The following is a 576,716-nucleotide window of genomic DNA, read 5'->3' on the forward strand; positions in this document are numbered from 1 at the left end:
TGCAGAAAGGCAGTCCCAACCATACTTAGCTGAAAAGGAAATTTATTTACATTATACTGATTTGAGTTCAGTGGCACCTTAAAGACAAGTTTTTCAGAGTGTAAGCTTTCGAGTGTCAGAGCTCCCTTCTTCAGACATGAGTCTGAAGGTGCCACTGGATTCAAATCCTGCTGTTCTACTGCAGACCCACACCCACCAAAACTTTCTCACTGAGACTACTCAGTGAGATGACACAGTATAATGCAATACGATCAATGGCTGGGACTTTCAATAAATAACACAATAGGTTAAAGATAGCAGAAATCTGAAAACAAGCATAAATCTGATGTGGAGCTGGAAAAAATGCAAGAAATTTGATGCGACATATTAAATTACATGGAAACATCTCAGTAGGAACAGCACAGCCCTATAGCCTAAGTAAGAAAAAACCTCCTGAATAACTGAAGTTTTGCACAATATTCAAAAATCCAGGAATGTGGAACCATTCCTGACTTCCTCAGGGAAGCCGTTCCAAAAGGTGGGGGCTACTACAGAGAATGTGCACGTATGGGCAGCTGTTGGTTTTGCCCATTTGCAGTGTGGATCCTGCCATGTTGCAGCATAGGGAGAGAGGTGGTCCCGTAGGTATGACGGACCAAAGCCATGAAGGGCTTTGTATTCAATAATCAAAACACTGAATTGAGACTGGTAACTGAGGGGCAGCCAATGGATTGACAGCAGAATGGGATTAATATGCATGCTTTGCCTAGCTCTTGATAATAATTGAACAGTTGCATAATTGAACAGTTGCATTCTGCAACTGTAGTCTGAATTGACTTTGAGGGGAGACCTATGAAAAGTGCAATACAGTAGTCAAGTCTCACCGTTACTGTGCTACAGATCCTGGTGGCCAGATCAGCTGTGTCAAGGTGGGGGGGGCATCTTCCAGGCTAGGCGGAGTAGGAAGAAGGCATTTTTGCTGCTGCATTAACTTGCTTTTCTAGCACTAGCACTAGGGGTTATATTGGATGCAATATAACCCCTAGACTCTTAACCAAGTCTGCAAGGGTCAGCTGAACCCCATCGAAAGTGGGGAGAATGATGTCCTTCAAGATCTGGGCCTTCTCAACCAGCATCACTTCCATCTCATCTCATCTCAGTTTCAAATTGTCTGCTGTCAGCTACTTGACCACAGCTGTTTTGGAGCCATGACCAAGAAGACCCTTTCTCAGGTAGCCACCTATCTGGTCTCAATTGGGGACACCCAAAGCAGCGCCTCTAAAGATGACTGGAGTAGATGAGTAGGTTCATATGGGGGAAAGCAGTCCCTGAGTTATATAGGACTTAAAACCATATAGGGCTTTAAAGGGAAATATCAGCACCTTGAACTGGGCCCTGTAGCAAATTTGGAGCCAGTGCAGATCATGGAATAAGACTGGAGTGATATGATCCCTACAATCCACTCCAGCCAGCACTCTAGTCCCAACATTCTGTACCAATCCTAGGCCGTAGCAGCAAAACCACACTGGTTCTGTAATCTTTACTTGCTCAGAAGTACCCTTGCTTTAATTTTCATTGAACACCAGCCCAAGTTATGCCAATTATTTCCAAATTATAGGCCTAGTAGAGAAGGTGCTTAATTCCAAGAAAAATCAATCAAAAGTCTCCAAAAGATGTTTCCTAAGTTTGAAATCTGTGGCTCAGGCCACCTGATCATCCTAATGGAGTGCTGTGTGGTTGTGTGTTTCAGGAGTGCGGGTGAGAATGTGCCTCTGAGTTCACAGTAATATAATTCCAAGGGATGCTGTGCACTGCAGACTTATGTGGGAGCAAGAGGGCGATGGACGTTCACGCGGCATAGGCTCAGAGGCACTTTTCTATGCCACCTTTCAGAACTGAGCCACCCTGCCTACGGAAGGGCTGCCACCTTCCCCACCCACCAACTAATTTCCAAGTAAGTATGCCTCTGAGAATGAGCAAAGTGCATTTGAGTGATCACAAGCCTGCACCGGGCGCAGGTCATGGGCGCGCTGCTAAGCATACTTTCTTCGCAATGCACCTTGGGGCAGGTGGAAACCCTCACTTGCCATCAGAAAAAGGGGTCTCTGGAGCTAACCCCAAGCAACCCTTGAAATACCGATCTCATCTGCGGTCGGCACGGCGGAGAGGTCGAGGACAACATCAGAGAAAAAGGGTCTAGCGGAGGCTTTCGGTGCGCCTCTGCGAAAAAGGAACCCCGCACCTTACAGGAGGAGGGGCGGCTGCCGAGCCTTTTGTGCTTCGAAGTGGCATCTCCTGACGTCACTTCAAGAGTCTCGGCTGGGGAAATTCCCAGCTTGCTGGGTAGGAGGAAGGTAGTAAGGGGCCGGCCCGAGCGTCGAGCAGCCCAGACGGAGAAGAGAAAGAAACCTCACCAGACGGGGCGGCGGGCCTGGCCGAGGAAGAAGAGTCCCGTGTGGGGCACAGCGAGCCGTCAGCATGGCCGGTGAGTGGCTGGGCTTCTCCACGATCCTCCTGCATTTTCGAAAAAGGCGTTGGGCGGCTCTGCTCACAACTGTTGTCTCTACAGTACATAGAGGCAGCTGCCGTCCGGCAAAGCGCGTTTTATTTTTGCTACACTTTTTAAAGCGGCAGAAGCTTTTCGACGCTGCCTTTTTCGCGCTGATTTACAATTTTGTTTGCACGTTAGCGAGCCGCAGGCGACCCAACCCTTAGGGCCGTACAGATCCCTGGTAGCTTCTGGCGGCCGAGAGGAAGCGGTGGCTCCCGCTAGAAATGGCATTTTTGACGTCCCTAGAGGGACGGCTTTATGGCAGAGCGGCTAGGCTTGCTCTCCCTTTTTGCTTGCTCGGCTCGTGTGCCTTTAACAGCAGCTGGACAGAGGAAAACCTCTCTTTCCTGAGGCTGGATAAAGTGGCGGAATTCTCTCCGTTTTTCAGTGTGCCGGTAGCAGCTTAAAGGTATAGGCGCAGAGAAAATTGCTTGGGACGCCCTTATCCGTGAAGTGTTGGGCTTGCATCTGGCTATCGCAGGTCTGAATTCCTGCTCAGCTGCGAAGAGCAGTGACTTCCCTGGAGTAGATCAAGATGGGTAGCCGAGTTAGTCGGTCTGTAGCAGTAGAAAAGAGTAAAAATTCAGTAGCACTATAGGACGAACAGTATTTGTGGTAGAGTATGAACTTTCATGAGTCATAGCTCACTTCTTCAGATACTTCTTTAGGTATCTTAAGACTGGACTACTGGACTCTTATCTTGAGTAGGCCACCATTCTTTCTTTCTTACCTGTTTCATAGGGTTGCTGTGAGACTAAAATGCACCCTTGAGGTCCTTGGAGTTGCAAATAACTACTAGGATGCTATTTAATAAAAGAAAGAGAAGGCAGCGATCTTCTCCCTACCCTCCTTTTAGGCTGCTGTAGCTGTCAGGGTGCTTAATATTTAGAGAGTTTAAAACATATATGCTATGGGTAATTCTTACAACAAAGGGGCTGAAAGGCAAGCTGGCCTGAGGCTGTCTGGGGAGTACACCGCAAGAGGTGAAGCAGGGACCTCCTCCTATCTAGCTTGGTCTTTCAGCCACTGTACTATAGTGGCCAATTTGCTGGTAGCACTTGCTTTAAATGGACCTAAATACCTTTACCTGGGGAAAACAAGAAATAAAAGTAAATATGATACCACTTCAGTAATTATTTTCATTGCATGTCCTAACTGTTGATCATATTGTGCTTTTGCTCTGTTATTGTTCTAGCTATTGATTATATTATATTCACATAGTTTGTAAGTCGCCTTGGATCTCAGTGAGGAAGTCAGACTTTAAATAAACAACAGCAATAACAATATTCTTTGCTTACTTAATCCCTCCACCCCAATAATCTCTCTGCTTTTCCCCCTATCGTGGTGTGGAATTGGTGCCAACCCCCTGATTTCAACTAGTATTAGACTATGTATTTTTTCACATTTTAACCCTAAACATACTCATGTTCTGTTTGCTGCATATTTACGCAACTTGGTAAAGTGGTGGTGTGGGGGGAAGGCTAGGGTTTTCAGTGCGTGCAGAGGGGATTCACCCCATTATGTCAACTTAAAATTCAGTAGTATCGGTTTGAAGAGCATGTACTTCTTTCATTTTTAAATTTTTTTACTTAATTTATACCCCACTTTTCTCCCCAATGGGGACCCAAGGAAGCTTACATCATTCTTTCCCCTCAATTTTGTCCTCTGAACAACCCTGTAAGGTAGGCTTATCTGAGAGTCTGTGACTGGTCCAAGGTCACACCAAGCTTCTATAACAGAGTTGCGAATTGAACCTGGGTCACCTAGATCCTAGTTCGTCACTACACTACACTTGTGCAATTTAAGATGAAAAAACAATTTGTATTTATTCAACCATATCCTGCAACTTTTACTTGTGTTTTTCGTTTTTTTAGATTTTGAACATTTTAAAATGATGATATTAAAGCTACAAAGGCAAACTTTACTATTTACTCATATATCTGTTTCTTAAAATTCTCCTGACAATGAACACATTCTCAAGATTAAGGTCATATCTACTCTATCATGAAAGGTGCTGAGAATTCTCTGGAGAATCCCACAACTCCTTTGGGGGATTTTGCTCTTTCTCACTGAGAGAATTGGTTGAAGTGAGAAGAGTTTAATCATTGTAACGGGTGTCTTATGATATTAACTATTGCCCTAAGCATTTTGCATGCGGAGGACTATGCAAAAACACACACAACGTGAGCTTTTGAAGAAAGTTTGAAAGACACTTCCTGACTCTTAAATTTTAAAAAAGTTATTTATTTCTTCCCTGCCTTTTCCCAAGAAGGTTGTTATGTGCATAGTTCCTCCTGTTATGTCTTCACAATCTCAACCCTGTGAGGTAGGTTTAGTGACTGGCCCAAGATCACCTAGGTAACATTATGACCCAGAGGGTGTTTGCGCCCAGCTCTCGGTGATCCTAGCCTAACACACTCCATACCACACTGGCTCCTGTGTGTTAGGCCTTTGCACATTCTGTTGTTCTTCACACATTCTCTCCCTGGCATGAGATTTCTGAACAGTGCCCATGATATTTGAGGACTGAGTTTCATACTCCTTTGGAGAGGAAAGGGTAGGGTGAAACTAGCTGTTGAAGTAAATCACTATACATCAGAGCAACAGCAGTGCTTTAAAAGTATAGTTCACTTTAGTGTGGTTTTCCTGTTAGCTGTGTTGGGTAGGTGGGAACTGTTAGGCAAAAGCTGCATCAGGGTGTACTACTTTGCCATCTCCACTGAGGAATAGCAACCAGCTACCATTTATTTGGGAGTATAAGCATTTGAGCTTTATGCATGTGATTTCCAGGCATTCTTTTGCCTAAAATTATCAGGATTCCTGAGTCACAAACTCTGAGACAGAGGAAGGAGCCTAGGAGATAAAGGGCAGTGCTTGACAGATTGAGGTGGAGCTTGTGTGTGACGTATAATGATGTTTGGTCATAGGGGATGGAAATAGGTAGGTCAGAGGGCAGAGCCTGTTTAGGGTGAAGTCTGTGAGGCATGAGATCAACCAAACTGAAAATAACTGATTTTCATTTCTAACCACAGCCTGAGATTTTAGTCCTTACTTGCAAGGTGATCTCCAGGCCTCCTAACTTCAACATATGGAGAGATGAAGGCTAACTCATGGTGTGGTTTTGTATTGAGATCAGCGGCTAGTCTTGGCTTCTCAGAAGAATATTTAGGTCTGGGCTTCCATGTAGCCAAACTTAGATCAGAATGCTCAAACCAATGTGGGATTAGAAAGCACTTTCAGAGCAACCTGTTCTTTACAAGCAGTTACTTCTCCCCCCCCCCCCACTCTTCCGGCGTACTTGACTGACATCATGAATTATGAGCACAGAAAGGCTTTCACTCAGGCATGCATAGATACATTAGTGCCTGCAGTTTTAAAAGGTCACATCAATGGGACTCTACAGAGTCACTCAGTCTGCCCTTGTGATTATAGGTCCATTGAGGATTTGTCCCGTGTCACATTCTGGTGCCTGAGATTTGAGGCTGAGCGCAAAAAAATTCTGAGGAACATTATATCTCATTTTCTAGGAAGGTCAGATCAGGATAAACTAGCATTACTACTGCTAGATGGGAATGAATTAATTTCTTTCTTGATGCCAATGTTTGGTCCTGCTGGCATAAAGATGAGGCATGCTGATATAAGCCCAGCTGACCTTAGACTTGCCAGCCTCCAGGTGGTGGTTGGAGATCTCCCAAAATAAAACTGATCTCCAGGCCATAAAGATTGGTTCCCCTGGAGAAAATGACTGCTTTGGAGGGTGGAATCTATGGCATTATAATCTGCTGAGCTCTCACCCTTCCCCAAACCCTGCCCTCCCCGGGCTCCATTCTCCAAATCTCCAGGAATTTCCCAACCTGGGCAACCCTAGTTGACCTGCACACTAACTGTTCCACTTTGGGTCATTAGCTGTAGGATAGATTGTGAGATATATCATCATGTTTCTCCTTTTTTAGATATTTTAAATTATGTGTTTTAATTTCTTCTATGAAAATTTCTTATTCATTTTCACATCCTCTGGTTCTGATTTATAATGCATGAGATTTGATTAGAAAGGCTAAGGAGAATGCCACCAGAGTGGCATTGATCTGTTTTTTTGTCATGGGCCTCTGCTTTGTTCCCTAGGTTCTTCTCCAGACTCCTTCCCTAGCTAGGGTTGCCAACTCTGGGGAATTCCTGGCGATTTGAGGGTAACAACTAGGGAGGGTGGGTTTTCTGAGGGGCCATATGCCATAGCATCCACCCTCCAAAGCAGCCATTTTCTCCAGGGAAGCTGATCCCTAGAGATCATTTATATTCCAGGAGATCTTCAAGCTCCACTTGGAGGTTGACAATCCTAGCCTGAGCCCCTCTTTCCTGGAATGTCTACATCAGTATTTCCCAGCTTTCATTCATGGAGGACCCCCTAAATTAATGTTTAAAATCCCGAGGAACCCCTACCTATCTGAAAATGTTTGTAGACCAGAAAAATTTGATGGTGGGGAACGCAGTTCAGTTGCTGATATATGGTCAGCTTATTTAACCTTAATTACTGTAGTATTTGAGGGTTATTTGGAGTTTTCCCATGGTATTTCTATTTATTTATTTATTCCTTGATTTCTCACTGAATCCTTGATGATGTCCTGTGGAACCCTGGTTGGGAAACACTGATCTATACGCTTCAGCTGTCCCTTAAGACCAGCGTTGCTCAGCCAATGACTCTTCTCTTTTCATAAGAAAAGCCCAGCCAATTACCATGTCTTTTCAAATCACTATAGTATAGATCATAAATGACTCTTATCAAGCACAAATCCTGTTGCGTCAGTGGGGAGAAAAGCAGGAAGTTATCCTGACCCCTTTCTTGGGTCTGCTAACATCATTCTGTCCAAAACAGCCCAATGCTTCAAGCTTATTTGTAACAAATGCACTTAACTTGGTTTATGATTGTGCTCATTCTCAGCTAAGCTTTCATAAAAAATATGAGAGACTTGCGGCGTAATACTGAACAGAGCAGTTACACCCTTCTAACTCTGAAATAAATGGGCTTAGAACACCAAAACTGTCTTCAGGATTGTACTCTTAGGTTTAAATTTTTTAGCAAGGGCCAATGCTGAACCCCCTCCCCCCACACTATATATTTCAAGATGCGACTCAATCCTAGATCTAAGTACTGGATAATGAAACCTCCGAATAGGACCTTGGAATCAACTTCAGGGGAAAGCAAACATGTTCATTTGTTCAGTGTTTGGTATTAGATGTACAAATCCTAACATCAGAATGTGAATTTCAAATGTCCAAAACTTGGATCTCAGATTTCTTTGAGGATCCTCTGTTTGCGGAACGAGTAGGATAATGTCTAATTACTGCCTTAGCTTTTAGAATTTCCCTTGGTTCATAAGGACATATCAAATTACACTGCTTCATTAATTAGCAACTGGTTGGCTGCTGTTGTGAAGGAAATCCAAAAATGTAACCAAACTTGATTCATGTTTTCTTCCATAAACCGGTTCGGTGTCCATATTTAATCAGCCTGCTGAACAAGAGAATCTGTTACAACTGTAGCCAGATTCTAGGATTTTGATGCTTGTAATTGTGTACAACTGTGTGGGTGATTTTTAAAGCCATAGAGATCTATCACTGTTATCACCAGTTACCCATAATATATTTTCAAGCTTGTTAGCAATCCGTGAAAAGATCTCCACCCCTCCAAAAAATTACGGGAAGTAACTAACTTCTCAGTAAAGGCATGTGTTTATTTCTAGCTTATTTTCTGTCTCCAATGGTCAGATTGATAAGGAAGAGGAAGTACATGAACCTTATCTGCTTTTAATACGCTCTTGAATTATGACTTTTGTGAATTCTGAAGCCTGTGTGCCATTAAAAAACCCTTTTTAATGTCAAAGCTATTCAGTGACCTGACCCTATACCTATATCTGTAATATGAATGGGTAAAATAGTCATTCCTTCTCTGCAACGATGTCTAGGAACTGCAATTTTGTGAGTTCTCTAAAGGAAAATTCTCACTAGATTACACCAGTCTACAATCCTCAAGATTTTTTGTGGGAAGCCATGATGGTTAAACTAGTATAAACCTGATGGACTGGATCATATGAATATCTTTTGTTCATGGGATGAATGAATTTCCCTCTTCTGTGCTCCTAAAAAGCTGTTCTTGATAACAGGTGCACCCTTGAAAACACAATGGGATGTTGTATGAGGGGGTCACATCTCAAGGGAAAGTCAGTAGAAATTTCCCCAGCTCATTTTGTATGAAGATTTCAGTCAGTTCCGCCTTGAACACGTGAACCTGCTTTTCCTGCCTTATACTGAATCAGACCTTTGGTCTACCGAGGTCAGTACAATCCACTCTTGAGTGACAGCACCTCTCCAGGGTCTGAGGCAAAGGTCTTTCCAACTACCTGATCCTTTTAACAGGAGTTGCTGGGGCTTGACCCTGAGATGTTCTTCATGCAAAACAGGTGCTCTACCACTGAGCAATATCCCCTTCTTGCTGTGACTCTGCGTTCTGCATCCTCCCCCAACCCTCAGGAATGTACTTTGTGAGAAATCTGCACGACAATTTATGGTGCTGATGCAACGTAACATGTTTTGAAGGTGCAATTCTGCTGAACTGCCCACCGTTGCTGTTAATAGTTGCCATGTTGTACCATTGGAATGCCAGTTTGAGGAATTGTGTTAAACAGCTAGACAAGGGCAAAAAAGATAGCAGCCAGGCATCTAGTGGGCTGAGCAGTATCTGGGTTCCCAACTTCTTGAGGGGGACATGGAACAAGAAAGTCTTGGTCAGGTAAGGCCTCCTGTCAATTGACAGTGCATTCTAGAGTTTGTTGGGATTTGGGGCATGCTGTCTTTTCATGCATTGCTCTGTCAAATTAGGGACAGGCTGTGTCATCTCTGTCTTAACCAGTCCTTCCCTAGGTGAGTGTGTGCCTTGGAGCCCCTTATGAAATGGCAAGAGATTCTAGGGCCTTTTCTCAGTTGACACAATAGATATAGAAAGAAAAGACTAAAGTCACAGTCCTTATTGACTCCTCCATTCTAAAACTGAGCCGATTTCCCACTGACTTCCAATGGAAAGTATAGAGAGGTTTTCACCTTAAAGATGCACCCCTCATGGATAATCATAGCTGATAGATGTTTTAACTGTTTACCCAGAAGCACAGTTTGGGTATCATACTCATCTTTTTCTATCATTGTAGCTTATACACGCCCCTCCATCGTTCACCGGCCAAGCAAGCACTCAGATAAGGAGCTTACTGGATGTATTCCATGTCTCCTCATCTCCGCATGCAGGATTAGGACCTCTTGTTAAAAGAGACCGGGTCCTCACATCTTTTTCCAGTGAGTAGAGGTGCAAGATAAAATTGTAGGTCGGAGAAGCAAGTTGAGGTCAGTTCCAGAAAGACCAGGAAGGAAGTGGAATGAGTTGTGCTACTGGTGGGAAGGAGGAAGCAGAGGAAAGCTTGTAGGGTCAGGAAGCAGCAGGAGCAAGACAAAGAGCCTGGGTGCTTTATGTGTAGATGCATAGGCGAAAGAGAATAAATGAAGAATGAGATTTATATAGGGTCTGGAAAGGGCATGCTGATGGGAGTGATTGAAGGCAAAGAGCTGGCAAAGTTCCTAGTGCCCTAGGAGGTCTCTGGACTTTCCTTGGAAAAATCAATAGTGCTTGGTATGTGTTTCAGGCCTTGGAGTAACCCGCCTGAAACTAGCACTGAGGCAGCAGGATTCTGTACCCAGATGAATTCCTCAATGTGTAGAAGTTAGGACAGTAAAGTCACACGCGCGTGTTTTTTCCAGTGTGGATTGGGCTGGTTTATACAAGCAGCAAAGCTCCTCCTAGGTTGCATAACCTCCATTGCAGCAGAAAAGTCCTCAGTCATGCCCAAGTCCTTCCAGAAGGAAAGGAAAGTTCATTGCCTCATGGCAACGAGGCACACCCTGAGCCATTTTGTTTATTGGTTCACAGAGTTTATGTCCTGCCTTTTTTTTATTTGGGGAAAAAAGGAAAACACAACTCTGGGTTGCTTACAATAATAATGGTAAAATGTACATTATTTTAAAATTTTTATTTATTTGTGCAAAGCAAAAAAAGAGAAAAACAAAAACAAAACAAAAAGGGGGTTACATAGGCTTTGCAAAAGGTCTTCAGATATGTAAAAATAAGTCCATAGGCGACTGTCCTCTATATGCAGTACGCTCAAATGTTGAAAAGTTCATGAGGTCCTCAATCCAATGAATTCCCGGAAGTGGTCTTTTATCTTTCCAGTGCTGTAGTATGAATCTTTTAGCAATTGTAAGGGCAATACAATATAAAAGCAGCAATAGAAAGCATGAACTAATGCAACCAAATCAATGAAATGGCTAAAACCAGCAATGAAACAGACCAGCCTCTTAAAATAAAACAAGAAAATCTGTTAGCATCAAAGACCCTCCATACTAGGCATGTCTTTAGATAATAATGATGAAAAGTGAACAAAGATGGTACCTTTTGAACCTCGATGGGCAGGATGTTCCTATCCTGGCGGTGGCAGTTGGAATTTTTCTGTCACTGATAACAACAAACATACCTCAGACATTGAGTGATTCTGCACATGTTGGATAATGCACTTCCAAGTCTCTTTATAGATCATTTGGAACGGATTTTTTCGTGTGCGGAACAAAAAATCCACCTCAAAAGATTGATAAGTTCATTGAAAGTGCTTTTTCCAATGTGTGCGGAATCAGCCATTGCGGGCTCCCAGAACAAAATTTCATCCGCCTCATATCCTTGGCAGTTTCATAGAGGTAGAAGACACCTGAACAAGCTGCCTTATACTGAATCATACCATTGGTTCATCAAGATCAGTATTGTCTTCTCAGACTGGCAGCAACTGTCCATGGTCTCAGGTAGAGGTCTTTCACAAGCACCTACCACCTGATTGTTTTAGCTGGACAAGCCAGAGATTGAACCTGGGACCTCCTATTTGTAAAGCAGATGCTCTACTACTAAGCTGCAGCCCCTCCTCACAAAAATGATCATTCAGGTATGTTGGATCCAAAGTGCTTAGCGCTTTAAAGCTTAAAATCTGTACTTTGAATTGGACCTGGAGTGAAACACAACCGAAACAGCTGAAAACTTAGGCGAGGGTGTTTTTTTTTTTAAAAAATAGAAACAGTACCTGTAGCTTTAAGAAACAAATGGCCTTTGTGTCCATCACTAGGCAACCACAACAGTATTGCCAGCCTTCAAACCTTTGTTTCAATTAAAAAAAAAAGACAGAGGGAAGGGGAAAGCAATGTTCACCTTTGAGAGCAGACTTATTGGGGCCAGGCCTGGCAGTAGGGGTGCCAGGTCACCTAGGAGCCAAACTTGGGGGAGCAGTGGGGTACTTATGCCTGCACATGTGTGTGCATGTGCCTATCCATCACACTGAAAAAGATGTCATTTTCCAACATAACGTGGAAGCTACAGGTTGTGTTGGGCGAATATCCAGCAAAAATCACCTTGGACTCCTCTCTCTCTTGGCCTTACTTAACTTACAGTGTTGTTGTGAGAATAAAGTGGAGGAGAAGAGAATGATTAAGGTTACCAGTCCCCCAGTGGGAGCACCAAATTGTCTGCTCTCAGCCTCTACCCTCTACCACCACTCACCTACCTGGTGGCGGGGGGAGCGCAGGGAATAGGCCCAGGAGCTCCAGAGCATACTCCCGCATGCTCTGAAGCTCTTTCTTGTCGCACTGTGAATGACATCATTTCCGGCACAACAAAGAAAGGAAAACCCACATGACCCACCCCCGCCCCATCCCCTAGGTTGGGCTCCAGGCGACCTGGCAATCATAAGAATGATGCAAACTGCATGGGATCCCCAATGGGGAGAAATTTGGGTAATGAAGTAAACATGGGGTAGCTTGAAGGAGAAAAAGAAGAGAGAGTATGAGGTTCCCTGCCACACAACTGGGCCTGGCACAGTGGCTGGCACCGTGCAACTGGGCCATAGTTTTTCTGGGCAGAGTGTTCTGGCAGAGGGAAGGAGAGGAAATTGAAGCTGGGGTGCTGATAAAGGTAGGTTAACTGGTGGGTGGGAAGAAAAGAAGGAAGTAGGAAAGGGGGGCAGGGTGTGGGTGTTGCCAGGGTACAGGAAACAGGAAATAAATTGGGGAGGGGAAAATGAGATGTTATCTGCAAGTCCTTATGGGTTCCCTGCTTGTAAACATCTAAAATTAATAAGTAAATAAATTGGTAATATGATCTGAACCTGACACACAACTGAAGTTTTAAGGTATTCTCATGGCCTCTCAAGACAGGAATAATTAAATAAGCCTGAATTTGCTACTGATAGGATTGTTCAAGCGCAGAATTACACATTATATACAGAAGAGCAAGATTCGGGTCCTGTATCTTGTTTTACTACTACAGACCAACATGGCTGCCCAACTGCAACTTTACATGTAGTCATGTAATTTATTTTTTCTGGGGTTTTTTTGGTGGTGGTGGGGTAAAAGAATATTCCTGGGAAGGCTGTGATTTAAAGGGTGGGGGCAGATTGATTATTTGATTTCCCATTCTTTGGTAAAAAAATCATCTGCTGGGGACAAAGTATGGGTACTTCTATTTCACAAACCATCCCATTCCCCTGATGGGAGTTGGGGATACCCTGCTACCAGCCTCCACTCCCCGCCCCCCCCCCAGCCACCTCTCACCTGGCTGGTGAAGGAAAAGGCATGGGAAGGGGCCAGGGAACACCGCAGCATGCTCTCGCACGCACTTCTGTGTTGTGCCAGAAATGACGTCATTCCCAGTGCTATGTAGAAACATGGGGTTGCATCAGGGACCGAGTACTCTTGTCTTGCCCCCTCCATGGCCCCAGTTTGAGCCCTGGGGGACCTGGCCACCCTATCACAAGCTCCCTTCCCAAATGGAGCAACTTGGTTTGCTGGTTGCGAAGTCTGATGAGCTAATGGCCCAAGAGCAACCTAGCACCCGTATTCCCTTTTAAATTGTAAGCCTTGTGGCTGCCATTTTTTAAAGTGGTTGTAAAAACAACCATCTTTTAAGTTCAGCGGTTTGCCAGGAAGTGTCCCAATATCTCAAACAACAGTTTCATCACCAAACAGTAGGTTTTGCAAGTCAGACCAGCTAGAATAATATCTATTTATTAGAAAGCCAGAAGTTGTTCGTTTGATGCATCATGTTGTTGAGTCTGGGCTTTTAAGGTGGAAGATGTCCAGGGCCCCGTCTCACAGGCCAAAAGCAGGCTGTTAGCGCACATTTGAACTTATCCTACCAGTGCTTATATCCTACTAGTGTAACTTCCTTCAACCCAAGAAGGTGATGGCAAAGGCTGGGAGAAGAAGAGGCATTGGGCTGGAGGAAGGCTTTAAACTTAGCAAGTTACAGTGGTAGGGTATGAACCATTACTGTCTGGGGCAGGGAGGGGACATAAGATTATGAAATCAAAAAGATCTATAATTACATAACTACATATGTGATTTGGTGCAAGCTTAGATGAACCTTGATAAAAGATAAGCCATTACATACTTGACAGAAACCTCCAGCATCCTGTATTTTTTTTCCAGCAAGCATGAACAGAAACTTTGGGCTTTAGACTGAATTGAAGCTAGGCAGTCACAGACCTTTAATATCAAATATTGTAACTGTATGGAAATAGACAGCAATTCAGATTTCAACTCTTACTTACAGGGTTGCTACAAAGTACCTTGGACTGACAAGATGAATAATGTGTGTGGGAGTGTTTGGACACACCCTGATGTGTTTGGGAGGATATGGGCAGGTGAATAGCCTTTTTAACCTTTTGGAGGTTTCTTTTTTTTAAAAATTGCAAGAATCCTATAAGTGAAACCTGTAAGTGAGCAGAGTTGAATCCAGCAGTTAATCTCTTTTTAAAAATTCTACTGGGAGTCAAGTTAATCTTCCAGTAAGTTATTCTGTACACATTTTCATGTTTCAACTTCTTTGTTCCATTACTCCAAAATGTGCATACCTCAGAATATAGATGGATTGTTTATTGGGCTCAGATGTGAGAAATAGCTGAAAAACAGACAACAGACTACGTTTATAGAAAAATGTATTATGGAATGATGAAGATTTCTTTTATGTTGTGCCTAATCTGTTCTTGTTTAACCACCTAAGTATTTTTATAAACCAGTTTGGTTCTCCAGTGAGGCTGTTCTCAGTCACATGATTATTCTCGGTTGGAATCTAGGGCAGCACTGGCAGTTTGCCATTCATCTTAAAAGCAAGTTTCTGGCGTTCTTGCAATCAGTGTTCCAGGTCTTCAGAGCTTTGGTTGGAACGCAGAGCTTGAGGAATGCCCTGACTTTCTGCTCCTCTTCTGAACCCGCCCTCCTCTGCGACTGCCAACCAATCCCGTCATCAAGCCCTCTTCAATAACCAATAACTATTATACAGATGAAAATTCAGAAAAATTAATTCAGCTCCGCTAAATCTGCTGGTTTAGTATTGAGTAATCTGAATGCGATTGGGGATATTCCAGCTGTTATGACTAGGGTTGCTAGGTCGCCTTAACCTCCCGGGGGGGGGGGGGACCCAGCACTTACCTCTGTGATCTTCCTGCATGCGTACTTTGTGCGCAAAACCCAAAAAGTGTTTTTTTAACCTTATATTTATGTATAGTCTGCCTTTCTCACTGAGACCCAAGGCAGATTATACAGTGCAAGTATGAGCAACAGTTAGGCTAGTCAGTAAACAAATACCTTAGGACATGAGGCGAGCCACTGCTGAAACAAAGCATAAGTAATTAAATTTGACATCTTTAACAACACGGAAACTACCTAGCAGGAGCAAATCTACATCAATAGACAGTACTAAGTAGAATAGTCTACAGTCCCTGTCCGTTTACCAAGGTGTCTCTTTGAGCCATTTCTTACAGCATACCTCTATTACCTGAGCAAAGAAGCCCTCCTAAATAATTCGTTTTTGCATAGGTTGCAGAAAGCCAAGAGAATGGGAGCTTTCCTGATCTCTTCAGGTAGGCCATTCCATAAGGTGGGAGCCACCAGAAAGAAAGTGCATGTATGAGCAGCTGTTGATTTTGCCCAGCTGCAGGGTGGCACCTGCAGAAGGCCCTGTTCAGAAGAGCAAAGCTGCTGTGGTGGAGCATATGGAAGGAGGTGATCCTGCAGATATGAGGGACTAAGGACATTAAGGGGTTTGTATGTGATAAGTAACTGTCGGGTAGCCAGTGAAGTGACTGCAGAATTGGAATAATATGCGTGCTCCCATTAGCTCCTGATAATAAACAAGCTGCGATGTTCTGAAGCAGCTGGAGTCTCCAAGTTGACTTTGAGGGGAGACCTATACAGAGCGCATTACAGTAGTCAAGTCAGCAGTTCCTTAGCACTAAATTGATATAATCACAGCTGCAAAATCAGCCAGCTTCCTACGTCAGGTCAAAGCACACTGAACTAACCACATCCTCACCTTGGCAGAGACGTAGATTTCTCAAGCAAGAAATTTGTGAGCCTGAGCGCCATACATCAAGTGGTAGTAGAATATGAATCATGGCCCTAAAACCTGTTAAAAGTCAATAAAGGTGTTTCGGATTGAGCTTGGTAGCAAACTTGAAACCCACCATGAACTTGTGGGGTAAACTAAGTTATTTCTTTTAACTTTATTGTTTTTTTCCCCTTTCGTAAAAGGTGGTCATGAGCCATACATCGAAATATATGAGCAGCCTAGACAGAGAGGCATGCGTTTCCGTTACCAGTGTGAAGGGCGATCAGCCGGCAGCATTCCAGGTGAACACAGTACCGATATCAACCGGACTTTCCCATCTATACAGGTATTCCTATTTTTCACCATGGCCTAAAATAAAAAGATTAATATGTCTGAATTGGGGGGGGGTGTTGCTCAACAAGCCCAGTCTTATGCATATTTACTCAAAAGTAAGTTGTATTTAATTGGTTTTATGTCCAGATAAATGTGCCTACGGTTGCCACCTAAGAGCAATTTATTAGGTCTCTGACCTCTTCCTCTATGCCAAATGTATTGGGAAGCTTGTGGGAGGATAAATTCAGCCTCCTGGTTTGCCCTAATCTTACTGGTTTGATTAGTGAAACCATGATATGTCAGGCTCCACCCACAGCCCACCAGGTACTGCCTTGACATGTCAGAGTTAGCACTGGCTCCATCCCTGAGTCTCTAGATTCAGCTTCCTGGACCTACCACATGGCCCCATCCAAGCAGCCAGAATGTTTGAATCAGTAGCTAAAAACCGACTTGGCTTTATTAAAAATTTACACTGAATTCTTTTTTAAAAGCTAGCTGGCTTACCTAATTTTTTATCACCTGAATCCAGCACAAGGGCACCCGTGATAACTGGTGATTATTTACAACATCTGTTACTTTCCCAGTTTATTGCTGCTTACAATGAGCACTGTCCAACAAAAGGTAGTTACAACAAAGTCGGGGGTAGATTTGGAAGGTAAAATAGCCCCAGAAGCCCAATGACTCGACCCACAGCTGTGCTGTGGCAAATCAGCTGGGTTTGAACAGAATGGCCCCAGTGGGTTTATAAACATGAAGGTTCAACTGAGTTTGTTCCTGGCTATTGGTGGCCTTCCAGGCCAGCTGCTCACCAAGAGGTCCCTGGTTCAAATTTTACCTGTGCCAAAAACTCAATAGGTGGTCTTAAGAAAATCACTTGTAGTTAGCTTCAGGTTCCTGTTTATATGGTTAATAATGCTAACATATCCGAAAGAGATGTCAGAATTACAAAATAGGTTGTGTGAAACCTCCTTAAACTCCAGAAGCACTATATAAACCCTAAATAGTAGTTGTATTGGTATTATTCACTGCCTGCTGAAATTTCATTGATACTCTTGATGTTGTTAGGAGTTGAGTGTAGTGATTAGAATGTCCAACTAGGACCTAGGAATGCTGGGTTCAAGTTCCCTCTCAGCTATAAAGCTCACTGGATGATCTGGAGCCAGTTGCTTTCTCTCAGTCTTATCTACCTCATATGGTGGTTGTGCAGATAAGCCTTTGGTGAATTTGGGCGGGGCGGGGGGTGGGTCCACACGCATACTTTTTGACTGCTGTTTGTTGGTTTGGAAGAGTGTATAGAACTTGCTCATTTGTGTAGTTAGGGTTCATGTTTGCATAGAGGGATCCCTACATGTATAAACTTGTAGAGGCTCTAAACAGATTTTCAGATTTATTTATTTTATGTATGCCACCTCACTAGGGTTGCCAGCCTCCAAATAGTGGCTGGAGATCTTCCAGAATTACAAATGGCCTCCAGGGAGATCAGTTCACCTGAAGAAAATGGCTACTTTGGTGGGTGGACTCTGTGGAATTATGCCATACCAAGGTCCTTTCCCTCCCCAAACCCCACTTTCTCTAGGTTTCTCCAGGTTTCACCCTCAAGATCTCCAGGAATTTCCCAACATGGAGCTGGCAACCCTACGCCTCACCAGGGCACCTTCCCAAGACTGTTTACAAAATAAAATATAATAAAACTTTCTTAATTTAAAATGCAATATTATAAACCAATGTGCATAAAAACAGATAATTAAGGAGCTTAAAATGAATACTAGCTTTCAGACCATATACTATAAAATGGTGGTAAAACAACAAATGGACCTGTGGAACAGGCATGTGAGATACCATACTGATAAATACCCCATATTTCACTTGAAAGTGTGAAAGGGGCTAAAGGGACTCTGAATATCCAGTGGGTACTTTTCTTTCAAACTGTATTGTTACTGGGGAGCAGGGGGAGAGATCATATCTTCCCTTTTTTCCCCTCAAAAGTCCAGAATCCATCTTAGAACTCGCATATGGAAACTATATGAACAGCCATCAAGGGAAATCATTCTAGAATTCTGATAAGTTAATACACATTCCCGCTCCATGGGGAGTTGCTTGATGATACGATTTATTTTTTAAAATAAAGATATTTTTAAAAATAAGGATAACTTCTTTTTCTTTCTTTTATAGATTTTTAACTACTTTGGGAAATTAAAAGTTAGAGTAACATTGGTAACCAAGAATGAGCCCTACAGGCCTCATCCCCACCGGCTGGTTGGAAAAGACTGCGAACATGGCTACTATGAAGCTGAATTTGGGCCAGAGCGCAGAGTCTTGAGGTAAGCAACGGACATTGTTATAGGTGGTTGAAGAGATACGTGATAAAGAAACGGACTACAGTCCTCAAATCTGTTGTGGGTGTGCCTAAATTCAGTTATCCAATGACTGTATGCTGGTCTAAGGCCCTCAGTTTTGCCCCTTTCTTTCCTTGTACTGTCTCCTCCCCCTTGGGGCAGTGTCCTGCAGCTGGAGGGCCTAAGATGGAAATGCTACAACCTCTTCTGAAGCCCTCAGCTGTAGAGTGCTTTATTAACTTTCTCCTTCTGGAAGCAGAAACAGTTGTGGGTAAGCAAGGGAGAGGGTAGACTGGGAAGAGCAACACTGATGTCTGAACCAGAGTTCAATTCATGAGTACAGTCATCAGAAATCTTCACAGTCTTTTCCAACCAGTTCTTCAAACTCCCTTTTTAAATTACTTCTGTCTGCCAAACCTCTGTGTTACCTAACAGCAGAGCAAATAAGCAATATGGATATAAACTATAATATACTTCAGATGTCTGGGTTGCCACCTCTGACTGTCTTCTGCAAAGTCTTCCTTTAAAGGAGAATTACTTTTCTGATGGAAAATAGTTTCTTTGTTGAAGAAATCTCTCTGTGTGGGAGAAAATACAGTGGAAAAGTCATACAATCCAACGTAGTGGTAGGGAGTTATGCGATCCAATCCTATCTGTTGTTGGGTTCCTCCAAGTAGGAGTGGAACAGGCACAAACTTTGTTCTTGGTATAATATCTTAAACTTGTGGTCTAATGACTCAGGGACATCTCTTGCCCATTAATGGAAAAACAATTACATAATTGTAGCATATTTTTAAAAATTACCAGTCATAGTGGCTGATTTTAAATAGATGGTAATCATGGAACCTATTTCTATGCAGATAATTTCAAGCCATTAAAATTGATGTTGCGCTATCTTCTGTAGGTTTGTTTATTTTGATAATTGGGCTAGGCTTGCCAGGTGCCTGCTTATGGTGGGCAACATCACAGCACTTTTTGCCTCTACCTGCCAATCACCAGTTGATGGGTAGGAGTAGGCAAGCTGACAAAACGAGAGGGCATGCACTCCTCATCGCCATGCAATGATGCCACTTCTGGCATGATCCAGAAGCGCTGGCATGGCAGTGGAGCTGATTTGTTAGCACATAACTAAGAACATAGTGTTGTTGGCTGCGTACTGAAGAATTGGCCGTGGTGTGATGCCATTGCTTTCAGATTGCAATGAAAGTGATGTCATTGCATGACAACAGGGAGCACATGCTACCATTAGCAAGTTCCTGCCGCCCTTCACTGGCAACCCTAAGTGGAGCACTACTGATTTTTTTAAAGCCAATTTTTTTTCATGGTATTATGTCTCCCCTGTGTAATATTCCCTTTTGCTAGCTAATCAGGAAAACGGTACTCACTTGGGATTCTGCTGCTGGGTTCACATTTAAGGCAGACTATAAAATAATAGATCCAGAGGAGTTAGCCGTGTTAGTCTGTAGTAGCAAAATCAAAAAGAGTCCAGTAGCACCTTTAAGACTAACCAACTTTATTGTAGCATAAGCTTTCAAGAATCACAGAGAGGACGAAGAGAACTGTGATTCTTAAAGGTACTACTGGACTTTTTTATTATAAAATAATAATAATCATAACAACAACAACTGATTTCAAAACAAAGGAGGTCATTTAATCTACAATTCTAACTAACAAACAGAACTAACAAGCAGAGGATACACCTTGATAGACTAACCAACACAGAGAAATATCAGAGGGGGAAACAGACTGTTCCATTGTATTGTATACAATACATGCACCACAACCTGAGGAAGGGCCTCAAATTGCATAGAAAGGATCACAGTTGGGGCCAGCCCAAGATACAGTGGGAGCCCTAGGGAAGGAGCATCTTCTGCACCCCATTCCTCCATTTGTTCAAATCTTGAATACTTTATTGCATTTGTAGCCCATTTCAAAACTCATGATTAATTCTTGCCATATAAGACATTATGAAATGCTTACTAGCTGCCCCCCAGCAAAATAAAAGTAGTATTCATGTGAGTTTGATACTTGCAATTTTCTAATGTTCAGCTTTATGTATACAGTACCAATAATGGTGCAGTCATTCCACCTGCATACTGATTACTGAATGGGTGCTAATATGGTTAATTTTCCTTTGAATATCCCCCTCTACCCTGAACATTAAAACAGCCTTGGCTGTGCAATTCAGCATTGCCTGCTGCACAAGTGAAAATTTCTCAAGCAACCAGGTGAGGTGAAGATGGTGACATCAATTTGCCTTGCAAGGTTACTTCTGAGCAATATGCTTAGTTAAAGACCGCTGTGCTCCTATTACACTACCCACCATAGCCAGGAGCCTGAAATCTTTGGAAGTCTACGGCAGCAAAAAGAGGGACAGAAGTCATAGCCATAAATTCCCTATTTGATGTACTATGTCTCAATGGTGCCTCTGCCCTCTTTCCTCCTTAAATAGTGTGCCTCCTAAGATGGTCCAAACAAAGTTAAACTAATAAATCACACAAAGCTGATGTAAGAAAAAGTCTGTTTTAAAATCTAGTTTGGTTTTGAAGGGCAGGGAAGGATATGGCTGCTCCCAAAAGAAGTCCATTTATTCAATTTTCACAGAGAATCCAGATGACTAGCCTTTTCCATTCCAGTGTTTTCTCTGTTGTGTTGTTTGATAATTTCCTTTTTTGAGACCTGAAGGGTTTTTCCAGTGGCTGAGAAGGTGTTGTATGATTCTACACCCCCCCCCCCACACACTGGTTCTTTACCACTGCAGACCCCTGCATTACCCCACAGGCGTCTCCAGCTTTCAAGAGATGCTTTTCGGGGAGTTCAGTGTTTGTGGGAAAATATCCTTTCTACTTGCAATCCTTTAGCTCCAATCTAGTCTCTTGTTCTAGTCTCTTGTTCTTGTTTTAGTCTTTGCAACATCCCTGTAAGATACAGCCATGGTGTTATCCCTGCATTTCAAATATGGCCTGAGCTGAAGACAGACTAATGAGTCCATTACAGAACAAGGTTTAAACTAACCATCTCCTAGTTCATAGCTCATTCTAAACTTATATCCAGGAGGGCTTTTTTACACATGTAATAGGACTGGGGTGTAAAGAAATGGTTCAGAGAGATAAATTAGTAAAAGGATAGGGCTGTAGACTATACTACTGCATACTGTCTGTTGCTGTAAGCTTGCTTCTACTGGATAATTCTGTGTTTGTTTAAAATGTTGTGTTAATGTCTCAGCATTGTTTTTGGCTCTGTATTGGATTTCTGAAATCCTTACTCTATTATTTACTGAATGTCTCGGCCGTTGATCATGTAAATAACGTAAATAAATAAATTGTGTATGCCAGTATGCTTTGCCTAGAAATGTCACAAACTGCCCCTATTATATATCACAGTGTTTTGGCTACATTTTAAAAATGTATGTTATTTCTGCTACATCTTTATCTGTGTATACATGTGCCATTTGATGAAGTAATAGCTTATGCTACTGTACATTGGTTAGTGTTATGAACTGCTGCTAAACTCTCTGTTGCTTTTGATCCAATTTGACTAGTAATTCTGAGAAATATAACTCTTGATCAGAGTCAGGTTTTTCTTCTGCAATAAAGACACTGGAAGACAGTGAAGGAGCTGCTCAGGGAATGCAGTTAGTACAAGCTTTGCTCACATTTATTTTCATTATTTTGATACTGCCCTTAGCTGCTGCTGCTTGGCTATCAACTTCCTATTTTGCATTGTCCCTAGGGTGGGGTGATGTCATGGGTTTTCCATGTGGGAAAGAATCGAGTTGCTGATGGTAGGTGGGGGGAGTCCCTCTGACGTGATTCGATACCATCCAATTGTATGCAAAGTAGGCAGCTGTCCTTGCTTCTCTCCAGAACCTGATGAGATCAGAAAACTGTGTGGAAGTATTTCTCTTGATTGCCAGACCAGGGCATGAAACAACAGTGTTCCTTTTTGAAACTTGAAAGCCAGTCTGACACATCTGCATCGTTTTTACTGATTCTTTTTGCCATGAAATCACAACGATTATTCATTGTCCAGTGACACCTTAAAGACTAACAAAATTTATTACTGCATAAGCTTTAGTGAATCATGGCTCACTTCATCAGAGACACTGAAGTGTACATGCATAGCAGTTATGTGTACTTAAGTATAAATAATTGCTGTGAATGGACATTTCGTGCATCTGATGAAGTGAGTTCTGATGCACAAAAGCTTATTCAGGAATAAATTTTGTTCATCTTTAAGGTGCTATAAGATTTCTGTTTAATTTTGCTACAACAGACTAACACTCCTCCCTCACTGGAATTAAAAATGAACAACCTGGGGCCCCATGAGGACTTGCAGGGAGTGTCTCATTTCCCTTCCCCCACTATTTCCTCTTTCCCTTCCACGAAAGCCCCCATAACCTCTCTCCCCTTTTCTTGTTTACTCCTCTCCTTCCCACCCACCAGCCAAACTACCTTTGACCAGCCTGATTATGTGGTGCCAGCCATCAGGCCCATTTGTACTTTGGGGTATCCACAAAGCCCCATAAAGCCCTATGCGGACTGGGACCAGCATATCTGCTGGACCGTCTCTTCCTATATGTGCCCCAGAGGACGCTTCGATCAGGTGACAAACAGCTGCTAGTGGTCCCTGGCCCCAGAGAGGCCCGCTTAGCCTCGACCAGGGCCAGGGCCTTTTCGGTCCTGGCTCCAACCTGGGGGAATGCTCTGTCCAACGAGACCAGGGCCCGGCAGGATCTGTTATCCTTCCGCCAGGCCTGTAAGACAGAGCTGTTCTGCCAGGCATGTGGTTGAGGCTGAGCTGGGCCCCCACTGGCCAAATAGAGGTAAACACCCTCCCTGCCAGAGACATCCACCATCAAACTTTTTAACCAACTGCGCAAGTAATTTTAATATGGCGGATTAGGTGGTGGATTGATTGATTAACTGATTACTCCTGTGCTGCTTTCTTGTACTTTTTCAAATATTTATATTGCACTGTTTTGTATTGTTGTTTTAAAACTGTAAAATGTAAGTTTTTTTCAGTGTGCTGTTTTACAGAATGTAATCCGCCCTGAGCCTGCCAGTTCAGGGAGGGTGGAATAGAAATTGAAAATAAATAAAAAAAAGAAAGACTTGCAGGGGACTCCTTTCTTTCCCATGTATCCCCCTCACCACTCCATTTCCTCTTTTCTTCCTCTTGAAAAGACCTAGTATCCTCTCTCTGCTTCCTTCTCTTCAGGGCCGGATCTGGGGTTGCCAGCACCCAGGGCAACCCTAGTCCGACCCCTCGTGGGTGCAGTGTGCGTGCGCCCCCGTTGCTGCGTGATGACATCATTTTGGTGATATCATCACACAGGGCGGAGGCAGCGTGCGGGGCTGGGAAGCTGCTCGTGCCATTCGCCTCCCCTCGTTGCCTTTTGCCTGCCCTGCAGGACAGGGGGCGGCCGGCCACCCCCTGTCCTGTGGGGCAGGCAAATGGCGAGGGCGGCCTCGCAGCCCCCCTGCTGCCTTTTGCCTGTCCTGCAGGACCGGGGGCGTGCGGCAAGCCAGCCGTCCCCTGTCCTGCGGGGCAGGCGAAAGGCAGCGTGGGGGGCTGCGAGGCTGCCTGCGCTGCCGCCCACGCACTCCCGGCAGCTGGCAGCTGCTCCCGGCGCCCCCTCCCTGGAGGCGCCAGGGGCAGACTATACCCCCTGCCCCCCTCGATCTGGCCCTGCTTCTCTTCTTCCTACCTACCAAGCAACCTACCTTTTATCTGCCCCCCCATCCTCAGCTGTGTGTATTATTTATTTACTTCATTCATACCCTTTCCTTTCTCCACGAGGGTGGTCCAAAGCAGCTGATTTCATTCTCCTCCATCTCCTCAACAACCCTGTGAGCTAGGTCAGGCTGAGAGTGGTGATTCAAGCCTGAGTCTCCCAAATCCTTGTCTGAAACTCTAACTGCAACAACACACCAGCTTTTCTGGGGTGGCTGCTGTTGAACAGTGGCACCAGCTGGGTCTGGGTGAGTCACGGAAGTAGTTTGGTAGCAAGTTGCCTGGTAGTTGCTGTCAGGCCTGGCCCTGGTGAGTTTACTCTCAAAGGCCAAAGCAGCCCTGAAAGGGGCTCTGTCCTCCCCCTGCCTTATTAACAGAAACCAAGGGTTGAAGGTTGGCCGTGCTGTTGTGTTTCCCTAGCAAGGGCTACTCAGGGCATTCATTTCTTAAACTACAGATACTGTCTACCTTTGCGGGGATGGGGGGTTAATCCACTTTTTTTAAGGGCTAAAATTTTTCTGCAAATCTGGGGCTTAGGTTTGTAGGAAGATGTCTTGTCTGTAGGGTTACCAACCTGCAGTCGGGGCCTAAAGATCTCCCAGAATTACAGCTAGGGATCCCATTCTCTCGGTGAGGACAGGGGATCCTTCACTTTTGCCCTCCACCCCCAAGCACCACTCACCTGGCTGGCAGGGGGAAAGGTGTGGGAACGGGCCTCTCAGGCACACTCCCAGGGCGGTGTGACAGCATCACTCCCAGGATTGACATCATTGCGTCTCCCCAAGAGTGCTCCTGCGCTTTGCAGCGGGCCGATTTAGGCCCCACATGGGCCAAATAGGGCCCGTTGGAGGTCCAAATTGGCCCACTGTGAAACGTGTGCACTCTCCTGTGCTGGCACGATGACATCCTCAGAAGTGATATCACCGTGCAGGTGCAGGGCTGCGTGCACTCTGCATGTGCAAGGCAAACATGAAGAGAACAAGAAGGGGGTAAGCGACAGGTTTCCCCCTACCCCTGCCGGGAGGGTACAGGGTCCTGACAACCCTAATTACAACTGATCTCAAGACTACCGGGGAATGGCAATAAGCTTGCCAGGTCCCCTTACCATCCTTGTGGGAAGTGGGGGGGGGGACCTGGTAGAAGAAGTTTGTGTTCACGCTTAGCTCTTGTCTGCTCCTGGCGTGTCGCACTGACGTCACTTATGAGAGTGATGTCATCGTGCTGGCCGCAGGAATGCTCCCACTCTTCTCATGAGGCCAATTATTATGTTTGGGGCCCAAATCGACCCCGAGCAGAGCGCAAGAGCATTCCCACAGCCAGGGCAATGGCATCATTCCTAGAAGTCAGAATGGATGTCGTTACACCCTGCCAGAAGCATGCCCACTACAGGTTTGCCTGGGAGGTATTTTGCTTCCCGGGCCTGATCTCCGCAACTTTCCCCCCTGACTGGCCCAGTGAGAGGGGGGCAGATTCTGAAAGCAGGGATCCCCTGCCCCCTGCCCCCTGGCGGCCTTAAATGGCAGGCCTAAAGGGGAAAGAGTTTTAAACAATATCTAAGAGTTTGATAAACCCCTCTTGCAGGCCAGACTGACTGAGGGGGCGGGGCTCTTGCAGTTGGTTACACAGGAGCAATGTTACTAACTGCCCATGCTTTGTGACCTTTTTTTCCCAAGGCTCTAAATTTTTCATAAAAAGGTTAAAGAGAAAATGTCACTGGTTACACATGCACTCTTAATTAACATTAAGCCACCACAAACTCATTAGGGCTTCTTCTAAGTAAACATGAATAGGATGTTCTTATGAGTAGTCTCTCTCAGCCTAAACTACCTCACAGGCTTGTTGTTAAGAATAACATGGGAAGAGGAAAACTGTGTATGTTGATCTGAACTCCTTGGTCGAAGGGAAAGGAAAAAAATCTTTGGTTCATTGAGGACTTGGTGCAAACTAGTTTTTGAATGGGCCCCAGTCGCTTGTCGTCAGGATTCGCCTTGCAAACTGAACATTGATGCCAACTTGTTGCAGTCCAGTGTTTTCTGTGTTACCTGAGCCATTCTTTCAGACCTAATCTGTGGTAATTTTTTTTTAAAAAACTTAAAAATGTAATTGCAGTACCTGTCTGTCCTGTGTAGACTGGCAAAGCAATATTGAGGTTTTTACTGTTAATTTGCTATTTACATTTCGTATTTCTCTGCTGTTTGATTTTTTTACCTGCTAAGAAAAAGGCAGTAATCCCCCTCCCCACCACATACAAATGTAGTAATTGAAGATAGATTCAATAATGCCACGACCTGTGTAACTGAAAAGAAAATAATAAAAGAACTGTGGAGAAGAAATAAATAAATAAAGAGAGAGTTGTAGAGAGAGGCAAGATATTTGCTGGACCTGATTTATTTCCAAGTAAACATACAGTTGGATTCTGCCTGTGGGGAAGAGTATTGCTGCTGTGTTTCACTGATGAATATAACTTTACAAGTGGGGGATCCACAAGGACTTGCCCCCTTCCCCACCATGTCCCTTTCCCTTCCCTGCCCCCATAGCCTCTCCTTCTTCTTTCCCACCTGCCTTTGTTTGCCCCCATTTTCATCTCCCCCTCACCCCACAGCCTCTCCCTTATGGCCAGGCTTCTCTGTTGCCTGCTGGTGGAGGGCAGTCTCCTAGGGGTTTGCCCTATTGTCTGCCAATTGCTGCTGATTGATGGGAGTTGGCAAGCCACCTGAAGACTGCCCACCATTAGCAGGCAACCTGGGAAAGCATGCACTGGGCACACTCCCTGTGGGAAGAAATGACATCACTTCCTGAAGTGATGATGTCATGCTAGCTGTGGGCCTGCTCCCCCGCTTCACTAGGGCCAATTTTGCCTGAGGCTGAATTTGCCCTGTGCAAAGCATGGGAGCATGCAAATAGCTGGCATAATGATGTCACTTCCCAGAAGTGATGTCATCACACAAACACCGGGAGTGCACATGCGAAAAATAGAATCCACAAGGCATGAGGTAAGTGCCAGGTCCCCACCCCCATACTGGGAGGGTATAGAGACCTGACAATCCTGCCTATGGCCTAGTTGCATGGTGCCAGCTGAGCCAGGCCCAGTTGCATAATGGAGAACCTGCAAGCCCTTGCTAGGGTACTTCACTTTTAACTGAGAGCCATTTTGGTGTAGTGGTTAAGAGTGATGGGACTCTAATCTGGAGAACTGGGTTTGATTCCCCACTCCTCTACTTCAAGCCAGCTGGGTGACCTTGGGTCAGTCACAGCTTCTAGCTCTCTCAGCCCCACCCACCTCACAGGGTGATTGTTGTGAGGATAATAACACACTTTGTCAACCATTCTTAGCAGGCATTAAGTTGTCCTGAAGGGCGGTATATAAATTGAATGTTGTTGTTGTTGTTGTTGTTATGTATCCTTTCCCCACACTATTTCCTCTTTCTCTCCTGGTAGCTTCCATATGCTCACCATTCCCTACGTCCCTCTTCTTCAAACCCACTAAACAACTTACCTTTTATCTGCCCCCCCCCCCCCCGGTCGTCACCTATATCTCTTAATTTACTTCATTTATATACTGTTTTTCTGCACAATAGGAACCCAAAGTAGCTAACGTCATTGCTTCCATAGTATCCTCACAACAATCCTGAGAGGCAAGTTAGGCTGAGAGTTTGTGACTGAATTAAAATCTCCCTGTGAGCTTCCAAAGGAGAGTGGAGATTCGAACCTGGGTCTCCCAGATCCTACTCAGAAACTCTAAGCTCTACACTACCCTGGCTTGGTGGCAGGGCCGGTGCCAGAGTTTCTGGTGCCTGTGGCCAGGGTCAGCTTCAGGGCTGTTGCTGCCCCCACATGCGCACTTGTGCGTACTTGCACACCCTGACTGTGTGATGACATCACTGCGTGTGACGCCATCACACAGCATACCGCTGCGAGCCGGCCCCGTTGGCACAGTAGGCAGCTGGGCTGGCGCACGGGTGGCCTCCCAGCCCTCCTGCTCAGTTGCCCCGCGCCGCCCTGGCTGCCTGCCACGCTCGGCCCGCAGATGTGTGCAGGCAGCGGCAGCACGAGGCAACTGAGTGGGAGGGCTAGGAGGCTGCCCGCTCAGACTGCCCCGTGCTGCCGCTGCCAGCACATGCTCCCGGCCAGGCGCAGCAGCTGCGGGCCAGGTGTGACAGGCGGCCGGGGTAGTGCGCGGGCAGCTTCCCAGCCCTCCCGCTCAGCCTCCAGCGCTGCTGTGGTGGTGGTGGGGCTGCTGTTGAAGAGTAGGAAGCAGCCAGACCTGCGTGAGTCATGCAAGTCTTGTAGTATCAAGTTGCCCCGTGGCTCCTTCTGGACTTGGACCCAATGCGTCCTCCTTCAAGGGCAAAAAAGAGCCCTTAAAAGGGCCCTGCTCCCACCTGCTGCCTTTCCTGATACAACCCAAGCCTGGAATGGTCGCCTAGCAACAGCTATTGAAGGCCTCTGGTTAAAGTTACATGCGCTCCTTTTATAATTTTAGGTTTTTTTTTAACCCCAGTGTATTTTTTTTAGATTTCATATTTTTTGCCAATCTGGGGCACATTTCAGGTGTGTCTTGTCTGGTCATGGCTCCAGTCTCTAGATTCAAGTATCCACAGCTCAGGGCCACTTGGTTATTAGTATATAATATATTGCTATAGGGCTTCTAACTCTGGTCTAGGAAATTCCTGGAGATTTGGGGGGTGGAGAATGGGGTTTGGGAAGGGAGCTCAGCAGGGCATAATGCCATAGAGTTCACCCTCCAAAGCAGCCATTTGTTCCTGTGTAACTGATCTCTGTTGCCTGGAGATCAGTTGTAATTGCAGAAGATCTTCAGTCCCCAAACTGCTGTGTGGAACCATTGGTCTAATTCTAACTGCAAAAGAGGAACAGTTGAGCAGTACAAAAGTGTTCTAGTGTGGAAGTAATTTAAATCAATAGGACTGCAGTTTAAGGCATTTTCTTTTTAAAGGGTATTTTGGTTCTTGTGTGTAACTGTGATGGGGAAGGAAGTAAAATATTAATTGAAGGTAGCATTTCCTTTTAACAATGAGCTACCATATAATGATTGATTGATAGATGTACTTCAATAGATCCCCAAAACACCTGTTTTTGAAGTTATAGTAATATGAAAATATTTTTAATAGATGAATTGGTTAAAATGCAAATGATGCTGACAGCTCTATTTTTTAACTAGGTGATTTACCCTATTTACTTGAAAGAAAACAACCTGGAGTGTATGGCAACCTACCTAAGAATATTATACACATAAAAAACAATTGTTATTGACTATGACTCTTGTATGTGAATGTAAGATGACCCTCTCTTGCACTTGAGTAAATACGTTACATTTTGATGCTGCTATTTTTACAGTGCTAATGGTGTTTTTAATAAGATTCTATTTAAAATCCACAGCCCTTTGTTGCTCAGGAGAACCACTGTTATTATTTAAACTATAGATTTCCTCTTTTAATCCTACTTGTGAGTAAGACAGTACCATGATCATCTTACCCTTGTTGGTATCTTTTGAGAGCAGAATCGGAGGTTACATGTGAGATGTTACAAAACCTTTATGGCCGCTTTTGTTAAGGATGAGCTTCTTTGGGCGTGGAGGGGGGGTGCTTACTCCTTCTCCTCCCTGCTGCTTTTCATTACAACTCCCCCACCTCCTCCTCCTCCAGGGTTTCTGATACTGATAAAAGAAGTCACTCTTTGCATAAAGGCAAAGTAAGGTGTGTATGTGCATGTGTTGGAAGCAGGTGTGCTTCATTAGTGCAGACGTGGCCACACTTTACCTATGGAGACACTTCTTGAGCTCTGCGCTGGTGCAAAATAGATCACTGTTTGGCATGAGCTAGTACAGTATGTCCTTACCTGCTTGTTGAAGCTACGACAACTGGACCATGGAGGCATTTGCGATGGCTGCAGGACTTATCAGCGGATTATGCTGGAGGGGAGTGGGCGCTGGTTCTCGCATTGGCCCTCCAGCAAAAACTAGTTGCTGACCAAGGAGCCCTTTCTTAACTTCTAGGTACTTTACAGGACTGAGTAGGGACAACCCCATCTGTTCACGAGACACAGGAAGAACTGTGGAATCTTCCCCCGTAGTGAGAACATAGCAGACTTCCTCTCTTCAGAGCTGGTTGTTCCTTTTGTGACGTGACACTTGAATTCAATATCCAGGTTGCTGAGATAAAGCAGCCTTTTCTTTCCTCTTGATAGAGATAACAGAGTATTATTTTTGGTGGGTCTGTGTGGACAGACTTAGGTGCAGCTGCCTTTTTACTCAGTCCAGAGCACTGGTCCATCTGATTCAGTTCTGACTGCTGTGGCATCTCAGGCAGTGAAAGGTGTTTTCCGGCAGGGATCCAACTCAGGGCCTTCCATATGCAAAGCATGGGCATCTTTCACTGAGCTACGGTTCCTCTCAAAAGCAGCCCTCTCTCTGCTGGTGGATGGCTGGCCAATTTCCCATGGACCATCTAGCAGTTGTTGAGATTCTTGCAGAGATTTCTTTATTGTGGTTTGATGTTGCGGAGCATGAATGTTCTTAAGCGTGAATATATTTTCTGGTCCAGTTTTTGTCCATTCTTAACGTTTAATAAAACCTGAGCATGCATTCTTACTTTGTAAGTTTAAGCTGCATCAGCGACCCACAGGGATTCTATTTACACACACAATACACAACACAAAACAAGAGTGAAGTTGACTCACCCCTGCTCTAGTATACAACATTCCTCCCCGCCCCGCCGTGCAACAGTAAAGTTTCTCTGAACTCCATTCCGGCTTATGAAGCATTCATTCAAAAAGGGCAAGGTCTTTATGATCTGGAGCGGCAATAACCAGATGGCCAATGTGATAGCAGGCACAGTTGGCCTCTAGGTCCCTTGTGCCTTCAAATCACTGAGGGAGGAGTCAGCCTCGGTTGGTGTTTGGAAAGTGTGTAACTGCTGTATAAATCCCCAACTGGACTTGCTTTTGAAGGTATCTTGGATATGGTACTTGGTACTAAATGTGACTCCATGTCTGTTGATGGGTTCTGGCTGTTGGGTGACCATGACACAATTCTGAAACAACGTTAGTTACCTCAATGTTCAGTTCAAGATGCTGGGGCTTCTTACCTTTAAAGCTTTTTATGAGCTGGGATCCAAATACTAGAAAAACTTTGCCTGCCCTTACAAAAGTTCATATTCCAGTTGAGTGGCATATTTAGTCCCCCTCCCATATAGCACCCTACGGGTAGGAACTGGCAACCTTGCATGCTGGATCATCATGAGTCCCTGTGTAGCTGGCTTTCTTTTTTTGCTTTCTTATCAAAGGACCTGAGACTAGTGCACATGCATAGAGATCAAGGTCACAGTACCTCCTGTTTCATTTTGCATGCATGCTTAGAAGAGCAGCTGGATAGTAAAGTCAGCAGTGGAGAGGATTCCTTGCACAGGCAAGTGTGTCTTCCTCTTCCTGTCACCTTTTAACCCTAGGTGGCAGCTTAGGACCCAGTGAGCTGCAAACACATGCTTTCCATGCAAAGGGTCCCTGGTTCAGTCCCTCCTACTTCCAGGCAGCGAGTGTTGGGAAGGTCTTTCTTGACTTTGCATGAGTGCCAGGTAGATTACTGAGTACTATGCTCAACGGACAAATTGAGTGAGTTGGTAAGGCAGCTGGGTCACTCTAAACGCTACTTCTTTCATGAGTTTGTCACAGAACCTACCTGGGCTCTGTGCAGACACACAGCAGCTATGGGGAATGGCTTGTATAAAAAAAGGAGAGACCAAATGGGCTCAGAAAGCTACCATTGCCACAACTCATTATTACAAACTCATTATTACAAACACATTATTACAAACACATTATTACAAACTATTTCTTCTCTCCATCTCATTCCTTGCATATACTCAGCGTTTTCTATTCAGCATTTTAAAATTTTAACTTTATAATGGATCCACTTCAACAGTAGCCATTCTTCATTTTTCTTAGATTTCTGCTACTCAGTATTTTCTATTCAACCTTCTGAAATATCGACTTTAGGATTAATCCACTTCAACAGTAGGCATTTTTAGTTTTACTTAGATTACTATCACCTCTTCAAAATAGCAGATGTTTCTGTTTTTTCTAAAATTCTAAGATTGGTTTATTATATAAAAAAGAAGCTGAAGGAAGAAACTTTTAGAATGACCCTTATAGAACTAGTAAGGATAAAGAGTTGGTATAGCTCCTCTACTCCCTATGCAGGTATCCCAGGAGTATGCCTCACCTAAACTAAAATTCCCAGAATTCTTTGAAGGAAGCCATGACAATTAAAGTGGTATGAAAACTGATAGAAGTTTGTAATGCAGGTATGTCCGCTGTCTCTCTCCTTTTCAGTCCTTTTGTGTTTGTTAGTTTGGGATGCGTATGTGTGCGCATAGTTTTTGTATTGCATTATTTTAAATTTATATAACTCTTCTTGGCAGCCTTTCTGCTGTTGCACCTCAATTTCCATTTTTTCACTTTTTTAAAGAGTGCAAAATACGTACACCCCAGTATGGTGGCATCTTTATGAATATCACTTTGCTGAATATTATGAGAATCTGGCCATTCTCAGTGAAATGCTTCTGCAAGGAATTTGTTGTAATTGGAATTTTCATAATAATTCATTTTAGCAGCAGAATTGTGCTACCCGCAGTGGTTTTAAATTGCTGATGGTTACCTGTTTATGCTCCAGCTTTCAGAACCTGGGTATACAATGTGTGAAGAAAAGAGAGTTAAAAGAATCCATCACCTCCCGGATCACCAATAATATCAACCCTTTCAGCGGTAAGTACCATCAAAGATGCATTGAAAGACAAAATATTTTATTTGTGCTTTTGTATACCACCCTTTAAGGGCCCAAGGCAGCTCTGAGAATGATAACGTTTCATGCTGCAATTGCATTTTTGAAATACTGACTTGGCTGGAATGTGGAGAAGCAGATCGGAATAGCTACTGCAGTGGCTGCTGAATTCGTATCCCTGAGATGCTTGTGGTGGCAGGATCGGGTGTTTGTCCTTGTGCGTGTGGCCCAATCGTGCAAAGAGTATTGTTGTCATGATGTGTTAGGACAGCAAAAGGTAACTCAGATATTGAGCTGGTACAATGCAGGAACAGTATTGTGCGATGAGTTGTTTTGCGTATACTAAGAACAGACAAAATGAAATGATAGGGAAGCCTTCCTTTAGGTATTAAATAACAATGAGTTGGGGTCAGACTACTGTGAGCAGAGCACAGCTCATGGAAGGGATCTTTGCTAGCATCTCCTTCTTTCTGCAGTTCCTGGCAAAGCTCCTCCTGAGAGTTTGGGGGGTGGGGGTGGCATTGGGAATAGCACAGGGTACACTATGGGTGGCTATAAGAAGAAGGATGGTTCAGTAGAAATTGCCCCTTTTTGCCCCTTCCCACTGCACTGCATCCCATGTTGGGTCTCTGGATTTTTAACGGACTCCAAGATCTGAAGGAAGGAAGGGGGGGAGGGAGGGGTTCCTTCTGTAAAATGTCTGCTCATGGTAGCTTTGGCGCAACCAACTGCATATTTTCATTTTTCTTCTTACCCTTGAAAAGCACCATTGGAAGCAAGCCTGTGTTCAATTTTCACATGGAGATTTATATTGTAAATGTGCTTTTCAAGTTCCATTGTGACGTCTTATTGAGAAACAAGAGCTGAAACTGAGTGTTATCCTCAGCCTGCATGCCAAATATCATTCCAGTATTTTAGATGTTTGAGAGAGAAGTTGAACCAAAGACCTCACTGAATTCAACAGTCAGCATGGTTTGGGAAGGCCAAATCTTGTATATGTGGCATGGCATTTCATACAGCTGAACTGTGCCAGTGTTCAAGCCACCTATGATATTAAATGACTGCTGTGAGTCACAAAAGACAAAAGAATGGCTGGAGAGCAGCTTCCGTTATATGTTGCTTGCACTAAAAGGTCATGCTCTTCATAGGATGGACATTGACACCCATGTGGGATACAGGGGTGGGGAGACAACTTGCCACCCACTTGAAAGCAGTCATGCTACTAGTCCTCTGCTACTGACTCATAGATGTGGTGACACATTTCCTTGTTACGTGTTCAGGCCCAGTTCCTCTATTTCAATTAACTGTCCCTCCTCATGGTCAGATTAGTGGTAAGGTAGAGTGGACGGGGCAGCTGAGTGATTGTCGAGCAGCAGATAAAATTGCTGTGGTTTGGGGATGCTTAGTTCTTGATTCTGCAGAAGCCCAAAAGGAACATGGTATAATTGGGCACAAAATATAGCTTGCTGCGAAATTTAGTGGCAACAGCTGCTACAAGCTTCTAATACTTACGGTAGCAAATGTAGCCTTCTAAATTTGTGTGCAAGTTCAGAAACCAAAGGGGTGTGGCTGAATGAGATTCTCACTGGCTTTAGTACTCTGTTTACTACTTAGGGCCTTTCAGTGATTAGCAGAAATAAATTATGCAAAACAGTAAAAATGGCAAAATTATGGGAGAAAAATAGAATTGCACTAATATGCTTTGTTTAGAGGACTGATGCGGACTGCAGAATTCAGGTTTTCTTGGAGCAGAATGTGGATGGCTATGAATTTTTAAAAACTTTTTTAAAATATAGGTGATTTGCTGTGAATGACTAAATTGACAGTCTTGGTTTGGGATAGGCTGGCAAACCAGAAATCATAGTTTGAGGTGGATTTGCAAATTGTGGTTTGTGATAACTATGGCTGTAACTATGGTCTGAACGGATTAAACCATAGTTACAGCCCCTGCTTGAACTTTAGAGGTCACTGATTTTAGAGGCTGGAAAGCTCAACAGATGGACTCTGAAAGTATGCAAACAGCTCAAAACCATGGTTTTCTTGTGCATTTGGAAGCTCAAGCAAACCATGATTTAAGTTCTAAACAATGGTTTGTGGTCTGTTCAAATCCTGGTTTGATGTGATATCTGAAATGAACCGTTCGTTGATCAACACAGTTTCTATGTACACAAAACTATGTACACAATGTACACAAAACTGCATCTTTTATTACTGGTTTACATGCTTCTTTCCCTTTTTCTAATTTTCATAAACTACTTAATGAAGAACTGTGACACAAAGGGGGATGTCAGCTGACTTGTAGTTTGCTGATTCAATAATCTGAGTCTTTTAAATTGGTTAACCAGTTACTTTAAATAGATATGTATTTACAGTATAGTAACTCTGAAACATACTATGCCCACTAGTACTGTGCAAATATGTAATTGCCAAAACCTCAATGCAAGTTTCTTTTTGAGGATAATGAAGAAGTGAATTTGTTCTCTTGAATGTGACATAGTTTGTAATATATGAAAATATCCAACTTGGTTAAAACCCTCACACAAATTCAGGGTATTTTTTTTACATTGCTTTTTGTAGGCTTCCTGCCATTTTTCCCTTCTACAGCTTCTGTTGATTAGCCATTTTGTCTTGTTGATATATCCTTGCAAAAATCAGGTTCCAAAAGTCAGAATGGATGAAGAGGGGGCTCTATGTGTGGGCCAGGTGCGGAGTTAGGGGAGAGGGTGGCCATCTTACAGGCTACAAGTCACCCTAAAGTGTGTGTTCTGTTACTTAGCTGTGGCAGCTGGGTCTTTTCCCCATCCGTTCCTTTCCTAGATGAACAACTGGGAAGGTTGATCTCTTCATACCCTATTTGTGGTCTTTTCAGAAGCATATATCTGGGCTCAGTAACAGGCTGAATGAAATGAAATAAATTTAAGTTTATTCCAAATAAAACTGAGTTGGTCGTTTTGGAAAACTTGAAAGACTGACTGAGGAAATGTCTGTTTTGTATGAGGGCACGACACGCTTTCTCTAAAAGATCAGCTATGTGGCTTGCAGGTGCTCCTAGATTCCCAGGCAGGAGCTGTGGCTCATGATTCCTTTTTTCCAGCTTCGATGATTTGTCGTCTATTGCCGCTAGTCTAGGGTTGCCAGCCTCCAGGGGATGGCTGGAGATCTCCCGGAATTACAACTGATCTCCAGGTGACAGAGATCAGTTCCCCTGGAGAAAATGGCTGCTTTGGAGAGTGAACTTCATAGTATTATACCATTCTGAGGCCCCTTCCCTCCCCAAACCCCACTCTACCCAGTCTCCAACCCCCAAATCTCCAGGAATTTCCCAACCTGGACCTGGCAACCCTGTGCTAGTCTGAGTTCAATACTTGGATTTAATTCCCAGATGCACACAGACCCCAGTTGAGATCGAACTGCAGGAGACTTTAAACCTTCCTTGTTGTTCCTACAACCTGAAGTTACTGAAGGGAGCAGCTGTTTGCCCCTATGAGGAAACTTAGGTTATGTTTCAGGTGAGGAAAATGGTGCAGGGTAAAAGGCTTAAGTCCCTTTTCTCTGCACACTATAGTCCCAATACAAATTTGGCCTACTTGTGTCTAGGAATTGTTCTGATTCTGAACATGGAACTCCAAGAGAGTATGTGATTGGCAGGACCTGTGAGGGGACACGAGAGATCTTTAACATGTGAGGTTATTAGCTTTGTAGCCGATTGACCTGTTTTATTTGCTGCTGTTTTGAGATTCATTGATCATATTGATATATTAATCATTGATCGTATTGATATATTAATCGTATTGATATATTAAAAGATATATTAATCTGGCTGATTGTTACTGGAAACATGATAGTGGACTATTTATTGAATTTATGTTCTGCCTTTTTTCCTCCCTTGAGCTCAAGGCAGTTTACATAGGATTTCCAGCCGGAGACATACTGTACGGGAATTGACCACACCCATAACTGCTTTGTAACAGGCTCTCTTGCCTGTGTTTTAAGCTTCTACTACCCCAAAGGAAAGATTTATCTATCTTTTGGATAGTGTTCAGCAATTAGTTCAAGACCTGTCAAGCAAAATCGTTCTTTGAACCATTTGCTTATCAGTACATTTGTTTGTAAAAAGGTTCTTTATTGCTTTGTCGCTTCTAATCATAGTACTTAGACACCAGTTAGAGTTTATTTCTTTTATTGAAAATACACTATTTTTAATGAAGCAAGTAGTTAAAATATGATTATTAATATAAGTCCTACAAAAATAGAACACAGAAAGGCAATCAGAATTAAATTTGCTAACATTTCCTAACTCTTAAGTTTAAAAATAAGATAAGAATCTCATCTAATCTTCATGAGATCTCTTCCAATCAGAACTCTAACTCATTATCTAGATTAGCATGTTTTATAGGTTATCATATGCAAATATCTAAGACCTTTTCACGTAATAGCATAAGTAAACTATGATTGGTTTAATGCTTCACTGAATATTCATAATTTCTATTGTATAACCTTCTAATTAGCCAAAAAATGACGTTGTTGCTAACTTGCAAAACAAAGCCATAAATCCATGAGAAATGACAGAAAGAGTTAAGATACTAGCTCACTATTGCTCCACTCTCTGATAAAGAAACATTAATCTAGATGGAGTCTACTATTTTAATTAGCTGTCAAAAGATTAAAGCGCACCTGTTTTAGTTACCTAACACTCTAAAAAAATGCATAGACAGTTCATGAAAAGTTTAAAAGTTCACCCAGAATACAAGCCATTACTATGTATTAGTTTGGTATTGATTAATATAACATGCTTTAATCTATATTATTACAACAGCTTGGTTCTCTCAAGATTATTGTTTTGTGTTCGCATCTTGGAACCAAAATGAATCTGTGGACTCCTTCAAGCAGAATAATGAAATACCAAAGACCTGAGAAGAAGGGTTCATTACAGCTCTTTGGACCAAAAGAGAAGAGTGGATTCCCCCCTCCCTAGATTAAATGCTGAAGTTCTTTCCATCTGCAGTGGCTTCTCTCTACAACCATATTGAGGTTCCACAGACCAGGCTTCAGCCTCTTGTGAAAGTTCTCACAAGTTACAGTCCTCCCACAGTAGTTTGTTCCACTGGAACAGCAACGTCACAGGGAGGCAGCAGACATGAGGAAGAAGCTCTTCTCTATGGCCTCTGTGGTGGTTATTACATCACCAGCAAGTGCAGGCTACAAGGGGATGTAGCTTTTGAGAGCAGAAATGTCTTAGCAGGCATGTCTGTTCAACAAGTCTTTTTTTTTTTAAGCCAAAACACAAAATATTTACATGGCAAAACGTTACACTGTGCTTATCATCAGGATAAGCTTGTAATTCTTGATGTTGCATCAAAGTCCATCATTATCTTAGTTCCTGGAGTTGGGACTTTTCCCATTGTCCCTTGATGTGTGGGCAAGATGGAGACTCTAGGTAAAAACTTAGTCCTTCATGGTTTGCGTACAGAATAGCCCAGCAGATAAGAGCAAGAGCACCCGGGCACCAGGGAAGGTGTTGGCAGGTGCAATGGGCACCATATTGGGGACTGCTGCATTAAGCCTTCATTCTGAAGCTGAAAATCTTTCCAAAAATGTATAGTGTGGTGTGCCAGAAATTAGCAGAAATACAGGAATAATTAAAAGCGAAATATTTATAGGGAGTATTCAGAATAAGCTTTTATTTTCTTGACTGTTCACTGTAGGATTGCCAGTTCCAGCCTGGGAAATTCCTGAAGATTCGGGATGGAGCTTTGGGAGGGAAGGGCGCTCAGCAGGGTATAATGTCATACAGTCAACCCTCCAAAGCAGCCATTTTCTCCACAGGCACTGATAGTTCACCACCTTGGGGACCCTATATTGAGTGGAAAGGCGGCATACAAATATTAAATACATACATAAATTCTCTGTAGCCTGGAGACCAATCGAAATTCTAGGAGGTTTCCAGGCCTCACCAGGAGATTGGCAACCCTGGTTCACCATCTTTTCCCTTGTACCACCTGCTCAGCTGCTTCTTACCTCAAAACCTGTACATCCCTTTGCCAAAAAGATTCTGATGAGTTTGCAAGAGCGTGAATCTTACAAGCAAAGTCAAGAATATCTTGCAAATTTATGGTGAGGATGCAGAAGGATGGTCCAAAGTTTTTAAAAATAATGCAGTGTTTGAACTCATTAGCAATACAGGTGCTCTGTTCAACAAAGTGATACTTGTTGCTTGATAAGAAAGTCTAAGTTCAGCACCTTATTCATTTGTGGAGGTTAGGGTTGCCAGCTCTGAGTTGAGAAATTCTTGGAGATTTTGAGGGATGGATCCTAGGAAGGGCAGGGTTTAGGCAGGGGTGGAGTCTCTATAAGGCATAGAGTCCACCCTCCAAAAGCAGCCATTTTCTCCAGGGGAACTGTTAGCAATCACCTGGCGATCAGTTGTTATTCCAGGAGATCTCCAGACACCACCTGGAGGTTGGCAACCAGTTTCTGTATTCTTTGCTCAGAATTGAATGGAGATAGCTTTTTTCCAAGCTGGCCTAAATTCTGAAGCATGGCCCTATGTCTTGAAGCCTTCCCCCTCGCAACTATGTACTTCAGTGTAAAGTTAATACATAAATGAGTGGGACAAGGTGGGAAAGTTGTGGTTTTCTAGGCCCAAGCAGGCCAGGGGGAGTATAGGTGTGGTGGGTGTTTCATTTGTGAGTCATGGTAGGTGTGGTGAGTGGGTAAAAATGTGGTGCTTTATGCACATGGTTATTTCTGAGGTGTCGCATTTGGTGGAGTAGGTGTGAGTGTGGGCCTACAAACCGTGAAGAATATTTAAAATGCATGATTTTGGTCTGGTGCCTATGAACATGTGCACATTCAGAATGGGTTTGGGGGTGGCTGGTGAGCATATTCTCTGTGGCTCAGAGATGGGTAAGATCTCAAGCCAACCTCCAGGTGGGTTCTGGAGAGGTCCTAGAATTACAGCTGATGTCCAGACAAAAAAGGTCAGTTTCCCTGGAGAAAATGGCTGCTTTGGAGAATGAACTCTGTGGCATTATACACCGCTGCAGTCCCTCCTCAAACTCTACTCTCCCCCAGCTCTGCCTCCAAATATCTAGCAATTTCCCAAACTGGAGTTGGCAGCCGTACTAGTCACGTGGGATCTATTCACTTTCCAAAGAATGATAACATCACCATAACTAATGAAGTATTCCCCTTCCATAAACTTAAAATGTACTATATAAAATACACAAATACGGCATGGCATGCCTTACGCAGTTTTTTATTTGCATTGTTTTGTAATTCTGTAATCATAATCCTATTTAAGGATGCCAAGCCCTTGGTCAGGGCAGGGGATTCTCCATTTTCTGCAATTATGAGCATGATGATGTCACTTCCAGGGAAAACCCAGAAGTGACAGAGGTAGCTCTAGGAATTGCTGGAAACTATTGCGGTCACTTCCGAGTTTTCCCTGGAAATGATGTCATTACGTTTGTGCTGCCACCCCTCGTGACCCCTTCTGCCAGTTGCCAGGTTCACCATGACAACACTTGTCCTATTGCATTGTTTATTAGATGTCTGTCTGACTGGTTTTTAAAAATGTTTTGAATCTTAGTGAGAAAGATGGACTATAAATGATGGAAATAAACAGTAAACACACAACATATATTGCATGTTACTGTTATAATTGAAAAGTAGTCTAAACATACCAAGAGGCCATATGTAGGAAAGCAAGTAAAACTATGCACAAATTCTACATTCTGGGTGCAGACTATGGCCCAGTTTTGGCATAGTGATTCAACTTTTATTTAAATCTTTATCTGGCATGTTGCCCAAGAAGCTGCAGTGAACTGTGCAGATGTGTACAGCGTGTGGTTGGAGAGGCTCTCTTGCAAAAAAATTGGGAAATCACTGATCTAGGATTTTTGAGAGAGTGAAGTGACTGAGGTGGGTGGGGAGCCTAACCTGCTTATGCACCTTTAAGAGCAGTCTTGTATTTGCAAAAAACTCCTGAAGGCTTTCATGGCATAGAGATAAACATGATAGCTGGCTGCCTTCTGCAGATTAAACAGCTCTTTCTCAGGAACGACGAAGGAGACCAACAGAAGTTTGTTTGATGGTGCTTTGAAACAGAGCAATCCTCTTTCTTCTTGCCATATTTTTCTGAATGTGGGTAGAAAAGCATCTTAAGGAGGGAGGTGTGGAGGAGCCTTGGCCTTTTACTAGAGCATAGAGTCACAGGAAGTTTGTGGTGTAGTGTTGTAGAATGCCATTGGTTGACTTTTGTTTCTTTGGTAGTGAGATAGGTGCGGCCAGTCACAAACATTGAGTAAGGCCAAGAAGAGGAAGTTGAATTGCAGCCAAACATTCTTTTATGCTTCTTTTTTTTGTCAGCAGTGAGATATGTAAACACTTCCTTTACAGAAGAGCACCTTGACTAATTAAACAGCCATTGCTAGATAACGGACTCCGAAGGTTAGTCAGAAAGTCCCTGGTACAAATTTAATCTGTACCTGGAACTTGCTTGGTTGCCTTGTGTACCTCTATTAATTGCCTCCACCCGTGCTGTTTTCTCTGGAATGGACATAATTTGCTCATCCAGTTGTTGAAAATCTAGATGCCGCCGCCGCCACCAAACTGTTACAGTTAGTGTTTTCCATATTGTCCTGCCATTTTTTGAAGGCTTGGTTTATGGTGATTTTTGTTACTTTGAATGGGATTGCAGTGCCAGCTGTCCTGCCAAAGCACTATTGATTTGCCTTGGTTGCACCTCAGCTGTTGAATATGTACTACATTTTACAGTATAGTTAGAACAGAGTTGCCTCTTTCTGAACCTGTTGGCTTCAATGGACATGGAAGAGTATAAGTCTGTTGAAGATTGTACTGTGGAGCAGCCTGCTCTGACTTAATTTTAATTAACTGAAACTAAAAACAGAGGAAGAAAACAACCTAAGATAACAGCTCAAAACAGGGAGACAAAGGGTTTTTTAAAAAAACAGGATTTGAGTCCAGAGGCACCTCAAAGACCAACAAGTTTTTCCGGGTGTAAGCTTTTCAGAGTCAAAGCAACCTTCTTCAGACTCCAAGAGAGTCAAAAGAGAACTGACTCTCAAAAGCTTACACACTCAAAATCTTGGTCTGCTGTTCTACTAAAAAACCCCAGTGAATAGAGTATATACAATTTTAATAAAATCTTACCAATAAGCCTGAAAGATAAGGTGGTATGTAAACTTCTCTTAGGAGGGCCATAGAGTTAAATTAACACAGCAGCGTTTCTTTTTCTATTTCTTTTTTTATGGCTGATCTTGGTAAAGTTCCTGCTTGCATTTTTTGTGGTTAAGTGTCATGTGGTACCTGTAGCGTCATTTCAAGCTGGTTGCAGAAGAGGAACGCATCAGAAGTGCTAAAAGATAGCAGTGCGGAACCATTTGTTATGTTCCATAGAATGGTTGGATGTCATATGATATAGCAACATTGCTGAAGCGAAGGCGGTCTGAAACAGCTGGGAAAGGGAGACTGAAATGTGCTCCTTGGATTTAGTATATGGTGCTAGGGAGCTGGTGTAGCATAGTGGCTAAGAGAGAATGAAGTGTGATCTGCAAGGTTACAGGTCCATATCTCATATATGCTACAAACTCACTAGTAGCAATAGGCAAGCTAAGCTATTCTGTCTCGGCTTCAGTCCCCAGTATGAGGATGATAATACACAGATGTTGTAAAGATTGCTGTGATGTGCAGTACTTGGGAAAGGATTTTTAAGGGTGTTCAAAGTGGTTCATGAGTGCAATCTCAGTAAATTTTGCAATTAATTTCTTAAGAAGACCAGTAACTAATCTCTGTTGCCTGAAGGTCAGTGGTACTTCCTGGAGATCTCCAGGCCCCACCTGGAAAATGGCAACCCTAACACCTCCTCCCTCCCAGGAGCTCATTGTGTGAGCTAGGTTAGGCTACAGTTGTGACTGGCTCAAGATTCATGGCTGAGTAAGAATTTGAACTTGGGTCTCCCAGGTCCTAGTTGAACACGCTAACAGTAACTTCAGACTGATATTCCTGGATAATATGCATTATCTGGACCCATTTCCAATGAGCCTTCAGAAAAAGCAACTTTGTTTATCATATATGTAATTCTGAACCTGGCCTCAGAATGTGGATCAAAAAATCTGCACGGTGGGGTTCAGCACAGAAAGGAGAAACGTTTCTGAAAACTCGATGAAACTTTTTTTTGCCATGTTTGGAGAAAAATTGCAAAATAAAAAAATGGGTTTAACCCTTCCCCAAATGAAGAAGCAATGTATGCACTAGTGCCCGTATTGTAACTCCAAAAACAATGTTGAGATTTCATGACATCACAGTTGTTATGGAGTTGCCCAGCAACATGATATAATGAGGAGTTTAAAGAAAGTAATGAATGGTTAAGGTGAGAAGGAGAAAGTGGTGATGAGCGTGATGGCGAGGGGGGGGGAAGAGGCAGGAGGAGGAGTGGCGGGAGGGGGAGAGAGGAAGAAAGCAATGATAGGAAGGATGGGAAAGAGAGAAGAAGAAACCAGCAATGGGAGGACATGGGCGGGGATGCAGAAACTAACCAAAGTGGGAGTGGGGGCAGTGGGAAAGATGGAATCCCCCCCCCCCAAGTCTTTGAGGGTCATCTTCTTCTATAGATAGTGTACACTTTTGTTAAAAAAAATAGAGGTGACAGTACTTATGATGTTTGCCACTTGAGGACTTGATTCAGGTGGTAGACAGCATAGAAATTTTGTAAATAAATCAATATATAAGGAATCAATAGTTTAAAACATAGCTCTTTCTGTTGTGAACACTCTTGTATAAGTACACTTCTGTACATTACTAGAAAATTATGGAACAAGTTAAAAGAGTCAAGAGGCTCACAGACTCATCAGTGGGCAAAGTTGTGGCTGGGAGGCGAGACTGGGGCAGAGGCAAAGCACTATGCCATGGCCAGGGGCTCCTGCTGAGAGTGGTGGGGGAGGAGCGGAGGAAGGACCTGGCTCCTCTCCAGCAGCCCCTCAGGTCAGCGCTGCCATTCCTTTATTGGGTGGCAGAGGCAATAGACAGTCTCCATCCCTTCTCCTCTTGATGCCAGATGTTGTTGGAGTTTGCTTGTCCCAACTTTATGGTGGTTCTGGAGTATTGGGCCTCATCCGCTGGGGTGAGTCAGGCTGACTGGTAGCTCACCCCTCCCTTTTCAGGGTCCCCTTAAGGGAGCTGGGGGAAGTCAAAGGATATGCACCTGGGCTGGCTGTTACAGGCTTCACGCTGGGTGGCAGGGAACACCTGAGCCACACTTGGATGGGAGTCCACTCCCTGCCATCCTGTGGTGACCAGCTGGCACGCTGGGGAAATAACTGTCAAGTGGCAAGGGGCTGTTTGATGCAATGGGGCCATTGCCCTATGCCTGCCAATGCTCCAGTGGCTGAAATCCATTAAGTTGTGGCCTTTTTTCATCCAAAAATACATGTGTCATGTATTCTTTGCCTCGGCACCAGCCTCACTATAGCCTATACAGATGAAAATGATTCATATTCCATTTTCAGTTAAATGAGCAGACAATAAACAAAGATAAGTTTTAACACGTTTCTGTGAGACAAGTGATCCATAAATCATTATAAGTTTTGGCTGCAGCCTTGTCTGCAACCACCAGGCACCTGGTAAGCCTATTGAGCTGGCAAGCTGGCAAAGCGGAAGGCAGAGGGCAGGTGAGTTGGTGAGGGCGGGAGATAGGTGGTCCAGAAAAAAAGCCGGTGGACACCGTCATGCCTGCTGCAATGATCAGTGGGTGGGACTTCAGCTGCCGGACAAGACAAGTTGCAGCTTCTGAATTAGCCTGGCCTGGTCCCAGGAAAGACAGCCCAAGTCCCGCCATCACAAATAAACCCTGTACAGAGATGTTTATGATATTAGCATGTCTTTCACAATCACAGACATCAGGCATGCATTCAATTATAATCTTTTGCCTGATGGCTGTCAGCCAACTCCTTAATGTTAGGTTTGATTGCTGTTTGCTGTGTGCCACTTTTTAAGGGCCTGTGGGAGAACTGTGAGATTTTGTGTTCAGAGTATGTTGAGCAGAATAAATCAGCTCCATTCTGCTGTTTGTCAGAAGTCATTGCAAGAGTGGGGTAGGGGCTTCTTGGATTCCTGCTCTCTTTATCCAGGAAGTTCTATTCATCCCCTCAAGGGCTGTGTGGGCCCGTGCTGAGAATGACTGGGCTAGAATGAGGCAGCCAGGTAGATGTTACCCACCTGGAAATCATAACACAAGTGTTACAAGAGCTCCACTGGATACCAGTTTGCTTCTGGAATAAATTCAAGATGCTAAGTGGGCAAGCTTTACATAGAAAGCAATTTTCTCAGAACTCCAGTGCTACTACCTTTGTAGGCCATGCCTATAATCATTTTGAGTGTGTGCTGAATCCTAGACCCACCCTTCTGGAGCCATCTCCTGATCTTCTGTCCTGCCTCTTCTCCCCTGCACTTGAGAAACCAGTGAGGATGGTGGCTTAGGGGAATAGAAAAGAGTCCAGTAGCACCTTTAAGACTAACCAACTTCACTGTAGCATAAGCTTTTGAGAACCACAGTTTTCTTCATCAAATGCATGCATCTGACGAAGAGAACTGTGGTTCTCGAAAGTAAAGTTGGTTAGTCTTAAAGGTGCTACTGGACTCTACTACAGACTAACATGGCTAACTCCTCTGGAGCTTAGAGGAATGTGCACTAAAAATAATCAGTATTTTTTTCATTTGGATGTCTGGAATACGATTTATATTCAGCATTTCCCACTATTCAGATCCAAGAGTACTGGATTTGGGTTTTACTTGGAATTCTGAATATACTGCACCTGAGAGCTGTTGTAGCGTAGTGGTTGGTTCGGCTGCAAATCTGCAGTCTACTGGTTCAAATCCCCCTACTGCCATGAGCTCAGTAGGCGGCCTTGGGTAAGCCACTCCTCTCAGCCCCAATTCCCCAGCTGTAATGTGGGGATTATAATGACACTGACTTGTTCACTGCTCTGGGTGAGGCACTAATATGTCTGGAAGGGTGGTATATAAGTGCTGCTGCTGCTGTTATTATTATACTTGGCTGGGAAATTATCTAGAGGGGGGTGTATAAGGGCCATTTCCCAAGAAAATTACACCAAAATTGCATAGAACCTAGTCCTACCTGGCCATCAAAAACCTACCAAGTGCCCAATACCCTAACCAATTTTCACCACACTGGAAAATCCCTGGTTCAGATCTCTGCTTTGAACAAACTTCCTGTGAACTAAAACTCTGTTAAGAAACAGTCTTTGAAATAAGAGAATCTGTGATTTATTAGTCTCAAGCTAAATGTTTTGTCAACACATTCTGGGCAGTGTACTTGAACCAATACATTTTCAGGCTAAGGAAACTACACTCCAGGGCCTGGAGGTCTCCTGAAATCACAACTGATCACTTGACTACCGAGATCAGTTCCCCTAGAGGAAATGGCAGTGTCAGAGGGTAGAGTCGAGGAGAAACGGAAGTCCTAAAGTGACATTATATCCCTGCTGAGCTCCCTTTCCTTCCCATGTTTTGGCCTCCCCGGGCACTACCCCACAAATCTGCGGGAATATCCCAGAGTTGGCAATCCTTCCTCAGGCACTAATGTTTGCTTCTCTTTGTGTCTTTCTGGCCGTTTTTAATGGGGCCCTCCTGTTGTCCCTAGTCCTTGAGTGCCTTTAGATAAGCCCCCGATGCCTGTGCCCCACATCTCCTTTTTAACTTAGGGACAATAATCCTTGATAAGGCACTGGATTATGGAGATAATGTGTGTGACATATATAGTAAACCGCTGTAAGAATGTCAAGTATTGTTATCTTGTGCCATTAAAGGAAAAAGTGAGTGTTTTATCGTACTCTATTTTCTTCATGTAATAGGAAGTGGAATTTAAAAATAGACCAAGAGATGTGTGCTTCCTCTTTTAAGCTGTACATTTTAAAATAATTCACCATTTTAAGGATGTAACAGTCCTGTGTATGCTGTGATGTTGCCTTTGCAGCATGTGCGCTTGAAAGCTTTCCCATTCACTTTGGAGCTGCCTTTCTCCATTGAAGTGAATGGGGAAACTTTCATTATAGGAACTTGCACGTGTGCCAGGCACATGCACTGAAGCACTAGATTTGCTGGAGACCACTAGGTATGATATGGGCAGCACAGTCGACTGGGAAGTGCTCCAGTACATGGAACTGAATAGCATTTGTATACATAAAACTGCATATAATGCAGCAACAATAAACTCTGAAAATACACCTCCAAGCAGCTTTCCTACCCAAGCCATGTGCGATCTATGCAGAAGATCACTGTTGTGCTCTTTCACTGGGCTTGTGCAACAGAACTTCTTGTTGGATTATTATAATGATTTATTATTTTTCACATCTCTAAATAATAAACTGAGGATGCTTCCACAAATCATTGAATACTGTGTTCTAACAATCATTTGCAATGGGATTGTCTAGTCCACCCAGGAAAATCCATTCGCAAATGATTGCAATGGTGTAATGACAGCACAATATTCGACGATGTTCAGAATGCAGACAATGAGACTTTATTGCCACTTTTGAAGTGTTCTGGGATGCAAATTCTGTACATGTGGAATGCTTGCTGCTGTCCGCCATGAAATGGAAGTGTACGAAAGAGGATAACCAGCTTCCCTATCTGAAGAAGGGAGCTTTGACTTTCAAAAACTTATAACCTGAAAATCTTGTGGATCGCTAAGGTGCCACTGAGTTCAAATCCAATCTAGATGTTCCATCCTTTCTCTGCATTTCTGCATTGGAAGCTTTAAGTCTTTTTTCAAGAAGTTTCATTATTCAGCTGATCTTTTCATTGAGGAAGCTTGAAAACTGGTTTAAGATAGTGCCCGATTGCCTGATGTGCTAGGATCTAGGCAGACCCTAGTTCAAAACTTGCCTCTGCCATGAAAGTGGCTTAAAGTGCCTTTAAGTAAGTCAGATTCTCTTAAGACCTCCCTGCCCCCTTATCTGTAGGGTTACTGACCTCAAGGTGGGGCCTGGAATTCTTCTAATATTACAACTGCTCTTTAGACTAGAGATCAGTTCCCCTGGAGGAAATAGGTTTGGAGTGTGGATTCTATAGTGTATCAGAGAGTCTAAGAGAAACAGAAGTCCTAAAGCAACTTCACATCCCCTCCCTCCCCTTCCCAAGTTCTGCCTTCCAGATACCACCCCCAAATCGCCAGGAATTTCCCAAGTGATCGTTGGCAAAACTGAATTATTCAGGAGGGCTTTTTACTGAGGTAATCGGGTTGTGCTGTAAAGAAACAATTCAGAGAGATGCTTTGGTAAAGGCACAGGAACTGTAGACTATGCTACTGGGTGCTGTGTGTGGATGTAGATATGTTCTTCTTGCATAGTTTCTGCATTATTTAATAGGTCACATCAAATTACTTGTGTTTTGCTTCAGCAATATTTCATCTCTGTATTCCTGTATGGTTCTTTTCATATTTCTGCTATGCATACCATATTGTATCGTTTATTGAATATCCCAGCTGTTGATCACATGGTCTTACACTGTGAAATCTGCCTTGATTCTCAGTGAGAAAGGTGGACTATAAACAAATAAGTAAGTAAATACCATCTATGATACAGGTGTTAGCTTACGTTATGAGGCTGTTGAAAGGATTACAACATGATAATGTACGTCAAATGCTTTGAACAGTGCAAGCTTCAGGTACTATGAAGAAGTGCAACCAGTATATAAATTACTATTACAAACTTCAAAGAAGTCCTATAATTTGAAAGAGCACTGTTTAACAACTACTGCCATATTTTTCTGTTGGACATTTCTATTGCGGGGGGTGGGGGGGAGGGAATAATGTCCCAAGAACTATGCAGAATTTTGCTTCTGAAATAATCAAAGGTTTTCCTATCGAGGGAGGAAAAGATCCACACATAAGGACTCAACCTTAAAAATGTTACAATGAAATAGGAACAAACTTATTAGAAGTGAGATTTGATAATAGGATGGTGTGTTAGATTTACAGGGCAATGGAAAGCCTCTACGCTGTGCATTAGCAGTGTTCTCTTGATGCACATTGTACTCCCCACTTTTGATGGATTTCATCTGACCTTTGCAACTTAGAGGTTATACTAGATTCAGCAGTACTGCTAGAAAAGCAAGTTAAGGCAGTTGCAAAAAATGCTTTCTACAAACTCAGTCTGGATCCATGCCATGGTGACATTGACACCTGACTACTGTAATGCACTGTACATAGGTCTCCTCTCTAAGTTAACTCAGAAACTCCAGGATTTAAGTATCCAGTGGCACCTTAGAAACCAACAAGATTTTCAGATTGTAAGCTTTCAAGAGTCAGAGTTACCTTCTTCAAACAGAAGGAGCTCTGACTCTGAAAGCTTGCACTCTGAAAATCCTGTTGGTTTCTTAGGTGCCACTGGACTAAAATCCTGCTGTTCTACTGCAGACCAACACAGTTACCCACCTAAACTATCCTTGGAAACTCCAGTTGGTGCATTCGGTTATTATTGGGAGCTAGGAGGAGCTCCCAATATTATTCCTATTCTGCAGTCACTCCATTGGCTATCATTTACTGGGCTCAGTTCAACTTAACACCCAGTCAGAGTGGTTTACAAAGTATATTATTATTATACCCACAACAATCACCCTGTGAGGTGAGTGGGGTTGAGAGTTGTGGAAGAGCTGTGACTGACCCAAGGTCACTCACTTGGCTTCAGGTGGAGGAGTGAGGAATCAAACCTGGTTCTCCAGATTAGAGTCCTGCCACTGCCTCCCTATGTTCCACCATGGCAGCTTTGCTGATCTAAACAAGGTCTTCTGCAGGAGCCATCTTGCACATGGGCAAACTCAACAGTTGCCCATACACATCCATTCTCTGTGGCCCACTTGAAGAAGTCAGGAAAGCTTCCATTCCCCTGGCTTTCTGCAAACTATGCAAAACTGAGCTATTCAAGAGGGGTTTTTACTCAGATAGAAGAGCTCTACTATAAGGAAGTGGTCTCAAAGACATATGTCAGTAGAGGGATGGGGACTGTTGACTTTGCTACAGTGTACTGTCTGTTGCTGTGGATGTGATCCAACTGTTTTTTAATGTCAGTCTTAGAATTGCTTATACTCTGCTTCAGCCTTTTTTCAACTCAGTACTGAATTTCTGCTGGTTTAAATATTAGCAAATTTGCATTTATGTACCCTGTTACATGGTTTATTGAAATGTCTTTGAAATTAACAGTACTGACTCTGTGTAATCCATCTTGAGTCTCAGTGAGAGAGGTAGACTATAAATAATGTAAATAAAGGACAATTTTTTTAAAAAAAAATCTCAATTTCACAGTAACTGTACAGTGAGAGAGTAGGTATAAAAACTGAAGTAGATGATGTATCACATCCCACTTGTTGTGTAGGTAGGGCCACAATTATGACGCATGGGTTTGGGTTTTTTCCCCCTTTCTCTAATACCTTGATCTTATCAGCACAATATTTTCTGAGGTCATTTGCTTGCTGGGTTGAAATTTAAATGAAATGACAGTCTTTGAATATTTTTTGCTGGCACAAAGTTAAACTTGCCTGATTCCCCTTTTCACTGTACCCTTGCCGTACAGGGCTTTTTTTTTAATATATATTTATTCAATTTTGAACTATAACAACAATTAAACAACAATCCAATATAATACATTTCACTCATAAAATATTGACACAGTGTTTCAACATTAATACATCAAAGAAGAGAGGTGTGGAGTAGGAGGTTGCAGTTCTTTTGCTTCTATATATTCGTAGAATGGGAACCATTTTTCCCAGAAGTTTGATCCTGAAAGTGACATTCCGTCTGATGAAGATTATCAGTTACCTTTTCCATTATTAGGTGGTTCCAAATTTTTGTAAACCAAAGTTCTGTGGTTGGTGGAGATTGGTCTTTCCATTTGGTTGCTATCGCACTCCTAGCTGCCACTAGGAGAGAATTTATCAGATCTCTTCTGACATTTGGGATTGATGTCTGATCCCACAATCCCAAAAAGATTATTTTTTGGTGATAAGGGGACGCTATATCCTGTTATTTCCTTAATAATATGCAGTATTTCTGTCCAGAATTTGGTTATCAAGGGACATTCCCACCAGCAATGAGCAAAGTTACCCTCATTGTTACATTTCTTCCAGCAAGAGGATGATGCAGAAGAGTAAATTAAGGAGATCTTTTTGGGTGTTAGGTACCACCTGTGTATAATTTTATAGCTTTGTATTTTAGTTAATATAGTTGTAGGTTTGTTAAATTTTGATGCCCATATTTTTCCCAGTCATCTACTGTCAATTTTTCATTAAGATCTTTATGCCACTTAGTTTGATAACTGAAATTGTTAGAGATGTTGGAAGACAATAGAAGGCCGTATATTTTTGAAATCATGCCCTTTTTCAAATATTTTTTAGCTCCCATTAATTGTTCAAATTCTGTTTGAGTTGCATTCATTTTTTATATTTATTTGTTGGGTAGCAGCTTGTAATTGTAGGTATAAGAACCATGGAATTGAGCTTTGGAATTTTTGTTCTAACTCTTTTTTGCTTATTAGGCCCTCCTTCATTGCTATATCTTTGAGTGTGATAATATCAGTACGTTTCAACGTTTTTGTTATTTGAGTTTTAGTTTCTAGGGATATGTTTTGTACTGAAACAGGAGAGTGTCTCGACGTGTCTGGTATTAATTTGGTTCTGGTGTGATCCCAGATATGTAGGATGGCATCTAAGAAGGTATTATTCTTTATACCTTTAGGTCATTTATTAGGTGGACTCCAAATTATTTCTTGTATTTTCCAATGAGGTAGTAACTTGTTACAAGTCGAAGTCCACTCTGTTGTTTCTTTTGAATGCCAAAGCGAGAGAAGGTTGGAAAGTCTGGTTGCTTTGTTGTATAATGATAAATCAGGTAAGTTAAGTCCTCCATGGTGATTTTTTAGTCTTAGAATTTTAAAGGAAATCCGGGGCTGTTTGTTATCCCACAAAAAGGAATTTAGTATAGTCTGCCATTGATGAATTAGGTTTTCGTGAATTTTGATGGGTATAGCTCTCATGACAAATATTAGTTTAGGGAGAATGAATGTTTTTATCAAATGAAGTCTGTCGTACCATGAGATTTTTAACCTTTTCCATTTATTCATGTCATTTTTGATTTGTGCAATTATTTTAAAATGGTTTGACTGTATCAAGTTTTGGTTATTAGTAGGAATTGCAATTCCTAAATAAACTAATTCTTTTTCTAACCAGTGAAATTTGTTGTTTTTTTTATTTTGTCTGTATCTTCTTTCGTTGTGTTAATCGGTAATATTTGCAACTTTGTTTGATTGATCAGTAAACCTGAAATCATACCAAATTCTGTGAGTAGATTTTCTAAATAGTTTAAAGTGCAAAGAGGATCAGTCACATAAATAATCATATCGTCAGCAAATAGGCTCATCTTATAATGTTCTTTTCCAATTTGAATTCCTTTAATGTTATTATTCTCTCTGATTGTAATAGCCAGTGGTTCAATTGCAGTGGCAAATAGAGTTGGTGATAGAGGGCATGCCTGTCTAGTACCCCTATCAATTGAAATTTTCCCCGAAGTCTGCCCATTTATTTTCAAATTTGCTGTTGGTTGTATATATATAGATTGTAGTATTTTCAGAAATTTTCTACCAAATCCCATAGCTTGTAATACTCTATTTAAATATGTTATTTCTAAAGTGTCAAAGGCCTTTTCAATATCTAGGGAAAGAAAGAGAGCCTGTTGCTTATAATATTTGCAATGATTTATGAGATTTAATGTTTTGTGAATGTTTTCTGTCATGTCTCTCCTAGGTATGAATCCTGTTTGATTTGGGTGGATATAGTTATGTATAAACGAATTTATCCTACATGCCATTACTGCTGTAAATATTTTATAGTCCTGGTTAAGGAGCGATATAGGTCTATATGAAGAATTTTTTGTACTGTCTTTTCCTTGCTTGGGGATGACTGTTATTAAGGCCATATTCCACGTTGGGGGCATCAAACCATGTTCTCTTACATTATTGCATGCATTCTGTAGGTGCTGCTCAAGTAAATTACAATATCTTTTATAAAATTCGGGTGGGTAACCATCCGGTCCTGGGGATTTATTATTTTTTAAGTTTTTGAGGACGTACAGGGCTTTTTTGACTATGTGAGTCTCGCAGTCCCTCGTATCGACTTTTGGGCAGTCCAAAGAGTCCTGTCCTTCCTTTCACACCAGCAAAGAAGCTGGTAGGATCCAACCTTTATGAAACTGGAAGGTTTGTTTTATATATGTTACTAGGGTTTTAGTTTTGTGGTTCATCATAAATGCTGTGATTAATGGTTACGAATACCTTGAATATATTCACAGTACACGACTGGTAAGTATAGTGTTCCAGGTTGAAATCTTTGTGTGTGTGTGTGTGCACTTCCTTCACTTGATTTACATCTGACATTGGATTAGCTTACTTGACTTGGGAACTTCTTTGCATGGGGTAGCAATCTCTAAAAGAATTCTCAGCACCCCACCAGCCTGCAGTTCCCAGAATTCATTGGGGGAGTCATGACAAAGTAGTATGAAGCTGTGACATTGTTTTCCAGTGAAGATGGTGCCAAGGTACGTTGTATATGTATTTCAGCTGAATGCATTACAAAAGTAGTTGCCGTCTGTTGCCACATTATTCAGAAGTTACCATTTCATAACTTTGTTCTAATATTTCTGTGTTTTCTTACTACTGGGTAAGGCTGGCTTCCCTCAGCCCATGTTTGGACAGGGCTAGCAGTGCCCTCCAGGTCAGATGTCATTTCCAGGCAAAGTGAAAGCCAGCAGCTCTCTCTAGTTGTGTCAAACATGACTCCTTACTTTCCAAATGTCTTTGGCTTCACAGTCTCCCAAGAGCAGCTGATGGCTATTGAAGAATATGACCTCAATGTGGTGAGGCTCTGCTTTCAAGTTTTCCTCCCTAATGAACATGGCGATTTCATGCTAGCTCTTCCTCCAGTCATCTCAAACCCTATTTATGACAATAGTGAGTATCTGTGGGCTGGATTGTTGTTTAAAGCAAAAACTGGAAACAGTGGCAGCTGCCAGGGTCCCTTGCTGAGCTTTACCCTGTTTGTTCTCATTATACCCTTGCATACATCACTTCTAAGTCACACATTCTACTATTTTCTCCCGCTTCAAAAGTCCACTTACATTATGACTATTCAGTGTAGGCCCAGTGGGAAGAGAGAACCAGTATTGTGTAGTAGTTAAAGTGTTAATCTGAGACTTGGGCGGGGGGGAGGTACAGGTTCAAATCTCCTCTCAGCCATGGTGAAACTTGGTGATGTTGGGCCAGTCATGTTCTCCTGGCCCCCTCTCACACAGGGTTGTGAGGATAAAAGGGAGGAGAGCCGTGTATGGCATCTGTGCTTTTTGGAGGAAAAGCAAGATAAAAAAAAATTAATTGGCTTGGATCTGGCTTGTTCTTGCCTCCCCTTCTTGCTGCATGCCCCCCCCCCCCAATGTGGCTCCTGGGAACAGCATTTGGGGGAGATTCTGGGTTGAAGCAGGAGGGGGTTGGGGAAGAAGTTGCACTCTGTGGGTGGAAACCTTGTCCATGGTAAAGCTCTGCTGGTTCCAAGCGCCTGCCTGCCCCACCCCAGTCCTCAAACAGGTACACTGATCAAGGCCATTTTCTACCTCCGCTGCATGTTGCAGTATTTAAAGATTGGATTCAGCAGAGGAATTTCCATGAACAGATGGTGATGGTTTTTGCTGATTTCCCACCCACCCCTTCTATTGGAGATAGGGTTACCAGCTCCAGGTTGGGAAATCCCTGGAGAATTGGGAGGCGGAGCTTGCAGAAGTTTGGGTAGGGGCTTCAGCAGGGTATAACACCATAGAGTCTATCCTCCAAAGCAGCCATTTTCTCCAGGGGAACAGATCTCAGTTTTCTGAAGATCTGCTGTAATTCTGGGAGAGCCACCACCTGAAGGCTGGCAACCCTAATTGTAGACCTCTGGCTCACCACTCATGCTGTTCCTAGAGATCCCTTTCCCCCCAGGAGCAACCTTTGGGGACCATTTTGGGCTGCAGCAGGAGGAACGAGATGAAGAAGCCCTGATCTATAGGCAGAAATCCCTTTTGACCTTGGAAACCTCCTCTGGATCCAAACCCATGTATAACAACAACAACATTCAATTTATATACTGCCCTTCAGGACAACTTAACACCCACTCAAAGCGGTTTACAAAGTGTGTTATTATTATCCTCATGACAATCACCTTGTAAAATAGGCAGGGCTAAGAGAGCTCCGAGAAGCTGTGACTGACCCAAGGTCACTTCAGGCGGAGGAGGGGGGAATCACACCCAGATCTCCAGATTAGAGTTATGCTGCTCTTAACCACTACACCAAACTGGTAGCACCGGTGAGTGGTACGTATGTGCAGAGTGAATAAAGGAGGAGGGTTTACTCCCTCACTTAGAAACTTAAATTCTGATGGAATGGGACTGAAACTTGAAAACCTGAAGCGCATGTGTGTGTATATTAACATCTTAAAACCTCCCCTCTAATATTTCATCAAAAGGCAAGATATCTTCAGGGACTGTCCCAGTTAATTGTAGACCTTCAGAGAGCTTAGTTGTAAACAGAATGCCAACTTGGAAAAACAATTAAGCCCATTTGAAAATGGTTGGGCCTATATGCAAATATAGTGCCCAATTAGCTGACGTATAGGAGCTCTGTGCTTGGATTTAACTTTTTATAAATAGCAACTTGGGGGAGGGGGTTGGGGGGCTTAATTTAGATCAGGATCATGATGCTGGCCTTTTCTCTGATGTAAATCGCATGCACACCAAACTGTTGTGGCCCCAGCTATATTTTCCCGTTAGTAAATAGCACTTCCTTTCAGTGAGTCAATTTACACTGAAAAAGGGAGCAGTGAAGAAATGTTAAACACTGCCCCCGCCCCCGCCATGCTATGTTTCTGACTTGTATGCAATACACATGAGATGGGAATGTGGCCCCAAGAGTGACAAACCCAAGAGCCAAGCTACAAGTGACGAATGACACTTGAACGGCAAGTGAACAGACTCACGTGTATTCCTCACTTGCGCAAGTGAACAGGGAGGAATACACGTGAGTCTGTTCCCTTGCCGTTCAAGTGTCATTTGTCACTTGTAGCTTGGCTCCAAGTTTTGTCTCCCAGCTCTGCTTTAACATGCCTTTTGGTTCTTAACAACTGCTAGTATAGCAGTTTATAACTGTTGTTTCTGCATCATCAGCCCTCCAAATAACGCACTTCCTAGCAAGACTTCCTCTTTCCCTCCTCTCATATTTTAAAGTATGATTTACAGTAATGATCCCCCTCTAACCTTCTTTCCCCTAACTGTCCTTTCCTGTTTCTGTCTAGGAGCGCCAAATTCAGCAGAACTGAGAATCTGCCGTGTGAACAAGAATTGCGGAACTGTGAAAGGAGGCGATGAAATTTTTCTTCTGTGTGACAAAGTTCAGAAAGGTAATTAGCTTCCGCCAGACTTCCTCCTGTCTTAGTGGAGAGAATCTACTCTGCAGTTAGTTGTTGGTGCAAAAGTCTTAGGGACGTGAATTGGCCCACTGGCAGTAAAGCAGGCTATGGTCTGGACCGAGGCATGACAGCAGATAAATTGCTGAAAGGGATTGCTGGACATGGTTGGTCCAATTTCCTGCTTAGCATCTGTCCTGATGTCCACAGGCTCAAACAAATGGTGGGAAGAACAGAATTTGTTTTTGTCTGAGATTCAATCAAAGTCAATTGGTGCCTCTTTTTGAGGGCAGAAAGGCAGGATGTAAATTTTGTTAAATAAAAATAAAATAAATAAAATTGATCTGTGCATCAGCTTCAAGTGTGCTGAATTTTTTTCATAACAGAAGTTCAGCATGTAAAGGTCAGGTAAGGTCTTAATGTCTCATGATAACAAATGTGCTGGCAAGAAGCCCCAGCCACCTGTGGCTTCCTAGCACGTGCACACACGGCAAAATAGTTATGATGTTCAAACATTACATGGGACACATGGTATCATGGCTGCAAGTTTTAATTTGTTTAATCACTAGTTAATCAGTTAGAACTGCACTTGATTGACTGGTGGGGACCAAGTATAATGGATGGTGCTGTGAGGTAAGGACACAATTGTTTAATTTTTAAAGCTGTTTTGGTTATGGTGTGTTACTACAATAAATGGGAAAAAAATTAAAGATGGGAAGGGCTGACGGCTGAGTGGTAGAGCATATAGTTTGCACGCAGAAGGTCTCAGATTCAGACTAAGGCTCCCTGCAGCTGCTTTTTAAGGTAAAAGAAATAATCTGAGAGAACTGATTGTGGATCTTGCAGATAAGATACGCATGTGTCTCAGGAGTCAGAATTGCTACAGATATTCCCTACCTAAATCTTAAAGTAGGTATGCATTGAGAAAAATGGCTGAACAGGTGTACCTGTGACCTATCTGGACACACGCAGCTTCCAGGTATCTAGGGTCAGCTGGCCCAGAGCACTGTTAAAGAGTGAAACATTCCTTTAGCCTCTGGGAACTGGTGATCAGCTGGCACAGTGGATAGGCATGGAAACCCCTTTGAATCACCATGTTACGAAGCTCACTTGATGGCCCAGTGCAAGTCACTTTCTCACAGCCTCAAGTAACCTCAATAGGATTATTGTGAAATGCTTGATAAGAACAACAACAAATGGAATTGAATCTTAATTTGGATTTAAGATGTGCTAGCTCAGCTTTGGGAAGCGGGGAGGTTGGTTGTCTTTGCTAAGGCTTCTGCTTTGCTTTTTCTGGCAACCAGATGATATAGAAGTCAGATTTTCCATTAATGAATGGGAAGCCAAGGGAATCTTCTCACAAGCTGATGTGCACCGCCAAGTAGCCATTGTCTTCAGGACTCCTCCCTTTTACAAAGACATCACCGAGCCGATGACTGTGAAGATGCAATTGCGGAGACCTTCTGATCAAGAAGTCAGTGACCCGATGGATTTCAGATACCTGCCAGAGGAAAAAGGTACAATTAGTACAGGAGGATTTGTTCATACAGGCCTTCTAATAGAGGATTAAACAATATTGAACTGAGTCCCATGCTAGATAGCACTAAGCTAGGCTGGCCATGGTTAAAAGAAAACACTGCCTTCTGGTTGCCCATCACTAACACATTTTTGTTAGGAAGCATTTTCCTTCCTCCTTGCTCCAGCCAAGTTGCTCTAGTTTCGCTCAGAGTGAGGTAGGAGCAAACTATGCGAGATGCTGGGAATTTTGTCAGTCAGCTTCCTTCCTAGTATGTTTCTTTTGAAAATTAGGTGCATAGATTGTTTTTCAAGCCTGAAATGACCCAGCAGAACTGCTATTTTGCCCCAGTGGGACAAACCAGCTAGACACGGAATTATTTTTAGACCTCCCTACAATTAATAACCCAACCTATAAACAAAGCTTCAACCATATAAGATTATTGTATGTTACACAAAAGTGTAATGATGCATTACCAATAAAATTATAAGCCTATATATAACACAAATTTAGGGTCTGCAGCGCCGCTCAACCACTTGTTAACACTTACCAAAGAAACTTATACAATCTTAATAACGTATCTTGATGGCATGGTCTAGTTCAGGAGAGGAGTGTTTTCAGAGCAGCTGATGGAGGTGTTGTCCAAAATGAAGTAAACTCGGAAGTCTGAAGTCAAAGCTCTTTTCTGAAAATATCTTGTTTTAGCTAAGTAGTATGGACTCTAATGTCTCCTTTTAAAGCAACAAAAGATGAAGTGGCCAAACATAAAACAAGTGCATAAATCTAGGTATAAAACTATGTTCTTAAGATATCCTTTTACTTTAAGCACTATAGACACACTTTTAAAGCTTTTTACAGTACACCTTGGTCACACACATTTTGAAACATCAGACCACCATGCTGTGATGGATGGGGGTGGGAGGAAGAAGCTAGCAGTGGCAAGAAAGAGTTTTTTAAGATTTCAGTATTTGTATCCTTCTATTCTCCCTAATGGGAACCTAAAGTGAAATACAATTTAGAAAAATGCAAGCACAAATAAGAAAAATATAGAGAAAAATACAGCACACAAATGGGCTTTTCTCCCCGCCCCCCCAATTTCTTGCCGGGTCCCATTTATTATATCTGATAACCAAGTACTAAACCCTGTAAGACAGTCGAATCCTTGCAATAAGGGGATTCAACTCAGGTAAGGATTGCAAATTATCACACAAGAACTGCAGATCTTCCCCTCTTTCCCCTCCTCCAGCAGCCATTTCCGAATCAACTTTCCCAGGGGTGTGGGATGCTCATGGACTAACAGCAACCTGGTTCGGTGAGCTGCAGACAAGGAAGGGACCATTCCATTCCAATGGCAGAGACAGGAAGGGAGATTTCACCCTGCGTCTCCCTCCTAATTGCAGCCCACCAATCTATACGGCTCTTACTTCACATGCATTCCTCAACCCCAGGAATCAACTTTCTCAGGATCAGAAATGGCTGCTGAGAGCAGGGGAAAGCAGGGAAGATCTGTGACCATTAGCATCTGCATTTTACACATCACTGGATCCATCCTGAGATTCTGCACACCTAGTTTTTTAGAAATACAAGTTTGTTAAAAAGAACACATTTGTGATGACACACCCATCTTACCTGCATTGCCTGTGCATGAAAACTGCTGGTGTCTGCCCAGCATACTGGAGTGCTATAGCAATACTAAAGTGTCACATAAATACCTGCAGTGGCTAGGCAGTGCGTGGAAAGAGGACCAGCGGCCAGCTGCAGAACCAAATGGGAGACGAGGTGAGCCTGAGTTGACCGGGGGTGAAAATGGGATTTTTCCTTCCCGTGAGTCTTTGTGGGCCTCCTGTTTCTTATAATACTTAAAGAATGTAATTTTGCGTCTAGGTTTACAAGCTTGTTTACCAGATTTAGCCAGCAAATCTGCAGTTTCTGAAGAGCATGTGTGTGTGTAGTATGCTTTTTCAGGTATACTTGTGCAATCCTATGCAGTGTTGGTCAAGTTTCAGCTCACATTGGAGTAACTCCTCATATGAGTGTATTGTAAGTTTGCAAACTGTACTCTAAAATGAGAGATAAGCATGTCTATAATACATAGAGTATAAAGATACTTATATAATTTTGTACCTAGACTTAGGAACTTTTATTACATTAGACAACTTCCTCTTCTGTTGCTTTAAAAGGAGAAGTTACAGTCTATAGTGCTTAACACAATTAAAATACTTTCAAAACAGAGCTTTGTCTTTCGACTTCCAGGTTTACTTCATATTGGATAACTCCCTCCTCAGCGATTGTTAAAAAAAAACCCTCTCCTGAAAGAGAAACAGACACGGGGTATGGTTAGGATGCTTTCCCTATCAGCAGCTGCACTCCTGGGGTAACGTGAATTGGGCCACAGAGTCTACTGCGCAGTTGGGTAGAGTACAAAACGGGGGCTCTCTCATTCTGGAAACATTCCCAGGAGTGATTTGTAGGGTGTATGGTTGTGAGTGAACTGCATGATTATCAATCTTAATGCCATTTTATCTTCTTCCAATTTAGATCCTTATGGTAATAAAGCAAAAAGACAGAGATCAACAATAACTTTACAAAAGCTTATACAAGATTGTGGTAAGGATTGTTTTCTTCCATCTTCCTATTCTGAAGCGAAAATTAGGACCTCTTCTCCAGCACTTAACTTGCTAGCAAAATACACGTGACTCCAGAGTGTATTTAGAGGGAGGCCTTGTAGGTTGCAAGAACAAAGATAAATTGCTCTTCTCTGAGGGAGACTGACCACCTAGCGTCAAGGGAAGAGGGCCTGTCTTACCTTCACTGGCATTCCCAAGTGCAGTAGCTTTCCCTTATAGGAATAAATGGTACCCAGACATTCAGCTATAAGAAAAATAAAGTAGTGTCCTTGGAGATGGCATTGAGTGGATTCTAAACCGCTCTTCTGCTGATAGCAGCTATTCTGCTCAAGCCTGATTCTGGCGACAAGGACCTATATGGTTATTGATTTGTTTGTTTTTAAGGCATGTACACACTAACGCCTTTCCCTTCTCATAGACCCAAGTGTGTATGAGAGGCCTAAACCTGCTGCACTCCAGACTGCTGAAGGAAAGATAATTAAGAAAGGTAATTTCTCCTCAGGTCCTTAAACATCCATTCACCAACCCCATTCGCTCAGAGCCAAACTAAACGTGACTCCAAACTCGTGGCCCCTATGGCTTCACAGTTACTGTTTTAAAGTGATTTTAAAATTCCATAAGGGTTAGGGTTAGGGATGGAGCTCTTCCACCCACATGCTTTTTCAAGTGCTGAAACAACCAGGGGTGTGTGTGTGTGGAACCCCCCCCCCCCAGCTATTTGGGCATATAAGAAGCCTGGTGGGGGAAAGACTGTGGATCAGGTCCTTGTGGCATTTTAAAATCACTTTAAAATGGAGACAGTGAAACATGGTGGCCACAAATTTGCTTTCATCCTTAGTCTGGCTCTCACTTGGCTCCGTTTCTCTGTACCTTTCAGGGTTGTATTCTCATGGCTAATGTAAAAAAAAGAAAAAAGTTAATAAACAATTTTTAAAAGGGTAGATTTATTTGTGCATGTCATTTGAGGTGTTGATGGGAAAATCAATGAATTACCTGTTTATAAAGATTCTGGCCTCAGTCAAACTATAGGCACAACTCAATGGTGTGCTCCACCTGCCAGTCATAGTGGCTTAATTTTTACATGTTGGTCATCTATTTTCTAGAGAGAGACTAGATTCAGGGTGAAATTACAGTTGTTCTGGCATGTATTCTCCAGTGTTGAAAACACTGCAGAATAAAGTTTGGTGAAAATTGTGTGTGCGCTTGTGCATATCTGGGAGGGCTACAGGGGAGATGATGTGTTCACAATTGAATTACAAATCCAGGAAGTTGTTCTTCCTAGCTTCTCTAGGCTGATGGTGTGGATATGCCATGTTCATATGTAACTGACATGCAAACCATGTCAAAGTGTACCATTATGGCTGTCTTTTTCATGGTTTTGATATCTGCTGCACAGTTACTTAAAAAAAATTCTTCAGGCACAATTCACTTGTCACTCAAAAATCTATTTTGTCAGCTCTCAGAACCAAGGGCAGGTGTCCTGTGTATCTTGGCAACTGTGAGTTAGCCCAGTCAATAGCTGAAGGGAAATGTGAACCCTGGTTTGCGCATTCCAACACTCTTAACAGCATGCCACAATGGCTCCCATCATGTAACAAAGTGGGAGGGGAGGGGAGAGTGGGCAGAGAGTAGTTCTGTAGGGGTAGTGAAAGATCTAGACTGTTCATTAAAATAAATATGGAATATAGTCAGGTCTAATGATCAGCAGTGCCTAATAAGTTTAACTCCCTGTTCTCTTTCATACATTCAAGGACATAAAATATATATATAAAAAGCTACACTTTTGTGTTAATTAAAATTACCTTTGAACAAGGAGGCTGCTTTTCGGTAAACCAGTACACGCCTTAATTGGCACCTTTTAAAGCTTTGTGTGACCTTTCTGGAAAATGATGTTATATTAGCTGATGTCCCCAGTTTTCTCCTTATGCATTCCTTGCCTTATTTGTTTCCCCTACAGAACTGAATATGTATCAGCCCCAAATGGAATCGGTGGTCCCACTGCAGAGAGCACCTGCGAGCAGAGCTCCAGTACCATCATACTATTCCCGCCCCATAAGCAATTCGAATGAGTGCCCAGGCCCATCTGTGCACATGACAGGGTCCTTCAAGCAGGACACAGCTCTGTCCCCATGCTGGCATTCTTCCTCTTTGATTCAGCAAGCCAACTTGATGGTGGATGCCTTGAATCCTAGCATGCAGAATGGCAGCACAGTATCAGTAGGGCAGGAAAATGGCCGGAACTGGTCCAATCAAACAGATGTCTACAGAGGATACTTTGATGCAACAAATAACCAAGGGCCATCGTCATCGGTTTCCTCACAAGATAGTTTGAATGCCCCTGGAGTTGTTGCTAGCCAACCTATTCAACACGTGAATGCTCCAATCTCCAATGGTGTCAACATGGAGGTGGATTCTAGATGTTCAAGCGTCACTTTGGAGTCCCTCGTTCAAGTTTTAAATCCAAGCAATCACAGGAGACTAGGCCAGTCAGCTCCACATGCCAGTACATCCGTAGCTGCTCCTTGTAATACATCTTTGAGTTCTATGTCCAATGAATTTGAATCGAATTCTTTCCACTTCTTGGACTGCCTCAATGAATCAAGCCTGCCTAGCAACCCCAATCTTCAGAACCAAATAAATGCTCCTAGTAACCAATATTTCAGTCCATACATGGGCCAAGAAGAGCTCCTTAACTCCTTTAGAGACCATTTTGATGACATGATTTAAAACTTAAGGAATTCAGGTTGCCAGTGATTTATCTCAGTAAGAGAATTAATTTTTTCACGTGAGTGCTGTGACGATGTAATTGACCTTTGCTTTCCAGTATCTGTTTTAAAAAAGAAAATTCTTTTTAGGATTATACACTGAGGAAGAAATTGAGTAGAGGAGTGACATTTTGGGGGAAAGTGGGTGGGACTTTTTAACCTTGCTTTTGTAAAAAGTAACGCTTGCGTTCTTGTGCTGCTGGAGGAATTTGATGGAACGGTTGGAGATTTTGGGGGTTTTTTTGTTTTCTGTACAAAGACTGTGTCTATGCCATATTCAGGTAAACCAGTGACTGCTGCATAATTTAAATTTATTTGTTTTGCCTTGATGAGTTCCATTCAGGGGTGCTATTTTTATGCTGTTGTTGGGGCAGTTCCTGCCCTTCTTCTGTGCCATTCTCTTGTTTCAGACTATTAACTTGTTTCAGGAGATCTTGTGGATCTCAAGCAAGTACTAGTCAAGTCAAGCCCAATAACCGTAGAGTCTCGGATAAGGATGTGCAAACTCCATCCATATACAAAGACTCAGGCAGCCATTTTATGGAGCTCTGGATTGTTATGAGCTGTTTGTGCATCTCTCTTGCTGGACTAGAGCAATAGTCCTTTGGCCTATGCAATTGCCTCCTGACAATCAAATGAGATCCAAACCCTATATTGCCTCTCTGTTATAAAATGTTTGTGTGCGTGTCCGCAAGTTCACTGATTTCAAAGGGAACACTTCAGAAATGTGGCTTCTGGTTTGTGTTTTTTAGAGGGATGGGGATCTGAATTACTCTGGATGAATGACATTGTATAGAACTGTGAAACAGGATTTCTTCAACATCTATCAGTCTTAGGTACACATCAATTCAAATTTTACTGCTGAGATAAATTACTAATCTTACTGTGCTGTGCATACAGACTCCTTGTTCATTGGACATTGTGTTGTTAAAGCAACTCAATCAATTTTCGGAATGTTTTGGATTCAAAGAGGCATCTGTAGCAAAGGAATGAGATTCATTTGTGTGAGGGAACCAAAGTTTACGAGATATTGCGAGACATCTCATTCACCCATGTATAACTGGAGAAAATAGGATCTTGTTATTCACACCACAGAACAGAGGCCCCTTGGAATCTATATGGAAGCAATCTATTCTACTTTAGTAGTATTTATATGTTACCATATAGGCCCACTGCCTGCAACTCTTCTGTTCTTCATTCACTGAAAACATTCAGGCATTTCTGTTGTTTACTTATCACCTCAGGCCAATATATGTGATGCTTTTGAAACGGAAGGGTGACTTTCCCCTCCCCCTGCCAGTAAATCTTTTTGTACAGGATCAAGTGGTTTTGTGAAAGCATTCCCTCATAGCAAAATCACAAGTGGTCACATCTTAAAATATTCTTTTCATATATTTTTTTTAGGGCAGGGACAATTACCCTATTTTACTAGTATTACTGTTTTATTATTAAGAGGAAAAGTCATCTTAGTCATCCTACCACAAGAAGCTCTGACTTGATATATTTTTTTTTGTTTAATACTCATTACTTGTGTGTGTGATATTTTTTAAAGCTTCCTCCTCCCCAACTGACTTAAGTACTTGGATATTTTGATGACAATTATATATTTTCTTGTTTGCTTTTAGGCAAATCTACATTTAGATAATGGTAATGACTATGTCATTGTGTATAAGTTTATTTTAAAAAATCAAGCAATATCTTTTTGCAATGCTTGGAATTTTTTTAAAAATTGTGCAGAATTCTCATATTGAGGCAAAGACTTCTGTCACAAATAGGGGATGGTGTTTTTTAAAAAATAAGGTAGCTAATATTCAAAAATATGCTAAGAACAAACTCCCCCTCTCCCACAGTTTTTCCTTACAGTGAAGTAGCATTTTCTCCTTGTGAATGTTGGTGATGTTGTAGGAAAGTTGGGTCAGCACTGAAAGGGTTCCCATCTATAAACTGTCTTCTGTATTTTAGTGGGATAAGAATATTGAGCAGCTGTGCTTATTCAGAACTGCGAGCCATCTAATCCGGACCAGTATACTGTTTCACACAGTTCTCAAATGCCTTCAGAAGCAAGGCAAAGGGGGCATGCAGGTCAAAACCCCTCTGTTGTTTTTCTTGAGTACTGATATTCAGAGGGTTACAACCTCTGTACATGCTCTGATGAGTAATTGTGGCTAGTAATCATTGCTGGATCTATTCTCCATGAAGTTGTCTCGTTCCATTTTAAAGCCAGCTAGATTAGTGGTCATATCCCCTGGGAATGAATTCTATAAGCCAGTCATTCTTTGACTGAAGAAGTATTTCTTTTTGCTTGTCCTTCCTGATTCTACTGCTCACCAACTTTACCGGCTGCCTGTGAGTTCTAGTGTTATGGTAAAAATAGAAAAATATCTTTCTCCACTCCATGTCTGATTTTGTAAGTTATCCTGTCTACCCTTAGTTGTCTTATCTACAGGGGTCATTTCTTAGAAAAAGAGTTGGAGGAACTCATTAGCATAACTCATTAGCATAACTCATTAGCATATTCCACACCCCTTGCCATCACCGGACGTGGTTTGTTAGCATAACTGATTTGTGTATGCCACACCCCCTGACATCAACTATCCTGGCTGTTTTAGACCCAATCCTGGCCATTCAGGGATGAAATTGGGCCCAAAATGGCAAAAAGGGGCTGAAAAGGGGCCCAAAATGGTCAGGATCAGGCCACTGCTGAGTGGGAAAGTGATTCACCACCCATCAGAGGCCTGATCCGGGCAGTTTTGGCCCCAATCCAGGCTGAAACGAGCCCAAAATGGCTGAGAGTCAGGTGGGCAGGGCCTGCACGTTCCCCCTCGAAATGAGCCCTGCTTATCTCTCTCTATATTTTTAAAACCCCTCATACTCCTTAGCTTTTCCTCACAGGGAATGTACCCTGATCATTTTGGTTGTCCTTTTCCAGCTCTACAATATCCTTTTTGAGATACGGCAACAAGAATATAATACAGAACCCCAAATATGGCTGTACTGTGGATCTGTATGATGGTATTATGATACCAGCAGTTTTGTTTTCGGTCCCTTTCTTAATAATCTCTAGCATAGAATTTGTCAATACAATTTGTCAACATCCAGTTACTCAACATAACCTCAAGATCTCCACCAGTTGAGACCTCATTAGGGAAAAATGTTTGGCAGAAAGGCAAGAGCTCTCCTTCCCCTGGCTGGTACTTAGAACACACAGCATTCTCAAGAGTGCTACCTAGGAAGTTCTGGACTCTGACTGCCTGCTTAGCGACCTACATTTTTTCTCTAGGACCAAATGATGACATTTGTCAACACTGTTGGTGCCAACATGTTCTATGACCACTACTTTCTCCCCCATACTACCTACCAGTCAATCTAGACAGTGTGTCACATGTACAACTTCCATCCCAGAAAGGCAAGATATCCATTCGATTTATCTGTATTCTTTCCTAAGGACTGAACCTCCCACTACAAAGAGCCCCCTTCCCTCTATCCCTAGAGGCGTATCCATGGCATGAGAGGATACTAGTTTGTCATTTGAGGAATGGATTGCTTCTAAGGGGTCATCCTCCATTTCCTCATCCTTACATCCCAAGAAATTCGTACCCACTGATGGCAGAATTGCCACCATGGAACCTCTGAGAGGCTCTTTAAAATTTGGCCTCAGCACCTCTGCTTTTGCATGTCAACCTGAAGGGTGTACCTTTCAAGCCACTCATTTGCATTGAGTACACAACCACAGCTTCTGCCTGGTGATAGATATTCATAAATCTCCATGCATTCACCTATCTCCAACTCCGTGCAATACACTAAATAGTCCCTATCCCCCTACTGGCTTTCTACCTTCACGATTCTTTTTCCTCTTGTAATGCCTTTTAACTTGAAGTTTAGGTTTTTATTTTGAACTATGTGATGATCGGAACTGAGTCTAGTGTCAGTCAATCTTTATTACGGTCATAGACCACACAATAATAGCATACACTGAGTCTAGTGTTCTGCCTACCTTTCCCTCTTGCACAGTTGCTCAATTAATTGGCCTCATATTTTTTTTACAGAAACTGTGTTGCTGTGATGCTTCATCGCTGGGGCATGCTTGCAAGCTAGCCCTACATATATATTTGTGAGGAAAGACCCACTTTCTTCTTGTAGATAGTCACAGGGATTGGGATCTATCTCATAAATTGATTAAGGAGCTCAGTGGGACTCTTCAGGGAGCAGAGATCTACTTGCCTTGAAACCTTTAAAGTAAACCTTTTGCTAAAACAAAATATGTAGCCTTTAGCTTCAAACTTTTAAACCCATTTCCAATCCAGGTTAAGCCATATCTGATTTCTCAGCTGCTGCAGCAGAGTTGAGAGAATGCACTTTGTACAGAAGTTCCTTTTTTTCAGCCCTGATCGAAACCTAATCTTAAACTTAGCCTCCTGCTTTCAAACATTTAAAGCATATATTAAGTTAGTGTAGAAATTTACAATATGTATAAGATGTAAAAATCAGGTTGGATTCTAAAACAATACTCATGTATGGTACAATGTACAGGGACCCAGCCATATAGGAAGAACATAGATGTATAATCTTCTCATTTTTAACTTGAATGGTGACAGGGTCCAGTTTGGATTCCTGTTCTCATTTATTGAGGTTCCACCAATATGAAGATGACAACCAGATCTGTTTTTCCTTAACAGCTGAATTGGGTAGGCCTGAGTAAGACCTGAATGGGTGCCTAGAGAAGATAATGGATGAAGGCCAGTCAATTGAAGCTCGGTCTATACAAGGTTAAGGTGCTATGGGTCAAGAACAAAGTTGCTCCCCTACGGAAAGAGCAGGTTCATAGTTGCGGGGGGGGGGGGGTGGCGCTACTGGATCCTGGCCTATGTTGGAAACTAGCGTATCCTGTGATATGTAACACTCTTTATAACCGTTGACTGCTATGCCAGCCATGGGCTCAAAAAGTATGATGTGGCCATAGGAATCCATGCTCTGACCCCATCTTGGTTAGCTTACTGTAAAGTACTATATATACTTTGAAAAGTGTCTGGAACCTTCATTTGGTCCAGATGTGGCAGCCAAGGCTCCTTTCGGGTGGGATGCAGGGATAGTGTCACACGTGCTGAAAGATCTGCACTGGCTGCCCATCTCTTCCTGGGCACAATTCAAAGTGCTGTTTCTTACCTATAACATCCTAAACAGCTTTGTGGCAGGGTACCTGAAGGACCACCTCCTACTATACTGTCCAGCCCACCAGTAAAATCCTTCTCACCAGCTCTGCTCTCTGAGCCACTGACTGCACAGGTTAAGGGCAGGTGGCAACAACAGATTCCACCCTCCCCCCCCCCTGAGGTGGTATGTTAACTGTGGAATGCCCTTGCCCTTGAGGCTCACTTTGCATCTACCCTACTTTCTTTTTTAATTTTTTTAAAAAATAAATTATTTTATTTGTGCAAAACAGATAAAAAATTAAAAAGCCAACAGAAAGAGCTAAAAAAAAAGAAAACTGCTGGCTACAAAAACACTATTAGCAAATCTATACATAGGTATCTATAAAAGATTTCCAAATATCTAAAAATAAGTCGATACCCAATTGCCTTCTATATGCGATATGTTCAAATGTTGGTAAGTCTATAAGGTCTTCAGTCCAGTGATTTACAGGAAGTGGGCTTTTGTCTTTCCAAGATTGAAGTATAAGCCTTTTAGCAACTCTAAGGGCATGGAGGGTCCATTTCAGTTGGCCATCAGTTTGATTCCAAGAGACAGGCAAGTAGTTTAACAGCGTAGTAACAAAAAATTGAGTTTTCTAACATAAAATTAACATGACTAATAACTTCCTCCCAAAAGGGCCGAATGATTGAACATGTCCAAAGCATATGCTTAAGAGATGCATCTTTTGAATTACACTGCCAACAGGGCTTAAAGGGCTTAAGCCTTTAGTAAAAAGATGCTGCGGTCAGTCCAATATACCTTAAACATAATTTTTTGCTGATTAAGTTGCAACTTAAGATCCATAGTAGCAGCAGGTATATGGCTTAAAGCCTTACCCCGTTGCTTTAGCAAACACTCCCTACTTTCTTTTAAAAGCCAGGCCAATTCCCCCCCCCTCAGGCTTTTAACAAATGGTTTTTATCTTTTAAAACTGTTTACAGCCTGCTTCTAGTCTGAGAATTGTTTTAAGAGGATCAGTTTGGCTGCAAAATGTTTTATGCTGTGGCTGGGTTTTGAAGCTTGTTAATTTTGATTATTTTTATGCTGTTTTATGATTTTTATTATCTTCGTGAGCCGCCTCAAACGAGTTTCTAAATAAATAATACAAATGTAAAGGCTAGCACACCAAAAACAAATATGTGGGCCTCATAACTTAATGGGGTGCATGTGTATTTTATAATTGGGTAGGCTTACAAAAGTTTAGGACCAGGCTGCCAGTTGGTTAAAAACAAAGATGTGCTTAAGTGAATTATGAAGCATGTAGGGTTGCCACCTCTGAGTTGGGAAATTCCTGGAGATTTGGGGTTTGGTGAGGGGAGAGACTTCAGCAGGCTATAATCCATAGAATCTACCCTTCAAAGCTGCCATTTTCTCCAGGGGAACTGATCTCTACAGCCAGGGTTGCCAGCCCCCAAACTGTGCCTCCCACTGCTGCTTAGCGGGCCAGCAGAGAAAGAAACGGGGAGACTTACTAGTGGCTGTGGGCCCTTCCGGTGATACTGTGACATCATCACTAATGCAGCATCACTTCCTGTATATCCAGAAGTCACATGACCCCCTAGTATGGATAGCAACCCCATCTATAATAGGGATCACAAACCTTTTTCAACCTGTGAGCATTTTCAGAATTCTAAGAGTGTGTGTGCCACAGGAGGTGGAGTCAGACACAAAATGGCTGCTACAGCATACCTAAAGTCACACTGAAGATCCTTGTGCTGTGATGGCAGCTGCTACAAAGCAACATTTTAAAAAAAACTGCACAGCCTATCAAATTTCCAATGGCCAGTCAGAAGCCTTGCTGGGCAAAAGCCCCACTTGGCCCTACTCACTTTTAAAAAACACTTGGTCGGCATCAGGAAAGGTGTTGACAGGTGCCGTAGCACATGCTCTGTAGTGATCAGTTGTAATTCCTGGATATCTCCAGCTCTCACCTGTAGGTTGGCAACCCCACAAAGCATAACTATATTTTCTTCTACTGTGGTGAGCAGTGTCAGCAGAAGATCGGATGGCAGGGCAGACAAGGGTTGCCAGTTCCAGGTTGGGACATTCCTGGAGATTTGGGGAGTAAGCCTGGGGAGGGTGGGCTCTGGGAGGGAACTTAGCAGGGTATGTCATGGAGTCCCCCCCCCAAAAAAACAGCCATTTTCTCAAGGGGTACTGATCTCTGTGGCCTGGCGATCAGGTGTAATTCCAGGATATCTCCAGCTACCACCTGGAGGCTGACAACCCTAGCTGGCAGACTCTTTGATTAAGTATAAGGAGAGGCCTTGTACTCTTGCTTTGGTGCTGGGAGCAGGTTCCGCTCCTGCCTTGAAAAAAACAAGCACTTAGAATTTTGAGGGTAAAGAACAAGTAGAATATAGCCATTAGTGGCTCATTGCATCTTTGAAAACCTGTAGCAAATGGAATACTGGTGGTTGGTTTAAATGTTAGGCAGGCAGAAGGAGTTAGCTGTACCCATCTGCCTGGGACAAGATGGCTCCTTTAGCTGTTCCGGTGCTCTGGTAAGGACTTGACTGTATGTCTGGAATGTAGATGGATGCTTCTTTGACCCCAGTTGACAAGCTTTAAATTCATTTCATGTTCTTAAGAAATATGTAATAGAGAAGCTAATCCTTTCATTAGTAGCTATACAAGGAAAAATAAAGGTCATTCCACCAAGAAAGAAGCAAAAATAACTTCAAAGTTCTCATTATTAATGTTTTAAGAAGTATGTTTTTTTTAAATTAAGATTTTCAATATATTTTTCTTGTAAATAAAATCATTTTGGGGCAAAATGTGTTTGTTTCTTAAACTGACCATAGAGTTATTTTGTTTTCATCCTTTATTGCCGATTCCAACGGAGCCTGTTCTTCAGTCCTCACCATTTTTAGGTTGATGAGATGAGGGATAGTTTTATATTTCTTGCCTCATCCTTTTGGCCCAAACATCCTTGTTTCAATTTCATTTCCCTTGTGTGTAAATCTGTTTTTTCAAGCAGGGACTTGAGCCCTTTTTTCACCAGACCCATTCACCCACCATGCTGGACAATTTCACTGTTAAAATTGTTCTGAAAGAAAAACTCGCCAGCCTGTCAGACAGCGAGCGTTGTCGTACTTCAGTCTTCTAAGATTAGAGGGATCCACTTGCATTTCCATATGGGTACCCTTTGGTGTTCTGTCCTTAGTCAATACACACTGCAACACAAATGATGGCCACAGTAAGCACCACCCAGATCCAAGAACAGCTCTACAGTGACATCCTGAGGTCCTTATAATGTACCCCACCGCTAGTTCTACAAAGACAACCCGTTAGGTTGTTGCTGCAAAAACAAAAAAGGGTCTTGTGACTCCATGAGATTAATATTTGCGATGGCATCAGATTTTGTGGAGTATAGACTGCCTGTTGGAATGGAACTTTAAGAGAGCTCCCAGATTCCCTGAAGCCCAGCCGCTTATGAAGGAACCCAAACGTGCTTATCTGACATATTTTTCTTGAGCCTAAAGGCCCTAAATGTGACCACTCCAGCAGCCATCTTTCAAAACCTACTCCTGGTTCTTCTTCCCAGATTTCAGGAGTCTGATTTCTTCTTCAAGCATTAACTTTTTATTAACTATATAACTGTTTTGTATACTTTTTACCAGAGCGCCCACCAAACCGACCAAGTTCTGCCAAACTCAGGCTCTGAAAGAGATATGCCATCTAGCCACTTACATTTGCTAGACAGCTACTGCTAGTGTTGACGAACACAAGTTATACATAACTGTATTCTTTGTGTCTTGCCCTTCTTCTAAGAGTGTCATACTTGTCCTCCTATATTATTCTCATTCTGTGGGAGAATGTGACCAAGGTCAGCCATAGCTAGGCAAAGTCTAAAGCTCTGCTCTGATATTGTATGACTTTACATTAAGTAGTTTCTCTTCAGACAATTTATTTTTGATTTTGTAGTTTCTGTGAGGGGATTTTTTTGGCAGACTCTAAAAAAGTTTCCATTTTTTAGCCATGGACTGGGAAAAGATAGTTGTAACTCGGGCCTACTAGGATCCCCGCAATCAGAGCAGTAACAAGCCGATTACCAAGGACTGAGGGGCAGTGCCATGCATCACTAGCTGGGCAGCATTCTCAGTGGCTAGCAAAATTAGGAAAGAGGAAAAACACTGCACTGCACACACAATTTAGCAATTCTTGGCACAGAATTTGGATTTACTGAGAACTCAGTTTTCATTCTCCAGCATTGACTTAACATGTCTGTGAAGAGAATCTACGGCTTGTAGTTTTCCATCACAGAAACAATGTATAGACTCAACCATTCAAGATTTTTTAAAAAGAGGTTTATTTTCTTTATAAAAACCTATTCTGGAAGATTTTTTTTTAAAAAAAGCTTTGACACAAATTACAGTTTCCTTTCCATTTTCACATGATCCTCCATAATTTTTTGGGTACTAAACACCACCAAATATCACTGTCAAACAATCTTAAAGGCCCCTTGGCAACAAGTTTGTTCTCTTTACATTAAGGGCTCCTCTGAAAGCCATACAATAAGAATAAATCCATCTTGATTAAAAGACCTGCTGTGTACAGGTCCTCTACCATTAATGGGAGATAAGGCTATACATTTTCTTGGGGTACATACATTTGCTTGGGAGAAAGCCCCAATGAATATAATCCTGCTGCACAGGATCAGCGTACAGGTGAAAGTAGGGAATGCATGCTGATGTGCAAAGCCACCCATGCAGTCTGCATTGTAAATAATTTCTAGCCCCAGGAACAAGTCTGCAGCTGTTGCACTGCTGCTTCCTGGCCCAGACTTACTGCTGTCACTCCAAGGAATTGTCTTGCAAACATCTCAACTGTTTTTTTGAAGTATAACTGGCCTTCTACCTGCAATACAGCAGCAGATGATGCAGTTCAACATAAAAACACTACAATTAGGGTGTTGCTCTAAGTGATGCAAACACGTGAAATGGAGACTTTTTAAAAAAGTTTCTACTAGATTAGACGGACAGGAGAAGTTTCTCCTGTTTTTTTCCTACCAAGGTTGCCAAGGCTTTGTCTGGAAAATGTACATGGTAGTTCTCAGTGACAGGTGCATTTTGTATACGAACCTTCGGATTTCCAGATCTTTACTTTCTCATAGCTTCATATGAAATATTTTCTCTTGAGAAGTGATCCAGCACCAGATAGGCCTACATTTACTTCAGCCTGTATCCTACCTCTCTATCCACCTAAGAGCAATGCCTTTCTTTTTTGGAAGGAGGCCCTGTACTTAGCTGGGCAGGAAGGTAAAATACAGCCATCTGTGTCTGCAAGCTGATCAAATTACCAGCCATCTGTCCTGAATTTTTAAAGCCAATTAAAAATACATATTTATAATAAAAAAAATCTTTGACAGATCAACATGATCTAAAATGCGTTAGCAATTATTCAGCAAAGCTAGTAGCAAGTTGATTGTGCTCTAACCAGCAGCTGGTGAGATGGTAGCTCTTTTCCTTCCTATCTTGAAAATTAATGGTTCATTCATTGTCCAAAGCAGGAGGCCAGTCAACATCCACCGACTATAACAGCAAAGGAAAAGAAATAAACTATTTATTTATTCATTCAGAACAACAGAAACAGAACAACCAATTCGCTCTTCGTATTTTAGTACCTGTATACCGAGAATGCAATGATGTAATTCCACTCCTTAAGCTCACCCTACAAGTTGCATGGATGGGAGACCACATGCTATCCATGTGTAAGCAAGTAGATGCTCCTGCGGGGGGTGGTGGTGAAGGGGGCAGGTGTAGTAAAAAATTACAATAATAAATTACATCCCAGATGCAGTTTTTGAACTCCAGGGTGAAACTGGAAATGGGGCGGGGGGGGGGGGTGGATACTAAATGCATCTCCTTCCTGGTGGAGCACCAACATCGATCCTGAAACTCTCCTTGTATGGATATTCACTGGGGAATAGGGAGCTGCAAAGACCAATGGGTTTTGCAGGGATAAGGCATGCCTAACCTGTGGGTCAGAGGGTTTGAAAATAATCCAGTCTGGATCCAAAGTTGGAACAAACCCATTCTTCTTACCATAAAGTAGTATGACATAAAATACTTACTTCTACATCCAGCTCCAAGATGTCAGCAGTCATTCCTAGCAAGGAGCCCATATTAGGCTTAGTCCTTCCAAAGTCTCCGTGCACAAACTCTTTAATGTAGCTATCTCTTCAGTTAAAGAAATTAGAAAGAGCCAAGACTGAAAAGACAACAGAAAGGGCCAAAACGGTTGGGAGAGGGAGAGGTAATGTGACAAATATTCAGCTGGTTTTGGAAGGGATGTAGGGCTTGTTTAATGAGTTATTAATGACATGCTTTGCCAATAGTGTTAGACCAGGGGCAAAGGCAGTGTTAAAGAAACTAAAAATTCTGTGCCAAAGCAAGAAAAAACAAATGTTTATTTATTCATTACTTTCCCAACCAATCCTTCCTCTTAAGGTCGTATTTACTTACACTGTGTTAATTTACCTTGAATCTCAGTGAGAAAGGCGGACAATAAATAATGTAAGTAAGTAATGAACATTACAGTTACACAGGAACCTCTATAAATGCTGGTTCTGATCCAAGAGCAACCAGCCACTGACTGAAAAAAGCTAGATTTGGACAGCCCCTTTAAAATGGTCTTAGGGCAGAATTCACCCAGAGGCACACAAGACAGAGAGGTGGACTTCCAGAAATGGGGCTACTGCATTACCAGCAATCCCAATATTTCAATTGGACACAAAGATAAAAATGCAACTGTGTTTCTTAATAAATGTATACTCTGATTTAGAATAAGGCTGCTTCATGGGGAGGGGGGTATGTGGCTCAGTGGTAGAGCATCTCTTTGACATGCAGAAAGTCCCAGGTTTGATCCCTGGCATCTCCAGTTAAAGGATCTGGTAGAAGGTGATGTGAAAAGATCCTGGGGAGCCACTGCCAGTCTGAATAGACAATACTGACTATGACGGAACGATGGTCTGATTTAGTGTAGGACAGCTTCATGTGTTCACTGCAAAGCTGCAAATAGCACAAGAACCAGAGGAGTGCCAGGTTTGAAATGGGGAGACCTGAGTTCAAAGAGATCACTGGGTGTCTTCAGAAAGGGAAGCAGAGATTTGCCCAGTCTATGCACATGGTTGTGAAGATGAAATGAGATGACCCTGTGGGCATGGAGAAAGGATAGGATACAAGCATGTGCAAGATACAACATCACTAGTTACAACAGTTCCTTTTGGAATTTATCCTCAGGAAGGATACGTCCCTGCCTGCGTCTTTAGATGTAGTCGAAAATGATGCTCATCTATGTACTCTGAGTGCATAGTGTGGATGACACGAACCCGGACAGCAAGAGGTCGCCGGTGAAGGACTCGTAGGGGAGTTTTTTGATCAAGCTTTAATTCCTGTTCAAGGATACAAAGCAAAGGAACAATCATGTAAAGCATGTATACAAAGAAACAGAAACGTGCACATGCACAGATTGTTCAAGGTATTTTGGTACTCAAAGTAAATCACCCTCCCTTCCTATCTTGGTGTTAAAAAAACCTAACAAAATAATAAGCTCAACAGCTCACAACTTCTTGCCTTTTAATAAGACACCCCAAATCTACTGATTGGGCTACCTTACACCCTTTTTAATATTGTGCGCAGGACTGGGCTTTAAAGAAAATATGCCCTTTGAGTCCTACCAAGCGGAGTTGGAGAGAGAGACAGAGCTGACAGAGAGACATCAGAAAGATGTCAGTAAGAAAAAAACAGTATATAGGACAGGGACAAAAACTAAGAGGGGAAAGCCAGCCTGGCTGTGGCCAGTTTAAGAGTAAAGGTGCAGCTAGGTAATTTTAAATTCTGGACTTAATTATCCTCGGGGCCCATCCTTCACCATTAATGTTAGGCATTCTGGGAACTGCAGTTCCTAGAATGCATTGAGAGGAAGGAAGTTGAAAAATAAAAATGGAATTGAGCTGGGTAGATCTTGCCCATTTCTAGCCTATAGCTACGTTTGGGGCCTCCACTACTGAGTAAGGGTGGTTGGGGCCCTGGACCTTTGCCCCAAAGTCCAGCCCTGATGGAACCACTGAGAGAATTCCTAGAAGATATGACTAGCTGGCCCTCAGGTATCACTGTGTGTTTGGAGTTTCTTGGTTCCCCGAGGGTTGAAAAAGCAACCTGAATAAAGTCCTTATATGTGTGACTCTGTGGAACCCCTTGCTGTACTTCCACGTGCCTCTCTGCTTCCAGATCATGATGAAACAGAAATGAAAAACTTTCCTTTCAAAGCTGCTACAAGCTAAAAGCCAAGGAATTCAATATCCTTATATACGAGAAGACTGGAAAACACATGACAGATAGCACCCCAACCTTCATGCTGTCCAGAATTGCAATGTCTTCCTTTTGTATCTCCTTTTCTGTCCATATTAAGGCACTGTAGCTCTTGGTCTTGCCTTCCTCCCCTTCCTTCATATGCCCGATTGCCTCTCTACAGGGAAAGAAATGAAAGATGCAACCACAGATTTGCCTACACAGCATTTTTAAAGGGGGAAAAGAACACATCCTTGGCTCTTGTAAGAGACTAGGGTCGCATTGAGAGGACGGTTGGGAACATCTTTGGATGAGCTGGGTGGGATTTGGGCTGAGCTTTTGTTCCTCCTCTGTTGCAGAAGCATGGCCAGAAGCATGGATTGAAGGGCAGGAGCCGAAGGGCTCTTTGCCCATGGCTCACAGGCTGTGGCCCTGAGTGAACTGACCCGGTGGATCCAGGACCAGCCTAGGAGTTGCAGCTGTGCTGAGTATTAATTTCCTTGACAAGCAAGTTGCTTCTTTTCATCCAGGGTGGGAACGCCTCCCTGACTCCCTTTCTTTCTGTGTCCATTGTAAGAGTTTCTCTCTCTTGCCTCATAGTCTTCCAAGGAGGAGGACGCACCTTTCCATAACTCATCTTCACGGAGGCCTAATCAACCCTCATGCAAGCATGATGATGGATTAGCTGGCCATGTCCAGTAGGGAAAGTTCACTTTAGACTAGGATTCTTTCTTCTGACTTCTACAAGAAAATGCTGTGAATGGAATCTACCTCAATACAATGTAAACTCTTATCTTTTCTACAACTTAATTTGTGAAGATTGATTTCTGTATGTTGTGTTCACATTTCCCTGATGAGATAACTCTGCTGAACTAAACTAAACTAAATATTCCAATACCCTGGAGGGCAAATTCTTGTTCTCCATTCTGCATCAGAATGCAATAAGCAGGGCTGTATATACCCTGAGATTTCACACTAACCTGTCCAGTTCTCCAACCTGATGCCCATTAACCTGGCAATAAACCTTACAGAATAAAGTGGGTTTTAATCCTGAGTAAACAGAGGATTATATTGCAGATTCTGCAACTCAAGTACATTTCTATACTTGTGCTTATCTGTGTAATTTTTTCTACTTATGGCAGTCATAAGGAAGATAGCAAAGCGTTTCTGCAAGGAGTTGAAGATCTCTTGTCTGATGGAGATCTTGCAGAGACTCCACCTCTAACTTGAGAGTTCACTAGGGGCTACTAAAGTTTTTTTTTAAATGCATGCTGAGATTCCCAGAATGCCTCACCTTGTACCAGTCATGGAACATACCCATTCAACTGGTGCCAGGAAGGGGGGAACACCAGACACCAGCTGCTTTAACTTAGAAGGGCTGAGTGACATACACCGGCAGGACCTCCATTTCTGCCAGCGATCATAATGGTGACACTGCATTTACCGTCCTGGCCATGAATCATGTGAAGCGATCGTATAAGAAAGAGAGCCAAGAGACCTTCTGCAGTTGCATTAATGGTAGAGAGCCACACAGAGTTAAGGATGTAGGAAGGGTCTTCCCATGCATCCCAAATTAATGTGAGTTTGGAAGAATCTGTAAAATCCTGCCTTTAAAATCAACCTACTTCGGCTCTTCTCACACCGTAATGCCTATGGCTCAGTTCTACGAGATAAGCCCAACAGGTCACTGCAGTGGCAGGAACAGCGGAATTAATTCACTCGCTTCAAATGATGCTGATGACTTTCTTAGGGAGAGTTTTGAAAAAAGACAATTAAAAACGTTTATCCCCTACTCTTTTGTTCTGGTTTATTGATATTATTAATTCTTACTCATTCTGGCCGCTAGCCTTTTAGCGAAATTACCTCCGGTTTATTGTCTTCTTTTGATTTTTTTGTTATTTTAAATGTTGAAACCTCACCTTGTAAACTTTCAACTATTAGTATGGCATATAAATATAATACCTAAATAAATAATCATTGATTCCTTCCACCAATCATGGCTTTATCCAATTGCAAATTATGTAATTGTAGTTCCATCTTGTACTTCCTATCCATTCTTATAGGGCTGTCTTCCAAATAAGCTATCTAGATTACCTAGACACAGGGAAAATGACAGTGCTGACTGTCCTATTTTAAAAATCTTTATTTGAGAACCTGGGCAACTTACCTGGTCACAATTTGTAAATCACGAACCTGGACTTTGTCTGATGAGTTATTGATGGTCTATAAAGATAAAAGAGAAATGATTAACCATCCTGCATGGATAATGGATTAATGTTTTAGCAGGAAAAAGCAATTAGAATTCCCTCAGACAATGGTAGCTATCATACATTTGTCTTATTTTGCTAGGAAGGCATGCTATTTAAATTATTTAGATATTTATACCCTACTTCTCACCCCAATGGGGACCCAAAGCAGCGTCAATCATTCTCCCTTTTATCCATTTTACAACCACCACCTTGTGAGGTAGCTTAGCTTGAAAAAGTACGACCTGGCCCAATGTCACCCTGGTGAGTTTCCATGGCACAAGGCGGATTCAAACCCTGGGTCTCCCAAATCCTAGGCCAACACCCTACCCACTACACTCCATCAAGTTCAGGTGCTGGGAAAGAACTTTGCTTAAGACTCTGGAGAATCACGGCTAGTCCACTTTCTCCTATTACCCCTCTCCCTTAAATTTTCTACGCATGTGTAAGCCCTAAAAGCAAATGATACGCATATATTAAATGTAAGTGTCTAAATTGCATCTTACTGTTATCAGAGCAATAAAAAGGACACAACACATGTCAGATTACTCATAACACTTCTCACCTGTGTCCATGACCTGACAGTGAAGCCGCTTCTGGTTACAGCCACTTTTCTCCAACCAACCCATTTATTAACAGGATCTTGCTATGTAGTGATCGCCAATTTATAGCTGCTAAAGCCACGCAAGAGCAAAGTGTTTCCTTTCAAAGACACCAGGGAAATGCCAAAGTAAGAAATTAATTGGAATAAATGAGATCATGAATTAATTGGAGGTGTTGTGGCTCAGTGGCACAGCGTACGGCGTTGAGTGTAGGAAGTCCCAGCTTCAATCTCTGGCATTTCCAGTTTAAAGCTCTCAGGCAGAAGGAGTTGGAAAAGACCCCTATCTGACTGAGACCTTGGAGAGCTACTACTAGTCCGAATAAAAACCTGGGGCCAGATCAACCAATGATCTCTGATTCAGCAGCTTCAGCTGCCCAAGGTGGAATTCTTCTGAGGACTACTTCATTTGGAAAGAAAATGCAGGAAAGAATTACCCAGACCAGAAAATGCACCCCATTATGGAAGACAAATCAAGCTTCGTCCACAATGCACAAAAACGGTCTGGTGGCCCAAATGCAAGATTTTCATGACTTGCAAATTGTTTACCTGCTGAAGTGCCTTCATTTCATCTGCAGCCAAATGCACTCTCCGAGGATTCACCAGCTCAATCGCAAAAGGCCTTCCTGTCAACAATTGGCCAGCAAAGGGAAGTGGGGAGGGGAGAATCATAAAGGGTGATCATAAAGTAATATTCAGATGTAGGTGAGAAAAGAGACTATTGTGAGGGGGGGGGGAAGCCATCCACAATGGCGCAAACACCATAGATAGTTCAGCAAAGAAATATTCAGAATGGGATAAAGATTAATATATATATATTATTGGCCTCAAAGTGTGTGGTCAACTTCTAGTGAAGCCTCAGCAGCTAGGGAGGCAAGTGAAGATGGATTTCTAGCAACTGCAGACAAGAGGATAAAGTATCCTCGTGAAACTTAGATTATGCAGAGAGGGAAAGCTGAGCTTACCGTTGCCCAGTGTTCTCACATCCACATCTTCTCTTCCAGAGGATGAAAAATTAAAACCTTAAAGCAAAAAAAAAAAAAGATGGCTACTAACTCATAACCTTACTGATTGCCCGTGCACACAGTTTAATTTAATTATGCATTGGCTGTAAAAATGTTTTACTCCCCTGAGCCTTCTACCAAGTCATTTCACTGGCTACTTTCCCAGCAGCAAAAACCAGATCCTGGGGGTCCTCAGCAGGGCAGGGGGATGCTTGCATTTAAAATAGGCCTTTGCTAAGGTAGCACAAGCTTAAGACAATGCCTAACACCTCAAAGACTGCAACCTGGTCTCCTTCCTGAGTGAAATGGATGGGCAAAAATTCAAGTCCTGAGTCCAAACACATCTGTAAGCAGATATTCCATCACTGTTTTTGTGTTAAACATGCTATCACCACGGTATCAGGTCACAGTTAGCTTTGTCCCAAACAAGTATTAGCCAAGGAAATAAGCTGCCTGAAGCCTGAAGCTAGCAAATAAGAATGTGATTTCAAGAATGATCACTGGAGCCCCCCCCCCCACTCCAACAAAAGATGGGGATTAGGTATACCAGATCTGTAACCACAAAAAAGGCCAGGTTTTTCCATATAAGTCTACCTTTACCACTAACAAGACAACATACGCCCTTCATGATTGGTAGCTATGATATGACTTCTCCCTTTTTCTTATTCTGCCTCTTTCTCTCACCATGGCCTATATTCCCAATGCTCTTCTTCCAAATTGCTCTGACAGCTGCTGGCTCCTGCCATGGAGCTTCTCCTTGTCTCTCCCAAACCCTCTCTACAGGTCTCCTGGTACTCTGGCTCCTGTCAGCCATCTTTTGTCCAGGTCTCCAGCATAACTCTCCCTCTCAGATCTCCAAGCCTCCTCCTCGCATTATCCCTCATTCTCTTTCCCTCGCTCATCTGGCCTTCCTTCTCATGGTCTTCAGAGACATGCACATATCTATACAATGGACTAGCCATGATGGAGCCATAAACTGGCATCTTAGTCAACAAAGATTTTAGCGTTATTGAATTAGGGCAAAGAAAGTAGATATTTGAAGTGATCATTTTGACTAGCCTAATACTTTGATTGCCAACTGCCTTTGTCTTGCCTTCAATCTATCCTTTTAATACAAGTCAGCTATTTAGAACAGCCTCATTATTCTATGGGGAAAATTACACACCAGCTTAACATCTGTGTACATAAAGGCTCAGGTCCTAGAAGGCCCAGAAATGGGGGTGCATCTGTGACTGGCCACATATGTGTACTTCTTCCTGGTCTCACAGTAATGGGTGGGTGGGTGGGGAGCTGCAGGAGCTACAGATGAAGTGGGGGAAGTGAGTGCCACCACCCCCACATTATTCTTTCACTGACAGAATAAGGATTTTATTTGTGCAAGTAGGGAAGGAGGGAAAGTTATCCAATTCTCCTTCCTGTTCCACATGGGATTTTGTCCACGAGTCTGCTTAGATCCCCCAAAATCACTGAAGGCAGATACTCTCCAAGCACTTCCTTCTCACCATTCACACATCCCACCATATATATTTAAGCACCAAGTGAACACAGCTCTAGTTAAGATGCCTGTTTTTCAGGCAACCATCCTACTATATAAAAGGCTAAGCGTATTCAAGACAACTCATTTCCTACCCTGGTGCTCCACCAGATGATGCTGCTGTAGAGGGAAGCCCAGATGAGGCAGCCAGACCTCCAGAGAGTGTGCCATGGTGGGAAGCCCATGCTGGGATCAGGAGTGGAGCAAGCAGCAATGCCTGCGCCCCACCTTCACCCATCTGGGATCAGGAGCAGAGCAGGAGGCAATGCCCGCCCCCTGCCTTCACCCAACTGGGATCAGGAGTGGAGCAGGTGCCAATCCCCTCCCCCTGCCTTCATTCAGTTGGGATGAGAAACAAAGCAGGTGGCAATGCCTGCCCCCCTTTCACCTGGCCAGGATCAGGCAAGGAGGTGGCAATGCCTTCTCCCTGACTTCACATGGCAGGGATCAGGAGTGGAGCAGGTGCCAATCCCCTCCCTCTGCCTTCATTCAGTTGGGATGAGAAGCAAAGCAGGTGGCGATGCCTGCCCCCTTTTCACCCGGCCAGGATCAGGCGCAGAGGTGGCAATGTCTGCCCCCTGACTTCACATGGGAGGGATCAGGAGTGGAGCAGGTGGCAATGCCTACCTCCTGTTCAACCTGGCAGAATCAGGCACGGAGTAGGCAGCAATCCACCCCCCTTACCCAGCTAGAATCAGGCACAGAGCAAGAAGCAATGTCTGCCCCTTTTTCACCCAGCTGGGATCAGGAGTGGAGCAGGAGGCAATGCCCCCCCTTCACTCAGCTGGGATCACACGCAGAGGAGGTAGCCATGCCCACCCCCCTTGCCTTTATCTGGCCAGCATCAGTCACGGAGGAGGAGGCAATACCTGCCTGCCCACCCTCCGCTTTCTAGAGCCTGTTGTATTTTTCCCCACAATGGGCTTTGTTGCTAGTCTGCAATAAGCATGAACACTCACTGTCTGCTTTGAAGGTGGCCATGAGATGCTCTGAGATGAGCTCTTCCACAGAGGACTCCATCTTCCTCTCACCATCTATAATCCAGGGAGTCTGAGGTAATGTTCTTGAGTATTTATTATACCTTCCTGTAAACAACAAATTATTAACCCTTGAGGTCTGCAAAAGAAACAAAGTGCTTTCACTTGAAATAGGGAAACCAAGTGCATAGTGAGAGATATTATTTATTTACTTACATATTAATTACATTTCTATCCCACCTTCACTGTACCATGGAATTTAAGGTTAGTCATCACAATTAGCATCTCTCTCTCCCCCCTGGTTATATTTAATTGGTATTAACTACACTGAACAACCTCAACAGACATTAATTCAAATGCGGGTGGGCAACTTATTTGGTAGATCAGAACACGCTGAAAATGGAAACATAAACCGAAGGGCAGCAGCAAGTCAGTATACCCTGGATGTAAGTTACGGACATAGTGGCACGGATGGGGTCTACATGTTGTTGGACATTGGTTCAAGTTACTGAGCCCCCCCCAGCCCCCCCTTCCTTCCTGGTGGGAATCCAGGGTGGGGCACACAGAAAGTGCTTCTGCAGCTTGCCCTGGAAGGATCCCAGGCAGACAGCGGTGGCACGGAAGAAAGTGCAAGTCTCTTTTACTATTCAGTTGTATGTCTTTATTAAAATTGTATGGGTTCTTTAGTGTGTACTTCATTTGGTAGTTCTCAGCCTGGGAGAAAAATGGGCTAAAACATTTAAATAAATAAAATACATGATTTTGAGTCGTCTGCATGTTATTGTTTATCACATCAACACCCTGCTTGTCTTCTACTGTGGAACTCCAGGTGACTCACAGAGGATTCCAAGTCAGTCTTCCTTCCAGGCACAACCCAGACTCAGACCTCCTTAGTGTCAGCAAAGAGGCTGCATCTATGGCCAGGAAGCAATTATATTGCTCCCTGGCCAAAGAACTTAAATAACTGAATGATGTTCTTGGGTTATATGAGAAGAAACAGCCCTTCTTAATTAGAGCTGATGTTTAGATCAGAGGAAGGACCAGGAAAGAGAAGAATACACCACAAAGGAAGGGGAATGCATGCTGCACTGGGGTTGGCAGCAAAAAGAACTGGCATATTTAAAATTAAGCTAAAAGGACTGTAAAGGGTTTCTTTTTTTACCAGCCACAAAGATTGCACCATTTGTACACTGGATGTCAACAGCTGTGCAAGGTGTTTTAGGTGAACTTGGAGGACACTGAAAGTTCCTGTGTAGGAGATATAAAAAAAAACATTAAAAAAGATAGGCATCCTCACATGCAAAATGATTAGACGCAAGCAACAACTACAGTGCCACCATGCTATCCACCTAGACTTGCTCCTGTGATCCAGGCACACTCGAGGGTTTTGTTAAACAGAAATAGTTACTGTCTTACAGTGTGGGCTATATGTTCCCATGCAAATAATTGGGAACCACCCCTGTCTTTGCAGCTCTGGGCAGGTGGCAAGATGGAGATTGATGGAGTTCCCAAAAGTCTGTGTTGGATCACAATCTGTGCACATCTGCTTCATCAGCACATCACTCCTAGTCCTAATAGTAAAATGGCCAGACCCCATCATGATCATGAAAGCAGCACAACCAGGCCACCCCTGGACAATGTAGGAGTCTCTACATACTTAAGGAACCCCCAAACAAGCAGAAAAATCTGATTTTATGAATTAAACAAAAGAAAAAATAACTTGGCTCAACATGGAATGAATACACTCCAGGACAAGTGAAAGCAGCTGAGTGTCAATTGAAAAGATACAAAAGGTGGTGGGGAAATTAGCCTGCTCAAAACCCTGATGGTGGATTTGAGAGAGATGTATGTGTTTTTCCAAATTGCTTCCCCTTTGCACCATTCCTTGCAGGCTCCCAGCTTGTTTAAACTGAATTAGCATCTATGGCAATGGATACAAGAATACGCAGAATACGCAGAATGTCTTGTACATAGGATTTATTAAAAAGTAAACAATACAATCCCATTTATTTATTTACTTCATTTTTACCCCAGTTTTCTCCCTAAGGGAGACCCAAAGTTTCTTATGACCTCCTCTTTTCTATTTTATCCTGACAACAACCCTGTGAGGCAGGTTAGGTTGGGAGTTTATGACTGGTTCAAGGTCACCCAGAGAATTTCCATGGCACTATAGGGATGCAAACCACTACACCATGCTGGTTCTTATGCACAGGTGTGCAGTTTAAGTCCACTGATTTCTATGGCTGTGGAGGAAAACCTGTCAATCTGTAGACAGCATCTGGAAAAATCTCAGTAGATGGGCAGGATTAACACACACCTGTTTCTCTACCAATACAAGGTCACCTGCTTTCCCGGCTAAATCTCTCTTCTATCACTTCTCTTTGCCTAAAAGTGTTCACTTTTTAAAAAGCACTTAGAAAATCAGGTGCTTGAAGGCACACGCACCCAAGTTTGTTTCACTGTGAGCCACATTTTGATGCACTTTTCAGTGAAGACTATCCCTGTTTAAAATACTTTAAAATGAAAGGCTGGCTAAGGTTTCAAGAGCTCCCTCTTCTTCCCAAACTATAAGTCAACAGCGTGTGAATTTGTTCCCTGTTCAGTTGCTCAAAAGTTTTTCAGCCACTGTACAACGACAGGAGGATGTGGAATGGGTATGGTATACTTGAGCGCAACAGATCTTGGAAGCTAAGCAGGATCGGTGGGGGGCCACTAAGGAAGACTCTGCAGAAGGCAATGGTAAACCACCACCTCTGCTTCTAACATGCCTTGAAAACCCCTTGCTGAGGTCATCATAAGTCGGTTTCAACTTGATGGCACCTACATACATATATGACGATAGAGGAAGAGGAATTGGGGAGCTCCTGCTAGTTAGCAGCAACTGAATAATATCAGAGTTTGTTCTCTTCTCTGCACATTGGTATATAAGATATATAAGACAAGCTGAAGAGATGCAGGTTGAAGGGTGCTTGTCCACAGCCTAAGATTCAAACCTAGAGTTGAGCAGAACATCTGCCAGTGGAGAGAGAAGACCATCGGAAGCCTCTCTTCTCTTTTGTTTGGTTTTTTCTTTCCCTGTGTGCACTGTTAACTGCCTTGGGTCCCCGCTGGGGAAAAGAGTGAATATAAATATGCTAAAATAAGTAATATACTAAATAAACAACTGCCACCAGATGTTATGCATCTGAAATTCAGGTGACTAATACACACATGCAGGCACCCCAAATCATAACAAAATAATGCAGTAGGGGGAACTACAGAAACAACGGTTGCATTTGTGAGAAGTTTCATTCTGTTTAATGATTATAAGCCTTATATAATGCTTTCCCCGGTAGTATTTTACTTGTTGCCTTAATTCTAAATGAGTATTTTCCAACCCCAAAGCTAGCACAGACTTACTTATGGAAATCATCATCATCTATCAACTCCAAAGCCTTAACAACAGCCATTCTGGTGAAGACAGACTGCAGAGAGAAATAATGTAGTATATGTTAGCATGCATGTTACATTCAATTCAGTTCAGTAGGCAGCAGAGGTATTTCTCTCCAACCACTGGATGTCATCTCTGCAATGTTCTGTTCTCCTGCTGTTCCAGTTTACTTTGACTTGGGATTTGATAAATTAAAAAATGCACTATCCAGTTTTAACACATACTTCAAAGGCCAGGCAAATTCATGTGGGTCTTTCCTGATCCACTGATTACACACTATGTTAATTAAAATATCTGTTTCATTTGACATTCACAGTTTATACTCTGCTGTCATGATAACTATGAAGAAAAAGTTGTGAAGAGGAACTTCCACTGAAACATTTTACCTGTTTGTTCTTTGCTGGTTTGAAGCAACTCCGACATGCTACGGCACTAAATGCAAAAACACAAATTAATCTTCTCTAAAACAGGGGGCATGCTTCTTCCAAGATGGTTCCTACTAGAACTGGTGCACATGCCATTTCAAAACAGAACTTTCGTTGCAGTCACAAACAAATTTATTGAGATTTCAGCTACTTTCACACATGTTGGATAATGCACTTTCAATGAAGCTTAATGATCATTTGCAAGTGTACAACAGCAAAATCCACGTGCAAATGATCACTAAAGTGCAATGAAAGTACATTGAAAGTGTGTGAAAGTTGCCTTCATGAACGGATTGATTAAAACAAGCACAATTTATTGGCTAAGATTGTTCTCATGAGATGAAAGTCTTAATCCCAGCATTTTGCTGGGTGGTGGGCTGTGGTTCAATGTTTCAGCAAACACTTGGCATTCCGAAGTTTCCGGATTCAATTCCTGACAAATTTGAGTTTAGAAGATCTCCAGTAGAGAGTGTGGGGAAAGATCCTCCTCTGTCCAATACTAATCTAGATACACCAAAGGCAGCTTCATAAGATCCCAAAGGGACCCACTGAAAATACTTTCCTTCATCTGCTTCCCGGTTTTATTTTGTTTATTTTATTTACGTTATTTATAGTCTGCCTTTCTCACTGAGACTCAGGGCGGTCAGTCAACTCTTTCAGTTTCCTCAAATCTTACTTTCAAAGTGACCCTTGATGTTTTTTCTAAACTCACTCTAACACCCATGAGGTTATGTGATACGGCCACATTCAAAACGCCTGATACTGCAGTTACACAAATGCTTACCCCCCACCCCTTTAACTCTTACAGACTATCAGAGAGGGATGCTTCATATGAGTCAATACAGGTCAGTAGTTAGAATCTGGGAGATCTGCATTCAAACCTTGTTTCAGCCATGAAGCTCACAGCGTACTCTCACTAGCTTTCAGTCCATCCCATCTCACTAGCTCATAGAGGGAGGGAAAGCACTGTCCACCACTCTGACCTCCTTGGAGAAAGAGTAGAATAAAAGTGTGGTAACTTTTAAAAACAGATACTTGTGCCCTCCTCCTTTATAGAGTGAACTTCCGTAGCCCATTGTGGCTTTTTCATGTGAATGTCACCAGAGTCAAGCTCATTCCCCCCATTCTCAGGTGACATCTGACTACCACAGAGAAAAAGGCTCATTCCACTCTAGAAATCAGAACAAAGAGTTCCAGGAGAGCTTCATATCACTCTGCTAAATGTGATCCTACCTGTTGGAATGAGATGCGGAACGTACTCTTAAAAACAAACACCACGTGAACAGCACAGAAGGCGCATTATGTGTATACAGGGATATTTTACAGCAATTGCCTCTGTTCATGCGAACTCTGCCTAAAATCCCATCCCAACTTACAGGAAATGGCAGTCCTCATCTGTTTCTGGATGAGCAAAGACCACACTCACTTCAAAAAGGCTCTAGGTTGCAATCAGAGAGAGAGGGAAAAATGTTATTCTTACATCAGCATTGATGTTGTGTTTAGTTCTCCCACTGAAACCGGGGAGGGGGGGGGGGGAGAACGGGACACTGAGCAGTTTGACTTCAGCTAGCCCATGCCCTTTGCTCTTTCATCACTTACTTCTGAAATGCAAAAAAAAGGAATAATATTTCCTCCTTTTTCTTAACTACAAGCTACCACTGCGGTTTAGTCCTCCCTGGGGCAGAACATCTGAGTCTGTGTTTGTACTAGATGTGTGAGAGATTACCCTCCGCATGCCAGTTCAGGCCCCAGCCTACTCTTTTCTCCCAGCCTGCAAGTTTTATTTCTTTGTATGTATGTCCAAGATGTATGCTCAGAGCAGCCATGTCATCACACTACAAGAAGCCTTTTTGGCTTTGTACTGAGCAGCATTCAAACACAGTTACAGGCTAGATGAAGCAATGGTCCAACTCAGTATAAGCCAGTGTTGTATGTTCAAGTATGCTGAACACTGTGTGAGCCTGCACTCTGAATGCTGCAGCCCTGCACTCAGTGACGAGGAAGACAGTGACAGTATATACTTTTTTTGTTCAAGTTGCAAGTTGCTCATTTATATAACACCTTTCCATCAGCGGGAACCCCCAGCTCCTCCAAAAACAGGGGATGGATAATCCATTTGTATGCTTCCTTCAGCTGAACTAGGTCGTCTTTTTCCACTAAAAGGTCCTGTTTCCTAAAAGAAAGAAAAAAAACAGACTTAACCATTTAAATTAAGCCAGAGGGAGAGAGAGAAAAAGAAATGGAGAGATGACTGGTATCTGTATGAAGTTAATTTTACATATTAAAATAGAATCTAGATGATGTCTAAGGTCACCTCTCCCCCTCCCCAAGTGTATACCAGAAAGGGGGGAAAAATCAATATGCTGCTTTCCTGTCCTGTCTAAGCTGGACCTAAGGGTCTGCTGCCAGCTAAAGGACCAACAACTAGAATAGAGGATGCAACACCCATTCCACTAATGGAGTCAGAAGTACCATCCTTAATGGAAGCAAGAGTGGCACTGTCTGGTATGGAAGTCAAAGCTTCAGATATGATACAGCCGAATGAGCAAATCACTGCCTTCTTTATTGAAAGGAATACCACATCGAGAGCCATCACTGTTTTCCCAACAAGCTGCTGAAGTTTGCTGTGGGCCAGCCTTTGTTATTGCATTAATGCTGCCATGCTCCTGCAAGGTGTGATGCTGCTGCTGTGAAAAAACTAATGCTGGTGCTTGGCCTTTTCTTTTGACTTGCAGCTCCACCCCATCTGCCCTGCCAGTTTCCCCAGCACAACCACAGATTTTTCCCCCCGATCTCCTCTCATCCACCTCTACCCTTGGAACTGAGTTGCATCCAGCAGTTGCTGATTAAAGAGTTGCAAAAGCAAATGGCCTCCTCAGGCCACACAAAGGACGATGAGCTTTTTGAGATTACGAGCTGGAAGCGGGAATGGTGTCATGGGCCACACAATGTAAACAAGACTCAGATTAAAACAACAGTCTGTCCCGAATCATGGCAACCCAGCCTGTCATTCCATCTTCAGCTCCCTTGTGCCGTCCCTTGAATGGTCTATATCTCCTAGTGCTCTCACTCTCAACTGCCTCGGGGAAAAAATGCACTCTCCTTTTAATAGAAGTTTAATGGGATGTTATTTACCATGGGATGTTATTCACCTCCATAGCATAAGAAATTTCAGCTGCCCATTTTCACATATTAAGCCTCTGTTAAAGAGAGAGATTTTCCTTTAGGTCTGTTGGTAACCCTACCCATAGTGCATTTTGAAGAGCAATTCCCATTACAAACTGAAGAAGATCCAGAGGAGTTAGCCATGTTATTCTGTAGTTGCAAAACAGTAAAGAGTCCAGTAGCACCTTTAAGACTAACCAACTTTATTGAGGCATAAGCTTTTGAGAACCACAGCTCTCTTCATCAGATGCATCTGATGAAGAGAGCTGTGGTTCTCGAAAGCTTATGCCTCAATAAAGTTGGTTAGTCTTAAAGGTGCTACTGGACTCTTTACTAAACTGAAGAAGCTGACTGCCTACAAGGAATCATGGGAATGGGAAATAATGTGCAAAATCCCTACTCCAAGGTCTCCCCAAGGTCTTTTGGGGATTGAGCACACACATTCCCCCATCCACATACACTTTATTTGACCCTCAGAGTCAGTCTTTGTCAGCATTGTTTTCGTGTAGTTTGTTTGCTTTTGGGGAGGGAGGGTGGTTAATTTACAATTCGTATTATTCTATATATCTGAGGAGTTCCCTGAGCATGTAGCGCCCCCTAGTCTTGTTGGTAGGCTGTCCAGTTTTACTGCTTTTGTGATTGATACACAGGCCAGACGCTTTACTACAGTCATGTTACCATTTGGGCAGCAATGGCTGAAAAATAAGGCTTGTATCAGAGAGGCGCAGGGAAATAGTGGCTCCTCCCATCCGTGTCATGATCCTCTCTTCCTAATTTTCAGCTAGGTACCAGAAGTTTGGGGCTGTGCATCACTGAAATACTTTCTGTTCATCTCCTTTCCTCTTCCCCGGCTCAGTTCCTATTGCAGCCTGCCACCTAGTGGTGGTAGGCAAGAGAGGAGGAATGGAAGAAGGCATCCTGCCCAAAAGAAGTCAGAACCTGGCAATCATTACGAGAGGGGAAATCCTCAGAAGGAAATGGCTGGAGCAGAGGGCAGCATATTGCTCCTCACTCCCCAAAGGAATGAGAATTAGCAGGCATCATTCATTTGAAAGCCAGCACTGAGACAGGCTGGAAAAGATTCCCCCCAGAAATTACTCACCTCATTTCCTCTTTTACCAGCAGCCATGCAGCATGCTTCAGGTAGTGAGACCCAGAACAAATAGAGGAAAGAAAAATAGAGAGAGACCATGGTGAATGAAATAAAGTTTTTGTAACCTCCCACTCCAACTGGTTAAGAAAACTGGATAAAAAATCAGCCCTTCAAATAATCAAGCTCATACGGGGTCACAAGAATATCTGACGTGGCCAGTTGTCATTTATCATCTCCAACTCCTAAAACTGAGTTTTATATCATCCTAGCCACAACATAGCAGAGAATCCACTTGCCTTCCTGCATCTCGTCCCCTCCCCGTTGTCCTGGTGCATCCCCCGTTTCTCCTATGATTCAGATGCATCATGGCAAAATGCACTTCCTACAGTAAAAGTTGCTTTGAGAACTGCACTCTTCACCCTCATCAAGGCCACAAATTAAGCATGAACAACAACACTGGCAGCAAATGCTCACCTCTCGTACAGAAAGCTGTGGAGGGAAAGACACTGAGAACACAAAGCTGGAAAACTGGTATTCAGAAGAATTGATCTTCTGGCAGACCTGGAAAAACAGGGATCAGTTAGAACAGTAGCCAGACTCCGTACATGACTCAGTTCCTACTCAGAGGGCCAACAATGAATGTGAGATGCACTGATGGGAAAGAGTCAACAGACCCCCCAGCTAGAATGGTTGTATCAGTTGCTACAGTCAACCATCCCCCAAAACTCAGACGTATGGTCTTTGTTCTCCCGCCCCAAATCACTGAGTCCAGTGATGTGCACCCAAGTCCAGCATACAGAAAGTACTGCTATGCTGACTGGACAAAAGAAGAAGGCCAGACATCTAGCATTTATACCAGACGTGGCTGTGAGGTTTTACTCAGCCTGCCAAACACAAGGGCCAGTATTGTGAATCCCATTTCTTTCTGTGCTGGAAGAGGATTTTGAGGCCTGAGTGCCCAACAAGCTAAGTTGGGAAGGTTTCATGGGACTAAAAAGGCAACTTCAGTCCATTGATTTTAATGCGCTTAGACTGAAGTAATTCTGCATAGGACTGCACCATATTCTGCATGCAGCACTGCAGAAACAATGATAGACCAAACTGCTGACTGGCTGTCACTTACTGCTTTGACAAAATCTGTCTCACAGAGCTCCTGCAGAATTCCCAAGCACACATTGCAAACAGCAGGTCTTAAATTCTCCTCAGCAGCACCATCCTTCTCTGCATTGGTCGGCTGATGACTTCCATTTGGCGTCTGTTCTTCTGTGTCTTCTTTGGTGCTCTCAAGTCTGATTCTTTTACATGGCGGCTGTGCCATCTCACAAGGTGATTCATTGTTATTGCTCTGCAGGAACGTGTGCAATTCACAAAGCAACTCCTGATCAATCAAGAAAGCAGAGGAAGACTTTATTGGAAGGGAGCCACATGCAGCTTCTGTGTACACTGAGATCTACATACCGACCCATCACTAATGACCTAACACAATCCTGGACTCAGAGCAAAAGACCCTATAAACCCATGATTGCCTTTCTACATGAGATGATGTCTGACTTTAATTTGAAGGGTGCTAGATATCTATCTGTTCAGAAACTAGAAGACAGGGAAGGTCTCTAAGGTTCTGTGTAAGCATGGAATAGATCATGTGGGGAATGTAGCAATGTCATTAGAAACAAGGGCTGGAAGTATATTCCTGAGTCAGAAAATGGAGCAGAATGCAGCCTGGACTTCCAGGTATCTGATAAGATAAAGGAACAGTTGGGAAGGTGAGGAGGAAAGCAAGAGAATGGGCTACAAGCAGACAAGAAGACCACCTTCTGCTGGCTCAGAGAGCAGGCAGGATATCCTGGGTCAAAGCACCCAACTGCAACAGGGTCAGCGCCAGCAAAACAATAATATGTTAGAGATGAAGGATTTAGGAAGAGGACTGTGACCTGCTTAAGACAGATCTTATGGGGAAGGAGCAAAAGGGAAAGAATCACAACTGGCACTGATCAGGGAAGTTAACTCCAAGAATTGTATGGGCTGATGCATGTCTAGTTTTTCATTCCCTTCAATTTGTAGTGATGATCCTTGTTTGTGGTGATGCGGTTAGTTTTCTGATTTTAACAGCAGTTAGCTGTTTCCTCATGCCACATGCTGGGTAGGAACACTTCTCTTCACCCTATGCCCTTATTCCCTTTCTACTTCCCCAATCTGAACCTTTGTCTCTTCCCTCCATGCTAAGATCATGTATGCCCTACCATATACATCCACCAATCATCACCTTCCACTTCCCAGTTTCCTGTTGAATGTTCCACCTGCTTAGAAAACAGAGCCATTGTGGCCAGAAAATTTATTGCAATCATCATCTCACCCACTGTGTATTTTAATTTAACCAAACCTTATAAGGACGTCTGTATAAAGCCTGTAGTTCCACACGGCAGAACCTGAAAATGCATCGTGGGCATGCTCCAAAATTCAGAAGCATCTGAGCAATAGATTTGTCTTTTTCTGCCAGTTCAATCATGTTGGAGAAGCCTATATTTTAAAATAAAAAGATTCTTAGCCTCATTTTACTGTAACGTGGGGAGGGGGAAGAAAAATGATAAATAACATGAATTTCAAAGAACAAATTTGGCCCAGTTCATTACCAATTGGCCCACTGCCTTCTCTCTCCATTAGCTCAAGAACCTACGTTATTTTTTCCCCGCCCTTATGTTACTTCTCAACAAAGTCCCTGCTAAGTTCTCCTAACTTTACTATGTCTACATCTCTGCTGCTGTATGTTTACTGTATGGATTAACTATTTGCTCTAAATTATGTTAATTTATTTTTAAATAACCCTTCCGAACTGACTTCTGAAGCTGAGTGTACAGTACATGGGTTATTGTACTTTATTTGAGATCTTGAAGAACATTGTACTTTCCACTTTTGACAGAGTTCAGCTTGCTTTGCCAACTTGGCTAAGAGTTTAGGGGTTATACTGGATCCAGTATTACTGCTGGAGAAGCAAGTTAATGCAGCTGCAAAACCCCCCACTTTCTTCTAACTTTGTCAAGCCCAGAAGATGGCCTCCTCCCTTGACTCAACTGATGTAGCCACCTGGATCCGTGCCACAGTAAGATCAAAATTAGATTATTGTAATGCACTCTACATGGGTACTCCCTTGAAATCAACCCAGAGACTTCAATTGATACAGAAGGTCAAGCCTCCATTATTATCAGAAAAACTAGATGGGGTATGAAGACGACAACCATTCTTCAGCCACTCCATTGGCTCTCCATTCAATTCAAGGTACTATCACATACAACATTCAGAATGACCTTAAACCCTCATATCTGCAGAACTACCTCTACTCCTATGTTCTACCACATCCACTCTGCTCATCTGTTCAGGGCCTTCTGCAGGTGCCACCTTGCAAGCACTCAAGATCAACAACTGTCCATACACATGCTTTCGCTGTTGTGGCCCCCATACTATGGAATGGCCTGCCTAAAGAAGTCAGGAGGGCTCCCATGCACCTATCAGTACATAAATTATGTAAAATGAAGTTGTTTAGGAGGGCTTTTCTATAAAAGTAATAGCGCTTTAGTATAACAGAATAGTTGAGAAAGGTGCTTTTAAAAGGAAAGAGACTGAATTATACCACTTTGTACAGGACATATTATCAGTTTGCTACACATATTACCTTATTCTTTCATTGTTTTCTAGTTATGGATTAGGAGTATTGAAATCTATACTAGCGCATTGCTCATTAGATGTCTTCTCATATTGAGTGTATCAGTTTACACTGTGTTTATCAGATTCTCTTTGCATGGACTGCTATCAATTTTCAGTGAGTAAGCCACATCTGCTTTGAGTCTCAGTGACTTGTCACTGTCCCTATCTGCAAGATGAGGATATTGACAATTATCCACTTTACACAGGGTTGTATCATCATCATTAAAGAGACTGAAATACAGAAAATGATGCCTCCATATGGAGTCTGGAGATCTCATGGAATTACAATTGATCTCCAGACAACAGAGATCAGTTTCGCTGAAGAAAATGTCTGCTCTGGAGAGTGGACTCTATAGCATTATACCCTGTTAGGCTCCCTGCCGTCCCCAGGATCCAGCCTCAAATCTCTACTAGGAAACAACACAAAACAAAACGTTCTCACGTTTTGCCATTTTGCTAATGCTCCTAACACGACTCTCCCCTAAGTCTTAGAAAATTAAGGTCGCAACAGTTAACAAGTAACAAGTCCCATTCAGATCAAAGGGGTTTACTTCTAAGTAAACATTCTTAAGGTTACACCGTAATGTTCTTCAACCTTCCCTATCTTATCAAAGTCAGAACCACACTAACTCATATAAACACCCATCAGAAAGCAGTACCTATTACACTCCTGTCCTACCTTTCACTTGCCAATACACGATGAAAAGACTATAGGGGGACCACTTCCGCGTTGCACCTTAAACTAATCCATAACACTCAGTTCCTCTTCCGCCCTCCAGTTCCTTGCGGTGGATGGGGCGAGAGGAAACAGTAAGCCAGAAACTATAGTTCCGACCCTGGATATCCGATTAACCCTGAAGGGCTACACTTAACGTTTACCTCCAGCCGTCGATTGCAATCCTAACAAAAGCTTCCTATGCATGTATACCTTGAAGTAATTCCCATCGTGTTCTGAGTCAGACCGCTGATCATGTCGCTGTTTTCTGTAGTAACCACAGAGACAGGATCTGGATGCAAAGTCTGTCCCTCCAAAGATGGAGGCGAGTGTTTTATTAGCTTGTATTCAAGAAGTCCCGGATGCCCAAATATGGTTATAGCAACAGTTACAAGTTACACATTCCATTCTCAGCCAACTAAGTAAAATATGCTGTGATCAGACTTTTGTCTTATCTAGGAAGCATAAGGGAAAGAGGTACATCATGAGCTTCTGAGCATAGAAGAATATTACGTAGAGTGTATGGGAATGTTGTGCTCTGCGAATGATGAGAGAACAAGATGAAACATGTTACTCCCTGATTCCTGTTGTGGTGTGCCAACTGACCAGGAGATCAGGAATGTAGAAATGTAAAGAGCAATTAATGGAGGCTGTGTGGCATGCCTACTCCGGCCTACAGTTTTCTACTCCGACTTGCAGCGGTTCTAGACGCTCAGGATCTTCATCTCAGCTATGGCCTTCCTATCCCTAAACTGGAGTATTCAGGCCACAGTGTATAAGATTTCAGCCTCAGAATTATCCATGTGCAGACTTAGTAGGTATCAATGTGAAAATTCAGAACAATTAGGAACTAGAAGTTCCTTTTAGTTAACAGTGCTTTTGCTTTGAAATAATCATGGCCACCTATCCCCAGCCCGAAGAGCGTATTTTGCCCTCTGGAGGAATCTCATTGACTGGACTGGTAAAATAGAACTTTAGTTAATAATGGTTAACTTTATTTCTGTTAGTGCCTTAGGGGCACTCAAGATAATTTACAAAAGACATTTTTTTAAAATTGCCAGTCGTAGCAGTTCTAGAGTCAGACCAACGTTCAAACACCCACTCTGACATGAAGCTTCTGTAGAGACCTTAGAACAGAACAGTTGTTAATAAAGATTAACAACATTTATTCCAGCATGAGCTTTTGTGAGTCAGAACTCCCCTCCTCAGATGCAATGAACAGAAAATAATGTCCTTCATATATATCTGGAATGTTATGTAAGGTGAGGGCAGGAAGGGAGGACTTGGGGGTAGAGAGAAGTGTCATAAATCAGGTGTGATTCTCTGTGTAAGAGACTGGAATGGATTAGGTTGTTACACATGATGGATTATCAGAGAGAGCTTCTATCCTGTTTCAAGAGGTGATTTTTGTTTTCCTGCACTTTATTGTAATGAAATGGGATCAATAACAACTAATCGAGGCTAGGAGAAGCAGTCTGTAGCAGAACTGACTAACATCACTAGATGCAACTTGTTAAGAACAGTCAAAGTTCTATAAAGTGGGTCCTGTTGAATTATTAGAAGTTACAATTAGTAAGGAAGTCCAGATCTGTGTTTAAGCCGGGGTGACATAAAGTGTTTAATTTCTTGATGAGTTCTATGTGAGCACTTGTACGATGTATATTGTGAACTGTAGGTGACAAGCAGTGGTGTTCTGTTGTTTATTTATTTATTTATAGCCTATCTTTCTCACTGAGACCCAAGGCACATTACATAGTGCAAGTGTGTTGTAGCAGGCTAGATCTGGGTAATATCCTGGCTTTGTTGATCTGCCCCTTTACTGTATTAGGAGGGCATATTGTAATGTAAAAAATGCTTCATCAGTCTTTCAGGTGAGAGAGTCCCTGTATGACGCATAAAAGCAAATGTGATTGTCTAGTGCTTGATTGTAGAGTCAGACTGCGTGTTCTGTGTAGTGGCTGGAAGCCTGCAGGACTTTGGGGTGGCAGGTGGGGTTTCCTTAGACCAGTCACTGTCTCTTGGCCCAATTTACCTCACAGGGCTGTTGTCAAGATAAAATGGGAGCAGGAAAGCATCTTGCATGCATACCTCTTAGAGAAAAATCCACCCCAAGATGATTTGGGGTGATATTCTGGGTCAGTAGTAATAAATTCACAGCAACAAATAACGAATCCTCATTAGTACTAGAACGTAGTGAGCTTGGGTCTCAGTGAGAAAGGTGGACTATAAAATAATAGTTTTAAAAGTCTGTCCATTATAGTACTGCAATTGGGAGCCGAATTTGCAACACGTCACTGTCAGTTGCTTTTTAAACAAAACTCTGCAGTTGGAGCGAGTACCCGAGGCTCGATCAGCCGCAGCCAGAGATAGTCGAGTGACGGGCTGGACTTGCGGCGGGGGCGTGGGGCGGTCGACGAATTCGGCGCTCTCTCGCGGAGGAGAAGACGACGAAGCTCAACGCAGCTGCCGCCGCCGCGCGATGATGGCGGCCAACCAGCCCCCGCCGCCCAAGCCTTGGGAGAACAGGCGCTTGTGAGTGGCGGGCCAGGGAGGCGGGGGAAGGAAGGGAAAGCAGGCCTGACGAGCAGAAAGAACTGCTGAGCGCAGTCTCAGTCGGGGGAGGGGGCAGCTGCAGTCACCCCATACGCACCCCTGGGTGAAGCCCCTTTCCTCTTCCAGGGTTGGGGCATATGTTTCATACGCGGGGTGGGGGGCAGTCCATGTTTCTTCTCTTTCCCTGGTAGTCAGTGAAGGGGCTGCTTCAGCCGACTGTCTGGCCACATATGTACACACACACACACCCATCCTGCCTTAGAGGCTTCTCCCAGACTCATCTATGGACACGAAGGTGGTGAAGGGGGACTCTTTTGCGCTTACTATGGAAAAGAGGAAGAAGGACTCTTTGCTTTGTAAGATCAGACCAGTGTGGTGCATGGTGGGTGAGAACGTAGGTCTAAGGACCTGGAAGAGGTACCTGGGTTCAGATTCCTGTTCGGCCAGGAAGTTGGAAATGAGTCACCGCCTCATCCCGAACACAACAGCAGGATTTGAGTCCAGTGGCACCTTAGAGACCAACAAGAGTTTCAGAGTGTAAGATTTGGAGATTCAGAGCTCCCTGCTTCAGACACTCTGAAGAAGGGAGCAGTGACTCTTGAAAGCTTACACACTGAAACTCTTGTTGGTCTCTAAGGTGCCACTGGACTCAAATCCTGCTTTTCTACTGCAGACCAACACAGCTACCCTCCTAATTATCCTGAATAGAGTTATGCCCCTCTGATCCCATGGACTTCAGTGGGCGTAGAAGGGTGTAACTCTGTTTTGGATGGCCCTTTTATTTTCTTAGCCAGATACTAGTTGTGAGGAAGTAAATGGGTGGTGGTGGTGGCTAATAGAGTGCTCCGAGCTGCTTGGAAGGAAGGGTGGGATGAAAATGTACTAACCTGTAGGAAGAAGCACTGGGAACTCTCTCCCTCCCCCCGGCCCCCGGGCTCCATCCCTCTAGCATACACCTCCCTCAGCTTGTCTAGGTGGCATTCTGTTACATTGATGCTAATAATTTCCACACCCTTCATTTGAGCAGAGTTTTTCACTAAGCTGCTGTTTATTTTTTAAATTTTTCTTCATTTGTAGCCCACATTTTTCGCCAGTGGGGATCCAAAGCAACCTACTTTGTTTTCCTCTCCTCCATTTTAATACAGTGAAGATTCTCTTCACAGTGAAGCTTGTATAAAGAGTAATACATATACTGCCATGTATGTTTTTACGGGCTAGAGTGGGACAAAGTGGCTCACAGAAGTTGAGATCACACTGAACTTGTTAGTCTTTAAGATAGATGTCATAAGACTCATTGTTTTTGCTGCAGTGAATGAACATGTCTGTCTCCCTGGAATTGTTTATGAAGACTTGACTTAAGTTTTCTCTCTGGTTTTGAAAAGCTGTTAATAATTGTAGAGCTTTTGTAAGTAAATAAGTGCAATGTAATAATTGGTGGAGGAACCGCAGTCAGGTTCTGTTTCTCTACCTTGGACTTGTTCTCATGGTACACTTTCTGTGTATGTGTGTTTGGATCAGTGTTGCCTTATATAGGCCAAAAGTCCATACAGACGATCTTTTGTAACTCTCAGTGCAATCTTATACAGAGTCAAAACCCATAGATTTTGAATCTTAATTTTGACCACGGTTATACAGGACTGTGTTCTACCTTGTATGCTATAAACTGGAATCCCAACGTTAATTGAGAAGTTTGTGCAAGCACATGTTTTGAAAGATTTCCTTCCGTTTATTATTTGGATCTGGGTGTCTTCCGTCCCTTGCCTTCTCCAAAATGTTAAATAAACAGACCACAACACCTCAGTCCTTTGGTGTCCTTGGCCAGCTCCAGGTGCATTCCAAGGTGGATGATAATTTTTTGCTAGTAGATTTCCCCCAGTAAAATCACAAGTTGATGCATGCAGTTGCAGTTATTGCTAATCTTATCCTCTTCCCAGTCTCCCATCTCTCTTTCCTAATTTCATCAAACTGGGTGTGTTCCGGAATGTTTATCCTTATTCCCTGGTTAATTAAGGTTTCACAATGTTCCTGAATTCACTGCAATCCTACCTGTGCTAATTTGGGAATAAGCCCCATTGAACTTGGTGGTCCTAACTTCTGAGCAGATAGGCCTAGGATTGATCAGTAGAGGCAGTTTGTGATGGCCTTAATTTATCACAAGTATCACTTAAACATGATGAACCTTTTACACTTTATTCAAGCTTTTACTCCTTGGTATCCAGACACAACTTCCTGATGATCATTCTGTAAACTAAAGAGCAGCTACAGAGGGTAAAGTGACTAATAATAATAAGAATAACATTTGATTTAAGATGACTTAACATTCAAGATGACTTAACACCCACTCAGAGCAGTTTACAAAGTATGCTATTATCACCCCCACAACAAAACACCCTGTGAGGTGGGTGGGGCTGGGAGAACTTGTAGAAGCTGTGACTGACCCAAGGACACCCAGCTGGCTTCAAGTGGAGGAGTGAGGAATCAAACTCGGCTCTCCAGATTAATCCCTCGCTCTTAACCACTACACTGAACTGGCTCTCAAACTAGTTGCTAAACACCTTCTGGGTTGGGTCCAGACCACTTTTCTGCTTAGTCTCACCCAAATCCTCCCCTTAATGCAGCCCCCATCACATGTTGGGGAGGTTGGTGATCGAAGGGAACCCTTTTCTTTTTCACCAGCAGAAAAGCTGGTTGGATCCAACCCACCAAGAGGCAATTGAGACTAGCTTTATGGTCCCTGGATTTGCTGTATAAAGTAGAAGTATAAAATGATATTTACTTATTTATCTTCACTGTGTTCCCGTGAACTGCATCATTATTCCAGATTCATTAATAGTCATTTTGTGGCAACTGCACTGGGAAGCTTTACAAAAGTTCCTTTCTTTTAGGCCTATCATATATATTTCAACTTATCATTGCTGTGTGTAGATGAACAGCAATCGTATTTTGTCCGAATAATGACACTATGCCCATGTTAGCTGTGTTCAGTACTCTGACTCCTAGGCAATCCAGTACTTCCCACCTAGTTTTGGTTTTGGTATCCGGCATCTAGTGTAATCTACAGGAGGCAAAATGTAGATGGGTGTTGCCCAATTAACCTTTGAAATGAACTTGCAACTTTACTCTGCTGGATGTTCTCTTGTTTCATAAAATCAATCCAGCCTAAATTTGTTTACTTGGAAGTAAGTCTCACCGAGTTAAATGGTACTTATTCTCTGGTAAAAATCAGTTGCTGTTAACAGGTCATACTGTTCTTATTTCAAATACCTTTGAGCTTTGAACTGCAATTCCAAAGACCGTCCAATATTTCTAGGCCTCTGGGCCCCCTGTTTCCAAAAAGAAGTTTTCTCCATGTATGTGTGTAAAGTCTGCCAACTGAGGACAGTGCTTCATATGTGACTAGTATTGCAGTCCTAAACTCCAAGTCCAAATTTTTAACGTCAGGGTGTCCAGGACAGCTATTTTTTTCTAAGATCGTTGTGGTTGCCTTATAATAAAAACTATGATCTTGACTGAAGGAAATTAATGTAGCAAGTAAAGCCCCTCTTTGCCCTTGTTTTCAGTTTTCATTTGTAATGGCAATGAGAGGGATGAGCAATTCACAATTCTCTACCCAAAGGGCAAAACTGTGATAGAATGTATGATCCTGTCATGGCCAGCAGTTTCATGTTTTGATAGTTCTAAAGTACCTGCTAGTCCAGATAGGGATCACTTAAAATAAATCTTTAAAAACAACTGTATGGAAATATGAATCCCCAAATGTCTAGTGGAATAAAAGTGATTTTTATCTGTCTGTAAAAGGAGACAGGGGAAGAACACACAACTTCCCAGTGGACAGTGTCTTTACAACTCCAGAGCCATCACAGAAAAGGCCTGGTAGATGGCAACTTAACTTCCATAAATGGGAGGATTCAGACCAAAGCCTCAGTAGTAGAGCTTTAAGGCTATGGCAAGGGGGATTACAGTGGGAGGTGGATTGCCCCCAAATGGCTCTGAATTTTTTAAAATCCATGGCAATTCATGCTTCTTCAAGTGCTAAAGATCAACTCAAATGTATGTTACATATTAACTCTCCATAACCTATTACTGGGAGGTATTGTGTGGAGAACCTTGGCTGAAGAGCTACTCAGTAATTGAGATTAAACACTCAATTTTAATAGCGATTATTTGTAATTTTTGAAGTCCTACATTTTAATAATATATCTAGTAAAGGAGACAATTAAGAGGGATGTGTGTAAGCTTGATTAAAATCACTTTTAAATATACAGGGTTGTATCCTGTCACTCTGCTTATCTGTGGCACATCCTATGGCCAATGCAAAAGCCGTTCTGCCAGCAGGCTGTGTCCTTCGCTGAGGACAGAATGCAGCTTATAGAACTTGGAGAATTGCAAAATGAAGGATTATTCTAAACTTACAATTGTGCTGTGTGTTAATAGTGGGTTTCTGAATTTTAGATCTGCTGATGTGATGGCCGGTCAGCTGACACGGCCTGGACAGCCCACCCTGACACGAGTGCCACCTCCTGTTTTGCCAAGGCCGTCACAACAGGCAGGAAACAGTACCCTGAATACTTTCAGACCTGCTTACAGCAGCTCTTTTTCTCCAGGCTATGGCACGTATGGAAATTCCTTTTATGGGAGCTACAGCCCTTACAGTTATGGATATGGTGGTTTGGGCTACAATCGGTATCGGATGGATGACATTCCTACCAGCAGATTCGTTCAGCAGGCTGAGGAGAGCAGCCGTGGTGCGTTTCAGTCCATTGAAAGTATAGTACATGCCTTTGCCTCAGTGAGCATGATGATGGATGCTACCTTTTCTGCCGTCTACAACAGTTTCAGAGCTGTTTTGGATGTAGCTAACCACTTCTCTCGGCTCAAAATACATTTCACCAAGGTGTTTTCAGCTTTTGCATTAGTCAGAACTATAAGGTACCTCTACAGACGGTTACAGCGATTGCTGGGAATGAGAAAAAGGTCAGAGAACGAGGATTTGTGGGCAGAAAGTGAAGGAACTGTGGCTTGCATCGGTCCCGAGGACAAGGCAGCTAACTCAGCAAAATCCTGGCCTATTTTCCTGTTCTTTGCTGTTGTTCTTGGGGGTCCCTACCTCATTTGGAAGCTCCTGTCTACCTACACTGATGAAGAAACAGGTAAAGACTCGGATATCCGGGATGATAGAAATGGAAGCAATATAATAAACACTTGACTTTTCACCTACGGAACTGCAGGGTAATAAGCTGAAGTTAGCATAAGGTTTTTAGTACAATGGTTTTGCTGTCCTGGAAAGCAAACTATTTAACATTCTGTTGGCTTAAAATACTGAGCTACAAATCAGGAAGTCTCTTATTCTGGCTGAGTCTTGCCTCATGTGACAAGTTGTCAGTATTAACTAGGTAATATATGTAAAGTGATTTGCAAGAGCACTATATTTTGTTATACAGAAAAAAATATAAGAATAGTCACATGTCTCTAAAATGTTAAATGCTTTACTTCCCCTTTAGAAAGTTAGTTTATTCTTTTAACTGCACCAGTTGTGTGTAAGTGGAGATGTCAGAGCTTAGAGTAAATGAGCTGTGTTGGTCTTCTGGGATAAAAAAACTCAGACCATTTTGTATTTAGGGCAGCAACTACTTGATGCAGTGTGCAACATTTCAGGTAAGTAGCACAAGGAAAGACTTTTGTGTAACATTAAACTGTTGTATATATCAGCCAACGAATTGTTTTGTGGGTGCCTCATGCCAAAGAAGATACCATTTATTGACTTACCATAATATATTGTCCTGTAGTCAGTTCATCTGTATTTCCACTGCTAGTAGTTTTGCAAATAAATCCACAAAGGTTACTGAGTTATCTGTCCATGCAGACCTGCATTGCTTATGGAAGCTTGGTAGCTGAAAGTAAAAAATCCAATGAAAAAATTCATTGAAAGGGATTTTGGGGTCTCCCTTCATTGGGACACTGGTGAGAATCCCCTCACACATCCTTTCCTTGTTGTCTGAGATGCTTCTTGCTTGCTGTTTACAGGCTCATTTACTAGCCCATGAGCTCACATATGCCTTTGTTAGTCATTTGTTACCTTAAAAAATAACTTTGGTAAAAAATACCCTGGAATTATGTTTTCACTTGCTATAGATTACTAGGTAGACAGGTTATTTATCAGGTTGGTATGAATGTCATGTTGGCTCCCTGTAAAGCGTGGACTGCATTATCAGGAATATATGCTCCCTCCTTCTCCCATCTCTGGTGCAAATTCCTTCTTCCCTTTTCATTCTTAACCATGCATTGGCATTGCAGCTGCACTGATGCTAGCTAGATTTCTCATTTTAATCTGCAGTCAATTCAAACCCCAGGTTTAACTCTTGATTAAGATTGGGCCTTTAGTTAGAATGAATGTTCACATGCGTGTACTAAATACAGAGGTATATTTTACTCATCCCAGCAAGGTCACTAAAAACAAGTGAGGATATCCAAGGGTTGTTCTCTACTAGATTTCCAAAGTTAAAGTAATCTTGTTGGAGAGAGGCTTCCTGGATGTAGTCAAGTGTATTCTCTTTCGGTAGCATTTATGTGAACAAATCAGTCAAGAAGTATTGGACTATAGTCTCACAATCAAGAATTTTTACATCTTTATTAAAATACCTACATAATGCCTTCCTTTCCTAACAGCAAACTCAAGGCACTTCACAAGCAACAAATAAAACCGCATCATACATTCTAGGTGTCATGTTCAGAATGCTTTCATGTATGCTATTGCCAAAGAGACTCCATTTTAATCCTTTCAGTGCTTTCTTCACAGGTGCCAGGATGTTCCCAGGCAGCTATCTCACAGAGGAGGATTGTTTTGGCTACTGCTGTTCCAGCCTCGAAGGACTTTCGCTTTCTGAGCTTCAAAGGGATTGTTATGAGAACTGTGGGGGGAGGTTGGGCCTGCTGGGATCTGTTACTTTGTACCTCATGCTTTGCCTGTCATTGGTAACAATTCACATGTACCATCCTGAATATTGTATTCAGGCTCGTGGACTATAATGCATTCTTTCTTCAGTAAACTTTTGAAAACAACGGGCTTTTGTCTGATTGCAGAAGGTAGTCTGGAGTAAGGGCATTATCTAGCCACAGTTCTGACATTTTGTTACCAATCACCTTTCCAATGCCTAGGCCGGATCAGACGGACTCCAAAGCAGTCCCAGTTAGGGACCCTTTGTTTGATCCGTATGCCTCCCCCGGCTCTCAAGGATTGGAACCTCAAGGACCCGTACCAAGAGGCAACGGCTCCTCTGTTAGTATGCTCTACACTCTCGCTCCCAGCAGTGCGGATACCCGGCCTAGAGCTACAGCCGAACCACTGTTTTCCGTACCCACTCCGACGCAGTGGGGCGCGAGACCAAGGGAGGCGAGGGAACGAAGGGCTAGTACGGTGTTCACGCAACCACCGATGGACAGCCGACGAAGTTTAGAGTCGATACCCGAGCATGCCAGCAGCCAACCGTGGCTCTACTGGAACAGGACAACCGAGCAAACGGAGTGGGAGACGTCCCGCCGCGGTGTCCTAAGCTGGGATTATTCAGAAGTTACCCCGTGGTCGGGGCAACCGGATGTAAATGAGCACCATTGGATGCAGCTTCAAAGCAGAACGGTTGCAATTGACGCTGGTATTTCAGCGGTCACTGGTTTGGCGAAAGGGATCTTAGCTGCAAGATCACAAGAAGAACAAGGCATGGAAGAAATCTTGCCTTGGCAACAGACGAAAGTCCTTCGAGGCTGGAACAGCGGTAGCCAAAACAATCCTCCTCTGTGAGATAGCTGCCTGGGAACATCCTGGCACCTGTGAAGAAAGCACTCATAATACTGCAAGGATTAAAATGGAGTCTCTTTGGCAATAGCATACATGAAAGCATTCTGAACATGACACTAGGCAGTCTTTTTTCAGTATAAGACCAACAGACGAAACCAATCAGAAACTGCCATCAAGGAATACTACAGACTAGGTCCTGTTAAAACTCAGATGATTGTTATTGCTGAGTAGGCTCATGTAGGGAAACATGGTCCTTTAAATATGAAGGTGCCAAGCTGTGCAGAGCTGTATGTGTCAAAAACAGTACCTTGAATTGGGCTTGGAAATAAATTGGCAACCCTTGTACACGTTCTAGAACTGTGTAATATGTTGCCAGCACTGTGTGTTACTCAAAAGTTGGACTTCTGTATTCTGAACTAGCTAGTTTCAGTTATCTTTAAAGGCAGCCCTCTGTTGAGTGCGTTGGAGTGATCTAGTCTAGAAGATACAATGGCATGGATCAGTCTTGCTAAGTTGGTGGAGTAGAAAAATGGAGTATGTGCCAGATGTTGATGAAAAAGACATTCTCAGCAGCCACACCAAATTATCAGCCTTCCCAGCTAGTATCACCTCTGTTTTGATTCACCTTGTTCCCTGTTAGACACTTGACCATAGAATCCAGGGAGGGGCCCAGGACAGAGACACTTCTCATTGCTTAGTTAATAGTCCATAGGACTGCACTTCCTCTTACAAACAGAAATTGAGCCCATAGAAGTAGTTTAAATTAATTGGTATTTAATTTGCTACATTGACCTGTATGATGGGCCTCTTAAGTGCCTCTTACATTGTTGGTGTTAAAATAATAGTGACAGGTAGCAGCAGGTGCTGGCAGGTGTGGGGAGGAGCAACAAAAGAGGCACATAACTTTACAGGTTGTTTGCATCTAGCAATTTACTGTGCAATCCTAAAAAGCAATACACTTTTCTAAGCCTATAGATTTCAATAGATAGAAGGGTATACGTCTGCTTAGGATTGCTCTGTTAGAGATACTTAAGGCATACTTACCAGGAGAGGCCTGTTGATGTCAACTTAGTTAAGACTGTGTGTCAACGTAGTTGAAATCTTAATGGGAAGCACTAATGAAATGAAGCTATTATTAGGAACATCTCAAGGGCTTAAACATATGATATTAGGGTGCTAGAAGTGGAAATGTTTTGCAGTCCGAATGGAACTGTTTCCACTGTTTGTTTGCAATGGGTTAATGGCATAATAAAATGATGGCAAAATACTTTGAAGTTCTATAAAGCATCTAAGTATTACAGACTGAATTTAATCGGTTACTTGGGTAAAACATTTATGACAATTGCTTCTCTTCTGTGGAGGAGTTCAGAATCAAGCTTGCAAACATATGCTTACTTGCCATATCCATGGCAAGTAATTGATCGTCGTCGTCCTTCTGTGCAGCCCCACATTGGGACTGCGCAGGCGCAGGCCAGCCGCGGAGAAGTTTCTTTTAGCTTCTAGAAATGTGACGGGGACGTTCGGGCCCACCGCGCATGCGCGCCGGTGTTCCCGCCAATTTTGAAGTACAAGTACCCGAACGTCCCCGGCATTCCCTCAGTTCCTTTTTCGCCGCCGTTCGAAAAGGTTCTTTAGCTGTCGCTTGTGTCTTCGGACTTTTCTTCGCTTGTGAGTTATCGTTTCCTCCTTCATCTCTGGGAAATGCCTCCACCATGTCCCATTCCTCTCTATTTAAAAAATGCCAGCAGTGTGGCACTAAAATGACCCATTCGGATGGTCATGACCTGTGCCTCATCTGTTTGGGCGAGGGGCACGTTGTGGAGCGCTGTAAGTTTTGCATGGCCTTCACCCCGAAGGCGCGGAACGACCGCAAGGCCAGGCTCCGGGCCTTTCTTTGGGACGCCAACCTTCTGCCGCCCAAGCCTTCTGGATCGTCCGGGAGCAGGCCCAGCTCTGTCGCCCCCTCGCCGGCTCCTCGTCAGTCGCCGGAACCGCTCCCCTCGGATCCGGCGGGACCGTCCGTTCCGGAGGGTTCGACTGCCTCCGGTTCCGTGAGTGCTCCGTCCAGTCGGAAGGCGAAGAAACGCGCTTCCTCGAAGCCTTCTTCGAAACCTTTGGCCACTGAGGCTTCTTCGGAGCCCCCGCCAAAAAAGACAAAGGCCAAGTCGAAATCCAAGAGCCGTGCTTTATCGCCGGCCCCGACTTCATTGGCTGGTTCGTCTCCTAGACCAGCCCCTCCTCCTGAGGGCGTCCAGAGTCTCCTGAACACCCCGTCGCCTCCTCGTACGCCTCCTCCGGTGATTCCAGACGACTGCGAGTCGTTCCATGGGTTTTCGGACGCGTTTCAGGAGTTTGAACGCTCCCTGCCATCTGCTCCGGTCCCGGTGGAGGTCTCCGTTCCATCGCAGCCAGTCTTGTCGGTTCCGGCGCCGTTTCATCGATCCGTTCCGTTGCCTGCTGCTCTACCACCTTGGCAGCCTGTCCTGGGCTTTGGGAACGTGGCCTCCTGGCAAGATTTTGTGGCCTGGATTCAGCAATCCGCCCCCTTCCTGCCTGGTCCGTTGGCGCCCTTGGCCTCGGTTCCGGCGCCCTCAACTCTGCCTCCAGCTCTGACTGCTGCTCAGCCGCGTCGCCATCTTTCGGCACCCCAGCCTTCTACCTCGGTTCCGACAGAACGCCCTTCGGTTCCGACACAGACCCCGGTGGCTTTCTCCGACTCCGAGGATGAAGAGGGCCTGGCATCTCCGTCTGAGTACTCCTCGGACGCGGCCTCTGACCCTTCCCCTGACGATGCTGTGGGGGAGCTCCGCTCGTCGTCCCCTAATGACGACTACAGGGTGTTCGCTGAGCAGCTGGTTCGGATGGCCGCAGCGCTGGAGCTCGACGTCGCCTCCACAACCTCTAAACCCAAGAGCAAGCTGTTGGAGCCGTTGTACTCGGGCTCTCCTGCCTCGGTGGCGTTCCCCCCGGTCGAGGATCTCGTTGGCAATGCCCTCGCGCTCTGGCAGACCCCTGCTTCCGTGCCTCCTACAGCCAAGAAGGTCGAGAAATATTATCGCCTCAAGCAGGAAGATTGCCCTTACCTCTTCACCCATCCGAAACCCTCTTCCATCGTGGCCGAGGAGGGTCAAGCTCGGTTCCGACGTGGTTCCTCTTCGGCTCCATCGGATCGGGAGGGAAGAAAGCTAGATGGCATTGGTCGGAAGGTGTATTCTTCGGCTTCCCTGGGGTTCCGGATCGCCAATTTCCAAGCAATAATGGGCTCCTACAATCTCTTCTTGTGGAAGCGTCTGTCGTCCTACCTCTCTGACCTTCCCGACGATCGCCGTCACTTGGTCAAGGCTCTCCAGGCTGAGGCTTTCCGGTTGTCGAAGCAACAGATGACAGCTGGCAAGGACGCCGCCGACTCTGCTGCACGTGCGATGGCATCCTCAGTGCTCTTGCGTCGGCACGCCTGGCTTCGATCTACTGCCCTGCCCCCCGAGAAGAAGGCCAAGGTCGAGGATTTTCCGTTTGAAGGTCCTCAGCTCTTCTCAGAGAAAACGGATGAGTCCCTTTCTCTCATGAAGAAGAACCAGCAGACGGCCAAGTCGCTCGGGGTTGCGCCTTCGGTTCCGCAGACGGGTCCGAGATATCGGTACGGCAGGTTCCGGTCCTATCAGTCCCCCTGCCAGCAGTTCCAACAGCGCCAAGGAGGGTTCTCCTCCGGTCAATCCTATGGCCACCGTTCCTACTCTGGCCAGCAGCGCCACTCTTCGAGACGCTCCGGCCGGTCCAAGGGACGACAGCAGCCTCCCTCGCCCAAGCCCTCGACTTCGGCGCAGAAGCCCACGGTCTTCTGACTAGACCAGGACGCTTCCCAGTTGGCCTCCAAGGACACTGTTGATATCTTGTTCTTGGACAGGCTACGGCCTTTCTTGCCCCGTTGGCGACTCATTACTACTGGTACCTGGGTCCTCTCTATTGTGGCCCGTGGTTATAAGTTATCGTTTACCACTGCACCCCCTCTTTCGCACCCCCCTCGTTGTGCTTCTTGTTGTAATGTTGTGTTACAAAATAATGTTTTGGAGTTGGTTAACAAAGGTGCTGTCCGGGTGGTTGATGTCTCTGCTTCCCCTTGGGGATTTTATTCGAGATACTTTCTTGTGGATAAGAAAGATGGGGGGGGGGGTCTCGTCCCATTTTGGACCTTCGGGCCCTTAATACTTACTTGAGGGTGGAAAAGTTTAGGATGCTTACTCTGTCACGAGTATTGGAACTCTTGGAGTCAGGCGTCTGGATGGCCATTTTGGATCTCAAAGACGCCTACTTCCACATTTCCATCTTTGAGGGCCACAGGAAATATCTCCGTTTTACCTGTGGAGGCGCTGTCTATGAGTACATAGCCTTGCCCTTTGGCCTGGCCTCGGCGCCCAGGGTGTTCACTAAATGTATGGCCACCGTGGTGGCACATTTACGGTCTAGTGGCTGTTTTGTCTATCCATATTTGGATGATTGGCTCCTGGTGGGTCCCTCCTCTGACTCCCTCCGGGCCTCTATCGCCCTCACCTTGTCCGTGCTAGATGGACTGGGGCTAGTGGTTAATTTGGGGAAGTCTGTTTTGTCCCCAGGTACGAGCATTAGGTTCATCGGGGTCCACTTTGACTCTCTGCTGGGCCGGGCTTATCTACCCCCAGACCACTTGCACAGGCTGTCCTCCCTGGCCCGCCACTTCGTGCATAACCGGTTCCAAACTGCCCTCCTGATTCAAACGTTGTTGGGCCTCATGGCCTCCTCCACAGGGGTGGTGTGTTTTGCACGCCTGCATATGCGGCCTCTGCAAAACTGGTTTGTTCGGGTTTTCAACCCCCTCACTATGAGTCAACACCGTGGGTTTTCCATCCCGAGGGTGATACAGCGGTCCTTGGTATGGTGGACTGTCCCGGGGAATTTGTCCAAGGGTTGTCCTTTTGGTCCCTTCCTGCCGGAGGTCACCGTCTTTACGGACGCTTCCAATCTAGGCTGGGGAGGGCGTTGTGGACGCCTGTCTGCTCAAGGTGTTTGGTCCTCCCTTGAAGTGAACTTGCACATTAACCTCTTAGAGCTTAGAGTGATCCGTTACTCCCTTGCTTCTTTTGCAGATGTCATTCGGAACAAGAGGGTGCAGGTCCTGTCGGACAATACCACGGCCTGTTACTATCTCAACAAGCAGGGAGGAACGGTCTCGCTCAAGCTCTGCAGGGAAGCGACTACGCTCTGGAATTGGGCCATTGCCAACAACGTCCTGCCCAAGGCTGTTCATATTGCGGGGGAGAGCAACACAGCAGCAGACGCGCTGAGCAGGGTGTTTTTGCCCCAACACGAGTGGTCCCTCAACAGGGCTTACCTCCACGTGGTTTTCCGCATGTGGGGCACCCCGCTCGTCGACCTCTTCGCCACAGTCCACAACACACAGGCTCCCCTGTTCTGCTCCCGGGCCGGGATTGGCCATCGTTCACTGGGGGATGCCTTCCAGATACCCTGGTCTCCAGGGCTCTTTTATGCCTTCCCGCCCTTCCCGCTCCTTCACAAGGTCCTCTCCAGGATCAGAGCCTTCCGAACCCATTGTATCCTGATTGCCCCTCGGTGGCCTCGCCAGGATTGGTTTCCCCTTTTACTCTCCCTGTCACAGGGGCGGTGTCTCCCGCTTCCACACGCCCCAGACCTGCTACTCAGGGACGGGGTGTGGCATCACGATGTGGCAGTGCTAAATCTGACTGCCTGGCTCCTCTGCGCCCCAGACTAGGCCTCTCTGCTAGGGTGCTTAATGTGATCTTGAATGCCCGAAAGCCATCTACCAGGTTGTCCTACCAGAGGAAGTGGTCACGTTTCTCTAGGTGGTTAGCCCCCAAAGGGATTTCCCCTTTCATTTGCCCGCTACCTGTCATTCTGGACTACCTCCTGGACCTGTGCTCCCAAGGCCTGGCGTTCTCCAGTGTTAAAGTGCAGATGGCTGCTATCTCTGCCTTCCATGAGCAGATTGATGGGAGGACTGTGTTTGCACATTGGCTGTCCAAACAGTTCCTGAAGGGCCTCTTAAAGTCCTTTCCTCCTAGGGCCCATCCTATTCCTCAGTGGAGCCTGACCCTGGTGCTCTCCCGTCTGATGCTCTCCCCTTTTGAGCCCCTGTCTACCTGTCCCTTGCCTCTGCTCACGCAGAAGGTTGCCTTTTTGGTAGCAGTCACTTCCTCCAGGCGGGTAGGGGAGTTGTCTGCTCTGAGGTGTGACCCCCCCCTTCCTGCAGTTCTTCCCCGGTACGGTCATGCTCTACACTAGTATGCAGTTCCTGCCCAAGGTGGTTTCCAAATTTCACCTGCATCAAAAGGTGGTCCTTCCTTCCTTTTTTCCTACACCCTCTTCCCCAGAGGAACGTACTCTACACACATTGGATGTGAAACGTGCTTTATTGTTTTATTTACATCGCACCAAGTGTTTCAGGAAGTCTCCTGCCCTGTTTTTGTGTTACTCTGGCCCTCGCAAGGGCTCGCCAGCTTCTGCCCAGTCTATCTCTCGCTGGATTGTGTCTGCGATTAAACTTTGTTATCAGCATGCTGGAGTCCGGTGCCCGTTGTTGATTACTGCTCATTCTACTCGAGCACAAGCTGCCTCTGCTGCCTTCCTGCGAGGAGTGCCGCTCCAGGACGTCTGCCAAGCTGCAACGTGGTCTACTGCTGACACTTTCATTAAACATTATTCTATAGACGTGAATGCACGCCGTGAATCCGCTGTTGGCACGGCTGTTCTGCATTCTTTGTTCACATAGACACTCACACCCGCCCCCATTGGTGAGATGCTAGCTATTCTCCCAATGTGGGGCTGCACAGAAGGACGACGACGATAAACAGGGTTTCTCACCTGTAACTGTTGATCGTCGAGTCTCTTCTGTGCAGACACACATTCCCTCCCACCTGCCCCGCTGTGAGTGCTTGGTTTACTCCATTGTTTCTCCGGCGGCTCAGGTGAACTGAGGGAATGCCGGGGACGTTCGGGTACTTGTACTTCAAAATTGGCGGGAACACCGGCGCGCATGCGCGGTGGGCCCGAACGTCCCCGTCACATTTCTAGAAGCTAAAAGAATCTTCTCCGCGGCTGGCCTGCGCCTGTGCAGTCCCAATGTGTGTCTGCACAGAAGAGACTCGACGATCAACAGTTACAGGTGAGAAACCCTGTTTTTTTCCAGGCAACTATATAGAAACAAAAGCTGGGATCCCCCCCCCTCTTTTTTTGTTGACAAATGAGAGCAATTATGAGGGTGGGGGCTAACAAAACAGTTCTGCAATACTAACTTTTTTGGAGGAGGGAATTTCTCTGCAAGGTTGCTTGGGATAATGCTAGATTGAGAATTAAGAATTTTCTCAAGGCTGTGCTGGAGTTCAGTTGGGATGTGAACTGGGTTTCCCCCCAAACTCTACTTTCTGGCAGCAAGCATTGCATCGATCTGACTGAATTATGTTTACTTGTTTCATTCTTTTTCTGTGGAACAGCTTCCAGTGACTGGGCAAGCGGAGAGGATGATCACGTTGTTGGGAGAGCAGAGTATGACTTCAGTGCTGCTTCAGAAGAAGAAATTTCTTTCCGTGCAGGTGAAATGCTAACATTAGCACCTAAAGGTAAGGCAGTTCTCAACTATTGTGCATTTATCCCAAAATATCAGTGTGGTGCTTTAAAGTAAATGTTCTATCTAGAAAAACATTTATTGGCTGAGTGTATAATGAATAGTTTGGGAGATTTGGAGGTAACCTGCTTAATCTTTGGTGTGCGGGGCCATGTCTTTCAGCTGATCTTGGCAAAGGAATCTTGTTGTCTTGGTTATGAACTCCTGTGTCTCTGCACTTGAGACAGATACGCCTGTGGTTTATCATTTAACTTGTGCCAGTATAATTGTATAAGAGGCCCTGCTGCTAATGCTAGGTTAAGAATTAAGAATTTGATTGGTTATCTCAGACCAGTATATGAATTTCAGCCTTTTCCCTCTGCAGCCTCTGGCCATGTGCTGCTGCGCTTTCTCTCTTCTGGGTATTCCTTCAGTTTTCAAAATTAACTCCAAAAAAAATCTCAAACCAAAACAAAAAACATTCTTATATAAAACCCAGCTATGATGCAAAGGCTATGATGCAGCTGTGATTTCCTGTATATTTTAGTCAGCCTTGAAACATGTTTTACAATATTATTCATTGAGAGGAATACAATATATCACATGCAGGAAGATACACTTTTCCTTTTTAAAAATAATTGCCAACCCTTTTTGAACCCTTCTCATTTTGAATATGAGACTGTATGCATTCTTACTGTTATATTAAATGTTGGCCTTTTGAGCATTTAACTTGTTGACTTAACTGTTGTATCTCAAGTATCCTTCAGCTTAGTTTTCACTGTGTTTTGAAAAACTAAGGAGTGCTACACAAACAGTGCAATCCTAAGAAGAGTTGCTCCAGTCTAAGCCCATTGAAATCAGTGGGCTTAGACTGGAGTAACTCTCCTTAGGATTACTCAGAAAATCAAGCAGAACTGGTATTTGCTGAGTTTTCAAACACTTGGAAAACTCAGGCTTGATTCAATGGTAATAGAAAATCAGGTTTAATCCTGAAAGAGGAAGGATCTTGGTGGATCCTCTACTTTTGTGTGCTTCTCTCCTTGTGCACAGCAGTTAAGGAATTATTGTTGCTTTTGTGGAAGCCATAGCTTGCTTTTTGTCCCGCAGGCAAATGTCTTTTATACTTGTGAATCAGGTTTGTGAATCATAAGAGTGGCTTATTCCCAGACTGGATACCTGGTTTTCAAGGAAAATTCAAGCCATAGTATGGCAGTTTGGACAAACTGTGGGGTAGCTGCAACAGTGGAAATAATTCATTAGCTGGCCATGTATAAGGACTGGAGATAGGCATGAAATGAACCACGGAACAAAATTCCGTATGGAATGGCTGGTTCATTTGCACTGAAACACGCAGTCCATGGGAACTTATTTTTACGAAACAAATGAATTTTTCCAGCTGTTCGGTGGCCGGTTTGGAGTTTCACAGATCCCGCGCTGGTTTCAGCCTATCAGCTGAACCCAGCGTGGGGTCTATGAAACTGACAGCCCCTGCGCAGGAGAAAGGGGCTGTCAGTTTCACAGACCCCGAACTGGGTTCAGCAGATGGGCTGAAACCAGCACGGGGTCTGTGAAATTGATATGGGCTGTCTGTTTCAGACGCCCCGCACTGGCTTCAGCAGCTGGTGCAGGGCGGTTGAAATGCCACGAACTGGGAAAAGGTCAGAAGTTCATGGTTTGAGGTTCCGTGGAATGCTACGAACCATGAATCACGTGGTTCAGGGGTTTTTTTTGTTCACGCCCATGTCTAATAAGGACAGATTGGGGAGGGGACACTGCATGAATCCAAAGATCTCCCAGGCTGTGTAATGAAATGACAAGTTCATTTATTTTTATTTTTATTTATTTATTTGCTTTATTTATAGCCTGCCTTTCTGAGATCCAAGGCAGATTGCAAAATAATAATTAAAAAATTCATACTGCATAAGACATTCAGTAAAATGCAACAGGATTACAGAATTAGAAAGCAATGTGAACAGAAAATTGTCTCAACCGTGACATATAAACTCTGCAGAAAGTAGATGACAAAGGTAGAGGATAGAACAGTAAAAGCAAGATGATACATAGAAGAAATATAAGCACCCTCTTGGACTGTGGATTGCAATTCTGATCCCTTTAATAAAAATGCCCTCCTGAACATTCGTTTTACACAAATCATAGCTTGCTCTTACATTTAAACTAAGCCAATGTGTCAATATGCATGAATTTTCTTTGTAACTTGAAGTTTCTTTTTTCTTATTAGAACGGCAGCCCAAAATACGTGGCTGGCTTTTGGCTAGCCGTGATCGTCAGACAACAGGACTTGTTCCAGCTAATTATGTCAGGATTCTCGGCAAAAGGAAAGGTAGGAGAACCTCGGAGTTGAAGAAGATTACAGAACATCAGCCAGTGTTTACCAACACAGCTTCTGTTCAAGGAGCTACAGCTGCTGACACTTTAGAAGAGCAAGAAGCTGCCTTTGAGTCTGTGTTTGTGGAAACAAACAAAAGTCCTGTCACATCTGACTCTGCTGGTGGAGATAAACAGGATCTTTGATACATTTGAAGTTTTATCAAAGTGATTGGATTGTGCTCACCATTTATACTGTAGGTAGCTGTTCAATAGTGATGTAGTGGATCACTGTTGTTGACTGTACCAGGTAACTTGCTATTTAAACCTGGGAGAGAGAGAAAGCAATGTTATTGTCCCTAATGCTGTGCTTGGTTCATTTAATGTTGAATGGTTGGATTCAGCTAGCTAATATCAGTTTGGGGTGAGTTTTAGAATCAATAAGGCATGGCACCAGGTTCTTCTTGACAGAAGGAGCAGAACTTTCAGGTTCAAGAGGCAGCACTATTTGAATTCATTCCCTCAGACAGAAGAATCCATTTTGGTATGCTGTCATGATGGCATATGGCAGAACACATGACAGTTGGTGGTTCCCAAAGCCTTTAAGCATATTATGAGGATTTTTCTTGTTGAAGTTTTTTGTTGGGTAGAATTTCATAGAAACATCAGGTTGATGGTGGGAAAATTGTTGGGGGAGGAGTTTAATGCTTCTGCTGGTTGGCTTTGTATGGAAATAATTGAACTGACAGAAAATCTACTTAATTATAGTTCTAAGCACACTGTTCTGCCAAGTCACTCAGTCCTCTTTGCAAAGATAAACATTCTTCTTTTGTCTGAGCTCTTTTTTGCTGTATATCCCTGTACTTTAAGCCTCACATAATTGATTGCTCTTTCACTAGAGTCAAGCTGCATCACTACTGTTTTCTCTGCCAAGTATATCTCACTACGACTCAAACTAAACATAAGAGCCAAAGATTCGTGTGCTTAAGCCCAGATCTCCCAACTATTATGGATAGTTGGAACCTGAGGGGTTGGTAGAATCTTTTTCTACAGTTCTTCCCTTAAAATCGCAACTGTATACTGTCCAGTTTATCACTTAGCATTCTGCAGAGCAGAGTCAACCTATAGTATTTTCTTAGGACTCTAAACTTAATAGGTTGAATCCCACAGGTCTGTTCCGCCTACAGCAGTGCCTTTTGGGGGGGCAGTTTTTCTTGATGCAAGATGATCTGCCATTTCTGTCAGGGGAAGACTCCTTACACTGGGGGAAGGCACCGCCTTTAGGGGAATAAATCTGCTTTATCCAATCTGATACTGACTCTAAAACGTCAAGCAAACTGGCATGAAAATGTTTATCTTTTTATAGCTTATATTTACTTCTGTATCGAGGCTATACTATTCTGAATAGTCAGGTTAACAATCCAAATTTATTCAGAGAAGACTATATTAGCTAATTTCAGGCTTTATGTAATAGGTCTTGATAAATCAAAGTTCTAGTTTGAGTTATTCATCTTCTCCATAGCCCATCTTAAAATGAATGAGGATCTAAAATGGAATAGTACTAAAACTTATACTAAATTGGCGTCATGAGGTTTTTTAAAATCAAAATTCTTCTATAGGGATCCTTTTCTTGTTTTACTGCAAGACAGCATTTTTATAACTTTTAACTGTCTTCTTATATTCTTAACTTCTGAGCCATTTTGGTTTCCTGTATTAAATTACAGTGCAGGTAGTGAACAGTTTAATGTAGCAGTTTGCATGGTCAGGTAGCTTTGCTGGAGGGAGGTTTACAAAACCAGTTACAATCACTCATAGTTAAACTTGATTATTGTGCTGAGGTAATAGAGTTTGGAATAACTTTGACCTCTTCCTCTGTTTTAAAAAAAAATGGAGCAGTACAATGGATACTGGTGGAAAATGCTGAATTTCTTGTTCAGTGAGATTATAGTTGCTCTGGGGCATGAGAATGAAAAACCAGCTAAACCAGGACAAGCCAGCCTTGAGCAAGCAGACACCGACTGTTCATATTACTAGAAATGGATTTCTTTTTGGACAGAAGAACCTTTGCCAGAGATGGCAGGGAAACTGGAAAGGTAGGTATGTTTATGAATCTAATGCTTTAGGAGCATTAGAGCATTTGAGCAATTGGAGTATTTTTTCGTTTTCCAGGTGTCTGTTGAACCATTCAGATGGATGGGAGTAGGAGAGAGAATTGAAATGAAATTTGATTCCAGATTTTCTAACTTCTTAAGTCCTGACACTTGTGGTTTAATTTTTCCCACAAAAGTGGACTGAAAAGTATTTGGTTAGGGGAAAAAATCACTATGAACTGACTAACTTGAAGCTTGCTTCTGATCATATTTACTTGGCAGTAAATTCCAGTGCATTAGCTGGGATTTATTAGTTGGTAAATATGTTTGGGAATGCAGTCTTTATTTTACTTTGTGCTTGACTTTATTTAACAAATCACCGTGTCACAGCGTGCATACGATACTTCAAATAGATAAGTATGCATAGTGGCCCTTGACTGATCCTTTGTACTACTTTAGTGCGGTCAGAATAAAAATGGTTAAGTTAAATTTTATTGAAGGGTTTATCATGCAGTTGAATTAACCTATGTAAGTCTATTAAATTTCACTGAAAATTGAGTTCTCTCTTCTGGAAATTTTCATTTTCATGCTGACTTCACTTTTACGCTGACATGAACACAGGGATCAATTTGAACGAAATCCTGCAAAATTATTCTTGCTAACATTGCTCTGCTTATTGGAAATAGTGATACTTTGGGGCACTGCAGGAAGGAGAAGTGGAGAAATTGCACTCTGCAGACAGAAATTGCTGGTGGATCCCAGCCAGCATTTTTTGGAGTTGCTAAATATACCCTAAGTTACCAAACAAGTGCATTTTGTCATAAAATACCTTGCATATTGGATCTACTTGTACACTGCCAATAATGGACATGGAAACTTAATTGTTGTGGCATCAGTTACCTCTGTGTTTCAGCTCATTTTAGCACACAGCACTCTATATTTCTGAAAGAGAACCTGAGCTTTAAATGAGCATTTCATGACTGTTGTAGGTAGAGTATATCTCTTTCTGTGGGGAAGTAGAATGAGAATACAGGAAAAGTAACTTGGAACAAATTTTTGAAGTGGTGTGGTTTCATCCCCAGCTATAATTTTTTTAAAAAATTGGCTGTAGATACATTTCAATGTATATAACTGCAAAATTTCAATAAAAACCAGGATTAGGATGCAAGCCTCAAATCAAATTTTGTTGAGTTGGTATCTGACAGTTCCATTTTTCAATTCTTTCTCACCATACAGAGATTTCCCCCATACCTTCTCCTAAATATATGACTCTACTGGAAAAATCTACAAGATTTATTCCAAATAAATATATATTATTTTTATTTAAGTTGCGTTAGTCCCAAATGAGATGTTGCCAATGGTTTTTCCCCCCAAAGTGGCTTTAGATAGGCAAGGAAAACAAATGGTTATAAGGATTCTTTCACCATGGTATTTTGGCCTGATAATTCTGCAGAATTTCAGCAATATCTGTGATTGTGATACAACCTTCTTTTGTTCTTGAGTGCCAGAACACTATAATGTAATGGAAGTAGTGAATAGCTGTTAGAACTTGAGAGGCAGTTATCTGACATTTAAAGCTCCTGAGTATCAATAAAATATCCTTGGCCTTATGCTTTGGACAGCATATTTTCATAAGATCTTGCAGTTTTTGTTGAGGGATAGTTGGGGATTATTCTATTTTAATAGCTCTATTCCAAGTTTGATTCCCCACTCCTCCACTTGAAGCCAGCTGGTGACCTTGGGTCAGTCATAGCTTCTAGGAGCTCTCTCAGCCCCACCCACCTCACAGGGTGATTGTTGTTGTGGGGATAACGATAACATGCTTTGTAAACCACGCTCAGTGGGTGTTAAGTCATCCTGAAGGGTGGTATATAAATCAAATGTTATTGTTAGGCATTTTGCTGTTGAAATCATTTGGATCACCCATATTATGCCATAAGCATGTAGACCTCTCACCTTTTTAAAACTGATTTCTTTTTCAAGCTTTATTTTAAGAATTTGTTTTCTCTGCAAATTTACTTAGCTCTCTCCTTAATCTATCCATTTGTTCTTGATGTTCCCTGCAAGGGAAGAAACAAATCACACCAAACAATCTGTTATGGCTATGAGTAACCTGTTCAGCACCTGCAGCCTTCACCAGGACTCTGTCACAACTGGGCAGGCTACCCATTAATTCACATGTTTAATACATTTTTCCTATCACTTTCATTAACATGAAAATGCAAACAGTGGGGGCTCATGTTATATTGAGACTACAGCGAAGGAGAACAGTTAGCACCAGCCTCAACACTTTACTCTAAACTTCCCCAACTGGAAAATGAAAAATCTCTGCCACAAGGTCTCTTATCTTCAAGAATAACACCTGAATTCACCTGTTGAACACATGAGTAACAAACATGCAATGTCTGCAGTATACACTGATCGTCTGGAAGTATTCTTAATAGCCAGTCTAAAAAACAGAGCTGAGATTTGAGAATCTGCCTCAGCGTTTTAGAAGCTCTTCAGTTACAAAGGTCCTGGGGGTGAAATTATATCCACACTGTAGAGGACTGATTCATTCATGTTTGGGCAGTATGTATCTCTCCAAATATAATTACTTACTACTTTCTAGTTAAGTGCTTACAAAATTTCAAGGGAAGGGAGAGCAGAGAGCTTCACTTTTCTCTTTTCCTTCATGCTGTACAGGCTGCACTGGGAAAAGCAAAAGTTCCCATCAGTTGTTGGCACATACACCATATTAGCCTCTGCAGATCCCCCAATACCTAGGTAGCATTGACATATGATATCATACCTTACTCCACCTCATCTGATGACCAGGGAAGAGACTTCAAGTTGGTGTTCACCTTCTAGAGTGTCTGATGACTGCAGGATGGCATTGGCTCCCTAAAGTGTCACCATCTCGTTAAAAAGCAAGATCTGGGTCCAATAGCACAAAGACCAACCAGATTTCCAAAGCTTCCTCCATCTGATACAAGGAGTGACGAAGGGAGCTTTGACTCTCGAAAGCTCATACCTTGGAAATCTGATTGGTCTTTAAGGTGCTATTGGACTCAGATCTTGATCTTCTATTGCAGATCAACATGGCTACTTACCTGAAACTATCTTGTTAAAGATGATGCCACCCAAAAAAAAATACAGACTCTTGAAGCTAGCACCATCTTAGATAGTCTTTCCAGGATTCAAGAAGAGAAAAATGAGGTGATGTGGTGGAGAATGTAAGAAGTTACTGTAGTTCTGAGAGTTCTGCTTTGTAGCTGCATTTGCATGCACACACAGAACAAGCGCATGTAAATATGCAACCATGACCCCTTTATTCCTGTCACACTGATAGAAATGTAAAACTGGCTTGTTGGATTGCTTGTTTATTTTACTGATCAACGGCTGAAGGCTCACACTGGATTTATTGTATCTGGCTGCTAAATTTTAAAGATTATTTTAAATACTTTAATTTTTAATTTAATCTTGATTTCATTTGCACCCTGCTTTTCTCCCTAACGGATACCCGGAGTGGCTAATATTATTCTCTGTTTTATCCTCACAATGTCTCTGTGAGGTAGGTTAGGCTGATAGTGACTGGTCCAAGGTCACCCAGCAAGTTTCTGTGGCAGACGCGGGGATTTGAACCCGGTTCTCCCAGATCCTAGTTGAACATTCCAACTCCTACACGACACTGGTTCTCCTTTTTAAAGAAATGGGCAAGGAGGCAGCTTAGAAATTTAAGAATAAAAATACAATCTAAAGATGATTATGATAAATTGCTGTTTTAGAGAGTGAGCTATGCATTCAGATTGGCAGTAGCATTCATAGATGATAGCTGGGTACAAGCTACTAAGGGTATACCAATAACAGAGACAAAATATTTAGCCATATTCAAAAGGAGAAGACACTAAAGGCCTACCAGTTTCAAAAGTAACACCTTTCCCCCACACAATTGTATGAATCAGTCATCAGTCATACACAGGAGTTACTGAACAGAAAATTCAACTTGCAGTTTTACAGCTTAAATCCTATTGACTTCAATGGACCTTCAACAGCATATCAGCAGAGACTGCCACTTTAGATACTCCACATGCAAGATTAGAATTACGTGAAATTCAAAAGACCACATTTTCAGGCTAGGAATGCACATTTAAACATTTTGCACGCATCATACCGGGATTTTTCTTGGAAGGTATCAGAAATGTATTGTTTTAATTTGGCAATCTTTCCTTCTCTGTTCCTTATATCTACCTCATTTTGTTGTTTCATTTTGAACACCATCTCTGCATGCTAACACAAGAAAGCAAGCAAAATTGCACTCTGATTAGTAAATACCCAAAGATATGTACAGAAATGTTTGTATCTGAATATAATGTTACTGAAAGATGCCATGAGGACCCAACCCAAGTGGGCTGGAAGTCAGAGTCTATAGGCACTCAAACAGGAGAGACAAATTATCCTAACTGACAAACCTGTGTGTGCTGTTCTTCGAATATTTTTGTATAGTGCTGTATGGTTTCATCAAGCAACTGGATCTTCTCCTTCACTGATTGCTTTGATTCTTCTAATTGCCTTTCCATTTCTTTCTGATGTTCTTTTTCTAATTCAATGGCTGTGTTATATTCAGCAGCCTGTTAAGAGTTTCCCCCCAGAGAAATCAGATTAACCACTTGCACTCTAATCCGATGCATGCTTACTTACAAGGAAGTCCTAATGGATCTAAGGATTGTAGCCTAAAATGTCTTCATCCAGTGGTTTCCCAGGCCCCAGGATCTCTGAGTCATGCATGGAAAGGTTCCTCTTTTAATCTCCAGGAGCTAAAATTCCTTTTGTATACACAGATCTATGCCCTCACTTGAAAGTAATGAGGCAGCCTGCTTGCACAAGGTTCATATGTGCAATGGAGTGTATAGGGGGTTCTGGATCAGGACAAACATATTTTTAATTGCCAGCACTTCAAGTTTATCGAACAGAGGCTGCATATTTTCAAAAAAACACTAACAAAATATGTACCCATGTTTATTAGAAGCAAGCCTCAGTGGGTTCAACTGGACTTCCTTCCTAGTAAGTATATTTAGTATTGGGAGTCTAAGACTATCTTCTGATATGTATGAGAACAGGAAAGATTTTTAAGTATGCCCAGGTGAGCCTGATTTTGTCAGATTTCAGAAGCTAAGCAGGGTTGGGCTTGGTTAGTAATTGGATGGGAGACCTCCAATGAAGACCAGGGTTGCAGAGGCAGGCAATGGCAAACCCTGCCTGTTAAGTCTCTTGCCATGAAAACCCCACTGAGGGTTGCCATAAGTCAACTATGACTTGAAGGCACTATCCACCACCGTCAAAAATATACATGAATGTGAGAAACCCATATTTGAGAAAATATATGTACTTTTCAGGGGCACTTACTAGACACCTGGGATTGGCTGGAGCTCTGAAAATACACATAGAGACAAGCACTGGTATTTAATATATGAAACATCCCTTAGTCTTATGGAAATGGAAGGGTATTGCCAGTTTATGTGGACCTTTGCATGCTGTGAACCTACCAAGTTCAAAGTAGCCCATCAACCATATAGTGTGGCCTAGAGTTTGACAAACACACCCCTTTTAGTAGGTTTACAGAATCTCTGGTAGGATCCCACATACAACTGGTTGGCTTGGTGGATTAAAGTTGTGGAGACCTCTTATAAGTAAATTGGAATTTGCAATACCTGGTATTCAGTTATTTTCATTAATCTTGATATAGCTAAATCCTTCTCTTTTAGGGTGCCTTTGAGTTGCAGATTTTCCTTTTGTAAGCTTTTAAACTTTTCCAAAATATTCTCCTCCTCATCTAAAAATACCTGGTAACAAAAGATTGGACTCCAGTTAGTACAGGCATGGATGAGGCTAAACTAGGCACATATTGGATCGGATCCCAAGAACTGCCTGCAGAGTGAATCCCACAGTGTGAATTCCTTGCCTCTCCACCCCTACTGCATCTCTCAAGAGCCCCCCCCCCCAAATTCTGTTATTGGGGGTTAAGAAATGCTTGAGAACAGTAGGAAGGCACAGCAGAGGTGCAGAAGGAGAAATGGGTGGGGGTGGGGGTGGGATCTGCTAAAGGAAGTGCTTTCCATCAGGGAAACTGCCACCTAAGATATAGCTTATTGTTTCAATGGATAAGATTTGTAACACGGTTCAACTAAAGTGCTTTTTTCATAAAATGAAAAGCAACTCTTTAGCTGTGCTTCAGCTGAATTGTGGGATTCAATTTTATTCTGGTTTTTGTTTTATCTTTCCAATGTCCAACTCTGTTAATGGTCATCTCTTAATACACTGTTTGTTTCTAATTTTTCATAGATGAGAACATTGAGCAAAATAAAATAGGTATGCAATGGCTACAGACTTAAATGGCTCCCATGTGGAATTCTTTAAAGCAGCCTCCACCATTTCAAAAAGGTTACCCTGTGGTGACTTTGCTTCAAGGTTCCACTACATGTGATGCTGGGAGCTCCACATATGGACCTCCCACATCAGATTTAGATCAACTGTTCATGTGAACTCATCTCAGCTGTTTATTTGAAGTCACCTGTAATTTGTATCACATACCTGGATAGATTTGTTGACATGTGCTTTTTCTCTTGTCATGGGATCACTCCTCACTTCTATGACTGGTTTTGTTTCTTGATTTCCAACTGCTACGCCAACAATGCAAGATGGATCCTTTGACTTGGCAACCACATGTGTAAGTGAAGTAGAGCCACAATATTTCAATGGCTCAGGAACTTTCAAAGCACATCCATTTATTTTCAGAGCTTGGTACTTTGCATGGGGCATTATTTCTGTAGGCTTCAGCATTCAGGTACACTTATCTACATAAAAATAAAAGCTGATTTCCAACATACTGTTATGCTGTAGAGTGAGCAAGAAATAAAAATCCAAAGCATTGTACACAGACAAAAGAACCATTGATTTTGAATAGCTAGAGTTGCTAGGAGCAGGATGAAGATTAAATTGCCACCTCAGTTGTGGCTCCAAATGCATTCCTCCAATGTCTCCTGTCTGTCCTCACAGAATGGTGGTGCCCTGAGTATCTGAGCACAGAGCACACTGGGATCTGCAATATGCAGAGCCCCCTTTCGGTTCTCACTCTACTGCCCTACTAGAATAATTGAGCAGCAAAAGGTGCATATGCAGACTGCTTGTTCCTCACAAGCAAAGGAGACTTTGGTGGGGTTGTGGCTCAGAGACAGGGCACCTGCTTTGCATAAAACGTTCAATCCCCGCCATTAAAAAAAAAAGTAAACTGCCCAGTTGAGTGATGCCAGGACATGACAAATTGTGTGTGGGGGGAGTAGCATGACATCATGATCAAATATAACCTGTTCATTCTTCAGCGCCCCTCCTTTCAACTAAAGTTGTCAACTCCAGGTGCGGCCTGGAGATCTCTCGGGGTTATAATCGATCTCCAGATAAAAAAGATCAATTCCGCTGGAGAAAATGTCTGCTCGGGAAGGTGGACTCTGCTGCGGTCCCTCCTTTCCCCCGGGTCCATCCACAAATCTCCAGGAATTTTCCAACCTGGAGTTGGCAACTCGGCTCTCAACGCCCCGCCCACTAACCTCTCTCTAGATCTTCGCCAGCGGGGACCGCAGCAAGAAGGCCGCTGCCGCTTGTTGCTAGGCGACCGGACGCGTAGGGGCGGGGCTGAAGGGGTGTGCGTGCGTAAGGGCAGGGCGGCAGGGAAGCCGCTGCACTGCGACAAGCGGACAAGCAGGTGGGCGCGCGGGAGCCGCTCGCCGCCTTCGGCGCGCGCACGGGCCTTCTTACCGATTGGCTGATTTGGACGGAGGGAAGCCGGGCTGGCCGCTGCACGGCGCGTTGATTGGCTCAGTGTTGGTGTGAACGATTGAGCGCCTCTCCCTCCCTGATTCTTCTTTACCTTCCCCCTTTTATGAGAAAAGGGCGGTAGTCAGTCCGTGTGCTTGTATGTAGCTGGGCTGTCAAAGGGGTGGGCTGAGCGGGTGAGTGGGTGGAGGCTTTTCAGTCCGTAAGAATAGCCCCATCCCCTTCCCTTCAGTGTGAACGAGGATGAAGGAAGGGTTAAGGTGGCAGCGTCCTCAGCTGCTAATTTATTTCCATTTATATTAGTGCTGGTCTCTTTAATTTGTATGGCTTCGATTTAGCTCACTTTAGATTTTTAAAAATATTCATTGCTCTTTTTTGGGGGGTGGGGTGTAATATTATACGCCGATTGGTCTAATAGGTTTCCTGTGTAAATGTGACAAACTGAAAATAATATTTATTGTACCATGGGGAATTGAACTCATCAAAGTCCACCCAGGGGTTACTGTGGCTTAGCTCGTAGGGTCAGAAGTTCAGAGAACAATGGGGGTTCTGCCTGGTGTTCCTGTTGTAGTTACCTCCCTGGTGAAATGAGACAAGGAGAGAGCAACCCTGAACAGGAGGACTGGAGGAGAATCTCTTTGAATGGAGCTGGGATGTCCAGCAGCCAGGGATGAATCTTGATAGAAACGAGAGCCCTTGGAATTAGGCAACAAGAGGAATGTGAAGGGGAGCTTGCAGGAGAAGACCGCTTTGTGAAGTACGGGCAGCAGTGCCTTGGTTTGCCTGGAACAAAAAAGAAATTTCCTAGGGGTGATCATGAAATCTACCCTGCTTTCTTTTCCTCCAGCAGACAGAGAGGTGGAGTGGGCGGGGTGGAGGGATGGTGAGTGACACAGAAAGCAGGAAAGAGAGCCGGGCTATGACAAACAGAGCCCTGTCATGCCCAGCCTAGGGGGCAAACCTTCCAGTTCCTTACTGCCTGCCAGAAGGCAGAAACTAGACAGAGCTAGGTGGAATATCTGACTCCTGAATCTGGGTGATCCAAACACTTCTTGGCTCTTTGTCTTCCCTCAGGATACATCTGTTCAGTCCTCACCTTTCACCGTCTGATGTTTTGCTGAGAGTCGAGGGACGCATTTGATCCGAATTGGGAGACCAGTCATTAGTTCTACTAGCAGCAGCCGTTTTCTACTGAATCATACTTCAGGTAACTAATATCGATATTAACAATTTTTTGCTTTTTTATATTATCCAGCCGCCTCTAATTCTGTAGCAAAGGGTGAGGGTTGGTTGCGAATTCCAGCAGGATGTGTGATTTCAAGGGCCTCCTGCACGTTCCAAAGGCGCTGCTTTTAGCCAGAGGGCAGTTGCAGTTGTAATAGCTGCCGGCCCAGTGACCACAGCAGTGTCTGCAGTGATCCTGTGAAGTGTTGGTGGGGAAATAGTTAAATAAACCTTTCCAGCTTTTGTTTGCTATGAACGGGGTTCTCTTGGCCAAGTGGCTTTTCTCAATTTTTGCTGACATTATTAACCTCATTTATTTTAAAAGAAATCTCCCAGTCTAATAAAACCTACCTAAACATAGGTTGGTTGGTATAGAAAGATGACCTTTACATTTTCTTTACAAAGAAGGTTCTCATCCTTCTTGTTTGTTGACAGGAGCTTATTTTGCCTTTGAGAAATCTAGGAACATCTTTTGATAGGAATCTTTGTGCAGCAACTTTATCTGAAATGCTTACTGCTCTCACAGCACAAACTTTCTATAACCCATCATTGGCTTTAGGGCAATTTTGTCTCTTTGGGATTGTTGTGCTGTTGCCCAGACTTGGAATTCTCAAGATTCATCTGACAGCTATATTCTTAATATTTTTTAAAAAAATTATAACTGCAAAATATATCAAATATGCATTAGACAGCTAGGTTACAAACATGAAACATAAGTTCTCAGATTCAACAGAAAAAATGTCCATAGATTTTCAAGTTGGAAAATATCATTGTCTCTTTGCATTTTGTTAACTTTTATCATCAAAAATATATCTCACTTTTTCAAACAGCTCTTTGGTATTTTGCTGAGATTTAAAAAAAATGTTTATGTTGTTGTATCTCTTATTCCTTTCCTGAAAACTTTAACTTTGGAATACACAACATGCACCCACTGTTTCTCCTATACTGCTGTTCCTACCCTAATTTTCTTTTGTGATTTTAGATGTGTGATACTTCTTGCTCTATGATTCTTTATAGGACCAATTCATGTGGAAATGAATGCAAGCTCATTCGTGTGCCTTTTCAGTTCCACATCTGCATATATTTTTATTTAATTCTTTAATAAATGAGAAAGGGAAGTAAATAGCCCATTGAAACATAAACATTCTTAAGATGACCAGTGTGCGTTGTGTGGAAGAAAGAGTATAGGTTGTCACTATACTCCTGAAGTCTTAGCTTACATGCCCTCCCTGCCATCCGTTGGCATGGACTGCTATAGCACAGTTTTTATGTTCTTATATTCATATGTGAGTCAAATCTTAACTTCATGGTGGATGTCTAAGTACATCTGTGCTGGAGTCTGTATCTCACCTTGCTCACTGGAAAACCTATCCATCTTTTACACTTAGCTCTGTTTGATTTTGCTCTTCCTACTTCTTTCTCTGAATAAATGCAGGAAGGATTCATCCATTTCTCAAACTGAGGAAGGGAACAGGCTCTGCCACTTGTGTATCATTTGGGAAGGATGATGCCTTGTGGCCTGGTTAAGATAACTTGGGCCAAAGAGGCTAGGAGGAGATTGAAGTAGTTCTTGACTCCCTAGCAATCTTTTATTTTAGGATCACCAACTTTATAACTTCAAGAACAAAAATCCTATCTAATTCTTTCACGTAAATCTGAAAATAAATAATCTGATTTTGCTCTGAATTATATGAAGTTGTTATGATGAGATGATGAAAGAATCATAAGATCTCTCAGACAAATGTCAACAAATATTGATATCATTCTTGGATAATGGCCATATAATGTTGTCTTCCAGTATTAACCTCCCCCCCCCAACTCATGTCCTCTTTTATGGAGAAGAAAACCTAGACTATATTTTCACGTTTTAAAACAATACGTCTAGGTTGCCTCTTGCCAGCTATCATGTTGCTAGACAAAAACTTCATGCTTGTCTGGAAACATCACTATATATTGGAGCATCTGCCGTCTCTGCGTGGATGAGATACTTGAGTTTGAGAGAGTTTGATGTATTTGGGTTAAAGATGATAACTCACTCAGAGCGAGCTTTGTTGTATTGTTATTTTTAACTGGGAAAGTTGGTTCATGGCTGTGGTAAGAAATACGTTAATACCATGGGGTGGTAACATTTATTTTATTAAATTATTTTATTTCTTTCTTGCGGATACTGAAGGCATTATACACAGTATAAAACAATGAAATCAAATAGCATTATAACATGAGATACTTAATAAACAGTGCAGTAAGACTAGGATTACCCTATTATTACATTTTTTTAAAAAACCCCACAGAGCAAGGCATCTTATATCTAGGCTTGAAGTTACCATGAGGCAGGATGAAGTATTCACTTCAGGAAGCAGATTGCACGGGGCAGGTTGAGCGGACCTTCAACACCTCTTGTACCTGGTAAAAAAAGCTGCAGCACAGCTTCTGCTCCCTCAGTGGGAGAACTGGGACTATTCTCTTTCATTAGAATCTTCTGAAAGGCAAAATGAAGACTAGATCCAAGCGCCCCCCCCCCCAAGAATAGAAGCCACAGTGTCTGCTTTAGGATTTCCCATATGGAGGGGGATGTGAGAGTGGGATTGCCAACCCCCAGGTGAGACCTGGATTCTTCTGGAATTATATCTGATCTGCAGACTATAGAGATTAGTTGCCCTGGAGAAAATGGCTGCTTTGGAGGGTGGACTCCATGGCATCACATCTCTACAGAGTTCTTTCTCTTCCCACGAAGGGAGAAAGTGGTACAGACTTCTCCCTTCTCAGGTACCTTTGTGAATATCATCCCTGCCCCACATTTTGTTATCCCTCCCCATCCTGTGGAGGCAGAGGCAGCAAGTGATGGGGGCAGCTGACTTTTTTTGGCTTGTGGCAAAAGGGCTTGGGCCAGCCCCTGATGATGTCATGGGGCACTGTATGCAAGCCTTATACCCAGTCAGGTCATTAGTGCATTTAGCTTAGTATGGCCTCCCTTGACCACCAATAGGTCTTGGCCAGAAAAAGGTCTCTTCTGCCCCCCTCTGTGCCTGGCAATCCTTTGACCAGAAATGCTAAGCACTGAATTTGGGTCCTCCTCCATGCAAATTGTGGGTGCTGCCAGTAAGCCAAGTCTGATACACTTTTAAGTGAACTGCTACTGCTGACCAAAACAGAACTCGCTTGCCTCAAGCCAGGAACAATTACTTGCTTTGCGTATAGAGCTTATCTTAATCTGGAAATGAGTTTTGGCTTTATAGGCTCACTGGCATATCTTGCTCCTACCACAGACAAGATGCACTTGGCAGACCTCATTGTCTACTCATAGACAGTTTAAATTAATAATGTGCTGCTAGCAACATGCTGTTTTTTGTACATTATAATATAAGAGGCTCAAAGTCCTGGAAGTAGCTACCGATGCCTCTCCTGATATGTATTAACCTTAAGAGCAGTTTGTGTACGCGTGGAGGGAGGAGATAAATCTTTCCTTTCATGTTGGTTTCTCTGTAGAAACCCCTCCCCCTAAGCTGTTGTTAGGCCCAATAGGGAACAAAAACAAGTGCTTTATTGTACAAATTCTTTTCTGTGCTAATAGCAACTTGGGGAAAAGCTATTCCTTGGGGAGGAAGTGTTGGAACACTCCCTATCTTAGTTCCTTTGATTTTTCAAAGGGAGGGTGCAATAGGAAAGTGCTGAACTAGAATCCATTAACAAATTCAAGATAATTCACTGCCCGGGCTTGGTTGGTGTCTTCTCTCATTATAGATGCTAATGTCTCAGCATCACCCTCCCTTTACAGGTGGTAATTAATTCAGCTGTACTTTTTTATGGTCTCTGTACTGCCTTAGTCTAAAAAAAAATATTTCTCTTAACTTTGCCTACCTGTCAACAGTTAGGAATAGTTCTGACTCACTCTGAATGGATTACTCTTTGATTGGTTCTTGTTTTATACTGGTCTCCCTTTGCAATTCCCTGAACTCCTTTCAGTTTCTTGAATAAGTTTGGCTGATTTGCATGAACTCTGCAAAGCAGTGTAGTATAGTGGTTAAAATGTTAGTTTAGGATCTGGGGGACCCTGCTCTGCCATAGAAGCCTGCTGGGTGATCTTGGGCCAGTCGCCCATTCTTAGCCAAACCTACCTCACAGGATTGTGGTTGTGAGAGTAAAATGGAGGAGTGATCAATGTTAATTCTCTTTGACTCCCCATTGAGGAGAAAGGTGGTATATAAACAAAGCTGCTAAATCTGAAGTGAGCTCTGAATGCTGGAATCATTTTGTTTGTCTTTAAGGTAGCTTCTGGACTCCTTTTTAATTTTGCTACAACAGACCACCCTTCTGGAATCTAAATCATGGCCCCCACCCCCACCCCCCAAAAAAGAATTGCTTGTCAGGGTTGTTTTAAAAGTCTGGAACCAGGTAATTTCTTCATGTAAGAAATAAACTAGTGAGATTTTTTATTCTGACCAGTAGACCACAGTCTTGTTCTATATTACAGGCACCTTCTGAAACTCCTACGCATTTGAAAAAGGGCTTGCCAAGGGTCTAAAAGGACTCCTTCTACCTGAGAAGTTTCCTTGGGCCTGCAGAGGTATCTGCATAGTTCTTTGGGTTATGCCCTGTTTCTGTTTTTGCTTGCTTAGCCTTTGCACTAAACAAGTTGATGCAGTGTAATGTTCAAGAGCACGACCTAAAGGCTGCTCCAGTTTTAATCGCAGTCATCCTGTTAACTCCCTGGGTGACCTTGTGCAGCCTCAACCTGCTCATCTGTAAATAGTGTTATTCTCATAACTTTGCCTGGTGATTGTAGCTATTACTACGATAATAAAAGTGAAGCACTTTGTGCCTTTGGAAAAAGAGCTATATAAATACTAAGTAATATTATTGAAATTTATTAGACTGTCCATGAGAGCAGTGCCATTGTGTTTCATGCTGTTGTATCAGTGAAATGTGTTCCGCTGGTCCTTCAGCAGCAGGGTGGATTTGATTTAAATCAAATCGATTTAAATCACAGTATAAATCACACTAGTCAGTAAGCCTAGATTTAAATAATGGTTTTCTGCCTAAATACTCATTCTTTTCTACATAAAGACCCCTCACACTTAGGTTCTTCTGCAGATCTATTCCACTCCCAACAACTTTCTACTCATTGAATTTTTTGAAATTTAGCACTTAAGAGGTAAGGGGGTTGATTCTGTGTGCATAAATTTGCAAAGGAACAATGGGATTAAGGTCTTTTTCTCAACTCTGTATGTTTATTTTATAACATTTTTGCTGTGAAGAAGAGGCATGTGATCTCTACAGACACACATTCACAGTTTTGAGAACTGTAAAACCAAGCACCTGTGATAATATCTTCTAGATAGACAAATTGCCCAGTAATCTTACAGAAACCTCTGGAAGAGCATGACATTGTGAATGGATTAATGGAATTCATTTACCAAAAATGTAAACATTGCATGAATGTACAGCCTTATGCTGTATATTTCTGAGCACTCAGCCCCATGGCACAGAGTAGAAAAGAGTCCAGTAGCACCTTTAAGATTAACCACCTTTACTGTAGCATAAGCTTTCCAGTTTCTTCATACCCTCCATGCATCTGATGAAGAGAACTGTGATTCTCAAAGCTTATACTACAGTAAAGTTGGTTAGTCTTAAAGGTGCTACTGGACTCTTTTCTATTTTGCTACTACAGACTAACATGGCTAACTCCTCTGGATCTATGGTACAGAGTGGTAAGCTGCAGTACCCAAGCTCTGCTCAAGACCTGAGTTCGATCCTGGTGGAAGCTGGGTTCAGGTAGCTAGCTCATGGTTGACTCAGCCTTCCATCCTTCCAAGATTGGTAAAATGAGTATCCAGTTTCCTGGGGCTAAAATGTAGATGACTGGGGAAGGCAATGGCAAACCACCTCGTAACAAAAAGTCTGCCAAAAAAACATCGTGATGTGACGTCCCCCCATGGGTCAGTAATGACTTGGTGCTTGCACAGGGACCCTTTACCTTCACAGCCTCATGCTACATAATTAAAAATTAATCCTTATTTTGTAACTTTTGGATTATAATGGATCTTAAATGGAAAACTATCTTTAGGTAGATTTTTCCTCAAAAAACATTTTATTTAAAAAATTTGATTTTCCTCAGAAACATTTTATTTAAAAAATCCTGTTTAAATCTAAAAAAAAATCAGATTTAAATTTTTAAAAATTATAGATATAATTCTCTAAAATTATAGATATTCTCCAGAAGTTCAACTTTCTTCTAAGAATGGCCAAAGCTGCTGAGCAGGGCAGTGCCTCCAAAGGGTACCTTCTCTGCCCATCCTGCACTCCGTCCTCATTCTTGCAGTCCATTGTCTATGGATCATGTGCTGGTGAGGTGGAAACGTTGCTAAATAACCGTCTTGCTCCTTGTTCCAGGATGATTTGTCTTGCTGTATTTAGTTGGGCAGAGATCCAGAGGTGAGGGTTTTTTTTGTTCACTTTTTAGTTCGTTAATTGGAAAAAAAAAGCCCAAGATTCAGTTTAACATTGAACACTATTATAGTTTATTTAGATAAAATAAAATCTAAACTGTTCAGCTGACTTCACTGTAGCCTGGAATTGGAGTGAATAATACCAGGGTTAATGTCCTAGTCTTTTCCCTCCTTCCTGAATTCTTACACATTTGTTATCTACAGTGATTCATTACTGAAGAAAGGAGAGACTATTAATAGTAACTCACAGCAGTTTCCTTCTGAGAAGAAATTTTTGTCTTTAGATGTCAAAGTATAATATGACTTGCGCTGTGTTTTGTGTGGGGGCATTTTAACACCTCTAAAAATCCTTCTTACACACACATGTGCGCACACGCACACGCACACAGAGCTACCATTAGGCCCTGTGTTTGTGGCTTCTAGGGATATGGTAGGCTAGCTATTATGGTGGAGGGAATGCTTGGGTTTCTTGGAAATTTCTTATTGATTCCTCCTATTAGAAGATCAGTAATCAAGAACAAGTTTCCTTGAAAGGAAACTGCCAGTCTTTCCATGCTTAGCTGCAGAATAGTGTTGAGTTTATTGTTGTGGACATTCTCGGTGCACATAACGTTCGACTGAGCCTTAGGAAGCCTGGATGGTGTGCAGGATATGTGCCTTGACTGCTCATCTGCCATGATCATGGGTTCTATGGGAGGTGTGAAACGGGTCCTTGCTATAGACTTGTAAAGGGCTCCCTGAAGATTGAAGAGTTGGAAAACAATTGCTCTAGGGCGCTCTTTCTTTCTTTCTTTCTTTCTTTCTTTCTTTCTTTCTTTCTTTCTTTCTTTCTTTCTTTCTTTCTTTCTTTCTTTCTTTCTTTCTTTCTTTCTTTCTTTCTTTCTTTCTTTCTTTCTTTCTTTCTTTCTTTCTAACACACCTGCTGAATGGTAGAGCTTGTGCTTTATAGGCAAGAAAATCTCTGAGTTAGATGGCCCAGGCTAACCTGATTTTGTCAAATCTGAAAAGCTAAGCAGGACCATCCATGATTGTACTTGGATGGGAGACCACCAAGGAAATCTAGGGTTGCTACTCTGAGGCAGGCAGTGTCAAACCACCTCTTGAAAACCTTATGGGGTCGCCATAAGTCACCTGCAACTTCAAGGCACTTTTCACCACCACCCAGATTTAAATTCCTGGTATCTTGAGTTAAAGTATCTCAACCCAGTAACTGGGCTGAGATAGACCTTTGCCTGACACCTTCAAGAGTTGTTTCTATAAAGTGCTGGGCTGGATGGACCAGTGCTCTGACTCCATAGAAGGCAGCTTCATGTATGCTTTCTTATTATTGTAATTGGAGCTAACTCTCAATGGCAGATCTTAACCTTCCCCATTCCCCACTGCTCTGAAATACATCTGAACTGTCTGACAAGCTGAGTATACCACATGTCAGTGCTGACACATCAATATCAAATATTTATCTCTCTCTTTGAGACTAAAGTGTAGGTGGTGCAGCTGTAGAAAATATAATAGGCAACTTATATACTCACATAATTATATAGGTGTGGATTAGTCCTTTCCTCTTGTTCTTTGGCCACGTAGAATATTGAGAGTGAGAGGCCTTATTATAAGTATCATTTTCAAGCACGATCTATCTTCTCTCCCCTCTCTCTTTTCTTTTTAAAAGAGGAAAATGGTTGGAACAGACTGTTGAAAGAGGCCTTATCATCTTTCCTTCTCTTTCTGCCAGCTGCCACTAAGAGGCCTTGGTCTGGGAGAAGATGTGTCCCAGTAGACCAGTAAGAGGAACCTTACCGGGTATTTGTAACACTCTGCTTTCCACAACCAGCATTCTTGCCCCTCCCAATCTTTAATCCTAGAAAAGGTTATAGGAGAGTGGGTGTGCAGAAGAGATTGTGTGATTTGATTTTGTGGAGGGTTGAGGCACCTGCTTTCTTCCCACCTCACCCGAAAACAAGGGAAAGTTCCAGGAACAGCGCCATAAGATTTAGTTTTCTTTTAGGTGAGAGACCAATAGAAAATCTTTTTAAAGTGTATGACATGCTTATGTTTCTGCCTTTTGCTTCTCTCTTTCTAGTGCCAAAAGATGAGTCGTGGATATTCTGAAAACAATAATTTCCCATATGACAATAATCAAATGGTTTTGGACATGATCCTCTGTTCTTTAATTGGAGTCCCTCAGCCTATCAACTGGGACAGCGTGGCAAGGCTGGTGCCAGGCTATTCATCCAAAGAAGTAAGTTTTCTTTGTCTTTCCCAGGTTACAAAATCCTATATAGAGCAGTAGTGCATTTGGGTCTGGAGTGGGGACCAGCCCATGCGCTGGGGGTGGGGTGAGGACAGCATTGTCATACTGTGCTGGAAAGAACCAACAACTTTATTGATTACAGGTTCCCCAGGTCTTGGTGCAACATAGACTGGGGACAGTGGGTGCAGTTGGCAGCTCAGTTGCTGACAGCAACGTTCCCCAATCCACCTGTTAGGGTGACCAACTGAAGAGGGCTGGTATTAGGGCTGGAATTGGCTATTCCTAACCATCACCAGCCTCATGGGGACATGGTCAATGTGTCAACCCCAAAAGTTGGCTGTTGTCCACCCCACCCCCTATAGGGGTTCCCCAGCTAATACCTAACACCAGCAACCAGTTGTAACGGTTATGCTTTTTTTAACGATACAACGAAACATACACAGTGTGTATTTGTTATGGGGGAGATGAAAGCCCCGGGGCCTATTAGCCAACTGGAGCCTTAGGTAAAGTCTTTCCCGGCCCTGTTAACCAATGACCCCTTGCAGGCATAGCAAAGGATGGTTAGCAACAACAGAAATAAACATTTGGAAATGTGGTGGGAACGTGGGATTTTGCTGGCAGAGGGCTCCAAATGCCCAGTGCACCTGCAGCCACTTCCTTTTAAATATGAGCTGCAGTCCTCAGTTCCACTGACTCCGCCCTCCCCTAGTGATGCAGCTGGCCAGTGATGGTGGACTGCAGAAAGCTGCTTGTCAGCCCCCTTACTGAGAGCCAATGCTGGGCCCCTTTGCCCAGAGGCATCCTGGTTCTCATCCCCCACCCAAGACACAAAATATGTTCCAGCAGAAGGAAGAGAACTAGACTTCATGATGATGAATGGAATAACCAAGGAAGGCAACTTTGTGATCTCACGAACATCCTTATCTGATTGCAAACTGCTTTTTAGAGCTGGAGGATTTTACCTACCTTGAATGTCTCATCCTTTACTCTTAAATCAACAGCTTGCACGTGACCTTTAGGTAGAATTCTAATTGGACAAGATGCTTGTATCATAATGTCAACATTTAGACTGTATTTTGACACAGACTCTGACTTATGGCTGGGCTGTCAAGCATGCAGCCAGCCCTAAAAGACTTTTTGTGGATTACGTTCACACAGTAATTAATACCAGGGTAGAAGATGACATGTACACTGTGCAAATAAAACTCAGTTTCAGTCTGCTAGCTCCAACAGTGCCATGTATGAAAATGATTTTAAATAGAAGTAGGGCATTCTCTTCGCTTCACAAGTGGTACATTGTGAAGCGAAGAGGATGCCCTACTCCTATATAAGATCATTTTCATACATGACGCTCTTCCTGTCTTTTAAGGCTTTTGTGTGGCACATTAATGCCATTAATGCATGAGAGAGGATCAAATGGGCATTGCAGTCAGGGCAGGCTTTACATTCATCTTAGGAACTAATTTAAAACAAAGCCAGTTTTAAGCTTTGTTTATGACAATGACTTTATACTGACCTCTCTTCTGCACTTACTTTTTCTATTCCTACCAGGTTCCTGGTGTGTTTTTGAAAGGGAGTGGGCTAGACAAGCAAGGAGGTGGAGCAAGCCATCCACTGTGACATCACTTGGCTGCCTTGCCTGCTTCTAGAGCTGATGTTTATGGAGTGGTGTGATGTCATGGTGCCATAGAAGGATGGATTAAGCTTGAGCACCTTCCCTGCTAATGTGCTTGCCTAGCAGCATTGAAAGAGGCTTTGGACTGGGTTGCTTTTGATGCCCTTGCTAAATCCTCACTGACGGGGGGCACATATTAATTAGGCATCCCTTAAGCCTGAGAACTTATTGAGATCACTGTAAGAGTTCCACTTAGATATCTGACGAGTTCTTATTTTTTCCAGCTGCCCCTGCAGATTTGGACCTCTTTCTATGACTGTCTTTTCTTCCCATCTGCCTCTTTACAGGAAAGTGAGCAGAAAGAAAAGAAAGATTTATGCCTCACAGCATTTCCAATAACGATCTTACACCTTGGACTTCAGGCAGGACCATAGCTTAGAGGTGCACTGTGTGCTTTGTGTGCCGGAGGTTCTGGTTTCAGCTCCTGCACTGGCAATTTCCCTTAGAAGGATTTTGTGTTGCATGAGTGGAGAAGACCTTTGGGGGTTCAGAAAGCTGTTGCCAGTCAGACTAGATGATAGTGGGCTCAATATACCACTTGTCTGGCGGGTTTCCACAACTCCCTTATTCCCAGTTTCACAGGCACATTTGCTGGTGCAAATATTTTGGTTGAGCATGCCCATGCCAAGAAATCAAAATAGGCTTGCAGGTTTTGTTTGTAGGCAGGTCTCAAAAAATAATTTTTCAATTCCTGTTACAGGCAGTTTTAACAAAATCTAATAACCTGCATCAGACCAGGCCAGCAACAGGATGGAAATAGTTTTACAGCACTAGAATTGGTGTCCAAAGCACACTTAGGACTTTTTCCCCAGCATTGTTTTTGGCTGCAGGACCAAACATTGAATGCCTTCTGTGCTTATTTGTTGACAGTGCGCAAAAAGGTTTGAGGAACTGAAAAGCAGTGGAAATTCTCCAGTTGATAATCATTATAATCCACTAATGGCCAGTGGTGGAAGCCCTGTGGAAACACTAGCCACGTATATAAAAACCTCGCTTCTTGATGCCCAGGGAGAGTTACAGGAGCCTCCTAATGAACAAGATGCCATTTCTCTGAATGGTAGGTTTTTAGATGATTCATCTCTGAAATATATCAGATGAAAAAAAAATGGTGTAAGCAATGCTGTGGTAAACCTGCTCCCAGCAAAGTTTGATGCCGATCCTCAGACTACAGTTGTTTACCATTTAATATTGACCTATCCATCTGGATGACTTTATTTTATTATCCAGTGGAGTTAGCTGTGTTAGTCTGTAGAAGCAAAATAGAAAAGAGTCCAGTAGCACCTTTAAGACTAACCAACTTTACTGTAGCATAAGCTTTCACGAACTGTGGTTCTCGAAAGCTTATGCTACAGTAAAGTTGGTTAGTCTTAAAGGTGCTACTGGACTCTTTTCTATTTTATTTTATTAGTTGGCCCATTTGGTGTTCAAAGTACAGAAATGTGATTGTGTGTTTTCATCTCTTTCATTGATGTTTTGATTCCCTTGTAATTCTGATTATATGGGTTACTTTTGAAATAATTTATTTGTAGCTTTATAATCCAGAGTGTATTATAATTCAGAACTTCCTAAGGCTTTTTTTTAAAGTGCAGAATTCTTTAAAATAAGCACATTGGTGTTTGTGCATAAACTTAGCAGCTGTTGATGTTATCATCCTGCAAAGACCTCTGTATATAGTTGAAGTGAACAAAGGGTTAACTTGTTTATTGTAGCCAAAATGTTATAGATTGTAGAAATTGTTTATGAGGATTCAGGCCACAGCAATGAGTCATAAGCCAGTTAAAACGCCATAAAGATGCCTCAGTCTGGTACACATGGGAAAGGTTATAACACCGTGATAGAGCACATGCTTTGCAGCTCACAGGTTCAGTCTCATGTTAAAGGAGTTCAGGCTGGACTAGGAAAGACCTCTGCCTGAGACCCTGCACAGATATGAAGTTGCTTTCAACTGGGCCAAATGACACGATACATTTCCCCAGACATGACTTGCTTTTCCTGCAGCGTTACAGAAGCTGTAGTGAATGTCCGTTTAAAATTCTGTGGGGTCCCAATTCACCACTGGACCATGGGGCGAGGAGAGGCTCCGCCCCCCCCCTTTAGTCAGACCTTTGGCTGGTCTAAATATTGTTCTCTTCTGACTGTAAGCAAATGTCCAGTTTTCAGGAAGAGACAGGTCTCTCTCAGCTTTTGCTGTTCAAGATCCTTCAAGTGGAGATTTCATAAAGAGCATATGCATTGGCCTAGAAAGCAGAGAAAAGAATGATGGGTGGCAGTATTTATAACAACTGTGCTTATAACCCAAAATCTTCTCTAGACAAATTACTGCCCCACTAAGAGCACTGAACAAAATCAGTGTCACTGTTATCCCTACGATACAGCTGGGGAGCTGGGGCTGAGAGAAGTGGCTTAGCCAAGGCCAGCTGCTAAGTTCATGGCAACAGCAGGATTTGAACCCACTGAGTGCTGATTTGCAGTCCAACCACTTAACTACTACACTTCATTTATTTGAAATGGTTATACTCTTGCCTTATCTCTTTGGACTCAATGTAACTAACAGAGTAGCAGTAGGTTGCAAGGTCACCAAAACAGCAGAAAGAGATAAAACATAGGTTAAAAATGCAGTCAGATTTATTTTTTAAAAAGTTTTCACAGTGCCAAATGGCCTCTTAATTAAACAATCTTACATGCCTTCCCAAATGCAAGGAGTAGAGGCACTCTCTGATCTACTCTGGTAGGCCATTCCAGAGGATGGGACTGCCTGGGGCCTGTTGCCATATGGAGAGTCTTAAGAGAGCTGTATGAGGTAGGAAAATGGCTGGTGAGAAAGACCCTTATGCTGTGTCAGACCAGGTCTACATATCTAAACATTATTTGCTCTAATTGGCAGGAGTTCTCCAGGATCTTAGGTAGAGAAAGATCTTTCCCAACACCTGCTGTTTGAGAACTTTAACTGGAGATACAAAGGATGGAACTTGGGACTTTGCATGTAGAATGTGCTCTACCACGGAGCCATGTCCCCTCCCCAAGAGAGCGAGAGAAGACAGAGGTGAACGATGCACACGTGAGATAGCTAGGATGGCAGATGCAGGGAGAGAAGATGATGAGTGATATTGAGAGCATGTAAAGGGGCTTCCGGGGCAGGAGAAAAGACACAAGATAGAAATCTGCTGAATAGGTAATTATGTACGGAGGATTCGTTGTAAATGTACTTACCAAAGGGTTGGCTGAAGGTTTTCAGCAATGGTGATAGTTCCTGGCCAGGCCCTAATATAGAGCTCCAGTAATACGGAGCTAGACCAAGGATTTTTTGTTTGTTTGCTGTAGATATCTTGTTCACATCATAGTTCTTGGAGTTTGTCTAAATGCTGTCATAGAGAGATCATCACTATTTATTTGGAACAGGAGGTATGTTTTAAATAGTAACGGACGCATTAGCTGGTTCATTTATGAACCATTTTAAGGGTAAGGCTACCAGACAGAAAATTCCTAGCTTTCCTGTTTCAGGAAGAAATAAGGAATACACGGGCCATTTTCAGACGGCCAGGCGCCCGGAAGATCGCGCAAAATTCACACCGTAAAAGCATCTTCCTAGCGCAATTTCTTGGCACAATCCTGTTTAATGGCCCTTTTTCTGATGCTATCGGGCCATTAAAGGGGATCGTGCCAGGAGATTGTGCTAGGAAGACGCTTCATGCTGTGAGTTTGCGCGATCTCCCCGGGGCGTGTGTGAAAACAGCCATGAAGTTGTATTTGGGGAGGGAAAAGGTAGCTCACCAGGCTGTACAGTGTTAACTGATAAAGCCTGCCTGTGCTTCTTTCTCTCACTATGCTTTGGGCAAAATGTGTGGACATTGTGCTCAGAGGCAGGGGGGTTGTGAGTGTTAGAAGGTGCAGCTGCCTATTTTCATCCTCCCATAGAGAGGATGGGTTAAGAGAGAGAATGTATTTTAATAGATAGTTAATTATGATGTTTCCTGTGATGGTTTTTCTCCTCTCCTCTTTTTTGGGGGTGGGGACAAGCCCCTTGTGTTTGAAATGTTTTGGTTCCTTGTTATCTCCCTCCTCCCCAGTGGATTTGAATGCTTTTGAAAGAAGTGTGTGAAAGGTTTCCTTCTAGTAGTGTTTTCCTTGCCTCTGGGCATAGAACCACCAATTGCCAGCACTTTTGAGAAGCATCATCTCACTGCGATGTCCTAATGCTTTTTCTCCCCCCTTGTATTTAAGGAAGGCCAAGTGTAGCTTCCTCAAGGAATTGCTCTTCAGAAAGTGAGAAATGCCCTGCACATAAAGGTCGAGAAAATGCTGATGAAACACAAGGGTAGGAGGATGGTTGTTTGCTTTTGGGAAAGCCAGGCAGCCCTGAGACCTGTGAAATTCTGCTTGGAATTATAGCTCTGCGCATTTGGTGGGTTTGGGGATGTGTGGAAGGAAAAGGCATTGTTTGGCCTTAAGGAAGAAAAAAAAAAGTCTTCCCTAATTAGCTCCTTGAAAGCGAATGTACAAATCTGGGGAAAGCCTAGGTATTAAAGAATGTGCAGGTCCCTCCTTAGAATTGGGATTGGCTCTAGTTCTGGAATTCTGGGAGTCTTCAAGTGTCCTGTGCAACTCCCATCTTTAAAGATTCAACGTAAATGGATATCTGGACAGCACTGAGATCTCTGGGCACAGTTTGGGGTTTCCCCACAGTCCTGGGGTAGGGAAGGATATTTAATCCTGACTGCTTAGCACAGGGAACCTTTATTGCAGCTGTGCATCTGGACTGAGGGAAACGGGGTAAACCATGGGAATGCCCTTACAAGGGTGTCTTCTCCCCCTCCCCCCACTGCCCCATAAACATCTTGCAATGCTTTTTAAAGTGTCACTTGTGGGAAGGTGTCATCAGCGATGTCTGTTCCACCTTTGTCCTGTTGCCATTTCTGCTTTGAACCCTGAAAAAGTCAGTCAAGAGTTCACAGGCCTTCTGTAGAGCAAGTACTGTTCAGATTTTTCCAGCTGTTCCTCAGTAAGAAAGATTATGGCCTGAAAGACAGTTTATCTACCACAATGCACACTCAGCTTTGGAATCATGGAGATGTATAGAACATATGAATGGTTTTGTTTTTGATTCACATGGGGTAAGAGCTAGCTAGTTCCAGCAGGCCTGTCTGGTGCTCTGCATGGACTGAATTTGTGGGCTGAAGATGTTCAAGAATCTGTGACATGCACAGATTATGTAACAGAAAGGCAGGAGTTCCTGAGCAAACCAACCAGGGTAGAAAGAGTTCTCTGAGGGATAGGATGTTTTGAAAGCCCATTAGAGCCTGCGGAAACTAGCAGCTTTCATAGAATCCAGTGAATCCATGGAATCCAGTGAATTGCTGCCATGTCTGCCAGTTCCAGAGCACAGACAGACTCCCCCTTCTTGCAAAGGGCAGCTTTTGTATGAGCATCCCTTCTGCCTGTGTAAAACTTGGTTTCGTTTCCCTCCCCAACCTCTTTTGAAATGAGGGGCCATCTGCATGCACCAGAGCTCAGTGTGTGAATTACACTGGGCCCGGGACATTGTGTGGATTAATGAATATGGGAGCTTTATCTCAATGTAGCAAGAGAGAGTAGTGTGAATTTACCCCATGCCAGCTGTCCTGGAGCAGAAGCCTGCATCTCGTCTTTATAGCCTGTTAGCAAAGAAAATCTAAAACATGCACTCAGTTGTCATCTTCGTAATATGGATGAAGTTTTATTTGTAGCAATTCTGTGCTCCTTATTGTTGAGGAGATTTACAGTGAAATTGAGATAAAGTATCACCTAAAATGATATATTGTTAGTATATGCAGCGTCTTCACATTAATACCGGGAGTGGGTGTAATCCATGGTCAGAAATTTAAAAATCTTGAACCTTTACAATCCCAAATTCTTTGCCAAGAAAAACCATATTTTGTGATCTGTTAAATATAAGAAAATTAAACATCTGATTTTATATAGCATATTCTGTGATTTTGTTGGGGTTTTGCATACATTTTGTATTTTTGCTAGCAATGGCTATGGGCAAGGAACTGTGCAAGGCACTAAAGCTGCTCCCACAACATGTATCCAGTCATTCTTTTGGCTCTGGAGATTTCAGCATGCATTTCCCACACAAATCAAAGGGTCTGCTTTGCAGCCCAAAGGACTAGAAATATGGCAACATTTTAAATTGCAGCCAAAGGAGACAGTACAGCAGATGCATATAACAGTTTCCTGACTCCTTAAAAAAATGAAATGCAGCTTCCAGAGACTGTGAATTCAGGTGGAAATATGGCAGAAGGGCTTTACATTATTTTGCACTTAGCTCTTTGGCTCAAAATGGTTTTCCACCCACAGCTGATAGAAAAGCAGGACAGGATTTGAAGAAGACAGAGTTAAGCAGCCTTCCTTCTTTCATTTCTCCACTCAGAGCTGCAGCTTCTTGTGGTTGCTTTCCATTTGTAAACAAACTGGGAAACTGTTATAGGGCAGATCGGTAGAGTGCAGTTTGACTCTCATTCTCAGAAAGTGGAATTCTGCACCCGTGGTCGCATTCTGCCCTTTTTCTGTGTTTTTATGAAACTGTTGCATGCACCCAGTTGTGACGAATGTCCCCAGATACCAATACTGGGAGACAGTGGCTTGCCCAAAGCCTTTCATTCCCTTTGAGGTTTGAGAGAAACTGAGATTTGATGCCAAGTGTTGCAGTTTCACCCAGCACACTATCCTACTAGGTCAATTTTTTTTCCAATTTAGTCTGCATTTTCATGTTTTATTCTTGCTCCTACATATATAATTGAATAAAATTGTCTTTGTTACATCTTCAAATACCTGTATAATTACCACTTGAATGTATGCAGAAGGCACCAGGTGTGTGATTTTTCTTCTCAATGTTTGTTGCTCTTAGACTTAAAACATAATTGAAGGGTAAATCAATCCTGAAAGTAAGCTAAAATAATGTTCCTCCCTGTGACTTCTTTTTCTTTTCAAACGAAGGCCAAATATGGTGATCCATGTGTGTGATGAAGCAAAAAATCTGAAGGAAGATTTTGTTTGCCCACGCGATCTTTTGATTTCTGAAATGAAGTACTTTGCTGAATATCTGTCAGTGGATGCCCAGCGCTGGGAAGAGGTGGACATTTCTGTTCACTGTGACGTTCACATCTTTAACTGGTTGATAAGATATGTTAAAAGGAACACTAAGGAGTATGAAGTGCATGAAATACCTGCCTTAGGTAAAAGAAAATCTATTCATTTTTTGCTGCAAATTCCCATTCTGAAAAGCCTGACTTCTGATTCAGACTAAGAGTCTGGATGCAAAATTGCTTTGGAAGGTAATTTCCTTGCCCTGTTCAATTTTGGATAGTAAAAGCCCAGTACATAACAGCTGGGTATACCAATGTTGGCTGGAAAGATTGGGTTCTTTAGCCTGGTGTAGGAGAAACACACTGCTTGATCGCCTAAGGATAGTTACGAGATCAAGAGTGTCATGTATATTTGCACACAGCAGAATTTGAGTCTAGTTCTAACCTTGGTTGCAAATACTGATTTGCAGCTATCCATGGCTTATATTAAAAATGGTGCATTTGTAATGCTAACCACAGTTAACTCTGAAAAGGAAGAGGGGAAATTTATACTCTAAACGGCAGGAGAATTAGGATCCTACAAGGTAATCCTAATCTAATAACTATGGTTGGAAGATTGAGGAGGTTCTTCTGACTAGCAGCCTGTTATGAAAATGTTAGAATCCCTTGGTCTCATAATAAAATCCAAATGAGAGAAAATTCAGAGGAGGGGAGCATTAAAGGTAGGATTTCTCTCCTACCACTCCACTTTATTTTGAATATGAAATGGTATATCCATTCTGTACCATCTCAGAAGTCTTCCACCTCATTCTGTTGCATTCTGTGTAGGTATGGCTTAATTTGCCTTCAGGAAGTGAGTTTTTAAACACGTTTTATGTCAGTCCTCTTTGGATGCCTAATAGGGGAAAAATAAGGAGGCACATAGCTATATTAGGGCTCAAATGTGGCCAGAATTAAAAAATCTGCTTTTATTGCCAGAAAACACCCAAGTCAAGATATGTTATTTCTGTAGAAGGAACGGAACCCAACGCCTACTTTCTCTTGCTGTTCCTGCTTTATGGAATGTGGACTTTATGATGCAAAGAATCTCTTGTAGTGTTTCCTTTTACAAATCATGCAATGTTATGTTTAATCATTCTTGATAAACTTTTAACCCTGTTCTTTTATTTCATTTTTTAGAGCCAAGCAATGTCATTTCAATTCTCATTTCCTCAGAATTCCTGAAGATGGATTCCTTAGTAAGTATGCGAAAAGACATGGAATTGTGAGCCCTAGGAGCTCTATTTAACAATTGCATTGGCAATATGTTTCCCATGGAACTAGTCCATGTGATCCAATGTTTCCTTAAGCATTCATGTATGTTGCCTCTGTGGTGGTGCTTTCCACAGAGCACTCATTTCAGAAATGATGGGCACCCGAAAAAAAAAACCCTCCGCCTGAGTTGACTTTCTGTTAATAGCAACATTATTAAAACTGTGAAATGCCAAAGAAAATCCTAAGCAAAAATTACGAACATGGGAGTAGTGGCAATGTATATGTACTGAATTGCAGTTGTTCTGGCTCCAGTTGTGCTTTATCACCTTGTGTTGACATACCATGTAAATAGGAACACATAGTCATAAGAATGTAAGAAGAGCCCTGCTAGATCAGACAGTTAGTTAAATTTTGTACAGCATCCTATATTGCACAGTGGCCAACAAACAGAGCCTAGAGTCAAGACCTTCTCTCTGATGTTGCCTCCTAGCACTTTAGTTACCATGGCTTGTAGTCATTGAAGGGTCTGTCCTCCAAAAGTCTTTCTAAACCTATTCTAAAACCATCTATGATAGTGGGTGTTATGACATTGACTGGCAATGAATTCTGCAATTTGTCATTGTATAAAAAAGCTTCCTTTCATGCATCCTGAATCTAATGCCCATCAGCTTCATTGAGTGCTCCCAAGTTCTAGTATTATGGAGGAGAAAGATAACTTTGTCTCTGTTTACTTTCTGTGTTATACTCATAGTTCGATAGATCTCTGTCACATTAATTCAAATACAGTCCTCCTGAGCTCAAACTTGGAAATAAGCCTACACAAATTCTTCACTCATGACAGTGTCGGGTATTTGTGGCCTAAAGGGATCAACTTGTATAGCTGTTCTTTGCCTGGCTGTGTGCAGATTCTTACCCAAATTAGTAGCTCTTTACAAATCTTTTCTGGTACTGGTTAGAGCCACTACCACTTGTATTAGGCCTGCTTAGCTATTGTTTTAGAAGGGGGCATAACTTGACCTCTGACCTCTCTTGAGTGGCCTTCTTCCATGATTCACCCTGTGTGGATCTCTCCGCCATGTGTTTCTGTGGCTGGCTGAGGAGGACAGTCTAGACTCCATCTCTGTATTGTGTTTGTGTACTTTATTCAGCTCCTCAGGCAGGATCTCTCTTTAAATTCCTAGCTTGTATTGTCCTTATTTTTTTTTCCACAGGTGGAAAAATGTATTCACTATTGCCACAAAAATATGAGTGCTATTGTAGCCACACCATGCAACATGAACTGTATCAATGCTAATCTCCTGACACGCATAGCCGATCTCTTTACGCATAGTGAAGTGGAGGAGGTGAAAGACAAGAGAGATAAATTTAAGAGGTGGTACTTTTTATTCCATTACTGTTTTTTCCCCTCATATAACAACTTGTCACCTGCCCTTTTGTCTTCCATTAATATTATTCACAGCTACCTGTTGATCAAGTCTTATGATAGACTGATGTACAAAATGTGGATTTTGAATCCTCTTAATATTAAATTGGTCTGTGAAGGTGTAACCGCAATGGTTGCAGTATACACACAGGTCGCTAGTCTTTGTTCAGTTCCTGAGAACATCAGACACCACCTCTCCCATGCCACGTGAGGGCCAGTATTGTGTAGTGGTTAAAGTGTTGAATTAGGATTTGGGAGACTCAAGTTCAAATCCCCACTCCTCACTGGCGAGAAAAGAGGGATAAATATCTAAATAATTACTCTTAAAGCCTTTGCACCCTGATCACCTAGTCTGATTAAAGTCTAGAATGCATCAGACATTTTGCAGGTTAGCAGCTTTTCCATCATGGCCCAAAACATCGTATTTTTTTCTTCTCCCCTCTCACTCCTTTTTCATTTTTGGAGTTGTCTTTGAACCAGCATTTCTACTTGCAATCTCTTTCAGTTTTAAAACTGAAGATATTTTGCAGAACATGATAATGAATTATGCCACTGGCCCATCTAATTCAGTATGGTTTATTCTGATGGGCAGCGGCTGTCCAGGATCTAAGGTAGATAAGGATATTCCCCCCACACATACCTACTGTCTTGAGATCTTTTATCGGAGATGACAGGGATTGAATATGAGGCCTTCTGCATGCTAGAGGGTTGAACCCAGACTAAGTTTACTGGTAGCAAAATAGAACTTACCTATCCCCCCCCCCCCACACACACACTGCAGACTACAGATCTCTGCAAAATAGTGCTCCTGGGAGATAAGGAGACACTGAGAAATTACATGAGGGGGTCAGCAGTGGGAAGGAGGGATTGTCTGGAATTGCCAGTTTCAGCTTGAATCTAGCCCCAGGCATGTACTTCCCCACTGAGCCAAGGCTTCTTTCCTCCAAGAAGCTTGGAAGTGGGTGGGTGGATGAATGAGAAAGAAATATTACGTTGGTCATCCCCAAGCTCATAGCTTTTCAGAATAATTTCTTTTGATTCTTTGTTTATACCTTGTCTTTCTTCCCGCTGGAGACCTAAAGAAGCTCACATCTTTCTCCTCTCCTTCGGTTTTCCTAACAATACTGTGAGGTAGGTTAAGATAAGAGTACATTACTGGCCCAAAGTCACCTACTGAGCTTCCATGGTAGAGTGGGGTATCAAATCTGGGTCATCCAGATCCTAGTCCATCACTCTAGCCACTACACCACACTGTTTCCCATGTCTCTTGTTTTACTTAGGCAGTGTGACCTAAACTTCATAGGTACCCCGTATAGTTGGAAATGAGAATGCATATCCTTTCATTTAGTCAAAGAAGTCTTTTTTAGACAAAATAATACAGAGATGGTTAAAACAAGAAAATTCTTTTAGACAAAATAATACACTTTTAGACAAAATAATACAGAGATGGTTAAAAGATGAAGAAAATTCCAAGAGAGAATGCATATTACAGACTAGATCTCTGTGAATACTCAATTTTTAAAACTGTCTTTCTGCAATTTTTAGAGAAGTGCTTACTTTTCTGTTTTCTATATAAAGCAAAATTTTAATTATGTGCAACTTAATTATTTTTTCCCCATTTAAAAAAAAATCTTCTCTGCCTGCTACTGACAGCAAACTTTTTTGCAAGAAGATAGAAAGGTTGTTTGATCCTGACTACCAGAACCCGGATTCTCGGGGCAATGCAGCAACACTATATAGGTACAGTGCTGTCTCCCTTACTTCATCTTACCTTGCTCCTCTTCTCAATGCTGAATTCTTTAATGCCAGATTTATGCAGTATTCGTATTTTTGAACAGGTGCTGTTTGTGTAAGAAACTTCTGACTAAGGAAACTGAAAGAAGAATCCCATGTATTCCTGGAAAGATCAATGTGGATCAGCATGGAAATATTATCTATGTTCACATAAGGTGCTGCATTTTAAAAAAGGAATAATATATAGGATTATAGCTTTCTTTTAAATTTATGTTGTGTTAGGTTCTTTAACTTGTAAACTGTTGAGGCATTCTGTGTCAAATGTTCCAGAGACTTTGAAGACACCCCCCCACCCAATCCACGGAAGCCATTGGCTTTACAAATATAACGGTTGAATTTGGCAAAAACGTTTATGTCGTCTTTCAGTTTCCGACAAAAATGCACTACAGTCTGTCCAAAATGATTCAAAATCTAAAACAACTGTTTAAAGTAATAAAATTATCAGCCCACCAGAATAGCTGCGCTTTACAGACTTTTCTAAAAGAAAGCAGAGATGGTGCGGTGCTTACCTCACTGGGCAGACTATCCCTGCCCCGCCCCCCCCCCACAGCAAGCCCTTGTATGACTGTGATCAGTCTAATTTCCCTCAAACAATGCAGATGGTGCTAGCCAAGAGTGGACTTGTTGCATGGGCTTTATGGAGAGATTGGTGGTCCCTCAATTGTCTGGATTCAGTTTTAGCTTGTTTTCCTTTAACCACTTGATAGTAACATCCAGGGATCTGCCCAGATCTGAAACGGCTGCTTCCAGAGGCTTCAACAAAAATATACAAACATGTCATACATGTCATACTTGGCACCTTCCAGTGGTCCAGACAATGGAGCAGTCTCCTCTTCCACTACTAGGAGGCATGTTCTTTATAGAAGAAAGCATTGGCCAGAGCTAGGCTAAGAGGCACTTCTCACTTTCTCCTTAAAAAAGGTAAAGGTGTGCAAGCACCGAGTCATTACTGACCCACGGGGGGACATCACAAACTTTTTACAGGGTGGTTTGCCATTCATCTATACTTTACCCCCAGGAAACTGGGTACTCATTTTACCAACCTCGGAAGGATGGAAGGCTGAGTCAACCTTGAGCCAGCTACCTGAACCCGGCTTCTGCCAGGATTGAACTCAGGTTGTGAACAAAGCTTGGGCTGCAGTACTGCAGCTTACCACTCTGTGCCACTGGGCTCTTCACTTTCTTCTTAGAGACAGTCTCCCCCCCCCTTTTTTTTTTTCCTCTCTAAGCACATGGTCACGGATTCTTCCTGGTCTGTCTCTTGTGGCTTAGCCAATTGTAAGGGACTATTACTCCCTGCAGGGGAGGATTTCTGAAGAAAGAATAAGTTCTTTCCCACTTGAAGTTGGCTATGGGGACAATGAGACAGCCTCATATGGCTTTGTCTCACATTTTCCTCTGAGCCTTAAAATCTGAGGGGTGAATTCTGTACAGTCACATGGATCTCCTTTGCAGCTGATGCCTGGGTTTGCAGCCCCATGTAATCCTGTGGAAGAAGACTGTATTATTGTTGTTGTTGTTTTGTTGTTATTTATTATTATTTGAATTATCCAAAACACAATCAACAATAAGCAGAGGTCACATGTTATTATTGATTGGCCTTGCTAAGCTGATACAAGTTTCCGCCGGAGACCTAAGTATCAACCAGTTATCGGCGTAATATGTACACTGTTCCAAGTAGCACCGTCTTTTGCAGTTCTGCATGTGTTATGTCAGAAAGCTGCAGTTTTTCCACTTGAATTGCAAAGTTTTTCAAGATGGTTCCAGGTGCCCCGATGACAATGGAGACTACTGTTGCATTCTTATTCCACAGTTGGGTGATTTCTGTTGCCAGACCTCTATATTTAATCATTTTTTCTTGTTCCTTTTTTTCAACTCTGGCATCCCCAGGAATTTCAATGTCGATTAGCCAGACTTTTCGATTTTCCACGACTGTTATGTCTGGTGTATTATGTTCAATGTCTTTTTCTCTGATCCATCTAATTAACTTCTTGCCTCTGTACACAGAGATAAATCTTGGGAAGTCCATGAATACTTGTTGAGTCTTTTTGAAGAATTAAAATCTTGGCGAGATGTATACTGGCGTCTTTGGGGAACTATCAATTGGCTAACCTGTTCAAGATGTAATCAAGTGAGTACTAGGGTGTGTGTGGGTCCCCCTCCTGACTCTCCTTCTCCCAAACAGAAAATATCACTTTTAGAACTAAACTGCTGAACACTCAGGGCAGGCTTGAATAGCAGACATGTGATCAATTTAATTTGGCAAATCATTCTGTGATCATACAGACTATTGTTTCATCAATATTGCATCCCCCCACCACCCCTGGCTTTACAGCTGCTGCTCTTAATTTATACGTTACGCTGTCCAATCCCTAGCTGCCACATATCTCCACAATTAAGCAAATTGCAGTTCACTTTCAAGTAGAAAATTAGCCCCTGAGAGCGGTGGTGATATTTTTCTTACTACATCTCTTCCAGACATTCCTATGTACTGAATTCTCACATTGCCAGTATCACACTCAGCCAGTCCTCTACCCGGGCATTGCAAGTGCTCTTGGTTCTCCTGGCATTGGAGTCTATTCCTGCTGTAACCAAAAGGTTCTTAGATTTGATCCTGCTCCTCTTCCAAAAGTAGGTATTTGGGAGAAGACTGTCTGAATCATACTCATCTTTTGCACTATGTAGGGGGAACAAATCTGAGCCAAGTTCCAGCAAAGGGGGGTTGTTATCTCCTCCACCCCTGCAGTGCTTTGGTGCCTGCTCCATGGTTGAATGAGATGGAACAGATCTTAGCATTTTTTCTTCCTGTGCAGCTAATCAAATAAGAAAATAATGTAGGGGAAGAAGCAGTGCCAAGTTGTGCTGGGGGTGGGGGGATGGGGTTGTCCTCTCCTTTGTCTTCTTGTCTGGCGTTTTTTGGAGTTAATGGTGCTGGTGGCACTGAGGTCCCTAGTGCTCCTAGAGCTGTGTCCCCCCTGCTCCTCTGCCCACATAGTACACATCATTCTCTGGTCTTACTTGCAGGGGTGGTGAGGGCTGTCGGAGCCCAGGGTCTCCTGTTACGCTGGCTGCTTCAAACTTTGCAGGCAGTGATTTCAAAAGAAGGTTGTTTGTGCAACATGCCTGCCAACTTTATCCATCTTGGCACTTTCCAAGGCCCATTTAAAATTATATGCAAACCCAGCATGTAAAGTAACTGTGCTTACTTCTTTATGATGCTAGAGCTTAACCATGGTTCGGTGTTGCTTCCAAATACTCAAACTAGGATTGGCTGCCACGAGCCAAGAGGAAAGGAGGGGCACAGGCATACTAATAAATAGAAAAAAGCAAGCTAGGTTGTCAAGCCGTAGTTTGTGTGATTATGTGTGTATAAAGGAAAGCTGTCTAACCCAGCATCACTCTCTGTGTCTCTTTTGTCTAAGGGGTGCAAAGTGAGGGATCATGTGATTGGAGTGCCTGCAGGAGGCGAAGGCGGGGATGCTGTGCCCTATCAGACTGCTAAGATCCTGCATGACCTGTGTCAACACAGAAATGTCATAGTTGTGCCTTTTGAAAAAGATCAAAATAGGTGAGATGCAGATGTATATTCGGGTGTCTCATACGATTTTAATCTCTTAGTAAAATGATTCCCAGACTGAGGTATCAGGAGCTGTGTAAGCTATAGAATCCATAGAGCTGTGATCCATAACCTTGCTAAACCATTGCTTCTTTTAAGTGATTCTGGAATTGGGCTGTGTGACGAGAAGAGTATTGAATGTGATGTGCTTTTGGAGCCAAATTCACCGTGGGGTCCCAAAACAGGAGAAATTAATGCTGTGAGTAACTCTCCCCCCTCCCCCTGTTTTATGCTTAGCACTTCCTGGTAGTTCTAGTGCATGATTATAGGATAGATCCAAGTTCTCATCAGTGGAGGGAGTTTGTAGGAGTGCGTCCATTGTGCCTTTCCTTTCCGCAGCGCCTCCTCACGCGCTGCTGCTGAGACTTGAGGGCCTCTAGAAAGATTGCATGAGGGGCTATTTATTTACAAAATGTATCCCTCCGTTCTTTGCCTTCATCAGGGCCACCAAAGTGGCTAACAAGATTAAAAACATTACGTGTATTAAAACCACATCTGAAGAACCTTTAAAACCAAATGAAAACCTGTCATTCAAACAATTAAAACCAAGCTAAAATACACATACAATTAAAACCAAGTTAAAATGCACATGCAATACAATAAAATAGATATACATAAAAGAACCCAAAACAGGCAGGAAAGAGGAAACAAAAGTCAGATGAAACAAACAAACAAAAAATCCTCCTGCTGGTGGAAGGCAGCAATAGGAGGGGACAAGCGAGTCTCTCTGAGGAGACAGTTTCAGAGGTTTGGAGTCACGACTGAGAAGGCCCTCACCTGGGTTGCCACCTGCCTAGTCTCCGAAGGCCGGGGGCACCCGAAGCAAGTCCCAGAACATGACTGCAGTGGTTGAGTAGGCTCATAAGGAAACAAGTGGTCTTTCAGGTATGCCGGTCTGAAGCCATGTAGGGCTTTAAAGGTCAGCACCAGCACCTTGAATTGTGTCCAGAAACAGATTGGGAGCCAGTGTGGATGGGCTCTAGTTTTAACTAGAGCAATACGGTTCCTATGATCCACTCCAGTCAACATCTTGGCTGCAGCATTCTGTGCCAGGTGAAGCTTTCTGAACACACTTCAGGGGCAGCGCCGAGTAGAGCACTTTGCAGTTATCTAATCTAGCAAAAATTGCATTTGGGTCAAAGAGAACACACAGACTTGTGTGAGTGAAGCAGCCTCTGAACAGAGAGAAATTTGCCCAAGTGTTTTTGGGGGGATCTTGTCTGATTTTTTTTCCTTCTTGCTGAACCCTGCCCCCACCCCCCAGTAATGTGGCCACATTTGTTTCCAGACACAGGAGTGAGATTGCAGGCTGTACTGTGTTCACAACCTGCTGAAGCTTCTGGTCACCCCTAGCCTAAAGCATATTGTAGTAATCTAACTATCTAATCAGATTGTATATAATTGTGGCCAGATCTCATTTTTCAAGGAAAGGCCATGGTGTGCATATCAACTGAAGGTGGTTAAAAGGCGTTGCATGCCAGAGAAGAGACCCAGGTCTCCGTCAGAGGACGTGCATCTAATAACTAACCTGAGCTGCAAAGTTGCTCAGTGACACCTGTGCCTCACTCTGGCTGACTCCTTGATTGACCAACAACATCTCATATGTATTTCTTTGTTGGCTTTCAATCTCATTTTTCAGTTGGAGTTCCAAAGTGTCTTGCAATATTCAAAAAATGCTGCGTTTAATAATAATACTTTGCAGTTAAAAACAAAAATAAATGGACCTATGAGAGGAGCTCTTGGTGGGCAAAGAGGGAAGAAGGAAGAAGGAGAGGGGACAAGTCTGAACTGAGCTACGGTTAGGCTAGTGGGGGTGTCTTTGCCTGTCCCTTCTAACACTTGTCTGCCACAGGGAGCTGGTCTTTCACCATTGCTGTGGTTAAGGAGGGGATAGTTGGGCAGGGGTAGGTGTGCTGTAGCATGACTTCTGTCTAGACTGGGCTTCAGTTTATTCAGTAATGCTCATTTACTCCTAAATCAGTCTTCAAAACTCCTTTTTATTGTGATGAGCTTTAAATCAGAGAGCAGGGAGATGGGGTGGAGTGGTGGTGTTGGCCGAGTAAAAGCCGCTGCATTGATCTGGCCTCCTCTTCCATTTGATAAACCTGTTATGCTCTCTAATACTCACTTTCACCCATTTTTTTTACAGTTCCTTTCTTTGAAAAACTGGACTCTCCAGCTGGTATGTTTCCCCAGTTACCTCTGTTCCAAAAAGCAATGTGCTGGATCCTGCAGGTCTCTTCTACCAGTGGCGGCCCCTTCCCCTGGTTCTAGGAGTCTTCCCTTGACTCAAGAAGCTTTGCAGCAGGAGAAGTCTCCTTGTGCCAGGGGGAAGACACTGCTGTCGGCAAAACTGGGATCCAACCCACACCCTTTTGAATTTTAAGTATCACAGTATATAAATTGATCATTTGCATCACAAATATTTTTGTCCTGGCTCTCTGATATGACAGCTCACAGGATCATGTGAGCTGGGGTTCTGTGGATGGTGTGCCTGTGCTGGGCCAACAGTCTTGGGCCTAAAGGCAAAGAGCCTGTAAATAATTGCTGTTAGTAACAAGGTGTTTCTGCAGTCCTGGAGCAGTCTATAAATGTTAAACAGGTAGTATAATGATGTGTGATCCAGGGATTGTTTTTGCTGAAGCATCTGAGTTCTCAACTTACTGGTCCAGGCCTGTGCTGCAATATAGGAACAGCAGGCGACATGCATGATCGGTGAACCTTGTATGGCATTTGCATCATGGGGGAAGACGCTGGGCATTCTTTGGGGTCGTTGGCGTCCATCAGAGACTGCTGCAGTTCTGAAGAACCTTCAGACGAGGTTCCCTTTAGCTCTCATTCACAGTTTTCAAGTCCCTGTTGAATTTATTTGTTTAGTTATGTCCAACCCAAACCCTCTGAACAGCCTTTATTTAATGCATTATTTTATTTATTTCTTGTAAAAATATGGTTTAAAACTACACAAAGAAATGGGAATTTGCTAAAAAAAAATTCCTCCAACCAACAGCAGCAACTTTGATGGCTAAACTAGACATGATGACTCAGAAGATCTATGATGAGGACCTCTTGCATCTTTTCCCTTTTTTTCTTTTGGTCATTGTATTAATAGGCAATCCCATGTGGCTACTTTGAAGATCGAGGTAGAGGTTGAGATTGGGTAGGAGGGGAAGCATTTTATTCTGTTCCCAGTTTCAGTTGGCTTCTGGGTCCCAAACCTCGTGTGAGGATGGGTACACGTGCTGTGCCTACTGACCTTAGTCTTCTGCTGAACAAATTACAGGTTGGAAAGCGGGATGGGACTGAGTTAATCCAGTGTAGGTTAATCCAGTGTGTGTGCACGTTACGTGCCCTCAAGTTGCTTCTGATTTATGGTGACACTATGGATGAATTACTTCCAGAATGTCCTCTCATTAACAGCCTTGCTCAGATCTTGCAAAGTGGAGGACGTGGCTTCCTTTATTGAGTCAAGCCATCTCATTTTGGGTCTTCTTCTTTTCCTACTGCCTTTCACTTTTCCTAGCTTTAGAGTCTTGTCTTCTGATGATGTGACCAAAGTACAATTGCCTCAGTTTAGTCATTTTAGCTTCGAGGGAGAATTTAGACTTGAATTCATCTAAAACCCACTTATTTTTCTTTTTGGCTGTCCGTGGTATCCGTAAGACTCCCCTCCAGCACCACATTTCAAATGAATCAAACCTGGAGTGGGCAACCTTTTTTGACTCAAGTGCTGAAAAACTGCAACATCTACTTGTGAATGTCCTGGTAAACGGAATGAGGGGCGGGGCAGGGAGAGATGAAGGTTGTCCCTGTCCAGACACGCATGGAGCAAACCAAGGCCCAGTGATACAGCCAGCATCTCAGGGATTCACCTGGGTCTTCCTGGGTGCATGTCTGGGAGACAATGACATAAGCCCCGCCTGTTGCCTTCTCCAGAAGGGCTGCAAATGCCTCACTTGCTTAGCCAGAGAATGGCCCTATTACTATGGACCCATTACTTGCTTGGGCTGGCACCTCTCTAGCCTCGGATGGCAGGGGCAGCTGAAGCCAGATGACCAGATGAGCTGGTATGCTGCTGTCAACATATGTGCTGGGATATGTCTACCTCTTAAAACTCTCTTACCTTTCCTGTAACCACTTCCCAGATCTTCGAAGCAACCACATGGGCTACCAAGTAGTAAAGCCAGAAAATCTTGCCAGGACACCCAAACTAGAGATCTGCATTGTATCCATTTTGACCACAGAAACTAGTTTTGTACATGTTTGTGCTTGGGAGAGGTTGCATCAATAGCAGAGGCCCAGATTGTCCTTCCCGTGTGTCTCTGATGTGGCCAGGCAACTTTAGCAGAGAGAGCCAGTTTGGTGTAGTAGTTAAGAATGGCAGGAATCTGGAGAACTGAGTTTGATTCTCCGCCCCTCTTCTTGAAGCCAGCTGGGTGACCTTGGGTCAGTCACAGCTCTCTCAGAGCTCTCTTAGTCCCACCCACCTCACAGGGTGATTGTTGTGGGGATAATAATAACATACTTTGTAAACCACTCTGAGTGGGTGTTACGTTGTCCTGGAGGGTGGTATATAAATCGAATGTTACGTTATTATAGCAGCAGCATTCTTTCTGGAAGGGGGAGGTGGGACAGAAAGCTGTATTAGGAGTGTATCCTGTGTTTTTTTTCATAATCTGGAATCCTGATATTTTCCGTCCAAGTATTAGTGAAAGGTGCCATCTCAATTTAAGCTGTCCGCTTCACTGATTTTTTTTTCTTTTTCTAAGAAAATTTGGCAGTGGCCTTTCAGAAACAGTGGAGTGCAAAATTTAGATACGAAACAGTTTCCAGATAAATATCCCCAATAAATGTGCAAGAAGACTCATTCCTCTTTGAATGAGTTTGGGGGTGGGGGGTGGGGTGAACTGCTGAACCAATCCACAACAGCATGAATTATAATGTTGACTAATCAAGAGGCAAGTTTTTATAAATATTGTCTGTTAAAAAGGCCAAGCTATTATTGTTCAGTATTGCTCTCTAGCAAGTCTTAAACTGTTTAATGGTTGGGCAGAGAAAAAGAAGAAAGGTGTATTTCACTTTTAACACTCCCTCCTTCATGACGATAGAAACAGCAGTTGCTGCTCTCGGAAGATGATGAGTATACAACTGGGTCTGAGGTCACGGAGGATGAAGTAGGCGATGAAGAAGAAGTATATAAGAAACCAGGTACATCCTTCCCTCTTTGTGGTGGTGCAAATGGTTTCTGATAGCCATTGAAAACTGGAATAAGAGAGAGGAGGTTTACCTTACTTGAAACAAACCCCATCACAAACTGGTTTCACCAAGTCAGAGTGAGCCCTGGGGTTAACATCATCTATTGGACATTTCTGCTTTTAACATTTAAGTTAGAATTGATTTGTGCAGAGAGACCATGAAAAGTGCCAGCCTATGTAAGTGCATTTTGGTGTGTCGTCGCTGCACATGTAAGGTCCAACGCACGGATGTCTGTGTGGCTTCCCTATGTGACATTGGTGGCTGGTGCATGAATGCTGTGTGCAGTGCCATTAAACAAGTTATTGGGGTGTGTAGGACTCACCTTACATATAAATCTGCCCCCAGTTTAGGCCTTAATTTGGGGAACCTGGCTTAGTTTAGAAAGCTTTTGGGGGGATGATTTGTTTTGAGCCTCAAAGGGCAGTTTTATTCTTTAGAACACTACAGAGGGCTATATGTTTCCACTGGGGCATTGGGGACAGTTGCAGAATATAAGCTGGAATTATCTGGGATGGAACAAAATGCCCAAAGTGATTTTTCCCTCCCAAAAAGAGAGAGCGTGTATATCCTAATAGTGCCATCCTAAGAACAGTTGTAGGAACAAGCCTCATTGAGCAGATAAACCTGATAACCCTGCAGAATGTTCTCTGATTTGTACTCTACGTCCTGAGATGTTGCCAAAAGCTCTTTCCCCCCCGCCCCCCCCCCTGTTTAAAATTGCTGGTTGGTTCCCAGCCTCCTCCACCGGAATGCCAGTGTGCTGTATGGTTCAGAACGTTGGTCTAGCATCAGAGAGAATAAAGTTCAAATTCTTACTCAGCCTTTACTGGGTGATCCTAGGCCACTTACTATGATCTCTCTGTTTAGCCTGATTTGCTTTGCAGCATCACGAAGATGACAAATAAAATTTGAAGCGTGTCCTTCCAATTCCAGCATAAATTTAAGTGACCGGACAGTGTTGTTTTGTGGGGCAGTGTATGAAGTGGAGAGGAGAGGAGGGTTGTCTTGCCCAAGTTTTTACACTGGCTCTTGTTCGTGTTCTTCAAAAACTTCTTCTAATTTGTAGGAAGAAAAGAGAGGCCAAAGAAGTTCATCAAACAGCCAAAGAAACAAGGGTCTTCTCCTAGTGTCCAAAAGAAGGAAAAGGTATTGGAGAAGGTAAATTGGAGCATTTAAATAATTACCTTAACTCACCATGAGGACTGAACCCTTTTCTTTCACTTTACTCAGAAGTAATTCCATTAGCAGCAGAGGAGTTTTAATCCCAGGTAAAGTGCATAGAATTTTATCTGCTTTCTTCCTGGACATTTTGTGATAATAGTTATGTAATTGTTTACACAATCATTTTTTTTTTCTGTTCTGTCTTGGGAAGAACTTTGAGTGATTCAATAACCTACCAGTTCTCAACAAGTAGCATTGATCCATGAAGCTTAATTTTTTTTTTACCGTATTTTGTGTTTGTCCTTTTCTCTTTGAACAGTCTAACTCTCGAGATGCGTCTCCTTTTGTGTAAGTATTAGCCCTAATATCTTAAACATACAAGATGTCAAGATGAACTTTTTGACTGGCTTAAAAAAAATGAACGACTATGTCCAGGGGCAGCAAAACTTGAACATACAGTGGAGGGCGGAAAGGTCTTCTTGCCCTGCTTCTAAGCTTCTTGGAGGCATTCGGTGAGCCAGCATTGGAAAGTTAGCCTGGATTAGATACACCTTTTATTCTGTCAAGCAGTAGTGGTGTGTTATTCGCAACAAAGGTTATTTGAAAATTTGCCAATGTGAAATTTGAATATATTTTAGAATTTAGGCTGGGTAATACAGTTTACAGTCTCTGTATTTCACTTGAGGGGTGTATATGTGCATATACTGGTTGTCATAATTGAAGTTTGAGTTTCAGCTCCTCCCCACCCCAGCTGGGATTTTGGCCCAAAAATGTTTTGTACTAATTGTAGATACTGAACTGCCCCATATAGAACTGCACATTGTAGTAGTCCTGTGCGAATGTTAATCTATGCAGAGGTGACCATGGCTGAGTCCTGCCTGTCAAGGACACCTGCAGATGGTTCCCCAGCCGTAGCTTTGAAAAAGTACTGAGGACATCGAATGCCTCCATCCGCAACCAAATCTATTAATACTGCCCCCCCCCACCACATCCATGAACCTACTTTTTCCTGGATTTACAACCCCATTCGTAAGAGTCTTGACTCAGTAATCCTCCATTTGGCCCTATTGTTGACCAGTTGTTGTCTAGATTGAGCTTTTGTTTATTGGTTCTTATTCAGCCTATTACCAGCTCCAGACATCTGTTAATAATCATAATAATAACGTTTGATTTATATACCGCCCTTCAGGATGACTTAACACCCACTCAGAGTGGTTTACGAAGTATGTTGTTATTATCCCCACAACAACAAACACCCTGTGAGGTGGGTGCGGCTGAGAGAGCTCCTAGAAGCTGTGACTGACCCAAGGTCACCCTGGTGGCTTCAAGTGGAGGAGTGAGGAATCACACCTGGTTCTCCAGATTAGAGTTCCATGTTCTTAACTACTACACCAAACTGGATGTTCAGAACAAAATCGAGAGGGTGCAGAAGAGAGCAACGAGAATGATCAGGGGTCTGGAGACTGAGCCCTACGAGGAAAGGCTGAGGGCCTTGGGAATGTTTAGTTTGGAGAAGAAGAGATTGAGGGGGGACATGATTGCTCTCTTTAAATATTTGAAAGGCTGTCATTTGGAGGAGGGCAAGGAGCTGTTCCAGTTGGCAGCAGAGGGTAGGACTCGAAGCAATGGGCTTGAATTACATGCAGAAAGGTACTGGCTGGATATTAGGAAAAACTTTTTTACAGTCAAAGTAGTTCAAAGGTGGAATCAGCTGCCTAGGGAGGTGGTGAGCTCCCCTTCACTGGCAGTTTTCAAGAAGAGGCTGGATGAATATTTGTCAGGGATGCTTTAGGCTGCATTAGGCAGGGGGTTGGACTAGAAGGTCTGTATGACCTTCTGTGATGACCCAACTCTGTGATTCTGTGAACATCCACTGATTCATCTTCTTTGTTTCATTAGTGTGAGCATGCAGCAGAGTAAATGGGATTCTTCCAGATCATTGAGGTACAATCAAGATGCTCAAAGAGAAGAAGGTAAGACTTAAAAAAAAACCTTTCCTTGACTTGTTCAGGGTCATTATGGGAATAAAAACAAAACAAAACCTGTATTTCACAAATGTGTATATGAGAAATAGGCTGGGTTCCATAATGCAGAAACTGAATCCATATCATTTTTGTGTTTAATGTTGATGGATTTAAATAAATTTGTTTATGACCAGGGATATAAAGTTTAGCCGAGATAAATATGAGGCCCTTGCACACTTCAGTGCATTTGTAGAATCCCTTTGTGAACAAACTGCATTCATTCGAACTACCTGATAATATAAACAACAGAGTCTGTTAAGGGGGAAATGACCGACTATAGAATGAGGAAAGTGTTAGCCATACCTATGATGTATCTTCAGACCTATAGTAATCTGAGGCTAGATGGGTAGTATCTGAAAAAGGGCCTTCTCAGTTGTGGCACCAAAATTATGGAATTCCTTTCCAAGGGGGATTCGTCTTCCCCTCCCATCATTATTTTCTGCCGGTGGGTGAAGACTTTTCTGTTTTGTCTGGTGTTTTCTGATTTACTATCCATCTTGCTTGTTTTAATCACTGGCTTTACATATACGTACAGTTTTTAAACTTGATTTGTATCATCTTTTTAACTGTTTGCTGCCTTGAGGGCAGGGGTGTGTAGGCTAAAAAAAACCTGGTATTTTTTTGGATTTGGGTATCAGGAATCTGATAAATATTGGTATTCCCAATATTTGGGATAAAAAATACTGGTATAGTATTTGGATTTGGGTTGTTTGGGGAATCTGAATATATTTGGCTCTGTTATTCCCTATGGGAAAATATTTACAGGCAGCTGGAGGGGCTGTTTGTCAAGCAAACTACTCCAAAATTACCGCAGACTTCCTGTTGCCTGTCTACTAAAGACTCTCCCAGTTTCAACTGAATTGGACCATGGGGTCAAGTTCTGTGGGCCCCTGCTACTCTTCATTGTTCTGTGGGCCCCCGGCTACTCTTCATTGTTTCTTACGGAGGGAAAAATCCAAGGCTTTCTGCAGGAAACAGAAGCCTTAGCCAGGTTAGCCAAACAAACATACAAGATTAACCAGTGGCCAAAAGCCTCCCAATAGAAACAGGACCAACAAAGCCCAATAGAACAAATGTCAAACTGGAGAATCTTAGCTGAACCAACACCAAACCAGAAAATCCCAACAGAACCAATTGAAGCAAGAGGGAGAATATTGCAAGCCCAAAAGTTATTTTTCAGGTATATTTTCGGCCTGAATATACCAAATCGCAACCCCTACTTGAGGCTTTAATTTGGCCAAAAGGTGGGATTCAGATGTTTTAAATAAATACCTAAGCGGCCTCTGGTGTGTGTTGCATGCTGGCTAGCGCACTCATTCAACATCATGCAAGAGTGTTGAGAAGCTACATATGTGGTACAGATACAATCTTATCTTTCCCTCTCCCCTTGTAGCTCAGGAGCGTCCGGGTTAGTGCTTTCTTCCCAGAATTCTCACCAGACTACAATTCTCAAGAGGCTTTGAGGGAAACCATGACAGTTTAATAGGTGGAGGGGTGGGGTGGGAGGAGGAACATATGTAGGCTTTTTATGTCCTGTGCGTCATTGTGTTGTGGAAAAAATGTAGCCATGGCTTTTGGCAGGAATGAAGAGCACCAGCAGTCATTTTTCTCCATCTGATAGTGAGAGTTTAAGGTGTTAACTGGGTACAGAAATTGTTTTTTCTCAACTTGGACATTTTGTGTTTCTTGCAGATCAACGGAGAATGGCCGAGATCACAGGACACCTAATAAAAATGAGGCTGGGAGAACTTGACCGAGCAAAATCAAAAGAGAACAAAGAAGTGAGTTTTGTTCATTAATATTTCTGTGGGTGGGGGTGCTTCTGGTCTTTCCGCTTGCAGTTCTGTTTCATAGTGAGATGCTGCACTCGCCTGAGTCTTTCTGGATCCGATTGAATAAATGACAAAAGGTGTCCCCCAGCACGCTAGCTTGTTCCAAGAAAGAGCTGTTAGTGTACCATAAGAAACAAGTTAATACTGGATGCTGCCCATTGCATCCCTGTATGATATTTCACTCTGGCCTTGCCCCCGTGTAATCAGTGTCCCAATGGGGATGAGTAGTTGGAGAAGCGTTGAGTGTGATTGGATCATTCGTTCATGGCACAGAGATGCAGCTGTACTAACCAGTGTTTTACACATGGGAACAGCAGCCACAAAATTAAACTAAATCTGATCAGCTTCTATAAAGAATTCACCATCCCAATCCCCATACTTTCCTTTCGTTTCAGCTCCGTTTTCCCAGATATTCTCTAAATTGTACTTTTGCCAACCCAATGTTGCCACTAACCAATGGAAACCCCCTCCTGCAAATCATTGGATGATCAGTGCATTATTATTAATTATAGTGCTTATATTATATTACATCTGGTGGTTGGGGTCCCAAGACAGATCGGGAATTCTGTTGGTGTACTGTTTGCTCTGCTGCTTGACAGTCTTCCTTCCTGAGCTGGTGTTGGCATTTGGTGTTGAAATTGCCACCTAGGATTCTCCAGTATCTATGCCAAGGTCTTGCTGTCCAATGCAGCTCAGAGCTTCGTGGCTGCCATGACAACCATAGGGTTGTCTTGGGTAAAATCTGGTCCATGAACATAGCTGGGCATTCTTTCCCTTTGGTGTTCTGCACGGGACATGTGTATGTGAGAGTCATCTAATTTGGCATGGGGAAGATTAATTTAACTACGTTGTCGTGGTCAGATCCTTATCTGGTGGGGTTGAGGCTAAAGTAAAAGAGATTCAGAATCCCTGTAGTAATGGGAGAACAAATAGGCCGCATCAGCTGCTGAGGAAGTTGCTGTGTGCTTTTGGGAGCCGAGATGCAACAGGCCTCTTGCGACCCTAAACAGCACTTTTGCACAGTACTGTATGGATGCGATAGCTGCTGAGATGTGGGTTTTCTTCACTGACCTCACTGACACAAAGAAAGGCTTCAAACTAGCTCTAACTTCTGTGGGACTCAGCCAGAGTCATCTTCACTGTATCTCTAATTCCAAGAGTGATTTGTGTGTGTGTGTGGGGGGGGGGAGTGGAACTGAGGAGTAGCACAGCTGTTCAGTCCCTAACCTGGATAGCCCAGGCAAGCCTGATCTCGTCAGATTTCAGAAGCTAAGCAGGGTCAAATTTGGTTAGTAATTGGATGGGAGACTTTCAAGAAGACAAGGGTTGCTATGCAGAGGCAGGCAATGGCAAACCACCCTCTGTTCGTCTGTAGCCTTGAAAATTCCAGCAGGGTCACCATAAATCAGCTATGACTTGATCGCACTTTCCACCACCACCATGACTGTTCAGAAGTGTACATGAACTGCCGAGAAGTAAGCGCCCAAGAACGATGATGAGTCTGATCTCTGTGTTTTTCCTGTTATACTGTTTGCTTGCCTAGACAAGAAATAAAGAAATTTTCTCTACTTTTCTTATCTGATTTGGGACCTAAACCCAGGGCTTTTTTTCAGGGGGAATGCGGTGGAATGGAGTTCCAGAACCTCTTGAAAATGGTCACATGGCCAGTGTCCCCGCCCCCAGATCTCCAGACAGAGGGGAGTTTAGATTGCATGTGGAGGGCAATCTAAACTCCCCTCTGTCTGGAGATCAGGGGGCGGGGCCACCAGCCATGTGACCATTTCTCTGAGGGCAACCCACTGAGTTCCACCGCCTCTTTTCCCAGAAAAAAAGCCCTGTCTAAACCGATGAGATGCTGAGAGATCTATGAACTGATCTTGACAGCAGTTTTAAATGGAAATCATATCTGTATGGGGTGCCAATTAGGATCAGTGCTAAAGTGCAAGGGAAGGGTTTGTTTTGATGTAAACTTTTTTCCACATGCTGTTACTTTACTCAAAAGACAACTCCCCACCGCAACTGACATGCTGAAATGAGGCAGTGTGTGTGCTTATGAAATTAAATGTAGACAGTCGGCTGCCTGTTCTTCATCCTGTCCTTTCCCACCCACCTGCTTCTGTGCTGTGCAGTAAGAATAAAGTCCTTGTTTGTAACCAATACCTGATTGGCTTCTGTGGTTTACAGTCTGCCGCTGGAATTTATGCAAGGCTTGAAGCTCAGATCAGGGCAACAGCACAAGTCAACAGTCGCCAGAACATCCCAGAAAAAAATATAAGGTAAGGCATTACTGAAACAGAGGAGGAGGGAGAAATACATTTTAATAACTGCTGATCAAAGTGTTCCTCCGTTAAGTCTTTGTGAGAAATAGCAGACACAGATTTTTCTGCAGTTAGAGTGAATTGCACTAGCAGACAGTGGTGCTGAGCATCTCAGCGAACCCTTGTCCCTGATTGAAGGCTGCACCATCACGGTCAGCAATTCTTTTATCATTAAAAAACCAAGCAGTATCAAAATTCATTGCTAGAGCTCAGCAGAGCCTATTTGCATAGTTGAAAACATATACTACACATTATTGATAATTAACATGCTGGTTCATAATCCATAAAGTTTTTGCTATCTAAACACTACTTGTTGCAAGTCCTTTATTAGGCAGTGGCACATGTGAGATCTCCAAGTCATACATATACACAGGTGCATCCTGTAAAGCATGTCTAAGAAGCCCCCTAGTCCCATAAATTTTCCCCTGCTATTCGCTTCACATACTAGTTATTCTAGCATCTCACCTTCCCCTCCAATAGACTTTAACTTACAGATCGCAAGGGTTTTTTAAAAGAAGAGCCATATTTTGTTCTGTACTGAACTACATTTGACTAGAACCATAGGTTGCAGACCCCTGCTCTACTGCTAAGTTGTTGTGGATTTGTTGGATTAGTATCAACAAATACCATGATAATTATGAATTGGTGGTGTTTTTTTGGCATATCCTAAATCTGCCAATTTATTCCCCTCCCCCTCCCCCTGGTCTCCTCCGATTCTCTTGCCAACTCCTTATTCTGTGTGGTTACAGGAGACTAGTACAGCTATTCCGCTAGAATTTATAACTTGGGGTGTGTGCGTGTGTGCTTTAGATGTTGTTTTCGGCATGGGGTGGGAACTTACTGTACATTTTGCAAGAGTTGATCTTCTTCTCCTTCCGTAACACCGTTTCATGTAGTCAAGTGGGCTTTGCAATCATTAGAAGTAATGGCCTCTAGTTTGATAACTGTTGCTCAGAATGTGTTAATATATTTCTCTAAATTCAGGACTAAAACCCGCTTTGCCCAAGGCCGCCCAACGTAAAACACAAACTTGCTCCAGAACAGAAGCCAAAGCACTTTTCTGCCTCCTCAAACTGCAGTGGACTCCAGCTCCTGGGGACCCATCTTCCTGAAGCTTTTTAAAGTTACTCATTTATTACTGTATGCCATTTACATTTATTATGGTTTTAATGGATGAATGAAGATTTTCTTGTATGCTTAAGGTGTAAGTACACCATTTCTTGTTTGAAACAAAGTGCATTTTTTTTGCTAAGCAATGGTGCATTTCTAGACCTTGCAAAATGACTTTATTGAAGAGGAGCAGGGAGTGGGTATTAAGGGTGGTGAGTTTCATATTCACATGGTGCTTCTGAGTTTTGAGCCAAGGATCTGCTATTTATCTGTATTTGAATATGTATTGAAGGGCTATCAATGATCTGGCTGTGCTGGAACTCTATTTAAATCAATGCCTGTGCTACCTGGTTAAAGTTTACACTGAGTTGAATGGCTAGGTTTCTCCAAATCTGCTTTTTTTCTCATTCTGGGCATGTATCCTACGCTATAAGTAACTTCCTTACCACTCTCTGCTGTATTTTCCTTGAGACTTGATTTATTTTTGTAGTAAGCCATGCCCACTGCACGATGCAGTGCTGTTGTCACTACACCCACACACTGGGAGCCATGCTAGAAATACTTCCAAATGCAGACTTCTGACATCTGTAGTGTCTAAAACAAGAATCTTTATGGAAAAGGAGCTGCATGATCCAAGTCCATAGGCTGTGTTACAGAGCCCCCTACTGGTCTTGCTGCAAGGAACCATATGGGCTAAATTTAGGTGAAATGTACATGTATTTTATGCTCTTCCAACCATTGAAAAATGGCTTGTAGAACATCTTTTTGTTGCTCAAGGTGGTAAATAGAACCAGTTAAGATGTATTCCGTATTTACAGTTAAAACAAATTAGCTTAGGTAGCAGAAACCAGATTGGCATGCCTAGTTGGCTACAGCCTCAAAATCTGCCACAATAAAACTGCCTTGCAGCTCCCCCCACCCCACCCTTTACACATCCCTGAAAAGGGATGTGATCCTGACCCTGCTGTGCATACTTACAGTGTATTATCAGAAAGTACTACTGGCTGGTGCATCCTTAACACATTTAAACACGGAAATCAATATTGGACTTATCTGTATGAGCTTCGTCGGATATTCCTTAAGTGAGTCACCTTTCCCAGAGAAGTACTGAGTTTTGTTAGGGGTGGTAGGAAAGGCTGTCCAGCTGTGGGATATATCACAGCGTAGACAGTCTTCTATGAACAACCACCTGCTTGTGATACAGCCTTTTAAACTGCATCTCAAAGCAAATGTTGAAAGAGAAAAGGCAGAGGGGCAGCCCCAACACTTAGCCTGAACTTGTTCAAACTCTGGAAGATGCTTATGGACAGTGAGATCCTGGGAGGGAAGGGATGCTCTTTTAGCTGTCAGTGAGAATGAACTATCATGGGTAAGGCCAAGGTTCCATTCTCTAGCGGTATAGGAAGGTGACCCAAGTGGGGTGCAACATACCAGTATGGATGTTTATGGTCAGTGCCTAAGAATGAACTTGCTGACAAACTAGCCTCCTGAACACTTCATCCAAGAATGCTTAGGTATCCAGTGGACTTATGCCCCACAAATAAGGAAGAAATCCTATAAATTTCATATAGAGGGATGGTGATAGGGATATGCAGTGACTTCCAAAGGAGGGGAAGGTGCTTGATTTTGTAAGTGAGGAAGATGAAGGCTGTTTTATTTTCATTACTTTCTGCCCATTGGGGAAAAGAGACAGCTCACAGCAGAAGACCATTTGTTGCCTGAGACCTTGGAAAGCTACTGCTAGTCTGAAGGGATAATATTGAGCTGGATGGACCTATAGTGTTTCTGGGTAGAAGGTAATTTCAGATATTGATGAGAGGCGCTGCAGCATAGATTTGTGAATGAATGTGCCAAACACAAGCAAGATGCAAGTTGTCCAACTCTGGCATATCTCCTTGTGCTACCACAATGAAAAGTATGAGAGCACATATGAGCAAAAAGTTATAGTGCATTTTCATTGGCGTAAGAAAAAAATATGTTTACGGGGCATTTTACTCAGTCACAAGGATTGCAGAACTTACATGCATACACTTTGCAACTTAAGTAAAAATCGGCCCTTGACCCTGTAGGTGCATTAGTCCCAAACTAATTTCAAGTGTAAGGGAAGAAAAGTGCTGTTACATACCAAAATCATATTACTCAGTTTGACACATGCTTTTTTTTATCAGTACACCTCTCATGTAGCTGAAAGTCCTAATCATTAATGGGCCTTTCCACACCTAATGGCTTATCCTTTGAATTCTTGTCTCTTTGAAATAAATGCCTGATGAGTAAGTCTTCCTTTTGTGTACATTTAGCTGTACAAAAGCATCTCCAAAACATTGTTGGAACAGATATGTGAACACAATTGTTTATATGAACAGCTTTTAAGCCCCACAGGTTCCCCTACAGGCTGATTTTAGGGAACCCCTTTTGCTATGTTTTTGGCGTGCTGTAACACCGCCCCCCATACAGACATGTTGACAACCTTGTTCCTGAGCAAGCTGTCACATTTAGTGCAACAACCAGCAATCCTTCAGCTTACCCACCCATCTTTCTAAAGAACTGTGGGACATCTTAAGAGTACTGTATTTGCTGCTAGCTGTTCGTTTGGAGCCACCCCCCCTCCCACCCCCCGACCTCAGTGATACTTTTCTGCTTATTCATTTTCCCTGTAAAGAGATATTTCCTTATTGCTGTGCAACCCTCAGCCTGAAGGAAAAGGATAGTGATTGCATAAAGAATTGGGCTGGACCTAGGGGGCAAGAGCAAGTGCTGGTAGAAGGGCCAACAGAAGGTGGAAGCACCACCGTCTGGTAGCCACTGCAAACGAGGGCTGATACAAGGTCACTGAACAATGCTGCAATCTTACGGAAACTTAAGTGGAAGAATGTGCAATTGAATTTAACTGGGCTTATTAAATTCACGAGAATATGGGAAGATTCTAGCTGCATAAAGCCAAGTATCCTCTTTCCAAGAGTGACCAGCCAGAATCCTATCAGCATCTAGTACACTGTCTCTGAACATAGTGATTCTATGGAGCTGTCATTACTTAGACCTATCTGGAGTGAATAGGTCTAATCCTCCTCTAAAACCATCTAAATTTTAAGTTGTATAATGGGGGGGGGGGAGATCTCATTCTAACCCCCATGTCTTAATTGTCTCCTTTGTTCATACAATCCTGCCATTCATTTGATAAGGGATGTTGCTTGAATGAGGCACTCAAAAATGGGCCTATTACGACCACCTACAACCACAAATCGGGGAATGCAAACCAAAGCTTCATTTCCGTTTCAGACCACATGCATACTGGGCTCTCAAACTAGGACAAGAGGAATAGGAGCATTGTACGTGAGTTGGACAGTATTGTTATCTATCCTGCGCTTTATGGAAAAGAAGGGTCTCTACATGGGTTAGAAAACATTGCCTTCTACTCGAATTATACAAGTAAACATAAGGTGGCCCCACCCCCACAATACCTTCTCCTAGAACACTGATGTTCAAGGCATCACTGAGGCAGAAATACCATTGGAATGCAAATGCATCTCACAAAGATGGTATATATTTTAAAAATCCTATTTTCAGACAGTCCAAAGGGAAACATACTTTGAAAGGCTGAGAACCAGTTCACACATGCCAGCAGCATTTAACCCTGTATCTCTATATCAGAGCCATATCCTTTCTGATCTCCTCCACAGCAATGACACTAGCCAAAATGAATAATCACTCTTTATGATTCATCAGCAAGATCCATTTCAGTGAGCAAGTTGAGACTCAAAGTAAATTAATCCAAGGGACTTAGGGTTGGAATTTCTTTAATAGGATGGGGTTTACTAGGGACTTGCAAGAATATTTGGTAGAGCTGTTACAGAATGCTAAAACGCCTTTTAAAATTCTTCACAAATAAACACATGGGCTCCAGTGAAAGCATGAATCATCAGAAAATTGCAATGAACACGTGTGCACCTCTGTCAGCTTGCATCTTTTTTTTTGAGAAAGTGGACCACTGAGGCAACATATATAAAAACGAATGAAAAGTCGTCACAATCAGTTTAATGAAGTGCACAGAATAGCAATCGGTCATGTCAATAAAAATAAAACAATTAATTTTACATCAAGTGTGCTTTATTTCCTCCACAGGTATTCTGTTAAATAAAGCACCATATATATATATTTATATATATATACTGTCAGGCCACAGCTAAAGAGGATTCTTTACAGAATCAAATTTCTTGTGGTTGTTTAGTATACAAGTAAACTTAATTTTGATAATAAGAACCACAGCGATTGGAGGCTATCTGCCTCTATTTTAAGGTACAAAACTGGCACAGAGGACACCATATTATACACAGTAAAAATGCCATCAGTTTAAATTACATCATACAGGGTGAGGAGACCCTGTTCCTCCCAGACAGCCATATTAAATGAAAGCCACTACAGTGAACTTTGAATTACATAAAACATATCCATTATCTGATTGCCCTTTAAGAAAGTGTATGGTAGAAGCTAAATCTTTAAATCTGGAGTTCTGCCTGACCAAGAATTAAGCATATAAATTTAATCTTGCCATTCAAGCAGAGCGCACTGGACAAACTGAAGCACAAAACAGAAATAAGCAAAACTTATACAAACAGCAGTTTATTGAAGAAGGAAAAAAAAGACTTTAAAAGCAGACATGCTCCTCTATTGTCAAGAAGCAGCTTGGTTTCCTTTGCCAGATATCCTTGTGACCACATGAATCGTAGACTCAATGGTCCTGCAGAGGATGTCTAAAATGTCCTGCTGCTGCTGCTGCATGTGACTCAAAAGTCCTCTGGAATGGCTGCAGCTGAGCGACAAGCCAGACTCAGGGTCCTGTGAGGCCTGACCTTCACAGCTTTTCAAATCGGCAAGGTCAGACAGAACAGCAGAAATAGATGTGGAGGGAAACTCTGTGTCGTCATCACCTATGTTGGAATCCTTGGAACTCGATGGCTCCTTCAGCTCTTTACATTCCTCAAACCGGCTACCTCCTGCCTGCTCCTCCCCATGCTGAGACCGGGTAGCCAACATCATATCTTCAGAGAATGACGATGGAACTTCCATCCGGTACTCTTTAATGGAACTGTTTTCTGGGGAAGGCAGGTCTTGCTCAGTGCCTGGATCAATGATTGATGAGTCTCTTGTTTCATTATCTGAGGTGCTTGTTGGAGTCAAGGCCTCCCTAGGTTCAGTTTTCAGATCACTGATACAGCTGTCTACTGTGTGCTCCTCATCACTGCTAACCCGTCTTCTTTTCACTGGAGTAGCTCCTTCATCATCTGCAAAATAAAAACAGGGTGCTATGAAAGATTTCGGTTTGATTTGCTATAGGCATTCATGTTTCATGAACTTTTCATACCCCGGGCACACATTATTACTGGATTAAAAAAATGCATGCTTTACCCACCGAGATCTATCCAGCCATATATATTATATATGTTTTTCTCAATCACAACTTCTGCCATTTACTAAATGAATCTGGGCAAAAGAACGGTACTGTGCTTTCTGGGCTAGGGTGATGCATCTGGGATTCCTCCACATCTGAAAAGGAATCCAAATGCATTCTTCCTTTCACACTTGGGATGATTTCACTGCCATTTATTTGCTGAGTGAAAGAATCTCTAACAGGCTTGGAGTATTGGGTGCATTCATCATAGTAACTAAATGTTTCGCTTTTAGAGGGAACAGATGCAGCAAAGAAGTCTTAGGGCACCTTAAAGTCCTAAAGTTTTAATTCAAACAGGCTTTCATGGACAAGCCCACATTTTAGCCTCTCACGTGGCACACTGATGTATCAACACTGAAGTGTTTGTATCTTTCACATTTGAGATGAGCAAGGATTTTTTTTTTAAAGTTAAAAGCTGCTTTGGACCGACGTTTGAGCAATACCAAAACCCACTGGTCAAAGCCACCCTGAAGCATCCAAGAGAAGTGCCTAGCAGCAGCAGGGAGACTGAAAGGCCAAGAAGGCCACCTTGCACAGCAACAAACCTTTAGTTTTTCTTTCTTTGGCTTCTTGCTCCTGCAGTGAGTTCTTCTGTTGCTGACAAGTCCTGCATTTGTTGAGCAGTTCTTGCAGAGTCGGAATCAGTGCTGAATTCAACTGCTTTGGAGTGTGCACGGAAAGCAGTAGGGTGAGGGCTCGGAGGTCCTGTCAAGAAAAGCCAGATCAGTACTTGCTGAAACTCTTGCTCTTCGCAAAGAACGCTTACTCCACTCAAAAGGCCCTCAAGGTGTCCCTGTCCCAGGAGAAGCCTCCTGATCCCAATTTCAAAAAATTAAAAGCTAGCTTTGCTTTTATCCAGAACCCTGACTGAGAACTGTGGCGGGCCCCATTACACACACTTCATTATTTATGAATGCGGATCAGCCCTTTGCCATTAGAAAACTGTCCAATTTTACTTTTACAGTATTCATACATTCTGTTGTGAATTTCATGGAACCCTCACCCTGTCTATACATTACTGCAAATGAAGAAACATCCTGCATGTACATCTATTTGTAAGAAAGAGCTAGTGTGTGTAGATTTTAAAAATAAAACGGGGGACCAGTACCTGGATAAATTTGGGGTTTAAATTGCATGTTCAACTGTACAGGTTTTGACTGTAATGTAAGAATTACTCAAGGCACAAAGAACAATCAAGCATAAACTGTACAAGAATTGCACATGTGTTTATGAACAGGACCAGATGTTCACTGGAATGTGAGAATAGGGCTCGGGTCTACCAGTAATGTCCTTGCTCCCCCTCTCCTGCTGCAGCCCCTGAAATGCTGCTCCTGTGAGACAGGAGTAGCATGGGGGGAGGGTACAGCAGAAAGAGGGAATCAGCAAAAACTGCCCTCCCCACAGCAATCCTCCAGTGGATCTAAGCCAAATGTATTCTAAGAAACGATTCCTCTGTGCAGTCAACTGCTCTGAAGAATTAGTCAAGATCCCGAAACATTAGCTAAGCACACAAGATGAGAATAATACAGGTATATTCTGATGGCTTCTGAACTGGATGCAACTCAGGAAAAATACTGGGTGGTCATGTATTAAATTGATGATGGGTGATTTTTATAATTACAAGACCTACATGGAGACTGCCAAAAAGCTTGACAAGAGTTCCAGCCAGTGGGTCATAACATTTAAAAGCTCCTCCACCCTGAATGTCTCCAAATATGCACGCAGGGTAGTGCTGCCACACCCAGTGAAGCACATATGGCTTTGAAGACAAAACACAATATACAATATTTAGGTTTAACTAAATAGATCTCCACACTAGGATCATAGTATTTCAGTTAGGTAAAGCAACGAGGCAAATTGAAATTAAAACAGCAATGATAATTGCACTGTATAAAACTGCACATTACAAAATCTGTGCTAACAGCCTCTTAAAAAATATGGTTAGAAAAAGTATAAAGGTATTTTTCCGGGTTTTTTAAATTCAGTGACCACTTCAGGAGAGCGCCAACATTATAAAAGAAAATCACTATTTGTTTTTAGACAGAAAAAATGAACTTACCCCATTTAAAGTAGAGCTTGCTTTAAAAATTTCAACTCGCTGATTGGCAAAATCTGATTCTAGACTCTGATATTGGTTGATCAGATTTGTAACCAAATTATTGATTACTCCAGCACAATTTGCTTCAGAAAACACCTGCCCTTGAACCTGTAGGGGAAAAAAACCCAGGATGCTGAGTGAAGTATTGGCTCATCGGATGACTAAAGTAATTTTCAATACAATTCTGCACCATATTCCTGTAATCAAGGCAAGTAAAAACGAGATGGGCAAAGCTTTTTATATGGTCTTTCAGGTAACATGATCCATTTTAACAGGTTAATGAATTGCACTAGAAACAGCACTATGCTTCCTCTCACAAGGAAATAGAAAATAAAGGGTTGCACCCCACCCCAATAAAACCACTACACAGCAACTACCTTTTTATCTGCTGTTGTGAGTTCAGTACTAGCACCCCATCTGCTAGGACCTCTGTAGCCAGAAGTTCACATCACTGAGTAAAGATTTCCTGGGAAGCCCCACTAAAACTCAGTTTGCCCACATGCAGCTACCACATCCGGAGGCTGAGGTCTCTTTAAAAGAGCCCACTGGAAAGTAGAAAGGGGCCATCAGCATCAAGGGATGCTGCTGATCTAGTCCTCAGGCCGTAATTCCCCATAATTTCTCATACCTTGAGAAGGAAATGTGTTAAAAAAGTGTACACAATGTTGTTGTTGAGAAAGGTCCTTTCATCCATTAGAATGCACTTAATGTACTCTGCAAACACAGGATCTTCGCACAGGAGCTTGATGCAGTTCTTTGACATGGCGGACTAAAAGAAGAAAGCAAGGCTTTGGAATGAGCATCAAAACTGCGTGACTGCTGGAGATAATGTTTGCAATTCAGCCAGCACTGTGGGCTTCCTAATTCTCACCTTGAGCTCTTTGAGAAGGAGTAACTACATTACAACGTTGTAGCAGTTCTCAACATAAAACTTTTCCACAGAGCCAGAAGTACACAAAGCCCCATGCTCCCAAGTCGTATTGCCCAGACACTAAGCAACCATTGGTAACGGGCCAGGAGCAGCACATCTGGACAGGGATCCCTGTCTGGCCTCTACAAAGAGAATGAGGGCTGACAGAAGCTGTCCAATGTGTTGCTTAGACATCTATTTTTGTATCTGTGGCTATGTGCCTATACATAGGGTAGCATGACGTAAATACATAAACAGAACTTATTTGTTTTAATCTCTGCTGCTGAGTTTTTGCTAAAGCAAATATTTCAGCCCCCCCACCCAATATATTTAATATTACCTGAGTCTGGCAAAGCTCAGTCCAAAGTTTGGGAAACAAAGCTAGATGAAGAGGCAAACCTTCATAAGCAACAAGGACACCTACAGTTTTAAAAAACAAGAGAATATTTTTCCCATTTTAGAATGGCATACAAATCCCCAAAACTTTAAATATAAAATTATACGACATGGATGTTCACTGTTATGAATCCTATATAAAGGATTTGTGCATTGTGCAGGGGGTTTGACTAATGACCCTAGAGGTCCCTTCCAACCTTATGATTCTGATTCTATAATATATAACTGATCACCTTAAAAAGGAGGAACCTCTTAAAATGGTTAAAATGCCACACAACATTGTTTTATGTTTTTTATGTTTTTAAGATCCAACATGATTTTTTCACATTACTACCAGGTTACTTATTGGACTTACTGGTTCATCAATACTCTCAAAAGTTAGTACTTTACTAACAATAAACCACTTCTATTCTCACTGATCTACTACAAAATACTGCTGAAGTAAACTCATGCTATTAGGCCAGGTGAGAATTCACTGACATTTGTTACAGTAAATCAGATCCGTTAGACACTGCTGTTGTCATAACATTTTCCAAATCTCATTAACAAAAACTCCACTGGAGTTATTAGTGGATTGTGATGTGCTTGGTCCCCAAGCAATGTCAGTTTTTTAAGTGGAACACACGTCGGCCTTCAGTGGGACTTTTTGGGGGTCAGAAGAGATGCTGCTTCCTTTAGCACTACAAATGCATCAAGTTTTTTTTGTCAAGAGGCTCAAAATCCAGAGGACCAGGGTTCAAGAATGGCAGTAACACAGGACAGACTGCTCTTCTTTTGCTCCAAAGACGAAGCAGCAGTCTCTGAACTGCTACCATGCTGAGCTTCATGGGAAATGAAATAAAGCTACATTCAGGCATCAAGAGCTTTCTCAGCTTGAAGAGCACTGACCAAATGCCTTTCTTAAGACCGAGATCTTTCACGCAAGGCTCAAAGCCTCATCTCCATATACTCACTCATCTTCACTAAGGTCTCTGTGAATTTCTCACAATTGATGGCAACTCGGCACAGCAGATGGATGAACTGATGGTACGAATAGAAGTAATCTAGCAGCATGCGGTCGTAAACATCATCTTTGCCCTGAAGATTTAAGGCAACATTGTTGACTGTGATTGCTCCAAATAAATCAAAGAGGCAAGATACCTAAAAATGCTCACAAATGCTCATTATAGTCCAATGTAATCAGTTAGTATATAGTCCAAGAAATCAGTTAGTAAAAACTATGCAATACTGCTTTTTTTTTTTAAAAAAAAATTGAGGCCTAACTAAACTTTACACATCAATGTGTACAGTAAGAGAAAAAGTGGTTTCAAGAGGGATGTGTTCTGGGGCAGCAAAGTGATGGGATGAGTTTGCTTAAATGGAGTCTCTGCATTAACTAAACACATCTCCTGTTTCAAAGAATGTTTAAGACCTTAACGAAAGGATAAGTTTTGTATTTATTGTCCTATTGCAAGCTCCTCAATCCTACCCCTCTAAAATTCTTTAAAATCATTCAAGTGTCTTTCCCCGCCTCTTCTGGGACTTGAAACACATTTGGAGCCTCATGTGAAGGGGTATGTGTGAGAAGTCATCTGGAGCACAGAACAGTGGGCAAGTAACAGAGTTTCTGAATCTGTAGAGAGCAACTCCAAATAGGGACCCCTCCTCCTGATGTTGAAGACAATTTTGGGGTGCATCAACAAAGGCATAACATTCAAAGCACAGGATGTCAGTGTCCCACTATATACTGCGTTGGTCAGGCCCCACCTGGAGTACCGCATGCAGTTCGAGAGGTCTCATTTCAAAAAGCACGTGCACAAATTGGAACAGATGCACAGGAGGGCAACCAGGGTGATCAGCAGCCTGGAGACCAAGCCCTATGAGGAAAGACTGAGGGACCTGGGACTGTTCACTTTGGAGAAGAGGTGATTGAGAGGAGACATGATTGTTCTCTTCGAAAGGCTTTTTACTTAGAGAGGAGGTAAGTTTTGTAGGGAGGGGGGGGTCTCAGATGCTTCGCTAATGAGTTAGGGACCATAGACTTCACCACTATGTTGCCTTGCATATTATTTGTTGCTTTGAATATGTACTCCTATATACTACCTGTGCTTCATGTTATCTATGTCAGTCCTAGAACTGATTATGTTCCGTTTCAGCAATTCTTCAGCTTTGTATTGGATCCTTGCTAATGCTATCTCTTTGTAAAATCCTATGACACTGTTTATGGAAATGTCCTTGACACTGTACGGAAATGTCCTTGATACTGCTTGTACTAATCTCACACTATATAATCTGCCTTGAGTCTCAGTGAGAAAGGTGAACTATAAATGACATAAATAATAATAATAATAAAAAAAATTTAATTATTTAAAATGATGTCACATAGGGGAGGGGAGCTGTTCATGTTTGCAAGAGAGAACAGGACTTGCAATAATGGGTTTAAACTATAGGAGGGAAGGTACTGGCTGGACAGTAGGAAAAGCTTCTTCACATTAAGAAGAGCACTTCAGCAGTGGAATCTGTTGCCTTGAGATGTGGTAGGTTCCCCCTACCACAGTCTTCAAGGAGCGGCTGGACAAATACTTGTCTTGGATGCTTTAGGCTGTTCCTGCATCGAGCAGGGGGCTGGACTAGATGGTCTGTAAGACTCCTTCCAACTCTATGATTCTACACGTAGTCCCTTTAAGGAAAAGCCTGCTGCTCCACTGCTTGACAGGGACTGGCAGTCTAACAGCCCACTGCCTAATAATCAGATAGGACGCAGCTTTGATAGGATGCCGGTTTGGTGTGAAAGCCAGCTTGGTGTAGTGGTTAAGAACATGGGACTCTAATCTGGAGAACCGGGTTTGATTCCCTACTCCTCCACTTGAAGCCAGCTGGGTGATCTTGGGTCCGTCACAGTTTCTAGGAGCTCTCTCAGCCCCACTTACCTCATAGGGTGTTTGTTGTTGTGGGGATAATAATGACATACTTTGTAAACTGCTCTGAGAGGGCGTTAAGTTGTCCTGAAAGGCGGTCTATATATCAAATGTTGTTGTTATTTATTATTATTATTACTATTATTTGAGCTAGGGGTGGAGGAGATAAAAGGTGGGGGGGGGGTTGGCAGCTGCCCACAGGAACTGCTCAAATCCCATGGGAGTTCCTGAGGGACAGAGCTTCTAAAGGGGCTGGCCCCGGGATGAGCCAGGCACTTCATAAGGCAAAGGGGGGGGGGGAATCGGTTGAGGGGGACTCGCTGGCTCTGGCTCCTGAGACTGAAAGGAGTCAGGAGATAAGTGGAGAACAACAGTGAAAGAAACCTCCTTCCCTCTCAGTCCAAGGCCTGTAGGAAGATATACAGTGGTCCCTGCAGGCAAGTATCTGCAGACTCAGGCAGGTCTTCTACAGCACAGAAGCAGCAATAAAATAAATTAATAAATAAGGAACTATAAGTTTAACTTAAGGTCAAATGCATCAAAATGCAATGCACATCTTTCTTCACTAAACATCCAGGGGGATACAACTCATACAATACCAAGAAAACCCCAGCCAAAGAGCCAAAGGCAGCCTTCTCATCCTCCAACATACCTTGCTGGCTTCAACCATTGTAGGCAAGAGGCACATGTTGAGTTCGGGACGAGGTGGGCGGATATTACTTTTGCCTCCTATTAATTTCAGGTTTTCACGGCATGGGAAGTAAGGGCCAAGGGACACTGTGATGAAAAGCAGAACAGAGTAAGAAGTTGCCAAATGGACAGAGTTCAGTATAAAAAGAGGCAACCAAGTGAAACACTGTATAAAACAACAGTGAAATAAAAATACTAGAGCACTGATGGTGTATATTAGCAATAATCATAAATAAACCATTCAGCAGTTCTTCCCTACTTGACCTAGAAACCTGGTTATGGTCAGACCGGTGGAGGAGGAAAATGGCAGGCAGGGGAAGCACCTCCCCTCTGGCAGGCAGAGATGCACCTCCTGTTGCATCTGCCTGGTAAATGTCTCTCCAGGGGCCACTTTTCAGTTCTGCAGGCAAGGAAATGTATGCAGCTGAACATCTAGTTTCACCAACTGCACTAAGGGCAACTGCTTCTAAAATTAACTTGTAACATTGCTACCATTAAACTTAGAACTGTCATGTTGAAAGCTCACCTTCCACCCCTTGTCACTTCTGTTATCATAGCCCTACTTCTCCTGTAGAAACTCTCCTTATACCTTCCTCCACTACTACCACAAAACCTCAAGCCTAACCCAAATGCATCAGAAATTGCACTGGATTCCAATCTTTCTAATGCTGTTCCTTCCAACGGTTAATGGCCTTGACCTTTGCCTAATGATGAGCCTGAAATTGAACAAGTTTAATAGGTGGTGGCCGTGGCTCTACATCGGTGACTGCAAGCAGTAAGACACCCATGACCATTAAAAACCAGGTGCTTTCTGCTCATCTCCCCCACCCTCCAATAACCATGTCTATTTCTTTTTCTCAAAACTGTAACCACTGGGTCCAATGGATGCTGCGAGCCATGGAACAACTTAAATCCCCACACTCTTTGATGGCCACAGGAAGAAACCACTTTGTTGCTTTCTGCTGCAAAATAAATCTGAAATCTCAAAGTATTCACTGCATTCCATAATGTGCTAGTCATGTGATCTGAGCTTAGGCTGGTAGGGAGAAAAAAGTGCAGGAATGGGCCTCAAAAACTCTGCAGTGCACCCCTGGGTACTTGGGAGCACTTCCTTGTGGCTCTGGGAATTATGTCATACCTGGCACAAGCGATAGGTAGCGCAGGGCTGATTTGATAAAAATCAGACCTCAATCTAGCTCCGGAGGCAAGTCCCCTTAGCACCCCCCAACTCCCCCATCCACTTTCAAACCTGGGGGACCTGGCAACCCTACCTGAGCTGCTAAGTATATCAACAGATTTTAATAATCTGAAAATACATACTTGGGATGTTGCTATGGTGATATGTGCAATGGTTGTGCTGCAGAAACGGAACCAGAGTGTGCAGGAAATCGTGAGGGCTTAAAAGCACCAGCTCCTTGAGGACGTCTACAAAGAAAACATTTGACTTTGTATTATTCCCAGAGGCAGCACAGAATTTGTAAACTTTGAACCCGTATAAATTATACAAACTGAGCAGACTTGCATAATTGCTCTCATTCTGCACGAGTCATTCTTCATTTCTTACTATGTTAAATTATTTATTCTAGTTACTCTTATAAAGAGGAAGGCCAAGGAGCTATACGAGATACTAAATCTCCACCCTCACACACTGTAAGTCAAGTCCAGCCATCCCCTGTGGCTTCTGAGATTTCAGCAAGCAGCAGCAAGCATTATCTTTGCAACCATAACAGCTAGCGTTGCCTCTGAAGCAAAATGAAAGCAGAATTCTGTGCCTTTTAGGCAAAACTTAAGGAATCACAGCATGCAAACATAGGCTGTGACCATAAGTCTGTTTCCTAATTTCCACTTCCAACTGCAGTTCCTGGCACTTCGTTGGAAACTGTTCAGGAAGGGCCCCTCTTACACCTAAACCTATACACACATTCTTGAGAGAAAGCAGGCAGATTGCCTACTAGATACACAGGAGTCACTACAAGCTATTAAGCTTAACACTTCTCAAGGTGGAGCAAGTTATAGATGCACAATTTATGGCTGGAGAACAGTTTCAAAGCTTTTTCTGAGCCCAGTCCCTCCCTATGCTTAAGTAGTAAAGTTGGGACAGCCCCCCTCCATACACCTTTGCCCACCTCAACTTATCTGGGATGGTTCTAGGGGGCATGGAGGGTTGTGACCATTCTCGTTTTTCTCCAGGCAGAGTCTCTGCCATATACCATGCCCCCCCCAACCCATTTAGTGCCTTTAGCACAAAAACACTGAACTTTAGAAAATGATGTAAGGTCTCCTTGCACATTTCATTTCAGCAGCCTCTTGAGGACTGCCTGAATGTGAACGCATCTTACCTATACATGCATTTCGAAGCTCAGGTGGGCTGTATGAATTTAGCAAAGTTAACAGCTTATGGGCAAATTCTATTCGCTCTTGCCACTGGATAAGTGCTTGTTTCACATCTGTAAATATAAATCATGCCATCATTTTTTATTATTCAGAAAATTTGTAAGCTATTTCTCACAGCTCACAACAATAAAACAATATTATCAATGGTTGTTGTGGGTTTTCCAGGCTGTATTGCCGTGGTCTTGGCATTGTAGTTCCTGACGTTTCGCCAGCAGCTGTGGCTGGCATCTTCAGAGGTGTAGCACCAAAAGACAGAGATCTCTCAGTGTCACCACAAAAGACAGATCTCTGTCTTTTGGTGCTACACATCTGAAGATGCCAGCCACAGCTGCTGGCGAAACATCAGGAACTACAATGCCAAGACCACGGCAATACAGCCCGGAAAACCTACAACAACCATTGTTCTCCGGCCGTGAAAGCCTTCGACAATACATCAATATTATCAATATCCACGTTTTATCATCCAATCCCAACAGGGTTTAAGTGGGTCTGGTACAAAGCAAAGAACATTCTGGCCCTGCCTCTTTTATAAAATGGATTTTCAGTGAAGCCTTGAGTAACAGATTATACAATCCCTGTAGTTTACTGTTTATTAAATGTGAGGCTCTTCCTTCACCAACACCAGGCTGTCTGTCTGTCTGTCTGTCTCCTGGCCAGCCGTCAAAGTCAGGTGTCCTCAGGCCTCAGATGGGCAGGGAAAGGGGTTGCACCACCTTGTTCCTTCTTCTGCTCTAGGAACAACAGAACAATCCAGCTGCCTCTTCTCTTGCCTTCCTCCTTGGCCCTCACAAGAACCTGCTTTTAAAGGATCACTCTTTCCTACTTCCCTCGGTTTCCTCCTATTCCCTACCCAGCCTCCCTGAGTGGCTCTTCTCCCAGCTTATCCAGTGGAACAGCTGGGTGGGCCCAGTAGTTCCCTGGCCCCTCCCGCCCCAAATCTGAGTCCAGGATGGGGCATTTGCTCGGACCTCTGCCTGTCTCGCCCCTGCTGCTGCTGGTACTTCCTCACTGGCTCCCTTGGTGGCCTAGGGTCTGTGCTTGTCCTGCTCTGGCTGTCAAAGCACTTCTGTGGGCCTTACTGAGGTTGGGTTGCCTGAGCTAGCAGGAAAGTGAGCTGCATGGTGGTTGTTGCCTAGGATGGGTATGGGTGTTGGAGCTGGCACTGTGACGGTGAAGGTGGCCTGGGGCTCCATGGAGGCACCTGTAGCTGAGGTGCCAACAGTGGAGGTGGTGCAGGGCCTGGGAAAGATGCCTGTTTTTTGTAGTGTTGGTGGAAAGATGGACAGCACTGCTGGCCATTAATTTTTTTTTTTTATTAAAAGCATTTGTAGACTGCCTTTCCTTTACATTTTAGCCAAGGATCACTTAACTCTGTCTTTTCAGGTGTACAGTAAAATGAAAAATAGCAAAGGTATCTGAAGACACCTTAATCATTCAGGTATGGCACTGACTGTAGCTGTCTGTGTATATACTTTGGGGCAAATCCAACACTGCTGTTGTGTAATGTGCAGACCAGCCCTTTGTTTTCATCTTCACAGTCCTATAAAGGTTGGTTACTAATTTTATGGTTGACAGAGCCTTGGGGCTATAGTGGATCCAATTTTGTTATTGGAGAAGCAAGTTAATGTAGCTGCACAAAATGCTTTCTTCCAACTCAGTCTAGCCTAGAAGATGGCCCCCCACCTTGACACGGCTGGTCTGGCCACCTGGATCCAAATCACAGTAACATCAAGACTAGACTACAGTAATGCACTTGTGGTTCCCCCTCAATTTGCAATTGCAATTGATGCAGAACTCAATGGCTTGCCTGTTATTGGAAGCTAGATGGAACATACGTATTACTTACCACTTTGCAGTCACTCCACTGGCTACCCATCAGTTACCAGGTTCAATTTAAGGTATCAGCTATCATATACAAAGCCCTTCATAGCCTTAGTCTCTCTTATCTGCGAGACCTCCTCTCCCCCTTCGCCCTGCCACAACAGCTTTGCTCATCTGAGCAGGGCCTTCTGCAGGCGCCAAGCTGCAAATGTGCAGTATCAACAACCGTCTCATATATGTGCTTTCTCCATTGTGGCCCCCCACCTTATGGATGGCCTGCTGACGAGGCCAGGAAAGCTCCCTCAGCTTTTCTGCAATTATGCAACAGTGAATTATTCGGAGGGCTTTTCTACACAGCTAACACGGTTGTACTGTATAGAGTGGTTCACAAAACTAAATGGGTAAAGATTTAGAGACTAATTTGTGTAGCTTGTACTACCTGCTGCTGTAAGTAGAACCATACTATGTAATTTTAGCATTGTTTAACACATCATGTTAATATTTATGCTTTGCTTAAGTTCCGTTTTCAGATTTCTGGTTGATTCCAGAAACACATATCCTACTAAATTGTGTACTGGAGGTCCCATCCCGCTGATTGTATTGATTTTCTCTATGTAACACACCTTCAGACCTAGTGAGAAAGTTGGACTATAAATAACATAAACCAACCAACAAATATATAAATGTCAAGCCACAGCAACTTGTCCAGGAACACCCATGGGATTTCAGAGCTGACCTGCGGATTTGAATCCAGACCATCACTTCTTTTCATAAGTTAAGTACATGGGTAGCAGGAAAAGAATCCCACTGGTGTACTGTATAATTACTAATTCTCCACTGTATAAAACAAACCTTTTCTTTGTAGATATGGCCGGGTAGACTTGAGAACAGAAAGGAATATGGAGAGAAGCTCCACTAGGTCTCCAGTTACATGACAAGCTGTGGCTTCATGGTACATCATGTGCAACGTGTTGAAGGACTGCCAAACAAATTTTTTAGAAAAAGGAAACACAATGAAATGACACATCAGCAACATTTCAAAAAAGCAGCCTATATAAATACTATGCCCACATTTACTTTACTTTGACATCTCATCATGAATAAAGTGAAAAAATGTTCACCTCTGTCATCAGGATTAAGCCTCTGTTAAACACAACAAGAAGCCGATCTTCATCAGTTTCTAATAATATTCGGAAGGCACTAAGGGAAAGAAGTAAAAAACAAAAAGTCTCATTCAAAACGAGTAGGAAAACCTACAGCAGGACTTGGATGGGCAGCAATTGGGGGAGGGTGCACAACTGAGTGACAGAAGCGCATATGTTGCAAGCCACAGGCAGGGCCGGATCGAGGGGGGGCAGGGGGGGTAGTCTGCCCCCGGTGCCCCCAGGGAGGGGGCGCCGAGAGCAGCTGCCAACTGCCAGAGGGAGCAGGCAGCCTCGCAGCCCCCCGCCCCCCGTGCTGCCTTTCGCCTGCCCCGCAGGACAGGGGGCTGCCAGCTTGCCGCGCACCCCGTCCTGCAGGGCAGGCAAAAGGCAGTGCAGGGGGCTGCGGGGCTGCCCGCGCCGCGCTGCCTTTTGCCTGCCCTGCAGGGAAGGGGGTGCGCAGCAAGCTGGCCGCTCCCTGTCCTGCAGGGCAGGCGAATGGCGCGGGCGGCCTCACAGCCCCCCACGCTGCTTTTGCCTGGCCTGCAGGGCAGGGGGTGCACGGCAAACTGGCTGCCCCCTGTCCTGCGGGGCAGGTGAAAGCAGCGTGGAGGGCTGGGAAGCCACCCGCGCCATTTGCCGGGAGGTGAATGGTGCGGGCGGCTTCCCAGCCCCGCATGCTGCCTCTGTTCTGCCCTGCATGATGACGTCACCTAAGTGACGTCATCACGCAGCGCGGGGAGCACACGCGTGCTGCGCGCACACACGAGGTCACCAGCCTAGGGTTGCCCCGGGCGCGGGCAACCCTAGATCCGGTGCTGGCCACAGGTCATAGATTCTATTGATATCTCCAGTAAAGAAACGCTAAGATAGTATGGGGCTGAGAAAGACTTCTGTCTGACTGACACAGGAGAGCTGCTGTCAATCAAAGTAGATAATACTGGGATAAAGGGACCAAAGGTCTAAAGGCAGCTTCAAACGTTTATTTAAAAAGTGCCAAAATAAAGACCACTTTTTCAACATTCACAAATATGCAAAGAGGCATATCTAGAAAATTCTGAACTTGTAAAGCACTATTTCACAAGCATCAGCTCAGAGATTGACATTACAACGTAGTTTACATTTTTCTTCCTTCAGAGACACTCTTTCGCCTGACGTAAACATGGTGCAGGTGAGGAAAAAGCACTCTCCTTTGGGACTTTGCAGTTAAACAGTGTCTTGCTTAAACTGCACAGCCACCCATGCAAAGCACCTATGCATGCTTAGCACTCTGGAGATGTAGCCTTTGTGGATATTGTGCTGGCATGCAAATGAAGCACTTTGCATGAGCTGTGGCACAGTCTGAACAAGACCCTGACTCTGCTCAAACCTATGGAAGTAAGCTTTTTGCCTTCCAATTGTATGTTTAAACTGGGCCTTTGCCTCTTTCCTTGTGATGCGTCAGGCAAGAAGGCAGCAGGTTTGAGATGAGGGTGGGAATTGATGTCATCAGATATCACAGACAGTCCCAAATGTAGGTCCCTAAAGGGAAGGCAGATTTAGGGCAACTATTGCCAATGGTAACTTCTTTTAGATATCTCATACTGCAAGAACCATTAATTCCTGCTGTAGCCATAATTAGCTTTCAATATAAATATTCCGAGACTTATGTACCTTATTAAAGTAGTCCAGCATGACCGTCCATCTAAGCAGCGGAGATAACAGCTTATGGTAGTTTTCTTGAATTGTTTAATATCTTCCAGTTCCTCTTCTCTCATATCTGGCCTCTGAGCTACAAATAGTTGCATGAGGTTAAACAGCTCTTCCACTGCCTAAACAAACAGAACAAGCATGAGGCTAAAGCAATCATCTTTACAGCTAAAATCTCACGTCCTTTTCATTACTTCACAGGAGTTCAACACAAAGTAATTTGTGAATTAGGAAATCTAATCATACAAGGCATTCACTTTAGCAATAACAACTTGTTCCCTTTTCTGAATGAGGAAATAAAAACAACTGGAGGCCCCAGGGCCAAATATGGTCCCTAAGCAGCACCAACTCTCTTTCAGTTGCCCATGTGAGAGTAAGAGCGGCAACTGGTGAATGGGGTGGGGGGTTAGCAAACTACCTTCCAACTCTTTTTCAAAATAGTCTTCAGATGAAAGTAGTAACCAGCTTGTCCAGAATTCTAAATTCTTCTTCTGCAGTGAGTCTAACTGCATTTGCAGACTTCAGTTTTTCTAACTTCCCTTCCATATAAATGGACTTACCCCAGGGTACTGGCTTGCATGTGGTGTGAGATTCTTGAAAGCCCACTGGATATTCTGATGAGAAGCCAGCTGCCTGGTGAATGCAGGGGACTGCTCACAGCACAGCCGCAAAATGCCATAGTAGGCAGGCAGCATCCCGCGATTAAAGAGCACCACATCCTGGTCATCATGGTCAGCTAGGATGTAATTGAAGGCAATGTTCTTGGTCACCACGGGGTTCTGCACAATAAGGCGCACATTCTCAGGGCAGTCAACACAGACATTGTACCAAAAAGAGAGCAGGGCCTGTTTGTTGTGATTGGTGGCTATGGCAGGCTCAGAAAGCTTTGGCTGGAAAAGATTCCACAAGTCCATGAAATAGGTAGAAAACATCAGTTTTTCTGTTTTGGAAATCAAACAGTAAGTCATAAAACTAAAATAGGGCACCAGCTTAGTAGTCCCATGAACAGCAGCATCAACGTAAAGCTTAGCTCGTGACAGCAGTCCAAGAAGTACATTGTAGACCTGGTGAAGAACGACTGTAGTATCTGGACTTAGGGGAAGGTCCCGAGTTGGGATGTGAAGTGAACGTGTGGATCGGAACATCTGCCGGAACGAATTGCTTGGAATAAGGGATACTAGAAGGTAGGCTGCAGCTGCAAAGGACCAAAACAAACAAATGAACAAACAGGCCAAACCTTCCAAAAGTTCCATGAAACTAGATTAGTGCTGTCTAGAGACTGATTTCATAAAACCTCAACCTCATTTCCACAACAGAAATAACGATTACAGTGTTCAAGACTATGTGTTCAAGACTACTAAACGAGTAGAAGTCTGACATGTTGCTAGGATAATTCACAAGTGGATATTTGCAAACATTTGAGATTCATCCCATTTTGAATGTCAAATAGACAAAACAACGTATTTGCCATTCCCACTTAACACACAATTAAATGAACAAACCCCATCGTGGATCATGTGTACATAATAAATGAAAAAACAGAAAAGAATTGCCCCTCACTTATTCACTTACAAGTTCTCACTCTAGGGTAGTTGTGAGCCAAAAGAAAGCGTTCAACCCAGTTCTCCATATTCTGCAACACCCAACTGTGGGCCAGCTTATTTCGAGGAGTCTGCACTGCTAGCCAATCCAGACACTGAGAAGGGTTGTACTCAATCACCTACAAAAAAATGAAGAAAATGGAAACTAACAACAACAACAACAACACCAACCGGGCCTGATTTGTAAAGATTTGACGCCGGTGCCGGCTTTCCCCGCTGCCCTGCCGGCTGGCACGGCGGAGCAGGTAGCTCCGGCTCCGGCCTTCAAGTAAGGTAAGTATGGTTGGGGTTGGGGGAAGGGGAGCTCAGGGGAGAGGTGGGGGGTCTCACTTCGGTATGCTCCAAATCATTATGAAGCATACCAAAGTGATTCCAATAACCCGGTTATTCCGAATCATTTTCCCGGTGCACACCCCTACATTGTAATACATAGTTATGTAATAGTACTTGGTCACGTATACTTTATGAACTTTATCTGGTTTTCAACCTGTTAAACTGCAATTACATTGCTCTGGAGATATATGAACTATTGTGACAGTGCTAGGAATTCTGTCCGATTCTGAATCCCTCCTCACAGAAAGATAACTTTGCACCAATTGAGTTTTCTATCCATTCCCATTACAGTCAAATAATCTATAAAGACAAGTGTCCTAACTGACTCATCAATGCCCAGCCCAAACTCCTGGACCTAGAAACATGAAATTTGGGGAGAACAATCCTTTCATGATGCAAACACCCACTAAAAAAGGGTTTTAAGAAGTTTGCACCCTAAGTGGGTAAAAAGGGGTAAAATGTGTTTTCCCTAAGGGATACAGCTTCCCTGTGTGGCTGGTAGGCTGCTGCCTGCTTGCGCCCCTGCCCAATGCCAACTCGGCCACTCTTCCCTGATTGGGCCACCCTTTCAAGGTCATCTGCATATGCAGGCTGATTGGGGCTCACAACATTCCACACCTCATTCCCCACCCCACCCCGAGACAGCTGGAATACAGAGGTCATTTACATATGTGGCCTGATTGCCCCCCCACCCCAGTACACATTTGCTATTGGGAGTCATTGAATGTGTCCTGAGGTAAAATGCACCTCCCAGTCTTCCCCTAAAAGTTCACTAGGGTTGCCAACAAAAAAAACACACAAATCAAAAAATGTTATATACCCATAAGTATTATAACTGGATTTAAAATAGTTGCATACTGTAGCAAAGTATCAAGCTAGTCTATTATATATGAGATAGTAGGCACAATTTTAAAAAACCAATTTAAATGATGGAGATGATATTATTACAGGAGTGCACCAACCCCATTCTCTTGGTGGGGAAACACTTGTTTGAAAGTACCCCCACTTAAAACTCCTGCTTTATATTAATGTTTATAAGACATTCAGACAAGCAATTCCCATATGAAGACTGAACCAGCTCTTTCCTGGCGGAAGACTGAACTACTCATTCATATCACCTGCAAACCTTTTGTGTACTGCAGGCCATGAGTGACCAAGGATGGGCTTGAAGTACCTGGACAAGCAGAGTTTCAATATCAAAACAGACATACTGAGAAACATGTTTTCCTCTTCCTGAAAACTCAAAGGACAATGATCACAGCAGGACTTCCCTCTCACCTATTTGAAGACCTGAGCCAGCTGGCGTTATTGTGTCCTCACTGAAAACTACCTTGTTTGTTTCAACCATTCTGGGAGGAAATAGTGAACTCTGTCTCTCCAAATCTTGATGCCAGGTAGCCAGAAACTTTGCATCCCCAAGCAATGGATAGCAGTAAATTGTTGGTTTTCCAATCCTTAACTCAAGGGGTGTCTGTTATAATGACTAACCAAACTACTGCTTAAATATCATGCAATACACCAGAACAGCAAGAAAACCAATAGGGCAAACCACTTTCTTAGCCCCAGTAGAGAAAGCTCCACGCAGATGCACTGCACTGCCCATAAAGAGGAGGGTAACATCAACTATTTTAAAGGCTCCTTGAGGGGTGAGGAAGGCTGTTCTCTATTACTGCAGATACACCAATAAGGGTAAAGAAACTCTGAATCTCTGTTTAGGTTCTACATACTGTACCTCCCATATCCTCTGCAGGATGTAAGAAGCAAAGGGAGGCATCCCTGGCGGGCCTCCAGCAAATTCCATAAGCATAGTCAGCAACTTGAAAAAAGGATTGGCTGCCTGCAGTGGGTTAAAAACAAACATTACACCAAATCAGTCAATAAAAATCGTATGTTGAAATCCTACCCCCGCTTTAAAAACCAACTTTTAATCCTGTGCAGTATGTATGAGCATTCAGTAACTGTAAAATATGTAGCTTAATCTGTAGCTAGCACAAAGTACCTTGAAAATTATTCAGAGATGTACACGGCTACTGCAGCTGTACACAGTGAACCTGCTGCGTTTGTAAATTTAACTGGCTTGTTGTTCCTTGGATGAAAGCAGGGTTATGCCTTGCACACCACACAAGGCCAAACGAAGCTTGTTATTTATTGCTATTAAAATGTCTGATATTACAATGAGGGGTGTGTACATGCATGCATATGAAAGAAGGTAACCTGTATATAAAGATGATGTGTATACCGCAAAGACCTGAGGGAGCAGGAGGAGCTGCATAGAAACTATGCACACAAAAGCCACTTTAGTGCAAGTCTTCAGGTGCTGGACTAAGACTGGAGAAACACAGGTTCAAATCCCCACTCAACCACAAAGCTGATATTCTCTGATTGACACTCCTCACAGGTTATTTTAAGGATAGAAAGAGGGAAGGGTGAACCATTTACATTACCCTAAGCTCCATGGAAGAAGGGAAGAGATACCCAATAAAATGCATTAGCTCAGTTATTGTTCCCGTCAGTGGAGGCTGGAGACACCCAGTATCAGCGCTGGGTGGCCAGTTTTATTTCTGTAACACGTTTACTGGCTGATCTCTCTGTAAACTAACGGAAGCAATTCCAGCTAGGTTGGAAATCCAAGGTTACTTCCTGTGAACGTTGGAATTGATGTGATCAGCACTGGAGCCTCAAAGGCTGCCTTATTTATTTATTTATTAAAAAATTATGCCTCCTCTCCAGGAATCTGCCCACAGAGGCTTAGAAAATAAAAATAATAAAAACAAAACAGTAAAAGATATTAAATTAAAATCCAACATTAAAAACCTAGCCCAGCATAAACACAAAGACCACAAAAAGACCACTAACAGCTTAAAATGACAGTTTTAGATTAAAATAGTGTTAAAAGATCAACCCTTGATCAAAAGGCTGGGTGAACAGGGACGCTTGGGCCTGGCACCTAAAAGAAAACAACGTTATGTGGCCTGGTGTGCATCAAGAGGAAGAGCACTTCGTAAGTGAGGTGCTGCTCCTGAAAAAGCCCCGTCTCTGGTTACCATCCTTCACCTCTGAAGGCAGGGGCACAGAGAGCATGGCTTGTGAGGCAGATATTAACTGGCAGGCTGCCTTCCACCTCCTTTTGTCTACATGATATTAAATTTAAGGCAGACCTCTCTTTTTAAATAAGTTATATATGGAGGTGGGGTTGGCTGTTGCCGCAGGCTGGTACTCTTTTCCTGCTACTTGGAGAAAGGAAGGGAAAGGAGAGGGTGCCTTTCTGAAATGCCACAGGCTTGGCTGCAGCTTGACAAATGAAGAGAAGGGTGGCTGAAAGAACAAAAATCGTACAAAGCCCAACTTCATTTCAAAAGCATGGGAACAAAACAAAGCAAACAACTCCCCACAAGTGGTGAGGTGCATGCTCTTCACCGCTTTCTCGACCTGGGTCTGAATGGGCATATTCTGTCAAGACAAATCAGATCCAAGCAGATAATATTGCTGATGAGATCTGAGCATGCTAACCTGAACCCATTTCCAAAAAAGGGAAGGTGATCCAGAAAGGAGTGACTATTATGGCCCCAGAAGTATAAGGTTAGTTTTTGTGGGCTTCTCCTACTTTGCTCTAGCCAGAGTTTGAAAGCTGCATTTATATGAGGTGAGGAGGAGAGGAATCAATTAAACAGACAGGATTATTATTGAAAGCTATGGGGAAGCCCCTCACCTTGGTGTCTTTCTGCCTAAGACTACATCTACCAGAGTGCTATCCTATCAGTCAAAACTGCCTTACTCCAGAACCACTGAGCGGAGTCCATTCTGTTTGGATTCACTTTTTTGGCTTAACAGACTTCTAGGTGTTTGAGACACACAAAAAAACTACCATTGTGGATGATTCATATACCAGGTCCTTTGAAGTGATAAGAAGCCCAAGCTAATCCCTAAATGCTCCTTTCACGCAGTAGCAGGAATGCCAATGTTAGATAATGCAAAATGGTCAGGGTCCAAGTTAATTCTATGCTCTGTCCACTAGGTATATTGGAGTTGTGATTTTGGATAGCATAAATCCTTTTATGGCCTAACAAAAAAACTGTTGGAACAGTGTCACAGCCAGCTGCTCAAAGTAAAGAACTGCCAGTTGGTGAGCAGAAAAGAGTGCACAACCTCCAGTAATTCAAAGGACCCCTTACTGCTAGATTTTACAACCACCCGTGCAGAGACATCACAGCACAGGATTGGGTGCTAGGCTAACAGCACCAGCAGAAACACTGTGTTACACCTATCACACACAAAGAACAGGCCTTTCCCTTTTGCATAAGGTTGATAACCATCAGCAACACTACTGGATCAGAGCTGAGTAAAGGGCAATTGTTCAAGGGACTTATGTAGGGCTGAACCAGGTGCTAGGACTTGGAATAATGGTACAATTAATGATCCCATTCCACTCCAACCTGGCCATAGCCTTGCATGGAAGAGCAGACCTAAGGAAGGGGATAGGCACAAGTACATAATGCGGGCACACCAAAACTAGATTTGATTCTTGTTCTAGTCTAATGACCTCCACGAAATGGCTCTAATTATGCACTCTTGTGCCATAGGAAGGACAGGGCTATAAAACAAGCTAGGATTACAAGGAATTATCATTTTTCTCTGTGGGTGAACAGACATGCAGTCCTTTAGTAACTTCAGAGGGAGGAGATCAGCAAATATTTTAGTTAATGTAAGTACTTTACATACCTCAGGAGTCAACTTGGCTATGGAGGTAAAAAGCATGGATACAATCTGCAACAGAAACAAAATCTTAATTTGAGAGGTCAGTGATTAGACAACCTTTGAATTGGTTTTCCAGTTAAGTTCCCAGTATGAACTGAATCAAGAGCAGCAGAGGCTTACATGTTCTGCAAGTCTGTTATTGTACCGACAGAGGCTGAAAATGAGATTGCAGGTCTGCCTGATGTTGATTCCATCACGGATATGTTGAAACAAGAAGGGAAAACCCTGGAGCAAGCACAAACACGTTGTTACAGCAGACACTTTAAAAATACACATGGCAAAACAGGCAGCTTTATTTTATTTTAGATGGCCAAATATGTTACCTTGCCTCCTGTTAATGCTGCCATGTCATTTTGGGATAAAGTCAAATGCCTAAAATATACAAAATGGAACAAAGTCATTTCTACAATCAGCAAAAACCAGAGATGCTTTTGCTTTTTAAAAATGTATAAAGGTGAATGTATTGTTAGAAACTATAATACCGTGGTTAATATAAATAGAATGCTAATATACAATAAACAGATTAAGATGTCATTAACTGCACATATCATGGTGGGGGACCTTAACACGCCACAAAAATAACCAAGAAAGAAATATACAAAAATACCATCATCAGCATCAGAATGGCTTGGATCCTATGGATACGGAGCTTTCTTCTATCATAAGAGCATCCTCCCACTAGAGGAAAGCTTCTTCTTTGGATCCATGCATTAGAAATTACTCCTAAATAATCCAGCCTTTAGGTTTAATGTTTGTCCAATTTAATCTATGAAAATGTTTTTTCTTTCTTTAGTTCTAATTTCAAGATTCTCAAAACGTAAGTAATAAAAGAAGTCACAAAAGACTAGATTTTAATTTCCCATGGTTCTACTAATGTAATTTCAGATTCTCTCCAGTACTGGAACAATGCTGATATAGCAGCTATAATTAAGTTACATGCCACAGTCCCCCCCCCCCGATATCAGAACCGAAGGTCTCCAATGGAGGTCAGAATGGCAGTTTCACAGGAGAGATTTCACTTCACAGCCCACTCTGATAGCTGTATTAGTAAGTTCCCTCAATTTGTCTTTGTCTCATTTTCATATCTGTAAAGAAAATCTTTAGCAGGATGGAGTTTCACCATTAGGACAGCCAGCAGTTATACTAGAACTATGGAAGGAGAAGCCCTCATCTTAAACTTCTGACAGATGGAAGTTTCTCTGTTCCTCTTGCTAGAGTTCCCTCCATTAACAGCTCAGCTCACTACAGGTTGGTAAAGAACAGAAGCACAAACATTTGCCTAGTTTGCTTACATCAAATTTACAAAGTGCATTTACACATGGTTTAAGCCAAGGCAAATAGCGGTGTCACTCGATGTGGATATACTAATTACCTCTCTGAGCGAGACTGCTCAACCAGAAGAGCAATCAGAGCAATCATCTTTTCAAGTGCAGCAGGCCTGTACTTTTCTTCTGCTAAAGAAAGAATATCCTCCTCCTCTTCTTCTTCCTCTCCTTCTTCTTCTGATAACACTTCAACTTGTGGCTGAATGATAGGAGAAAAAAAGTGTGCATAATCCTTACTGCAGGTTGCTGCTGCCAAAGTCTCTGGGGTGACTGCTATATTATGAGGAGAGAGGAATACTGGGAACATCTCTGCCAGCTATGTAATATTTAGGCTGAATTTTCGTTTCCCATCTGGCTGCAGATACTTAGCCTGGACAAGAGCCAAAGGGACCTTGGATCTTAAGCCACAGCTCACAGCCTGTGGCAGTTAGTGAGCTGGCCCAGGGGACCCAGGACTAGCCCCATATGTAGTATATTTTAATTGCTTTAAACTCCTCAGTCCTTGAGGAGTTTAAGATGGTAAAAACACCTAAAATTAAGTAAGCTGTCAGGCACTGAACAATAGAGGGGGGGAGCCTGCCCCTCCATGAAGTCTGTTCATTATTAACAGCCACCTTGCTGAAGAAGCCCTGCTAAATTTCTGAGGCACCCAGAACATAGTTTGAAAGACTATGTCATAGTTTGAAAGAAATGTCTTTAATTAACACAGCTATTTTAAAATATTACTTGATCTAACATAATGCTGGGGGGAAATGAAACATTACTTGATATGAAAGTTGAATTATCTACTTTTATGCTCAAGGTAAGTATAGACTTACATTTTCAGGTCCTTTGGTTCCCATGTAGAAATGCACCATTGTTGATATGGCCTGCAGTGAAAGCAAAAACTGGCTCTGGAAATCAAAGAACATTAGACTGTGTGAGTAACATGCTTGCCTATATCGTCCCCAAATAGAAGCTACTGAACCCACACAATATTTAAGACTACCTCCTCACTCACCTCCTCTTCCCCCATTTTGGCAAATTCATAAAGGAAGGCAAAGTATTCTGTGAGATGTTTACTATGAGGTTTAACACCATGTTCCATAATTGACAGCAGAGTCTTCACAAAGCGAGTTACACATGAGCGGCTACCAATATCTTCTACAGGGCCATCCATGTCATCCGAACTGAAAAACAGATTTACATTTACGTCATTCAATGTATATTATTAAATTTCACTGGAGGCAAAGTGATCTTGGACCAATCTAAAACAATGCTCAGAAATCCCATGTGTATGTGTAGTTTGTTACTTTTAGCAAACAATGTGGTACAGCTCTACCACACAACAGAGTTTTGTGTTTAGTGAGTCACAACTCTGCTACAGATTTTCTCATCTCCTAAATGGGAAAATAGTGACTGTGTATGATACATCACTATGGTTGCAATTCTATGCATGCTTATCTAAGATTAAGTTCCAATGAAGTCAATGTGGCTTACTCCCAAGTACACAAACACAGAATCAGGCAGCAGGGGAAAGAAATTCTTTTGGAAGTTACACAATCAGGTTTCACTATTCATTTTTGTTACATATTAAAATATGACCCAACTTCGAAAAAAATAAGCTGACTACTAAAAATATGCCAATTAATAACATTAAAAAATGAGAAAACTTATTTAGAACATATTTCATTTCAGCCACTCTTCTGACATAAATATAAAAAAAACAAAAAGAAAAAGCTTGCAACAGAAAGTTCAGACTATTTTTTCTTAATGATTCAACATTAAGAAATATCAACAACAACAGAAAACTAGTCTCTGAAACTGTTGATGTAATTTTAAAAACTTATTAAACATAAAATAAGTTACCACTTACCAGTCTTCTATTCCTGGCTGGAGATAAAGATGGGCGTGGACAGGTCTCAATCGCTGAATCACATGAATACACAGGCGTTGGAACATCTATAAAATATTGAGTCAGAGAATGACCTCCTTTGGGGCTGCACAGATGAACATTTCAACATCATGTTATAAGACTAGGTTCAAAAGTCCCAAGATAGCGATTTTTATGTATACTAATTTAATAATGGTTGGTTTTAAAATGAATACTATTAATGATCTTTTATATAATTTAATATTTATTAAACTAAAATGATCTTTTATATAACTGTCCTTGCTATGACATTTTTAAACTTTCTTCTTAACTAAAAAAAAAAATTATATAAAGCAGGTAAGAAGTCCAGGAGAATCATCTGAGACACAGATGATTGCAACCTGCCCGGCAAAGATCATCAGTCAGGGTGACCATGGCCATTTCTATCCCAAATCTAGGGGTGTGCGCTTTGGGTTCCCGGTTCGGAAAAAAAACTCGAACCGGGCCCGATTCATAAAGATTTGGTATTTCTGAATCGGGGCCAGTATGATGGCCCTGATTCGGAAATACCGAATCAAAGCTTCCAGAAGCAATTTGTATTGCTTCGGGAAGCTTCGGAGCCTTTTTAAAGGGTGCTCGCCCCCCCACCACCCCCCCACTTACCTGGGGCATCCTTCTGGCGGTGGAAGCAGTGGCCTTCCCTGCTGCCTTGCCGGCCGCCGCAGACACTGAAGCGGCGGCGTGGGCAGTGCAGGTGCCAGCATTAGCTGCCGCCCTGCCAGCTGCCACAGATGCTGAAGCGGCAGCACAGGTGGCAGAGGCATCGGCTGCAGCTGCCCTGCTGGCCACAGTGGTGGCAAAAGCACCTGCTCTGGCCTTCCGATGGTAAGTGGGGTTGGGGGAAGGGGGGCTCAGGGGGGAGGTAGGAATCTCACGTCGGTATGCTCCGAATCATTACGAAGCATACCGAAGCGATTTCCAACAACCCAAACTCGAAGTGGCTTGCCACTTCGGGGTTGGGGTTATTCCGGATCATTTCCCCGCAAAACCGAGTATTTCCCCACTGCACAGCCCTACGCCTGAATCCAGATCGAAATGGATCTAGATAATTAGCCTCCTCCAAGACTGCCTGAAGCTGCATAGCCACTACTCACTCAAATACCTTGCCAAGAATGGAATGTTATCCACCAGACTGTAGTTGTTTAGGTCATTAGGGTCCAACAATGCTTTTTTAGGAGGGTTCTCATAACCACCTATTTCAAAGCAAGGACCGGTGTAGATTAACATCCGTAATGGGTGGGGTGAGAACACCTGAAGTAGATTTAATCAACCTTTCTGCCTCTTCTATCAGCTGATGTATGCTGACAGATCAGCATTCTGGATCACATGGCTGTTAGTTCACTTGGGTCCCAGTACCCCAGGAATCAGCTTAGAAAAGTTCACCACAGGAGGGGAATATGGAAAATATCAGCAATCTTTGTATCCACAGATCATTTTATCCAACAAACAACAATACCAGCTTTCCAACTACATTAAGTATATTACATTAATGTTAACCAGCACTCATGGTGAATGGGTTAATCAAATGTGCTGACTATGTTACTTATTGCTCTGCCTGCTCCCTAATCCAAAGGAATCTGCAGTGACCAAACCCCACCTCACTGGGAAACCCACAGAAACAGCCCTCATGCCCAGCATGACCCTTTCCTCTAAGCCATCCTATAAAGCAGACAGAAAAGCACGCCAGCTGCCCAGGAGCACTCTGGCAAAGCTGGCTCCCAACAGCTCGAGGTAGTCTGAAGGGGGAGGAGGCACCCAAGAACAATATCAGCTGCCAGAAGTTACCAGAAGTTTAGCAAAAGTAAGAGTCATAAAGCTGGCTGGCTGAAGAGGCAGGAGCAGAGCCATGCATGCACTTATAGAAGCAGGGGCATGGCGGCTGAGGGAGAGGAGCTTGCCCTCTGGATGCCAATTAACAAATCACTCTGGATAGTCAAGTGCCCCAAAACAAAGCTTTTATTATATAATGAAATTATACATCTATAACCCAGCCGTTCTGTAGTTAGTTTCTCTTACCTGTCTCACAATCTGATTTGGACATTTTATTAGAATCTGCATAGGCCACCAGTCATCATCAGCCATCCGATCCAAAAACCACTGAAGAAAAAACATTAGTTATCCTTCATCTATCCCCTATTATTAACCATAACCGCCTTTTCTACACTATCTTTGATAAACGTATAGTGTGTTTTATCATCACTAATTAAACAAACCTGGTTAAAAACCCTAAGAGTATTGCAGTGATTATTTGCCTTTCAGGAAAGCAACAGGAAAAAAAGGTAATTATTTCAAGTATTATAGGGGAGAAAATGTATGCCATGGGAGGCAATCACAAAATACTGGGAAGCTTTAAGACTAGTGTCCTCTTAGGATGGGGGGTATTTTTCAATAGGTGCTTCCTGCAGACACCAAAGTGATGTCATGTGGGGTCTATTGAAGTCCACCCTGTTGTAATGAAATGAAAGAAAGCCAAGTTTGGCTCTTTGTTTGGAGAAGAAACAAGCAGGCTTACACACCAGCAGGCTCCATGACACCCATGGGGTCTACAGTATATACAGAAATTATAGTTACTCAAAGATTATAAGCCGCCTTACATAAAAAATCTTTGTACTATATCCAAGTGAATAAAACCGTGCCTTAAAATGTAATTTCACTGATTCCAAATGAGAAAATATTTTATAGCATTTTTTCCACTGCTTCCCAAAATGTCCAGTTTATCTGTTGGAAAATGTTAGGGGGACCTTGGGGGAAAAACAGGGGAAGGGTGGAACCACCTTTTCTAATTTTTCCCTGCTTTTTCTTTTCCCAAGGCTTTTGCATCTCTAGCTCTGTGTACCTGAGCCACATGATTGAAAGCATCTGTGGCAAGGAGCATGGGCTTTACTGCAATTGCTCCAAGGATGCTTCACTCACCTCTTCATTGCTGTCTTACCTCACACGCAGCTTGACTGTTGTTAAATTGCTTGGTTAAAAGTTCAATCCACTGAAGCATTGTAGGCTAAAAAGAGAACAGAAGACTCAACTGAAGCATAAAATCTGCCATTGCAAGCCTAAGGAAAATGACCTTGACCATCAAGTTGAAAAAAAGAGTGGTACGCCTTATACAATGTAATAACGAATACACAAATGTAGTGTTCTTCCATCCATCCTCTCAAATTTTTAAAAACGAAAGAGGGATTTCTTTTTATTTGGAGTCTCTTTTTGTACTATACTATATGCGGTTTGTACTATAATAATGTAGTTTCATCCATATGCTAGGGTCATCTGGAACTATATGGCCTAAAGATACTACGGATTAATGCATTCGGTTTGCTTCGTATGGAACACTAGGGTTTTCATCCATGTGCATCTGAAGGAAGCTTAATATGAGGATCACCTGACTTTCAGAAAGAAACTTAAAAGACTGGAAGGTGTTCCAGTGCAGTACAGAACATTGTTATTTTATATGATCACAGCGGCAAGACTTTTGTACGCGCAGAAATGGAAAATACAAGAAATACCAACTATAGAAGATTGGATTTATAAATTGCTGTACATGGCGGAGATGGACAAAATGACAAGAAAACTTAAAGATCTTGATCCAGGACAATTCATTGCTGACTGGAGGAAATTGAAACAATATTTAGGAAAAAAAATGGGATGTGAAGGGAGAACTGTGGCAGTTTGAGAATTATTAAAATGTGATGTTGTAAACAGAAGAGATAAGCGACTTTACCATTAAGAGGGAATTTAATTATTATAATCTAAGCTAGTATTATGTTTAAGCAAATCTTACTTAGAATATAGAGTTTAATCAAGGAAGAGTAAAATGGATACATTGGTGGATTAGTGATTTTAATATAGTATATATATAAAACAATTTGAATATGCTTAAAGTAAGAAATATTACGATTTATGTGTTATAGAAGAATATAAGTGAAGTCAAGTTAAGAAATAAGAAGGGTTAAGGGTTGGAAAGCTGTTGGAAGTCGATAAGGATGGGGGAGGAAAGGGTGGGTGTTAGAGTAAATTAGATATGATGGGAATGAATGTATTAAATATGAAATATAAACTCACCAATAAAACAAATTTTTTTTAAAAAAGAAAGAAACTTAAAAGACAAACTGGTCCGTGCCAGCCTAGGAGGTTCTTCAAAAAGCTGTACCAAAGCTTGAACCAGTTCACAGTTCAGTAGTGAGATTTCTAACAACCTTAGTCTCATTTCCTATATGTTAACCAAGTACAGCTGTCTCCATCAAGTCGTTTTATAAACTGCCCCAAGAATTATTCTCAGAAACTTGCCTCGTTGTTTAGTAGTTCTCCTTTTCCATAGTTCCACTTTGTGGAATGAGCTCCCTGAGGAGGTGAGTGGGGAGCTATCTCTAGGGGGTGCAAAAGCTGTTTTATTTGTGAGGGCTTTTGATAGCATTTAAACTGCAAACATTTTCTTTGGAAGGGGGGCAAATGGAATTTTACAGTACGCTGCATATTTTTGATTTTTGGAATTATATAAGCCACCTTGAGCCACAAGAGAAATTAAATATTTTAAGTAAATAAACAACATACCTTTTCTTTCGAATGGATAAATGTCTCCAGGACAAAAGAAGTGCTTAGCTGTAAGATAATAATTGACAATCACCAAATATCCTGAACTAACTTTTAAAACTTTTTACTGAGCCCAGGAAAAAAAAGTATTTATACAATCAAGGAATTCTACCTTGGCTGTCATCAGAGAAACTGCTTTTGGATCTGGTAATGTGCTGGGGATGCTACTACACAACTGCCACATGAACCTAAGGCCAAATAGATATAGTTAAGATACTCAAAACTGATTTTTTAAAAATTCAGTTTTAAAAATAATTTCAACAAGACAAAGCAGATCTTACCCAAAATACGTATGCTCAAAAATATTCTTATCTTGAAGAAACTGCATGTTGTCATGCCATATCCACTGAGGAGAAAAATGCTAGTATCAAGCAAACTTGTCTACACTTTCAGAGACATAAGCATGACTTTATTAACAAAAATCACAGCCAGGGTCTTAAATAAGAAATCTTTCTATCTTCCCAATTAAAATCTAACATGTTGCGTCATAGCTAGCTGACTTTTAGAATCTTCTTCTTCTTCTCATCTATATCCTCAACCTTCCTCCAAGCATTTCAGGGTGGTTTCCACAGAGATTATCCCATTTCTCAGTCATGAAGCTCACTGGGTGACCTTGGGTAGGCATTTGTTCTGAGAGACCCAAAAGGAATACTGCTAGAATAAACTGGAGAGGAGTGTATGCTATCCTGGTCTCTCCAGGGAATGTAAAAACACACACCTGTTAACACTGCCACATTTGAAAAAAACGTCAGTGTTTTTTTAAAAATCATTTTATTTCCTCACTTCATTTATACTCCCCACTTCTGTCCCCAATGGGGACCCAAAGTAACTTACAACATTCTCTCCTTCTCCATTTTATCCTCACAACAACCATGTGATGTAGATTATGCTAAAAGTATCTGATTGGCCCAAGGTCACCAAGCAAGCTTCCACAGCTGAGTGGGTATTTGCACCTGGGACTCCCAGATCCTAGATTGATACTCTAACCACTGCACAATAGACATGGGCACGAACCGGGGGAAAAACGAACCATGCGGTTTGTTGCATTTCACAAACCATGAACTTTCACAAATCTGCCCCGGTTCAATCGGTTTGTTTGGTTTGTGAAAACGTCACATCCAGGTCAGCAGAAAGCCCATCCCCTGTTGCCTAGGAAACTGATCGGCACCAGGCTGTCTGCAGTGATGAACCAAAAAACAAACCAAACGAACCAGCCTAAAGTACATGGCAGTTCGTCAGAAATGGGCTCTGATGAACCGCCAGTTCGCGAACCATGAACCGGCCCAGTTTGTCACAAACTTTGGTTCGTATTTTGGTTCATGCCCATCTCTATTGCACAACACTGCCTCTCATATTATTTACTGATTTATTTGGAAAATATTTATGCTGCCTCTCTAGGAACCTGTCCAAAACACTTTACAAATTAAAAATAAAAACAAAAAAAATTAAAAGTAATTAATTAAAATCCAGCAATTGAAAACTAAGCCCAGCATTAAAAACATATAATCTTTGTTGATGTATTTTGGAAATGCCATTTCCATTACCTTACATCCAGCTTTCACTCCTTATGGCTTATGTAATGAAATAAATACAAGTGACATCCCTTTCAAACTTTTGACCTTTGGGATCTACCAAGTGCAGTTCTGCTTATTTTCTATCAGAATAATGATGTCATGATAACTGATTCATGGTACAGTGATAACTGGCTAATACAAGCAAACATTCATAACTCCTAAGCCATATCAGTCACCAAGTTACTGTCACATGTTGCAGCCCCAAGCAGAAAGTAAAAAACATGGTCTATGATGGGCTATAGAACACAACTGACTCGCTGCATACAGAATGGGAGCTTGGAGTAGTAATGGCCAATTTTGTAAAGTTTTGAAACTAGTTCATAGAGCAAGCCCAGCAATAACACAGATATGAACAAGAATCCTTAAAAGCTTGTAGGGGTGTTTAAATACACCTGTACTTACCTCTAGCAACTCAGATGAAACATCAAATTTATAGTCTCTGCCATTTTCTTCTTCTGGCTCCATTCGTTTATAGAAGAGCATGTATGCACTGTGTGTCTTTAAAAGAGGCCAAAACAAGTTTAATTTCTTTTTGAAATGGAAGAAATCAACACATTTATAAATTCAAGGGTAGAATGAAGTACCTTTTCAAAGGAGAAATCCATAAATTTATCTGTGACAGAGTCGTAGGTCTTTGTCTGTCAACAAAAGGGTGGGGGGGAGAGAGAAAAGGACACATGATGCCTTGCTCTACTACTTACTTGAATATATAACATACGGGCAAGGAAAATCCTGTTTTATGTCCATTTATTAAACAAATTTAATTTAGGATTATGTCTGATGTATAAGCACAGGAATCACTCTACTCTAGCTGGTACAGCAGCTAATGGTACAACAGCACAAAGAGGCTTAAAGTTATTGTTGCCTTCAGTGTTACAAAAAATATAATGTAAGAACATACTGCTGGGTTTTGCAGTATAATAAAAGTATATTACATTATTAGCCTGATGAGTTTTGACTAAGCATGTGCTCAAGACAAAAAGCTTGTCTAGTTGAGGCATGAAGTGAGTATTTCACAACTGTGAGCTGGCATCCCCATTTCTGTAGCCCTTGGGAAATGGGAAATAGCATATCACATCACATACAGCTGCAAGATTGGATGTGCACCACTCGACTAAACTAGAAAAGCCTAGAACTCTTGACAAATGTATTAAACTTCTCTGTTTATTCAACTCCTTACTTGGAGACCGACACGGAGGAATGGTATTTTATAAAGGAGCATAGTATGTTAATCCAACATTAAAGATTTTTTAAAACACACATACACAAAAATTAACAAAGATTGTTAAAACCTTTGTGACAAAAACTATCACTACCCAACATAATTAAAAAGAGATACAAATTATAACTCACTGTCATTTCTCCACCAAAACATTCAGAAGCCAACTGAGCAGAATCAAATGGTTTTACCTCAGCATCATTGAAAAGATACCTGGAAAAATCAAAGATGGGTTATTATTTAATTTACCTCATTTATACCCTACCTTTCCCCCCCAATGGGGACCCAAAGCAACTTACATTGTTCTCGTCTCCTCCATTTTATCCTCACAACAGAGCTATGGGGTAAGATTAGGTTCAGAGTATGCAATTGGCCCAAGGTCACCCAGTGACCTCTCATAGCAGAATGGGGTATTTGAACCTGGGTAACTCAAATCCTAGCCCCGCTGGCTCTCATAGATTAAATTCAATCATCGTTTGACTTAAAAGTTAATTTACATAAGACTCATTTTTACACCATATGATGCATTATAGATGCAAGACAACACTACCCTTGATTTTGCTGTGATATTACAGTGAAGAGAACAATATATGTCAATAACCCCATCCATCATCTTTTAAATAAAAATTTAACCAAAAGCTATAATAGCCAAGGGGAATAGGTGCCTCACACTCCACTTGCAACAGGTAACTAAATGTTAAACACATACTGAAAAGAAATTATCCGTTTAATTCAGTTAGACAAACCATGATTCACGAACATTCTCATGGGTCTATGTGCTCCAACTAGGGGTGTGCGCTTCCGGTTTCCGATTCGGATAAAATACACGAATCGGACCTGATTTGTAAAGATTCGAGATTCCCAAATCAGGGCTAGAATACTGGCCCCAATTCGGAAATCCCAAATCAAAGCTTCCCCGAAGCATTCGGGTTGCTTTGGGAACCTTCAGGGCCAAGTTTAAAGGGCCCTTGCCCTGCCTCTTGCAAGCAGCAGGTTCCTTTAAACTATCAGCTGGCAGGCTGGGGGAGGGGAATCCCCCCGCCTGATAGCTGAAGTTTAAAGGCCCCCTTTCCTGCCCCTTGCAAGCAGCGGGGCCCTTTAAACACCCCAAGCCCCGCAACCCCCAGCCCCCCCCACTTACCTTGACTCTGCTGTTGCTGAGGTTGTGGAGGCGGTGACGCGGCAGCGGTGGGTCTGGCCTTCCCGGCTGCACAACAGGCTGCTGAGGCCATGGAGGCAGCAGGGCAGTGACAGCAGCCTTCCCCGCAGCCCTGCAGGGCTCCGGCCTTCCCCGCAGCCCTGCAGCGCCGCGCACCACCAGCTCCGGCCTTCTCAGCTGCCCTGTGGGCTGCTGCGGACCCGGAGGAGGTGGTCCAGTGGCAGCAGCGATGGCTCCAGCCCTCCCCACCACCCTGCGGGGCTGCATGCTGGAAGAGATGGAGATGGTCCTTTCTGCCCCTCAAATGGCTGCCGTGACTACCATTTGAGGGGCAGGAAGGGACAGAGGAGGCGCTTTTGGCCTTCTCTGCTACCCTGCGGGGCCGCTACAGGCCAGGAGGAGGCGGTGTGGCAGCTCTGGCCTTCCCTGCTGCCCTGTGGGGCCACGCAGTGTCGGTGGCGAAGTCCCTTCCTGCTCCTCAAATGGCCACCATGGCGGCCATTTGAAGGACAAAAAGGGCAAGAGGAGCTGGTTCCACGCTTCTCTGCCGCCCAGCTGGCTGCTGTGGCAGTGGTGGCGCAGACCCTGCAGGAGCCGGCTTCGCGCTTCCCCACCATCCAGTTGATCCGCCTCCCCTCTCCCTGCCTGCTAGGTAAGTGGGGTGGGGGTGGTGGGGTTTGCCCCTCCTCACTTCAGTATGCTTCAAATCTTTACGGAGCATACCAAAGCGAGCTAAATACCAGAATCCTGAAGCAGCTTGCTGCTCTGGGATTCTGGTAATTCCGGATTCCCCCCCCCCCCAAATTTCCCCAACCCAAATTTTCTGGCAGTGCACACCCCTAGCTCCAACCTTCCCTTCAATCGTTTTCCATCCTTCCCTTTCTGGTTTTTGCTAAGTAGGGAATGCTGTAATTTTGCAACTGACAAACTATTACCAACATCTTGCCTTCAACATTTGCCAATGCAGGCATCAATGGCATACTGTGGTAAGCAAAAACCCAAATCCAAGAGGGAAGGAGCAAAAGTGTGAGCCCGCATCTTATCACCAAACCATAGTACGGCCACTGCATCTGATCTGCTACACATGTTAACTTCAGATTGCACAGTGAACAATCAAGAAAACTGTAAAGTATTTGTTACTCACCACTTGTTGTTTTTGTAAGCATGAGGGTTAACAATATCTCTGATGAAACTATAGTAGTGTCCTCCATCTGCTGTCCCTGTATGTACCGTTACACCTATCAAATCATATTCATAACTCTTGGCCTCCTTTAAACTGTCACCATCATCCTTGAAACCTAAAAAAAAATTATTGTAACGTTTTAGCAAATAATTATTTTAATCTTTTGAACAAACTGCAAATTCTAGACCTTTTTTTAAATGGAGGGATCAAATTAAACCCTAATTCATCTCCTAATTCACCATTTTCCCTGACTATGAAAAACACCAAAAATCCTTCCCTGTGGCTACTAAAGATGCATTATTAGTTCCTAATAGCTGGGAAAGCGTGTGCTTTATGATGTCTTCACAATCTTCACAAACATTCTTCAATAATCAGGAATAGAGAAACAGTGCTAACTAAATGCATCAAAAGACTTGTCAAAACTGGAAATCTTTGGTTGAAAAGTTCATCTAGAGTCCAACTAAAATCAAATACCTTCCTTTCTGTCACTCTTTCCCATGAGGAAATCTTCAGTGTAAGGAGTCATGTCCAGCCGTAATGGAAATGAGAAGTGTGTGTTGACTTTCTCCTTCATCATAGTGACCATGTTAAAGGTGTATCTCATTGTGTTGAAGCTTAAGATGCGAGGCAATTTCTTAAAACATGCCCTAGTGACAAAACCAGAATTTCCATTACGTGAGCTGTTTTTTAGAATTATACCTTTGTAGCACTAACAATCTGTATATACTGCTGATACTAATTGCACAGCTGTATTATTGAAGGAAGCAAGCAGTAAAATTAAATGTTCATGACAAAAAAGAGACTGACAGTTCCATCTCAATCTTACCTTTTTTCAGCTCGTACTTTCTTCCCACAGTGAGAACATGTATACATGTTGTCACCTTCCAAAGTATCTTTGATAGTAACTTCATCAAGAGATTCCTATATATGAAAGACATAACACATGGGAGAAAGTTATTTAAACGTTAAAAGTTACAAGTCACTAAGCTCCATTTATTACTAAAAAAAAAATCAACATTTTACAGAAAAGATGTATTACTAAATTATTTTTTCAGGTATGTAGCCATGTTGGTATGCAGTAAAAGAGCAAGATTCGACTTCATTAGCACCTTAAAGACCAACAAGAGTTTCCATAGTATAAGCTTTTGAGAGACAAGCTCCCTTCATCAGATACTTGGCAAAGGGAGTTTGATTCTCAAAAGCTTATACCCTGGAAATCTTGTTGGTTTTTAAGGTGCTACTGGACTTGAACTTTGCTCTACTAAATTATTGTATATTCGGAACAACATATGTAGTTGCCACAGGAGATGCCACAGAAAAGGCCTATGGCTTGCCTGTAGCTGACTTATTTGCGTGAGCAAGGAGACAAACAGGAGAACTTCCAGGATGATCCAAGTTGCTGAATGGAGTCATACCATAAACACTGGAACCCAGAACCCTGGCCCTTACACTAATGCATGTTTGTAATATATACAACTGCGCCTGTAGTTCTGTCTGCCAATTAAGGTGGAATTTTTATTTCATATGCATTACCAAAGTATTATATTTTTCTTTCTAAAAGCTAAGAGGTAAGTGCACAAGCATATCTCTTTTGAAAGTTCATTCCATAACTGAGGGAGCTAACAATATAAAGGCACTGCTCCTGATTCAGACTGTGCTCACAAGGTATGTAATTGCCTTATACAAAGTCAGATTAAGATGGGTAGTCAAGCTAGTCTGTCTGTAGCTGTGGAAATGAGCAAGAGTCCAGTAGCACCTATAAGACTAACAAAATTAGTGGTAGGGTATGAGCTTTCGTGAGCCACAGCTCACTTCAGATTATTGAAGTTAGATTATTAGCCTATCTATCTCAATGCTACTTTGAGTTGCAGTGAGTCTCTGGGATTGCAAGCAGAGAAAAGTCCTTTCCAGTGTCTGCTATGTTTTAACTGAAGACAGCAGGACTGAACCTGAGACTTTCTATAAGCAAGGCATGTGTTCAACCACTGAACCACAGGGCACACACCCCAAAGGGGGCAACACCGTGTTTAACAGCATTAATGAGACATGCCACATTTCTAAAGCAATCAAATTTCCTTGGTACTTTTCTCTAGTGGCAGATGCATGATGGAGGAGGCTCAGCAGAGCCTTGAAATGATTGCTGGCATGTTATTACTTACATAAATATTCTTCATGTCTGCTACTTGGCATCTCACTGTGTAGAACTCTTCAGCAGTCTGGCTGACATGCTCACAGTCCTACATGACAGCAGCAGGAAAAAATGGCTGAAGGATTCAGTCAATTTAATTTCATACATTCAAAACAATGGCTAGCTTTTACAAGGGAAAACAGTCAGAGAAGAGGAAGTCAACTCACCAAAGAAACAACATTGTTTGTGATAACACCTCCAAACAAGCTTTTCACCGTATTCTTCTGTGGATGAATTAATTTATTTCAGTTAATTTGAGGAAAAGCAAAAACATTCTGAAACCCACTTTTGTATCCTGACTAAAAGCTTACCAATTCTGGAGACATTTCTTCGATTTTTGTTATCAGATCTGTGAAGAATTCAGTCATGTCTTTTTGTTCGCCAGTATTAAGTGGCTGCTTATCCATGGTATAGGTTTTACAGAATGGCCTTGGATTATATGCTTTGCACTCACTTTCCTGCAGAGTCAAGACAGAACCAGACAAAAGAAACAATAATTAAAATTTAACATGATATCCACATTAACCAACCCCAAATGCAAATCCATAATTATTTCAAGCAGTTATTTTCTGGATTTAGGGGAAGATTGATATATGCATAACATTGAAAATCAAAATATCTGAAAAACTGGAAGTAGCATGGACGGAAACATTTGTATTTTGAGGCTTTTGAAGAGTTGTGAGGAATGAACACATTATTCAATGATATGCATGGTACTACTTCTAAGCAAACTGACATGCTATGCTCTCATCCATGGATAGACTAGCTCAGTCTTAAGAACAAAACATCAGTTCCACAAGTTGCTGCTTGCTTTTGTAAAGCCCCATGCTTTGCAATGAGATCCAGCAACAACCTGTTACAACTACAGTTTATGAATTTACTTCATTTATGTGTTTTTCTGATACAATGTGGAAGGCCTGTTCCTTCCCACATCCTGATTTTCCCAACTGACACCACAGTATTCACAGCTGCTTCTACCCTAGTAGCAGAGTAGGGGAAGAGATCCCAGCACTGGGGTGTGTGTAGGGGTGGGAAGGCAATATGTCTCAGCGAAAGCCTAGTACCTGATCCCAAAGATTTGCAGCCACTGCACTGCAGAGAATACAGATTACTCACCTGCCATTACAATTCACATATGGAGAAAGTTATAACTATTTATTTTCAGAAGACCGTCTCCAAACTTACCATTAAATGAGTAAACATTTTCTGGAGTTCTAAGAGAGTGGTCTTGTGCTTCATATCCTCAGAATACTTAGGAAAAATACAGGATAAGAGCATTTTACAATTTATCTGGATTAAGCATATTATTTCACAAGCCTCATATTATCAAATAAATAACATTTTCGGGGGATGGTGAAGAATCGATACCTGGAAATCAATTTAAAATATTCTGTATGGAAAATCAAGCCTCATGTAGGTCTGTGGGTATCACTGTTTATAAGGCAAGCAAAATAAAACTGATGAGGGTAGCTGACATCTTTGTGATGTCAACTAATGCTGCTGTAAAGCAGAGCAGGAGATCTGAAGCCAATATGAAGGTAAGCAGGCAGGACTGGGAGGGGTTTATTCTCACAGCGTAGCATACTAAGCAGCTTAATTATAGTCTTATAATCTATAATAGACTTGCCTGCTGGAGCAAGGGGGAGGAGTAACCTACCTCCTTGGCCTCAGTCTCAGAGGCCTTTCGTGGCCCTGCTGCCCAAGAGGCTAGGGATGGAAACATCTCCTGCTTGCAAAGTACCTGCTCTGTCTGTGAACTGCTACATCCAACTGTACTTTTCTGTGGGTAGAAAGGCAATTCTGGGGGAAGAACTATTTTTTTTCTGATCCCCCCCCCCCCTTGCTACCTGTGTGGTCCAGTGGTCAGGAGCAGAAGGGGTAGAGAGGGGGTTCAGTGGCCTGCAGTGGCAAACAGAAGGTGGGAAAGTCCCATTCCACAAACTTTGCTAGTGATTAATTGTGTACAACCTATTACATTTGAAAAATCTGTCTGACCTTGACTATTCATATTTAAAACATGCTCACGATCAAAACAAGGGGCCTGTACCTTTGCAGTAAAGATGGCTTGCCTGGCTTCTGGTATCATATACAGCTGCTGAATGGTCGATGCCAAGTAACAAGTTGCTCCAAGGTTGGTTAGACCCACAAACCTGCATTCAGCTCTGACATCATCATGTGGCCAATAATCCCACTTATAAGGTGCATGGGAAGCTGTCACAACAAAGGGAATTGTTTTAGCACAACATATGTAAGTAACCAAGCACTTGGTTGCAGGCGATGAGTGAGAATCTCCTCTAGGAAGGGAAAATGTGACATCCCCAATAATGCTGTCTTCAGAGCTGAAAACTGCCTGCAGAACTCTATCCCCCCCACCATACTTCCAGGAAGCAAGCTGGGCAGGAAAAAGAGGGCTGAATTTTGAAGGCAGTACACAAGAACTGTTGCCTCATTACATTGTGGAAGGCGGAGAAAGACAATTCTGAATGCAGCGCCCTAATCTTTCCCTGGGGAAGGGGGGGGGGGAGTTAAGAATTTCATTTGAGAGGTGGGAGTCAACAAGTCCTTTCTAAAGACAGAAGGCAAGCCTTCCTCACACCCATCTAGCTAATGCAAAAAACAGAGTTCTCTCAATTTTCAAGGAATGGGAGCAGGAACTCTCCATCTTGGGGGAAGGGGATGGAATCTAATTCCCTCTCTTTCCATGAACAGAAGCTCAAAAATGCAGTTGCCAAGCTTCCAGGAAATGAACTGACTGGTTGTTGGGAAAGAGCAGCTCAACTCCAGGAACACTGACTGAGTGGTACTATCCGAATGCAGTCAACAGAGTTCTAAAACTGAACTGGTTTTCAGTATTTCCAATACAAAGGATTTCTGCATAGAGATAGCTCAAGATGAGTAGCTGTGTTAGTCTGTCTGTAGCAGCAGAAAAGAGCAAGAGTCGAGTAGTCCCTGTTAAGACTAACAATTTGTGGTAGGGTATGAACTTTTGTGAGTCACAGCTCATTCTGAAGAAGTGAGCTGTGACTCATGTAACGTTATACCTTACCACAAATTTTATTTATTTATTTTCGATTTTTATTCTGCCCTCCCCGCATTTCCAGCAGGCTGAGGGCGGATTACAAGATACAAAATTTTGTTAGTCTTATAGCTGCTACTGGACTCTTGCTCTTTTCTACTGCATAGAAATAGAGACGCTATGTATCCATAGAAAAGAATAGACATTTTCTAATAGAATAGATACTGGTATATTTCTACAAAGCACCTCTGAAATATTTTCCAAGCCCCTTTCCACCCTGTTCAGTTTGTCTCCATCTAGAAGCTAAAAATCAATAACGTTTCTTGCTGTCTCTGGAACAAGGTCCCTTGCAATTATTTATTTATTAAAATATTTATACACCACACCTTTTCTCTTGGATCAAACGTTACAGATTAAAACCAAATCACACTACAAATACCAGAGGTGGTTCATGGTCTTTTGCTTGTGGCCCTACAGAATCAGTTGCCCTCCAAGACCTGACCTCAAAAGGTCATGCACAGACAGCTTGTTTTAAAACACAGCTGATAAAGGTCTCACTGTATTAGGTGGAGAACACTAGAGATCGCATGTGGCTTGCCATACACATTATGAAAAGGTGCTGTCTGGTGCAAGCCATATGGGCAGGGCTTCGAGGTCCATGAAAAAAAATTCTAATTAAAATAGGGATCTTTGAGTTGCTAAAGTTTGAGAACGATTTTGAATAAATGTTCATGTTTGAGCTGACTTGTCATTTTGAGAACAGGTTTGGGTTGCATTGGACTGCTGCAGGGAAGGGTGGCTGTAGAAATGTGCCTTAGCACAGCTAAGTAGGGTACTGGTGCGGAGAAGGGAGGAGCCGAGCCTGGCGGCTACAGCACCCTCTTGGATCCCAGCTGGAGGTGAAGTCTTGGCCTCCTGGTCTCTCAGTATTCTGATGTGAAGGGAAAGGCGTTTTACTGACTTGGATCCTCCTCTTCCCATCATAAGTGCTCTCTGCTGGTCCTTTCTGGACATCTTTGTGTGCCACCTCTGAGACAGAACTCCAAAAACTCTGAGGCAGCCCTAACCACCCGCTCCTTGGCCTGAGGCTGAGGGGATTTAACACAGGTTGCCTTTACATGCTCTATGCCTCTACTGCTTGGGCTGATCTGTCCTTAGAGGCTTTCTCTGTCTCCCTTCAGGAGGGACCCCAACCCTTTGTCCCCCTTCAACACAATCAGCTCCCTGGCTGAGTCTAAGCATCTTTGCTGGGATGGGTTCCTTGTCTATCCTGCCTGTGCATTTCTACTGGCCAGCTGGGTTGCAGGGGAGTGACTGACACAGGTCCACTTTTTAAGCAAACCTCTGCCAGCCAACTGAGCTATGGGAAGAGGACAGGCCTCTGACTGTCATCAAGCTAAGCTGACATTGTGCTGCATCTAGGTCACTCTGGGACAGCCTACTGGATGCCCTGTGGCAGCCCATCACAGGAGCCTTGGCATGGTTAAAGGGGGCATCAACCTGGACAGGGCAGGGTGTCCTGCCTGCTCCTGAACGAACTGTTATAGTGCAAGCCACTATGAACATCTATTCAAATGATGTACGTGAGCCAGTATAGATCATTTTGCTACTACTCTCTAACCCAAGGTAAGATTGAGAAAGGAAGGCACGGTCCAGATACAGCAGGAGAGAGAACACACAAGAGAGAGATATCTGAAGCCGCTGGTCTGCAGAGCAGGTAGTAGTGACAACTGATAGTAGTTTCCTTGCTCAGTAGAGAGTATCAAGTCCTGTCTGCTGGTACAAGTGGAAGGAATAATCCTCACAAAGGATACTCTCCCTCAACCTAAATTCTACTCTATTGGAGGTCTGTGCCAATTGCTACCTCTTACGCAGACACAAGAAAGCAGAGGCTTCTTTCAAGGCAGTAGCAAAAGGGAGCTGAAATGTTTTATCAATAACCTTTTAAAATGTTTAAGTAGGCAAGCAAGTAAATGCCTTGAGCCAAAAAGAAAGGGTTGGTATAAATATTTTAATAAATAAGTAAACAACTTCACTAGAAGGTATTTCTCTCTCAACAAAAGGCTGAAAAACTAACAAAATGTTCTTACACTGCATATGCTGTGCCATAACCCAGTTGTGGAGCAGCCTGTAGTTCTCTACGGAACCCTTTACCATTTCTACTAACAAGTCATAAGCAGCAGCCCTTGAAGAATGAGATTTGCACTTTGGCTGTTGGCGATCTTTGAGGCTTGGCAGCAAGAACAGGAGATTGAAGATGTCTCTCAGGAACTCCTACAGAACAAGCAGGTCAAATATTTGACACAACAGTGATGACATGGGGTAGTACAGAAAAAATTATAAGCAGAATCATTCCATACGAATAGATGGGCACTTAAGGGGACTGGTACACTGTAGGGAAAAAAAACCTGCTTCTTTTTTTAAAAAAAGAGCTCAAATGTGCTCAGAACAGCAACCCAAGGGGTGGGAGTGCTCCTGCCTCCCCCAAACCATTTTCCTGTGCTAAAACAGCAGGGGGGGGGTGTTATTTTGCTGACTTCACAAAGATTCTCCATGTGCAGCTGCAAAATCAGTGAAATAACGCACCTCACATGCAGTTTTCATACATGAAAATCGAATTAGGGAGAGGGTAGGAGCCTCTTCTCTCCCTTCAGCACTGTTCTAAGCTCATTTGAGCTCTCTCACTTTTTAAAAAAAGAAGTTCCCTTCAGCTGATGTCTGACAGCAGGGAGCAAGTTAAAACCAATGCGTGACTGTGCAGAAATTTATTGTCTAGTGAGACCCTAAGGCTGGTTAAGATGCTTGATCTATGGGGAAAGACCTCTGCACAGTGGTGGTTAGATCTGTGCAACAACATACACAATCTACCAAGAAGTAACATTACATATTTATTTATGCAGGATATATATAAACACTGCCTTTCTCCTAAGATGCCCAGAACCCAAGATGGATGGTTACATAAAACAAAAATAATCATTTATTTTTTAAAAGACCAATTAAGTCTATGCCATTAAAACAGGTAACTGGTAGTTACCTGCCCTTCTCGGGAAAATTTAAAAGGTGGCTTGTGTTTAACAACACTTGTCGCCAGACGCAGAAGACCTGTAAGGCCATCATCTTCTATGTTACCATCTTGATGGTCAAGAATTTCTCTGCTGTAAAAAACAAACAGTATATTTGTCAACTTAAGCACTTCTCTTGTGTCAACAATGTTTTAAAATACTGAGTTTTAAGATAATACAATTAAAAATCATACCTTCGAATACAGTCAGCCAAATGTCTTGCTAAGGCATCTAAATCAACCAAAGTTGTCTAATTTAAAAACAAAATGAAAATATAAATGAAACTATTACATGACAGAAACGGGGCTCTGCAGTATGAAAGCACAGAATGGAAATATGTAAACTCAGATTGCATGTCCAATAAATATGTACAGTTTTAGTATTAAAATGGGTATCTAAATTCCTAGTCCTTTAAAACAAAACTATAGAATAGTATCCAAAGAGTTTCTTCAGGTATGCCTTTTTGCGGCCGGTTTAAATCAAAGAATCGGAGAGTTGGAAGGAGTCTTACAGACCATCTAGTGCAATCCTCTGTCTAATGTAGGAACAACCTAAAGCATCCAAGACAAGTATTCGCCCAGTCACTCCTTGAAGACTGCCAATCAGGGGGAACCCATCGCATCCCTAGATAGCTGATTCCATTGCTGAACTACTCTTAATATGGAGTTTTTCCTCATGTCCAGCCGGTATCTTCCCTTCTATAGTTTAAATCCATTGTTTCGAGTCCTATCCTCTGCTGCCAACAGGAATAGCTCCCTCCCCTCCCCTAAGTGACAGCCTTTGAAATACTTAAAGAGAACAATCACGCCCCCCTTCTCCAAACTGAACATTCCCAGGTCTCCCAGTCTTTTCTCTTAGGACTTGGTCTCCAGACCCCTGATCATCCTGCTTGCTCTCCTCTGTACCCGTTCCAGTTTGTCCACATCCTTTTTAAAGTGAGGCCTCCAGAAGTGCACACAATACTCCAAGTGGGACCAGACCAACATGGTATATAGTGAGATAATGACATCCTGTGATTTAGATTTTATGCCTTTGTTGATATATCCCAAGATTGCATTTGCCTTCTTTGCCAGTGCAACACACTGACTGTTCATATTTAGCTTCCTATCCACTCGTATCCCAAGATCTCGCTCACACACATGGCTACCCAGAAGTGTATCCCTCATCCAGTATGCATGCTTTGCATTTTTGTTACCCAGGTGAAGAACCTGGCACTTATCCATGTTAAAGTGCATCCTATTCAAACAGTGGCCATCTTTGGAACTGTTGCTTTCCTTAAAATGAATAGGGTGACATTTGTTACAAGTGTTTTGCAACTCTTGCAATTTCTCAGATTCACTTTTTAAGATTTTTCAGAGGCAACAATACTGCAGCAGGCCTGTACATAGCCACTTGCTCCAGGAGAGGCTTTTGGAAACTGGAACAGAATTGGTTCTTCCTCTCAATATGCCTCAAATAATTAATACAATTACATGGAATAGGCAAGCTAGTATATGTTTTTCTGACCTAATAACTTACTTGGAATTATTTGCAATGCAATTATCTGATATTATAGAACATATTTAGCAAAGTCCATCCATAACAGTAAACTGAGTTTTCTGTGCAGATAACGAAAGCCACATAATGCAAGGCTGACTACAGAGAACATAAGGTCTTCTTCCTACCCAGGGTATGCAGAAAAACAGGTTTTCCACTTTAGCCAAAAGAAAAAGAGATGAAGTCTTCAAAAACCATTCTTACGAAGACTAAAAAACCTCCTAAACAGACAGGATGTTGACAGAAACTGTAGGGGAGGAGGGATATGAGATTGCTCTAGTCCTTCAGCAGAGAACCGTGGGAGATGGTGGGATTTTCAAATTTATCTTTACAGTCTTGAAGAGGTTTAAAGAGCAGCAAAAATCTCCCTGTTTTTCAAACCTCTGTGAAACTTAACTGCAAGAAAAAAATATCTCCTTTTCTCCATCAAACAGAACAGGCAAGGGGAATGTCTTCGGCACAGGCTGGGTCTCAGACAGCTTTGAAAAGCAGGGGGATGTTACCTGGCTTTCAAAACTTCTCAATTCAGCTCAAGACAGAGGGATTGCTCTTCCCCAGACCACAGAGAAAAAAATGGAGTCTTTCTTTCTTGAGTTAGAAAACATTTTCCACCTTCTCTGCCACCAAGAAATTCCACCCTCAGATATGAAGTGACAAATGGCTCATATTCAGAGCTGGCAACCAGCCCCAAATTTTTCAGAACACCAGAGGTTTTGCTTAAACATAGTTGAAGTAAATTTGGGGCAGCCAGACCTCACTCTTCACTCCTATGCTTAAAGGTGGTGGTTACATTCCTGCTTGACTGGAGCCTATCTCTGCCCAATCACTGATTAAAATATTTGTACTAATCTCTTTGCACAAATCAAAACACCCTTTACTGAAACACTCATTTATTCCTTACCTGACTAGCATCTTTTACATGTATGTTATCTATTAGTTTGCACAGCAACCAGAAATATTCCTTACAGCCAGGCTGTAAAATGGGTTCTTCTTCATAATCTTCTATCTGAGAAAAAATAATCATTTTTTTTTCATAAGCATATTCATAAATGAGCTAAATTTCTGATGGTGCGATTTAATTTTACAGCTGCTTTCTCCAAGGCACAGAGTCTTTTGTAAAGATTGCTGTCCAATTCCTTTCCCGCATCTGGAGAACTAGTAACCTATCTAGGGGCCTCCTTTGGTGCCTCTCTCCACCCAGGATGCATGTTCATGATGGGTACCCCTGCACCTTTTGCCTGTCTACTTCACTTGTATGGTTCTGCCTTTGGAACAACCTGGTCAAGATATTTTCCTCCACCAATGGAGAATAAACATAAAATTATTTTTCCTTAATATTATCATGCAAAGTGAGCATCTATGCTTACACTAGGAGCATCAACATTTCAAACTGTGTTTTGTAACCTGGGATACTTTCCCCAATTTATCACTTCCAAGAAGGGTGAACAGAAAAGCACATGCTCACCAGCCACACAGGCTCTAGCAGTATGTCAGCACACAATGGTGTGTGAGCCAGGGCAGAATAGGGAACCAGGACAGAAACAGTCAATGGGCTGGATCCATCTACTTTCTCCACTAATGCAAAAGGGAAGAGGGACTTCCCTTTGACTACCAAAAAGGGTATGCTGAGAATAATAGGATCTGCACAGACAAAAGCCATGAAGGACAAGGACTATAGCACAGTGAAGTGTTATTATTATTATTAATTTATTATATTAGATTTTTAGTCCGCCCTCCCTACCAGGAGGGCTCAGGGTGGAGTACAACTTTTCAATTTACATAAATAACAGTTAAAAACAGATAAAACATTATACAAATAAAATTAAAACAACTTTATACAATAAATACAATACAGCTTCTCTTCAGATGGTGACAATAAAATACTACATTTCAGGGCCTAGCTCATATATAGGATCATATACAGGGTGGTGGACAGATCTTTAGTGTGGCCGGTGGGGGCCCAACCTAGCCTCCACCATATGCTTGGCGGAACATCTCTGTCTTACAGGCCTGGCAGAAAGATAAATCCTGTTGGGCCCTGGTTTCCTCAGACAGAGAGTTCCACCAGGTCAGTGCCAGGACCAAAAAGGCCCTGGCTCTGGTCGAGGCCAGGCAGGCCTCCCTTGGGCCAGGGACCACCAACAGTTGTTTATTTGTTGAACAACGCATCCTCTGGGGTACATATGGGGAGAGGCGGTCCTGCAGATATGCTGGGCCTAGTCCACATAGGGCTTTATAGATCAACACCAAAATCTTGAACCAGACCCAGTACTCAACCGGCAACCAATGCAGCTGGCATAGTATAGGTGTTATATGTTCCCTAATCGAGACCCTTGCAATTACTCGTGCAGCTGCATTTTGGACCAGCTGTAGCCTTCGGATCAGGCCCAGGGGAAGCCCTACGTAGAGCGAGTTGCAGTAGTCTAGTCTAGAGGTGAGACTGAATGAAAAAGCTAGGTGAGATTGAATGAAAAAGCTAGCTGGATCCAACACTGTAATTTCCCTTTGACATCGACTTATGAGATTACAAATTTGACTTCCAGTCTGTAGGCTGGACAGGAATTAACAGCACATAGGAAGTTACACTTGAGTAGATCTTAAAGGCAGAGCATAAAGCAAAGTACAAGTGATGCTTTTTTGTTATCCAGTGGAAAGCTAACCAACTTATGCAGTATTTAATTTATGTCCTAATCAATATGCACAAACAACTGGAGGCTGAGAAAAGCGGTCACCTAAAAAATGACTTGCCCTTCTTCTTAGGGAAGCAAAATTCCTAATTTGAGAATTGTGGATCTATGGAAATTCTATTAAGAGAAAAAGCGTTCTCTCTCTCTCTCTTTTTGCAACTGTTACACAAACTTTGTTTGTTTGGTTACCTTGATAGGTTTCAGTGCCTGAGCATCAGGCAGAAACTTCAACAATGCTGAGGCAGCCAGCAGCAGAAAAGATCTGTTTATTGATTCTCCTCCATCTAAACCAGACAATGATAATTTGTACAAACCATTACAGGACTCATGACGGACTGCAGTCTGAAATAAAAGAATAAAACAGAATTAATTTAAATGAAAAACAATTTTAATTTTCTCTAGCGTGTGTAAACACTGCTTTCATCATGTTTGATACATCTACTGTTAGCCTGAATCTAAACAATGGTGCAGACATCTCTTCATAAAATTCAAACAAAATGTTATTTCTGAATGTTTCTGGAGATAAAACACAGACTAAAAAAGAGCAATGTAGGAAGAAGGATATTTGAATGGGCTCACAGTAATTAAGGATAAAAAACTGAGTCCTGGAAAACTAAGCTATTTGAAATGACTGGAGTACTTAAATTTGACATAAGGTATGACCTTTTTTAAAAAAAAACCTACCTCAGGAATGAGAAGGGTAAGTTTCTTTAGCCAGTCGTGTAAATTATCACTATCTGCTAGGCTGGATTTCACTATAGAGCAGCAGTGAGCCCAACTCACTAAGAGCCACATTGAATAGTGAGTAACTAAGGGAAGACCAAAACACAGCAATTAACAGAGTTCATACACAATACCCTCTGGGTTTTCTTTCAAGATCAAGAGCTTGAACAGAATGCAGAGGTACTTTCCCATGAGAACTTTGCACTTGCAAAGTAGCCATCTTGCTTAAACTGGATGGATATGCCTGTAAAGCAGCTATGTCTGTTTAAGTCCACCTTGAGAAGCGTCTGGAGCAACAACCCCCTACTCCCCCAACACACACTCAGTCAAATTTAGTTCAGTAAAAGTTACTGAAAATGGCAGCAGCCACCACCCAACCATTTAAATTTCTTTTCAATCATTACTGTCAGAAAGAGACGACTGCTCCCTGACATGGATGCTTTTGCTTCTTTCCCAATAGAGATGAGCATGAACCAGCAAAACCGCCATGAACCGTGGTTCGTCGTGTTTCACGAACCACAAACTTTCACAAACTTGCCCAGGTTTGTGAACCGGTTCGTTTGGTTCATCACTTTCAGGGGTTGTAGAACGGCCCCTTTGACAGTCAAGAGATACCAAACTCACAGGAACTCTTCAGCAGGCTCTCCTCCAGCCACCTTCCAAGTTTGACAAAGATTGGATTTCAGATGTCCAAATTATACACCCCCAAAGCGGTTGCCCCCAAGAAAGTTCCATTGCCAATTGACTTGCATTGGCTCCTCTGAAATATGGTGCAGCATCAAAAAGTTGCCATGAAAATGTGGGATGGAGAGGAAGATTCTGTAACTCCACGAACCAAATGAACAGCTCTAAAGTTCATCACAGTTCATCAGAACCTGCCCAGTTTGTCACGAACTTTGGTTCGTATTTCGCTTCGTGCCCACCTCTATTTCCCAAAGCTAGCCCATATTCCACTTCACAACCAGTCCATTTTGTTTTCCTCCATGCACCCCATTCCCACAAGCTAGAAAGCACCCTGGTGGTGCACAGGACTGGAAGGGCGGGGGAGCTCCCCCACTGGAAGGAACTAAGCAAAGCAAAAAAGGAAGAGTAATTTGTTCCAGGATAATCTCTGCCACTGCAGGAGAATTAGTCTTGATGCGCTCCTATTTGAGGTACAGATGCCTCTGCAAAGCAGTTTTCAAGATAAATCTCTCCACCAAATAGAATAAAGGTTCTTCGCTCCCCAGAAAAGTTTATAATGCATCTACAGTGATGTGCTATTTTTTTTGCTCTAAAGCCTATCCTTTAGGATGATATGACACAAAGTTAGCTGAATCAACTAATCAATTTTGCTGCTAAGTAGTGCATTGCTAACCTTCATGTCTTGACCTATGATCAGCTTGAGCTTTCAACACCCTGTTCAGGAAGAAAAACATGCCAATTAGACTTTGATGAAAGAAACCTAACATATCATACTAAAAAGCAGCAACTATCATAATAGCAAGATGTTACATATATAAGCCTGCTAAATGAGAGGAAATGGGGCATGTGAAGAATTATCAGTGAAAACAGGTCCCTTAAACACAAAAGGTCCTGATAAAATCTCTGGGTGGGAAGCCATAACACCCCCTCTTCATGAGCATTTGTAGCTTTGTACAGAATACTATTTCGTTGTGTATAGCCTATAGCATGGAGCATGGAGAAAAAGGTTCAGCAAAGCTGCATGCTGGGGGCCAGTAGGGATTGTGAACAGCCAGGCCTTGTGCCTGCAGGGCCAAAGTGGAGCCAAAGGTGGGAGGACAGGATAGCTTGCACTGGCTCCAGCAACCAGCATGGGCAGGTACCAACATCAGATCACGGCTGTGCTGACAGACTACAGGCTGCCCAACATAATTGTTTGTGTCTTCTAGATCAAAAGTAGGTCCTCCCCCTGCCACGGCACTGTTGAGAACAAGAATGCCCTGCATAATTGGGTGATTTTCCTCTCTCACATGGGCGAGAAGCCAAGTTCACAAAATATTGCAGTACAATGCCTTATAGGGAAGTCTAGAAAAAACAATCACTTCTACTATACTTTTAAAAACTACATTTTATTCCTTTCTGAAACTCATCAATTCACTACGATGCTTTAATGCAAATACATATACTATAAATCTTACCAAAGGTATTAAAAAAAGGTTATTGTACCTAGGCGCCAAGTTGTCATATGTATAAGCAACACACATAAGTCGCTGAATCAAGCTGGTTCCCTGGACAAGTACAAGAAATACCTTTAAAAAAATTGAAGTCAAAAGAAAACAGTTAATGCAGCTGCTATCTTAGAAACTATATGCATTCTTTATGCCTTTGAACAAACCTGAAACATAGTTAGGCAACTATGGCCTGACAAAGACCTAACAGCAAATCACAGTCTTTCACCTCATGAATGAGTCACAGTTTGCCATTACACATGAAGCACAAAACTACAATTTGTTGTTCTAATTACAAATCTGGATCCCAAATCAAGATTAAACCACTGTTTATAATACTTTTGCAAGGAAAAGCACAAGTCACAGGACCAGATCCAACCAACTTTTTCCACTCAATCTTACCTATTTATTTATTTATTTATTTATGTTATTTATAGCCGCCTTTACCAAGACTCAAGTTGGATTACACAGTGCAAGTTAGTACAGTCAGTTTCAAAGACATTTCAATAAATGTATAATAGAGAATGTACATGCAAATTTGCAAAAATTTAAAACCAGCAGAAATCCAATAGAGAGCTGAAAGAAGCAATTCTAAGACTAACATGTAGGAACTACCCAGTAGGATCATTCTTACAGCAATAGTAGTAATCGCTTAATAATAGTAATCACCTAATCACTCTCCTTCCTACAGCCCTTGTCCCACACATTTTTTTGTTCCTGCAGGTCCCGTGTTCCTCAGCATCCCTTTTTGGATGCTCCCCCCTTCTTTTTGCAATCAGTGGAAAAGTTGGCTGGATCCAACCTATAGTTTATGATTCAGACATAACAGCAACTATAGTTTGCCATGAAAGCAGATGTCTCTCATTAGCTCTAGCTAAGTTTATTCATATGGTTGCAAGCCACAGTTAATGGTTACTTTTGAACTTTTGCCTATATAAATCTCAGAGCTGGAGCAACAGCAGGGTAACCTACAGCCATCCAAATGCACTTGAATATTTCATTACTCCCTTAAAATCTGCCAAGAGCAGAGTTCTCACAATTCGCCAGAAAACCTGCTCCACTGCCCAGTGCCTTTTACAACTTAGGAGCAGCTTTGGTCGAACCCTGAGCTCATTTCATTTCAGCACACAGTCATTTTAAGCTCAACTGCCCCATGTGCTTTGTAAGGTCTCTGGCATTTCCAACACTTTATCACAGCTAACCTTCCACTTGAAGTATGTTGCAAATGTCCCTAGGTGAGCAGCAGTTTGCACTTGTATGTCCTACTTACACATCATCCTACATGCCACTTTAAAGGAGGGGCTAGTAGTCAAAATAGCCTTATGTTACAGTTTCCAACTGGGGAAGCTATGGAATTGCCACTTTGTTTGATTTTCTGGGATGGGTAATCTCTTTTTCCTATGTACCCCATTCAAAGCTCTTTGTATAGGGTAGGACAAAGGAAGGAACCAACATGTGTAGTGGTTAAAGTGTTGTAACAGAAGCTGGAAGGCATGGGTTCGAATCCCCACTCTGCCAGGGAACGTTGCCGGGTGGCCTTGAACCAGTTACACAATCTCAGGCTAACCTACCTCACATGCATTTCAGGTGGGTAACCACACTGGACCACAGTAGAAGAGCAAGATTCAAGTCCAGTAGCACCTTAAAGTTCAACAAGATTTCCAGGGTATGACCTGTAAAGAGTCAAAGCTCCCTTTGTCAGATATGTATGTGATGAATGGAGCTTTGACTCTAGAAAGTTTATACCCTGGAAATCTTGTGGTTTTTATGGTGCTACTGGACTCAAAACTTGCTTTTCTACCTCACAGGGTTGTTGGAGGATAAAATGGAGGACAGTAGAATGATGTATGCTGCTTTGTTTGTGTCCCCACTGATGAGAAACGCAGGGCATAAATCATGAAAATAGATACAGAATGTACTTGTTCATTTAAGTCCATGCTTCCTCAAGACAGCTTTGTGTCCTTTAATCAAGTTTTATCTTCCTGCCTTAGGTTTGTCTATACCTGGCTGTTACAACAGGAATTCAGTAGACAGAGGAGAGGTAGTCTAAAAGAATTAGCGAAATGCTGATGCCAGGGAAGGGGACATTTTGCCTTAGTCCAAGTAGTTTAAAAAGTTATGCAGAAAATGTAGTTGTTTGTGCCTCACCTCTGTCAGGCGAGGTATGTGAAGGCCCTTTGCATGGTCTCCTGCAGTTTTCCGTGATTTCCCCGGCCAAGTTCTTTTCCTGTGGCTCTCAGCTACTCCAGACCAGGCAAAGACATCATGATAAGCCAAATCCAAATCTGAGGGATCTACTGCAAACTGGCATATCAACTTCAGCAAGCAGGCTAAACAATCAAGCAGCCACTGCAAATAAGGAAATTCGGCTCAGTTTTAAGTTGGTTTATCATTCTGATTTTTATTTATTTATATAGCTTCACAAAGAGTATGGTGCTTTATGAAGTATAAGACAAATAGCTGCCCAGAGGGCACTACAATCTAAAATCTGAAACAGCATAAGGAGGGGAGGGAGGTAGAACAGGAACAAACTTGTGAAGAATGTGTGTTCATTCTAGTTAAATGTACTTAGGTTTAGTTGCGATGGGAAAGAGGAAAGGAAGAAGTGGCATCATGCAGGTGTTCTAGGAAATGATTCTAGGCAAAAGGAACAATAAGCATAAAGGGCAAAGTAGTTTGAAGGAGCAGAAGATCTTGGGTTAAATGAGGACGGAGAAGTTGGACTAACAAAGCAACAGGCAGAGATGCATCATGATGTGGGTGTAGGGGGGCAAGTCACAGAAGACTGAAGGGAACAAAGTATTTGTGCTACATCTGGCATTAGACATGAAGCCAGTATAAGGATTTAAAAAGTAGCATCATATGGTCAGAATGATGAGAATGAAATATTGGACTTACCACGAAGGTTTGTTCTCATCAGTGGATTGGAAATTATCCTTCAGTGGCTTGTACCTGCCCTTTCTCCATGGGCAGGGCATATGCCAATTTCTTGCAAAGTCTTCCACTATGCTCAAGGAGCCCCCCCACCCCCACCCCGGCTGATATCTTGCCAAGCTTTTGATGAGACAGCTCCATATGTGGCACGGCCATCTCAGGGTATAATTCTGTATCAGTCTGAAGACCTGTAACTGGACATACTATCAGAATGCAATACCAGGATAAACAATGGTTCCTAATGAGCTCCACATCCAACTGTGTAGTTCCTCTTGAATTCTTCTTTGCCAACTAGGTTGAAGGATTACTTCTAATCCACTGATGGAAAATACCTCATGATTAGTCCAATGTTTTGTTCTCCATCAGTGGGGGAATGTATTAAGTGGGATACAGAAAAGCTTCCTTATCCCAAATCGGGGCAGAATTATTGAGAAACTATCTTTTGGAGGACATATCTGTCAAACCCTGCCTCTGCCAATGCTAATGTGCCTCACAAAAGCAGAGGCTGATGTCCAAGTGGATGTCCTACAGATTTCTGCAATGGATACATGAGTAAAAAAGGCTGCAGAAGTAGCAGCTGCTCTTGTGGAACAGACAGTCACCCAAGACGACGTCAGAATATGTTGTGCATCATAGGCTAAGGAAATGCATGCTTTAATCCATTTGGCACTGTTGCCAATGGGGCCTTCTTCTCCATGGTATTAGGTAAGAAGGAGACAAAGAAAGTATCGCAGGATCGGAAGGCTTCTGTCCTTTTAATACAGATGTGGAAAGCCCTCCAAACATCTAACTTGTGCCCTTCCTCCATGGAGGCACAACCATATCTGAGGGCCCTCGTCAAAGGACATGATAGCAGGAGCTGGCACTGGCTAATGAAAGAACCTAGCCTGTTCCCTGTTGGAAGTTTTCTGAGAAACCTCAGGGACAGCTTGTCCGGTGAATCTTAGGCAGGAGGTGACTTCCCCCAAGAGGTGCAGGAAGTCTTCTTGTTGAAACAGCCCTGTTGTAGCTGAGCCTGATGATGTAGTTGCTTCATCTGACCGCTCTCCTTCTTCCTTATCTGAAGGCATGGAATCAGAATAAGAGTTGGAATGCAATGACTCCAAATGGCCAGAGGGGATAAAATGTGCCAGCCTAGGAAGCAAGGGCAGGAAGGTGCCCCAGCCTCATGGTCTGTGGGGCCTAGAAGAAGAGCTGCAATGGTTGGCTCTGTTGGTAGCCCTCGGATCTGGGGAGTAAGAGCTAGGTTCCTCAGAGGAATGGTACTGGCATCTGCTATATCCTTTTCTTCACCTTTTCGGGGCGCAGGGGAGGAGGAAGAGGCGGTCTCCCTCTTTTTATAGTGTTTTCTTTTTTCGTGCCTTTCTCAGATTGTGCAGATGTTACTACTTTTTTAGCATATAGCCAGAGATCTGGATGGAGAGAACCCCTGTCAATGTTGATATGTGGGGAATGGAGAGAAGAGCCATCCTCAGAAGGCAGAAGCATTTTCCCCTTCACTATTTTGAAGCTCCCTTCCCGTAGTTCAGACTGGAAGATGGGAGGTGCGGGGTAACACACTTTCAGTGCTCATGCTTGCCAGGGCCTTCTGGCCTTGTGGAGATGCAAGAGAGAGAGAGGCATCAGCTCAGATAAGCTAGGAATGCTTCTGCAGACCGTTACTTCAGAGTGGAAGAGGGCCTGCTGATTGCTCTCTATCCCTACCAGTGCTTTGGCAGGGGAGAGGAGAACAACAGCTGAAGGAGAAGTGTTGGTAGCCATCAAGGAAGTTTGCTCTGGAGCTCCAAAGCACAAGGCTGTTGTGCTGTCCTGTTGTGGGGGCTCCGCTGAAGTCGCTTCCTTAGGGCATTCTGAGGTGGCTTTGGCATGAGCAGACAAAGCAGATTTCTTTTGATGTTTTGTTCATGGGAGAAGGCAGGGCATGGACTGGGAAGGGGGGAGACATTTCCCTGGCCATAGTGGAAGCCTTTGCAAGAAATGTGCATATGTCCTGCTCACGGATAAAGGGGGAGGCACAACCCACTCAAAGATTCCTTTCCTAATGATGAAAAAGAGGAATTTCCTAATGATGAAAAAGAGGACACTGAGAGATCTCTGTCTTTTGGTGCTACACCTCTGAAGATGCCAGCCACAGCTGCTGGCGAAACGTCAGGAACTACAATGCCAAGACCACGGCAATACAGCCCGGAAAACCCACAACAACCATCGTTCTCCGGCCGTGAAAGCCTTCGACAATACATCAAAAAGAGGAATTATTTTGATGGCAGAATGCTGTATAGAAGCAAGGGGCTGAACTCAGACATTGAACACTACAGTACAGAAGGCTGATGTAGTAAAGGCAACAGACTGGACAGTGAACAAGATTTTGCTGATGGGTAGTGAGAAAGGGTTGCATTTTGCATTGTTGTAAAGGGAGAAAATAGTGGGGAAATGCTATCAATGGAACATGGGGGAAATGAGGAGAGCAAAGCTGGAAAGGAAAGATGAGATGCTGGGCGGAAGGAGCTTGAGAAAGTGACAAGACATTTAAGTGGAAATTTCAGACATGCCACTAGGATACAAGAGACTGGATGGAGGGAGAAAGTTCAAAGGTGAAGAGGTAGTGTTAAGTGACAGCAGTGTGTGTTTTGACAGTTAATAACATCTTTAAAGATTTTAGAATTAGCCGTGTTTAAAAAATGCCTTAAATGTGTGTACTATAATGAACTTCACAGAAAAGATCCACATACTGCAGGCTTCCACATTCACTTCAATAGAGGTGGGCACTGAGCATGGCCAATTGCACACACAAAGCAACACTTGCTGTTGAAATAAACAGGGAAAGCCTTGCAGTCAGGGAAGCTCTAGCTTGACTGAGGAAACAAGTTCCTAACAATGCACATGCTTATGTCTTGGTGACCCTCTTATGAAAAAGAATCTGTCAAGCTATAAATGTGATTAAGGAACATAGCCAAGAAGGACCTACCACAGTCCACGATTCTTGCTCTTTAGGCTCTAGAATCCCAGAATTAAAGATTTCCAGTAGCTGCTGAAGCCCTCCAGAAGCAACAAACTGTATAAAAAAGTTATGAAAGCTAAAATAAAATACCAACATTAAATATTATGTTGCATGATACAAACGTCTCTATCAAACATTACTAAGCAGCTTTTTGTTATCTCACAAACAAATATCTCCCTTTTAAAGTGTCTAGTCCACATAACTATAGAAGTAGGAAAGAAAGGTTCACAACTGAAGAAGAGAGACCATATATTCCTTAAGTTTTTGAAATCCTACACATTATCTCATGACTTTTGGATGCTAATGTGTTTGATTATTCTGTGTTAGAAGCACCAGGGTGTTGCTCAGCAGACTGGAGGGGATTCTCTACACTTCACAACACACCCATTTTTCATCTTTTAAAAAAATAAAAAGTACAATTTACACAGCAAAAGATAAACATGCCTCTGTTCACTGTCACTTCTATGACAGATAGTGCAATGTAATGTAATGCATTGCCTTAATACTGACCACACTCATACATATCCTAAATAACTAGTGTGAAGTATGTGTGAGAAACATCCAAATCAGTTGCAGTTCCCCAACATTTTTCAAAGTGAACACATGGGTTGAATTTGTACTCCCTACATAAGAGTCTGAAGTAAAATAGTAAAATTTTAAATGTTTAAATTGCAGTTTTAATGCTTTGGTGTTTGCTGTCTTGTGGACCCTGTTTGGGTAGAAAGGTGACAAAGAAAATTTTAAAATAAAATCTTACTCTACAACCTTATCCTCAGGAACACAACAGACTTTTAATGCAAGGATTTCAGCAAGCAAGAGGTTTGTTTACTACAAGTTGGTCCCTTCTGCTGTAAAATCCCAGCTTCATGAAAGCAACTTTCAAATTTTTCACTGATTTCAGCAGAAAAAGGTGTATGTTTCGGTCACAAAGACAGCACAGAAATGTAATATCAACTAACCTTGCAGCTCCAAGTGTTTTTACTATTTTCTATTTGATCTTCACTCGAGTCATCAGAATCTGGATACAGATCACTGTAACTTCCCTAAAGTTAAAGACAAAAACTGAATTATTACCAAAGACATGCAATATATCTAGCATCTAGATCAAGAGAGAGACAGAGACATAATGCCATTTAAGGACATTTTAAAATGCAAATTGATTTTTACCGTGGATTCCCGCCTTATTCTTCTGTTGGGTTTTCCAAGAGCTTCAATGATTTCAAGGGCATACAAAAGTTTATGGGCACTTTTTATTCTCAAGAGATCTTTCCAATTGAATCCATCATTACCCTTTAAAAAGATCAAAGCATTACAACCAGTAACACCAGCACAATAGCCTAAGGAGAAGGCAACTAACAGGTTTGTATTAATTTTCATTTATTACAACATTCCTTAACTATTTAAATTATATTCAACAGAAGATAATGATGGCACAAATATGAAGTGACAGTTCTTAAGCTGTGCTACAAGATGCCACCATTGGCTCCTGATGTTCTTTCAAAAAGTCTGAGGCAGAAATCAAAGAGAGAAATGCTGACATGTTGGAAAATAGTAAAGAGTCCAGTAGCACCTTTAAGACTAACCAACTTATTGGTAGCATAAGTTTTCGAGAACCACAGCTCTCTTCGTCAGAGGCATCTGATGAAGAGAGCTGTGGTTCTCAAAAGCTTATGCTACAAATAAGTTGGTTAGTCTTAAAGGTGCTACTGGACTCTTTACTATTTTGCAACTACAGACTAACACGGCTAACTCCTCTGGATCTATGAAATGTTGGAGATTCTCTGGAACTTCCCTCAGATGCTGAAGCAGCAAGTCACTTGTCAATTTATTATTTTTTATTTAAATTGAAAAACAATTTGACTCTTCAACACTGCAAGCAACAACGGGGAAGATTTAGGAGGGTAGACAGGTCTGCAGTACTACAGCAGAATTTGAGACTAGCTGCATCTTAAAGAGAACAACGAGATTTTCAGTGTCTGAAGTGGAACTCTGACTCTTGAAAGTTTACAGACTGAAAACCTTGTTGGTCTCTAAGGTGTCCCTGGACTCAAATCCTGCTGTTCAATTGCAGAGGAAGTGTCAAAGCAATTCTCTGCCATGCGTGCAATGATTTCATTGTATCTTGGTCACAAAGGATTAGTGCAGCAAAAAAGTTTACATTTAGAAGCCTTTTGAACATCCTCCCACACGGTGACCAGAAGCAAGAAAAATAACTGTCCACAAAAGTACATTGTTTTTCAATGCAACAAAATAATGCGGATCAGCTCAGTTCAAGAGTTATGAAATAATTGCTACTACAACCATTCAAAACACAGAAGAATGTCTTTGTTACCCGATAGGGTGTATTGATACCAGTGTCGAACAATCGGTTCCTATATACTTTCTGGCATAATTCATAATATTTGCACTGAGGCTCAAAAAGCTTTTGTCCCTATGTTTTTAGTGCTGTCACTTTTCGGGCATTTTCAGTGCTCCTAACTGAGCTACAGCTAGGATTGCCAATCAGATGGAGGTGGGAGAGAGGGAGAACTACAGCAGAAGAACAATAAGTAAAAGGATCTGATCTTGTCACTGGTACATCATTTTCAGGATACAATCCGGAAGTGGCAATGGGTAGCTCTAGGAATTGCAGAACCCTACAATTTCTAGAGCTATCGCTGTCACTTCTGGGTTGTACCTCAGAGCTTTATTTTTATTTTTATTGGAAGAGCAGCAGGCAAATAGAAAATTACCAGGAGATTGCTTGCCATAAGTAGGTAACTGGTAAGCCTAGCTACAGGGTACATCATGGCTGCTGCCTGCCCTGGACTCAGTGGAGTTGCCACCCTCCTGGCTTGGGGGCTGTTGGAGGTCACCCACCCCCACCAGAGGGAGACCTCCGACCCCTAAGCTGACCCAGCTGCCATAGGTCAATTGGCCCCCAGCCAAAGGATGCTCCGGGCGATGGTGAGGCTAGAGGATGAGTGGCAGCTGGAGGAGGAGGTAGGGTGCAAGCCACAGAGTCCCACAGTGCTGGGAAGGATGCCACCAAAGCAGGCCAAGGCAGCAATGCACCCCCCCCCCAGGGGCCATGCCCCACTGCGAGGGCTGTGGCCAGAGTTCTCGCCCACCTGGAGCAGAGCACAGGAGGTGGGGCCTGAGCAGCTGGCACAGCCTCACCTCCCGAGCAGCAAGCCCTTGGCCCCCAATCAGAAGAGGCTGCCCCAGCCATCTGCTCAAGCTGTGGTGGCCAAAGGGTGGCCTCACCCAATGCAGCTGGGCTGAGCATGCTTGGGCCGGAAGGCAGGGGCCTGGGACGGAAAGGGGGTGGGGCCTGGCTTTTGCCCACACGAGGCCATGGGATGCTGGGTGGGGAAGTGGGCCCAGCTGGGGTAGAGTGACAGATGACAGACCTATCACATTCCCTGTTCCCTGGGGCGGAGTGAATGGGGAAGGGGCAGAATCCCCAGGAAATTGGTGGGCCCCATGGAGTGGGGGGGAAGATGGGCTATCTTAAAAGGGGCTCTTCTCAGTGAGGCTGGTGCGACCTGACAGGTGGAGAGTCACAATGCAGTGGGTAGGAGGAGGAGCCAGATGGAGCAACCCCCTCCCCTCCCCAATTCTGACATTTAGGGAGAAGCCTCGGGGTGCCCGGGAGGATGGCAGAAGGGGCAACCTGGTGGAGCAGGCAGCACAGTGGCTCACACACAGCAATATAGGCTCTTTAAGGTCTTAGGTACCATATAAGAGAACACTAGGAACCACTGAAGCACAGTAATACAGATGACAGTCTAATGCTATACTGCTGCTACCAAGTGGATGAATCCACATGTCCTCTGATGAATTTTCATGAGATGAACACAACAAAAAGCTGAGACAATCTTACATGTGCTTTCAAAGCTTTCGTGTCAATACTGTGATTAACTGCATTGCCAAGTAGAGGGTGCACTGTCAAGCATACTCAAACACCAAACACGAAAATTATGATGCCAGGTTATATTTACTTCATTTATATCCCATTTGTCAGAGCTTGGGAGCTAAACAGGCTTGGCCACAGTCGCTACTTGGACGGCAGACCACCAAGGAAGACTGGGGTTGTTAGGCAGAGGAAGGCAATGGCAAACCACCTCTGCTCATCTCTTGTCTGGAATTCCCCATGGATCGAGCGCACCTTGAGTTGGCTGCAACTCGACAGCACGTTCTTCTTCTAACTTCACTCACCTGTTCATCTGAAATATTTTGGAATGCCTGCAGCATATTGGGGCATGTAGGTAGAAGCATTAACAATTCCCAGACTCGCCTTGAAAGATTTTCTGCATGAAGGTGGAGCTCCTCACATTTTATGCTCTGCACAGACATAAATGCACAAAAAAAATCTCTTATATTAAGCTAAATCAATCCATGTGAAATAATTTGCATTATTTACTGTCAACTTCCAAAAATGCAAAGGGATATAAACCTCACTGGAGTTACTCTGACACACAGTTGAAAAGGCAAGTGAAATACAATACAGAAGCATGATACAAAATTTACTGCACTGATAAACTAGCAAGTCACCAGGACTTACAATACATTGAATTACCTTTAATAAAGTGCCATACTATATCGACTACAGAAGAATTTGATCAAAAGTACCTCACTGTCTTCCATAACTACTTCTGCAGGAGGAGGTTTAAAAGAGGCAAGCATCTCCAATAAATCAAAGAGAGTGGTAAGGTGAGGTTCTTGCAGAAGTAACAGCATTGGGATATTGTCCTTCTGGGGAGGTGGTAAGCAGGATGCTGGAAGCTGAACACCTTCCCCCTTTCGCTCCCTCCTCGGAGCACCCAAGGATACAAACACCATCTTCAAAAAACAAAAGAGAAAATGACACCACCAGCAATCAGTACTCCAAGGCAGCATATTTGTGAGTCAGCTTCTCAGAAGATGATGACATTTATGTTGTTTTTCTTTTATTCAAATTGGCATATTAAGTCAATATTCATTCCGCTAGGTGTTGCATGTTTATGAAGCTACCTAAAAATACAACAAACAAAAAGTTATCCCATGCCTAATCCTGTAGTCACACAGGTGGAAAGCCAGAAGCCAGTCCCCTGCCCATGAATGCTGGCACCGCAGAGAGAGCCTTTGCTCTTTCGCTCTGCCTTTTCATGGCTATGAGATTATATCTCTGATATAATATAGCCTGACTTCCACTTTGCTTGAACTTATTCATAGCCCTTGATGACTAAACAGATAAACTAAAAACATAAAAGGGTCACTGGGAAACATACCCTCTAGCCACCCTATATTATTCTGTAATTATAGGGTTAATCCCCTGCATTTGTTAAAAAGCTGGTTTCCATCTTCCCTGTGGCATGTCTAAATACCTCCACTGAACTCAAATGGGAGCAACACAGACACAGTGGAACTAAAGATTCTGACTCTGCAGACAAATCACAGCTTCCTTAAATAAAATCCCTGTGCACACTTAGAACATACATGTAAGAACTCCCGGTCTGATGGTACCAAACGTTATCTCTGTGTGGGACTCCTCTCCAAGCTCTTTGGTAGCTAACCACATACAGAGCCAGAAGTGGGGACCACAGGCATGCTATACCAGTGCCTTGCCTTTCTCTACATGTCTTTCCTAATCTGGTATATATATTATCAACTAGGTATACCACCTCATGCCGGCATTAGCAGCACATCAACATCAGACTGGACTGTTAGTCACAAGTGTTAAAAATACAGCTTGTCTAATAAAACATAGAATTCAGAATTACGAAGTAGGAGGCTTTAGCTGGTATGAATATGCATGCAAATTATACTTGGAGATGTATTGTGCTGACTTCTAAGACATTTAAGGCAGTCATACTCAATGAGTATACTCAATGTTTCTTTAAGATGCCACCCGGGGCTCTTCTGAGCACAATTCCCCAATGTGACACCTGCCTCATGTTTCAGGCCCTTTCCAGGGTGGCTTGTGGTTGGCAGGTGGTTTCGACAGCCACTGCTAGAGGAATGGATAAGGTGTGGTCTCCCTGAGGTGCAGGTCTAGTTCCAGGGACAGCAGTAAATGCGGCTTTTTTGGTTGATGGAAATAGCAAATATGGCTCTCTTCAAGCTTCAAAGTGAGTACCAGTGATTTAAACAGATCAGGTCCTACTACAGCTCCAAGTGGGTTGTATATTTGTTTTATAGCTGTTTCTGAAGAGTTTTTAATAGAGCAAAATTATCTTTTATGGGTTTGTCAATACCTGCATATCTTTAAAACCTAATTCATGAAGAGTTTTTTCATCATAATCAGTTGTCAGTTCATGTCCAGATGAGATCATTCTCACAGGTCCCATAAGACCACCTAAAATAGAGCAAAACTTAATTTACCAGCTGACTGGAGGTTTTCTGTTTGTTTTTTTAAGCAACAGTTTCATAACACAGGGGCCAAACCATTATTTTCTGAAGTCGACCAATCATTCCCATCCATGCTGTCTGGGCACCATTTCTTTCTTTTATTAGATTAATATTTTAATAATTATTACTAATGTATTAAATTAGGGAGAAAAGTCTTAGGAAACTGAATAGGAAAAATGTCGTGAATAAGTATTACTATCTGGCATGGAACAGGTTTCAAACTAGGTATTCTTACACCATGTGAAGAGGTATAGAACTGGTGTAACATACATCCCTCTCTCACTGGAAATTCAGAAGTAAACAAAAAAGAAATTATTTTTTTTCCTGCTAAAATGATGAAGGAAACATCTTTTAAGAAAAAGTTTTAAAATAGTGTTGCAGCTACCTTTTATGCCTTCAAAATACTTTCTAATATCTTTGTAATAACTGTGTAGATCTACAGTAATAGATCATTACAATGTTGATATATTGTACATGGACACAATCAAGTACTCTTGTTCGCTTCACATTCCTCTGTCTTCTGCATCATATAAAAGAAACATGTCTATGTTTAGAAATATATATACACAAATCAAGGAACATGCTAACATGTAAGACAGGCTTGTTTAGCTTCCATGAAAGTCTTCAGTTGTATGATTCATAGAGACAAAAATGGAAGGTCAGTACTGAAAGCTCTAGATCTTTAAGAAATGTATTCTGATTAGAGGAAACTTCATGGATGAATTTTGAAGGACATATTATTTATATCACATGATTTCACATGGCTAATTTTGTCCAGTTAAAACTTCATGTGGTAAAGATTCATTAGTGAAGAAATCTATCTTGTTCTAAATACTGAGATACTGATAGTCTAATACTGGTATGTTCAGCTGGAGGGAGACCTTAGGGTTTTTTAAAAGTGGTTTGAATGAGAGAACATTGTAGTGTAAGCACCAATTTGCTGCAATCCTCAGGTAAACAAGGGGTGTGGATTTTTGCACTGTTTTCAGATAATGCTGGCTGTATGAGGAGACTAAACGACAAACAACACTGTGATTTATGGCTACTATATTATATCATAAAATTATGTAAGGTCTTAACATATTACATAAATGACAGTAAAATATACCAACAAATAATGTGATCATATATCACAAATTTAGAAGAGTCCCATTCTTGTGATATTGTAAAACAGCTTCCATTATAAATTGTAGTAAGACAAGCTGATGAGCATCTACATGTAAGCCCATTTTGTAGTTGACCTTTCTCAAAAGTTATTCTTAGTAGATCTTCCTCAGATGTTATCTCCCTCTTATTTACAACTCAACATTTCCATAGGAAGCAAGCCAGTCCAACAGCCTTTCCTTAATCAAGTACAAAACAAACAGTAGGTTCCCCCTCACCACTTCAGTAAAGGAATGTCCAATTCAACACTGGAATTCCCAGATTTGACACTGGATTTCCTTTCTGCAGTTAGCTGGGTTTTCTTGGTTAAGCTTGCAAGGGAGTTAATGTCAAATCAGAGAATTCCAAGCAAAGGGTATGCATGTGTACTGGGGGCAGCTTCTTCAAGGGCCCACAGAAATTTGGGGGCCTTTAGTAGGCATCCAGGAGTGGGTTTCCTGAAAACTTGATGGGAGTTTGCTTTAAATATGCCCTGCCAGTCCCCCCACCCCCCAACATTTTTTCCCACAGGGAATAATGGCTGGTCAAATCCGAGATTCTCCAACTTGGATCAGAGAATCTAACCCAAATTTCAGAGATGACTCTTTTTTTAATCTCTGAAACTTGAACCTGGATTACCCCAATTTTGGGGAGGGTGCAAACCGAGACAGTTTATGAATTAAAAGGCAGTACACTTAAGCAGAAGAGCTTTTGGGATTATTCCATCTATACTGGTACATTTGGGAGATTGAGAAATCATGGGATTCATACATCTAGGATTCTTAGGATAGTAACTGTTTGGAACAACGCATTTTTAAAAAAACAATGTTCGGCTGAAGATTCCTAAGATATTTGAAGGAACCATTAGGAATCATCAAACTGAAGATAAAAGCCTGATAGAAGAGGGCCATGGCTTGGTGGAATGGTGCATCGTTTGCATGCAGAAGTTTCCAGGTTCAATCCCTGAGATTTTCAATTAGAAGATTTCAAGTAGTAGGCACGGGGAAATGCATTTCTCTGCCAAAGACCCTGGAGATCTGTTCCACAGAACGGAAAATATTTAGCTACATAGACCAGTGACATAAGGTACCTGCATATGTTCAGGTGATGGGGCCTGTAGGAAGCAGGCACCCCCCTACTCTGGGCACTGATCGCAGCCACCACTGACCCTTTAGGCAGTAGGAAGGTGCCTGTTCCATTTTATTTGTGAGACTTTTCAGTCTCCAGGTTCATTCTGAGGTTGTACCTACATGCAACTAGTAACTCCAGACACAGGCTAGAATAAAATATCTTTTAGTTTATTAAGTATAGGTTATAAAGAGAGTATAGCTGAGCATAAAGCACTCTAGTTCAGGCAATAGATAAGAAAAACAAATAACCTTTCCATTGCTAGCTAGTAACTATCTGACTAAAAACACTTTAAAGCTTGCTACCTAAGCTTCTCTGATGTAGCTTCTTAGCTGGTAAGTTCTCACCATTTGGCTTGATAAAGGAGTCTATTTCCATGCCATGCAAGTCAAGGCATATTGATAATAAGAGGCATGGAAGCAATTTTCTCACACACAAGATGGTAAAGGAATAATGCCTTAGAGAAGGGAAGGGAAAATGTGTAGCAGGGAGCCATCTTTTCTGGCCTGCCGACATCACGCTATCAGTCAAGAGCCAAAAAGGGCTCACTTGCTTAATTGGCATTGCTAACCATGTGAAATTGAGGAGTGAAGATAGGGATGGTGAGAGACAGCCTCCCAAAGTCAACTCTCTTGAGAACCGGCAGAGGCCTGCAGGTGTTGGAAATTAACAGGCCAGGACATTTTTTCTCAGCTGGGCCAAAGCCAAGCCTGTAGTAACTTAGAACATGAACCAAAGTTCAGTGACATTAACCAAGATCTTAAGGGCTGAGTAGGCCTGTTCGTTACAAGGCCTACCATGATGGACAACTGTCCCCGAACTAGCAAAATTTTAAACTGATAGCCAATCAAGCAGTCATAAGGTGCAAGTTATGTCAAAAGATGCTTTATCACTTACCTGGAAACTCTCCTTTCCGACTGCTTTGTCCAAATTCCTGAAGCTGAGCTTGTTGGTTTATCTGTTCTTTCTGCAAATTCTCATACCAATGTGTAACCTCAGCTCTTAGATCTGCCACCTGATCACTAGGATACATTTCAATTGTCATCTGAAATAGAACATGCTAGCTTAATGGAGAATAACCAAAGGACACAGGGAATAAACAATGCTCCTCTGGAATAAAGATTACCAGCACATACCTTGTCAGGAAGTCCAGCTGGCTGACAAACAATTCTAAGAGGCATTGACTGTTTGTCACTCAATGCTTTTAAATGGCTGCTGATCCCAGTGCCCTCAATTTGCCATTGTCTCAGATGATATGCAAACCTGAGGAGGAAGCAATATCACAAAATGCAGGAAACTTGACAATTTGTGGCTTCAACAAACTGAGCTCCCTGTGTTTTGGAAGCATTAATGCTCTCCTATTATGGCTGACTTTGGGGGGCAAGCTGAAAAGGGAATCCCAATGGATTTCTAAATGTTCATTTCAACAGTATGGTAAAATTATGTTGGTGAGTTAATTTTTCAGAGCAGACAATTCCACTGAGCTTGTCCAGTCCTCATGTGTAAGCTTAAAAAGCTCTTTGAATTCCTGCCCTTATGGTATTGGATCTTTTAACAAGGGCCAACACTGAGTACCATGAATTAAAATTTGATGCAGGAATGAAGCAGCAGATTATAAATACTATTACTCTAGAATTCTCTTTACATATTCATGATTCCTATATTCAGTGTATGGTAAGTACTATTTCTAGTGATATTAGATGATGAAATTAAGATTTGATCACATGGCTATTTTTCACCTCTAATTTCCAAGAGTTTTTATTACATAAAGCAATTTGAGAAGGTCAGAGAACTAATCTTACCCCTATTCCTATGCAAAAAACGAAACTTACCTTCTCCGAAAAGCTTCTAAATGAGTCTTAAGCATGAGAAGCCCACGTTCAATAATGGTAAGACTTGAGTGTGAATCATGCTCAAGATTGCCAGACGCTATCATTAGACTTTCCATGCACTTGCTAATAAATTCTTGTTCTTTCTCTAGACCTGTTTTACCTGAAAGACAATTTACAAAAGAACATTCTGCAACTATATATACTATAAATATTTTGGGTTCATAATGGCAATAAACATGGGGGCAAAATAAATTTCAATACAAGAATTGTACAGTATTGCTCAGAATCTTGTATCAAACTAACATTCCATACCATTAATATAATAGGAATTTATATACTGGATAGCAGCACGGCTCACATCTCCAGACTGTGCTCTTAAAGCAATGCCCCAAAACTGGTCCATACCACATAACTGCAGAAAGAAATGAAGCACTGGTTATCCACTTAGTCTGTTTATGTGTCCGATCACTCAAACAGCTGTTGAAGAACTAATTTTTCAACAAAAATTTGCAGATAACTCAAAACTGTTCACCTAGAATTGGCTAAACCTCGATCTATCATCTGAAATGTGTACAAAAATATGAGCAACTTGGTCAACTTGCACATTAACATTCTTCCAAGTGTTCTTAAGTGCCAAACAGGCATTTTATCCTCATGTTGTGCGAGTCTGAGCTTTGGCCTCACTCTCCCCCATCACTCCACTGTGTTCACACGATACGTGCAGGCTGAATGTCGCATTCATGTTTTAACAGACATGTAGGACTGATATGCAAAATTTTCAGTCCCCCACTCCTCCCCTGCCCCAGGGTATAAATGTAAATGAAGAACACACTATCATGCTCCATGTGCACCTTTTATAATAGTAGTTAACATTTCTGCTGTTTGATCATACTCCATTCCATTTATTGATCTAGTGATAACATGTTACATTTAACATTGCAGGGTTTGAACTTCCTTTGAGACTAATTTGCAAAGACAGACTGACACCCAAATATGAAGCTACTATAGAGAGGAATAGCAGTAAAAAGTATGCAGACATAAAGAATTCAAAACCAACATTTTTGAAATTTTCCATATCTGAGATCAACAGCCTCTCCACCTACACCAAATGGCCAATCTGACGTGACAAATCCCGCCTATTCCCTCTTCCAAAGCAGGCTTCTGACAACATCTAATCTTTGACTAAAAGCTAGTCTACTGCAGTCTCTTGATTCAGTATTTATTTATTTGCAAAATTTATATCCTGTCTTTCTACCTAATCAGGGCCAAGGCAGCTAACAATTAAAAACATTATGAAAAAACTACAAAATCATAAACTAAAAAACAAAGAAACCGCAATTAAAACATAGGGCAGGAAGGAGTGGTGCCTGAGGGAACCTGAGATGAAACAAATGGTGGAACAGAGGGATAGAAGGGGACAGATCCTTTGGGAGGGAGTTCCATCATTTTGATGCCATGACTTAAAAGGCCCTCCCTCCCTTAGATTTCCACCCATCCAACTTCCGAAGGCAGGACACCCAAAACAGAGCCTCAGAAGATGACCATAGCGGTCAAGTAGGTTTGTATGGGAGTAGGGAGTCCTGAAGGTATACCGGTCCCAAAGCATACAGGGCTTTCAAGCAGCACTATTTACACTTACTACAACAGGAACGTTATTCATATTTTTGTCTTTGTTTTATTTAATTCAACTTCCCTATGCTGCTCCACTTATGTCCTTAAGAATTCAAAGCAGAATATAACTTTTTAGTCTTTTGAGGCACCTGTAATGATTTATTTATATTTCCTCTGAACTTTCTATTATCCAGCTTTGCACAAAGATCAAGAGAACCTTATGCCCATTCACCAATATTCTATGTGACCAGCAGAAACATAAAGGAAGATATAGGTTCGTTTCTGAAAGAAGGCAACCAAGCTCCTTTACCTTTAAGGAAAAACATTAGCATCCCCAGTCCCTTCTCTTATTCCTATCTTCAAGCAATGAATGGCTCTAATTCACTTTCAAATAAAAACCTTCTCATTACTATTTGCTAAACAGACCTCATAGCAAGAGAATAAGGCTATAAGTATTAATTAGTACTACTCAGTAAATACTATCACATTACAGCCTTTTTCACAACTAATTGAAGATTACTTTAAATCTTAGAAATGAAGAAAACTGTAACAATATCCTTGCTTACCTCTGAGTTTGAGCCACCATCGTATGCACTGGTAGCCAATCGTGCCAAATTGCATAAATGTTGAAATAAATTTAATCCAGTCATACTAATTGTTTCAGGCTTTAGCTGGGGCATCTAAAAAAGTTTAGTACAGAAAGGAAAAAAAGTTCAAGCGTGTTTTAAAATAGAAACACTAAGCTTACATATTAAATAGGTACATTTTCCTTCTACCTTTTCTAAAAAAAGATGTTTGTAGGTTTCCATTCCCATGGCATGCTGGTCTTTGCTTCGTACTTGATTTAAAAACCAGTGTAGTGCATCATCATAGCATTCAGAATCTTCTACTAAACAGTGCCACAAAATGTCTACTTGTTCCAGACTCAACCCTAGAGATCATTAAAACACATAATTAACATCATAAGCTTGGGCCTAGTGAAAACAGACCTCTGCAGTTTTTTCATGATGATCTGGTATGACCTAACTGCTACTAGTCACTCTAAGAGTAGTAACAATAAGATACTATCATTTTGAAGTTTGCAGATTTAGCTACAAGGCACAGAGGAGAATGTTAATTATGAAAAAAAATGCTGTAACAGTCCCTCTTGGATTCTACCATCTCAGGAAGCAGACAGATGTCTGTTTTTAAGTACTCCATGGGGAATAAACCTCCCACACATGTATGAACTCTGCATATGGAAGGATAGCCCTTCAAGGAGAAAACTATGTTAAAACACCCCTTTCAACATGTTAACCTTCCATGTGCAGAAAGACGGCCACTTCAGACATGTCTAAATGCTCCTCAATGGAAAAAAAAAGACTGGAACAGCTAATTGACTTCTTTCTATGCACATTAACCAGCTCAAAAGTCTGCTTGAGGGGAATAAATGCTTTCCCACATATTGGCTTCCTGCATTTTTGCCTCTTATGCTGTATTTTTCTTACTATAAGCTGCATTGCATATTCTACACCCAAATGTCTTGGTGAAAGACAATTAACCTCTACCTAAACCAAGCCTGCAACATATAGTTATTCAACATATACACTTATTGGTCCCATACCAGCCCTTATTTGATCTAAGTTGCTGTCTGAATTAAAACATATCCGGGCTATTTAGAAGAAATTACGTGCTGAATAGCCCTACACAATCACTGCAGCATGCCTTCCTGGAGCTTCAAAAGAACAGTTTCTTCAAAATGCCGTCCGTATCGTTCCTTGTTGTAGCTATATTTGTTTATCTATCTGGTGGATATTTAACTGATACTTCTATTATGACTATTACAGAGATTCACAAAAAAATAACTTTTTAAAACTGGTATGACAAGAACATACTGAAGTGATCTGGTGATCCCAGAGTTGAAAAGACACATGTCAAAAACTGAAGGCGTACTTGAACTTCTGCACTGTGGCTGTACCTGTAATTGAAGAGAAAGGGTTTTTTTTTTTTAGTATTTTCAATTATTTTAGGTCACACAAGACTAAACAGGCCATTTCTGCTGATTCCCCCTTCCTTCTGCATACCCCACCTCAAATTATTCCTCAAGGTCTGCTGTTCCCCAGGAAAAGCATTTCATGGAGTTCACTAGGCTGGGACTGGCAGGACATTCTGACACTGGAAGATTTAGTCTGGATCCATTCCATAGTAATTCTTCCTACTGCTTCATCCTCCTGCACATTTAATATACAACTGACTCCTGTATTTCCTCCCTTAAGAGGGCTGCCAAAAACCTGAAGGAGAAAAAATGTCTTGTTCCTTTAACAGAAGTTTAATGTGTAGAAAAGAGAAGCTGAAGCTCATGGCATTAAGTTACATAGCATTGCCTGGTACATAACATCCCATTAAACCTCTATTAAAGGAACAGGACATTTTTTCCAGGCAGTTGGCAATCCCACCCTCTGTTTGTGGCTTATTCTGCATATTCTTCTAAGAGAGGTAGCCAGCAGAAGACAGAACATAGTCTACATAGTCCTCTTTCTAGGGTCTCTAGGGTTGCTGGGATTCTCACAAAAGAGTTGGACTAGCAAAACACTTCTATACTTAAGGAACAATGCAGATTCAAAATAACTTGATATAGATTACACAAATGACAGACCACAGGGACTATAGTAAAACAAAAACAGCAAGCAAGACTGAAGTCTGTATCCACCTTTCTTCTCCAAGTGGCCAATCATTTGTTAGCATTTTCAGTTTTTTAAAATGCAAGGATTGCAATAAAAAGGCACCAGTGCCATTTAGATGCCATTTAAGGCAATCAGTGAGTAACCCCAACACAATTAAAAACGTTCATGTTTAGCCGTACCATATTACCCTATGTTAGCATAGAAAGTAAGACAAGAAAGTATTAACCACTAGTGCACGTGTCTAAATTATTCAGCTTTTAAGGAGCAAATGCATTAGAGCAAGGGGTTTTTGTGAGACCCCCCCAGACATTAACAGTGGGATTTTTTAATGTACCTATGTAACATTCCTGTACTAGTGTACATTAAAACAATTTCCACAAGAGGTGGAACCTACAAGGACTTGCAGAGAGAATCTCATTTCCCTTCCTCCACTATTTCCTTTTTCTCTTTCCTGGCAGCCTCCACAGACTCTCCCCTTTTTCCTACTTCCTTCTCACCACTAGCCAACCTATCTTTACCAGCATCCCCAATCTTCAGCTTTCCTTCCCTCCCTCCCCCGGCAGCCTTTCCCTGGGAAAACTCTGGCCACTTGAGCAGTGCTGGCTGGGCCCAGTTGAGCAGTAGGGAACCTACAAGGACTCGTAGGGGTGGTGTCTCTTTCCCTTGTATTCCCTTCCTACACGATTTCTTCTCCCCCCCCCCCTCCTGACAATAACCATCACTTTTCTTTGCTTCCTTTTTCTCCTTCCCATCTACTCACCAATCTATAGCTACATTTATTATTTATTGGCTTAATTTATTCCTTGCCTTTCCCCGCAATGGGAACCCAAAGCAGCGTACCTTTTTCTCATCTCCTCCATTTTATCCTCATAACAACTCTCTTAAGAACGTGTGACTGACCCAAGGTCACCTAATGAGCTGTCGTGACAGAGTGTGATTCAAACCTGGATCTCCCAAATCCTAGTCTGGCTTTCAGGGGATAGCTGCTGAACAGTAGCAGGCAGTTGGGCCTCAGTAAGTCATGCATGCTGCATGGTAGCAAGTAGCCCAGTGGTTGCTGGTGGGCTAGGCCCTAAGGAGTTCTCCCTAAATGCCAAAACAGCACTGGGAAGAGTCTTGCCCCCTTCCCTTGTCTTTTATGGAAAAAAAACCAAGTCTTGAAGGCTAGCAATACTGTTGTAAGCCCTGATTGGTTGTTAGTTGGTAGGGAGATGCCTGGAGTCCTGAAAAAATGGCTTCTCAACTCACCCTGTTCCCTTCTCTAACTATCATTCTTTTACCATCGTGTGAGAGAGAAGCTACTGGTTCCATGCCCCTCATCATCTCAGGATACCTTATGTTGCATGGCATGGAAATGGACTCCTCTGCTAAATGAATGGGTGAGAAACCTCCAGTTAAGAAGCTAACCAGAGATGCATACGTAGCAAACTTTGTATCTTTTAGTCAGGCAGTATTTAAATAGTAACAGAAAGGTTTTATTTGTTTTCATATCTATTGCCTGAACTTGAGTGCTTTACGCCTAGCAACACTCTAATCAATAAACTGAAGATTTTATTTAAACCTGTGTTGCACATGGGTACAGCCTCAGAGAACCCAGAGGCTGAAAAGTCTCACAACTAAATGAATAGGTGCCTTCCTTCTGCCTAGGGGGTTTAGAATGGCTGTTATCAGCATTCAGACATAGGAGTCGGGTGTGTGTGTGTCTGGTTCACTCAACCTATCAGGGGCTCCTCTAGAAACGGGCCTACATCTCCACTCATCTCTGGAGTCCCTACCCTTGGCCACTATTTCTGGACTTCCTTTTCATCTCACACACCAAAATGGTCACGTATTTTGGCTAAATGTTAAAAGGATTTTTTAGACCTCTTCCCAAAATTCTTGTTATGAGCGTACGTTCAAGCTAAAAGCACACAAATAGTGTCACAATTCTTCCTCCTGAGATATCCTGCAGGTCACCTAGGTCTCAGGTGGGTGAGAAGGGTCACTGAGCAAAGTATAAGCATCCTCTTGCTTTGCCTATTATGATTAAGATTTAACCTTGGGTTAGCTTTTTCCCAGAAGTATAAGAAAAATATTGCTCCAGCTTTTCAAATGTTTGTATAATTCATTTGTCACCCAAGCTTCTCAGGAGCCAAGTATTCTGGGAAACGCATCATTCTGAAGGGATGTTTGTATTAACCTTTTTGATCTTTTATTCTGTAAACAATTAGTGTCAAGGTATACAAGATTCTTTGATGTAACTGGTCTTGATACATATGAGCTAGAAGAGAGGCTATATATGTCTGAGTTTTATTCGCAAACAATAAAACCTATTTCTCTTTATCGATCACTGTTTTGGTGTCTTAATTCTTTGTAAGATTATTGGCTGAAAGGCGGGGGGGGGGGGGGGTTGAACTGGCATATAGAGTTCTCTAAAATAAATCCCCTTTCAGATTTGGTGCTGTGACTTCCATCTGAGCTGTGTTGAGATGCTACCACTTTGGTGAACAGGCTAGGTTGTGCACACAAAACAGTAACTTTGGGGCCTTTCCCCCAACTCTTGGCTTCTCCACCACAGGAATGTGTGAAAAATGCAGCATTTAGTGACTCAAGTGATCTTTAAATTTAGTGGCCCAAGTGATCTTTAAAGAAGGCAACAGCACTTTTTGCACCTGGGGATTAGCATTTGGTTGTCTATTACATTTGGTAAATTATTTGACCCTCTGAGGTCCTGAGACTGATAATAGGAAATGCTTGTTTCCTTGTCTCAATCTTTCACTAAACGATCATTGTTCTGCTGCTGGAGTCAGAGGACAGTCTTAGGGGTAAGACTACATACGGGAAGAACAGGCACAGTTCCTTACAGCCATCCCTTTTCACTCACCAGAAGCGCTAGTGTGGGTAAAAAAAGGCACTGGGCAGCAGATGGGCATCAGCAAAGGCTGAGCAGAAGTGTATCTTCTTCTTTAACAAGTCGGTTCTGACCACTTACAATGTATGTTTATGTTGTCCTTTTGACCACATGGAAATGGATTTTAAAGGGATCAGAAAAATACATGCACAACAGGTTGAAAACAGCCATGAATAGCCAAAGGACTCCAGAAACATCATACTTACAATGCATGCTTATGTTGTCCTTCCCTGACAGCCTGAATGTAGTGTACCAAATTATCAAAGAAGAGCTTCATCATGTTAAGTTCTTTTTCAGCCCACCTGTTCCAATTTGAGAGAAAGGATTTCACATCAGGAGGATGCACTGGAGAAAACTCACCACAGAAACCAACAATGCGAGTAGTCTTTCTTTTCTTTTTTAAAGTTATCTAGAAGGCATTCTAAAATTCCTTATAACATTTCTCAGCTCAAGGTCTCCTCAGAAATCTGATACGTTTCAGAACTATCCCAATGTTCACTATCTTATATGGCAACAGCTTCAGGAAGACCCATGCACATCTGCATGGTTATTTATCTAGAGCAGTCCTACTCCACCTTTCTATCAATATTGCCACCCATGACGGTTTTACTTAATTTTATAAAAGAGTTTAAAATCAATACAATTTAGAAAAGCAAAGCTCTCAACGTTTCCCTTATGGCACCCCCTGATGTTACCTTGGCATCAGAACTGTTATAGCATTGCGCCTTCTTTTGCTGCAAAGGTAACATAAGGAACTCCATGGTGCATGAAGCAGCTGATAATGACATTTAGGCTGTATGTATTTTCAGAAAAAACAACCCCTTATTCAAGGAGCTGACCTGTTGCAGTACACAACCAAAGCTGATGCTTTGGGATGGGAATCAGGTACATGGACCCAGCCTTTACTTCACACCAGCTGCAAAGGGATGGGCTTGTTTGTAGTGCATGCAGTTTAGCATGCAGTAATTTATGGAAATGGAAAAAAGAACACTTGAATGGAAATATGGTGTTACTGTTTTGCACATACTAAGATGTGGAAGAGCTGGTACCTGACCACCAGACCCTTAGCAATCATCTTCTTTTGCTCGTACAGGGGGAATTATACTTACATTGTTATCCAATGTGTATCATAACTGCTACCAAACTGTTGAAAGGTACCAAATAATTTTGGAAGAAGACGAAGAGAAACCACCACTGATCTAAGAAGAGACAAAAAAAGTGACCATAGTGACATTTCAAATTGCAGGTATATATTTTTTAAACATCTTTAAATAAGAATTTTTTCACATGTGGCTAAGTTGACAAAAAACAGTTTTTCTCCACACGGCTGTATGTTCAGCTACATGGCTACCTGGACAAGCCTGAAGTGAATAAGAATATGAAGGCAGTGACAGTCAATCACCATGCCACCGCATTGTGAAAATGGAGCAGATTAAATTTCCAGGAATTATATTTTGAACAAAATATTGATGTTTCTTCAGCATGTGAACAGATTTGTTGGACAGTAAGAAGAAAAGCAAGAAGAAAGTCAAGTTGAGACGATAAGGCAGGCAAAGCTGAAATGCTCTTTATACTGTCACAAAGGGCCCTACAGCGCATTTCTACTTTATACAGTGTAGCAGGTTCTCTTGAAGGTGGTCTGTGTGGAGGTGGCTGCTGCTGCTACCTCTGTAAAAGTCAGTGCGCCCCAGAAAATTTTGAAACGGTATGGAGGGCTCTAGGATGCACTCAAACTTTATGTGCCCAATTTTGTCTCCTGCTTAAGCACCCTTTCAGGATGAAGGTCAGGGTGGGCAAGTGCTTCTTTCAACACATGAAACTGCCTTACACTGTCAGACCACTCATCTATTAAAGCCAGTACAGCCTACTCAGACTGGCAGCAGCTCTTCAAGGTCTCTGACGTCTTTCACATCACCTACTCCTGATCCTTTTAAACTGGAAGTGCCAGGTTTCAAACCTGGAATCTTCTGCATGCACAACAGATGCTCTATCACTGAGCCACAGCCCCACTTGAGGAAGCTAGGACTAGACATTACTTCTCAAGGGCCAGATTTGGCCCACAGTTGTCAAACACCCTTTGCAGGTTTTCAGGAATATACGTATCATATGTCAACTTGCAGATAAGCACTTTTTTACACTTGCATACAAACACAAGCTGTCCGGTAAACAAACACAAACTGTAACTCATGCTTCTTTACCTGTTATTTGCTAAATTTTCTAGACAGCCTTCAATGAATCTCATTCGAATCTGTCTATCAGTAAACCAACACACTAATGAACACAGAAGCTTCTCTGCTTCATTTATCAAACCTTCAGAGAGATGAATCTAGAACAAGTAAAAGAAAAGTTATTGACAATTATTATTACATTTCCTTTGACAAATATTCTTGTGTGATATTTAACTTACTGCATCTTCATCCTGGACCAGATCCCATAAAAGAGTATTTCCCTTCTTACAAACATTATCCAAGTTAATATCTGTCACTGCGTTGCTGTTGTACTGGTGCTTATGAACTGCTGGCCCTGAGCAAAAGACAGGTATTATTAAAATTACGGAAGTGTATCCTGAATTGACTTTGTCCATGCACAGCTATCATTAATAGCTAAACATATACCCACCCTATAAACTGAAACAATTCACTCATTAAAACCATCTGTGGGGTGGAGGGTACAAACACATGCAGTTAATAAAATGTATTAAAGGATGAATTGTGATTTCTTCGCCACTTATGGCACAAAAACCACACTTTTCTTCTTTGCATAATACTACAATTCTTAATATAGCCCCACTGAGTCACTAGCTTAGGTTAACTTACTGTCTTCTGCTAGAGATCCCCTCCTTTCAGGAGGATCACTCTCTGTGATTTAAACCCATTTCTGTAGTACTGGCCATTTGGGATAGTTTGCCAGCACAGGTGTGTAAGTCCTCTAGATGTCATCTTTGGCAAGATTCAGGAAATTATGTAAACTTATCTTCCACCAGCACAGCTCTAGGAGCTCATCTGGTGTTTAATGAGCTTCTATATTATAGCAATGTTGGAGTTCTCCTGCCCAGCTTATTATGAATATGTGATTAACTACATGGAGGGAAAGCACTACTTCTGTATTTTTGGTCTTTTTCTGGTATAGAACAAGGGTACCATGGTAAGATTATTATATGAAATATTGTGGCTTACAAAAAAATCACCACCAATTGTAAGGTAACTTGATGGACAACCAATTCACACACACAAAGCAGGTCTTCCCATCTTCAAAGAAAATATCAGATCGAGACCCAATTTTGTGCTTGAAAATATAACAACAACTTGACTTTCCCTATTCACTGGAAGAGATAGTTTTGAGCATTCCTTTGTGTCCTTTACATTGGCACATTCCACTGAAGTGAACGGGAAAATTCCTGCTTGTGACAGAACTGTGTGGGCACCTGGATTCCTTATATCCCCAAAGATCAGTATATAAGATCATATGGCTGCAAAGGAGTTCATGGTTTCAATGATACTCAAATGCATGGAACCGTAGGCTCAACTGCACCTGCAGTCGCCCATGAAATGCTTCAGGACTTCCACAACAGAACACATTCATTCAGCTCAGGATCCAAAATCAAGTCTATATATAAAAAAAAAAACCTGGAGGAAACAGCAAAGGATTAATCTCTTACTTGACAAATTCTGACCCAAGAGTAGCTTCTTGATGAGTCTCCTTCTGTTGACCCAAACCAGAAGAGAGATCTCTAAAAATTAAAACTCCCAGATTGTGTACACACGTAGGACTTTGGCCGGGGAACTACAGCACATCTGATTTTGGAGACTTAAAAGTATGATCCTACCCCAGACATCACCTGCTTCTTACAAGCACCATCTCGTGCCACAAAAGTACAGCAACACATTTTTTTGGCAAGTACAGTAGACTGCATCCAATTTACTTTTAACAATCCGAGAACAATCATGTGGTTCAGTGAATTTCCAGGGTAATTTTGCCCTCGGGTATTTATGTTTAGGAGTCAGAGACTAGAAGCAACTTTGGAAATGAAATTTCTACCAAAAAGAGAGAAAAAAAAGGGGGGATTCTTGCAGCAAATAATATTAATAATAATAATCCATGGTTATTCTGTGAACAAGACTGGATGCAATCAACCACTAGAGGGAGCTTTTACAGAGCTTTACTGATTGGAAGTCACAAGAGAATCTTCACAGCTGGGTTACACCACAGGTAGTAGAGTACCCAAGGGTCAGCCAAGTTCTGCAGACCCAATGATTTATTATCAGCCTTTATAAAGGCTAGTTCAGTTCCTTACAGGCTTCAGAGCTCTGATTTACTTTCCATTATTCTAGTCCTACAGAAATAAAAAATGTTTGACAGCAACAATAGTCAAAGAAGGCTGGCTTTCTCCTGTTTACAGCATTCCCCCAATCATTTTAATATAGCCACACTTTAAATATAGCTTTGGGGGAACTCTGTAGAGTGGCCACATGTTTTCCCTTGCCCTGCTCCTCTGCTTTCAATAGCGCTCGACACAAAGATATTGTGTAAGTGAAGTTGTTTCTGACATTGGTTGGAAAACTTTTATCAAATTTCTGTATGCCAGCTGCTGATAAAAGATTAAGACCAATAAAAAGCTGGGCAACTTAGAACCACGAGTAGAACATCTGCAGACGGGTACACCTCTTGGCTATGGAAGGCAGTGAACACAACCTTTTCCTTGGCTACATCTGGGGCAATGCAGCTTTGTTCTCAGTCTGTTATCAGATCAGGAATCAAGTAACCACCAGGGCAGCTGATTCTTAAGTACATATACTTCTCTCTAGCATAGACATTGTTTAATTCTCTTTCATATCCTCTTTGAAGGGGCCACCTGATTTTAAAACATGGTATGCTGTCCTTCCCTTTCCTGGCCCTTACCTTGACTGAGATGTTCATGATAAATGGAGGCAAGATTTGGAAGGTGCTGTTGGAGGTGAGACGTTAGTTCAGCATGTGAATTTATCTGTACAAGCTCTTCTTCACAGCCAGATTCCTCTCCATCAAAATCTGCCATATTTTTCTCTGATTTTGCACTGACTTGGGAACTGCTACAACTGACATCATCAGCACTTAGCATGTCGTCAACCATATGTCTGAAAGATACAGGCAAAGGAGGAGAAGATTTATATTGCTCAGAAATTGGGAAACCTTTCTCTGGATCATAATACAAAGCTGATGTATGAAACAACCAAGTATAATTTGAGTACATGTTCTTCGTAACAGTCAAATATTTTAAAAAACCTGTAAGGACAAAGTCTAGCTTTTAGCTGCAATGATATTGAATTTTTTTTAAATACAATGAGGAGCCAGTAAGCCTGTTTAGCTCTAAGTACTGCAAACTGTAACCTGTCCTTACTTCATACCTTACTCTCACAAACTATTAAGGTTTACATGAATAACTGCCCAACTATGATTCATGTGGGTAGCTGTGTACGAACAAGAACAACATGGTACTATATATTCTTACACCTGCCCATGATTAACAGAATGTCATGAGTCAGCCAAGGCTCAGTGATAGCGAGGACTCCTCAGGTGAAGAGGAGTGCAGCCAGCCTTGAGCTAACAGAAGCTGACCCACAAGAGAATGAACTGCTGGCTAATCATGAGTCACACCAACAGTTGAGGCAGAACTACCAACACCCTCCAGGCCTGATCTAGCAGGTGAAATTCTGTTAGCCAGCCTCAGTCCTCCAGCATCACCTCCACCCTTAGAGCCCCACTGACGGAGTCTGAGAACTGAACTACAAGGAAGACAGCAAAGTGCGTGTCTCCAGGCCTGGTGCTAGCTGCTCTCGGATGATGACGAGTAACAGTTGCAGGATCCTTCCTGAGCGGCTGGCTGCAGACGTCCCTTAGGTCTGGGGCTATTAAACTAGCCCAGACAGCTGGGATGGATTACCTTTAAGCCACTCACTTTACCTTGCCTGATTCCTGAACGCCTGATCTCGGACCAACTAACCCTGCCTTGCCTGACTGCTGGAACCCCAACCTTGGACTGAACAACACTACCTTGTCTGCCTTCTGGATGCCAGACTCGGAACAGCAGGCCAGTATACAGAAGCAGAATGAATGATTCAATATAAACTATATATATTATATATATGCAGCTATCAACTGTTCTGTGTAATTTATTAAGGTCACAAAGCCTAGCTTTTCTAGGCATAGATTCTGTTTCAGCAGAGTGTATTCACAGGTCAGCAAATAACTTACCCTTCATGATGATGATGGTGGTGGTGGTGATGGTGGTGGTGGTGGTGGTGATGCTGTGGCCCAATAAACTGTCGACAGTTGAATAATTCATTTCCAATAGCTTCTCCAAGGAAGTCCCCCGTATGTGTTATACAAGAATCTTGAGAGCCTTGTGATATATGTGCTGTGCTCATTTCCCCTGTCATATCATGTTCTGTGTCCTCTGCATGTGAGCAAGGGTCTAGCATTCTAATTCTATTATCCACTGGTGGCACAGAATCAGTATTAAAAACGTGGTCCTTTCCTGTTCCATTGCTTACACCACTCCTTTCCGCTGCCCCCTGTGAGTCCCCCAAACAAATCCCTGACTGAGCTTCCAATTTTCTGCTTCTTATCTCTGTGCTCCGGCCATTTTTCTGGGAATTATGACCCCTGTCTTCATCTTCCTCTTCCTCCTCTTCTTTGAGTGCTTCAATGTCTGCAATGTCTTCTGACTGCACCTCACTGCCAGGACTCCCTGCAGACTGGCTTGCATGGCTGGAGTTTGCCTCATTGCTGGATCCATCACTGTGGCCACTGCTGCTACCCGGCCCACTGCTGCCATCTTCACCACTATTAGCTGTCTCATCAGAACTTCCCTGCATAGATTCCTATAACCATTTTTAAAAGATAATTAGATACACTGTACTTCTTCCTTTAAAAGATGTTCAAAGTCATGTTATGAGAAAAAGCCAACTTTTATAGATATTTATTGCTCTAATAAAGCCTATAAAATTAATCTAAACATCAACTTGTACCTTAATGTTTTGTTTTACTAATTATACATTAAATAGCTTTATCTTTGTGTGTGTTGCACACGTACAGTATTAATTTAGACCGCGATTCAAAGTGACATGAGTTGGATCTTAGAAATCATTCTTGCCTTCCACTAGCTGCTCACTGTGTTCCCCAAAGCTTAGCTTAGTGTATACAACATACAATTGCCTAGGTATACATGGCCCTGACCTGGATAGCCCAGGTGAGCCCAATTAGAGCTCTGAAGCGAAACAGGGTCAGCCCTGCTTAGTACTTGGATGGGAGACTGCCAAGGAAGTTTAGGGTTGCTATGCAGAAGCAGGCAATGGCAAACCACCTGAAGAGAGACTATGTACATACGGCAGTGCCGCAGAACCCGGAATGGAATGCCGCACGTACAACATAAAAAACTTCCATCTGTAAAAGACTTGCTGTACTTTGGTCTGTAGAGAAAAACTGAATAGAGTGGCAGTACATGGGGAAATCTCCAAAGCCAGAAAGGAGCCAAGTAGGACTTCAAATACTTAAAATATGGGATTTCAGCAATCATCCTCCCCTGTTCCCCATCTCTTTATTCAGTCTGTAATCTTAATGATCCTGTGTACTTGATTCTACAAGTCCTTTCTCATTCTTCCTCTTCCTAGTTCAATTCCTCTGATATTTGGACAATATTTGTGTAATTTTTCTGCTTCTAAAATCCATCTGAGCATGGGAATCTGCTCCATATTTTATACCTGTGTGTGCATGTGTGAGCAGGTGTTGTAAGGCGGACCAGGCCATCTGGTCCTTACAAACACCATCTAAGACAGAGGACTAAGTTTGAAACTTTGGTTCAGACCTCACGTCCTGCAAATTTCTTACTAGGCATGTTTACTGGAAAGTCCCCAGCTCTGATAATTACTTGCACCTGTGGACTGCTTTCTTCCTGTGAGAAGTAGCCTTGAGAAGGGTGAAGCCTGGGGCTGAGCTCAGCTCTAGCCATACTCCCTAAACTTCCACGTGCTATTATGTCCAGTTAAGTGAGTGAGCCCTGATTGGTTCCTGTGAGTGGGCAGATGCCCCTCCAGATTTCAAAAAGCTTTTTGTCTCTAGGCACTTTACCAGTTTCTGCCTTGTTGCTACTGCTAACCAACTGCAATGTGAGAGAGAGCTTCTCAGCTCCATGCCACTTCCAGGATGCCTAGGGTAAGCTGGCATGGATGGACTTTGATAAGATTGACTAACTTTGGAACCAACTAAGAGTATACTTAGTCAGACACTCAGTAGTAGTTTAGCTAGCTAGAACATAGCTAAGAGAGCAAGCTGTTGTTTTCTTGCCCTGTCTAAATGCTTTTAAGAGAGGTTTCTGCCTTGCATATGCTCCTGGGCTCTTTTTTAAAATAAACTACAATATTTTACCTGCCTGTGTACAGTATTGTTTGCCAAGGAGGTACACACATTCAAAGGAATTGAGGAAGCCGGGGTGCTTCAAAACAAACGACCAGAGCTCTTAGAAGCTCCTAGGGGTCCTGAGGGGCTTGGAAAGCTATCAGAGATGGGGGATAAGAGTCTCTGGGTCAATACAGGTGTGTATTTCAAAAAACTAGCATTTGAAAATATAACTACTATTATTGTTATGTAACTGTTACCTTCCTTAAGTCCCACATGCACAAGGAGAAAGACAGGACTAGAAATCTCTCTCTCTCTCTCTCTCTCTCTCTTAAGTAACATTACACAACTAGAAGTTTTTTTGGCACTAATTTTTTTAGAGTTGTTTTAGTAGTCCAGTGCATGTCAGCAGTCAAACCTACACGTCTGCTTCTCTTTCTTCCAAACCTAACACATGGTATTGTCTATTTTCATCCTCTGAAAGTGCTCAACCAAGCAGTGCCAATAAAGTTACAATCTAAAAAGCCCAAGGTGTGCCAATCAATACTTGCTGTTTCTGGGGAGGGATCCTGGTTTAGTGGTAGAATTTTTGCATTGCACAAAGGTCCCCAGTTCAATCCCTGGCATTTCCAGTTAAAATGATTATGTAGCAGATGATGTGAAAGACCTCCGTGTGAGACCCTGGAAAGCTGCTGGTGGTGGTGGTCTGAGTAGATAATGTTGACCTTTACAGACTAATGGCCTGTCTCAGTATAAGGAAGCTTCATGTCTGTTGAGTCAATAAATGGTACCTGTGAAATGTGTAATTTAAGTTTCCAAACTCTCCCAGGGATGCCCTTATGCGATACTGAAATGACTAAACCAATTACAGCTAGAGGGGCTATGACATTACTGGTTCAATTGTGTCATCTGAGCAGATCAGCCAGTGATATCAAGAGAGGCAGAACACCATACAACCCTTCATAATGACGATTCTTTGTTAGTAGGGTTAAAAACTTGTCTGCTTGATGAGTCCAACTTGCCTCTGTATCTGAAAGCCGCTGCTGGACATGTTTAGTCCGGCTAATCAGCTGCTCTTCCATTTCAATGTCACTTCCTCCACTCTGATGAGTATCACTGTTGTCACTGCTTTGAGGACTTGCTGCAGGTGACCCTGTTTCAAGAAGAACTTTTCAAGTTACTCCAAGTCCAATACAATTGCAACATACAGCTTGTTTGTGTGGAACTCTTCAGCACAGTCAATTTTGTAACTCCTGACAGCAGCTAGGTATACCATTACTCTATTGCATCTGCTTCACCTTTCTGTTAACTCAGCTTCTCTTACTTCACAGGAGCCAGTTTTAATGTTCATTAAGTCCCTACGCCACAGATGATCCTGAGCTGTTGTACTAGGCAGGACCAAAAAACCCTGATTTAAGGCTTTTAAAAAACTTGCTTTTTTCCTGGAGAGAAGACCATTCTACAATACCAGAGCCACAGCAGGAAAAGGTACAGCTTACAGGCTGGTACCTGAAACAAGCCTCTATCCAAGGACTGAAGCTGCTGCACAGGGTGGAGGTCTTGCAGGCGCTGGGGCACCTCATCTGGGGAATTGTCTACCAACATTTACTTGTTGGGCACCTTCTTTTCTGAATTTTATGTACCAGGTGAAGATGTTTCTTTTTGCTCTGGGCCTCCAATGACAGGTAACTGCTGTGTCATTTTTTTAAAATTCTATGCTCTCGCTCGTCTTTTTTTATGCGCCTAGTTACTGTTACTGCTAGTACTGCTGTCTGACTGATTCCTGAATCTAATCACCAGGGTTTTTGTTTGTTTCTTTGTATTTTTATGGCAGTGTTGTTAGCCATTCTGCCAAGAGGCAAGACACAAATTATATTAAGGTATTTAGTTATTAAAACAAACAACTGCCACAAGCTTTCTTTTGTTCAACCTCCTAAGAGAATGGCTGCACAAAACTAGACCATGTAAAGGTCTACACCATGTAGGTCTACACCGTGTAAAGGCGGCTGACCTTTACATCTGATCATGACATCAGAGTTCTAAGTGATGCCACACTATTTTCTGCAGCAACAACTTACATGGTGATGGAGCTGCTCTCCGGAGCTCTTCTTCCTCTGAACAGAAAGGGAGAAAAAGAGAAAATATTCTAAGGGATACAGCTATAGCCTAAAATCACTATGACTAATAGAAAACTGCACACACACACACCCAGGGTGAAAGCAGCAAAGCCATGCCATCTGCAGACAAAGGAGGGGGTCTCTATATACTCAAGGAACTCCCCAGATATACAGAATATGACTTTGTAAATTAACACATGCATACACTAGCACCCCTGCAAAGAAAAGAAAAAATCAAAATGAAGCTAAAATGTATGGAATATTGTTAATAACTAAATACCAGTTACAGGGAAAAGAAGGGCAGGGGAAGGAGAAACCAGTCTATTGAAGCTCTGGAGAGTATTCAGAAAGCTTGAGGAGGAGACTGGGGAGGTGGCATTTCCAAATTGTCCCCCCCCCCCGCCCCAGCAATCTCTTGTGAGGATCTATTTTATATACAGTATTACATTTGTTTGTTTATTTTATTGAATGTATATCCTGCCCTCCCCACAAGCGGGCTCAGGGCGGGTCACAACATGATAAAAATGTGAGGATCTATTTTATATACAGTATTACATTTGTTTGTTTATTTTATTGAATGTATATCCTGCCCTCCCCACAAGCGGGCTCAGGGTGGGTCACAACATGATAAAAATCACAATTTAAAACACAATAAATAAGTTAAATCATAAGAATAAAATCAACAGATCCCTTTAAAAAGTGGAGCAGAACAAAGCAAAACAGGAAAGAGACCAGTAGGATAGTTTGCCAGCTCTTCAGCTGCTCTGATAGGCCTTGTGGAACATCTCCGTTTTACAGGCCCGGAGGAACAGTAATAAGTCCTGCAAGGCCCGAGTCTCAACAGGGAAAGCGTTCCATGAGACTGAAGCCACAGCCGAAAAGGTCCTAGCCCTGGTTGAGGTCAAGTGAACATCCTTGGGGTCAGGGACCACCAGCCGATGTTTATCTACAGAGCGTAATGCCCTCCAGGGAACATACAAGGAGAGACAATCCCGAAGATATGCAGGTCCCAGTCCATTAAGGGCCTTAAAGGTTAACACCAACACCTTGAACTTGACCTGGAATTCAACTGGGAGCCAGTGCAGCTAGTACAGTACAGGTCATATGTGTGTCCTAAACAGGGTTCCCATAAAAACACACGCTGCTGCATTCTGGACCAGTTGCAAATTCCAGGTCAGTTTCAAGGGTAGCCCTGCAGTAGCCCAATCTGGAGGTGACTGTTTTGTGGATCACTGTAAGTAGGTCTTGGGTAGAGAGGTAGGGAGCAAGTTGCCTGACCTTCCGAACATCTTAATGTTATTGTGCTGGATCCCAACCACCACCAGCAGAGTGAAGCTGGCAGCGGAGACTTTCCATATCTCCCCCTTCCTGCTGCAGTCTTCTGAAATTCTGTTCCTGAGGGTTAAAGGACCCTCAGGAAAATGGGGGGGGGCAGCAAAAACTACCTCTCTTCCTCCACCACTGGAAGCATCATTCTACCAGCAGAACGGTACATTTGGCCATTAAAATTAACTCAGCTTTGTATCGGAAGAAGCTGCATGTTTCTGTCACACCCAGCAGTGAACTCTGTGAACAACACCAACTCCTAAATCTTTTCAGTTTGATGTATTGCTTAAAAATTCATTTGTAGCTGCATCTTTTTAGAAATGGGGGAGTCATTTTTTAAAGATGCCTCTTTAAAAAGGCAAGCTTTCCTTTTACCTGGTTATGCTAAGAAATGAGCAAGCTGAAACACTGCTCACAAAAAAACCCACCCTCAACAATTATTCCCCCAAATCAGTACAATTAGTAATCCTGTTGCAATAAAAAAATCAGTTCTACAAGTGGACTTTGGAGCTATTTATAAATTCTATTATGCCATCAAAACTTACCTTTCTTATTTCCCATTGGTAGATTTGTACTGAGCAAAGATGCAAATGAGCTCTGCTTTGAGAGCTGAGCCTTAGCTGCTAGTGCATTATTCCACAGCGCTTTAATGAGCATGGATGCCAAATATAAAGTCTGTAAACAAAAGCAGACATGGTAGTCCAATGTATTACTTTTGTCATTCCATGTGTGACCATAAAACTCACAAACAAAACTCATTTTTTTTTACAAAACTAGGTTATCTTCAGCACTGAAATGATACAACATAAATTCTTATACCATTCCTCTTTTATGTTTCCACCACAAAAAAAAAAAGAATGAATGTAAGCAAATGCCATATGAAACTAAAGAGCACATAGGCCACATGTAGTATCAATGTGCAACTTCAATTCATTTCAGTATCACTTGTTCAAGACAACTGTCTAGTGGCTTGTGCCATGAAGAAAAACTTTACAGTCTTTGCTTTTACCTGTTCAGTATGTGCACTTGGATGAAGAGTTGAGACTAAATTAAGAAGATGTCTAAGTGGAACAGGATCCAAATTCTTGATCAGTGAAGGAAATAAATCATGTATATAGCGACTACAATGCTTCAACTTCAAAAAGAAAGAAAAAAGACAAGTAAAATACATTAAGAAAAAATGGTAAAATATTTTTAATCCATTTGGTATGTATTACTGCCTTTCACTACTGCGGCACGTTCCTCCTTTTATAATATTTTGCAAATTCAAGATAACATACATAGAGCAAAAGAAATGGAAAAACAACAAACAGAAAAAGTGTTCTCTACAGAAATGTTACATAGCTGGATGTTCCAATTTAATCTGTTTGGAAAGAATACGGAGAGCCAGAATGAATCAGTTCCAAGTGTTAGAACTCAGTGGGAAGCTCACTGACTGACCTTAGTCATGATGTCACTATTATTCTGAGTGATCTACAGAACCATTATTACAGGAATACATGATACAATATTTATAATGACCACTGCAACAGGCTTAAAAAAGTGTTATAGAATAAATAATTAAAATTGAACCAAAACCAGGAAGCAGTAGTAGGCACAGATTGCCAAATATTTTTGCCCACTGTTGAAACAGGCAAACAGAGAGGGTGCAAACATGGACTGAAGTATTTGTGATGCTTCCTCCCCAATACTTTCAAGAGCTTGCTGACCCTTTGTTGATCATCTTCCAGGCCTCTTAGAGGACAGGTGATGTTCAGGAAGATTGGAGGAGGGCAAATGCCACCCCAATCTTCAAGAAAGGGAAAAAGAACGATCCTGGGAACTACAGGCAAATCAGCCTGACCTGTGCTCTAGGGAAGATATTGAAACAGATATTAAAGGAGTCAATCTGCCAGCATGTGACAGACAACATGATGATGCGGGGAAGTCAGCATGGATTTGTCCCCAACAAGTTCTGCCAGACCAATCTCGTCTCCTATGACTGAGTGACAGGCTTACTGGATCACAGGAATGCTGTCCATGTAGTTTATCTGGATTTCAGTAAAGCTTCTGACAATGTTTCTCATGATGTTCTGATGGGTAAATTGATGGATTGTGGACTGGACTCTAGGATGGTTAGATGGATAGGTAACTGGCTAGATAACCGCACCCAAAGAGTAGTTGACAATGGCGGATTGGAGGCAGGTGTCCACTGGAGTGCCATAGGGCTCAGTTCTGAGCCCAGGGCTTTTCAATATTTTTATAAATGATCAGGATGAGGTGTGAAGGGATTATTCATTAAATTTGCAGATGACACCAAATTTGGAGAAGTAGCAAACAACCTTGAAGACAGGGATAGAATTCAACGAGATCTGAACACATTGAAAAGAATAAGATGCAATTTAACATGGACAAATGCCAGGTTTTCCACCCGAGTAGGGCTGTGCGCTCCGGGTTTTGCTTCGGGTAAAGTTACCTGAAGCAAACCGATTCGGAATGCTTCGGAATACCGAAGCAAAGCTTTCTGAAGCATTCGGAAATGCTTCAGAAAGCTTCGGGGCTTGTTTAAAGGGCCCTGCTGCTGCTTGCAAGCAGCGGCGGGGCCTTTTAAACATTAACCCCCCCCACCTCCCCCGCCACCTACCTTGCGGTGTCTCCAGGCCAGCTTCTCTGCCGCCACTGCGCTGCCACCCAAACCTGTAGGGTGGTGGGGAAGGCCGGAGCCGCCGCCTCCGGCCCTTCCTGCCCCTCAAATGGCCGTGGCATGCAAGCACCACAGCGCCCATTTGAGGGCAGGAAGGGCCAGAGAAGGTGGAGAAAGCCCTTCCTGCCCCTCAAATGGCTGCCATGGCACCGGCACGCCACAGCCATTTGAGGGGCAGGAAGGGCCGGAGGCAGCGGTTCCGGCCTTCCCCACCACCCTGCAGGCTCAGGCGGCGGCACGGTGGCAGAGGAGCCGGCTGGCTCCAGGCCACGCAGCCTTGTGCTGCTGCTGCCGCCGCCACCGCCCAGCTGATAACCCAGGTAAGTGGGTGGGGGTTGGAGGGATCTCCCCGGAGGGGTGGAGGGGTCTCCCCAGGGGGGGTGGGGGGTGGAGGGGTTGCCCCAGGGAGGGTGGGTGGTGGTGGTGGGGAGTTCCTCCTCTCGCTTCAGTATGATTCGAATCTTCATGGAGCATACCAAAGCGATTCCCGAATCCCGAATCGGGGTATTCCGAATCGGTTTCCCACCTCGGGTAAACCCGAAGTGGGAATACCGAATCTACCCACCCATGCACAGCCCTACACCTGAGTAATAAAAATGCAAGGCATGTATACTGGATGAGGGATACACTTCTGGGTAGCAGCATGCGTGAACAAGATCTTGGGATACATGTGGATAGGAAGCTAATTATGAGCACTCAGTATGATGCAGCAACAGCAGTATGATGCAGCAGGTCAGGCCCCAATGTATGCAGCTCTGGAGGCCTCACTTTAAAAAATATATGGATTGGAATGGGTGCAGATGAGAGCAACCAGGATGATCAGGGCCTGGAGACCAAGCCCTATGTAGAAAGACTGAGGGACCTGGGAATATTCAGTTTGAAGAGGAGGAGGTTGAGGGGAGACATGATTGCTCTCTTCAAGCATTTAAAAAGATGTCACTTAGAGGAAGGAAGGGAGCTGTTCCTGTTGGCAGCAGAGGATAGGACTTGAAACAATGGGTTTAAACTAGAAGAGAGGAGGTTATCAGCTGGACATCAGGAAAAACTTCTTCGCATTAAGAGTAATTTAGCAGTAGAATCAGCTGCCTAGAAATGTGGTGGATTCCTCCTCACTGGCAGTCTTCAAGGAGTAGCTGGACAAATAATTGTCTTGGATGCTTTAGGCTGTTCCTGCATTAACCAGCGGGTTGGACCAAATCTGTAAGACCACTTCCAACTTTATGATTCTACGATTCTATGAACCAGTACTCATTCAAAGCTAAGTTAATGCAGTGCCTTCACTGTGAATGGGTATTCTAATGCACTGACTTTATTTAAAAGTGATTTCCAAAAAGTACACTAAGTTTAGAAATGGGGCCAACTGCAAAAACTTTAGAATTGCTGGACTAGACTTGCACTGGCAGCAAGATAAGACCGTAAGACAGGGAGAATGTTTATGTTTAATGGCATCAGAGAAACAGCCAAATAAAACAGCAAAAGGCATGAAAAACGTGGCGGGGGGGGGGGGTGGCAGCTGGGCAAATATTTTAAGTTTACCAATATCCCCTCCAAAACAGTTTTGCAAACATTCAACATGGTTCCGTTTTTTTAAAAAAAGATTTTGTTTTCCTTTCATTTAAAATAGACCACATAAACTTAAGTCAACAGATTTCATTGTTTCTTCCTGCAGTTGCAAAATACAGTAAGGCAGCATGCATTCTGCATTTTTTCAAGCAAGAATATGAAACAAAGTTTTGCATCATTACCATGACCTGTAGCTATAACATTTTAGGGGTGTGTTGATGCATTTCAGTGTATTATAGTTTAAGATTGTTAAAATATGACAAACACCCCAAGATCTGTAGGTATATGTATATAACAGAGCTAAATATTCTCAGGTGCTTAAATATCAAAAGTATCAAAGCTATGCTGAACAGACAAATAGTAAGATAAACATAAAACTAGAGATACATATTCTTGGCCTTCTCCATAAATATGCATGTACCTGTGCTGCAGCCCAAATGCAGTCTATGTGCTGTGTACTAAGTCGGCCTTCAGCAGCAAGAAAGTTAAGAATCACTTGGCACTGTTTGATGATCTAGAAAATATTAAGATAGAAGTAACTATCAGGAACTAAAACTTGTCTCTCTTTCTTTCTTGAGAATCTTATTTTATTTTGAACTAACCTCAATATGCAAATTTGGTCCAAAAATATGTTCTACCACATTGTTGTTGATCAGCCAATCTGCAAGCTCTTTTGCAATGGACCTACATAAAAGGAGGGAAAGCATATTTAAAGATTTTAAATATATACTGTGTTTATTTCCCTAAAAGGAAGCTACCATGAGGATGTTAATTATTCAAATGATGTTAAACTGGGTTTATCATTCGTTATTGTGAATAACATGAAACGTTGAAGATCCTTGTTCTTTGTGAATGGAATAGTTGTGTATTGTTACATCGTTATTGTACAACTATGTTGTTTTGTTGTTATTATTATTAATAATTATTTTTTTAAAAAATAAATAAATAAAAGGAAGCTACCCATTACCATTCACTATCATAGTTATAACTTCTTAAAAATTACTTTCCAAATTCAAGCTATATTTTATTTGTGTTTAAAGAAATTAGAATTGCTGGTATGTGTGTATCAGCTAAACTAAATCGAAAAGTCGAGTAGCACCTTTAAGACTAACCAACTTTACTGTAGCATAAGCTTTCGAGAATCACAGTAATCTTCGTCAGACACATCTGATGAAGAGAACTGTGATTCTCGAACGCTTATGCTACAGTAAAGTTGGTTAGTCTTAAAGGTGCTACTGGACTCTTTTCGATTTTGCTACTACAGACTAACACGGCTAACTCCTCTGGAGCTAAACTAAAGACAACATTCAAAGGAGATTACATAGTGTAAATCAATACAATCAACATCTAATAAATAATGTAACAGGACAAGGAGTTGTAGAAATTTATTTATTTATGTCATGTATTGTCTGCCTTTCTCACTGAGACTCAAGTTGGATTACATCATGTGAGATTAGTACAAGCAGTATCAAAGACATTTCCATACAGTGTCAAGGACATTTCCTTGACAAATAAAATTTCCTTGATAAATAAAATTGAAACAGAACTGCCATATAAGCATAAATATTAAATGTGACATGTTAAACAATTCAGAACATAGTATTATATCAGTAATTACATGCCAATAGATAAACATAACCCAAATGTGCTAATAACAGAAGTGTCATAGACCTAACCATCCATCAGAATCAATGTGAGTTAATTCTGTAATACAGGGTCAGGCTGTATTACATGCAAATTTTACCATTCTTGTTTGTTTGTTTGATTAAATTTTTAGCATGCCCTCCCCACAAGCGGGCTTAGGGAGGGTCACAACAAACATAAAACAATAAATGTAAGTGCATTTAAAAGAATAAAAACCAATAAAAGCCACAACATCATACTAAATAAACTAGTTTCCCAAGATTGCAGCTCATTCTGTTCACCCATTCCAGAACCACACAGGGAAGGGGGCCTCAGTTGTCCAGTCACACAGTGACTCATCATGGGGTGGTGAGAATTATATACCTGCCCCCCCTTAACAGGAGATCGGTAGAGAAGCTTAGCAGATGGACGTGAGACTAGCCTCAACCATATGTCTGGTGGAACATCTCTGTCTTGCAGGCCTGCTGGAAAGATAGAAGATCCTGGCAGATCCAAATATCTACAGACACCAGACTCCCGGGAGGTCACATGAGGCTGGCTCCAGGGAATTATTAACGCTTCTTTGCGAGAGGGTTTCTTCCCAACGGCCCTAAAAGAGGCGTTGGTGAGGCCCCTCCTCAAGAAGCCTTCCCTGGATCTGGCTGTATTAGCAAACTATCGTCCAGTCTCCAACCTTCGTTTTGTGGCGAAGGTTGTGAGAGTGTGGTGGCGCAACAACTTCCCCAGCACCTGGAGGTAGATGTCTATCTGGATCCGTATCAGTCGGGCTTCAGGCCTGGGCACAGTACGAAAATGGCATTGGTCGCATTGGTTGATGATCTCTGGAGGGCTCGGGACAGGGGTTGCTCCTCTGTCCTGGTCCTATTAGACCTCTCAGCGGCTTTTGACACCATTGACCATGGTATCATGCTGCAGCAGTTGGAGGGGTTGGGAGTGGGGGGCACTGTGTTGCGATGGTTCTCCTCCTTCCTCTCTGACCGCTCGCAGTTTGTGCTGACAGGGGGGAAGAGGTCGACCCGGAGGCACCTCACTTGTGGGGTGCCGCAGGGGTCGGTCCTCTCGCCCCTTCTGTTTAACATCTATGTGAAGCCGCTGGGTGAGATCATCCGTGGTTTTGGGGTAAAGTACCATCAGTATGCTGATGATACTCAGTTGTACATCTCTACCCTGGATCACCCCAATGATGCCCTTAACGTGATGTCCCGGTGCCTGGAGGCCGTACGGATCTGGATGGGGAGAAGCAGGCTCAGGCTCAACCCTTCCAAGACTGAGTGGCTGTGGTTTCCGGCGCCCCATTATAGCCAGCTGGTTCCATCGCTGACTATCGGGGGCAACATTTTGGCCCCCACAGAGAGGGTTCACAACTTGGGTGTCCTCCTGGATGCGCGGCTGTCGTTAGAAGATCATCTGTCGGCCGTGGCCAGGGGGGCTTTTTATCAGGTTCGCCTGGTTCACCAGTTGCGTCCCTTTCTGGATCGGGACGCCTTGCGCACAGTCACCCATGCCCTCGTTTCCTCCCGTCTGGACTACTGTAACGCTCTCTATATGGGGCTCCCCTTGAGGACCTCCCAGAGGCTGCAATTAGTGCAGAATGCGGCCGCGCGGGTGATTATGGGAGCGACATGGCACACCCATGTAACACCTCTCCTGCGTGAGCTACACTGGCTTCCGGCGGTCTTCCGGGTGCGCTTCAAGGTGCTGGTTACCATCTTTAGAGCGTTCCATGGCTTAGGGCCTAGGTATTTACGAGACTACCTGCTGCTACCGATAGCCTCCCACAGGCCGGTACGCTCCCACAGAGAGGGCCTCCTCAGGGTGCCGTCGGTCAAACAATGTCGGCTGGTGACCCCCAGGGGGAGAGCCTTCTCTGCCAGGGCACCTGCCCTCTGGAATGAATTGCCCCCGGAGATACGTATGGTCCCTGACCTACACACCTTTTGCCGTGCCCTTAAGACGTTATTATTCCAACAAGCGGGGCTGGCCTAAATGTGTTTTAATTGAGTTGTCCTGTTCTGAGTTAAATTATTCAATATGTTTATATTTTATATTCTTATTGTTTTATATTTGTATGTTTTATTTTTGCTGTACACCGCCCTGAGTCCTTCGGGAGATGGGCGGTATAAAAATTCAATTAAAGTTAAAGTTAAAGTTGGGGCCAGGACCGAAAAGGCCCTGGCCCTGATCAAGGCCAGTTGAGCCTCTCTGGAGCCAGGGACCACCAGTAGATATTTATCTGCTGAGCTAAGAGGCATGAGGCGATCCTGAAGTATGCTGGTCCCAGTATGCTGGCTTTGTAGGCCAGAACCAAAACCTTGAACCTGATCCGGAACTCCATGGGGAGCCAGTGTAGCTGCTGAAAGATATGAGTTATATGTACTCTATACTGTGTACCCGTAAGGACACGTGCAGCAGCATTCTGAACCCCATGTAATTTCTGGATCAGACTGTAACTCAGATAGAGCAAGTTACAGTAGTCCAACCTGGAGATGACCATTGCATGGATCACTGTCATTAGGTCATTGGTCAAATGGTAGGGGGCAAGCTGCCTGACCTGCCGGAAATGGAAAAAAAGCAGACTGAGCAACTGCTGCGATCTGGGCCTCCATTTGTAAGGAGGTATCCAATGTCACCCCCTCATCAACTTGCCTTCATCAACTTGCCTTCTTCATTAGTTTTTCATCTATTGCCAAAAAACAAATGGAAAGCTACATAAAAGGATCTGAGCCCATAAGCTAAGGGAGCAGTCTCATTGAAGACATGGAAAACTTCCCACGCAGCAGAATTGCATTCAATTCATAGTTTTCTGCTATACTCGTATACACACTTCCAACACTTATTCTTTTTCTTCTAAGTTCTTGAACAGGGCTCAGCACAACATTTATCATTATCTACCAGTTCTCACTTTCCCAGAAGAGTCCCATTGTAACAGACTGGCATCAGTAGCTTTTCTTTAGGCTAAGACTTATTGCTTCTGCCAGAATCAACACTCTTAGAAAAAAGAAGTTTTGGGTAGATAGCCATATTGGACTGCAGTAGAACAGCATTTGAGTCCAGTGGCACCTTAGAGACCCAAAAAGATTTTCAATAAAAAAGCTTTTGGAGAGTCAAAACTCCCTTTTTCAGATACCTTCGGGTATCTGAACAAGGGAGCTTTGATTCTCAAAATCTTACACCCTGAAAACCTTCTTGATCTCTAAGGTGCCACTGGACAAAAAAAGAAAGTTATCTCCCTCTTAGTGAGTGCTGCCACTACTACACCTAATCCAGCCACTCTATGGTTGGAAGGTGGGAGGAGCTGCTGGGTCCTATCATCTACACTTGCAGGTTGTGCTGCTGCTCCCAAGTTGCCCTTGTTGCATCCCAGCTGAGAACAGCTGAAGGATGTGGTGGGACTCAACAGCTTTTGCCCTCCATCCAATCTTGGAGCAGAACAGCTTTGAAGGAAGCAGCAGCCGTTTATAAAAAGCTCCCTCTGTCCTTTCAGGTTTGGAATAGCACTGGTTCACAGCCAATGAGCACACAGAGAAAGGATGGAGAGGGCTGTCTGAAGTGAACTGTGGAAAGCTTTGCTCTTATTCTGCCAAATAGCACATGGAAGCCGGCCCTGAAAAAGATGCATGCACACAAGCAACTGCACTGGTAGCTGCTACACGTCTAGTGGCCTTCCCAAATTATCTGTGTCCAAATAAAATGCTGGTACTAACTGCTGATCGATACTAAAGCAATTTTCAGTACACAGTTGTGATAACTGTGGTTTATATTTTAGGTCCTATATGTAAACAATAACACTGGTTACTGTTTTAAAGAGAAACATTTTGTTTCATACCACATGTGGATTTTTCTTCAGGAGAAATGCCCATACTTCTTGTTATTACAAAGCCAGCTGCTTAAAAATTAAAAGCCAACTACAACAAACGTTCTTTAAAATGCACTGTTTCCTTGCAATTTAAACAGAAATATTCAACCTTCTGGTCCTTGCTGTGTATGTTTGCATCATGGTAGTGCAAAAAATCTTTGTCCCCTCCCACTGCAGGGAAACAGAACTGAAGCAGCAGCATCTGATTTTGATATATAACCAATTTTAGAAAACTGAGGGAATAATTAATGTTATAAGCACTAAACATTGTCTAAGAGGGATTAATTACCTAACCAAGTCAGGTAGCTTCAAGTCTCAGCATTTCTGCAAAATGACTAGTTCTTTGATCACTCTCCAGGTACATTTGTAAGGATCCTGGCCACATCAATGTATAGCTTATGGATGCAGCAGGTAACTATAACTTATTTCACCTCATAAGCTGCAGTTTTACAACAGCCTCTACCCCAAAGTCATTATGTTGAGATTCAGTCAAGTATGGCAGATTACTTGGAGGTTTTCCCTATAACCCTGTGAACTGAACATACCTGAAATCCACCCTCTTGTTTTAGAAACACAATTCTGTAAACACTAAGTACATTTTACTGGACATCACAGGAAACACCATGCATTCTGAGCCAAGAATAGCACCACGATTTAAACTTCAAAGTTATTCCTATTTGGGGCTCTCCTCTACTGCTTTTGACACTTTACAAAACACCAGTTCTGAACAGGAGCTTGGAGTTGATAATGGACTGGATGATGATGAACAAACAGATAATAATGTACAGACAAAAAAGAGGTGTCACTGGCAAGTGATCAATTACACCAGAATGCTGAGAGTTTTCCTGTTCTAGATGAGGTTGCGTTCTCTCTTAAGGATCAAGTGCACAGTCTGGAGGAATTCATACAGCCAACCTTATGACTGAATGCATGGACAGAATCCACTAAATGGAATCTATCTCAGCAACTTCAGTTGGCATGCCAGCTACAGCCATTCTGGGACAGAAATGTTGTTGATACTGCTGTCCACACACTATTATCAAGGCCTTTTAATATGGTTTGGGACCTTTAGCTGGTATAGAATACATCAATGCTGACTATAGGAAACGTCCCCTCAATTTTGAGAGAACTGCACTGGCTTAAAGTCTGTTTCCAATTGCAATTCAAAGGGCTGACATTGCCCTCAACTTTCTCTGCTTGTCATATTTCAAGGACAACTTAGTTCCATATGAACCAATTTATAAATTAAGAATTTTGTTAGACTCCTTCCTCTGAGTGAAAGGTGCCTCTGCCTTCTGAAGTTTGGCAAGTGGTTACTGAAAAGAGGGCCTTCTCTAGCATGACACCCTAATTTTAGAAATAACTCCCTGCTCAGAGTTGCCTACAATAGCATTTTTAGACATAAGATTAATCTACCTGTGGTTTTAATCATATATAGGGGCTACTGCTTTCTGAAATATACGGTTTTATGGCTGGTTTTATCCGTTATCATTTCTGGTTCTATATTAGACCTTTTACTTGCTCTGATTGAGAAGCACTTTGAGCGCTTTACTTTTTTAAAAACGCTCTTAAATAAATACAATAACATACACTGTAATAATATGAAGTTACTGTTGTTCATAACTAAATAGCCTCATCTTAGCTTTCAACAAACACTTGTACTTATTTCACAAAAGCCATAAAATCATAATAAAGAGGTGAGGCAGGATCTCTTTTGCATGCAGAAAGTCCTATGTCCAATTCCTGGCATCTCCACTTGATCTTTTAAAGGTAGTATATATTATGTGAAAGACCTCTAGTTGAGGCCCTGGAAAGCTGCTGCCAATCAGAGAAGACGACATTGACTCTTGAGTCTTGACAGATCACTGCTCTGATAAGGCAGCTCCGTGTGTTCATAGTAATAAAAACAATCCTGCAGTGCTTTGAAGTCTAACATTTATTGCAGCAGTGGCTTTGAACAAAAGCCCGCTTCCATCAGATGCATTAAGCATTACTTTCAGTCAGCAGAGAGGGAGAAAGATCATTTATCAGCATTAGTACTGATCCTCACACATTCTTCTAGAACAGTTTACTCTTTTGCCCACATTTTGTCAATGTACCTTCTTCAATGTTTTGTCCTTTTGGTCTCATTTAGTAGTAACTTCTCCTTTCTACCCTACTCTTCTTCCGTATTCTCTCACTCACACCCAACCTTGTTAATAATGAATAAGCATTTCATATATCTAATAAAAGTGTGGTTTTGTTTTTTAAAACTTATGACACAATAGATTTGTTAGCATTTAATGTGTCACATGACTGTTCATTGCTTTGGTTGCAACAGACTCATTTTAACTACTTCTCTGAAAATTATGATGCAAGGTTGACATCTAGAATAGCAAACATTTTCCAGAATATTGATTTAATTGATGGGCAGTGCCCAACACTAAAACTAAATAATGTTAATTCAATAATGTAAACCACTCTGCCATGGAAGCTTGCCAGGTGATGTTGAGTCAATCATGCATGCGCAGCCTAACTTACCTCACAGGGTTGTTGCGAGGATAAAATGGAGAAGAGAATTATGTAACCTGCCTTGGATCCTTATCGGGGAGAAAAGTGGGATATAAACAAAGTAAATAAAAATAGAGTCTGCTTTCAATGGGAAAGTGGGATAGTGCCTGTCCTATCCCCCATCTCACTTCAACCTATGAACTAGATGTTAACATTAGGATGAGAGACTTGTCTGAAAAAGCCACAACCTAATGTTACATCCAACATGTGGTCACATAACACTGAAATATCCAAAGCTGCAACCCTACTTACGTTTCTGTATCTGAAACCAATGATTCATTATTACACACATCATTGAAGGTGTGAAGTTGATTCTATAGATAGAAAAAGAAGAAATTAAAATTGTTTTATGAATTCCATGAGTTTAACTTAAAATATCTTTAAAACTGGCATAATCAAATGAGCTATTCATTGTCCATAACAGAGATAAGTAACCGGGTGTAAAAACATTTGTTAGCTCATAAAAAACAGCAAGTAAGTCAAGCCCAGTATCCTTGAGTGACAAGTAGTCATTATCTCTAGCCAATTTATATTTCCTTTTTATGCCAGGACAGGTGGAGACCTGTAAAATCCTGGGTCTCCCAACTGAGACCTTCAGTGTGAAAAGCCACATTGAGTCTGCACCTGGGAGAAGCTCCAGAAGCAGTGTCTGCCAGGACCATCACAATTTTTATGCACAAATGAAACAGGATCAATTCATCCATTCTTCTCCTACTCACAACCAGCTTTTTGGCCACTGAGTATGGGGTTAGTTCTCTTCCCTTTTAAAAAATGGTTCATTTTTACTCAAATAGATGAATAGAATGATTCCATTCTCTTCTCCCCGTTCTCACATCATTATTTTAAGCAACTTTAGATGATCTTGTTAAATGATCTGACAAACTTACAAAAACCTTAAATTGAAACTTCTTTTCAGCAATCAAACTGGTGTGTTTCTGTGTATGGGGAAAGGAGGAGGTACTGCTTGAGACTGTACTGCTAATCCATTTCCCTAACCAGACACCCTGCTCATCAGTCACTAATGCTGACTGTTTATTCCTGGTGCTGGGCTCATGAGACAGATTAGTATTCCACTGATATACTACCCACACCATACTGCTTAACCATTTCCCTTCCTAAGCTGGTTTCAGCACTGACATTGGAAGTGCCAAGACTAGTAAGTACTGGGGAATTTCAACATCTATGCAGAGGATGTGCTGACTGGAGCAATTCAGAACTTCACAGCTGCCTTGATTACTATGGGTCTGAATCAACATTCAAATTGTAATTATTGGACGTGTGACAAACCAGAGAACAAAGTGAAAGTTGCAGAGCTTAATATCTTGATTCTCATATTAATTAATCTGAAATGGCCCTGTGGGCCTTGCAATGTACACATGAGAAGAATTTAGAAACAGAGCTAGCTGCCCACAGGCAGATTTTGTACTAAACTCCAACTGATTTTGTCTGATTTCTACTCATATAGTATGTACACTACAAACAGAGGGAGGAAATGAAGGGAAAACTGAGTTATTCCCTTCCTAGTAATGGGAATTCAAACGTCCAAATAATTTGCTGAGACCACAGCAAACAGACCAGGAAGAAGCAGACCTTTTAAATTTTATTTTTGTGAAACAAATGAGCACTAGCTTAGAAGCACAGCTGTAAGTGAATAAGGACAAACACTTCTAGCTAAGCAAAAATATTTGCAAAATATTTTTTATACCAAGGCAAAAAAAAAATAAAAAACACATTATGCTTTTGGTGGCCAATTCTTTTGGCAAATGCACCTCAAGTCAAACTCTCAGTTCAAAACAGTGCCACTAGTGTGTTCCACACTACATATGTTTTGGTGCTATTTCATTTCAGCAGCCACAGGACCATGCAGATGTGAAGAAGATCTGATTATACCACAGCAGGGCTTAAAAACCTTACAGCTTCTCTCCAGACATACCACAACCCACTCTTGCCTGTGATGTCTGTGGTACCCATGTCACCTGCTGCCCACCCAGGAGTTATATCAAACAACTTAAAATAACTTTTGTCTTCCCCAGCATAGTTATTCTGAAATAAAAAGGCAAAATGTCCTCATGTAAACAGTTACCAAAATTAAACCATGTCCACATTCTTTGCATTTCATCTTCTTTCTCAAATTATAAATGTGAAGCACATTCCTGCAGGAACATCTCCTATGAAAGTCCCACTGATATTAATTTGAGTTGCTCAAGAATATGATACATCGGGTGGACTCTGTTGTCAATATTATTGTCATGGCCAATGTCGTTCTATGACTATAGCTCTTCATTGATTTAAGAATTTCACATACATAATTTTTAAAAATTAAACCAAACTTCAGTGGCACCTAAAAGAAAATGTATTCCAGCATAAGCTTTCGTGACTCAAAACTCACTTCTAATGTATCAAATGTACATCCATACCAGTTGTTTATACTTAAAAGTTACACACTGCACCCTCCTTGGTTAGATCTGATTTTTTATTAATCTTACTCTGTCCATCTTCACCAATTAAGAGTAGGGGTTTGCACAAAAAAAAAATCTGGGAAATCTGGATCTGGGTTTCAGGGATCCCCCAAAAATCCAGGACTCCTGAAATCCCGGAAAGATTATCTGATCCAATTAAGACAGATCATAGAACAGTTATTATTACCTATGGGGAAAACTAACTGGGGGCTCTCTGGGGGTGGCATTTTTCAAGCCAACTCTACCAAATTTTCTGAGAAACTACTCCTGGCTGTCTTCTAGAGACCAACCAAGTTTTAGGAAGATTGGACCTCTGAGTCCAATTTTATGTGCCCCTGAACAAGGTGTCCCCAACCACTCTCCATTGTTTCCTATGGGGGAAACATTTCCAAGCAGGCTCTCAGGCAGAAACACAGAAAGACAAGACTGCCAGTGGCCAAAGGCACACTCCCAAATGCCAGAGGAAACCCAACAGAACCAAACTGAAGCAAAGGAATGGATGGGGTCCCCTCGGAACCAAAGTGAATCGGGGGGGACCAATATTAAAACAGGGAATTGTGTCAAAACAGAGAATTCCACCTAAGTCAAACTCTCTTTTGGTTGCTTGTAACTAAGTATAAATAACTGGTATAGATGAATACTTGATCTGTCTGAAGAAGTGAGCTCCAATTCACAAAAGCTTATACTAAAATAAATTTTCTTTTCTTTCTTTAAAAGACCACTGGACTTCTGTTTTGTATTGTTGAAACAGATTAACACGGCTATACCTCTGGAATTAAAAAAAAAAATCTTACTGTTATTTGACTGAGTCCAGCCAACCGCATGGTCAAAGTTGGTGACATAAAGTATTTAAATGCTAGATCAAGACTTTCTTTATCAAAGCACAAGGCAGTATCCAGTGGCTCTTTAACTGTGCTCCACATTAAATCTGCCATGTTACGGGCTGCACTCTGCCTCAATTCTTGATCCGACAGTTTACATAAATACCTAAATGGTGGGGGGGGGGGGGAGAAAAAAAAGAATTTATATACAGCATCAAAAACATCCTTTAACTCTAGAAGATTATCAGAATTATTGCTAATATTCCATATATTTCCAGAAGACTTAAAAGCAGAACTGTAGTCAAAGGGACCCCTCCTCTATTCTGGTAAAACCAATTACATGTGGGAAGGAGCAGAAAATTTAGTATAAATTAATAGGCATAAGGATGTCCAATGTATACACCAGAAAAGGATGTGAAAATCAAACCCTTAATCTGGTGTGTGTGGAGGGGTGTAGAAATGTAAAAGCTTGGGAAAAGAAAATTGCAATTTTTTTACTCCAAAGGAAATTTTGAAGAGCACTTGAAAAAGCTCTTATGAAATATTTTCTGGTATGCAGCAGTTTGCATATCTATTAACTCACAATCAGTATATTTGCAATTTTGTCTGGTAAAAGTAAAGGCACTTATACTTTTAAATTACATAAATATACCGCTCAGTACAATTTTATATGCTGACAGACTGGTGAATGATTTATTTACATACTAAAGCAATAAAATACATTTGTTTTGATAATCAAATAAGTACTGAAATATATTCAATTTCCTCCCAAATTTCTTTTTTTTTCCCTCCTGGGGAAAACCTCCTGGGATTTTTCAATGGCTTCAATATTTCTGAAAAATTTACATCCTAAGGTGATGGAAGGAATGCAAGAGCTCAGTACCTAAAAACATACATGGAGAATGCAGAAGGGGGAAGCAGGGGTATTTAAACAGATCCAATATTGAACCTGTTCTGAATACAGCTTTCCCATTTACACATATTTTGCCCTTTCTTCAAAGTACTCAGGCTGGCACGTGGGGAATTCGTTATTCTCGTATCAATCACTGAGAAACAGTGACTGACCCAAAATCATACGAGGATGTGTCACTGATGGGTGAGAATCTGACCCCAGATTTCTCCAGCTAAAATCTAGCATACCAATTACCACAGAAATACCACATCTACTCAAAACCCAGAGTTTCATATTCTCCTCTACTCTTTCCTATTTCAAGGCTCTGGCAGAGTATTCTAAGTCCATAAAAAGGACAGAGATGAAATGAATTCTACAACTCCCAGGCACCACAACAAATTGTAGGAGCTTGGCTTTGCTAGCCAGTGAAGAGACTGCAGTTTCTCTACAACTGGACTTTGCAGCAGGTTATATTTCCTCTGAACCTTTTTGGCTGTTTAGAGCCAGAAAATTACTTTCCAGGATTAACTACATCGGAAAATAAACAGCCATTGTATCAGAAACTCTATAAACATTTCTCCCCAGCACACCTTTTAAGTATTTGCTCATATATAGTGGTCTCAACTGCTAGAAAATATGAACACACACAATTATTGCAAGGTTCAGCACCTGTCAATGTTTGCATAAGTACTGCAACAAAGAAGAAAAACATTATGTTTTTGACACTACATTTAACACATCTGCAAAAAACTTTCTCTTGCAACACCACACGCAGAGTGGAAAATAAAATGGCGTGAAAATTTCCTGATTGTGTCTGTTTGCATGCACAGACACACATATACACAGTTAAGAAAATATCTTGTCATTATACAAATTAATGTAGCAATATAGCTTGGTTACTAGCCTTTGATTACGGCCATGTTAGATACACCATTTCAGTCAACTGAAATTATCAACACACTTTTGACAAAGAAAACTAAAAAAGGAGAAATATTTGAGTAACATACCTGATAACATAGGTCCTAAATGGTATAATGTGTTGCATAACAGCAGGGATGTGCAGCCATATTCTGATCTATATAGCAAATACAGAAATTAAAACAGCATAAAATGAATATACCCACAACAGGTATGTTTCACAGTTCATCTGTGTGTATTTATGTATTGTCGAAGGCTTTCACGGCCGGAGAACGATGGTTGTTGTGGGTTTTCCGGGCTGTATTGCCGTGGTCTTGGCATTGTAGTTCCTGACGTTTCACCAGCAGCTGTGGCTGGCATCTTCAGAGGTGTAGCACCAAAAGACAGAGATCTCTCAGTGTCACCTCTCAGTGTCAGGTGACACTGAGAGATCTCTGTCTTTTGGTGCTACACCTCTGAAGATGCCAGCCACAGCTGCTGGCGAAACGTCAGGAACTACAATGCCAAGACCACGGCAATACAGCCCGGAAAACCCACAACAACCATTGTGTGTATTTAGTTTATTTAAATTATGTTTTTTTTAAGGTATTGAGTCCTTAGTGAGATAAAGCAGCAAATAAAAGCCTAAACAAATGAAATTATACTACATACAAGGAAGCATAATCTGTACATCTTCATGTGAAAGAGGACAATAAAATAACATGCACATCAAGGTTCCCTACCTAAGTTCTATCATACTATATGACACTTAATGAGAAAATTAAAAAGTGGAACATCCTTTACAGAGCACAAATGCTTATAAAAGAATTGGAGAGAGAAAGAGAGCTTGCTCCTTTGCCTGAGGCAAGATGAAACAGGCCTCTTCTCCTTGGGAGTATGGTCTCAATCGACGTTATTTGTATAACTATCTATGCGCAAGAGGGGTTTGCAAATCATGTTTGTTCTACTTTATCTTAACTCATTCATAGAGTCAGAAGATACTGCAAAATAAGTTAATTCATTAAAAAGTACTTACATCTACCCTAAGAACCTTTTCATATCCATGCTCTATGGTGGTAAAACACTGTGGGGAGGGGACTTGAATTTTTCACAATCAGAACAATCAAGCTATAAAAAGGTATTTTGTCAGCTGGGAATATCAATCAATACCAATAACTCTGTAACATATTTTAATTACTATTATGACCATTCTTCAGATGAAAGAAGAAGTTATTCCAGAGTACTGTGTATTGCATTAATTCAAAGCAATCTAAATAAACAACAGAAGAATCTAGAGATGCTGGTACTATAATGAAAAGTGATTTTGTGATTGTCCATTTTTAAACAAAAACAGAACGTGCGGGGGCAAGGACAGCTGAATTCTGCCCCCTTCCTATTCTGTCCTTTCTAAAAATACATATATTGCTTACTGTTTGAGTAAGAAATAATAATTAAAATTTTAAATTTACTCTGAAATTATTTCTAATTTTATCCAGTGGTTTTCCATTGGAAGCATTTGTATTCCATTGTTTGTGCTGCATCAAAACTTGTCTTAAATTACTGAACTTGGTAGAAAAGAAATTATTGGGGAGCTGTTAATTGCTAATTACTTCGGAGACCAGAGATTTTACGACTTTGGCTCTATTTTTAAGGAGCAACAACATTAAATTTAACTTGAAACTATTTGCCCTAGTTTTGAAACAGCTACTGTCACCAGCCTCATAGATCCAGAGGAGTTAGCCGTGTTAGTTTGTAGTAGCAAAATAGAAAAGAGTCCAGTAGCACCTTTAAGACTAACCAACTTAACTGTAGCATAAGCTTTCGAGAACCACAGTTCTCTTTGTCAGATGCATGTCACCAGCCTGCAATTTTATTAGCATATTTTGCAAGAAAACTTCCATTCAGGTATCCTTTTAAAAGCTTCCAATTGTGTACAAAGTATCTTGAAAAAAATGGGATCCTGTATCAAACAAACTGCACCCAAGATACACACACTGAATGCAAGAATATTTTTGAGAAGTGATGGAAACTACAGCAAAGGTGATGCAGTAAACAGCCAAACTATGCATCTCCACATCTGGATTTTAGTTCATACTTGCGATGAAGGAGGCACACAAGTCACTCTATTCCTCATTTTAAAACAGCAATTTCAGAGCTTCAAATACATTAGAAATGAGAACTACAGATTTGTCCAAGTCCTCCCCTTGAGTCAGAAACAAGTTCCTAAACCTTTGCAAATTTGCACGTATAGACCCTATTACACTGTTTACTAAAATTTCCTTGAAATCGACTGTAATAACTCACACTGTGTAATCTGCCTTGAGTTTCAATGAGAAAGGCAGACTATAAATAATATAAATAAAAAATAAAAAGTAAGTTAGCAGTGCACAGTGAGCCCCTTGCCATAAACCATGACTTCAGGCTACATATACTGCATTCATGGCAGGAAGTTACAAAAACCTGAAAGCATACTCACATTAGAGACCACAGTGATAAACGCATGTGCTATGAGAAAAGGTAATGTTTCAGGGGTTCCATATTCAAAACAGTCCTTCATGAGGGAAAGGCCATTTTTTCCACAAAACAAGCAAACATAGCGAAGCAAGTGCAATGGTACTTCTACATCCTAGGGAATGAATAATTTGAAAAACATTTAAAAACACCTATACACATATTTTCTCATCCAAACAGCTGCATCTTAATAATTCTTTCAATAGATTATACTGAAATATCAGGTGACTGCAGGTTCTTTCTATGAACATTTGCCAGCCATTTCAGTGACATTAGTGACTTCCTTCTGAATTTTAGGCTGAAAATGTAAGTATTAATTTTAACCTATCCAACAACCCTCAAAAGTTTGGGCTCAGTGCACAACGGTACACAGGTGTCAACTGATGGGATCAGGTTCGCATCCAATGTTTACCTGACTTTCAACTCTCCATGAACTCTTGGGCCATCAGTCTGTACTGCAATGTAGAGGTGTGCACAGAAAAAAGATTCGGTATTTCTGCTTTGTAATACCGAAGAGAGAAAAAAATCAGAATAACCCAAATCCAAAATCAGTATCAATTTCCATTATTCTCTATAGGGAAAACGAGGGGCTCTTCAGGGGAACGGGGCTGGCATTTTACAAAACAAATCTACAAAATTTTCAGGGAACATACCCCTGACTGTCCTCTCAAGATTCCTCAAGTTTCATGAAGATTGTACTTTGGGGGGCCATTTTATAGCCCCCCCAAAGGTGGTGCCCTTATCCACCTCCAATCTCCATTATTCCCTATAGGGAAAACTAGGGTAGATAACAGATGGAACTATCTAGGGGAGCTAAATAGGGGGAAGGGTGGTATTTTGCAAGTAATATCCAGCAGAATCCATTTTCCCCACAACAGAAACTAATGGAGAGCAGCTGGTCAGCCTACATGGGGGGGGGGGGGGTTGGGGTGCACTAGGTTTGGGGGGGGGCTTCACATTTTGCAAAAGAAATCTACAAAATTTCAGTGGACATACCCCTGAGTGTCTTCTAAAGACCCCCCAAGATTAATGAAGATTGGACTTCACCTCATTTTTTCTATTGTGGGAAAAAACTGACTCCAACTGCAGAAACACATAGATCATGGCTGCCATGGCCAAAAGCACTCTCAGTTACAATCTCCACACCAGACAGCCCAACAGAACCAAAATGAAGGCCCCCTCCCCAAAAACCCAGCCCCCCCTGAGCTGGCTGACCAGCCACTCTCCATTAGTTTCTATTGTGGGGATAAATGAATCCCACTGCAGAAACACATGCATCATGCCCCCCCAAGGGTCCAATCTCCCTGAAACGTAGGAGGTCTTCAGAAGACAGTTAGGACTAAGTCCGCTCCAACTTGGGTGGATTTTGCTTGCAAAATGCCACCCCAGACCCCTACATTGCTCCTCTAGATAGCTCCCGTAGATAGTGCTCCTAGTTTTCTCCATAGGGAATACTGGAGATGGGGGGTAGCTGGGGGCACCTTCTTTGAGGGAGGCATGAAATGGCTCCCCAAGGTCCAAAATCCACCAAATTTGCGGGAGACCTACTCCTAACTATCCTCTAAAGCACCCCTCCCCCAAGTTTCAGGGAGACTGGCCACATGGGAAGCCATGATCCACATGTTTCTGCAGTAGTAATGAGATTTTCCCCACAATAGAAACATATGGTATGGCTGGGGGAACCTTCTTTGGGGGGCCTATCAAATGGCCCCCAAGAGTCAATCTTCATGAAACATAGGTGGGGGATTAAAGGATAGTCAGGGTTATGTCCACTGAAAATTTTGTAGATTTATTTTGCAAAATGCCATCCCCATCCCCCTGGATACCCCCTACTGTTTTCCCTATAGAGAATAATGGAGATTGGAGATGGCTATGGGTTCCTTCTTTGGGGGAGCCCCCCTAAAGTCCAATTTGAGGAGTCATTAGAGGACAGTTAGGAGTACGTAACCAACAAATTTGAAAATTTGGTCCAAAAAGGACCCCCCTCCAGGCCCCCAGAAAGCCCCAAACTGCATTTCTCACTGGAAACAGGCAGGAAGCAGTGATTCTTGCTGCCACAGCTCCCAATATTAACTGAAGCTTTCTGAAGCGCTTTGGTAAACTTAGGCTTGGTATTACTGAATCACTTTGGTAATACTGAATGTGCTTTGGTAATACCAAATCTTATCAAAGCAGGTAAAATTCAGTATTAAAACCTAAATCCTGAATCACATATCCCTACTGCAATGTAAGGCCAGTATAAGCAATACAAATTGTATGACAAAAGATATTTGTTTTCATGATGTTACCCTACCTTTTGAACCACATAGTGCAATCCTACACAAGACTGTGATCCTTCTTGCTGAATGTAGCCACCAGCCATGCATGGAAGCCCACAGTCATAAACAGGTATGTATAAAGCCAACAAACAGCAGAAGACTAGGATCATGCATGCCCACATGATCTGACATCTAAATGTTGGACACCATCTTATGCACACAAAGCCCAATGTATTCAATTGGTGTACAGATTTAAGGTGGGCTCAGGGGATGAATTTTGTGAGTATAATTCTAATTCCCTACTGTGCACAGATGCTACACAGGTTTGCACAAGATTCACAGTAGGCTGACTTTTCTTTTTAAGAAGTACAAAAATAAGATTGTCAAGAACTTGTCATGCTAGTGAAAAAAATTAATTTGGTAATCACAAAGTTTACCAAACTGTGACACCAGCATGGAACTTTTCAGGACCATATGATGTCGGCTTGGGCAGCAAAATGGGAGACAATATTATTGCCATCACTCCCTGGTTCAATCAATTCCACAGCACTGAAACAGGAAGCATAGGAAGCCATTCTCAACAATGCTCTAAAAGATTACCTCCTCCTCCCTTGCTAACTTGCTGGGGTGAGCAAAACAAATTGTGGGACAACCATCAAATATGTCCATTTGTATGGCTAATATAATTTACAAAAGCAAGTAAGACTTGTCTTCAGAGAACACTGTAATGTTCCCTTTCTCTGGACACTTAAAAGTCCATGAATGTTTCACGACTGTTGTAAAATATTTCAAATTGTACTGGCTTTGGTGGCTAGGTGAAGCTAGCATGGAGATCTCAAGTACAGGTCAAGGAAAGGCCGAATAGAAGTTTTAATGAGTTATTTTATATTTATGATTTAGCATATTATAAACCACTCCAAACTACTTGAATAAAGAACCATACGTATTTTATAAGTTGCACACATCAGTTTATAATCCAAGAAGACTTACATTCATATCACAGAATGCCCCTAATATATTGCTTTCTTGTGCAGAAATATCCTGTTAAGAAAAAAAGAATTTTACTGTATGAATGTAACTGAGAAGAAAACCAAAATATACATACCAGAAAAAAATAATTACCATGGAAAACACTCTATAAGGCAACTAAATTTGGCATGTGTGTACATATAAAATACATTAACAATAAAACCATGATAGTACTGCTATTTTCTACCACTTTTTCCTATATTAAATCATATTTGCTTGGACATCAAGAAAACAATGTCATATTTTGATTGATACAACACATGAACAAACCAATTCAATAAGCATGGCTCATAAGATCCAGCACAATGGCTCTAGTTTTCGTCATGAAGACAGATTAATCCCTTAATGCACTGCACTAGGACCCAACCACATCCCAGGCTTGACACAACTGAGTTACACAAAAGCAAGTGAGCTGCTCTGTCAGGCGTGAGATCATGTACCAGCCTTGTTATGTGGCACCCAGTGGGTCTCACCAGAATGAACAAACACTGACCCAGTAACAAGGTCTGGGAGGAAGAGGGAAGGAGGGGGGTTGACTTGGCTGGAAAAAGATGTGTAGCATGCTGATTTCTGTCTGCCTTTCAGAAACAAGACTATGCTAAAATTGAAGCAGCATAGGCTGCTGCCAGTATTACTGTGGCTTGAGCCAATGAGATCTGGCTGTCAAGCATTCAACCAGACTAGCTACTGAAAACAACAAGAAATCATGAATTAGAAAGTATACTGAACCAACTAATAATTTGGGTTTCATTACAGCTGCCCATATCACTGACAAATAGCCTTTTGCAGCCCTAACTTATAATTTGTTAATATTACTGTTACTTATATTAATGAAACAATTGACTTGAGCCGTGTTTTTCACAAGAATCTATTCGGTTGGATCCCTATTAGCATTTGCCAAGAAGTACTTGCATGAGAGAAATGTAGAAGCTGATATAATGCATGAATGTATTAATAGTTTATCGTTGGTAACTGAGACGCAGTACATGTGTAACCCACAATGGAAGCACATATGCCATAGTAACTGACACACAATTTGGCCTAGTTTCATGATGCTGAAAATTTCACAAGAATAGAGGGGGGCAATTTTTCTTGTATAAAATTCTTATGTAGCAAAAAGTATATGGATAAAACTCCAAGAAACAGACTTACTGAGTATGGCTCCTGATGGCTTAAGAGAGGAGGCCTACAAGGAGGGCTGATGATGATTTACCCAAATTCAGTCTCACCAAGCCACATGATACAATGGACAGATAAGTCAAATTTGGATTGGAAGATCTGGGCTCAGGTTCTCATTCAAAGTTCACTGTGTAGTCTTGGGCCAATCACCATCTCTCTGCCTAATACAGCATGTAGAAGTTGCTCCAGCCAAATACACTGGTCTCAATAAATGCCTATACTTAATTGTGGGAAAGAGAAAGTGGTTCTCTTCAACCTTTCATCATAATTGCCTACCCAACAGCTGCAATGCAATTTTCAACTCTTCCACAGCATGGCTGGGGCTAGGTGGAATGATCACAAGGAAAACAAGAAATTTACTTCAAGCCACCCAAGTGCTGGCAAATGTGTGAATCTCAGCAAAGAAGCACCTGGGCTGGAGAGGGCAATTGCAAAGTAAAAGGATCAACACATACCCTTATACGCTTGGAGAGTTTTTCCCAGCCATGCTGTTAGGCCCATAAATTCAATCATTACTTGTAATTAAAAAGGCAGCAATTAATTATAATCTGTTACAGATTAATTTATAGATCCCATTTTGGGATGTAAAGGACAATACAGCTGCCGGATTCGGTTTCGTTTTCTCCGCCATGTCGGACGCTCCTCTTCGCTGGCTCGAGAGGAAGCGGCCGAGCACCCTGTCCGGGCGGCTGATCTGCGAAGATTAGCCCCCAAAACTCCCAGTGAGGGAGGCTGGGTCCGGGACGCTGCGGGAAGAGCCCCCCGGAATCGATGCGGGGGGTTAATTGCCCGTTTGTCCCTACGGAGGCCGGCGGACGTGCGCGGCGCCTCGAGTGCTGCCGGGCCATGAGAAACGGCAAAGAGCAGAACTAGGCGAGAGCCTACAAGTAAGCGAATTCCTTCTGTTATTACAAGCGTACGTGAAGGAGAGGTGAGATCTGAAGCTAAGAAGGCTCACTCTTCCCCTTTGCTGAGTCTCAAAATTTGGTTGGCGCCCCCCCCCAAAATGGCAACAAAAAAACAAAGTCCTGCCCTTGGCAAGTCAGTTTCGGCTGCCTTAAAGGGAGAATCGCTGGAGGAAATTGTACGGAGGGCAGTTGGTGAAGCTATAAAACCCTTTGTTGACAAGCTGAATGAAACAGATCAAAGGGTGGGCTTAATTGAGAGCGAAGTGAAAACCATCAAGGAAGCAGCGGGGGGGGCAGAGAAGTCTGCTCGGGAAAGTGCGTCACTCGTGAAGGCTACGAATAAAGAGCTTAAACTGGTGGAGAATCAGTTGATCGGGCTACAAGTGGAACGAACACAGACAATTTTGCGCCTCCAGAATGTGAAAGAGGAGGAAAACGAGGACTTACGGGGTCTTGTCTCGGAACTATTGGCGATACCCGCGAGGGCAACTAAAGAAGAAGTTAAAAGCGCCATTTTGGAAGCCCGTCGGGCTACTACAAAGTATGCAATGAAGCGTCAGTTGCCGCGCGAGATCATCATCGATTTTTCATCTAAGAGGATCCGGGACACTATCCTATACAATTCATATAATGCGGATTTGGACTTTTTGGGCAATAAAATTAAGATATTGAAAGACGTCCCATTTCTAGTCCGGAAAAGACGTTTTAAGTATAAAAAGTTCGCAGCTCTTCTGAGAGAACGTGGAATAAAGTACAAATGGTTATTTCCAGAAGGAATCTGGTTCACCCATAAAGATCAAGCCTTTAAGATATTATCAGAAGATCAACTAAGGGATTTTGAGGACAGGAACCCAGAATTCCAGTGCACCAAGCTAGACGAAAAGGAGAAGCCTGAGGGGGAGGGGGAGGAAACGAGCACTGCGGCTGCAGTTGCGCAGAGAGAACTCCGTCCGGGACCCAGGAGGGGAAGAAAAATCTAACTTGAAATTAAATTGTAATTTGCATTTAGTAAGGTCAACCACTCCATCAATATAATATAAAGCTTTAACTTTTGAATAATGGCAGTATGAAGGGAAAACAGAAATGTAGTGTTTAGTGTTTAGTGTTTGTAGGGTACCTTCCCCTTTTCTCCACCCCTCCCTCCCTCTCTCTTTTTTCTCTCTTCTTTCCTACCCCTTGTGCTATTGTAGTCTTTTGTAGTTACTGTTTTGTAGGGTATGTATGTATGTAGTAGTTGTATGTTAGATATTGAAAATAAAAAACTATTATAAAAAAAAAAAAAAGGACAATACAGCTGCCTTCAGGCTCTTAACAGTTTCTTGAGAATTTCAGTTTTCATATATTTTAACCTTCCTTGATCTTCTTAAAATAATGATTTGGCATTCAAAATCACTAAGCCTAAACAGTTGATGAGAATTCAATGCAGATATTTCTGCATGAGAAATTGTATTTTCCTTTAGAAAAACCACCTTAAATTAAATATTACAGTAAAGACGTATATTTCCATACATCCACACTTGCATGTTTGTGGAACTATATATATGTAACTTTTAACCCCACTACAGCTCTTCAACTCATTATCTTTCCAATTTGGACCTTTTTGCAAATTTGTTAGGAAGTACCACAGAAAAAAAATTCTACACATTGAAATACAATTTAAGTGACAATTATTCATCTTAGTATGGTTATGTATTGTCAAGTTTAATGAAAGTCAGAAACCAAAGTTTATTTTTGCTTCCATTTCTTAAAAAAGGATAATAAATTACTTAGGAATTAGTTTAATACATACCTCTATTGTGGGATGAGTGTTATGCTTGTAAGCAGTATATAGAGGAAACTGGATCTGAAAGATTTTTGCTACACAAAGCAGAAGTTTTTCCTTCTCCTCAGTGCTCCATACGCTAAACACATCAGTGCCTTTTGTGGATTCCTCATCTGTCAGGATACAAGTTCTTCCAGAGTCTAACTTCTTCTCTATGGATTTGTGTTGTTCCCCATTTTCTTCTTCTCCTCCATCTCCATGAGATTCTCTTTCTACATTCAGTGGCTCATCAGATGGATTATTCTCATCTTGCCATGCTGAGTCTATATTAATAGTGCAATGTTTACACAGCTGGTCCCGAAGAGCTTGAACTTGGGCAATCACTAAATTTATAAGCGCGCACACAACTTGGTTGAAGATCTCCAAATGCTTATACTCCTTGAAGCAGCAGAGACATTGCCTGTTTTTTATTTTTTAAAAAAAGTATTTAAGATATTGTATTAAACTGAAATTTTCCAGAGAACAAGAAGATTATCAAGTACTAATTCAGACAGACAATTATGGATTACTTAATTATTTTTCACAGTCCGTGATGGAAAGAAATATACCAAACTAGTAACAAAGCCTGTTGTGGGAAAAAATACAACAGGCTCTAGAAAGGGGAAGAGCAGGCAGGCAGGCATTGCCTCCTCCTCCTGCCCAGGCGAAGGCAGAGGGCAGTCACTGCCACCTGCTCTGCTACTGATCCCAGCCAGGTGAAGAGGGTAGGCATTGCCTCCCGCTCCACGCTTCATTCTGGTCGGGTGAAGGGGGTAGGCATTGCTGCTGCTCCACAACTGATCGTGCCCGGGTGAAGAGTGGGGGAGGGAATTGCAACCTGCTTCATGCCTGATTCCAGCAGGGTTAAGAGAGTGAGTGGCAGTACCACCTTCTCCACTCCAGATCCCCGCTGGGTGAAGGGGGGCTGACATTGTTGCCTTCTCCGCTCCTGATCCCGACTGGGTGAAAGGGGGGTGGGCATTGCCACCTGCTCCGCTACTGATCCCAGCCAGGTGAAGGGGGTAGGCATTGCCTCTCGCTTCATGCCTCATTCTGGTCGGGTGAAGGGGGTAGGCATTGCTGCTGCTCCACAACTGATCGTGCATGGGTGAAGGGTGGGGGAGGGAATTGCAACCTGCTTCATGCCTGATTCCAGCAGGGTTAAGAGAGTGGGCGGCAGTACCACCTTCTCCACTCCAGATCCCCGCTGGGTGAAAGGGGGCTGGCATTGTCGCCTTCTCCGCTCCTGATCCCGACTGGGTGAAAGGGGGGTGGGCATTGCCACCTGCTCCTGATCTCTGCTGAGTGAAGGCGGGGGGCGGGCCTTGCCACCTTCTCTGTGTCTGATCCCAGCTGGGTGAAGGTGGAGGAGGGCATTGCCACCTTTTCCGCTTCTGATCCCAGCTGGGTAAAGGAGGGGGCAGGCATTGCCACCTGCTCCACTCCTGATTCCAGCTGTGTGAAGTTGGGGGGTGGGCATCCCAGCGTGGTGAAGGCAGGAGGCAGGCATTGTCACCTGCTCCGCTCCTGATCCCAACTGGGTGAAGGGGGGCTGGCATCGCTGCCTGCTCCACGCCTGATCCCGGCTGGGTGAAAGGGGGCAGGCATTGTCACCTGCTCCTCTCCTGATCTCTGCTGGGTGAAGGAGGGGAGCGGGCCTTGTCACTTGCTCCATGCCTGATCCCAGCTGGGTGAAGGTGGCGGCAGGCATTGCCACCTTCCCCGCTCCTGATCCTAGCTGGGTGAAGGTGTTGGGGGGGGGGGAGGCATTGCCCCGTTTCGCTCCTTATCCCAGCTGGGTGAAGTTGAGGGGCAGGCATTTTCACCTGCTCCACTCCTGATCTAGCTTGGTGAAGGCAGGAGGCGGGCACTGCCACCTGCTCCACTCCTGATCCAAGCTGGGAGAAGGCGAGGGGCAGGCATTGCTGCATGCTCCATTCCCAATCCTGGCCTGGGCTTCCTGCCACAGTGCACTCTTGGAGGGACAGGCTGCCTCTTCTGTGCTTCCCTCTATGGAAGCACCCTCTGGAGGTGCACCAGGGTAGGAAGTGAGTTGTCTGGAACACTGTTAGCCTTTTATATAGCAGAATGACAGAGGTTAAATATTCTGAAATATATTCCAGAGATCTGAAAACGTATTCTATGATTTTAGAATGATAACATCAAAGCCCCACAGTTTTGGCTAAATGTATGTCAGCCAGTATTTAGGGCTGTTACTGTCATCAAGGATGATGGCAAGTCCTCCAGCATGCACAGACAATTCAGAGGAAGGGTCGAGCTTTCACTTTGTGTTGTACTCTGACAAAATCAAAGGTTGCATGAATTCATCGCTGTTTCTGACCAATTTTTACACAATGCTGGAGAAAGCTGGAAAGAAACAAGGAAAACTCATAATATTTTCAACTTTCTCCAAAGTCTAGTGTGAGGAGAGAACTTGACACTACTTCTCTTAGAGGCACACAACACTTCACTTTGCACAAAACAGTTGATTTGGAAGAGGCTGGGGGTGGGGGCAGTTCTCTTGCACCTGATCCCATTTCCTCTTTCAATTCTTTGTGATGCACAAAGAACTTGGGGGAAAAGATCTCACGTCATGCTGAAGTCCTCAGGATAATCAGGAGAATTATATTTATAATTACTAATAACAACCATTGTGAATAATTATATATTGAACAAGCATGATGACATTTTACTCTTAAAATGTACTGAGTAGCAAATCAAAAGATAATGGGAGCTTTGCACAGGGAACTTTAGTTGCTGGTGATTAAGTAATATCTTCAAAACTGTCTTGTCACGCTTTTCAGCAAAACCAATGAAGAAGCTTACAAAAAAGTCAGAGCTGAAATCACAGCACATAATAAATACAGGTAGAACAATTCTAGGGGATTTTCTTCTATGATGCTCAAAAGTAACGGCAACATCCCTGCTGTTTTATTAAAAGGACTTTACCCAGCCAATTTTCTAGCATGTCTCATTAAAGAGTTTATGGACCAAATGGGCCCTGCTCAGGAGGTACAGAAAATCCAACTTTCCAGGAGATTTATTAGAATACAGGACTGGAACCATCTGCTTTTTCTATACAAGCACAACCTTCCATGAACTCAGAGGTCAACTATGTAGTCAGAGTGCAATAGTTTTCCCACCAATCACAATCTTTGCCAAAAAGATTTTCAACCTAAACTGTTTCTGTTTTGTATTTTAATGCTGCTTTTATGTCTGAATCTACCACACTGAGCATATAGTCCTTACAAACAAATTATGACCACTGATCTTTTTCCTTTGTGACAGTGACAGTAAAAGCTGTTCCTCAAATTGATATGACCTAACAAGCTTTATAATTATAGATGAAAGTTATAAAACATGCTATGTTTTGCCAATTCCCATATTTCATTGGAAATTTACCATATATTTATACCAAAACATAACCAGATTATCTTCTCCATGATGTAGCTAGAACCTGTAGACTCTTCTACACCATGCTGTTCATCTTATCTGCATACTACAATATTTTTCAAACTTCCTCCTACACATTTTAGCATATAAAAGCATGATTATACATGTATGTATATCCAAAGCTGCATCATAAAACTTAGAAATTGAAATTTACCTTTGTGTCCAGGAGTTGATATAAGCGAAAACTTTAAGCGCATGATCCTTTCTGAGCTGCAATCCATCTCCACCTTCAATGTCTGATACTAAAGAAAAAGAAGTTATTAATGTGCTGAATTGGAAATTCTTTTCATTTTCTTTTACTTTTAGTATAGAAATTATACATTTTTTCTAAATATTTCAGAGATAAACCCTGAAAAAGTTGGGATCAGCGTTATTTACATTTTAAAAACATTTTATCTATCTTTATTTCCAACGAATTGAACACCACAGTCATTTAGAACACTTAACTATATTACAAGGATTGCAATATTTAAAAATAATCTATTCAGGCAATTCAGTACCTGGATGAATTTCCTCATAGGAAAAAAGTAGGAGTGGAATGCAGACACTAACGAACTATTCTGCAGGACTATCTTCTCACCAAACCCCTCCCGTACCCAAAACATTAAACCATGTAATCTAGATCAGTGTCCACAGGAAGATAATAGGTGCACCTACAGGGTAAATAATGGTAGATGACCACAGGCCACTAGAGTTGCCATCTTCAGGTTGGGAAATTCCCAGAGATTTTGGGGTGGATCCTGGAGATGGCAACGTTCAAGGAGAGGAGGGGTATCAGGATATTATGCAATAGACTCCACCCTCCAAAGCAGATATTTTCTCCAGGGAACTGATCATCACCAGGAGATTAGCCGTAATTTCAGGAGATCACCAGCCACCACCTAGAGGCTGGCAGTGGGAACTGCTCAGGAAACACCTTCTCCCATATGAAGCTATATTTAAAAAGCAAGAACCGGTTCAATTAACTGTGAAACAAGAGCAGTCTGAAGAGAACTCGTTGGCCTTGAAGCAAAAGTATGAAGAGTGATCTGATCTGTCACACTGGCAAAGGTTCCTTGGAAGTACAGCAGTAGCATATGTAATGCAGAGGGACTACACGGTCCCTGAACTTTTACAGCTTTTTGAATCAATGTTAGATTGGATGAGCTAAGATGGCAACCCAAAGGAGAAAATATTCAGAAATACATGGAATATAGAACACTGGATGCCTTAGAGTCCTCTATATTATAACTATCACAAACAGTCAGAACTTATGATGACATCAGCAATTACTTGCCTCAGAAAAGTGATGAAAAGGATAAACCATGAGAACAGTAAATTAACAGAACTGAGAAGATAACACATTACTATTTTCCTGATTTCATTATGCATGGAAGGGCTTTCAAAGAAAGAACAACAGCTAAAGAAATTCTTAAGCTTATTTTGTTCTATACGTTGCACCACTTTCTCAAGTTATTTTACCTCTCCTGCCACAGGTAAAATAATTTTCACCACATACAAAATTCAAATTCAGACAGCCTTTTCCATAAAAGAGTTCTTTAACAGACATCTGCTGATGAAGAACACTGTACAAAGGATCTTGACATACACAACCTCATGGTAAGATGGTTAGAGATGTGAGGTTTCCATATATTCTGAAGCCATAAAGGGGGGGGGGGGACTTTTTCCCAGAAAAAAATGAGATTTTGGAAACAAAATTGAAATACGCAATACTTGCTTTCCAAATATATTTTGCTCATTTAACACCTTAAAATGTATCATTTATAACTACATTAGCATATTAAAGTTGTACTGTTTGGCATATTCTTGGAACTTAAGTTTAAATGTCTTGGTTTTCTTTAAGAAAAATTAAAAATATATACAATATTTAAAAGAGTTGCAACTGCTGCACCCTTTGCTACCTTAGCACATGTATCTTAATTGTTGCCATCTGCAAGGTAGCAAATAATACAAACTGAAAATAGGGGAGATTTCTGTAATAAAAGAAAGTGTATTCTTTGGACAGAAACACTCTCATATAATAACAATAGGTAGCATATTTAGCTATAACCAGCATATTTAGCTATAACACTGCAAACACTGAACTCTTCAATAATGTATTAACATTAACCACATATTAATTGTTGCCAAATTTATTTATATTTATGGTATACATCAGGGTTTGACAAATTCCAGTGTTCAGTTGCCATGGCACCTAGAAATTTAATTGTATTGCCTAGTATGTTCAGTACAAAGGGAGGTGGGGTCTAACCAGCTCTTCCACTGGTGAAAAAAATGAGGAAGGGGATGTCTTTGACCACTAAAAGGCTATGCTTGGGATCTGGGGACCTGCAGAGACAAACAAAACTTCACATAGAAATAAATTTGGACGAATTAATTTTACACTACCCAGTGGAGGAGGATGAAACTATTTCTTGGTCAATTGTTTTCTATACTGGTCCCAATATTCATTCAAACGGAACTTTTTAAAACAATAATGGAATTATAAGAATTCTGGGAGAAATTAAGCTAGCTTATCATTGTGCTGCTGACAACCAGGGATTACCTTTATTTATGTACTACAACACTATTGATATCAATAGCTTCAATAAAATTCCAAGAAAATTAAAACAAAAGAGCTTTTGGCTAAACATTAGGAAGAATTTCCCAACAAAGCAGTCCCTCAGTGGAACAGGCTTCCTCAGGAAGTGGTGGGCTCTACTTCTTTGGAAGATTTTAAGCAGAGGCTAGATAGACATCTGACAGCAATGCTCATTCTGTGAACTTGGGCAGATCATGAGGGAGAGGGCAGAATGGTTACATCAGTGCTTAGTTCTCATGGCCTTTTTACATGCCCAGGGTAATGCCGATCGCTACCTTGGGGTCAGGAAGAAATTTTCCACAGGCCAGTTTGGCTAGGGATACTGAAGGAGTTTTGCCATCTTCTGGGCATGGAGTGAGTCAATGGGGAAGTTGGGAGGGAGGTAGCTGTGAATTTCCTGCACTGAGCAGGGGGTTGGACAAGACGACCCTAGGGGTCCCTTCCAACCCTATGATTCTATGAATTTGGTTTTGTGGTAGGAACAATTAGACAACATGGTCATTAAAATATGAAACTTTGATGGCTGAGAAATTAGTTTGGGTCTTAAATTTTGGGGCTGGCTTCTTGTCTTATGAGAAAAGCAGAAGCATTTCACTCATTCCAAAAGACAATACTTCATAGGAGTTTTTTTCTAGAGCTCCCCAAATTTTCACATGTTCTCTATTGGAAAAAACTGAGTAGAAAGCCCTCAAAAAACACAACAATATAAACCGTTTCTCAGGCATTCATACCTCTAAAGATGATACAAACAGAGAGACTATGACACTAAACTACAATGGACAAGATGATTTATAACAGTTATTTCCTACATGGCACTTATGGGTGCTATGGTACCTGTCAATGTGTTTCCCGGTGCCCACTTTCTTCTCCCTCAAACTATCTCTTGTCTTTTCCAAAAACAATCCTAGTTTTCTGTGCCTTACTGGAACAGGAGGTAATTCACAAGAACCCAGAAGACATCACCTGCATGCCTTCGGGGCAGACCTGTTCGGAAACTGCTGTTTCCATTACAGGATGCTTGGTTTAGAGCCCACCAACAGCAGCCAATTTGTCACTGACTGGGCTACAAGTCTATAGCTGCCATTCTGTGGTGGTACCCACTAGCTATTCCCAAAATTGCAAGAATGCCCACAGGTTGATCAGGGTCTGTGAACTCTGCTGTATTATTTCTCACTGAGACTCAAGGCAGATTATATAATGTGAGACTAGTACAGTCAATTTCAAGAACATTTCCATATACAATGCCATAGAGTAAATAAACACATTTTTACAAAAACACAGCATTAGTAAGAATCCAATAAAGAGTTGAAGAAATGTTGAAACAGAACATAAGCAATTCTAGAGTTGACATTAAACCACATGAAGCACAAGTAGCTCACAGAAGCACATATTTAAGGTGGTACGTGCTAACAAGTGGTATGTGGTAACAACATAGTGGTATGTAAGGTAACAAGTCTATGGTCCTTAACTCATTAGCGAAGCATCTGAGAGCCCCTCTCCACAACACATCTCATCATGCTAATTTTATGTCCCAACTATTTGAAATATATGATTAAGGGGGAAAACAGGTATAATTAAAAACCAGGTATATATCACTAGACAAGGCAGCTTCTCCTAGTTAGCTGTAAAGTCAAAAAGAAGGAATGAACAAGGAAGTGATTTAGAGAGGTCTGTGCTGCCACCCTGTCTGCATTCTCAGAAGACAACCCAAAACTTCTCAAAACAAACAATATCCTGTTACAGGTAAGATGTTAAGTAGCATACCAAGCTAAGGAACTGTGACTTTTTTTAACATATAAGGTAAAGCTGGAAAAGGCACCACTGGAAAAGCTTTAGGTAAATGGATCTTCCCTAAAAGTTGACCTAGGTGGTTCAAGAAAATATTATCTACTTTGAATGCTGAAGAAATATTAATTACAGGTCTTCTCAGAAATGGGGACTGCCATCAGCTACACATCCACTTTCAAATGCCTGTATCAAATACATTTATTTCCAGAAGTCTGGTTGGTTCCAAATTTCTAAAATCCAAACCTTATTGTATTGTATTGCTTTACTCTGTCCCATTCTATTAATTGTATTGACCTACTCTGAGTAATTCTCCTTGAGTCCTAGTGAGAAAGATGGACTATAAATAACATGATTAAAGCAAATGAAAACTAGCTTTTTATAACTGGCTAGGACACAGTTACAGAGGCAAATAAGGTATCAAATGCAAAGTGTACCAAATTAAAGCACAAGGATTTGTCCCCCCACCCCCCACCCCCAAGGAAAAGAAGAATGTAGGCTGTTTTTGAAACTCAATAGTTATTGGCATGGATTCTATCACTCCACTGCGGACTATGAAGTTTTCCTCCAGTTTAAGGGATCAAGCTACTTGAGCAGGCACCTTAGGCTGAAGAAAATTCCTCCACCCTAAGGTTGGATCCACACCACTGGCTGCAAGCATTTTAGCTTCAGTTGACTGAAACGAGCCTCTTTACATCAGCTGACTTTGTTATGGAATATTTTGTGAACATTCCAACTCAAGGTCTACAAAAAAAATCAGCAAAGACGGATGGGAAGTTAAGAAGGAAGGCAACAGAACTACTGTAGTCAACTTAGAACAGACAGTGCGAACCAGTCAAGGTACATGAATAAGTGTGAATAATATGAATAAATGGTTATGCACAAGAATGAATGGGAGAATGGGCCTAAAGTATGGTAAAAAAAGACTGGAGCATTCATCAACAGCAGACCATGACAATTACTGGTGTGAAAACGTAGAAACAAAGAGCTGGAATGGACCTCAAGAGTCATCTAATCCAACCCCCTGCACAAATGCAGGAAATTCACAACTACCTCTGCCTCCGCCAATGACCACTGCTCAATTCCCAGAGGAAGGCAAAAATCCTCCAGGATCCCTGTCAATCTGGCCTGGAAAAAAATTCCTTCCTGACCCCAAAGTGGTGATTGGCACTACTCTGGGCATATAAGAAAGGGCCATGAGAGCCTAGCACCAGCTCATCCCTTCCTGCCCTCCCTCTCCTAATCTGCCTAAATTCATATTGCATCACAGAATCAATACTGCTGTCAGATAACCATCTAGCTTCTTCTTATAAACCTCCACAAAGTAGGGACATACCCTGGGGGCCCTGAGCTGAGCAAAAAGGCAGCAGAACTATTTTAAATAAATTTCCTTTTAAAAAAAGAAGCCACTGCTTGTCTGAGAGACAGAAGTCAGAGTAGGAGGATGAGTTATGAGAACGGCCACAGAGAATGACATATGGATGGACAGACCATAGGCCAGGACAGAAGACAAGCCATATGATGATCCAGGCCAAGTTGCTTGCATAGCTGAGAGATTCTACACAATGATGTGACATGGAGCAATACTGCAACAACCGCTTCATTGGCTGTGATCCTGAGTAGGTAAAAAGAGGAGGAAGTGGAATAATCACCTGCCTAAGTGTTTGAAGATTCAGGAGCACTGTTTTAAGATACTTTGGTCGGTCCTAACTGTTAATAAAATCAAAAAGAATATTATATGGACCAAACACTGCTGCCTACAATCTTTGACAGTTTGGGAAAATACCATATTTAGCTTTCAAAGAAAGGGATTCTCCAAGTGGAAGGAGATGGTCTTCAACTGGAACCTCTAATCCCTAATAATATAAACCATGATGGCTTTTACTAACTACAAGGTAGTACATCACCTAAAATTATTAATCTGTTTTAAAAGAACCAGGGTTTATTCTCGGTCTTGCAGTAGTTCTGAGTGTCTTAAAATTTGTTTTGAACCCAGCAACATGCTGTGGGTCTGTAACACCATCCTGTATTACATTTTAAGACTTTACAAACTACAGACTGGGGACTCTACATACACACTTTGCTAACCTTAGGAGACAATCTTTTCCAGACAGAGCAGTAAAATTTTATTCAAAAATGTAGCTGTTTTAACTTTGTTAATACTATAAATGTGATTTCTTATAGAACTCCTTGTAATACGAATGCAATTGGACTCACATGTGTTTTCTTGCCTATGTTTTTGTTGTATTCTGTTTTATGTGTGTATTATATTTTCTCCACAATCGTATATATTTGTCTTTTTTCCTTCTAATATTATAAGTCTTGTTGCACCTTAAAGTACTCAGGTTCAGGTTTATTATTACAGTCTGCGACCAGCACATATAAAACCATCTGCAAATACCTTAAAGTATAACATTTTATTCCAGCATGGACTAACGCCTACTTCTTCCATTGTAACAAGTGGATCCTCAAAAGGCAGACATTTTAATATAGGAGGTATTAAAGAAAAAGCAGGGCCAAATACTGGATGTAAATGGCAAAATGCAATCAAGAAAAATACAGAGACAAACCACTAGCTACCTATAGCTAGGGAACACTACCAAGAAATAAGAGGAGTCAAGGGGCCATAAAATGAATCATGCAATACAAAAAACTAATCAAGAAAGGTACAGAAGCCAATCACTAGTTACGCAAGACAGTTAACACAAACAGTGATGCTCAGATTTGTTTGCATTTGTAGTATGAGAGCAATGATCTTCCAATACTACCATTTGCTGCTGTAGTATTTCTACTGAATATTTATATAACTGTTGCTTTACTAGTTTTTATGTATTTCTGTAATCTGATCTGGATGTTTTTGAAGCTACACTAGCAAAATACAAATCTCAAACATAAAACATTTTAAAGAAACTTAAGTAACTACAGAGAAAATGTATAGTGGTAAAGGGATTTTTGGAATGTTATGAGTTAATTCTTAGGAAGTATTTGAAGACTAACACAATCAATTGTAATTAAATTTGAATGACAACAACCCAGCCAAATTTCAAACAAGGTACCCTGCACACAAATGTCACTCTGAGAGTTCATTTAACAGACTGATAAAAAGATCTGTTAAGACCTAATTCACTCTGAAATAGATACCCAGTCACAAACTACGCAAGATAAAAACACTGAAAAGTAGCTTTGCATCCCTAAGATTCTTCCCTGATGAAAGGAAAGTTATAATTGCAGTAGACCAGGGACACAATTAGCCACACTTGTGGTTGTTTAAACAGATGAACAGCTATCCCCAGGAGAATCAGATGTGGAAGCAACCTTTTCTTCTTCCAGTCACTCCTTCCACCACTTTTTGTAGGTGTCAGTCCCTAGCAGTTAGATCCCCAAGCCCCTCACAGCAAGCAGGCAGGTGCATTGGTTGAAGAAACTTTATTTAGAGATCTATTCAGTTCAGGTGTGCACTCATAGGTAGAAGTTAGCAGAAGTGATTATTCAAACAATAGGACTACTAATTATAGAGACGTTCTCCCTCCCCCTGGCCTGTTTGCATTCAGGCGTGAAAACCCAACAAGTTACATGGGAACAAAGTAGTTTAGTCTAGACAAAGTACAGAGTGGAATCATTCCCTCCTGTGAAAAGATACATTTCAGACACAGCTGCAACTCCGGTCCAAGGACACTTACAAGTGAAAGCGCATGTTTCCTAGAGATAACGAAGAGGCCACCTGCTCCTCTGGAAATTAGTATTAGTGGTCTAGACACCCTCAGGTGACTTATACAAAATGCGTAAGATGCAGTATTTAACTTTGGCATTATATCAGTATGAGTTTAAGATGCAGTGTAAGATGCTGAACACAATAATGGCATGGATGCTTATATCACTCTCAGTATAAAATGCAGAACACAACAATGGCATGGATGCTTGCATGCAGAACACAACAATGACATGGATGCTTGCAGAACACAACAATGCAGAACACAACAATGGCATGGATGCTTGCATACATGACAGTATGTCTGCTTCAGGAGATTGCTGGGGTTCAATTAGTAAAGAATGAAATGAAATATCTCCTCTCCGTGTTTTGACAGAGCAGGTGTCAGCAACACCCAACATGAATAAATCCAAAAACAACAAAAACAGCATCATAAAAGTGTAACATCTATGATTCAGCCCAACTCCCTCCACATTAACGTATACTGTGCATGAAGAATACCATCTATATCTATAAATGAAACTACAGGATCTCCAGAATTGACACAACTTTTTCAAGTACTGCTGCAGTTTAGGGAATACAATCACAACAATTTAGTATTGGAACTCAAAGTTACTATATTTCAATGAAAGACTTTAAGGAGAGACTCCAGGTGAAACTTAACTAGATTTGGGAAATCGTATCTAATTCTGAACCAGGCACAAAATGTGGATAAAAATTCACACAAAGGAGCCACAGATAGACACAGGAAATTTTTCTACAGGCTTGGAAGACCCAGGGGTTTGCAGAAAAATGCAAAATGTAAAAGTAGAACAAGAAAATAACAACCCCAGGTTAGAAAATCCCAACTATCATAGAAGCACTGTCTGCTTAAGAAAAATTAGAGGGAATTTTTAAATAGATTTAAGAAAAGTGCATTGCTGAAATCTCATGAGAGTGCTTTTTGAGATCTCAGTGGCCATTTTGGGAGTGCTAGCTAACCTGTAACCAACCTTGCCAAAGAGTCCAAAACTCAGGTAGTATCAGTCTGCCGGGGGGGGGGGGGTGCAGACAAAAACGGTAGAAGCTGGGAGTGAAGATAAAACTGGAGGGTGTAGGAACAAGAAACGTAAAACTGAACATGGAGGAGGGAGGGGGCAGAGGATGCCAAGAGGAGACATAGAAAAGGATAAGTGGATGAATGGGAAAAAAATAAAAGGGAAAGACTGCAGCAGCTACTGGGAGAGGCAAAGACAAAAAGCTCAAGGGAGTGAAGAAGGCCGGGGAGGGGGCACTTGTTAGTTCCTGTCTGATTTGATCTTATTCAAAAATGAGTTTTTTTTCCCATTCTTTAAGTACTTTTGAGTTGACTATGGATGCTAATCTGTGTTAGCAATTATAATATTACAACACAAGAGGTGTTAACAACTGACCATGAACAAAAAAAATGTAATCTTGTGAAAGTACTCACTGAAGCAGATCCTTAATTTTCTATGCCTATACAAGTATACTACAATCTACTGCCGTTTTGCAAACAAGATGATAAAAAAGTTTCAAGCCAGCCTACTCATACACATCTAAATTAAAATGTAACCTATCCTGGAGGAGACAGACTCCCAACTTTTTTACTGGCTTGATCATCTGGAGGTTGTTTGTGCTATCCTGTTCTAGCAGGTTTATTCAGAAGGCCAGATGAAGTTAGTGGGAATAGCTCCCAAGAAACTGCACAAGGACTGAAAGCTCAGCACAGGAAACTAGAATAGCAGCTTTTTATAAGACTACTATAACTTTGTAATGTGTTAACTTTCATACTTCAGAACTTACTTTCAAGACTGTAATGCTCAGGCACAGAAAAGATTATTTACTACAGGTATGCATGTGTGGAAATCATAATTTCTGCCTGCAAAATACACAGCTAACACACTTTGGTACAATTATAATTGACAGTATACATATTGTGTAATGAGGAGCTGTTCAAATCTAAAAGTATGACATAGCTCTACACAGTTTAGTACAAAATATAAAACTCTCCACAGATCTCCTAAAGTAAAGAAATGGCAGCTAAATGGAGCAAAACTGAAGCAAGTAAACCACCCGGTTTCGGGTTACATGATGAGAACCAGTTCAGTGTAGTAGTTATGAGCGCAGAATTGTAATCTGGAGAATGGGGTTTGATTCCCCACTCCTCCACTTGAAGCCAGCTGGGTGACCTTGGGTTAGTCACAGTTCTTCCAGAGCTCTCTCAGCTCCACCCACTTCACAGGGTGATTGTTGTGGGGATAATAACAACATACTTTGTAAACTGCTCTGAGTGGACGTTAAGTAGTCCTGAAGGGCGATATATAAATCAAATGTTATTACGATGATGATTCAGTTAATATGCACTGTAAAAACTGCATTCACTGTGGTACTTAAATCCTCTGTTTCAAATATGTTGGGAATACAACATACAAACCTATTTCAAAGAAGATGCACCCAAGTAACAAACTGGCAGTTCCACCCTAAGCAGAATTACTCCCCTCTAAGCCTGTTGACTTCAATGGGTTTAGAAGGTTTAACTCTGCTTTGGATATCGCTGTGAGATGCAGAGTACACTTCTCTCTGAAACAGTTTGCATATACTGTTCTGATGTTACCTTTTCACAATTGTTCTAATATAGATGCAACTGGAGACAGTGCCTCCACATTTCACAACAAAATATTAAACCCAAAGAATGCAAGCCAGTTAACCTACCAGTGATGGGGATTGCTGGAAAATTTAATAAAAACAAGCATGTACTTAGTAAACAAAACTTTAATTATTCTGTGTAAATGTTATATGCCGTAAATGCTGTGTAAATGTTATATACTGCTGTAGGACAGTGGTTAGACTGTGAATCAGCATTCTGCTGGTTCAAATCCCAGTACTGACATGAGTTCAGCAGGTGGCCTTGAGTAAGCAATTCCTCTCAGCCCCAGCTCCCCAGCTGTATTGTGGGGATAATAACAAAACTGACTTTGTTCATTGCTCTGAGTGGGTAACTAAACTGTCTGGAAGAACGGTATATGAGTACAGTTGTAGTCATTATAAATATCTGAAAAGTGTTTCCAGTACCAAAAAGAGTTGTACTGAAGTATTTGACCAAGAAAGAAAATGTAAAGTGTGGTTTCAATATTTTATTCAACCAAATTCAAAGCTACACTCGGTCATTGTAATTGGAACATTCTGAGCTGTAACTCAGAATGTAAAGGTTGAACTGTCCTCATGTTTTTAAAAAGTGATAAACATAAGGAGAATCATTGTTTAACCATTTTAGTACTGCGTGAGTTTTGTATGTTATGACCCCACTCTTCACTTGATCTACATGGGAGAAAACCTTTTGGTTTCACTGCCAGCAGAAATACTTACACTACTTACTAGTTTCAATTCAGGCTGGCTCAAACCTAGACCAACAACACTCCTTTTAACAAGGTAGTCCTACCCAGGGCTGCCAGCTAGCCTGGAGAAAAACATCCTATCCCTTTAAAAGAGACTTAATGTGTGGAACTGGGAAGCTGAAGCTTTTTGTAGTATGGTAGCAAATAATATAACCTGGTAAATAACATCTTATTACGCTTCTCTCGAAGAGAAAGGAAGTGTCTCTCTTCAGGCCAGTTGGCAACATTAGTCCTACCTGTAAGAAGCAACTCGCTATATCATTCTCCTTCCTCTTCAAAGGAAGCAGAGATGAGATGCAGACAATTTCCCATGGAGAAATACAGCCACAGAACATTTCCCACTGAAAGCTTCCTGTACCCTACATTGCTGTCTTCTGTCAAAAGATCTGGTCCTCTAAGAAAGTTCTATGTCTGCGGACTGCTCCTGCTGAACCTATTATTGGGAAAGGGATTCAAAAAATATTAAAAACAAACACCTATCACTTGCTTGATATTCATATAGGAGCTGCAAGACTGTATGTAGTCTGCATGATTATTAAAGATAAATCTAAGATAGATTAAGATTTAAGGATATAAGAAATTCATTCTTTTGTATTCTGCAGATCATTCCTGAACATCACTCAGACTATTAGCATATATGCATTTTCATATATGAAAAACTACTTCAGTTAAATAAGTGCCCTTTCCTAAGTAATCTAACTCCTGTTTTACTTGCTCTGAGGAAAAAGCAAGCAGAAACGAAAGGGAGTTCTCTAAATAAATTGAATTTATCATAAATTAAAACAGGAGCCCAGGGGCACCTTAGACTACCAAAATTTATCCCAGAATAAGGTTTCGTAAATCACAGCTCACTTCATCAGCTGCATTTCAGACTGTAAGCTACTCAATGTAGATATCTGACTTTGTTATTCTGTAAAGCTCTATGTATAATGACATTGCTATATGGACAAACAGGAATTCCAACATTATTCACAAAAATAGGACCTCATTTTTGTCCTTGCGAAGTGCCTTAAAGTGCAATCCTAAACCGAGTTACTCTAGTCTAAGCCCAATGAAGTGAATGGGCTTATACTGGAGTAGCTATGTTTAGGATTGCACTGTTAGTCCACCACAGAGGTTCTAACTATAGGAAGAAGAACCACAAAGAATTCTAAGATACTCCCACACAACTTCCTTCAACACAACACTCTAGGCTGTTAGCCATTCCTGTTCTTAAAAGTTAAAGCTGCGCTAACATTTTAGAAGGCAATATCCTCAAATAACCTCAAGAGACAGATGTGTATTAACACTGCTTATATAAAACATTTTTCTTGATGCAAATAAATAGGAGATGAATCTTTCTTCACATAAAGCAGAAAACTCTCTCCTAACTCTGGAACTGAGATCTGACTCTCAAAAGCTCATGCGGGAATAAACGTTGTTAGTCTTAAGGTGCCACTGGACTTCTGTTTTACTTTCCATACCTTCCACTCTGGTACAAGTTGCCCATTCTCTTAGTAGGGCAGGAAACAATGCTCCAGTCAGCATGTAGTATAGACAGAAGGAGCAAATTTGGGGAAAGGCTTTGGAGGAGGATGCCAAATCACTAGTTCTTGACAAAAGCCTCCCCCCTTATGTGAAACCCTCACCTTCGAGTTCTCTCACAACCATCATTCTTTTTATATTCTATTTCATCTTATGTGTTATTTCCTTCCAGTTACTGCATGTAACTTCATTTTCAAAACTAAAGCCATGAATACATTTGCTATCAAACACAAACATAGCTGTGTTCCAAAGACAACTACAAAATGTGCACAATTGTGCATACTATGTTTAGTTTATACTATCGTTGCTTAATAATGTTCAGTGACAATGAACTTTAGTTTAGTTTCTGAATCTCTTTCAAGACACAGCTCTAGTAGTTTAAGTACCATTCAGAGGCAATCCCAAATGCTCAGTAGGCAGAATACAGAACTGCTGGCAATCTCTGACTCACAAATTTTAATCATGACCTCATTCTTTACTAGCTTTATTTTCTTAAGGCATGAGATGGTATTTCAAGCAGAATAAAATAACCAAATGATCAAAAGTTCTTTAACTGCTCAAAGAAATTAATAAAGTTATATAACTGGCCTGAATGCTTCTGGTGCACAAAAAAAATCCCCTTTCCTTGTAACTCTCAACTTTTGTAATACACACTACTCAGCCAGATAAAAACTTGAAATGCCTTTCCACACCTGAGTAACATATCATTTCATAGGGGGTGGAGGAAAAGGAACAGCATTTTTTGTTCCCTGATTCCCATTTAGTGTATGCTCCACTCAGTTTTGCAGGCAACATATAGGAGAGACTTGGTGCCCCGGTAGCATTTTTTAAAGGGAGACTCAAAATGTAACAATTTAAAGAAAAACAAATTACAAATATAAACTGTGACACAGAGATCATCCAGAGGACTCACAGACAAAAAGATGTAGATTCCATGACATTTTTAAAGATCTTATAAATAAAAGTTACTCCATTGGATCTCAGTATCAGTTACTACATTGATGCAATTCTTGGGGCAATATACTGCATGTTCTGAAAAGTGTATGAGCACATAGACAACACACATTTCTAAATGAGTCACAAACCACTCCAAAGCTGCTCAAGCATGTGTTTATGTCTCACTCCATGATTTAAGAATAATAGCAAAAAGGGAGGTAATAAAAATGTAAAGCCAACAAGTTACTCAGCCAACATTATTTCCTAAATTCAAGTATTCTATCTTTTCCCTTCCACACTTTTCTTGAAAAGATGATGGTGTAAATTATTTACCTTAAAATTAATGAGACAAGACTGTCCAAATAGGATAGATTAGCTTGACTTCCTACTACATTTGAATACTGTGAGTATAAAAACACTTTATGAACACTATTGACTAAGTTATTTCAAAAATACTGCTAAAACAAGGATTCCTGCAAATTCAGTAAAGCATTCTCACTGTGGAATTCTTACCAATCAATCTATATTCATCCCAGACAATTTGCAATGCTCAGGCCAGCACACCATACATGATTTCCTCCCCAGGTTAGAGCCATATCAGCCAAAGCAAATGAAAAATATAATCAATTTACAAAGGTGATTACATCACTGCTTATAATCTGCAGAGCCAATCCTACAAGACTTCAATCTTAAACGCATATAGTAGTAAATTTCTATGACCTCAGCAAGACTTACTCATGAATACAGACAGTCACCATTATTATGATTAGTTTCATGTATCAGAAATGGGCATAAGACTCAAAATAATCAGTACATGGTATACCACTAACAACAAGATAATTACACAAAGTATCAAATCTGGCAGGAAAGTAGCTTGCCTATAAGTTTAAAATTTATTAATTTAAGTTTATCAGTTGTTTGTGATTGATTCCTTCTTCAAGGGCTTCAACTTAACAATAGATTTTATTTACAGAGTCTTCTTTCACAAACAGGCACTTAGAGTTGACAGTTTCCCCTCCCCCCATGCATGACTAAACAGAGAAAGTACACATACATACATATGTGTGCATATATACTAAATATATAAAATATTCTTTAAAAACTGTGTACGCTAGTCATTTAATATTTACAGTAATGTAATACAAAATAGATTTTGGAACAAATCCTTTACACTGATTAAGGTATGCAGCTTGAATGTTATACAGGTTTACAAGGAACCAACTCTCTCTCAATTCAAGAGAATTTACTCCAAAGAAACTCTGCACAGAATTACAACTGCTTATTTCACTTCTAACCAACAGTGTAAAGGAATTGTTTACTGAGCATAAAAGAAGAGAAGTTTGTTTACACCAAACATCACAACACAGGAGACAAAAGAGCCCCAAAGCAGACCAGGTGAGCTTGAGAACTGAGACAAAATAAAAACTGTTTCAGTTGGTCTTTAAGGTGCTACTGGACCCAAATTTTGTTTTCTACTTTCTACTACAGACCAACACTGCTACCTGCCTGAAACTATCTGTATGGATATGTAAACAACAGGAAGAATTAATGCCCCTTTCCCCCAAACACAAGTTGTGCAACTCGTGAATTTTATAAAGTATGGAAAAAAACAAAGAGAAAAAATTCACAACTGAAACAGAACAAGAAATACACTTCTACCCCCTAATTCACCATTCCCCCCGCCCCCCCCCCCGCAAAATAGCAAGGGTTAGTGTAGTTTTAGACCTTCCTATTTGCATCCCTACATCTATCCCTATCCAAAGAGAAGAGAAGCTACCCAGTCCTGCGGAGTAGGCAGCAGAAGAGAGGAGGATGTTGCAACTAGAGTTTTACTCATTCCCTGCTACAAACACAGCAAAGTAGTAGTTCAGGCCTCGCCTACAAGCTCATCTCCACCATAAGAACAAGTAGGCCTTGGTTACGGCTGGTGAGTGGGAGGATTAAATTTAATGGAACACGGAGGAGGAGAATCAAGTTAACTTCACCCACCTCCCTTCTTCACCTGCATCCCCCGAGGAGTATCCCCTTATCATAAGTGCCCCCTCACCATTTAGCAGGAAAGGAAGAACCTTGTCAAACCCAAGCTTATGCGCGTTTACTCGGGAGTAAGCCCCAACCGACTCGCACAGGGGCTTGCTTACCAAGCGCAAGATTGCAGACTTAATTCCAAAACCGACCTTTCCTGTTCCATGCATGCTACCCCCCTCCGCGCGCACCCCACGACGAGGCCCACGAAAGGAGCGATGGGGGGATGGGAGCAGACCCGAGGCCAAACAACCCCTCCCCCATCACTTCCCGGTTTAACACGGGGGCAGTTTGTGCAGATGATGGGCGGAGGGAGAGAGAGAGAGAGATGGAAACAGACAGGATCATTTAATAATTATGAGTATTTCTGAGGCCTTGACTTACTCTCGTTTAACACCTCCAGCAGCTCGGCGCAGCTCTCACACATTGTTCATTAAACAGCAGCAGCAGCCGCCGCCGCCTCCTCCCGACCATTGATTGATCCGCTCTCGGTCGCCACTGATTGATTGATGGGCTGGCGGGTGGGGGGAGGGGCAGGTGACTGAGTGAGGCAGAGAAAATGGGGGGGGGAGAGGATAACCGAGAAGGAAGAAAGGAGTACGAAGGGAAGGGGGTGTGAAAGTAAGCAGGGAGAAAGACGGGACTAGGACGGGGGGTGGGGGGTGAGTGCCCGATGCAAATGAGCCTGGCGGCGACTGAGAGCTACGAAGGGGAGGAGGAGGAGAAGGCGAGTCACTCACTGGCTCCTCAGGCCTCCACGCGCCGCCATTTTGCTGAGGGGAAAGGAGGAGGGGTTGTACGAGGTTGGGCGGGGGGGGGAGGCGGAGGAGGCAAAGAAGGCAGACAGAGGGCGCGCGCGCGCGCGCGTTCGGGCTCGCTCGGGTATTTCCGGGCTGAGCGGCGGGAGACGAAGGAGGAGCTAAGTCCTCAAATCTAGGCTCGGGGCGGGCCGCAGAAAGCGAGTGGGGAGTTGGGAGGAGGGCAAAATGGCGGCGGGTCGGTGTTGTGGAAGGCGGGAAATGTCGCTTCGCTACGATGTGACTGGCTTCAAAGAAGGGAGGCGCGCACCCAGAACGGCCCTCTTCGGAGTCCCTGCTCTTCCACCATGGGAGGAAAAGAGTCGAGCACTTTTTGTAGTCTCTCGTTTTGTTTTGAAGCTTGTTGCGCAAATTTACATAATGCTTTTTATGTTAACCGATCCGGTTTATTGAAGCAGAATACTATCTGCAGCCGTTGGCCGAAGTGACGGTGTCTTAACTAGAGGGCAAATCCCTCAGTGACTCGTTTACTGTCGCTTCAGATTTACCCTTTTATTCAACTCTTAAAGGACGGCTCTGTTTTAGACTCGACCTGACAACCCTGTTCTCGCTTTAGCTTTCCAACTGTCCAAGTTCCCCTGGTCTGCCTAGCTTATGAGTTTCTTCGTGTTTTTAAAAAAGAAATTAGTCAAATACAGGGAGGTGAGATCTGTTGTCGGTGGCTAGCTGAAGGCTCTACTTCAGAGGTAAAGTATTTCTGAATAGTAGTGGCAGGAGGACAACAGAGCGGCGGAGGTGTTGGTCTCCCTGCTCTACTTGTAGGTCGTCCTGGGACGTGGTTAGCTGCTGTGGGGAATGGGGCTGGAGTAGGTAGCCTTTTTGTTTTGGCACTTCTCCCACCTCTTCCCGAGTTTGTAAAGTTTTTGCTTCAGTCTTTTTTTTTTTCCAGCTCCCATCTTTCCATCACTTATAATTTATCACATTTTATCCCATCTGTTGTCTGAGAATTTGGCGGGATATATGTAGTTCTTCTCTCCCCCCATTTTATACTCGCAATAATTCTATTAAGTAGGACTGGGTTACATGTTCTAGAGTTCTGTTTCTCTCAGGTGTGAGGCCAATTTAGATCTGGACCACAGTGCATGGGGAGATTAAGGTTGCCAGCCTCAAAGTGAAACCTGGAAATCTGGAATTACAACTGATCTCCAGACTAGAGAGATCAGTTCCTCTGAAGCAAGTGGCTACTTTTGAGGGTAGACTATATGGCATTATACCCTGCTGAGGTCCTTTCCTTCCTTAAACCCTGACATCCCTGCCCCAAATCTCCAGGAATTTCCCAAACCAGAGTTGGCAGTTCTAGGGGAGAGGGTACTTAAGATTTCCCTCCTGTGTTATTTGTCTGTTGAGGAAACTTACACAACCCAACAAAGTAAATAGTAGTTTCCCAGAGCTGTTTTAGGTCAGCGGAAACAGAATGAAAATGAAGGCTTAAGTATCTTCTCCTTATACTCTGTGGTTCCAATCAGGTGACCAATCAAGGCTCCCAGTCATGCTTGGAAGATATGGAACTCAACCAAGTATTTGTAAAGTATGAGTTGGCTCTGTGTGACCCAAAGCTTAATAACTGTGGGGATTTGAACCCAGTCTCCCCAGACACTCTAACCACTATAATAACAACAAATGTGCTTATATGCTGCTCTTCTAGACAGGTTACTGCTCCTCTCAGAGAAGTTAACAAACTCATTTTATTAGCCCCACAATACAGCTGGGGACAAGATGAATGGCTTACCCAAGTCCCTCTACGGTGTTCATGGCAGTAGTGGGATTTGAACCAGCAGAGTGCTGATTTGTTGTCCTGCCATTTAACCATTATGCTACAGCAGCTCTCAGTATGACAGTCAGTATGACTATGTGAAACAGCTTTATAACATATCAAAGCATTGATCTGTTACCCAAATAGCAGGACTCCTTAATTTGTTGGGGGAATTAACTTAAAGGAGACAAAGCAAGATAAGGTAATTTGGATTCTCCACCAATATTTATGGGGATTATTCCCTTAAGAGAACTTTTGAAATAAACCAGCCAGATGTTCAACCCAAAAGGTTTTTTATTGAAAGAGAAATAAAGCAGCAAACTTATACATGCAGAAGACATACAAGGCCAACTAAGAGGAAATCGGAGAGGAGAGGGGAGAAAGCAGTTTTGGGGAAGGCTATATTTACCAGTCTCAAAGACAGGTCTGTGAAGGCAGCAGCAAAACGACCAGCATTTCACAGAGAGAAGAGGAGAAGGCCCAAGTGGATTTGGGGGTATATGTATGGATTCAAAGATAACACGCACATGTACTGGTGGTAAGGAACTCCAGATATAGGGCAAAATGCTCCCTGGGGCAAGCTGATGTCTCTGCCCCCAAAACAATGACTTGATGGGTTTTCTGGAGGTGGATAATGAATTGGGAGAGGCTTAATGAGTCTACCTGAGGTGGACTGTAGGTGTCAACTGCTTGATGACCCTGTGTGTACCAGAAGAGAAAAGCTACCAGGTTTCGTTTTGTGACTAGTGTTAGGTGGTGCTTAATCACTGTAAATGGGTGAGAAGTGAGGCTAGGTGTGGATGAGATTAGTCAGGAGTTTTTGGAAGACCTATTGTCTTAAACTGTGTTTCTTCGGGGCATGGACGGAGTCTAGTCAGTCAGCTGCTCTGACTTCCTTCTAAAATATTTCTTAGGCTCTTACCAGGCTGGCATCCATTTTGTTTCATTTCAGGCCAAGCAGTGTCTTGCACATACGCTATATAACGAAGAGTGTTTATGATTTTATGTCTATAAACTGCCCCTCAGCAGTAGGAGGGGTCTGACTGCTACCAGATCCCGCTTGTATTACTGCACATAGATAAATAATACCCACTTATATACCACTCTTCTAGACAGATTAGTGCCTCACCCAGAGTGGTGAACAAGTTAGTGTTATTATTATCCGCACAATAGCGCTGGAGAGCTGGGGCTAAGAGGAGTGGCTTACCCAAGCCCACCTACTGAGCTCATGGCAGTAGTGGGATTCGAACCAGTAGAGTGCTAATTCGCAGCCTAACCACTGTGCTTCAGCAGCTCTCATATATCATACTGTAACAGATCTTACATTTTGTTACTTTGCTGTTTATGTTCCATATGAATGCAGTAAAAATCCAGATATGGGATCATCACACACTATAATATATGTTAATTCCTACATATAAGTTTCAGAAAGGATCCAAGCTTTGACTGCAGCAAGACAAGCATCAGACAGATCTAATTTGGGATGAATCTTGGCACACAGGAGGTAGAGTTAGGAAAGTGTTCTTAGATTATTTTAAAGATAATGTTGGAACATAGAGATGGTTGTTCTATAGGGTGTAGGTATGCATTGGTACAAACGCAAACTTCAGCAACACCTACATGAACAAGTCTAAGGAACCCTCAGGTTCATGTGCCCTCTCCTTGCTCCGTGTCAACTAATGAATTATTTTTGCTTTCACAACCGTTGTTACATTGAAGCCACTGAGTATGATTTTCACCACACCCTGGGATTCGAAATCAAAACTCAACCATAGTTTGAACCTTGGTGTGTGTGGCAGAGCACAAACTATTGTTTGTGATTCAAACATGATGACAAATAGTGTGGGTTGCCACAAAAGCAGAAGTGGATTACCATGTGCAAGGAAAAAAGGGGGGGAAGAGGAAGCCTGAGATTCTCCAAGATTCATTCATATTCATGAGACAAATTGGTTTACTGTTACATCTAAGACATGCCATTCATTATATATAATCAGTTCTGCATACAGAATGGGTTCCAAAAAGCTATTTTAGGCACACCCAATGGAATCGGGGGGTTTGCTTTTATAAAATACTATATACAGAGAGAATACCATATTACATGCTATTTTTTTAAATGCCTGCATTTGCAAAAGCAGCTTATTATGTGGCATTGAGCAAGGGGGAATGCTACTGCTCTTTGAGAAAACCAAGTTTCTTCTGTGGGCATGCGGAATCGGTTGTGGATTCCTTTGGTCCTAGCCCTTGGTGGAAAATACTGGTAATGCCATCTTAAGCAGGTTTAGTTAGAATCCTGCTCAGGTATATTCAATGTGGCTTACTCTTGAGAAAGAGTTCTTAGGACTTCACTGTTAACCTATTCAGTAACTAGAAGCTATACTTTAGCTGCCTGTATTGACATCACAAAAGATGAGAAGAGGGCTTGCTTAACATAAATCAGTGACTTAAAACAGTTTGCAGACTGTACATTATCAGATCTCACTTAAAGATATGCCAAAAACAAAATATTTTTTTGCAGAGCAAACAATAATGAACATCAGATTTTAATACATGTGTACTGACTACAAAGGGTAAAGTGAATGGAGAAACTGCTAGGTTCCATGTCCCTGAATGACTTTCAGAAGTTTTGGATGTGGCACAGTTTTGTAGAAAATACAGGTCCCTGCCTCCAAGGAGCGTCTAACCTTAAACTCTTTATTAGTTAGGATTTAAGAGCAGACATTCCTATGCAGACTCTGTATCTTCACTAAGAAATATTGTAAGAAAGTAAAGTTATAACCAACAAGATTGGAACATCTGGTTCCCAATCAAACAGTACTGTGCCAGCCAAAATACATGTAGTGTACAGGTAGTTCAAGATTCAGGGCATGCTAGCAATCTGGGCACACTACACATTAGAAAAAAGCACTATAAAATAAGTCCAGCTGAAAAACAATGTCCCAGCCACAGCGTACCTTGTATTACTCAACTCACTTGGAAACTTCCAAGAGTGAGAGACATGGGGTCAAGTGCATACAAGCTTGACCGTACTGCATGGGGCAAATAATCTGAATTGTTTAGTATGAGCCAACCCCTAATTTTGAACTCTGCAAATCAGAGTCTCATCATGGTAAATGAGCCAAGGAACCAGTTAGACACAAGCAAGCAGATGCCACAAGAAAAAATAGCTGTCACCAGCATGAGGAAACACATTCTGCTCACATGCCTGACTTCAGGAGCTGGCAAGGTGGAACAGTTGCAGAGGTCCTGAGACCAGTGGAAGGTTCATTGTGGAAGTCTGAGGGCATTATTTAAAACAAAACCAGATGGTCTTAAGTGCTGTCAAGTTTCCGACGACCTATGACGAGTTGACGACCCTATGAATGAAAGACCTCCAAAACGTCCTATCATTAACAGACTTGCTCAGATCTTGCAAACGGAGTGGATAATTTTATTGAGCCAAGCCATCTCGTTTTAGGTCTTCCTCTTTTTCTATTGCCTTCCACTTTCCCTAGCATTATCGCCTTTTCCAGTGAGTCTTATCTTATAATGTGACCAAAGTATGATAGCCTCAGTTTTGTCATTTTAGCTTCAAGGGAGAATTCAGGCTTGATTTGATCTAGAATCCACCTATTGGTCTTTTTGACCATTCACGGGGTACACAAAATCTTCTCCAGCACTACATTTAAAATGAATCAGTTTTCTTGTCAGCTTTCTTCACTGTCCAACTTTTGCATCCATAAATAGTAATGAGGAATACCATACTTTGGATTATCTTGATCTTGGTCCCCAGAGAGACATCTTTAAGGATTTTTTTCTAGTTCCCTCACAGCCTCTTTCAAGTCTCAATCTTCTGATTTCTTGGTTGCAGTCTCTCTTTTGGTTGATGATTGAGACAAGGAATAGAAAATCTTGAACAATTTCAATTTTCTCATTGTTAACTTTAAAGTTATATAATTCCTCAGTAGTCCTTACTTTTGTCTTGATGTTCAGTTGTAATCCTGCTTTGGTGTTTTGTCCTTTAACCTTCATCAGTAGTCGCTAAAAGTCTTCACTTTTTTCTGCCAGTAACATTTGTGTTTGCCCTTGGTCTTGTTTATTTCTGCCACTTGAAAGAAATAGGTGCTAAGTTTGTAAATAAATCTCCATTGGCTCACTTGCACAAGCTGTCAAACCAGAGGATTATGGAGTACCCTTCAATATACGTGTTACATTTCCTGTGGCCCTTGCAAGTCAAAGCGGTCTATGCATGGTTTTCTGGGAGCCTTCAAAATTCTACAGCCTTTGCAATATAGATATTCTGGAATATTTACATACCCAATAGGGCTTGTTATTAGGATTAATTTGTAATCTTTTACAGTTTTAATGCATTAATAAGTAAACATATTGGGATGGGCTTATAATAAATACAACAAAGCTTTATGTGTACAGGCATGAAATGCTCCCCTCCTTTAGATTAGCCAGACTGTATAGTGCTGACTCTCCTACATATTGTAGTAATGGGTCCTTGTAAAATTCTGTAAGCACTAGTGGGGACTGACAGAGCATATAGTGACTAATGAAACCTTCCTTGAAGTAAAGTTTTAGCATCACTTAAAAGTCAGATGACTTAACTTGAAAGGAAGCACAATGCTAGATTTTTGAGAAATGAGCAGGTAGGCATTATTTTCTTTCAAAAGATAGAATGAGGGGATACAAAATTTTGGGGTGTTAATTTAGATGTAATTTATGAAGCTTCTCACTTTGCAAAGAATTATGGTGTTGCAATATTTCAGCAATGTGTCGAGAGAGCAGAAAATGGCTTCTCAAAGCTCCTGAAGTTATTGCCCGGATGAGGAGATACAGCTATGTATTTGATTGTTGATTTAAATACCAGCAAAACGTCATACATATATCAGCACATCATGACTGTAGTCCTGGACTGCTGTATGGCTTCTCTGTGGACATCATCATGTTGACTGCAGGAGTGTGTGGGGGGAGGTTATTAACAGTGCTGAAAGCAATCATGACGGGGCAGGATGTTTGATGAATGCACTATTTCAGTTTAGACAGGAGCAGTAGGTCTGAAGGTGGGTTTATCAACAACGTATTGGGCCAGTATTTAGAAAGGATGCCCACTGCCATTCTAACCTCTGTAGCATCCCAAAAAGTAACAATGCAAGGGTCCCTATTCCCCCAACCTCTTCACTAATACTGTGCAATACCAGATCAATGAGGCATGAAACTGCTTGTCTCTCTAGGATGTTGCAGGAGAAACTTGACCTAGCTTCTATAACTAAGACATGGCTGGAATAAAATGTCTGTCCCAATTAACTCCACCCATATTTATTTATTTATAGTCTGCCTTTCTCACAGACTCAATGTGGATTACACAGTATAAGTCAATCTGTTCAACACTTGGGACATTCAATTGTAGAAATTTGAAAACAAGCATAAATAGAAATACAGATGTGAAATAGTGCTGAAACAAAACACAAGCAATTTGACATGCTATTAAAGCATGCAGAAACTACCCAGTAGGATCATACCTACATCAACAGACAGTACTCAGTAATATAGTATATATAGCAATATAGTTCCTGCTCCTGTACCAAAGCAGCTCTCTGAGTAATTTCTTTACAGTGCAGACCCATTAGCTGTGTAAAAAATCTCTCCTGAATAATTCGGTTTTGCATAGTTTGCAGAAAGCCAGGTGAGTGGGAGCTCTCTTCAGGAAGGCCATTCCATATGGTGGGGGCCACCACAGAGAATGCAGTCCTCTACCAACCCTGCACAGGTGACTGGAAAGGGAGTCTTTCAACTTTTACAGACTCCCAATTAAACTATAGCTGGCATTGATGGTATGCTCCTTGCATTGGAGACTAAGGAGAGATTGGGCATTCTGGCTGTTTACTGGCTGCCAAACTCCCTACTGCGTGCCCTCTTGAGTTGGCAGAGGTGCTTTTGAATGTTCTGTTCTGGGTGACTTCAACATTCCTACTGAGCACTCCTCATCAAGGCCAGTCCAGGATTTTATAACCTCTTTGGCTGCCCTGAGTTCCTCCCAAATCATGACAGGTCCAACGTATGAAAGAGGTCACACCTTGGACTTAAATCTTTTGCACTGATCCTTTGAGGAGAGGTCTTGTTTCAAGGCTGCAGATTCAGCCTAAACTACATACTGACCTCTGTGTACTCAAGGCAAGGGTGAATATGGCACCAACATCCTGCAAAAACGGGAGGCCTGTCAAAATGGTCTGTTCATGGAGACTCATGGATCCCTCTGGATTCCAAAATTCCGGGAGATTTTAGGATTTCAGACACATGTTCTTCTGAAGCAGTTATCCATCCACCACTAAAAAATAAATCCCCACAGAAGAATGATGTGTCCAATTATCACCCAAGTCTCTAATCTGCCTTTCCTGGGAAAAATAATGGAGAAAGCAGTAGTTAACCACCTCCCAGTCTTCTTGGATAACTCATGCTCTGGACCCTTTTCAGTTTGGTATGACGCCAGGCTATGAGACCTGATTGATGACCTCTGATTGAATGTAGACAGAATCAATGTTTCTTTGCTGTGCCTCCTGGGTCTGTCTGCAGCCATTGATACAGTAGATCATGTTCTCCTGATCTGCCACTAGGTGGCAAAGTCCAATAGAAATTCAAAAACGAGTGGAATTTCTTCAGTCTGGGAAGAGACAAGAAGCCACCATGCCTTTGCTTGTTGCTGGCACTCACAGTGTTTTAAAAACACAGGTGCCATGATGGAGCCTGAAGCAGGAACGCAGATGTGAGAGTAGCCTGAGAGCAGTCACTGCCACATTGCCATGCAGTTCTGCTATCAGTCCTCCTGTTGTCTTTGGTTCACAGGTCCCTCTGAAAGAACCATACATATACTCCTTGTGTAATGGTGTAGCGGAGCAGAGATCAACAACCTGGTGCCCTGGTGTTGTCTCACAGTTTAAGGAGGGCTGTGGCTCGGAGATAGAACATCTGCTTGGCACGCAGAAGATGCCAAGTTCAATCCCCCAGCATCTCCAGTTCAAAGAATACCCTGAAGGTTAAACCCCCCCCCCTCAAATAATAAAAGCAGCTCCTGTATCTTTAAGAATACACTCTATGGCCATTGCTGGGCAACCACAACAGTACTGCCAGTTGAAGCCTTAGTTTTTGTCAGTAAAAGCAAGGGGAGGGGAGGGGAGAACTCTTTCCAGGGCTGTTTTGGCCTTTGAGGGAGGACATGTTGGGGCCAGGCCCAACGGCACATACCAGGCAACTGGCCACCACACAACCTGGATTGCCCAGATTCTAGTCCATCACATTAGCCACTAAAGAATTTGATGAGTCTGAAAGGGAAAGAGATCTTGGGGTCATAGTAGATAGCTCTATGAAAATATCAACCCAGTCTGCAGCAGTGAAAAAGGCAAACCACACAAGGGATTATTAGGAAAGGGACTGAAAAGGTAAAAGCCAGGCCCCGACCCCCCGCTGGGAGCTTGAGGGGGCCTAGCAACCCTAGACTGAGCGTCTGGGAACCTACCTTGAGAAACTCAGTTTGCATCTCTGCCAGGATTCTAGTGCTTCGCAGCTCCGCGCCAACTTCAACTGTCATCTGAACTGGGGGGGGGGGGGGGAGGAGACTGGAGGTATAACTTTTCTAGGAAAACTTTGCTTTGGCATTCCAGGCAACTACTATGTACAGTGTGCTTCTAGGGAGCTTCTAATAAAGCTCATACAGCTGAGTCTGATGAAGTGAGAGTCTGAGAGAATCCCCTAACCAGGCCTGACACTAGGTTCAGAATACTTTTACCTTGTCTGGTGGTGGCCAAGTTTTGCCGCTCTGCAAATAGGCCTTGCTATTGGAAGCAGTGAGTTTTGGCAGTATCCATAAATCAACTTCTTAGGAATTTTTTCCCCTGTACTTTTTTTACTGCACAAGAAAAAATCTACTAATTCAGGTGCACTACACCTACCAGACCATACTTTTTGACATGTAGAAATTCCTGTGTAGAGCGCAGTCCAAGTGCATTAAGGAAATGCTTCCTTAATTGCTGATACCATTACCTTTAATTGTTTCAGGGAGACAAGCAACCCTTGATCCCAGAGAATCATGTTCCAAGGGAAAGTGATCAAATTCTGGCTTCCCAAAAGCTGATATAAGCATAAAGCAACCCTTTTAATAATTTCATCAAGCGAATCTTGGCAGCCACTTGTATAAAATCTGAATACAATACTAAATAACACTATAATATGGTATGGAAGAGAGTCAAATGAATATGGATGCAGAGCGCTTCCTAGCCTCCCATGTCCTGGAGAGTCTATGTCAGCCTATATACGTCTTATTGTCTCATTGTTCATGATTCTCATTCTCACAGCAATCCTGTGAGGTATGCTAGTTCTTTGCCCTGTAAATGAGATTAATAGTGGAATGGAGATATGAACTTTGTTGTTGGTCAGTCCTTATTTGATTTGATTTCTATTCCGCTTTCCCAGCAAGTGGGCTCACAACATTTTAACATGTACAATAAATACAATAACATTTTGTAACAATATAAAAATAACACATAAAATGCACATTTTCCCCCACTGCCTCAGCCTAATAACCCATGGGGCGGGGTGGCCAGTTACAGATAGTTACAGAACCAGAGGGGGAGCATTTACTCCTCCCCCCTCCCCCATGATAGGCCAACACAATACCTTAGGTGGCCCGCCCGCCTCAACCTCCATATGCCTGGCAGAACATCTCTGTCTTGCAGGCCTGGCGGATAGCAAATCTAGCCGGGCCCAGGTTGCCACAGACACAGAGTTCCACCAGGTTGGGGCCAGGACCGAGAAAGACCTGGCCCTGGTTGAGGCAAGACGAACCTCCCTAGGGCCAGGCACGAAGTTACTAACTCTTATAGTGTGACTGGCTATTTAGTCTGCAGGTACTGGGAAGAATCCATTATGGAAAGTCCTACCTCTTTCAGAGTGGAAAATCTTCCAGATTGGAGAAAGGATTCTTATCCATATCTTGTGATGTGTACCAAACCATTATAGACCACAGCAGCAGGGTTATTGGAAAGCCAATTAAAAAATGAAGTTTTAATCTTCCATGCTAATTCAAGTTAATGACCAGAAGAATCTGATTCACACTTTTCTGGGAGCAAGTTTGACTAAATTGAGGAATACTTTAGTGCATAAGGATGCCTAAATGTGAGAAGGCTACTAATCACTTGGTGTGTGTGCAAGATTCTGTATATAAATGGTGGTACCTACATGCTTCTTCCCACACAAAGAGCCAATCCTGGCTTTCCTCTGGCCTCCCTGGAGCAGAAATAGCCTGGAGTCATCATTTTCAGACTTGCTGGGAGTATGTCCATTCAGAAATATCTGGATTCATCATAGAAGAATGATGGCCTTAGCACTTCCCAATATTCTTAACCCCCCACCCCACCCCAAGCATGGCTACTATTTTGAATACCAGTGACCCTCTCAAAATTCCATAGTACCCAGTTTCAGCAAGATTGGGGCTCCTATAGCCTAGTGGTTAAGTTGTTGGATTGCAAATCAGCACTGTGCTGTACTGACATGAGTTCAGCAGGTGGCTTTGGGTAAGCCACTCTCAGCTCCAGCTCCCCAACTGTATTGTGAGGATAACAACACTGACTTTGATCAACACTGAGTGGGGCACTAATTTGTTTAGAAGAGAGGCATATAAGTGCAGTTGTTATTATTAAACAGGGCACTGTTACTTAAGTCTTCAAAGCAGCCACAGAGGGTGGCAAACAGATTGGTCAGAATCTGTCCCAACAACACTGCCTCCTCCCAATTGTCTCAAAAAGGTATTTGATCTTTGTGGGAAGAATTACAAGATACTGATCAGAGCTCTCTGGTATTACATCCAATTTGCTCAATTAGCAGCAGCTCTCCACGATCTAAGGCAAATGATCTCCTGTTCTACCACCAAATATCTTGTTAACTGGGGATGTAATATGGGATCTTCTGCACCTAGTGTATGTGCTCTACTACTAATTTATGGCCTTCTCCATTTATCCCCCAGCAGCTGATGATTCAAGAATGGATCAGAAACTATTGTATCACATTCTTTTACAAAGACAGCACAAGCTAGTCAGACCAATACAGACCTCTTATGATTCATTTTTCAGTCTTGGATATTTCTCCATGCATCCAAAATTAGGGCTTTTGAGAATCCATTCTGTAAGGGTACTGTGGATATTCGTTTGTGGTAAAATGAAAAGAGGAAGCTTCACAGCCGTAACTGAGTGGAAAGGCAGGATACAAACATTTTAAATGGCTAAAAATGGCACTTGTAAAGAAACAGGCTTGCTTTGGAGTGGGTCCTGCTTGACACCACAAGTCAAAACGTATTATGGGTATGCTTGTTAATTCTGAGTGAGCTAATTTCCAGAGATTTCTCCAGGCTTGTTTCTGTACCATGTGCAAGTCTGAAACCATTACAGTGGGAGGATGGGAATGGACCATTGGATACTCACCGTGAAGGGTCATCCTCCTCTGAGGAAAAGAGGACATCTTGATGGGTGATTCCCACCCTCCATTCAGGGAGGCAGAAACAAGTTTTCTACTTCCTGTCTTCCTAGAGGGAGTCACCCGTTTTTCAGTATTGGCAACTCCGAAAGCAGTTATAGTGTCATAATTATGAATACAACACTCTAGAATTGAATAACAAGGAGAAAGGTGAATAACAAACATGTTAAGGGGAAACAACAGGACAAGAGGTAAATTTGTCAGGCAGAAGAGAGTGAAAAGACAATGACTTGGGAGAGGCAAGATGTCCTCCTTTCCTCAGAGGAGACGGACCCTTCACGGCGAGTATGCAATGGTCCATTCTCCCTCTGAGGTGGAGGACATCTTGATGGGACCTCCCAGAACAATGTTCCTATTTTCTGGGTGGCTCATTGTCATCTGGTCATAAGATATGTTGTAATACTCTTCTGCCAAATGCTGCACCAGCTGAGTCGTAAGTGTTCAGCTTATAGCGTTTAACAAAGGTAGATACAGACAACCAAGTAGCTGCCTGGCAAATCTCTGAACTGTAGCATGTCTGGCAAATGCTGTGCTAGTTGCAGCACTTCGTATTGAGTGAGCACTAATCCAGGTACATCATCCAGGCACATGCAGTAATGCTAGCTGGTATGTCTAGTTTTTGAATTTTGTGTGCTTTAATGCATGCCTGGAGGTTACTGCTAATGGCAGTAACCTCATTCCTTTATTCAGTGAGGATATAGAGATAAGCAAGGAAGCAGTTTTCCAGATTCACTCTGTTTTATAAATAAATGCTTTTAGAATAAGTCTTATGTCCAGAGTATGCCACGTTTCTTCCTTGGGATGAAAAGTATTTGGTCAACTGATAGTAGACATAATTCTCCCTTAGCTTTACATTGGGTTGATCAAATTCTTTGTGAAGGCCCTTGATGCCATCGAGAGGCCAAATGGAAGTACTCTGAACTGTAGATGGAGCCCCCTTGCACAGAAATGGAGGAGTCTTCCGTGCCCAGACAAGATTGGAATGTGGAGATACGCTTCCATTAGATCTAGTACAGTAAGGTACTTTGGTGTAGGTCGGCCCTGAGACCCATGAACAATAGATGCCAGAGGCTGATCCTGGGACCTTCTGCATGCAAGGAAGGTGGTCTGCCACTGAGCTATGGGCCCTTCATTAGTAGGGATTCTGTGATGGATCTCGTCGTCTCCAGTCTGAGATGCCTCAGTTTGATGAACTTGTTGAATATTTTAAGTCTAGTATCGCCCTCCAATCTCAGTTCTTTTTGTCACTGTGAAGAATATGGTGTACACTCCTTTTCCCCTTGTCCTGGGGGGGTGGAGGCATGAGAAAGGAGGAATGCGCTTACCTGTAACAAGAGTGCTGTTTATTTGGACTGAAGAATTCAGTCTCTGTGAAGTCAAAGCAACAGTCACTATGAAACACACAGATATCTGAAAAAGTAAACTGAACTCCCAAAAACACATAGCAAATAAATGTTAGTTCTTAAGGAACCACTGGGTTTTTATCTTTTCCTACAAGGATGCAGTCTACTATTAGAGATGATCAATGGCCTGAATTCCTAGCACTTCAGCCCATACCCTTTATGCCCTAGGATAGGGTTAAACATATTTCATGCTCCCTTCAAGGGAATGGCAGAGAGGTCATAATGACCTTTTGATCAGTAGCTTAAAGGAAAAATTGCAACAGAGAATTCTGGTTCTCACATAGACTAACAGTTTATAGCATTTGCTGTCTACAGAGGATGAAATAGAGATGAAGTGCTATTTAATCTGTAGAACCTCAGCAACAATAATAATGACCACTGGAACAAAGAATACATTTGCTAAAGGTTACAGCAGAGGCCCTACCAGTAGCCAATTCAATGAAAGTTTGTGCATCAAGGACTTCTTGCCCTGGGGCACCCTTTCTGAGTAGAAGATGGTTGTGTTTGTCTAACCCCCAGCTTTCAGCCCCAATGGGGGCTCCAAGGTGGATACAACATTTCACACCTTTCCATTCTATCCACACAACAAACCCATATGGCAGGCCAGGCCTAGAGAACACAATGGGCCCAAGGCCACATGCTGGCCTTCCAGGGAGAATGGCATGAGAATTTGGATCCTCCAGATCCCAGCCCAACACTCCAGCCACAACACCAAACTGTCTCTTGTTAAAAATAGTGTCATACAGGAAAGATTCCAGAGATAGGATGAACACAATTGCAGGGAGAACTCTTTCTCCGTATAGGCAATTGTAATGTTGTGGAGTCTGTTTCATGTTGGCCCCAGGATACTAAAAACTGGAGCAGTTGCAATCCAGTCCAGGGTTTACTCATGTTTGCATGAGCTGGTTGAAGGCCTGCTAGGCCTTGTATTCTTTGTTTCTACTGAATAAAGTTACTCTGTGCTGGTAAAAAGAGATTGAGAACCTTGGGGAGAGCTAGCCCTATTCCCTGGATGAAAAAAAGGGTGTGAGCATATATGGAACCAACAGGGGGAAAAAACTTCACTATCTGCATAAATTTGTTTCGCTTTCTTTTTCTGGTACAGGTTTCCTTTCTAGCTGTCTCAAGATGTCCTCCACCTCAAGAGGGATAAAGGGCAGGGTTTTTTCCAGCAGGAACGTGGTGGAACGAAGTTCTGGCACCTCTTAGAAATGGTCACATGGCCGGTGGTCCTGCCCCGATCTTGCCGCTGGAGAGGCACGGAGGGCAATCTAAACTCCCCTTTGTTTGGAGATCAGGGGGCAGGGCCACCAGCCATGTGACCATTTTTGCCAAGGGCGATGTAAACTTTTAAAAACTCCCCCCTTGCTCCAGCTGACCCAAAGTGACGTCATTGTGCGGTCCCGAGTTCCACCATCTCTTTTCCCAGAAAAAAATCTCAGCAAGGGCATAGCATTCCATCTAGGTTTGCCAGCCTCCTGGTAGTGGCTGGAGATCTCCCGGAATTACAACTGGTCTCTAGGCCACAGAGATCAGTTTACCTGGAGAAAATGGCTACTTTGGGGGGTGGGCTCTATGGAATTATACAATGTCAAGGTCCCTCCCCAAAACCCACTTTCTCCAGGTTTCAGCCTCCAGCTGTCCAGGAATTTCCCAACTTGAAGCTGGCAACCCTAATTTCATCTGATTTATTGTCGAAGGCTTTCACGGCCAGAGAACGATGGTGGTTGTGGATTTTCCGGGCTGTATAGCCATGGTCTTGGAGTTGTAGTTCCTGACGTTTCGCCAGCAGCTGTGGCTGGCATCTTCAGAGGTGTAGCACCAAAAGACAGAGATCTGTGTCACAGTCTGTGACACTGAGAGATCTCTGTCTTTTGGTGCTACACCTCTGAAGATGCCAGCCACAGCTGCTGGCAAAACGTCAGGAACTACAACTCCAAGACCATGGCTATACAGCCCGGAAAATCCACAACCACCATCTAATTTCATCCAATTAGCTTATGTGAACTGTTTCAGTTAACAGGAGATGCTGGGGCAATGCTCTTTGGCCGTGAGTCGCAGCGTGTCATCACCAAGCTGATTTGCCAACAAGATCACCCCATGTTGCTAGACAATATGGGATAAAAATTCTCACTGATATTGGGGCCGAGCCTGGACCCTATCCTTGGCCATCTGGACTATGTCTTGAAACCTGGAAACTTTGAGGCTGAAAGCTATGTTAGACTGACCAAGTCTGTCAGGTATGATTAGGAACTAGATTTAGCTCTTTATTTCTTTACATTTTCTTTCTGCACTCTAAAATTGTTTTCACCATATTGATATGTTTTACATTTATGTGGTATTTCATTGGTTTGTGGCTTTAATCTGAAACTAGGGTCTAGGCCAGTTTGGCCCTCTGCACATCTGACATCCAGGGTCTAGGCTTGGAGCTTCATTCTTCAAATTCTGGATAGAACTTAGTAGAACTGGTAGAACTGGTGGACTGAACTTGGAGGCAGGAAGCCCTTTGTGATGGCTCACTTGACCCAGGGAACTTTGGGAGTTCTTGAAAGCATCTTTGAAAAATTACACTTCATCATGAAACCATCATGAAACTCAAGAGGTTCCCCCTCAAGACTCCAACCAGTTAGAGCTGCTTAACTTCAGGATATCTATTATGTGTGTCAATCCATAGTATCAGCCCACTAAAAAGTTGTTCTGGACACAATTGCCCAGAGTGCAATTTGTTAAGTGTTGAATGCATTGGAAGTAATGAACAGTGTTACCTTTTCACTGGAAATCAGTATGCACAATACCTTTCATGTATTTGCAAATAGACCTATTGTTTCACTAAATTAACAAAATTTGAACAGTTTTTTTAAAAGCATAAAATTGGTCTATGGTCCCCAAATGTTAAGCATGCTGTTTTCAATCAGTAGGAAGAGCAAGTGTCCAGTAGCACCTATAAGACAAACAAAATTTGAGGTGGGATATAAGCTTTCATGAGTCACAGCTCACTTCTTCAGATCTGAAGTGAGCTGTGCCTCATGAAAGCTCGAACCCTACTACAAATTTTGTTAAGTCTTATAGGTGCTAATGGACTTTTGTTTCTTTCTACTGCTATCCATCTTGATCTGTTTTCGATCATTTCTGGATTAAAGCAAAGACAACTATTAATGTATCTCATTCAGCTTAAATTAAAGCTATCTCCTTTACGCATTAAGGATCTGAACATTTACTTACCATACAGCAAGTTAAATAGCCCATATAATTTAACTTAGAAGAGGCAATTCAATCAGCTTGGTACACGAACATATGAAACTACCTTATTGTCTGGTTCATCCAGTTCACTGACTCAAAATCTCAGGCCAAGGACTTTCCTAGCTTTACTATCAGAGACTACATAATGGAATTGAGGATCTTGTGTATTTAGCCCAGTCTCTCATGAAGCTGCCTTATACTGATTCAGACCATTGGTCTATCAAGAGCTGTAGTCTACAGGCAGACAAGAGTTTCTCCAGGCTCTGAAGCAGAAGTCTTTCACATCAGCTGCTACCTGACCCCTTTAACTGGAGATGCCAGAGACTGAACATAGGACTTTCTGCATATGGACCAGATGCTTTATTTGTGAAGCCACAGTGTCCACCGATCCAACCACGCCAACATGGACTTAAAGGCTCATTCCCTTGCACACTCATTGATGTCATATGTCATCACCTACCAAGAACATCCCTGGAGATTTCATGCTTGTAAATTGCTATCTAGGTAATAGAACAAAGGAATCAGGGCAGGGTTCTAAATGACAAAATATACAGGAGCAAGCAGAAAAGCTATTTTGACTACATTAAATTCTTATTTAATTCTCCAGTAGATGACTGGGGAAGGCAATGGCAAACCCCCCTGTAAAAAGTCTGCCAAGAAAACATTGTGATGCAACGTCCCCCCATGGGACGGTAATGACTCGGTGCTTGCACAGGGGACCACCTTACTTTTTAAAATTCTCATGTTGTTCATCCTGATATTTCAGAAGACAACTGGAGTTAAGACACCACAGACCGGGAATATATTAACAGGTTTTGTCCAGAATAATTTCTATTTTGGAATACACTATGTAATAACAATTTTAGTACTATGGACTTTGAAGTGGGTTTTACATTGGCTGTAGTTTGTGAGAGCTTGAGAATATATACTAGATACCACAAGACATATGAATTTGCAAGGCACTACACACATTTACCTGGTCATTCTGCATATTGTCCACTTAGAAAACTCTGCATATTCACTATATGCAAAATTTTCACATCCTTGACCAGCCAATGTACAAAAGCTGCTCATGTTATACAACGGCCAGTATTTATATGCATTTCACTTATTCACATCAACCACAGTATCTTCATACTTTGATTCTCAATATGCTAAGCTGGTTAGCAACCAGCATGCCTCCGCCACCCACCTTTACAAAGATTTGTTTCATCAGGCTGTGGCAAAAGCTTTCATTAGCTAATAACAGCTGCTATTATTAATTCAAAAAGTTGTGTGAAGGTATAGAAATCTAGATACAATATTCTGGACAGACAGGAAGGCTTCTTGTAGCACTTCCAATTCCAAATGGATAACAAATGCACAATACAACTAATTATGATATTCAAATTTTATATAAAAGATGAGCACTAATCATCTACCCTCATTTTCTTTAACAAAGTCATAGGAATGATTTCTTTTTAAATTGGTGACACAGTCCTGGGACTGCAGGCAACATCAAGTCAACTGTCCCATGAAAACCAAGATAAACAGACTGGAGTTTGATATACAGAACATTCTGGAAAAACGTTAAGCAAAGGTAACATTGATACTGCCAAGTGGGTTTTTTTTTTTTTGGTCATTTTATATACTATTTGAGAAGTGCCACACACAGTTGGGTGAAAAAATATAAGATGGCAATGCTGAGCTGGCCATCTTTTAAAGATACATATTGAAAACCTAAAGTTTAAAGAACCATTTTGATGAGCAACTGTCTTGATGTCATGCAGTGGTTACAGATGCGTATGTTGCAGATCTTTATGGGATTTTTTTCTTCACCTATTCTACTTGAACTCTAAAGGTGATCAGAGCATTTTAATCCAATGAAAGAATAAAGCCAAGGAAAGGAAAATAAATGTAAACCAAGTTTATTTTGCTTTTTAAGTAGTGTTCTTAAAGCACTACAGCATGGTAAACAATGTAAATTAGTAGAAGTCATCTCAAAAGCCAGAGTTGTTCTTTTAATGAGCTTGTTAAAAAGATGCAGCCTATTCTAACAGGATAAATATTTTAACCATTTCACTTCGAGTTAATGAAGGCTCACAAATGAGCAACACTCCTCATTGAGGAAAACAAAAAGCTGTTGTCGACAAAGCGACAGCACACACACAAAAACAAAAAGAACTGTGTAAAAATAACTAACTGTACTGTGTTCCCGTAACTTTTTTCCAAGTTGCTTTACAATGGGATGATATGCACATGATCTTGCTGCAAACTTGCCATATGACTTGCAAATACCAGTAAGCCTAGCCTTGCCACTCAGCCTCAGAGCTGCTCCTGTCTGATGATGCAGCACTCATCCTCTACTCAACAATTAATCTGACGGATTTACTCATTATCCTTTTCTTCTAGACTGCAGGGCAGGCTAGAAAGAAAGTGATCCCTAATTTTAAAAAATCTGTGTTCTAACTGGAAAAATGTATAATTTTTGCAATAGACTTTACAAGTTATATGTTTTGCCTCTTTTACCCTTAGCCACAAAATGGGCATGAAGTGTTTTATTTTTAAAATGCCTTAATTCTCAACTTCATGCAAATCTAAATAAAGATGACCAAAACAAAAAAAGCTTAAACAATGGAAGGATATTTCACAGAAAATTTCTTATACAAAAACACATAAGAAAAAAGGGCCACTAGGTGACATCTTAAATTTACAAATTGGCATCATTTTGGTCAGCAAATATCCAAGTCCTGTTTCCTTCTACAACAAAGCAGCTGTACAGAAAGAAAACAGTCTAACTGGTTATTTTTAATCACACATTTCCTCAGGAATTTCATGTGGATTAAGGATGCCAGGGACAGACATCTGAAGTTTATGTTTCTCCTCTTGAGCCTGTCGAAGAGCTGTTTCTCTTTCTTCCAGGAATAAGTCAGATGTATCTTCACCAGCAAATTCCTACAGAAATAAAATTTTAAGCCATTATAATCCATGGATAGTGACGCCTACAAAATCTTATCAAAAAGTTTTTACAGAATGTCTAAATAATCTACATTGAAAAGTATCCTCACTGTTGTTTAAATTCTCTGAGACAGTTATTTCACATTTTAGACAAACATCCCAGTTTGCACACCCACCCACACAAACCCCGAACGGTAGTACACTATACTCTGCCAGTGATTGTAGCTCCTTTCAACATTACCATCCTCAAATTTCCAGCTCCCAACTGCCCCTTATGACTGGAACATGTTACTACCTTTCTGCATTTTTCTTCTATTCCATGAAACCTACTGAAACTAAGTTTGGGCCAATTGTCTTTTCATATCTCAGTTTAGACTGCAAGCTCCTTTTCATCTACCCTTATTCCAAGGAGCTTAACACGGTTTACATAGCTCCCCCTCCTCAATTTTATTTATTTTAATGACCCTTTCAAGCAGGTTAGAGTGAAAGAATACTGTAAGCCCAAGGTCACCCAATGAACTCCATGTAGTCATATCCTCATCATATTAGCTTTTAAGCTTTCTCGATGTGGACAAAAATCTGTCTCTTTAATTGTTACTTGGTAAAGTGCCACGTACACCAATTATGCTGCACAAAAATAAAAAGAGTTATAGTAAAGTAGCTTCTTCAACTGAAGTACTGATCCAAATTTTCAAGATACATTGTACACTTCCTACAGGACTCCGTATAACCTGTTTTGTGTTGTACATTTTCTTGTTGAAGCCTTTAAGTACCAAAATTTCTTGTTGAAGACTTAAATTTAAGTACTAAAATAGTGCAACAGATGCTGCCTGCATTTACCAATATAGTAAATGTATAAAAAGAATGAATCTTTGCTTTTGGAAAATACAAATCTAGCTATTTGCCAAGTGATATTAATTAACAGAACACAAGAGAGAGTAGAGACTACCATACACATTTTAACAAACTACCATTATTTGGTCAACACTCCAGTCTTCCAGACGTTTTCAGAACAAGACTGAAAAAGGAAATTCCAGACATACCTTTATCTGCACCAGGAAGTCCCTAAGGTGTTCCTTGAAAGCAGGAATATCCTGATTTAAACTGAAGAGTCCTGTTACAAAGAGCTTAACCTGTGCACTAAGATTTAACACACAGAAAAGCCAATTAATATAACAGCATTTATGCAAACTGTACTAAAAACTCAGATATTAACACACTTACTCTTGCAGATGAGGAAATGCAGATTTAAGGAGATTAGCAACATACTCCTGAATAAACATTTGGTTGTTTACTGGATTTCCAGGGTTTAGAGGAGTACTTATTTTTCCTTCTTCTACTAAGTTGAACATGTATGCAAGAATTGATGCATGCATCGTCAAACCTGGTTGAATACAAGAACAGTATTTAGAACTTGAACATACACCTCCATCTTGACTGTAGCAAAGGCAGGGAGGGCCCAACAGCTCTCTTCCCCTCTGCAATTCTTACCAGCAGTGTGAGATGTGTCTGTTACAACAGAGAAAATGTGTTGAAGAATATCGCAGAAATAAGTCTGATAAAAACTCTGAGCAGCAGCTTCCTCTTGTGCAACATTTTGTAAGAGAGTATAAAGAATCTGAAGGCCTAGGAGAAGGCACAAAAGACCACAGATGAGACTCTTAAAATTTTTAGCTTTGGCATAATTGTTACAAAGTTGGACACACTGGACATTTCATTGGTGCAAGAATGAGATCAGATGATCCTGCTTGATTCCCCTCCTCACTTCAGCCCACAACCAACATGGAGTTCCCCCTCCTGGCATGCGGGTCCCATGTCTCTGGCAATGTCTTTTAAGGGTCACCTGGACAGCTGGGGGAAGGTGAAGATCTGGTTTGAGTAGCAGAACCATAAAATCCAACCTATACTTTCCAGCATCCTAATCAAGTAATTCTCAGAAACCCTTGATGGAAGCAATACTTGTAAGTCAAAGTTTTGAAACTTTTAAATAAAAGTTTTAAAATTTTAAAAAAAGTTTTGAAACTGGTAAAGCACAAGAACTAAACAGGATACAGACAAGTAGTTCAAGTTTCAATCTGCATGCCGGTATACTTTGGTCAGAGTAGATTATGTAGCACAACAAACTGTCTTGGTTCAAACATGCAAGTTTATACAACAAAGCAAGCTTATTCACCTGTATCTGCAACATTTCTCATAGTGTGCTTGAAAGCCCAAATTATAGAGTCCAGTACTAGCTTGAATTGTGCAGGTGGAATGGCCAGGAATGCTGGGAAGCAATGAGAGTTTACTGCTTGTAGTAGTAAGAAAAAGTTTGTTCTGTGTTCAGGATACTCTTCAAAGTCCTAACAGCAGATAAGAAAATAGAAAACAATATTCCATGTATATTTTCACATACACATACACTGCTCTGTCAGGCAATATTCTCCCTCCCATCCCCAAATCCTAACACCAAAGAATTTAGTCTTCAAGACAGCAGCTACATAGCTGTCATGAAGATAGAGGTGATAGTCTCTGATTGATAACTAGTTTCAATATTATGCAAATCAAGGTTTGGTGCATAGTTGCATCATCAGAATACTAGCCATGCAAATTAACACTGAGTATATGATACTTAAGATAGTTTAGCCGTAACAACATCAAAGGGCTCAAGAATGATTCCAAGAATACAGCATTATTTTATATACTTGGCAGCATAGTACAGAAAGCCTTTAAACATTTGAGCATCATGTTTAATCACATTTTACAGTTATATCCCTTAAGTCTCAATGCATGAGGGTGTGTAATATGAGGGAACGATCTCTGGTCAGCCTCAGAACATCTTCACTCTGCTTGATCTTGTATGTGAAACTTCATACAGACAAGGAGGTTTTTTTAGAGAAAGGTACCATACAAAAGTCACACATTGCTGTGAGTGTACCTTTCACAGAAGGGCAACTAAGAATCTATTGGGGCCTATTCCTTCTTAGATTGGAACATAATATATTCCTTCTACTCAGATGAAAGGGTAACAATCCTGTCTGTTGCGTAATTTCCCCACTGGATCTGAAGCCAGAGCTAAGCTCTAGCTTAGTGGAATTCCCACTTAGCCATCTGAAATTTGAGAAGTCTTCACTACAAAAACAGAGTAAAGAGTTAAGTAGGGCAGGATACCTTCTTGAGTACCCTGGAAATAAAGAGGAAGAGGGGACTGGGGATGGGGGCAGGATGAATTTAGCTGATCTGCTGGCTATGCCTGTATCGGAGCATTGATTTGTTCCATCTTAAGATACTGGAACTCAAAAAACTACCTCACTTTTCACTAGGGAGAGAAAAAAAAAGGAGGAAGCAAGAAGATCCACCTGAGGCGTCTCATCCAGTCCCCCCTCAAATAATGATCCAACATGCATGTTGAGAACCTTACTGATATGCTGTTAACAGAATCTTTCAATGTAGTTTCCTGGGTCTGGTTCCCCCCTTGTCAGTTTGCCTGTCCCTTAGAAGTAATATTGGGTTGGATCCAGACTGTACAGGCCATTTCCACCAATTCCTCTTTCCTATGACAAGCTTCTCTCAGTGTCTGGGAGTTACCTATACCTCCAACAACAGCCTTTTGTTGAGATCCTTAGAAATTCTTCCTGTCTTATGTTTATGAGAGGATGCCATGTTAGTATCTTAATTAAACAGTTGAATAGAATGCTTGCACAAACTGAATGCATCTACAGAAGAGCTTCAGCATTAAAGGGATTAGAGAAACGACTACTTCTACAGTATTACCTTATTGATCATATTTAATGTGCATTCAAAGACAGCATCAAATATCTGAGGTATTTCAGCAGTAATATGCCCCCCCAGTTTGTTTACTATGATAGCCATCGTACTAAGTACTTCAGGCTCCCTGGCAGCTGGAACATTCCTCTGGTAATCAATAAGCACTGCATCCAGCAAAGGTGGAACAAAGTTTTCAGCTACCTGAAAAAAAGAAATATGCAATAATATTTTTAATGTAAGTCCAAGTGTAAGATTCAAGTTTATATATCAGTTTGCAGTCCAGTGAGGATGTTGTATTTTACAAGTTCACTTACCATCTGAGGATCGCTGGATCTGCTCACCCAGCCAGAAATTAATTTTAAAGTTTCTCTTTTTACTGTTCTCATACTTCTGATCAGCGGCTGCTTTGTAACCATTTCACCTGAAAGTGTTTGACAACACAATCAAGAACAAATACTTTGAAGAATTAAATATTACCAAGAACTCATGCTTCGATACGAGATGGTCACTAATCTTTGCTTTCAGGCATAAGAACTGTGCAGTTCTGATGCACACTACTCTCAGTCTTCATCCTGGTAATTCTTCTATCACCACTGACTTTAACCATGGTTAATATTAACCAGGGTTTTGAGATCAGCTTCTTTTCCTCTCTTCCCTCAATTAGGATGGTATGTACATCCTCCCCAAGAAGCCAAGCTCTATTCCTGGCAGGAAGATGTGCAGAAACTCTCTTCCTAATGACATTTGGCAATTTAGAAAAATGACCATTTCAGATAGCCTGTTATCATCTGGTGGTGTTTGTTATCCATTAGAGCCTATGTGATGTAATGGAGAGAATGCTAGGCTAGGATGCAGGAGATTCAGGTTTAAATCTTCACTCCTGCCTAAAGTATGCTTCAACCAGTCACTCTTAGCCTATCCTGATGATGAATGGGGAACAAAGAATCACACGTGCTATCCTGAGCTTTTTGGACAAAGGGCAGAATAAAAAAATGTACTAGCAAGCTAGATTTGTTTGGGTATCCAGCCAGTTTTTAAACTAATTTTAAAATAAGAGAATATTGATGTACAACAAGAATAAAATCCTCCTCATATATTAAAAACAAGTCTACCCAAATAAGCAACGTCTGCAAAAACAAGATGTACAAAACTCCTGGCACTTCTTCTTTAGTGGCATGTATAGCAAGCTTTCATGAATCTGTTCTAATTCTTATACTGGTCTTTATTTACGTAAACTATGCTGAGCAGAAATTGTGAAGATGGGCATGTATTTTCAAATCAAACCATGCTTAAGATATCTGGGCTTCCCTCACTACCAGACAACACAAATTACTTTGGGCTGGACACAACCAGCCTTTCCATGAGTGAAAGATGGAGAAGAGGCTAAGCTGGAGGATCACAAGACCCATAAGACAAAATCTACATGAGATGGGAACTATAGAGGAAGGAAATTGGGAGAGATTGAGCAGGAAAGCTGGTAGAATCCAACCTTAAGTGGAAAGGTGATATTTTAACATAATCCAGAATAAAAGCATCAAAATTTTAAAAGTATTTGCAATGTTAAGACTCTTACCATTTGCCTGAATAGCTGCAGAAATGTTTTCACTTAGGCACTTGTACACATTCAGCATATCCAAGTAGATTCTTCCCAGCTGAATCACAAAGGGATGCCCAACAGCTTTACATGCTCTCACGTTGGTTTTCAGGATGCTACCCAATTGTTTAACAGTTTCAGAATCCTTTAGGATATCAACGTTCTGTTGACAGAAATAAGCCATATTTGTATGTACAACGTAAGACTATAAGAACAACTGTGCTGGATCAGATTATTGGCCCATCTAGTTCAGCATCCTATCTCACATATCGGCCAACCAATTCTTCTGAAGAGACCACAACAAGTCATAAAGGCTGAGGCCTTCTTCTGATGTTGCTTCCTGTCACTGGTATTCAGAGGTATATTGCCTCTAGACTTGAGATTCCCTTTAATACATGGCTAATAGTCACTGAAAGACCTATCCACCAAGAATCTGCCTAATCCCCTTTTAAAGCGGTCTATGCCTGTGGTCATCACATCCTCCAGTAGCATATTCCATATCTTAAATCACTTGTCATATAAAGCAGAATTTCCTTTTGTCCATCCTGAATCTACTTCCCATCAACTGTACTGAATGTCCCTGAGTTCTAGTATTTTGGGAGAGGAAGAAAAAGTTCTGTCCATTCTCGACCCCATGCATATTTCTGTAAAATTCTATTATGTCCCCTCTCAGTCATCTCTTTTCTGAATTGCAAAATCCCAGACTCCTCAGCCTTTCCTCCAAGGAAAGGTGCTTCAGCCCCTTAACCATCCTGGTGGCCCTCTTCTGTACTTCTTCCAGCTCTGCAATGTCTTTTTTGAAATACATTAACAGAACTCCACACAGTATTCCAAATGAAGCTGCACCACAGACCTATTACAGGGATATTATCATATTAACTGTTTAATTTCAATTGCTTTCCTAACAATCCCTAAAGTTTGCCCTTTTCATTGCTGCAGCAAACTGGGCTGACATTTTCATTGAGCTATTATTATAACCCTAAGGCCTCCTCCACCCGCAGTCCCAGCAAGTTCAGACCCCATTAGTATATACTTAAAAGTTGGAATTTTTTTTCCAATTTGCCATCACCTTACACTTACCTACATTGAACTTCATTCCCCACATTGTTGCCCACTCACTCAATTGGTGGAAATCTTCCTGGAGCTCTTCACACTCAGCCTGGATTTTCACCATCCTGAATAAATTGTTTCATCTGCAAACTTGGCCACTATACTGCTCACCTTCAGTTCCAGATCATTTATAAATTAAATAGAACCAGCCTCACTAGCAACTCTTCCAGGACCCTACTGTTTACTTCAGTCCATTACAATAACTGTCTATTTACCTTCTGCTTCCTGTTGTTTTACCAATTTTTAATCCCTAGATGGACCCGTTCTGTTATCCCATGGCTGCTAAACTTGCTCTGGTGAGGTACTTTGTCAAAATCCTTTTGGAGTCCAAGTATATGATGTTTATTGGGTTACCATTATCTACATGTTTGTTCACTTTATCAAAGAACTCCAAAAGGTGGGTTGGGTAGGACTTCGCTTTGAAGAAGCCATGCCAATTTTTCTCAGCAGGCTTTGTTCCTCTATGTGCATAATAATTCTATCTAGATGAGGCATATCTTTCAAACAGTTTTAAATCCAACTAGCAGGTATTGTCACTTCAATTTGGTTTAAAAAGCTTCAGAAACAGATATCCAATCCAAGCATTACAGGACTGCTTTTCATTCAGCAAGAAGGAAGGACTAAAGTAATCTTGTGTGAATGGATCTTAAAGGAGTAATAAAAGTACTCAAGGAAAAACTGAGTACAGTGATTTGCCTAAGAAGGTTCTTTCATATAAGGCTCTCCACTATGGCAAACTAGGGGTGTGCACCCCGAAAATATTTGGAAATACCCAAAACACGAAGCAGCGATTCAGGTATTTGAATCGATTCGGAATGCTCTGTAAAGATTCGGAGCATTCCAAAGTGATTCAAGGGGCTGGGTTTCTCCTAGCACACCCCTCACCCTCCCCACTTAATCCCGTTCCCTCCAACCCACTTACCTGTCCCTTTAAAGGGCCCTTTAAACTATCAGCTGGCAGGCGGGGGATCCCCCCTGCCGCCTGATAGTTTAAAGGGCCCTTTCCTGCTGCTTGCAAGCGGCAGGGCCCTTTAAACACCCCAAACCCCCACTCCCTCCCACTTACATTGGCTCTATCACTGTGGTGGTGGAGGCTGCAGCCCAGCAGCAGTGGCTCCAGCCTTCTCTGCCGCCCTGCGGGCCCACGCAGCAGCAGAGGAGGCCAAAAAGGGAAGCTCTGGAAAGGGGGAGACTTTGAAGAGAAGTAGGTTCCCAGCGCTGCTTGCAAGCCTCACGGGGAGCCTCCTTCCCTTCAAAGTCTCCTCCCGCTCCCCGGCAGGCTGCACTCAGCAGCTTGTCAGGGAAACCCCTGACAAGCAGCTGAGTCAGGGAGAGGGAAATTTAAACCTCGGCAGGCTGTACTCAGCTGGTGGTTTAAATGTCCCTCTTCCTCCTGCTGCACAGCAGCATGGAGAGGGACATTTCAACCCCCTGCCCTGAAGCTACACAAATAGCTTCGGGAATCTTTGATTCAGGGTTTCTGAAACAGCTCGGGTATGTCGGGGCCGTTTCAGAAATCCCGAATCTTTGCGATTTGGGTCCAATTCGGGTATTTTTCCCGAATTGGAAACCCGAAGCGCACATCCCTATGGCAAACAGAAAAGAACCAAGAATGGAGTTTGCCTATTTTCAGTTTTTGCAGAGCATGAATAAGTACTTTGCTGAAGAAAGAAACTAATGGTAGCATCCAACCAGCTTCTCTACTGGTGAAAAAGGAAGGGGTCCACTCTGAACACCCAAAAAGGCTATGTTGTTGATCACAGGACACACATGGACAAAACCAATGTAGGATGGTGACTGTAGTAAGGAGTGTTGAATGACACTGAGTAGACAAGCTGTCTGGATCCAACCCAAGAATTGTCTAGATGAGCTATATACAATGCATTATCCCTAACACAAATGTGACACAAACTACAGAGATGAAGTTTTCCTAGAATCAACCCACATGCCAAACTATGTCCAATTTCATTAGGATTATTTTTCTACGCAAGGCAAACAATGCATGCAAAAAAATGTAGCATCTCCTTACTTTTGTAGCCTGTTGAATTATGCTGTCCCATACTTGATTAGGGAGTAACATGTACTTCTCTATCAAATGCTCCTGTACTGTCTGGTCGGTCTGAGCCCCAATCATATATCCAACTGCTTCATAAAAAGTATGCACCTAGTTGGAAGTAACAAATATACTAGAACATATAATTGAATAAACAGAAAATTCAGAAACAATCCTACTAAATGTACTTTCAAATTCAGATTGCTCTGAAAGTGCATGCTCAGACAAAATTATCTGCTCAAACTTCTTATTCTTATGATATCATGTGTAGTCTGTTCAGAGCTCAAGAATCCAAATATCTATATGCAATCCAAGTATCTGTTTTAATCTTAAACATGAACTCATATTAGTTAATCTAAGTCAGATCCCCCCCCCCATTAATGCATATTGTCACCATTGCTATGCAACACATTTATTTCCCATTCACAATGCCAGCTGGGTCCTATTTACTTTTTAAAAAACACTATTAGCAATATTTATGGGTAGTAGTAATAAAAATAACAGTAATAACACATCATAATACAAATAAAACAACCATGAACGATTAACAACAACCATCAAAGCAGGAGTGTTTGCAACTGCTCTGTACCTCTCTCTACTACTCCCATATTTCTTACTGCCAGAGTTTACATAAAGTTTTCTTGCTTCCCCTTTATCATGATACATCAAGCAATGAACAACAGAATTCTACATACCTGCTGAGGCTGAAGATCACAAATGATTGTATTAATGTTGTTCAGGATCTCATCAATAAATGGCATTACCTCTCCCACCTGGACTTGAACAAAGTGTCGGCGGCATTTCTGCGCTATTTTAATGAAAGTATCACAAGCCATGTCCTGGACACCATCATGGGTTTCTAAAAGAGAGAGAGAGAGAGAGATCCAAATTGGGAAGATAAACCTCTCTCATTCCCCCCCATTTTTGAGTTTTAACACTGTCATGTACTAACTGCATTGCTATCTCTCATGGGTTTTTTGGTGGTGGTGGTGGGAGTCTTGAACTGGCTACAGAACAGAACTATAAAGCAGCTTTTGGAGGACTTGCCTACTTCCCTTTCCTAAATCTAGGTACCACATTTAGCATATTTTATTTGCTCTAGATATCATCAGGCCAAGGAAATGCTTATTAGTATGGAATAGTTTTCTTAGAATTTGGTAAACTACTCAGACCCAGTGAATAAATGTATATATGATGTATACACACCCGTTTCCCAAAGTCCTCTGTGTCTTTAGTATCAAAAGAATAAACATTTCAACTTAAGAGAGAAGAGAAGGTTAAGGTACTATGAAAAACTTAAAACTTCAAGGTACCATGCATAAATTCAAAGAGCTTGTTGACAACAGTCTTCAGAAATTTCCAGTGGGCTCTCAAAAACCTTGGATACTGCCCCACTATGTACATGATATTAGATGCAATAATAGCTTTGTTATCCTTTCCACGTTTCTGCTCACAGAGCCCCAGAAGGTCCTACAAAGGAAAAACATTTGAGCAACAATGTGAATGTTTCCATTTTTAGCTGTAATAAAAACTGTTAACCACTGCTGTACTATACCATGAATTTAATATTTAAAAGTATTCCTTTATCAGCTAAGTGAAAAAGCTCAATATATACAATGCACAAAATTGTCTATTCTTCTTAACAAGTGCTTCTTTTCTAGCATAAACCTTATGATTATGACCAACATAGAACTTTATATACAAGGTCCGTAAAACGAACAGATCCTGAGCCAAGAATCTAACTTAACTTCCCCAATGACTGTTTGACTGAGTTTTATTTACTCATCACCCTATTCAGGAAGCGCCATTAAATGACTGAATTAACTGCTGCTCTTCTATTTTTGACTCACAACAGTGATTAACTGTTATATTTCACCTCCATGACACCCCCTAGCCATTTCTACAGACAAGTCTGGCCACACGTAAGCTTAGTATATCCAGCTACTGCCACCTACTTCAAAAATGCCTACCGAACCTCATCTTTTCTTGAAAAATTGGATTATTTCCTTGGAAATCTAATTAACCTCTATCCAACCATACCTTTATTACTGTTACAAGAAACCTTTTCTCATCTTCTTCATGCATTGCTCCACTAATTGAGCCTATAGCCCAACACAGAGTGTTTAGATTTTTCCATGACCACTCAGTACCATTTACTTGATTGTGAAGTTTCTCTGTCATTATTCGTTCAGTATCTGCATAATCCAGATGGGTAAGGTAAACTGGAAGAATAGGATTTACAAACTTAGTTATCCTTTGAAGAGAGGGATTTTGATTTCAGGATAAATAAATAATGGGCACCTCCTCCCCTACACTGCCCCCCTGAAGCTATAGAGTGCTCTGCCAAGAGGAGAGACACATGCTTCCATCACAGCTAGATGCTAATAAGAGCACTAAGGATTATTTTACATTTGTCAAGCTTTTCTAGGCATTTGTTTCCTACCTTTTCCCAAACTCAGGAAAGGTAACAAAACATCACCATGAATATTTAAAAATACTGCTATACAGCTATAGTTTTTTAAATGTACTTTATACACATTACAATATTATTATAGCCTACAAGGCAGGCCAGTATTATCACCATATTGCAGATTGTGAAAATAGGCTAACAGTGTTAAGCCTAAGAAGAGTTACTCCACTCTAAGCCCACTGATGTCAATGAGCTTAGATTGGAGTAACTCTTCTTAAGATTGCACTGTAAGAGTTTAAGGCTCTCAAAGCATTTGAGGCCATGGTCATCATTTGAAGTGGCCTCCTGGATCACTTATACTATGCTTAATTGTTTATGGTTTTGTATATTTTAATTGCTTTAATGATGTGTTGTGGGGTGTTGGTTTTAAAAGACAGTTTTATTATGTATGTTGTAATTTGTTAGCCACTTTTGTGGCCCTTGTGAGGGCAGAGGCAAGGTAGAATTTTTTGTAAAATAAAATAAATAAAATTGCCATAAAATAGTAAAGTAAAATTAGCATACCTAATGTTTCCCTCATGTTCTTGTACAAATTGATAGAATCAGTATCTTTCATGAATTCTCGTACGACTTCCCCTTGGTCATTTTCCACAACTAGTACTTCTTCTGGCTTTGCCATACGGCTAACCATCAACAATCGAACCTATATTTAAGAAAAATACCACAATGGGTTGCAGTACATATGGCGTTATTTCAAGCAAGACATTTCTGAATCTTTATATGGATGTTTAGCAGCAAGGCTATGCATTTTATGACATGAAGTAGACAAGTGTGCGTGTGAACTCATCACTAAAAATGTCTGCATCAGTAGACACAGAATCCAACTAGAAAGCTCCTTTTCTATGTGGGGTATTTAAATAAGGGCATGAAAAAACTTTTACTGGCTAGAGCAAAGTAAATTTATAAAGCACTGATAATGGATTTTATAAGTGCTATGATCAATATGTATTTTTGAAAAGTCATGATCAGAATTCTCCCAAGAGAAATGAAAAAACCTAGATCCAGCACCTCCTCTTCCTGTAAGCGAAAGACGCTTTTTGGGAAGAAGGCACGGAATATTAGTTTGTGAGTGGAGCTCTGCTCATATTTCTCTGGATACCACCTATTAGTTGAAACAACCAGCTTCTGTGAATCACTAGAATTGTTTAGATTTCTGATACTACTCTTGCTGAAGGCAACAAGCCCATGAGTCTTAAAACACAGATAAAAGGGACTATTAACAAACCAGAAGATTCCCATTACCTTGGACAAGACAGGTAGATAAAGTTGTCTCCTGGGAGGAACATCAAAATGCTGAGTCCCCGAAAGTAATGGAGAAGCAGATGTTGAAAATGGATTCTCTCGATATAGTTCAGCAGCCAGGTGATTCCAGTACTCCAAACATATCTTGAAGATTTCGGTTTCCTCAACTTCAGAAACCAGAAGCATGTAATGAAGAGCCTAAAATAAATGTATACAGAAGCATGATTTCTGAATCAACATTTGAGAAGGCAAAGTTATCTCTTTTTGACACATCTTGAAGCACATAAAAAAGAGAACTTTATGGCTTGATCAGGCTTTGGTGAGACTGCTCGAAAATATTTTTATGACTACTTTCTCCCTCAACGGAGGAACCAGTTGGTGCCCCACCACAAATAGTGAATATGTCGTGCAGTCAGTATTTTGTAAACAACAAAAAATAAAAGAAAAAAAAATAAGGAGAAATATGATCATGTGCACACATCAGGAATAAACAACTGCTTGGGATTCTTATTTCACTGTACCAGAGGAGTTAGCCGTGTTAGTCTGTAGTAGCAAAATCAAAAAGAGTCCAGTAGCACCTTTAAGACTAACCAATTTTATTATAGCATAAGCTTTCAAGAATCAAGTTCTCTTCGTCAGATGCCTGATCAGTTTTGATCAGGCATCTGACGAAGAGAACTTGATTCTCGAAAGCTTATGCTATAATAAAATTGGTTAGTCTTAAAGGTGCTACTGGACTCTTTTTGATTTTATTTCACTGTACAAAGGGTTTCCTAGTCTAAATGGTCAGAAACAGTCATCTTGGCTGATCTGTGTTTACAGTCCTCATGTACAGCAATGTGTTTGAAGTGGTTCTTGCATAGGCATGAAATCCATATATATTCACTGCACAATGACCATTAAGAACTGGGCCACTCACTGAGGTAACAGATGACCTAGTGTTTGAGACAGATTTCAGGTCTAATAAAAAACTAGTCTGCTCATTAGATCAATTTCAGCTTACTTTTCAAGACCCACCTGTCAGATAGAGGACCAAGATTCAGAAATTAGTGTGAATACAATAGGTGAGTGGTACACACCTGTGAATCCTTGAGATTCATACCACATCGCACCTCAGGGTTGTGCTGCATATTACAGAACTGTTACATACAACACACATTTCAGTATGCTTAATGCTACAAGATTATTCAGTTGATCATTAATAATGATTTCTAACAAGCCAACAGATGTATTAATTGAAATACTTGAGGCATTCTTGAGGAGATTTGTCCTGGCATAGATGGAACAAAATTCAAAAGGGAAAAAAAAACTTACTTCCATCAAAGTCTCCCTCAGATTTAAACGTTTTTCTATAAGTTGACCATGCTCTTTTAGAAAAGTACAGAGAAACAAGCTGAGATTCTGAATGAAGTTCTGTTCATCATCTTTCCCATTTGAGTATGCAAGTCGAATATTGGTATTCAAAGGAAGCATCTAGAAAGAGAGAGCCCCATTATAAACTAGAACATGAAACCTTGTTGATTTCAGCATTATCTTAAAGATAATTGCTTTACATATTTGCTATTATGAACCATGACCTCAAATATGCCATTCAATAATAAAAAATATTCCATGCCTCCTACATTTTGGAGATCTAGTTAGATTACTACTGTAAATGCTTATCTATATACAAAACAAAAGCTGTCTGTTAGTTTGTGGTATGTGGAAACTGGGAGATGAGAGGATAAAGCAGAACTTATCAACAAGGTAGTTCAAATGATTTTTCCCTCGTATCAAATACCTGTTTTACAACTAACCCATGTAAAGAGAGCAAAAAGAGCAATGCTCACACCCCCCCCACCGTAATATTATCCATAAATTGCCAAACATATTTCAGTTAGCCACTGCAGGGTAAGGTTTATATTATCATGGTTTGTTTTTGTTTGATTGCAGAGAAACAATAGATCTACTGAAATCAATGAGATTTAAGCCCAAGTCTGAACAATTTTTGCAGAACTTAGCTTACTACACACAGAAAGATGCATATTTAAATGCATGACCTGCAGTAACCTTACAGAATCACAGACCTTCTAGTCTAACCCCCTGCCCAATGCAGGATGAGCCTAAAGCATCCCTGACAAATATTCATCCAGCCTCTTCTTGAAAATTGCCAGTGAAGGGGGGCTCACCACCTCCCTAGGCAGCTGCTTCCACCTTTGAACTACTCTGACTGTGAAAAAGTTTTTCCTAATATCCAGCTGGTACCTTTCTGCATGTAATTTAAGCCCGTTGTTTTGAGTCCTATCCTCTGCTGCCAACTGGAATAGCTCCTTGCCCTCCTCCAAATGACAGCCTTTCAAATATTTAAAGAGAGCAATCATGTCCCCCCTCAATCTCCTCTTCTCCAAACTAAACATTCCCAAGGCCCTCAGCCTTTCCTCGTAGGGCTCAGTCTCCAGACCCCTGATCATTCTCGTCGCTCTCTTCCGCACCTTCTCAATTTTGTCCAAATCCTTTTTGTAGTGAGGCCTCCAGAACTGCACACAGTAATCCAGGCACGGCCTGACCAAGGCAGTATAGAGAGGGACTATGACCTCCTGCGATTTTGATGCAATGGCCCTTTTGATACAATCCAGGACTGAGTTTGCCTTTTTTGCCACCACATCACACTGACTGCTCATATTTAGTTTACTGTCCACTCTTACTCCAAGATCTTTTCACATACACTACTATCCAGAAGTGTATCCCCCATCCTGTATTTGTGCTTCACATTTTTGTGGCCCAGATGTAATACTGTGCACTTATCTATATTGAATTGTATCCTGTTCACAACCACCCACATAAAAAGTGAATACTGAACGTCACATAATTGAACTTTAAATGACAAATTATTGCCTGAATCTAAAAATGCAGTAACCAGAGAAATATGGCATTAGAAAATTCTGTATCAGGCAAGTTTAAATATAGTGGCTGTTCCCACAAGCGTTTTGGAATCAGAAGCTCTTCTGGTTGCCTCATCCCTGAGCCAATGGTGTCATCCTGCCAACAGAAGTCTGGAATGAGCCTATCCACTGCCACTTACTAATGCTGTCCTTCTGCAAACTGTTATTGAAGACTACATACAGACTTGCTACCCAGGAGTGCTGCCCCTGCAAGCACAGTATTGTATTAAAGGGGAGTGGAGAGTACTCTCATGTCATAGCTGACTTATGGTGACCCCTGGTGGGGTTTTCATGGCAAGAGACTAACATAGGTGGTTTGCCATTGCCTGCCTTCCTCTGCCACCGCCCAAGCCTGCGGGGTGGTGGGGAAGGCCGGAGCTGCCTCCTCCGGTCCTTCCTGCACCTCAAATGGCCATGATGTGCCAGCGCCGTGGTGGCCATTTGAGGGGAGGAAGGGCTTTCTCCGCCTCCTCCAGCCCTTCCTGCCCCTCAAATGGCCACCGCGGCACTGGCACGCAGCAGCCATTTGAGGGGCAGGAAGGGCCGGAGGAGGCGGCTCCGGCCTTCCCCACCACCCCACAGGCTCGGGCGGCAGTGGCAGAGGAGCCGGTCTGGAGCCACTGCAAGGTAGGTGGCGGCGGCGGCGGCGGGGGGGGGGGGGGTGTTAATGTTTAAAGGGCCCCGCCGCTGCTTGCAAACAGTGGCGGGGCCCTTTAAACAAGCCCCGAAGCTTTCTGAATGCTTTGGAAAGCTTTGCTTCGGTATTCCGAAATGGGGCCAGCATGCTGGCCCCGCTTCGGGGAATACCGAAGCATTCCAAATCGGGTTGCTTCGGGTAACTTTACCCAAAGCAAAACCTGAAGCGCACAGCCCTACTGAGAAACGAAAACTACTGCAAAGAGGATCAGAGAAGTGAGCAGCCTGCTCACTCAATGATATACAACAAAAAAATAGAAGGGACTGAAACCAATAGAAGGGATATCAATTTAGTGGGCAAATTGGGAGATTCTATGTTGTACCAGTTCAAAGTTACCTGTTTCAACTGCATCATGGTCAAGGTAAAGAGGGTGACAAACTGTTCCTCATACTGACTGACACTGACACCAGCAATTTCAGTGAGGCACTTCAAAGAGACATTTCGGAACATGGGGACATTTAAGAACTGCAAAAAAAAACCATAATGGTTAGCTACAATAAAGTTCCCTTGTTAGCTACAGAAGATGATCTCTTTAGAGCAAATACTTACTTTGTATATTAGTGTGCTGATTAGCTTGGTCTCAAAAATGTAACCAAGTGGAATCCAGTTAAGGAATCGTAGCAAAGTTTCCAAAGTTGCATGAACAAGGGGAGCATTTTGCGAATTTTCCTGTTAACGAAAGTCACATATAAGCAAATCTGACTTTTACTGGGTAATGACTTTATAAAAGGTTTAGTGCGTTAGACTTACCATCACAAACTGACACAGTTGAAATATCTGCGAGAATTCATTGCACATGCTACAAGAAACAGAAGAGAAATTCAGCCTCTATTATGTCTGGCATGCCATACTTCGGCACTGCTCTATAGGTTCTCCACAGTAGCTCAAGACAACCACCATCCAGATCACAAAGCGAAAGCAGGAAAATGCAAAAGTACATTTCTTTTACAAACAGAACTTTAATACAGTTCCATTTCTAAATCAGGTTAAACTAAACTGTTTAGAGTTTAGGAACCAAGTAAGAGTGGCAGTTGTCAAAAATACATGCAACAGAATACCACCAATTCGAACTGGAAAGCAGCACAAACTACATACAGCATAAATACCAGTTACTTGCCTGTCTTTCAAGTGTTTGGCTTTCACTTGAGTTATCTGTCCACTGGAAAAATCAAAAACCTCTTCGCTTAGCAGTTTTAATATTACCATGTTGTTCTGGCAAAGGCTTTCACTTGTCCTGCTGGCCCCCACTATATCACTGATGAATGTTGGCCAATGTTTTGGCCACTCCTGTTTTAGTATCTGAAAGGGAGGAACATCTCATGTTATAAGAGCAGCTTTCTCTCCACTCAATTTCTGCAAAGGGAGTATTTTAAGGCTAGAATTTTGAGGCTAGAAATTAACCTTACCTGAACAAGAATCATATTCAGTTTCCCAATATATACCTTCTCTTTCTAAAGGAGGGAGAAAAATATGGGTTAGTTAAGTCTTCACTAATTAGCAAGGAACCTACAAGTCAGTTCCCTGGTCTTACTCACTTCCACACATGATGGGTCCGATGAAGTCTTGATAATTAAGCCAACAACATACTTTTTGATACCTACAAGACATTAAACAACTCATTACATATAAATCTAAAAGTGCAGAAAAATAACACATTACTATATCCTGTTTTCTTAAGAATGAAGTTAAGCCAAGCCAGAGTGCCATCTACATATTAGCAAATTTAGCTTCGTAAGTATTCCATTTTATACACTATACTGAAGAACCAATACCTACGAACCTCATGAAATTAATTGCTACAGGAGAACTGGGCTTGATTCCCCACTCCTCCACTGGGTGGTCTTGGGTCAATCACAGCTCTTTGGAGCTCTCTCATCCCCACCCACCTCACAGGATGATTGTTATGAGGAGAGTAATAACACACTTTTTCATCTAAAATACCTAAACTGGCATTACCTCACAAGTAGTATAAAATATCTATGCTAAAGACCATATCAACCAATTAATATACACTGATTAGGAAATATCTGAAATCAAAGTTGTAACTTGATTTCAATCTTTTAAAATAGTACATTCTGAACTTCCCATTAGAGCTTAAAAACTGCTTTCATCGCTACAGGCAATATCACTTGAGAAAAAGCCCTACAGACACCACAAGGTAATACAGTTGTTCAAATAAGCAATTAAAAAAAACCACACTGATAAAGCATGTTTTGCCTGTCACATGGCTTCTAATTTACAACTGTGAAAATAGCATTCTTATACCAGAGTGGAGGAGACAGTTTCCACTCAAGATGTCCCCCAAATAAAAGCATGAATGTTGAACAATGTCTCAGATCACAACCTCTCAAGTGTAGGCACAAACATAATGTAAAGCTTGAAAAGAGGCTTGTATCATGCATCTCTCTTAATGTATGCTAGTGCCTTTTTGTCAGCCCACTCTACTGCACCATTAAACCATCTAGTTTTCCACCTCTGGGCCCTCTAAACCACTATGGGATTCTTTACATCATGGTTCCCATCAGACTACAGTCTCCCTCACTTCCTTCCTCCAATTAACAGTCTCCTTTACCACTCACTATGAACCCTTTTACCATACTTAGCTTAGATGTTTTACTACTTGACACTACCCAATTTGCAGGTATCTGCACCAATTTTCCTTCTCTCCAATATTCATACTCAGCTCCCACAACCAGATTGCTCCTGCTAACCCTCAGATTTGAAGCCTCTTAACTTCTATCTTTTGATTCCCCTTGTAAATATAGGAGAAATTTTGTACTATAGTTTAAACACATTTTTCTTTTACAGTTTATTTGTTATGAATTCAACCCCATAGCTGACAACTAAATGAAGATCTCGTGTTGTATATGCTCTCTTGCATGGTGGGATATTTGGTTCTACTATGGACACTAAACAACAATGCAGACATATCATTGTTCTTTCAAGCAGAAAGAGAGAGGCTCATTTTTGGCACTCATTTTATCTCGTTTTAATACCAGCCATAAATAAAAAATTAATCCAAATTCACCCATTTATTAAAACTCTTGTACAAAGCACACATCTGTACAAAGCACATGGCTATACTTTTCTTAAAACCATTCGCGCAGATGCATGGGACACACTAACAATTTAAAATACTGGTGGGCAAGCTTGTGAAACTGTGCCACAAATCAAATCCAAAATAATAGAATGCTACTCAAGTGCCCATTGAAGTACATGTGCAGCCCTGCCCAGGGTACGGAGCAAAATATCAACTCTTGCCTGAGCTGCTTGTGGCACTACTGGAATCCTGTATAATTTTTCTTCAGCCTTACACTTACATTCTGTTCTCCTCCATACTACTCCTTCCTCCCTCTCTCCCCCACTAGCGCCCATGCTTCAACAATGCCAAAGCAGTCCACATGGTAAGCACTTCACTCTCTCGCAAGCCTCACATGCTCGTAGCTCCCTGTTGTAATTTTTCAGACAAACACAAATGCAGAACATCTCACTTGTGTATGCTGGAAATATTCTCTGAATGAGGGAGAAACACTGCACAACTAGCTGTTACCTTTACAACAGGGAAAGACACATGCTCAAGTCTCCATAGCACTGGAATTTCTTTTCCTCTCACTCAAATATAAAGCCTATTCCTGGGGGAACTGAGCAGCAGTTGCCCATCCTGGCTCCATTCCTTTTTGTGAAGCAAGAAAGGGGTCTTGGAACTGGAAGAGTTCACCTCTCCCCTGTGTTAATCAAAGAAAGTACATGGGACATTAATAGGCAACAGATACATTTGGTAGAAACATGGGGTATATTTATCCTACAAGCCAATACTAGTATAAATATAACTAACATGATTTCTCTAAAACGATTTTGAGAATTGTAAGTTGGTAACATGCCATTCCTTCCTTTCCTTCTGCCAAAGTCTTCATGAAAGTGCTGATGGCAAGTCTATGGAAAACTTACAGTAAGAAAATGTAAACATATGAAGCTGTCTCAGAGCAAGTCAGGCCATTAGCCCATCTCCCTCAGTATTAATTTCTCCAGATGGTAGCAGCTCTCCAGGGTTCTGGATAAAGAAAAGGTCTTTTCCAACATCTGCTTATCTTAGATGCTTTTTAATTGGGAACCTCATCTTCAACCCCTGGCATATTCTGCCAGCAACTTTATGTAATGGTTTTGGCTTTCTCTACTTCATTATGTGCCATTTTCTAAAAATGTTAAATAATTAATTCTATAGTTACTTTGTAGCCACCTAGGTAGCACAAGGAGTTTATTTGTTAAATATGTCTTGATTATGTCAAGCAATGAGTATGCATTTCTGTTTAGGATAGGAAATAACTAAAATTCAGTGAGAAACATAAAAAAAAAGATTTAAATGCTGGTAGCCCTAACTGTACTGGCTTGTTAGAGAAAATGCCATCATGACAACATTTTAAATAGGTTCAACAAAAATTTAAGTGACTGTAGTTTTTGAGAGTTCTATTTTCTTTTTTTTATGTCATTTATAGACTGCCTTTCTCAATGAGTTTCAAGGTGGATTACAGGTTGTCTTTTAAAGGGGGTGGTACTGATGCTTTTGTGTGTGACCCTTTTAGGGGTTCCTGAGGTTTATGAGGCAGTTCGTTTGTAATTTGATCCCTCTTTTTCCAACTCTAAAATGCACCAATGTGACATATACATCTCTTTTTGCACTAGCTGAATTGTATCTAGTGGACACATTAAAACTGTTTGAGGACTGTTAACATTTAGAGCCAACCCAAGTGATGGAGAGATGTTCCTGTAATCCACTATGTCACTTTTCTGAGAATCTCTGCTGATTAAAATCTCTCAAATTCTTTCCAACTCATGTATCAATTTAAAGGAAATTCCTGAGTTGTGTCAGAAGAATCTGCCTGTCAGTTTTCTGTGGATCATGTTTATCTTTTCCCTTTAACTAAGGCAGGCTGGTTTCCTGGGGCTGTATACTTGACTATCCTACCCCTCACGGTTAGTTAAGGCCAGCCAGAAGAACTCCATTGGTTAAGTTAACTAACTCTTTGCTGGTCAGGGGCCATTGTCCAAGAAAGTTTAAAAAGGCTACTATATCTTATTTTGCAATTTTTAGACCAGCGTCAAACCTGCTGTTTTGAAGTAAAGGGATACACTCAGGTGGTGGAAGAACTATTTCCAATGCTGTTTAACATTCAGGGGGATAGATGGTGCTGTTGAGCAGCAGACCGAAGAAAACTCTCAGGATGACCTTTCACGGAGGAGACTGGGCATGTACTGATAATCTGTCTCCCACCAGAAACAGGACACAGCAGATCTTCAGCACAGCCATGCCAGTGGATGAAATGGGTGAGAGGAATGATCCTCATAAGAGTCACTCTTCTCTAACAATGGAAAACAAATTCATAACACACCCATGGCAAATTACCAGCTCAATTTAAAGGCAATCTGCAGATTTAAGGTATTAGTGATTGCAATTACAAAAAATGAGCAGGAGTCCTGCAGAAACTGTGACGGGATTCCCCCTTTCTAAACAACCCTGGCTGGTGGTCTCCCCCATAATACCCTTTCCTCCTTTCTTTCTGCAGGGTGGGTGGCAGGTACGGTAGCCAGGGCAGGGAGCAGAGAGGCGCACTCCCTGCTCCCAAAAGCTGCTTAGCCAGTGGCTTTTGTAGCTGCTGGTCAGCGGGACAGGCTGTGCTCCTCCTCCAGTGGTATGCCCTCCTGACCCAGCAATTTGTAACTATGAGTTGTTTGGAGCATCTTGTTGATGTGTAATTTGTGCTGTCAACTCTTACTATGGTGTACTCATGCACAGACCTGTGGTGAGTTGTTGTTTGGGGATTTACTCCCCCTCCCAAGTATGTTTTTGTTGGGGATTGAGATTTTTCTGCAACCCTGAAGGCACCTGGCTATTAGATGCATGATAGCATAGCTGCCATTACAACTGCTTGCACCACATAAAATGAGAAGGAATCATTCAAGTGCTCCCAATACAGCCTTACATGACATGTAGGTGGCATTCTCAGAACAGTAATTCCTCAAGAAATTTTTTTTGGCAGTGGGAGAGGGAGACACGACAGACAGCTCTTTCAAAGTAAGCCACTGAGAGTAAGAATGATATATGCCTCCAATTTAATTTTTAGCTTGTCAACTATACCATTACATAAATCAAGTTCCTGATTTCATTTGTTAAACATATAGCTTTACATGCACCAAGTACAATTTTGCTTTATAGTGTCTTCTACACTGAAAGCATTATATTTACATAAAAAACTTGAAGTTGCACCATCTGACATTACATGCACTTCTGAGAACATATACTAAGTTGGTAATAATTTAGTAGTTTAATGAGATTGGGAACTTAACGCTTAAATTCATTAACGTTATTTAACAATTGAAGACCACTAGCCCTTAAAAAGTCTTATTTCTTTCTGCTATCATCTGATCCAAAGAACAGCACAGACCATAAAAACAGTATACTCCTAACAACACTGTGCCAAGGTATGCAACAGAAGTGCCACCTATTTAAAACATCTCTGCAACCACTTAACCAAAGAACACCATCAAAAATTAACCAGAAATTTACTTGAAGTTTATGAAAGGAACAGCTACATAAGCTAGGTAAGTCAAACACAGCCATAAACTTTATAGATCTTGTGATGGAATGCACTTTAAAGGTTTCCTAAGTGCAGCACTCAGGAAGCTGGAAGGGAAGGAGTTAAGAATTGCCTGGAAAGAGACCTTTATTGACACAGTGCTCCCTCCTCTCTCTGACTGGACAGTCAGAACCAGTCTTCAGGATGACAGTTGGTTGCTGAAAGGATTTAAAAACAAGTGTGTGTGAGAGAGAATCTGACAGGAAAGGTCAGATACGTTCCCCTCTGGAGAGAAGGAAATCTTTTGCCCTACATGTAACATCACTGTCTTGAGGGAGAATTCTAGTTAAGAATTGCAAGTATAAAAGCCAGCACAAGCTGAAACCTGTTTAGACAGCCATGATTGAACGGGGGGGGGGGGGGAGGTGTTTTTGGCAAAAAGTGATTGGGTAGTAAGTGGAGACTCCCATTCAAGCCAAGTGAAGAAGGGTTATATCTTCTAACAAGAAGACTAATTCCTGCCCAGTGGCTAAAGGGGGTTGGATCTGAGGAGGACCCTGGGTCTGTTGTAAAGTGAAAACAGTTGTGAGCTGACGTCAAGAAACCTGAGTTGTAAAAGGGAACTCTGTGAAGAACATTGTCACTGTAAACAAAGTATTAAACAAAACACCTCTCACTGTTAATCCTTAAGAATATAGAAACTAAACCTCAACGAAAGTATTTTGCCTGTGACTTAAAGAGTATTCTGTTTTACCAACAAATTTTACCTCAGCTCTTTCATTCCCTGACTGCACTTATTCCATCGCTGCCTGTTCAATAATGTTGTTCATTATTTCTTTTGAATGTTATACAGTCTCCAGTGCCATTTCCAACACAGAGAAAGAGGGCTCCTGCTTTCTCCCCCCATTAATGGGCCGGGCCAAAAACCAAAATTATAACTGCTTATCAGGGTGGGACACAAAAAAACTTTAGAGACGCATTACTTGGGGCTGCTCAGCTAAATCAGGCAAACTTGGATTTTGGTGGGAAAAGCTGTCTCAGAGAGAAGAGTCCACCACAGATTCCAAAACTGATTTTCTCAAAGCTACGTGTAATTCAGAGTTAATTCTCACCACAAATGTGGAAATAATTTAAATAGCAACACTGGACAATTATAGGGTGTTTTTTTTTAAAGTGCACTGCATTTGACCAGCAAAGCAAAATGGCAGTGAGGCAGGGAAAACGCCTTACTTGACACAAGTTTCCTAAATAACATGGCAAAAGTACAAAGGATACAGAAAATGACATATCCTGGAAACGATTCAAGTGCATTTTAGTAATACATTGCATTTAGACATTTAAGAGACTTCAGAAACATAATGCTGTATTATTAGCATCGCCATGGTAGAAATGATGGCTTCCTGCACATTCTTGTTGCTTTGTAGCAAAGGCTAGGAGCTAGAGGAAGTTTTTTTTCACATGTACTGCACTTGACTTCTTTTGGCCTGCCATAAAATGTGAAATGCAAAGGCATGATTTTAACATAGGTAAGGTCCAAATTCTTCTCTGTAGAAAGCATCTGCCCAAGGTCAAGTGTCAGAGAACATAAGCCCAGCTTTACATGCTTTGTAGAGCTACTCATTGTCCTAAGGCTTCTAATCATCATGACTTGCTCCTAGTATGCACCAATCGCAGCTGTCCTCATGCTGGTCCCATCCCAATCCCAGCCCAAGTTGCACAAAAATTCAAACAGTTTTATGTAACTTCTACCCCGCCAACACACAAACTTCCAAATCACATACAATAGTGGATATATCATACAGCTTCACCATTTAATGGTAAGGAGTCACACTGAAGAATCTGCTATCATCACTGTAGAATTCACTGTAGAATTTCAGTCCTGCCGGCCACTTTACATGTGGAAATACAGCATCATGTTCAAACATTATAAAGGAGTAAATTCACTCTAGCATGAGCACACACTAAAGGCCAATGTCAGTGGTGCTAATCATCATTTTACCCAACTACTCAGAACTCCCATCTCTATCCCTCAGGCTACTATTCGCTTGTACCTCCATATCCACTAAAATCTACTTATTTTGCAAAGTATTTAATGGACTGCTGCAGTTTTAATCTCTTCTATTCTTTGACAGATAATGCCTTAACTCTTCCAACTCTTTTAACAACTTTCTGTTCTATCATGTTGTGACTTAAACCCTTCTTTAGGCCTATTTCAATATTACTGCAAAGTCCAAGCAGTAATGTCCATAAACACTGCTGACTGTTCAATTCCCAATTGTGTTCTTGTCTTCTGCTACCCATATCCTCTCACCACAGTGCTGCAAATATTCCAGTGAAAGGTGTCAACAGCATGTATGTTCCAAACCTCTGACATCAGTAGTCACTACATATCTGAAATTATCTTGCAAACTCAAGAAAATTTTCAAAACTCTAGCTCACTGCAATCCAGTTGTAGCCTCATTCACAATGACATCTGCCTGTAGAAGTTTGTCGCTTCTAATTGTTTCATTAAAGCTGTGCCTGATATGCAGTAGCACGTGCAGTTTGCCCAACAGAGAGGTTTTGCCTCCATCAAACAGCCTTCTCATGTAAATGGCTGCCTTGCACAACCAACTAGCAAGTCTCTACACAGCAGGTGCTAATCGGATTCTGAACTCACCATTTCAAATCAACTGGCTATAGTGGGTAGCCTGGATATTTGATCCCTAAAAGCCTTGGCACTTGTTATGAAGCTATACTGCACACCTATACATTTTTGACTCATTAGAAAAAGCATTAAAGCTTTAATATACACTTTACCCTTCAACGGCTAGTGGTGTCCAATCAACTTCGTTCAGCTATTACTAGCTTTATCATTAGATGGCTGTGGGTTAAACATACATTCTGAATTGTTCAGGCCTTACCAGCTTTTCATTCATTTATGTGATCGCTGGCTAGAAAAACTGGTCTTACCTGCAACCACCTTTCAGTGTACAACTTGATATAGCAATAATAGATATTCAGGTAGGGGACAGTTACTCAGCACTACTCCCTCACCAACAGTCCATAGAACTTCAGGTGTAAGTTATTTTCAACAGTTATGGGCTGGAATTCAGTAGCTGAGTATTGGGGTTTTCACTATGCATTCTTAAAGTAACCAACTCTTAAATATATCCTTCCTTCAAACATTAAAAAGGGGGAGTTCCCTTAATAGGGGTGACCAGATATAAAGATGCAAGCTTCTGAAGACAACTGATTGCATAATGCAGACACCTTGAGAAATTCTTTGCATATCTCCAAAGGTTGATTTAAAAAAAAATCCACGTGGAACACTTATTTCAGTACTCAGATCTTAAATGCAATTTTTAGTCAACTATTCAAAGGTTAAATCACATTAATGCAGGACCTGTGCCTGTTTATTTTTTTTAAAGTAAAAGCTTCATACAAGAACCAAGGTTATGTGCATCATGCTTTTTTCTTAATTTCTGACATGCTTTCCCTTATGTCATAAAATGAGCATGTTCTCAAAGCACAGGGAGCTTGCACAGCATAACTGAAACCAATACCTACAAGCACAGGAGTTTCAAACCCTTTTTATTTGGTTTTGAACCTAAGGGATGCTCAAATCATTCTCCTCCATTACATTACATTCTCTTCCCATTTAATCTTCACAACAACCTTGAGAGATAAACTGAGAGTTTGTGGTCCAAGGTCATCCACCAACTGACTTTCTTTTAAAATATTTGTATTCTGCCTTTCTACCTAAATAGGGTCCCAAGGTAGCGTTGATTCAAATCTGGCAGACTGCTGAATCAAACCTGGCTCTCCCAAATCGTAGTCTCAAAGAAAAACCACTACAACACAGTGGCTTTTGTGGGGTGGCTGCTGCTTGACAGCGGCAAGCAGTCAGGCCTGGGTGGGTCACGGAAGTCATGTGGAAGCAAGATGTCCAGAGGTTGCTGCCAGGCCTGGGCCCAATAAGCCCACCCTCAAAGGCCAAAACAGGCCTGGAAACGGGCCCTGTCCCCACCCTTTTTCTGACAGAAAACAAGGCTGAACAGATGACAAAACTGTTGTATTAGCCTAGCAAAGGCTACTGAGGCCGTTTATTTCTTAAAGCTACAAGCACTGCTTCTATTATTGGGGAAGTTAACTCCCCATGTATTTTTTTTTAGATTGCAGATTTTTCAGGACTTCTCAGGTTTGTAGTAAAACCTATATTGTCCATAGCCTCACTCTCTGGATTTAAGTGTCCACAGAGTTATTCCTCCTCACCTCACTACCAAAGTAAGCCTCTCATCCTTTCCATTAAAAATTCTACTTGATAAGGTCAGGTCAAGCATTACTCATTCTTTACTCTGGCCTTTAACATCTTAGTAGCACTTCAAGTGAGAAGAGATTTACTACTTAGTTGTATGAACACGGTCAGTTACAGTAAACAGCTGTTGGGGATGTCCACCCTTGAATGACAACTGAGAAATACCTCACTTGCTTCTATAAGGAACTATGCTGAAGTAGTCTCAAACACCAATTTACAGCAACAGGCTTTGAATCCTCTTCTATAAAACTGTTTTATATTCTTCGTGTACCAACCAAAATCCAACGTTTATGCGACATCACATAATGGATGATCACCCTGTCTACTCTTGCACCAACTAGCCAGATCTAATAATGCTGGTACTTCCTACTTCCAACTTCAATTAAGCAGAAAACAGTATCAAACAACTTGCAAACTATGCTCATTACGGGGATAAGAGCTCTTGGAAAGGCACCTTAAGTCAAATTCTCTTCAAAGCCCACTGGTAATATCAACTCCTTTTTGTTATGTGTGCAAGTATACTAGCAGTCTCACATGGTGGGAGCACTTCCCATTCCAAACTATGGTTCAGTTAACTGTAAGTCTTCAACATTCTCATCTTTCCTGAGACATATGAGCTTAAAGATTTGATAGTAGTTTCACACTGGCTCAGAAATCACCAATCATGTTACTGTAGTTACTTTTTATCAAGGTTTGCTTTTATACATTAATGCATTTTCCAAGGCCTAGAACCTTTATTTTCATTGTAAATTATATTGTAATTGTCTAAATACCTACCTCTGTGTTAAAAATAATTCTGTGGAGGAAGAGAATGAAACTATTCAACTACTCATCAGTAAGGTTCTTTAGCTAAACACAGCTATTTTACATGTGGCTCTGGAAGGTGGAGCTTGCTTATGACATCACCAGCTCAAGTAGCAACTATCCAAGGGGGTGGGGGATATCACTACATCTAAGACTTGCAGGTCAAACATCTGAAATAGTATTAACTCTTGTTCTATCACAATTACATTAAATCAATGTAAGAGTTTGGTATATATGATATAACCTCAGCACTTGGTCTATCATAAAATAGGTGGATAAAAAGGCAATGTACTAATATAGCACCAAAATACAGCAACAAGCATTGTGAGAAAGACTATTTGTGCCAATGAACCTAAACAGCTTTTCTAAGGAGTCACTCAGGAACCAATCTCTACCTTCACACTGGTTCCTCGGAAGAATCTTCCATCTTGTTTTTATCACGTTTTCCAAGATCTGCAGGCCGTAATACTGAAAATTGGAGAAGTGGGATATGTGAGCATGCTATATAATTAACAACAAATTTCAGGATTCTAATTTCAGCTGACATCGTTCACACTTAACATCTAAGATTAAGTTGGTTAACAAGTCACCCATTTACTTAGTTTCTCCCATGCATTTTCCTCATTTTACCCTTTGCTACTCTAAAGTCTGCTGCTTGATAATGATCATACCAGAAAGGGAAACAAAGTGTTTTGGACAGCCAAATCTGTAGGGGCAGGGGAGAATAGCAGACAAAAATGCATAACCTAAATGACTGCTCATAAGTTCAAATACAGAAACAAGTTCAGCAGCTTGGGCGTGCATGGGTTTCCTGTTATTTCTTTTTAGGATTGGGGCTTAATATTACATTCACTGACATGTATTGCCTACACTTCAATGGTGTGTTACTTAACAGCAAGACAACGCACAGGCTTATTAAGTTACAAAAGTTTCTCCCTATAGCAACTATTATCTACTGTTTCAAGATTAACTTTTGTGCTCAGTCAAACATTTACTGTTTCAAAATACACTGAAGCATTTTACCTTCCAGGTAAGCCAGATAAGACATGCTTCAAAGTAACACAATTATAGAAAAAGAGAGTAAACTCTTCAACCCATTTTATTCCTTTTATCTCCTCACCATAAAGATGTCTAATACAAGAACTATGACAAAATATCCATATAAGGACATAATTAGATGTGATAATAGGAGAGAAGGAAAAGGGGCCAAAGATTCTGATTCTCTTGAATCAGAAATGAGCAATGGGAAAAGGAGGCAATACCTGAAAGGCAAATCTACAATAAAATGGATATTCAGAATTTGGCTGAGAATAAAAGTTGTTCTTTAAGTCTGTTAGTGGCTACACAAAATAGAATTAGAATTTCAGCCAAAGGGATCATGTAAACATTTTAACAAGCAGAACAATGCAGACTGTCCCAAACTACATTGTTCTCTCCAATGCATTTTTGCTGCTCAGATCAGCTCTCATTATTTATGTCTTCTTTACACTGCGATAGAAGTTAGGGAAAGGACTTTGACGTTTATCTTTTAGAACTCTGTGGAGGTTCACAGAAAAGACTCCATAAACTCCATTAAGACATCCCTGACATCCAAAAACAGAAGTGAGTGAAACATTTTGATATGAATCGCTAATCCCAGGAAAGAGTCGGAGGGGAAACACTGCTTGTGGCTGGAGCTTTGCTTGTTCATTTCTGCAGAAGAAGTTCTCATTGAAAAATGAAGAGCTACATTTAAAACTGAACAGCAAGCTGTAAGCAGACACTGTGCCAGAGAATAAACAAGTGAAGCTCTGGCAACATGCAAGGTTCTCTTCTCCCCTAAAAATCTAACTTTTGCACTGAGCCCTAAAACTCAAGTGAACAAGCATTTCTGCTTAACAGTGTTAGCATCCATGAAGCCACTTTGAACAGCCCCAAACTGATCAGTAGCAACCAGAGTAGTGCAGGTATTGCACGTGTACAAATATGGCAACAATGAGATTTTACTTGGAAGAACTTTCTGTAACCTATACCATACACAAATCCACATAGGTTTCCACTCTTGGCCCAATTTAATTCCTACTCTCTCCAACAGTCATTTGGTTTCTAACATCAATCCATGCCATTGGAGAGGATGGCCATCAATTGATGGCAGGTCAGGGGGGGTTATACAATCAAAGATTGCATTTTCAGAAACAAAATGTGTCTTGAAGACACACCTGTAAAGGCTGGAAAGGGAGTTATTGTAGAGGTCAGAGCTTAGCTTTCTCATTCTCACACCAAGTTCTCACAGGAAATGATTAGACAAATATTCATTCCCCGTCTCTAACTGGTACACACACATTGAACAGGAGGTAAGGCAGCAGAATATTATGAATAAGAGTGTGATTTTTGGCTTGCCCGCAAACACTGACAGAATCGTATGGATTATTTTTACCAACTTCATCTTTCTGAAAAAACCATCTTATTCAATCCCACTTTTATTACTGAAGCAATAGTTAAGAACATGAACCTGTCCTATACTGCACCAGGCTACATATCCACACAGCTCAGCACTACCTACAGTGGTTGGCAGTACCTCTCCAAGGACTCTAGTTAAGGTAAAACACTACCACAGATTCTTTTAAATGGCCATGCCACCAATTAAGCCTGGGACATTATGAATGCAAAGTATAGGGTTTGCTACCCTGCTGACCCACACAAGCTAAAGGCCACTTTATAAGTTACAAAGAAACCAAGATAAAACACACATCATCTTTGGATTCTCTGTTTTCATACAGCATGGGGGGTACACTTCACACTTAAATACATGTTAGTAACATGCAAAGCAGACCTAGAATAGAAGGGAAGAAAAATAATCAAGTGATAAGTGACCAGTTTATTTTCTCTTACTGGCATTCCAATTTTACCAGGTTTCAAAACACAGAAATGTTTGCAGTCTGAGAAATTTTTTAATTCTTTGCAATCTGCCAAAACTATGCATATAAATGATCCAAAGTTCCACCTGCCTTTCAAACATATGGAAAGTTCTATTTGACATGTTTAAGTGTTAGATAGTATTTTAAATATAACCAATGTAGAAAATATGGGACAGATAACTAGGAAATGAAAAATGTATACAATGATCCCTATGGCAGAAATTTTATGGGACACTTATTCTATGTACCAAACCGTTCCCTCCCACCTCCCAAGAAACCAAACAAGGAAAAAAAGCAATTGATGAACAGAATTCAGTTAAAGGGAATCAAAAGGGTAGACCTTGTGGAGGCCTGCCGTCAAAGCCTAGCTGTGTCAGTTGCACAGGAAGACACCCCTTTTCTTCCTATTACAAGCAATCAACATAATGGAACATTATGATTAATATCAGGTAGTGTTAACAGCTTTAAGAAAAAAATGACTGCATAAAAGCCAAATGTCATAGTGCATAAATTCAGCACCAAATCATTTGTAATTTATGTAAATTGAAGAATTCTTTACCTGTTGCTTTCTTTCTGTTCCTCTAATCATCTCATTTTTCACAAGACAAATTTGAGTTTTAAAAAATACTGTTGATAAATCAACTTAAACATTAGTAATGTCTGTGAGTATAAAAAGCAAAGTTTACCAGGCAAGCAAACAGGCAAACATGGTTACTTAAATTTAGTACTTTGAGGAAGTTTTTAACTTTGCCCTGATATTTACGAAGTCTTTTTTTTTAAAAAAAAGGAGCTAGGATTTACATAACCACCATCCAAATTCTGAAGGAATTCCTCTGAAAGCAATTGTATTCAATCTAAATACAAGGTATGTTAAAATGTGTGTAGGATGTTTCAAGAAGGTGGCCATGCACAAGTTTAACAGTATGACGACTGCTTCCATACATCTGGCAACCTTACTTAACCTTTCAAAAATCCTAAAGCGAAAACACTGAATTGCAGAAGGCTAAGGAGTGTTATCTTTAGCAAAATCACTAACTTGGTGGTATGGCTTGATCAACTGTACTGCAACAAGCTCAGCCTGTGTTATTCAACTGAAGAAAGCATTCGGGGTGCCTAGTCTGCTTTAAGCAGTACAGAATGATACCATTATTTAAAGCAGTACTTAGAGACATATTTTGCCCTCAGTTATGTGCCCATGACTCTCATTAGTAGGAAATGAAAGCCAAACACATTAATCTAAAGACACTGTATGGCCATATAATACTCTTATCTGTTCATACTCCAACCAAAATTTTTATTCAAATCTTGAGTGTCAAAGAATTTCTCAAGGTTTTTTACAAGAAAATCAGTTTCATGGAAACATTGCGTACTAGTATTGGGTCAGACTAGAAAGATTTTAAGGAAAAGGCAAAAAAAAATTAACAAGTGCTAAATCTAAAAATTGAGATACCTTCCTCAAAGTCTGAGTCGAAGAAAGACAGAAATCAATTAGATATCATATACTTACTTTGGTGTTCATATTCTGCGAGAATTCCAGAATAGTATCCACTCTTGTCCATGCATCAGGGTGTTCCTTTAAATGAGTCAAGACCTCCTGTGCCATCCTTTGCTGGAAAAGGACATATAAACCCATTTTAAAAAATGTACGCATGTAGTTTAGTGTTTCCCAAATATCTGATTAACTGAGTTGTACTTCCTGAATTAAAATAGTAGAAGAATACATTGCCTGAATAGCTAGTTTACTTTCACAGTTAATATAAATTATCCACTCTCAGGAGATCTATACCATCTACATTTCTCTACAAATCACTGATGTAGGTATGCTTCCTACTGAAAGGAAGTATACCCAAACCAACAACATGAGCAAGCACTCTGTTTTGAAGACAGCTAATTCTGCTGTCTCTCTGCACTGGAAGCAATTAAATAACCTGATCACACCTGTCACTCAGATGCAGAAAAATGACTGAATACCAACAGAGACTGAATGAAAGAAGGCAAGGCCAAAGTAGCAACACATTCACAGTAGACAGCCTGTTCTCTGAATGGTTGCTAAGGGCTCACAAAACTTTCTACTCATGGCACATCAGCAGTTGTGCCAGTGTGCTCTTACACAGAATCCAGGAATTACTAGGTAATAATGGCACTTTCTTCTCCTACCTATAGCTACCCAACATAAATTTTGCTCAGAGGCTGCATGTCCTGCTGGAGTAAACAGCAGAGACCTGCTTCTCCAAACTTCTTTCATCTGTTGAAGTTACAATCCAGCCCTAGAATGACACACACAGTTGTAAACTGACTGCAGTCCCTAAACCATTGCTCTCAAAAATTGTTCTTAAGAGGGGAAAGGGAAAGAAAAAAGAAAAACACCCTTCAGAATTGGTCTAGAACATTGATGTCCTAACCTAGTAAGTTAGTGATCACATTCTAAAGCATGATACAAATGCAACAGATCACTGCCTGGCACAAGTAAGATAGGGAATAGAGTGGGGGGAAGCATATAGCAACAACTTTAATGTGTAGATGAGAAAAGCTGCTAAGACTTATTTTAGAACACGATGCCCCAGAAGCACAATACCAAGAACTTTTGCTACTGAGTAACTTTGTACTGCCCGGTGTTATCTCTGCAGAGTCTGAATTTCCCTCCTGTCACATATACTACAATGAATGCTCAATATCAAGAAGGAAGCCAATAGATCAGCCAATGTATCCTGGCCTCAGCCAATGTGGTGTTTTGGTTAGAATATGAGAAGGATCTTGGAGACTCAGATTCATATTCTTGCTCTGCCGTGGAAGCTCAATGGTGATCTTGGGCCACTCACTCAAGCTAACCTGCCTTACAGAGGAGTTGTGAAGGAGAACAATGCTGTAAGCCACTTTGGATCCCCCATTGAGAAATAAAAGCAGGGTACAAATATCATAAATCTAGGGAGATACTTCTATAGCATGCAGCATTGACAGTTAAGATAGGGTCCTACTTTAAAGATAATATGCAATTTTGCTTTGAGAATCAAAAAAGTCTCATCTTTCCTTGCATACAATTTTACAACTGTGACACATAAAGGTAATTGATTCTACAGAGTAAATGGCCTTGCCAGCTCCCTGCAGACTTTCAATCCAGTCCACTTTTGTCTTCTTCACTCTACTGAACCAGGCTGCAAATGAGGTAAGTAGAAGAAAAAGACAGCAATGATTTACACACAAACTCAAGTACCTGGGTGCATGGGGGTTTGGTAGAGTACCTCAGCAAGAGATGAAAAATGACTGGAACATGGGTTGTTCATAGTAGTTTCTAATTACATTGTCTCACACATCACATCTACACCGCACACAGTGTGATAAAATGTGATTCTTACTGCTGAGTTAGGATGAACATATACCAAGAATAAAAGTATCAAAATATTCATTCTATGAATTTTGGGACTGTATTGTTTTATTTATTTATTTTTATGCTGTCCGTCCAGGAACCTTCCCAAGGGAGCTTCCCAAATAAAAACTAAAAATAAAATATTAAAAGATATTGATTAAAATCCCCCATTAAAAAAGACCATAAAAACAGATCACTTAGCTCTTAATCAAAAGCCTGGGTGAACAGAAATGTTTTGGCTTGGAGGCTTAAAAAAAAAAACGATATATGTAGCCAGGTAAGCCTCAAGGGGAAAAGCATTCTGGAAATGAGGTGCCACTACTGAAAAAGTCCAGTCTCTATTTGCCACCTGCCTCACATCCAAGGTGGGGGACACAGAGAGCAGGGCTTGTGAGGCAGATCTTAACTAACAGACTGGACAATATGGGAAGAGGTAGTCCTTCAAGTATCCTGGCCCCAAACCATTTACGACTTGAAAGGTAAGAATCAACACTCTTGAATTGTGCCCAGAAACAAATGGGCAGCCAGCGCAGATCTTTCAGCACTGGGATGATACGACCACTGACAACAGCCTAGCTGGTGTATTTTTAATGGGCTGAAGTTTGCAGACTTTCAAAAACAGACCCATGAAAAGCACATTATAATTAGAGTATGGATTGCAATGGCCAGACCACATTTTTTGAGAAATGGCTGTAGCTGGTATATCAGCCTAAGAAATCTAGGCCTCCAACTGTAGGCCAGGAATCAGCAGTATCCACCAAGCTATGAACCTACACTTTCAGGGGAAGCACAACTCCCACCAGGTACAGCCTGACTCCTCAGACCCCAAGCAACTGTGTCATTAACCAGCAACACTGGTTAACACTGGTTAGTCTTGTCTGGACTAAGCTTCGGTTTACTAGCCCTCATCCACCTAACTAGCACTGATAGTATGATAACTGCCCTTCCCCTAGATAAAACAAGTATTAACCTTTGGAGAATGACACAGGTTAATGGAACTGTCCTCAGAAAACTGATCAGATCTGTTTTCCAATTAAAATGGTGTGACATAGAAGTACCAAAACTGCATTAAATGGCAGCAGATTATTTACTAGTACTTCCTTGGAGCAAAGAAAAAAGTTAGCCTAGCTGATCTTCCAAAGACTATACAGTACTATCATCCCCTTACTGAAATACTGATTGGAAACCATGACCTAGATATTCCTGAGCATAACTGCAATGTTCTTGTTTACTAAAAACTGGTTGATGAAAAGTCAAATTTTACCAGCACACAAAGTGTTCAACAGAACAAACTGTTTCTTCCTCTACAGATAGGACTTGGACATAATCAAATTGCAGGTTTCTGGTTTCCAAACATATACTCTACCTGAGCTCCTTCTCCATGATACAGGCAGTTCACCACATTATCCAACAGATTTATATCCAATTTCTGGTTGAAATCCAGCAGCTGTCGCGCTGCATGGTCTGCTAACATTGTCATAATTGCTGGCATAGATTACTGCAAGTTTAAAGAGAGAAACAGACTTAGAAAACATACTTAATTTTAAATCTTAGAAATGCAAAGTCCCCATCCCCCAGACTATCAAAAGGACTAGATGTGCCCTTGTTTCTTACCAGGGAAAATACACTGGGGTGGAATCAACTCCCCTTTCCAAAAGTGAAATGGCATTTCCATGTATGCAAGAAGGGGACAATTTCTTCATCCCTACTACAAGCCTCCTTTGAACACCCCATGCCCTATTCCTAAGACCCCCCCTCCAGGGGGGCACTACAGCAGAAGGGGAAGGTTGGAAAGATCCATTCCATGAGCAAAGCTCAGGCTACTTGGATCTAACTAGAGATGGGCACAAACCGAAATACAAACCAAAGTTCGTGATGAATCAGGCTGGTTCATGGTTCGCGAACCGGTGGTTTGTCACAACCCATTTCTGACGAACCGCCACAAACTTTAGGCTGGTTTGTTTGGTTCATTTTTTGGTTTGCCACTGCAGACAGCCTGGCATCGATCAGTTTCCTAGGCAACAGGTCCTGCAGACCTTCTGCTGACCTGGAAGTGGCCTTCTGCTGACCTGGAAGTGATGTTTTCACGAACCAAATGAACCGGTTCGTGAACCAGGGTAGGTTCATGAAAGTTCGTGGGTCGTGAAATGCAACAAACCACGGACCGCACGGTTCTTTCCCCCCCCCCCCCGATTCGTGCCCATCTCTAGATCTAACCCACTGAAGTTTTGAATTTCATTTTGAAGTTTACATGTCTGAAAATAACTATCATAATAAATACTGGTACTTTTAGCCTTATGCTTGATTATTTTGTTTCTTCTAAAAATTCTAGCATATAAAGCAAACAAATGTTTATGCTGAACAAATAATCTTACCAGAACACATCACATGTGCAACAGTATTTTAAAAGCCATATGCTATGCCCTCCCCAACATTGCCACCCCATGGCTTGTCCTATGCTGTTGCAACTTCCATCAACAATTCCTTTCATGTTTAGTTTCCTTGTTCAACAGAGATGAGTAAGCATCCATGCTACAGTTAATGGAAATGTATCATGACTTCAACATACTCTTCCATTCAGAAAACTAGTATCTTCATAATTTGCCCTAAAGCATTTGAAATCTATCATAACTAAATTCTTATAGGAATGATTCAAGTTTTGTCACTGGGACTTAGGTTATTAACACTGAAGATACACCAATTTAGTGGGCTATGCAGCAATGTTCATTGCAGGTAAACTTTGTTGTTTAAAATGATACTAGTACTATTAGAAACAGCATAAACACGTTCAGGATGAACACATCCAGAAATATAAAGTTTAATCTCCCCTATGTCACTGTGATAGCCCCTTATAATGGTCATTCCTATTGTGCTACATTGATGTGGAAACAGAACTGGGAGGCATTTCAGTATTTGGAAGCACATTCTCCTTGGATCTTTGTCCAAGAAACACTGGTAAGAACACAATCCACTAGCTTGAAATATTACATTACAACTTCTCTTCTATACTTGGCCACACCCCCTTAATTTGTAGCTGGTGTTTCTAGCTGAACAGTTATAGCAAAAGCTTAGAAGTCTTAACATCATGCAACTTTCACTAGCATTAGTCCTCCTTTCATGACAAGCCACCTCCTAATTGTAACAACTGCATCAAAACAGGTGCAAATATTGTTTTTATTTCCCATGTGACTGAACCTCATCAATGCAGGAAAGACAGTACTCTGCCACTCCATATATCTTTAAAATTACCAACCTGCTCCTATTTGTGAATTCAACTTATACGCTGTTATGACAGCTGTACAAGTTTGTGTCAGTATGTTAGCTTCTGTATGGTAGTGATTATGAGTATGTTGTTATCTTAATACTGCCCTCAAATAAATATGGGAACCAAGGCTATGCAGTCTTCCAGCAGTTTACAGGCTTGTACACATCAGCCATATTCAACTATGTGAACAGAATGACAGTCAGAACATGTGATGCCTGTAGTCAGAGTTCCACTTCAAACTTGTATTCATTTTGCTCAGTGTCAAATTTACAATGTGTATGTGAAGAGAGCTTTACACTCTCAAGTCCACCAATTCCATTTATAACTTCACTGCCACTAACTCATAACAAACTTAGTTATTAGTTGAATATTATTTATACTAGGCTCCCCCAAGTTTTGCCCATATGCAATAGCCTGAGAAAGATATTTCAAGAAAACTGTATAAATTTGGATACTACCAAAAAGAACTACCAATGGAGTCTGCAGAAATGTAGAACTTAGGGCTGCAGTCCAATCTTCCTTCCCCTACGTTCATAATTCCTTTCCAAGAAATATGGCAGAACCTTCTAATTACAGATCAACATGGATTAGAAAAGCCACGCTGACACCAGTAATAGAAGCATAATGTAAACAGATCACACGAGCACACGAGGTTCATCCAAAGAGGGCAGCTACACACCCACCAACGGCAAAGGCCTGGGCTGCCGCCCTTCAATGAACAGCATACTGCAGAACGTACAACGTTCATGCTGATATGCATGCACAACTACACTACGTTTTTTTAAAAAAAAAAACCCTCCGGAAAATCTAATTCAGCCACCTCGGGCAGCCGAAGCTTTAAAAAAGGGGGTTTCGCTCTCTTCCTCCTCCTCGGCAGCCGTAAAAAGCAGCTGGGCCACTGCAGCCCCTCCCTCCTCTATCCCTGCTTTCTATACAGGGCCCCCCACGTGATCCAGGCGGACGTTTCAATACTGCTGCACAGAGACACACAAAAATATTTCTGGAAACTTCCACTCCTAATCATTCACAAATTATGCTCCTTATTTCCTCCAGCCGATCTCTAGCCTGCCACCCCGTCTTCCTCTTACTCATAAAAAGGCACTTGTCTGATCTCCCGCCAGCTACTCCCCCCCCCTCAACCTTTGGCCACCCAGCTCCAGTTTCTAAACCCACACTTGCTGCTTCGCTCCATCCACCCCGCCATGCTCCAAGGATGGTCTTAGCTTGCAGGAACCGGCTGGGCTTTCTTTCCCCATCCGATTACTTTAAGGCCTTTACTGCTAGCTTCCCAGGCTGCACGTCGCTTATTTAACACAGTCAAGGCTCCAAATAGGCCCCCAATTAAGATATCTTCTCCAAGCTCCTTTTTGGGAACACACCCCTTTCCCTCCCCCCTCCTCTACACCATGAGGTTCCAAGCACAACTCTCGAAGCTCTCCCATGTCATCTATATGCACTACGGGAAGGCCTCGGACTTTGTCCTCTACATGCATCCACACATCCCCCCTCCCCACGCATCACTGTTTTCCCTTGGAAACAATAAGGAGCTCATCTACACAGCACTTACATCGCTTAGGCCTTAGATGCACCACCTTACAAGACTGTTTAACGAATGCACTTTTCACCTGCCTGGCTCATCCGGTAGGACATCCTTTCCTAGCCTCCGCGACCCTAACCCTAGGGACTGTTTCCCACCCCAACTTTCCCCCTCCTCCCTACCCACCACACCCCGTCCCATACACAAGTTTCTATTAATGACAACACTCACTTACCCAATTAAGTATCACAGCTACTTCTTCTAGAGATGGAGCGGACAGCAACAATATATATGTGTATTTTTTTAAAAAACGGAAATAAATCTAAGCAAAGCCAAGAAGCACGAGGAGGAGGAGGTTGGGTGCAAAGACCTGTCCAGCCTTCCTTTGAAACTCCCCACACACAAACAAAAGAGAGAGGTACCTTACTCTATTTTCACATGCGACCCGACAGACTGGTTCATCAATCCCCCCGCCCCCCAAGCTAGCTTACCTACTCCCCCAGAGAAAAAAATAAGGTGATTTTTTAAAATATATATATATATATATATATGTATAAATATATATAAACCCAACACACCTTCACTTTCTACCTCTCAAACTCAGCAAAGTTACCAGCACGCCCACACAGAGGGATCAGGGCTTTGCCACCCATTCAAACACACCAATTCACGCGCGCATGCACACCCCCCTCCTAGTCCCCCCACGCCAAAAAAAGGGTACACGAGGAGTGCGAGTGATTTCAGGCAGGTCTTGCAGAAGGAGGAAGGAGTTCTCGCCCCCTCCCCTTTTTCCTCTCTCCCGCCCTTTCCTTAAATTTGTGTAGGGGCGCTACTGCAGCCCCCACCCCCCCCACTCACACCTTACTCTTTAAGCCCTAACCCCCACTCCTCATTCACATCCCAAATTAAGCATAAATAGTGATTTTTTTTTGTCCCAAACGACCCTTCTATAAACACACACACACACACGCTTTTCTCTCTCAAGTTCAGTGATCTCCAAACCTATTCCCCTTAGGACTGAGAGGATTTTTCACGCACCCAAGGGGGGGGGGGGGCTGATAGTGAACCCGCTCAACTCCCCAACTTAGGTGCTTCTCCCACCCGCACCCGCCTGTACTCAGCCACTCTTTGGTTGGGCCGCCTTTCCCTCACGGACTCTTTTCTCCCTCAGTTCGCCTCCATGCCTGACCCCCTCCCTTAAAAAAAAAGAATCCCCTCCCCACTCCACTCCTGCGCTTAATAAGCCCCGCTCCGCTTCCCAGATACAAACACGCGCCCTCCCACACTCCCTTTCCTCACTCGCTCGCTTCCACCCCCCCTCCCCGCACGGTAAAGGCGGCAAAAGAACCGGGCGTGCGGGGCGGCTGCTGCGGTTGCTTCTTTTTCCCCCTTTCTCCCCTCCCCTCTTGCCCCCCTCTCTCTATCTCGCGCCCTCTCTCTCTTTCGCGGCTGCTGGCGCTTCTCCTTCCGCTCTTCCCCCTCCTCCTTCTCTAGTGCCACAGACTCGGAACCGGCTCAAACCGGTTCAGACTGGGAGATTCCATCTCGGTTTAGTTTTCAGCCCATGGCGCCTCGGAGCGCGCGGGAGGGGCGGGGGGAAAACCTCCGCCCCAAACCGCCTTGCCTTCCTATTGGCTCCGAGGGGGGTGACGGAGAAGGCGGGCGCTCCAAAGGACGTGAAGCAGGGGGGAAACTTACACAAAATGGACCCCCTAAGCCTCATTGGCTCGCCGGGGTGCTCGTCTTTTCTCCTCCTCCCTTCCCGAGCGCGCGCGCGGGGTTTTTAGAAGCCACGCCCGTCCACAGTGTGGTGCTTCCTCCCGCCTTCCCTTCTTCTTCCCTTTCTCCCGCAGACCTTGGTTGGGACAAAAGGACCAGAACGGGGTGAAAAGAGAGGGTGCCCCGTCTATGTGTGTCTGTGTGGAATTGGATGGGAAGGCCGGGGTCCGACGCTCTCTCTGGTTGGACGGGAAGAACTGCCCATCTTGCTTGGTCCCGCCTACCTCTCCTCTCCGCCCTCTTTCCTAGATCCTTCAAATACCTTTCTCGCGGGCTACTGCTCACCCGCTATCGCGTTCTGATTGGCCGGTCGCTTTAAATGACGTCGGGGCGGCTTTAGAAGAAGGAGACCGTTTACGGCCGGGCTCGCGACGCCGCAATTAGATCATGAGCGGTGGGGGGCGGGAGTTTGGCGGCGGGTAGGATTGCGGGGGGGGGGGGTTCTCTTTGCCTCAGACGGGCAGAGTCAGAGGAAGGGGTCTGTGACGGACACCTTTGAGTAACGCCGTGGGGGCTTTTACTGGATTTCCTGAAGAGGCATTACCAACTGTGGTATAACTTAATTGTTTGAAACTCCCCCTCCCGTTTGCTTTTATGCGCCTCTCTTCGAGAGACGATCCCAATTCCTGTTCTGATTTTTATTTGCAATTTTTCTTCTTCCGTTACTAGCAGCGATTGATCGAAACGTGGCTTTGTGATTTGGGTTTCGTTTCTCCTCTGAGAAACTTACTTCACAGGGATGTGAGGGAAGAAGGAAAGAAACGTGGGCCTCCCGCACTCTGAGAGAAGTAAATACGCTTGATAGATCCAATAGCAAAGTGAATTGTTGATGCAGGTCCTGAACGAATCAAAAGCGTGCTGCTTTCCGGGGGGCGGGGGGACTTCTTAGGTATGCAGAAATCAGCCCCCCCCCCCCAAAACACCTAAGAACTGGAGGGTGGCGAGAAAGTTTCCCAGCCATTTTATCCCCCCACACTTGATTTCTCATTGGCCACCTGCTTATATCTAAGTTGTGAAGTTCATGATTAATTGTCTTGTCACTCGGGCAGCAAAATGGGGCCACCTGAGAGTTTAGCAAAATCCTGAATGGGGAGGTGTGCAAGTATATTTTTCAACCTCTCCACCCCATGAATCCTAGTGAATTTTCAGCTTGTTCCTATATTAGGTGCTATCAAAAATGCAGCAAAATCGAACAAGCTGTAGACAAATAGGTTTCTGCAGACAGGGAAATAATTAGTAAGCATTTTAAAAGACCACCCCACCACCACAATGAAGACTTGAGAATTCTAAACTGTAATTGGTCCTGGCATGCTGAAGACCCTAAGAGTTCATAGTCTCTTGGAGAGAGGAATTTCCCAGTCATTTATTCTCTCTACCCCTTCTGTGTGATTTTTTGGGATATTTGGCTAATTGTATTACTACTGTCATATAGGTCCAGAGGAGTTAGCCATGTTAGTCTGTAGTAGCAAAAATAGAAAAGACTCCAGTAGCGCCTGTAAGACTAACCAACTTTACTGTAGCATAAGCTTTCGGGAATCACAGTTCTCTTCTTCAGATGCCAAGAAGATCTGAAGAAGAGAACTGTGATTCTTGAAAGCTTATGCTACAGTAAGGTTGGTTAGTCTTAAAGGTGTTACTGGACTCTTTTCTGTATTTGTATTACTACTGATACTGAATGGGAAAATGTTAATAAACTATGGATGCAAATAAAGTTCATAATTCTTGTCACTTGTGCAGTGTTCTCAAATATTCAAGGTGTTTCTCCTGTAGTATCTTGTAATCCTTACAAGAAAATCTTCAGTAGGATATAATTTATTGCTCTCATCATGGCCACCAAGGTGGCTAACAGATTAAAAACATACATATTAAAACCAAACAAAAGCAAGCTAAAATACTCCTAAAAACAAATGCAATTGTTAGTATTCTCACATTGTAGATGCATGGCTTGTAGTCAGTAAAGGGCTTTGTGTGCATATGTTGTGGGGAGGGTAGCTTATATATTACAAGGACTTTGTGTATCCATTAGAACCCTGTTGGTAAGTGATGTAATATGCCACCGGTGCTCAGGATGTAGGGCCAGCTTTGCCCTCAATGCAACAGCATCCCCAAATGCAGCATTTTATTTCCCCATAGGTTCAATGGACATGTATTGCAATGTTTGATTTCGTCCTTCCTTCAAAGTGTTCAGAGCAGAGTGTGTAGACCTGTCTCATGCTGCTCATCAATAACCCTGGGCAGTGTATTGACCAGGGATTCAACCTGGGGTTTCTTGTCCTTCTGTGCCATCACTCCAACTACAATACTATGCTATAAACAAAGTAAATAAAGTGAGTGATTGTATAGCATAGGGAGTGGTAGCTCTACCAAATTAGTGATCATCTGTATATGATATTTATAGTCCACCTTTTTCAGTGAGACTCGAGAGCTACTGTCATGTAGTGGCTAGAGTGATGGATTAGGATCTAAACAACCCAGGTTCAATTCCCCAATCTGCCATGGAAGCTCATTGGGTGACCTTGGGCTAGTCATACACTGTCAGCTAACTTTACCTTGCAGCGATATGAGGAAAAAATGGAGGAGAATGATGTAAGATGGTTTGGGTTTCCATTGGGGAGAAAGGCAGGGTATCTTTTGCTTCTAAGACTAGACTTGGTAATTTCAAACTAGCCCCTCTTTGTAACATTTCCCCACTACTGCCTTTCTAACTTAAAGTATATCTGCTATGGATGTGCACTTAACGCAGCTGACAAAATAAGTTCTGACTCACAACAGCTTATGTTAAGCTTATTTTGTTAGTCTATATAAGTGTCACTGGACTGGCTGTAATCGACTAGCATACCTATCCCTCTGGAATTGTAACGCAGGAATTTATGACCTCAAATAAACTTTGGTTCTGTATATGTCATAATTAAAAGTAAAGTTAGTTTTTAATTACAAGTAAACTTCTGGAAAGATATCCTTTTGCTCTATTGGTAAATCTAGGATAATTCCTTATATCTGGTCCTGCATTCACAGTTTGTGTGTGTAGGTGCATTGTGTTTCCAAACCTACACTGAATGCGAGAAGGGTAGCACATTAGCACTCCTGTACCGATTGAAGTGAAGGAAAGGTGATTTAAGGTACATCAAAGGAGAAAGTTTGTATTAAGCATATTCCTTAAGAATAAATGGTGGTATAGTCTACTGATTAAAAATACTTTTGTTATGAAGCAGGCAGTGAACTAGTTAATTAAATTATTGCAGAAATTCAATATGGTGGCTTCTGAAAATCTTTAAGGAAGGAACAATTTAGATTAAATATGAGCTCTTGTAATAAATAGAAGTCTGTTTATTGCTATAAAATATGTGCTGTCAATCAAATCTGAGTGTTGTCAATCAAATTCTCTAGTGGAGTAATACACCTGAGCAAATATCCTAAAAAGACACAAGTCCAGGAATCGTTAAGTGTTGTGGAAGATTGAATATAGCAATATTTATTATAACTGAACATACTAATGGCATTTCTCTGAAGTTCTGTTGTTAGAAATAAAACCTATTAATGTCATCTTAAAAAACAAGTTTGCCTTCCACTTTACATCCAAAGCTAGGAAATAAATCCATAATCAAATTGGCATGGTGAAGAGGAAATCTGTATGGTTGAATGAAGGTCCTTTAAGAGCTCTCAAGTTTGAAATCTGCTTTTTGCTAGCCCAGTGTAATTTCAATATGTAATTAAACTTTTTGATTAATTTCACCAATTAGTGCTTTCAATCCTAGTTCTTGGGATACACTTTTTAGTTTTATGCAAAGCTACTAGAAGGTAAAAAATTGATTTCTGAATCTTCAGAAATGGTTAATATGCTGTGACTGCAGCCTAATATTCGTGTATGTTGCACTGGCAGTAAAGCAGATCCTGAGGCTGCTATTTTAAGGATACTTTCTGGGAGTAAGCCCCATTTAATAAAATTAGACTTACCTCTTAGTAAACTTGCTTAGGGTTGCCCCCTGAGACACAAACAGTGCAATTCTAAACAGAGTTACTTCAGTCTAAGCCCATTGCACTGAAACTGTGTTTCATCCTTCGGCTGGATCATGTCCACTCTATTTTACACTATTGCATAAATAATTGCACCTCTTTTGTGTTTGCATTAAATTTTTACCTTAAAAATAACCTTTGCTTTACTCTATATAGCAGTAATAAGGGAAACTTTTCTGTGCATTTGAGATAAATTGCAGTCTTAAAATGCTTCATTTTAATTTTATAGCAATTATTAAACATTTATGTACATTGCATTTTTATACATGAGATGGTCCAGGTGTTCCTAATTGGTTCATAATGTCTTGTTCGGAACACAAATGGCCATTCATATGAATACATGCTTCAGCTTAATATTAAATTATATAACCATCTACCAGCTTAATGTGTTCTGGTGTAATACTTTACCATGACTTTATCTGGGAAAGGTTATAGATAGGCTTATGCTTTATATACCAAAATATGTATAAAATGTACTTTAAAATGATTGCAGGTGGTCTTTATAGGAAAATATCAATACTTAAGTATAGGTTTTTCAATGTAACAAAATTTCAGCTTATTTTGGTTGCAGTACATTCTGAACTGCATGTCAATGTAAAGAATATATTGATTTGAAGCGTGAGATGTGCTTTTTCAGATAGTTTTTATTCATTCTTCAGTCTTAAGGGATATTGATGCTGTTGGATTTGTGTGAGGAAGAAAGGGGGGAAAGGAAGAACGGCAGCATAAAATGGAATTTCCTAAGAATTTTCCTAAGGAGTGATATTGGGAGATGCATTGTCTATAATAGAGCGCATCTTCTTGAGCATTGTGGTATAAGAAATATTTTTCCTGCAGTTTGCTTGAGATTAAATTATATTGCCTGGAATATAACGGAATGTATCTAGCATATTATGTTCATTCATGCAATACAGTGGTGTTGTGCTGGAACATTAGTATAACACAATGAACGTGTGATCCACCATGCTGAAATTTGTCAAATACGGTGTTGTTAACATTAATGTTAACTTGCAGATAACTTGTAATATAGAAAACACTTTTAATGAACAGATTCTTAATAAAATAAAGCTGCCAAGTGTTTACAATAATTAGGAATACAACTTTTATTTGGTAGCAAATCACTTTGTTTTGGCCAACACAGACATGATCCTGGAACAAAATGGGCCATGAATGGCTCTTGGCTGTAGTTTTAAAAGGGCAAAATAGGTAATTGCAGCCACAGTGAGGAAGGGAGGTGTTTTTACCCCTTTTCTGCTCCCCACATGGCTGCCTTCACAGATAGAAACCAATTCCTCCCCTATCTCCTGCAGTATATTTGGCACTGGAAGGGAGGGGAGGCAACTTTCCAGAGTGGGGAATATGTTACATTTCTTCTGTTTCAAATAAAGCCAATAGGCTGGATCTGGTAATTCATAGGTGCAGCCCCCCCCCATTCCTTTTGGGACCCATAAGGGTTAATAGTTGTGTGTTGGAGGAGTTACCCATTTTCCCTCTTCACTGGTGGATGATGCTAGAAATGTAGGGTTGCCAGTCTCCAGGTGGTGACTGGATATCTGGAATTACAACTGATCTCTAGGCCATAGAGATCTGTTCCCCTGGAGAAAATGGCTGCTTTGGAGGGAGAACTCTGGAATTATATCTCACTGAGGTCCTTTCCTTCCCAAAGCCTGCCTTCTCCAGACTTCATCCCTCAAATCTCCAGGAATTTCCCAACCTGGAGCTGGCAATCCTAGGCAATTTCCCCCTCTTTCCCCTCCGTACTGACCATATAATTCCTGCTAACCCAGCAATCATTCTTCCTGAGATTAGAAAAGACTGCTGGAGAGAGGGGACCATAGGAAAGAAGCAGTTGCTGGATCTAACTCTTAAAACTATATGCTTAATGTTGTGTTTGGTATAATTTACTTAGGAATACTTTAATGTTTTGGTTGGGTTTATATACGTAACAGTGACAAACTCTATTTGATTAATTCAACTTTCATGTTTGTCTTATCTGCATCTCTAGCAGAGTTCCCAGCATCTTTCTTCATTGGAATCTAAGGGCCAAATTTTATATGATATTGGGGATCTATGGTCAGAATCCTAACACATAATTTAGTTTTTAAAAATAACTGTTTAGGCGGGAGTGACAGTGGAGCCATGTCATTGGGAAAGCACAATATGGATATCTGCTCCTCCCTTTCCTTGTGCCATCAAATTGCAGGCAACTAGGTGATCCTGTAGGTTTTTCAACAGAAGAGGCGTTCAGGGATGGTTTGCCATTATGCCCCTCTATGTTGCAACTGTCGCGTTCCTTGATGGTCTCCCATCCAAATATACTGGCTGACTCTGCTTAACTTCTGATGAGAAAAACTAATGAGATACAGCCTGTGGGAGAGGGGGGATTTGATCAAGGAAATGACACAGGAAAAAGAGCACAGCCGCAGCCCATGTTGCCCTTCCCCATGGCTGCTTTTTAAATTAGCACTTTTTGGGGGGGGCGGGGAGGAATCACCTACACCACTTGAAGTATTTTAGAGTTCCACTGTGGCCTAAAAATAATGCATCACTTCATGCCTCATACTCTCCTGGCTCAGGCTGGTATTGGAATTTTTTTTTTTTGTAAAAAAATGCTAAACATGAGGCAGGGGATGGGATCCGAGTGTAAAACTGTGGATGAATAGGACCCATGATTTTAAATATAATTTTGTCCTAACAACGGGGGCACAGCCATATGAGTAGCAAGTTAATTATGACCTTCCAGTGAAACAAAATGTATTTCCTGCTGAATTTTACTGGGCCGCTTTGTCTCACTTCCCCTCTTATTGTATTATTTCTATTACATGCTTCAGTTATTGATTTTTTCTTATTCATGCCACCTACTTTCCATAGTTTCTTTGCATTTATTTTCTGTAAAACATGAATATTAAAATCAATTTTTTTTCTAAATGTGTTCCTCAGTGGTGGAATGCAAAGCCCTTAAGGAAATGCGTTTTAAAAAAAAAGTCAGAAATGGGCATGTGCAGAGAAGTGTTGCTTATGCATAAGGTCCCAAAGCAGGTACTAGTGACAATTATACAACCAGGAACTGCAATAAGTCAGTGGGAGTCAGGGGAGGTATAGCATCTTCCAGGTAAAAAACTAAACATACAAAATCTCTGTGCTTAGGAACTATGGTAGCCCTGTAACATAACAGAAAAAGTTAAGAGTCTGTAAGGATAAATGGGAAATAAGTGTGCATTCATTATGTGAGAAACAGATTCTTTGCAATGGACCAGGTTTTGGAATTGTCTCCTAAGTACATTTTTAAAAGGCCATATGTGACAATTACAGACATTTTTGACACTAGCTGTCCTAAAGTCTGGAGCAATTAACACTACGTTTCTCATTCAGTAGGTCATCAATAATGCAACCATAAGCAGAGTTACTCCAGTCTAAGCCCATTGAAATGTTTATATGACAACTTCAGCAAATATAGTACTCCTTTTTAAAAATAAATGTAATCACACTTTATAAATGTATTCATTATACTTTATAATATTTTATCATTTTAATTTTTTTCTCAGCATTATGGTTGTGCAATTCTAAACAAAAAAGCTGGATATGTACCTGAAGAAGTCACACAACACTTTCATCACACGTTGAGAGGAACAAAAGATGTACGGCAATGTTTTGCCAACTTTAAAAAAGTATTTGAAAGTTTAGGAAAGTTAAGGAAAACCTTAAAAGAGTATTTGAAAGTAACTTTCTAAAATCAAATCCTAGAAATCTGGGCTATAGGGTCTAAAAGTTTAACAGATAGATGAGAAGAGGAATGCTTGTTTTATTATAAATGAACACGTCTACATTTTATAAATATGCCATTGCTGTCTACAAATGCTATATAGACAGCTCAAATGTTATATGCAAAATCTAGTAACACCTGGTGTTTCTCTAATACTTTCTTTGCCATTAATGATTTTGTTGAAAATCAAAAGCTTCTATGCTGTGAAAGTCATGGATTAAAATGTGATCTAAAATTTGGTCTCTAGCCCAACCTTCATCTGATAGAAAGGCCCTTAATTTCAGACGAGACTTCAGGTAAGCAGGTAAAAGAAGTTAACATATTCACTTTCTTTGGGTGGAATACAGTTGTTCAGTAACACACAGCATTTATGCTACAAAGTCTGAGAAAGGGTTTCTTCCAGCCTACCACTCTAGAGGGACAAACCCTATCTGACCAGAGCTGACAGTGTAACATATTTTTCTTTTGCACTCCCTCCTCCCATCTGGCTTTTTCAGCCTTCTGTGCGTCCTGGCTTTTAGCTCTCTATACCAAACAGGAATAAAGGGGATTGTTGACTGACAGAAAGAGGCAAGACCTTTGCCCATTCATCACACTTTTAAATACCGGTTAGTTTAATAAAATATGTAATTTCATCTATAATGATATAAAAGCATATATACTTTTGTTTTGATTGACCAAAGTGCTTTGCACAATTATCTCTGAAATCTTTACAACCACCTTGTAAGGGAGGCCAGTAACAACATCATCCTAGAACAGATGTTGAGTTGCGAGATACTGACACTTATGGCCACCCAGTGACTTAATAGCTGAAATGAGATTTTCCAGGGCTTATCCCTTACATTGCACCATTTAGTCGGCATGCCAGCAAACCCTTTTAATTTTAAACTACAGTGTCCAGCTATGTAACTCTTCTTGTTCATATACAATGTAGTGCTAATATTAGGGAGCCGATGTGGCATAAAGGTTAGAGTGTTGGACTAGGATCTGGGAAACCCAGTTATGAATCCCTACTCTGCCATGGAAGCCTGACTGGACCAGTCACGCACTCTCAGCCTAACCTACCACAAAGTCTTGTGAAGATAAAATGGTGGAGTATAATGATATAAACTGTTTTGGATCCCCAGTGGAGAGAAAAGGCAGGGTATAAATCAAGTAAATAAATGTACTACTCGTACTCTAAGAAGCTCAGGTAGGGATCCCAGGTCCCCCGGTGGGGATCGGAGATTCTCTGCTTCCACCCTCTGCCCCCTGCCACCAATCACCTGGCTGTTGGGGGAGTAAAGGCATGGGAACAGACTTCCCGGGTGTGCTCTTGGGGTGGTGTGACTGTGACTTCCTGGGCGTGATATCATCATGCCGCCCCAAGAGCACTTCTGCTCTTCAAATTGGGCCTGTTTGGGGCCCAAATCGGCCCACTGCAAAGCACGCACATGCCCTCATGCCTGTGCGATAATGTCACTTCCCAGAAGTGATGTCAAAGCACAGGCAGGGGGAGTGAGGAGAAGGTGAGTACTGGGTCCCCCCCACCAGGAGGGTAAGGGGAACTGGCAACCCTAAGCTCAGGGCAGTATATATGGTTCTCCCACCTCCATTTTATCTGCACAACAACCTTGTGAGGTAGCTCAAACAGAAAGATTGACTGGCCTAAGATCACCCAATAAGTTTTCATATAAAACAAGGATCTGAATCTAGTTCAACACTCTAACCACCACACTAGGAGCCACTTGGAGAAGTAGCAATACTAGTCAGGACATCCCTCTTTTTATCTTTTTTAATTGCTGCCTCAGTGTTTCTGTTTAAATTCCTTGGCTTGGCTTTCTTACATATTTTTAAAAGTTTGAGGAGCAAAAGTGCAAGCCAGTTTCTCCCCCAGCCATGATAAGAATGCTCCTGAAGTCACGAAGGCCCCAATTGTTTCTTTGTTGTTCAAGGTCAGATTTATGGCTTATTTTTCATAGGTTCAGTTGAAATGTTCTATGTGCAAGCAAGTATTACTAAGGCAAAAAAACTTGGCGGGTGCATGACCATCCCTTCCTTTGGCTGGAAATTTTCTCTTTGCTCTTCTTATGATAACAGAAAATAGGGATGATTTAGGGTCAAAAACTCATGAGAGCTTATATGTTGTAACATAAGACTTTGGACTGTAAGTCAGAAAGATCACACCACAAATCTTTCCTAACTCAATAGGTTACCATAAGCAGACAGGTATCACTCAGCCTCAGATCTCCCATCTTTCTGTTTGTGTTCTGCTGCTCAAAGCATTCCATACCCACAAAACTTTCTGCATTTACTTATTTCAGAAAATATGTATCTTGTGATAACTCACATGGAAAGCGTTCATGCAATGATAAAATAAAAACAGGTAACATAAATCAAAATAGTCCTTATGAAAATCCTGTAAATTAAGTCAGTATTATTAATCCCATATTGAAGGGGGCTGAGCCCTAGACAGAGAGAAAAGTTTACAGAGATGCTATGCCACACCAGCTACAAAATGGGACTGATAATACTGAGTTAGCTTACGAGATTGTTAAATTATAATAGAATGGTTCAGGAAGGCACTTTTATAAAGGGAATGGGACTGTGGACTTTACTGAGTATAGGAGGTATTATCTATTTGCTGCATATATTATCCCTCTTTCACTGTATTGCTTTCTTCTTTACTTACGTAAAGTATCATGTCTAACTAGGGTTGCCAGCCTCCAGGTAGTGGCTGGAAATCTCCCGGAATTACAACTGGTCTCCAGGCCACAGAGATCAGTTCACCTGGAGAAAATGGCTACTTTGGGGGTTGAACTCTGGAATTATGCCATGCCAAGGTCCTTTCCCTCCCCAAACCCCGGTTTTTCCAGGTTTCACCCCCCAGATCTCCAGGAATTTTCCAACTTGGAGCTGGCAACCCTATGTCTAACACACTATGCTTTGTTTCAGATTTCTGTAACCCGAGTCCTATTACATTGCTTAGTAAACATCTTATCCTATTAGGGTTGCCAGCCTCCAGGTGGTAGCTGGAGATCTCCTGGAATTGCAACTGATCTCCAGGCCAAACAGATCAGTTCCCCTGGAGAAAATGGCTGCTTTGAAGGGTGAACTCTATAGCATTATACCCCACTGAGGCCCCTCCCCAAACCCCACCCTCTCTAGGCTCCACCCCCAAAATCTCCAGGAATTTCTCAACCTGGACCTGGCAACCCTATATCTTATTGATTGCATTGATTTATACCAAGTAATCCACCTTGACTCTCCATGAGAAAGGTGGGCTATAAATATAGTCAATTAATGAATAAGATGTAGGATATCAGAAATGAAGCTTTGTCAGTGGGAGATTCTGCCCTACGGTACCATTGGGAAGGTTGAGATGACTCACCTTGGGAGACAGGCTTGAAAATATCATTAAAGGTCTCAAATTGCAAAGTATTCAGTGTATTACATTGATTACCACCTGGAGTGAATAATCTGCTAGACACACCAAGACTGTCTCTAGCTGTTATCCTGAACTTCTCCCTGTCAAACATTAAAAGTATCAAGATGCTCTCCAAAACTGGTACTGGCATCTCTAGGAAAGTTCTAGATTGTTTGGGGAAATCTTTTGAAACATTTCCAAGCTTATTCTAATCCCAGTCATTTCTGGACTGTACAGCCTGAAAGGAAATCTAGCCCATTTTCTCCACACTGGCTCAGGATCTTTAGATAGGCCTGTCCGGTACAGCAACCAGGATATTTTGGGTGGAATCAAAATAACAAACAGTCTTGTAGCACCTGAGGGACAGAGTAAGCAATTCCATCCACCTGGGTGTGGACTCCCCACTGTTGATGAATTAACAGAGTAAGAGAAATCTGAAGGCAATACTATCCAGCTCCACAATCTTATTTTTGCCGCTGACAAAGTGGGCTCTAGGTCACAAAAGTCTGTGCTAGAATTAAAAACAGCCTTAGTTTTTAAGAGCCATAGGACTTCTGTTTCTTTCTACTGCAACAAGGATACCTTTCTGGGTATCCATTCAGATTAATCCAGTTTTGCTACTTCATTGACAGTCAGAGTGGTCCATACTAACTCTGACAGGATCCTGTTTTCTTCAGGGCTCTGAAATGTAATATAACTCACCTATATCCTGAGATACTGAGAGCCAAGCTACAAGTGATGTCTGACACAGGTTGGACACTTGTCAGTTTCTGTCAAGTTTTGATGGGAAATGTAGGCATCCTGGTCTTACAGCTGGGCTCTCCATTTAATAGAAGTTTACAGAACCCCGCCCCCCCCACACCCAGCAGAGGGGAAGGGGGGCGCCTGGTGAGAGCATGATGTCTGCACTCCCCTCCTGACCGCATGTTCTCCCTCCCATAGACTGCCGCTCTGTAAACTTCAATTAAATGAAAAGCCCAGCTGCAAGACCAGGATGCCTACATTTCCCATCAAAACTTGAGGGAAGCTGACAAGTGTCCAACCTGTCTCAGACATCACTTGTAACTTGGCTCTGAGTCTTCTGCCCTCTCTTTATAACCCTCCTCCTCATCCCACTCTACTAGTCTTCTGTTTGTAAGTAGGGTTACAAAGATGTCTGAAGAAAAAATGTCCCGTCCCCTTATCTCCATGCCATGAAATTCAACTGCTCATTTCCACATGTTAAGCCTTGCCTCTGTTAAGGGCATTTTTGCCTCTGTTAAGGGCATTTTTCTCCAGGTCTTTTGACAACCCTATTTTATACCTTCATATATTTCTAGTAACCATGTAATTTCTCATGCATCTGGTTTATGAATGCTTATGCCCCAGTAAAATGAGTTAGTCTTTAAGGAGCCACAAAATTCTTTCTAATTTGGCTGCTGTAGACCACTATTACTACCCTTCTTGAGTCTGGTGTATGCGTTGTTCTTTAAAACTGATCCTTCAGATTGCTGCATTATTTGTTTTATGCACTAAAGATTGCTGAATTTCATCACCTATATATCATGCAAACCTTAGAGGTCCTTGTTGGACTGTGTTTTATTGTTTTACTGTTTTATATGGTTTTAAGTTATATTTTTTAGTATTTTATGGTATTTATATATTGATATAATTGCTGTTAATATGATGTTGTGACCCACTCCGAGCCCGCTTGTGGGGACGGTGGGATATAAATCCAATATATAAATAAATAAAATAAATAAATTTGCCTGATTCCACTCATTTTATTCTCCTTCTCTTAGACATGGGAAAACTTGGGAAGATGTGTTATACAGTAGAATTGACAACAAGCTTGGAGAAAATAGCCTGTAATAACATCCCACTAATCCTCTAATAAAAGGATAGGGCATTCTTCTCCAGGCCTGTTGGCAACCCTGTTACACAGGGTGCTGAACCCTGCCTGTTCTTGTGATCTTTTGGGAATTGTATTCAAGATTTCCTTTGGCATTTTCTGCACAACTCGTGGCTGATCAATAGTTTCATAGCGAAGAAGACTAGGAAGCTACTTTTTTTAAAAAAATGAAGCTAGGATTTCTGTGCCTGATACTATATTCTATGATGTCTCTGTGCTCCTGTGGAATTGCAGCATACACACAGCCCTCTCATGCTTCCTTGACTTTGACCTTTGCCCTATAGAAATGTGCTGTCTCATTGCATGGTAACCTCTGCTCCTTGACAGTGCAAGATGCTTCTCTCTTATGAAGGTAACCGTTGCTTTGGTGGGTCATATCCAAGATCCATTTGTCTGTCAAAGTGTCTCTTGCAGTGTCCAACAAGATGTTCTTGAGGCTTGCAAGCAAAGGAAGATGGAAACAGCCTCTCTCTGATTGCTTGTTCCTAGCATCTGGTAATCAGATGTATATTGCCTCAGGACATGTAGGATCCATTCTACATTATTAAGGCTAATAGCACTTCCATTCATGAATTTAATCCCTTTTTAAAGAAAACCATTCATGCTGAAGGCTGCCGCATCAGCTTGTAGCCATGAATTCCAAAGGGAACTATGCGTTGTGTGAAGAAACAGTTTCCTGAACCTATTGCTGAGCATGTCTCTAGTATTTTGTGTGAGAGAATAATTTCTTTCAATGGTCTTCACACCTGAATGAACTAAGTATGTGTGTGAGGTGCTGTTAAATTGCAGCCAACTTATAGTAGGCAGCCCCATAGAGTTTTCAATGCAAGAAACAAAACAGAGATGGATTGCCATTGCCTTCCCTTGCAATGGAAACCCTGGTCTTCCTTGGTAGTCTCCCATCTAAGTGGACCCTGCTTAGCTTCTGAGATCAGACTCGCCTGGACCGTCCAGGTCAGGGCAAACTAATTATGGACACTATTAACCCCATTGGCCACCATAATCTGGGCTACCAGTGGGTGAATTGCTCTGAGTCCAAACGAGGTCTTCAGAGGTTAATCCAAATGCAGTTGTTGTCAATTTATTTAGAGTATTTCTCTTCCTCACTTTTTCCCCAACACAGTCAGGATCCAAGGCGGGTAATAACACAATACAAAATTAACTATATATTAAATTCATTGAAGTACATCATTAAAACAAATAATCATGAGAGATAAGCCAAAGCCCCCATTTTTAACCATAAACTGTTTTACAGCCTTGGTGTAAAGCCCTGAGGGCCAGCCTCACTCCCTTCTGAGAGGCTGTCTCACAACAGAGGCACCTGTGCCAGAGTAGATTATAACCTTGAAAGCTATGAGACCCTGTTGTGCAAAGTGCAGTTGCCACATGGGTTTGTATTGGGTTAGATGTTCCATCAAGTAAGTAAGACTAGACTTTTAAGGCTGTGTCATCTCACAGATTTTAAGGCTTCCTTGGGTTGGGTATTTTCCCAGTTGAGACCTGAAGTGACTCTTGTATCCATTGTAGGAGGCCCTAGTCTTGGTTCATTGACCACTTGGTTAATTTCAGTTCTATTAACACTGTCTCAGGAACAGTTAGTTGTAACATCTTGGCAAAGTTTTTTGCTGATAAAAGAGCATGAATATGCTCTGATCTGGATGCCAGCCATAATATAGGCAAGGTGGACAAATCTCTTAATTCACTGTCTGGTCCTCTTATGGCCCACTTTGACACAGTTACAGTGATAGACATGAACAGCATCCTGGCATCTATGAAGGCCACTACGTGGGCACTGGACCCTTGACCATCATGGCTGCTAAAATCATGTTGGACCACATAAAGGAACCCTTGATGTCTATCACACATCAGTCATTAACTCAAGACACCTTCCCTCAGTTCTCAAAGAGACGGTTATCTGCCCACAATATCAGAGATTGCTTGCAACTATTTTGGTGGGAGGAAGAATTGCTCATTCAGTATTCAAACTACTGTTAAATACTGTGAGCACAATGATCGGGCCGAAGCCTTAGCAAACTAAATAAAAGAAGCAGAAGCAACTTTCCTCACCTCTTTCCAGCCCAGCTGTTCCTCCTACTAAGAATGCCCTCCTCATTGACTCAGTTTGACCAATCTGTACCTCAATATTTCTATACTCACATTTCTAATTTTGTAATTTTATATTAACACAAACACATATTTGTATCCCCATAGTTACATCTGATGCAGTGGGTTTTAGTTCACAAAATCTTCAGGTCACAATAAATCTTTAGGAAGTAGATGTGTGAGACATCTATTTCCGTTTATCCTTATACCTTTGCCTAGCAGAAAAGTAGGGGTAAAGTGGGTTAGGTAGTGTCGCTGCATAAGAAATAGTAAGTTCACTGGGACTAAGTCTGCTGACATAATTTTTTGAAAAGATTAGCCGTATAACACGAAGCATAATGCCTACAGAAGAAAAGCAGCATTTACAAAGGGATATTATGTTTCCCACCAATACAATAACAAAGACCCACTGCTTGAACAGTGTTTTAAAATATAATTATATAGTGAGAAAGAAGGTGCTCTCACTTCTGTTCCACATTCATAAACAATAATGCCCCCCCCCCCCCAATTCGTGAAAGGGATTTCAGGAAGCTGTGAGCCATGGTGGTTTCAGGGTAGTGGTGGTGTTGCGGGGGGTGGGTGGGTGGGGTGGCGGGCTGGGGACTTACAGAGGACTCTTATTTCTCGTCTTTGTTTCCCCAAAGGCTTACCAGTGGAGATCAAATTCCCAGCAATTTGCCTCTCTTCCCGCCAGTCCCTGGTGTTCATTGGGAGGAGGCAGCCCGCTCAGAGATTGCCTACCATTGGCAGGCAGCCTGGACAAACGGCCATGCGCATGTTGCCATGTGCTGCATGAAGACATTGCTTCAAGTCACATAACCCGCTCCACACCCCCAGGCTTTCCCAACCTCCTGGCAGTTGCAAGGGGATCTAGCAACACTATCCCCCCCCGCCGGTGACTCTGTCCCTCTCAACCAACTCTTCCCCATTAGTATTCCTTCCCCCCTCCAAACAACCTTTCCTGTTTCTACCTCTCCCAAACACCGTCCTCTGTTCCTCTTCTTCCCAAAGAATGCTTTTCTGTTCATCTCCTCGCCTCCTCAATACCTTTCCTTGTCCCCCCCCCATAGTTGCTGCCTCCCAGGTGGGGTTGCCACGCCCCCTGGAGCCCAAACTGGAGGATGGGAGGATCACAGGGGGGGGGGCACACGCTGGAGGAACTTACCCAAATTAGTGTTGGGGGCCAAATTTTAGCAAATTGGCCCCATGCAGCGGCCTTCATTTCCTTGTCACACCAGGAATAATGCCATTCCCAGCATGACAAAAGTGCTCTGGAGCCATGCAGGAATGTGCTGTGGGGCTGCCAGGCCCGTTTCCAACACCTTCTCTGCCCTGCTGGCCAGGTAAGTGGAGGTGGAGGCTGGGAGTGGGGGTTCCCCCACCCCTGGGGGAATGGGATCCCTACTCTTGGGTGGGCCTGCGGATGCTCAGAGCTGCAGCAAGTGGGTCTGGGGTGATCTGCAGCTGCAGCAGCTGGGCCTTAGGCAGCTCTCAGCAGCAGCATCTGGGCTGGGGGCAGGTGAAGCCCGCTTGCAGCCCCAAGAAGCTGGTCATCCACTGGGTTTTGAAGTAGGTGGCAGGCAGGGTGAGCTCTGTCCTTTCCTACGGCCTTGGTGTGCCAAACACGGGCTGGTCATATGGAGTGACTGGCCACTGTACACTTCCTTCCGTCTTGCTGATCACTGGAGAGCTGAATGTGCACATAGGTCAAGTAAGTGTTTTGTTTTTTTTAACCCTCCAGTGTATTTTTCTGGGTTCTCAGATTTTTCTGTAAATGTGAGGGTTCTCCCAAGTTTGCAGAATCATCTGTTTTGTAGCCAAATTGTCCTGATTCTTGAATTTTAAGCATTTGCGTGTAGGGAGCACTTCACTATTGGATATGACAAGTGGGAGACCTGCAAGGGGGCATCTCATTTTCCTAGGAAATTTGGAGAGATTTGGAAGTCGAGCATGGGGAGGCCAGGGTTTGAGGAAGGGCGGGAACTCAGTGTGATATAATGCCATAGCGTCCACCCTCCCAAACAACCATTTTCTCCAAGGGAACTCACCTCTGTTGCCTGTAGACCAGTTGTAATTCCAGGACTCCAACCCCCATCTTGAGGTTGGCAACCCTATGATTTCTCCCGCTATGCCCTCCTGGCTGCCCCATAGCTAATTTTTACTTAATCAGCCCCCAGTGCAACCTGTTGCTTCTGTGTCATGCCAGGAATGATGTTTTTCCTAGTGCGACATGGAAGCGTTCTGGTAACTGAGACCCTGGAGTGACATTGCCAGTCAGTGAGGATAGTATTTACCCTGATAGACTAATGGTCTGACTAGTCTAAGGCACCTTCCCGTGTCCTTGTGCATGGTGCCCTACAGGGATGGGGCTGTACCAAAATGTGTAGGTTTAATGTTTGATTTCATCATCCTTCCCTCACTTCCTTCAGGACCTCAGGTAGTGTTGACTGGATCCCCCAATTTAACTTTACAACAACCCTGAGGTAGCTTAAGCTCAGAGAGAGTAATGAACCCAAGACTACCTGGAAGTTTCATGAATTTCAGTCCACCAATACATGTCCGACACTCTCTCCTCTTGATTACGCCAGATCTCAATTGCAACCAATCTGAGTCATCTGTTTGATTTTGATCTATTGCTTGGAGGCTACCTGGAAAGCAACTAGAAAAGGACGCCGGATGTGACTGTGTTAACTTTGCCTTTGATGGTGCTGCAAATTGTATTCTATTGACTATTAATTCTTGCTGCACGGTGGTAGCTTTTCACCCCTGATGAGGTCGAAGAGACGAAACATCAGATTCAAGCCGGTGCTGCATGTAGGGCAGAGCGGGTTTGCTGTGTGCACCCTACCTTCACCGGCTCCACCTGAAGAACAACATAAAGAGATTCTCAGCCTTATAGTGGACATTCTTGTGATTGAATGTTTGAATGGACTGGTTACTTACCTTTGGATTTGCCAGCTGTAATTTATATTGATTTATTACTTACCTGTGCATTTATTGACTGCCGTTCTGCACCTACACATGTATTCACTGTCTATAGTGGATTGAGTTGAATTGTGGATATTGTTACAGTCCAGTTTATTGCTGTTTGAAATTTTTGATTGAATTTTTTTTATTATAACTGTTGACTTATATTCTACCCCACTCGTGCGGTTTCACCCTCTTGCTTGGAGGCTACCTGGAGGCACATACTTTATTCCAATAGTTGCCTCTGGGATGAAACCGAGATCTCAGCAAAAATATATTACAAATGTTTTATTCTCCATGTGAAATACATTTTTGGCTGTTGGCGTTTAAATACTCAAATGTCATTTAAATACAGAAGGAATAATATTAACTTGCACATCCAATGGGAACAGATGGTTATTAGACTGATTTAAACGTTTTAGGAGTGACTCTCATTAAGAAGAACAGAGAGGAATGTGTAGCAAGCAACACTTTTTATCTTCAAGACTGAGCCCTTAACAATGCAAGAGGCGGACTGAGATAAAGAGCTCATGCCACCTTCTGGCTGATGTAGGATCTGCAGTTGCAGTCAGAACAAGTTAGTTATGCCTCAGGGAGGCTTCAGTTATTCTGTCTCCTCAGGGAAAGCTGGAAGTGTAGTTCTGTGAGCAGGACCAAGAATTTCTAACAGCTAATTCTCAGCATCTTCACCAAATTATAACTCCATAGATTCTTCAGTGGAAGTCATGATGTTTAGTCTGGCATAAACTGATCTAAATGTGACAGTTTTCAACTAGTATAAAACTAGTTTGGATGAAAAACAACAAAGGAATCTCATGGCATCTTTGTACATGGCATTAATTTTCATAGGCCAGGTTCAGTTGTAGTCGGCACATTTTCCTCGATAAAAACAAGAGACAGCTGGTGTGCTGAAGAGTTTGTCAGAGTAGGACTGTGGAAAACTCAAAACTTGCCCTAGTCTCTGTCAGCCTACCCTCCTTCACAGGTGGGAAAAAGGATGCTGCACCCAATGAAGCTTTGGACTGATCTTGCAAAACTATTTTTATGTTCTTAATGACTACTGCTCAGCTGAAGAGCCTTCTTCATTTAGTGGTCAAGTAAAGTTATGGTAGACTGAGCAGTGGCCATGCAATTGGTTAACGGCCTTAGGCAAGGCATTCCGCTTGAGATGGGGCCCATAAAAATGGTTACTATAAACAGGGCTTTTTTTCAGCTGGAACGCAGTGGAACGGAGTTCCGGAACCTCTTGAAAATGATCACATGGCTGGTGGCCCCGCCCCCTGATCTCCAGACAGAGGGGAGTTTAGATTGCCTTCTGCACTGCTGGAGTGGCGTGGAGGGCAATCTGAAAACTCCTCTGTCCGGAGATCAGGGGGCAGGGCCACCAGCCATGTGACCATTTTCTCCGAGGGCAACCCACTGAGTTCCACCACCTCTTTTCCCAGAAAAAAATCCCTGACTATAAAGATGGAGTGAACTAGTATATAGCATTTGCCTTTGTCCATTCTAGAGTACAACATAAGTACTTAGCATGACTGACAACCCAAACAGCTTCAACACTAAGAATTCCCTTGCTGAAGCACCGCCTCCCCAAGTCCAATCTCCTGATTTCAATAGGATGTCAGCTGTGAGGCTCTAAGTCATACAGAATGTGGAGGCAATACCCTTCGTTTGTTTTTTTTTACCTCCAGCATCTTAAATACTGCCTCTGTACATGGTGCCTCTGTTTGTTTATTTTTAAAATTGGTTTGCTATTGACCTGTTGTCTTTTTGATAGGCCTATCTGTTGCTAAAGTAATTTACAGTGGCATCTGGAGTTGTCAGCTTCTGATTGGAAAATTCCTGGAGATTTGGGGGGTAGAGTCTGGAGAGAGAGGGATTTGTGGAGGAGAGGGACCTCAACAAGTTATAATGCCATAGAGTCCACTCCCCAAAGCTGCCATTTTCTCCAGGGGAACTAATCTCCATGACCTGGAGATGAGTTGTAATTCTGGAAGATCTCCAGCCACAACCTGGAGGTTGGCAACCCTAAGCACAGTTAATCCTTCTAAGTCCACTGAATTTGAAGGGTAGAACTGTTCTTAGGATGACACAGTTAAAAGTAGCTGGATTGCTTTTATTATTATTGGCTATAAAGTACTTTTTAAATGGTTGCTGTTGCCACTTGCATTGTTTTTTGTTTTAATGCTCTCAGTGCTGCTATTCTATTGATTTTTATTTTTTTTAACTGAATGATAGATACATTGTTCTATTTTAGTGTAGTGCTTTGAGGACCTTCTGGCTCTGAGCCATTATAAAAATGATTGAAATAAATAATTATCATGGCTAACAGCCGTTGATGGGCCCATTTTCTATGAAAGTGCCTAAGCTAACGGCCAGTGCCACATGTTGTGCTGATGAATCTGTCATCAAAAATTAAGCCTTTTGTTGATGGGTTCTATTATATTTTGAAGCATGTGACCTGCCTTGAGCCTGTGGGATAGGGCAGGAACAGATGTAAACAAACAAACCCTTTCTCCTTTCTCCTTTGCACCTGCTTGGTCTTTGATCGCATGAACACTCTTGCCCATATTAATCAAGTGTTGACACCTGTGTACCCACAAAAGAGCCATTTTGATTCATTCAGATCCACTTATTTACAAGCCATCTGGTTGCCATAACAGCAATTATGACCCCTAGAGTGATTTGTCCATAGGCTTTTGTTCTTCCTAAACACATCTTTCCTGCATTGGTCTAATCTTGTTGGAATAATAATGATAATAAAGTCACTGACAATCACCCCCCCTCCCCAACTTTATACACTGTGCATAGATCATAATTATTTACCCATTAATTGTCTTCACAATTTTTCTTTAGGGATGAAAAAAAAACCCCTGTATAGGCAGGAGGCAGAGCGGAGTTACTGAGTCTTCTGAACAAGTCAAATTATTCTCTTCCGTAATAATATTCATGTGACTATGGCTATCTGTTAATCTTGTCCAGTTTGTTGGTATGGAAAGGAAAGGTATAGTGAGAAAGCTGAGAGGAGGAAATCTATTTGGTGAACTTGCAACCTTTCTGCTGCCAAGAAGGACCCCAAATTGCTCCCCTCTCTAGGATTAGCCTGTGCTACTTTCCTGTGCATGGGAGGAATTACATGATTCTTTGAATGTTATGAACAAGTGCTGCTGTTCAACTGCGGAGAAGATTAGGCAGGCAGACTGATGGCAAGAGGGCAGAATCTCCAGCAGGCATTTTTCATGTAAAATTGAGCCAACTGTTTTTCCATGCCCAGCATAGAGCTTTCACCATAAAGATGCCAAAGGACAGATTCTATATCTATACACAATCATGGCCAATTATTTGGCTTTCAGTTTAATATTGAAAGTTCAGTGTGATTCTAGTGTCTTTCTAGTTCTATAGCTGGTAGTGCTTGGCTATAATTTCCAAAGAATATATGTGTGCATAAAAATATAACATAAATATAACAGTGTGCATAAATATAACAAAGTTGGATGCCCAAGCTTGCCAGGTCTTCTGCTATAGCTATAGCAGGAGGCCTGCCAGCAACTTGGTTCGTTGTCTGCTGGTGCCTGAAGTACCAGTGGGAGGAAATTGCATCATGCCAATGTGATGACATCTCTTCCAGTGAAAACTGGAAGTGACATCATGGGCCGCACTAGGATGAACAAAATCTAGAGTTTTCACTGGATGTGATGTAAACAGTTGCTGCCCTCTAAATGCTCCTAGCGGTTGCTGGTAATTGGTAAACAGTGGCATGCTTTGGGTAGTATTTTGAGTTTCCCTAACAATCCAAAATGGCACCAGGCAATATAGGGTTGCCAAGATTGGCTTGGAAAATTCCTGGAGATTTGGGGCAGTGGTTGAGGAGGGTGGAATCTGGAAAGGAGAGAGAGCTCAATGGGGATTGGATATCGTTGAGTTTACCTTCCAGATTTGCCATTTATCTCCAGAGGAACTGATCTCTGTCACTGTAATTCTGGGAGAACTTCACCCTCCACCTGGAGGCTGGCAACTCTAAGACAATTAAAAGAGGTGAATGAGGGATGTGAGTGGCAAGGGAAAGGTGAAACTACACTGAGGGAGGAAAGACCAGGCAGAGTGGCTGTGGGAAGGAAGGGCTGTGTGGGTGGCTGGATGTGAGAATGGGGGGGGGGAAAGAGAAAATGGTATTTCACCTCCCCTCGGAGTCCTTGTGGGTCCCCAATTTATAACCTTCTATCCGGATAGCTAGAATAGTAGCTTTCTTTCTTTCTTGCTCCTCCCTGTGAGCTACTATGCACAGAAATCAAGTAGCAGAATGCATGGAAAAAACTCTGGATTCATCATAACTTTTCATTGCAAATGTTCCATTCAAGTTGTCTTACTTACTGGTATTTTTCTCACACTAAAAATGTTAATTTTTGGCACTTCACATCCCTGCTCTATAGGGATCCCATACTCCCAGTGGGGGCGGGGGATCCTCTGCCCCCACCCCTCACACCCCGCCCCCACTTACCTGGCCAGGGGGGGCATACCTGAGTGCACTCCCCTGCAGCGCTGCGTGCTCCTGTGCACAGCTGCTGCCTGGATCGGCCCAGTTTGGCCCGGATCGGGGCCACTGCAAAGTGCGGGAGTGCTCCTGTACTCCACAGCGGCTCAAAACGGGCCTGATCCGGGCCCAAACAGGGCCATTTGGGGTTGCTGCGGAGGGCAGGAGCACTCCTGCGCTACGCAGCAGCCCAAAACGGGCCCAATCAGTGCCAAAATGAGCCCATTTTGGTGTGAATCAGGCCCGTTTTGGGTTGCTGTGGAGGGCAGGAGCGCTCCTGCACTCTGCAGCGGCTCAAAACGGGCCCAATCCGTGCCAAAACAAGCCCAATTTGGCACAGATTGGGCCCGTTTTGGGGCGCTGCGGAGGGCAGCAGCGGCCCTGATCCAAGACCCTGTGGAGTGTGGGCGCGCTCCAGGGAGGGGTGCCATGTGATGATGTCACTTCCTGGAAGTGACACCATCATGCTTGTGGGAGCGCAAGCACGTGCGCTTTGCACGCACGCACCCCCCCTGGAAAAGTGAGTGCCAGGCCCCAATCCCCCTGCCGGGAGGTTGAGGGGGCCTGGCAACCCTACTGCTCTATCAAGCTAATAACAACATGTAATATAGCTAGCTTCCTGACATTCTAATTTGCAATAACCCTCCCACCCTCTGCCTGGATTATAAAGATTCCTCCCTTTTCCCATTCCATGTATCTGACAAAGAGAGCTTTGACTCTCAAAAGCTCATACCCTGGAAATTAAGTTGGTCTTTAAGGTTTACTGGACCTGAATCTTGCTCTTCTACTACAGACCAACATGGCTACCTACCTGAAACTAAATAAAACACTGTCTGTAAATTTGTCACCCTGCCTAGTCCCCCTATTTTGCCTATTGGGGAGGTGTTGGGGGACACATTTGTTCTTCAGGTTTCAGCTTCTTTCTACTAGAAATTAACTGCATAGTCCTAAGAAGAGTTAAACCCTTCTAAGCCTATTGGCTTCAATGGAATTATAAAGCTGTTACTCTGTTTAAGAGTGTACTGTTAATCTCTGATTGGAGGGGGAAGGTGAATCTTATCTATAAAGCACATGTGAATAAATACTTGCACACGGACACACAAAGCTCATGTCTTGTTCTCTTAAATCCTTTCTCTATCACCACCTAGCCAGACAAAACAAATACCGAACACAGTGATACTCACTCAGTGGCTCAGGGGCCAAATGTGGCTCTTCCACTCCCCAACGTGGCACCAGCTCCATGTTGCAGGAAAGTAAGCAAGGCCATTGCCCGGTACAGCTGATGGTAGGCATGTCGTTTGAACCTTGAAATAGCTGCTGCAAGAGGGGCAGGAGGATGTGTTAAATTGCAAGCCTCCTCAGGCTGCAGGCCTCTTGCCAGCACACCCTCCTCTGCAGCCCTCACATTCTTATTCTAGCACTCAGACAGTGGTTGAGAAGACAGCAAGTTGGATGCAGAGGAACGAGAGTAAAAGCACCACCATGGCACCCCGGAAAAGAGCGAGCTGGTCATAGTGAAGCAATGGTAGTTTTACTCCCCTTTCTCCATAGCCAGCTTGCTCTCCTCTGGGTCCCTTGACAATCTCATGCTCACCGGAGCTGCTGTGCCTGATGTGAGGAGAGAGTGGGAAGACAGAGGAGGAAGCCCTATCCCCCATGCCACACACACAAGGTTCAACAGCGGTGGAGAGAGAAACCTCTGCATGCTCAGAAGTAATCTTGCAATTAAAAAATTATACATTTAATATTAATAGTTACACAGGGCACACAGCTCTTTGGGTTGATGGTAAATGCAAATGTGGCTCTCCACAAGCCATGCAGAGAGTACCACTGAGCTAAAAGCTTGATTGCGTCAACATTTCTGTGGACTAGAACCCAATTTATCAGATGTACCAAGTAAATCTTCATTTGGGATGGATGTATGGACATACAGACATAAGAGAATGAGAGAGAACAAATACATGGTGGTGGTGGTGGAAAGTGCCATCAAGTCATAGCTGATTTATGGTAACCTCCACCGGAATTTTCAAGGCAAGAGATTAACAGAGATGGTTTGCCATTGCCTGCCTCTGCAGCCCTGGTCTTTGCTATAGGTCTCCCATCCAATTACTAATAAAGGCTGACCCTGCTTAGCTTCTGAGAATCCGGCTTGCCTGGGCTATCCAGGTCAGAGTGAACAGACATATACTAATAGCAGATTTGAGAATCTTGTTATGAGGGTTATTTCCAGCAAAGGGACACAGTACTCCACACAAGGAGCTGATTCCATCTCTCACAGTAGCTGAATGGCTGGAGATAGCACACAAACCGAAGTCTTTAGAGTCTTTACTATTCAATTCATGATACGGATGCTGGCTCTTACAGAGAAGCTCGCTCATCAGTTTTATTTGATGTGGGGCCTCACAGAGCCAAATTCCTTCCATTTAAAATGGAGCACCTTTATTTCATTTAGAAAGGCCCCAAGGCCAGCTGCCAGATGGAAGTCTTTTGGGTTAGATCAGATTGTCATATAAAATTCTTTCCCTGAAGTTTATGAGCTGTAAAAAGTTTTACTATGAGTAATGTGCATTTCCCAATAGTGTTGAGTTTCTCTTTTTTCTTCTTCACTCTTTCCCTCTCTCTCTGTTGATTTGTTCACTGTATTATGTCATTGTTAAGCTGAAATTAAAAAATCAACAACTCCTTACAGAAAAAAAAATGTAGTTAGACTGAAAGACAACAACATGTAAGAAGTGCAGTCTGAAAAAAAAGCAGTACATATTAAATGTTGAAAGCCAGTGTAGTGCACTGGTTAGAGTATTGGTCTAAGGATCTGGGAGATGCAGGTTCTAATTCCATCTGCCGTGCAGCATACCAGTTGCCATTTTTCAGTGTCACCTGCCTCACAGGATTGTTGTGAGGATAAAATTGAAAGGTAGACCCATGGACTCTGTCCTGAGCTGCTAGGAAGAAGGGTGGGATAAAAATGTACTCAGTAAACGTTGCCGAATAAAATTGCAGATATCCTTTTATTATTAATATCCACAATGGGGTGATGAAATTTATTACATTTTCTTAAGGGTTTTTTTATTTTAAGGAAAGTGTAATAAATTTGTATATAGTGGTGGAACCTTGCCCAAATGTTGAAGAGGCTCGGACTGCGATCCTTGGCATGTGGATCGGGATGTCACAGATGCACAAGCCTGTCCCTCTTTCCCTCTGTGACATGTTGCAAAGAAAGGAAGACACGGCAAGCGGTAGCAAATGTTGCTTCTTCTTGCTGCCGAGGTTCCCTTCCTTGCCCTTGTTTTGCATTTAGCTCCTCTGCCCCCTCGCTGGAATGTGGATGGGTGGTGGAATGCAAATAAACACTAAACAATGACAGAGCGTTGCCCTGCCCAGAAAGGTCACAGCAGGTTCTGCCAGCAGACAATGTTACTATGGTAGGAGTGGAAATTTACAGGACAGGAAGGAGAAGCGCGGGGGGGAGCCACAAACCAAATATGGAGTGGGGTGGTGACCTGCTGCAGTTTTCAGAACTGCTTTCCTTGCCGAACGGCAAAATCGTAAGCCCTGTGGATGCAGAAGTAAGGAGGCAGGCAAAGCTAGACAAGGAATATTAGAACATCGAATGCGGGAAATAATTTTCACTGTATATTGCATTAGAAATCTTTGTAAACTGAACTGGGAAACTGGGTGCTTTTCTGGTTATATATCAGACTGGGTGGGGGAGGCACAAAAACGGACATTTCCCATCTTTGTATGAGACTCTCTGTACGAGACGTTAAAAATATCAACAGCTTTTAGCCATTCCTCAAATCAGTGTTCATCTGTAGTCAGATTGTCCATTGCCCCATGAAAATCCATTCTCAACACCTGTCTTTTCCACAGTTTGTTTCCTGGAGCTTCCATAGTTTTGCCAATGCTACTAGTTAATGTTCTCCTACTGTATTGCCACTATAGTAATAATAGTAACAACAACAACAACAACAATATTTATCACGGGGATGATGTGGCACCTCAAAATTAGCTTATATGCAAGGATTAAGGTAAAAAGAACTTGCCATTCTGCCAGCTTACATATAAAAGGGCACAATCCAGCCATATACCATGAAATAACTGCTGAAATCAATAGGACTTACTTTAGATGAATGTCATCAGTATCTATGACTGCTTCCACAAGGAGATTTTGCTCCTGTTTCATGCCTTAACTGTAGCAAGGGTGTTTTTTTTTTTTTGAGAATCCATACAATTTATTCCCCAATTCCCGTGTTTCCCACCTGTTTGCTGCAATCTTTTCCAGACTTGGTTTGGTATGATTGATTGATCAAAGCCACTTCGTATACTGTGTGGACAAGAAGGTATGCATTTTTGCAAGGTCCCACCCACATCACTGCTGTTTTCCTTGCCTCAGTCCCCTGCTACCTCCACCCCCCCCCACCCCCCATCAGAGGGACTTTTCAGACTTTTTGCAATTTTCATTGACATTGTTATACTTTAAAACCAGTCACTGACATGTCAGTGTAGCATAATGCTATGTGATGTATCAATTGCCATTTTTAAAAAATAAAAGCCAGAAAAAGTCCTCCGGTGATGTTGGGGCAGGGAGAAGCTGGGGGATGGAAAGTACAGGGGAAACTACTATGTGGATGCTCCGTTGCTGCTGCAAATGCCTTGACTGTAGAAGGCACTCAGAAAATCATCAGTGGGGGACACAGCATGTGATTTTTCCTTCTGATTTTTGTGGAAGAGAATTAAGCACACATGTAACCCACCCATTGAAGTAAATAGATTTGCAGCTGGATCGAATGAATGTTTACTTAGCAGTAAACTCCTGCTGATTTCAATGGGACTTGTTTCCGAGTAAATAAGCATAGGTTTGTTGCCTTCAAAGCACACACCTTTGGCTGGCTTATGGCTTACTTCTTTATGAAGCCCTTGTCCCTTTTCTCTGTCTTTGTCCTGTCTATCTAGCTGAATCCCAAGGCAACTTTTAAGTGAACAAGTCACTGTGAGATAAGTTTACCCATAATTGCTCAAGGAGTAAAATGGCTTTGTTTAGAAAGTGAACCTATTCCATGACTGTGCATCACCATGCCCTAAAAATTAGCTGTTCACACAACCAATGGGTTCCCAGTACCTGTACACACAGCAAAATAGATGCACACACCACCTATGGATATTTAGTAAAAATATTGATGTCTTGCCATTCTGTCTGAGAGAGCTGGATTCAACCCCTGTCTGACTGCTCTGCTGAGCAAAGTGTGAAGTCTTCTTCCAGTCTAACAAGACTTCCTATGACTTAAGAGATGCTTCGGTTGGAGGAAGAGCCACTTATGCTGGAAGGATCCTTAGGAAGGCAGGCTATCATCTGGGAGATTCGAGTTAAAATGTTGACTGCCATGAATCCTTGCTGGGTGACTTTGGGACAGTCGGTCTCTATTAGGAAGCCAGTTTGGTGTAGTGGATAAGAGTGATGGGACTCTAATCTGGAAAACCGGGTTTGATTCCCCACTCCTCCACTTGAAGCCAGCTGCGTGACCTTGGGTCAGTCACAGCTCTCTCAAAGCTCTCTCAGCCCACACACCTCACAGGGTTATTGTTGTTGTGGGGATAATAATAACATACTTTGTAAACCACTCTGAGTGGGTGTTAAGCTGTCCTGAAGGGTGTTATATAAATCAAATGTTGTTGTTGTTGTTGTTATAGTTTAGCCTATCTCACAGTATTGTTGTGAGGAAAAACTGGGGAAGGGAGAACACTGTATGCTGCTGTGGCATTCATGGAGGAAAGATGGGATAAAAATGTATGTAGATAGCTAAAAGACTCCCAAGGAAGCTGACAGCAATTTAACAAGTATGTGTATAGGTGTGATTGGGTTCAGTGACTCTCTTTCTTCTGCTAAACTAAATTGAACAACCTCATTCTGCTAAGTCTTCCTCTAACAGAGAAAGACTTCTGTCAATTGAGGAAATTTCAGAGGAAACCTTTCTGCATTGAAGGCAAACTGAGTGCATATATACAGTCTCTTCCTCACAGCCATGTTATTGTTGTTGTTGTTATTGTTATGATGAACCTGCCTTTCTCACTTGGACTAATCAAGATCACAAAATTGTTTTGATAAGAATTGTGGAACACTTTGTATAGAATTACTAAACAAGTCTTAGATCAATGAAAGCGAAGCTGCCCTATGACAAAACATGCGTAACAGACGTGCTTTGCTAGGCTGCAGCAGAATGTGGAATGTAGGTCAGTTCCTAGGTGACAGGAGTCCCCTTTCTCTTGGGTTGACTCTAGGCTTTAAAATATTTTGTTATTCAATAAGGCCTTTGAGTAACTGCTAAGAAAGGATCTGGGTGAAGGGGTATTCAGCCTACAAGCCTGCTGTAAAGCAGGGAGCTGCTGTAAACAATTTTTTTAACCACCACATGGAGATTACCTTTTTCCCCAATGACATGCAGTTGGAGCAGATTATAAAGAAGCTATATCAACCTTGTCGCTTTTTGCTAACCAAAAGCATCAGCAAGAGACTAGAGGAAGGAAGGAAGGTTTTCCTTACAGTGCCAAGGTCAGACCTGATTTATTCAGGTTGTGGTCAAAGTAAGCATTCCATACATGCCCTGTTAAAATGCCAGTTCTCTGCACAGGGCCCATTTTCATGTAACATTTGCAGACAAGTGACTGATGACAAGTTTGTGTGGGCATGCTATGGTTGCCAGCTGCCAGGTGTGGACTGGAGATCTCCCAGAATTACAACTGATCTCTAGACTACAGAAATGGAGAAAATGGTTGCTTTGGAGTGTGGACTCTATGGCATTATACTCTGCTGAGGTCCCTCCCCATACTCTGTCATCCCCAGGCTCCACCCCCATATCTCCAGGGATTTCCCAGCCTAGGGCACACACTCATACGAATTGCAAGTGGGCCTATGCACATGCTAAAATGCATTAAAATGTGATTTGGTGCCTGTGTGGAATATTTCTGCAGGCAAGGCATTTATCTGTGGCTAGTGTAAATCAGGCCTCTGTGTTTCTCTGGGCTTTTGAGAGCTGAATATATATTTTTTCTAAATTAAAAAAACTGAAGGCGACTTCACTTTGACATATGAAAAAGAAAGCATTTCCTACCTTGAAGAGGAAAGATCTCATCACTGTGGTGTGTCACACAGTATCATCCGGATTAGATTTCTGCAATGCACTCTACATAGGCTTGCCCTCGGAAACTGTTCAGAAGCCATATTTTGTATATAATGCTGAGGCCATAACGTTGACTGGAGTGGGTTGTAGGAACCGTATCACTCCAGTCTTGTTCTGTCTACACTGGCTCCCAATTTACTTCTGCGCTCAATTTGAGATGCAGGTATTGAAATTTAAAGCCCTATATGGCTTAGGGCCAGCATTCCTTAAGGACCACTTTCACCCATATAAACCTACCCATACACTAAGATCATCTTCAGAGGTCTGCTTTGGGTGCCCCTGCCATCTGAGGCTAGACAAGGGGCGATCTGAGAAAGGGCCTTCTTGGCTGCGGCATGGCAACTTTGGAACTCCTTCTCCAGGGAGCTTCATTTGTCTCTCTCTATCGTTGTCTTCTGCCAGTGGGTGAAGACTTGTTTGTTTTGTCTGGTGTTCCCTCATTAAATCTTTTTAGTCCTTATTGTGCATTTAAACACTAGTGGCCAAAATTGTGGAAATCTTTTGGGAAAAATGCATTTTTGAGATTTGATGGCTCATAACACCACTTTTTTTTTTGGAGTAATACCATAAAATGATATATCAATGGAAAGATAATTTAATCAAGAATGTAATGCAACAAAGTTTGTTCAATTATCTGTATTCTATCAAATGTTATAGCCAAATAACCAGGAAAAGGAAGCACAACTTGCTTAGGTTGATATGAAGTAGCTTTCCTTCATTTATATGTAGCCAATGAGCATGAGTCTTTAGAGAGCCAATCAGGTGTCATCTTGTTTTGGCAATGAGCCAATCAGGTCACAGTAGGATTCAGCTATTGATGTCATGTATTGGAGCTGAGAGGAGGTCATTTGTCAGTGTGTTATGTGATTGCTATCAAGTTGGTTTGTTTTGTGTTCTTTCATTTAGTGAGCTTGTAAAATGTAATAAAATTAAAGAAATGGCACAAAGAGTTGACTGGTCACCCAGAAAGCGATGTAAAATAGTACTATTAAGTGAACAAGGCTACAGTTATGAAGAAATTAGAAGAAAAATTGGTGGAAACTTAACCAAAGGTGGCATTTCTAATTTTTTGAAGAGGTATAAGGCAACTCAGTCACTACAAAACCAGACTGGTAAAGGCAGGAAAAGGTTCACACAAGCAAGGGATGATAGAAGAATTGAGAGACTGAGCCTAGGTGGCAGAAGAAAATCATACAGAACGAAAATCATACAGAACGAAATGGCGCAATTCAATGTGAAGTTGAGTGCAAGGACTGTTCGGCGCAGACTGGAGGAATTTTGTCTTAATGCTAGAATTCCACGAAAAAAACCATTGTTATCTCTCAAACAAAGGTTGAAAAGATTAAACTGTGCTAAAACCCATGTTAACTGGAGAGCGGAACAATGGGATAGTGTTATTTGGAGCAATGAGACCAAAATCTCCCTGTTTGGTAGTGATGGCATAAAATACGCAAGAAGAAGAATCAGAGAAGATTTGCATCCTGATTGCATTATACCTACCATGAAACACCCAGTTAGGGTTATGATATGGGGTTGTATGACATCAAAAGGTGTGGGCAGAATTTGCGTGATAAATGGCAATATAAATGCCCCAAAATACATAAATGAAATACTTGAGCCCAAACTGAAGCCTTCCCCACATGATCTTTTCCAAGATAATGAAGCCTTTATATTTCAACAAGATTCAGCTCCGTGTCATGTTGCTGCTGTGTGCAAAAAATGGTTTCAAGATAATCATATTCCACTGTTGGAAGGGCCTGGGAATAGCCCAGACCTTAACCCCATCGAAAATCTATGGAGCCAACTAAAGAAACTGGTTAGTGAGAAGCAACCCAGCAATAAACCGCAATTAATAGAAGCAATAACTCAATCGTGGTTTCACATTATAACAGCTGCAGAACTAAAAAACTTGGTTCACTCCATGGGAAGGCGTTGTAAGGCCGTAATTAAAGCAAAAGGTTACCCAACTAAGTATTAACTGACATGGTGAGAATTGTTGGATAACTCATTTTTTCTATGTGTTTCAATTTTCTTCTTTATATCTACTGTTCTAAAAAAATTTCCTTCATAAAAGTCATTGCATTACATTCTTGATTAAATTATCTTTCCATTGATATATAATTTTAAGGTATTACTCCCCAAAAAAGTGGTGTTATGAGCCATCAAACCTCAAAAATACACTTTCCCCAAAAGGTTTCCACAATTTTGGCCACTAGTGTATGTTTTATTTAATTATTTTGAATAATTTAGATATATTTATATTTTAAACACTGTTTATTTTTAATGTTCTCTAATGTTTTTAATGTTTGGAATGTTTTTAATGTTCTGATGTTTGCTGCTTGGGGGACCCTGTATTGGGTGGAAAGGTGGCAAAGAAATGTTTTAAATAATAACAATAACAACAACAACAATAATATCAACCATGATGTAACACACCTGCCATATCTCTGAATGAGTCACTGTTGTGGGTATGCCTTCTGGCTGAAAGACGGCAACCCAGAGCAGTGACTCATGCAGAGATACAATGGGGAGTCTCTCAGAGTACTGGTGATTCTTTTGCATCTGTACATTGTGAATGTTTAATTGTGAGTGTTTAAATGACCCAATCAGATATGATAAAGAGATACCAAGGAAAACACCATTCAGTGAAGGCCTCCATGTGTGGAATTATTTGGGTTCATTGGGAGCCTTTAGGTAAATTAATTTAGTTCTCTTGGCTATGATACACAGTTTGGAATTTAACTGACCTTGCTAGTGTGGTGAAAGAGCACCAATATCATGCATGGCATATATAAGGCTCCCAGGTATAATCTCTGGCATTCCCATCCCAAGATCTCATGTCTGGCAAGGAAGCTTCTTTGCAAAGGGCTAGCTGCATTAGTCTGTTGTAGCAAAATAAAACAAAAGTCCAGTGGCACTTAAATATTTATTTCAGTTTGAGCTTTTGTAAGTCATTCACAGCCCACTTCTTCAGATAGAAACGTGAAGGAAAAGTTATATCTGGAAATCTTATAGGGGAGGGGAGGAGCCAAGGCTTGGTATGAATCACACCATGAGTCTTCCAAGTGTAAATTCTCAAATTAGGTGTGAGTCCTTTCATAAAGCAACAGAATTAGCAGTCACGCATATGAGATGAGAGGACAATCAGAAGTTTGAACAGATAAGCAGATAGTTTAAGTGAAAGTTAACTGATTTTGGGGCGTGGGTGTAAAGTGCTGTAAAGTCACAGCCAACTTCTGGCCTTCCCATAGTGTTTCAAAGGCAAGAGACGAACAGATGTGATTTGTCGTTGCCTTCCCCTTTTCTAGCAATCCTGGACTTTTTTAGTAGTCTTCTATCCAAGTACTAACCAACGCTGCTTCCGCACACATTGGGTATTGTGCTTTCAATGCTCTTTAGTGATCATTTGGAACTGGATTTTCATATGTGAAACAAAAAATCCACTTCCAAAGGATTTCTAAAGTGTATTGAAAGTGCATTATTCAATGTGTGTGGAATCGGCCCAAGGCTGTCCCTGCTTAGCTTCCAAGATCTGATGAGATCACATTACCCTGGCCTGTGCAGATCAGGGTACTGATATTGGTACATGCACTGCTGGTGCCAGGGTTTCTGGCACCTGTGGCAACCCCCTGCACGCATGCGCACAGTGCGTGCGCCACTGACTGCTCGATGAGGCGATGATGTCATCGCACAGCGCAAGCCGGGGGCATTCGCTGGCGGATGGCTGGGGTGGTGGGCGGAGGCTGCTCCGCGCTCCACATGCTGCCACGGCAGCGGCTCGTGGCTGCTGCGCCCGTCTGGGGGCATGTGGTGGCAGCGGCAGCGGCATGGGGCTGGCTGGCTGCAGCAGCTGTGGGCCAGCCACGCCAGCTCCGCGGCGCTCGCCTCCGCCCCTGACACCCCCTCCGGCGCCTCTCCAGTGCCCTCGCTCCCTGAGGCCACCGCCTACCTGACCTCAATGGGCGCGCTGGCCCTGGGTACATGTTTATGATGATAAGAAACTTCTTTGCCTGAGACAACTGCTGCTGATGAACTAGATGGACTTTTGATCTGTTTCAGCATAGTGCTGTTGTTTTTTTTCTAAAGGATCGCCTCTAGTTTGGCTGTCCTGACTGAAGGGGCAGAGTTGGATGTTCCTGGCCAGCCAGCTTGAGAAGCAATACTGCCTTAGCATAAAAACAGCAAACAAGGTGCCTCCTCTAAATGGCCAGCATCCCAGCCCTCCTAGCACCGAAGGGAGAGAGGCTCCAAAGACGATCAGACTCAGGGCTGAGTTGACTGCCTCGGTTTTAGAAAACACCCATCAGCAGATAGTTAATTGGATACTATAGTCCAAAGGATGAGTTTCAAAGGCTTGTTCATACACCCAGCTGTGTGACACCAAGAGACTGCTGAATTGCAGCTGATAATGAAGCTCAAGACAATGCATCCACCTGGACTGAATTGAGACATGGGCTTCCTGTCTCATTACCAATGCTAATTTCTCCACACCCACTACCCCTCTGCATACCCCACCCTATTCAATCACACCTGCCATAGTCATTCACCAGCTATTATCAGTCAGCTTTTGCAGTCACTCCGCTCTCCAAGATATAAGGACAGATGGACTCACATTCTAGCTGTATCTGAAGAAGTGAGCTGGGGTTCACAAAAGCTCATACCCTACCACAAATTTTGTTAGTCCTATAGGTGCTACTGGACTCTTGCTCTTTTCTACTGGGTGACACAGTTCCTTCTCATTTTGTACCGCCATGCCATTCATCATTTGGGGTACATGGTAAGGTGGGGGAGTCTGTCTCACAACGTACCATTTTCAGGGTATTGATTTTTTAAAAATGCATTGTTTTGATTAAGTGCAAAAAAAGGAAGATTGCCATAACAATCTCTCACTAAGAAGCAAATGTTTAAAGACAGGCATGTATGGCAACTCATTTCCCTTTCCTTGGCATACAGAAGTCATAAATATCCTAAGGTATAATCATTGCTGTCAGGTGTCCTTGAATGGGACCTTAAACCTATCCCTTATTGCCCGTGTGGTGCTCTTGATCTTCACAATGTGCTCACTGATGCCTGCAGCTCTGGCATAAAACCAAAGGAGAATTTCTAGCCTTGATGGCTGGAAGGGTACAGACAATGCTGGGTGAAATCTGAGAAGCTGGGGTGGGGCGAGGTAGGGTGTCGGAATTTCAGTGCCCTGCACAGGATGGAGTAGCAAAATAAATCATGCAAATGAGGTACCCCTATGGAGAAGAACTGATCCAGGTGCCAGTTCTGTCTTAAGGGTGACCCCTAGCATGGTGCTATGGTCAGTGCTATGGTACTTGCCAATGTGTTTCCTGGTTCTCATTTTTTTCTCTTGGCTTCCCTCCAATTCTTTAGTGTGGAAGGTTCAAAAACCACAAGAGGCATCATCTTTGCATCGGCAGGGAGTATCCATTTAGAAACAGCTGCCTCCATCATAGGAATAGGGCTTTTTATGGTACTGAGAGCTGCTGTAGCACAGTGGTTAAGTTGCAAATCAGCACTCTACTGGTTCGAATCCCACTACTGCCATGAGCTCAGTAGGTGGCCTTGGGTAAGCCACTCTTCTCAGCCCCAGCTCCCCAGCTGCATTATGGGGCTAATAATAACACTTAACTTGTTCACAACTCTGGGTAAGGCATTAATCAGTTAGAAGAGTAGTATATAAGTGCAGTTATTGTTATTGTCATTGTTATTGTTATTGTTACACACTTTTTTCCAGGGCTCTTCCAAGTTCTGATCCTTTTGCACCAGCCTGCCCCACTCAGGCAGAAAAAGAGAGTAGACCCTGAGGCTCAGCCTAATGGGCTGATCTGTAGAGGGAGGGGGGAATTGGTAGAAATTGGTGCAACCTTGTATAGGAATACTGGCACTTAAAAAAGATGAAATGAAATTAAAAAAAACACTGCATAGGAAGATGTTTGATTTGGAACCTCTCAGCATTTTATGGTTGCCCCCAGCCTCGATGGCAGCCATGCTGTGGTTTTTTATGCTCCCGTCCATGATGGGTATTTTATGGTGGCAGCCACTACCTGTTCCCAACATTCTAAGGGTGCCCACAGGTTCTGAATGGTTGGGGACTTTTGGCCTAGAGGTGGGAAGACAGGAGGTGATTGGCTTGGTTCTGCTGGCCTATCACCTAGCCTCCCAGACAGATAGAAGAACTCTGTCTTGAAAGGGCAGTGCCCTGTGGATTATTGTCTTCTGTTAGTGGCCAGTTGGGAAGCATTTGGGGCAAGCTGTATTTGAATTTTCCTGTTGCAAACGAAGCCATTGGTAATGGTGATGGACTGTTCAGATTTGATAGTGTCCAAGTTGCACTTAATAAAATCTTATAGTGGTTAGGTTGAACTGGATCACGTTTTCATCTGTGCTCTGCAATGTAATATGATACAGGGAGTTTCACAAATAAAGTCCCCAAAAGTTTGTGTTTTTCCTTCCCCAATAAAATTTGTACTAACAGCTCCTATACCATAGAAAAATGCTTTCTGGGCCAGATTAGCTGTCAGTCACCCATTCTGTGGCATATACATGGAGGAAGCAGACAGGATTTCAAGTGCAACTGTTACTTATTTCTAAGGAAACACACATGCCTCCTGAAAGATATGGGCTTTGCACTTTGGTTAGGGATCCATGCCAAGTGCATATAGTGTGACACTCAGATTTAAGGGTGAAACTTGAAGCTGCTGCTATGAAACACCCAGCTTAGATGGACACCTTGCTCAGCAAAGTTAACAAATGAAGCCTTGGATCAGATTTCACTGCTCTTTAGTGTGACCTTGGCTGTGTTCCTCCAAAGGCTTAAGAAGAAAACCCTTGGTGTTGCTCTTAAGATAAGGGGAAAATTGGGCATGAGTTTCAGAGAGCAAAATGTCTATGGAAATAGAATATTTCCTTTTGGAGATCAAGCACATAGATGATATTCAGCTTATTAGACCTGGCCCAAGTACAGTTGGGAAGGGCAATCTCCAGCAAGAGCGTGTCTCCTGGATGCTCAGCCCAGCAAACATGCCTGACCTGGAAGCTTTCATAGGAAATCAAGAAGAACCATTTGACCTGCTGCAACAAGGCCAATGTATTGCCATGCAGTTCCTTCTTTTGGCCATGTTTAGATGGTGGTTCACATGTAGAAGGCTTAGCATCCCTTGGATCGCTATTTTTGGTCTTGGTATGGGTTTGAATCCCAACACGTTCCTTCTTATCCTTTTTATATTAAAGATTGGTCTACATACTCTGGGGGGAAAGGTTGTACAATCTGTAATTCATTCCGTGCAAAGACAGGTGGAAAGTTGCCTAGGCTGAGAGCATGGCATTTGCCAGGCCCTTGCCTTCCTTAAGACAGCCAAGACAGTGGTTCAAACACAGCGCAGCTGTTGACCAAGGGACTGAAAATGATTGCATGAATCAATCTGTAGTTCTGAGTCAGCTTTGCAAAGGCGGGTTTTTCAGAGTAATGACAAAAAGGAGGGTTTTTTCAGAGTAATGAAAAATAGATATTTTCATAAAACTCAATCTTCTTTAGCATACATACTCTATTTAATGAGTATGTATGTGAGGGAGAGGGAGCAGCAAGAAGTGTCCTCTGGTACACTTCTTCTGATCTCTTAGTATTATGGACGATATCCTGTCTGTAAACAAGGTGAATTATACTCTGTAGTTTCATCATGGGGCAGAAATATAACAATTGGTATCTGACCTACATGGAGCTTCCTGATTCCGAGTCACACCATTGGTCTATCTCAACCCCACCTTGCTGAGCCCGTGGAATTTGGAGGGTAGGACCAGCCTTTGGCTTGGGGAAGAAATGCTTTATGATTTTAATTTCCAAAAAAAAGGGGGGGGAGGGCTGTGCTTCTTATATGGCTACAGGAAGAGACTGTCAGGCCCAGAGACACAAAATGTCTGAGTCTATGACCATGCTGAGGATGTGGTGTTCCTGTGCAGGATGAATACAGTTCTTTGTCAGTTGCGCAGGAGTCAGGAGTGACCTGAGGCTCCCTGTGTTTTTCTGTTCGACCCAAGACCCTTCAGCATTTATTCTAAAATGCAAGAAGAAATTGGGTGCCAGGAAACACATTGGTAGGCACCCATAGGCATCATTGGAGATTGCTGGTCTATCTAGTCTAGTACTGTGGAGTCTCCAGTCTTACTACCTGACAATCTTTTTACCTAGAGAGGCACAGGATTGAATCTGGATCTTCTTGCATGAAAAACAAGGATCTCCCTTCCTGTATGTTCCCATGAAGCAGGTCTATTAGTAGTATCCCCATTGTCTAAGGCACATTCTGCCACAGTCTGCGTTTGAACTTTTTCAGTGCTTGCCCCATACCTCTGGAAAAGCATCCTGGAAGAAATCAGAGGGGCTTCCACACTCCTGACTTTCCAGAGAGGCTGTAAGACTTATTCCATAGAGAGTTCCAGCTGTATTAGTCTGCGCCGGTAGAACAGCAGGATACCACCTCAGATTCATTTTCTTGTTCTTCGTCCAATATATTCTTTCAAATGTCAGCAGTGCCCTTCCACTCTCTACATTGGACAGATCAGTCCCTACGCAAAAGAATAAATGGGCACAAATCTGACTTTAAAAATCACAACACTCAAAAACCAGTGTGAGAACATTTCAACCTTCCATTCCTGAGGGAAAAGTGGCTGTCCTCAAAGAAGTTTCAAGGGCAGATTACAATGTGAAATTACTGAACTTGACTTCATTTTAGGCTTGCCATTCCCTGCTCTCACTTTTCCACTCCCCGCCCCCACTTACCTGGCCCTCTGGGGGTGCGCCCCGGCAGCACAGCACACCCCTGGGCAGCACAGTGCGCTCCCATGCCCCGTAGCGGGCCCGTTTGGGCTGAATCGGGCCCCCTGGGGGGGATTCAGCCCTTGGGTGAGCACGGGAACACTTCAGGGCTGCCCTTTGACCTGTGTGATGATGCCACTTCCTGGAAGTGAAGTCATCACACCAGCCAGGAGTGCACGTGCGCTATGTGCATGCACAAGGGGAAAAGTAGGAGGTAGTGTCCCAGTCTCCTGCTGGGAGAGTGAAGGGACCTGGCAACCCTACCTTATTTGTAAATTCAGAACAAAGGAACCTCGTGGACTGAACAGAGACATAGGATTCTTATCTCAATACAGATGCAAATTTCTGCTCTAATCAAGCTGCATTTTACCTTCACATCCTGACTCCTTTCTTTGCTTCACCCCTTCCATCTTCTAACTGGGATATAAAGGCTCAGGGATCTTTACTCCTCCCTGTATCTGAAGCAAGGAGCTTTGACTCTTGAAAGCTTATACCCCAAAAATCTTGTTGTCTAGAAAGTGCTAATGGACTCAAATCCTGTTTTTCCAGAGAGCTTTAGGGACAACCTGACCCCAAGAAAGGGGTAGGGGGGCATAAGGTGATTTTAAAATGTTTTTTTATATCTATTATTTTAATATTTATTATTTTATCAACATTTTTATTTTATTTTTTAATGAAAATTTTATTTAAAAGAAAAGAAAGTATAGTAAAGTAAGTACATGGTAAAAGGATTATACAGATTCTAGATTAGACATTAAGTTGAGACTTATATAATCTTATACAAACAATAAGTATGTAAACAATACATCTGTAATAGTTTTGGGAGTTAAACAAACAATATTTTTTTTATCCATCTTGTGTCCTATGCTTGGGAGACAGATGGGTAAAAATGCTTTAAATAAACAAACCAAAAAAAGCATGCAATCTGTCGATTACCTCTGGCACAGAAACTGCCATTTGAGAATCTCAGATTTCTATGATTTGAAAAGCAGGTGTTTGCTCCCTGTGACTACTGAATAAAAACATGTTAGTCTTTCTTTTCATCTTCCCTCTTGCTCTGTTGTCTCTCCCCAGGCTTATTCAGGGCTGGCTTTTTAATTTATGGAACTCTGCAATTGGCATGTACATTTATATTCATTAATGATGCTGTATTAATAATAACCAAAAGTAATAATAATGATGCCTTAGCGTTTCCCTGATATGAAGATGATAGCAAAACACTATGTGCATGCTTTCCTAGTCAGTAGGGTCCCTTTGTCAATCATGATGCATGATTTAGGAAATCCTGATCTTTATTTGTTGTGTAAATTTGTAATGCTGCTTCTTTAGAAACCATGCTTGAGATAGCTAAGGATAATAAAAATTAAATAACAAACCCAGAAACAATTAATAAAATGACACCATATAACTAACATCCCCAGCATTCTGGCCTTAGCAGTTGTAAATGCCGCAGCACTGTAGAACAAGGATAAAAGCAGGCCATTAAAACTTAAGCAGGAAGGTAATAGGCCATAAAGTACTAAAAATAGATGGAGTAAAAAATAAAGCTTCAGTTAAAGTACTAAGAGTCCAGTACACCTATAAGACTAACAAGATTTGTGGTAGGGTATGAGCTTTCATGAGCTACAGCTCACTTCTTCAGATACAGTTAAAATACTGACTTAGAGCCAAGCTACAAGTGACACCTGACACAGGTTGGACACTTGTCAGCTTCCCTCAGGTTTTGATGGGAAATGTAGGCATCCTGGTCTTGCAGCTGTAATGGAGAACCAAGCTGTAAAACCAGGACACCTACATTTCCCATCATAACTTAAGGTAAACTGACAAGTATCCAACCTGTGTAAGGTGTCACTTATAGCTTGTCTCTAACAGATATGTTTTCGCCTGATTCCTAAATGCTAACAGGTGAGCCTCAAGGGGAAGGATATCCATTGACGGTGACCAGAAAAAACCCATGGGAAAAAACCCTCTGGAAAAAAGCCCACAAAACCCCCCTCACAGTCATAAATGCTCACAAGAAAAAAGCCCATATGGAAAAATGCCCACAAGGGAAAAAGGCCACACAGAAAAAAGCCCATACAGAAAGAAACCCACGTGGAAATAATATTTTTTATTAATTACCGCTATGTTTATTGATTTCTCCCTTCCAAATACTTGCCAGAGTCAGCCCTGCTTAGCTTCATACATCTATGAGGCCTTAACTACTTCTACTATTCAAGAAAGACAAGGAGTTGGCGGCAGTGGCAGCAGCTGAGGGGGTTGGGTAACATGATTAACGTAAGAAGAACCCTGCTGGATCAGACCAGTCTCCGCAGTTGGGAGGGACTTATCTTGTAGTTGAACACTGGCACCTCAAAAGGTTTTGGTCGATTTTGCGAAGGCTTGTATGAATGCAGTGAGGATTGCCTTTCCACACGCTGACGTCAAAGGGTGTTATTTTCACCTGTGTCAGAGTCTCATTATGAAAATCAACAGTCTTGGCTTGAAGACGGAATATGAAACTAATATGAACATAAACATTACATTGAGATCTCTTGCTGTATTAGCCTTTGTCCCAATCAATGATGTGAGAACTGTTTTTGATGAGCTTGCTGCCACATTTCCAGATGAAGACAGCTACAACGAGGTGCTCACATACTTTTTTTCGATTTATATCGAGGGTGCAGCAGGTAGAGATCCTCAGTTTCTTATAAGAATGTGGAATCATCATGATGCAGCCCTAGAACAGTCGCCAAAAACTACAAACTGTTGTGAGGGATTTCGCAAAGCTCTTATTTCCCTATTCCAATGCAGTCATCCCAGTGTGTGGTCTCTATTTGATGGACTGCAGAGGGACCCGGCTTGCCACGAACTAACACTGGCTAATGCACAGGCAGGTCACTTAGAGGTGAAAAAGAGGAAATATGAGGCACTCCATGACATGGTTGCCGCTTCTGTGCAGCAATATGAGCGGGTGGAAGATAAACTTTATTACGTAAGGAGATTGGCTAATTTGCAATGAAAAATTATATCTGAGTTGTTATTATTGCTGTTGTTGTTGTTAAATAATTGTTGCTTTTATTATTAGGGTTAGGTAGTCTTTTATCGTGGTCACTGGGTGCACCACAATGTATTTGTTAAAATGCAAGTAAAGGGACATCGAGATAGGAAATCGACTTATTTTAATGTTGCTGCACCCAACAGCATATATTCCAAAAGCTCTGCAATTCCATTTAAAAAGGTGTAATTAATAAAAAATAGTATTTCCATGTGGGCTTCTTTCCATGTGGGCTTTTTTCTGTGTGAGTTTCTTAGCGCATGGGCGTTTTTTCACAGGGGCATTTTTCCTTGTGGGCTCTTTTCTTGTGAGCTTGTTTCTTTGGGCTTCTTTCCTGGAACCTCCATTGACAAGGTGCCACTGCTCAGAAAGCCCTGCCTCCAGTTACTACCCACCTCACCTTTGTGGATTGGGGGCAAAGAGAGGAAGGGTCCTTAACTGACAAGCTGGACAGTACAGAGGAGGTGGTCCTTCAGGTACTTTTACTGTTCAAGACAAGCAAGGTAATTTGTGCCCACTCCCTTGATGCAGCCACACCTTTCCTGTTAGAGAAACAACTATGCTTCCCCTGCAAAGTACAGGTCCTTTGTTGTTCTTGGATCATATCCACTGCCTGAAACAAGCCCCATCAATTACATTAATGTACAGGCTTTTTCTGCTGTAGTCATGAATATTAAATAGTCAGGTTTAGATATAACTGAAGTAGATACAGTTCAGTTGCCAACTAATGATATCTTTTACATCCTCCATGCACTACAGATCCGTTGGCAGCAACGGTTATTCTCAGTAACTAAATTTACTTTTGAGATCTCCGAGGGGAGTTCTTGGGTTGTCTTGCTATTCCTGTATCAGCTTTCATAACACTTGATTTGAAGGCTTCTACTTGGAGCTCCTATTGATTTCTATAAATATTTTTAATGTGAATTGTGGCATGAAAAGTAACACTACAGTATCCTCCACAACATTTTAGGAAATGTTTCATGAAGGGTAGTGTTTCTCAGACTGAGGGGTGTGGGATTCCATCAAGGGGAAGGGATGAGCAAATTAAGTATAGTTTCAGGTGGGTAGCTGCAGTGGAGCAGCAAGACTCAGCAGCAAGTAGAACAGCAAGATTCAAGTCCAGCAGAACCTTAAAGACCACCTTAAACAACAGCAGCAGCAGCAGCACTTATTTATCACTCTTCTAGACAGATTAGTGCCCCAGTCAGAGTGGTTAACAAAGTCAGTGCATTATTATCCATACAGTACAACTGGGGAGCTGGGGCTGAGAGGAGTGGCTTACCCAAGAGCACCTGCTGAGCTCATGGCTATAGGGGGACTGGAACCAGCAGAGCACTGATTCACAGCCCAACAACTTAACTACTATGCTACAGCAGCTCTGAAAACCTTACTCTTTAAGGTACCACTGGACTTGAAGAATAATTATAGTTGTCCAATTAGTAACGATCAATGTCTCTAGAATCACCAGAGCTGAAGTGATGGAGGGAGCCTAACATAATGTGAAGAGATACAGAAAACTAGACAGAGGAGTGAAGTGATATAAAAAGTGGGTCAGTGGGAAACTACATTGCATGAGGTTTCTAGGTTGAGGGTATGTGTAGAAGACATTTTTATGGATTACATTTATGTTCGCTCTTTCTTCCATGGAACTGGGCTGTGTTTATTGAATTCCTGGGATATCTTCCATCCAGACACTGATCAGACTAGACTTTGCTTGACTTTACCAAGGTTGCTGCATCATGTGTATCCCGACCATCTGATAGTCACTTTGATAGCTTTCTTGCTTGCCCCCTCAGATCTCAGCTACTAGTAAACACAGGGCTGGTTCAATGACCAAGGGACTTAGAGCCATAAGCAAACTATTACTATGTCACCTGCCTTCAATAGAGTCACATGCAGCCCCAGGGAGGGAACTGCTTGGGGTAGCAAACCAGATGTGGGCAGCAGTATGGGAGGAGGTGACTGGTGTGGGTTATGCCTGCCATCAATATCTTTGCCTGTGCTACTGCTGCCAGGGTTCCAGGTGCATTCTCTATCCTCTGCTTTGGACCTTGCCCGGCTTTCTTTTGTAATGCTGCTGCCCAAGATCCCTCCAAGGTGGCCTGATGAGGTACTTCCCGTGTTCCTCAGTATGGACCCTGCCTGGGTGGCATGTCAGAAAATGCAAAGCAGTAGCATTTCTCATCTTATACCCTGCTGGAGCAGCAGGAAAGATGTGCACAATAGCTTGAGCTGGCCATTGCCGGGACCCCTGGCTCTACCCCCCAAAGGGGGAGGGAGGATCACAGTGGCTGCTGCCCACCTGGAACAGGTTGAGGGCTGCTGGCTCATGTGCACAGTCTGGGTCATCATGAGGACAGGACAGTCTGGAGCAGGACAGCAGTTTGTGGCAGCAGCTCATGCTAACCTCAATCAAGGCAGGAGTGAGCTTGGGTGCAACTCAGCCAGGACAGCATGCCATGTCCCCCAAATCAGGTGTGACTCAGCAGAGCAATGTACCACCCTCCCTGGGGCTGCATGTGACTCTGTTGAAGGCAGGTGACATAGTAATAGGTTTGCTTATGGCTCTAAATCCCCTTGAACTATGCAATAAGAAGCTAGCATGGCACAGAAGCACAAGCAAAAAGGGGAAAAACCCCATGGTACACAATAAACAATCTTTCTAAACTCTGAACAAACTTGTTTCATAAAGTGCAAAAGTGTTAATGTGCAAAGGTGCTCCAATTACAATTAATATCTTAAATATCATGTCCAAATATCAATAGAGAATCAATAAATAACAAGAATTATGACAACCAAGAAATACAATATATACACTCCAGCTACAATGTCAGCTGGTTAAACCAACTTGAATCATGCAAAGTAACAGTTTTCTCCTGCTGCAGATGACAAGATTTCAAGTAGTAAGCTGCTTCTAGGATCTGAGGCAAGTGATGAACTGTAAAGTCTTAAAGAGATAGTCCTACTGATGAATATTTCTTTGTTTTTCAAATAACCCCAGGTCCTCAAGAAGCTGCAACAATCACCCTGGCCCCAATAGGCCCGTGGTGGCCCGTTTCGCTGAACTTCCTCAGGGGTTCCTCTGTCTGCAGTCTATCTGATAAGAAGAAACATCATAACAGCATACAATAATTCACTAACACACCAATAAAATCCCAATGAAAGTACCTGTCCCTGGAATTAATAATTACTTACAATGAAAGAAAAGGCACTGGTATGGATGTCATCTCTCAGTAACTCAGATGGGTTGTTTCCGTGGCTAGCTAGCCAAGTACCACTCATTAAAAGAGCTGCTATTAATTATCAAAACAGATAGTTAAAGGGGCCGTTTCTGTTATAGACATGGAGCATATTCTGCCCTTTTTCTCTCCCTTATTCCTACGTCTTTTGTGTGCTGTGTAGTCTCCCTAGTCTACCGTATATGCCTTGTCCCATTATTTCCCCCCTGTCCCTATTATTTTGTCCTTACCCCATTTTTATACAACCTTTTCCTTTTGTTTCTTTAAAATTATTGTTATGCATGTCAATTGTGGGAAAAGCTATTATTATTATAACAATTATGAAAGTGATGAAACAAGATTTCCTAGTCAGTCAAAAAGAAGTGGAGGGAAGAAAAAAATGACTGGAGAATGAACTCAATACAAGGTTGCCATTTTCAGCGGCAGTTCCATGGAATGGATAATTCTGCCTTTAGTACTTAAGTAAAGGAAAACCAAACAACTTTCTCCACAAAGGCACAAGCCTTAGGACAAAGTGCAGATTGACCACCAGCTGTGTGTGGCATATTTTGAGTCACACTAAGAAAAAAACCCAGTTGATATGGAAATATCCAGGGCTTTTTTTCAGCTGGAACGTGGTGGAATGGAGTGGTCTGAAAATGGTCTGAGGGCAACCAACTGAGCTCCACCACCTCTTTTCCCAGAAAAAAAGCCCTGGAAATATCTTACAGAATCAGGATGCCTGTTTGTCCTTACTGAGCTAAAATGTAGCATGTAATTAAAAAAAATATAAAACCGAAACCTTCCACCAAGCTACTGAATGAAGAGAGGAACCTATAGGGCTAAATATATACATACTTACAGCTCACATCAGATCATGCATGGGTTAAATTGTGAGTCATCTTTACAGTCTTCATCCTGGAGGCCACACACACAAACATACGCACAAACATTCCTCAGCACAGCCTGGAAACTGACACATGGAATTTCTTGACGTGCAGATTAGTGCCAACTGGAGCACGATTTATTGCTAACACACATTGTGAGATACTGCCCTCCCCACCCATTAGTCATGTATATAATTAGAACACCCCATGATCTTGGGAGTTTTGCCTCTTGGATTCAGTTTGTCTTAATATACAAATGATGAAATTTGGCTCCCGTCATTGTCATAGTTGCCTTTGCTTGGAGGTTCATTCGCAGAGGGGCATTTTCAGATGTCAGTACAAAAATTATATAACACAAGGACAATTTATTGTGCCGAAAGGTCTCCTAGTCCGGAGCTGCCTTCTACTAAGCTAGACCAATGGAAGAGCTAGTACTACCCTTTCCCGAGGCAAAAGCAGTCCAGAGTCTCAGGTACCTGTCACTTACAGGTTCAGTTCACAAACCTCACCAAACCATGGTTTAATTAAGCTGTTCATCGTGTGCTGAAGCTAATGTCCTTCTGGCAGCAAGGTAAGACAGAGCAATGGCATAGAGCTTTGTCTGAAGATAACCCCAGGTGTTGAGAAAGAACCTTCCCTGCCTGAGACCCTGAATAACTGCTGAATATAATATTGAGCTAGATGGACCAAGGGTTTAAATTGCTATGAAGTAACTTTGTATGTTCAGTTGCAGCCCATGGTGGAATTCTTGGAAGGATGGTGAGTTATCCCAACCTGAAAATGTACCTCATTGTGGAAGCCTCATCTACATTGTGTCGCGCTAAAATCATTCGGTGGGTAAAGTGCAGGATGCTGCCTGCTGAAGTGCTTTCATTTCTGTGGCAACCAAATGCATTTTCCCAGGGCTTTTTTCCTGGGAAAAGAGGTGGTGGAACTCAGTGGGTTGCCCTCAGAGAAAATGGTCACATGGCTGGTGGCCCCGCCCCCTGATCTCCAGACAGAGGGGAGTTTAGATTGCCCTCTGTGCCGCTCAGCTCTGTAGGATATGATCATTGTGTCTGCCTAAGTATCTTCAGACTGAATGTACTTCTGTTTTGTGGCTGGAGTGATTTGCCTCCATCATCTGGCAATTATGATATAGTAGTTAACATGTTAGACTAGCACTGGGGAGGCGTGATTCAAGTCCCCCGCTCTGTTGTGTAGCTCACTGACTGACCTCGGGCTAATTACTCTCTCTCAGCCTTACCTACCTCACAAGGTTATTGTGAAAAAAGAAGGGTCTGTATTCACTGTCCCAAGCTCCTTGGATGAGGTGTGGCAAAAAACCTGCTGTTTAAATTGTTTTTTCTGCTCTTAAAAAGATAACCTTTTGATCTGTTTTTAAACTACTGTGTTTAGCTTATGCAACCACTTTAACGATGTCCTGCTGATCTCTAGATTAATTTTCTATGGCTGCATCAGTTTATCTATTAACTGATTTTAAGATTGTTTTTATTGTTTCAATCTTGTACCCTCTTATTCTTGTTCGAAACCACTATGGAAATTTTGAGTGAGAGCACTGTGTAAAAATACATTAAATGAGAAAAGAAAATATTTAATTGTTCACCTGGGTCTGAGTTCCTAGGATAGTGGGCAAGATAAAAACCAAATGAATAAGAAGGTTATTATTCTGAGCGGCAGCAGTTGGCCGGGATCTCAAGCGGAGGTCTTCCTCAGCATCTGCTACTTAGGATCATTTTTAAATTGGAGATTGAACTTGGGACCTTCTGTATGCGAAGTATGTGCTGTGCCCCACAAGTGCTCCAGTTTCATCTGCTGCAAGATCCTTTCCATCCTCGGAACGTCACCCTCACCCTTCCAATATCTCGTACCCTGCAGCCCCCACTCCGAGCGTCCCATCTGTTTCAAGAACCACCGGTATTAGCGTTTTTGTTGTGTTTTCCGCATTTATTTCCAGTAGATGGCATCAGCATTTCATAATTTTTATCTGAAACAACTAAATCTTTAATCTGTTCCCCTCCCCAGAAGACAAGCAAATATGTTAAAAATTGTAGTGGTATTTTTAAAAGAATTGTTTACAGTTAGTATTGTGGGGAAAGCCTTGTACTAGAATGTACAAGAGAATTCCTTGTTCGAGTTTTGTAATGTGTGAAGTGATTCTTTAGGCGCCACTCTACAAACTACACTGGCTTCAATGATCCCCCTCATAAGTGAGCATTTTTAATACTGTTTTAGAGCAAGTCTACAGAGTTACATCTTGGGGCCTTTCTACACATATTTTTAGGCAGATACTTAAGATAAGTGGTTTATTTTAAAGTGTACATCTAAAATATATAATATGAATGTTTCAAACAGGTGTTTGAAAATGCACGTATCTTTCAAGAAAGACCAGGAGTTGGGTGAAGCTCCTTACGGAGTTTACATTTGGTGGCAAGCCCAGATTTATTGTTGTGATGCGGAAGAGCCATGGGTAAGTGGAAGAGCACATGTTTTCAGTGTAGAAGTTCCCTGGTTCAGTTCTCAGCATCTTTAGTTAAAGGATCTAATAGAGTAGATGCTGGGAATTGCTTGTGTCTGCCTGACCCCATAGGGAGCAGCGGCTGATCAGTGTAGAGACATGACTGTAAAAGAAAGAAAATATGAAGCCTCACAACTTTCCTGCGAAAAAATAACTCTCCTCGGAAATCTCTTTAGGGCTCATTCACAGTCTTCTCTCTGTGGCAGAGAGATGCTATAGTGTCATGTGATCATTTGCTAGGCCCAAGAAGAGGGAAAGAACTTGAAGTCCTGAGGGCAAGAGAAAGGAAACCAGAGAAGAGAGCTGTTCTGCTTTATGTTTACAATGAAGTCACGGAGTCTCTGGCATTAATCTGACATATAAGCTGCACTCTTTTTTCTTTGTGGAAGGGAGAGGGAGCATCTTCTTCTCTGTTTAGTTCCTGAATTTTCTGTAACTGGCTTGCCACTTTTTTGTACAGTCCCATGGGGGACTGCACAAAAACCATGAAGATGAACCTGATATAAATAAATAAGGAAGCAGAGCTTCCCCAACAGCAATTCAGAAACAATGTATCCATTAACCTGGTTGTGACCTACAACCTCTGCTTTGCCTGCTTCAAGGGAGGTAAAATTGCAACAGGTGAATCAGGAAGATCAAAGTGGGCTTCTTGTATCCTCTGAGGCAATCTACCTTTTTACACCCCCTGATTTACAGTTTCCTCATTCTTAAACATTCTTACTCATCCATGAATTTCTCTGATGACAGTTAAAAGATTATATGCCTAGGAGTCTAGTGTAGAGATGGGCACGAACAGCAATATGAACAAACAAAAGCCACGAACAGCCCAATCTGCTGTTTGCGAACAAGCTGTTCATGAGGACCAATTCTAAATGAACAAGTGGTTGTTGCAAGCCTTGTTTGTTGTGTTTGTCAGCCATTCATCAAACCAGACAGTTTGGCACCTGCAATCAATTCCTTTGGCAACATAGGCGGGATTGTCCGAACTCTGTCTGAACTCCTGCTGTTGTCCTGGAAACCCCAATCTAAGCCCAATTTAGCTAGATAGGCAGGTATTCCTTCCAAGTGTGGAGCTCCAAATTTGTTACAAGGGAGCAAAGAGCAGGGGGGAGGGGTGTCTTCTGTAGCCATGGGAACACCAATCTCATCCCTCCAAACACTGTTAGGCAGTTCTGACTGCCAACCACAGACCTCCTGTTTTGCTCTATGGAACTTCTGGTTATAGAAGGCACCATGCTCCCACCTCTGGTTTTCAGTTTCAGCAGACAGTAGGGTGGGAGACAGCTGCCATTGGCATTTTGATAGAGAGACAGGGACAGTGCATTGGAACTTGAGTTTTTTTTGTGTGTGGTGGGATAGGGATCTACCCCTTCAGGTTCTAGGGCTACTGCCAGGCTCTGGGGCCAAGCTATTATTTATTATTGGTACCTTTTCTGGTGCCTGCTCAGGTCAGGTTTCTGGGAGTGGTGTGGTAGGGATCTTGACCAAACTTGGATGATGGCTGGAGGAGAGCCTGCTGGCCCCTACAAACATCCAACCATGAACATGTTCGTGAACAGGTCATGTTCATAAATGTTTGTGAGTCCCCATTTGTGGATGGCAACGAACAACGAACATCGTGTTCGGGGTTTTTTTTCTGTTCGTGCCCATCTCTAGTCTAGTGGCACCTTAAAAACTAATAAGATTTTATTCCAGTCCTAACCTTGCATGAACTAAACCCCATTTGTTTTAGTTTGGTGTAGTGGTGGCAGGACTGTAATCCGGAGAACTGGGTTTGATTCCCTACTCATCTGCTTGAAGCCAGCTGGGTGACCTTAGGTCAGTAAGAGCTCTCTCAGAGCTCTCTCAGTCTTATCCACCTCACATAGTGATTGTTGTGAGGATAATAATAACATATTGTCGAAGGCTTTCACGGCCGGAGAACGATGGTTGTTGGGGGTTTTCCGGGCTGTCTTGCCGTGGTCTTGGCATCGTAGTTCCTGACGTTTCGCCAGCAGCTGTGGCTGGCATCTTCAGAGGTGTAGCACCAAAAGACAGAGATCTCTCAGTGTCACAGTGTGGAAAAGATGTAGGTCATTTGTATCTACTCAGGAGGGGTGGGGTTGAGCTGAGTCATTCTGTAAGAGTTTCCCAGGGTGTGGAATGCTAATGGCGGGAGGCTTCACTGTATCCTGAGGCGGTTCTTTTGCATATGGATTGGTGCTTGATGTGCTAATCTTCTCTGCAGGGCTATTGTCGGGTGTGGAGTGTTTTGTTGGCCTGGTGTTTTTCAGAACTGGAGCCCATGCTCTGTTCATTCTTAAGGTTTCTTCTTTCCTGTTGAAGTTTTGCTTATGCTTGTGAATTTCAATGGCTTCCCTGTGCAGTCTGACAAAGTAGTTGGAAGTGTTGTCCAGTATTTTGGTGTCCTGGAATAAGATACTGTGCCCTGTTTGAGTTAGGCTATGTTCAGCCACTGCTGATTTTTCAGGTTGTCCAAGTCTGCAGTGTCTTTCATGTTCTTTTATTCTTGTCTGGATGCTACGCTTTGTGGTCCCGATGTAAACTTGTCCACAGCTGCAGGGTATACGGTATACTCCTGCAGAGGTGAGGGGATCTCTGCTGTCTTTTGCTGATCGTAGCATCTGTTGTATTTTTCGGGTGGGTCTGAATACTGCTTGAAGGTTATGCTTTTTCATAAGCTTTCCCATCTGATCAGTAATTCCTTTGATATATGGCAAAAACACTTTTCCTGTGGGAGACTGTTTTTCTTTGGTTGTTTGATTCATCCTGGGTTTGATTGCTCTTCGGATTTCATTTCTGGAGTAGCCATTTGCCTGAAGTGCGTGGTTTAGATGATTAATTTCCTCATTAAGAAAGTGCGGCTCACATATCCGTCTTGCACGATCCACTAATGTGGATACCTGGGTCATCCGCAAAGCAAACTTTCAGTTAGGTCACAAGGTCTACAGGAAACCAACTCACACTGATCGGTACCTACACAAAAACTCCAATCACCATCCCCGACAGAAAAGAGGCATAATGAAAACATTAGTGGATCGTGCAAGACGGATATGTGAGCCGCACTTTCTTAATGAGGAAATTAATCATCTAAACCACGCACTTCAGGCAAATGGCTACTCCAGAAATGAAATCCGAAGAGCAATCAAACCCAGGATGAATCAAACAACCAAAGAAAAACAGTCTCCCACAGGAAAAGTGTTTTTGCCATATATCAAAGGAATTACTGATCAGATGGGAAAGCTTATGAAAAAGCATAACCTTCAAGCAGTATTCAGACCCACCCGAAAAATACAACAGATGCTACGATCAGCAAAAGACAGCAGAGATCCCCTCACCTCTGCAGGAGTATACCGTATACCCTGCAGCTGTGGACAAGTTTACATCGGGACCACAAAGCGTAGCATCCAGACAAGAATAAAAGAACATGAAAGACACTGCAGACTTGGACAACCTGAAAAATCAGCAGTGGCTGAACATAGCCTAACTCAAACAGGGCACAGTATCTTATTCCAGGACACCAAAATACTGGACAACACTTCCAACTACTTTGTCAGACTGCACAGGGAAGCCATTGAAATTCACAAGCATAAGCAAAACTTCAACAGGAAAGAAGAAACCTTAAGAATGAACAGAGCATGGGCTCCAGTTCTGAAAAACACCAGGCCAACAAAACACTCCACACCCGACAATAGCCCTGCAGAGAAGATTAGCACATCAAGCACCAATCCATATGCAAAAGAACCGCCTCAGGATACAGTGAAGCCTCCCGCCATTAGCATTCCACACCCTGGGAAACTCTTACAGAATGACTCAGCTCAACCCCACCCCTCCTGAGTAGATACAAATGACCTACATCTTTTCCACACTGTGACACTGAGAGATCTCTGTCTTTTGGTGCTACACCTCTGAAGATGCCAGCCACAGCTGCTGGCGAAACGTCAGGAACTACGATGCCAAGACCACGGCAAGACAGCCCGGAAAACCCCCAACAACCATCAATAATAACATACTTTGTAAACCTCTCTGAGTGGGTGTTATCCTGACGAGCAGTATATAAACCGAATGTTGTTGTTATTATTTCTGACTCATTTTCATTGCATCGTAAGAAGTGGACATTAGTTATGTTATTCACTTGGTAAACTTGGGCAGTCACTCTTTTCTCTCAGACTAACAGACCTCTCAGGCTTGTTGTGAGACTAAATTGTGGAAATCGATCTGTATGCTGAGCTTCTTAGAGGAAGGGTGTGATAAACCTCAATCAATAGATAAAATGGATAGACTAACAACAAGGAGAAAGGTAAAGGATGACAGATGGATGGTACAGATTCCAGAGAGGTAGTCAAGAGGGTCTTGTGGCACCTTAAATGGGGCTGTTTTCTACAAACCAATCCGCTCCTGTCAAAATTTGGAACGAGATGGAGGCAAGAATAGAAGGTTGTTATGATTGTTGTGGTGTCTTCAGAAAACACATTGGTAACTGAGTGCATGCTTAGTGGAAAGTGCACCTGTGGGCCAAGCTACACGTGACGAATGACACAGCTTTGACACTTGTCAGCTTCCCTCAATTTTTGATGGGAAATGTAGGCAGCTTGGTGGAATGTTGGACAAGTGACAGTTGAAAAGTCCATTGGATAGCAGTAGGAGAGCCAAGCTGCAAGACCAGGATGCCTACATTTCCCATCAAAACTTGAGGGAAGCTGACAAGTGTCCAACCTGTGTTAGGCGTCACTTGTAGCTTGGCCCAAAGTTAACTGGCATGGAACCCCCTAACAGATTTATCATGGCATAAGCTTTTGTAAACCTGAGTACCCTTCAGCAAATAAAGATCAAATAAATGGCAGTTTACAGTTTAGCCTTAAGGTGGCAGCAAAGGCTAAGGATTACAAAGAAAGAGCCCCCCCCCCCAACAGCCAACATTACTACTGAAAAACTGGCTGCTGTTTTAAAAAAATGGTATTTTCTCTAATGACTCAAGAATAACATTGCTGGTCCCAGAGAATAAGTGATACGATATAGCTAAGGAGCTAACATTTCTTGGTCTAGTTTTGTATTATTGTGAATCTTCTGTATTTTAAAAATTATAATGCAGTTACTATTCTGTGGTGTAGTAGACAGAGGGCAGACAAATCTGGGTTCAAATGCTGCTGTGACATGAAGCTCATTGGGTGATGGTCCTTGAGACTCAGTCTCTCAGCTTGGCTTACTTCACAGGGTTATTTATTTATTTAGATACCTCACTTTTCTCCCCAACAGAGACCCCAATTGACTTAAAACACAATTTGCTCTCTTTTTATACTCACAACAGCCCTGTGAGATTGGTTAGAATGGGAGAGAGTCGCCCAAGGTCACACAGCAAGCTTCCATGGTGGTGTGGGGATTTGAACCTGGGCCTGACACTCTAGCCTCTATTCCACAATGGCTCTTGGTTAGACGGCATCTAATACTGAATTAAGAAAAAAATAAAATGAAACCCTATGAGTCTGTGATTCACAGGAACAGCTTATAATACCATCATAACATTTGATTTATATTCCGCTCTTCAGGACAACTTAACACCCACTCAGAGCAGTTTACAAAGTGTGTTATTATTTTCCTCACAACAATCACCCTGTGAGGTGGCTGGGGCTGAGAGAGCTCTGAAAGAGCTGTGACTGATCCAAGGTCATCCAGCTGGCTTCAAGCGGAAGAGTGGAGAATCAAACCTGGCTCTCCAGATTAGAGTCCTGCCCATCTTAACTGCTATACCAAACTGGAGGCTCAAGGCAGATTACATAGTGTAAGTCAATACGATCAATACATTCACTGAACACTTGGGTATGAAAATGTGAATTTGCAGAGATTTGAAAACAAGCAGAAATCCAATTCAGAACTGAAACAATGCTGAAACAGAGCATAAACAATTAAATCCATATTAAACAACCTTCCTTTTTTTGCCCTTGTTCTGGAAGTACCCCTTGTTACTGGACACCTGGGGCAGACACATGTTGGTTTCTCCACATGTGTGCACTCTGACCCTTATTAAAGATTTCTGAGCCTGTGTATATGCTGGCTACCTTTGATATGCCCCTTCTTTGGAGATGGAGAGAAAGACACATCTAGCAAGCACAAGTAAACTTTATTAACCAATAACCGGACAGAAAGAGTCAGCTCAGAGAGATGCTTTGGTAGGGACAGGGACTAAACGCTACGCTATTGGGACACAAACGGACTCTGCTGGTTCCAGTCTTCTTCCCCCTCCCAGTTTTATGGGCACGGCAATTATACTTGCTGTTCAGAGTAGTTAGATGAATCTCTTTTAAGCCATTTTGATGGGATGGGCACCCATGCAAACCCTCAAATAAACTGGTAGATCTGAGTTGAATAAAAACCAGTCCTTGCAACCTGTACCAATGTATACATCAAAGCTACAAAAGAACAGTGACGTGCCATCAGGGTATAGACTTCCTTAGAATATATTAAGGGTATCATATCCAGCCATATGTTTAGCAGAATTCTGTCACTAAGGGAATCTGCCACCCCTAACTACCAGGTATCCAGACATCTGTCTTCTCTCGACTCTGGTGCCTAATCAATAACCCATCTCTTGTTTTCCTGCTGCATGCTCGAAGACCCCAAATTCCAATCCAAGCCTGAATTAGTCCATACTGCCAGTATGAACAAACATACGTACCAAGTGTCCTTATTACCTAGCTTCATTTACATCTTGTATAGGTGCCCTATATTCTAAAGATAGCATCCCATCAGGTGCTTTGGGGGCTTTAGGCCTCTTATGTCTTTTAGCCCTTTTCCTGCTGAGCTCATTTTTTCGCACCCTTTATGTACTTTTAATACACTATGTGTGCACTATGCACTTTGTATGCCCTCATATCAGGCATGTTTTCCAGCGTTGTGGGTCAAACTAAATGTGATCCCTCTTGCCTATCCTGTTGGGAGTTTGTTTGGTGGTCTTCCATTCCAGACCCATTGTTCTTCAGAACAGGTTGACTATTGAGTCCACATCTACACATACACAAGCATATTTAGGAACACGGAGATCTGTAGCATTGTGTTAATTATGGCTGTGTTTGAGTTGTAATTGTATATGATATAGATTGTGTCCAAGTGAATATCCTCTTGTTTTGTTATGTGTTTTTTGTTGTATTCTTCATAGTTTGTGCCTTCGTAGCTATTCCTTTGTTTATTTCGTAGCTGTAAAACCTCGTTATCGTACTTGAGTGTCGAGTCTTTATTTCTCTATTATCATGATAATGTAAAGGAGGCAGTTCATTCTGCCAGTCTTCCTCTCCCTTCTCTCATTCCACTCTCCTCACTTTTGGGTTGTAGTGTTGGTTAGCGCTATCCATGGGACCCTTGTATATACAGGAATAGACAGTGGTTTATACATTTACCCTTATGGTGCTGGTCTGCACTCTAGACATGCTCACAGGGGCATCTCTCTGGGCAGGAGGATAAACATGGATAGCCATTCTGGTGGTAACATTCTTAAGGTGTCTTAAGTTGCTAGGATTCTATAGGGATTCTGAGTTGTCCTCCGGGAGTTGTTTAGAGTCCATGCTGGCTGGTGGACATTTGGTCATTGGTCTAGAAGACTTGACTGAGGTGTGGCATGAATGGTAGAGAGACCACTTCCTTATGGGCGTTGTGACTTTCTGAGACCATTATTTTGTTTACTTGCTAGCCACAATGGGCCTGACATGGCCTTATCAATGGTACTTGTGAGAGGAGGATCTTATTACAATAATTCAGTTCATAGATTCACAGTTACATCTATATGTTCATTCAAATAAAAGAGAGGAAATAAAAAAGTGCCATGTGTGTATTGCTTGTGTTTTTATGCATAGAAAGCAGTTGGATACAGTGTGTTTGGCTTCTTGGCTATGCACGTGGGTGTAGAGCATCTTCATCTGCTGGAACATCTCTTGGGAGGTATAAATCCCTCCCCATCTTTGTCTATCATTATAATTATTTTGTCAGTCAAAGAGAGGGGGCAAACCCTGCGGTTGGTAGGTGGCAGATCGTTAAGGAGTCAGGCTAAGTGGATGGGCCATCTGTAGAGGGAGGCTTGGCCTCCTTGGAACTCCTTCTCCTGTCAAAGTACAGATGGTGAAGTGGGCAATTAATTGTCATAAAGAAATAACAATGGAATCATGGGAATATTAATGGAAAACTACACTGAAGATTTCAATACCAGTATTAAAGAGAATGTTTATAAAATGATCTATAGATGGTATTTAACGCCAAAGAAGATTGCGCTTGGAAATGCTAACATGTCAGATAAATGCTGGAAATGTAAAAAGCATGAAGGATCATTGTATCATATGTGGTGGACATGTGAAATAGCCAGACAGTTCTGGGGCAATATTATAGAAGTAATAAATGAGATATTGCAGATTCAAATAAAGAAGAACTCAGAACTATTGCTATTGAACTTAAGCATGGAAGATGTTCCTACTCAATACCGAACATTACTATTTTATATGACGACGGCAGCAAGACTTTTATATACGCAAAAATGGAAGGTGCAAGAAATACCAACTATTGAAGATTGGATGCATAAATTGCTGTACATGGCGGAATGGATAAAATGACAAGGAAGTTGAGAGATCAGAATCCAGTGGAATTTTTTACGGACTGGGGAAGACTGAAAACATATTTAGAAAAGAAGTGGGATGTAAAGGGGGAATTATGGCAATTTGAAAATTAATAGAATGGATTTGTTATTAGAAGAGATAGAGTCTTTACCATATGAAGTGAAGTATTAGCTAATTGTTAGCCCAAATGTAAGTGGACTTAGAGTTAATAGATATTGTTAGAATTACTAAAGTAGATATTTTATCCGACTGTTAGTTAGTTTAAATTTAAATATATGTGGAGCTAATATAAAGTAATAGATAATAGATTTTAAGTTTATAACAATATTTTTGAAGTTAATAGATAGGGCTTAGTTGAATAAAAGAGTAAGTAAACATGAGATAAGGAGTTACAGAAAAAGGGGACAGATTGGGAATAGATTAGGCTATAGGGTTGGAAAGCTGTTGGAAGTCTTGGAAAAGGGGGGAGGGAAAGGGTGGGGGAAAGGATAATGAGATGCTATTTGAAAGTTGTATATTAATATTCTCACCTAATAAAAATTTTCTAAAAAAAAAAAAAAGGAAATATAGGAAGAAAGTTTGGAGCAACCACTGCAGACCTGCCTGCTACCTAGTTTGTTTGTTTAAACCCTCAGGATAATGAATGAGTAGGTGGTTGTGTTACCACAGGTGTATTCACAGCCTCTCTCAAGTCTGACCAGTATGGATGGCTCATGTTTGTGTTTGAAAACTTGTCAAGAGGAGGTGTGCTTTTGTTGGGAAATAAAAGGTCCGCTTCCACAAATAACATTCCTGGAGATCAAACTGGGCATAAAAAATCAGTGTTGCAAGGTACCAGGGTAAAAGCTGCGGGCACTAAAATGTAAATATTTAGGAGGTCACACTATCATAGAAAGTTATTTTGAAAGCAAGAGCTAAGTCTGTGCAGTAGTTGCCCCAGGAGAAGGTCTCTTAGATGCTTCTGTAATGTTATGAAGGCTGTAAGAACCTGGCAATACAGATCTAGAGGCAACTTTGACATGAAAGTACGTTTGGAAAGAATTTTGAGAGCACTACAGTAGTGTTTCCTTCTAGAGGAAAGACTTACCTAACACTGCTGAATCTTTTACCGAAGACTGGTGGGGTTACTAGCGGTGGCCATCTCCTGTCAAGAAAAATGGGAAAGAATTATAAATGACCTGGGCTATCTTAAATTTTGCCTTAGTGGTATGGCAAAACAGTTGATAGCAACCCTGGTTTAGACTGAGAGTTTGGAGAAAAATAGCTATGTGTAGGGTAAGCTTTATCCATCCATTAAATTTTTATTCCACCCTTTCTCCAAGGAGCTTAGGGCAACCTACACATCTCCCCTCTCTTCCATTTAATCGTCACAACAACTCCCTGAGGTAATATTCATGGCAGAGTGAATATTTGAACACTGCTCTCCCCCCTTCCATTTCTGACACTTAAATCATTGTACCACACTGGCCTTGACTATGAAAAAGTGTGAAAGCTCTCCCACACAGACAGACAGATGGAACTGTCAGTAGGATAGCTAACTCCAGCTTAGGAATCTCCTAGATATGGGGGGGGGGGGGGAGGGTGCAGGGCCTGGAGATGTGGAGTTTGGGGAAGGGAGAGAGTTCTACAGGGTTGTATTGTCGAAGGCTTTCACGGCCGGAGAACGATGGTTGTTGTGGGTTTTCCGGGCTGTATTGCCGTGGTCTTGGCATTGTAGTTCCTGACGTTTCGCCAGCGGCTGTGGCTGGCATCTTCAGAGGTGTAGCACCAAAAGACAGAGATCTCTCAGTGTCACAGTGTGGAAAAGATGTGGGTCATTTGTATCTACTCAGGAGGGGTGGGGTTTTGCTGAGTCATCCTGTAAGAGTTTCCCAGGGTGTGGAATGCTAATGGCGGGAGGCTTCACTGTATCCTGAGGAGGTTCTTTTGCATATGGATTGGTACTTGATGTGCTAATCTTCTCTGCAGGGCTATTGTCAGGGATAGAATGTTTTGTTAGCCTGGTGTTTTTCAGAACTGGCAACCATGCTCGGTTCATTCTTAAGGTTTCTTCTTTCCTGTTGAAGTTTTGCTTATGCTTGTGAATTTCAATGGCTTCCCTGTGCAGTCTGACAAAGTAGTTGGAAGTGTTGTCCAGTATTTTGGTGTCCTGGAATAAGATACTGTGCCCTGTTTGAGTTAGGCTATGTTCAGCCACTGCTGATTTTTCAGGTTGTCCAAGTCTGCAGTGTCTTTCATGTTCTTTTATTCTTGTCTGGATGCTACGCTTTGTGGTCCCGATGTAAACTTGTCCACAGCTGCAGGGTATACGGTATACTCCTGCAGAGGTGAGGGGGTCTCTACTGTCTTTTGCTGATCGTAGCATCTGTTGTATTTTTCGGGTGGGTCTGAATACTGCTTGAAGGTTATGTTTTTTCATAAGCTTTCCCATCTGATCAGTAATTCCTTTGATATATGGCAAAAACACTTTTCCTGTGGGAGACTGTTTTTCTTTGGTTGTTTGATTCATCCTGGGTTTGATTGCTCTTTGGATTTCATTTCTGGAGTAGCCATTTGCCTGAAGTGCGTGGTTTAGATGATTAATTTCCTCATTGAGAAAGTGCGGCTCACATATCCGTCTTGCACGATCCACTAATGTTTTCATTATGCCTCTTTTTTGTCGGGGGTGGTGATTGGAGTTTTTGTGTAGGTACCGATCAGTGTGAGTTGGTTTCCTGTAGACCTTGTGACCTAACTGAAAGTTTGCTTTGCGGATGACCCAGGTATCCAGGAATGGGAGTTTTCCCTCGATTTCTTTCTCCATGGTGAATTGTATGTTCAGGTGGATGTTGTTGAGATGATTCAAAAACCCCATCAATTCTTCCTCCCCATGGCTCCAAACGATAAATGTATCATCCACAAACCGGAACCATATACTAGGTTTGTGGGGTGCTGATTCTAGAGCTGTTTTTTCAAAATGTTCCATGTAGAAGTTTGCTATAACTGGGCTGAGTGGGCTCCCCATGGCCACCCCATCCATCTGTTCATAGAATTCGTTGTCCCATTGGAAGTAACTGGTTGTCAGGCAATGGTGGAATAAGGCTGTTACATCCTCTGGGAAAATCTGATTAATAAGTGCAATAGTGTCTTTTACTGGAACCTTGGCAAAAGAGGCATAATGAAAACATTCGTGGATCGTGCAAGACGGATATGTGAGCCGCACTTTCTCAATGAGGAAATTAATCATCTAAACCACGCACTTCAGGCAAATGGCTACTCCAGAAATGAAATACGAAGAGCAATCAAACCCAGGATGAATCAAACAACCAAAGAAAAACAGTCTCCCACAGGAAAAGTGTTTTTGCCATATATCAAAGGAATTACTGATCAGATGGGAAAGCTTATGAAAAAGCATAACCTTCAAGCAGTATTCAGACCCACCCGAAAAATACAACAGATGCTACGATCAGCAAAAGACAGTAGAGACCCCCTAACCTCTGCAGGAGTATACCGTATACCCTGCAGCTGTGGACAAGTTTACATCGGGTCCACAAAGCGTAGCATCCAGACAAGAATAAAAGAACATGAAAGACACTGCAGACTTGGACAACCTGAAAAATCAGCAGTGGCTGAACATAGCCTAACTCAAACAGGGCACAGTATCTTATTCCAGGACACCAAAATACTGGACAACACTTCCAACTACTTTGTCAGACTGCACAGGGAAGCCATTGAAATTCACAAGCATAAGCAAAACTTCAACAGGAAAGAAGAAACCTTAAGAATGAACCAAGCATGGTTGCCAGTTCTGAAAAACACCAGGCTAACAAAACATTCTATCCCTGACAATAGCCCTGCAGAGAAGATTAGCACATCAAGTACCAATCCATATGCAAAAGAACCTCCTCAGGATACAGTGAAGCCTCCCGCCATTAGCATTCCACACCCTGGGAAACTCTTACAGGATGACTCAGCTCAACCCCACCCCTCCTGAGTAGATACAAATGACCCACATCTTTTCCACACTGTGACACTGAGAGATCTCTGTCTTTTGGTGCTACACCTCTGAAGATGCCAGCCACAGCCGCTGGTGAAACGTCAGGAACTACAATGCCAAGACCACGGCAATACAGCCCGGAAAACCCACAACAACCATTCTACAGGGTTGTGATGCCATAGAGACTACCCTCTTCAAACTTACCATTTTCTCCAGAGGAACTGATATCTATAATCCTGGGATCAGTTGAAATTCCAAGTGATCTCCAGGTCCTACCTGGAAGTTGACAACACTAACTGGAGGCCATCTTCCACTGTCAATTTATACTTATTCTTTCTTTCCTTTCATAACTTGTCTTGTTTAGATGAGGTAAAAGTAGGCAGATGAGGAAAATTTAGTGGGTGTAAAGCAAAGATAATTGTAAACCAAGAATGGGAAAAATCTGCAGACACTAAAAACGAAAGATTCAAGCTGTCACTCTATAAAGGAAGATGATTCTGGAAGCATTGCAAGAGCTAAGCTTGCACATTAGTCATGTCAGGAGAATGTTAGGAAGGTCTTAAGAATCTAACACTGACCATAGTCATAAAGATGTTTTTAACATGAGAGCTGGTTTGGGAAATTTTTTTAGTGCAGTACAATAGTGTTTGCTTATAGAGGGAGGACTTATCAAATATTGTTGAGTATTTTCTTAAGAGTTATAAATGGGTTATTATAAATGATCTGGCCTTTCTTGAATTCTTCACCATAATTGTACAGCAAAACAGTTAATAGTACACCTGATGATTTAGTCTGACAATCTGGATGAAAATAACTATGTGTAAAATAGGCTCTGTCATTGACGTTTTCCCTCCCACCCTTCCTCCAGGGAGTTCAAGGCAACCAACATGGCTCTCCTCTCTTCCATTTTTTCTTTACAATGGCCCTCTGAGGTAGGTGGTTAACAGTCACTCTACTATGAGCTTTATGGCTGAGTGAGAATTTGAATGCAGCTTTCCCCAGTTCCAGTTCTGATACTCAGAGTATTATATCACGGTGGCCCTGTGAGAAAGTGTGAAAACTCCCCCACATGGACTGACAGATAAAACTGTAGGGAACTGTAGGGCATGTTTCATTGTTAATTTATACTTATTCATTCTTTCCTTATACAACTTTTCTTCGGGTGAGGTGAAATAAAAAAGGTGGGGAAAAATTAGTGGGTAAAGAACAAATCTAAATAAACAGCTGGTGGAAAAAGGTGACTAGCAGCTTGTATTCTCCTCCAACTTTGTCTGTCTTTGGGTGGAACTTTCAGGATTTTTATCAGTCAGAGCCTGGCTTTTTGTCATGAGGCAAATATAATATGAAGCCAGAAGCTCATGGAAAAGTGTGGAGTCTTATTCCCCAGATTACATCAGTGGCCTTAGTGCACTGGCAGCAGCCTCCACTTCCAATGCCCTCTGAAGCAGTAAACATAACTGAAACTAAAAGTGACCACTGATGGAGGAAGGATACTAAATACCATGAATATATCTAATTCTCAATGTATTCCCATCTGTGAATATATAAATACTGATATTGGGGCCATGAATTAAAAACAACAACCATATCTTTCTAGAAAACTCAGAAAAGCCTCAGGTTTGCAGAATAATCTGCAATTAAAAATAAAAACAGATGGTGTGTGTGTGTGTGTGTGTGTGTGTGTGTAACCTCTCCTAAAACAATAGCAGTGCCTGTAGCTTTAAAAAAATAAATGCCTTCAGTGGCAGTTGCCAGGCAACCACAATAGTATTGTCAGACTTCAAGCCTTGGTTTCTGGCAGTAAAAACTGGGGAAAGGGGCAGGGCCTTTTCCAGGGCAACCTGAGGAAGTTTCATTGGGTTAGACTCATTGGGTTCAGCAGCAACCACTAGGCCACTTGATACCACGTGATTTGCATGCTTCACTCAGGCCTGGCTGCTTGTTACTGTTCAACAGCAGCCCCATGGAATCCAATGTGGTCTAGTGGTTAGCGTGCAGGACTGACCTTGGGTCAGTCACAGCTTCTTGGAGCTCTCTCAGCCCCACCCACCTCACAGGGTGATTATTGTAAGGATAATAATAACACACTTTGTAAACTGCTCTGAGTGGGCATTAAGTTGTCTTGAAGGGTGATATATAAATCGAATGTTATTATTATTAGGATCTGGAAGACCCAGCTTCAAATCCCTACTCTGCCATGGTGCTCACTGGGTGACTTTGGGCCAGTCATATACTTCTCAGGGTTGTTGTGAGGGTAAAATGGAGGAGAGGAGAATGATGAAAGTCGCTTTGGCTTCCCATCGGCAGGAAAGGTGGAAGTATAAATGAAACAAATAAAAATATGCCAGCACATTTCCACATACTCCCTGATGCACACCCAGCTCCTGATCTGAGGATCATTTCACACACTGTGATTTTAATGATTACATGTTACAAGACTTCATTATGTACCTATTAAACCAATAACGTTGAAGTCCAGGGACTTCTTTATTTTAATCGCTCAGGGTTTTTTAAAAATATAGATTAACACCAGTGAACCCAACAAATAAATAAATAAATACAAAATGTATGTGAGTGTGCCTGCGTGTGTGCCATCAAGTCACAACTGACTTGTGCTGACCCCATCAAGGGGTTTTCAAGGCAAGTGAGGAGCAGAGATGGTTTACCCTTGCCTTCCCCTGCAAAGCAACTTCTTCTTGGCGGAGAGTGACGTAAATTGTTTTTGGTCCCCATTTTGGAAAAGGCCAAGGTACAGATGAAGCAAATAAATATCAAACAGAGCTGCAGATGGGCGCAGAGACAAGGTAGATTGGTTGGTGGGTAGGAAAGAGGAGTAGGGAAAGAGTAAATAGTATGGGGAGGGGATACAGGAAAAAGAGATGTGCTTCCCTGCAAGTTCTTGTAGGTTCCCAGCCCAGAACCACACAGAATTTTGCCAGAGGGAGGGTGGCAGGAGGAGGAAAGGAGGAAAAGCTGAAGACAGGGGATGCAGATAAAGGTAGGTTGGCTGGTATGGGGGAAGGTCAGAAGGAAGTAAGAAAAGGGGAGAGACTATGGGGGCTTTCAGGAAATGCAAAGAGGAAATAGCGTGAAAGCGGAAATGAGATACCCGCTGCAAGCCCGTGTGGGTCCCCTGCTTGTTCTTCTATGTGTGACTTAGCTCTGAATTGCTTCTTTGGCCTAGCTCAATACTGACAAATAAAATGGAAAACCATGATTTCCTTTGCAGCATGTGTGGTCATCTGCTGTCTTACATTTGGCAGCAGGATTTGCCATAAGAGCACCATCCAAGTCTCTTGGATCTTCTGGAGCAAAAATGAAGCTCACAGTGCCCACCAGCATTATAGCATTGCCTCCTGTTCTTCACAAACATGAGTCCTGTAGAAGAAAGAACAATGTAGAACAGACAAAAGAGGCCAAGGATTTCACTGAGAGAGCGAGATTTCCCATTAATGTTTTCCTTCCATGGATCTATGTAGACATCAAATTGGAACCAAAGGATTTCCCTGGATAGTGCCACTTTGAAGGAATAAGTGTTGTGTAGTGGTTAGAGTGTTGGACTAAGAGATGGGAGAACCTGCTTCCAATCCCCTTTCTGGCATGAAAGCTTGCTGTTGACCTTGGGCCAGTCTCACACCCTCAGCCTAGCCTACCTCACAGTGTTGCTGTGAGGATAAAATAGAGGAGAAGAGAATGATATAAGCTTCTCTGGGTTCCCCTCTGCAGAGAAGTAAGTAAGTAAATAAATAAATAAGGAATGAAATGTTCTAGTGAGTCCCTCAAGTGAGCTGCTGAACAGAGAGAGAATTAGGCTGAAACTTTCTTTCTGACTTGCTGGCTTTGTATACAAGGAGTGGCTTTTTGGTGTGTGTGGGGGACTCTCAGATATGCAATCCTCCCAACTCCCCAACCCCCCACCAGGGCCATGCCAGCCCAAAGTTAGAGTGGGTGCGAACTGGAGGTACAGGGAAGGAGGGCTCACCTTGGAAAGGACACATCCTCCCAGTTCACTGCAGTGAGGGATGGGATGAGATGGGCCTACTCGGCCTCACCCTGCCTGGTTGCCTAGCTTGGCTAAATACCTCCTGATTGGGGCTGGCTGAGCAGAGGCTCTCTCTCTCTTTGGGGGGCATGACTAGGATGGGCTACAAATGAGGCCAAGTTATGGTTGCCAAGTCTTCTTAACCTCTCTGTGGGAGGAGGGGGAAGTGGCATTCAACTGTGCAATCTTTGTGAGCTTGCACTCCAGGCAGGAGTGATGACACCATGTCCGGAAATGACATCCTCGTATTGGATGTCGGGCATGCTCCCACCCTTCACAGGGGCCAATTTTGGCCCCCTTAAAGGATGGGAGCATGCCCACCACTAGGTGCAATGACATAACTTCTGAAAGTGACATCATTGCGCCTGTGGGAAGCGCACTCACTGCATGCTGGCCTGGGAGGTAGCCCTAGGCTGAGGTGGGCTGGGGCTTGGGATCTTTTTCAGGACTGTTTCCCCCGCTCCAGTTTGCCCAAATATCAATAGCCTAATTTTTTGATTTAAAATAATCCTTCCCCTTAAAATCCTGGTCTGTGGGCTTGATAAAAACTTTGGAACCAAGTCAAATTGAAACTGGATTTTGACAAGGAGCAGGGCAGAACCTCAGCGCCTTTTCACATTCCATGGTTCTTTAGACAAGTACGAGAACCAAAATAATAATTCAATGCAAACATGTGTCAAGTTTAAATTATATGGCCTATACTGATTATAAAGTCACTCCTCTCATCTTTGTTTCTTAGCAACCTGCCATACTGTCCACATGTTTCTGCTTTATTGACAACTTACTTGGACTTGCTGGGAACACCAAGAAGAAAACCACAAACGAAAGATAAATAATCTTCATGGCTGAAAGTTGACAGGGATTCCTGTAATTTGAAAGAGGAGAAACACCTGTACAGAGAATATTTGGAAAGCTCTGGCATTACATTAACATTAAACATTACAAACACAGATCAAATTCTTTCCCAGTTAAAAACTCTTAAGGGGTCATTCCAATGAATGATAAGCAGCATGTATCTTTTCAACAATTCGTTAACAGTCCCTGTTTCCGACTCAAAGAAGTAAGATATTTCAATACATCAGAATTTTTGTTAAAAATTCAGCAACAGTACAAAGAGAGATGCTTTCTACTTAATAATTTTAATAATTTGCAGTCCTTTCCTTCAGAATCCATTAGGCCACACACTCATGAATATATAAACCGTGATATTCTATTAATCCTACATCTTTGTGACGATAAGTGCACTCTGTACGTTATTTTATACTGATCCACTCAGAAATTCAATGAACAAGGGGAACACTTAACAAAAGTTAACCTTTCTGTAATTTGTTTGTGCATTTTATAGGGATTGGAGGTCTGTGGAATGGTGATTTATGGCACAGTTTTTGATCATAATAATAATAACATTCGATTTATATACCACCCTTCAGGACAACTTAACACCCACTTAGAACAGTTTACAAAGTGTGTTATTATTGTCCCCACAACAATAATTACCCGGTGAGATGGGTGGGGCTGAGCAGCGAGAAGCCTGTGACTAATCCAAGGTTACCCAGCGGGCTTCAAGTGGAGGAGTGGGGAATCAAACCTGGTTCTCCAGATAAGAGTTCTGCTGCTCGTAACCAATATACCAAACTGGCTCTCAAGTTTTGCTCAATTAATCTGAAAGGATGTCTGTTTATTTGTTAAAGAACCAGTGCTAATAGATAGGGCTTTTAAGATCTTTCTCTTTCAATTTTCCCTGAAGGGCTTACGTCCTAAGAATAACACAAACTGACATCTTTCTCTGATGGGCTATAGACTTATTATATTGTGCTTTTAATTCTGTTTGCTTGGCCTTGTGGTCATGTTTGTAAGCCACCTTGTGCAGAATAAGGAACACGGGATACAAATAAATACTTATCTTGAAAAGTGGAATATAATATAGATCTATGACTTTTTAAAGCTGATTCAGATACAACTGACTTCTTTTCTTCAGACTGAGGAAAAAGATTCTTACCAGAGTCGCGCTGTTTGGATCCTTTTCCAAACAGTAGAGGGTCTGATGCCTCGGGGAGCTCCTGTCTTCATAATGGGTTTGGATTGTCATTTATAACCAAATCCCTATTGTGTGTGTGTGTGTACAAATGCCAGAAAAGATCTATAGATAGCCAGAACGTTTTGACCACAATTAATGGTAACTTGCCTGGAGAGACTCCCAAGTGAAGACTGTAACCTTCCCATTAATTTATGTACCATCTCTGACTTTCTATGTCCTGTTCCAACCTAAATAGCATGACTTGTGAACTTCCTGCGGTCCTCTGTTTTCATATAGGCATAACTTGATTTCTGAGTTGGGTCATATGGTGGCTAAGAGAACAATTTGTAATTTGGGATGCCTCTAGTTCAAATCTGCTTTTTACTATGAACTCATTAAGTGTTCTAAAGCAATGCACTCTGGCTTGCTTCCATGGGTATGTGTGGCAAAAATGCTCCTCCATCACAGCAACTTAACGAAGTGACAGAGGAATGGTTGGCAATGGTATCCACTGTTACTAGTTAAACCTGCCATCACACTGCTTTTTAGGAACGTTTATGAATATGGATTTATCATAAGCCTCTCTCCTCATACAAACTGCCTGGCTAGGCAGGAAAAGGATACTAGCTCCTGGCTGGGAGGTAGAAAAATACTGGAATGTGAGCAGTGAGGTAAGATTAACTTTCAGTCCCACACCCCAGAGATGGGCAGAGTTGTATAACAAAAGGGTCACCAGAAGCTCTTGAGTTAATCTCATCACCCACCCGACTGATCTTCCCTTCTCCCTTCTCCCAGGCTGGGCTATTTGAAATCTGATAAGCCTCACCCATCCAGCCATCGTGGGTCATCAATAATCTTTTTTCGCCTTTAGTTTCTCCCTGGAAGGCTTAATCAGGCTTTCCCAATCTCATTGTCTCACCTCTGGAGACAGCCATCAAATTATTGTTTAGGGCAGAGATACCCTGTCTTGCCCCAGGACACGTCCCACAGTATATCTGGATTGTTCTGTCTTGAGCTCTGTGTTCTGGACCTACCCATGCACCCTCAGACTGCAAGTCTGAGCCCTTCTCTTTCCTTCTCCCACAAACCCTGAAACTCTAGCCAACCTTTCCTCTGCTTTTCCTAGAAAACTCTGTATGTGTGTGATGAGTGTTCTTCTTTGATTACTTTTGACACCTCTTTAATAAAAATCATTTTTGTTAAACACTCACTCGGTCATTTCAAAGGTCCTCTGAGGGAAGGGACTTGGTAAAAATTGGTGATCTCACATTTATCCCTGCTCACTAGCTCTAATTCCCCCAACTCACAAGGAGACCTCTCATTAGGGTAACACCACAACCCAATTATATACTGCTCTGTGCTGCCAGTGACCACAACCTTCCCACCCCTTTTTTCTTCTGTCATGCTTAGGGTTGCCAACCTCTAGGTGGGGCCTGGAGATGTCCTGGAATTACAGCTGATTTCTGGACCACAGAGATAATTTCCCTTGGAGAAAATAGCTGCTTTGGATGGTGGACTCTATAGAGTTATACCATGCGGAGGTCCCTGCTGTCTCCAAACCCCACCTTCCCCAGGTTGCACTCCCAAATCTCCAGGAATTTCCCAGCCTGATTTGGCAACCATAGTCATGCCTACATGACCTTGACCTTCCCCTTCCCCTATTAAAAAAAAAGGTTTAGAAGCAGATGACCACACATACTGAAGGGGAATCAATACCCTAGCAATGCTATGGATCTTGCTTGGAATGAACTCATCGTATGGATGTTCCCGTTTCATCCAGAGAATTCCTGCATTCTATACAGGGAAATTCCCTGTGTGGACACAGCCTTTGTTTGAGCTCCTCCTATCTCAGAGAGATAATTATATTGGCCTACTTTAGATGGCTACAAGTTTTTATTCTGGCCTACATGTTTTTCATTCTATGACTATATGTCATGGTATATTTAAGTTACGGTCAGAAGCAAAAGCAACAATTAGTTATTGCATCTTCATCTCACAGTCTTGGGGGAACCTAATCAGATGTAATTGGACCAAGGGAGGAGTCAGGGCTCAGTGGTAGAGCATCTGCTTTGCATGAAGAAAGTCTCAGGTTCAATGCCTGCTGTCTGCAGCTAAAAGGATCAGGTGAGAGGAAGCTCCTGAAAAGCCATTAGCAGCTGAAGAAAACAATATTGACCTCAAACGCCACTAGCAGCCAAACAAAACAATGCTGGCCTCAAAAGCCACTAGCAGCCAGACAAAACAATAGTGACCTCAAAAAACCATAAATCACAATGAACATGCATACTTCTTATATGTATGTTCATACATCTGTTTATATGAAAAAATCAACATGTGTTTCCTTTACAAATGAAACTGGGAACTGGTGTTTGGATAAATGAGAATAAATCACATGCTGAGCTGACCCTATATGATTTTGTAGATGTCCTTTGTAGTTGGATGTGGGAAGGTGGCATGGTATAGACTAGTCTTCTCAGATCTTGGTACTTAAGCAGGGTTGGGTCTGGTCAGTACTTGGATGGGAGACCACCAAAGAAAATCTGGGTTGCTCTGCAGAGGAAGACAATGGTAAACCACATCTGCTCCTCCCCTGCCTTGAAAACCCCTTGACAGGGTCAGCCTAAGTCAGTTGTGACTTGATGGCATGCATGTGTGTGCACACATGCACGTACACACACACATATTTTGTGGTTTCTTATGGGATTCACTGATGTTAATTTATATATATATATATTTAAAAAAACCCGAGAGATTGAAATAAGAAGTCATGGGACTTCAACACTATGGTTTTAATGGCTACATAATGAAAGCTTGTAAAATATAAACATTAAAATTATAGTGTGTGAAATGATCCTCAGATCAGGAGATGGGTGTGCATCAGTTGTCTGTTAGGGAGTGTGTGGAAATGTGTTGTTTCATTTTTGCAATACAACAATTAAAAATGCAAAACCACCACAACAGGCCCATACTAAGGCTGCAGTCCTAAGGACACTTTCCCAGGAGTAAGCCCCACTGACTACAATGGGGCTTACTTCTGAATAGACCTGCTTAGGCTGGCTCTCTAAAAGATTAGCTGATTAAGATCCATTTAAAACAATCTTTTGCAGCCTATTTTAATTCAGACCATAATGAACTCAATGCAAGTGATCTCCCTTTTCGCTGCTTTAATAAACTTTCTAAAATAAACGCTTTGTTTTTGTTCTCCAATTGCCCAGCAGGTGGCAGTGCACTCCTTCTCTGAAGAAAATAATATAATTTGCCACCATAGCACTTGATCAAAGCAACAGGTGATATTTAAACCTACATTGCCTTTTGTGTTTCCTTTTTTCCTTTGGGTTACTGGTCACAAAACGTGAAGGTTTAGACTCTGGATGGTTCCACATTAGTAAAATGTTGTATGTTTACCCTTATTCCTACATGTAGTTGTTATAGGCTTACCAACCTCCAGGTGGTGACTGGAATTGCAACTTTTCAAGGTCAGACATCAGTTCCCCTGGAGAAAATGGCTGCCTTAGGAGGTGAATTCTATGGCAATTATACTCCACTGAGGTCCCTTCCTGCCCTAAACCCTACTCTGCCCAAGCTCCATCCTTCAAATCTCCAGGAATTTCCCAACATCAAAAAGGCAACCCTAAGTCATTACACTGTTTACAGGTATTAATAGCATTAACAGTCTGCTGTTCTGCCATTCTTTCCTCATGGTCTCATTTTTGTAGCTGATTTGCTGCATTTTAAAATTTATATAAGTGCAGAAGAGAGTGATGAGAATGATCAGGGGTCTGGAGACTGAGCTCTACGAGGAAAGGCTGAGGGCCTTGGGAATGTTTAGTTTGGAGAAGAGGAAGTTGAGGGGGGACATGATTGCTCTCTTTAAATATTTGAAAGGCTGTCATTTGGAGGAGGGCAAGGAGCTGTTCCAGTTGGCAGCAGAGGGTAGGACCCGAAGCAATGGGCTTAAATTACATGCACAAAGGTACCGGCTGTATTTTAGGAAAAACTTTTTCATGGTCAGAGTAGTTCAAAGGTGGAATCAGCTGCCTAGGGAGGTGGGTGAGCTCCCCTTCACTGGCAGTTTTCAAGAAGAGGCTGGATGAATATTGGTCGGGGATGCTTTAGGTTCATCCTGCATTGGGCAGGGGGTTGGACTAGAAGGTCTGTATGGCCCCTTCCAACTCTGTGATTCTATGCTGTCTGCAGTCAAAGAGAAAATTGAGGAGGTAAATTATTTCAAAAATTCAGTATGTGTGCATCCTCCATCATTATTTTGCATACTGCAGATGTTGGAATACCCTGACCTGGAGAGCCCAGGTGAGCCTGACCTCATCAGATCTCAGAAGCTAAGCAGGGTCAGCCTTGGTTAGTAATTGGATGGGAGACCGCCAATGAAGACCAGGATTGCAGAGGCCGGCAATAGCAAACCACCTCTGTTAGTCTCTTGTCATGAAAACCCCACTGGGGTTGCCATAACAAAAATCCTATGACTTGAGGGCACTCTCCACCAATACTGGAACAGCAATGACTTGTTTGTGGAGAATGGCCCCCAGTGTGGAATCAGCCTCTAACGCTACACATTATTCCTTGTTGATGTCCTGGTGCCCAATCTGCAGCTGTCTCATGTTTACCCACTTCCATTTTGCACATCTCATGCTGTGTCTCATTCACAGTCCTCTTGCGCAATGGTGTCACAGGCTCTTGCACTGCCCAGAAAAGCAGTGGCAGTCTCCAGGATCCCCAGCCTTACTACCACCACCACCCCTGCTATTGTTGCACTGCTCCTGCAACAGTAGCCACTGTCCCCTGCCCTCACTGCTGCTAATGCCACCCCTGGAGGAGACAAACCTCTTCTTCACTGTCTTTAAAAATACCTTCCCAACTCTCGCAAGATTACTTCCTTATCTCCTCCATCTCATGGATATGGATAGCAGTTGTGTGGCGAGGAGTTGGCAAATGGTCAAAGAGATGCTGGCAGTGGGCGGAACATGTGGCTGCTGCTTTCCCTAGGCAGTTACGTAAGGCAACTGCCTCAAGTTGCTTCATTGTAGAGCCAGTCCTGCTCACATGCCTCCCCATTCCCTTCTCACACAGGCCTAGCCCTGCTTCTCGATCTTCACACAACTGAACATTATGTAACACCAGGGCTTTTTTTCAGTGGAAACGCGGTGGAATGGAGTTCCGGAACCTCTTGAAAATGGTCACATGGGCTGGTGGCCCTGCCCCGATTTCCAGACAGAGGGGAGTTGAGATTCCCTCCGCGCCATGTGGTGTGGAGGGCAATCTCAACTCCCCTCTGTCTGGAAATTGGGGCAGGGCCACCAGCCCATATGACCATTTTCTCTGAGGGCAAGCCACTGCGTTCCACCACCTCTTTTCCCAGAAAAAAAGCCTATGTGTACCACCACCCCAGCCAATCAATGTCCTTGGCAGTTTACCACTACATTCGAATATTATAAATGGACATATCTTTAATTGTGTATAGAGAAATTCTGAGTCTCATCCAAATGAAGCAAAAATGATGAAACATGGAGGACGTGAAAAGAAAGCCATTGTGGCCTTAATGATAGGGAGAGAGGTGGTCCCTTAGATATGAGGGACCAAGGTTGTGAAAGACTATGTATATGATAGCCAAAACCTTAAATTGAGCCTATAATTGATGGGCAGCCAATGGAGTGACAGCAGAATGGGAGTAATATGCATGTTCTGCCTAGCTCCAGATAATAATTGAACTGTGGCGTTCTGCAACAACTAGAATCTCTGAGCTGACTTTGAGTGCATCGCTGTAGTCTAATTTCAGTGTTACCGTGGCATGGATCCAGGTGGCTAGATTGGCCAGGTCAAGGTACAGGGCCATCTTCTGGGCTAGACTGAGTTCGAAGAAAGCATTTTTTGCAACTGTGTTACCTTGCTTCTCTAGCACCAATACTGGATCCAATATACTTGTATTTTATTTATTTATTATTATTTATATATTAAATTTAGATCCCGTCCTCCCCACAAGAGGGCTCAAGGCAGGGCACAACATCAGAACAACAATACAGCAATATATAAAATAACACTAAAAACTATAAAATACAGTATAAACCAGTTTAAAACAGGAAAATAGAAGTCCAACAGGACTTCCAAGATACAGTCCCTAGGTTCTTAACCGAGTCTGCAAGGGTCAACTGAACCTCATTGAAAGTGGGGAGCACAATCTTCTTCAAGATCTCTGCCTTCCCAGCTAGCATCACTTCTGCCTTGTCTGCATCCAGTTTCAATTTGTTCACCTTCAGCCATTTGAGCACAGCTGTTAGACAGTGACTCAAGAGTCAGACTTCTACTGTATCACCTGGGGATTTGGATAGCAAAATATAGAGCTGGGTGTCATCTGCCTATTCTTCAGCTTTGAATAGTTAAAAGGACATTGTGACTTACAGCAAGAGAATGTGCGTGCTGCAAAAATGTTGCAGAGTTAAGAGCTGTATACTGACTGTTAACATGAAGAAAAATGAATGTTCTGTCCTTGCTGATACATCTATCGAACCATCATGTGACACTGCAATCACAGCCTGGTGAACATGCTGGTGTGATCTGGAGTTCAGATTAACATAATCTATATTCAAAATGGCGAATCACAAAATTATATATTACAAAGCAGCTTTTGGCAATGTTAGGGTGAATGATGGTGTTGTAATCATATGGAAGAGAGACATTTATGATGGTTAGGTCCAAGCATATAATGCCTGTAGGATCACCTTTATTCATATGCTTGTTAACCTGCCAAGATCTCCAAAAGGTTGGTGAAGTAGGATTTCCCTTTGCAGAAACCATATTGATTCCCCCTCAGCAGGCTGAGTTCCTTAATACACCGGTTTGGTGTAGTGGACTTGATATAGCCATATTCATAAGTATCTCCAATATCCGTGAGAGCAGGTCTGACCACTCACAGCTGAGAACCAAGTTTGATTCTCCACTCCTCTGACTCCTCCACTTGAAGCCAGCTGGGGTACCTTGGGTCAGTCAAGCTCTTTCAGAGCTATCTGAGTCCCTCCCATCTCACAAGGTGATTGTTGTGAAGATAATAATAACATTCTTTGTTCTGAGTGGGCATTAAGTTGTCCTGATGGGCGGTGTATAAATCAAGTGTTATTATTATCTTTAATAACCATTTCTACTACTTTACCTGGAAGAGATGTTAGGCTAATTAGCTTTTTACTCTCTGGATCTCCTCTGTGATATTTGCTACTTTCCGGTTGCCCAGCAGGAAGGCTTTTAACAACAAGTTACATACATTGGTTAGTAGCTCAACAGTTTCTACTAAGAATCCTTGGATGTATGTTATCTGGATTTGGAGATGAACTAATTTTCAGTTTGTCGTGTCACTCTAAAACTTCATTTGTCCTCACCTCAGTTTAACTCAGTTCTTTAGACAGCAGCTCAGCGTGGATATGCGTCCCACATTTTCACAATAAAAATGGATACAAAGTATTCATTCCATTTCTCTGCCTTCTCCCCATCTTCGTTAAGAAATTCTTTCATTCCGATTCGGTTTCGCTTTCTCAGCCATGCCAGACGCTCCTCTCGGCGGGTCCGGGAGGAAGCGCCCGGGCACCCTGACCGGGCGGCTGATCTGCAAGGATTAGCCCCCAGGACTCCCAGTTAGGGAGGCAGGGTCCGGGACGCTGCAGGAAAACCCCCCCGGAATCAATGCGGGGGGGGAATTGCCCGTTTGTCCCTATGGAGGCCGGCAGACATGCGCGGCGCCTTGAGTGCCGCCGGGCAACGAGAAACGGCAAATAAAAGAAACAGGCAGAAGCCTGTAAACAAGCGAATCCCTTCTGTTCTACAAGCGTTTGTGAAGGAGAGGTTGATCTGAAGAAGACTCGCTCTTCCCCTTCGGTGAGTTCCAGAATTTGGCTGGCGCCCCCCCCCAAAATGGCAGCAAAGAAGCAAAGTCCCGCTCTGGGTAAGTCAATCTCGGCTACCTTGCAGAAGGGAGAGTCGCTCGAAGAGTTGGTGCGCAGGGCGGTGGTGGAAGCCATAAAACCCTTTGTTGACAAGCTGAACGAAACTGATCAAAGGGTGGGCTTAATTGAAAGCGAAGTGAAAACCATTAAGGAAGTAGCGGGGGGGGCAGAGAAGTCTGCTCTGGAAAGTGCGTCACTTGTGAAGGCTACGAAAAAAGAGCTGAAGTTGGTGGAGAACCAGCTGATCGGGCTACAGGTGGAACGAACGCAGACAATTTTGCGTCTCCAAAACGTGAAAGAGGAGGAAAATGAGGATCTGTGGGATTTGGTCTCGGAACTACTGGCGACACCCGCGAGGACAACTAAAGAAGAGGTTAAAAGCGCCATTTTGGAGGTCCGTCGGGCTTCTTCAAAATATGCAACAAAGCGACAGCTGCCTCGCGAGATCATTATTGACTTTTCATTTAAAAAGATTCGGGACACTATCCTATGTAACTCATACAATGCGGATTTGGATTTTATGGGTCTTAAAGTCAAGATTTTGAAGGACGTTCCATTTCTAGTCCGGAAAAGACGTTTTAAGTACAAAAAGTTCGCAGCTCTTCTGAGGGACCATGGAATAAAGTATAAATGGTTACTTCCGGAAGGAATATGGTTTGGACATAAAGATCAAGCCTATAAGATACTATCAGAAGATCAACTAAAGGATTTTGAGGATAAAAACCCGGAATTCCAGTGCACCAAGAACGAAGAAAAGGAGAAGCCTGAGGGGGGGGGGAGGAGGAGAAGAGCACCGCAGCTGCGGTTGCACAGAGAGAATTGCGTCCGGGACCCAGAAGGGGGAGGAAAGTTTAATTAGAATTTGAAATGTGTATTCTGTATGATTAACCTCCCCATCATTATCTTATTGAGCTATTTTTTTATTATGGCAGTATGAAGGGAAAACATTGAAGTGTAGTGTTGATTGTAGGTTATCCTTCCCTTTTTGTCCCTTTTTCCCCGCCCCTTCCCTTTTTCTTCATCTCTATCCCCTTCCCTTGTGATAGTCTTGTGTAGTGTTATTGTAGTGTTGTGTAGTATACTGAAAAATAAAAATTTTAAAAAAATTAAAAAAAGAAATTCTTTCATTCCTTCATCATCCAAAGATCCAACCACCTCCCAGTTTCTAACATCAAAAAATCAAACTATGGGAATATGCATGCATTGCTCATTATTTATGACTGCCAATGTAGGGGAGGCAGGCGGCAGAGCAATGAAAAGGCAGAAGCTGCTAAGGAACAACTGGGGGGAGGCAGGAGATGGCATGTGGGACAGAAGACACTGATAGCAGCGTAAGAGGATATCTGAACACTTTGTAGCTGGAAATACCTGCACATGACCAGCAGTGGCAGCTCTGCCTTGCCTGAATTTTCATGGGCTTAAAATTCTGATGAGCTTCTACTTGGATTAGATTAACTAATTTTCTTGGATCCAGGAATGCAGAATAATTATCATCCATTCTCAAATGTACCATTCTTGACCCAGGTGACTGAGACCCAAACTACACGTGATGAATGACACAGGTTGGACACTTGCCAGCTTCAAGTTTTGATGGGAAATGTAGGCAGCTTGGCGGAATGTTAGACAAGTGACAGTTGAAAAGTCCATTGGACAGCAGTCAGAGAGCCAAGCTGCAAGACCAGGATGCCTACATTTCCCATCAAAACTTGAGGGAAGCTGACAAGTGTCCAACCCGTGTCAGGAGTCACTTGTAGCTTGGCTCTGAATTAGTGGTGACATTCCAATCTGGTTTCAGATCTAGTTATAATAATATAATAATAACATTCAATTTATATATCAGGGCAACTTAACACCCACTCGGAGTGGTTTACAAAGTGATTATCATCACGACAATCACCCTGTGAGGTGGATGGGGCTGAAAGAGCTGTGACTGACCCAAGGTCTGGCCTTCAGTGGAGGAGTGGGGAATCAAACCTGGTTCTCCAGATTAGAGTCTTGCTGCTCTTAACCACTACACCACACTGGCTCTTGGATGCCCTGGTTGATGACATGTGCTGGGAGATATAGAGGAGGAGTGCAAAACTGTCACTCCTGGACCTTTTGGCAGCTTTTGGTACCATTCTTCTGGATCCCTTTTTGGGGGTTGGGAATGGGAGGCCCTGTTTTGCAGTTATTTCAGTCCTACCACAAGGGTAGGTTTCAGAGTATGGTGCTGAGAAACAGCTGTTAGTGGTCAGACCTGCTCTCACGATATTGGAGGTACTTGTGAATATGGCTATATCATAAGTCCTTCCCTTCTTGTGTTTTAAACACAAGCAAGCTTCCTAGCCAGGCAGGAAAAATGGAAGCCCGATCCCAGCTGGGAGATGGAAAATTACTAGCATGTAAGATGCCAGGCAAAACCAGCTCTCAGTTCCCATTTCCGGTGATTGGCAGAACCGTAAAACAAAAGAGTCCCCAGAAGCTTGAGTTAATTCTTGTCATCTACCCTGCCAATCTTTCCTGACCCCATTTTCCTGCCTGAGTCACTCAGGAACTGATATGCCTCACCCATCCAGCCATCAGGACTTTTTGCACCTTTAGTTCCTCTCAGGGAGACACAATCAAGCTTCCCTAGTCCTATTGTCTCACCCCCGGAGACATTCATCAAGCTATTGTTTTAGAGCACAGACTCTCAGTCCCATCTCAGGGCATGCTTCACAGTATATCTGACTGCCCTGCCATGTGTTCCATGCGTGTTCTGGAATCTCCCCCCATGCACCCTCAGACTGTATCTGAGTCCCCTCTCTCCCCTTTGATGAGATGCTGGCCATCCATGCTGCTCCTCCGCAGAAGCTTCTTTGCTCTCCAAGCTCTCCTGGAACTGGTAAATATCACCCAACTGGTAAATATTCTGGAACTGGTATATATCACCCAATAGGCTTCCTGATGGATAAACAGGTGGCAGCAGTTGCCAGGGGTGTCTTTCACCTGCTTTGGCCCTTCCTTGGTAAGAAAAATCTTGCTACTGCAGTACATGCCCTGGTAACTATGAGATTAGATTACCACAATGCATTCTACATGGGGCTGTCCTTGAAGAGAATCCAGAAGCTGCAGCTGGTACAGAATGCTACAGCCAGAATGTTAACTGGAGTGGGTCATAGGGACCGTACCTCTCTAGTCTTGTTCCATCTGTACTGGTTCTCAATTTGCTTCTGGGGCCCAATTCAAGGTACTGATATTAACCTTTAAAGTCCTATATGGCTTGAGGCCAGCATATCTGAAGGGCCGCCTTCTTCCATATGAACCTGCCCTGGGTTTTCCAGGTCCTGCAGGGCTCAAAGCAGGGGCTGGAAGAGGGAGTTGCTGGGGGGAGGGATGACAAGAGCACAAAATTATTCCTGGTGCAATGTGGACATACCAGGGGCCAATTTGATAAAAATTGCCCCCAAATGCTAGATTGTGGCCCAATGTTTATCAAATTGGCCCTGGTGTGTCCCCTTGCTTCTGCATCATGCCAGGAGTGATGTCATTCCCACAGTGATGCAGAAGTGTTCTGGAGAATGCGAGTCCACGCTCTGGGGAGTTCTTGGCCCATTCCTGCACCTTCTCCCTCATCAGCCAGGTGAGAGGTGGTGGCAGATGGAGCCTGGGAGAAAGGGATCCCCCACCCCAAACAGGGGAATGGTAACCCTAACTTACCCTGTCTACTCCAACTATCTCTGGAAGCCCTGTTTCAGGTGCCCCTGCCATCTGAGGCTAGACAGGTGGTAACCTGAGAAAGGTCCTTCACAGTCATGGTGACACAAAACTTTGAAACTCCCTCCACAGGGAGATTCACTTGTCCCCCCTTTATTGCTGTCTTCGGCAGCAGGTGAAAACTTTTTTGTTTTGTTTGGCACACCCCCAAGAATTTCTATTGTTCCTCCTCCCTCATAATGTGTGTTTGTATGTTTTATTGAACTTGACACACGCTTTCACAGACAACGTAAATATGTCTATTCTTTAGAAAGGCTGATGTTTATTTAGGAAAAACAAAATGGAACATTGGTTCATGCATACAGATAAACAACACAAATAGCATGCTGAGTTAGGGAATCCTCTGTCTTAGGTGGAGGTTGTTAATGGCTAGAGGCATTGCAATATTCAAGATTTCATTTTCAAGTGGGCTTTGTTGCTGTCTGCCAAAAAGCAAACCAGACCTCTCTTGGACCACATTTGTTGCAAGTGGTCTTTCTACATTACTGCCTCCCAAGGAAAACCACATCCTATTTTCATAGGAGGAAAGTTACATTTCAAATCTAGACTCACGTTATGAATTTTGAACCCATCAGAAAAGGGTATAAAAGATCATCTGACATGACCAAACTGAACGCGATGCATTGGGAAGTAGACTGGATGAATCGTCCAAGTTTCCCATAGTTTCCTGTTTGCCAAGAAATTATACTTGAATTGCAGCGTATTCAGTGAATAATGGAAGAATAGGTCCTCATACATATTTCAGAATAAGGAGCACATCAGGGCCACTTCAGGCAAGATGAATGTCCTACATGGAAGTCACTGCAGATAGGAAACTGAGTACATGCCATGTATAGTTTCTCACATCTGTTGGCATGATGAAGGCACATGGGTCTACCATGTTGTAGAAGCCAGGAAAGGAGGCAACTTCTTATCCCATGAAAGCATGATGCAACAGATCATGTGTTCATTATATGTGACAACTACATGGGGATTCAGGCAATTGCCTACATAGAAATGACTTTTGTATAAGAGATTTTGTTTTGCACAAAATGATCTCAGTGCGTAACCTTAACTTTAGTTCTTGCAGGCCTGACATTTTCAAAAGTAACCATACTTTGGTCAAGCAAGTTATGCACTCCAATCTATAAAACCAGTATTGATTTTCATAACCTCCAGGACTGTCTTTTCCCACTGACACATTGAAGAATGGAAGTTTCATCAGACAGGATGATATAGCAATTGCAGAACTCAGATGATGTCTTCCGGGCATTTTTAGACAGACAAGGTGTAGTTCATGGTTTCCTAAAATCTGCATTTAAAAAGGAAGATTTTTTATTATTATGGTTTCCAAAAACATGACCCTCAAGAGTGGTCTCCTTTAAGTCACACAACCTACCTGACATTACAGAATTCCCTCAGTTTATTCTATGTAATATGCAAGACTGGCTGTTGACTCCAATTTAGGTATGATGGTGGATCACTGGTAAAGCTCTTACTCATATAAGAACTCCATGTGAGGCCTGTTTTGTTTAAAGATTCTTAACCATTTGTATTAGTCCACTGCAGGCAGCAAAAACATGTTGGTGATCTGTGACTTAGTTAAGCATATCACGAGTGTGCTAATGCTACACAAGAACGAGACACTGCAAATGGAGTTAAACACAACTGGTACTCAAAAGGTTGTCAGCACTGCCTTGGCAACTTCTGGTAGATTTTGAATTTTTGAGGGCAGTGCCTTGGAAGGGTGGAGTTTGGGGAGGATGTGACCTCACTTCTGGCTGATACTCTAGGAATTCCTCTTATCTCTGTGGTAAAGACCACAGAGACATGGGGAAATTCTTAAGAGTGTCACGATATAAGCCATTTCCAAGCCATTTTTTCCTCACTTGACAATTTCTCAAGGGTGGGGATTGGGGCAGAGGTAATATAACAAGACAAAAATGAAATAATGAACTTTTAATAAAAGCTAACTCTGAATGGTATTTTGACCTTCTATCAACTCTGTGAGTTGGACAAACTGGAGGACTTGTCAAGACAATACAGTGAATTTCCTTGGTGATCATGGATTTCAGACTGGGCTTGCAACATCACACAAATTGCCCATGTGGTCTGCAAGATCTGGGTTTGAATCTCCACTGTACCATGAAGCTCACTGAGTGACTTTGGGCCAGCTGCACTCTCTCTCAGCTGAGCCTCCTTTACAGGGTTGGTGTTATGGGGACCAGCTTTCCCACTATAATGGGAGACCTCCCACCCCCTGCTTCTGTCTGCCCACTGCCGCCTGGTGCAGCATTGGGAGAAAATGCAGGGGGGTGGAATGCCACCACAGCACTGCCACAACATCATTTCCAATCACACAACCAGAAGTTACATTATGTATCCTGACAAAGCTCAAGCAATCCTCCAAATATTTATCATTTAACTACAGAGACTTTAGGGGATTGCTTGGACATCACAACAATACATAACATCACTTGTGACTGGAAATATTGTCACAGCATTGCAGATACCACATAATGCCTCATGTTAGTGTTCCCAGAGGTTGCCCTTGGCTGGCAAACCTAAAATGGGGAAGGGAGAACCAGGAACCTGAACTGTCTCCGGAATGGTAGGGCCAACTGCCATGGAGAGCTGCCGTTGATGCCACCCAAGTGTGCTACTAATACAAGCTTAGCCATCTTGTAGTTTCCAGAAGTATTATGAGGAGAGTTCCAACTGTTCTGAGTGCAATTTTAAAACAATAGCTGTTGAAATCCTCTCCTTTTTTGCACTTGGGTTTTGTGTTCTCCCACTCACCCACTTTTTATCCTATCTACCTACCCCTCCTTTTCTCTTTCAGGTCCATACTACTTTAAACTAGAAAGACAAAGGTTCCTTCTGGGCCACACTAACTCCCCCCCCAGGTCCAACCCAAATGTCATCTAAACCATATGACTTGTCCAGCTCCATGAGCCCCCGGGGTGACCAGAGACTCCAGAATTTTGTCCCCTAACTCCCCTTCCTTTGGTGGCCCTGGCTAGAGTAGAGGCTATGACTCTATTCATTATACCTGTATGTAGGTAGAATACAGTTAATGTGTGCAGGGGGTCCCTGATATCACTGCCTGAGATCTAGGAAAGTGATTTAACAACAACAACAACAACAACATTTGATTTATATTCTGCCCTTCAGGACAACTTAATGCCCGCTCAGAGCAGTTTACTAAGTGTATTATTATTATCCTCATGACAATCACCCTGTCAAGTGGGTGGGGCTGAGAGCACCAAGAAGCTGTGACTGATCCAAGGTCACTCAGCTGGCTTCAAGTGGAGGAGTGAGGAATCAAACCTGGTTCTCCAGAGTCCTATCGCTCTTAAATATTGAGGGTACATGGACTAATTTAATGTAAAGCAGCTTCATATGTTAACATTTTTTAAATTAAGGGATATGATTATGAATGTAAAATTGGCAATTTTCAAAACTTTGAGGAATGCAGGTTTGCAGCATGATAGCCACCACCCACTCTCATTCAGAAGGACAGGTCTTATATTTTAGATAAGGATTTTAGGTCGCACATTGTAGGAGAAGTAGTATAAAGTGACAAAGCAATTCAATCAGCTTACCATTGATTGGGAAATCTACATACAGGGAGGTTTTGAGATGTGATATGATGGCTATGGGGAGAAGCCATGACCCCATGGCAAACCACATGCTTTGCATGCAGAAATTCAGAGGTTCACTCTTTGCCATTTCTATTTAAAGAATCTCTGGTTGTAGGTGTTGGGAAAGACCTTTCTTGGCTTGAGACGTAAGAGTAGGAAATGCCAAGATAGTTGGCTCTGTGATCTGACAGTATAAGGCAACTTTACATGTGATCATGCTCAGTTTGGAATACAATGTGAATGGGCTACAAAAGCCCTTGTGATTTTTCCTTCTCTGTAAGTGAAAGATAAAGACCTTATAGTATTCTAGCATACTACTGAGCTGTGGGTCAATTGTACAGCTTTGCATGCAGAAAGTCCCAGGTTCCGCCCACCGCCTCCATATCTCTGGTTATGATGATCAGGCACTAGTTGACATGAAAGACCTCTGCCTCAGACCCTGGAGACCTGCTGCCAGTCTGAGTAGTTACTACTGCCCATGATAGACCAATGGTCTGACTCAGTGCTAGTCAACTTCCTGTGTTCAGGTGTGCCAATGTGTGCCGTCAAATCTGACAAGTACTTTCAAAAGTCCTAATTCTATGTGCTGCTCATACCTTCTTCAAACCAGAGCATTCACACATCCTCATAATGGGAAATGTATAAATGGAGACATTATAAATTGTGTAATATTTAATATTTAAATCGTGTAATATTTAATAAACTACATTAAATACACTGCAACCCATAAGGCAAAAAAAGAGTTTATTTCCTTTTCATAAAAAGATTTTTCAGTATTTGCAGAACCATGCCTCTTTACACTATACACTTACCTGCAAGATTATTTATTTATTTATTATTTAATTTATATCTCACCTTTCTCCCCAATGGGGACCCAAAGTGACTTATATAGTTCTCCTCCCTTCATTTTATCTCACAGCAACCTTGAGAGGTAGGTTAGGCTGAGACAGTGTGACTGGCCCCAGGGCAGAGTGGAGATTTGAACCTGGGTCTCCCAGATCCCTTCTGAGCACCCTAACCACTATACCACACTGGATTGTCATAGAGTTTTGTTTTGAAGCTTACTCAGGGATCTTTCAAGCTGTAAAATATCTACTTTTTCTATAAAGTGGATGTTTTTCAGTCTGACTGATAAAGTCTGGATTTCAGTCACTAAAGCTGTTTTGATTGAGATTCCCACCTCTATCTTTTTATGCACTTCTTAATTCTTTCTGGAGTAATTTTTGATGTTTTCCTGCCGGCTTATTATTTGGATTATGAATTCAATAGGTATCCTTTGGCAAGCCATTCTCTTTCTCCTTGTGCTTCAGTTTTTCATGAGCAATAGGGAGAATAATAAAACTGATGTGTCTTAAATGGTTTTTGTAAGGATTAGAAGAAGATCGTATGAAAGAAGTATTTTGAACACTCTACAGCATTATGTAAAAGGTCTGTACAATTTTTACTATGGCTACTGGTCCGGATTGAGGTCAAAATAGTTATTACACCACACAAATGGGCTTTCACATATATATAAATATATTTTCTCCCAATGAACTCTTAAGGGGTCACATATTTGGATGTTTAGTCTTTTGTATATGAAGTGGGATCTCCATGAGGAAGAAATATTGTATGAAACAGGCAGATTAGTTTCCCGTTTAACTGGAAAGGATATTATATATACATAAGCCAGATAATTTTTTTTTTAAAAAAATTAAAACATGATTGTAACAGCAGGCTGTCCCATGTGGACAAAGTTCAGTTGGGGCTTCTTGGGGCTTCTGTTCTTTTAAATTTTCAGCCCTTCAGTCTCTTTCCAACATCAACAATTACTTCCTGTTCTCTGCAGATTGTCTAATACTCTGGCATTCATAAATTAAAGATAAATTGTTGGCTCTTGTATCCTGGTGGGAGGGAGGCTTAAGTACATAGTTGCAAATTGTAGCTTGTCAAAACCGCTGCTCTTTTGTTTGTGTGTTTTTTTTAAAAAAAGCTATTTAACAATTGCACTGTTGTGCCATAATACAATAAAAAGGATGAGCAATGCATTTGGCTGACTATAAAGGCAAAAGCTCTCCTGCAGCTTCTAAGGGGACAGACAACCATTGATATACTTTCGAGAACCACTGTGGTTCTTGAAAGCTTATGCAACAATAAAGTTGGTTAGTCTTAAAGGTGCTACTGGTCTCTTCACTATTTTGAGACCACAGACTAACACGGCTAACTCCTCGGGATCTAAGACCACTGTTTTACGAACGCTTGGGCGAGAACCAGCAAGCCCCAAAAGAACAGAAAGTGTCTGATCAGTCTGAAAAATGGAACAAAAGAGAAAGCGGAGGGAGAAGCAAGACCTTTGAAGGAAGATTTCCTTCCAAGATGACATCTAAAGGATCTTGCTGATGGGAATGGTTTCCTGTGGGGGATTTAGTATCTGAAAATGACACTTCTGTGTAAAAATTGGACTTTGGATAGTAAACGTTTACATCTTGTTGTTGCTCAGATATTTACCTAAAACCACCATCATAGGAAGGCAAAAGGATGCAGACCCAAAATAAGGAATTTGCAGTGAAATCCTAAGCAAAGTTACTTCAGTCTAAGCCCATTGAAATCAATGGGCTTCGACTGGAGTAACTCTGCTTAGGATTTCACTGTTAGTTATGCAAGACTGTACAAGCAAATAATAGGGATCCTACTTGTGCGGAAAGGTGGCATACAATTTAAATAAATAAAAACAAATATATATCTAAAATATTCCAAAGATGGCTGGGGTGGTAAAAGGAATCTTATTTCTGGGAGTGGTAGAATAAAACTGGGGGAGGGGTAACTCCTTGTAAAGTTCCGGCACTTGGGTCCTGAGCTGGTTGGGTCTATTCTACACATCCCATCGTAGAACAGGTGTCCGCTGGACCCATTTTGCCACATAGAACACTTCTTAAGAGTTCTAATTCTGCTTGTGACTGAATGTAGAAAAGGGATAAATGCAACTACAAAAAGTCTGCTAATACAACAGCTTTTACACTAGCAGAAGTGGAATAAAGAATTTAAAAGGCATAAAAAACCAAATCCATCAGAAACAGCAGCAATGAAAACTGAGGTGGATGAAAACTGATGACCATAACATAACCATTGCTCACAAAGTAAAAAAAAAATGAAAACGAGAAAGCAAGTCCTACCGGACACAGCAAGGACGCCAAGTTTTACACTGTCCAAAAGCAACCTGAGGTGTTATACAAATGAAATAGCCACATGTAGCTCCCCACTTTTCACATTCTGCAAAGGTATGTGGTTTCGGGGGCACGGCAAGTCCTGGATTGAGGAAAAAGAGTTCCATTTTAGTTCTTTTCCAATGAAGCTCAAAAACTGTGGCACAAACTCCCCAAGGATGGTTAAAATCTACAGAGGTTCTTAGATTTTAAAGCAAAATGCAAAGGGTCACTTTTTAAACCAGATTTGAGAGACAATTCTCCTTCGATCATTTTTTTTTAAATCATGTTGCCATTTTAATGCTCCTTGCTTATTTCTACTGTAGGATCGTGTTTGTAATTGCTAATAGTAAAGTGGTCCCCTCTGTCATGCAAATCATGAAAGATGGAACCATAAAATGCCCTTGTGATAAGATATATGTTGCCAAAACCTCTAGGGAGTTCAAAATGCATATTTCTGAAGTAAAACTTTCATCTAAAGATGTGCTCCACTAATCCAACATTTTTTGGAGCACAACCATTGTCCCACACAGACTTTATCTTTTGGGCCTTATACAGATTAGATCATCATAATGACAGAATCTTACTGAAAAAAGAGGCAGAGTGGATATTGACATAATAACAACAACAACAACAACAACATCCGATTTATATACCACCCTTCAGGACAACTTAACACCCACTTAGAACAGTTTACAAAGTGTGTTATTATTATCCTCATGACAATCACCCTGTGAAGTGGGTGGGGCTGAGAGAGCTCTGGAAGAGCTATGACTGACCCAAGGTCACTCAGCTGGCTTCAAGCGGTAGAGTGGGGAATCAAATTCAGTTCTCAAGAGTCCTGTCACTCTTAACCACTACACCAAACTGGCTGTGGTCTGTTATGGCCAAATGAAAGCTTAAGTTTGCTACCACTCACATTCTTTCCTTTGATGCTCAACAGCTGTGGAAAATTTCTAGCAATGCTATTCTACAGGTCAGCTATGTTCAGCTTCTTAATCTATGTGAGTTTGTTGGACTAGTCTGTACTTTCCCTTTTTTTTCAGAGCTCCTATGATCAAATGACTAACAGAATAATAAATTAATTTCTAAAGGAAAATATGCTAGGCAGAAATTTAGCAATCAACAGGGTTCTATTTGGATCACAATTTAGCATCAGATAGGGGAAGAATCTTCCCCTAGGAATTCTTAATCGGAGCACAAGTTAAACGAGGTAAAATCCAACAATTCCTAAAAATAATAAAATGAAGACTTTCCCATATTTTATCAGACAAAGATGGTCTGAGTATGGAATATGATAAAATCTGACATTCAGTATTTCAGAGGGGTTAGCATTCAATTGAGGCAGGGCAAATGCCAGAACATAATGAATAGCTGTAAAATTTCCCATGTAGGATGGTAAGGACTGTGGGGGCAAGATACCAAGAAATTGGGTCAAGCAAACTCTATGAGCCTGTATCACTGTACTATTATAATCAAGGTTGATAAGATGATACTTAACAGTAAACAGGGTCTCTCTGCCCTCATTTTCTGGTGGCTTGTTTTCAGGCTTTTTTGGTAGTTAGTGTTTCTAGAATATCATCTTTCTGATTTTTGGGTGGCCTGAAAGTACCAGAGCCAAAGGAGAAGGGTCATGTCTCACATTTCAAGGGAAATACTTTGTCCTTTCCAAACAATACAAGTCTTGGATTACCTGTAGACCAAATTCTAGCTTTCTAGGTGGCCTGAATTTATCTTAACCATATCAGGGGTTTTTTTTCTGAGAAAAGAGGTGGTGGAACTCTCGAGAGGGAAATGAGGAAGAAACACACGGGATTATTTGAAATAATATTATTTTCACGCACTATTGCTGAGCATTTTCAAGAGGTGCCAAAACTCCATTCCACTGCGTTCCCACTGAAAAAAAAAGCTCTGGCAGGGATACACTTTGAGTTCTCCATTTTGAAATACAAGTGTACTAGTCTTTACCTTTTGTGTAAGAACATTTATCATTGTTGTCCACCCTGAGCCTGCTTGTGGGGAGGGTGGAATACAAATACGATAAAATAAATAAGATAAAAAATAAATTCTAATAATGTACAGTTTATATGTTGACTGATTTATTCAGTATCCACTATGTCTGCCAACTTCCAGATGGGAGATGGAGATCTTAAGGAATTACATCTGATTTCCAGGCTACAGCAATCAGTTCCCCAGAAGGAAACAGAAGTTTTGGAGGACTAACTGGAGCTTGGTTTAGATCAGGGAAACAACACAGGGGGGAGGGGGTTGAGGGTTAAACACCCCTTCCCAACTACCACTCTTCTAATCTGACCTGCAACTCCCCATAGCTGCTTTTAAATTTAAATTGAAACACTGGGAGATATAGACAGGGCTCTCCTAAGTAGCATCTGTTTAGATCTTAAATAATATACTAAGCTTCAGCACAATTTTTAAATGATTGAGTAAGGTGTTAGCTATTAAGGGAGTGCGGTTGGAAATTTAGCTTGTAAATGTCTGAATATCAGTCTTAGAAATACTCCAAATATGAACAAAACTATTTCTGACCTTCAGGACCAGCCAGAATCTTTCTATTGCCTTTGGGAAAGCCCAGATATCATCTGCAGTATATTCTATGATGTACAAGTCGGGGGACACATGAGCCTTGCAGAGTGGATCCATTCTTCTCTGCCTTTGCTTGCTTGCCCACCCACCCTCAGGCTTCCCATCCTTCCCCGAGCAGGCATCCACAAGGAACTCATTTGGAAATGGGATTCTTGCCTATGCCCCCCACTTCCTGGCAGCTGTTTTGTCCGCCTGCAGTCTGCCCCCTGACCTATCCTCTCCCTGCTCTGCCTGCCCAACCACCCCCCTTCCTGCTCCTCTGTCCACCTGGCTGCTCCTCACTCTGCCCAAAATAGGAGAAGAAAGTAGGTGGGAGAGAGAAAAGAAATGGGGAGAGGCTGTAGGTACTGCAGGGGGAGACAGAGAAAATGAGAGAGAGAAAGGGATAGGAGATGGGATTCCCTCAAGATTCATTGAAGGTCTCAGACTTGTATAATTCATCATAGCATCACCAGTTTCCTTATCAACACAGTGGAACTTGTATTTCTACAGGAAAAGCATTCTAGTTCTGCTCCATTCACCACCCACAACCAGCATCTATGAAAATTCAGCAAACCATTCCCCCTTCCTACACCTGAATTTCTTTTTACCTGGGGCAGCCATGAGTACTAAAGAGGTAGCAAGGAAGCAAAAGAAGAAAAATTTCTTCATGGTTGAAGGTCCCAGTCGGGTATCCAGCTTCAGCACACACCAAGTGCACAATTGAAGATGGTGATGGACAGCTCCTGGATTTATAGGGCTCTGAAGATTGTGACACACTGAGCTGAGCTGTTGACATCCTGTTTGGAAACATGCTGGTATGTGAAGTATTGATACTGATTCTGAAAGGTGGATACTCAGAAACCCAGTTTCATTCAGATGGTGCCTTGCTTCAACACCCTCATAATTGATACACACATAAATTGGTTTAATTAGTATAAGCAACAGAGAGAGACAATAGAGTACACAGGGCTACCAAACGATCACTGGTGGAGAGCCCTTGGCACAGAAGGATTGCTCCTGCTCCTGCTGCAGCCACATGAGATCCCTGAAATCCTGCTTGGGGGTGGGGGGAGGTTTAAGGAATCCTCAGGAATTGCTAAGTGGGGGTCTGTGGTGGGAGGAGTAAATCACTGGAAACCACCCTCTTCTCAGTCAACGAACGTGCTGTTCTGCCAGTGGAATTGCACCTCTGGATCGAACCATTGTCTCTATATGGGAGCTACTTGCTGAAGGATCAACTCGAGTAGATTAAAATAAAGTAGATTTAGATAGGATTAGGAAAGATTCCAGTAACATCCATCATCATTTTAGCTGGAATTGATGCTTTTCTAATAGCTAGCTTGTACTTACAACCTGCATTTGGTCCTTTCCACAGTAATTTCTGCCTTGCCTGACTACAACGACGACGACGACGATGACGATGGCGACGACAACAACAACAACAACAACAACAACAACGCTTATATACCACTCTTCTAGAGAGATTAGTGCCTCATCCAGAGTGGTGAACAAGTTAGTGTTAAGGTGACTACCTTCCATTGTGAAAATAGAGGATACCTCAAAGGACTCTGGTTGTGGAGTATCATTTCCTTTTTAAAAATGGGAAGCCTTCTTCCAACTGCTTCAGTCTGAGTGGCCAGCTCCCCCCTACAAATATGCTCCTCAACAATGATATGATAATAGGCTCTACACTCAAGCATTAGGGACGGCTCTGAATTTCTTGTTCCTGCTGTTTTAATCCAATTTTGAACTTGTTTCACCCTGGTTTGACAAAATTCATTTCTTTATTTTTTTGTGTCTTTCTTTTCTTCGTGTCAAATTTTGCTTCCAAAATATACACACTTTCCAATGTTATTTGGTAAATATGTATATTGTACATATATCGATCATTTATAAAAAAAGATCTACAATACATGTGCAAATCACAAATGAATCTACAAAGCCAACAGTGAAAAGTGAAGAACTGAAACCACTAACAAAAATATAAATAAATATAATAAAATAGAAGACATTCATTCACCCTTATCAAGCATTTTGACTGGGGAAAGTCTGGTCTTTACAGGTTAAAGAAGTCGGCCTTTTTAATGACCAAGGGTCACTTTACAAATTACATTTTTTTTCTACATGGAAAACTATTTTGTGTAGAAATATGTGTGAATCCCAAACAACTAAACCACCTCCCATTGGGTCGTTTGGTTCACTGAAAGAGAAGTTTCCAAAGTCTTATTCTGTTGTAATTAATGAAGATCTATACAAGGATACAAAGAGGCCCCTGATTTTAAAAAAAAATGCTACCAAGCAGAGATTAGTTTGCAAGAAGGTTCATTTTATCATATGTGGTGGACTTGTGATAAGGCTAAGCAGTTCTGAGGGGATATAGTAAAAGTTATGTCAGATATTTTACAAAGGAATATAAATAAAACCCCAGAATTGCTGTTATTATGTATGAACCTAGAAGATTTTGATAAAATGGACAGAGTTATGGTGTTTTATATGATCACGGCGGCCAGAATGTGTTATGCACAGTTGTGGAAAACTCAGGAGATACCATCTATGGATGATTGGATTTTGAAAGTTTTGAATATGGCAGAAATGGACAAATTAACAAGGAAATTGAAAGAACAAGAAGAACTGGATAATACATTAAGCTGGGAAAAATTCAAGAAATATGTGGAGAAAAAGTGGGACATGAAGGGGAAACTGTGGTCTTTGGAGAATTAAAGGGGAGATAGAAACTTACTTAAGGTCAAAAAGGGGTATATTTCATTGTATTTTATTGGATTAGTGTTATAGTAATAGGTATTTAAGGAATAGTATGTTACACATATATATGTATCTTTTTTTAGTTAGTATATTGGCAGCCCAATCCTAAGAGGGGCGGGGAAAGTGAATAGGAACCAAACTAAGGCTTGCGACGACGCATCTGGGCCTTACGCCCGTAAGTGGCCCTCCGGCCGCGCTGGGACGCGGCGCTGGCCCGCCGGCGGGCAGGCACCAGCGCAAGCCACAGGCGCCCGGGCGGTGGCGGAGGAGTGGCGTAGAGCCCCACGCCGGCGTGGGGGGGCAGGGAACAGGGAGGGGTCGGAGTTAGTCTGCTCCCTAAGCCCCTCCAGAAGCGGGAACACCCACAGCGGCGCAAAAAAGCTACACCACGGAAAAAGAAGGCGTAGCCCATAGGCGCCCATGGAACGGTGAAAAACCGGCCCCCTCTCCGAGCGCCCAGCCCCGCCTCCATGGCCCGAAGGAGCATAGGATGAGAACTATCCCAGGGACCAATCAGCGTGCGCGCCCGGCGTGGATGAGCCCCCCTCTCCGCACCCAATCACCTGCAACCGCGCCCTACAAAACATCCGGCCAGCGCCGGCCAAACCCCTCAGGTAAGTGAGCACGTCGCCGGAGGCTCTGTCCCTCTGTCCGTGTGCTGCGTGGCGTTGCCCTTTTGAACACCGAATGGGGGTGAGGGCATTCACGGTGGCAGGCATGGAATGCACTCGGGGGACTTTGTGAAAAAGTGGGGGGACTTCCCGTAAAAGGGAAGAAGTGCAAATGTCTGGCTAACCCCCCTTTTACCCTGACAGGAAGAACAACTCAACATCTAACTGGACTCATGCAAGCTAGTTGCTTCTAACTAAGCACAAACAAATTAACCCTTCCGTGAGAGAAGGGAATGACACTTGGCGAACTTACAGCAGCCTCTCCCGTTTCCTTGCAGGTACCCTGACTCTGGAGTTCCCGCCTCGTGATGACTGACGGAGCGCTGACAGGTGAGGAGGAGGTAGGGGAGGGGGGACCCGTTCCGCAGATTAGTGCAAACCGCCCATTCACCTGACCCCACCCGCTCACTTGCCGCTTCGGGTGAGGCCAAGCAGGGGTGGGGGGTGATCATGGCCGCCCCTGGCCGCCTCAGAGGCAGGCGCCCCCAAAACCACATGTGACCAGATGTTTGTAACGACCAGCTCATTCCCTCCCATAAAGGTAAAGGCTTGCCACGGCCGAGTGCATCCTCGCCAGACTGCCATGCATCAGCTGGTCGCTGCTGGCCTCGACTATGTGCATCCTCCCGGATGGCGGAGTGTGGGGCTTGCCTCACCAGTGGAACGAGGCAAAGCCCACATGTGTCTTTTTCTCCCGCAGGCACGTCCAGGGCAGGGCTGCTTTCCCGCGCCCTGCCCTCCCCAAACATCTCTGACAGACGGTTGGCTGCAGCCCAGGAAGCACTTTCGCGCCACGGCCTGCATCCCAGCCCCGCCCCTCCGAGCGGGAAGGAGAGCTGTGTGGAATGCTCCGGTTCCCTTGCTAGCCTAAACACAAGCCCGCTTTTCCCAGTGCAATAAAACGAGTTGTAAAACAACTACCTTCTGTGTCTGCGAGCCTGACTTCGTCCTCTGCCCCTCCCCCAACACTCCCGTCACATATCTCCACCTGCAAATTGCCACAAATGTATCTGACAGACCCCGTTCTGCCTCCCTGCCCCTCCCTCCCCTCACAGTAACGTCAGGTAGAGGGTTGGGGCCGGGCATGTCAGCGGGGAGGGGGGAGCCACTGAGGGCGCTTGATCCCTGGTAGGGCGAGCAGCTGGCACCCAATAAGCCAGGGAGAGGGTGGCCGGGGGTGCTGCTGCAAGGGGGCGGGAGATGGCAGGGGAAACGGTCCGCTCACTGGAACCCTAGCCCCATCAGTGAAGAAACTAGGGTAGCGGCAGGCAGATGCCGTATCCCGGGCAGGAGGTCTCACGCGCCTGGGGAGGGTCGCTCCAGTTGCAGCCGCAGCCGCAGCAACAAAGTCCCATGAGCGGCCACCTCCCAGAGTGGGTCCAGCCCCTCGGGTGTCTGCGGTAACCCCATTGGTCATTCCAACACCTTCCACCCCGCGGCGTCCCACCTCGCATCCAATCCTGCGGGGCAGTTGCGAGGCTCCCGCGCCAACATGGCGTGGTTGTTGGGAGGGGTGGGGTGTGTCCGAGGCTGCGCATGGCTCTGCCCTGCCCAGCGACTTCCCCCGACACTGGCCGCAATGTGGGCGGCGATCGAGAGGGAGCGGCTAGAGGTGCACGCCGCATGGGAGGAGGTGAACAACCGTGGCTGGGAGTTCATGGCCGCGGTACTGGAGGTGGGAGAGGGGCTCCATGCCTCTCAAGCCCGTGCCGAAGCCCTGCTCAGGCGGCTCGTCGCCATCCCTGACCCGTCGGCCCCACCCACTGCAGCAGCTCCACCCGCCCCAGAGGCACCCCTCCCTCGGGCCCAGTTGTGTGTGAGAGGCCGGGCCCGTGGACGGCCAAGGGGGTCTGGCCGCCGGCCTCGCCAGTGAGCCCCGCTGCCGCCTTGCGGAGGGGTGGAGTGTTCTGCTGGACAGGCGGGGCCGCGGCCCAGGGTGTTATACAGCTGCTGGAGGCAATGGGGCTGGGTCCAGGGGGGCCAGGGGCAGGGGAGCGGGGCTTGGCCGCGTGACCTGGTCGCCGCAGCTGGGAAGGCTGGGTGGAGGGGCAGCTGCTTCTGACCATGCACTCACACAGGTGCCGGACGGCGCAGGGGGTGAGCGGGGAGGGGGCTGGTGAGGCAGCGCCGAGGCCATCGACAGGCTCCTGGCTGCCTGTCCTTCCAAATGGGCTCTCCCCAGCCGTGCCTCCCCATGGCCCCTCGACACCCTACCTCTCCTACACACCTCCCCTTCCTCACATCTGCTGGGGGAGGTGGGATGGTATAATAATAAAGGCTGATTTCTGTGCAACGGGTGTCTGTGGTCTTTGCCTTGGGATGGGGACGGGGGCGGGCCCGCTGTGTCTGCCTCTTGGTGGCTGTTCCCTGCTGCCAGAGACTGGCTGCTGCCCTGGATTCCTCATGGCAGGGCGCCTGCCAGTCCCATGCCAACCTCTCTGGACGCGGCCGCCACGGACTTGGCGCTGTATTGGGCAAACGGGGGAGAGGCTCTTCAGACCATGCCCACCCCTCTCCTTCCCGACTGCGAGCCCCGCCCAACGCACGAGCCGAGGTGGTCTGCCGGCATGGGTGCAGTTTGCCTGCTGCTCTGGGGCCTGGCCGGGATCGTGTGCTGCCCATAGACTGCGCCTTTCCTGGCCCCTCCCCCTGCCGCTTGTCAGGAACAGCGCCCTTTGGCTGCGCCTGGCGGCGGCCGTGCATCAAACCCACCCACAACACTTTCTGGTTCTCCCAATTTGCATCTCTGTGCCGCTGTTGCCGCAGCCACAGCCACACTTTGCTGGCACAGGATCCGGCCTGGCACCGCTGCTGCTCCGCCTGTGCAGCCACGCCGGCGTTGGGGCCGGCCATAGGATTGCGCAGTTAGTAATACTTATTATATACTTACATAATTTTTATATTTTTAATTAAGATAAGTAATATAGTAAGTGTAGATAGTTAAGATAAGTAAAGAGATTTGATTAGTATGCATAATATAGATATACATTATAGACTTTAAGAATTTATATGATATACTTTTTAGATTAAGTTGGGTATGGAAAACTGCTGGGAGTCACTAGAAAAGGGAGGGGGAAGGATGGGGAAATTGTTATGGGGTAGATAATGTTAATGATTTCTGTGTATGTTTGTGAACCCATCCAATAAAATTTTTTTAAAAAAGAGATTAGTTTGCAAGGGAGGCCAGGGATAAGCAACCTTCTGCATTATTATTACCAAGACATATTAATGCTTGAACTTTATTATCAGTCCTACAAGAAGAAAACATTGATTATCCTTGAAGAATCCTGTTGGATCAAACTTCCATCTGGAGGCCCAGACAGGTGGAACAAAAATTTGGACACAGCTATGCTGTGGAGGAGGTGGCATTTGCTCATCATCTTTAATTTGATTGGGGAAGATACATAAAATACATTCTTCATGATTGGAGCATGGCTAATAGGAACCTAGTGGAAGAGAGCTGACTGCAATATGTGTTGTTATTCTACAATATGGCATTAAAACTGGTCTCCTTATAGAGCTACCAGCAACAACACCTGGTGTGAGAAAAAATACAACGGGCTCTAGCAAACTGATTCAGCGGGCCTCCTCCCAGCAGCAAGTGGGCACTTCACAGCGGCCTGGAGGCCAGAGTGGGAGGCCGTTGAGGGGAGGAACGGGGAGAAGTGCTTAGGCTGTTGATTCAGCAGGCCCCCTCCTGGTGGCAAGCACGTGCTTCACAGCAGCCTTGAAGCCAGAGTCATTGACAATGCACCTGTACAAGAATAAAAAGTGAATCATCGCCAATACGACTTGCCTTTTATATAGTAGGATTGTATTCGATCGTGGATATTACACTATAGTCTGTTGTATACAACCAAAGCCCATTTTCCTTCTCCCTGCAATTCCTTAAATCCCAGAAAGATAAAATAGAGAAGAAGAGTATGTTATAAGCCATTTTGGATCCCCATTCAGGAGAAAAGTGGGGTATAAATGATGCCAGTCATTCAGTCAGTTTGTAGGTAGTCAAATAGAAAGAAAAATAAAGGTAGATGGTCAGACAATATTGCCTGGAATACAGGGTTGGCTCAAGATATTTTGCTTCTTCAAGCAGGTGAGGTCCATTGCCCATTATAGAATGAAATCTAATCCCAGTGGTGCTGGCACTGCTATAGAAGCCTGGGTTTAGGTGATGGTAACACAAGTGGGGAGGGTGAAAATGGGTGTAGGGTACACCCATTACCTCACCTGTCATGGGAGGAAAATGAGCCCTAGCAGTGCCACTAGCACCTCTGGTGCTCTCTGTGGACCTGGGCAATGGCAGGGCAACCTGTCTTGACAACTGATGCAATCCTCCTCCTGCACTGTTGCTCTTGTTTGATTTTGATAGCCCAAGTATCTTCTTGGATTGCTTTATCAGGGGACTGGCCCTGCTGAGGTAAATGGATAAGAAGTCCATTTGGGTCAGGCATCTGCAGTTGAGGAGGAGAAATCAGATGATATGGTATCTCCTTTCTCTTCTGGAAGCAGAGCTCCTTCAGCAGAAGAAAGTAGAGAGGTCAATTTGGCCTTGTACCCCCCTCACAGCAGCAACCATCTTATTTGTCCATTTGTTCATGAGTCCAGAAATTATCTTTCCAGGGCTCAAAAGGGACTGCAGGGGTAAGAGGTATGTAGGAAACATCCGTGCTGGTGGTTGTTTGAATCTAACTCAATATATGTGTGTCACTTTGAACATGTGAAATGCCCTATGTGTGTGTTATGTGTTGTCAAGTTACCTCTGACCTATAGCGACCCTATGATTGAAAGACCTCCAAAATGTCCTATCATTAACAAACTTGCTCAGATCTTGCAAACTGGGGGATGTGGCTTCTTTTATTGAGTTAAGCAAGCTCATTTTAGGTCTTCCTCTTTTCCTACTGCCTTCCTTTTTTCCTAGAATTATTGACTTTTCCAGAGAGTCTTGTCTTCTCATGATGTGACCAAAGTACGATAGCCTCACTTTGGTCATTTTAGCTTCTAGGGAGAATTCAGGCTTGTTTTGATCTAGTACCCACTTATTTGTCTTTTTGGCCGTCCATGGTATCCACAAAACTCTCCTCCAGCACCACATTTCAAATGGATCAATTTTTTCCCTATCAGCTTTCTTCATTTCCCAATTTTCACATCCATATATAGTAATGGGGAATACCATAGTTGGATTATCTTGATCTTGGTCCCCAGAGAGACATCCTTATCTTTAAGGATCTTTTCTACGTCTGTCATGGCTGCACTTCTAAGCCTCAGTCTTCATCTGATTTCTTCATTGCAGTCTCCCTTTTGCCCTACAGGTAGACAGCTGTGTTGGTCTGCAGGAGAACAGCAGGATTTGAATTCAGTGGCACCTTAGAGATGAACAAGATTTTCAGAATATCAGCTTTTGAGAGCCAAAGCTCCCTTCTTCAGATACTATGTAGATTTGTTATGAGTGGTGAGGAATTTGCTTTATCTGAACCCATGAGAAGATGATGTAGAATAGATCACTAGGACGAATGCTGTGACTTGAGTTAGTAGGTAAAGGCACCTGCCTTTCTTCATCTTTTCTGGTTTCAACATATTTACCCTCATTGAACCGCAGCCTCCAAACTCTCCTTTGGCTCAGAAATGGTAACTTTGGGTATTTAGGTCAAATAATGGATATCATCAATGTATCGACGGCACCAACTTCAGAAGATCTGGAGGGGTGCTCTCAACTGTGTTACGCAGCTATCAATTAACATCAGTGACAATGCTGAATCCCATAGAATCCCATAATCCCATCCCAAGGGTGGAGGTAGCATCCTTTATCATCATGAGTTCAGAGAGGAAGGGTCGAAAGAATGGGAGAATCACTTACAGCACCTTAACTAAATTGGTGTGTTATATAGCACTGAAGTTACTAGTGAGCAGGTGGTCCCACCACATTCAAGTTCCTTGCATCTGTCTTCACAGTGGATAATGTGGCAGAGAATAATCCATCCCAAATAAATTGGTGGGAAGTAAAGCGTTGCTTTTGGGGACATAGTTGAAGTGATGTCAGAACTAGCCCTTGACTTCATCTTCAGTTTCAAATGACTTGGATTCTTTCTTTAGCCTTTCATCAAAGGATTTTGCCTTCTAGACATTTTATCACCTAAATTCTGTGTCAAAATACTTCTCGAAGGTCTCCAGGACCCAGAGCTGTCTGCTTTTCTCCAGATGTTGTGACAACAGATTGATGTCCATGTTGATAACATTTAATTCTGTTTTTCTTAAATATTGGAGCAGCTGTGTCCCTGGATTATTTAGTCTTCTCCTTTTAATTTTTTCCTTCTTTTTCTCAACCAACTCAGGCTTTTCTTTTTTGGGGGGGGAGGGGGGGAAATGATGTGTTTTGGTCTTGAAGCTGATACTTGTTTATGATCTTTTTTGTTAAGATGTCAAGAAACTTTTTCAACACTACTTTGCAAATGATACCCCAAACAGTATACCAGAAAGAGCTACAATTACTTCAAGATCTCTTGTGGTTTAGAGATAAACTAGATGAGAATGTGGGAGAGCAAATAATGGTTTGATCATGGATTTCTCTACTTAAAAGCAATCATGGGAGCTGCTAATTTGATCAGGGAAATGGTGCTGAGGAAAGAGTTTTTTAAAAGCCTTTCCCCTATGGCATTTATTTTATGTATTAATTGCCACTTGGAAGCTATTCTTTGCCCTATTAGGGAAAATCCATGGGGCTAATATTAGCTTTGGATGGCATTAGACTGGGAAAAGAGCATGTGGGGGACAGTTAACCCCTCAAGCACTACTTCCCCAATTAAATAAGCAACCCCTTGTTGGTGTTTTAAGTGCCAGTTGGGAGATTTGATCACTGATCTCTTCCATCGTCTTGATTGGCCTTTAGGAATGCAGGGAATGTAGGGAGAATTTGACTTCTAGCTCCCCTACCCTATTATTATTTTAATATAGCATCCTTGGTCTACATGGTATATTAGAATTTAGCTCCAATCCCAGTCCTCGTTTGTGGTTAACTTTTTCTTTATACTTTTTATGCGGACAGGGGGAAACCAAGCAAGGGAAGGCACAACAATTGGCAGAGCAATGGGGATAAATTCCTGTCCTCTGTCTATTCCAAATCACGCTACCTGACCTGGTTTTAAGGCAAGGCAAGGGGAGGGGAGAGGAATGAGGATTTCTCATCTTTTCTTCGGAGGGGTGAAAATCAGCAGTGCAAGGGGGTGATTGTGAATGGAAGAGTGGAAGAAGAAGGAATGGTGAAGCCACGCCTCTCTCCTGCCTGGTGATGTTCCATTGGGAATTACTTTCAAAATTGTTGCTTGCAAAAAAGGACCAGCTTCTGCCCCAAGGAGTTCATTCTATATATTTTGATGATGGTTTGTTGTGATTACAAAACCAAATCAGAGAAAGGAGGAATGGGGAAAAAGTGGTGTGGTATGAACCCAAGTGAATGGTTCTAGCTTCATGTGTGGGAGTCAGTCAAATCACTAATTAACAAAAGCTCAGTCCTTCTCCCTGCAGCAGCACAGTTGGGTTTCGGCACACCCTCTGATAGTGTTTTGGAGTCCATCCAACCTTCTGAGACAGAAGTGAATTTGCGGCTCTTTTGAAGCTTGGTGCCAAATGATGCAACAAAACATTAGCTGCGTGTTAGCAAGGCAGTAAGGTGGCCGGATCACAGTGATCTGTGCAGTGACATCAGATCTCCAATGAAGTGAGATCAGATCTTCATAGCTGATACAATGGTATCTTTGTCAAAATCCAAAGTGTGGGCAAGCAGCGGGGCCAGTTATAATGGCTGTCAAGAGCCTCCATAGAACCCAGACCAAGATTCCTTGTGGATTCTACCACCACTACCAAGACCCAATCCAAACACCATATGAAAATAAGCCCCATGACTTACCTGATAAGGTTGCCAGCCTCCAGGTGGTGGCTGGAGATCTCCCGGGATTACAACTGATCTCCAGATTACAGAGATCAGTTTCCCTGTAGAAAATGGCTGCTCTGGAGGGTGTACTTTATGGCATTATACCCCACTCTGGCTTCTCCCCTCCCCAAACTCTGCCCTCTCCAGACTCCCCCCCCCAGTCTTTAGGAATTTCCCTATCTAGACCTGGCAACCCTACGTCCACAACTCTAGGGGCCCTCAGAGTGACCAGGAGCCTTTCTCTCCCCTGGTTCTCCCCTCTTGGCAGTCCTGCCTAGCTGTAGGGAGTAAAAAAAGCCAAGGGGGCAGAAAGGACCTCATGGCAGCATCCATAGGTCTCCCCCTTTGTATCCTCTTCTTGTATCTTCATGGAAGAGGGTAGATTTAACCCAGGTCTCTCCAGTCTGCTGCTATATAACACTCCTCCTCCATCAAGTGTGTGTGCATATATGCATGTATGTCTGGGTTTGCTTGTATATCAGTAAGGTAGATCATGCCCATCCCTCAAATCTCCACCCACCCGTAGATTCATTATTGCAGGTCCCTCCTTGTAAATTTGAAAAATCCACATCAGTGCATTTGGCCTGCTTGGGTTTGATTGACCCTGAACCCCAGTGCCACCTTCAGTCACTGCACTTAGGAAGTGACATAAGACTGGTAGCAGCGCTCTCCAGATCTTAAGCAAAGGAAATGTCTTTCTCAACACCTGCTGCTTGAGATCCTCCAATAGCCAACCAGAAGCCCTGCTTGGGAAAATCCCTCTGGCCTCACCCATTTTCTAAGAACACTTGGCAGGCATGAGGAAAGGTGTTGTAGGTGTCATGGTGCCTCTGAGACCATATTTGGGATCCTTGGGCTAGAATGTTGGGGAGACTCGGATTCATATCCCCTCTCTGCCATGGAAACTTGCTGGGTGACCTTGCACCAGTCACACACTCTCAGCCTAACCTACCTCACAGGGTTGTTGTGAGGATAAAATGGGGGACAGGAGAATTATGTAAGCTGCTTTGGGTCCCCGTTGAGGGAAAGACATGGTATAAATAAAGTAAATGAAATAACTAAATAAAAGGGTTAATTCCTAATTAAATGGGATTAGAGTCAGCATGTGCCCATATCAGTATATGATCCTGCCTTATACTCAGTTGGCTCTTTGGTCCATTTAGTTCAACTACTGTCTACTCTGACTGACTGCACATCTGTCCAAGCTCTCAAGCTTGAGAAGGGCTGTGGCTCAGTGACAGAGCATGTGATTTGCATGCATGTGACTTGCGTGCTCAGCTCCCACATTCTTGAGGTAAAGGAACTCAGATACTAACTGTTGAGAGAGACTCTTCTTTGCCTAAAACCTAGAGAGCTTGACGAGTGTTAATATATGCCTTGGCACAGAGCAGATTCAGGTTTCTTCCTAGCATTGTTCCCTGAGCCTCTTTACTTGGAATTATCCAAGGCTGAGCTTGGGAACAAGAAATGGTGTTTTGAATTTTCATCTGGGAGCCTCAGTTTTTGTTTAGAAAATTTATCCTTTTTTATCCTTGGGGGGAAAATCAATTCCACCCTCTTGTTCCTCTTCTCTTTCTCTTACAGCTATTTAATTTCAGGGCCAAAGTATGATATTTACGTGTGCATAGCTTTTTTCTTTCTTTCTTCACAACATTCTGCCATGGAGGTTGCAATCTACAATGAAAGACTGAAACAGGAAGAGGTGTGTTTCATCCTTTTAGCTATCTCCTGGTCTTGTGGCTAAAACATGACCCTTGCTCAACTATCTTTTTACCCCTATGAAGTTAAAGATATGGCTATCCTCTGACAGGGAGACTGACTGGGAGCATTTTTCCTCTAAGATGGTCCATCTAATCCCAGGCAGCAAGAACTTCACCATATATGGAACAAGAAGTGCCAGAAGTTCAAGCTGAAAAGGAAGAGGCACTAGTGATCATATTGCAAATTTATACTGGTTACTGGAGCATACAAGAGAATTTCAGAAGAAAAACAGCCTGTTTTATATAGATTACAGCGCAGCTTTTGACTATGTGGATCATGAAAGGCTATGGATGGTGTTAAAAGAAATGGATGTGCCACAACATCTGATTGTTTTGATGTGCAACATGTACTCTAAACAAGAGGCTAATGAAAGGACAAGATATGAGGAGACAGAAAGGTTTCCAGTTGGCAAAGGTGTCAGACAAGGATGTATATTGTCTGTCCAATCTATCTGCAGAATATATCACAAGGAGATGGTGGAGTGAATATTGGTGAAAAGGTTGTTAACAACTTGAGATATGTAGATGAAACCAAATTACTGGCAGAAAATAGTAAAGACTTGAATTGGCTATTGATGAAGGTTAAGGGAGAAAGTGCTGAGGCAGGATTACAGCTGAATATCAAGAAGACAAAAGTAATCACTCGGAATTACACAGTTTTCAGTTTGACAATGAAGTAATTGGATTTGTTAGAGATTTTTTTTTATTCCTTGGCTTAATCATCAACTAAAAGGGTGACTGCAACCAAGAAATCAGAGTGAGATTGAGACTTGGAAAGGCAGCTAAGTGGAGGGTTGCGCAACCTCAAGGTTCCATGCAGGGATTCTCACCTGCATGCAGATTCAGCTTCAACTGCTATTAGCATCAGAAATGTTCCAGCCTACAATTTACAATTCCTTTGCTAAGTTCAAACTTTAAAAACTATTTTGAAGGAAATAGTTTTGTTAAAGAAATAAATGTGTTACCTTTTGGACCCTTCCAGCATGCAGTTACAGGAGCTAAAGAGGTTGGGACCAGTGTCAATGAAGCACGAAAAGAGTGACAATAGGGCTACCCACTGTGTGTGTGTAGATGGGTGAAGTGCTGCCAAGTTGCAGCCAACTTATGGCAACCATATAGGGTTGAAAAACAAGAAGTAGACAAGCCACAACCGGAGGGATAGGGGTAACCAGTCCTCCAAAATGACTCAACGTGTATCTATCCGAATATGAATTTATAAGTTTAAATGGTCAAAACAGCTCAAGTGTACAAGATGACACAGGAAAATCCACAAGCCCCCAGCCCAGCAGGGGGCCGGCTATTTAAACCGCTTGTTTCATAAGCATACTTCCTCAGGGGCATCAACTTAGGTCCTTGATTATGGTGTGTTGTCATTTGAATCTTGATAAATCTGTCTTTTGAATGAAAGAGAGAAATTTGTTGGACCTAGTGTTAGTACAGAGTAAGTAGAAGTGCAGCCTCTGGAATTGTAAAGGCATTTGATCCTGATGAGGAAGACTGGTTCCAGTATGCAGAGGCTGTCCCAGTATTTCATTGCTAACCATATTAATAATATTAATGATTAACATGGGAAGCAAAGGAATTTTCAGTCTTCCATCCTCTTGATTCACTTTGATAGCTATAGAAAACTTTTTTTCTCTTGTGATGCCTCCTCATATTATTATTATTAAGTGGGCACAGGGCTAGCCCATGAAACACCTGATGGATCAGTGTCTTTTTTTTCTTTTTCTGATTAATAAATTTTTATTGGATGGGTCAATATATAGTCATATTAAAACACAAATATAATCCATTTCAATTCCCATTAATATATTCCCCCACCCCGCCCCTCCCCCTTTCAATGTTGACTTCCAACAGCACTCCAACCCCCCGCTATTAATATCACATTATTTCTATATTATAGTTGTTCTTATCTTGTTATTGGTAAAGATCTTAACTATATCTCATCTTACTTAGTATCATTAAAACCCTTCGAAAGACCATAATTGTCCTTTAACATCCCATTTCTTTTCCATATATTTTTTCAGCTTCTTCCAATCTTCCAAAAATGTTTTTGGTTTTTGATCTTTCAAGTTTCTTGTTAGTTTGTCCATTTCAGCCATGTACAACAATTTGCTTGTCCGTTCTTCAATTTCAGGTATTTCTTCTTTCTTCCAGTATTGAGCATATAATATTCTTGCTGCTGTTATCATGTAATATAGCAATGTCTTATCATTTCTATTAACATCTTCTAAATGCAAAGATAACAGCATTTCTGGATTTTTAATAACATTATACTGGAGTATCAAGGACATCTCAGCACATATTTTAGCCCAAAAGTCTCTAGCCTTACGGCAAGTCCACCACATATGAAATAGAGAACCTTCATGCTCCTTACATTTCCAACACTTATTAGATAGCTGCTTATTGGCTATGGCTAATTTTTTCGGTGTTAAATACCATCTATATAACATTTTATAGCCATTCTCTCTAATACTGGTACATGTTGATATTTTTAACATATTTTTCCACAATTGTTCCCATGCTTCCATCATTATTTCATTATTACAGTTTATTGCCCACTTTACCATTTGTACCTTGATCAGTGTCCATCAGTTATGCGTGAAGATCTCTGGCCCCAGCAGTAGGTGGGTGGGTGGAGAAGAATTATTCACAATTAGAATATGGTTCTTGGAGTGAAGAAATTCCATTCCTGTGTCTACAACAGACATTTTACCATGTGTCTGGATCATAAACCTGTGCAGGGTCTATTGGGAGAGAACAAACCAGGACCACCTCTGTTATAATCCAGAGACACTCTGTTTATGACTACAAATCTGAGTATGTCAGGACATGCTGTGTGTAATGTTGATATCCTTATCAAACTGCCTCTTCCAGATAGTCCACAGTCAATACCACAGCCTACTGAACACATTCTTCTGACTGTACAGATATTTACCTCTGTGATAGATGCAGAAGAGATTAAAAAAGCAATTAATCAGGGTCCACTCGTGTCCAGAGAATCATCACAAATGGATGGACAGAGAGGAGACTGACCCTGGAGCAGCATTCCTCCAAGACTGGTCCATCTCTTCCCAGGCAGCAAAAACCTCATGCATATCCGCTGTTCCTCACTATCACAGAACAGAGAGAGAAACCACCCATACACATCACAGGTAGCACCAAATCGATATTTAGTACATAAAATAAGAGAACTGCAGAGTCCAATATGAGCCAAGTCATGCAAGACCTTAGCCCCAGAACTTGTCTTCAATACTGGATATGTAATTTTAGAAATCTTATTGGATGAGTGCCAAATGTTTTCCCTTCACCATTGTGTAATTATGAACAACCCAACCCAAATAAAGGGTAAAAGACTTCCAGGAAAGCAGGTACGGGGTTCTTGTCAAGCCTGTGCCACCTTTGATCATAGATGTTCAGCCCTTTTAATGTTCTAGGAATATGGGAAGTAATAATAGTTATGAGGCAATCCTAAGCATGTGCAGAGAACCCTTTATAACTACATCTCATGCATTAAAATCTTCCATAACAGAGGGTGTGGGCTGAGGTAGGATTAAGCCATCTATCTTATCATGGTCAAAATTGCATTGCGAAAGTTTACATAATATATATTTAATATCCCACTTTTCTCCACAAAGGGGTTCAAGGAAGCTCAGATGCACCCAGTGTGTGTGTTATGTGCTGTCAAGTTGTCTCCGACCTATGGCGATCCTATGAAGGAAACACCTCCAAAATGTCCTATCCTTAACAGACTTGCTCAGATCCTGCAAACTGGAGGACGTGGCTTCTTTTATTGAGTCAAGCCATCTCGTTTTGGGTCTTCCTCTTTTCCTGCTGCCTTCCACTTTTCCTAGCATTATTGACTTTTCCAGAGAATGTTGTCTTCTCATGATGTGACCAAAGTACGATGCACCCAGAGCTGCCACTTTTATCATGTCAGTTGTTAGGAGGAAAAGTCAAGTTCAGCCTGCAACGAACAGAACAGCAACAACATCCTCTGAACACATCCAGAGTGCAGACTGGCCCCATTAGGGTACATATTAGAATCTTTACAGCCAAGTGTCTTCTAGGGTCCAAGACTGGGCCGGGTTGGCTGCCAGTGCTGGTCATGATCCAGCATCTCTCTGACTGTACCACTTGGACTTGTTGCTACCCTGATGATACATGTATAGCAGAGTGTCCCTGTTTTCATCTTGAAATACTGGAGGATTTGCAATTATATAAGGGATGAAATGTAATGAACCTACAAGGATGTACCACAGAACTTCGGATGCTAAGAACAAATCCTAACTAAGCAGCCATTCTCTGCAGGAGATACGAAAACAAGCAAACTTCTTATATAAAGCGACTGTGCAGTAAGGATCCATCCATACCATCTGAGGAATTGAGAAGGCTACGCCTCTGGAATCATCAGGGTCTTACTTGATGAGATAGGTGATGTACGTCAGCCTGGGGATCCCTCCCCACCTAACCTGCAGTCACATGTGCAATAGGAGACTCACTTGCAAAAGATGTGCAGGGTCTGATTCTGCTCCAGAGTGCAGCACTGGAGGAGAGAGACTTCAGCCTTCCAAGTTCTCAAAAATGTAATTTTTTTTAATTAAGTTCATTCCAGAAAAGGCCAGGAGAGGATTACTACCTGAACCAGAAATATAAAGAACCCTGGACAATGTCAAAGAACGAATTGATTCTAAAAACAAAATAAACCTAGATTACTAAATCAAGGTATTATGTTCAAACTCATGAATTTTAAACTAAATTTGTAGCACACTTGTCTTGATTAAGTATTGGAACTCTTAATTCCAAGATAGGTTATGTCTTTTAACATGAAATTTAATATTATTTGTTTCTTCTTATTCTCAGATAAATAATAGTGCCAAAAGAGAGGATTTCTGCCCCAAATTCTACTAACTGTGATACAGCAACTGTCTGTCCTTGATTATCTGGAAAGCTAGACACAGACTCGTTTCTTCAGAACTCCTCAAGCTAATGATGGTATTTCTTCATTGTTTGCAAACCATAACCAGCAAGTGGTATACCTCAGTGTTGCTCATTTTCCCATCATGTTTGCCTAACACAGGTTAGGCAGCTGAAGCAACACCACTCAGGAAATTAATAAATGGGTAAAGGAAAAGCGTGGACTATGGTAAAATGTAAAAAGAGGAGGAAAGGAAGGAGAACATGGCTTGGGTTAGAAGAACATCAGCTTCTCTTGCCAAAGGTCACAGGAGACTCCTGGTCTCCAGATAAAAAGGATAAGCTTGTAGGTGATGGAAAAGGTCCTGGAGAGCGGCTGGCAGTAAAATCCAGTTGAAACCAGAGACTTTTTTTGTTGGGAATAATAACCATGTGCTTATATAGTGCTCTTCTGGGCAGATTAGTGCCACACTCAGAATTTGTTAACCAAATAAGTGTTATTATTATCCCCACAATACAGCTGGGGAACTGAGGCTGAGAGAAGTGGCTGACCCAAGGCCACCTGCAGAATTCATGGCAGAAGTGGGAATTGATCCAGCAGAGTGCTGGTTCAGTACCCAACCATTTAACCACTATGTTACAGCAGCTCTCTAGACAGGATCCAAGGCATCATCAGATTAATACATTCTGATAACTGACCTTTTAAAACTGGTGGTATGGAAAGGAAGGTACAAATTACTGGTCTTTTTCAATTTATTTTGACGTGGATAGCATTTATAGAATGCTGTGAGATTCGTTACAAAAAGAACTCATTTTGGTCACCAGAAACTGCCTATGGAACCAGTTGTAGTAGCCCATTAATGAGCTCAAGGTGTGGGAGGTGAACAACTGGGAACTTTTTCTTCTGCATAAATTTCACCCTCTGGGATTTTAGAAGCAGTTACAAACTTGAACTGGCCAGTTTTGTCTTTCTCCTTTCACTGGTGCTCAACTCCCTTCCCCTTCCAGGTTTCCCGGAGGAGAACCAGCACGTTCAAACCACATCAAGCTTTTCAGGCCTTTAAAACATACAGAATTATGTGCTGCATCCAGGCAGCTTTTGCACTCCATGGCACCCGTGTGATCCTTTCTGATGGCTAAAGGGGAATCTTCATTCCTTTCCCCCCAGCTAAAAAGCTGGTGGGATCTAACATCATGTTTTTCCTGCATACTTGGGAGAATCCTTGGTATGCAGAAATCCCTGCCTTGTCTATAGGAGGCCCTGCCTTGTTGCTGATAGAATTTTTAATATGCTCCTTTGCTTACGTATTCATATATATTTAAATATTTTTATAAATGTTTGTTGGACTGCTTTTGCGCAACTTCAGGTTGGTACATCAGCTATACCTGTTCCTGGGTCAGTCAGATCTAATTACAGTGATCCATGTCTTAAGTACATCCAGACTGGACTTTTTCAATGTGCTCTACTTGGGTCAGTCTTGGAGAATATTTAGTAGCTGCAGCTAAAGCAGAATGCTGCAGCTGGACTGCTGGTTGGGGACCAGCTATCAGCAGCAGCACTTGGCTCTGATATTACAGCAATTACCCTGGCTACCAGTCCTCCTGAGCACAATTCAAGGTGCTGGTTTTGGGCTTTAAAGCCCTACATAGCTTGAGGCCAGAGTGTTTGAAGGACTGTCTTCTCCCATATGTTCCTGCCCAGGAATTAAGATCACTGGCACAGGCCCTCCTGACTGTCCCATCAGCTAAAGAAGCTCATCTGGTGGGTACATGAGCGAGGGCCTTTTCTATGGCAGTCCCACGATTGTGGAGCAGCATCCCAAGGAGATGCACTTGGCTTTCTCACTGCTGATCTTCAAGAAGCAGCTGTAGATGTTTTTATTTAGGACTGATTGTTATCAACTTTGTTTTTATGTTAATTGCCAGTCCTAAACTGTGTTTTAAAACTGGATTTTTAAATTAATTTTTGATTGTTATTTTATCTATATTGTAAGCTGCCTTGTGTTCCTTTAGGGTTGCCAGCTCTGGGTTGGGAAATTCCTAGAGATTTTGAGGGTGGAGACTGGGGAGGGCGGGGTTTAGGAGGGGAGAGATCTCAGCATGGTATAATGTCATACAGTCCACCCTCCAAACGAGCCATTTTCTCCAGGGGAACTGATCTCTGTCCTCTGGAGATCAGCTGTAATTCTGGGAGATCTCCAGCCACCAGCTGGAGCTTGGCAACCTCAAGTTCCTGTAAGGTAGATCAGCAATTAATAAATGCTTTAAAATAAATAAATAGTTAAAACTGAACCTTAAAATCTTTTTTTCTGCACAGATCATGCTAGAGTGTTGGCCACCCACAGTGGATCTTCAAGTTCCATCGATGGAAGGTGCATTCATGGACCCAGATGTTGCTTTGTCAGAAACCTGTCTCCTGAAATACAACCTATTTGCTCTTAGCCATTTCAAATATCTTTTTCTTCTTGCTAACAATAATAAAGCATTTCTGAGTACCTGTGTGCTAGAACAGTTTCCCTGTGATTTGGACGTGGGCAGTATAGGAGATTTTGGGGGGGGGCATGCTTTCTCTCCTACTCCAATTCTGTTACACAAAGTTTTTTGGGTGGGGGGCAAAATGGGTCTTGCAGGCACTTTTTCAACTGTGGGGAATACAGAACTTAACTGATTATGAAGTATCAGAATGGGCTCCTGCTGGTGTAAAAGGTGTGCTTAAATATGGCTGCTTTGTACTTGCACTCTATGATCTATCAGAGTTTTCAGAGGGAGTGTTTGAAGTTTATATCCTAAACAGCTGTGTTAGCAGTCAGACCCCTCTCATGTTAAAAGGGCAGTTTATGGATGAAGTATAATAATCTCCTTCCCTGCATCTCCTTCCTCATATGCCATAAGTACATGGCACTATGTACCTGGCCCAGGGCGCATGCCAGCTGGACAGAAGCATGGAAAACTACCAGAAAGCTGAGTCAGGTGGTTGGTAGATGATGCCCTTCCATGCCCCAGAGAGTGACACATACCTAAAACAATGAGGTCTCCTAAGAGCTCCTGGCTAATCAATTCAATGCCCTGCCTCTCTTCCCTCAACCCACCTACCTTTATCAAAGCTATTCAGCAAACTTGATAGCTCTTCCTGTCTGGTACTTACTGGATCATCAAGCACTATTCACACCTTTAGTCTACCTCAGGTAGAGCCATTAAGCCTCTCCTAACTTATTGTCCAAATCTCTGGACAAGCCATCAAACCACTGTCTTTGAGGCAAAGATGTCAGTTTCGCCCCAGGATACATTTTGCCATATAATTAGACTCTCCAGACACCAGTTTGTGGAGTGTGTTCTGGATCCATATACCCACCCTCAAGTCCACACTTGAGCCTCTTCTTCTCACCGTGAAACACTGGCAGTTTTCACTGCTGCCTCCATGGACCTTCCCTCTCTTTTCAGGACTGGTAATTATCACCCTATTCCAATTACTCTCTCTCATTTTCCTCCCTGTTTTCTCAGGTACCCTTGTTTGTGTGCTGTATGTGTATCGTGTTTGCTTGATTTCTTCTATTTTTCTTTAATAAAGAAATCTTTCCTCTTGAACATCTACCTGTTTTATTTAAGAGTCCTCCAAGGGAATAATCCCCGTATACATAGGTGGAGAATCCCAGTTACCCCCTCTTGCTGCTTCCTTAATTCAACTAATTAAGGAGACTTTCTATTTGGGTAACAGCTGATGGGTGGATTTGAATATATTTCTTGAAGTGCTTGTTATGCACGTCTTGTTGGATCAGGGAAGTGAACCATGTGTTTTAGCAAAATATTGGTTTGTGCATATGTGATAAGATGGCTATTATATGGTTGTACTCCACGGAAGAAGAGTGGACAATGCCTGCCCAATGCCTCGCAGTTTGTCATACAAATACTGAAATTCTAGTACAATATGGAGGCATGATCCAGTCAAAATTTAGTGCCTTAACTCTCCAAACTGATATCAATGGAGAATAAAGTGTTTAGCTTTGTCTAGATCACATGCCAAATTATCTCTGGCTGGATCCTTTGATTTGGTTTCTAGTTCTGATTACTTAGGAATAAATCTGCAAGACAGTTTGCAGAGGAATCATCCATTCTTTAAAAAAATAATCATTTATACCTTTGAAGTTTCAATTTATCATTTTTTCATTATTATTTGACAGTTCCTGACAAGCCATTGAAAATTGTTTCAATTGAAATAAAAGAATTACCTACGTTTACTTAATGGACCAGTAGGGGGAGGTAAAACCTTACAGTTGACCTGCTTCATGGAAGAGAACAGATCCTGCCTATCATGTTACTGTAGCTGGTGTATGGTTTTTGTTTTATACCTCTGTAATCCCACTTTCTGTTTTTTTTTTTGAAAAATTTTTATTGGGTTAGAATCCATTATTTCCACATTTACATTCAATTTTCCCCAATTTTTTCATCTCTAACCCCCTCCCTTTCCCCCCCCTTTTTGTTGACTTCCAACAGCTTTCCAACCCTTTGTCCCCTTTCCCTTACTTTTATTAGCTTCCTCTATCTAAAACAAATATATATTCTCCATTATTCTAAGCAGTACATCCTTAACTATTTTTAACATTATATGCCCAAACTGTAAGCCTTTGTTTCCATCTTAGATAAACAATTTATCCCAATTTTTCAATTTCAGGTATTTCTATATATCATAAACCATATAGATCATACGTTCGTTTATATCAAACAATTTGACTTATTCTCTATATATATTACTCATTCTATCTTTTTATAATAGTTCTATATATCTATCCTCACGTAGTCAATCAATTTGACCCATCTATATCTTCAGACATTCAGTTTGGTACAAAACTTGTCAGAAAAAAAAGAAAATATTGTTAGTTAATCGCTCCTTATATTTAGTCCTTATAATTAATTATTTTCTCTATGTTCTGTTTGTTAACCTATATATATCTATATATATGTCAATCTATTAATCTGACTGCTTATTAATTCACATTTATCTCTTCTCCCCCCGGTAAAGTCTCCCCCCTCTACTTCAATACTTCAGTAGTTCTCAAACTGCCACAGTTTTCCTCCCACCTCCCATTTCTTCTCCAGGTATTGTTTCAGCTTCTCCCAGTCTGTGTTGAACTGCCCTGAGTCCAGATCTCTCAATTTTCTTGTCATCTTGTCCATTTCAGCCATATACAGCAATTTGTAAGTCCAATCTTCAATAGTTGGCACTTCTTGTACTTTCCATTTTTGCGCATACAAAAGTCTAGCTGCTGCTGTCATATAAAATATCAACGTCCTGTGTTGGGCTGGAATTCCCTCCATTCCCAAGTTCAGTAGCAGGAGTTCTGGGTTCTTATTAATTTGAAATTGTAAAATTTCACTCATTTCTCTTATTATTTCCCCCCAGTACTGCCTGGCTACCTCACACGACCACCACATATGATAGAGGGAGCCCTCATGCTTCTTACATTTCCAGCATTTATTAGAAGTATTCAAATTCCCTAGCGCAATCTTCTTTGGTGTCATGTACCAACGATAGATCATTTTATAAATGTTCTCTTTGATATTAATACGTCGTTGTCTTCATTGTAGTTTTCCACAAGTATTCCCATGCCTCCATTGTTATTTCTTTATTAAAGTTTATAGCCCATTTCACCATTTGTGTTTTAACTATCTCATCCTCGGTATACCACTTCAACAGTACTTGGTATACCTTGGATATTCTTTTCTTATCTTCTTTAAGAAGGGTCTGCTCTAGTTCCGAATTCTCTATTCGTATACCTCCCTTTACAGAGTCCGAATTATATAAGTCTCTGATCTGTCTATACTGGAACCAATCGTAGTTAGGTGATAGTTCCTCTTGTGTCTTTATTCTAAGTTTGGATGCTTCAGTTTTAGTTATTTCTTTATACGTTAAACATTGTTGTTCATTATCAACAGCTCTCGGGTCTATCACCTCATATGTGTAATCCCACTTTCTGCATTGCTTACACTACATCTTGCCTTAGGCAGTTTGCTGTTCACATTACTGCTTGTGTTGCCATTGAAATTTGTATCTAATCCTATTGCATTGTTCTTTGGACATCTTATGACATCTGACTGCATTTTGCCTCTTTCTTTAAGAATGTAAAAATTGCTCTGCTGGATCAGACCAGTGGACCATCTAGTTTAGCATCTGTCTCACACACTGGCCAACCAGTTATTCTGGAGAGGGCAATCAACAGGGCATAGAAGTTGAGGTCTTCCTCTGATGTTGCCTCCTGGCACTGGTGTTTGAATATGGAGATTCTCTTTAGTCTCCATAGCTAGTAGCCACTGACAAATGAATCTATGCTTGTGGCTGTCACTACTTCCTCTGGCAGCGTATTCTATATCTTAATCACTTGTGTAAAAAATTTCCTTTTGCCCATCCTGAATCTACTTCCCATCAACTTTATTAGATACCCTCAAGTTCTAGTATTTTGGGAGGAAAAAGTTCTCTCTGTCCACTCTCTCTATCCTATGCATCATTTTATAAACCTGTATCATCCCCCCCCCAGTTGTCTGTTTTCTAAACAGAAAAGTCCCAGACTCTTCAGCCTTTCCTCACAGGAAAAGAGCTCCAAGCCATTAATCTTCTTGGTTGCCTTCTTCTGTAGTTTTTGCGGCTGTACAATGTCCCTTTTGAGCTACAATAACCAGAACTGCACGCCGTATTCCAAATGAGGTTGCGCCATGGATCTATACACAGACATTATAATATTGGCTGGTTTAATTTTCAATTCCTTTTCAATCCCTTTCCTAATAATTTCCAGGAAAGAGTTTGGCTTTTTTTTTGAGCTATCCACTACAACCCCAAGATCTCTTTCCCCTGCAGTCTCAGCAAGTTCAGACCCCATTAGGATATACTTGATGTCAGGATTGTTCCAATGTGCATCACTTTACACTTGCCTACATTTAACTTCATTTGCCTACTCACCCAATTTGTGGAGATACACCTGAGGCTCTTCACAGTCAGCCTTGGTGTTCATCATCTGTAAACTTGGTCATTATACTACTTACTCCCAGTTCCAGATAATTTATGAACAAATTAAACAGCACTAGCCTGAACACTGATCATTGTGGCACCCCGCTGTTTACTTCCCTCCATTGAGAGAACATGATCGCTAAGCTTACTCTGGAATCTTTGATGAGGTACTTTGTCAAAAACCTTTTGAAAGTCCAAGTAAATAATGTTCACAGTCTTGCCCTTATCTGTGAAAAGGCCTGTTCCAGGCTGATTCATGTCCAATCTGGGCCATTTAGGGCTTGTTTTGGCCATTTTGGGCCTATTTTGCACCCAAAACACCTGGGATTGGGCCCAAAATGGCCAGGATCAGGCCTCTGCTGGGTGGGGGAACACTTCCCCACCCAGCAGCGGCCCTATCATGGCCATTTCAGCCCCGATCCTGGCAATTTGGGGCTCTTCTCAGCCATTTTGGGCCCAATTTGGGCCCAAAATGACTGGGATCCAGCTCCAAATGGCCAAGATTGAGCCCAAAACAGTCAAGATCAGGCCTCTGCTGGGTGGGAGAACACTCCCCGCCCAGCAGCAGCTCGATCCTGGCTGTTTTGGGCCCAATTTGGCCATTTTGGGCTCTGCCAGACAGTTGAACACTCCCCCACCTGACAGAGGCCTGATCCTGGCCATTTTGGGCCTGATTCTGGCCATTTTGGGCCCATTTTGGCCATTTTGGACCCAATTTAGGCACAAAATGGCCAGGATTGGGACTGAAACAACCAGGATTGGGCCAAGAAAATCAGGATTGGGCCTCTTCCAGGTGGTTGGACACTCCCCCACCCAGCAGCTGCCCAAACCTGGCTGTTCGGGCCCATCCTGGCCGTTTTGGGCCCATTTTGGCCATTTTGGGCCCATTTTGGGCCCAAAACAGCCAGGGTTGGGCTGTAAATGTCCAAGACTGGGCCACTGCCAGGTGGGGGAATGCTTTCCCATGATGCCACAGCCCATTCCAGGCTGATTCAGGCCCAATCCGGGCCTTTTCGGGCCTATTTGGGCCCAATTTGGGCCTGAAATGGGCTGGATCTGACCTCTGCTGAGTGGGGGAGTGCTCCCCTGCATTGCAGCAGCTTGTTCTGGGCTAATTCAGGCCTGATACGGGCCAAATTTGGCCTGATATGACTCAAATTGGGCGCCCCATGGAGCCTGGAGTGCTCCCAGGGTGGCCATGGCCTGTGTGATGATGTCACGTCCCAGAAGTGATGTCATTGCACAGTCCTGAGAGGCACACCACCTCCTCCCAGGAATTGCCCCAGGTGAGAGTTCCCCCACCTCTTTCCGCAGAAAAAAACCCTGTTTTTCCTGAGACAGATGTTCAGCTATCATGTAATTTCCTGGTTCCTCCCTTGACCCCTTTTAAAAATCAGTGACTCTATATGTAACTTATCACTAAAATCAGTCCTCTGGTACAATGACTGATTTTAGTGATAAGTTACATATAGATCCACAGTCTCACACTTGAGTTCCCTATGAACTCTTGGGTATATGCCATCAAAACCTGGAGATATATGATTTATAGTTTCCCCAATAGGTTTAAGACTTCATCTGTTGTCACCTCAATATGCCTCAGTGCTTTAGACTCCCTTCCTGAAAATAGTGGCTGTGACAGTGAAAACAGACGCAAAGAATTCATTTAGCTTATCTACAATCTCCATATCTGCCTTTAGCAATCTTTTCATTCCTTGGACATCCAAGGCCCCAACTGCTTCTCTGCTGGTTTCCTACTCTGGTTAGATTTAAAGAAATGCTTATTATTTTTCTTGATGCTTTTAGTAATCTGCTTCTCAAAGTCCCTTTTCACTTATCTAATTATTAACTTACACTTCTTTTGCCAGGCCCTGTGGTCTGTTCACTTCATTGAGGCAGATCTTCCTTTTTGTTTGTTACGGCTTTCTTGGTTTGGGTTGTGAATCAAGAAGGCATTGGTTGTTGTGGATTTTCCGGGCTGTGTAGCCATGGTCTTGGCATTGTAGTTCCTGACGTTTTGCCAGCTGCTGTGGCTGGCATCTTCAGAGGTGTAGCACCAAAAGACAGAGATCTCTCAGTGTCACAGTCAGGCAAGAAGGCATTGTTTTAGACTTGGTAGTACGTTTCCTAACTTGGGGAATGTTTTCTATCTGGATTTCAGTTAATGTGTTTTAAATAGCTTCCAAGCATCCTCTAGAGATTGTACTCTCTTGTGTGTCCCTTTCAGCTTCCTTTTAACTACTCCTCTCAGTTTTGTAAAGTTCTTTCTTCTGAAATCAAATGTTACTATTTATGACTTTAGGGATAACTTTCCATTGACAAGAATGATGAGCTTAATAGCATTGTGGTCACTGTTCCCAATTCATGTGACAATATCTACATCTCTCACCACGTCTTGAGCCCTGCTCAGAAACAAGTCCAAGATCACTGCCCTTCTAATTGGCTTTGTGATCAGCTTTTCCAATGTACAATCATTTATGATGTCTAAGAATCTCATCTTTACAGCATGACTCAAGCACATGTTTACCTAGTCAGTGTGAGGGTAGTTGAAGTCACTCCGTATCATAACATTATCTGTTTTAGTCAACTGTCTTATTTCTTTCTGCATGTTGAGATCAGCCTCAAGGATTTGATCAGCTGAGTGACAGAACACCCTCCCCCACTTTTAAGTAACCGTTAGTGCCCAGTCTTTCCACCCATATCACTTCTGTTGGAGAGTTCATTCCCATATAGTTTTCTAACTTATTTAATTCTATGTCCTCTTTTATATAGAATGCATCATGTTCCTCCCTTTACTGCCTATAGAACTTTCACCCAGGGATGACTGTATCATGTTGATTTTAACCCTCTCTAGAAAAATTGTCATTTAGCACCAAGCATTCAAGCTCAATTTTTTTGCTTTGGAGGCTTCTAGAATTAGTATATTGACAGCTTTAACATGTTTCCCTCTCCAACAACCCTCAGCTCCCTTGGCTGCTTTGTCTCCCCCTATGCCCCTCCTTTGCCATCCTATTTTCAATCACAGGTTCTGTTGTGCTTCTACCAATGTCACCCTGTTCACACTATTGTCCCTTTGAACTGAGTTGTCCTGTACAGGAGGCTCCCCAGCTTCTGTTGGCTTTCTCTCTGGAATTAGTTTAAAAACTGCTCTGCCACCTTTTTGATATTAAGTGCCAGCCATGTGGTATTACTGGGATGGGGCTCCTTGAGTCTAGGGGGAATTAGTGGCAAGGGGAAGGGCTATACAAGAGGGGTAATAATGTGATACTCCATCAGTTTTTACAGGGTCCCCTCCCCAAGGAAGCAAATGAGGCTTACGGTCTTGAATCAAAGAGTATTTTTTTAAAGGGGAAAACTCCGCCCCACCCATACAAGAAACTGCTGACAACACACATACAAGGTGTCTAGGAAAAGCTGTGGTGAAAGTGGAATAGATTTGAGGGATTTTGGGGGGATAATTACCTATCTGGAGAGTAGAGCAGTCCACAGAGGAAGAGGGCTTCAAATGTTCTGCATTCTCAGCCAGGAGAGTGACCCTAAGGGTACAGCGCTCAGATCCAGGAAAATGTGCACAATTTGAATGGGGCAGGAGTTCTGGTATTTATGTGTCCTGAGGCTGGGGAGTCCCCTCAGCCATTGGGACAAAGACTGTAAAGGTCATCTGTTAATGACAAAGGTTTAATTACCTTTGATTACTACTACTGGGGTGTGATAAAAGAAATGCATAATTCTTTCCTGGTGTGTGACAAAGAAACAGTCATTTAATTAATATCCTCAGAGCTGGGTTGATGAATTTAGATCTTGATTATATGTTCCCAGAGGGAAGTTAGAAACTTATCAGTGCAGATTGATGGCTCTCAATCTTAGGGTGGCAATTCATTCATGGAATGAGGGTATATCAGAATGTGCTAATTGGAATGACTCAGTGAGAACCTTTCTTGTCATGGCCACATGTCCGCAGCAGGAGGGGCAGCAAGCCAATCACTCATTACTTAATCTCCCAGATGGGACTCAGCAATGCTTTGCTCAGCAGGCTGGAATTTCCTGAATTGCAGGTCAGGTTGCATTAACTCAGGAGCCCTGTGATTTTTATATCACAGGCTGTATTAAACATGGTGGAGACCAGGGCTGACTGCTCAGAGTGGTTCCTTTTGGTTCAAGTGAAGCACATCTCTTTTGTACAGGTTTAGCTTGTCCCAGAAAGTTCCCAAGTATCTAACAAATCTAAACTCTTCATCATGGCACCACTTTGACATCCACATGTCAAGACCTTTAATCTGTGCCTATCTATCTGGGCCTGCAATTCCAAAAATGCTACTGTAGAAGTCCTGGACTTTAACTTTCTGCCTAGTAACCTAATCTTTTCCCTCCAACTACATTTCCCAATATCATTCGTGCCAACATGCACCATGACCGCCGATTCCTCCCCAACACTATCTATCAATCCAATTTGTAGTCCACCTTGAGTCTCAGTGAGAAAGGTGGACTATAAATAAATAAATAAAAATAAACAAATAAATGGAAGTTAGCTCGAATTGAACCACTGAAACTTGTATTGTCTTAACTACACCAGTGGATGCTTACACTGCTGTAAGGCCAGAGCAGAGCAATTAGTATACTAGATAACCCAGCAGCAAAAAGCAAGAACTAGTCTCACTTCAAACCACAATACATAATACAAAATCACCACTATCAGAGTACACTGCTGACATCTACCAACCATGGCGTGGCATTCTGATGACATACAGGGCTTCAGAGAGGTAACCTACCCTGATCAGGAAAGAAAAGTGGGGAATAAATGTAAATAAACCGAGCCCCAGGGCAAAACAGAATATTGCTGAGTTAATAGATGGCAAATAGCCTATTGGATGTTGTGTCAACCACTGCCCTGAAGTTCAAAGATAAATGGTTGGACAACCACAACCTTGTTGGTTCATGAACTTTAGACATTTGCTGGAGGCCTTCAGCCTTGTCAGACTCTGGGGCAATTTGCACCCTTGATAACTTCCCCCAAATTAATCATGTGTGGAAGGAGCTAATCTGTACATGGTAGCAGCAACAGCAGCATGCCTCAATGTCATCTTATTGTGCCATATAGACAAGGAACAACCTGGAAGACAATATCACACTAGTTTTTTACCCCCTGAACCCCCCCCCCCCGCCCCCAGCCCAAAGCAATAAAATACTAACAGATAAGGAGGGAACAAGCCTCATTTTGGAAGTAACTCTGACTGAACGCTAATTAGGGAATCGTTTTAACAAAGCACCACAAATCAGCTGGAAAGTTTTCATGAGCATTAAAAAGAAAGCTTCTTGCAAAGAGCTCCAAGGTTAAATTCCTGCAGGCTCATTCCCATACACTTGGATCTTTAGAAATCATACCAAAGGAATGTGAAAAGTAACCATTTCAAACTATGAAGAAAGCATCTCCTATATCCCTTTTGAGTAGCTAGACACGGTGAAATAATCCCCACGATCACATGACCAGAAAAGGCACATTAAAAAAACAGTCAGACTAGTTCACCCCCCCTTCCCCCAAATTGTCCCTCAGCCATCAGACTAGTGGACAACAGCCCATCCTTCAGGATCAGGCAAAGTATAATTTCTCTCCTTCTCCACCTTCTCCTTTCCTTGATGTTTGAGCCAATCGCTATAATTCACTCTCCCTTTGGAGAGTTTCATCACAAAGTCTCCTTCTCCAGTTTATTTCTCCCTTTTAACATCCCTCTTTTCCCCAGTCACCCACCACCTCAGAGCCATTACAAATACTATTCTTTTATCTCACTGTCTCCTCATGGCCCAAATTTCTTTTCTTCAGGGGCATTATACAATATACTTATACATGGATGGGTTTTAAAAAAACAACTGAGGTTTTTGCCTTTGAGATATAACAACAATTGCTTTGACAAGAACTGCATGGATAAGCTTGCTGTGATTTTTGTCTCATTCTCTCCATGCTGTGGTAGTTTATTCAAAATCATTTTTAGTACTTGAAAGGGCTCTCTCTTATTCTTTCTATTGCATCTGAAGAAGTGAGTTCTGATTCACAAAAGCTCATGCTGGAATATACATTGTTAGTTTTTAAGGTGCCAATGGACTTATGTTTAGTTTTTATTAAAATATTGCATCAAATATGCACTTGTCTATAAACATAGGCATTTAATTATCCAAGGCTGGGGTAGGTTAGGTACTGGATTTCTGTACTTGTCACTTCTCTTCCCTACATAACACAGTTATTGACATGGACATTTTTAGTAGAAATGAGCCACAAGATATACAGGGTTAATAATGTGTAATGCTAGCAGCTGCAACAGATAGCCTATGGGCTCAGCCTCAGCATAGGTGTCTGAGAGAGATACATCACTGAGGTGCTCTTCAAATTCTCTCGACCTGTCTTCCTCTTGTCTCAGTGTCACCCACACTTGTTATCACAGAGATAATTGACTGTACAGAGCTGTGGTGGAACTCTGTCTGCTGTTTCTCTTTGTGCAGTTCAGTGTGACGAGGCAGAAGGGTTATTATGCTTGCCTTACACTAACTATTGTTATAGCGGAAATGTCTGGTGCTCACTAGAACAGTGGCTGTGCTTCCCTATTGCATGGTGGAAAACAAACTGCCTGTGAAGAGTGGTGAAGTGACATTTCACCTGCAGGTGTCACTGTAAAAATCTTTGGATAGTAAATGCTGAATTTGCACTCTGTGGATGCTCAGAGGTTAACCTTTGCAGACAGACAGAAGGGTTCAGATCAAGTTTTTCTGTCTAACATTTAGTTTGTCAGGCTAGCTGAATGCCAGTTCAATTTGTCAATGTGGTAGCTAACAGAAGAATTTTTCCTGTTGCATTAGGACCAACACAAGTCTGTTAAGTCTGAGCTAGAGTTGCCATCTACTTGGGAAAAAAATGCTGTCTCTTTAATGAGCAAGGTTTGTCCAGTAGCACCTTAAAAACCAACACAATTTTCCTGGATGTAAGCTTTTGAGAGGCAAGCTCTCTTCATCTGAAAAAGGGAGCTTGACTCTCAAAAGCTTATAAGTTTAACTTGGAAACTCAACCCTTGCTCATTAACTGCAGACCAGTATGGCTTCCCACCTGAAACTGTCCCTTTAATAAAAGTTTAATGACTGTCATTTACTGGGTGACTTTACCTTCATGCCACAAAAAGCTTCACCTGCTCATTTCCACATATTAAGCCTCTTGTAATGAGACAGGATGTTTTTCTCTAAAGCTTCTTGGTAACCTTAGTTCTCTATGGTTGTTTTTTCTCTATTTATTAAATTTTGGGAAATAAGGGAGAACATGGAGTTGATATGAGAAGAGCACTTTAACAAAAAAGATCTGGAATGGTGGTGGGTGGTGGAGGAGAAGAAGGCTGCACATGGTCTGAAATAGAAATCTGGAAACTTTAATTCACTATCATAGGTATGTACGTGTCATCAAGTCAGATCTGACATACGGTGACCCTAGCAAGGGGGTTTCAAGGCAAATGAGAAGCAGAGGTGGTTTTGCCATTGCCTTCCTCTGCAGAGTTGTCCTTTCTTGGTGGTTCCCTATCCACCCTGCTTAGCTTCCCAGATCTGATGAGATCGAGCTATACCATGCTACCTTCACTCCCAATATGCTATCCTAGGGAGTAAATAGATCTAGGGAAAGAAAGTTATGTGTATTGCTAACTATAGATTCTTTTTTGCTCTGTAGATACTTTCTATGTTTTCTTCTTTTTGTAATCAGCATCTTCAACTTCAAATAAAATTAAACTTGTCCTCTTCTGAAAATCATGTGGTGGTTTGTCTGCACCCCTATAGATTCCTAGCTTGGATGACACTTATCAAAGTGCAAAGAAAAGGATAGGAGATGCCTGTCTATTCTGAATTATTCTTATGACACTTTCAAGGCTTCCCCTACATCCATGTAATTTGGAGTAAGCATTCTTAAAAATTAGAGACCTGGCACCCAGAGGGCTAGACAAACTTATCTCTAATTCTTCATCTGATGGTGTATGTGGAATGGAATCCCATATGAGTGGGGAGGTGGTGAACTAATGTGGAGAGGTGAACTCATTGAGATCTAGTGGCTTGGAACCTGTGTCAGATGAATGAACCACTCCCCTCTCCCATGGTAAAAGGAAGTTGGGGCAGTCTTAGTGATCTCAGGTACTGGGCAAAATTCTAGGAACTGCTGCCCCACATTGGGACCAAGCAAGGAGTGGCCCTCCCCCTGTGTGAAGAGGGCAGGAGCCACTGACAGAAACCAGCTGTCCCGACCCCAAATGGAGCAGGTGCAAATGGCAGCGGGAATCTCTTCTTCTCTTATTCCGCCCGTCCTTTGTAGGCACAATGCTGTAGGAAGTCAGGCTTCCTCCCAAGCACAGGGCCTGGAACACCTGTCTCTGTTACTCATTGGCTAAGACTATTATAATACTCACCAATGTAATACAATCAACAATGAAATTTTGTTGATTACAAAAAGAAGAAAACATAGAAAGTATCTACAGAGCAAAAAAGAATCTATAGTTAGCAATACACATAGCAGTTTATTCAGCCTCTCCTAGACGTAGATGTCTGCACTAGACATAATTCCATCACCTTTTCTGGTGATATGAAGTGGTGATGGGGGCTGGAATCTGGGCTGAAGGAGCTTAGAATCCTGACTATGCCTTGCTCTTCTTCTGACATGTCAATTGATGGGTCACTGTGATGGCATTAGTTACCAGAGCACTAAAATAGAAATCTCATGATTGGTCAGCCTAACATGGAAAGCATCAACAATATTCTTGATGGGAATTGGCAGATGGAATAGGATACAAAACTCTGTATTTAGTGATGCCATTGCTGGCATGCAACACGCATTCCTCCATATAACTATCTGTGCTTCTACAGGTTTCTGCTCTTCCGTTTTAGTATTGCCATCCTTTATCTTCTAACTAGCACAGAGTCTACAGAGGCTCCTGATAATCAGCAATGAAGATCTCTTGCCTTCTGTGTGTCATTCTCTTCTTTATGCTTGCAGGTAAGAAATTTATTTATTTATTTATTTATTTATTTTATTTATTTATTTATATTCCGCCTTTCTCACTGAGACTCAAGGCGGATGACATAGTGTGAGATTAGTACAATTAGTGGCAAGGACAAGGGCAGGCATTTCCATGCAGTGTCAAGAACATTTTCATAAACAATGTCATAGGGTAATACACCACTTCTTCTAATCGCAGGTTGGAGTGAAATTTTCATGGCATAGTTCAGAAACTAGAACCTTATAGTTTTTGGCAAATAAGGGACTGCCTTTACCCAAAAGGAAATGATTACATTTTGGAAGGAACACCTCTGATTTAATTATATCCTTCTCACTATAAAAATGTTTTTTCTAGGATTCATCCAAGTTAGAGGTCAAATATGCTTGCAGCCTGTGTGCAGGAAAATGGCATGTTTCAGGGACGAAATAATAATGGGACGTTGCCGTTATGATCTTGATAAGATTCTCTGCTGCTACTGGTAATTCCTTCCGGAAAGCAAATATGCGACTGTTCAACTACATGCAAATAGTTGTATTTTAGCTAAGGCATTGTAATGGTTAGTGTATTGGGTTAAAGCTGGGGAGACCTGTGTCCCCATCCTTACTCATTCAGGAAACTGTCTGGGATACTTTGGATCAGTCACTACCTCAAAGATTTTTTGTAAAGATAAAAGTCGGGTAGGTGTATGTATGTGCATCTTGGAAGAATGCCAGGATAAAAAAAGTGAACAATAAATACAGAAAGAATTAAAACTGAGGACTATTTAGCAAGTGTGTATGGACAAAGAACAATTTGCTTATGGGACCCTGGACGAAACCATCAATGGGCATCAGGCAATTGCATTCATAACAGCATACAGACACAGGGTTGGATCCTGCCAATAATTTCCACTAATGGAAGGCACTTACATTAGTGGAATAGAATTCCCTGCCTCCTCACTCTTGCTGAACCCACCAACCTCCCCACAATGCTGCTCCCGTAGGACTGGGGACCCACAGGAACCACATGAAAGGTAAATTGGAGGTCTGCAGTGGAAGAAGGGAATCTGCAAAAATAACCTCTTCCTTTTAATAGCAGAAATGGTTAGTGGGACTCAACCCACTCACCTTTAATTTTTAAAAATTTATCTTGGTGATTATTCAAGTTTGTCATGGGACAACTAGATGTGGATGAGATAGGTTCTTCTGGGTCTATATATGGGAAGATGATAAGCTGTGGGAATTAGGAGGGGGAAGTTGACCCATTCCCTTTACCTGTGCTCTCCCTCATGGAGGCCATTTTTTGCCCACTAAGACTTACTGGTGGAGGAACTCCCTCCCCTCATATCTATAACCCTACCTCTACCTATGGAACCCACTGCACTCAGGGCCAGTGCCATTTTTTCTGGCGCCTGAGGCCAGATATCTGCACCTGGGAGCAGCTTCAGGAGTGTTGCTGCTCCCATGTGAGCACGCACAAAGCACGCGCATGTGACCTGGACTGTGTGATAACGTCACTGCATGTGATGTTATCATGCAGGGCATGCCACTGTGAGCTGGCTGCCACATTGGCATGGCGGGCAGCTGGGACGGCACACAGGTGGCATCCCAGCCCTCCTGCTTAGTTGGCCCGCACCACCCTGGCTGCCCCACAGCTGTGTGCTGGCAGCAGCGGCAGCAGCGCCAGCAGCATGGGGCAACTGAGCGGGAGGGCTGGGAGGCTGCCTGCTCAGTTGCCCTGCGCTGCCACTGCCAGCACACGCTCTTGGCTATGCACCTGTGGGCCAGGTGTGGCAGGCGGCCGGGGCAGCACATGGGTGGCTTCCCAGCCCTCCCGTTCAGCCGCCAGTGTTGCCACCGCCAGCCTCGCAGCTCACGCCCCCACCTCTGGTTAGTGTTCGAGGCGGCTGCCGGCACCACCTCAATGGACGTGCCGGCCCTGACTATACAGTCTTTGTTTATTTGATTTGTCAGGCCTTGCTACACATAGCATTGCTACACTATGCAAGAACTTCAGAGGGTAAGAGAAGGGTTCCTACAGTACTAGTCTTGTGTATGTGGAACGACCCCCTCCCCCACTCTAGTCAGGCTAGTCCCTCTCAAGATGCTCACCCCCATTTGGAAGTGGTGGTGGCAGAGAACAGGGCCACCAAGAGATAAAATAAAGTCTACCCAAAGCATCTCAAAGCACGTACATGCTCCCAAGCAGTCTTGTTGGTGTTCTGGCCCTTTATAAAATATTGTGAGATAAGCACTCTCACATTTGTGGCTGTACTGTAGACTATGGCATAAACTTCAAAGAATTCATGCATCTATCTAGCTACACACACACACAAGCATACCAAAAGGGTATGCTAGAAAGAGTATAGGATGAGAGGAGAGACTTCTCTACCTTATGACTAATTATATCCCAAAATATGTAACAGGTCCCCATTCTTAAACATGAAGAGAGCCAGACAGGCATTGCAGTAGCAATCGGATGACACTGTAAGAGAGAAGAACCGCCTCTCCCCAGGTATACAATATTGTCTGTTGATTGTTCTTTGAAAATCTGAGCACTTCTCCCTGGACATGCAGGCTGGATGCAGTACTTGATGAAGATATGACGTTTTATCAGAAATAATCCTGGCAGGGGCATTTCAAATATAAACAAGAGACTCAGCTGCTGTTGGGATAAAACAAAAAATGAAAACAGGAAATAGCTCACCAACAGTTTTTAAACTTTTCAAAGAATTGTTGGATCATCTAAGTTGTTCAAATAGGAGCAGGAATGTTGGGGCTGAAGTGATTTTTATGTTGTGTCCTCAGTTATTTAGCATCTCATTTTTTCAGCCAAGCCACGACAACACAGATGGCAACACAAATGGCCTATAAGAATGTACCTTGGCAAGGGGGTGGGGTCCATGTGGGTGTTTCATCCCCTTCTCGGAGATGATATCCGGATGCTGGAGGGAGGGTGGGACCTCCCAGCTCAAAAGTGAGATCCAAGCGGGTTGGAAGGATATCTAATTGCTTTCTGCTCACCCCTGACGGTTTCATTGAGCAACTGGAACTTGTAGGGACAGGGGTGCCAGCTGGATTCAGAGGGGACAGAGAGATGCATGGTTGCTTCTTGCCCTCTTTCCACGGCTGTTTAGGTACTGTTCTCTTATTTTTTTTCTTAACTCCTTAGGGACAGAATTGGGATGATTTGAACCTAAAAGAGATTCAACTACGTTCAAGGATACTCTTTCTTCCGACAACGGGCTCTTTCTTTTAGTCCAAAATGCATACTTCTAAATTTGCCGTAAAAATTTGGCAGCTGCAGGCTCTTTCCAAAAGCAAAAGCTTCTTCTCGTACAGTTCTTCAACTTTCTCTTATCAACAAAAGACAAACTGACATTTAGGTGTGAAAAAACAGAAGGGTGTGTGCACACATTTGCTTTCTTTCCTTACTTCCTTAATGTTTTGCACAAACTTCCTGATGGCTTCTGAAACTTTTTACCAGACACTTTCAAAGTACTTCTGTAGGTATAAGGCCTAAATTCTTGCCTTAAAAAAAATAAAACTGTGATTTCCAGGAGCCTGATTTATTATTTCATTTATATCTCACTTTCCCTCTGTCATGGAACTCAAAATGACATACATAGGGTCTGCAGGAGATCTCGGTGTATTTGAACAGGCTTACACTTATCATTGGCAAAGTTGCTGTATGTCTTCTCCAACCATAGCCTGGGAATCTATTTCTGAGTTTCCACAAAAATTCTGAAATTTTGTAATCACAGAACATTCATATCTACTGAACCCTGCATAGAGGCCTTCTTTGTCCTAGGATATTTGTATGAACATAATTAGAATCCCCCAGTTGGGGGAGGCACATATTTTGTTGAAAGCAACAGAAAACTTTAGTAGAACAAAGAAAGAAAATCCCTGAGTGCCTTAGACCAGAAAAAAAAAATTACCTAGCCACAGTGCCAGGACTCTGCACTCCATGTTCTTTCAAGGTTATTCAAATTATGTGCCAATAAATGCTAAATTCTTGGACTGGTTTAAATTAGGTTTGTATTTATGGAGAATGGAAAGAAGTATTCAAAGAACACAATAGCCCCACTATGTATTCTAGATTATATTTAGTCCATTCTTTGCTTCTTCTAGTTAAAGAGATTCAAAGAACTATTGATACAGCATGGTATTTATTTATTAGATTTTTATACCGCCTCTCCCTCAAACAAGGCCGAAAGCAGTTTACAACAACTGAAAACAATGAAAAACAATTAAAACAACAACAATACTGTATGTTACAGCTAAAAACATAACACTGCAATTAAGTGATCCCAGAAATACAGCCAGTGGCAAAAACAGCAACTAGGTGACAAAGATTCCATATTAATCATAGCTGGTTAAAGGCTTGTTGAGATAGCTCCACCTTGCAGGCCCTGTGGAATTTAGGTGAACTGGAGCATAGCAGTTGGCAATGCCCACCATCCTTCACCCAGCTGGGATCAGGAGTGGAGCAAGTGGCAATACTGGTGGCTGGGATCAGTAATGGAGCAGGTGGCAATGCCTGCCCCCAGTTGGGATCACGAGCAGAATAGGCAGCAATGCCCACCCCCTTGACCCTGCTGGGATCAGGAGTGGAGCAGGTGGCAATGGCCATCCCCTGCCGTCACCCAGCCAGATCAGGTGCAGAATCAGGCACAGAGCAGGCAGCAATACCTGCCCTCCTTCACCCAGGCATTGTCAGGCATGGAGCTCATTGCAATGCCTGCTCCCTCTTCACCCTGCTGGGATCAGGTGTGTAGTAGGTGACAATGCCAGCCCCCTTCACCTGGCCAGAATCAGGCACGGAGCAGGAGGCAATGCCTGCCCCCCCTTTACCCGGCCATGAACTGGAGCATAGCAGTTGGCAAAGCCCACCCTCCTTCACCCAGTCGGGATCAGGTGCGGAGCAGGTGCCAATGTCCACCCCCCGCCTTCACCAGACAGCGATCAGGACTTAGGAGCAGAGGAAGTGGCAATTAGGGATGTGCGTTTCGGCATTCAGAATGCCGAAAGAATGCCGAAACAAAAGTGTTTCGGCTTCTTTCGGGGAATGCCGAAACGTTTCGGGGAATGCCGAAACGTTTCGGGTAGCCGAAAGAAAAAAGCCGAAACGTTTCGGGATTCTTTCGGCTTTCTTTCGGCTTTTCTATGGGAAAATGCCTCCGTCTTCCAGGACGCCTGGAGGAGGCATTTTCCCACCAAATAAGCCCAAAATTGGTGGGGACCTTCCTCTAACCCTTCTCTAACAACCACCCAAGTTTCAGACAGATTGGACTTTGGGGGGCCATGTTATGGGTGTGGGGCAGGTGGGGGTGGATTTGGGTCTGTGAGGGGCTAATATGGGGATTTGGGTCTGTGTGTGGCAGCTGGGGGGGAATTGGGTTTGTGTGGGGCTGTAAGGGGTGGACTTTAGGGGCTGAGAGGACCTACTTGGGGATGCCATGAAATGCCCCCCCCCAAGTGGGAGCAGTCTTAGCCTTGGTGGGGGGTGGGAGGAAGGGTGGGAGAAGGGCCCCAGAGGGCTGGGGGGCATTTTGCATGCAAAATGCCACCCCTGGCAACACAAGCCTCCCCCAGCTGTCAGTGGTAGAGATGAGAGCAGAGCACCTACTTGGGGAGGCCATGAAATGCCCCCCCAAGTGGGAGCAGGCTGAGCCTTGGTGGGGGGTGGGAGGAGGGGTGGGAGAAGGGCCCCAGAGGGTTGGGGGCCATTTTGCATGCAAAATGCCACCCCTGGCAACACAAGCCTCCCCCAGCTGTCAGTGGTAGAGATTAGAGCACCTACTTGGGGAGGCCATGAAATGCCCCCCCCCCCAAGTGGGAGCAGGCTGAGCCTTGGTGGGGGGTGGGAGGAGGGGTGGGAGAAGGGCCCCTGAGGGTAAGGGGGCATTTTGCATGCAAAATGCCACCCCTGGCAAAGGAAGCCTGCCTCTTCATTTTTTCCCCATAGGAAATAATGAAGAAAGATCAGCAGCAGCATGCTAACAATAAGCTGCTCCTTCGCTTTCTTATGGGAGGATGGGGGGACCTGCTTTGGGGGGCCATAACATGGCCCCCCAAAGTCCAATCTGTCTGAAACTTGGGTGGTTGTTAGAGAAGGGTTAGAGGAAGGTCCCCACCAATTTTGGGCTTATTTGGTGGGAAAATGCCTCCTCCAGGCGTCCTGGAAGACGGAGGCATTTTCCCATAGAAAAAAGCCGAAAGAATGCCGAAATAATGCCGAAAGAATCCCGAAAGTCGAAAGCCGAAAGAGATTCTTGTTTCGGCTTTCGGCTTTAACGATAGAGAATCTTCTTTCGGCTTTCTACTTTCGGCTATAGCCGAAAATTTTTGGCTTGCACACCCCTAGTGGCAATGATTGTCCCCCCGCCTTCACCTGGCTGGGATCAGGTGTGGAGCAGGAGATAATGCCTGCCCCCCCTTCATCCAGCTGGGATCAGTCACAGAGGAGGAGGAGGCAATGCCCGCCCACCTTCCCCTTTCTAGAGCCCATTGTATTCCCCCACACAAGGGGCTTTGTTTCTAGTTTAGTAATAAATCTCTTACATTCTTGGACACAATACTGAATTTCCAAAAGAGGTGATGTGTGTAAAGTGCCATTGAGTCATATCTATCTTATGGCGACCCCTGCTGAGGTTTTCAAGGGAAGATCAAACGGAGGTGGTTTACCATTGCCTGCCTCTGCATAGCAACCCTGGACTTCCTTGGTGATCCTCCATCCAAGTATGAACCATGGCTGACTCTGCTTAGCACTTGAGATCTGACAAGATCAGACTACCCTGGGACATCTAGGTCAGAGCTTAGAAGAGCTTAGAAGTGTACTATTACCTCTGTGTATCCCACCTTCCCTGGATCCTGCTCTTTCACAGTTATCAGTAGAACCGATGGCAAGAGATGGCTACTAGCCATGGGGACTATAGTCAGAGGCTACAGTCAGAGGCAGCAAATCTTTGAATACTAGGAGGCAGTATCAGGGAAAAGCCTTGGTGTCTATGCCCTGTTTGTTGGCTCTCCAGGGCAACTGGTTAGCCTCTGATCCAGCAGGGCCCTTCTTACATTTTTCTGGGAGAGCACAATATACACTGGAAAGGTACTTGATGAGCCTTTTATATGCAATATCAAAATTCCTGGTCTCCCAGCACTGGCCAACTGGCCTTTTGTAGACTTGACAGGTCTTTTGTGGACCTAGTAGACCAGAGCCAGTTATGCCATTTCTGCTGTCCCCTGTCTCTGGTAATGAAAGTGAAATGGGAGTAGAGGTGAAGAGATTCCATTTCTTGCCTGAAATATCATAGAATCCATAATGATCTCTAGGTCTTTGCACACACATGATAAAGCAGGGTTGGTTAACTCATCTCTGGTGCACATCAGAATGTACCCATTAATGCATGAAAAACACAAAGAACCGTGTCTTTATTTATTTATTGATATTATTTATAGTCCATCTTTCTCATTGAGACTCAAGGCAGATTACCGTGTAAGTCAATATGATCAATGGCTGGGACATTCAATAAACAATGCAATAGGATATGGATGGCAGAAATTTGGAAACAAGCAGAAATCCAATATGGAGCTGAATCAACACTGAGACAAACATAAGTAATTTAACATGACATATTAGGCAATGTGGAAACTATGCAGTAGGAGCTTACATATAGCAACATAAACACAGTGAGCAAGATTAAAAATACTGCTGTGCGCAATCTTTCCTATAGGACAGTCAAGGTAACACCTAAAGTTGTTTTCTCTGCTTGATACATTTTCAACCTTTCACTGACTTTTCTGGGGTTTCAGTTCCTTCCTCTTACTAATTTGGATAGTATTAACCAACAACTCTACACCCTTCCTCCTTCCCACATACTGTGAAACTTGCATTGTTCCAATGGACCTTTTCTGTTTACTTTACAGTAAGTCCAGACCAGTGAAACCCCCAAATGGCAGGAAGATGGTGGTTTTAAGGCATAGAGTCTGTGGTATGCCAGAATGGGTGCCTGCTTTGATGGAAGGAGATATGCAAAGAAGATGAGACATTTCCTAACAAAGAGCTCCATTTTGAATGGCAGCAGTCGGGAGGCTAGGCTTGCCAATTTTTAGAAATGTTGACACCTGAGTGAAATTTAGCTCAAGGGGTGAAGCAAAGGAAATAGCATATCCAGTATTTTTGGTAGGGTTCAGTGGCAAAGCCTATCTCAAAAGTTAAGTATTTACTTTACGTGTATACCCCCTCTTCTCAACACAAATATAATAGGAAAAACCCAGTAAGGAAACTGGGCTTGTACTTTGCATCCTCAACAGGGTTGGATGAATCTGTTCCTCCTGTTCTATTACATAAGTCCTTCTCCTTCTGGATCCCTTATTTGAAATTTCATTAATATGATTTTTTTTGTTTACTATCCTTTCTCTCCCTGCCCCTTCATTGCACAGCATCTTTGAAAACAGAGGTGTCACAGCTGGCTGAGGCTCAGGGAAGTTCTCTATAGGCTGCCACCACTCTGGTACAGGTTTCCTCGGAAGGACCCAGAGCACACAACCAACTAGGGTTGCCAGACTCCAGGTGGTAGCTGGAGATCTCCAGGAATTACAATTGATCTCCAGCCAACTGAGATCAGTTCCCATGCAAAACTCCAAACAGACCAGTAGATATCCAAATTAGATAAAAATCACAGGTACCTGTACCACTGATGTGGTATTGTAATGCTCTGATCCATTTTGTATATCAAAGCTACAGAGGTAGTATTTCCTTCTCTTAGAATCTACTCAGAACTACATATCAAACTCTGTGTTTTAGTAGAACCTTGTTATTAAGTAATCAGAGCTTACATTAAGAGAATCTGCCAACCCTAACCCCTATATGCAATCAATAAATCATACCTTATTTTCTGACTGCATACTTAAGTACCCCAACTTCCAATCCTAGCCCAAATTAATCTATCCTGTCCAATCCAAACCTAGACATGTACCAAGCTTCATTTACATCTCAGATAGGTTGCTACCCTAAAAGGAGTCTACTTGTGAGTTGGGGGAATTAGCATATGAGGAGATGCAGTGGGAGGGGGTAACTAGCAGAATTGCCACACATGTACACCAGGATAATTCCCTTTGAGAACTCCCTGAAAGAACCAGGCAGATGTTCAACAGCAGCGGTTTTTATTAAAGGAGCAGTAAAAGAGCACTTGTATAGAATATACACAGCACACACATACAGGGGTAACTAGAAAATCAGTGAGGAAATGGGAAAGCAGTTTCAGGGAGGGCTATAGTGTTGCCAAGTAGGCCCCCTCTCCTGCTTTAAGGCCTGCCATGGACTGTGTCAAAGTTTCCTGCACTGATGTTTTACTGCTACACCAAGATTACCCTGCACATGTGTGTTCTGGTACACGTGTCAGTTTCCTGCCTGCTTGTTAATTACCTTGCTGCTGCAATAGACTGTGTAGTTCCCTGACTCCATGTTTGGTTAACTGCACAAAGGACTCTCTTCCTGGGCAGCCCTGCCCAGACCTATATCTGGACTTCCCAGTGTGTGTTTGGACTATTATTACAAGTATGCCCCGTGCCTGCATTGCCATCTGCCACGGACCGTGCCTGTTCCCTGCTTTGGACTGTGTTTTATGTGCTGTTCCCCCTGCCTCCATGGAAGCCTGCCTCATATGGGCCCAAGCCGCTGCTAGCAGCCGGGCGCCTGCCGGGGAAACCTCCAGCGAGCCTGGCTAGGCGCTCCCTGGTCAGTTCCCGCCTGGAGCCTCCCGCGGGTCGGTTCCCGAGCTTGCCCTCGCTACCGGGCAACCTGCAAACCAGCCTCTGCTATGCCCAGCCGGCAACCATGTTCTTAGGCAGCCAGAAGACCAAGCGGAAAAGACTGCTTTGAGAAGCCATTTTGGTGAAGCGGGCACACCACGTCCGCAGCGAGAGTACCTCGCCCCGCTCTGCATATCTTAGGAGCCGCCCCGGAGAAGGAACTAAGTGCCGACCATCCCAAGCACTTAGAGAATGCATCTCAAAGAAACCTCCGCATTTCAGAAGCTGATGACATCAGGGCAAGCCCTGTCCGCTGGAACATCCATTCAGCCCACTCGGATTTCCCCCTCCCTCTTTTGTCCCCTCTTCCTGAGGTGTCACTTATCACAATCAGATTACCAAAGTGGCCTATCCAAGCCATTCAGTGACCCATTAGAACCTTTGTTTTAATCTGTGAGAACCACCAAGTACAGCACCAGCCCCAGGGTACGTTTTGGGGTATTTAAGCTGGTCTCTCAGACCACACGGTGCTTAGGCCATTCCCTATCCAGACCCCCTTGCTGTCTGTCTGTGGATCCATTGCTGGCATTGGACCACCTTGCTGTTGTGTCTCTGCTCCGCTTCAGGATAAGTGAGTATTTCCCTTACCGTCATTGGGAACCTGCTAATGCGAACATCTCTATATTTCTTGCTCTATATTTCCTAGTCCTTGTATGCTTTCTTGTGTGTATGTGCAAGTTCAGGCTTACGCCACACTACTAGTAAAGACACGTGTTTATTGAACCTATTTGTAGTCTGCCTCTTTGTCACTAGAGTATCTGGAATCAAGACCTCCGTAAACACCGGTTAGATCCGCGCAAATAATTTTTGTTCCTGACTGCTAAGCTAATTTCCCCCTTATAAAAAGCAGTTCTGGTAACAATAGTTACCATTCTTAAAGAAGAAGGTTCCATGGAGGCAGCAGTGAAGGCGACTAGTGCTTCATGGAGAGAAGAGGGGAGGGCTCAGATATATCTGAGGGTGCATGCAGAACACATACACTGGGCATATGGCTGAAGAGGCTAATTGTACTGCAAAATGTATCCAGGGGCAAAACTGATTTCTCTGCCCCCCAAAACAAAAGCTTAATGGCTGTCTCTAGAAGTGAGACAATAAAATTGGAAAAGGTATGATTGTGCATATCTGGGAGGAACTATAGGTAAAAATAATGATTGATGACCCGTGCTATTTGGATGGGAGGGGCTTATCAGGTCCCTGAATATCCCAGAGTGGGAAAGAGGATGAGGGGAGATTCAGGACCAGGTGTGGATGAGATAAAGCAGGAGATTCTGGAAGACCTCCTTTGTCTTAAATCTTTGCACATCTCTGGGGTGTGGGGCTGATAGTCAGTCTTGCCTCATGACTCACATTCCAGTATTTTTCCATCTCCAGATGGAGTTGGGAAGTGTTCTGCTTAGCCAGGCAATGTGTCTGGTGCTTGAAGCATATGGGGGGGGGGAAGGCTTATGAGTTGTGTTATTTTTGTGTAGTAGACTGCTTTTATGCCCTGTTGTGCCCTCCTACTGTGTAACCTAAAGCAGTTAAAGAAAAAAAGTGTTTTTGGCAGGAATTGTGTTTTTGTGATTCTTTAATGTGAAGTGAGTTGTGTTATTTTTGTGTAAGATACTGTTGGCATGCCCTTTGGTGTGCCCCCTGCTGTGTTACCTAAAGCTGTTCAAGAAATAAAATGTTTTTGACAGGAATTGTGTTTTTGTAATTCTCTGATGTTAAGTGAGTTGTGTTATTTTTCTGTGTGGGGGACTGCTGGTGTAATGTGTCACAATGCTTTGCCTACTTGTACTTTGAAAGTGAGAATATTTTTTAAAAAACTTTATTCAGTGTGTGCTTGTGTTTTATTCTTTGTTGTGCAGTTGGTTCCCATCATAGGGAACAATGGGGCTGGCTGGCCAGCCATCTCTGTAGGTGGTGGGGGAATTTGGGGGAGGGTGTCTGTGGTTCAGGTGCTCTTTCACAGGGACAAGCTCGCACTCAGGAGCGTGCCCACCATTGTGGCACCCCTGGGCTGTGCATAATTGCCATGGGAAAGAGAGTTTAAAAGTTCCCATCACAGGGAACAATGGGGGACGGCTGGCCAGCCTGCTTCTGGGGTAGTGGCCGGTGCGGGAATGTTGGGGAGGGTGTCTTTGGGTCAGTGTGGGGCTGTGGGGGGGTGGATTTAAAAGGGGGACTGTTTCTGTGGCCATAGATGCCACATTTCGCGGGTTCCTGCTGTGGGAGATTTTCCCATAACAGGAATCAATAGAAAGTGGCTTGCCGCAGGACAGGGGAGGTTAGGTTTTGGGGAGGGTGTGTGTGGTATTTGGCAGTTTGGGTGCAGGTGGACTGTGACTGTGGCCATTGGCAGCCCCAATCCCATGTGTTTCTACGGTGTGGAAGTCTTCCCCACAGTAGAAAGACAAAGTGGTGTGGCAGGAGAACCACCTTTGGGGGGGCATAAAATGCCCCCCCAAAGTGGGATCAGCTTGGGCCTTGGTGAAGGGTGGGAGGACAGGTAGGAGATGGGCCCCTGCATGCAAAATGCCACCCCTAGCCAGACAAGCCTCTCTTATTTCCCCCATAGGGAATAGTGGAGTGGAGGTGGATAGGGGCACCTTCTTTGGTAGGCCATAAAATGGCCCCCCAAAGTGGAATCTGCCTGAAACTTGGTGGAAGGTGGGATGACAGGTGGGAGCAAGTCCCCCGAAAGTTGGTTGCATTTTGCTTGCAAAATGCCACCCCAAGCCACCTAGAAAGATGACTTGTTTTTCCCCATAGAGAACCATGGAGAGTGTAGGAGGATGGGGGCACCTTATTTGGGGGGGCATAACTTGCCCTCCCAAAGTCCAATCTTTATTAACCTTGGGGGGTAGTTAGAGGAGAGTTAGGAGAAGGTCTTCACCAAGTTTGGTGTGATTTGGACAGAAAATGCCCCCCCCGACTCCCGGAAAGCTGGGAGAAGGTTTTCTAATTGAAAACAATGACCGAATCGTTTCGGTAATCTCTGTTTCAGTACTACCGAAATTTTTTGGTATTCAGAAAAAGTTTCGGTAATACTGAAAAAAACCAAAACAGCCCTGATTTGGTATTTTTAACCTAATCAGAATACCGAATTGCACACCCCTAGTTTGGGATTGTTGCCAGCGCTGATCCACCAACAGCTTGATCGTTAATTTTTTTTGGATCGTGCCCACCTCTAGTTACGACTGTGTATGATTTATAATTGTTTATGACAAGGAGTGTGTATAAGGGAATATCCCTTTGTTATGCTATGTGTTTGTTTTGCAGACCCTATTTTATCTGAAAAGTCTAGTTATTTCTGTATACATCTTCTATTCTCTCAGAAATGTGGTGGGGCATTTTATGCAACAAAGAGATCGTGAATAAAGCTTCACTTATATAGGCTTCATCTACCTCTTACACTGATAGATGAAGTCTATATGTTTTTATATATTTTGCTCAATATCCAGGATGCGTGCCCAGTGTTTCCATTTTCTTTTGATCAATGCACTGTCTCAGTAGCTTGAGAAATACCTTTCTGATTTTAAAGGATCATGATGAGGTCTGTGTTTGTAGAGGGAAGGTTAAGTTCTCTTCGACCACGAGAGGAATCCCGGCTGCCTTCCTTTTTTCAACAAACGTTTTCTCTCTTGCAATATCCTTACTTTTGTGTGGCTAAAATGGTGTCTTCAGCTAACTGTTAGCGTGATTAATCAATCTTAGTAACTGACATTTTGCTAATTACAAAACATTTAATGAGGAAAATACTTTCCTTTGGTAATCGAGTTCCCTATCCTTTCTACACATGTTCCTCTGAGATATTTACATTTTAGAAAAAGGGGATTGCCAAATCAAAGTGACTTGCTCTTTTGCTTTGTTGAGCCTGAATTAGATGCTCTTTAGCTACCTTCCTGGTCTGTGTTTTCTAAACAATGATGTGTACTGTGGTCATGAACCCCCTAAAGCAACACCCTTTTAATTATGCCATTCTATGCTCACTTACAAAACTTAGTGGGGGTTGTTTCTGAGTAAAAATAGGTAAGATTATGTTGCATGTCCCATTGATTTCAATGGGGAAGCACGTCTTTTTTAAATCAAGTGCTTGATTTAAAAGTGCTCAACTTTGGCTGGACTATGTCCCGTTTTTGTTAGAGAGCAATGCCTGTCTATTCCATACGGAGGACATTTTTTCTTTATAAAAATGGGGTTTTGCTATTCTTGAAGTCTAAAATATTGTTGGAACCTCTAAAAATCGATTTGGGTTTGGGGGTAGGGTGCTTTTTTTTTTAATCAAGAACTTTTCCACAAACATTGTTTATTTTTCAAAAACATTTCGTTCACACTCCATTGTTTGTATTAATATATTAGAAGCTTAAATGAAATAAAAAATACTTCCCTTAAAAAAAAAGAATCCGGAGTCTCTTCCCAAACTTTCCTGCCCTCCTGTGGTGCATCATATCAAAAAGCTATCTGCAAAGGCTGAAGTTACAAGGAAGTACATAGGGGTGTAACACAAATTACAAAGAGAAAGGAAAATGAAGGGCCATTTTCACACTGCTTACTGGCTACGGAACATCGCACTGAGTTCCTGGAATGACAGCTGCTGCTAGCTTGCCCCTCCCCTTCTGTGAGTGTGCCCCAAGCTGCTGTGCAGGACCTTGGCAAGTGAGAAAGAGCTGCTGCAAAGCCCCTATATCAAGTCTCAGCACAACCAATAAAATCACTAAGTGGATGTCTTCTTGAGAACTCTATGTGGGCCTTTAAAAGTAAACATTTTATTTAGAACATTAGAGATCTCCAGACTCTTCCACTCTCCCCAACACGGAGTGGCTGCCTGACCTACTGGCATTCTTTCAAGGCTTATAGTAGTGCCGGAGCCCAAATTTCCAGATAACCTCTCCCAGCAGCTTTATGTATACGTTGAAATGCGTGGGGGACAAGACAAAACCCTGTAGGGCAGAAGCCAAGGAACAGAGTGGCAGTCCCCCAGCACTACATTCTGAAACCTACTTTTGAGGTAGGATTAAAACTGCTGCAAAATGGCACCTCCCAGTCCCACCCTGCAAGGTAGTCCAGAAGGAAACCATAACCGATGGTATCAAAAGCTGCTGAGAGGACCAAGAGAATAAATAAGATGACAGAATGGTCCAGAATGCAGCAGCATGTATCCTCACTGGGACTCTGGTTAGGACACACATTAGACCTATCTTGTGCCAGCTGCACTGGCTTCCAGTTGAGTTCTGGGTCAAGTTCAAGGTATTGACTATGACTTGCAAAGTCCTAAATGGACTGGGACCTGAAGGATTGCCTCTCACTATATGTTCCCTGGAGGGCTCTATGTTCAGCTGATCAACATCTTTTGATGGTCCCTGCTGCTGCTAGCTTGCTCCTCCCTGGCCCCAAGGATGTTCTCTTAGCCTCAACAAAGGCCAGGGTTTTTTTGGCCCTGGCACTGGCTTGGTGAAACTCTCTCTCCATTGAGACCAGGGCCCTGTGGGACTTATTACAGTTCTGCTGGGCCTGTAAGATGGAGATGTTCTGCCAGGCCTATGGCAGTGGTTGAGGTCTGGGCGGGTTACTTGGCCTGCCTCTCTGCTGTGGCCTTCATCCTTTGTTACGTGAAACATTTATGACCTGTCTGCCTTACCCCCCTCTGATTGCTAAAGAGGTTTGCCATTGCTGGATATGGTTTTATGGTTTTAAACTGAGTTTTATAATTGTATTTATACTGTACCTATTTATTATTTATTGTTTATTTATTTATTTATTTATTTGTTGCTATTTAATAATGTTGTTACCCACCCTGACACCATATGCAGGGTGGGATGGTTAAAAATTTAATAAATTAAATTAAATCAACAGGGGCACTGACCACATCAGTGTATGAAAACCAAATGCAAATTTCTGCTGTCCTTTCCTCAGCCTGTTGTTCTTTCTCCACTGCATCTCCATCTACCCCACACTCTGTTGACTGTGGCACCCCCACCCTGTTCTGCCCCCCAACCACATCCCTAGCCAGCTGGTGACACAAGGACAAACAACTACACTTCAACAGTCCAGACACCAACTCTCACCTGGATCTTGACAGGACAAACAAGTCCAGGGGCCAGCTCCCACTTGGCTCTGGACAAGACAGAAACACAAAAAACCCCAGCTATCACCTGGTATAAGACAGACAATGGATTGGCATATTCCCACACTCCCTCCTGTACCAAAATTGTAGCCCAGGCTCCATTGTCTTCAGCCAGCTTGGTTCCATATGTGAGCATGTTGCAAGTATGGCCGTAATTAACCTGTAAAATATTTGACATTCGACACAGAAGGCCATTATGCTATCTTTAGCAGATTTGTCTAAAAACTAAAGGAAGTGTTTTATATCCCTTCAGGTACACAGTGTCCTAATCATATAATGAATTAATAGCACCATTACAAAAGCATGCAACTCATTACCACAACAAAGATAGTTGGGATGTCCCCATAAACGACAGGAGGCAAGAAACCACAGACTCAGAACTTCCCCAAACCCCATAGGAGATATCTCAATGTTATTTCAAATACTAAAAAAAAGGTCTGAAGAGATCCAACTCAGGCCAGTTCAGAGCCAATGTATAAACACCTTTCTTCTGCCATGGAATACATTGGGTTCCCAGGAGATCTTCCATCTGGGCAGTATTTTCTCTGCATTATTTTAACATTTGGCATCTGTTAGCTAGCAGAAGATCCCCTTCAGATTCTTGATTCTCCATCATACCATCCATCCGTCAGTGTTGGCTCTCAGCACCTGCTGCATCACACATAGTAAGGTTCAATAACCAGACATGCTGAACTCTGTGGGTGACAGTGGCACAGGCTGGCTGGACATGAACAGAAATCCAAAAGACTTGGATATTTCTAGGAACCCCAAGGGTGGCAGTGGTGTGGATTGGTACAAAAACATCTGTTAGCAATTGCTTTCCCATCAGTTGCAGCATGGGCTGATGTGGTGATTGCAGGTCTGTCAAACGAACAATATCCTCGACAACTTCAGGCCCTGCTTGTCAAAAGAATCTATACATGGATATATGCTGGTTCACTGCACTGAACATCTGTATTGTTTTGCTTCAATAGACTAACATGGCTACCCTCTGGAATAGTCCATTTAACACCATATGATCTAGTTGCATTGAATACATCGTGTGGCAATGAATTCCAAAAATCCTACTATATAAAAGGCTAAGCATGTTTTAGACAACTCCCTTCCTACCCTGGTGTGCCTCCAGAGGGTACTGTTGTGGAGGGAAGCCCAGATGAGGCAGCCAGACCTCCAGAGAGCGCACCATGACAGGAAGCCCAGGCCTAGATCAGACCTGGAGCTGGTGGCAATGCCTGCTCCCATTCTTCACCCAGCTGGAATCAGAAGCAGAGAGGGGGCAAAGCCCGACCTCCACCTTCACCAAGCTGGGATCAGGAGCAAAGCAAGTGGCAATGCCCAACACCAGACTTCACCCAGCTGGGATCAGGAGTGGACCAGGTGGCAGTGCCCACCCCATGCCTTCACCCAGCTGGGATCAGGAGCGGAGCAGGTGGCAATGCCTGCCCCTTTTCAACTGGCTGGGATCTGTAGCAGAGCTGGTCACAATTCCTGCCCCCCATCACCCAGCTAGGATCAGATGCGGAGCAGGAAACAATGCCCTCTCCCCCTGTCACCCAGCCAGGGTCAGGAGCAGAGAAGCAGAGTGAAAACCACACTTGTAGATTAATAAAGACTCTCAAATATGCTATTTGTAAATGAATTAATTAATCTCTAAACATATAAAGTGCCAAGTGCAATCAGAATACATATAGTCCTCTGCATCAGTTTCAAAGAACACAGTATCAGAAGATTTCACACAAGATTAATATACAATTTATCCAATCTGAGTTGAAAAATTATAGACAACCATTTGTCAAAACGTTTGCAAGACATTTAAGGTAGACCATATATTCAAGTCCTCTAACATTTAACGTGGACCGCATATTCAAGTCATCCGGTACCACTTCCAAGTTTTTTTTATCAATGAACTTTGGTGGTTGTATCCAAAAGAGTTTGCCAATGCCATTTCCATAAGAATTTAAGCTTTCTCTTAATGTTTTCTTGCACGTGGAGCTGAGCAAACTCCAGGAGGAGGACCCAAAAGGATCTCCAATCCAAACTGACGATGACATTCATGTAAATGCACCAATGTAGTTTCTACAACAATTGATGCTTTCTCTTTTTGCTTTCTTGCAGGTGGAGCCGAGAAAACTCAAGGAGAGTTTTAATTATAGTTAATTAAACTATAATTAACTATAAGAATTATAGTTAATTCTTCTTTCAGTTCTGTATCTACTGCCCATTAACTTCACTGGGTGATCTGGGTGTTATGAATGAGAAAGTTCTCTGTATTCATTTTTTCCCAACCATGCATTTTAAAAAATGAGTAATGCTTCTCCTTCTTCATCTTTTTTCCTAAACTGAACAGCCCCAAACTCTTTTAGCTTTTTCTCGCAAGATGGTGCTTCAGCCCTTTGGTAATTCTTTCTTGTTGTTCATTTTTTCACCTTTCTGTTTGTATGAGATCTATGGCCCATAAGTAGGGCCATTCTCCTGATATGTAATGGGCAATGAGCTTCCACTCTTTTAATCTATTTCACAATTGATTGATCAATTAAAAGGTTTTTTAATTCCACGCTTCCAATGTAGCAAAATGCAGCTTATGCAACCTGGTTGCAGAAGCTTATGCTTCTGGCCCTGCCTGGGTGAGTCATGCCTGGACACAGGAAGTTAGCTCCTGGCCCGGGCAAGCCAAGCCAAGCCAGCGAAAATGGGTCCTGGTCCAGCCAGCATGAGCCAAAACTGGGAAAGGTGATTACCAACCCAGCCTGGCAAGCAGCACCAGACCCAGGGAAGGCAGCTCCTGGCCCAGGTGAGCTACACCCAGACTGAGGAAGCAGGGTTGTGGGGGGCTCACGGGGCAAAGCTGGGGCTGGGGGCAGCAGTGGGGTACTAACCTCCTGCATGCCTCCATTGCTGCAGAAAAGGAAATAATTTTCCAGCATGATGGAGAAGCTGCAGGAGGTGCTGAATCCCATTGCTTCCGAGTTACACTGGAAGTTGTGTGGGGATGATGATCATGATCATTCACACCCCCTTCCTCTCACCATCTCCTGCTGACTGCCATGACATGCTTGGGAACTCTACCTGGGAGATCTGCAGGGCTGGATCTAGGGTTGCTGGCACCCAGGGCAACCTCTGTGTGCGTGCTCCTGGCGCTGCGTGATGATGTCACTTCTGTGACATCATCACACAGGGTGGAGCATGCTGCCTGTACGGTGCACCGGCGGAGGCAGTGTGCGGGGCTGGGAAGCTGCCTCACAGCCCCCCATGCTGCCTTTTGCCTGCCCTGCAGGACAGGGGCCGGCCAGCTGCCCCCTGTCCTGCAGGGAGGCGAATGGCGTGGGTGGCCTTGCAGCCCCCTGTGCTGCTTTTGCCTGCCCCGCAGGACAGGGGGCGGCTGGCCGTTCCCTGTCCTGTGGGGAGGCGAATGGCACAGGCAGCGTCGCAGCCCCCTGCACTGCCTTTTGCCTGCCCTGCTGGACAGGGGGTGAATGGCTTGGGTGGCCTCGCAGCCCCCTGCGCTGCCTTTTGCCTGACCTGCAGGACAGGAGGCAGCCGGCCGCCCCCTGTCCTGTGGGGAGGCGAATGGCATGGGCAGCCTTGCAGCCCCCCGTGCTGCCTTTTGCCTGCCCTGCAGGACAGGGGTCGTGCAGAAAGCCGGCCAGCTCTTGTCCTGCTAGGCAGGCAAAAGGCAGTGCGGGGGGCTGGGAGGATGCCTCGCTGCCGCCCGTGTGCTCCAAGCAGCTGGCAGCTGCTCACAGTGCCCCCGGAAAATCCACAACAACCATCATTCTCCGGCCGTGAAAGCCTTTGACAATACATAGATACAATAGATGTTGGCACTCAGGTGTGAAAAACCATAGAGTTTGGGGCAAATCCTTGAGCATCAGTGTGATATGATGATGTGACTTTTGGTTTGGCTCCAGAAGTGATGTGGTGCATTGCACTGATGCTGGCACTACTATCCCTACCCCCAGGGTCTTCAGGTGGGCCCTAAAGGATCTTCTGGCAGGTTTCCAGCTGTTACTAGCAACACTAGCAACCCATAGGTACCACCCTGTGATAGAGGTTATTAAAATTGGGCATGGGCTAGAGAAAGTGGATAGAGAAACTTTTTCTCCCTCTCTATTAAATACTAGAACTTGGAGGATCGAGTGACATTGTTGGGAAATAGGTTCCAGACAGACAATAGAAAGTGCTTGTTGAGTAATTAAACCATGGAATTCTCTACCAGTAGACGTAGTGATGGCCATGAACAAAGATAGCTTGAAAAGGGGGTTAGACAGATTCATGGAGGAGAAGTCCACCAATGGCTACTAGTCATGGTGACCAAAGGGAGCTTCCATGTACAAAGGCAGCAAACCTCTGAATACCAGTGCTGGGAGGCAGCATGAGGGGAAGGCCTCTCTTGGCCTTTACGCCCTGTTTGCTTGGCCCTCCAGGGAAACGGTGTGGTTACTGTGTGAAACAGGGCACTGGACTAAATGGACCACTGGTCTGATCCAGCAAGCTGTACTTATGTTCTTATTTTCTTATTATTGTACATCTGTGTGTGGCATGCCTTTGGAAGCCAGCAAAACTAATACCAAACTGTATATGAAGAAATAGATTTATTGATTGGATTGATTTACTTCATTTATGCTCTGCTTTTCTCCCCAGTGGTGATCCAGAGGAGAAAAGGGCGCATAAATCAATGAAGTTTTGATAAAAGTTGAGAAATAGGATGATTTTCAGAAAGCAGGCTTGACACAAGCTTGGCAAGGTCCTCCTTGCACTGGTACACTGATGTTACTTGCAAATGATGCAAACCCTGATTGCACACCTTGCCTGTAGTTTATTGTTATGCAACAGTCTAGCATGTCACAATCCCCAGAAGCCTTTAAATACCCAAGCACTGCACCCCTTTTCAGGCCAAGTATTTCTTCTTCTCCACGAGTGGTGAATCCAGGTTGAACCTTCAGCTATGAAACTCCTTTACCTTCTGGTTGCATTTCTTACATTGCTGGTGCTGATTGAGCCAGGTAATATAGTGTTAGCCTTGCACAATATACACCAAGGTCCTTTAACGTGGAAAGTGATGGGCCATCCTTGATTGGAAAGGGAGCTGAAGGAAACAAGGAGGGGAACCAGCCAGGGTACCCTGGCAGATGAGGCAAACAATAATGCACTCATATTCTGAGGGTGACCAGAAATTGGGAACTTGGGGCAACAGGCCATAGGCTTGTGAATCTGATGTGGGTGAATGGGTGAAGCTTTGACCACACTGGAGAGTGCAGTAAAGGAGATGATATTCAAAGTTACATTTTGTTGCTATAAAGGGTGAGGCAATGAGACAACGCTTCTTGCTTTCCAGGGCTGGGCTGCAAAAATGATAAATATTACTTGGAGCCAAAAATAACTTGCCAGCTATAACTGAACAGGAAATAATGGATTGTGCAGAAGACTTAAGTTTTGCTCCAATTTTCTCTCTGTGTGTATATGTGTGTATACAGGATATTCTCAAAACATACGAAATGCAGAGCAATGTAGAGCTGCAGGTGGAGAGTGCAGAAAGGGGAAATGTCCTGGTGGTTACAAACGCATTGGGAGATGTGACAGAAAGGTTCCTTGCTGCAAAAGGTGAGGGCAAAAGCAGTATAATATTGAGCAGGTGCTTGCTGGCAAGTAGAAATAAGATAAGACATGATGTTGAGGTAGGGACATGATGTTTTGGGCATGGTGTTCATTGGTTTCAGGGTTTGAGATGACTCGTTCATTTTTACTTCAGGCTGCAAACCTTAGCAAACAAGAGCAGTGGCTTTCAAGGTTCTGGAGAACTCTGGAATTCACCTGAAGCATATCTAGAATTCCTCAGTAAGACATGCCATAGAAGACAGGTCTTACAGAGAGCACGGTTGCCATCTTTGGGTTAGGAAATTCCTGGAGATTTGGGGGTGGAAACTCAGGAAGATGGAGTTTGGGGAGTGGAGAGACCTCCACAGGGTGTAATGCAAGAGTCCACACTCCAAAACAGCCATTTTCTTTAGGGGAACTGATCTTGTCATTTGGAAATCAGTTGCCATTCTGGGAGATTTCCAGGAACCACCTGGAGGTTGGCAAGCCTAACTGAGAGACGTTTTCTCTCTCTCCCCCTTGCCAGTAGCTGCTTTGGGATTTTATTCTTGTGAGAGACATTGAGGATAAAATATAACACAAAATGTGAGAAAATGTAATAGTCTTCCCTCTTAGAATGCAATATTGAATATTCTGAGTTGCACTCACAAGTGGGAAAACAGTGAAGTCAACAAGGGTTGCAAATCTCCAGGTGGTGGCTGGAGATCTCCTGGAATTGTAACTGATTTCCAGGCCACAGAGATCAGTTCTCTTGGAGAAAAAGGCTGCTTTGCAAGGTGGATTCTATGACGTTATACCCCACAGAGGTTCTTCCCTTCCCTAAATCCTGTCCTCTATGAGGTCTCATCAGATACGTGGCCTGTCCTACAGCATGTTGAACGGGCCACAATGCCACAACCTGCACAGTCTGAGAAATGCATACCACTGCATTTGATTCGTCAACCAGCATCATTCATGTATAGCCCTATTCAGTAAATCAGCAGTATTTATATTTATATTTATATTTATATTTATATTTATATTTATATTTATATTTATATTTATATTTATATTTATATTTATATTTATATTCCATCTTTCTACCCAATGGAGACCCCAGGTGGCTTACATCACTCTCCCTCCTCCATTATATTCCTGCAACAACCCAGTGAGGTAGTTAGGCTGAGAGGGTGTGATGGCCCCAGGTCACCCAGCAAGCTTCCGTGGAAGACCAGGGATTCAAACCTGGGTCTCCCAGATCCTAGTTTGACACTCTAACCACTGTACCACACTGACTATGACTGATGAGCTTTTTCAGTATGGAGCAGAGGTCTTGATTTAGCCCTCTACTTCCCCTTCCTTGAACAGATGATTAAGTTTCCCAGCTTTTCTTGTACGGCTGGCTCAGGATGTACTTTAAATAAACTGGACATAGATGTTTTCCTGATTCATAGTGCTCTTGCTCTTTCTAAAAGTTCAATTAAACATCTCTCTGTATTTCTTATTTACTGCAGAAAATGAATTGGTGAGTGACAGCATGACCGTATCATAGCAGCAGATTCAAAATTAATTGTCGTTTGCTTCTTGGCTACTCTGATGGGAAATGGATTTGAAATTTTAAGTATGTTTCAATAAAGACAATCTGGCATGCAACTCTGTCTCTGTAATATATAGGTGTGTATCAAGCAAAAATTAGCTTCTAATTCTATTATTTTGTCTAATTTTTTGTACTTTCTTTAAGTACTGTCCCTGGTTTTATTTGCAGAATTGGATGATGCAACTGGACCCATGATAGATAGAGTGCCAGTCCGGCAAGTTAAATAGGCATTAGACCAGTCAGATCTGCAAGATCAAATACAAAGATCAAATAACTTGAATGGAATATCAAGACCTCCCAGTACACTGGATTTATATAAAAAGGGTTGCTCCAGAGATTTCAGTTAAACATTTTCTAATCAAGATACTACCTGAACTCCCAACATCAAAGTATGGGCATGAGCACTAGCTTTGTCAGCCCTGCACTGCAGGCCCTGGAGCTTTTTTGGGGGTGGGGGAGTGTGGGGAGGGGGAATATCACTGATAGCAAAGTCACTTTTGGGTGGTCATGCACAAGAGACCTTAACCACTCACTATGCTGCTCGAGGAATTCCCCCAATCTTTCCAGTAGAGACCGGGGAAATTCCTAGAACATCATGGATGTGGTGACCAGAGTGACACATTCACCTCTGTTAACGCCCCCCCCCCTTCTGCAACAGCAGGGAAGATTGAGGGAGAGCTGGTGAGGATGGGTAACCTGGTAAACCTAATGAGCACTAAGGCACCCCAGAAATGACATCACACACGCATGATGCTAGTGATTTAAACTTCTTTTCTCATGCTGCCCAAAGGAGCAGTGGTGTGAAGAGAGGGTTGCTGGTGGAAAGAATTTGGCCATCGGCAACCCTGCATGCAGGTCCCATGATCGAGTAAAGCCTTTCTGGATAGTTAAGGGGACCCCTCTGTGCTTTTTCACTGGGAGAAAAGCTGCTTGAATCCAACCCATTGTTTCAGAGTTGGGAGTGATATCACTTCCCATAACCACATTTGTGGATGGAAAGTAGTTACCTACAGAAACTTAAAGAGTGATGATATTATTATAAATCAACCTGTAGAAAAACTCTATGAAGCACCTGCATAATGATGACCATGGAATAATATGATATAAAAACAAGACCTAAATTGTAACAGTATAGTTTCCCCTCCTTTACTTGCAGGCAGCTACCTAATTTGAACAATCTGAAGTATCTTTCTATCCCGGGGTGGATGAGGAAGGAAAGTGCCCCAGAAAAAAAACCTTTATAGTGGCCAGTCAAATATTGGGGCCTGGCAGGACACAAATCAATACCTAATTAAAGGTATCATATGGTTTTTGTGTTTGGATTTTGCTGTGGACCAGTGCTGTTAGCCAAACTTCTCTAAAGATGGGGAATTAATGAACAGTAGGCTAATATCAGGGATCTTGACCAATGTATTCTAGGGTCAGTAATCCTAGTGGCCGCCCAATAAAGAGGAGACTAATATTTCAAAGACTTTACTTAATAACCTTGAGTATACAAAGTACTGGAATCACACACACATTCATTACAAGACTAGGAAATGAAAGGGTGGAAGGCATATAGAGACAGTGCGTTAGCAGGCAAGTCACTGTTTGGGCGATAGTTGTCCATGGAGGAGCAGAGGTTCTAGCAGCAAGGGTACGTAGTGTAGTAGCCAGCACTACATTAGGTTAAGCATAGTAGGAGTGAGGCAGAGGGAGAGATGGGGGTAGGTCAGGGAGGGGTCTGAGCATCTCCCTTATATAGCCAAGTTCAGCCCCTGGGCTAGACCTGGGGTGGGCTTATGCCCTGTCAAGTGGTTCTCAGGAAATTTAACAAAAGGAAATAATGTGCCACTCAGGTGGGATAAAGGAGATCTGGACTCGGTACTTTGGAGACTAATGTTTGTGTTTGTGACACCTCAAGAATAACAAAGGGACAGGAGGAAGAGAGGATGAGGGGTGATTGATTTTTATAACAGTTCATGGCAAGCAGGCATGTTTCTCTGGGTGCAGGGTGGTCATTTCAGCACTTTTGCAGAGGGGGTGGGGCACTTGTGGGTGCTGGCTCAGGAGCTGCTCTGCCAGTTCCTTGGCTCTCCCTTTTTCATGCATTGCATTGGCCTCACCACCCAGTTGTGCACTGTTCCCACATAAAGTCCATGCCCAAATTATAATGAAGGGGGTTTCTGGGCAACAGTGCAGCTTCCTGAAAACTCATTCATTTTCCTAATGTTATTTCCTTTACATAGCAGGAACACTAAAGTAGCACCCTGAAGTAAAATACTTCAGTTTGTTTTCCCAGCATATGAATTGCCCTCTCTTCTCAAGGTTTGTACTCCTGTCCCTACCAATAAATTAAAAAACCACAACATTGGATCGGTATAGAACTATAGTTCCCTGTAGCAGAGGTTCAATCTTCCAGAGACCTCAAAAGCCAAGGAAGGGATCATTCCACAGTTTGATCATTTTAAATTCCAAAGAGAAGGAGTAAGCAGAGGGATCCCCAGCAATTTCTACCCGGACAGTGTGGCAACGGTTCTGTCCCAGCCCCTAAACTTTACAAAGATCAAGTCCAGCCCTTCCTGAAAGTGTCTGCCCCAATATGCACATGCTGCCTCTGATTCCTTTAACACAATTTTGGAGAGGCAACAGGACCTTCCTAAAGTTTTGCAGACATGTGGTGCTAAATCATTTAACTTAGTTACTTACATTATGTATAGTTCTCCTTTCTCACTGAGACTTGACCACCCCTGGCGCCAGAGTTTGTGGCACCTGCAGCCACCCTCCTGTGAGTGTGCGTGTGCGCCCCCCAGACTGTGTGATGACATCATCACGTGATGACATCATCACACAGTAAAGCTGGGGGCCATTGGCCGGCGGGTGGCTGGGGCAGCGCAAGGAGGCTGCCCGCGCTCTGCACGCCGCCATGTCCACCTGCCGTCCCTGGCCTGCGGCTGCTGCGCCCACCTGGGGGCATGTGGCGGTGTCGGTGGTGTCGGCGTGGGGCTGGCCGGCAGCGCAGGCCAGACATGTCAGCTCTGTGGCACGCGTCTCCGCCCCTGGCACCCCCTCTGGCACCCCCTCCAGCCCCGTGGCACCCGCGGCACCAGTGGCCCCCGCCTCACCACCTCAATGGTGGCGCTGAGCCTGGACTTGACTCAAGGCGGATTGCAGTGTTTCTTTACTTGAATTAATGTATGAGCATGTGTGGGTTGCCCTGCTGTGTTTAAAGAAAACTCAGAGGAGAGGGGGGGGGAGCAGTTGCTCTAGGCTGAAGCTGTAGTGAGGATAAGGGGCAATGGAAGAGGCAACTACGGCAGACAGCCTCACCACCGCTTTGGCACATACAGTGTGAGATATCAGGAAGTACCAAATACTTATTCTTTATTGCCTTCTCTCAAGTGGGACCCCTTATGACCAATAAGATTTCCAGGATATAAGCTTTCAAGAGTCAAGGTCTATTTGTCCCATGGTATCTGACAAAGGGAATTTGCCTTTCAAAAGTATATATTGTGGAAATCTTGCTGGACTTTAAGGTGCTACTGAATTCAAATCTTGCTCTTGTACTGCACACCAACACAGCTGCCCTCTTGAAACTACAACAATGTTGTAATACTCTCCTCTTCTTCATGTTATCCTCACAACAACAACCCTGTGAGGTAGGTTTGGTTGACAGAGCCATTGCCCAAGGATCATGCCAAGTGGAGATTTGAACCTGGTTGTCCCGGCCCTTATCCAGCATTCTAACCACTATGCCACGCTAGTGTAGTGCTTAGGTTAAAGTGTTGAATTGGGATCTGGGAGACCCAGGTTCAAATCCCTACTCTGCCACAGAAGCTGGCAGGGTGATCTTTGGCCAGTCACACACTATCAGCCTAACCTAGCTCACAGAGTTGTTATAAGGATTAAAAAATGGAGGATATGTAAATTGCCTTGAGAAAGTCAGGATTTATTTTATTTATTTATTTTTTCAATTTATATACCGCCCATCCCCAGGGGCTCTGGGCGGTGAACAGTTAAAATCGATAAAAACAAGAACTAAAATCAATATACAAATAATAAAACAAATTAACAAAGTGCAGTGGTGGGGAGAACCCTCCCCCACCCCAAAGGTGGGAGGCCGACATGGCACCGCCCCCTTCAATCACCAAACGCCTGGCGGAACAGCTCTGTCTTACAGGCCCGGCGGAACGATAATATGTCCTGCTGGGCCCGGGTTTCCATTGACAGAGCGTTCCACCAGGCTGGGGCCAGGACTGAAAAGGCCCTGGCCCTGGTTGAAGCGAGGCGGGCTTCCTTAGGGCCGGGGACCACAAGTAAATATAAATAAAGGATATAAATGAAGCAAATGAATAAATAAACCGACTTCTCTATTTACTTAACAATGAAGGGGAGGAGAAAGAAAGAGTCTAGGAGACTGCAATTAAAAAAAAAACTCCTCATGACTTCTGGATCTTACCTTGTATTTCTACTAGGCAAGTTTAATTGGCAAGAGATCCACTTCCTAACAAGAAACTTTCAGGTACAATCTAGGCATTAACTCTTGACTTCCCCTGAAACTCCTGCTTCCCATGACAATTTTAGCACAAACTGCTGGCCACCTGTTCTCTTTCAGGCCGTGTTTCAGAATGTTCTTCACAGCCATCCTTCTCCATTAGTGCCATGTTTGAAGCAGGAAGGGAGGAAAAGTTAATGAGGAGAAGATATTTTTTTTGCCACTCAAGTTTCATGGTTTTTTCCTCCTCTCTCTGTACACATCCAAGACAACAGACCAATCCATGGACCTGATTATAAATTAAATTCTGTCAAGACTCCTTTAGTATTGCATAGTTTGAAAGGGGCTTTCAGGGGCAGGCCTGACTCAGTAGTCGGTGGGATGCTCCATCTCCACAGGTTGGCTGGGCACTGCTAGGCCCCCTTGGTGCCTCAGGCTCCTCGAGGCAGAGAAAAGCAGCAGCTTCAGTAGCAGATTGAACTGTGTGATGGATGAGAGCATTTGTGTTACCATGTGCTGCCTTACAAGCCAGTCTGTTCACTGGCCTATGTTTCCACCTCCAAGTTAGTGGGGGCCAGAGCCTGAAGACAAGGCCAGAGACCGGCTGAGGAGGAGTGTGTGTGGGGGAATCTTCATACTTGGAGCCAGTCAGGCCAGCCACCATGCTTCCACTCATCCTTCCCCTCAGCTACTGGCTGCATCCCGGCCTGGTGCGTTAATAGAGGCAGGGCTAGTGGCCGCCTCGAGCACTGAACTCTGAAGGGGGCGCCATGCTGGCCCTGACCAGCATGTTCCTATGTGCTCATGCAGGAATTCTCCTCTCTCGGTGCAGGGCATTTCTTCCGGAGCGCAGAAGGGCAGCCCTGTCTTCCCACTCAGCCGGTGCCTGAAAAGAGGAGGAAGACAATAGAAGGCGGTGCCTGCCTACCTCTCCAGCCCTCCCACCACCAGACACGAGGGCAGTGAACTCCCCAAAGCAGAGCTTCGAGTTCAGCCCCATCAGCAGGGACATTTCTCTCTCTGCCCTTCCCCCCCTCGCTCTCTCTCTCTCTCAATTTAACCCTTGGGCAAAGCTTCCATGCTTGAGCAAGCAAGAGACACACTAGCTGGCTCAGCTGGGGAGCAGTGAGCTTCTGTCTGACCTTCCCTGGCTTACTCCCTCCTTTCATTCTTGCTTCCCCCCCTGCCATGTACTAAAAGGAATGACAGGAGGATTGCTCATTGGAAATAAAAGAAGAGGCTTGAAGGCCCATTGGAGATAATGAGAGCCAGGGATGCCATGCCAATTTACTTGCCTGGGCTCCATTGAAATGCATCACACAACACAAACAAAGTTGCAAAGAAACTGCAGAATGGATTTTCCATAAAGGTCTCTGGGACCAGATAGAATACTCTGGGATTGGAGTGACAGCCCCCAGAGTGCAATGATGGTCCTTAGCTATAGAGTTTGTGCTCCGGGACCAGAAGGACAGGTTTCAGAGTGGAATGACAGTCCTTGGAATAGATCCAGAGGAGTAGCCGTGTTAGTCTGTAGTAGCAGAATAGTAAAGAGTCCAGTAGCACCTTTAAGACTAACCAATTTTACTGTAGCACAAGTTTTTGAGAACCAGAGTTCTCTTTGTCAGATGCATGTTGGAATAGGCTCAGTGCTCTGGGCCTGGAAGGACACCCCAGAGTGCAGTGCAATGACAACCCCTGGGAGTAGAAGAAGCATTCTGGGCCTGGAATGACAACTCCCAGAGTGTAATGACAGCCCCTCAGAGCAGAATCGGTGCTCTGGGAAGGAATGACAGGTTGCACAGTGGAATGACAGCCCTGGCTAGTAATAGAAGCATTCTTGGAGTAGAATTACAGGCACTACAATGGAATGACAGCCCCTAGGAGCAGAACCTGTGCTCAGGGACTGGAATGACAGTTTGAAGAGTGGAACGACTGCTCCTGGGAATAGGGTCAGGGGTCTGGGACTGGAATGACATCCCCTGTCACTCCACACCCCCTGCCATTCCAGTCCCAGACGATTGATTCTTCACCCAGGGACTGTCATTCCACTCTGGGGCCTTTGTTGATAGATCATGATGGGTTAGTGTTTGTCTGTAGCAGTAGAAAAAAAGCAAGATTCCAGTAGCACCTATAAGACTAACAAAATTTGTGGTAGGGTATGAGCTTTCATGAGCCACAGCTCACTTCTTCACTACTGGACTCGTGCTCTTTTTTGTGTTGTAATGCATTTCAATGGAGCCCATGCAAGTAAATTGGCTCCCATTTTCTCCAATGGGCCTTCAAGCCTCTCCCATTATTTCCAATGGGCAATCCTGTCATTCCTTTTAGTGCATCCCTTTCCCCCTCCCTGCCTGGCATCAATTCTACTTCTCACCTTTCCTCAGGCTTTTTTTGCAGGGGGGGGGCTGCTTTTGGTGGAAAGAGTGGCTGGTTGTGTGTGCACCACCACAGAGGAAGGAGGAAGTGAGGTGAGACACACACAATTCCCTTTCAGTCCCTGTATGACAGGTAGGGCCAAGCTACAAGTGACGAATGACACTTGAACGGCAAGTGTATTTCTCCCTGTCCACTTGCGCTCCACTCAATCCACTTGCCGTTCAAGTGTCATTCGTCACTTGTAGCTTGGCCCGTAGGAGCAAATCACTGTTGTTGGGTTTAAAGTTGTTGATTTAAATTCTATTACTTTCCTCCCCCCTTCTCCCTTGCGTTCTCCCTCCCCCTTGCTATTTTCTGATCTCAATGCTGCTCCTCCTTCACTCAAGCAGAGCAGCGCCCTGCACTGCGCCCTCTCTTTATCACCTCCCTTCTCTCATCCTCTAGTTTCCATATATCACCCCATCTTCCCCCTCTCCCCCAATAGTTTATTTCAATATACCACATGCTTAGCTGTCAGCAGCTGTTCACTTCAAACCCAAGGGATGGGGGGAGAAGGATGAGCATGGAGGGTAGTTCCCATAAGGGATCTCTGACAAAGGTGATCAATATTTTAAGGTTGGAGAGAAAGAAAAGGCTTCAGCTCAGTCCCCCTTCCAAACATCTTTCTCCTCCAAGCGGGCCCTGTAAGAGAAGCCCTCCTTCTACTGCCAAGAGGCTCTGGATTCAAAGAGAGGTAGGAAGAAAGAGAGAGGGAAACACACACACATATACAAAAGGAGGTGTGCTCAAAACTTTAATGCAAGTCACTGTTTCTGCTCACGAAATAGATTTTTGGCTCACAATAAGAAAAAACAAAGATGACTGTTATTCTCACACTGATTTAAAAATTAAAATTTAAAATTTAAATTAAGAAATAAAAATTAAATTAAAAGGTAAAAAGCTTCAAGTTTTGCGGATTTCATTTTCCCTACATTTCGTCTGTTTTTTTAAAATTGGTTAGTGGTGTGTGTGTGTGTGTGTGTGTGTGTGCGCGCGCGCGCAAGTAGGTATCTCAGGCTCCAGAAACCCTGGCACCGGCCCTGGCTGTATCCTTGCTTGCCTGGAGACACTGCCAGCCTATATGCTTCCCAGCCGGCTCACAGGCTAGGGTAGCATCAGGTTAGTGATCCTAGACATTGCTCCAAGCTACCAGAATGCTTTGGCCCCACAGTGGCGCCCCACATCAGTGCTCCTTGGCCTCATTGCTACCATGACAGCACCAAGACCAGGCTGGGGGCAGGGCTGAGTGGCACCCAGGCACCAGCTCTGTCGTAGTGTCCATCTGGCCTCCCTAGCAGTGAGGTGAGCTGAGTGCAGGCCTCCTTCATCCAGCTACCAGCCCTGCGCATTGGTGTCCTAGCCAACCCAGCAGCTGAGAGCCCAGAGGGGGCAGCAATAAGGCAGCAAACTTCTCAGTCTATGTCTGACAATTCTACTTCCAGTGAAGCATTTTCCATCTTCCACCTTGCTGCTTTTTCTATTCTATGTAGAATTAACTTTTACTGAAGTAGTATGATAGAATAGTAGACAGAATCTTACTACTTACACCTCCAGAACGTGATGATATAAGCTTCTTTAAAGCCCATTGTGGCTTTGGCCAGCATACCTTAAGGGCCACTTTCTCTGATATGAACATACCCATCCACTCCGGTCATTTTGGAGGCCTTGCTTCAGGTGCTCCTGCTACCTAAGCCTAGATGGGTAGCAGTCTGAGAAAGGGCCTTCTTGGTTGTGACACCAAAACTTTGGAATTCTCTCTATGGGGTATAGCTTGGGGGTGACAAAAACCTCCCCTCTTTCCATTACTGGAAATTTTCCAATGGATCCAACCCAATTTGTTCAGATCTCTTTGTAGTCACATTCAACTGAGCATGGAGTAATTAAGTAGGAGGATGGCATGTATTAATTTTTATAGAAATGCCTGTAATGCCAATGCCAAGATGCCAGAACATGCCAGAGAGGCCAAAAAGTTCCTGATATTAAGACAAATAAGGCACTGAAAAGATTCACATAGAAATGGTGGGATGAAAGGGATGCAATAGAATATAAGAAGAGAACCAAACTTGGAACAGGACAGAACATTCTTTTCTCAGCTAGCTACAGGCAGCTCCATAGTTTCAACTGTTCGAAGCATCTTTCCATCTAGTAACCATTTGAGAATTGTGAGTATGCTCTCTACGTCTGCATGAGTGTTTGATTTTCAGTCTAGTGTGACCCTTATAGAATTAGCAGGGCACAAGTGGAAACCTACAGATTTCTTCCTTTTTGACCTTTATCAAATGTGAAACAGTCTGTCTGGAGTGTTAGATCAAAGATTTTTCAGTTGGATTCATCTCATTGCCCGTTAGGACAAATGAGGTTGTCATGAATGTTCATGATTTTGCACTGAACCTAACAGAGACAGATCTGGAACACAAAAAGCAGATTTTGTAACTCTGCATGCTCACCCATCTGCTAAAAAGTGACCTGAAGCTGGGCAGACTGATATGCTTTTAAGCCAGTTGTGCCTGCAGCATAACAACAACAACAACAACATTCAATTTATATATCGCCCTTCATCAGGACAACTTAATGCCCACTCAGAGCAGTTTACAAAGTATGTCATTATTATCCCCACAACAATAATCACCCTGTGAGGTGGGTGGGGCTGAGATAGCTCCTAGAAGCTGTGACTGACCCAAGGTCACCTAGCTGGCTTCAAGTATAGGAGTGGGGAATCAAACTCTAATCTCCAGATTAGAGTCTCATCACTTAACCACTACACCAAACTGGCTCTGATTCAGAGGCTTTCCCCCAGTCCAAATCAGTTTGCATACAGTATGTTTATTAAAAGTGCTAAATTCTTCACTTTTTGAGTAGCCCATCCAGAAGCTATTGAAAAGGATAAAAATGATTCTCTCTTTTAATAGCCTTTATATGGTGGTAGAGAGTGCAGTCAAGTCATAGCTGATTTATGGCAACCCCTGTTGGGTTTTCATGGCAAGAGAGACTAACAGAGGTGGTTTGCCATTGCCTGCCTCTGAGCTTTCATGTAGACTGATTCAAATCAGGTCTATGCAGAGGTGGCACAAAGGGAAGAAAGTTTTTTTATCCCTTGTGTGCAGGTCAATCTGGAGTGGGCTCTTATGCATACTTTTTAAAAAGATGGAAGTACCCCCCCCCACCTCAGACTGGTTTGTGTCCTTTGCCAGAATTTTACCTTTTAAAAGTTGTTAACTCTGTAGGTATGTGATCTGAAAACTGCCTCAAACTCCTATTTGTTTATAGTTGTATTAGGAGAAGGTGGATAAGAATTGTTTTTACCTTAAAATTTTAATCTCATATCATTTTTCCTCTTTATTGCAACTAAGACAAAGCTTTCTACCATGAAGATCATTTACTCTTGCTGTCTATTTATTTTCTTGGGATTCTTGGTTGTTACAGGTAAGCTGCTTTTAAAAGACAATGGATAATATCACATATTTACAGTGCAACCCTAAACAGAGTTATTCCAGTCTAAGCCCATTGACTTCAATGAGCTTAAACTGGAGTAATTCTTATTAGGATTGCATTGTTAAAGAAATAAGTTACGAGTAGAAAGAAACATAGCATGCATGCATAGTAAATTGCAGTTAAATTTGATGGATTATTAAGAATATAGATTTTATCATGTGAGGCAATGAAGATATTTTCTGGTCAGTTTAGTATAATGGAGGTGGGGGTGGGGAAAGTAATCACATGTATGTAATTAGAAATCGGGTTTTTTCCAAGCTGTCAGACATTAAAACGCAAATAAAAAGGCCTCATTTACTATTATAATTAATTTGTATTATGGTTGTTACAAATTCAGTTTGAAAAATTACTGATGGTTATATTTAGAATTGATTTATTTCATTTCTGTTACAACACAAAATAAAACTGTAAGTCATTTATAGAAGTTACAAATTAAATCTTAGAAACAAAAACAATATCCAAAAAGACAGAATGCAATATCACAGATCTTTAACTTATGTAAGATGCAAGGGGAAAATCTTTTTGAAGTTTGTCAAAAATGGCTAATAATGAAATGGCCTTGCAGAACTACTTGCAAAGATGACTGCAAAGTTGAGGAATCACTACAAACCATTTTTTACCCCATTAGATTTTATTTTACCCACAGAAGGAATATCTATAACAAGCCCACGATGGCAAATTGTAAGCAGTAGGAGGCTCAACCAGAAAGAGATAATCTAGCTAGGTTGAGATTATTTAGGGCTTAAAAGTTCATGGACAACAGTTTGAATGGACTGTATAGCCAAACAGACATTTGCTAACACAGATACCCTATGAATCTGAGCCAACATATCCTCTTTCTGCAGTCAACCCTATTAGTAAATGAGCCACCTCCATCCACTGCTTGACTATCTTCTGCTGTGGCCCAAAGCCAAACATGTTACAGTAATCAGTCCAGCTTTTAAAGTCCATACACGTGAAACAATTGTGCTGGAATTGCCAGAGAGGTCTCTCAAATTGCTACAGAGCAGCCCTTTGAAAAAAACTGGCATGGCACCTTGACAAATCAAGAATGCAGCTGTGTGGGAGAAATGTCAGCGTGGATCCTGAGGAATAAATAAACGAGCGCACTGTAATGGAAGTACCCCATGTTTCTGATGAGGAGAATGGAGGGGCCTCAGTCAAAGGCAACATGTTTTGCATGTCCTCTTCCTGTCCTTTTCAGTTAAAGGCTCCCAGGTGCTAGCAGAGCTCTTTCTTACCTGAGACCTGCTGCTAGTCAGAGGAGACGGTACTGCCTCCTGATCTTGATGAATCAATGATCTGACTAGGTATAAGTCAGATCAATACATTCAAAGTTCTATAATTGTTTACCTCAGGCTGTAAGAATGTTTCAGTCCTTAATAACTGGAATCCATATCTCTCAGCTTTCTGTCACAATTTATATTTTCATAGGATGTCAAAGATGGGTGGGATTTGATATTTATTTACTTTTTAAAATTAAGATTTTAAAATGTAATATTGTCAGTGTTTTTGGCATGAAAAATAATCCATTAATCAGGAAATCTTTGTCTTAAATTGGCAGCCTAAGGGTGGCAATTGCCAAGATTTGCTGTCTAGTTTAGAAGTCAAACTGAACCATTTGGGATACAGGCTTAACCCCTGTAGATGAGACTCTTCCTGCCATCCTCCCATCCATCAAAGAGTAGTAGTTCAAATCAGAAGAGGAATTCATTTTATGTAGGCAGATTAACAGGCCCTAGATGTACTAAAACTGTTTCTGGCGTCATCATTTATCTATCCCAGCTTTTGTCAGGGTGGCATACATGGAATCCTCTCTTTGGTTGTTGTGGGTTTTCCGGGCTGTATTGCCATGGTCTTGGCATTGTAGTTCCTGATGTTTCGCCAGCAGCTGTGGCTGGCATCTTCAGAGGTCTTTTGGTGCTACACCTCTGAAGATGCCAGCCACAGCTGCTGGCGAAACGTCAGGAACTACAATGCCAAGACCACGGCAATACAGCCCGGAAAACCCACAACAACCATCGTTCTCCGGCCGTGAAAGCCTTCGACAATACATCAATCCTCTCTTTCATTATATTCTCACCACAACCTTAAGGGAGTGGGGAGAGGAGAGAGATCATCTGGGCTGCTTCCACATACGTTGGATAATCCACTTTCAATACTCTTTAGTGAACATTTGAAACTGATTTTACATGTGTGGAACAAAAAATCCACTTCAAAAGGATTGTGAAAGTGCATTGAAAGTGCATTATTCAACGTGTGTGGAAATGGCCCTGGTGAGCTTCATGACTGAATGGGCATTTGAAATGAAATTTTCCCAGTTCTACTCCAACACTACCAGCAAAACTCCAAACCAACTTTCACAAGGCTGTAAAATGGAGGCTATACATTGCAAGTGAATCATTCAGGAGGACCTGTGTTGTACCTTACATTTCACAAACCTGTCCTTCCAATGTCCTCCTCTGTACCATTCCCTAAATATAGGGATGGCAGAAGGAGTTTCAGTGTCTCAGATTTGTGATGGGGTCAGTCTGTACACAGGGTCTGGATGTCAGCCTCAGCGTGGGTCATTGCTACCTACCTGTATTATGTTCTCTTGTCAGAAATGGGAGCTTTTAAAAATGTTTTTATTGAAACTTTATAACGCTCAAAATTACAATAAGATAACGATACATATATAATAAACAATACATAACAAAATATAACAATAACACAATTTGTAACTTTCTAAAGTACAAGTAAAGTACAAGAATTCATATCTAGTTATTTAAGTACAATTTCAAGGAAAGTATGTTTACAATATTTAGCCTGATGGTTCAATAAATAAATATACAGCAATAACATGAAGATAATTTATACATTTCTTATCTAATGTACAAAATTGCCCCCAAAGTAAGAAAACTGAACGTCTCTGATAAAGAGTAAGCAATATTCAGAACATGACAGAGAAGATAATTTAGAATGTGTCAGTAAATACATCTTCATTTCCCATCTTTTGAGATGTGTCTTTGTCAGTCAGTAGATTGCTGCGTACCTCCTTTTAATTCTGGTGAGTTCCAGTTTACCTCACAAACAAATCTGTTCTCTTTTGTCAGGAGTTGCAGATATTAGAACTCCTCGAGAGTGTAGTGATCATGGTGGAAGATGTGTTCGTTATGGATGTACTGAAAATTATGATAGATACATTGGATTCTGTTATTATGAAATAGCCTGCTGCCTACGGTAAGACTAAAAATGAAAGACTGAGATTGCTAAGTCTAGCAAGGGAACCCAAATGCCTTAGAATCCACAGCCCTTGACTGATGTGCAGGGCCTTAAGAGTTCAGTCCTGCCAGTCAGCTACTGTTGAGTAGACATGGGAACGAACAGAAAAAATGTTCGGTGCCATCCACGAACAACAGACAATGAACATGGATGAACATGAACTGTTCCCAGGCATGTTCGTTGTTGGTTGGGGCCAGAACCCCCCCCCCACTTAGCCCACCTCCCCTCAAACCCACTTACCTGGCCCTTTAAAGATCCCTTTAAACTATCAGCTGGCAGGCGGCAGGGGGAGAAGCCAGGCTGCCTGCCCAGTGCGAGAGAGGTGGGAAGATTCTCCCTGTTCCTCTCGCACCTGGGAGAATCTTCCCAATGTCCAATACCCACCAAATTTGCAGGGGATATAGTTGTCACTGTCCTCTGAAGAATCCCCCAGTTTCAGAGAGATTGCACCCTGGGAAAAGCATGATCCATGGCTCTCTCTCTTTAGTCCTCACTGTCCTCTGAAGACCTCCCCACCAGTTTCAGAGAGATTGCACCCCACGTAAGGCATGATCCGTGGCTCTCCCCCTTTAGTCCCCACTGTCCTCCAACCCCCCCCCCCAGTTTCAGAGAGATTGCAGCCCAGGGAAGGCATGATCCATGGCTCTCCCCCTTTAGGCCTCACTGTCCTAGGAAGACCCCCCCCCCCCAGTTTCAGAGAGATTGGAGCCCAGGAAAGGCATGATCCATGGCTCTCCCCTTTAGTCCTCACTGTCCTCTGAACCCCCCCTTGTTTCAGAGAGATTGCACCCCAGGAATGGCATGATCCATGGCTCTCCCCCTTTAGTCCCCACTATCCTCCGAAGACCCCCCCCCCCAGTTTCAGAGAGATTGCACCCTGGAAAAGCATGATCCATGGCTCTCCCTCTTTAGTCCTCACTGTCCTCTGAAGACCCCCCCCCCCCCAGTTTCAGAGAGATTTCACCCCGGGAAAGGCATGATCCATGACTCTCCCCCTTTGGTCCTCACTGTCCTCTGAAGACCACGCCCCCTGCAGTTTCAGAGAGATTGCGCCCTGGGAAAGGCATGATCCATGGGTCCTTCCCTTTGTTGTCATTTTCTGTTCACAGTGGCAAAAACGGGATTCTCTGGTGGAAGCTACTTTGAGGGGTTACAAACTCACCTTCCCAATGTCCAATACCCACCAAATTTGGAGGGGAAATAGTTATCACTGTCCTCTGAAGACCCCCAAGTTTCAGAGAGATTGCACCCCGGAAAAGCCATGATCCATGGTCCCTCCCTTTGTTGTCATTTTCTGTTCACAGTGACAAAAACGGGACTTTTTGCTGGAAGTACTTTGAAGGGTTAAAGCCAGAAGGAAAGCCAGAAGGAGTTCAGACAGAGTCCAGTCCCTCCCTCCCTCCGGTTGCCAAGGGGATAGATTGCAGCAGGCTCCAGACTGTCTGGCTTGCCAAATGGCTGCTGAAGGCAACAAACAAGGCTTTTAATGACCATCTGTTTGTTTAGGATGGGGCCTCCCAAACAGCTTGCTCGCGAACAGCAGATTGGGCTGTTCGTTTCTGTTCGTGGTGCTGTTTGTGCCCATATCTACTGTTGAGCTCCTCAACATTGGAATATTATTAATATGTAAAATTGAGGGAAGTAGGAAAAGAGAAAGACCCAACATGAGATGGATTGACTCAGCAAAGCAAGCCATGGCTTTCAGTTTTCAAGACCGAAGCAACACTGTCAATAATAGGATGCTTTAGAAGTCATTAATTCATAGCGTCTCCATAAGTTGGAAGTGACTTGACAGCACATAACACCCACAAACATGGGCATTTCCCAGATAATTCATTGGATGGATCAATTGACTGGGAAATTTCCCAAAGTAAAAATGAGCAGTTAGTAAGGGGAATAGAATACCTGAGGGGCCATAGGGGATGGAGTTTAGAGATGGGCACAGACAGGAAAATGGACCAAAATTTTGCATGGACCAAGCCGGTTTGGGATTTGTGTATGTAAAGGATTTTTTTAATGACCCCTAGTCTAAAGCCCTATGTATGAAAATTATTGGAGCTGCCCTCTAACACAGAAGGCAAAAGCTTTTCTTTGTAAGCAGATTCCTTCTGACACAGTTTAAAACACTGAACACTGCAGATCAGGAAGACCTATAGTAAGGACAATATCTATCTTGTTTTGTTTTTCTTGTACTCACAAATTAGCCTGACAAGACAGTAAAATCCCCACTACGTGGGCCAGCTGGCAACCAGAAAGAGCTGTTTCCCTGCTGCTTGCATGGCAGCATATGGGCCCTTTAAATGCCAGTTGGCCCACAGAGGGATTCCTCCTCCGCAGGCCAGCTGGTGTTTAAAGGGCTGTTTCCCTGCTGCGTATGCCCCGGCAAGCTGACTGGAGCAAGGGTGGTGGTGGTTAAAGCACTCACAGCCACTGGGAAGTAGCGCTGGGAACATGTTATCATTTAAATCCCACCTTACTCCTTCTGGTTGACTGAGAAATTTATTTATTTATTTATTACTTTGATTTATAAACCACCCATCCTCAGGGGCTCTGGGTGATGAACATCAGTTAAAATCAATAAAAGAAAAAAACAATAATTCTAAAATCAACATACAATAAACAATAATAAAACAAATTAACCAAATACATTAAGGTGCAATGGTGGGGAGAACCCCCCACCCCAAAGGTGGGAGGCCGACATGGCACCGCCCCCTTCAACTACCGAATGCCTGGCGGAACAGCTCTGTCTTACAATCGAGAAAAATAATGAAACCAACCAGGTTTCTGTATAACACATAGGCAAATCCAGAATGTCTGGTTTCCATTGCAATTTGGAGAAAGAGTTAAACCCCCTTTCCCCCTTTCATGATTCTATTCTCACAACAACCCTGTAATACGAGGCTTAAAAAACTTAACTGATTGACTTTCATGGCTCAGTAAACCTCTGAATGCTAGTGCCAGGAGGCAATATCAGAGGAAGATCTCAGACTTTATTATGTCACAATATTTTACTGAACAATTCATTTATAATTTTTATCTCATATAGGGTTGTGGTCTACAGGGGTACTATCTCTGTCTCTATAGGACAGAACCTCAATTTTGAATGTTACTACCTAGTGTTAAGAACATTGACCCAAATAAGGGTCTTTGTGTATTAGCCACCATTTTCCTCAGTAGCCAGATTTTTGACTACAGACCTTCTTTTTTAAGTATATTGCAAATACAATATAAAAGCATATTTTATTAATTTAAAAATAATAACCTGCCTTTCTGCATTATGCACACATTCATTATGGTTTCATGTTTATTTGTCTCCCCAGGTATAATTTTAGAGCCAAAACTGATGAACTGGAAGACACTAAATAATGTCAAAATCCAACGCTGGAGCCAGAACACATTTTTTTTTTCAAGCTTTAGCTTTGGTTCAAGCCTTGGGCAGTCATCAGACCTGCATTAAAAATTAAAAGTTCATATGAACTGAAACTAAACAATTAGCTTTATCAAAATGTGACTCAATAATCCAACATCTGAAATTCAGAATAAAATTTGATCTCAGCATTTTAAATATGTTTGGTTTCTTTCACCTCTTGCTAGAGACATTTCTTGATTCAATAAATAAAAGAAGTAATTATAAAATGAACAAAACCATATTGCTGATCAGCTGCCAGATGCTGCCAGTTATTGATTGCTGCTGCATGCCAGCTGATTGGTAGGATGAGCTTTAAGCCCGATGTTGTCTTGTTGCCATCTGTTGTTGAACTGTTGGATGTAAAATGGTAATGCTGAATATCAAACATTTACCTCTTTGCTTATGCAGAGATTATTAGAAGAACAATCAATATCAAAACACGTAGAGGAAATTTTTGACCACAATTTTTGGTTCAAATCCATTTCACTCCTAGCAGTTACTATTGACAGAACACAGATGGTGGAAGCGATGTATTGGAGCTGTCCCTGGTCCTGCAGAATGTTTCTCTGATAATCCCAACCTGCTACTGGAGTGCATGCACATTCGAAGTTTAGATTTCCTTATTACTTTCCTTCTCATATTGCTTAGAGATATATGGTCATTTAATTATTGCAAATCAAAGGACATATTTGTGTGCACAGAACTAAAGCAATAAGAAATATAACACGTGAAGAGCAATACATGCATAGTGATAAGAGACCAGAAAAAAGAAAGCTGAAGTAGTCTAAATAGGATTGACTGAGACATTTACCTATACTTGAGCTTTAAAAAAATAGTTTCAAGTTGATTCACACATTCATGTCCATCTTTAGATGATGGTTGGGTGGACCCAACCATCCTTCCAGGATCTTTCCTCCAACTTAAGTGACTCTTCAGTGGAAGAACATTTAAGTTAGAGGCTGGGGGAAGCATTTAAATTTTGCTCAGTGGAATGGGAGGATAGAGGTAGGAGCCACCATACTAGCATATTTTAATGAGTGAAACAGGCCATCATAGATACTTTTTATCAATTCATACTGCTCAAGGGGAGATAGGCAATGGCAAACCACCTCTGTTGACCTCTTGCCATGAAAACCCCACCAGGGGTCACCATAAGCACTCAAGCCATAACCCCACCAGGGGCTATGGATTGAGTGCTCTCTCCACCACCACCACTCAGGGGGGAGGATGGTGAAGTAACAGCTTCACTCAGCATACCTTTGGTATGCAGGCTAGGAAAGTTCTGGGTGGATTGGCACCACTACCAGCCTGGAGTCAGGGTGGGGTCACTCATATTGCTGGCATTCTTCAAGTATCCCAGTATGTAGGATGCCTGCACTGAGGGTGGCTTTTAATAGGGCTTAGTTCCACATCCATAAATAAATCCCATTTGCACCCATTTGCATCTGTGCTGTGTCCTTATTTGGAGGATGAGTGGGCAAGAAAAAGGGGATAGAGAGTCAAAGCTGACTACATGACTCAGAACTAGTAGAGAAAATATTTTTTCATTACTAAAAGGAAAGGAGAGGATGTGGGATGAAATTTGCAAAGATCTTTCTTTAGTATTATTAATATGGAAATATTGTCATGAGGAGGTATTGGAGAAACAGATGTAGGAATGGACAGAGGAAGAGTGGCCAGAGAAGGAAGGTAGTTTTGGGCATTCTTGACTGAAATAAACAGAATTAGTCTGGTCACCTAGAAATAGACACATACAAAGCTGCCTCATGCTTACCTAAGATCTTTAATGGGAAATATCAGTATCTGAACGTGAGATCTTCTGCATGCCACAAATATGCTATACCATCTTTCTCTGAATAAGGAATAGAAGGACTAGACAACAGGAGACTCAAATACAGAGTATGTCAGGAATAGAAAACATCTGGAACCTGGGAAATCCTAATCTACATGGCTGGAGATGCATGATCTAGTTAATTTACATTTTTAATTTCCTTCCACTTTTCAATGTAATTCTAATGCATACCTTCTAATGCAAAGTGATCTTGGGAGGAAGCAACTTGCAAGAGAAATAGTGGAGAAGAAGAAGAGGGCATCATCTTTCCCACATTCACTGCTTTCTCACTATAAACTGCCCATCATCAGTGGAGACTGATGTGGGTTTGTGAAATATGTATCTAAGAGATGCATCCTTTTACAAGTCCAAAACCACAATGGTGAAATGTTTTGGAGAAAAATACAGCTCTCCCCCCTGCATATTCCAAGCACTTCACAACTTATCTCAATCCACCTTTCAGCAATGCTGTAAGGTAGGCAAGTAGCACCCCTACACCCCATTGAAGATGATGGAGTTGAGGCCGAAAGAGAATGGCTTGCCTCAAGATGTCAAATGGCAGAGATGAGATTTGAATGGGGAACTACACTAGCATTAATCTATTTAAAAAATGCATGTCACATTTCTTCCATAATAGATGCATTGGAGATGAATTCATGCTAATAATTAATAATATAAACCATTTTAAGTGCAACAATAAAAACTTCCCTTGTTGGAGTTCTAGTACCCCACCCCATCATTTAATTAATTACTTGATTAAATTAAATGATTAAATGAATCAATTAATTAATTAATTACTCGTAACAGGCAGCTTCTGGTTGGCCAGCAGAATTTCAGGCAACTGCCAAGGAGGGTGGTCAGCTCCTACAGGGGAACGAGCAGATTGGTTGTGGCTTTATTTGATATTATATACCCCTGTGGACCATTTGGGCAGGGCCAGGCATGGGGGCAAGCTACTTTTCCTGCACAATGGGTGCCTATGGGCAACACCATCATTTTTTGTAGCATAAATTGCAGCTGCTGCAGCGGGTGTTCCAAAGCCCAAAATGGCTTAGGGAGCCAACTAATTCATGCCCTGTCCCCCACCCCACCGCCTGGCCCACTGACACAAGGATTTACGTTGCAGATCCTCCCACACATGGCTGCAGTGGCTGGATGAAGTCATGGAACCCAGGCATAGTGATGTCAAAGAGAACCACCAATGTAAGTTGGGTTTATGATGACGTAGTGGGCAAATACACCATCACGGGGGCTTGGTGGCTTCCAAAAAACTTTCAGCCCCCCACATAGGATTGCACTGTTAATCTCTTACATTTTTAATTGGAGGGCCCTATCACATTTATTGCCATATAATATTAATTGTAAAGTTCCCTATAAAATGGTATTTAAAAAATCTTAATGTGCTAAGAATAGAAGCTCATTGTTCTCTAAATTCAGACTCTTGTTGTAGGAAGATCATTAAGATGTTTTATTAAATGATCAAATAGAACATGGAGTAACTTGTGTGTGAAGGTCATTTACATGTTTTATCTTGGGAACATGAATTTCCTAGATTGTACACCATGATACTCTATGGGTAAAAAGAGTTCTAAAGCAAATCAAAGCACACTATTTAGTAGATATACGCATGGGAAGTTCTTTTGTTATTAATTCCAAAAAGGAGCGTTTTGTTATTGCTTTGTTTTGTTTTATTATTGTTTCTTTCATTATTATTTCCTTTTCATAATTCTGTTTCGTAAATATTTCCTGCTGGTTTCAACAGAAGACCTCCCTCTGCTTTCTTGAATCTGTACAGTCATGATTTTCCATCCAAACTAGACAAAGCTCTTGAGGATTCTAGTATTCCCCTAGGACACCCATGCTGCCAAATTTCAGACAGATAGACTAAAAGGGGCTCCCTTTTTGAGGCACTGAAAGGCACTCATGTTTAACATTAAAGTCTATGGGAGAATTGATAGGAAAGGTTCAAAACAGCAACCCAGATAGCAGTTTAGCCACTTAGCTTGAAGAACAGTAACATAAGGAAGAGGTAGACTGACAAGGCAAGGGCATTTGGTGGTATAAGGAGGACAAGACATCTGGGTGGGCAGACAGCAGGAGGAGGACCTTGAGGTCTTTCTCATATTGTTATGCATATCTCCTGGCACTGGTGATCTGTTTATATCATGGAACCATTGATCCCACCCTGAACAGTTATGAATGCTTTGAGGAAACCCCAAAAGGCTGTTGTACAAAACTTCAATTTTTTAAATTCCAGATTTAGATTTCCTTGTTCTCATGATGACAACCATGATCCAGTGTTATAAAACCAGTTGATTAATATTTATGCATAATAGTTAGCCCTGTACAGATGGATGTAGGCTCCCTCCCCGGGAGCCGGAATGTTAAAAAAAGACTGTTCTCGATCATAGGGCCAAGGAGTTCACTTCCTAAACACCACAGACTCTGTGATCACAAGCTGGCAATCATGCAAAGGCAAGGGGCAGGGCCAACACATTAGCACCCACTTCTCCTGTATGCACATTGATCTCAGTGCATGTAATGTAATCTGTAGGGGGTAGTGTAACTTCAGAGTTTATTCTGAAGGAACAATTTGAGTTGGTGTAGCAAATTACTTTTCACATCCTTCAACATCCAAAGACATAGGAGAGAGGAGGCAAAATAGATGCATTTTGAACATTAGAGGTTTAACAAAGCAGCTGGAAGGGAAAGGCCTTTCTTTATGTTTTCCATTATTCGATCTTTTGTGCATAGCAAAGAAGACTCATCCTCCATCACATGAAATTATTGGAACCATGATCTCTCAGCTTAAGTTCTAAGTCAAAGGGTTACCTCAAATCTTTCAGTTGTCCGAAGAGAATAACATGGGGCAGCTGGTAATTGGCTGCTTGGCCAAGAGCTGGTGCCCACCCCCATGGAAGCCAACCGGAGGAAGGTTGCATCAGAACCTGAACCATATAAAGGCTGATTATGAAGGAAGATCAGTTGCAGTGAAAAGAGCTTTGGCTGTAAACTTGGGTCCCTCCCCCTAAAGCCTTGCCGCCTTTAGGGGAACTAGTAAGGAAGGAAAAGGCTTGAAATCCTCAGAATAATACCTTTTAGCAGGTACATATTAACCATTTTCTCTGTGCACTCCTGTACTCAGATTCAGATCTGCAAGAAGTTTTCATTACAACTGTCTTTTTACAGTTTTACAGAAGGATAGCCATAGTTGTTTTCATGACCATGGTGACTTGAAAAGACACAGACATATGAACAGAAAAAGGAGCTGTCCATTTCCCTGAATGCAGCTAGTACTATCTCAAAGTGGCTGTATATCTGAGATCTGCTCACACAGAGGGAAAAAAAGCATTTAATTTTTATGTGCACTAGCCCCCCTTTCAATTTGTAACGTATTTGCCTTATGACTTCTAGTTGTCTTTCAGAGGACTCAAGATCTCAAACAACATTCCACCATGAAGATCCTTTACCTTCTGTCTACTCTGCTCTTCCTAACGTATTTGGTAAATCCAGGTAACCTGCACTTTAACTTGTTTGAGACTGTTAATGGGATATTTTCAAGAAGGTTAAATATGTTCAATATAAGTGTCTGTACTTGAATGAAAAATAAAGGGGCAAAGGGTTGAAACTAGGAAATCTGGAGATGTTCAGCAACTAAGAAAGAAAATACAGTAGTGGCAACCATAAGGAAAGAAGGGGTCTGAGACTCAGGGCTGAGCCAAAACAGACCCCACCCCTACTCTTAGTGGTTTTATGTGAGTACATGTGGACAGGAGCAATTTTTTGTTTGACTTATTTATATTTATTTATTACAATATTTATATTCCACCTTTTGCTGCACCAAAGGGGGCTCAAGGCATTTTGTCAATTATCGTTAGTGCAGGATGTGGAGCAATAAACAGGGAAGTGCCTATATTTTGACAGTGAGCAGCCATAAAGGACCTGGCAGAAGTGCAATACATACTTTCTATGGAAAGAAAGTCCCATGTGTTTGTTGCTTTATAATTTAGGGGGGAAAAGAGAGGTTGTAGCACTTCCATTAAAAAAAATTAGTTGAAGGGAGTGTTGCTCCAATATGGTAGTAAACTCAGTCCAGATGACTGGGCCAGCTCACGGCCAAGCTACAAGTGACGAATGACACTTGGACGGCAAGTGTATTTCTCACTGTTCGCTTGCCCTCCACTTGCGCTCCACTCGATCCACTTGCCATTCAGGTGTCATTCGTCACTTGTAGCTTGGCCCTCTGTCAGCATACATTCCAACAGAATCCCAACAGGCGGATTTTTCAGTATCACAATTCCTCTTAATGTAAGGTATCTTGAAAACCTTCTTTATTTACAACTGTGAGCATAACAAATATATTTATTTGTTTACTTCACCTTCTGATTAAGATAACAATAGAGGGGGGGCAGAGGAATCTCTCTGGGTAGGAAATTCCACATTAAAACAATGGAGTCAGATGCATATGGCATCTAATTAGCAATGCAATGGAGCTAGGATTACAAAATTAGAAAACAATGCAAACAAAAAACAATATACAATATGACATACCATAGACAATGCAGAAAATTGAAAAATAGAAAACAATGCAGTAAGAGCAAATAATATATCCACTCAACAGTGGAACAGACCACAATCTATTGGGCCAGTCACACTCTCTCAGCCTAACCTACCCCACAAGGTTGTCGTCAGGATAAAATGAAAGAGAGGAGAATGATGCAAACTGCTTTGGGTTCCCATTGGGGAAAATGGCGAGTATAAATGAAGTAAGTAATAAATAAATACTTCATTTATACTCTGCACTTCTCCCCAATGGAGATCCAAAGTGGCTTACATCTTCCTCCTTTCTTCCCTTTTATCCTCACAACAACCCTGTGAGATAGGCTAGGCTGAGAGTATGTGACAGGCACAGGGTCATCCAGCAATCTTTCATGGCAGAGTGGGTCTCTTAGATCATAGTCCAACACTCTAACCACTATATTACTCAAAAAATCTCAGTAATATCAAGCATTTAGCAATAATACACCAACACTACCAAACCCACATTAAGCTCCCACATATTTTAAATACACATACATGAACACATATATAGTATGTCATTATAGTGAGTCAGACCACTGAACCATCAATGTAATATTATCTATTCTGACTAACAATGGCTCTCCAGGATCTTAAGTTCGAAATTTTTTTAACTACTTGAAACTTTTAACTAGAGATCCTTGGGATTGAACCTGGGACCTACGGGATACAAAGCAGATGTTCTACCACTGAGCCAAGGCCCACGTTGTGTAAGATGCTCTGCTCAAGAAGGGTGAGGCAAGATGCCACGAGGTAGACCAATAGAATAAAGCAGGGACTGAGAGCCAAACTACAAGTGATGTCTTACACAGGTTGGACACTAGTCGGCTTCCCTCAAATTTTGATGGGAAATGTAGGCATCCTGGTCTTGCAGCTGTAATGGAGAGCCAAGCTGTAAAACCAGGGCGCCTACATTTCCCATCAAAACTTGAGGGAAGCTGACAAGTGTCCAACCTGTGTAAGGCGTCACTTGTAGTTTGGCTCTTAGCTACCTATCAATGCTGGCCCAGTAAATATCCAGTTCCCTAAGCTGGGGTCCCAGAATTTAACAGCATATTAGTCAAGAAGGAAATCCAAAGAGGAAAGAAGTAGAGACACATGTTGTGCATTGGACTTTGCAGCTTACAGCACAGAGATAGTTCTGGGCAGGCAAAATTATACTTGGAGGAAAGATTCTGGCATCATTTATGGGGTCCGAGGAGTCAAAAGCAAATGATTCTTTTATTTTTCAGCTTGGAAAGAAGGGAAAACCTACTATGAGATTGGCTGGGGGGGCATGGGGTGGGGGGCAGGGGGGGCAGGGTGGAGAAAGGAGGTCTAGGTCCTGGGAATGTTTCCAAATAAGGAACGAGGGAAAGTCTCTGGGTGGGGTGAGGAGATTCTAGATGCAGTCGTGGGTACCTCAGTTAGCTGCACATTTGGCAAGTGATTTAAACCAGTCCAAATTATGTCGAGCTGCACTGAGAATTGTTTTACTGGAAATCTATTTCTTGGACTCTCATGGGCTAGCAGGCAGAAGTTGGTCCCATGGCATCAAGATATAAAGGGAGCAGGAAAGACAAATCAAAATTGAGGCTTGGTGGCAACAGTACTTCTTCGATCCTTTCAACATACTTGTACAGTATGCCATACTTGTACAACATACTTGTACAATATTCTAACTTTCATTCCTACATTACATGAGGGTGGCTGAGGCCAAAGTTGTGAGGATAGCGGCTTTCTTAAATCTACCTAGTAATTTCAGAGCCAAGACAGAATGTTATTTGAGGATTTAGCTCATAGTCTTAGCCATCATTCACCCCTCACCAGCAATCTGAAATGTTGGAGCCTACTCTCTCACATCAGCTTCATCCTGCAGCCTATGTACACTAAGCATAATTCTGACAAGCTCATTTTGTTTGCACAGGAATCGGAGAGGTTAAGTCCAAAGAAGAGTGTCATAACTTTAATGGCTTCTGCCTCTTCAAAGAGTGCAATTCTGCAGATGTATCTATAGGCACCTGTGAGATGGGTTTTAAATGCTGTGTAAGGTAAGTGTGATGGATGGGAGGCAATCCTACCCCTGAGTGGAAAAACATCAATCCCCTTTAGTTTTCTTTGGTGTGGGAAGAGCAGCTAGCAGCCAATCAGGATCTCTGGAAGGGCTGGAGGAGCCAGATGTGAGGAGGGAGTGAGAGGGAAAAAAGCTGTTACACTGTTACCTCATTTCTGGTAGGGATTGAACCTTCAGTGGAAGGGTGACTGGAGGGATCCTGTCGGATGAGTTTGCCTAGTGTGTAAGTAGGCTAAACCAGTGAGTACAAGTGGTGGCTCATAATGAAAAATATAGAAGATAGCTTTGATTAAGATTTCCTCATATAACACCTCTCTGACTTTGAGCACCATCACTACCTTTCTCTCCATCCCTAGCGATGAGATTAGGAATGTCCTGCTTGAAACCTCTATGTGAGAAAAACGGTTTTGGTTGGGCTTAGATGGGAGCTTTGGTTTTTTTGCACGCCTGGGTTCTTGCTGGGATTAGGGTGCTTGGATGCTTCTTTTTCAGAGGGTAGTCAGCTGAAGAAGCTGAGGATAGATTCTTGAGCAGCTGCAGGGTCTATTCAGAGCTTCCTGCAGTGACAAGAAGGGCTTCTCAAGCTAACCTGGCTGTCTGGGGTAGTTTAATGACGGTAAGTAGAGATGGGCATGAACTGGGAAAGTTCCAAACTGTGCAGTTTGTGGTTCATCACGTTTCATGAACCATGAACCACAAATGTGCCCTGGTTCATGAACCAGTTTGTTCGGTTCATGAAAATGTCACTTTTGGGTCAGCAGGAGGTCTTCAGAGAGCCCATCCCCCTGTTGACTAGGAAACTGATTGATTGGTGACAGGCTGTCTGCATTGACGAACCAGAATATGAACCAAACATCATGATTCATGAGAAATGAGCTCCCATAAATTGCCTGTTCATGACAAACTTCGGTTCATATTTCAATTCGTGCCCGCCTCTAACGGCGAGCCATAAGAAGGAACAAGGGACAGTAGGTAGGACCTTGAGAATTTCCCTGTCCCAACAGTTAGCACCTAAATAGTAGGCAAAACTGGCTGTATGATGTTTTGTACAGGGATGGTTTTAGCCAATAGGCAACAGGGAAGCTGTCTTAGACCCTGTGTTAGGAGGGCCAACCACCTACAGCTCTGCAACCCCAAAGGAGGGGGGATAATAATAAGAGCAATCTCCTGCCACTACTTGCACCCATCCCATCTGGGGCCCAAGGTGCAGGATTCTGGTAGTGATGGTGGCTCCCACTGACTTCACACCAGGCAAGCACTGCCCATTTCTTGGCACCAGTAGTGGGACTGAGGTGAGGTGGTCGTGATTCTGGGGTCCCATCCTGGACTTTTGCCCAGGACTTTTGCGACTGGCATTATATTTCTATTTATATTATAGTAATTATGTGGAAATTTGGATAAAAAATTAACATCAGAAAATTTTGGGCCAATTTCTATTTCATATTTTGGACATCCGTAGAGTTCCACCATGGGTACTCAAGACACTTTCATCATCTGACAAGGCAGACTCCAAGATAAATGTTAGTAAGCTTGGAAAATTACACTATTATGAGAGAGGGTTTTTTCCCCCTTTCTGTATCCTCTACAAAAAGCGAAATCATCCATTCCCTTTCACAAACATTTTATTTCTTTGGAATCATATTTTAAAATATGCAAGAAGAAGGAGGACTCTAAAAATCCAAAACTCATCTCACAAATCTTAATTTTAAGAAATTCCCTCTGCCAGTGTAGAAAAAAATTCTAAAACTCTTTCTCAAAATTCCACAGAGTCTGAAATTCCTAATCTAATGAATATTGAATTTTCAAATTTTCAGGGAGTGTTTTGCTTTACTGGAGCAATTCAAATTAGATACTCAACTTTAGCTGTATTAGAGTTATACTCAGTTTAAAATGGCTTTTTTTTGTTGCCTGCCAAATCTACCTTACCAATGACTAAGCTGTTGTGACATTGTGAAATGCTCATAAATATTCCAATGTCCCACACAAACAATATTCATTAAAACTTCCTTAATACCCATATGTCCATTGCAATTTTAGTGATGTTAATCAACTGAGGGTGGGGAGAACCATGTGAGTTACAGCTATTAAGACATAAGAACACCTATATGGTGATGAATATATTGATGAAAGCCTTCTGTGACTTGGACACAGCTATCTATTCCTAGCATAAAACTGGAATAACCATAACAGATATATTTAACTAACACAGAACCAATCTGTTTTCAAAAGCTGTGGGAACCATAACAATGTCAACTTCAGTTGACAAAAGAATGAAAGCAACACACGCACACACAGCCTCACCCACCCACATGAAAAGAAAGCAGAATGAACTCAAAGCAGCACACATACACACACAGCCCCACCCACCCACTCCCCCCATGAAAATAAAACAGAATGAACTCAAAGCAGAACACACATACACATAAACCCCTGAATGAAATGGAAAGCAGAATGAACTCCAAGCAGCTAAACCTCCTCTGCAAAGCTGACTCCAGCATAGGGTTGCCAGGCCTCCTCAACCTCCCGGCGGGGGCCAGGGGCCTGGCACTTACCTTTGGGGAGAGGGGGGTGCGTGCACTCAGAGCATGCATGCATGCCCCCACAGGCATGATGACATCACTTCAGGAGTGACGTCATTGCGTGGCCCCTGGGTGAAAAATCTGATTTTTCAGGTGAAAAATCAGCAGTGGCTGAACATAGCCTAACTCAAACAGGGCACAGTATCTTATTCCAGGACACCAAAATACTGGACAACACTTCCAACTACTTTGTCAGACTGCACAGGGAAGCCATTGAAATTCACAAGCATAAGCAAAACTTCAACAGGAAAGAAGAAACCTTAAGAATGAACAGAGCATGGTTTCCAGTTCTGAAAAACACCAGGCTAACAAAACACTCTATAATCGACAATAGCCCTGCAGAGAAGATTAGCACATCAAGCACCAATCCATATGCAAAAGAACCTCCTCAGGATACAGTGAAGCCTCCCGCCATTAGCATTCCACACCCGGGGAAACTCTCACAGGATGACTCAGCTCAACCCCACCCCTCCTGAGTAGATACAAATGACCTGCCAACATCTTTTCCACACTGTGACACTGAGAGATCTCTGTCTTTTGGTGCTACACCTCTGAAGATGCCAGCCACAGCTGCTGGCGAAACGTCAGGAACTACAATGCCAAGACCACGGCAATACAGCCCGGAAAACCCACAACAACCATCGTTCTCCGGCCGTGAAAGCCTTCGACAATACATCGTTTTTTGCTTTTTTAAAAAACGGGGCTTTGTAGGAGGAATGGCTGTTTTTCTGTCTGTCACTCTCTGTTTTTAACCTGCTTTTAAAACACTGTATTTTGTGGGACAACCTCATTCACGGCTCTGTGTGTGTGTTTAAAATTTGCTTTTGGAAGACTGGCTGTTTGCTTTTAAAATCGGGTGGGGAGGAATGGAGGATTCTGTCCCTGCTTTTTTAAAAAAAGCTGGCTGAAACATGTTGACGGGGTGTCTCTCTCTATTTGGAGAGTCAGGGACGGGTTAAAAACTCCCCCCCCCTCTGCTCTAAGTGTGTGTGTCTGTGTGTGTGTGTGTGTGAACGTGTCCTCCCTGAGGGGAGGTGGCTTGTCGCCAGGTTAAAAACTTCCCCTGCGCTCTAAGTGTGTGTGTGTGTGTGTGTGTGTGTGTGTGAACGTCCCCTCCCTGAGGGGAGGCGGCTCGTCGCCGGGTTAAAAACTCCCCCCTGCTTTAAGTGTGTGTGTGTGTGAATGTCCCCTCCCTGAGGGGAGGCGGCTTGTCACCAGGTTAAACCCCCCCAGCTCTGTGTGTGTGTGTGTGTGTGTGTGTGTGTGTGTGTGAACATCCCTCCCCATGCCCACCGGGCCCTGCGGTCGCCATCACCACCCATCTTCCCACATAGCTGGGAACAGCGGGGCGCCCCTCCGCTTTGGCCTCCCCGATCCCCAATCCACAGATTGGAAACGGGAGATGACCAGTGCAGATCAGTGATTTGGTGTCGTCACCAGTGCCGATCCCCGATCAGCTTGATCGGTAATTTTTTTTGGAATCGTGCCCACCTCTAGTCACAGCTTCTAGGAGCTCACGCTCCCCAAAGCAGCACACATTAAAACATTTCAACCAGTAAAACATGTACATATTAAAGCATTTAAAATAAAATATATATAATATTGAAACAAAACATATACACACATAAAAACATATGAACATTAAGGATGGATAGTAAGAGTTTGTGAGGGAATGCTAAACAAAACAAAAAAGTCTTCACATGATAGGAGACAGACAAATCTGCCTGAGAAGGAAGTCCCAGAGTTTCAGTGCCACAACCCGTTAGACCTTTTCTCAGGTTGCCAACCTTTTAGCCTCATATGGCTGAGGTAAACAGGGCCTCTGAAGATGACCACAGAGGCCAGGTAGGTTCATATGAGAGTAGGTGGTCCTTAAAGCAGGTTTTGCATCTCTCAGAATTGCTGAGATGGATTTCTGAAAGGGCAACCTCAACACGTTGCTTGAGGAGAATTTAGATGATGGCACTTGACAGTCGTCTTCTTCTTTTCAGCTCCTTGGCATTAACTGGTTTGACTCATTTCTGTTTATCTTTTTTTCTGCAGACTATAGAACTCTCCTGAGGCTTAGCTGCAAGAAAAGCAAGATTTTCTGACTCCTGAGGTTTAGCTGCAAGATTTTTCAAAACATTTTACAATGCCATGCCTGCTTCCACCAACCCTACTAAAGATAACATTGGGAAAGAAATAGAGGAACAAATGCAGATCTTTACTGTCCTTTCCACTTTTCCTGAATATTTTTAATAGGGCATCTCTATTGTCACAAAAAGAAACCTGAATTCTCACTTTTGATCCTTGGATTTTTGAGAACACATGTTCTCTTATTCTTTTTCTGTATAGAATGCTAATAAATTATGGAGAACAGGTCATTTTTGTAAAGTTATTTAATTTTGTATTGGCAAAAAGATATGTATTGATTTATTGATATTTAATTGATGCAATCAAATTGTTCTTCCAACATGATATTGTGAGTTTGGAGTCTGGCTACTGTGAATGAATCTGTTTAATGGGCTTGGCCTAAAGTGGCACGGACAATCTGGAAACTATGACAAAAATAGTACTATTTCTCAACAATTGTAGGTATCACCACAGTGTATATGTGTGTGTGTTGCTGGGGTTTGCTAGTGAAAAAGGAAGGGTCCCCTTTAACAATCAATAAAGTCTGCATCGGGGATAATAGGACCTGCATGGAAAAAAGTCATGTGTTGTAGTAAGGTGGAGAAGTGGGCAAGATTGAATGGGAAAGATGGCTGGATCCAACCCTCTGTCTTAATTGTTACAAAATGGCACCACCACCCAAATGAAGGACCGTAAGTCCATTTTTATATCATTTTTAGTACATTTAAATAGTACAAAATGGATGCAGGCAACAGGCTAAAGCTTTTCAATGGAGCCTAACAAGGGTAAAAGTGACCAAGTTATGGTAATGGCTCCACTAAGCGGAATTATTAAAGGTTAGTTGTGAAAATAGATTTGCCAATGTATGAAGCATAAATATGGTGAAAACAGGAAAACCAAAGTATAGAGATAGAGAAGTGGGGGAACTGGCTCAGAAAAGTTGTTAGGGCCAAACCACGTGTTTTTTTTTAAAGCACACAAAGACATTGTAAAACCCTACATTTGATAGGTGTCATTCTAACCTCTCTTTAAAACCAGGAGAGTTGGAATGCCCAGAGATAATTCACACCTGATGTTTCCACAACCAAGGTACTTCTGAACAGCGAGACTTCAGGAGTCGGACCATCTAATAGGAATGCTTATTTTTATATTTAATGAATTGATCTAATTTTATTAAGAACTCACATAGATAAAGTGTAAGCTTTTCATAGCTGGATTGGGGATTGTAGAAGTTGATCACCCTTCCTGCCAAAAGAAGGTGTAGATACATTTAAGATTTTGGAAGTGAAAGAGAGGGGAAGCCACTGCTGCGAGTTGGCTGAAACATTTTGAAGATACAGGATTTCTCTTTCAGAGAACCTGACATGGGAACCCCTCTGTCTCCCTTTTGGCTTTGCTTGTGTATTTGTAAATAAAGCACATATAACAAAATGTCCCATGTTTCCAGTGCCATCTTCTTCAAATGGAACCAAACTGGATAAGTGCTGCCCCTAGACTTTCTCAACACTCCCTGAATATGATCCTTTAAGACCATATTTTCTCTCCAGCCCCACATTTGACACAGGACAGTTACAATTACTTCCATAACTGTAAGGTACAGAGCATGTTCACATTAAGATAAATGTGTTGGCAGAAATGGAAGTCCTATATCAAATTCTCTTGCTTGAAGCGTGTAGTAAAACTTATTTATGGGATGCATAAAAAACCTTACTAGAAGTCCCCTAGCACATGTAGTTGTACATTAGAAGCCCTGTGTTCAGATGTTACAGTGAATGAAAGTACCTCTTGCCTGTATGTGTATACATCTGTATGAAAGAGCCAATGTGCATTCACTTAGCAAATGAAACTGGAGACCAGTACCTGGATAGATGTGGCATTTGTTCTATCACACATTCAGCTGTATATGCATGGCGTGTAACATGAGAATTACTTAACAAACAAACAAAGAACAATCCAGTGTACATGGAAGTCCTGTTTACAAGTTTCAGTGAATGCACTTACAGTCCATTGACAATGTACATTTGATTGTTCTTCATATGTGCAGTGATAATTCCCATTTTACATTCAATGCATGCACAGCTGAACGTGTGACTAAAACCTCACAATTATCCACATACTAGTCCCTGGTTTCATTTGTAAAGTGAAACTGTGTTCTTTCTCACAATCAAATAAACACATATCCTTCCAGAATATAAAATATGTGCATTCACTGTAACATATGAACAGGGGTGGATTGGCTGTCCATTCACTCTAACTTGTGCACAGGGCTTCTGTATCTGCATATGCCAAAAGTGGAAGTGCAGAAATGCACATCTATTCATAAGTTATAGAACAATCTTTCTACTGCAACAACTTCTCTCATCTGAGCCAAGCCTTCTGTAGGAGCAACCCCACAAATGGGCAAAATCTACAACTGCCCGTACAAATATGCTCTCAGTTGTGGCCCCAACCTTAAGAAGACAGGAAGGCTCTCACACTCCTGGCGTTCTTCAAACTATTCAAAATTGTATTATTTAGGAGGGCATCCTTACTAGAGATGGGCACAAATCGAATTACGACCCCAAAAACGCATGAACCAGGCTGGTTCGTGGTTCACGAGCCAGTGGTTTGTGGAAGCCCATTTCCATAAACTTCCACAAACTGGTCTACTAGTTCGTTTGGGTCATAAAGAGGCGGTTTAAATATAAACTTTTTCCGTGGCTTGCAAGCAGCAGGTCCCTTCAAACTATCAGCTGGCAGGCGGCAGGGGGGATCCCCCCTTGCCACCTGCCAGCTGATAGTTTAAAGGGACCTGCCACTTGCAAGACACAGGGCCCTTTAAACTGCCCAAACCCCAGCCCCAGCCCCAGCCCCACACTTACCTTGCCTTGTGGGCCTGTGGCGTCCTCCCCCTCCTTTCGCGAGGGGTGGGAAGGCCATTTTTGGCCTCTTCTGCTGCTGCGTGGGCCCACAGGGTGGTGGAGGAGATGAAAAAGGGTCTTCCCACCCCTCAAATGGTGGCTTCGGTGGCCATTTGAGGGGTGGGAAGGCTATTTTTGGCTTCCTCTACTGCCGAAAATGGCCTCCCTGCCCATCAAATGGCCACCATGGCTGCCATTTGAGGAGCGGGAAGGCTATTTTCAGCCTCCTCCACTATCCTGCGGGCCCACGGAGTGGTGGAAGAGGCCAAAAATGGCCTTCCTGTCTTTTGTGGGAGGAGGGGGAGGACGCCATAGGCCCGCAGGTGTGGGGCTGGGGCTGGGGTTGTGTGGGCGTGGGTGGGGGCTGCGGTTTGGGCAGTTTAAAGGTCCCTGCCACTTGCAAGCGGCAGGTCCCTTTATACTATCAGCTGGCAGGCAGCGAGGGGGGTATCCCCCCCTGCTAAGCAGCCGGAAAGGGGCATTTAAACCCCATGAACCACAAACCGTGAACTTGTTTGTAAACTTGCCCCAGTTCGCGCCAGTTTGTGGTTCGTGGTTCGTGAAAATCCATGAACCATGAACCTCATGGTTTGGTTTTTTTGTGGCTCGTGCCCATCTCTAATCCTTACCCAGATAATAAGGCTATACTATAATGGAATAGTTCAGAAAGATGCTTTAAAGAAGGGAAAGGGATGAACTATATCACTATGTATAGTATGTACTCTTTGTTGCAGTATGTATTATGATGCATCATTTCTGTATCATTTTAATATGTCATGTTAATACTTATGCTTTGCTGCAGCTTTGACTCAGATTTCTCTTGGTTTCAGATTTCTGCAGTCTTAATCCTATTACATTGCTCCCATCCTGTTGATCATATTGACTTGTGCTGTGTACTCTGCCTTCAGCCTCAGTGAGAAAAATGGACTATAAATAACGTAAATAATAAAATAAAAAATAACAACCCCCTTCCTTAAAAGTACTGGCACTTCTCTTATTTTTGGGGAGGGTTAGCCCACAATGTATTTTTTATTTCCTTATTTTTTTTCTACAAACTTGGGGCTTTTCTCTAGTTTGTAAAAATATCTGTCTTGTCTGTTCATGGCTCCAGTCTCTGGATATAAGTATTCACAGATGGGGCCATGCTGATAATGAGATATATTGATTTATTACATTGATATATTAAATTGATATATTAATTTATTACAATATTGTGGCTCAAAACAGCTACCAGTACAAGACCAAATTATTCAGGAGCACTTTCTACCCAGATTATAGGGTGGTGTCATAAGAAATAGAACAGATACCTTGGTAAGGGACAGGGACTGTAGACTAGGCTACTGGGTATTATCTGCTGTTGTAAAGACACTCCTACTCGGTTGTTCAACATTGCTAAAGATCTCATGTTATTACTTAACTTTAATTCAGATAGATTACATTTATGTGTTTTGGCTTTACGCTACTTTTCAAATTTGTGGCTACCATACCCTATTGTATTCTGCACAAAAAGGTTGCAAGGTAAATTGGATCAAGTGTAAATAACTTCTTCCCAGCCATTTAATTGGCTGTTCCACTAGGCAGCCATTTTTTCTCCCCCATCCCCAATGTTCGCCATTCTTTAAGTAGGATGGGAGCAAATTTGCCCATGGTATTATTTCAGCAGGAAAGTGCTTTTTTAATTCTTAAATTATATGCATGGAAATTTAGATTGACTCATTTGATACACTTATTTGAAAGTCTTCTTGTAGGTAGGAATACGATTGAGATGTTTTCATGATCGAATAAACAAGAGCTTGCAGTAACTGTGGGAGGATCACATATACTGATTCATTCAGGGACATGAGTACATAGTGGGTTCTTAAAGTTCTGGGGGTGTCTTCCTGCCCCTTATCTCTTCGAATTTCTCTTTGATCAAAACAGAACTGATTAAAAACAGACTCCAAATTCCTAAAAAATGGGAAAGAAACAGGTTGTTGGGACAAATTGGGTAAGGAAAAATCAAGAGAATTTCTCTCAACAATACTACCAAAAGTTAATTAAAAAAACAAGTGAATTTAAATGGAAGCATGACAAATTAAGATCTGTATTAGATGCTGGAAAAGTTGTAATATGTTGTGCCTGCCAATTCTAACATGCCCAGATATTGGCTGACTTTTCCTTTGGTCGGCTGATAACTCAGAATATTCAGCTGATGGTTTCCCAATGGATACTAACTGTCCTCTGTCAGATGTACTAGATACCCATGAGAGTATAGAGGTATAGGGGAAGGATGCATTAGTATGAATTAGTTAAGATGTAAATTTAAAATATTTTAAACCAAAGTATTTTGATACAGCTGAAAATTTCCTAAGTATAATTTGACTTTCAATATTTTAAAAGCATTAAGGGAAGTCCAAATGTGTTTTATTAGGGTTAGAGCAATTTCTTCAGGGAAATGTTACATATTTATGTTACAGAATATTCAAAATAATTTAATTCAGGTTAGTAACCTGAATTAACAAATGGGACATAGACATGGGACTACCTTGTAATTGCTATTTTGTATGATTTTAAAAAATGATGTCGCAAACCCTCATCTAATTCAGGCTTCCTCTACCCTGAGGTAAAACTTCTCCTCTCTAAGCCTATGAAGCTGAATACTGGGCTGGGAAGTCTTCAGTAGCATGGTTGACATTAAGCTTCAACTTTCTTTCTTGTCCCACCCTTAAGGAATATTAAAAATGGTATGGTTACCCAGCCAAGTCTTAATAGGGGAAGATCAGGGGTTTGCACTTTCCTTATACAGTAACTGGCACAGGAGCCTTATGGAGGTTCAAAATGAAACAGAAGGTTTATTTATAAAAAGGTAAAATAAGAAGGCAGGTAGGCAGAGGTTTGAACTGAAAATAACGTAGAGGTTTTAAAACAGAACACTTCACTGATGTGAGGCTCAAAACACTTGATATGATTCTTATGTTGCAGGCTTGTAATGAGAGATGTTGGTATCATCAGATTGAAAGATGTTAAAGTGATTTTTTTCAAGAGTTGGCACTGCTTCACAAATGCTCCACTTTTAACACACAGACACAGCATGACTTCCCCTCCTCCCCAGACCTTAGGGTAGTCCACTGAGTCAAACCCTTTAAAGATACTGGGGAGACATCTTTCTACCCACTTCCTTGGCCCACTATAATTCCCAGATCTTTTAAGTCTAAGCAGGAATTAGTGCTGGTTTTTCCCACTTTAGTCCAAGGACTAAAAGTGCTTCATAAACATTACTTCCTCACACAGAGGATTCTTTGATTGACCCTCTCTGGTCAGAAGCCAGACTCCAACTCTCTTCACTCATCAGTTTACTCCAACTGTCAACCCCTCAACATTCCATCCCCAACTGCCATTTCAGGCTAGCCACCAAGGGGAGGGGGAAAAACATGTCAATCATCCTCTTTATTCTCTGGCAATCTCAGCATTTGAAGCTGAGTCCATCACAAGATAGTAGAAAAAGAAAAAAGTAGTAAAAAGAAAAGTAGTAAAAAGATAGTAGAAAAGGAAACAAGAGCCAGTTTGGTGTAGTGGTTAAGAGCGCGGGACTCTAATCTGGAGAGCAGGGTTTGATTCCCTACTCCTCCACTTGAAGCCACCTGGGTGACCTTGGGCTAGTCAGAGTTCTCTGGAGCTCTCTCAGCCCCACCCACCTCACAGGGTGTTTTGTTGTGGGGCTAATAAAAACATACTTTGTAAACCACTCTGAGTGGGCATTAAGTTGTCCTGAAGGGCAGTATATAAATCAAATGTTGTTGTTGCTGCTGCTGCTGCTGTTATTATTATTATTACATTTCCAATACAATATAATACAAATCAACACACAACTAAACTTCCTTTACTCACAAATATTCCTTTCAACACAACATAAGAATCTAATATATTTCCCAATCCCAACCTTTAACTTCTTTCTTATTGAATAAAGCAGTAAGCTAGCTTCACTATATCTAGCTTCACTATATTTCAGTTTTTCTAAACAAGTCCTACTTAATTGGAAGATACTCTTTCTTTCAAAAGCTAGCCAATACTAACCTTGCAGATTTAACCAAATATTTCACTACTTTAAGCATTTCCTGTGCTGTTAAATCTAACATTTTGACATAATTCAATAAAAAAGACCTCAGTTTCTTTCAGTACTAGTTCCAATATCTTTAATATTATATCCACTAGTATATCAGATAATCATGGGAATATCATGGGAAAGGGCTTTGGGATGCATTTCCATGTGATGGCCATAATGCCTGCATTTATTTTAACTGTGCTTTTATGTGACTGTGTACAGTGCTTAGAGCTTTGGTGTTTAACCAGTATTGTCATGTCATCAAACTTTCTTGGTTTCAGTGTCATTGTTTATTATGAGATGTTCCAGAAAAGTCTGAAAATCAATTCATTTCTCCATATTTCTGGGCATTCCTCATCCTGCACATTTTGATGGTAAACATTTACTGAATAGATAGACTCATGGTCTAATCGAGCATATTTTACCATCCTTTTCTAAATTTACAGATTCACCAGAATTAAAGGAAGAGTTCTGAGAAGGATATGGATCTTCAGACTATAGGTGTTGGATGTCACTCAAAATGCTTCTCCATATACAAAGTTCACTGAAAGCAGAAAACTTTCATAGCAAGAAACGACTGGGCTAAGGCTTTCCCCCAGCTGTTCTAGCTTTTGTTACCCAAATAGGCAGTATCCTAATGAGTTGTGGGGAGGGAGTTAGCTTAAAGGAGACAAAGTGAGAGGGGGGTAACTGGGATTCTCCACCAATGTTTATGGGGAAAAGGTTTTATTAAAAGAGAAATAAAAGGCAAACATACAATCACACACAGAACACAAATGAGGCTAACTAAGAGGAAATCAGGGAGGAGAAGGGAGAAAGCAATTGCAGGGAAGGCTATAATTACCATTATTGAAGATGGAGGCCCATGGAGGCAACAGCAAAATGACCAATGTTTCACGGATAGAAGAAGAGAAGGTCTAAATGGATTTGGGGGTATATGTGTGTGTTCACGCGCGCACGCGCATGCATGCACACACACACGCACTCTCTTGCTCTCTCTCGCACTCCAGATATAGGGCAAAATGCTTCCTGGAACAAGCTGGTGTATTCACCCCCAAAACAATAACTTGATGGGTTTTCTGGAGGTGGATAATGGGTGTAAACGGTGCTTGATAACCCTGTAAGTACCAGATGGGAAAAGTTACCAGGTTTGGTGAATTGTATTGATTGCTTAACTAGGGTAAATGGATGAGGAGAAGTGAGACTGGGCATGGACAAAATTAGTGAGATCCATTATGTGTCTCTCTGAGGGCATGAAGGAGGCCATTAGTCAGTCAACTGCTCTGATTCCCCTTCTAAAAAATGTCCCAGGCTCTTACCTAGCTGACATCCATTTTAGTTCATTTTAGGTCAGGCAGTGTCTTGTGCTTAAACTGTTCCTCACAAGAGGAGGTGTCTGACTGCTAATGCTTTCTAATTGCAGAATTTATTTTTACATGCGGGGACATTCACAAATAGTATTGTTTATCTGCAGTTTGAGGTAGTAGAGTTCACACTCTTGGTTCAATCTCATTTTATTTCATATGTAAATCTAGTCTCAGTGCCAAATGGTGGATCTACAAATGAATAGCAGCAAACTATTTACAGTTTTGTTTTCTATGAATGAGAAATCAGCTGATTCTTCATGTATTTTAAATCTGTTTCCTAGCAATGGCAATAATTGTCTTAATGAGAACATGGAGTTAATGATTTGGAAGATCATATACATGCTTCAGAAGCATTAATTTCCCATAAGTTCATCATGACCCAAGTTATACGTGGGTGATAACAGTGGTTACGTTAGGGAGGAACATCCAGTCCGATACAGAGGGACAAAAAGGTTAATCAAATCATGATAAATAGTCTATTTAAAAAAAGACAAATTAAATGTATTGCGATGATAGAGTGACAAAGCATATAAGAAGGAAATCTGAACTGGACTGTGACAGTGTTATCCTGGGTTTTGGTCAGTAGTTGAAAGCAAATAAGGGGGACCATCTTGATTACCTTTGTGTCTTTTTTCATCTTAGGGTTTTATATTCTTAGTAATTGAACATATGAAGCCTCCTTATATGAAGTTTGATGATGGGCTCAATATTTTCTACTCTGGCTGTGGCAGTTTATGCAAGTTTATTGAAATTAATAGAATAAGCTATTTGGAAATCATTAGTCAGCTTAAGCATCTGAGGAATTAGTAAGAAAAAAGAAGTTTTGTTATGAATAGCAAACATTTTTCAAAGGGGAGGGAGCTTCCCACATAGTTCTAGTCAAGCTTGTTTTTGTTTTTAACTGATTGGAAAGACGAAAAAAGAAAAAAAGAGTTTGTTTTTTAAGTGATATTGTGACTTAAATTTACTCTTGCCTTCTTTCTTTTAGTGATGCTGGCTGATATACAACTTCCTGCTATGAAGATCTCATCCATTCTGGCTACAATTCTCTTTTTGTCTCTGTTGGTTGCTTCCGGTAAGATGTCTATAAACTTGATGAACAATGTAAAAAGAAAGTACAAACATCTCCCAGAAAATGTATAATAGCTGAAATAATTCAACTAAACTGGGTTGGAGAAAAGAAGATCCTTCTGTGTCCCCTTTCATCTGGAGATTGAATGTCTTCTATTCTTTAATACCTCTTAACAACTGGGAAAATTCTTCATGGATCCCTTCTCTATCTAACAACTCTGATATTTCAAGCCGTTTGCCAAACACATTCTGGTGCAAGGTTGTTGAAGTCTTTGCCAATGTTCACACAAGTCTTTAAACAAAGTAGAATGCCCCTTGAACAGGTGAAAGGGCAGTGGGTAGTTCCAATCATCCTCCAAGCAGTCTTCCTCCAGCCTAAGGAGCCTTCCTCCAACATAAGTGGTTCTTGCTCCAATGCAATGTATGAATTCAAGAAGTGGCCCTATTCCAAGACTGACCAGTGGTGTCAGTACATCAGGACCACAGACAGCATTGTGTAGTGGTTAGTATGTCAGATTAGGATCTGGGAGACATTCCTTCTGTGACATGGAAGTTCACTTGGTGATGATGAGTCATTCTCTCAGCCTAACCTACCTTACGGGATTGTTGTTGTAATAAAATAGATGAGGGATGAATGTTGGTAGCCGGTTTGAATCTTCAGAGAGGAATGTGGTATAAATATTTAAATGATATTTAAATATTTTAAAAATAAATATTGTCTGTTCAGAAAGGGAGTAGTTTCCAGGGTATCAGGTAGAAGTTTCATGCAGTTGACTACAGGATCTTTTTAGCTGGAGATGTCAGAAATTTACCAGGGGCCTTCTTCATGCAAAGCAGGTGCTTTATTACTGAGCCGTGGCCCATCCCCTTTAGCTTTAGTCAGAAGCCAGAAAAATGTTTATTGCATGTGACCAAAGGCCATCACGAATGAGCAGATATCTTTAGTAGCAGCAGTAGTAGTAGTAGTAGTAGTAGTAGTAATGCCCACTCAGAGCAGTTTACAAATTGTGTTATCATTATCCTCACAACAATCACCCTGTGAGGTGGATGGGGTTGAGAGAGCTCTGAGAGAGCTGTGACTGATGCAAGGTCACCCAGCTGGCTTCAAGCGGAGGAGTGGGAATCAAACATGATTCTCCAGATTAGAGTCCTGCCACTCTTAACCACTGCACCAAACTGGCATGATAATTACCTTCCCTCTGAAGGGAAAAAATTATTTATCAGAAGCCTTAATTGATTTTTTGGCTGTCTTTCTCTGGCACACTGTGGAAAGGAAGCATGGTAATTAATAGCTGAAGAGTAAAGTTAAATATTCAAGGGAAAATGACATTTATCAGAAGATTTACTTGATTTTTGGTTCTCCAGGTTAGAGTTCTGCCACTCTTAACTACTACACCAAACTGTTCAAATAGATCTCATTTGCTGTTGCTGATTAGTAAGGATCAGTGGATTTCCCTTTGTGTTTTTCTCCTGTTCTTCTTTTCCCTGCTTTCCAATCACCCTGAATCCCTGAAGATTTGGAGTATACACGGTTTGTGGTAAATGGCATTTCTTCCCCTCATTTGAGTCTTTCCCCACTCTGTGTTAACAATCTACATGCATTCATTGTTGAAGTACTGACATCCCCCAGAGGAAAAGAAAAAAAAACAGCCTCAATGCTGGCGCATGTCTGATTGCATCAAGATTCTTTTAATGTGGTTTTGCTGATGCACACATTCACTCCTGTGCATTGGTATAATAACCCCCCTCCCCAACCAATCCCTGTGATCCATTTTATCATATAATCCCATTGCAATAGCTTTTTTGGGATCTTATATGTGCAAGTGCATTCATGGCTGTTAGACTTGTTGCTGTCCCAGGTCCTTTACCTTTCAAATGATGCACAGGAGTTGATTAACAGAGCTGGTAAGGATCCATCCAATGGAATGACAGTTTGGAGGCTTTATAAGTGACCTCTGCCTCTCCCATGCATGCATTTGCTTTATGCTGCTGAACCACCTACTTTCCTGAAAGCCATCATTGGGTTAGCTGGTTGCTTCAGGGCTGAAAGAAATTTTTTGGGTTCCTCTATGGTTGGTTGGTAGGGGGCTCATTTTTTTGTCTTTTCATAACATTTCTAAGGGAATAGCACAATCATGACTGGTATTTGAGTAGTTAGACCAAAACTGGTCTTGGCAGGAATAGGGCAGGTTGCTCATGAAAGGTAATTGGCAACCACCCCAAGAAGTTGGGCATGGGGGAGAGCCACTTCTGTAACAACCCATCATTCATTCTGTGGTGGGGTGGGAATGCCCTTGGAGCTGAGCAACATCAGCCAAATCCTTAGTTGTCTGTGTGGCATGTTGCAAAAGAGGAGATAAATCTTTGCATCTCTTGGCAGATGTCATGTGCAGATGAGGAAAACCAAGGCTGGTATAATTTCTTTGGAACCAGGGTGGAATTATCCAAATGATGGTAGCCACTAGAATGTTGTCTGGCAAAGTCCATCCTTAAAATATGTTAGCATATTTTAATAAGTTATAACTTAGGACATAGACCAGCCATTTAAATAAACTTGTTCAAACCATGTTCTCTTGTGTCTTTTTGGGGGGGAACTCATAGCTGTGGCAGGTTATGCATGTAAAGCTGTGGGTCAGCGTCTCAGCAGCAGGGCACATGAACTGCATGCAAAAGATCTTAGAGACCTCTAACTAAAAGATCTTAGTTAGCAGATGTGAGGAAAGGACTTTCTTTGCCTACTGCCAGTTCAAGTAAAAAATACTGTACAAGTTGGGCTAATGGTCCATGTGGGTATGGCAGCCTGATGTGATACTAAAGCTTTGCTTCCAATTCTTAAAGAAGACAAGTTAATTTGAAACCACAAATTCTGTGGAGAAAATCTGGTGAGGAGAATGTCTGAAGCATCCCTAATTCTGATGAACTTCTATCTATGCAGGTGTCACACATGAGACAGTTGATTTTAGTGCCAAATGTCAGCGGCTTGGAGGAAAATGCAAACGACGTGGGTGTGCTGCGCATTATGCATCATTAGGAAAATGTAATAGAAATAAGTCTTGCTGTATTATAAAGTAAGTCCAAAACATATGGAAGGCCTAATGAGAAAGTTGCTTTCTGCAAAAGAGAAAAATGATGTTGTGCAATGACTGAGGAGTGTAAAAGAAAAGCTCTCAAAGGCCAAACTAGACATGCCACAACAGATGCCAAAACAGGGGAGAAAAATCTTGTGTCTAGATTCTACTGCCCCACACAAATATAGTATTGCCTCATGGAGGTGAACACATGAAGCTGTTTCAGACTGAATCTAAGCATGCCTCGCTGTAGCTCAGTAATTGTCTACCCATTCCACCAGTCTGGCGGAAACGGTATTTCCTAAGGATGCTACAAATTTCATACCATGCCTGTCTGGCAGTTGAACTTACAGCACTTACAATCAGACAGTAAAACAATCAGGGATATGTCTGAACAGCACCAAGCCATTCAAGCAGATGCTTGTAGGTCAGAGAATCTTGCCTCACAGTAGTTAGGGTCTCCTGTGAATCTGTTCTCATCCACCACCACCACTGCTCTGAAAAATAACTACACAGTTAAGTTATTAAAAAGCTCTCTTCCCTCCCCTCCTCAGCCGGGCAGGGACAGAATAAATACTTCTGATTAGGCTTCTTATGAGAGCAGGGGGGAATCCCCCCCCCAAATTTATTTTTTAAAAATAAAGCCATTAATTCCTCTTACTCTTTTTTCTCTTTTAAGAACAGGATTTCTTTTTCATTTCACTTTGGAGAGAAATCAAGGCACCCCTTTGTAACTTCAGCCCTTGCATTTGGGTGGTGCTTTAGCGGGAAGATCAGAAGCCTTGGGAGGATATTGTCTTTTCCTGTCTCTGAGCATCTACAGAGTGAAATTCTGCAGGACCTCCACGTCTGCCCCTCCTCTCTTCAAATTTCTCTTTGATCAAAATGGAATTGATTAGAAAGTGACTCCAAATTCCTAAAAAGAGGAAAAGAAATGGATTGTTGGATTTCAGGGAGAAACTGGGTAAAGAGGGATTAAGAGAACTTCCCTTAGCAACCCTTTGCAAAAGGGAGAGGAGCAAGCTCATTTCTCTCTTTTCTCTGCAATCCAAGCTGACAGCTTGAGGTGTGGAGAAAAGCAGCAACCTGTTTCTTTCTCCCCACCCCAAACTGAGATCTTGGACTAAGAAGAACAGGATCAATCTTGTTTTCTCTGCAGCTCAAGCTGACAGCTTGAGGTGGGGAGAAGAGAAGGAACATCAGCTGGGCTACCCTCCCCCTGCCACACACTAAATTTGTAGTATCTCAGGAAGTTTGGGGATGCAGCAAAGTTTCCAGGATGGGAGCTTGTCAACTAGGCTCCTACCAAAAACTGGGTATGGAGAAAAATTTCTGCAGCAGGAGATCAAAAGCCCACCCCCAGCTGATCTTCCATGTTCACTATGGGCTAGAGTAGGTATTCACTTGTTAGTGCTAAGAGATCACTAAGTTTGACTTCCATATTCTCTTTCAGCTACAAAGTAATCTGGTAGCAATTGCTGCATGGCAACACTGGAGTACCATGGCACTGCCACCATTACTCCAAATAAACGTAGGAGCCAAGATGTGGACATGAATACAGAAATCCAAGACCGAGAAGTTCGGCTTTCCTTATTATTGATAGCATTTTTTCTTCCTTTGCCTTACAATTATCTGCAGACATGAACCAGTCCTCTACACAATTACTCAGCAGTAAATCCCACAGTGTTTACTGGTGCTTACTCTTAAGGAAGCCACTGTAGAATTGCTACCTTTGTGATATGCTATAAAGTTACAGCTTGTCATTTATAAAATTCTTGGGTTCTTGGATTTTTTCCCTTAACAATAAACAATTAAACAGCGTGAACAAACAAGTGATATATCTGAGCAATGCGTACATCACAGCCTAGGCTGTTTTCAGTTACACTCCATCTGTTTCCCACTACATGCCGAAGAGGCCTTCAGGTGTCATTTTCTTGGTATGTACAAAGGTCTCGGAGCATGAGAAGAGGCCTTGGGCAGCTTAACAGACTTCCCAGTCAGTGTTTTTCTGAGGCTCGTGCCAAGAAACTAAAAATGAGACGGGATCATCTTGGGCACATTTAAGGCGCTCCAAAGACCAACAGAGACCAATTTAAAGTGAACAGTTTCTGAGCCAGTTTGGTGTAGTGGTTAAGAGCACAGGACTCTAATCTGGAGAGCTGGGTTTGATTCCCCACTCCTCCACTTGAAGCCAGCTGGGTGACCGTGGACTAGTCACAGCTCTCTGGAGCTCTCTCAGCCCCACCCACCTCACAGGGTGTTTTGTTGTGGGGATAATAATGACCTACTTTGTAAACTGCTCTGAGTGGGCATTAAGTTGTCCTGAAGGGCAGTATATAAATCAAATGTTGTTGTTGTTGTTGTTATTCAATTAATTAATAACCCCTGAACTTCCCAGAAATACGGGGAAAAAATGAACCCATTCAGTTCCTCTCCTAAAAGTTCAGTGGAGAACAGAATGAATAGACCCCACTTTGCCCATATTCTTCATATTTTCAGACATTCATATTGGGTTTCACAATGTGTCCTGAGCCTAAAACAACAGAGAGATGCCTCTCTGCACATAATCTGATGCCTCAGTAATGATGTTACTGCTGCCTTGGTACATCGGAAGCCTTCATCCAGAGTTGCCTGGTTGTTCCCTACTTTCCTCCATATCTTTCACAATTGTAGACCCCTTCTGATGAAGTATAAGCCCCCTTCTCATTATGACCAGATGGAATGAGGGAGGGAGAAGGGGCTCAGGAGATAAGAGATAGTGGACAGAAGCCCAGGTAATGGTAACAGGTTCTTCAGGGGCCAACCAAAAGGAATATGCTTTTATAATCATATGTAGGCTTACTTCACAGTAAGCCCATTGCATTCAGTGACACTTATTTCTGAGTAAGCATGCACTCAGGCTTAGAGGAAGAGAGGTGGCTATGTTAGCCATTTACAGCTACACCAGAAAGGAGTCTTGTCACACTTTTTAAAGACTGAAAGATTTATTGTGAAACCATGCACACAATTACAAAAGACTCATGGTTATAGAGAGAAATAGAAAAAGAGGCACAGACCATGTGAACATAAATCATAGACAGAAAAAGAGTTAACTAATAGGTAATGGTCAGGCCACTCATTTAGATGGTTTTAAAAGGGGATTACCCTGACCTGCATAGACTAGGTGAGCCTGATCTTGTCAGATCTCAGAAGCTAAGCAGGGGCAGCCTTGGTTAGCAATTGAATGGGAGACCTCCAATGAAGACTAGGGTTGCAGAGGCAGGCAAGGGCAAATCACCTCTGTTAGTCTCTTGCCATGAAAACCGCACCAGGGGTTGCCATAAGTCAACTTTGACTTGAGGGCACTCTCTACCACCAAAAGGAGATTAGAGAGATTTATGGGTCCACCAGTGGCTATTAGCTATGATTATTTGTTTATTACACTTTCATCCTTCCTTTCCTCCAAGAAACTTGCAGTAGCATACAATGACATACTCCACTCTTCCATTTACTCCTCACAACAATCTTGTGATTTAGGTTAGACTTAGGCTAGGCTAGCCAAAAGTGATCCAGTAACCTTCACAGTAGAGTAGGGATTTGAACCAGGGCCCCCCAGATCCTAGTCTGATGCTGTAACCATCGCACACACTGGTTCTCATCACAATGGCTAAATAGAATCTCTGTGTTAGGTAGTATACCTCTTAATACTGGTGTTGGGAGAAACTTGTGGTAGGGGTTGTTGCCTTTGTCTTCTACTGCTGGGCTTTCAAAGCATTAACATTCCAGGAAAAATACTTTCTACCCAAGAGATCTTCCCTCCCAACTTCTAGGAAGTGATGATGAACCTTTATATTCTAGTGACAATTTTTCTACGTCTACCAGCAAGGATTCAGTACAATGAGTTGAACAGCTATTGCATTTTTAGAAAGGATGAATGATCCCCTTCCTATTCCTTTCTTGTTCCACGGTTCTCTCCCTTGTTTTCTAATTCTTCCAAATTCTAGTTAATATAGAAGAATTTCAGAATTTGAGCATGTGCAGTTTGTTGAAACCTGTATTTCTTGCTAGTCATTTTAGCATTTTTTCCACTCTTAAGTTGATTGTATGTATGATTGCATCAAAAATGTTTTTAATGTGTGTTTACTGATACAAAGGTTATTTTCAACCAAATTTGTCCAAAATCACTCATGTTATACACAGGTACTTCTGTGAATCATTCAAATTCCACATAAAACAGAATCTTGATATGTCTGATGATGCAGTCACTTAGAGAATGTCACATACTTTGTCTCTGAGGTCTCCACTCAAAAAGAAATCTTTCTGATGTAGACAGTTTGTTTGCAGAAAATGACGAAGTTTAAATGATCAGAATGGCTCGATCATTCACTTTAAACTGGTCTCTGTCAGTCTGTGGACCTATTTAAAGAAGCCAGAGGTGTTCTGCGAAGGAAGACATGGATGCACTGTATTCCCCAGAGTTTGACCATGGAATAAAGTTAAGCTCTCTTTCCTCCATCTGGCACATTCATGTATTTATTCACAGCATGAATCCAGGAGAAATGATGACTGCATTAGGTTTTAAGGTGATACAATGTCTGTGGCTCTCTGCTGTCTGCTACCCCCATGCATTATAACTTTTCAGTTCCTTGGGATGGCAAAGGAAAGTATGCCGAGAGACTGACACAGTAGATGTATGCTTGAGAAGGACTTTATCCAACACATGTGTGAAACCGCTCCAGAATGAAATGGTTCGAAGTGTTGACAGACTGATGGCAATTATAAGACTGGGGTCCAAGTATCTTTTGTCTTGGCCCAGTAGAAACTAGAGATGGGCACGAACAGCAATATGAACAAAAAAAAGCCACAAACAGCCCAATCTGCTGTTCACAAACAAGCTGTTCATGAGGCCCCATTCTAAACAAACAGGTGGTCGTTGCAAGCCTTGTTTGTTGCTGTTCCTTGCTGTTCGTCAAGTCGGACAGTCTGGCACCTGCAATCGATTCCCTTGGCAATTTAGGCAGGGATTGTCCGAACTCTGTCTGAACTCCTGCTGTTGCCCTGGAAACCCCAATCTAAGCCCAATTTAGCTTGATAGGCAGATCTTCCTTTCAAGTGTGGAGCTCCAAATTGGTTACAACAAGGGAGCAAAGACCAGGGGGGGAGGGGAGCTTCCAGCTCTGACTTTGCAGACAGTGGAGAGACAGTGGAGAGACAATTGCTGTTGCCGTTTTGATAGAAAGGGTGCATTGGAGCTTGAATTTTCTTTGTGTGTGGTGGGATAGGGATCTACCCCTTCAGGTTCCAGGGCTGCTGCCAGGCTCTGGGCCAAGCTATTATTTATTATTGGTACATTTCCTGCTGCCTGCTCAGGTAAGGTTTCTGGGAGTGGTGTGTTAGGGATCTTAATTTTAATTAAATTTAATTTATTACATTTATATTCTGCCCTCCCTGCATCAGTGGGCTCAGCCTCTTGACTTGGATGATGGCTGGATGGCCTGCTCCCCCCGCCCCGAACAGCCAATCACAAACATGTTCGTGAACAGGGCCATGTTCGTGGTTGTTCGTGAGTCCCTGTTTGTGGATGGCAACGAACAACGAACATCATGTTTGTTTTTTTCTGTTCGTGCCCAACTCTAGTAAACTATCTTGTTCTCACCAACCCACAAACATTCTCTATAACCTCATGAAGTTTCACAAAGCTTTTTTGCTGTATTTCTGAAATGACTTAAATAGGGCTGCTAAAGAAATTAGCATGTTAGTTGGTTCCACTCAAATCCAGATCAAATAAGGTCTTTTGTGTCACTGTACAGAATGGGCACAACTGAACATGTTCAGTTTCTAGTTGAAGTACAAGTGGAGGACAGACTTCTATTTTTATGATATAAATTGATTGTTTAATAGATTTGTATTTGCATTGTATTTTAATTAAAAAACAATTCTTTCATGATCTTTGTTTCTTTTATGTGGTTGTTGCCTCCTGGATTTGTGGTGGGAGTAATGGCCAGTTATTTTGCCCTTTCTCAGGGGCTCAAGCTGGCTTGACTCTTGACTTAATAAATGAAGCCATGTCTTCCAGCTTGCAGGATTTGAACAAGTCTGTTAATGATAGGATGTTTTGGAGGGCTTTTATTAATTGGGTCGCTATAGGTTGGAGGCAACTTGCTGGCACATTTTTTTTCCTCCTCAGGGACTTACAGTCAGTCCAAGTTTCCCCTTGTGGTCTGTAATAGTATATTTAAACTCTTCTAAATCTACACTCTGTCATCTTCTTTTTGTTATGTAAAGTAAGACAAGGCATTTTTAAAATGTGTGACAGATAAGTATATGTTCAAAATGATCTGTTTTCCCATTTAAGATGTTTAATTCAAATTGAAGTATCAGTTGCATTCAAATGTTGTTACATCTTGCAATCCACTTTGTGATTGATTTATGTTACCATACTTTGCAATCTTCTTACTGATTGATTGAAGACCTTTTTAGTATACTTATAATCCACTTTAAGTCCCAGTGGGAAAATAACAACAACGATGATGACAAATGCCATATTGTCAAATTTATTTAATCCAAAAACATGTAGACAATGGTAAAAAAATTGCAACCTGGCCCAGACCCTCTCCGGGGCCTCTGGGATACAGAGAAGTGTAGCTGACACCTCCCTCTGCCATAGCTTGGGGCCTGCCAATTACATCTAACATCTGGAAACTTCAGTTTTGCATTCAAACATAATCAGTTATCAGAGTGGGACCTATCCTTTAGTTTCATAGGGCACAATCCTATCAACCATGCTTTTTAGTCGCTATGTAAAGCCCTTAGGACAATTCATTTGTAGTTTTGGTGTTGTCACCAGTACGCTGACGATACCCAGCTCTATATCTCCTTATCCAAACCCCCTGGTGGTGTGGTAGAAGTCCTGAATCGCTGCCTGGCTGCTGTGATTAAATGGCTAAAAGTAAACAAATCGAAACGAAACCCTGGAAGACAAAGGCAATGCTGGTTGGGTAGGAAGAGATCTTGAAGGACATTGTACTCCCCTGGTCTTTTCTTCCTTGAGGATATTCTGCAACATGCACACTCTCATTGACTTTTTAAAATCTGTGTACATTCCACCCTGGTGGAAAAGAGTTCTGTTTAATCCCTGGGAGAGTGAATTTTTAAAGGAGGGAGATAATAAAGATCTTTATCTTAAAATATACTAATAATAGTTTCTGGAACAAAAGTCACAACCATCTAGGCCCTCCCCAGATGTTTGCAAGTGTTTAGAGGTATAAAATATGCATAGTATTTTGAGGTGGTGTTATGAGCGTCTGAAAGTTTTATGGAGCATTTAGAATGGCACCAGTAAAAAGAGGACACGTTGCAGTAGCAAAGAATATAACAAGATCGGAGTAGCCATGATATTGTCTTTCTGTCTCTTGGTAAGTTGAAGTAGTCAGCTCCTGAACAGCTGAAAAACCTTTATACCTCTCTGTCTTCATTAAGGACTGGGAATATACTCTTGCAACATGTTCTGGGACAGAGGCTTCTAGACTGAGATGAAATTATTTTTGGGGGTGGGGTGAAAATGGTAGAAAAGAGGGTGCTGGATAGAAAGTCTCTGGAGTTAAAGCTGGAAAACTGATCCAGAGGACAACTCATGTTGGGTACACTGAGCATTGTATACACCCTACAAGAGTACATGAAAATACAAAGTGAAGGAAGAGACCATTGCAGGAGAACAAAAACATGTCTGGGAAGCTGAGGAAGTAGTGGAAGTTCAGAGTTTAGTACTATTTTGCACTACACTAAAATAAAATAAGGGGTTACTAAAATAAGGGGTTCTATTCTCTAACTTAGAAGGCTATTTTTTTTAAAAAAGAAAAATTCATAGTGTTAACTATAGCTTGAAAATTAGTCTTAACAATTTATTGTACTCACCATATTCAAACACAGGATAAGCATTGCAACAGATGCTTTAGGTAAGCTGAAGCAGACGATCTATTTCCACTTGCTATGGATGTAAACTTGCTGGGACATTCAATTGGCTATTTTGGATTTCAGACAGGAATAACATTACTTCAGTTTAATGCAGAAGGGATCATCATTAAGGATTCTCTTTCTTTTATAAAAAGGGAGATGCAACCGAAGGGAATAGAACAGCTGGAATCTCTCCATCTAGGGCTGATTGACATCTTTGTGAATGGCGCATGTTCTTTAAAGATACAGTGGATGGACTATGAATAACTTATTTTATTTAATTTTTATGCTGCCTTTCCACCCAAATTAGGGTCCCCACAGTGAGAATTGATGGCATCATGGGAATTTTTCCTAAGCAGTTATGTTCTGTTACTGATTTCATGTTAGTATTTTTCAAATCACATTACTAACCTTGATAAAGTTGGTGAATGGACCCTTTTGTATAATTCAATATCGGACATGCTTATGTTATTATGAATAGAGGGGAGATATTCACACTTATTCATTAGAAGTTAAAGGGATTTTGAGGCAGATCGTCTTCTTTTCTTTTTGCTTGGGAAGTGTTGTCAATCTTAGGAAATTTTCAGTCTTGAAATTCTTCTTTTTTTTAGTGAAACTGAGATCCAAGATACCTTTATGCTATGAAGCCATTTCATGTTTTCTCCTTAAGTCTCCTGGTATCCCTCCTGTTTGGTCCAGGTAAATTGTATTTTTACATAATAAGAAATATGTTGGAGGATTTGTAAGAATCTAAATATATTTCCTGGCGAAATAATTAACATTTATAAGTATGCACAATAGATGTGATGTTTCCAGCAACTGCTGCATCCTTTTGAAGTTGGCCTACATGGGTATCCCCCAATACATTTATTAATCCATTTTACAAAAACAGATTAATTTCCTTAGTGATGGTACGATTTCCAAAAAAAGGGTGGGTTCAGTCATTGGATTTCTGGGGTCTCCTGTTATGTTTCAAATAACTTTCAGGCACTTCTGAAATCCTATCTGAGTGCTGTTTCTTCATATACTGGATTTATGGGGCTCAGATTCATTTATCAACAAGGCAGGGAAGCTCTTCCACAGGGCAAGGAAAAGGATCCAGGTCAAGGTAGCTGAAAAAATGTTGTTAACCCACTTCAGGCATGGCATCATGAAAAATGTGGGATTCAAATGATTTAAATAAAGCAACAGAAAAACTATTCACTGAAGCCACTAAAGCTATAAATGGGATTTTCATAAACTGATCAGAGAGAGGTTTTGCTTCAGGAAGGTCCAGGGCTTTAGGGCTGTCCATATAGCTGGTCTGCTGCAGATACAGCCTTAACCCAAACCCAAATAAGACCTGGATGAAGCGCTGAATTCTGAAGTATGTCAACTCTGCCAACAAAGTGAACACTTTGAAAGACATTCCACAATGGCAAAGTAGGAACAAAACAGAAGCCGTTACCTAGAGGGACCTATTTTGCCATATATCAAGAGCTTTGATGTAATCATCCCAATCATATTTGGAATTTCAGATATCTCAAGAAGTTTCTCTTCCTATATGAACTTCTGATAAGTTAAGGCCCAGTTTCAATTTTCAACATATATGGAAGCCATAGAGGATTCCACAAGAAACAGGACCTTTCCAATCATCACTCTGAGCTTTGGAATAAGCTTCCATGAGATGCTAATTTGTTTCACTCTGGAGGCAGAATGTTTTATTACATACTATTACTTGCAACATAAATAAGTTTATAGAAATTAAAGATTAGAACTGATCTTTTTAAATAGGGACAGAGTATATTTTAACTTAGGCTGAATTGTGCCGATTGTTGGATTTTAGAGATCTTCAATTCCAAATAAAAATATTTTGAAATTCAGATTTTTATTTTCAGTTCAGAGTTTGAACCCTGCATTGATATTGGGAATTGCTGACTGGTTTATAGGTTCTACTTTGTTCAATGTGATATTTTCATGCCTTGTTGTTGAGTGAAATAATGTTCCTTGGAAAATCCCCAGAGAAACTTGTTCTCCAGTTAAAATTTCCCCCTCAATTTCCATTTTTTTTTATCCCTCACTTTCTCTGTGGAACTCAGGATTGTGTATATGATGCCCCTCCTCCATTTTATTCTCACTGAGCCTGCTATGGGGGTCTCCAATAGCAATCTGATATCAAAGTGCTGCCCACAGTTGGTGTTACTTCAGGTAACTGGTAATACTATTTCTCTTTTTTGCTTTAGGTTGAGATTGACTTGCTGTTTTTTGCTGTGCAGGAGTGATGCAATATATTGAGGGTGAAGCAGAGTGTATAAAAGCTGGAGGTACATGCAAGAAGCCATGTACTTCTTTAGACTATGCTGGCCACTGTACAGCTGACCAAGATTGCTGTATAATGTAAGTATAAAGTAAAGATATTTACTGATTTAATTTATTTCCCACTATTTCCATCCAAAAGTTCCCCAGGATGGCTCACAAAATGAGGGAGCACAATGGAAACGATTCATTAAGAATTCTGAATAGAAATGACCATCCACATTTCTTCCAAAACACACACAGAGACAAAAGAATGCTAAATTCTTTGCATGTGCTAGGCTGCTGTTGCTAATTCGTCTGTTCGGTATAGGTTCAATCTGGACTTTGTACCTTGATGGTAAACTTAAACCCTGAATTCATTGTACACATTCATCTGAAGTACACACACCTTTTGTTTCAATGGACCTTATGTTCTCATAGGTGTGCTTAGGATCATAGTCTTGATAATGATCGGGCAGGGAGAAGTATCTACTCGCCTTTTAATCTATTTCTAAGGTAGTAAATCTATTTGTGATTGTCAAACTGTGTGTGCATTGGAAAGGGTTCTAAGATGTATGGCAGAGAAAACCTACACTTGCCAAAAAAAAAATGGTGAGGTAAAACGACTCCTCACCTCCCTTTCTGCTCTAATCAAGTTGCATTGTACCTTTACATTCTCCTGATGCCTTCCCTTGTAACATCCTGCCCACCTATGGCTGGGATATAAAGGCTCAGGGATCTCCATTCCTACTCATGTCTGAAGAAGGGAGCTCTGACTCTTGAAAGCTTACACTCTGAAAATCTTTTTGGTCTCTAAGATGCCACTGGACTTACCTCCTGCTATTCCTTACCTCCCTTGACAAAGTCTATAGATGATTGTCATGTAAGCTATCCTGGAATGTTTTATATGTAGGTTTGAATGCCCCACCACCTATAATCTGAAGTAATAAAGTGAGGGGGGATGACAATCTCATTCTGTGCAATTAATTATATGTTACAGTGAAGGCAACATTATAACTTCAGTGTATAAAGAACTGAAGGCAGTGGGAAAATGGAGAAACTTGCTAGGAAGAGGAGATGCTGTAGCCAGGCCAATGTGTGTGACTCCCCAGCTAGGGCACTGGTTTGCTCCTAATGGACATATGGAAGTGCCACTGAATGATGAGATCAGAGAACAGCCTTGAATGCCAGGTTGTAACTGGGAGAAAGGGGCTGTCAGGTGAAGTTGGACCCAGGAATGATGGAGAAGCTCTGGCCTTTACTCCATTACAGTAGGGCTAGTAGGTGAGATGCCTCACCTGGAAATATAGCCCATCTAGTGAGTGGCTATAACTCTGTTGCAATATATCCCAAGCTGCTTGACAGACTACCTCCATCCCCTTTCTTCTTAACATGCATTGCAGACTAAATTGAAGCCTAATAACTGGATTTGCTAGCCTCGTTCCCTATACTGTACAATGGGCCAAATGAGGACAGGCTGCAGAAACCAGTGTGTTATCCACCTGGCTAAGCCAGTGCTGGGCACATTTGCCCACAATCTCCTTCCTCTCCCCTCCTTCTTCTTCTTTGCTACAAGAATTGCTGCAGCTTAATGCCATAAGCGGGACTAAGGGCATAGAACTGGAAACAGTAGTTAGGATGGAACTACAACAGCTTTGCAAGGTGTGGCATGAAGACTGCTGCAGCTTTTCTTGGTGACCAATCAAATCATCTCCTAGGATTGCCAACTTCCAAATGGGGGCTGGAATTCTCTTGGAATTGCAACTGATCTCCAGATTGTAGAGACCCGTTCCCCTGAAGCTTTGGAGGGTGGGCTCTATGGCATCATCATCCCCGATGAGTTCCCTCCAATCCCCAAACTCCACCTCCCTTGGCTCCACCTCCAAATCTCCAGGAACTTCCAAGCTCAGATTTAGCAACCCTTTCCCCCCTTCCCAGTAACTAACTACTTGGCTTCTTTTTTCAATAGCTGGAAGCTTTCCTTCTAGCATCTTCCCTTCTGGAATTGACTATATTTGCTCCTTTCAATTTCCATGTTTCAGTGATAGATGGAAAGTACATGAAAGCTCTGGACACTCAGAGGAGCTGGAAGAAGAATAAGAGCCACCACTGCACAGGCTTCTCTTTGCCACTGCTGTTGCCAGATAACGGACTCAGTTGCGACAGAGGCTGCTGCCCTCAGAGGAAAAGAAATTAGTTATGCTCTGAACTTTCTACTTGTTTTCCCAGAACAAACCTTTTTAACTTAATGGAATTGTTTGTTTTTGTGTGAGCTCATTCTTCATCCTAATGGAAGCAAAGGTGTTTTTGCCTCTACCTCCACAAAGAGCATGCGGTTCTGCTGGGCAGGACTGGGCCAAACACCTCACACAGGCTAGGATATGTAATGCCTTTTGAGTTAGGAGCCAGGGCTGGGTTACCTAAAATTCTTGCAGCTAGCAGAGGCTGCCCACAGGAATGACTTGCGCTAAAGGTGAACATTATGCAGATTAGCTGTTAATAAAATTTAGTTTAACCCTTCATTGGTGTCTTGTGTCTTCATTCTAATTTGCAGAAGCAATGGGCCTAGTTATCATGACCTACCCGGTTGAATACATTTTGAGCATTAACTCTCTCAAGAGGCTAGCTGAGGCAATTGCATCAGCTGGAAGATTTGGTGAGGTTGCGTATCTCCATCATGGCTTGCCCATCCCTTGCCAGGTTGTAATTTCACCTATCTATTGCCCTTGCTTCTACCTTTGAGACAGAACAGATAATCCTCCTTGCTCCCCAGCCCTCTTTAACAACAGTATGGCAAACCACCCTCCACTTAAGTCTTACTGAACTTTCATGAGGTATCTTCCTCTTACAGGAGTTTGGCCATCATTTTGGTTGCCTTGGCAACCTTCGAATAACTCGAGTTGCCCACAGTCTCCTTCCTCTCCCCTCCTTCCTCTTCTTTGCCAAAAGAATTGCTGCAGCTTAACGCCATAAGCGGGACTAAGGGCATAGAACTGGAAACAGTAGTTAGGATGGAACTACAACAGCTCCCATAGGCTAAATGGGGGACAAACACCTGCAAGTCAAGCTTCAATGAACTTGATCATTCCATTACAGAACAGCAAAGATAATATCCAGCAGTCTCTGTGTATGGCCAGCCTGATGAGAAATTACACATTCAGGACTGAGACTTTTGGGAACAAGGTTTCTTTTGCATGTGTGTGTGTGGCGGGGGGAGTAAGCTAAAGAGGTAAAGAAATAAAGTGTATGGGGAAGTAACAGAAAATATCAACTATTTATTTAGTAAAATAGAAAAGACACATACACGTGAAGACGCCTTGTACTGAATCAGACCATCTATCCATTAAGGCCAGTATTGTGGACTCCAATTGGCAGCAACTGTCCAGCATCTCAGTCTTTCACATCATCTACTAACTGATTATTTTAAAACTGGAGATGCTGGAGATTGATCCTGGGACCTTCTGCATGCCAAGCAGATGCCATGTTACTGAGCCACAGTTCAGTAGGGAAGTATGCAGATATTTTATATGGGTTTGGCTCATTTTGTTTATTTTGTTCAGATACTTTAACCCCTCTGTGTTACTTGTTTATGGTTGTTATATTTCACTGAAGTAGACATTTGAAAAAAAGTGAAAGAAGGGCTATGAAGAAATCAAAAGAAATAAAATGAGTGCTGAAATGGGTTACATGCAATTAAGCACCATGTTCTCCAGGGCCAGATGAAGGGCTTTTCTGCATGCTTGACTTACTTCTGATTTTCATAGCAGTCTCTACCAGCCAGGATTAGATCTGGTTTGGGTATGGTTCTTCAGCACATCTGCCCTTCCTTCTGCATTTTTACACTTAAAAAGTTGGATTATTTTGTTCTGCTTGCGGCTTATCTAATAAGGAGTTTCAAGTGAGGTGCTGTTATCATCGGTGGTGTTATTGCACCCCCTCATTTTTATGCATTCTTATATTGTTGTATCAATATATGGGCTCAATTTTTTTAAAAAAGCCAAGGAGAAAAAAAATCTGATTTCTCCGTCTCTCCACTGCCAGCACCCCTCCTCCCTCTGAAATTTCAGGGCAAGTTACACTTTAAACTGGTAAACAGGATGAGCTTCCTGATGTGGGGATGGAACCAAAGCTTTGGGGATTTCTCTACCAGCAACAAGCAACCTTATTGCCAAGCTATGAAAGGGGGAGGGGAAGAGAAAAACAGCTGAATGAAGGAGTAAGTCCTGCGTTATTGAGTGGGGCTTCCCATCCAGGGAATCATGGCTAAGATTACTATGCAACATGAGAGTACGATCCATGGAACTTGACCTTATTTTCCTGCAGCAATTGACCTATGAAGAGATTAAGAAGCTGGGAGAGGAAAGAGAGGAAGTGGTGGCAATGGTGGGAGGAGCCAAGAATGCTTGTTAAACGAGCCCTTTCATGTGTACATGGGGGCACACTCAAACAGAGCATTCTCTGCAGCTGCCCCGCTTTGCTTCACAGTGATTGCACAGAACGGGGCTGGATCAGTGGCAAACAATATAGTAAATAGTTGGGCTTCATGGCTTTTGACTCTGGCAACCTCTGATCAGCCAGTCTTTCTCTCCTTCCTTTCAGGGCTTCGCAAGAAGACTCCTTGGAGCTACCAGATAATCTCCCAAAGCTTTGCTTCCCTCCCCACATTGGAGCTGAATTAAACCAAAAAAGATCAAAAAGGAAACCAGGATGGGGGAGAAGTGGTTTGACAAGGGTGAAAGTCCAATAATTGAAAAATTGGTTGGAGGTGGGTGGGAGTTGGTGGAACAAGCAAAAAAAAAAAAAAATATGAGGAACAACGGTGATTCAGGATCAGCTTTGAAGAAAGATCATGGTAAATATGGTCTGAAAATATCAGAAGAAACCTGGGGAAAAGCAAACAAACAAAAGAAGCAAAAACTAAAGGCACAAAAATGTGTGAAGAAATGAAGAAATAAACTGGAGCAGTATCCCGAAGACATGCTGAAGTTCTGACCTATATCAAGTTTATGTTGAAACTCAATCACGTTAGGAAAAGGGGGGAGGCTTTAATAATTTAAGGGTTTATTTTGTATTTGGAGGCCCCTCATTGTTTACTTATTTTACTAAGTAGTTTACTTATTTTGTACATAAATCTAGTTCTCATGTTCTCCTTTAATATACAGTGTCCATTTATGTGAAGAGTAAGTCTGAAATATGGACCTATAACTTATATCCTGACTTTTGGATCCAAAGATCCCCAGAAACTAGCGCTACCAATAACCTAGAAAAAAAAGTCCTGCCCTTTAACACAGGTTTAATGGGATGCGATATATCAGAAAATGTAATTTATCTCTGTGCCGTGAAAAAACTTCAAGGGTGCATTTCCGCACATTCAGCCTCTTTTCAAAGGGCATTTTTTTGCCCAGGTTGTTGGCAACACTATCTGAAGTAGCTCACAGAATCATGATTTTTTTTTTTTAGTGACTCACCTAAATTTCTCCCAAAGCAAACTTAATTGAATGTTCTGAAGAAACACAAAGAGTTTTGATAAGACTTGTTCCACTTTAAAGCCTCATCCAACTTGCCTATGAGAAATCCAAAATTATCTTCTTTGCATTTTCTAACTTTTGTATTTAATATAAAATAGTAATGAAAGTATAAAAAAGAAATCCAACCCTCCAAAATATGACAACTGAGAGAATACAAGATCTGGAAGTGAAACCAAATGATAGGGTAAGATACATACAGAAAAGAAATATTTTAATCAAAAGAATTGTTAGTAGTCATCCCTGACCCTCACTCTAAGGAGATATTTATGGATATGGAATATCATGTTCCTCTCCTCATGTGTTTTAAAGACAGAAATACTGCCTGGCTAGGCAGGAAATGGCTGCCAGCTCCTGGTCAGGAGGTGGAAAATTACTGGAATGTGAGTCACAAGGTGAGACTAGCTTTCAGCCCTGTACCCCCTGGAGATGTGCAGAACTGTATAACAATAGGGTCTTCCAAAGTTCCTGAGCTAATCTCAGCACACCCTTCCAATCTTCCCTCAACTCTCCTTCCTATTCACGGCTAATAAGGGCATTGATAGCCTCACCCATCCTGCCATTGCAGATCATCAATCAATATTTTTCACCTTAAGTTCCTCCCCAGAACTTTTAATCAAACAAGATCAAGTTCCTTGTCTCCCCACTAGAGACAGCTATCAAGTTATTGTTTTCTGGCAGAAGGCGTAATACTGCCTCTGGGTATGTGCCACAGTATAGCTGGACTGGCACCCTGCCCAGTTGTGTGTTTGTTGCCTTTGGATCTAGTATGTGCACACCCCTGAATGTGAGTTTGGGTTCTGCTCTCTTGCCGTGAAACGCTGGTTGCTCAGCTGCCGCTCTAAGGATGTCCCACCATCTGGACTGGTAACTATTACCAGAAACTGAAACTCTGTTTAACCTCCTCACTGATTTCTTAGGAATTCTGTATATGTGTGGTGTAAATTCTTGTATTAAAAATCGGTGAAGATCCTGCTTGTTACCCCCTCTCATTAGCTTGTTTTCTTGCACAATAATTCTCCCAACTTTCAAGGAGACTCATTTGGGTAACAGAATCATTGTGTTCTCATTCCAGCCAAGGTAATAGGGGAGAGGAAAGAGCATCTAAGAAATATATTTAAAGAAATGTTATTAAAGTGAATGATAATATTTTAATGCATTATTCCCTTCCCTACAGTTTTGTCTTGATTCTTAAACCATAAGTTTTTTAAAAAAGTTCTTTCAGTATTTCTGAATATAGAAGATTGTTCCAGCTGCTATGATCTGAGTAAACGAAGAGTCAGACAACCCCTCCCACATATGTGCAGGAATAAATGGTCCTATTTTAAAATAAAAACTGCATGTGTGGTTCAAGAGAGACCCATCCAAACCCACCTTTTGCTCAGCTGCTTGGAAATATACTCCTCACTCCTTTGCCTTGCTCCTGATCTTTTCAGAAGTGAAAGCTCATTTATTTGGCCTGTTTTTGTTTGGTGCATTATGCACCTTCTCCTCAGTCTTGGATTTCACTCCAAAGTTAATTATCCGCTCAGTCCCCCCACCCCGTTATTGGAAAAAGAGTTCTGATTGGAAGAAAGCTCCTCTGAAAATGGTTACCTAACTGCACACATCGTTTCACACAATTGTTCAACTGCTAAAACAATCAGTCGCCAACATCCTGCCTGAGAATGTCTCCTCCTCTTTCTCCTCCCACAACTGTAGCATATATAAATTTGGGCTAGAAGCTATGAGGGTTTATGGTAGTATCTTCCTGGACACTAAAGCTAGAATTTGTTGTGAAGTCTTGTGGGATCTCCCCATAGCCTTGATAATCCATTTTGCACTTTTTGCTCTGAGTGATCCTAATTGCTGCGATTGTAAGCAGAGCGCTGTATAATTACACTATGTAGCAGAGATGACTTGGGTTTCAAGTTATCCAGAAACCTTTATATAGAATGTAGGCTGTGATTGGAGAGACCCTCCTCAGGGTGGTCAAAATAATGCGAGAGGACTGTGGTGTGTGATGGATGGACTGTGAGCACCCCTAAGGAGCTAGAAAGGGACAGAAAGGAGAGGAGGAGGAAAGGGGGAAGAGGAGCTGAACAGAACAATCATTGTGCGGGGTGTGTGTGTGTGGCTCCAGGGCAGGTGGAGGAAAAGTGAATGTAAGCATCTACACCGGAGTCAGACCAGGCATGTTCTCACATTAAGGGAAAAGTCACTGGGAACCAGCATCCATTAAACTTGGGCAAACCGCACCATAGTGTTAGGAATCACCACTGAAGGTATAAAATGCTGTGCATAAATCAGAAAAACATCTGACACAGTTTAGGGCCAAATAGGGGCAAATAGCCCATGTGTTAAAGGTTGAACTTAGCCCTGCAGGGAGAAAATGCTGAAGGAAATGGAGTTCAGCAACATAAGGCAGTGGGGGAGGGTCTACTCTAGATCCATCCATCCGTACACTCCAGTTTTGTAAAGAGCCACTGCCATGAAAAGAAAGGTGTAGCCTCTAGAATGCTACCTCCTATCTGCTCCAAAACTGGGAGTGAGGATCTCTTGGATGAAGGCTGCAATCTCTGAGCAGTTACAGGAATAAACCTGCAAATTTGTTTCCCATTGAAACTAATAGATGACTTTGATCGATTTCCTAAAATAATTTTATTTCTGAGATTTTTTAAAAACAACATACAATGCAATACAATACAAGCCCTGTGGCGTAGAGAGGTAAGCTGCAGTACTGCAGCCCAAACTCTGATCACGACCTGAGTTCGATTCTGGTGGAAGCCAGGTTCAGGTAGCCGGCTCAAGGTTGACTCAGCCTTCCATCCTTCCGAGGTTGGTAAAATGAGTACCCAGTTTTCTGGGGGTAAAGTGTAGATGATTGGGGAAGGCAATGGCAAACCACCCCATAACAAAAGCCTGCCAAGAAAATGTCGTGATGTGGGTCAGTAATGACTCGGTGCTTGCACAGGGGACCACCTTTACCTTTCAATGGCTTTCTCGAAGCTATAACAATTTTCACCTCTCCTCTGCCAGGATAAAATATAATCTCCTTCCTCAATCCTCTATCTAAAAGTTTGTGCCCCATATTGCAGAAAAGCCATATAATCATGAAACAGTACAATGATCCAGGAAGAACAAAACTGTCCTAGATGCTTCATTACATGTCTTTTGCTAGTACTGTCAGTTATCTTTTCACTATTTACATTATCAATGCTCCATTAAAATGGATTCTACTTACTGAGTTTATGAGGAAAGATGAGGAGAAAGGAGTGTGTGATGGATCTGAGATACCTGATAGCTTAGTTTCATCAGTTCTATATGTAAAATGAATGTGGAAACTACATACCATCTGTGATTGATTGGAGAATGCTTTTGTTAAAACATGGAAAAGAAAAAAAATTATAAATATATTTTTTTAAAAATTGCCCACAGATTGCCAAAGAAGACATAATGATGGTTATACAATTAGAGTGCAAAAAAGTGGGCAGGACTGGTAGGCTTGCTTCAGGTCCAAAAGTCAGAAGAAATTCAATTAGCTTTAGCAACTGTTTTGAGGCTAATGAATATAACATTTTTGACACTATTTTTGATTTCTTTTACTATTGTAATTCATTTCTCTATCTTTCTGGACATTTTCTCAGCTCATCTTAATTATTAAATAAAACATTTATACCCCACCTTTCCTACTATCTATAGCATTCATAAGCTGTCACCTTTTTGTACCTTCAGATGCACAAAGCTCTTTTATGACTATATCTCCACTAAGCTTCATCCTGATTTATTCAAAGCACAGATTTTCCAGCTAACATCTCCATCCCTGAAATACTATGAATAGAAGATAAGGTAATCAACTATCAGTTTGAAATCTCCAAGAGGTAGAGTGATTAAGAGGGCAAGATAACATAATCTTCACCAATTGTTTCAGGAGTGAGCAAACTTGCTTTTGATTTGCACATTATGTTTACAGAAGCACCCCAAGCTGTAATATTTGCAGAGCCTGTAAAGCCACCATTATGAAAATCTGGAACGGTAATGGAGCATTTATAATGGAATCAGTGGAACGGAGACACGTAGCACAAAGAAAGTACATAGGAAGAGGTGAAGTGTCCATGAGTTTCATTGTCTTCTTGCGTCCATGACATTTGTTATCTTCCCACTGCTGTCTTTTTACTGGAGGGTGAGTATATTGTTTCAGCATGACCTGGGACCTGTGTTTCTACACTGAAGAAGGTTCTGACAGATACCAACAATCATGGAAAAGTTGGTTAAAGTTTGGTAGATTTTGGGGGCAAGACCTTAAGGGAGGAAGATTTTGCATTCCTTGAACATTAAATAATTTGAAAGGAACTAACAGTACAGTCCTAAGAAGAGTTACTCCAGTCTAAGTCCAAAACTCTTCTGAAGATCACACAGAGAGAAACCTACTTCTGAACCTATTTGCCCGATCCCCATTTTAAAGGTAAGCAACAGGTTTCACTCCTTAAATGTGAGTTGGGTTTGGGTTTTCTCCAATCCATCTCATGTTTAATGTATCATTTTCTCAACGTATATCATCCTACATCATCAAAGTTGTTTTGCCATTCTTATATAATTGAGGCTTTCTTTTAAATGTTTGCTTTTTAACTGAAGAGGTAAATTAATCTTCAGTAAGAGTGCCATCCTTTAGAAACTTTGTTGCTCAGAAATTGGGGCCCTAGAGGAAGAATTTACCTTTTAAAAAAAATCTTTACTGCGTATTATATAAAGCCCTACCACAAGCAGTGATTTGGTTTCTCCCTGGGAGAGCAGAAATATTTACCATTTTCTAACGCAAATCATGCGATTAGATAATAGGCACAAACCCCAGCGTGTCTCCATTTTGTCATTTTGCTTTCTCATTTCTCCGCTGTGCTGTTTTCTCTCTTTCAGTGACCTTGAGATCAAAGACTACATTAGGCCATGAAGCCGTTTTATGTTTTCTTTGGGATTCTCTTGGGAACTCTTTCATTTGCTCTGGGTAAGATACATAAGGTACATACATAAATACAAAAAATAGATGCCAGAATATTTGTGTGACTACGCATATATTTTCTAGTAAAATAAGCAATATCAATAATATGCATGCACAATGGAGGAACTTGAATTAGGTTATGATGTTTTCTACTGAAAGCATAACAGAAACCACGCTGTATTGTCGAAGGCTTTCACGGCCGGAGAACGATGGTTGTTGGGGGTTTTCCGGGCTGTATTGCCGTGGTCTTGGCATTGTAGTTCCTGACGTTTCGCCAGCAGCTGTGGCTGGCATCCTCAGAGGTGTAGCACCAAAAGACAAAAGTCTTTTGGTGCTACACCTCTGAAGATGCCAGCCACAGCTGCTGGCGAAACGTCAGGAACTACAATGCCAAGACCACGGCAATACAGCCCGGAAAACCCCCAACAACCATAGAAACCACGCTGTTCAAGAGCACTGCACAGGCAGTTCTTTCTTTGCAATTGGTTTACTCTACTCACATAACTGGGCTAGTTCAGATTCAGAACTGATCCCATTTTTCTCCTGCAATGGGGAGTTAAAATGGGAGCTTAAAAGTAAAATCCACAGAAACATAAAAAATTTAAACAAAAATATGGAACCCAATAGCCCCTCCCGCCAAGTGAGGTTCTGCTGGTATGGGCTACATGGGGCTACAGGTGGCATAAAGTAAAGGGTTCAGAGTAAAGGGCCAAGAGCTCATGCCTCTAGCCAAGTCTGAGATTTAAGTTAATGGCAAAAATGGAAGGGCAGATAGTAGGTGCTACCAGTTGCCTGGGCTTGAAGCAGCACAGAGTTATGATTGACTCTGAGGTAGCTCCTTGTATAATATAGTCCTCCACAAGTTGTGAAGATGGTCCATCACTTCTACTCCCGTCTACATGGATGCAATCTGCTACCCAGGGATCCTCTTTTAGGAAGAAGTGCTTCCTCTTTCCTGCCATTGGAATGAAGAAGTTGAATGGGACACACAAATAATGGTTGGACACATCATTGTCAATTATGTCAACTGAAAGAGATCCTTTCATTTAGAGAAGGGTCCTCAAACCCAAAGCCTCATTCTGCCAGAATTCCTGTGTAGGGATGATTGTATGCTATGACTGTTGCCGTGCTGGTAGTGGTGCTGGGACAGTCTGGCCAACAGTACAGGATGTCACATCATATAGCTGCCTTATACCAAATCAGATCATTAGTCCATTAAGGTCAGTTTTGTGTACTCAGAGTGGCAGTAGCGCTCTAGGATGTGGGGTGATGGTCTTCATCTGTTACCTAGGCCTTTTAATTGGTGGTGCCAGCGATTGAATCTGGGACCTTCTGCATACCAAGTAAATGCTCTACCACTGAGCCATGGCCTCAACCCAAAATGCTTTCCAACTCCCCAGGCAGCATTGACTAGAACTTTTGGAAGCAAAAGAGATGCATGGAAGCTGCTAGCAATCTTAACTGCAAAGGGACATCCAGTTTGAAGCTTTCCTTTGTTCTTCAGGTTAAGACTGAGTAGTTCTTTTTGCCTGTGCAGGATCTGTTATCAAACCTCATGACTCGAACTCATGTTTCTTGGCTGGGGGCCAGTGCTCGCTCCCATTATGTACTAAGGATACTTACATAACCATTGGCAAGTGTGAAGATTTTGGCAGTGAGTGCTTTCAGAAGTAAGTATAAACATTTATGGTTTATGTATTTAAATTGATATATACTCTGAAAACTCTATTTGATTTACAAAATCCTAAAGTATGACTGTGTAGTGAAAACAAAAATGTATGGATTGGTGAGCTTGAGTGTGAATACATGAACTAGCCTGCTAACATTCAGGCTTTCATGAATATCCAGAATAAAGAGAGTCTTCATTTTTCTGTTATCTGTAATTGCTTTCTGGTTGCTTGCAGATGACATAACTAAAATTTGAACAGGTTGAGTCCTATAGACTGTGAGCACAATGGAGCACCCATAAGTGGAAATTTTCCATGTTGAGCTGGGTTGAGGCAGAGGGGCTTGGAACCCTTGACACCCTTCCCCCAGCAGCCCTATGTGACTCCCAAGAAGTATATTTCAGGAAAGGAGAGGTTCATACTTCAGGTACCCCTGCCTTTCTCCCCAATGCCGATTCAAAGCAACTTATATCAGTCTCCTCTCCTCCAGTTTATCCTCACAATGACCCTGTGAACTATATTAGGCTGGGAGAGTGTGACTGGCCCAAGGTCACACAGCAAGCTTTCATGGCAGAGCAGGGATTCAAACCTGGATCTCCCAGATCGCAGTATGACACTCTAACCACTACACAACACTGGTAGGTAGAATCCTGGGAGAGGGTTTTCTCAATTGTGCTGCCAAAACTCTGAAATTCTCCCCAGGGAGATTTGCTTGTCCCCTTCTGTTGTTATCTTCCACTAGTGAGTAAAGACTTTCTTTCATTTGGGAAACCCTTCAGGCATCCCTCCTTCCTTTCCAATGGTCTAACTGTTTGTTAATTTTTGGTATTTTTTCAGCTTTGGTTTTAAATTGTTTATTGATGAGTTTTTAGCCTGTTTTAAAGATGAGATTTAACTCTGTATTTTTGGTGGCCCTACTGGGTCATAAAAGTGGGGTACAAGTCTTGTTAATACATAAATAACAATAAATAATAAATAAATGAACAGAAAATCATCAGGTGAATGTATTAGTTAGGAAAATCAAGCAAAATCAACCTCAGATTCTTCTTCCATCTCTATAGTCATCGCAAGATTTCATTGGACTAAGCATATTTATCATGGAGACATTTCACTGGAGTTCAGATCAGATCAGATTCGTTTTATTGTATATGGCCATTGGCCTTCACAATATCAAAACACTCTCGAATGTCAGTATAATACATAATCAAAATGATCAGGTAATCAAACACTTCAAAACCACATAAAATGCCCTACTAAAAAAAACTTTAAAATTAATAATACCTTCTAAAAGCAATCACAGGGAATCAATGGCTGATTCCTTTGCTCTGATCTTCTTAGCAGCTAAAGCAAAAAGCGCCAGTCTTAGGGAAATAAAAGAATCCTTGTCGGAAAGCATCGTGACAATCTTATCAGAGACAGAGAAGGGATGTAGAGCAAGCAAGATCTTAGCCAGGAATTTATTCCTAGGTTCTGTGTATAAAGGGCAAGCCAGGATATAATGAGGGAGGTCCTCCACTGAATGACCACATATACAGATGCATTGGTCAACTGGCGTCTTTTTATATTGACCCACTAGTATCTCTGTAGGCATCGTTTGAAAGCGCAATGAAGTAAAGGTCCTCCTAAGATTATACGCAGTTATGTTGGTTAAGTAGGAGGCCTTACAATGATCTTTTTAAATCATATTAAACCAAGGAGCAAACCTTGATTGAGAGATCAGAGAAGCATCAATTAGGGCATCTTCTCTAAAGACCCAATAGTGAAGATCAAAGCTATTCCCTGAGGGCTGCAATAGATCATCAGGGATAGTATATCTAGCAACGATGTAGTTAATAAATTGAAGGCGAGCATTATCTTTGTTATTCAGTAGATGGAAACTAAGTTTACTGTATGAGTCAGGAGTTCTTAGTTGTCCCCCCCCCCAAATTTTATAATCATCAGGTGGGCTCGAGCCCTCACTGAAGGGAGTCCCAACTCAGCTCATAAATGGGCAGCCACTGTCCCTTTAGGGAGTTCCAGAATTCGCCTCATAAAGAGGTTTTGGATTCTTTCTAACTTTAGAAGTAATTGATCTTTCCACCCCCAGATCTCAATACCATACAGCAATTGGGAGATAATTTTACTAACAAAAAGTTTCAATGCTGGGTCTATGAGGAGACCTCCCCTGGTGTAATAAAATCTCATTACAACTCCCATTGTCTTAAGGGCTAATGCTTTAGCTAATTCTAGGTGAACATCCCAGTTGAGGGTTTCACTAAAAGTTAAACCTAGGTATTTATATGATTTACATTGTTCTATTGGAGTACCTTGTATGCTCCATTTAAACGCTTTGGGCTGTTTCTGAAAAACCATAACTTTGGTTTTCAAGTAATTGATTATAAGTTTTTCTTCCTTACAATATTAACCTAGACTATGCAAAAGCCTCTTCAGTCCCATTCTGGTTAAAGAGATCAAAACCATATCATCTGCATATAGTAACACTGATATTTTTTGCTGATCTAAGGAGGGAGCAATAAATTCAGGGCCTGACAGTCTCTGAA

General features: G+C 42.4%; 6 protein-coding genes and 2 long non-coding RNA genes across 12 annotated transcripts; 4 read left to right on the top strand and 4 right to left on the bottom strand.

Annotated features, from left to right (window-relative positions):
- Positions 1-2,393: 2,393 nt before the first annotated feature.
- On the top strand, positions 2,394-63,736 carry REL (REL proto-oncogene, NF-kB subunit). The gene is made up of 10 exons (XM_054986084.1): positions 2,394-2,464; positions 16,190-16,332; positions 18,492-18,640; positions 33,078-33,169; positions 54,080-54,220; positions 56,589-56,693; positions 58,004-58,216; positions 60,754-60,822; positions 61,261-61,329; positions 62,800-63,736. The coding sequence occupies exons 1-10, from the start codon at positions 2,458-2,460 to the stop codon at positions 63,567-63,569; spliced, it is 1,758 nt and encodes a 585-aa protein (XP_054842059.1). The 5' UTR covers positions 2,394-2,457; the 3' UTR covers positions 63,570-63,736.
- Positions 63,737-71,726: 7,990 nt separating this feature from the next.
- PUS10 (pseudouridine synthase 10) lies at positions 71,727-95,989 on the bottom strand. 2 transcript variants are annotated; one of them, XR_008596533.1, is made up of 19 exons: positions 95,945-95,989; positions 93,947-94,083; positions 92,690-92,944; positions 92,041-92,127; positions 91,576-91,610; positions 89,370-89,481; positions 88,685-88,746; positions 87,270-87,315; positions 86,853-86,917; positions 84,616-84,701; positions 83,436-83,561; positions 80,904-80,960; positions 80,488-80,564; positions 79,259-79,314; positions 77,152-77,269; positions 76,051-76,193; positions 74,874-74,973; positions 74,237-74,331; positions 71,727-71,973 (listed from the first exon to the last, which is right to left on the bottom strand). XR_008596533.1 is itself a non-coding variant. In XM_054971599.1 (18 exons), exons 2-18 carry the CDS (start codon positions 94,070-94,072, stop codon positions 74,290-74,292), a joined length of 1,593 nt encoding a protein of 530 aa, XP_054827574.1. In that variant the 5' UTR covers positions 94,073-94,083; positions 95,945-95,989; the 3' UTR covers positions 73,118-74,289. The 2 variants fall into 2 exon arrangements, 1 of the variants encoding a protein (XP_054827574.1); XM_054971599.1 differs by lacking the exon at positions 71,727-71,973 and having other exon boundaries at positions 73,118-74,331.
- Positions 95,990-98,419: 2,430 nt separating this feature from the next.
- Positions 98,420-118,910, top strand: PEX13 (peroxisomal biogenesis factor 13). Of its 3 annotated transcripts, XM_054987574.1 has the most exons (5): positions 98,420-98,512; positions 102,986-103,683; positions 104,153-104,188; positions 113,828-113,953; positions 116,177-118,910. In XM_054987574.1, the coding sequence occupies exons 1-5, from the start codon at positions 98,460-98,462 to the stop codon at positions 116,467-116,469; spliced, it is 1,206 nt and encodes a 401-aa protein (XP_054843549.1). In that variant the 5' UTR covers positions 98,420-98,459; the 3' UTR covers positions 116,470-118,910. The 3 variants fall into 3 exon arrangements, with proteins under 3 accessions (XP_054843549.1, XP_054843552.1, XP_054843545.1); XM_054987577.1 differs by lacking the exon at positions 104,153-104,188; XM_054987570.1 differs by lacking the exons at positions 104,153-104,188; positions 113,828-113,953; positions 116,177-118,910 and adding an exon at positions 111,446-113,096.
- An 8,329-nt stretch (positions 118,911-127,239) lies between these two features.
- On the top strand, positions 127,240-168,883 carry SANBR (SANT and BTB domain regulator of CSR). Its single transcript, XM_054979976.1, has 21 exons — positions 127,240-127,368; positions 135,909-136,067; positions 138,625-138,811; positions 141,976-142,069; positions 144,730-144,968; positions 145,998-146,056; positions 147,284-147,444; positions 149,149-149,235; positions 149,334-149,444; positions 151,297-151,420; positions 151,768-151,920; positions 152,712-152,857; positions 153,005-153,104; positions 155,055-155,087; positions 158,011-158,110; positions 159,225-159,316; positions 159,639-159,667; positions 161,219-161,292; positions 163,036-163,124; positions 165,360-165,451; positions 166,478-168,883. Exons 2-21 carry the CDS (start codon positions 135,918-135,920, stop codon positions 166,512-166,514), a joined length of 2,157 nt encoding a protein of 718 aa, XP_054835951.1. The 5' UTR covers positions 127,240-127,368; positions 135,909-135,917; the 3' UTR covers positions 166,515-168,883.
- A 1,511-nt stretch (positions 168,884-170,394) lies between these two features.
- On the bottom strand, positions 170,395-303,719 carry USP34 (ubiquitin specific peptidase 34). Of its 2 annotated transcripts, XM_054987579.1 has the most exons (81): positions 303,345-303,719; positions 287,160-287,247; positions 283,541-283,973; positions 279,626-279,676; positions 276,343-276,492; positions 273,977-274,044; positions 272,051-272,243; positions 269,050-269,111; positions 261,350-261,431; positions 261,169-261,261; positions 257,511-257,636; positions 257,047-257,176; positions 255,137-255,172; positions 254,081-254,211; positions 250,917-251,545; positions 249,585-249,799; positions 247,093-247,208; positions 246,884-247,011; positions 245,795-245,884; positions 244,892-244,987; positions 241,007-241,089; positions 239,909-240,063; positions 239,699-239,812; positions 237,834-237,933; positions 237,522-237,681; positions 236,826-236,952; positions 236,587-236,734; positions 233,265-233,365; positions 231,661-231,870; positions 231,247-231,372; positions 228,214-228,336; positions 228,006-228,089; positions 227,014-227,100; positions 223,263-223,463; positions 221,113-221,195; positions 220,301-220,341; positions 218,905-219,029; positions 218,410-218,562; positions 216,435-216,539; positions 214,192-214,247; positions 213,970-214,090; positions 213,026-213,209; positions 209,967-210,130; positions 209,577-209,699; positions 209,105-209,170; positions 208,231-208,377; positions 208,087-208,143; positions 207,891-207,968; positions 206,558-206,652; positions 206,206-206,378; positions 205,693-205,846; positions 203,524-203,602; positions 202,755-202,808; positions 202,573-202,668; positions 200,878-200,942; positions 200,709-200,784; positions 200,558-200,605; positions 198,945-199,010; positions 198,029-198,109; positions 195,956-196,041; positions 195,101-195,269; positions 194,919-194,993; positions 194,148-194,299; positions 193,099-193,147; positions 192,896-193,000; positions 192,740-192,784; positions 189,753-189,857; positions 187,659-187,806; positions 186,647-187,281; positions 186,051-186,208; positions 184,377-184,455; positions 184,108-184,234; positions 181,380-181,487; positions 180,361-180,465; positions 179,003-179,127; positions 176,407-176,530; positions 175,398-175,477; positions 174,776-174,916; positions 174,109-174,255; positions 172,595-172,754; positions 170,395-171,882 (listed from the first exon to the last, which is right to left on the bottom strand). In XM_054987579.1, exons 1-81 carry the CDS (start codon positions 303,385-303,387, stop codon positions 171,272-171,274), a joined length of 10,803 nt encoding a protein of 3,600 aa, XP_054843554.1. In that variant the 5' UTR covers positions 303,388-303,719; the 3' UTR covers positions 170,395-171,271. The 2 variants fall into 2 exon arrangements, with proteins under 2 accessions (XP_054843554.1, XP_054843557.1); XM_054987582.1 differs by lacking the exon at positions 209,577-209,699.
- An 18,849-nt stretch (positions 303,720-322,568) lies between these two features.
- On the bottom strand, positions 322,569-363,630 carry XPO1 (exportin 1). The gene is made up of 25 exons (XM_054987590.1): positions 362,420-363,630; positions 358,749-358,880; positions 355,526-355,627; positions 351,517-351,589; positions 340,984-341,045; positions 340,855-340,899; positions 340,566-340,747; positions 340,199-340,247; positions 339,998-340,117; positions 339,785-339,913; positions 337,145-337,303; positions 335,831-336,028; positions 335,093-335,231; positions 334,159-334,340; positions 333,432-333,588; positions 332,814-332,977; positions 332,095-332,229; positions 328,935-329,118; positions 327,676-327,782; positions 327,368-327,562; positions 325,788-325,956; positions 325,106-325,240; positions 324,839-324,998; positions 324,658-324,754; positions 322,569-323,611 (listed from the first exon to the last, which is right to left on the bottom strand). Exons 2-25 carry the CDS (start codon positions 358,872-358,874, stop codon positions 323,465-323,467), a joined length of 3,216 nt encoding a protein of 1,071 aa, XP_054843565.1. The 5' UTR covers positions 358,875-358,880; positions 362,420-363,630; the 3' UTR covers positions 322,569-323,464.
- A 79,226-nt stretch (positions 363,631-442,856) lies between these two features.
- Positions 442,857-452,696, bottom strand: LOC129340611 (uncharacterized). The gene is made up of 3 exons (XR_008598038.1): positions 452,601-452,696; positions 449,377-449,509; positions 442,857-443,892 (listed from the first exon to the last, which is right to left on the bottom strand). It is a non-coding gene; the product is annotated as an uncharacterized LOC129340611 (long non-coding RNA).
- Positions 452,697-506,845: 54,149 nt separating this feature from the next.
- Positions 506,846-509,150, top strand: LOC129323517 (uncharacterized). Its single transcript, XR_008596460.1, has 3 exons — positions 506,846-506,938; positions 507,410-507,536; positions 509,024-509,150. It is a non-coding gene; the product is annotated as an uncharacterized LOC129323517 (long non-coding RNA).
- Positions 509,151-576,716: the final 67,566 nt, after the last annotated feature.

Source organism: Eublepharis macularius, chromosome 1 (genome assembly GCF_028583425.1).
Source record: "Eublepharis macularius isolate TG4126 chromosome 1, MPM_Emac_v1.0, whole genome shotgun sequence".
Taxonomy (NCBI): Eukaryota; Metazoa; Chordata; class Lepidosauria; order Squamata; family Eublepharidae; genus Eublepharis; species Eublepharis macularius.

Excerpts from the sequence above, each read along its gene's own strand:
- REL (XM_054986084.1), top strand. Across the intron at positions 58,217-60,753 it reads ATACCTGCCAGAGGAAAAAG|ATCCTTATGGTAATAAAGCA; the intron begins GTACAATTAGTA and ends CTTCCAATTTAG. Across the intron at positions 61,330-62,799 it reads AGGAAAGATAATTAAGAAAG|AACTGAATATGTATCAGCCC; the intron begins GTAATTTCTCCT and ends TTTCCCCTACAG.
- PUS10 (XM_054971599.1), bottom strand. The coding sequence starts at position 94,072 with ATGATTGAACTGGCAGAAAAAGACAAATCTATTGCTCAGATGCTTCTG. Across the intron at positions 88,747-89,369 it reads GGGTTCCCGCTGATGGAAAG|AGCCTTTTTGAAGTGAGTGT; the intron begins GTGTTATATAAA and ends ATTGCAACCTAG. Across the intron at positions 83,562-84,615 it reads TGGTGCAATCTTTGTGGCTG|GAAGGTATAATAAATACTCA; the intron begins GTAAAAAAAGAA and ends TGTTGTTTACAG.
- PEX13 (XM_054987570.1), top strand. The coding sequence starts at position 98,460 with ATGATGGCGGCCAACCAGCCCCCGCCGCCCAAGCCTTGGGAGAACAGG. Across the intron at positions 98,513-102,985 it reads CCTTGGGAGAACAGGCGCTT|ATCTGCTGATGTGATGGCCG; the intron begins GTGAGTGGCGGG and ends TCTGAATTTTAG. Across the intron at positions 103,684-111,445 it reads CTACACTGATGAAGAAACAG|ATGTCATTCGGAACAAGAGG; the intron begins GTAAAGACTCGG and ends CTTCTTTTGCAG.
- SANBR (XM_054979976.1), top strand. The coding sequence starts at position 135,918 with ATGAGTCGTGGATATTCTGAAAACAATAATTTCCCATATGACAATAAT. Across the intron at positions 149,445-151,296 it reads ATTATCTATGTTCACATAAG|AGATAAATCTTGGGAAGTCC; the intron begins GTGCTGCATTTT and ends CTCTGTACACAG. Across the intron at positions 159,317-159,638 it reads AGGAAAAGGTATTGGAGAAG|TCTAACTCTCGAGATGCGTC; the intron begins GTAAATTGGAGC and ends CTCTTTGAACAG.
- USP34 (XM_054987579.1), bottom strand. The coding sequence starts at position 303,387 with ATGTGTGAGAGCTGCGCCGAGCTGCTGGAGGTGTTAAACGAGA. Across the intron at positions 276,493-279,625 it reads GGGCATTCTGTGATATGAAT|GATGTAGAAGTACCATTGCA; the intron begins GTAAGTCTTCTT and ends TTCATTCCCTAG. Across the intron at positions 209,700-209,966 it reads AAGCCATCTTTACTGCAAAG|AAAAGTACAGTTGGATGTAG; the intron begins GTACAGGCCCCT and ends TTCTACCCACAG.
- XPO1 (XM_054987590.1), bottom strand. The coding sequence starts at position 358,874 with ATGCCAGCAATTATGACAATGTTAGCAGACCATGCAGCGCGACAGCTG. Across the intron at positions 327,783-328,934 it reads TGCAGCTATTCAGGCAAATG|GTGAAATGGTTACAAAGCAG; the intron begins GTAAGAGTCTTA and ends AAACACTTTCAG. Across the intron at positions 324,999-325,105 it reads AGACACATCTCACACTGCTG|GTTTGACGATGCATGCATCA; the intron begins GTAAGAATTGCA and ends GTATTCAACCAG.